A 576,716-nucleotide genomic window follows, 5' to 3' on the forward strand; every position below is an offset into this window, starting at 1 on the left:
AAGTCATGTTCTTTGTTGCCTAGCTTTTAAAGATAAGGGTTTTTCAGCAACAACAGCTCCTTAAAGTAACTTTGCAGATAGGTATAACTGGGTCTGTCTGGGATGGGGTTAATTTTTCCTATAGCATCCCAGCCATACAGCTCTGTGCTTTGGGTTTGTGGATAAAACTGTGCTGATAACACACCAATGTTTTGGCTAATGCTGAGGGATGTTCACACAGCACCAGAGGTTTCCTTTTCACTGCCCCTTTTGTTTCTGCCCAAACCTGCAGGGCCTAGGCTGTGAGTGCTCAAGAAGGTGGGAGGGGACACAGCCAGGACAGATGCTCCCAGCTGACAAAAGGGCTATTCCATATGGGATCATGCCCAGCAATAAAAGCTCAGGGAAAAGAGAAAGGAAGGCTAATCAGGGGTACAGGATTTGTCTTCCTGTTGTAAACACCTGCCTGCTGCTAGGAAATTAATTTCTTGTTTTGTTTGTGCACACAGCTTTGCTTCTCGTATTAAAATGTCTTCATCCTGACCCAACTTTTCTTGCTTTTGTCCCAGTTCTCTCCATCATCCTACAGGGAGGGAAGAGGGTATGAGCAGGGGCCAACACACCACACCAGCCCAAGTTTGAACTCAGTTACTTCAGTAGTTCAGTCAGACAACACTAATTCCTTCACACAGGTGTTCAGATACTCAACTTTATTATGGACTTAACAAAATAAAACATAGTATAAAAAAAGTAGATTGCAAAGTCTTACATCATGGAATGCCAAGTTACAAAAATTGAAGTCATATCCTTGAAAATACATGAAAGCTAGTGGAAAAATATGGTGAGATAGAGGGAAAACTTGTGGGAGACAGGAAAGAAAGTGAGAAAAATATTAAGTCAGTTAAGAAAAAAAGATATACATGATTCTAAGCTTTTTAAATAGAAAATTTAATATCATTCTTTGAGTCAAACAATCCTGTCTAAAAACATATTCAGAATGAAGTTAGGTCCAGATTTTGAACCTCTGAATAACAAGATCCCTTGTGCCCCTGTTAGCTTGCATTAATATAGCTTCTCTGTCCTACAAGTCATTCCAAAATACTCTTTGACTTCTAGAGTGTTTATTATCATGCTTTACTGGATAGATTGTTTGCTACACAGTTACAAGGACATCTTAAGTTACAAAAATAGTTATCACTCATTAGTATTTCTATACATATCTCAAGCTATTATATGCACACTCTGTACAGTGGATGTTAACAGCAGTTAAATTTGCTTCCTTAAAACAAACAAAAGAACTAAATCACAGTCAGTCAGACCCAAAATATTCAGGCACCATAATACACTTACATGTGTGGTACTAATCATCCCTGCCCATGCAAAGCAAAAGCAGTTTCAGTACCCAGGAAACACATGCATCCAAGCTGTAGGACCTTTGTGATGGCTGGAAGAGGAGAGCATGAGGATCAGGAAGTTATTCCCACTGAACAGTCTCCCACTAGACTGCAGGGCTCTCCATACAAAGTGTGCAGATCCCATGCAGACTGTTTTTCCTGGCCAACAGGCCTGCCTACCCCATGGAAAAATAGATTTACATGGCGAAAGCTGCAGGCAATAGAACTACCCCAAAATATTCCTCTGGTAATGATCAGAATTCCCAAGCTAAATATAAAATAGGAAGGTGACTTCTGAAGTGGAACAAACACTGGGTGTTTGCCACAGCCAAATAATTGTTCTCCACATTTTTTTTGGCTGGGATCTATTCCTCCTTCCCTGGGCCAAAAAAAAAAAAAAAAAAAGACTTTTTGGCATGACCAGGGTCATCACTAACAAGTATTTTGCTGGTTGCAAGTAGTCCATTGCTGAAGTGTATTTGTTGCACTTGCATTATTTATTTTTCCCTTTCAGTAGTGGAAAGCCTGGAAGCATTACTAGGGTTGTGGCATTTTGTTAGACAGGCAAGTAAAAAATTCTTAGAGGTACTATTGCTAATCTTTCTCATCTCTCAACTCTACAAGTGCAGTTCAGCTGATATGAAGCTTCCTGCAGCTGCCCAACTTTGGAACAAGACACTCATTTCAGAAGGTGCTGTCTGGGAACAGATGTCTTGCTATAGATTAGGGGGCGGTGGGAAGAAAAACAAAACCACAACTACCACCCCTCAAAAAAAGGAGGAAAAAAAAAAAAAAAAAGGAAGACTTAAATGCTGAATAAGAAATAACACAATTTCTCTTCTAACATTTTCTGAATATAGAAATTTCTCTCACACCACTCCAAGCACCATCCCTTCCATCAAGAGCGCACACCACTCCAGTCAGGTTAAAGACCCTCACAGTTCAATCCAAGCACTTAGAGGTTTGGTGTTTAAATGGTTCCCTTTATATACCACATGCTAAAAAGCCCAGGCATGTTTGCAATGCACTACTGTGAAAAAATATATTCATTTGCAGAACTTCAAGGACAATTTGAAGCAAAGTCAACTAAAATGTACTCAAATCTGCCAACATCAGGCTGCAAAATATAAACACTACAATGTTATTATCAAGGTCATGCACACATCAGAAATGCATTAAGAACTTCAAAGTTACACTGCAGAGGAAAAAGATACTTATAGTTTGTCTTCACAAGAAATCAGAAATTAAGCAACCATCCCCATGACACGGAGACGAGTAAAGAAATTATGAATTAACTACTACAGGCTTTTTCCCATACCAGGAATTCAAGAAAGTCAGGTATTTCATCTTTTAGTAAGAGTGCTTCCCTTTAAATCTCTCCAAATAATCTTTGATGGTTTGGATCTTGGATGGTTATTTATTCATTAATTTATTTTTAAAGCAGTGTATTTGAAATGTACAATAACTTTGTTCTTCAACGGCCAAATAGTCAACATTCTTATGCATAAAGTGTTCCATACTTCCTTAAAATTTTGAAATTTTACTGTTACTTTAAACAGAATACATTAAGCTGATTTTAAATAGTGTCATTACAGTGCAACATCTGGGCTATATCTTACTGTTTTAAGAAATAACTAACAGAGCTTCCACTTTAAAGTGCAACAGGTTTTGGTAGAGGAACTGCTACAAAGTATTCAAGTGAAAAGAATTTTACTAGAAAGAAACACACTTTTACACACCGGTAAAAAGGTATTTGATAGTGTTTGAAGACTAAAAGAAGTTACAAGTGAAATATAAATCACTTCAGAAGATACCCATAAGATAACCAGGAAAAAATTGTAACTTTTCAAGCCAGCTTTCTGGAGAGAATTGTATTTATTGATTTACAACTGAACTGAAAGGCTTGCCTTTTTTATTTTAAGAACAAGATAAAACAAATGTGAAAAATGAAAGTTCTAGTATTGGATCTATACTGACACCTTGTTTACAAAGTTATATAAGTCAATGGTGAGCTCCCTTAGCATGTTTCCAAACTCAGTCACATACAGCAAGTATTAGTTAAATATTCACAGAGATGTTTACCTGCTTATTTGATGAGATGTTATATTAAAATCAGTAGATAAATTGAAATACTTGCCTTATTTGGTTAGTAATATGCTAACAGTTGTGCAAGGGAATACTTGCACTTGGAACCTTAAACCATTCATTCTCCTGTTACAGGCTTGATTTGAGAATTCAGTAGGATCTTTAACCCACAGTTTGTTTCTTAATATGAGAACTCTTCCTTACTCATTAAATCTATCACAAATTAATGTTTAGATATCCTAGATAAAAAGAACTGAGTTTTATCTTCTCCCTCCTGATACATACATGGAAAGAATAACTCCACTCAATTCTTTAATATAAACCAGCAAATTCTAAGCACTTCATGCAAAGTTAAGAACAACAGATTTAAATATTGATTTTGCTCAGCATGTCCACCAAAATTTCAAAAGCCACTTTGAGTCTCAACATTGCATAAAGTGTTACTTCCTCCCTGTCATGCTTGTTCAAAAGCAGCATTTACTACTGTCACCAAATAATTTGATCATTGTGCCATTCCAGTTATTTTAGACAACTTTTCATCCTTGGAAGAAAAATATTGTTTTAAATCAATATAACTATCTGCCTACAGCTGTTTTCTTCTTTTTCTATTTCAAAAAAACCACCAACAACAACTCCCAAACAAAAACAACATTCTAGTGTATAAATATTTAAGCCTAGAAGAAAAGAGCCTGTGTCACTTGGTGGCAGACTTCAGTTCTGATATGATTTAAACCAGAATTCTCTCTCTACTCTCCATTATTAGCATATCTTTCTACAACAGGTATCATGAGTTTACCTCTCTGCTTCTAGCTAGCTCCCCACTCTCCTGGTCTTTAGTTATCACTTGTATCTTTTCAGGCTATCAGACAAGCTTATGAATGCATTTTAGCAGCTAGAGGACTGAACCTCATCTAAACTCTAGAAAGGTGAGTCAGCTGTGAACTAGTTTCCCTCATGACTGTGAGCTTTCATAAAGAATGTTTACTTTTAAGGGCCCAAAATCAAGAATAATCTTCAGAATATAACTACAATAAGTCATCTCAATTGACTACTCCAGTTACAGAAGTTCTCTAAAGGCAAAAGATGAAGTCTACATCTTATCAACCATATGAAGCTGACAGTTGAGATTCCAAAAGTTTTCAGAGACTCTCAGAGTAAGTGCTCATAGCCACTCAAATAGAGGAGGGTGGGGGGGTTATTATGGTTACTTAATGTCTTTTAAATCAGTTTTACATCACCCACATTTTTTCCCCATCCACCCCCTTAGGTCCATCTAAGAGAGACCACCAAAGAAAAATAATAATGTAGACATGTATCTTCACTGAAGTACTGGAGCATCAGAGATTGTTAGCGGCAAATAACTCAGAAGCCTTTTTCTATTGAGTTTATTGCCATTTCATTTTGTGTAGCTTATTTCCAGGAGAGAGGAAGCATAAAACCAATAATAGCTATTTTAAAAAATACATTATTCATTACAATGCAACAGTCTCAAATAGTACCTTCTTACAGCTGCATCTCACCTGATTCAGAAATAAAACAATCCTGATCTAGCTAATTAAAAAGCTAACAGTCAGCCTCTGAACAGTCAGCCTTCAGGAGTCTAACAACTTTGGACCCAAAGTTTATAACCATCATGATTGACAACTACCCCATAAATTCGCATGTGCAAACTGTGCTACAGAAACTATTTCATCTGTCAGTCAGTAATCTCACAATTACATAAGCATTTACTCCTACAGCAAGAATTGCTTCATCTTCCCTTACATAACTTTGATGTGACCGTTGAGTGCTCTGGAGGTACAGATAACTACTGCATTTGCTTACTGAGCCTGCGCAAGAAATAAACACAGCCCAGCATATTAACACTTAAATGTTGCTTAGGTACACAATATATTAAAACAGTAAAAACCACAAAAATTTACACCAAGCTCTCCAAACCCATGCTCAAAGTTTCCCACCTAGCTCCAACTACATAATCTTGATCTTAATACCTGTTCTAAAAAGCTTACTAAAAAACAGACCGGTAAAGTCTTGTTCATTTTTCCAGAGTCCTGTATTTTTCCTTTGTCAGTAATTGTTGTGGGGGTTGTTTCTTGTTTAGTTTTAAACTCAGCTTTAAATCTAACAATATATATTCTCCTTGTAACAACCCAGAATTGGCGAGAGGGAATATGAATGAAAAGATCCCAGATTCTAGAAACTGCACATTCAACTATAGCGTCATCCAAGAGAGCTTCCTTGGCTTTCATGGACTGCATGTCACCTCTAATCATGGATAGCAAATTAAGTGTAGAATCCCAAAATAAAGAACTACTGCCTCTGGATTACTAATAGGAATTATCATACCCAGACACCTCAAAGTATTCTTGTTATTTAAGTAGTAATACTGGGTTTTCAACTGTCAAATATCAAGAACTGAAGTATGAACTTAAAATTTATGAGTATTATTCTTAAAAAATGTTCATTAGTGACACACATTTCACCTAAACACAGACATACACAGTTACTCTAAGTTGATGTACCACACTGTAAGGAAGAGTCCCAGTTCTGTTCAAGAATCTGATATTCACCCTCTCCCCCCACCACACAACTCGACAGAAGTGCTTACAGTAACAGAAAGCAAACAGAAGGGGAAAACACAACACTTAACAAGTGCACCTATTTACAATTTGCACCTTTCCCTCCTTGCATCTAAAGTGTACAGATCTCCACGTTTGCTATGCTGTACATCGCACGTGCTCTCCACTCCATGTAACACCAGTTCTCTCCAAAGGATCTCTGCAAGCACCAACAGCAGTCATTCCACACCAACCAACAGGTGCTTTTACTGTGGAGGCTGAAGGACATTTAAATACTCTGACTGGCCCAGCTGGTAGGTCGTGTTTCCTCCACAGTCCACATACTGGTATCTCTCCTGGGATATTTGCTCAGGGTGGCCTAAGTATGAGGTTGTCACTGTCACTCTTAAAAAGACAAGAGAAGAGATTTTCAGTTCCTTATTCGAAAAATCACTGTGTTTACACTACTAGGGTTATTAAGAAAAAAGTTTTGCGACAAAATATGTTTTAAATAAACTTAAGAACATTACTGATTTACCACTATAGATTTTCTCCATGAGAGACATCTGGTTCCTTTTCCTAAACATGCTAAAGCTGAGGTTTACTTATCATATCTATCGCTACAAATTATATTTCTTGTTTGTGACAAGAAAGCACATGACTAAACAAGCTACAAGCCATGCTATATCTAGTGTAAAGACATATCCTGGTCTCCCACCAATGAAAGACCCCACCATGCTGAAATTTATGCAATGTCATAAAAAGCAGTCTCTGACAGAGAACTAAAGACAGGAACTTCTTCAAGATCAAAGATCTCAGCAAGTTTGGAACAGTGGCTGATACACAAAGTCATTTTGAAGTTTTTGAGACATCAGTAGCTCCATGGCTACAGCCCAGCGGCAGAGCAAATACAGTAACAATTCTCAATCCAGTCTGTACACCCCCAGAACCTGTCAAGAGACAGTTCACTTTTTATAACTATAAAGCTACTACACTACAAAGCAAGTTGACTTCATTTTATCTATGATGCAAAGACTCCAGGATTAAGTATTTGAGTATTATTTTAATGAGAATTACATGGCTTCTGAAGTTGTTTCTCACACATAGGAAGACTACCATACTTACTGCATCATCACTACTATGTTATGTACTTTGATAGATGGTAAAGTACAGAAGTCACTGCAAAAAAAGAAGAACAATCGTTAGATTTACATCAAACTTTGCCAGGGTAATTATCTAAAAAGCAAAAATTCTGGATTCAACTGGAAATTCTGCTGCCTGTATATATAGAGACCACAGAGTTGCTGGCAATGGCAACAGAATTATTTTCCAGTGACTGTATGCTCACCTGGGCCCACTTTTGCATACATAGTCTTACTTTAACAGGTCCTGTCTTCACACCTGTTTGCTTTCATGTAATGCTTGCCAACAGAAGTGTCCTCAGAAAGTGTTCATTCCATCTTCCAGAAGCTAACCAAGGTTAACCTGAGCCACTACATTTAAAGCCTGTCAGTATCACTTTGTCACCTTTTTTTGCACTCATCCACTTGCATATTATACAAAGTAACCATTAACAAACATACAGAGATTTCAAAATCAAGGTTATTGCACTCTTACATTTTCTGACAAAGGCCTACCTACCAGTCATAAAGAGCACCATGTGAGTGCATACTTTTAACCCCTGCTTCCCAAATCATTGCTCTTGGTCACACATTTATCAGCTCTAGAATGAGAAGCATGTGATCAGTGCAGTAAGATTACTTGGCAGCCACCTACAATACCTGCATGCCTTTGTCATTCTTTCCCCCTGCACCAACAAAAGTAAGAATTAACAGTCAATAAACTCAGCTCATTCAAACTGTACAAAAATACAGCATTATGAGCTCTATGAAGGCTGTTTATGAAGTTGATTTATTTCCCATGCATCCAAAGAGTGAGCAGATTCACAAGATTCAGTGTTTACATAAAGCTAACTTAAATACTTTTAACAGGTGACAGGGGTTCAACATTTTCTGTTGGAGTTTGTGCCTCTCTTGGCATTTCACACCTGTTGAATTTTATTTCAACACTTCAAAGCCATAAGGTTTTCTTCCTCCCCAAAGGGGCTGGCATACAGTAGAACTGCACACAGACCTGAAGTCTCAATAGTTAACTCTTTCTGTTCAGTCTGGATTTCAGTGTAAGGGAACTAAAACTGGGGTTTGTGACCAAGATAAAATGAGGTAACAGTCTGTTGACAAGTGAACTTTCAGAAGCTATGAATAAAACCACTCAAAGGCCAGGCTGTAAACACTGCTTACCATTGCATACACAAAGTGTGAAGAAAAGTCTAATTTGCATACCACTAAATACGAATTTCCTTCTACTGCAAGAAAGTTGTGGGAAAGTTACTGAAGAACTCATTAGGGGAACACACCTGCACTTTCATCCCCTAAAGCAGCAGTCCTAGCTAGTGCTGAGGCCTAAAATACTGTAACAGAGATATAATTTAAAGGGTTTACAGCCAGGTACAGCAAACCACTATATGAAACTAATCAAGTAATTGTGATTTACCTATCTTGCAGTACTACAAAACTTAAAGAAAATGCCCCAGCATATTTTCAAACAGATTCCTGCTAACTTTGGAAAAAGTTGTTTTCAACAGCATTGCAACTTTTAATAAGATCCATGTGATTTTACAGGTGAGTACACTTACTACATGTAGCTCATTTCATCTTGTATGACTGTGGGCACCATATAATCAATCTACAACAAAACACAATGAAAGAGAAATGAAAACACAAATAAGTAGATTTCTATATGAAGACTAACACCTGTTTAATTTTGAAAGCCTAAGCTACTTACCTGTTTCATATCCAGTGGACCAATGTTGGTGATGTTGTTTAACCGTGCTTTGCCAATAACTGTTTTTGAAAACTGAACTTGGGCTGTGATATTTGCAACTTCAACAGAGTAATAGTTGTTATTTGTTATATTGAGTGTGTTCTGAAAAAACAAACACAAAACATTCTGTGTATCTTGATAGCAAGCATTTTGAATCTTGTGCATGAGACAGTAATATCAGAAATTCTGCACGTAAATTTTCTTGCCTGTGAGGACTGCAGAGAGGAGTGGGGTCACAGACCACCACTTAACTCCCTTTGGAGTTTGTATAGTGAAAATATTGAGTAACACAATCTTCTGCACAACTTTCCTGGTAACCCTCCACTTCAAATACTGCATTTCTTCCTATCCTCAATTATTCCTTCCAGGAAATTTAGCTATCAAAGGATCTCTTTCTCCAACAGCAGCTTTATTTTATTTAAAAATAAGAACACTACCAACAGTCTTTAGGCAATCCTGTACCAAGGTCATTATGAAGAAAGCAAGAACTATGTGGGAAAAGCTCCTTTAAGTTTTAATGTGGAAAAGAAAGTATTTTTCCTCAACACCAATTTTGACAGAGGCATAATACCAGGGCAGTAGCAAATAGCACTCCTACATACACACACCACATTTCAGACATATTCCAAGAGTTACACTGAGAACTTCAAAGTTACTGCTCCCTTGAAAACTGCTCCCAGTGCCAGCTTGCAGCTACAGCTCTATCAGCTACAGCTACAGGAACCAGCCACAGCAGGCTCAGTTACATTTTTAAACTGATCACCTATTCTAGTTCTTAAGGCACCAGCTAAGCTTTTCAGCCAGACCACAGTTTCTACGTACATTAAACCCTCAAAGCAGAATCTCCTGTTGCATTTATGCATTACAAACACCCAAACAGTCAGGACTTACTGTAATATTTAGATAGATTATCCTCCTGTCCTGTTCGTAATTGACATATACGGACTTCACGCCAATGTACTGAACGTCAATCGAGCGAGGAAACAAGAAAAATACAGCCAGCCCAGAAAGTAGTAAACACACAGTTACAGAAGCAGTCACATAGAGCTTTCTGGAGGAAAAAAAGCACATATCAGAGTCAAAAGCACATCAAAAAACAGTGACATGCTATTTTCTTTTAAGTGATAAGGAGCAGGACTAGTCAGCACAACTAATTCAGTCTATTTATGTCTTAAAAAGCTGTTACTCTTGCATATACATCAGAAATCATATTTTAAATCATGTGGTTATCCCAACATTTGCAACTTTCAAAGGAAAATGGAAGAGGTAAATATTTATGTGCTTTGAAACAAATCCACTTCCTGTCAACATTTATTTATAACACAATTTCCGTCATTTTGTGGAAGTCTCATGACAAACACCCAGAACACAAAATAAAGTTCTTAAGACAGAGAACCCTGACTTCCAGGGAAAGTGTTAGGACTTCAGCTAAGGAGAAGGAAATTCACAATCAAGCTAATACAAAAGCATGTGTTTGTGTGGGTGTGGCTCTGTGTGTGTGTGTGCATAGGAGGATGGGGTGGTGGTATTGGTGTGAGAGATAATAAAAGAACCCTCCACAAATAAAAATATCTGCTTCAGCTCCAATTTTGTCAGTATCTGAACACTAGAGTAATATGCTTCATATTTGTACTACCATTACATCAGATATATTATCCAGAATTGTATTACATGAAGCCAATATATTTCTTCTTCCTGGCACCCATTTCTGTTTACTACAAAAATATCAAAACATATTAAAAAAAAAAAAAAAAAAAAAAAAAAAAAAAGAAAGTAAAAACCAAAACGTGTCAGAACAAGAAGCCCTGGGCATCATAGTGAACCCCCTAAATAGATCCCAGAAAAAATATTGAATGTGCTGTATCATAAACGGTTGATTTTTCCAGCTGCAAAAATCAGAACGTTACACATTAATTTTAGGTGACTTATTTTGCAGTAGTGGCTCAAAGACACTGCCAATTAACTCAAACTCTAACAGTGAAGATGTGTCTGTTTAGATCAATTGGGATGCTACAGCGATTGAGACATACTCACATCCTAACTGTACACACGTACATGAATAGGTCATACAGTATTCCTTAGCTTTGTACTTAGTTAAGATGTACTGTGATGGAAGAATGCACACCAGTTAATAAATAACTCTCCAAGAGTTGATATTACTCACAAGCCCTGTTCTTCCAATAACGAATGCAAGAAAGCATTCCAGTGATTTTTGTTTGATTCTTCTTATTGCTCTCTCCTTTGAATTATTGAATTTTAACTAGAAGAGAATAATTAACTGTAGATTCAGGTATCACAAACAGCTATTGACTTACGTTCTTCTTGGCCTCAGTCTCTGATCACTGTATGGAATTAAGGCTACCAGCTGATTTTCCTGCCCTGGAAACAAAAACACCCTTTTAGAATTTAAACAAAGAGTAAGCATTGTTGCAGCTCTTTTAAACAAAGAGCACCCATTACAACTTAGTGGCACCAAAGAATAAACACTAAAGGCAAATATTTAAATTTCAGATAAGGACCCAGGTCGAATGCTACTGTAGCTGATGTCACTTTCTGAAATAGAACATGGCTTTTGCAACATCAAGATGAAAAAACACCAAGTCCACAAGGACCAAAACAGCAATAAATTCTGCCTCTGTGCTGCATACATGACCAGAGGCAGCACTGCCTCTGGTACCATTTCCTGGAGAAAAAGATGACAAACAGCTCTGAGCTCTCCATGCCAGACCCTATGAACTCATGGGACAAAACATTCAGAAGCTTGGGCAGTACAACTGACCTAGAAGGCATTCTGAATGTTCTCTTCTGAAAAGCAGAGGTCAGGTTTGGTTAAAAAAACCCAACAAACAACAAGCTCAAACTGAAACAACCAAAACTATCAATACATGTGATCTGGGCAACCCAAGTTATGCATACACTGCTTTCTGGAAATCAGGAGTATATAAACCCATATTTATCATGGTGCTGCTGAGCTGCAGGACCCTGGAAGTCAAAGTAAGTATCTACTAGAATTTCTCCATGAAAGTTATGTCACTAGACAGCATTTTTAAACAGGGTATCTTAACAGCAGAAGAGCACATGCACAGATGAGTAGTTGAAAATACATGTACTACATCTGCCAGTAGAGCTTTTGCTATTTGTTGTGGAACTGTATGAGAAGAGAGGCCTCAAGGCCAAGTCAGATCTGCAATTTTTAAGCCAAATGGAGAATTTGATCAAAATATCACTTAGTTATCAAGCACTTGGCAATGATTCCATGCTAAATCACTAAGCTAAACAAAACATGCTAACCAAGCATATAGTAGCAGGCAAAACATCAACCTTCTAAAAAGGCTGTACCAATTTAAAACACATTTTCATCTCTACTTCAATGAAGCATCTTCAGCCTTTAAAGAAATTAGCACAGTCCTGCTTTCATACATCATGCTAAAAAACTAAAGCTGTCCAAGTAACAAAATATAATTTCATGGATTTATTATAGTTTAGCCATCATATCATGTACTAATTATAGTCTTACTAGTCATGATGTCAGTCTTAATTTTTCCCCTCTCCCCTCAAATGATGTCCAAACACGGAAAAAGCTACTTCTGCATTTTGGGAAAAACATGCTATTGATGTTAAAAAGTATCTCAAGTTAACAGAATAAGCTTCTTTACCCTTTCTGCCTAAGGCAATTTTTACCTTCATAGTTTTTCCAAGTGTAAAATTTGCTGAATTGAGATACTCCAAGAATACATTGTAGTAGAAATTTTAACAGCTAAAACACAAATCTCCTATGGTACTTGCAATCACTGAAATATGAGATGCAAGCGTCTGTGAACTGCATCATAACCTAATTTCACTAAAGCACATGTAGAAGGACAACATGGCACAGACATCACTCAAGTTTCCTGAGCCACTGGTCAAAATCAGTTCCAAGAGCTTTTACACCCAATAATCTATTTTGGATAAGAGGTCTGGCAAAAGCAAACTCAAAAATGAAATCATCTCATCAGCCCTTCCCCAGTCAAAGGGAAAATCTCAGAGCTGAAACAAAAGGCTGTGCCTTGGCCCACTGCATTTGTCACTCTCTCCTTCTGCCCGGTTTTCAGATATCCTGCTTTTTCCTTTCACAGGTCTCTTCATGAATATTTACGTAGCTTATCATTTAGAACAGAAGCATAACAAAGAAGCATGTTTTACCAAGAGGAAAAGCAAAGGATGAGGGCAAACCAAACAAAAGTTAGGTAAGGAGACTAATGCTGTGTAGCCTACTCCTTCCCAAGGCAGCCAAAGAACCCATATATTTTCAATTCCAAGCTGAAGTTACCCAGCTAGCAAGCAAGAGTGGGACAAAAGGAGGATAAAGCAAAACAAGGGACATGGGCAGCAGTGAGGGCAAAAAAAATCACTATAAATCAGGGAAGAGGTGTTGCAGCCTAGGTCTACTTTTCCATCTCTGTATTTGCAGTTAATTGTATTCATCTAAAGAGTTTAAAATAGGTAGTTAAAAAAAATGCAATCAAATGCCATGAAACGAAAGGTTTCTTAATTTAACTTGCAAGAGCTAAGGTTATGTGTGGATTCAAAGCTGAGGAGGAAGAAACAGTAGCACTGTACAAACAAGAGGAGGGAGATCCAAGTTGCAACAGCCAAGGTGTAACAGCTGACCCAATTTGTTATACTCATCTAGTGTAACAAAATGCTTAGTGCTAAAAAAAAAAGTCAAAAAGATGAGAAAACTTCATATTGACTTGAAAAGCTATTTGTTATGAATTATTACAACTACATATGGTTATGATGTAAATTTATTGGTTAAAAAAAGAAAACAAAAACAAAAAACAAAACAAAACCAAACAAAAAACCCAAAAACAAACCAACCAACCAAAAAACCACACACACAAAAAAAACCAAAAAAACCCCCCACACCAACAAAAAAGGAAACTTACCTCGTGGAATTCTTCCTGTTCCCTGGCAGGTTGGGCAGGTGACACTGTCTCTTCCTGTAAATTCCACATAGGGAAACTGCGACACATCTCCACATCTGCTGTCCTCATTGTGCACTTCTGAGTGAACTAAACCATTCCTCACATTATCAGACACTGAGCTTCCATCATAGCCATCTTCCTTGCATGTATGCATAGGCAGGTGAGAAAGTGATTTTCCCATGTCTGAAAAAAGTCAGGAAGTTTTCAGGAAGAATGATTCAAACATGGCTTGCATTTATTCCTCTGCACCAGGTAATTGTTAATCTGTGGCCACAGTCTGACAAGACTCAGTTCTCCTTTGTTCAGATCCCTTAAGAACTGCAAAGCACTAAGGCCCTGTCAAGCTGGACTCAATCCCAAACTGTAAAGAACCTGAGTTAACTGGGAGCTTTGTTCAGATCTCCAATATGCACAGGTTGAAAGGGGATCAGTGAGAGGCTTTAAAGTCAGAACAAAGCTGGCTAAAGTTGCAACAGCTTTTCAAATGATTGCTACTGTACAGGCTTTAACACAGCACACTAATCTTTGCATTAAAAAAAAAATAAAAATCAAGACTGGGCCATAGAAAGCAATTTTGCAATCCTGAGTAAATTCTACACATGACAGACTCAATTTTATTAAATGTTTTACCCGGGACTTGTTTTGAAAACGTAAGATTGGCTATTAGTTTCCAAGCTAGAAATACAAATCACCTGGCATTTAAACTGATGATTCCCTTTAATTCAAAAGAGGACTAACTCACGTGGAAGTCAAGTAAAGAATGGCAATCACTTAAACATAGCAGCTGCAAATATATAGCATTTATAAAGATTTGTTTTAAAAAGAGTATTACTCACAAAAGCATTTTTGTTAACTATGTGTATTTTCATTTTTTCTCATAACTATAGCTTTTCAGCCATGACACTGAAAATACCTTGAAACACAGAACATTTGAAACTAAAGTCTGTAAAAAAAGTGCAGTAAGCAGAAACCTCCCCAGTTTGCAACATGTGGGGAAAAAACCTCCAAGATTAAAAAAAAAAACAAAAAAAACCAAAAAAACCCCACAAAACAAACAAACAAACCAAAAAACAAACAAACAAAATCCCTCTACAGCAATGGAAGTTAGTTGTCCAGCTTATCCACAAAACCCGTTTTAGTTACTTAACACACAGAGACAGCAGTCACTCAATTCATCAGTGTTTTGAGGGACTGCATGATTTAAAAAGAATATGTAAAACTCCACTGGGTGGGTTTTTTGTGGGTTTTTTTTGGTGTTTTTTTTTTTTTCCCATTAAGAGGCGTTTTTAGAGTGGCAGCTAAAAATTATTATGCTGGATCACTAAAAGGAATCCCTAAGAGGAAGATTAAAAGAGGAAAATAAGTCAGAATATTTTAAACCAACTACTCAAGACAGGAAAGAAATATCTCAAATATGTGATGGCAATGAAGTCACAACATTAACACATTACATTGCCACAAAGGCTAGATGAATGTGGGAGAAGGAAAGTAAGAGCAAACGCCTACTAGTCCCAGTTACTGCCCTAGCAAATATGCAGGATTATTTTTCCTTGATTTATGCCATTAAACCCTTACAAGCAGAAAAGCTATTTACCCTTCTGCTGCTACAGCACTTTTTAAACATTCTAAGTCTGGGAGTAATAATGGAAATTGTTGAATTGAAAATTAAAACTACTGAGCTATTGAAAAAAAAAATTTCCTGAAAAAGCTGCTGACACTGTTGACAATTATTTCACATGGGGTTTTTGTTTACTTTTCTCCTTGCAGCTGACCTACAGCCTTCAAGCTATGGAACCTGAATTTTGCAGCTTAGGCAATAGCTGTCACAATTATAGATCTGAAAGCTTAGAGATCGTGCTGTTCTGCCACCACTTCATCCAACTGACTACATCCAACGCCCACCAACAACTGCAGTGCACCTTCTAGTTTTAGCTTTTTCCAGAAGGAAAAGTTCACACACTCCCTGATCACACTGTGACATGAACCAAAATGCAGCAGGCAAGGATGACTGGGAACTCCTTTCAAGAGCACATCCTTTATTTGAATTAAAGTACTAATGCAGGTGCATCCTTCAATGCCAACTGTACCCGAGCTTCAATAACTTAATTCTGTGGTGCCAGATACCAGGGAGAAACATCTCACTTCATGAACAGGAAAACACAGAACCACCCTCAAGCAAAATTGGATTCACCAACATGCTTTTTCTCCAGCCAAGCCTGAACCTTATTACAGCTGACCAAAAATCAAGAACATGTTGATCTTTTATCCAGCACTTGGAGGCTAAACAGTAGTAACTCTGACAATATAACATCTCAGTATGTCACAGCTTCTCTACTTGTTACCAAGGTCAGAAATGCTACTTCATGAACAGCTCTGCTTTGGTCCAGTCTCCCTTGCAAATATGTTGCACTCCATTACCCTTGGACTTATCCGTGGTTTCTGCGAGTTAAAATGACTTTGGTAAATTAAAAATGTTGTGAAAAGTGGCTTTTGTTTATGACTGCACCCTTCAACTTGCTATGCACTGCAGCACAATGGTACACGGACAACCCCAAACAGTGCCACAAGACAGACTGAACCACCACATCCTGAACTACATGCAAAACTAAGGGGAAAAATCCCCCCCCAACTTTGTTTACAAAGTCAGTCAAACTTTATAGAGCCAAACTAAATTTTTATACTTCTCCAGCAAGTTAGGCTGGCGTTCTTACCCTTTATATGCAAACACATAAACTTGAGATTACAAACCTACTTCTTTTTCAGTACAGCAAAAGATTTCGAACCGCAACTACCGTCTGCCCCATCAGCTGTGCCTTAACCGCGAACATCACAATCTCCTCCAAGGCAGAGGGTAAGGCAGTGACTTAGCAGCCACGGGCTTGTCCAGCTCGGGTGGGCACGACCAGCGCTGCCCTTCACGACCCCTTTACAGACCCACGTCTCGGACACTGCCCGAGCAGTAAGGCGGGCGCTGCCAAAACAAAGGAGCCAAAAATCCTAGGGTTTAGGGATTTTCTCGTCCATCAGCCCCAGCTGCTCTCACAAACATGGCGAAGTTTACAGCCGGCAGGCTTGGACCAGGGCCCGGCGAGCTCGGCTGCTGCTGGCCTGCCCGGCCGGGCCCCGGTCCCCGCTCGGCCCGGGGTGGTCTCGGCGCGAAGCCGTCCCGGGGCAGTGCAAGGCAGGGCAAGGCAGGGCCAGGCCGACCCCCCACCGCCCCGCCGCGGGCCTGCCCAGGCCCCGCCGAGGCCCAGGGGCGGCGCGGCGACCCCCGCCCGGCCGCAGCTCGGCCAGCGCCCCGCGGCCCCCGCCCGCCGCGGGAGCGCCCTTCCGTCCCCACCTGCGGCGCGGGCTCCGCGGGCCGGGCCGGGCACGGCACACGGGCAGAACCGGAGGCTCCTGGAGCGACGCAGCGGCCGGCGCTGAGCCCCGGATCGGGCGTGTGCGCAGCCGCGGGGCGGAGCCGGGCCCAGCCCGCCCGGCCGCGGGCGGAGCCAGCCGGCTGCTCGCCGTTCTCCTGGCAGCGCGGGCCGTGCCGGAGCCCAGGTGGGCCCGGGCTCGGGAGCGGTGCATAAATTGCTGTCCCGAGGGATGCGGGGCGATCCCGTGTCCGGGAGTGGAATCGCGGGTGGGGGAAAGCGGAATAGGGAGGTGGCGTAGCCCCGCTTTGCGGCGGTGGGACTAAAGGGGACAGAGCGGGATTCCATCCGGGGTTTCCCGGTCAGCCGTGGTTTAGAATCGTATTAACAGAATAATCTAGGTGGAAAATGACCTGTGACCAAACCACCAGGTCAACTATACCACGGCGCCAAGGGCCATGTCCAATCTTTTCTTAAACACCTTCAGGGACAGGTGGTGACTCCACCACCTCCCAGAGCAGTCCATTTCAATGTCTGAGCATCCATTCTGTGAAGAAATTCTTCTTGATGTCCAACCTAACCCCCTCTGCTGCAGATTAAACCCATGTCCTCTCGTTCTACTGCTAGTTAGCCGTGCTGCCCGCAGCTATGAGCGCCCCTCCTGTCCTCAGCCTCGTGGTACCTTGTGAGGCACCATGGCTATGTTCTGTGCCCTCTTTGGCAGGGCTGGTGGAAGCTGCCCGCCTCCTTGTGCTCCGGGAGAAAGGAGATCCTCATGAGAGCAAAGCGGTAGCAGGTCATCAAAGAAAGATGCCAGAAACTAGTGCAGTGCGTTTTCATCACTTGCAGCACATTATACAATGTTGCTTGTACAGCGGATGTTTATCCAGGGCGTGGGCATGAGATGTTCTCCCAACGATTTGCCAGAGCAAGATGAAGTGCGTTGGAAGTAAGTTGTGATGACATCTCTTCATGCGTCTGCCTCTTGTTCACGAAAAGCATCATCCACTATCTTTGGAAGTGCTCGAGATGACTCTGTGGGGATGTGTGAGCACCAAAGTGATGTGCAGGGGAGACGCAGCTCAGAAGAAAAGCACGAAGAAGCTCTGCCTGGTTTGGGAACTTCGACCCAGCTGCAGGAATGAATCAGGTTGGGGGTAATTCTGTGATTCACACCATGTATTGCAGTGCAAGGACAGGCATAGGGTCAGGGTTCAAGGGAGAGAATGAGGAAGAGAGGTTCTTATGACTGTTTGGGGTGATCACGAGGCTAAGGCAGGGTGCCAAGCTGCTCCAGAGGCTGGGAGGAGACAGGCTGCCTCCAGCAGCCACCCAGACAGGAGCAGCTCTGAGGCCATCTGCAGCAGAGCCATGCCTGCAGCATGCACAGCACCTGCTGCTGGGACCAGCATATGATCAGCACAGAAAAGAACTTTTTCCCAACCAAGCATGCACTTAGAGAAAAAAAAAAATAATCTTCATTTATCTTTAACCAGCCCAGTGCCAGCCCATTTATCCTTGGGACTTCTTGGTGTTTTCTGAGAGTTTAAGAAGTCTTGGCTTGCAGTAGTCTCTAGCTTTCATTATTCAGTTCAAGTAATGGCGAGTCCTGCATCCCAGCTGGCTTGACTCTACTTATCTAGCCAGGTGAGGTCAAGCTCCTGGCAGTGTGGGCAAAACCTGGTTTGTTCCATGTCCTGATAGATCTCCACCTGAATCTTTGGCCCATCACTGTTCAAGGTTCCTGAGGTACCCATATAAAGCTCTCTGTACAGCAAGATTGACCATGGTATTTTGTGAGTTCTTAATTACAAAATGGTACATGTCAGATACCTTGAACAGGTGCCTGGCATGCTCAGGATCAATATGGACTTTGTATCTCACTTTAAAACATCAGCAAGCCCCAAATTTGGAAGGCTCAGGTCTAGCTAGTAATTTCACGTGTTATTAGCTTTTGGGTCTTGCTCAGCTTTCATTGATCCAGGGAGCACAGAATGCACTGTGAAAAATACTCATAGCTTTCAGTTGTACAAAGCGAAAGTAAGAGCACCAAGTTTTTGCCTTTTGCATTGTTTTAAATAATAGTGGCAGCCAGTCGCCTTGACATGAATCATCACACAACAGGGGATGTGCCAGAAAAGGTCATGAAAAACAGTTTTTGGAGTAGTTTTGGGAGATCCCACTGAGTTCTGGCAATTAAAATCTCTCAATACAAATTTTTTGAAGAGAAATATTACTAGTAAATTGTAATTAGCACAGAGGTTTTATATCAAATCAGAATTTTGCACCTTAACCTGCAGCAGGTTTTTTCCAATACTTCCAGCACTCAAACTAACTTATAAGGACCCATGCAGGCAAGAATATTATAAGAGTGCTGGACAGAATTTTTTCCCCTGCCATGATAGAAGCAACAGTTGAAATCAGAAAGGGCTTTAGAGATAGTTCACCATTACTCTAGTAAATAGGCGTGTTTCTGGTTAAAGACCTACTGCTTGGCAGAGCCCTTCTTCCATAGCTTTGACACAAACAGAATGGTTTGGGGTTTTTATGCCTTTACAGTTGTCATGATGAAAGGGAGAATATCTCTGTCTGTTTGCTTTGTGTTATTTTCACTTTGAAAGTACATGTTAGTGATAGCATTGTAGAAGGAGAAATGGAAACACTGATCAAGCTCAGCCATAAATCCTCAAGGTCAACTTAAATATAATTTATTTGGTATAAGCTAAAAAATTAAAGGGGAAAAGAATAATCAATAATATAAAGGTAAAGTGTTACACCAACTGTATAGTCTTGGAAAAAAAAGGAAAATATGTGGTAAGAAGATGTAAAACTTAAAGCATTACTGAAATGAGATACTGAGGTTGGGATAATCAAGACAGGGTTCCTGTGATTATGAGAGTATTTTGCAGTAAAGAGGTACGGAATGCACAACATCCAATATTGCATGAACTGAATAGATTATGTCTAGATGAGGATTGCATGCTTAAACAGAGACACAGAAATTAATCTGTTCAGAAATACATGGTAGAGGGGTGTATGCAATACTAGTGCTAGTAGGAGGGGTATGAAACAAATACTCAGATGGCAGAAGGCGAGAAGCTGAAATCATCACCTTTGGACTGAGTTATGGGACAGCTGCAAGTAATATGAGCTCTTAGTTCTCATAGATCACTAAAGGAGTACAGTTTATACTTCTGATAGTACATCAGTAAAGAAATCTAAGCAATGAATCTGCTTTCAAGTTGAGTTTTGTGGCTGGGATATGATAAAGTGAGTCAAGGCCTTGAAAGGTCTGGAGTTAGCAATCCATAAAGGAGATGATTGCACAAGTGTGCAGCCTCCCAGGTCCTGTGAGCAAGAGACTTAGACCCTAGAAGTACCAGTGAAGAATTATATTTACTTCTAATTTTCTCCTAAGATGAATAACAATCCACTAACATTAGTTAACTGAAAAAAAACCCAAAACCAAAAAACTTCAGGCTGTCCACATTTATTTAATCCTTTAGGAAAAAAAGGTACTAATTCTGTGAATATTGAAGGTAATGAAGCCTGTTTTTCTATGGAGTTTCTTCTTGGTTGGCTGTTATTTACCTGAATTATATTTTCTGTTATGACTACATATACCTAACATCTTGTACTGCAGAGCATTTTGACAGCAACAAGCAGGCTGCCATGCTCAGAAGTGGAAATTTTTAGAAATTTGCTGACTGGATAGGAAGTTATTTAATGTTGGCTCTTAAATGTTCAGTTCCTTGTGTCTCCTGCCTGGTTATCTATTTCTATGAAATTTCTGTGAACGATAGTATCTCTCAAACTCCACTGAAGCTAGATAATGCTTTCAAGGTTATTGGAACTTGGGACAGACAGAGACAGAGATTGCATAAACCTTGTTTTCATATAGCCGACCAGGCTATAATTGGATGGCATCCTATCTGAATGCTGAGCTGGGAATAGAACCCTTTTTTATCTGCAAGCAATTTCCTAGTCCAGAAAAACAAACAAACAAACAAACAGACGTGAAAACTGTTATCCCCATCTCATCTAAAGTATAAAGAATGGGGGATTGTGCCCATTTGTCTGTTGCTGGTGGTAAAGAAGATACTTAAGATTTCCTGTAATTATTTTAAGTTCATCATTATTTCACTGGGGGTTTTGTATATAAGGAAAAGCAGACTTTGCAGAACCATTACAGTTGTTTGTGTGGATTGGGTTTCTCCTCCACCTTATGTAGCCCAGGGAATACTTATGTTGCCATGTTGTAAAGACCTTTCTTTTTTTTTTTTTTCTTCACACCCCCCCCTCCCCCCCCCCCCCCCCCCCCCCCCCCCAAATTTCTCTCTAGTTTATGACTACACTGGAAAGAAAATGTTCATTCCCTATACTACAGTTTTCTTACCAAGAAACTTTGGAAAAGAGATATGAGTTAACCAGATAAAAATAAGAAACCTAATTTTTAGTGATTTTACCTTTTTTCCTTTTTTTTTTTTTTTTATTTTGCAAGTCAGCCTACTCCCAGGATGCACTAGACTGATTTATACGGGTTTGCAACAGTGACTTAATTGCAGTTTTGCCAAATGTTAAGTTTCATAATTGAAGGGCAGGTAAAGTCACATTCAGGCCAAAACAAAAAAATAACAAAAAACAAACAGTCCACCCTAATACTAATGTATATTAAAATTTATGCTAATGTGTATTAAAACCAAATTCCACCGTCTTATTTTGGACCTTTGAAAGTTCTGTTTTGAAACATCCTTTTTTCCCTCCTAAAGTATTATCCTATACTTGAGAATTGCTGCTTTTAATATTATTCTGTGGTAAATATTTTAGACACAATACTTGAATGTGATTTGTCACAGATACCTTCAATGATCTGTGTTTTCTGATGGTGAGGCCTGAGCACTGAGTTATTTTGCATGAATAAAGCATAAGCAGTATTTTATAACTGATGTGTTTCTGATATATTGCACACCTAGCTGTCATTGTTGCAACACTCCACCGTCTCCTGCTGTGTTTACTTTATAGTTGCTCTTTGTTCATCACATGTGCACAAACCTTAAATTCTGCATTAGCTGACAAATGAAAGAGATGATTATATTCTGTAAGAACATGGGTTTTGCCCATTCCTCCACAAGTCTGATGCTGTATAAGGACTGTGTCGCATTTCCTGCAATACATGCTTCCTATACCTTCTGGGGAAAATGGCCCCTATTATTCCTGTTTACATATTCTCACCTTTCTTTTTGGAAAAAAAAAAAAACAAAACTGAATATTGATGAGGGAAAACTAAAACTGACAGCAATCCACTGATCTAGACAAAGAATAGATCTTCAGATCAACTAGGTGAATGTCCTAGTGATTATACTTTTAATGCTTTGGAATAGCTTCTTACAGAATAAGTTTTTTATAAATTACATGCAGAACCATTTGTCTTTACCTTAGAGGAGTGGCATTGGGTGGCAGATATGGCCACCTTCAGCCATGCATATGGGCATAGAATAATACTGTTATTAGCAGCCCCATTGACCTGAGGCTCATCTAATTTACCTGTGATCTGTGCTGCAGTTTCTGATGGAGAAAAGTACAAACAAGGATATTCTATCTTTATTATTTCTAATGCATGACCTGTGTAGCTTTATGCAAATTGGCTTTTTGCAGAGCTAAACCTGTTACTGAGAGGCTTTTTAAATTGTGTAGCTCCTCGGGGGAAGACTTCAACTACCAATAGGATATTTGGCCTTTAAGCATTCCAAGTTATTTAACTTTAAAAAGAGTATGTTTTTAGCACATATTTGCAAAAAGTAATGGTGTATATATGAGTTGCATAAACCTTCGAGAAGATCTAGTTTCCTGTGTTTGGAAAGTTGTGTGAGTGATGATGACTGTCTCACTTAACTAACAACAAAATCAGTGTGTCACAACGTAATAAATAACTAGGTTTTGCTATTCTTTCTTTATTTTTATTTAAGTTGATCGGCACCAAGAAAATCCTTTTTAGCTTAAAAAGTTCCCATAGTGTTCTTCTAAAACATCTTGGGAGAAATCTGTTATTGAGTTCTCCATCTTTCATTTAGGACTCTCCCACCTGGTGTAAGACTTGAGAGTCAATCTGTGCAACCTTCTGCACAGCTTATTCCATTATTTATATAGAGATATTGATTATGGCATCAGTCTTACAGGTACATGAAGTACTTTTCTGAGCCACAAAAGATGAGAAATGGTGCCCATAATAGATAAGTAAGAGATAACAGAAGGTGCAGCATCAGGAGCAAAAATGTGAACAGATAACATTGAGGACAGTATTTCACATAAAGCCTAAAGCCTGTTCTTGGCATTTTAGCTTAAGTGTTCTTTATTGTATGCATTGCAGCAGTAAATATCACGATTATCAGTAGCATATGTCAGGACATCTTTGATAGCCTGCCTATTGTAGCAAAGTGATAGACTGTTCGGTGAACTGTTAAAATCCCGTTGTGTTAGCCTGCCAGCTAACCAACCTGCAAAAAAACCCCTTCCCCCCACCCCTCCCTCCTTCCCAGCTCTACCTCCTCTCAAGCTTCACCTCCTACCCCCCAGCAGTGAGAAGGAAACAGGGAATGAGGCTCATAGTCAGTACATCAGATATTGTTCCTGCCACTGCTCAGGGAGAGGGGTCCTTCCTCTGCACCACCACGGGGTCCTTCCCACAGGAGGCAGTCCTCCCTGAACTTCTCCACTGTGAGTCTATCCCATGTGGATCACTCTTCCATAGGGTGTTTTCCTTCAGGCACAGCCTGCTCCAGGATGGGTCCCCCACAGGGTCACACGTCCCACCAGGAGACCTGCTCCAGCACGGGTCTCCCATGGGTTTGCCTCTCAGGCATCCACCCGCTCTGGTGTGGGACTCCTCCATGGGCTGTGGATGGATCTCTGCATCCCCATGATCCTTCATGGGCTGCAGGGGCACAGCTGCCTCACCATGGGCTGCACCATGGAATGCAGGGGAATCTCAGCTCTGGCACCTGGAACATCTCCTGCCCTTCCTTCTCTGCTGGTCTTGGTGTCTGCAGAGGTGTTCCTCACATATTCTCACTCCTCTCTTCCCTGGTGGCAATTGCATCTGCACAATAGCTTTTTTTTTTTTTTTTTTCTTATCACAGAAGTGATACTATCATTACTGATTGGTTCGGCCTTGTCCAACAGCAGGTTGTACTGGAGCTGCCTGGCACTGACTCTGGCAAACATGGGGAAAACTTTGTCAGCTTCTCACAGAAGCCATCCCTGTAGCCTCCCCCCCTACCAAAAACCTGACCACGCTAACCCAATACAGCCTAGATGAACTTTTTACAAAGTGTATGTTCTTACAGAATAGTGTCTTTAGTGAGTACACAATGACAATGTATTCATTCCTGTAATAACCAACGTAATTTAATTATTTTTAAAGGAAGCAGAGAATTCCATTCCAACAAAGAGCAATGCCATTTCTAAACATGAGAATACCATATGAAACTATCCATGTATTTTTTGTTTTGTAGTAGAGGAGAGAACTTTAACTGTTGAATGGCACAGGGGAGATTTGGAGAATACAGACTTTAGTTTTGTAAACTTTTTTTTTTCCCCCAATGAATCATGCTTATTTCAATATGTACATAGTGCTCACAGATCTCTGGTTCTAGATAGAGTGTTATTCATTCATAATTGATTGCTTCTCTGTTACGGCTTTAGATTTCAAAAATTAACCCCTACATTTTCCTTCCTTTTTTTTGAGTGGTGGATACCACGAATAATATGAATTTGTTGCTAAATAGATTAGGAAATTTCCATTTTATCTCGCAGCTATGAGCACAACAGAGCTTTGGTTGACCCTAAGTGTTGTTTTAGCAAAGGATCCTGGATTATAAACCTGCAGTTAAAGGTTTGGTGTCACAGATAAAGCAACAATAATTGGAATAAGTAGATCTAACTGCGCACTCCATTTCTAGATTTTAGTATGTTGTGTGTCCTATAATATTTTAACAACCAGTTTCCCATGTCCTGCATGTCCACACATAGCCCAAATAGTGTCACCATAAGTGGGGAATAATCTTAAATAATCAGAAATAATTTTATGCGAGTTGTGAATGGAAAACCAGCTGTATAACATTTGTATGAAGTCTGAGGAAGGTTTTATGTTTCTGCCCACTTAGGGACGCCAGATGTTTCTGCCCACCCAGGGACGCCAGATGTTTCTGCCCACCCAGGGACGCCAGATGTCGGGGGCTTTCCCCAACATTGAGGTGGTTTCAGGGTCTTTGCTCCCCTGCACAGCTCTGAGCTGAGCCGAAGGAAGAGATGGAGTTCTCAGGTTTAGATTTTTCAATGTTGCATACTTCGTTTATTGTTTCTTATCTTACAATTTTCTCGGAGTCCGACAAGATGTTCGTAGCTGCATGGATTCCTCACGTCTCCCCCTGAGCTGGGCTGTCCTTATCTTTTATACTAATTACTATGTATTTCTTGTTTACTATTTCTTACCAATGTCTATCACTATTACTAAAAAGGTCATCTTTACTTTGACCCAATCCTCACTAACTACTTTGTGCCACGTCAATGCAGGAATGGAGTGAGGGAAGGAGAAGGAGAAGAAGAAGGAGACAACGCCCCAGATTCTCTATTTTGTCCCCATTCACTCCAATGCTAGGAACCTAAAACTACTATTTTCTCATTCTGTGATAAGCTAAACTACTATTTCTCACATTCTTGTGGCCTGTAAACCTTCTCTCAGTGTAGGAAGTTTTTCCCATGGACTGAAATCAAAGCCAGTGTCTCTCTGAGCTCTGGGCTGGGGTCCCAGACCCCCCTGCCCAGGTCCCTGACCCTCCAGGGCAACCAAAGGAATGCCCTGGACTCCAACAGTTTTAGCAGTGGTAAAAAAGCCCCTTTGACTAATTATAAGTAATTCAATTAATAGCTAGCTTGTTTGAAATTAGAACCAGAGTTGTGATACAGGTGGCCTGAACATTTAAAGGAAAACATACATTTATGCTTGTGCATAAGGTAAACAGCAGAGTGGATGACATGAATTGGCCTAAATTAGACCATGAAAAGATAAAACTTAGAGGTGAACATGTTTAAAACCATAATAATTACTAAACATAATTACGGATTAGGTTGTTTGAAAGATGGGAGGAAAACAAAATGCTTAAAGGACAGATTTTATGAATTGAGTTCACAGCTTATTTTGGAAGTGTGAAGATTTCTGATGTAACACAGTCACTGAAATCTGTGTTTCTGAGAATGTTTATGTGCAAAGTAGAGTGTTTGGACACCTCTGTTAGCAAGCATGAAGAGCAAGAAGATTTTATCTCTCAATTTAAATTAAACATATGGAAAAAGTTGGCTTACATTTTTCCAGTCTGCTGGTTTGATTTTCTTTCATGTAATTTCATGCTCTGTGAGAATAATGTTCTTCAGGGAGGACATGCCAGTGTGAGGATAGGTGGACTTTGGTGGGCAAGGATATCTAGCTAACTAAGTCACCTTAAAAAACAGGGACAAGAAGCAAGAGGAGCAATGAACACTGGTACAGTAGTGTTGAGGAAGAGGAGATAGCAAGACAATAAGAAACAATAAGAAACGATGGAACATCTGAAGGGACTTCATAAGTTCCGTGAAACTTACTGAGGCAGATTGAGAATGAAAAAAATTTATTTCATCACATATAGAAAAGGGGCCAAATGCAGAGAAAGGAAGAGATGGTAAAGAACCAGAGAGGAATGAGTGGAAAAAGGGAGAATAAAATGGGTCGGTCATGAGTGAAACAAGCTGCTGGCCAGTACAGTTCCCTGGCTAAACCTTTGGGCTTGATTACCTCAGTGTAGCTTATCCCGTGGTTAAACTGTTGTTCTCGTGTGGATGTGTCTGATCAACAGAGAGCTTTACAACAGACTAACTGGTGGCTGGGATGAGCATCCAGGGTGCTGACACATGTACACTGAAGCCACAAGCCATAGCTTGAGGGGACAGCGACTGGAGAGATGGATCAGCTGGCAGAGGAGCCCATTTGTGCGTGTGTGTCTGAACAGCGCAGCTGGAGTGGCTGGTGACTTGAGTAAGAAGACTGTGAGCTTGGCACGGGAGGGGCTGGGGGTCTGATAGTTGGTGGCTGAAGGGACCGTAGACCTGGACCACCTTGCAGCAAGCCTCGTGTGTCCGTGCTAGCAAGTATTGGGCCTGGTTAGCTGGCAAGTAAGGCATGATCAGGCCACCAGTTTTGTTCATGTTAGTGCTTTTGGTGTAAACCTGCGGGTGTGCAGGGGCCAGTGAAACCACTGCCGTCTCCTTGGGCTGCTCTGTGCTGCCAGATATATGTCTGTGCACATTTGGGATACCTGCCTAGCCAACTTCTGGGCCTGGGAAAGGCCACAGCAGCCACAGAGGCATACTCAGCAGCAGGAAAAAGCCCTGGGGTCTTACAGCCCCGCAGGCTCAGCTTACCAGCCAGCTCCATGTCCTTATATCTGTGTAACTACACCATGTCTTGGCTGTGTACAGACAGAGGAGCTGCATCCTGGCAGATGCACTTGTCAATATGGAGAAGTCAGCATGTCACTAATTTGTGGCGTTGCTTTTTAGCTCATTCTCAGAGGTGGTGATAATGATTTTATAAACATACATGTGTCCCAGAATTTGGAAACTTTCTGAACATAACTGAAGTTAATGTGCAAGTGCAGCAGAGAAGTCTGAAATATCTGTCTGAAATGTAGGGGTGCTTATAGGAGCCCTATTTATATATTACGGTAGCACATTGATTTAATGTCTTATTTCAAGTCCACCTTGTGGATCTCTGGGAATGACATAGCTTCTGCCATCAATATGATCAGACTGAAAAGTTGTTTTTCTGTCATCATTTTTATTCCCAAATGTACCCTTTTGACACTTGATTTGTGACAGCTGACACCTCAAAGCTTATATATGGCTCAAGAGTTAAGCAGCACAGGGCCAGACAGAATGAGCTAGCTATAATCTCTCAAACATACAATAATCTCTGACATGGAGTGTGAAAATCATCGGCTTGTGAATAGTGTCATGTAGAAAAAATAAAAAATACTAAAATTAAGTAGAAAATTACTTGAGTTTTGACTTACAGAGTGTTACACTTTTAAACTGCCTGGTATGTATTTTTTGTACCCTTCTCTTTCTTTTAAAGGATATAGTAATAAAAATTTTATTCCTGTATTTCAAATCCACTCACATGTCCCTGTTGATGAGGAAGAGGAAGAGGAAGAGGAAGAGGAAGAGGAAGAGGAAGAGGAAGAGGAAGAGGAAGAGAGTCAAAATATTTCCCAGCAGGTTTCTGGATTTTTCGGTGCTGCACTAGAAAAGGGGACAACTAAACTACAAAGACAGACTTTGTTTTCTGTATTAACCTGGAAATGGATAGTTGAAATGAAGGAAAAATTGATCAGGCTCTTTTTTTTTTTTTTTCTTTTTTTTAACCAGGAGAGGAAAACTGAAGTTGCTACACCTCGATTTACTATACCAAGCTTTTATATCAGTTTAAAATCACTTTACTGTGAATCTGCATTTTTCCTGATGAGAAGAAACATATTTTGTATCTTAAAATATCCAGAAGCTTACTTTGAAGGTTTGGAAATGTTTAATTCCACTACTAAGTGTGATCATATATAAATGATGTTTTTAATGCCTTAGTATTGATCAGATTGGAGTTTGGGTAAGAATGGGCTGCCTTTCTCCAAGAAAACAAATGATGGAACGTATTTTGTAGGTAAAATGTAACTGATGATCATTAAAAATGTACAGATGGGTAAGAGAAAAGACAAATACATGATTTCAGTCTCAATATATGATCAGCTAAGTATGTTTTGAGAATAGTTACAGTCATAATTTGGAGAGTGAAACCTGAGTGCATGGGAAAGGCTATTTCAACCTCCTTAAACTGGGAAATTTGCAATAATGCATGAAAGCAATTCCCAGACACTGAAAGGATTTTTTGTGTCAGAAAGTCAGAAGGCCTTTCAAAGAAGCCAAATTTCATAGAACTCTAGACTTATAATTATAATTATAATTCATAGAACTCTAGACTCATAATTATAATCTTAGGATAGTTTAGGCTAGAATGGACCTTTAAAGGTCCTGTAGTCAACCCCCCAATTGTAAGTAGGGACATCTTCAACCCCATCAGGTTGCTTAGAGGCCAGTCCAGCCTGACTTTGAATATTTACAGGGATGGGGGATCCACCATCTCTCAAGGCAACCTGTGTCAATCTTACCACCCTCATAATAACAAATTTCTTCCTTATATCTAGTCTGAATCTACTCTCATTTAGTTTAAAATCACTACCACCTGTTGTAACAGGTCCTACTTAAAATTTGTCCCCATCTTTCTTATAGGCCCCTTTTCATATTGAAAGGTCTCCACTGGACCCTTCTCTTCTCCAGGCTGAACGACTCCATCTGTCTCAGCCTGTCTTCATAGGAAAGATGCTGCATCCCTGTGATCAACTCAGTTGGCCCTTTTCTGAACTCACTCCAGCAGGTCTCTGTCCTTCCTGTGCTGGGACGCCAGAGCTGGATGCAGCCCTGCAGGTGGGGTCTCTAACCAGAGCAGAACAGAGGGGGAGAAGCCCCTCCCTCCCCTGCTGCCCACGCCGCTGTAGATGCAGCCCAGGACATGTTTGGCTTTCTGGGCTGCAAGTTCACATTGCTGGGTCATGCCAACCTTTCATCCACCAGTATCCCCAAGTCTTTCTCTGCAGTGCTTCTCCCAGTCTCTTCATCCTTAGTATTGATACCAGGAGCTGTGCTGGCCCGTCTGTAGAACTCAGTAGATTCACATGGACCTGCTTCTCAAGCTTGTCCAGGTTCCTCTGGATCCCATCCCATCCCATCCCATCCCATCCCATCCCATCCCATCCCATCCCATCCCATCCCATCCCATCCCATCCCATCCCATCCCATCCCATCCCATCCCATCCCATCCCATCCCACCCCATCCCACCCCATCCCATCCCATCCCATCCCATCCCATCCCATCCCATCCCATCCCATCCCATCCCATGACATGTCAATGGCAGCACTCTGCTCTGTGTTGTGTGCCAGCTTGCTGAGGGTGCTCTCAACCCCGCTGTCCATGCTGCTGATGGAGACATTAAACAGTCCTAGTCCCAGTACGGACTCCTGAGGGTCAGCACTTGTCACCAGTCTCTGTCTGGGCATTAGCCTCACTTCTGGTAATTAGCTGCCTCATGGATCAGGGATCAGAGGTGAGATGTGTCATTTCTCCCCAAAACAGATCAATAAACAGACTTCAGTAGAAAGAGACAAATATATACGCTGAATATTTAAGAATGTTTAAACAGGGATCAAAGCCAGCCGCAGTGTTGGGAAAAGGCTTGCTTCCCTTCAGTAGGACAGCTACTTTCCATTTTGACCTACTAAAGAGAAGCTGTGTTGTTTGACTTACTAGAGTCCAGGTCAGAAAACTGAGATGTTTTATGATCCCATTGGGATGGTATCAATCTCGCTGAAGTTTATAACCCAGTAGTGAAAAATATTAATTTACAATCATGTTTTTAAAATAAAGCACTACTAAAGTATTTTGTGGAAGCTTCAAGTACTGCAGCTGAGTGCCAGCTGTGCTGAGCACACACCTCTTCTGAGGTTTATTTTATTGCATTTCTACATCTTACTAAGAATTACAAATAAGGGTAAGTTCTGAACTCCCAAGAAGAGCAGTTTGGAGTTTGCTCCAAACACTTGATGTTTGGTGAGCACCAGGTATCACTCAGAACTGTAGCAGGTGATGATCAGGGGGCCTTCCTGGCTCTGGACATAAAGTATGTAATGAAGCCTAAGTCTTCTTTTGGATGTGGATGATATTCTAAGTACTTTTTAAATTCAGAGTTTAAGTTTGCTTTGAAGATCTCAGGAGAAGCTAAACAAGCAGAAGGAGATATCACAATCTGAAATTTGGTTTTTAAACTTGGAGATATTCATGCAGGATGTAAGACCAAGTCTGCCTTTTTTTTTGGTTTTGTTTTTGTTTTTCGTCTTGTGTAACTTTTAATAATAAAGAGTTTACAGATTTATATCTTTATAACAATCCCTCCCCTTTGCATTCACTAACTCTGCTGTCTACCTGTGCAAGCGCAGGCTGAGCAGTAGCAGAATACTTCTGCTGTCTGGGGTTAGGGTGACTTTGACAGTGGGAGAATCCTTTTGCAGTGCCCTGTCTGAGCATCCCATCTGTGCCATCAGTGGTCCCAGACGGCACTTGTGAATCCTCTTCCTGCTCAGCATTTTGGTGGCTTATAGTCACTGATACCTCAGATGGAATGTACTGGGTAAATTTATCTTTCTTTTGTTTATTTCTTTAAGCTGTTAAGGCTAAATAAACAAGGTATTCTTTAACTTTCTAGCCATAAATTTTTGAAACTTGATTATGTTTGCTTTTGGATAACAAAAAGTTCCCTTAAAGTAATCTATGTAACACCTGTAAAGATAAGAGTTTTCTTTGCAGTCTGATTATGGCTTTGGAAAACAATTTAAAGCTTACTAGCAATTGTAAATCAATATATGTCAATTAAATGTACATGTGGCTGCCAGATCAAATTTGTTCTGTATTTACTTACTCAGTTTGGCTGCTACCAGTTATTTCACCTTTTATCAAGCACAAGCAGCATGAAGCTAACAATGAAGAATGATGCAAATGTAATGATCCTATTGACTGAGTCAGAGATTCGTTGCTTGAGAAAGATTGACTGCACCTACTGAAACAGAAGATACTTAGGTAATGGACTTAGATGAACTAAATATCAACTGAAACTCTTACAGAATGGACATCATGGTATTCTCCTCCTGAGAATATCTAGATAATAGTCAATTCTTGTCAGCAGTCTGGCTTCTGGGAACATTAAGGTTCACCATAATGGCCTCCACAGCTGAGAAAGTTCAGAAATACCACAGAATGAAAACACAAGGTAGTCTCACTTTAAAATTCTAAAAAATAATTTACAGCTATGGTTTTTCTCAGCCTTATGAAAGACACAGCCTCTTCTTTCTTTTCCTTTACCAGTTACATGGCCAGGTTTCCTGTGGCTTGATTTCTGCCCTAGCTGTGATCCTACACTGCAAGTGAACAGTGAATATAGAGAGCTTTCAAGTACAGCACTATTCCCCCTTGGGAACAAATGGGGAATCAATATGGCCTGAACTCATTATCTGCTGGTACATCTGCATTGCTTGTATAAATTGTTATTCCTAATAAGTGAGTAACTCAGCAGCCATTTGTGTACATTAATGTGATTATTTCAAGATTTTTCTCTATTTGAAACAATCCTCTAGACAACTGCATAATTACAGGAAGGTACCATTTCTGTGATATTATGGCCAAGTTAAAATGTGTGATGGGAACTTTGATTCATACACTAGAAGTGCTCTTTCCACTTATGCTTCTAAGATGTGAGAATAAGATTTTCCTCCTTCGTTCAATGGCCAGTGCATATGAAATATCATCTTTCTGATGGAAAAAGAAGTCCAGTAATTTATTTACATAAACACTAAATTATTCAACCAATCTTCAATGCTATATTTTTAAAATACATTTATAAGGTAGACTCTTCTAAGCTTTGGAGGTGACTGCTAGTTTTGGTGTCCCAGACTGGCTTCCAACTCAGAGCACCAAACTGCTTAGGGGCCTCACCCTTCACATACCCCTGTGCTAGGACTCTATCTTTGGTTGGTACATTGCTGTAATTTGAGTAAGAGATGCCTGTATGCAGAGAGAAAGAACAAAATATAAGATCTAGTAGTTGCTCTTTCTTTTAGCACTAGCAAGACACAACCATCACTGATTTGCCAATAGATTGTAATAGGTATAATCTAGCTAACTTTCTATAAGCTACAAAAGCATGCCAGTTGCAGTAGAATATGCTGTAGTCTCCTGAGGATCACTTACATGGACTTTTATCTGCCCGTGTAGCTACAGATACAGTGACAAAATGGTCTTTTTGTTCCCACAGCAATGCAATCTGTTCGTTGCTATAATGGACATTATTCATTATTCATACATATGTGTGGAGTTTTCATTTATTGGTCAATCTGACTTTGATGAGAGGCATCATTATTACAGTCTCCATGAGTTAATGAAGTGGTAAATGCTTCTGTCACATATCTTGGAAAGGAAAGCCAAAGAATGGGGTGAGATGAGGCACTGAAACTTGCATTGAGCAATTCACTGGTTTAGAATGCTGTTGTTGTGTTTTTTTTTTTTGTTTTTTTTTAATGAAGCTTTTCTAATAATACAATTATTTATACTTTTACACATTTTGCTGGTTTGTGTTTTTTTGTTTGTTTGTTTGTTTTGTTTGTTTGGGTTTTTTTGTTTTGTTTTGTTTTGTTTTTTTGTTTTTTGGGAAAATAGAAATTTGCATCCTCTGATTTCAAAGCAAGAAGATGTACTCCATATTTTATCCACAGAACAGGAGCAGTGCAGTGGCAGACTGCTGACATGCAGCCAGATTCAGACTCATCAGAGCTCCTCCATTAAGAATCAGAAGTTCCACACAAATGTATAGTTTAATTTTTATCTTCTTTCCCTTTCAGATGGCTCTGCCCAGGCTCTCAGCCTGTATTCTGACACTGAAATGCTTACACTTGTACTGATCTGCATATCTGTGTGATGTTACTGTGAATACAAGGCCAAAAACTGAAAGGCTTTGAGTCAGCAATGTTCATGTGCATAAAGCTGTGCCAACATCTGCAAGTTCAGGGCTCAGGGGAGCAATTAGCACAGATGGTTTTGTGTGGTACATATTTGTCTGTTAGAGCCTGGCCTGAGACCAACAACTCATTTTCCATTGGTCAGTGAGTAACGTTTCATATCAGCTCTAGTCTGCTTCTGGTCTGAGCTGAACTGGAAATGATGAAATGGGATTTGACCTCTTAATGGGCCCATTTCTTTTTCCAAAAATGTGAAATGCTAATACATTATTTTTTAATAGACTTATTTGAAAAAAATTTGAAAGTCTTGCTCTGGCTACTATTCCCATGAAATGTATAGTGAGGATAATCGAACTAAATGAATATTTGAATATTTTCGTGGTCTAATTCAGTGTAGTTCTCTGGCTAGAGTTAGCCAGCGTTTTTGTTTGTTTGGAGTTTTTGTTTGTGTGTTTTCATTTTTTCTCACCTTTTTGAAAGAGTTTTTCAGGTTCTCCTATGTTATACAAATCTTCCTCCTTCCCTGGAGGTGGAGCGTAGCTTCTGTTAGGACTACAAGGCCATTTTTGGCACGTGTGTGGCCTTTCCTTCCTGAAGGCCCAGTAAGTGACTTTTGGTCTCCAGTTTATTCCTTTGAGAACACGTAATAATTTCGATGTATAATTCAGCTAAATTAGCAAATCTTGTTTCATTAGAAGCCCCTCACTAAATGAGCAGGGAACCCAATTAGATGTCAGCCCCCTGGGGTACACCAGCACCTGCAGAAGCAAGCTTAGATCTCAGGTGTAAGCCTGGGGGTGATTTATCTCTCCCCTCCCACCCCTTCCCTTACCAGACTTGTTATTTTACCTTTAAATGCTGATGGATTGCCAGCTCCTGGGCTGTGATGGATTCTGTGTGCCAGGTGGGTGACAGCAGAGCAGCTGTGTGAGAACAAAGACTGGTTTGTTGGTGCTTGTGTGATTCTATCTGTGCGGGTCCTTTCTTTTAGTGCAATTTAGCAGCAATTTAGACATGCAGCAATTTGGGAGTTTTGTAGTTATATTAGACTTCTGCACCTAATTTGGGAGAATAGCAAAATCTTGGTATCTCCTTAAAATAAGAACGTTTATAACATTATTGTCTTTGTTAAGAGAACATTTCCACTATTCTTCATTGATCCACTAATCTTTTCCCTCTTAGTGCAGGGGAAATAGAGTAACAGAGCATAGATGAGGAGGCAGGTGTGGTGGGGAGAAAAGTGTAGCGACAAGAAATAGGTAATGCATCATAAAATTATCTATGTAAAATACTTTCAGAATTCTTTGTTGTTCAGAAGGCTTTCTACAATACTTTCTTGCAAAATGCTGTTTCCTGCATATTATAAGGGATATTTCTCCTATCTGTCTTTAAGTACACACTGCAGTTGGACAAATAAGGTACTTCAATGTTGGTATTCTTATTTAAACTAAAATGCAAAGCTCCAATCATTTCAAAGACAAAGGAGACCAAGGGCAAAGTAATAATTAACATGTGAAAAAGGTTGCTGGGGGGAAAACCCCTTTATATATTTGTATGCTAATGTGAATTAGAATTAATAAATTTCTGGAATAGTTAAAATGATTTAATATTTACAGCTTTATTCAGTATTTGAAATTATGCTGCCAAGTTTTTGAAAATCACTTGTGCTCTCAGCAAGGTGACACCATGAGGATTACTTTTAGTATTTGTTCTTTAGTCTTATTTATATTTCTTCTAGTTTTACTTTTTAACTGATCACAGTAAAGATGTGATCATTCTCCTACTCCCTTAAAGATAAACTACCCTAAGAACAATTTGCATGAGTCTATAATATTATGTTGGTATTTGGCTTCACTAAAAAAATATAAACACAGACAATATGAACAGAACCTTTTTTTTTTTTTTTTTTTTTTTTTTTTTTTTTTTTTTTTTTTTTTTTAATAATTAAAAAAACCCCTGAACTTTTAACCATATTATCAGGGAAAAAAAAAAAAATCTCTTTGGTTTTGCTACTATTAGGGGGGATTTGGGGTGGAGGAAGAAAATACAGAGAAAGCACTATGGTGTTAATAGAAAACTCAGTGAATTAATGAGTTCTTCTGACAGCAATTTTCCACCAAAGAGACAAGTTCCTGCTCTATGGTAGTAAACAAGAAGGAACCACAGAAATTGCCAAGTTGCCTTCTAATTCTCAGTTATTTTTCAGGTAAAAGAATAAAAACACTGGGAGACTTCTTAGGTTCTTCGGCCTTGGATGTGTCACAGCTTCATCTCAGATTGTCTGTGCAAGATTATATAACTAACCAATGCTTCACCAGTGAAGTCTATTTTCCTTCCTATTTCTCCCTAGTCTGTAACAAATTTACTCCTTTTTTTCTGTAACAAATTTACTCCTTTTTTTGTGTGTGTTACTCTGAGTTGAAATTGGATTTTTGATTACATATTAAATTTAAAGCCTAACAGAAAGGAAATCACACTTAAAAAGAGGAAGAGAAAATGGAAGGGAAGCTGTAAAGGGAAGATTTGATTTTGCCTGGTGTTGGCAAAGGCCAGTCAAACCTCATGTTAGCTGGTGCTTTTATAGTTTGAGGCTTTTTCCACCTAAATGACTTATATTTATGGAAAAAAAAAGAAATCTAATGAACCTATAAGAACTAAATTCTGGTCTGATTGAAAGGTAATCTTAGATCAGATACTGACGTAAAAAAGTTAGGAAAAAACCTTGTGTCCAACTCAAGCTGGAGAGAGGGTTTTTTTAATTGTTTTTTTCAAATCTTTAACCTACCTGAGAAACCGTCTGATTTTTTTAAACCTGCACGGAGGGTGAATTTTCTGGGGGATGCCTTCTACCTATCTGTAGTTCTGTAGTGCACAGGCATGCATGGATGAAGTTTGTGAAGTAAGATTTGAAAAATATTTCTGCATGTTTTATAGATGTGGAGATGAATTCTTGCATTTCATACTCAAAGCGTTATGAACTGAACTCTTCAGAAGGTATGTCCTTTCCTATTGCTCATTTCCACTGTGAGAAACTGGTGACATACTTAACATCTGTGTTTATCCAGTATATCAACAGATGCTTTACTAGGAATTACGCCTTCTTCAGGAATTACACCTTCTCCTTTAGCAAGTCATCTTGCTGTAGCAGAACACTTTATGTGTGTTCCAGCCAGCAGAAGGCATGGGTTACTTATTATAGTTAGTTATCCAAAGGGCACTGATACTCCATATGCTTTAGGTTCATATTCAACCAGGCAAGCACAGGAGAGGAAAAGGTTTCAGGAATAACTGTGGTTGTCTAAGCCAGTAAGGCTACGTGGCTGGAAAGGAAATTACCACTTGAATCTCTTACTACTTAGAGACATAAAGAATTTGTTATATTCTTTATTTTAAGAATTGTTAAACGGGACTGAAAATAATCTCCATTGTTACCTTTTCCATTCACTAATATTACATTAAAAAAAAGTTTCCTGTGCTTTTAAGATTTTTTTTGTACTTGGAGGTTGTTTATGTAGTAGAACTAAAGCACCATAACGAACCAAAAAATACAGTTTAGCCAAGGGTTTTTTGGCAGGATTTAGGGAGTAACATAAATAAGTTGAAGTCCATTAATGCTCTAGGACATGTTTTGGGATACAATATCTGTGGCAGATTATATACAAGGATGATGTGACTGTCAAGAAAATTAAATGAATCATCTCCAGAGTGTGAAGTGACAGAATAATGAAATTTAAATACAAATAATGACCTCATTTATCTTAATTTAGGGTCTGCACCCTAAGTCAGGTGCAGGTATGAGATAAAATAGTCTGAAAAATGACACTTGTTCTGTAAACTCTGGAAAATGGTCTGCTCACTTTTTTTTTCTGAAGGATACTTATTTAAATACCAATTATATGTCTGATCAGAACAGAGCTAAACAGTTCTACTAAATCTAGACCTGCATTGATAGTATATATTTTTAATATATATATTTTTAAAAAAGCTTTATGTATTAAAATATTGTCAAACCACCTATTGTCAAAAATGTGGTTGCTGTGGGTTACTCTGCAATATTCTTGTTATCAGAGCCAAGCACTTAAAAAAAAGCAGATTGTAGGAAAAACCTTCTCAAAACTGATTCAGAGTTAAACTGAAAAGTGTAAGCATTTCTGGGCTTAAAATTTCAGCTAAGAACTTGGGTGGGAATCTGACAATTGTTAAAAGTTGTTTCTGGATGCTTTTATAATTGCAGTCCTGCTGCTTAAATTAACTATAAGAAATTCAGTTAACAAGGTAAATCTGACAAGTGGGTCATACAGAGCCACCTTCTTGATTTTTCTTTCTTTCATTCTTTCATAAAGAAATGAAGAAAAATTCAAGCTGTTTGTGCTCAGATCTGTAAGATCATTTGCAATACAAGTGATTGCTTTTCAAATAGGATTGGGGCTTTTTTTTTTTTTTTTTTCCCCTCTTTCCCTGGGTTTTGAGGCCAGTATTAACATTTCATAGTTTCCTTAATAATGGAAGGCACAACAGGGAAAACTAGTATCTATCTAATGAAAAAGAATATCTAGTGATTGCTATGAATAAACCAACAGATCTTCTAAAGTGTGTAATGGCGAGCTGCAGAGTTAAATGAAAGCGAGTGATGCTCATTAGAGCCTGCTATGACACCTAGTTAGATTCATTAGTGCACAAACAAAGGTTTAAACTGCAGAAGACAGGCATATAGTTTCATCTGCAATGGGTTGTAAGAGAACAAAAGGAAAAGGGAAGAGTTAAGACAGAAAATGGTATTGTAAAAGTGCTATGTGGGGAAACTAATTCATTACTAGTGCTTACCTCAAGAAAAAAAAAAAATCTCCTTGGGCCACTTATATCATAAATAAGCATCTAAAACCCACAAAATCCAAAATGAAATAATTAAAGCCTCTGTACTTGCTTTCTGATTGCTAATAAGCTTTTTGCTTTAGAATTACCTGTCTCAAACCCATAAACCAGCTCTCCATTAAGGGATACTTCTGCTGCTCTGCTTTCCAGCAGGACAGCCTGCAGCAGGACTGTGTTATAAAGGTTGCTGCCAAACTTTATCTTTTTTTAATATTACTTCTATCCTCATTTGTATTAACATTTTAGGTTATTATAAAAAGACTATTAACCTGTTAATTTCTTGGCACTAATTATGTAGCTCATTTATTTTTGACCTGGCCAAATACAATGGCCTAGATGATTTCATTGCATTTTTTGAGCCGCTAGCACAACAGCATTGAATTTAATAATACAGCTGTGATCACAGCTCCTTACAACAGGAAGGGAGTTCCTGGGAACTCCTTTCAAAGGGACTTCCTACACTGGCACCCAGAGCGAGGAGCGGGCTGGGGCACGCTCCTTTCCTGAGCAGGGAGAGGAAGCCAAGGGGCAGTCACTGCCTCAGGGTTGCTCGGCTGGAAGGAGGTAGGAAGCCAGGACCAGAGCAATCGGGGACAAGAGTTGCTGTCCTGGCTTGTGGTTCTGCTGGTGGAGAAGTGGTGGAGGAGCAGATGCAGTTCAGCTCAGGGTTCTCTTCCTCAATCCCGTGTCTGCTGCATCCCTCAGCTTCTCCGGAGGGGAACTCCTTACCGCAGAGAATGTGAATTGGAGAGGATCCTCTTCCTCCGTGGTCAGATATATGACTACTAGAAACCAACAGCAGTCACTAGGCAGAGAGAGATTATTTTTTTCTCAAAATATGTGTAGGTTAGTAAAAAAGTCAAATTGGTCTTGGTGCTAAAAGTATTAACTTTTTTTTTTTTTTTTTTTTGTGAGGAACTTTGCCCTGCTTACTTTTGAGTATATACTGGCTAATGTATTTCTATACTTTTTTGGGGGTTATATAAAAGAAGATAATGGAATTATAATCAGCATTTCTAGATTTAAGTCCAACTGCAGGCCTGCTTTGCGAATGAGTTGCTGACAAATGCATGCAGACAAGCATGCAGCGTTATATCACTCCTGTTAATTTGCAGAGCCCTTGTTTGTTCTGGGTTTTGTCAAATGGCTGCTGTTTGGTTCTAGCTGCTGGAGTAATAACCTGTTTTTCAGGAGAGTGTTTTGGAAAGGGTAATTATGTGGGAAGAGTCATTTAAGTGCGCTACTTCATCATAATTAATAATAACTGAATGAATGAGTCTAGTGAGGTTGAATTATTAAGCCCAATTGCAGTGCTACAATGTGCAGCAAGCAAATCTTAAGCCTTTCTGCTAGAAGCCCTGAAGTTTTTCTTAGGTGTTAGAAAGTCCACTGTAGCTTTGGCAATAGTGGTGATCTATATAATAGTAAAAACCTGAGTTCTTTCACTCATTGGCCCGTCTCTTTATAATTTATATTCTAATTATAATTGTGTCATCAGTCACAGCAGTTTCAAAACATTTAGGCAACTTCTGGGACATCAGGTTTGAAGTGAGGCAGACGATGGGCTCACACTTCCAGGCATCATGTTTTATGAGACCCTGTTGAAAAAGAAAGGTCACCAAATGCCCCCAAAAAAGAAGGAAAAGAAGGAATTTTAATTATTGGTCTTTGCAAACTAAATAATTCAAGTTATGCAAATTATCTGAGTATTGTCAGGTTAACTCCTGACACCATAAATCAAACATATGGGTGAGCTGTGTGACCTTGTGAACTAATCAAGGCCTTCACAGAGCTTAAAAGGGCATTCTCCAGCTTATAGGTTCTGAAAATAGGACAACTGGGGGGGGGGATTGCCTTTCCAGACAGCTCTTGAACAAGAGAAATCCTGTGTTATGAAAGCTGAAGAGCAGAAATTTCCTTGTCTTCAAGACTCCCCTCAATGAGCTTGCATAGTTTTAGAAAATTCTCATTCTTTTTCTAATCAACCCAGTACTGCTTTGGCAGCAGGCCCTTGTCTCTACCTATGCAATTTTTCTAGAGTCACAATAGCCACAAAGGAGCTACAGTGTCTGATTAGGAATCCAAACAGCCGGGAAACGTAAGAAAATAAAAATAATGCTTTATTAACACAAGTCAGCATGCTGATGTGATGACACAAGTGTGGAAAGACAAAAGTATCTTGACAGATGCTTTAGTGTAATCCCAACATCGGCATGTTATAAGCAGTGCTGTACTTCTTGGTGGCAGTGAGGAGCTGCTCTGCAGTTGGATAAAGCAGAGAAATTAGAAAGTACCCTGTTACTGTGGTCAAGAAGTTAGGAAAGAGAAGTAGCCACAAGATTTATTTACTTTGGGTGACCAAATTCTGAGAGCAATAGAACGGGATTTATTCTTTCCAGCCCCTAGCTCAGTGCTCACTGAGCTCATTTATATGATAACTCAAACTCATTTAGAAGAGATATGAAGTGTGAACTCATCCTTGTGTGCTGCTAACATGGCCTGAGCATAAACAGAATGTCCATTTGGTTTTCTTCATCACAGTTCATACATATGTAGTGCCAAATCAGAGACAAAGTGAATGTGTTTTGTTGAGCCCAGCATTTCTCTTTTCATACAGTGTCAAACAGAATCTGCTCCTTTTTAATTTGTTGTTGTTGTTGTTAGCCTTCAGTTCCTCCAGGAGTCATCCCAAAAACATGTCCTACTGGGACATTATGCTGCATCTCAAGTGCTTGAATGCCTACTAAATGATGTGTCTTTTCACCTGCTGTGGCTAATGGCAGATGAGGAGCAGAGGGAAGAATGTACCTACCTCAGTGTGTGATGCTGACTGAAGCAATGGGACGGACTCCCCATGCCAATTCCATTGCAGCCTGCAGCATGGGATTTGCTTATCTCATCTCTTAAGAGGTAGGAATGTTACAACCATAAAATGATCTAGTTAAATAGAAATATGGAGATAATTTAATATAACACTGTTGCAGAGTGGGTAACATGAATGAATATATAATTTAATGTAGGTAAGTGCAGGAATGAGCTGTTGATTAAATGAGACACCATTACTTCTTGCTACTGGGGATTCAAAAAGATGAAAGTTTATTTCTGTGCAACTCGATTATTCTTTTTTCCTTGACTGCACAGTAAACAGCAGTCTAACTAATGGGCCTGACTCATTTAAGAATAAACAAGTGCCACCTTCCTGTCTAGACATGTATGGTATGTAATGACCAACCTTCCAATTAAGTGCCTTTGAAAGCTATAGTTAAAGCCCAGTTTTCAGTTTACAAAGATCATTCAAGAAAACTAAAACTAGTCTTGAACAGACTATGTGCATCCAAGACATCATTTAGTGTAGTTCAAAGAGAAAAACAAAAAGAAAAAATAATTGCTGAATATCTTGACTAAAAAGAAATGGTACAACTTTTAGAGATATTAAAAGCATGTGGTAACAAGGATGATAATTTCCATCCCAAGGATTTAAAAAAGACTGTTAGGCATAAATCAAAAAGACTTTTAACATTTTACAAAATAGTATGCCAAATGACCTCAATGATACAAAATGTTATAAACACACTTTAATCATTTGAATAGTGTCATCTAGTTAATCACACGTGGAAAAACACATTTTTAAACAACGCTCTTAACAGGATCTGACCTGTGTCATCTTGACCAGTTTTAGATGGAACTTATTAATAGTTAGCCCATCTCTCAGAGCTGGCAGAAAGTTCAGGGGTTTGGAGATGCAGTTAGATACAACAGCCCACAGATGGAGATGGTGCTTTCTTTTGATATTATTAGTAATTATGCTAATCTCTGTAGATGGAATTTTAAATAAGAAGGTCTCAAGAGTTACCACTAGGTGAATTTCTTAAAAAAGAAAAAGAAAATGTATTATAATGTATTTCCTTTTGAGTTTTATGAAAGCTATTAATATGTTCTTAAAAGATGAATTGAAAGATGAAGTAGATTGTGCAGATAATAAATTCAGCTTTGGAGATGGGAAATTACATTTAATTTTAGTATTCAAAAGAAATTTAAATATCAGGCTATTTATTTTTTGAGTCATCTTATGTGTTTGCAATATTTAAGATAAAAATCTTCATTTTTGAAATAACTAATGATAGGTGTGTCAGTTATTTGGGGGTTAATATTTGTATATCTATTCTTTATAAGTATTGCTGAGTTTATTCTTTTTTTATTGAACTTTATATCCTTCATGCCTTATAGCTCTGACTCGTAAAGTCTTCTATCATCTATTCCCAGATAAATATTACCCTGTGTACCATTACACACTTTTACGATTTTTTTCTGCATGAAACAGTGATTCTTGATGTATTTCTGCTTTCATTTCATGCTATCTAAGCCTCTATAATTCAATTGCATACTTTAATCACAGTGTTACCATGAGAGGATAAATTTTCTGTGGTTTATTTAAGCTACATTTTAATTTTGCTGTTGTTACTCTCAGGGGTCTAGAAGGCTACAGCTGACACTGGAAGGAAAGGTGATCTAGCATAAGCAAAGTTTCACAATAATGAAAACTTTTTTTTTTTTTTTTCTGGTTTACCACTACTGTGTCAGAATAACCTGCATGAGCCATTGTAGGAATTCCAGTGACAGTAGCATATGTCTACAATATTTTTAAAACAGATTTGACTTAAAAAGGAGGAACCAGTTGTAGGGGAACTGAAGGCATGGTTATTAATGGTTTAAATGTGGCCTCACGGCAGGGTTAGGGCTCTGAGAAAACCATACAACACTGACTTTTCCTGACTTCCAGGGATTAAAGTTTCTAAATAGGCTGTCTTTTGAGCACTATATTGCATGATGTAATGCCCATAACAGTGCAGATAAGGACATATTCTCCCCATGTTGTGGGAAACAATAGGGGAGGTCTGTTCAGAAAACTGCTATTTTTTTTCCTGCAGAAAAAGTAAATGTGAATACTTCAAAAAACAATTTAAGGCATGTAATAGCCATGTCCCATCAACTTCATAACTCAAGATGGCCACTGTCCTTTGCAGTGTAACTAACTTACAGATTTCAGTGCTTTAACTAGGGGGTTTTGGACTGGTTTTAGAAAATATCCCATCTTTGGGATCTTTTTTTCCTTTTTTTTAACAAGTAAACCTTATTTCTGATTAAAGCAGCAGAGTGGGATGGAATTATGAAGACCCCAACATAGAAATAACATGTAACTGGGCAATTAGAGAAAATAACTGCAAATTTCAGGGCCACCCAGTGAGACCGGTGAATTAGATTTTTATACTTATTAATTTGGCTATTGAAATGTTATATCAAACCACTTTTTTTTTTCCTTGTAAATGAAATGGTCTTTCAGAGTTTTACATCAGCAACAATTTTCTACTTGCAGTTTGTTGGGTAAACGATAATTTTATGTAACTACAAAATGTTTGAGCTGAATAGCAGCTGGAGGTAAATCTTAGAAAGCCAGATGAAAGTTGGTACACTGGCATACTGTCCACTCTATGGTGCCCACTAAGATTCCAGGACTAAAGAGCACACTGTTAAAATTTGCAGAAATGAAGTGGCCAAGCCTGGCAATGAAAACAGAGGATGAAGTAGCTGAAATTGGTTGCTAAGCTATGAAAAGGCTTTTGCTAACAGATCCGTATGGATGGAGGGCATAAATAGCAGCATCACTGATATACTAAAGCTGCTCATTTCGTTATTGGTTCATAGCAGATGCAATGCAGGTTGTTTTCATAAAAAATATGTTTGCTCATGGCTAAAGGGTGACTTTCTAGTGAAAATGACTGCTTGACACTTTCTACTGTTTATATCCTCCTAAAGGCTGTTTCTTAAGTATAATAAAATCCTTTTGGTTTTATTTTTAAGGGGCAGAATGGCCTTTTATGCTAGGAATCTTGGGTGATTACTTTGCAGATGTTCTTTTAATTTATTTTTTAAACAAACACACCACATAGAACTAAATCAAAGTATGTCTTCAGACATGTATATATATTTTAAAAGCTGCTATTTTAAGCAGCACTATTGAGGGATAGCTGTTTGGGAAATTGCTTCAGACAACTTGTAGTTCTGCAAATCAGAAAACAAGGCAGAATTAAGCTTCACAAAAATAAAAACAAAACAAAAAAAACCCCCAAAACTTTCCGTATTGAGGAACCTTCTGAATTTCTGAACTACTTTATAAGCTGACTTATTTTGCTTAGTTTTTCACAGATGAATCAAACGTAATCAGCAAATTCATCTCTGTAGAACACAGAATTAGAATTGATCAGGTTTGTATTAGTAAGATGAGTGAATCCTAGTACTGCCTAAAGTTATGGGAAACTCTGCTTCTGTTTCATGCTAATTAGCATAGCATCTGTATCCTCTCCTCTCTTCATGAACAAAATTTACATTAAACAACAGTTTGTTCCAGAGATGTACATACAGTGTCCATTATACATTTTCAATGATGAAACATAATAGATGGTTCCCATTTCTTCTGGGAGGGGAAGATAATAAAATCATAATGATATAAGGAGTCCAGTCATTACAAAGACTTAAGAGAACCTAAATTAGAAAGCTTTTTTGAGAACTCTAGAATCTCATCGAAGTTCTTCAAAGCTAAGCATGCTTTCTAATTGCAATTAAATCTCTCTATTAGAAAGGTAAAACAGCTGTGTCATACCAGGTTCCATTTTTCTCTCTTTTTGTTTGTTTACTTTGGAGGTTTTTGGTTTTGTTGTTTTTCTGTTTGTTTGATTGTTTGTTGTTTTGGTGGGGTTTTTTTGTTTTGGTTTTGTTTTGTTTCTTGGTGGGGGGGTGGGGATTTGTTTTGTTTTTTTTTTAAGGGGAAGATTTTGCTGACATCCATCTCCATCACACATAATTGTTTACTTGGCAAGATGAATGCCATCACTAAGATCATCCCTCACTTTCTTCTTCTTCCCCCATATAATATGCTGAGCCTGATACCATATGGTGAGGAATATCCCTTGGGTCAGTTGGGGTCAGCTGTCCCAGCTGTGCCCCCTCCCAGTTTCTTGAACACTCCCAGACCTCTTGCTGGTGGGATGAGGAGCAGAGAAGTCTTTGGCTCTGTGTAAGCACTGCTCAGCAATAACTAAAACATCCCTGAATTGTCAACATTTTGCTGCACAAATCCAAAATACAGCCCCATACTAGATATTGTGAAGAAAATTACATCTACCCCCACCAACAGATGTATAATTCCCTTCCTACATTTTCTCTGGAAAAGGAAAATAAGTTGAAATCTAAGAGATCAAAGGAAGTCACCTATGAAAGGGACTTCCATTTTGCAAGCTGGTTAATCTAGAAAATTGGTTAATTGTATGTGCAAGCAGGTATTCACTAATTGGATGCTCAATTATCCATTTTTCTCAAACAATGGAAAATTGTGCATATAAAATTAAATATTTTATGGACAGCTAAATCTTCCCCTGGTAATGAGAATAAGCAGAGGCCATCTTAAAAGACATCAACATTTCAAGGCTTCAGAGAAGTCAAGGGGGATGAAATTCTCTTATGAATAAGCACTGTGTAGCGTTGCCTAACAATTAAAGTATATATGTGGTAATATTAATATTAGAAAGCAGCAGAATCCAATATAAATGATAATTAGGAGAAATGACAGCTCTGCAAAAAGGAGCGATAGCATCATTAGTGCCACTAGGGGCTTTGTGAAGCATATTCTTGACTGAGCAGCTATAGAACAGGGAAGGGGGTGGGGAACAACAGCTTTTGATCAGGTCAGATAATTCTCTGGAATTTCAAACCTTTGCCTCGACAGATTGCAATAATTTTCTCATTTTCAGAAAGGTTTACGTATGGCTTTTCAATGTGTTTTCAGTCAGACATTATAAGTCCTTTTTGAAAGTAGGACTTAAACTTGATTCCTGAGCTTTTCATTTGCCTTCTCTCCATATTGTGTTAGGACAATTCTCTACAGCTACAAACTGATAGCCCTGGAGGCTTTTAAAAATACATTCAACCTAAAATATAATGAACTATTCATTGTGGAGTAGAAGATAGGATTACAGAGATCCCATTTAATGTTTCTCTCTTCTTGTCACCTGAGGATTTTTTCTGCTTTGTGGGGTTGATGTGAGTTTTATATACATTCATAAACAACTTCCCAAGCTCTCAGGTAAATCTAAGAAGGGAAAAATAAGAAAAAAACAGGATATGAAGTTGAATATTGATGTTACTTTCTAGCCAACATCATGCTCATAACTTTAAACTACATCAAAGGTGAATAGAAGTTTTGTTATTTTATTTAGAATGTATAACAGCCAATAGTGCTTTCATTTTATTAAAAAAAAAAAAAAGAAAGAAAAAAAAGGAAATAATAATTAAATAATTTCTGCATACCTCAGAGCCTATAAAGATGTTTCTGATTGGGTGTATCAGTCTTGTCAGTTTGTGATGTGCATCCAGTAGAAGAAAAACAAAAGCCTGTAACTGAAGTCCAAAATCTGAGAAGTTCTCAGGTACTGAAACAATTTTCTGCTTTGATTCTGCTTCCTCTCCATCTTCCTCCTCTCCCCTGTTTTTCCTGTATAGGTGAATACTGTTCAGTTTTCAGTAGGTTAGAAACTGTGGCGAAAGCAAGGCTTGTTCCATGTCCCATCCAACCTAGGAGTCTTGCAACCTTTTGAGTTCAGGTTCTGGTTTTATTTTTCTTTTTTATTGTCTAGAAAACACCAACACTACAAAAAATCCCAAACTCTAGCTTCTGAAGTCTCAAGCCTTACATTGGACAATAATTAAGTTTCTCAATGCAGAGTTTATACATCAGAAATTAAATTTCTGTCATTAGTTAGCTTATAAACGTCTGTTTGGCTTATTAGCCAATATTTCTGGCTTTCAAATATGCAAATATATTTACATGAGCTGCCTGAAATGACTAGAACCAAGCCTGAGATGACAGGTGAGAGTACAGACAGACTTTGGTGTAGAATTGGTGGAGCAAACAAAAGGATCACAGAAAATTCTGAGACAGAAAGGACCCACAAGGATCATTGAGTCCTTAAGTCAAAGACCCATATGAGGATTCACCCCAGAACCTTGGTGTCATTAACACCATGCTCTGACCTACTAAGCCAGTCTTAGGGCATATCAGACATGGCATCAAAGAAATAATATCCTCATCAAATCAACAGAAAACTTGGCTTTGAACCTCAAAAATGAGAGGCTATTATTTACTTATGCTTCATAAATCCCTTTTTTGACAATTTTATTCAATTCTAGATAATGCTACTGGTTTCAATTGTAGTGCTTGTGAACGGAATTTTGTGTAGGATAAGGCAGATGAGTTATACCAGCCTTTTTTCTTAGCTATATCTATCCTTTCATTATATGCTCTGACCCTGTTGCCTCATTTAAAAACAAATAAACCCAACTCTGATCTGAATAAAATTTATCTCCCCAAAACAACAACAAACAAACAAACCAAACAACCCCCAAATACTTCCATAGTCAGGAAAGAAAAATTCCCTAAGGTTTCAAGACCCAGTCTATTCATAAGAATAGACATGCACAGTTATTATTTCCCCCAAGGGATTTTAGAAGACACAAACACAGCTCTGCAAACATTTCTGCTGGGGAATTTTTATTATGATTTATTTTCTTCTGGTAATGCCTCTGTGATACTTGTTTAAAGCATGACAGCATTCTGTATGACAGCAAAATATCTTTGAAGACTACTACACAAAATGTTTTTATATTCTACTTAGTCTAAAAAATATGCTAAATACTCCATATCCACATTTCCAAAATAATCCTTTATGGACCACTCTATACCATGACAGTTTATGCTGTATCACTGATCAAATCATCTTAGACAATGTGACATATTTTCTGAGATATTGGAATATTGTTCTATTGAAAATTCACAAAATTAGTATTTGTGTATGGTATGCAATATTTTAGTCTACTAGAAAATAGTCACTTTTTGTAAGAAAAAAAAGTGTTATCACAGTAATAATAATAATAAAGTGCAAATGGAAAACTCACTGTGGAAAATAATTCCCATTTGATAGCTACACCATTTTTGATTGTGTCCCTTGGAATAATGAGCCATTTTTCCTGAGCCAAAATTACAGTGAGGTGTGGTCTGAGTTTGGCCATTCTTGAGCAACCCAACACAGGAGAGGACATATGATGTTTAAAACTGAAAATTATGTTGTTTATATTGTAGTGCATTAAAAAATGACCACTTCTAATGATCATGATCTATTCACATGTCTTAATGATAGGATGATTTGGGACTTGCTTTTAACCCAAAACTCATAACAGTTTATGTTGTCAGACCAGATGCAATAAATTTTTATGTAAAACATGCTACTTATATAGCATCTGCATAGGCATCACATTTTGCTCTACTTGAGAAAAAAATAGTTCAACTTTATGGCTAAAAATTGAAAGAAATGAAAGCTTACGTGAACTTTTTTCCCCACATCTACTCGCAGGGCCAAATAGCATGCTCTTATAGCTATAATAAGTGGATTCCCTTGAAAGAAAAGTAGTTCATTGGAAGGGCTCACTGAGCAATGCTACACTTCTTCTTGATGAACTAGTGATTTTTTTTTGCCAGGACATTTTTAGCTCTCTACAGGCAAATTTGGGAATATTTTACCCCGTCTACTTCAACGAGACTGGATTTTTACTGTTCCTGACTTAGCTATGAAATGTGTCCTTTCTGCCTTTGATATGTGGCCCTTTGTGGTAGATTCAAGCCTTGTTCATTCTGTCAAAATTTCAGTTAAGCTATATGTCATGAAATAGGATTATCCTCGTTTTTCCTAAGGGATGAGGAGAGTAATGAGCAATTAGTTCACAGAGGGCCATCTTTTCATGTAAATTTCTTCCTTCTATGTATATTCTGCTTTTGTTAACAGAAATTGACCTTTATTTTTCAAATTGCCAGCTCCCTGCAGTTTCTCTAGTCTCCAAACTATACTGAAAAAAGTGAGCGAAGAAAAGAGAATGTTGCAGTAAATTATCCTTTGCCAGTTTAATGCCAGTGTAAACCTGAAACTGGCAAAAAACCTCTTTCTCTATTTAGTAGTTAACTATTGTTAAGAAGGTTCATTATTATTAAATAAAGGTGATATACAGCTGGTGTTTTATACAGACATTACAAATGTAGTAAAGTTGTGCAATAAAGGTTCTTGTCTGGTTTTATAATGCTAAAATTGAAATGCTTTTGTTTGGTAAATACTGAATGCACAGTGAATGATAGAGCTTCAACTTTCCAGGTAAGTAACTGTGAAAGACGAGCAGGAAGTCCAGGAGCAGAATGTTCTCCTCACACTTCTTGTACCTTCAGCATAAAGCAAGGGAGAGGTGTGTTAAAATACTGACATTACCTTGGGATGAAACAATCTATTTTCTTCCCCTTGTGGAATATAGATGATCAGGGATATACATCCCCTTGAAAAAATACACTGAAATCTTCTTGAAAATCATAACATTTCTCTAATAGTAGAGGTAGGGTAGACTTTGAGCTGTCCCATCTCATGGCTGATAACTGACATTCCTACGAGTCTCCTGCAGCAGCTGCCATCCTGTCCTGTTCATAGGAATGTGCTCAAAATACATTGCTGGGAGAGACAGTATGTTAATAAGATTTTCTTCAAGAGACCAAATGTACTTATTGGCATGGCAAGCAAAGAGGATCACAGATAGAAATTGAAGTGGATGCTCCTCACTTTCTTTCCTCTTCCAATTTCTAAAAGTGTCAGCGTTGGAATGGTTCTTTTAACCTTATGAATAAAATTTTCACTGCTTGTTGCATGAAGCTTTTAGCAGCAAGGCTTGCAGGCCTTAGGCAAAATAAATTTACCTCAAAAGGTAAATCCTCATGGGCATTAAAAAAAAAAAATATATATAATCTAGTTCTGTTGTGAAACATTTTCTTCCTACACTTACACGAATGTCATTTGCAGCTCCCAGCAGCCCTTGTGCCCACCGTTCCTGTTCTGCCCTTTTCAAATTGCCCAGCAATATGATTTTGGGAACTTTTTTCCCCCTTTCCTGCCAGATGTCTCCAGTATTTCCTCCTGTCCCTACAAAGCTTTCCATATTTCTTACTCTTGACATCTGAAAATATTTATTGCTCTGATCGTCATTGCTGGAGTTAGTGGTAGATATAAAATATCATGATATATTTCTTAATGGCTGATTCAAATATCAGTTCTCCTAAGGCAAGCCTTTATGGCATAGCAGGACTTTCCTCAACGACCAATTTATATTCCAGTACTTTCAAGTATTCAGTTTTTAGGGAATACACAGAAAAATGGATTTGAACAGAAATGTCCAATGTCTGTTTTCATTCAAGTATATCTTTTATAATTATTTCTAGTAGATCAAATGTGCTGATGGCCATTCAAATGATGTCTTAGGAAAAAGAAAATTCCCCAGTAGAAGCCTTTTCAAAGATGTTAATTTGTTAGGAAAACTAAGAGATGAAACGTTTCCCAATTTGTGTATTTCAGATATGACAAAAGACATTTTTGTTTCTGAGGTAAAACCAGAGGCATCCATAAATAGACTGAAAAATAAGCATTATTTTGTGTTTCTTCTGTTGTAGGACGTGTGGCCAAAATATCAAGGGAATGCCTTTAAAATGCCCTATTGCTTATGCTTGTAAGGAATAGTCTGTGAATAAAAAAGAAATTACCAGATATTTGATTTTATGTCTGGGATAATGTTTCACACAGAAGAGTAATAAGTTGATTTTTCAGTAATAACTTTATTTTGATTTTAAAATAAAACTAGAAGACAATGGTTTTGAAAAGTGTTGAGCTGTATGTTAGGCATGGACAATGTAAATCTGTCTGTTCTTCACCATTGTTTTGCCTTAAGTGCTTCCCTGTAATCAGGGGTGTAGTTGTGTGTGTCTGTGTCCACGTGGTGCTAGAAAATTGAAGATTTCTAGACTGAACAGGAATGCCAATTAGGGTCTGCTGTGCTGGTGATTTCTTGTGTAGACTTCTACCCACTGGAATAACTAATTAATGTCACATAAGGCATGTAAAATAGTGACAATTTATCACGGCTTTGCTGAACAGAGGCAAGAGCTTCCTTACTGCACTCCAGTTTGTTGGATGGCTTAGTTCCTTGACTATGAACATGTACTTTCTGCTGTCAAGTCTCTTAGGGATGATTTTTCACTACTTATTTTTGCATGATTACAAAACTTTTTACAGGTTTCACAAGTTCTTAACAGATTTAAGAAGATACCTTTAAAGTTTCACAGAACACTTCAGCCATTTTCTTTTCAGTTCTCATCCTTGGTTTGCTCTAAAGGGTCTGAAAAAACCACCAAAAACAAATGATGAGCACACCTTGCAAGGCTGATATATTGTTTAGAATGTGATGGTGATTCTACATCCTAACAGAATATTACATTTCAGGTATAGCTGCATGCTAGTTGCTAGTGTGAAATGAGAATTCTTTCAAAAAAGAATGTCTGTATCCATGAGATGCTTGAGATTATTTACCTGTCTTTTTTTTAAGATATATATACATGTGTATATGTGTATATATAGAGAAAAAGCACATGATTTATGCAGTGAAAAAATAGAGACTAAGTTAAAATAAAAATAGTGTTAAGGAGCATAATGGTAAAGGTGTCAAATAGTTTAAGATGAATACAATGAGTAGAAATCCTAGTTTTCTCTTTTGCTGAGATGAAGGACAAACCAGAGCTTTTGTGAATGAAAGGGAAAAGAGTTTCAGCCTAGGCTACCCTTTTTGCCTGTTGTTCCCTTTCTCAGCTTCTCTCTGCACCACTGCTCCTAACAGCTTCAATTCACGGCCTATCTCAGAAAAAGCTCCTGTGACTCTGCACAGGCCACATGCATAAAAATATTATTAGTTTTTAAATATAGCTAAGAAATTTCATCACAGGCAAAAGTCATTATAGTCAGAGCAAAAACATAATATTTGGTATAAAACATTTCTTTAGGTAAGACTTGGGAAACACAGTCCGCTCTGTCAGTAGTGCTGATACCCTTAAAGTTACCATATGATCAAATTATATGTCCAAGTGGAATAAAAATGATTTTGACCTTTATCTTTGCCTTTTCAAATAGAAATAAGAATTTAGGATGAAGTTTTCCTTTGACCATGCTGATTTTTGTAGGATTTCTCATGAGTACCCCATTTAGAAGAGGGATGAGTCGTTTTGACTATCCACTTATAATACTCTGAGGGATAAGGGAAAAAGGAATCCCAAAAATAAGAGTTTTGCCTTATAATATTAAATTTGGTGCAATTTATTAAAAAAGAAATAAGCAAAGAGTAGTGAATTCATGAAAGGCAAAGGTTAATAATATTTCTGAGAGGTCTGAAGAAAAGAAAGCTAAGGTGGAGGATGTAATTGCCACCTTCAGTTACTGAGGGAGTGCTTACAGGGTACACAGAACCACACACTTCTCTGGTGCCCCGAGAAAGGAGGAGAGGCAACAGATCTCAGCTGCAGCTAGAGAAATTCTTATTAGGAAAAGCATTCTCGACAATAAGCAAGAGTCAAAATTGAAAAATTTCCCCAGAAAAGCTGGAATCTCCATTCTTGGGAATTTTTGAAACTAGGTGCTAAGGAAGCTGATCTAGCTTTGAAGTTGTATTGCCTTGAGGAGGGAGCTGAACTTGATCATCTCTCATCCATCTAAATTATATTGTTTAATTATATTGCTGATTGTAGATAGTGGTATTTCAGAGTCATAGCAATGATGTGGTTCCCCACTTGAAGTGCTAGCTTGGTCCTTGTGATTTAAAAATTAAACAACTTAAACCTGATTTTCCCCTAGAGTTTGCAGGAAAGTTAGGAAAGGCAATAATTGTGTGCAAGGATGTTACTACATCATATACTGAAGCATTTTTGAGATGATTCAGGATAGAGGGCTCAAAGAAACCCTAAAAAGAAGGCACATTTGATATTTTGTACATTGGTTTTCCTAAATATAATAAAAATCACAATATTTTTTCTAAAAGAAGCTTTTAATAATGGATGTTAAACTGGTAAGCGCGGTGAACATTTAGTTTACATGCAAGGAGTTAACATTCGAATATTTTTTTAAACAACTGTTGTAAACTCAGTGTTTTGAGCAGTGATCCTGCTATTGTGATAGAACAGGTGCTATTATTGGATTTATAGAGCAGGTTTCTGTAAAATTCTGAATGTTGCTGTAGATTGATCACATTATTGTAGGACATGCAATCAAGCTTACAATTACTCAGTCATAGGTATTGGGGCTAAGCTTGTATTTAGACAAGCATTTGACATATCAATCAATATGATACCATGAAAGATTTACTGAAGTTGATCATACCATAATTCATTTTTGCTGCATGAAAAAAAAAAAAAAAAAAAAAAAAAAAGGGGAGACAAATAGAAAATGTTCTCCTCTCCACTTGGACTATTTAGATTCCACAGAATACCTAATGTTCCTTTAGGAGTTATGAATAAAAGTTGCATCGATTCACTCCTTTCCTCAAAGTGCACGAAGAAAAACAAAACCTAAAAGGAAAAAAAAAATATTTTGCTGCAGTAGTTACTGCAAATAAAGATAAATCTACTGGAGATATCAGGATAAGCCTATTGCAACTTTTTCTGCTAAATTCAGAAAGGGCATTAAAGCAGTGATTCAGGTACTCGTTTGCCTGGCTTTGCTTCTCATCCATGTCCTGAAGGATGAGAAGTATGAAAAGTCTAGTTTCTTTTCCGGGCTTGAAGTTTCTGACGTCCAGGAAGGAAAACCAAATATTTTCACTATTTAGAAAGAGAAATGTAACAATTATTGGAAAAGCTTCTCATAATATGAAGTGAATATTCATCTTTCTAAGATACACTTCTCTTCAGGAAAATGTATGAGGTTCTGTCATTGGCTGTTTAATAATTCCAGGCATTGATGATTTACGCCAGACCTGGAGAGTGCTGTATTTGCCTGCCATCTGTCCCAGCTAATCTCCAAATTCCATCTACAAACGTGGATGACTTACAACTTCCCTGATTAATGTCATCTATCATTTTCTTCATAACACAGAGCAATTAATCTCGGCTGGTCCCAGGGGTCCACCGCAGTAATAGGTTTGTGGGGGCTAGAAACAACCTGCAAAAGTCTGTTTGGAAATAACACTCTTTCCATCCTTTCCTAATCCCCCACCCCACCACTCCCCTTAATTTTTTTTTTTTTTTTTTTTTTTTTTCCCTGTATGCGTGTGTGTCTTTCCCCCTCCCACGTCCCGTCCCGTCCTCGTCCTCTCCCGTCTCTCCTCCCTGTCTCCCGCCCATGACGGGGTCCCGGCGCCCCGAGCTCCCCGGCCGTGGGAGCGGGCGCGGTGCCCGCTCGCCGCCGCCCGCGGGGCCGCCCCGGGCGCGCAGATCGTATTGATCGTATTCCCGCACCCGCGGGGCAGCGGGCAGGTGCCCGCAGGGGCCGGGAGGAGGAGGAGAGACGGGAGAAGGAGGAGAGGGCGGCCGCAGCTGCATTGCGGATGGAGCCGCCGGCTCCCGGGGAGGGGCGGCCGCGTGATGCCGGGGGGCGGGCGAAGGGCCGCGGAAGGCAGCGTGGGCGGCGCGGGGCACCGGGGGCGCGCAGCCTCCGCCCCGCCGCAGGAGGGAGGGAAGGAGGGAGGGAGGGAGCTGCCTCCGCCGCGTCCCGGCGCGTCCCAGCGCGGGCAGCGGAGCGGCGAGGGGCGGTGAGTGCGGCGGGCGGGCGGCGTCCTCTTGCTCCGGGGGAGCGCCTGCCCTCCCCGGGCTCGTCCTCCCGGGCGGCTGCGGGGGCGCGGAGCCGCCGCAGGGAGGTGCGGGGATGGGGCGGGGAGTTGCTTGCGGGCGGCCGCGGAGCCGGGCTCTCACCTGCGCCCTCCTCTCGGCCCCCTCCGCGCCGCCCGGCTCAGTCACAGCGGGACCTTGCGCGGCTGCGACCGCCTGGGAGGTGCCGCGTTCTGGCAGCCCGTGCGGCTGTTCCCGACGTGGAGTTGCGAAGGAGCCGGGAGGGCGGCGGGCAGAAGTGTTTGCTCGGGGTTCTTGTCGGTGTCACGCAGAGTTTAGCACTTTCAGAGCGGCCGCTTGGCTGTGGGTACGCTCTTGGTGGGGAGGCAAAACAAAGAGGCGTGACGTGAAGCCATGGCTATAAAAAGTAAAAAAGCTGTCAGAGAGGGTTTGCCCAGCGCCCCGTGAGCGAGCCTTTGGCCCGGGACTAAAACTGTCAGGGCGCTTTGTGAAAACAAATAATTGCAATTTTAAGGGGGGAAAAAAAAAAAAAAAAAGAAAAAAAAAAAAAAATCTCGTCTGTCAGCTTAATTTGTGCGGGTCACAGGAGCAGGGTTGTAGTTGCGCCCTTTAAACCCACGCTCCGCGCCTGGAAGCGCTCAGCGCTGGTGTTGACGTGCGAATGCTGCGTTTTGTAACGGGACCAGCGAGGCTGATGTTGCAAGAGTAGCGAAGAGGCATCTGAAAAGAGACCAGAGGGAATGGGGACAATCTTATATCGCATACGGTTAGATGACTTCTGGAGCTCTCTTAAACAACCAAAAGGAGTGTAAAGAACAAGGTATAATTAAAAAAGAAAGTAGCTCTTGTAGTAAAGGCTATTGGCATAAAGTTAAATTCAAGTCATGGGTGTTTCCTTTTAATAACTCAGCCTAAGAGAAATGTAAATCTGTGTTATTATGGAACCTGAGAAAAGTGGTTCTGGGTTGTGGCTTTCCGTGTTGTATGAACTATACACATAACCTATAATCCTGTCTAACACGAACTGGAAGGCTTAATTCTGAGTGAAATATCTGATGTGGCTGCATTTAACAATTTATAAATCAGCACTAAGTTTAAAGAAGCTGCACTGAAGAAAGTTGGTTTAACAGACTCATACTTCATTAAAATGTCCACTTTCTAAAAACTGAACAGATCATCCTTTAGTATTAATGCATGTAATATAACATATTAAAATAATTTGCTGCTTATGTATAGGTCACAGGACCTATCTTGTCTTTTCCTGACTTCTCTTTTCCGAAGACTATTGAAAATGCTATTTTTTCTAAGAGGTCTCTTTGAGAGCATCTGGAAGACAGTCAGGGACAAATGTTATGAAAGTTGCTTGAGGACATCATGCTGTGCTTTGGGAGCAGGTGATTTTCTTAGGCGCAAGATGTCCATGACTTGTGCCTGTTTCAGCTAGACTGCTGGCTTTATTTTGGAATGACTTGCTTTTTCTTAAGGCCATTGATATAATAGACAATAATTTCAGACTTTCTTTAAAAATCCAGATTTATGTGACTGGTTAATTTTGTGAGACCTGTTCTGACTTGAGATTCAGAACAACTGTTGCGATGTTTCTTTTTGTTAAGTTATCAGATTTTTCATTGTTTTTTTGGCTCTAATCTGGAGTAATGCAAGTTTTCTGGTGAGATGGTATGGGCTCTAATTCATCACTACTTTGTCTCCTTTGAACAGATTAAGTCGTAATATTGTCAGGTGCTTGCCTTTGTAAAATAAGGGATTTAGAGCATCTTTAGCAACTACCACATTATTTCTGATATTTTATATTTAATTTTCCTGGGTAAGTCGAAATACCAGAAATTCCAGCTGTGGTTAGGCACTTGGATTCCACATTTATCTTCCCACATTGTGCATTTTATGACAAGGGGGAGTAGTGGGAGGCTGACAAAATGATATAGTGACATAGTACTTCTATAGGCTATATATTACACAGAGTACCATATATTACAGCAGTCATATGCAGTGTGTCTGTCACAGTTGGCCATAAGAGTTGGGGGCAGGGATCTAGGATTGCTGCATTAGGCCCTCCATCCAAATCCACAAGAGAACAACAAAGTTTCATTTGGATCCTATTGAAACATTAAAGTGGACAGTAGAGAAAGGGATAACTTTAATTACTAGATTGTACTTGATACTAAAAATTTTATTGAATTAAAGAATTCAGTTGAAGTAGTAAACTCTCATCCTTTCCATTCTTTATAATTCCTTAGGTCAGTGTATGTAGGGTGAAATACCTTTTCATTTATGTCTTCCTGACTGCTTTAAACTTTAAAGGTGCAAGTATTGGTTTATCACACTTAATGGATAGTTAATCAATATCCCAAATGTATTTGGAATGTAATCAGGAAAAGAAACAATTTTAGTTTTTGTTTTAACAGCTGCAAAACTATATTAAATTGATTTTTATCCATAGCAGTCTACCTTCTCCAGCTCTATTTCATTAGACTGACAAGTGAATGTGTAGATAATATAAATGATATCCTAGAATTTCTTACTTTATCAATATGAAAAAAATTCTTGCTTCTTCATTTACTTTCTTCTGTGCTTGAGACTTTTACCTGACAGAGGCTGAAACCAGGATTAAATGTCTTGTAAAGGAGATGCAGGAAAAGATGAACTAGAATACTAGTACTCACATAGATCATAGGTTTCAGTCTGCTATGATGGATTGTGCTGATGCAAAAGTTACTCTTCCTTTCAGAAGCAAAACTATTCATGAGATAAATATATTCAATATCTTCTTTGAGCTGTTAGTTTATCATAAGCATAGAATGCCTGTCAGAACTGTGCCCTCCACTCAAATTACCACATGCAAGGAAGGTGCCCAAATAATATAAGAAGTGCTTCTCACATTTATTTCAATTCACAGACCATGGGCAATTTTACATTAGAGTCAATTTGCCATTTAAATTTTGGTATCAGCAGGCCAGTTTTTCTTAATTGTGTGTATTAGACCACTTGGAAATAATTTGCATATTAGAAGTAGAAAATTACTTTTATAATATGAGTATCCACTTTAACTTCCATATGATTGACTGGTGGTATGTGGATATATAGTACCTTTCTTGAAATTTATGTATGAAAACCAAGTCTCTCCTTCCACAGTTGTCCTTATATCCTCTGTTGTATATTTGGCAAAGATGCTCATTTCCAAGTTGCTGAAGTAGAAGGTCTTTGAATGATGCTGTAATTAATTCATTGGTCCTCATTCATATATGAATATATAACCTAGATAAGACTTGTTCTGTGATAGAAATTTGGGGAGAAATAGAGGAAATATTCATCTGGATGGTTAAAGTAAAGTAGCAGTGGGAAAAGCAAAATCTAACCTTATGATGCCTGTGTAGAGAGGGTTCTGAAAGAACTGATAGAAAATAGTAGTATAAACTCGCACTAATTTATGATGAGAGCATCACTCATCTTCAGGTGTGAATGGGTCAGGTGCTGTAAAGGGGTAATAGGTCATTAGGAGATAAAAGAGGTTCTGATTTGTTTGATGAAGTGAAATGAAAGATATGTAGTGTGGTGTCTTTCTCTCTCGGAGCCCCCCAGCTCCATTTTTGCCTTGGCTAGCTTGAGAGACAAACCACAGTTGGAAGGATTTTTCCCAGGGCCCTAAAGATCCCAGAGCCACTGTGAATCTTTTCCTTTAGAGAGATCAAGCCTTTGCTGATGGCAAAAGGAAAGGTCTGCACTTGATTTGGGGGGAATCCAGGCTCTATTCAGTCTTTCTTCTGTGATCGTGCCCCCAAAAGGTCCAGAGCCCTGTCCCTCTCCCCCTCCCAGAGCCAAGAAGCTTTTCCGTATGCTTTGCTGGCTTTTATCCCTGCAGGGGAAAGGGGCTAGAGGTGAGGACAAGCCGCATCCCAATCAGGGATAAGGTGGGAGTGGAACAGAGTTGGATTACATTCCAGTGTGGGAGAATGGGCGGGGAAAAGGAGCGGGGACGAATTTCAGGATGATACATGTTCCAGGGGAACAGGGGGGTACAGAAGAAACCATTACAAAACCCAATATAAAAATGAAATACAATATAAACCCAAATAATACACAACAACAATGTAGGACATGGACTCCATCTTCAAACTCAGGAGATTAGCAACAGAAGGGAAGCAGAGGCTTTTAGTAAAGGACATTGCTGCCAGGAGAACAACTGAGTACTACCCTTGAAAAATTGTCTTGCAGAAATTTGGAGAACATTCTCCTGTTGGAACACACAGGTTCCAGGTGGCAGCAAAAAGTGGTTGGGAAGTAGTGCAGAAGTTTTGAGATGGAGTTTGTCTGTTTTTCCAGAAGGGATTATCTGTGCCCAGGGAGTGTTTGCATTTAGCTTCTGTCAAGGCTTTAAATGTAGCATGCCAGTCCAGCTCTCTTGCAGGCTGTTTATAGTGAAGCTTCAGAATCTCTTAATTCTTTTTTGGTGCTTGCCAATGTTCAACCCTCTTGAGTGAGTGTTCTTCTACGTCAGCTTTAAGCTGCTTGTTGTTGCTCCTTAGCAGGATAAAGCTGCATTGTGTGCAGCCTGCTTTTTTATTCTTGATTCTTTTGCCTTTGCTTCAGCAGCCTTCTGGGCTGTCTGAAGTGGGACATAAATCTCTTCTGCTCTCTTACACCTCAGCCTGTGCTTAGATCTGGCTCTTCCTCTGAATGGCCTTACACAATCTTACAAATTTCTTCTGAAAACACATAATATTCAAAATGTTTTCAAATGAGCCATTTTGTAAAGGAATATGAAAAAATGGGCAATGTGGACATTTTTAGATATTCTGCTGTCACCCTCACATTCCAAGGGCAGTGAGGAAAGTGAATGTAGTAGTTTATGGAGCTGAAGTTCTGCTAAAAATGACAGAATTTTAAAATAAAAGACAAGTTTAGAAGAGCATTAGTCTGGTGAATCTTGTTGGCTTTTTTGTCTCTTATTTTGTGTTGTGCATAAGAGAGGGTAATTTTTCTTTTGTGTGGCATGCCAGCATCTCTGGTGGAACTACTCACATTTCAGATAATAACACGGGCTTCTGTTTAGCTCTCTGTTGTTCCTTAGAGATGTCTTTTGCATGAATCCATTAGCAGAGTATGTGCTGTACCCTTCATGCTTCAAGTCAGGATGTCAACGTTTGGCAAATGCTACTCTGTCCCTCAGAGGGTACTTAGGTAACCTGTACATTTTGGGACTACTTTTTTAGGTAGAAAAAGGTTTACTTCTAACATAGTTTTATTTAGTAGAAAGATACTATGCATGAGTAATTTTAAGTAGATTCCAGCTGGAGAAGGTAAGTCTCTTTCTCTTCCTTGGCCCAAGACCAGTGGTGGTAGTAGCAGTATGGAAGTGGAAATCCAAAAGTCATCAAACAGTTGAGTTTGAAATAGGGACATGTTCAGGGGCGAAAATGGCCAGAGTGAAAATAACTGTGAGACCCATATTTATGTCATGGCTAGGAAACTTGGATGATTTTTTTCATTATGTTTATGGAATTATTTGCCTCCTCTCTGGCTTTTTGCATCCTTAGTCTTGATTACTGTTCGCTCTTTTGATTTTATTTTTATTTAAGTAACTTCTCCCTTTTGCTTACTATTCACTTTATTCTGCCTACTCATACGTCTTTTGGTATCAGCAACTTCATGGGCAGGGAAAGCTTAAATTTGAGTTTTAAGTTTTTGTGTCTGCTGGGTGAAAATACTAAGTGCGTAAGGTCTAATAGAATTGTATTGAAATATACATGGGTAACTTACAAGGGCTTGGTTTTTAATAATACTTTTGGACAGAAATTTCATGGAATCTTTAGAATTATTTTAGCTTAAAATTTCAGCTAGGTTGTAAAATTATTTAATTTAAGGTAAATTGTCTGAAGAAGAAAATAAACACATGGTTCTTGTCTCAAATAATTTACTATATGGGGTCTTTACTGTGATAAGATTAAATTGTATTATCTATCAGAAATGCAGATAATTCTACTGAAATTTTTAATGTACTTGGGAGGCAAAATTACATTTTGTAACAAGAACAAAAGAAGCATTAAATTAATTTACTAATCTTAATTTTAAAAACTATTAATTATATCCTATATTTATTGATCTTTCTCTTTTCTTTCTGTTTTTCTAAGCTTGATAATTTTTTTGTTTGTTTGAGGAGAGAAAATAAAAGTGCGGAGAAGCCTACCCCAGATCAGTCAATAACAATTTTTTAATGTTATCCGCTGCCTTAATGCATGCATAGTTTTTATAGTCCTACTTTGAAATTAACTAATATAATAAAAAAGCTAATCAGAAATATGTATTTTTAATAAATAAGCATAATAGAAATACGCTTCTGGGTGCTGCGAAGTTTCTTTTAAAAATGTGCTGGTCAAAGTACTTTGGTTGAAAATGTTTCTCCTGCTTTGCTTTCAGGGGGACCCAAAGTATAAATGCAGTATTTTTTATTCCGCCCGAGTCGAGTTCAGTTTTGTCACTGAAGGGAGATGTATTCTCCCACTGACTTTAATATATGTAACATTGGATTCCAGTAGTTCAGTAAGTATATAATATGGTGGTGTTCCTCCAATTGGATTAAAAAAAAAAAAATCTTAAAATAATTGAGGACGGCTCAAGACGTTTTGAGAAATGCACTACAGTGACAATGTGATGGTGTGGATTATCAGTTGCATGTAAATCTTACTAAGGATGATGGATAGAAATCCCAGATAGAAACAGTTGTAACAATATACCTTTTGTGGTCTCTGAAATTAATTTAATAAATGTTTTAGAGATTGACTAATACACAGATAGTGACCTTTTTGTTTAGGTCAGTGCGAAGTCAAATATATCTTGGAGATTAGTATTGATCAGAATAAAGCCAAAATCAATCTTGGATTTTGAGGGTCATTACACTTGGAAATAGGATGCAATCCTGCAAATGTTGGATTGTGGAAGGCTTTTACAGTAATTATGGAAAAATAATCTTTTACATAGGTGTAATGTCTAAAAAGACCAGATAAACTGCTAAAAGGTTAGTTATTTAAATAAATAATAAATCTGGCTTGTTTCATCTATCCCTAGTTAGAGAGATTATATCCAACAGTGTTAAAGTTGGTATTAAAGGTCCCTTTTGCTTCAGTGCTGGAAGGATTTTGCTGGTGTTTAGGAAAAGGTTAAGGTATGTTTGTTTAGAGAGGTTGGTGCGGTTTTTTGTTTGTTTGTTTTTAATATGGTAAATTCTTTTCTGTCTTGACCCTTTTCCTTAGATATTTTGGTGAAATTTAATTTGTGCATTTGGAGAAGTGCAAGTGGAAGAGGTAAATTACAATACAATGTACCTTTGGAATATTGCATAGCAAGCATATTCAATTTTAATGAAAGGGAACTAGTGCTGCTTGCTAAATCAGAAATCTTTGAATGGATCTTTTTTATTTTTGTCTTTAATTGATTATTTTGTTTATTTTGTCTGGTATAAAGTCTCTGGTCTCTATATCTCATTTAAAAATAACCTGGCAGAAATTTTTAAGGGTCTTACCTGAGAGTTTTCAACAGAATTATGTCTGTGAAGATCTGAATTGACTAAAAAGTGTATCCTGTATTAAGTGAAATAGTGCAAACAGTATTTTGTCCAAGATTCCTCTGTAAAAGATAGTTTCCCCCCCTTATTTTCAGAAACTGTTAAAAAATGAAGGCTGTTTTGTTTATTTTCTGCACAGAAGTCATCTTCTGATACAACATTTTCTGCAGAGAGCACTGGACGATGTTCTCCACAATTAATTGATACAACTGCATTGATATCTGTGATTAAACTTTGGACTATCACCTAGCCTTATATATTGAAGTCTCAAAAACTAAATGTAAGCTGATAGATTATGCATTTATATTTATTTTGAAATAGATACATATTTCTAATCTTAGTAATGCATTTGAATGCAAATAGAAGTCTCTATGTACCTGTGCACATGTATGATTCAGGGGCCATGTACCACTGCCCTTGAAAATGGAAGCCCTATATAAATGCAAGCTGTTGATTTTGGAAGTGGTCTTCAAAGCTTCTCCATTTAAAGATATTTAACTATTAATAATGAGCTACATTCCATGTACATTAGTTCATATTCTGAGAGATCAAAGTGCCAAGATTATAGATAGCAGATCTCAGGCTATAAAAGTCCTTTTACCCGAGCAGCTCTTCTTATCAATGGACTTCTCTTGAATTTCTCATAGTAGTTATCCTCAGAGAAAATCTGTGGTGGGTATATTAAGAAATTCACTTTACTAGTACCTGAAATTACACTTTGAAATGCATTAGCAGAAATTTCTAGAGAGGACTAATATATGCCACCTTTTGCTGCAATGACAGTTGCTTTGGATTTAAGAAGGCTTAGCCAAAAAAAGGCAACAAATCACCAAAAAAGCCTCATAAGAATATTTCAGAATAATATTGTTTAATAGTAAGAATGGAGCTATTTTAAAGTTGACTTGTAGTGCAGAAATAGCTTTCCTTTTACTAAAATGCTTTGGATGAAATTTGCAAGAAGATTATTTTCCAGTGGACATTCACGCATGGGATAGTGTATGGGTCAGTTTTACTAAGTAAAAAATGTTTGCCCACAACTGCTCTCCATTCTTCTGTTTCAAGTACTATTAAAAGAAGATACTAGAATTGAGTTAAAGAATTATCATTGTTTAGATCCTCAAAAGAAGGAATTACTATAGTAATTACATTATAATAGTAAATTTATATATTCTGATTTTCTATGTTTCTGTTTTTCTTCAATGAAACTAATGGATAGTGATCAGAAAAAATAATGATTTTTCTGTTGTGCTCAACCTTTATATTACTACTTGTTTACTCTAGGGATTATTAAATAAAACACTTAAGACACTAATCTACCTTGAGCTGACTAGTGAGTCCCAAATGCCTGTGAGTTTTTCACATCAATCTCAGAATATGGAACTGAAATGCTATTATATTTAATATGCAAGAACTTTAATGCAGAAAAGAAAATATTTATTGAAAAATGATGTAGCCACCTGATTAATTTATTTCACTAGTTTTGAAGACCCCACTCAAAATGGGTCAGGCTTGCACTATTTGAGCTGACTTTGAGAAAGTTTGGAGGCAGTAGGTAACTTGACCTATATTTTTGAACTGGGACTTTAGAAACTGGGCTGAAGGAAAAATCTTGTAAAGTTCTTTCTATGCATGTAAATATTGAGGTTTGGACACTGAGTTAATCTCATGCCAAGAACTCATATATTAAATGTACACCTGAGTTAGAGGCTGCTTTATTTCTTCATCTGAGAGTTTTAAGTGAAGTCCGTTATAATTTTATCTGTGTAAGAACTGAGGAGGCTCTACTTGCATTTAGCCAGGTATGTGTGCATTAAAAAGATATTGTATGTCTGAAAAGTGCTTCCTGCTGATTTTTAATGTTTTGTTACTTTTTTCAGTGATGGAATTGAGTATTTCAGAAGTAAGACATTATTTTTCTTTTAAAAAGATTAAGAACATTACAGGACTGATACTGTGTTGCAAAGTGCTCCTGCTTTGATTGGTCACAGGTCTCCAATAGTGTTTTGCTTGTGCTCTGCCTTCAGCTATGTTAATATGCTACAGTTTCTTAGAAAACAGATCACAGTCCAGATCCTTTGCCCATTGTGCTATTACCTGATCATCACAGAAGACACAGATTGTCTGACTTCTGGGTCTGAAAGATTTATGGAAATTTCAGTCTATTCTTAATTAAATATATAGCTATAGATATAGATATGTTAGTAGCATTAGTAAAAGCATGACATTGAGGATGCCTACTAGTGATGTGACCTGGTGTATTGTTTTTTTAACTACTGTCATGACTCTGTTTTTCCCAAGTGGATAGATGGCCTCCAGAATGCAAAAATGTTTGAGAAAGAAGAGGTATTTACCCTTAGTTACTGCAGGTTTTCTTTTGCTGATCTAGATTGCCCTCTCAATTTTTCCAGGCCTTTCAAAATCCTCTACTAAGTCCCAACAGCTCTTATTTGCTAAGATTTCAGCATAAAAGAATGGCCTATGATCTGTTTTTCTTATATAGATGACACCTATATAACACCTGTAGTGTTCAAAAAGAAGATTTCTACTTGGGATTTTTGGCACTGGCTACTGCTAGTATTCTGTTGTAATTCAGGGTTTTACATGCTGGCTTAGTGAGGCTTTACAAGTTTCCCGTGAGCATGTACAAAGACCACTTGAAAACTGAGGAAGGCGGGTGTAGAAATCATCCAGCACACAGAAAATAATGGCATGATCTGATCTGCTGATACCAAAGGCATTTTAAAACTTTACTCTAGATGGGGTCCTCTTTGTCCACTTTTCTATTCTTTTTACACCATTTGCAATACGTTAAATCACACAGCTTTCTAGGCAAACCTCTTCCAAGTAGCAGATGGTAACAAATGTAGTTTTGTGGGCCTGCATTAGAAAAATTTAGTGGTTCTCAGATACCGTTTTGCCTACCCCACTCTAGTTTTTATGAACACTTGGGACTACCACTTTTTTCTTCACTTTTCCAAAAGAAGCTTATCAAGACGTGAAGACAGCATCTTAACTCTGTCATGTTAGCAGCAGGTTTGGTGACCTAGCTGCCTAGTGAACTTGGAGGTTAATTTGAAGCAAACTTACTTGGGGAAAAGAGCAAGTATTTTTCACAGTTTTGCTCCAATCAACTTTCTATTGTCAGTTCTTTGTATCAGAGCAGAAGTTTTACTCATGGGTATCAGTGATATTGCATGCCTCCCATCTGAATCTTCGTGTATGTTTGAGGCATAACTTGTCATATAAGTGCTACTGATGAAACAAAAGCCCTTTCCTATTTATTTCTGTCCTAATTGCCAAATAAGTACAAACAATGAAGACTATCAAGACTTACTGTAATAATGTAAAAGTAAAATCAAACTATTCAGCTAATGTAATTAGAATCTTTTTGTTGCTTAACTCCTGTGATTTTCTTTTTTTTCCTATTTTTAACTTTTTTAAAGTGTGGTGGTTTGTTTTTTTTTTTTTTTTTCTGTGTAATACCATGGTTAGCCCTACAAGCAGTTTCCTAATGTAATGTCCTTATATGGACTGAACCACAGTTTAAGCATGTCAGGCAGTTGCAATTCAGCGCGTGTAGTGTGAGAACAGTGACTTTGGGTAAAATCAATTTGTGAGGCATTTTAAAAATTAACTTCTGTCATTTTTGTTTGCTTCTTCCTCATGAAAAAAGGAGACTTTCTTTTGGAAATATAAATGGAAATATGTGCTAATGAGTAGAGAATTCTTTCACGTACTCCAAAAGAGGGTTACAATACCAGGAAGAACTGAGATTCTAGCTTCATCAGCTGAAGGATGCTGTTTGGAAAAAATTCTGCCTCAGGTCACAGCTAAAACATTTATTTAACTAGTCTCATTATAAGGCTTTATAGACTTCCAAGAGAAATTAATAATTCAAAAGGACATCTGTTAGTAAATTATTTAAATAACCATTTTAAAGCTAACAGTCATTAGTTACCTGTGTAATATTTCTGAAGGACAGTTCTCCAGTAGAAAAGAATGTGTGGCAAGACTACAAGAAGAGAATAAGTTGACAGTCTTCAATATATGAAACACATTCATAGTATTTAATGATTTATGCTTTACTGCCTTCTGTAATCCTCATTTTTAGCATTTGACCTTCAGAGTATGTTGTGATAATGAATTGCACAAAGCTGTAAAGCTTCTGTAAAAATCTGTTACTTGCATTTGAGACTTATCAGAAATTTTATTAAATGGTCTCTAGTTTGTGAGCCTCAATTTGTCTTTCATATCTTTGATTTTATGGATCTCTGCTCTAGCCACTCTGTGTGCATTTCTCTTTCATGATGAAAGATACTTTTTCAATATAAAAGTCACAGTATAATCTTTGAGCATCCATGTAATTTGCCCTAATGTCTTTTCTAGTTCTCTGTAATGGTGTAAAACAAACAACAACCAGAATTCGAGCTGCTGTCATAAAGTCACATTTTGAGGATTCTTGGTTTGCTATCAAAATCTTTTCCCATTAAATCTCCTGCCACTCTGTCTCATTGCCAAAACTAAGAGATTTTTCTCTGCTGCTGGACATCAAGGAGGCATTTTCAGATAGCTGTTTTTGATTACTCTGAAATGCCATTCTTACAAGCTGGTACAGAGCCCAAGTCTGATTATATGTGATTGTGGTTGTGTGTGTGTATTTTTGTAATGCATCACTTTATGTTTATAGGCAGTGGATTTCTCTTGTAATTCAACTTTCCACACTTGTGTGAGAGCCTTCTGCAGCTTTGATCATTCTGTATTATTAGGAGGTATGTTTTCCTTCACTATCAATTTTTGGACAGTTAACTTTTCTTCACTTACATGTGGAAGTGTAAATATCTCTATCTACAGTTAGATTAAATGTATTATATTTTAGAGATCATATTCATATTTATCCATATTAAATATTTATACTTACATGATAAGTTGTAATGAATGAATACATTTCCTTTATAGATGCAATATATCCTCTCATTCGTGTATAATTTCTATCTCCTATTGTGTAATTTGTGCTACTGTTAAACACACACAATAGATATTCATAGCTGGTCTATTTATGTGGAATAAAATACCACTTTACACAGAAGTATGTATATATGTGCATACATCAATTAATAAACTTCCATATTTGGTTTTATCATCAATATAAAAGCACAATCATGTTTAATCTTAGCATTACTGGTAATTTTCATATGTCCTGCTTAATCCTTACATGGCTAGTTTTGTAAAATTATCAGACACTTCCTAATTTTGTAGCCATTTTTTCTCCTGTTAAAATTATATCAGTGTTGCATGAGAGCTCACTGTGGGCCGCCCAAATCTAAGACTTACAGAGATGCTTAAAAATAGCAGCTGGCATCAAAACTAACTTTTAATAATCCCGCATCTGCAATGTGGATTCACCTGGAGACAGTAATTTTTTGGGGTGGAGGGGGCCTGGAAACTAAAACTAAATTATTTTCATGAAGTTTAACTTTGTAAAGCTCTGGCTCTGTGGTTTTACCTTTTGCTGTAGTGGGATGGAGCAATTGTGAATTACAAAGTATTCACTGTCATTTTACAAGTTTTGGAAAATAGCTGTCTGTTAGAGAAGTTCCACACCTGGGAAATATCACTGAAGCCCAGTCTGCACGGATCAGTGACATTTCTTTCCACCTGTCTTTTGTTGCTCTCTCTCTCTTCAATTGCTGTTGTATCTTGGGAAGATTTAGTCACAGAAATACCAGAAGTGTTCATACCTTCTTGAGGTAGTACCCTGTAGTACAGGAACTGCATAAGGACAAGCAATATCTGCACGTGTGCATTCATCACAAGTGCCACCCCTGCCATGGAAGCAGTGTCCACCAGCAGGAGGGTTTGCTGAAAACACGGGGATGTTCTGTGAGACCCGGGAATCCTCACCTGGGGGAAAGTTTCTCTGTCTGACCTGCTCATGTAGCAGAGCAGCAGGGACTTGCTGTACTGTCCGTGGGCCCATGAGGAATGGGAAGGTTTGACCCAGGTCTGTTCTCGTGCTATGAAGGGTTATGATTTGAAGTATTTTGTTTGTGAGCTGGCCTGTTGTCTCTATGCAATGGTAATGCTGCTTTGTGCCATCCCAGGAGCCTGTCAGATATGAGAGGGCCCATCGGTGTTCCATATGGTTACTTCTTGGGGGTAGTGTGTTTGGATGTGCTTCCACACTAGGAATCTCTAAGCTCATTTAAAACATGGCTCTTAGCCTGTGGTGGGTAAGGACATCCTTGTTTGTTGTTTTTCTTGCAGCTGAGTGCAACAAAGAGCCTCTGTTTGTTGAGTAAACTCAGGAAAGAGTTCAGCTGTGTCTAAACAGCAGTATTAAGGAATATCAGGCTCTCCCAACAACCCAGAAAGAATTATACCATTTTCTTTTTTTCCAGCTGAGAGGCTGTGTTAACAAAATAAATAAAATTGAAGGAAAACAATGACCTCTTTGCTTAAATCAGCTTGGAGAGTGTTTTAAAAATGTGTTTGAAATCTGGACATCACTTTTTAAACCTAATTAGACCTGGAAAGATGTGTGTGAGATTGAGCCAATGTCACCCAGTCAGCCTTGCACCGCAGTGCTTCCAGCAGAGAGCTGCTGCAATGAGAAGCAGAGTTTGGATGAGTTTCTCTTGCTGTTTTGTTTTTAATTTTATTTATTTTGGGGTTTGTGGGTTTTGTTTGTTTTTATTTTTCTTCAGAGAAGTGCTTTTTAAATGCTGTTTATATGACCTCCTGTATGATATTGATTATGATTAATGTTGAATTAGGGTACATATGCATTTAATTTTAAAAAGAATGAGCTGGAAAGCACTGCTTAAGCTTATAATTGTACTTTGTTTTCCTGCTAAGATATGTTGCCTCTTGTTAGGAGAAGAACCAAATGTTTGCATGTGTCTTGAAATGGTCCCATTTAATGGATGTGAGTGCTTTTATCTTAGTTCCAGTTTAAACAGTGATGGCAAGGCTTAGTCTGAAGATTTTTGATAACGGCAGGAATTCATGTAGGAATTATCTTTTCTTGATTTAATCTTGCCTGTCAGCTGTGAAAAGTTGTGCCTCATGGTTTGCTGTTTATTAATTAGCTTTTGTCTGGTAAGCACAGGATGGAAATTTACTCTTGTATGCAAAGTCAAAACCTTAGAGGACTGAGGTAGTGCCATTTCTTACCCCTGGCCTCAGAAGGAGCCAGGATAAGCAAAAAATGTTGCCTGTCTTCCATAATGCTATTTTCTCTATCACTCCTCATTTGAAGGGAAATTTTCTGGGAAAAGTAGACAAATTCATATAAACTTTAGTTTCTTTTGTCCAAGAATCTGATTTATGTGAGAATACTTTTTGTTTATTGCTGTTAGAAATAATCAAAATAATTAAGACAGAGGAAGACTCTATGAGTGTTTATCTGTGAGAGATAATTAAAAACTAAACCTGTGATTAAAATTTAGTATTTGTTAAATTATATTGAGCTGGGTTGGTAAGAAGAGGAAGGATCTAGCATTATTATTCCTTTTTTCCTTTTAAGTTGGAAATTGTTTTCCTGTATGGGTGGGCATTTTTCTGCAAGAGGTGGTTGCTTCCCTGCATTATATGCCCCATATCTGCTGAAACAGATCTGCTTTTCTGTGTGCTTTTGCTTCTTTTAGCCTTACAGAAATGAATACATTACTTGAAGGTATAGGGTGACACATCCTTGTGGTCCTTTCTGCATAAGATTAACATCCACCCTCACTTTAAGTCAACCAGAAGTTGTACACAAAATGCTGTGCACTTAAACCCTGGATGAGAGCTGATTTACTTTCCATTAGTAAATTGTTCTTGTTACAGGTTTTTCTCTGTCTTTAATACAAAATAGGATTAAAACTTGCTGAACTTTAATCCTGTTATAACATTTTGTTACCTCCTGTGGTTATCTGATTCCAAGCTGAGTATTCTCTGACAAGTTTGCCAAATTTGTCCATGCCTGGTATCTGTCAGGACCTAGTGTTGCACCACTGATCCCTCTTCAGCCCCTTGCTGTGAAAAATGTTTCACTTTCTTGGTTACTCTAAATCATAATGTCTTGATTTTAGCTTTTTTGTTGTCCTGTTGCTTATGGCACTGAAAAAGTGTCTGGGTAATGCAGCACATTATTCATGAGCCCTGATCTCCAGTGCCAGTCCCCTGTTGCTGCAGGACAAAGCTGAGGCAGGGACACTTGCTTCAGGTCAAGAGGCCAAACAGTGGCCAGAGCTGCACTTCTCTTAAAGCTCAGTCGCCTGAGCAGTGCAGAAACATCCCTGGCAGCTTTTGCACCAGCTGTTGTTCACCGGAACTTGAGGAAACTCATGAGAGCGATCTGTGTGTTGTGTTCCCCAAGGTGCCAAGCAGTGGCCCGTGGTCTGGCCGTGCTGCCCTCTCTGCAGCTGCCTGAGGTGGGGGTCAGGACCCTTCAGGGCTGCCTGTGCCTCTCTGGCTGGCAGAGATCTCGTTGCCATTTAATTGGCATCCTGCTTTCCCCCGAGGCTTGGCTGGCTCCCTCATCTCCTTGATGCCTGCGATGCACAGCACGTCCCTCTGCAGTACCACACTGCCTGTGACCTGTCATGCTGGCCTGCTGACACGGACCGTGTCCCTCTGGGGGTCCTATCAGCAATGCTGTCCTCAGGATTGTTTTTCAAGACATGGTTATCAGTTTAATTTGCTTAAAATTTGCCGTGAGGAGAAATAGGCTATGAGGTCTTCCTGGGAGGAATTTGCACCAGGCAAAACTTGTCACAGAGCATTAGCTGCACCATATCACACTGCGCTGCTAAGAAAAAGAGCGAGTGAAGCTTAAATAGTTGATGTCGCTGTTAAAATTTCACTCTGTTATTCTGTATATTATGTGTGCTTTTAGGAAGATCAGATTCTTAAGGACCCAGGCTGATCTGGTTGGTGCTTTAAATCCTGAAGTCTCAGGTCTCTGACACCTTTGTCTCTGCTGTACATAGTTTTGTTTTTGCATAAAATCATGAATTTCAATGGGGAGTAAGAAGAAGGGGAGCTCTTAGCATATGGAGAACCTTTCCCACAGAGTGGGAAGCCACAGGATGCAATACACCAGGGTGAACTTACTGACACTGATAAAGGCTTCTTCTGGGCCCTTGAAGTCATCTTTAATGACATGATCAGTTTTAATTCTTGGTGGTGGTTATGCAAATTTAGAGAGTGAAATAATGCATGTTATAAGATCTAGAGCCACTGTATCTAATACTTTTGACTAGGTCTGGCATGAGATAAAGTTTGCCTACTTGGACTTTCTAGAAGCACTGTTTGTCTGCTAAATGCTGACAAGAGCTAAGCAGTCTTTAATTTTCCTCTGGAATCTCTTGAATTACTTGTTCTTGAATCAGTTCTGGGGGAAAAAAAAGCCCACTTCTTCATAACATGGAGAATATGTATTAGTTCTAGAGGGTAAATATGTGGTTTTGAAAAATACTCAATGCAAATTTAATAACTAGAATTTATTTTGGTTGAATGAGCATCACACCTAAAGATTAACATAACCAGTTATTGGTGTTTCCTAGGAGGATCAGAAGAGAGTGGATCTGTAAGGCTTGGGATTTTTTTATTGTTTTCTTCTTTTCAAATCCATGATAAAACTGATGTTATGCACCTTAGGCAGAGTGTGTTAAGCTGCCACCTGACTAAACCCTATCACTGTTTACAGTAAAGTAACTTCATAATTTGCATATATTATGAATTAATAATAGTGATTACTTCATACTCACTTCTGGATTCTGTAAGGATTCACCACCAAAAACACCCTGTACAGCAGTATTGTTTAGTAATTCCAGTCTGAAGTTCTGGTTTATATTTGTTAACTTTTTTTGCATTAAAAATGTCAGATAATATTAAAATAATCAGACAATCTTAAAAGCCTTTCAATTATTGCCTGTTGAGATACTGCCTTTTTTTATATAATTGTCTGTATTGTTGACCTTTCTGTGACATTTGCGGAATCAGTGTCACACTAAGTACAAATCTGTGGTTCATCTTTCTTGGTTGGCTGGTTTTGTTTTAAAAGCACCATTAACCTTGTCATTTTACATTGTTTTACTTTGTAACTGTTTGGAACTTTCCTTTGTTAAGGCAACACTGGGGAGCTCTGTTGGCATTTTTAATACTTTGGGATGCATGCTTTCTGCTCTGAAGACTTAAAAACATTGTACAGGTGGTTGTTATTTAAAAACTTATTTTTTAATAACTAGGACATAAAAATCACTGTAAAACACTGTAAAAAACTGTAAAAATGACACATCGTTCTACTTCCTTTATATGTGGGAGAGATACCTTTTGAACACTTCTGCATTTTTTTCTCCTAAAGAAGACTTTATGAAAAGGTAAAAGCTTTTAACTCTGAACACATTGCTTAATATCTTAGGTGTGCCTTTTATTTAACTGTGAGAGCATCAGCAGAGCATGTGAATTTGTGAGACGTGGTGCTTTCATGACCAGATTAGCCAGGAGAGTTTCAACCATAAACCATAGCCTTAAGAATTCTTTGTTGTTTGTTTGTTTGTTTTTGGTTTTGGGTGTCTAATGAAGCTTGATCCAAGTAGATCTGCTTGTTTAAGTGTAAATTGATCCTAAATTTATCTTCTTCTCAAGTCTAGCTATGTTGGCAAATTGGGTTGTGCTCAAAACTGGAATATATAAAGAGTAATGCTGAAGTGTTTTAGGATCTGCTCTGTGAATTCTTGTGATCGGGCACGCAAAGCAATCACACAGAGACGAGAGATTTGCAGGGCAGAGATGTTCCGCCGAGAGAGCCCAAGGCTGAGCCAAGGCCGAGAGCCCCTCTGCGTGTTTATTTCTTACTTTTTATACATTTGTGGGTCTGGCTGTGGATTGGCTTCTGGAGTTATCACCTCCCAGCCGAATGGCCAGCCCAGCTGTTAGTTACAGTTGTTTTCAGGTTAGAAATATGCAAACAGAGGACAGAGAATGAAAAACAAAGGATTTGTTTATGTTACATGTGTGAGAAAAGGCAGAAACTGCTCCTAATATTGTACAGTAGCTAAAAAGTCTGACTCCATCTTATAAACAATCAAAAGGCTTTAAAAAACTCAGAAAAACCAGGGTGACAAATTCTCTTTGAGGTGATTAGAACAGACAGCTCCTGGCCCTGAAATCAACACAACTACTGAAAGGATTTTAGTTACTAAGAAATATCACAATAGAAATATTTCCTTTCGAAAACAGATTGGCTCCTCTTAGAGAAGAATTTCTTTAAAACATATAATTTATTTTAAGAGGGGTAATGTATATTCTGGTCAAGACCTTGTGGATATTTTCATTACCTTGTCTAAACTTTTGAGAGTATTTAAGATTATTGGAAATATTTTTGATTATTTTACCACATTATTTTTATGTCTCTTTTTAATGTTTATAAATGAGCATTATAATATTTTAACTTCTTAATTAAAGTGTTATGTCCCCTGATTTCAAGTACTCTATCATGAACTTCTAAGGAAAATTGTTTTATTTGTAGTGTTTCAATACTGTTCACTACTATTCTTAATCTCTATCTGTCATTCTCAGGTGGTATTTTTTTTACTCAGGGAACTGAATTTAGGTACTACAACTGGATATTGATGCAATTAGTACAAACCCAGTCTAATTTTATTTTTTAATGGTTTTCTCTCCTGAGCTGAATCATAGTAAAGGAAAATCACTGTAAAATAAGTCAAATAACTTGATGAAGAACAGCATGTCAGTCGGTCAGAGCAGGGTGCTCTGATTTCTTATGAAATATCTTATTTGGGGCAAGTAATATTGACATGTTTGAAAAATGTAATATAAGAAATTGTTAAATATTTAAATACTTAGGCATCACCATCATTTTGGGAAATTTTGTCATTACCTGTGAGATGTTAGGTTGGCATGAAAACATTTATTCCTGTAAATAAAGCAGAGTTGAGTTGATTATATTGGTCTGTAATGGGTTTTAATTTATGACAAAGCCACAGTGAGCTGTTCATGCAGCAGTACATATTAAAATGCTCCACCCCAAACTTGCCAAGTCTGAGATGTGGCACTGTGTGTCTTATGGTAAGCTCTTTCAGAGCAGAGAGGGCAGGCCCTGGGAAGGATAATCAGGAGGAGATGTTGGGGTCAGTGTGGGCTGGGCTGTGTGGTCCTTGCCACCTGCGTGGTGCTACTGACAGGAGCCATGCAGGAGGCAGTAACTCCAGAAATGACATCTCTCATACAAGTTTCTGTCAGGTTATTTACTGTTGGGATGCCTTTGGATCCCTGGTGGAACTGCTTGGCAAGGCTTTGGGCTTTGTACTTTGAAAACAAAAGCCCTTTCTCTCCAAGGTATAAGTGACAAGTTGGTATAGAGGCAGAGCCTTCAAAAGTGTGTTTTGTTCATCAGCTCTCAGAATGAGTGAGGCTTCCTCCTTAACAAATGGTAACAAAACAGATAAAAGCCCTTACATGGTGTTTGATAACATCTTTGAAAGTCTCATGGAGGCCTGTTAACAGTTGGTTGTATGTGGGATTGCCTTCCATATAGTCCTTCAACAAAGGAGTTACAAAAATCCTATCAGTTTATCAGGAAGCAACATGAACATGAAGGTTGCTAGGAACCTGTGAGCAGTCTGTCCTGAGTGCCAGGAGATGTGGGCTTGCTTCAGGGTCTTTGCTACCACAGAGCATTTTAAGAAAATTTGATCATAAAAGAAGTAAGTTGAATATTGTATCAGAAATCACAGAGGAATTGTGGATATTATTTGTGTTTGACTGACAATATACCAGGGAGAGAATGCAATGATACACGCTTGTCATTCAAAGATTTTATTTTTAGTCATATTTTCACAGCTGTTTTCATCTCCACCACTGTAATTCATTCGTACATCTTAAACAATTTAAGTTTTTCATGTTTGTTCCTGAAGTATGGATTTGAGTATAAAATGCACATTATCATTCTGCTGGTATCAATTTAGTACATACTGGTATGAATTTGTCCTTAGGCCCAAATTCTACTTGACTCTCAAGTTGTCTCCTAAGTAACTAGCAGTAAGAAATGATACCTTTCTAGTGACTGAAATATTTTAAATTTTAGTTTTAACTTAGATTTTATTATTTGATCCTTTAATATGTTCAATCATTCTCCTTTTGTTGCTTTAAAACAAAGATGTAACAATCTGGATTGATATGAAATCTTACATGAATTTTCATAGCTAATATTCATGAGTCCTAAGGTTTCCCATGGTTGCCAAAAAGTTGAAAGACTGTTGTAACTGAAAACTTTTTAATAAAACCTAAAGCAAAGCAAAACTGATTTTTAGTACTTAAAAACTCAATAAAATGCCCCATTGTAAATTTTGAATTCCCAGTTTGGGACCAGGATATTGAGTCCATTGTTTACAGACTCACAATTGTTAAATGCATATGCTAACAAGAATACTGCTGTTACTTCAGAAATTACTCTGTATCCTATTTCTATGCCTTAACTTTTTTAACTCTTTCCATAAGGGACTCAGAATTTCAAACTTTAGATTTTTAATTTTTTAGTAGGTATCCTCTTACAGGCTGGTTTTATACCAAGGGCTTCCAAAGAGCATTTTACTAAATCCTCTTCCATTCCTGTCAACAAGCAAACCATGCTATGGTTTCCCTGATGTTTAGAAAGAGGAGAAAAAAAAAAAAAAAAAGTTTTAAGTTTTCCTGTGTTATGATATTCTGCAACACATGGTTTGCTACTGTATATGCTCACTCCTGACTGTGATTGGAATTCAGCTAGGGAAGTTTTTAGAAGAAGGGTCTTGCTCTATGAGTTCTCATGTGAAACTGAGTCATTTTTCTCAGTTGTCACTCAAAAACAGGGTGATTTTGCATACCTCATTCATAGCTAAATTTGGGAAGCATAGGTTACATTTTAGTGTTTGTCAATACTGTTTTACAGAGGTTCCAGTTATTGTCCACAGAGAACTCTCCTTGCTTAATAAATTAATTTGGAAATTGTCATTCAGCTACCAAAAAAATGTTTAATTTGAATCTTTAAAAATGGGCCGCCACAAATAAATTTAATTAGGACATGCTGTCCCAGAAAAAATTCCTGCTTGACTTTGAAGATCTGGAATAAAATTAGTTATTAGACAACAGCCAGCCTACAGGAGAGAAGAGGCAACAGGTTTTTAGGTTGTGAGTTTTGGGGTTTTTTTTAATTTAAATCACAATATTTACTCTTTTTTCCTTGCATGTTGACATATCAGTTCAAAGTATAGCACAGTTCAGTGTGAATAAAACCTTTCTAAAGTGATGGAAAACAGGGCAGTTGTTGAATATAGTACCAGCAGTACTGCACTAACAAGGAGTACTAATATTACATGTTAAGTCTGAAATACTTTGTCCTCTTCCCATCCTGTTTTAATATATAATTACATGTAATTACCATGAAGAATTACCATGGCACAAAAGCTGTCTTGAATGTTGTTTAATCAGAATGTGGTGTCTTCTCTCATGCCCTACATTTTAATGTAGGCATAAACTTTTCAATACAATTTTACTACAAATACTGATTTTTATTCATTTTCATTTCAGAAGACAAATGGATAACACTGTGATTTCAATGGGGGTAGCTCAATATATTTTATTGAAATCCTCCACTCTCCATACGGTAGCAGTGAATTTCTTTTTGACAATATAAGAATAATTTCTGCATTCACTTTTTTAATGTTTAGTGTCACTGCAATCACCTGATGAGATTCTAAGGTTAATGTCTGATTTTTAGGAGAAACTGAGTTTGTCATATCTGCCTTTGAGCTGCATATCCATTGTCTGATTCCCAAGTCAATGTGAGTTGACAAAGAAGGGCTTGATTTTTGTTTTGTACTTTTGGGTTCTGTCTGGCTTTTTATTTTTGTTAATCGACCTGTCATGTTCCTACATCTTCTCCACAATTTCAAGTGGAGATAATCTCATAGCTAAATAACCTTTTTCTAACTCATCCCATAGACTGAAGACATGGCTTGAAATTGTGACTGTATGCTTAGAAGAAATAGTTGGAAGGTAAGAGACCTATAACAGAAAAAAAATCAGGAGATGAGTAAACGCAAAAGTGAAAGGAGGATAGAAACAGAAGTAATCTGTCTAGTTGCAAGTTATTCAAACTCTCAAATGCTTACCAGGAAAATCCAAATGCCAGTTTTGATTCTGAAAGTTCAGAGGAGTAGGACTTGTGTGTAAAATCTGGAGTGATCCCACTTCCAGGATCTGCAGAGGAGGTGGCAGGCAGATCTCTGGTGAGGCACTGAAGGAGAAATGACATGGTAACAAAATTTGAAAGGTGTGGAGGACATACTAATCACCTTTGGGGTTTGTGGAGGATGTGGTGTTTTCCCTAAGAATTTCTGACAGCATAGCACAGTGAAGAGAGGTATAGATGTTGAATAGACACTCACATAGCAGTGTCTGGGCCTGAGCTTACATATTTGTTCTATAGGTCTTAACACTTACCTGACATAGCAGGTCCAAAATAGATCACCAATAGGAAAATTACATCTTGCTTTTTTCCTCCCTTATTCTGATCACTGTGGTGTTTTCAAAACTCAGGTTCTTTTAATGGGGAAAAGAGATGTAGATTTTAGCATTTTAGTAAATGCTAAAATAGCTGTCCCTGAGCCAAGGTTTCCCATTCTATGTTTTACATCCCACACTTGTATGGTGAAGACTTGTGGGGTAAATATCTCTTTAGTCCCTGTAGAAGAGAGACAGCATCCTGCCTTTTCATGCCAGCTGAAGTCAAAGGAAGGCTGGAGATCTCAGCAGGGCAGGGTAGTAAATCTGGAGACTGGGACTTGCTGCTTCTCTTGCCAGGACAGGACCATTTTAAGGGACTCTCATTCTCTGAGGAGATGCTCCTGTAGTAAAAACTACATGAGCTGCAGAGAAACAAAATTTTTAGTGACTCCCTCTTTTCCATATCTCTTGACTAGGTAAGGCAGCAAAGCTTCAATGGTTGTATTGCTGGAGCTGGAAAAACACCAGAATTTTTCTATGACTTGATAATCTACTTCTTAAATACAGTTTTCTGCCTTCATGGACTGCGTACAGAGCAGTAGTGTAAAGCTGAGCCAGTTTTAGTCTCCTTCAGCACCCTGGCAAAGATGTTTCAAGAGATTGTGTGTCATATACTGGATAGCTTATTTTAACCTCTTAGTATAATATAATGCTTATATTCAGTTAAACCCATCTAATTGGATTCCTACTCACAGTCTCTTTTTCTCCATTAAAAGGTAATAGTCCATCTTGACTTTTATTTTATTGCAGTCTGGCCTATTTTAATTGAGTTTACCTTTATTAGAGAGTGCTTAACATGGGTAGAAGCAAAGCTTAGTTTCTTACTTGTATTAATATGGTGGTAATAATTCACTGAACAGGCCTAATACTGTGAGGATGAGAGCAAGGTACAACATGAGCTACCATGTAATTTGAATGTATGTAGCTTTTAGACAAAGATTGTTCCTGTGAATATGTGCAATAGAAAAGCCTGGAGGGAGTTTGAAAAGATAAATTTTCATGTAGAACATTCAGAGACCTCTCCACAGTGGTATGTAGGCAAGGACACATTGTACACATCAGCTCATGCTGCCCTTGGTTTCAATTTTCACAGATGTTTATTTGTTGCAGCCTGAAAGTCAGTGGAAAGTGAGGAAGTTGTGTAGGACCCTGTCTGAGCCTGGCAGCCAGCAGTGCTCACAGTGAGCACAGCTATCTAATTGTTCTTTAAACACAACCTTCTGTGTCATTCACACTCCTCATGACTTGAAAATGACTAAGAGAATATTCCAACAATTCAAAACTAGTGTGTCACTCAGTAGAATTTGATTATATTTGGGCTGTACTTGTGAGGTAGCTCTTGGGAAAAATCTTAGGTGGCAACACTTTCTTGGATTTCTTCCATGTGGAATCCTAACTGTGACTTAAATCAGTATTACATAAGATTTGTTCTGTGATAGATTAATTATTATAGTTACATAAAAGAGATTTATTTTCCTCTCAGTCTGTCCAACTTCCTCATGGCAGACAGGAATTCTGAGCATTTCAATATCTTGGTATAATATTCTTTTTAAAAGGATTGAAGTGTCACTTTGACACTAGTTTCTTTACTTGGCTATGAAGTGTAAGACTGATGTGTTGCATTGTGTTACCTTCCTTGGAGATGTTTCGGGTAACATAGTTATATGCAAGACATGTTAAGCTAAGTAATACAAAGGAACTGAATTATGTAGCTAGATTTGGTATTTATTCTTTGCTTGGTCAAGAAATTGGGTAAAATTCAAGGTGTGTGTAGAGCCATATGCAGTGCAGTAACATAAAACATTTTGTTTTCATTATCACTAGTTGCTCATTGGATGGTGTGAAGGTTGACTTGGATTCTTATAGTAAGTAATCAAACTTGTCAATAATCTCATTGGATAGATTAAAATAATGCAGCATTTTGTGGAAAAAGGCTGGGTACATTTGTAATGATAAGGAATCTCTAAAAAAGTAAATAATTTGAGATTTTTAATGAAAATTATGGTGTTGTATGGGTTTTTGTTATTATTTTAAAATTTATTTTAAAATGCATACTAAGACTGTCTTCACTAATGATTCCTCTTAATGGCAAAGCAATAAAAAGTCCTGCTCTAGGGTATTTGAAAATTGCCTCAAGTTTTCTAAGTAGCTCAAGGCATTTTGACATGATAAGTCTAGGGCTGTTGCAGTTTCTGTTATAAATTCATGTCACATTTTGTATTACACTTGGTAAGATAGAATTTACATTTCATCCTTTTATATAGTCTGTGTGAATAAGAGATACGTATCATTTAAGAGATAATAAATTATTATCTGTGAGTAAAATTTATCTTCTATTACCTCTTAGTTGTTTGTGATAATGTTATGTTATGTTATGTTATGTTATGGGGGTTGTAGATTACTAGGATGACAAAAGCAAATAGAACTTACAATAATTCATACAAAATAGAAGAAAAAAACAAAACATAAAGCCAAAGAACTCTGTCCTGCCATTGAAGGAGATTATTTCATTTGGTGTTCAATTTCATCACAAAACTATTGAAGTCATCTTACAGGGATATCTAAGTGAAAGTTGGTTAATAAATTTTGTTGTGGTGTTTGACTAGAACCAGCTTATGGTAATAGGGTGGGGATTTTTCCACAGTGATTTTGGGAGCTCTTCACATGACTTGCATCTTATATTTACTTTAGCTACTCTGTTTGAAGTCAAGAACCTAACTTTTAATGAAGATACTTTTGGCTTGCACCCTAGAGGAGATTTACTTATGTTAGCTAGGCAATGTGAATAGCCTTCATGAGTCAAACTGTATATCCATGGTCATTCAGTCAGCTCCACTGCATTCAGCAGGACGGCATGGGTACAGTAAAGATCAGAATTTTTTTAGTATGCTCTATTAGCATTTATTCTGTCATTGAGAATAGTATCCTATTATATTAGCCACTCCTTTCATGAAATCACAAGGATGTGTGTAGTGAAAATGGTCATTATGGGATTTCTTTTCATGCCTGGTGAATTGTTTATAAAGTTCTTTGTGTACCCAACAAAAACCCCTCTCACTGCAAGAACTGGTTTGGGTATATTAATTCTGAGGCCAGAGTAAGACTGTATGCTCATACTAATCACATAATTTTTAAAGGGAAATCCAGTAAAGTAAGTAATCTAGGCTGAAGACGTTTGCAGTACTCGATACCCACCATAATTGGAGAAGATTGCTAGGGACGAAATTATGTAGGGTGAAATGGGGAAATAAGCTTTTCTAAGCCTTCCCTAGGGAGAGGAAAAAGACCTTTGGCATAAATTTACATTCTGAGAAAGAGAAAATCCATTTTAATTTCTTCTTATTAAATCTAATGTTACTTTTCCAACACCTGCTTGGAACCTCTGCTCTTGGAATTAGCAATTTGTTAAGAAACTGTAAACATTGCAGGGGCACTGGATATGGTAGCATTCTCTTATCCAAATTAAAAGTACTCATCTGACTCTCTCAGGCTTCTTTTTTACTAATACTTGAGCTTTGTGGGTTTAGATGTAAACATCTGGTATGCTTTATTAGTGTTCCACATGCCCTTGCTTTTATGTAGAATTTCTTGTAGATGATCCTAACATAAGAATGTTAAACAAAATATGGTTGTTCTGTACATAAGAAGAATGTGACAATGAAAGATGGGTGTTAAAACTATGCATGCAGAAGCCTAATCTGAATGCATGTTGTGTGAGAGATTTGTGCAATGGTTTCCCTGCTTTCTGAGAGGTAATCACCCGTGACGGTTTGTTGTTAGAACACTTAAAATGTGTATATGAAGTCATCATTGAGAGACTTAAAAAAACTCCTGTTAAAGCAAGTGAAGATTTGTTGAAGGAGAGAATCTGCAAGAATAATTCCAGTGTCAGCAGGACCTATTTGGCATCAGATTTTTCTCTGTGCATGATGGTTGTGGAATGAAACTCTCCGTGGGTTTCAGGGATCTTGGCCAACAGTTCCATACAAGAGAACTGAACTGTGTTGCAAGTGGTTTGACTGTGGGTCTTTGTTGTAAATAACAGTAAAACAAGACCTCATTATTGCCTAAAATGGGTGATAGATGTTGAAAGCTTTGTCATGCTCATGTCTTAATTCAGAAATGGATTTGAAGAAATGGAATTTATACTTCCTGTTTAAAGCTCATTAAGCTCTTTCTATGGCTAATAGTGTGTTTTGTTCAAGGTGATGTTTTATGACAGCCAAAAGCATTTTTAATTTAAAGTTTGTTTTGTAGATTTGTTCAAAGAATTAAGGGCATCCTCTCTCAGCTTGGTGCACTTGTAGATGTCAGGAAACTGGAGTTAGAACTAGAGGAACATACATCCTTGCTTTCAAATTTACCAGTGATTCAAACATTTTCTTTAGTGATCATCCTTCTGCTTTCGTCCACAGGATTTGTATCCATAGTTCTGATTGCATGGACTAGGAGAAAAATATTTTCTGCCTTTGTGGAAGCATTCTGCAGCATAAGATACTACAGATAAAGAGGTTAGCTAATTGTAGTTGGGATAGTCATCCTTGCTCTTTCCTCTGGTAAATATTCAGTCTTGTCTTACAAAACTGGCCAGATCTCCTTGAGCAAGGTCTCATGTGAATGACTCTGGACTTTGACCTCCACTCCTCCAGGGTAATACAACTTCTACTGTAGCTCATAAAACAAAATCTGGTCTTTTGTGCAGTTGATTCTGAATGATAATGCCAAGATCTTAATGGATTAGAAGCTTCCAGGGAGGCATTAATATTTTGTGACAGGAACTTATTTTGCAGAAGATGGCTCTACTTTAGGAGATGTTAGGTAGGTGCTTCAGCACATCTAAAGATTCCATGTTGCCCTTTGTTTTACTGAGCATCTTCTTTGCAGTAATTAGTAAAAAGCTATGTGAGCTTCTGTGAGATGGCTTTCCCCAAAAGGAAAAAGTGGGGAGTGAAATATGTTGTCCGTAGGAGGCCCTAAATTGTGTTTCCCTTCTGGCATAGTGATAGTTTTGGGTTAGAAGAGGAATTAAAATATTTAAAATGTTCTACATGATACAGAAGGAAACGCTCATGCAAATGCCATGAAACAGTATTAATTATTAAAACTAAGCTATATGATGAACTGGTCATGCATAAAACTTACTTCAGGCTTTATTATTTGAAGTAGCTGAATGTTTTCATAATTTCCAGAGGTGGTGTACATAATTAATTTCTTTTTTTTTAACTCTTGCTTTTAATCAAGAAATTCTTTGCTGAGACAGTGGTCAAACAATGGAACAGGCTTTGTAGAGAGATTGGTGATGCCTCAAACATGACAGTGTTTTGAGGCATTTGAACAATGCCCTTAATAACATACTTGATCAGCCCTGAAGTGGTCCGGCAGTTGGACCAGGATATCACTGGAGGTCCCTTCCAGCTGAAGTAGTGTGTTCTATTCAAGCAAGAGCTGTGAGTTAGGTCTGCACTGAAAATGTGGATTATACCTTCCTACTGATATATCTGCCATCCTCCAGAGGAGTGTGAATTGCTTCTTAAGTGTAGCTGAATGCTGTCTGCCTGACAGCACTGGGAGAAGGCGGCCCCTTGCAATGGTGTAACTTGCGCTAGAAAGTAAGCAAACAAAACCACTTTTGGTTTCAAATAAAATTGAGAGCAAAGCTGTTCAAAGGTGACTGCAGTGGCTTCATGTTTGCCTATCTCTGCCAAATTTAGTGCAGTGGTTTGAATGTCTTTTCTGCTGTGAGATAGGATTAGGAGAAAAAAGCAAGCAGGCCCAAACTTAAAGGTACAAAAATAGTTTTATTAACACACACTAAAAGAAAAAAAAAAAAAATTAAAAGGAAACTTTTAAAACACACCTCCTCCTCTCCTCAAGTGTTCAATTTCTCACAAACAATGTAAAGAGACAAAACTCAGAACTCTAGGTCAATACCACTTATACACTGGTCTTTCATTCAGTCCTTTTAGAGAGAGAAGTCTCTCCTGATTTGTTGTGGTAACTTTGCGCAAGAAAAAAAAAGTCTGCTTGTGGCTTTTAACTCTTGCAATAACATACACGCAGAGGAAAATCTGCAGTTGTGGACTTCTCATATCACGTATCCTTTCCCATGACTACATATGGGCCATGGACTCATGCATACCAGGGTGTCATTTTAAAAAAATGAACAGGTCAAACACAAAGGATTTCTTCATCTCATGGGACAGAGATCTCTTTTCACATCTTCACTGGCACAGAGGACTTCTTATCTCTCTCTTACGGTATCACAGATTCTAATTCAATATTCACTCAGTCAATCACAAATACCTTTGCTCAAATCCACAAATCTGTACAATCAATTTCACCAATTCATATTGTCCACAAATTAAAGGAAAATCTAGCATATTCATATTACAGTTTGTTAACATAGCTCATAAGAGATTTTCAACCTAGGACCAAGGCAACTTGTCATCTCTTCAACCTAAGGGGTCACCCTTCCTTCAATGACTTTGATATTTTCACACTGTCTCTTTAAATATCTCCCACTCTGACCATTTCTCTCTCTCAGGGAAGGGTTAGGGCTTTGGAAGATTCGTTTGTATAAGGAGAGTTAAATCTTGCCCAGGTCCTCTCCCCTCAGCTGTTCAAGGCCGTGCTGATGGTGGGGGACATGCGGCACCGAAGCCCAGAGATCAAAGCAGCCTGAGAAAACGGCAGTCAGAAGTGAAAGCAGCCAAGATCATAAATGCCTATAAATGCCTCCTGCTCACCCCTTGGTCTCATGGGGTGAGCCCAGCCCAGGCTTAGGGCTGCTCCCGGGAACCTTGGGATGGGAGAGCATCTCCCCGGGCCCTGGCCAGCTTGAGGTAGGCTTTGAAGTTAAAGTTGCCAAGATGTTAATCTGCAGCCTCCCCCTCCACTGTTGGCAGCTGATGGGGGGCTGTCGGGGCCTTGGGGAGAGCCGGAGGCGGCCTGGCCGGCCTGGGCCGCTCCTCGGAATGGCCCCAGGGAGTCTGGGGTTACCCGCTGTCGAGCCAGAAGGGAAAAGAAGTTTCCTGAGGTTCTTGGGATCTTCAGGCCTGTGTAACCCAGAGGTGTGTCCCTATTTTAATTGGCCAATCTGACCTCCAGTTTTATGGTCAGCCACTAATTGGTTTTTACCATCCCTGCTAAACCAGCACAAGGATCGAAAGGGTGCCCTGAGTATGGAATACACTTTGTCTAGTCTTGTGTAGAGTTATGGGATTCTTATTTACAGATAGATGCTGAACGCTATGCCTATTTAAATAAGCAAAGCAAAGGTAAAAATTATATATGAGTAATAAATTCACTTTTTTTCTCTGTGTGTACTCATATATATTTACCAGCATTAGTTCCCCTGAGTCTGTAATGAAATTTTTGTCTGAAATTCCTGACATTTTGGGACATTAGATGGAGAAGTAGGTTGGAAGTCCAGGTCTTTCTGCTTTTGCAAAGAAGTTCATGTGCTCAGTATTTTCAGCTTGTCCAGAACATGCCAAAGCATGTGCTAGATCTCTCTTCAGTGAAGCATAAATGACTGTTTATCTCTAGGAATGCTGCAATGAGGCGAATGTGTTGGGTGTAGGACTTGTTGCACTCTGTGATGGGTCTGTGTTGTGTGTCCCAATCATGCTTCAGAAGGGCTTTTCTTATGAACCCTGGATAACACATGATCTAATGCTACTGAAGAGTTCTTCTGGATTTTCTTTTTCTTAGCAGTAGTCTATTACAGGGACATAAAACAGGATTTTGTCATTATCTACACTTTTTCTAGCTTCATTCAGCTCCAGAAATGAGAAAAGGCCATTTTAGATCTCAAAAAAAGAAATGTCCTTGTAATGTCTTTCTATGTCATTTTGCTTTTTTCAGTGAAAGCACGCACTGCTATGTTATTATTTGGCCCGAGCATTTGCACAGATTATATGGCGCTGTCACAATTTCTAGTAATTTAAACAATTTCTTTTCTCTTTTAATAGAAGAATAGAACCAAATGACTCTTCACCCTCAATTTTTTGTCATTGTTTTATTTTGCACATCCCACACTAATCAGCTTCCAGATGTACATCAAATTCTTGTGATCTTTTGCTGAGTCACACATTCAGAAAGGGTTTCATATTTCACTTACTTTCGGATAATGAAATATAACACTAAATGAAGTTTCATGATTTTTAAAAATAGAGCTTCTACAAGCTCAGCTAGCTTCTGGATTTATGGTCACTTACAACAAAAATGGACAATAATGTGATTGTTTGATAGAATTAAAAATCCTTAGATTCAAATGCTTGTCTATCAATGGGATATTAGGTTGATTTTTTTCCTAGCAGTTTTTAAATTTAATTTTATTTTTTTTTAATGGAAGAAATAGCTCATTTATTTTTTATGCTGTTTTTCTGGAGTCTGGTTGAATAAAAGTCTTTAAACTGCTTAAAATGCTTCATTATAGTCATCTCTGCTACTCTCTCTCGTGTTTTCTAGGATTAAATGCAATTGTGCTTGGAAAAAGGTGATATATTTCCAGCACAATGAAGGACAAAGAAAGAATGCTTAAGTGGAGATTAAATTAAAGTTCTTCCATGCCAACAGATTTTTTTTTTTTTAGCAGTAATCATTAAATAAATAGTCAATCAACAAGGCATACCAATATGCAGACCTTCAAATGAAAAAAAAAAAAAAATCACGTTGTAGAAAAAAGGATGAAAGAATATGGGAAAAACACAATCAGTTTGTGATAAAGCAATGTATGTGACTTTGACCCCTTAAAATTTGGGATTCGTTTTAGAAATTTATGCATAGTTAAGGCTTTGGGGGTTTCTATTTATTTTGTGCATGGGAAGGAGATGAGTTGGGGAAAAGGAAGAGGGAATTCTTTCTGTTTTTAAAGTATGCATCCATCAGTTAATAGCATGAAACATTCTGCAGTGTCTGTAATGTCAAAGTAACTTGTCTACTTTTTTTTTTTTTTTTCCTTCAAGAAAACTTAGGTATTTGTTGCATATGAAGAGAACTTCTCTGCCCAGCACTCTTCTAGAATGGATTTTAGTACTTGATATTTTTGACACAAATGCATTTAATTGGAATTAGAATCTCATGAGAAGACTTACAGAACATAAATTCCTCTCTCTTAGAACTGATTAATTCTTTATCTTTTCAGTGCTACTTCCCTAGTCTGCTCCTCAGACCAAAGAGTTCCTCTAGCTCCTGACAGATTTCTGGGCATTTAGAGCTCTCAGGCATTCTTATGTGGCTTAAATATCTTTGTATAACTTGTGCATCTTTAACATTTCCAGTCATAGCCCTTGGTCTTTTGCGGAATTTTTTTACTTCTTAATGGGGAATTTATATGGGAAAGATGTTTAAATAGGTGTACTTGGCCTTGACATTCCCCTGCCCACTGACATCTGCCCATTTTTTTTTTTCTATCTTCATCTCTATTCATACCTTCTATCACACAGGTTTTTTTAGCCTTATGTTATTGCCTTTCCTGGTAAATTTACTTTGTTATTTCAATGTTAACATTTTAAAATTTTTCCCCTGGAGATAACTATTGTGTACCACTTCTGTAGAAAAGAATAAACCATATAATGATCTTGCATATCTGAAATCCAGTCTTTATCAGTAACCTCAGATGGATTAAAAATGGGATTTAAACTTTTTTATTCATCACTTGTTTTAGGCTTAATTTTCTTTTGTATTTGAATGTTCCGATTCATTTGTATTCACATTATCAAATTTATCTAGCTAGTTTAAGAATATTTTTGTCAGCTTACAAGGATATATTTGGCTTATCTTTACTAATCTCAAGTACCATTTGTCTTCAAGTCTCCAGACATCATGATCTTTATCATAAACTCTTTCATTCTTATTTTAGCAGAGTTAGCATGTACAAAAGGTTGCTGCAGGCTCATCCTGAAAGAGCAACGACATTGGTTTCCTAGAACCACTGTGTGAAGCCATAGGGGTCTGCCTTTAGGGAGCCATATATCTCTTTGCCTTAATCCTTTATTAAGATCAAGTGGGGCAAGGACTTCACTCAGTATTAATACTCTTATTTTTTGAGTCAAAACCACTCCATTGTATTACTGTAATAATTTTACCAAGGGTTCCTGACTGATTGCAACCCAGAGGCCAGCTTACGGTACGCAATGATTATATGCTTTCTTTAAATCTGCTGTGTAGTCTGATCTTACTGCTGTGTAGTCTGATCTTATTTCTTTCCTCTGTTTTATTATCAACCATGTGATTTGAAATACTTGAAACACAGTGGACATGCCTTTGCTTATTTCCTCCCTTATTTAAAGATAATTAGGTGGGAAAGACATTAATGTTGTTAATAGCCTGGGATTTTAAAAAGAATGCTACACTGGAATGGAAGTTGTTCTTTCCCTTAGCTTCTTACATCCAAAAAATGATTTAGATAAGCCAGATGTTGCAAAGACAGTAATGATTGCACATCACCAAAAAAAAAAGAATTCTATAACTCTTCAGTTTCAACCTCTTTGTAGTTTAGAAAAGAGCAAGAACTGTAACAGGAGAGTTAAGGTTCCAGCACAGCACATTACCTTGAAGATACTAAAAAAGAGACCTCAAACAAGTGAAGAAAGGACTGATGTAGGCTCTCTTTCTTGTATTTTGCTTCTTGCCAAAATGCTGTAGGCTTATACTTACCCACTTAGACCCAGCACAGTAAGTCTTGTTTGCCTTTACTACAATAGGGTGGATTTCAGGCAGGCATCTCTAGGTGGAACCTCCACACCACCTCTTTTTTGGTGAGCACTCGTGGTCCTTCCTTGAGTCTTGCTTGATCTGATGGAATGATGTGTGGAGGCCATCAATGGAATAGATGTTTGAGTACAAGAACACTAGTTTAGAAACCTATATATCTAATAATAGCTATGTGATAAAAGTAATAGAACTACTAGTTTTTTTAGCATTAACTGAACAGTAATTAATCTCCTTATCAACTGCAGTATATATTTGCTTTTGAGTTTGGCTGCTGTGAGCTGAAATTTCCTGAGAGCCGTACTTTCTATGTTCCTATATATAAAGAAAATAGCTAGAAGAGGCTGTTTGAGAACCTTTATTTTGTCTAACCGAGGATAGCATGGCTTTATTGTAGCTTTCATTTTTGGATTATTCTTATTTCCAGAGGTTATACCACTGGACATCATACGGTAATACTCTTCCTCATCTTCTCCAAGTTTCTTAAAAATATTTTTAGTGCCGTTCTTGATTAGATTGTGTTTTTGGATTAAAAGTGCAATCCCATACCTGCAGCCGTCGTAAGTCAGAATGCCTTTGCAAAGTCTGTTTATAAATATTGCTAATTCTTTCAGAATTGATAGTGTGTCTTAGTACCTTTCAGAAGGAGGGATCTGTTTTTGTTGCCTGCAGTGTTGCTATGCATCACTGAGCATAAGCAGCACTTAGACCTGGAGGAGACAAAGAGGCACTTCAAGATGTCTTTCATTTATTCTAGATGTCTGCTTCCAGGGTGACTGACCTTGTTCCTAGGAGGCTGTCTTAGATATCTACCTCATATCTATTTTTAAATGGATTTTTTTTTTTTTAATATGATAAAAGGTTAATCTGAAGACAGTTCAGAGAGTGCAGCCTTCACCTGACAGTTTTAAAATTTAGGGCAGCTCATTGCATGAGTGCTTGGTTTAGATTAGATTCAGCATTATCCCAGGATAGGTGGATATATAGCAAAGAATAGCAAGTACTTTCTAAGATGCTGAAATATAAATGTCCTGACAAGAATGTATGGGTGAGAAAGATTAATGCTGGGGGGTAAATCTTTCCACAGAAGCTTGACATTTAAACCTGATCTGCCAGAGAACCAGTCATGGATATGAAATCCAAATGTCACTTCTGTGCTTGTGTGGGTTTGTTTCTTTATGTTGTGACTATCCAAAGCTGTAAAGTATGTAATCAAATTTACTACAGCAGTAAAGTTCGGGTGTTGTGGATTCAGGAATCAAATTAATGCAGGTGGAATGCACTTTCTGGAATCACTTCTGGACCTTTTCATTTCTCTTATTTGGATTTTCACAGTTAAGGCAAAATATATATCAGTCTGGTTCATAAACATATACAAGCCTGGTTGTCTGTGGTTTTTTTGATATTTTGGTTTTCTTTTTTGATCACAATCGACCAATATATTCCATTTTTCTTTACTATCAGTGTGAGTATAAAAAGCAGTGAGTACTACTCATTTCTTCTGAATGATTAACAGTACTTTGTCAAGCATGGTATAAATTAAAAACCTTTAGGGGAGTCATTGAGAAGTCTAATTCTATATCTCCCTAGAACTACAGTACAACTTGCAAGAGTCCAGGCATTCCCAACCCCCACTGACAACTAATGCAATGCTAAAGCTGAGGCCAACAGGTTGACCAAATTATAATGCTACCCATAGTGTCTTGCTTGCTTGCTGGTAATTCCCAAATCTGAATATCTGTGCATAGTTTGTTTTAGGTAATAAGAATATTAATCTATAAATGAACCTCTGAGATGCAAATATAATGTGCTGAATAAATATCAATTATTATTCATTAAAATGCAAATGCAGATTGGCACTTTAGAGACAGTTTAGGTAGTCAAAATAAATGAAATAAAAGTCAGGACATCGGTAATTAAATACTTACAAGAGGTGTATAATATTATACCACAATTGCTGGACTCAGACAATATAAGGCTCCTTTTCCTTCAGCTTTATGTTGCAGCCTCACAGCCACTTTTTTTCTCCTATGACTATTTAAAATATTCAGGTACTGCAGCCCATACTTAAATTTTATTAGACATATTCTAAACATAAATCTTTTGTGGCAGTAAATTTCAGCTGTATTCTTTCCGCTCACCTTAGTGAATTTTGCAGTTAAATTCCTGTGTGCCATGTAAAAACAAGAAACACCCTAATCTCAGTTTACAGAACAGCATGAATGGGAATATTTATTTTAGCACTTGATGAGCATATGTTTTCTAGGTTTACACAGGTTTTATACATTCAGTTCAGTACTCAAGTAAAACATTAAGCCCTCTACACACAGATGTCAGACAAGTAAGTTAAGAAAAATGACAATGAAATTTTGTGAATTTTTCTTTTGAATGATATGAAGGTCTCATTATACTAAGCACTTGTAAGGGCGTTGCTCAATTAAAGATGATTTGTAGACACTCTTTTGTGCTTGAAGTGGTATCACAAATTGTGAACAACAAAGTTTGGGACTTTTGTGGCATGGAAACAACTGTAATGTGTCGTTACTAACTTTAAACACCTTTTGATGTGATATATTTGCAGTAGTTTACCAATGGCTGTATGATAACAGATTGCACTTGGTCTGATAACAGTGCTGTTATGGCTTCATTAAGCCATATCTGTGTGTATGTATACTCCTGCATAATTAATGCTAAGTATAGCCACATGTCAGCATGTAACCCTTCATTGTCTTGTGAGTTAAATCAAGTGACATGAAAGTAATTATATGTAATGTTAGTGATCTGTTGAATCCCTTGAATCTAGATGGAAATAGAATCCAAATATAAATTAAATATTGGTACCCTGTCTATTAATAACTATATCCTAAAGCAAATTATTTTAGAAACTATTGAGAACATGACTTTTTATGTTTTAAAACTAATTTTTTTTTTTTAATGAGTTTAAGTGGCTGATTTTCATGGTGTATTGAAGAGTTTCTTGTGGTCTTTTCATGGAATATTATTGTTAGATTTGGTCAAGTAAGATCTTCTAGGTGTTATGAAATAAAGTCTAATAAGAATAAATTGCCTTTTAGTAATTTCTGTTTGCAGTGTGATAGCACTAAAATGGGAGATTATTTTAATGTCATTAGAATTAATTAACATATATTTGGCAAATATAAATTATGATCCAAGTCCTTAGTGAATCCCAAATGACATTCAAATTGTACCCTGCTGTGGGTGTATTTTTCAGAGGGCAATATGCAAGATTTTTCTGTTTGTGTCAATCCCTGAAGCATAATGTGAAAGAACCATTAGGTAAAATCCCATGAGAATTGTTTTGTTGTTTCCTGAAGCCAGGCATTCAGTGGCATCAAAACCAGATACAAAGTAGATGAGATAGTGATCTGGAATTGCAGTGATGGGAGGAAATGAAAAGGTACAAGAAATAAGTATTTCATAGCATTATTCTGGTTAGGTACAGGAAGGGAGGAGGAAAAGGAGAGTTGCAATAAAATGCTTTGTGTAAACACTGAAGCAGGAGTTGGATGACTGCCCTTTTCCTTTATGTTTGTTGAGCCTTAAAGTAACTGGGATGGTGGTATTTGTAAATTTTCATACTGGTGGGACTCACTCTTTGCATCTCTGTCTGCTATAAATACCTTGAAATAATAAAAAAGATGGCAAATTCCTTTTCATAGGGGAAATATTTTGCTCATTTTCTTTAAATGAGGCAAAGGGCACAGTGTGCTGTAAATGATAGAAATTAAATTCTCTGCATAGTGGTAGGGGTGAAATACAACTAATGAAGTCTAGAAATAAAAATCCCTATCCCCTCCCCTTATGAAGAACACAGAACCTGTATAAAACTTTGTTTCTTCGAGTTTACTTCCAGTAGTTGCATCAGGACCTTGAAATACTTGTAACATATCATTGACTTTATATTACCTTTTTACTCATTCACCTAACATTTTTCATCCATCTGCCATGCTGTTATTATCTCTTTCTGTTCAGATGAACTCATCTCTCTAAAAATAGTGAATTTTATAATGGATTTTTAAAAATCTGTGTTATTTTTCATTTTGATGTCACTTAAAGGTGCTTGGGTATGGCAACCAGTAATGTCCCTATTAGCCCTGCTTGGGCCTAAGGAGTCACAGACACTGTAAATCTAAAGAAAACCTTCCAGTGCCAAAGTGTTTATAGCTATGGTGGGGATTTTGTGATTTAAATTTATTTATTTAATGCAAGCCTTGCTGAAAAATTGCTATTTCTGAGCTTATTTTTATTTTGTTCTGATATGTGTGTGTGTGTTATGAGGTAAAGTACATTGGCAGAGGGGACTATTCGATTCAGATAGTATATACACATAGTAAATATCAGAAAAGACACCGAAGGGAGAGAAAAGAGCCAAAGTGGATTTGGAGTTCTTACATGTCTGAGACATAATTTCAAGACAGATTAACATATGCAAAATTAAGAGATGAAGAGCTGTCTTCATACTTCAGCTTGGGTTTAATTATATACATGATTCTTCTGATGAGCTGGTTGGGCCTATTGTGTATAACTTAGAGATGGTGTTGCCAAAGGCTTGGAAACTTCTCACAGAGTATTCCCAAGTGTAGTGAAAAAGATCACTACTCTGTTACATCCAAAAGAGGAAAAGGAGAAAGGGAGCTGTTGAAAATGCTCTCTCCGTGTGTGCGGGCATGCTCTGGATATATTTTACCTCAGAGAATTAGGATTTCTCTCAAGAGGGGTTAGTTAAAATGACATGAGCTGTAGCTGTATGTGCTCATACAGTTCAACTCTATGGAAGATGAAAATGCTAGATATAATTGAGGACTATTTAGTGGATGTACATAACAATTACAGAATGCAAGCGTGCCATTGATAATACTGCTGATATAACAGTTCTTACAGAACAAGGTATTTTGAAAATAAATGCAGTGTACATCAGTGGAAAAAAAAAGTTGCATGGAAAAGAACTACCTAGCAGTGACCGTTTCTTTTGAAAATCGGCAGATATGAATCAAACAAACATTAAAAGACTATATTCGGATTGAAAATGAAAATTTTTATCAAATGATGATAAAAAAAAAAAGAAAAAGCAAACCAGAATAAGTAAAAATAGTGGCGAAAATAGTTTCACAGTCTATCAGCTGTCAGCAAAATAGTGTAAGGAATTACTTTGTAGTTATAAATATTTTCACATAAACTGATCACAAAAATAGCGATAACAACTAAAACAAAACTACTACTTATGAAAAGCTGTACCTTTTGCAAAGGAATCTTCTTGTGAACAGGAAATCATCACATCATGACTACTTAGAGAAGTTTGTGGAAGGTCCCTGTTTCCTGGGTTTATATATTTTAGTAATTGCAACTATCACAATAATCAGAAAATTGTCTCTTTTTAAAGTCCTAAAATGCTCATATTAAGTGATAAACTTCAGTATATTAGAATACTAATCTGGGGTATTCTAGCATTCTAATTTAAATATATCTCTTTACAAGTCAACAGGATTCATATTCATATTTATACGTTTTGGATGCTGTATTGGTGTTATAGTGTTTCATTGTACAACCTGCTGCAGATTCTTATCATAAATGACAGCAAATGACAGCCCTTCACTGGGTATGCATTTCTTCTTTTAGTAGCACCACTCTCTGTTAGTGGAAGGCTCAGAACTAGTTTTGTTTTTTAAAAAGTTGAAACTCAATTATATGACAGGAGGATGGAGAAATCTACATCAACTGTCTGTTGCATTAAATCATTGAGTCTGCATTTAAGGCACAAGGGTTGGAATTGAGTCACAGGAACGTGTGTTCTTCTGCTTTTGCAAATGGTATATCTCATTTTTAAATACTGCTGTCATGTGAGGTTTAATAGACCTAATTGGCCTTAGGGATGAACTCTGAAAAATTTCAACTTTGAACTTAGGAAGGGAAAAGAATCTGAACTTTGTCTTGTTGATAATTATTTCCCATGTATCGAATAGAAAAAAACCCCATCAAGAGTTATGGTTACAGAATGTGAATTGTATCTTATTTCCCAAATGTAGATCCATTTATTTTGAAATGTCAAGAACAGACAAACCACCCTCTAGCAGAAACTCTTTTATGTGGTATGGGCTTGTCAGCATTTTATTATAATTCCATTCTTCAGGCTATAAAAATTTGCTTTAAGACAAAAACTGGATGTGAAATATTAGCCTCATGATAAACTTGATTTATCAAATTTGGCTGAATTTGGCTTCATTTTGAATAGTCCTGAGGTTCAACCAAAAAGAAATTTGTTTCTTTTGACCATTGTGCTGTGCGCATTACTCAAATTAACTGCTTGTGTGTAACTGGCTGTTTCATGCTGCTTATGGGAAACTTTTGGGGTATTTATCTGTCTGCCATTTTAATGGATGAAAAATAAACACTAATATATGGATGAGATATCTCCCAAACTAACTCAGTTCAGTTAGACTTCCTGATTGCTCCAACTGAGCTTGATATAGAATTCCCTGAATTAGAGTAAATGTGTGTCATGATTTATACCTTTTGGGCTGCTCTGCCCCAGTTGGCCACTCCCTCACTCATCCTCCAGGGGGATGAGAGAGAGAATCAGAAGGGTAAAATTGAGAAAACTTGTGGATTGAAAATAAAGACAGTTTAACAGTTAAAGCAAAAGCATTGTGCATAAGCAAAGCAAACGAAGGAATGCATTCACTCCTCCTCCGGCCAGGCAGATGTTCAGCCATCTCCAGGAGAGCGGGGCTCACAATTAACCATTCCTTGGGAAGAAAAATGCCATCGCTCCAAAAGTCCCTTCCTCCCTTCATCCTTCTTCCCCCAGTTACATATATGTATATGCTGGACCTGATGCCATATGGTATGGAATATCCTTTTGTTAGGTTGGGTTCATATGTCCTAACAGTGTCTTCTCCCAATTTCTTGTGCCTGTTCCTGCTGCATGAGCAGAAGAAAAGGCCTTGACTCTGTGTAAACACTGCTCAGCACTAACTGAAACAGTAATTTGTTATCAGCACTGTTTTCAGCAGAAATCCAAAACACAGCCTTATATGAACTACCACAAAAAAAATTAACTCTATCCCAACCCAAACTAGTGTTTGTGTTAAAGAAGACTGAAAGAAGATGAAGAAGACTAAAATCTCAGTCAAGATGAATTTTTGCATTTATTACTGGGAGAGATTTGCTGCTGAAGGAAGGTATCTAACTCATACTGCCAATGATGTAAAATAAACCACAAAGAATATTTTATTCTGTTTTACAACGGACTTCTTGCTTTGAGTCCTCAGCTAGGAGGTGGCATACTGATACACAGACCAGTGCTGCTTTTGGATAATACCAGACAGATTCTTATTTTAAAATTTCCTCATGAAGAAAAAGGGAAACAGTTTTTGGAATGTGAGGTTTCAATAAAATGTTCTTATTCACAATCATGATGGAGCAAAGGACATGATTGTCTCCTTTTGCTGGTGTTTGTTTACAGTAATCAGTATGCAAACAATATAATATTACACCTGATATGTGAAGAGAAGCACCTTGTACAATAAAATCTGCCTTATGTTAAAACTTCTTTGCCTCAAGTTCTGACTATATTTGCATTTCCCACACCTGATTTATCTTGTTTTTTTTTAACAGGACAAGCTAAAATAGGGTTGGAAGCTCTCAAATGAGATTAGGTATAATCATGGAATTTTCTCAATGTAAGGCAAATATGTGCAGCTAGGGAAAAAGTCCTTATTGTTGTCCATCTTGTATTCAACAGCTCTACTATGTCCTTAAGATAGAATAGAGAGGTTACATTAAGAATAAGGCTGAGGATTTCACTGAACTCCAAAAAAGGGAATTGGGACATAGAGGAAATGGAGCAGAAAAGAATGACTAACAGTTGCTATTTTTTCTGTTTAGCTGGAACATTTCTCATAGTTAAGGAAATTTGGAGGTGTGATTGTATAAGTGCAGAATCATTCTGTCTGTTGGTGCCAATATTCTGCACTTCATTTGCTGGATTACATTTGTATCGCTTGGTTGCTGGGCCAATTAACTTGTCAGAAAGTTGGAATTTTTTGATTTTAGTAAGCTTCTGTAAAAAATTAATCTACATTGTTTGGGGCTGTAAGGACTGACAGTCAAAAGATGGTGTCTATTTTTTTAAAAATAGATTCAGACTGAAAATAAAAATGTCTTTCGATATACTTGGAAAGTAATGGGCAAGAGTAAGCCGTGATTCAGAGGAATGTTCTTTTAAATTAGAACTTTGAGATGGATGTAAGTAATGTGCTCAGATGGCATAAATATAATAATAATAATAATAATAATAATAATAATAATAATAATAATAATAATAATAATAATAAAGGAGTAGGAAAGGTCCCAAACCACTGCCTGGCAGCAGTTTTTCACAGAAACAAAAAGGAAGTGGAATGACCTAGATGTGATTATGCAACTGAGAGTTAAACATTGGTCTACTTAGGGAAATTAGAAAGTATCCAGGCACACGTGGGACACAGTAAACTCTGAAATGTAGGGAGCTATTAAAATATGCTTCAAGTATCTTCAAATGCTCTTGTCTACACAACCATCATTTTTACATGGTTTAGATTGTCACTACCTCTCCTTTAGTGAATCCTCAGGGGAACTCATATGGGTAATTTGTTCAATTTTTACCTTCTTTTATCTGTTTATTTATAGGTTGCTTCTGAATTCATTACATGGACGTTTCCCAACCTTATGGTATTGATTTACCATGCTCTGGAATCATGATGGTTGTGAAGTCCCTGGCTGGCAGTGGAGAATTGATGTTTGGTGTGGCAGAAAGGTGCGTTTAATTTGTGCTACTCACTACTTTCCTTGTGGAGTATTAGCTTGTTTCTTTCCTAAAGCGCCTTTGATTCTTCTTACAGAAAATTTGAAATATCTTGAATCAATAGTTATTATCTTTGCCTAATTGAGATGTAATTTACAGATAGAGCTGCAGTGTGCATGAAGCAGTTCCACTAATCACGTCCACTAAAATGGGCATGATTCTTACATGGATAACAGAGAACTTCAGCTTATCTAAATGAAATGTTGAGAGTTTAAGGTTTATATTTTTGTTCCAGTTATAAGTATATCTGAGTAAATAAAGCTTGGAATGTCTCTAGGAAATAATAGCTAACTTGCTATTGTGCACTCACGTTGTCTTGCAAGTGAAAAATGGATTGTGAAATTGTACAATTCATCAAAAGTGAGCCTAACTTTGGGTAATGTATCTTTGACTTAAAACGTAATTGTAGGCAACAAAATAATGTTGTTTTCTTCTGCAACTTATTTGTCTGTGTAATTTGACCATAAATCCCACAATGATCAAAGTTGCAAAGATTCATTTCTGACCAGGATATGAAAGAATCTGACCGAAATAACCTGACTTTTAGTCAATTCATGATTTTTAGGAACAAAGCCAGGAGTTTTTTGTGGAGTCACTATTTTAACAGTCAATAGGTTGACAAGGATAACAGCTTTGTGTTAATTATGTTTCAGTCTGTCCAAACCTATTTAAGTCATTTTACATAGTGGCTTCTAATTTATTTGCTTTCCTGCTGTGACGGCTCTGACCTCACAATAAAGTGTACACATTACTTTCATAATCTGAAAACCACTGTGTTTTTTCCCAATTATTTGGTTTAGTTCAACAAATTTTGGACAAAATTCTATGAAACGTGGGGAAATTATGGGGCAAAAAATCACATGGTAGGCAGATATGGCTGGATTGTCTAAATGTACTAAAAAAGCTTAAATCCTCTCAAACATCATCAACAATCTTTTTATATTAACTATATAAAATATTCAGAACATATGGTGTAGCTGATGCATTATTGACAGTTAGTTGTCCTAACAGACAGATGTGCTGTCATTCAAAATTTATGCTAGTAAAACCAGTAAAATACTGAAAACATTAAAATATTTGTTTATTATCCTACATAAATCATACATCTAACCTGCTGTTATTAATACTCTAAAACTTTGCTGACTGGTTTTGTTTTGGGCTTCTTTTTCCTGTTAGAAATGAAAAATAAAAACGAAACAAAATGTTAGTGATTGCATGTTAGCAATTGAAGATTAAATAAAGCCAGAATGTTCAGGTATTATCATGAGAAAGGGAGACCATACTAGTTTTTTTGATTTCTATATTGTAGAAAATAATTGGCTCACTATTATAATTGCATTCATGTTCATGATATCAAGGTCAAGCAAAAAAATAGTAGTGGTAGAGGGATGTCATTTTACTGATTCTGGCACATACTAATTGAGGTTATAAAAATTTGGTGGTGCTGAAAAGAGACAGGTGAATATCAAACCCAGAGGACCTTCAATCTATTGCATATTCTTTGCCATCTGTTTTGGGGATTCCATATTCAGCCATGGACTGGGAAAGGATGAAAAGTTACATCTCCTTGTTTTCCATTTCACATCTCTAAAGATGCTGTTTTCAAGATAATTGTGATAATTGTGATAATTGTGATAATTTCAAGATAATTATGATGAAATGTGTATCATTTTAATTTGAACTTAAAAGTTTGAATTTTTATTACAGAAAACCCTGTTTCACATGTTAAGTGTTTATATTTTGAAGCACTGAGCTCTTCATTATTTATTCCAGTTCAGATAGTATTTCCTTGGTCATTAATGAAAATCATTAATAGCTTCAGCAATGGGTGTTGGCTGTTTCTCTCTCTTGTCTCTGAAATCTTTTATAATAAGAGGAGCCATTTACTTTGCCCTTTTAGTGGTAAAAAAAAAAAAAAAAAAAGAAGCAGTTTAAAAGATTTATGCCAGTAGAACATGGAGAGTATTAAATGAGCTTCACATTGGTTCGAAACCCAATAGATATTTAACTGACCAGTATTAATGGATGTTCAAAGGCAGTTTGATTAGTTCATGCAACCAGCTCAACTTCCTAATAGAGAAGGCGTGGTGACACATGTATTAAAAGAACTATGTTGATTAAGCAGTGTTGCTCTTTTACACAGTGCCTGGCAATGTAACAGCACATGAAGTATAAAGTCAAAACTTTACCAGCTGAATAAACACAAGAATGTTTTGTTTGGGTTTTATGTAAAACTGTTGTTGTGATATTTAGAAGATACTGCTTCTTAAGTTCTACAATATCTCATTTTGCTTTAATTAAATTTTCTACATGTTAAGTAAACATTCTTGGTGCAAGCTTGAATTGATGTTGGAAAATCAACGTGTGTGTGTCCTAAATTACAAAAGCAATGATTGCTTTCTGAGTCCAATTGACTGATCTGATTTAGCTAAAGCTTTGCAGAAATGTCATCTTGACGGACATATGGAGATGGAAAACATCATCTGATAATTTGTCAGATGTACATATGTGTTTAAGAAAATCTCAGAATGAGAAAAGATTTGCTTAGCAAGATAAAGTTCTGGCTCATTCCTTGATACATGTGACCTCAGCTGATCTCTCACAACAAAGGGAACCCCACAAGAGAGGTCCAGGGGACACCCAGCTACCTTGGGTGTCCCTCACTGCCTCCAGCAGCCATTTAGGGGTGGCCACTGGGCATTTTGGGCTGCTGGAACAAAGGCCATAGTAATGTGAGTAAATGCTCTAGTCTTAGCCCTTAAAAGAAGAAACCGTGTTTGCTGAAGGTGACCTTTTGTCTGAAAATGAATTGCATATGTTACAGTGATAGTAAAACATATGGTTTTCCTAGGTTATGGAAATTTTCGCTTTTCTCTTTGCGCTACAGAGCACAATGTCTTCAACAGAGTATGATCAGTGGCAGATTTATGAAACCATTTGAATATGGCTATGCTAAATATTTGGTCTTTGAGAGGTTTTTTTAGTTTGTTTTAATCTTGAGGGTGGTGTGTAAATGAAAGGAAGAGAAATGTTTTTTTCAGATCACCCAAGAAAAGTAGGAAAATAACTGAAATAGCTGGATGTTTCTGTTAAAATGTGTGTGTGTCAGTGCTTGGCTAAAATTACGGCACTTAAACAGATTTACATTTTGAACCATCAAAAAGAAAGCGTTTGGGTTCCAGCTGGTAATTAACCCCTACCACCTTTTCCCTGGCCTCAGCTCCTCTGACAGGGTATGTATTCTGGAGGGAGGACCTAATCTGTCTTTTATCCTCTCTAATTGCTCCTATAATTGGATGTGTATGTTTATACCCACTGCAGCGGTTGTGGCCCCGTCTTCCGTCTGAGGAAGATGGCATTGCTGAATCACATCTGCCACACCTGGCACAAGGGTCTCAAATTTAGAGTGAAAGTGAAATTTTACTTAAACTTAGTAGGATGTATGGTAAAGGAGAAGAAAGGAAATCTAGGGGTTTTGTTGTTCCATTGATTTATTTTGGTTTTGCCTTTTTTTTTTTTTTTTTTTCCTTTATTTTTGTATTTTTCCCAGTTTCTCTTATTTATTCCCTGGGAGCCTGTGTCAATTGGTGTTGCATTTGCACAGATCTGAATGACATGACTTTTGGCCATAGGCTGCATCAAGTCTCACTGCAAATATCTGATTACCTCCTGATCAGTAGCTCACCCTGCTCTCCAGGTGCTCAGTGAAGAAGGGTATCTCCATTAATCAGTGTAATCTGTTACTGGCCTTCTCCCATCAGTCCTGTGCCCTCACCACCTTCACCCTGTTTTTATTGCTGCTTTCCTCCTGCCTGTCAGGTACTCTGAGACCTGGGAGTCCTCCCAGCATCCTATGAATCACATTACTTTTCAGTAGCTGGCAGGAAGAATTATATAGTTATCCATGGACATTGCTACAAGATGCATTTAATGAATAGCCAGGCTGTCAAATGTTTGAAAATGATGTAGGAGGAATGTTTCTTGCCAGTTTGAATAATTATCTGAAATCTGGGATTTGCAGTAAGTGTACAGCTTCTCAGCTTGTCTGGGCAGCAGCTGCCTGCCTGCAAGAGCTCTGGAAAGAGAAATTCAGCTGTGGAATGGTTGTGCTTGTAAAAAATGTCAATATCTGCCTGCTGTGTTGCTGACAATTTTTAGTTCATCTTATAAAATGTTCCCTAATTAATGATTGGCATGAGATGCTTCATGGGAATTAGATGTCTAATTTTTCAGAAAGAAAGGAAGAAATATTTCTCATACAACTGGGAAGAATTGGCAGCTGTGCCCAAAGTCTTGATATTGCAAAATCAGTTCTTTAACTGAAATGGAGAGTCAGATTAAGGCTTGTAAAAGTTGCATGGTAATTTAGTTTCTTTCTTATTGGTGTGACATGTCTGATACACAGGTCCACTGATTCTTTGCTCTGTACTTTTGTGTGGGTTTATATAAATATGCTGCTTGAGCTGAATCACATTTCCTTTGCCATTACAGTTCTTCATGAGCAATGCAATTAAACAGCTCATGAAAAATGGTATTCTAGTAGGATTTAATTTAGGACAGTATTTATAGCACTTTAACCAGCGTGTCTTAGGCCTATTCTGTGTTGAAATAAAAAGCTCTCAGGGAAAACTACACTATTACAGGTATACAACTTCTGTAATGTGGGTAATCATATGCCACTCTTACACCCCTTTAGAACTTTTTCTCTATATATGCATCTGCTTTGCACAAGAGGGAAACTTCTAGGATATTAAGCATGTTCAAATTGTGTTTATATTTGAACTTTGGCATCAGAACTAATATTGACAGTCCATGCTGCAACATGCTTCTCATGCTTCTAAAACAGTGTTTTTTCTGCTTAGTAATAATAAGTGCTTTAGCTTTGCTCCAAAATGAAAAATAGTGATGGTTGAAAAAGATCTCAGGTGGAGTAATTATCACTAAGAGGAAAATCTGGGGAAAGCAGAAAGCCAGATACAAGTGTTGTAGTGAGATTCTCATGGATAATACTTCTATAGAAATAGGATATTTTATAGCAGCTACAAAATTAAGACTTCAGTAATGGAGGACATGGGCAGAATCAAAACTGCTACTTTGCTTCCTTCATCTATATACACAGGTTATCAGTATTCTAATGTACGGTAGAAGCATGATTCCGTAATTTCTGAGGAAAAAGGCTTCCATGCACCTGGAAGTAGTAAAGCAGCAACCATCACTCTAGAATTGACTTTTCAGGAACAATGGCTCCTAATGAATAAGTGGATACATTTCATTGCTCTGCTTCTTACTGTTTATTATATGCATAATGTTTAGAGAATGTGTGGATGTAATAAGTAACATAGTTATTCGTAGTTATATATTACTTATTACAATATCATGTAATAATTGCTATTGCAATATTTAATAAATATGTTGTAAACTACATAGGCTAGCTGAAAAATAAATGGTCTTGAAACTTGGAAGCTGTTTCTAAGAATGTGTGATGACTTGCAGATTTTTTAATTAATTAGTTAGTTGAAACCTTTGTCTTTGTTTACTCAAAAATGTATCCAGATTAGTAAAAATGTGCAACACAGTAAAATAAACTTCTACATTTTTTTTCTATGTAAAAGGTTTAGAACAAGAAGGATTTCTCTTGCATTACATTTTCACCACTTTTTATGTTTTGAATAACATTTTCAGATACAAAGTGACTCCTCAGAAATACCATAAAGCGAGGAAAGCTTAAGGGCAAGTTGTGCCGTTAGTGAGTGATGATACTTCTATCTGGCAGTTCAGTTGGCTTGAATAATACAAGGCTTATGTGATTTATTATCTTACACTGCTGAAGTAGTCTACTAATACAAATGTTTCCATTAAAAAAGAGAGTGAACTTGCTAAATGGAAAAGATAATGTTTTATTAATTTTTCTTCTTGGTTTTATATTATTGTGCCCTGCAGCTCTAGTGCAGCTGCTGTAAGTGCAAATGCAAATACCAGCTTGCTTAATGGGGTAATTAAAAGCAGTGGAGGAAAGTTATGTAATGGATACTCACTAAGTGTAAAATATATTCATGCCATACCATATGATATTTTAAACTGTGGAATTATCTCCTGAGGTTGGGAAGGCATTGCATATTGCCTGTGAAATAGTTCTTTTTTTTACTGATATTGGATGTAAAAAAAGTAAAAGGCTCTTTCTTAATTCAGTAGAATCTAAATTTTTTTCATTTTACTTGAGTAGGGTAGTTTGGCATTTTTTCCCATTATTAACCCAGCTTCCTGATATAGTTAAAAAACAGAGTATTGAAATCCTGGCTAACAGCTGCATTATTAGGAAGACCATTATGGAAAAACAGTTTTCAGGAGAAATGCTTTGTCTTCAGATCATGTTCATCATTGCTCTGCATATCTTTGTGTAACTGAATGCAACTGAGGACAGACTCCAAGGACACAGAGCATTGTGTAGTTTAGCAGGGTAAATAAAAGCTATTTAACATGTTCAGAAATCTGTGATTAGATAATTGAAGACTATTATTTTCAAAACTACCAGGTTGTGAAACTGGACTTTGTCTTTTTAAAACTACTGTGCAATATTTTGAGACAGCTTTCGATACACTGGACTTCACAAATCTTTCCAAAGACAGTATTTAAAGCTTAATCACTAGAATTGTTTCCTTTAGTAGCAAAGTGTAATTCAAGCATAATTCACAGTGTAACTGTAGTGATAAAGTTATAAATATATAGAATTCAGTGTACATTTGAAAAGGAGCTTTTCTACATTTTAAGGAACAAGGCATAAACTGGCTGTTAACAGGAATGTAAATGGAACTGTAAGGTATTTCAAATTAATTGAATGAAAGTTTGGACAAAATATATAGTATGGCCTCAAACTTGAGCCAAGGGAGGTTTAGAATGGATATTTGGAAAATCATTTTTCATGGAAAGGGTTGTCAAGCATTGAAACAGGCTGACCAGGGATGAGTTGCCATCCCTGAATGTGTTCAAGAGATATGTAGTTGTGGCATTTAGGGACGTGACTTAGTGGTGGACTTGGCAGTGCCATGTTAATAATTGTACCCCAAGGTCATAAAGATTTCTTCAGCCTAAATAATTCCCTGATTCTCTTATGAAGTGTTAGATTATGGTACTGGAAGCCTTGGAATGTGTGCTTCCATAGCATATGAAACTTGGTCTTTTTGCTTTAGGTAGGATCCAGTCTGAAATGTTTCGGTCCTGAGCTAACAATATCAGTATCACCCAGTTTTTCCCTCCTTCCCGTTCTCAAACCACTCCCTCGTCTAAGTTTATATTTTCTAATTCCTTACCAAATATTCTAGTGTGGAAATTTATTTCTGCTACCTACCATCATGTGTGTTTATGGAGACAGTGTGGGAACAAAGGAAATCTACTCCAGGTCTGCCTTGCACTGATAAAAGTAAGTACCAGCAAGGTCCATGCTCGGCTGCTGCAGCAATGCTTCTCATGCTGGCAGGATTACATCTGTGTAATGAGTCTCATGCAGAACATGGAGTGCAGTTGGTGCAATGAAATCTTTGATTGCTGTTCTGCAATTACTGCCTCTGCTAGGAATTCTATGACTTGTGATTCTTAAAATTTTATTAGAATTCTAGGAGTTCTTGTTTTGAGTAGGTCAAGAGGTACATCTCTGGTGCTAGATGCTCTCCGCTTGCTAAACTTCAAACTCTTCTATCTTGAAAAAGTATTACAATAGTAATTTTTAGGGAATTCATTGCCAGATGTTTATTTGTTAAATTGTGGGTGTTCTGGTTTTTTGTTTGTTTGTTTGAACTAAATTCTTATTTCCTCACTCCATAAACAGAACCCAGGGAAAACAGACCCAAAATAGTAATAATCAACTAAAATATATTTTTTCAATGGAAATTGTTAATATCAAGCACAGGCATTACTCTCATTAACTATGTATTTGATGCTAACATTTTAACTGCAAAGCTTTTCATATATGTTACAGAAACATTTCAGAAGACATTATTTTTATGGAGTATCTAAAAATTTTATTTTGTTACTGTAGGAAAAATAGAATTATGGTTTTCTCTTTCTCTTGGAGGATGTCTTTGATGGGAGAATGCAACCAGTTTGTAGATTTTAGTACTGATCCATTTGTCACTCTTCTGCTTCATGTGCTTTTCTCACCTGTCATGGGAAATCTAACATTGCTTTTGTCTGTTTTCCTTCATGAATGCAGAAAGTAAATCTCCATTTCATTAAAAAAAAAAAAAGTTTTTCTGCAGATATTTCATTTTGGAAGTATTTCCTCTCTACCTAAGCTTATAATTGATCTGATTTCTCCATTTCAGTGGAGTACATAGTTAAGATGTTGATATTAGATAATCTTGATAATTTTGCTAGGTTTGCTTGTTTACTTTTTTTTCCTGGCATTTTTCTTCTGGAGTTTGGCTGAGGGCTTCTGCTAGAGTTGAAATAAAGCTGTTCTGAAAATCCATTATAAAAATATTATTTCTGAAGTCTAAAATCTCATCTCCTATTAGACTGCAAGAGACCTTCTTTTAGAGTCTGTTAGACAAGAGTCTAACAGTATGATTCACAAAGACATGTGTGCTGTCATTAATCCACAGCGATGGACTGCATATACACCTTGTCTGGTATTATTTCAGCTGGACACTCTTAAAATTATGCCACACTGTGATTATATTAAAGTTATGTGATGTTGCATGAATGTCAAGAATCTGATTGGCAGGGTTACTTTTGTTTAATATATAGATATTTAATGTGTATTTAATTGTGACTGGATATGGCAGTTGAAATGTTCCAGACGTGGAAGGGGTTTTTTCTGTGTGTGGGGTTTTTTTTTTTTTTTTTTTTTTTTAATTTTTTACCTTTAGGCCTTACTGAGCTGAGTTCCTCTTTGACAGTGTGGAGGTGGGGTTACTGTGTACCAGCAGTTTTCCCTGGCTGCAGCAAGGGACAAGGCTCCCCTGTGGTTTGTGGGTGCTGTTTTTGCCACCACTGTGTATTGAGCACTGGGAGTTCTTAGCACCCCCTGCTTCTATGCTGGCTGGCTCTTTGTAGCATTTTTCCTAAGACCCTATGAATCCTACTGGGAGAAATATTGCACAAGATTATTGTCAGTTGGGTCTACCATATTGAAGGTTTGAGGTTTTTTAGTTCTTTTTGTGTTTGTACTTCATCTCTGGAATCTGCAGGCTTCTCCACAGGATTGACTGCTAACGATTTCAACTCTATCAGCCTTCAAATTAACTCAGAATACAGTGCCTTTCCCCACCCTCCCTCCCCAGAGCTGAAATATCTCCAATGTTTTTAATGTGTTTCCTCACCATCTCAGCTGAACACAAGAGCAAAAAGTTGTATAGAATAAGAGTGGAATGCTTGCAATAGGAATAGTAATTTTTCAAAAGTGCTTGATGGGACGTATTTTTCCCTTGAAATATATTGACTGACACTTCTTTGTACCTTGTCTTTAATTCTGTATTTTCATAGAATCATAGAATGATTTGGGTGGGAAGGGACCTGTCATGGGTTGTCCCAAACCACGACAGGACCTTAAAGATCGTCTAGTTCCAGCCCCCTGCCATGGTCAGGGACACCTTCCACTAGACCAAGTTGCTCAGAGCCTCATCCAACCCAGCCTTGAACACTCCTAGGGATGGAGTGTCCACAACTTCTCTGGGCAATCTGTTTTAGTATCTTGCCACCCTCAGAGTAAAGAATTTTTTTTTCCTAATATCTAATCTAAACCTACTCTCAGCTGGAAACAAATCCCTCTTTTCCTGTCTCATTTTACTCACATAAATAGTCTCTCTCCAACTTCTCTTGTAGGCTCTCTTCTGGTATGGCAAGTCTGCAATTAGATCACCCTAAAACTTTGTCATTTCCAGGCCCAACAATCCCAATTCTCACAGCCTTTTCTCATAGGAGAGGTGCTCCATCCCTTTAGTCATCTTACCCTCCTCTGGACTCACTTTAACTGGTCCCTGTCTTCCTGTGCTAGGACCCCAGAGCTGGATGCAGCACTTCAGGTGGGGTCTCAGCAGAGCAGAGGGGCAGAATCCCCCTCCCTTCCCTGCTGCCCACGCTGCCTTTGGATGCAGCCCAGGACACGTTTGGCTTTCTGGGCTATGAGTGCACATGGCTGGGTCACGTCCAGCCTCTGCTCCACCATCACCCCCAATTCTCTCTGGGCAGGGCTGCTCTCAACCTGCTCATCTCCCAGCCTCTGATGATACTGAGGGTTGCCCCCACCCAGATGCAGCACCTTACATCTGGTCTAGTAAGCCTCAATTTTATGTATTTTATACCCTATTTTATATGTGTTATATATACTCTCTAAGGTATTTTATCTGATAAAGATGAGTGGCCAGGCTTTGATAAGACATGGGAAATGCCTAGTGGAATTCTAAATAGAAATATAGAATCTATCTTGAAGTGAGAAATAAAAAAAAAACAAACCCAAAACTTTGAAAGAATATGCATCAACTGGATTGAAAAACCTGTCACACTGCAAAAAAACCCCCAAAACCTGGGATCATTGTTGAATTGTGTTGTTTCTGTTGTACAGATCTGATTTAGGAAACAGTGATATATTTTACATAATAACCTGACTTTAATTTTCAAAATCAGTGCCCATGAAATTTGCAGTTGGTAACTTGTTTTTAAAGTTGTAGAATAATTGGACTGGCTGTTAATATGGATTTATGCAGGTAAAGTATGATTTGGTCTAAAAAAGTCAAAATGATGTCTCTAGAAACAAGAAATGCAGGCCATATTTTCAGAGGGCGCCTGAAATTTTGACTGAGGAAAACAGTGACTCTAGAGAGGGTTTTGGGATTCAGAGAAGAAAAAGTAACTCCTCAAGAGCAACCAGTTTGACAAATATTAGTTCAGTCTCTGGCTGTGAAATAGTGCAGGAAAGACTTAAAGTCAGCATTTAGTAGAAAGACTAAAAGACTTGTTTTTATCTGAGAAATCAATACTGGAAGTGTTCTCAGTGATTGATGTTGATAGTTTAAAAGCATGCAGAAGAGCAGGAGAAGATGTAGAAAAATGTCACATAAATATTGCTTGAGGAAACTGCAAAAACCCCTATTTATTTCATTGATAGTAATCTGTAGTATTACTTGGCATAAGATGCGTAAATTCCTTCAGATGGGAAATAAATATTGGATGCTAAAAATATTCTGTTAAAAGTGTTATTGAAAACTGGAATGGATCACATGTAATGATATGGAAATATCTGGGGGAGTTTAAGGTTCAGTCATAACCAAGGAAAATCTGGTCCAGTAAATCCTAGGAACATGTGAAACTCTGAGGCAACATATTTTGCAGGTACTCAGAGGTGTGAGGAGTACAAGTCCAGCTGTGTAGAAGTGGACACAGATAAGCTAGGTTGGGATTCGATAATTCCAAGGATGAGCTGACATTCGGTAATTCCGAAATTATAATTTCATAAATCTCTTATTTTGGTGAAGGGTTTGATTTTTAATTATTTAAATAATAATGATTTCAATTTGTTTCCTTTTTAAATAGTCAGTGGAGTTTGTTTTAGGAGGAGAGTGTTGTATAAAAATTATACGCCAGCTTTTGTTGGTAAGGAAAGGTCCATCACTGACAAATATGTTGCATTATGCACTTTGGTTATGATCAAATGGGGGAACTTTAGGTATGGTGAGAATAACTTCAATGAATATAATAAAAATCATTGCTTTGCTGGGTGATAATATACACATATTATCCCACAGAGCCCAACCCTAAGCTCTCAAACCTACATACCAGCCTGGCTTTGGAGCATTTTTGCTTGGCTGCGGCAGCCGTGTTTTTCTGCGTTTGATTATTGATGGCAGGTTTCAGAGGCTGTTCTCTTCTCTGCCTAGCCAGATCTCTACAGTTGCATGTCATACAGGAAGCTTAAGAAAGCCGCAAGATAACCTGGAAACTATTACATGTTTATGGTCCAAATTCTGTAAATGTTTCTCAGTCCAAAACAGTGATTGGCTGGAAGGGAAGCTTATGAAAAGCATGAGAACAGGGAATAGAGTGCTTTATGAATGGAAGTGCTGAAGAACTGTAATTACCATATAAATAGGATGTTTTTATTATTACTGAAGGAAGGAACATACTCCAAATCTGGAAGCCAGATAGCATGGGCCTAATCTAATTTAGATGTCTGTAGCTGAGTTCATAACATGGCACCTTTCTATATTCAAAGTGTATTTTGATATTTTAGGGTAAGATTCTTCTGACTGTTTTTAGAAATATACTTCCAGGAAAGATAAATTGTACCTTATTGACTAAGTCTTTATTGACTGTAATGAAATATAGCTGAAATGTAGATGACAACAAAGGACACTGATGAATCCTATTCAAGATATGTATTCGTAACACCACAGGCAGTGCAATATTGCATACTTCCATCAAAAATGCATGTACTTTCTGAAATAGTTGTGAGAAAATTATACTCATTCTTCACAACATAGCAGTATGAAAGTTCATGCACTTGATTAATCAAGAAAAAAAATCAAATGCATTGTACGGTTGACTGATTTATGCTGAAAAATTCTCTCTATCTTTGAACTTTCAGATTGCAGGTCAGACTGGATTGTGTAACTTTTGTTTCAGAACATTCTGTGCAGAGGAGATTGAACAAATAGGCAAATAAAAGTGTTCTTTCAAACAAAAGCTGAGCAGATTTCTCTAGCCATTGTCTATCCTGGATACAATTAAAGTAGGCTTGAGAAACTACAACCCCAGTCCTAATAAATTGCACTAAACTTTTAATTGTCATTTTGGAGCAAGTGGAGGTAAGTTCTGACAAGTGGATCTGACCCATCTTCCTCAACTTTCTCCTTTTCAGAAGTGTTTTACCTAAGCTCCTTTTTGTATTTGTGTACCTTTTCACACAGATGTTGAGGCTTATCTATATACTTCAAAGAAATAATTTCACAGGAAGCACAATTATTTTTAAGTGAATCCCAACCTACCCAGATTAAACTAGACATCCTTCTTTTCACCTTTTAATTTTTTTTCTGATAAAATCGTAAGCTTCTAAATGCCTTTTGTTGTTTTTCATTTTTAATATAACTTGGGTATTGACATTTTGTTAGTTTATACTTTTTAATGAGAATAATGAGACCTTTTATATAAGTTGAAGTGTTAATACCATGAATATGCAATATATTAAAACAGTGGAACTTTGGTGACTTAGTGAAAATAAGCAATGGGATGCTGGTAGCTGCCAGGAACACTTTGTTTTTGCATCAGCTGGCAAGTAGGCTTCTATATCACCTAAAGTTTTTTGTCAGCATATTTTAAATTTATGAGAAATTATTAAAATACATAGAGGAAAGTCTTACAATGGCCTTCCTGGTTAGTCTTGAAACAAGGAAAGGAATTTTTTCTTCTTTATAATAATATTGAAATATTGAAGCATCTGCATCCTGTCCAATTTTGCGGAGAATGCAACTGTCAACAAACTTCAAAATGCAGGATTGAAGTAGCTGAAAGAATATTTATTCATTAAAAGTCCAAGATATAACATCAATGGACAGGTTGTGGTAGCTTTAAAATGTCCATGGTAGGAGGTCAAACAGAGAACTTTAGAATTCAACAATAGTAATTTCTGTTGATTTCTACTCTTTTGTTGAATAGAATAAAAGGATTTGAGCCCCAAGTAATCAGGCATGTATTGACCACTGGAGCTTCTGCTATTTTGAACTACTCATTTTAACGTCTTGAGCTAATTTGATGTGTGAGATGATATTAATAATTGATTTAACAAATTAGATACTATTATGTCAGAGAGTAAAGGAAACTTCTTGAGTGCTGCAGTGCGGTATGTATCCTCCTGACTCATGGAAATTCCATGGAAATACTGTTGTGAAAGCTTAAGAGCTTTGATAACACTTCTTGTTAATGAATCAGCTCATGTTTGTATTCAGAACAGCAATTATGAGTGGAAAAGGTACCCTTTTTTAGAATTAAAAGTGCTCAAATGCTGTAGTTTGATGTGATTTCTTAGTTATTCTGTTCCTGCTTTTATACAGTTTCTGTTGGAATTTGCAAGGTCAAGCACTTATTCCAGATTCTGCAGGAATGCTGAGTCCTGAAACTTTGCTGTACATACTGGTAACACATGTATATGCACAGAAAAGGATTTGGGACTGGATTTGCATGCCGAAATGTTGCACCATTATCTCCCTCAATAGCTCTCAAATATTTAACCTCCCTTTACAAATGAATAGATGTTCAGCCATTAAAAGGGAGGTGTTGTGTTGTGTACTTTGGCACAAATTTTCATCCTGTCTGCATGGGGAAGTTTGAAAGAGGTGAAGAGTTTGGCACACAACCAGAGCTATCAAGAGCTTTGTGCTTCCTAGGACACAACTGCACCTGGCAACTTTGAGGCACGTGGCGGAGATGGCTGATGCTCAGCCTGCAGGTGTGTTCTTTCCCTGCTGGGGATGTTCTGGTTTGCTGTAGAGATCTGCTCCTTGTGCAGTGCAGACACCAGCTTGTGGGAAATACTAAAGGTAAGAAGACTTCTAGAAAGCTGTGAAAGCAGGCCCCAGAAACAGAAAGAGCAGAAGGAAGAATTAGCTGCAGCTGCAAAGCTTGAAAGTAGGAAAAGTTACAATAGTACAGCAAGCGAGGATATGAAACAATAGTTTGAGTTTTAGGTTTGGCTAGGATAGGCCTTAAGACTGGTGAAAAATATGCCTAGCACGATAGTAGAAGGTTTTAAGCTTAATAATGGAATATTGTGTATTGTTGATAGAAAGCATACAAGCAAGTACTGTTTGAAGCAGATGTACGTGTGCTTTTAGTGATTGGTTAGAACAATTGTCTGTAAGCTTCAGCAATATGCTATTGGCTGGAAAACTTTTAAAATGTCCTATAACAAAGAGATCTTTGGCCACTGCTGGCAATCTTTCAATTATCTCAATCTGTTATGTGGATGATGCTACAAAAAACTCGAGGAACCTCTCCCAGTGGTCCCGTCCCATTTATGCCATATGCCAACACACCAGCTAACCTCAGGTGTTAACCGAAGCTTGCTGCTTGGTGGTGTCACATGCCCCGTCACCATCAGATGCTGATGCCCTAAAAGCCATCACAAGTGCCTTCCTCCCCAGCATCTCCCTCAGTGGCCAGGCAAGCACCATGCCACCAACCCTTCCTCACAAAGGACCATCAGAAAATTGTGCTTTCAAGTGCTGTATTTATAAACACAGGTGTAAAGTTGTTAAATATGCAAAAGGTAAATTAGTTTTTGGTAAATAACTGGAACTCATAATTAATTGAAGAAAGTAGAATGAAGGCCTAATAGAGGTGGAACATATATTTTTACAAGGATTAAACTAAAAACTTTTAATCAAAAGATGCAAGGAAGTGTAAACAAAGGAAGATAGTTCTGTTGATATTTTATTGTATAATCCAAGTTAGCATCTTCCTGTTATATCTGTAGCATGCTTGAAATTATCTTGCAAGCTTATTCTTTTTGGTTTTGTTTTGCCGGTTTTAGAAATAAAGCAGGTATACACTGAAGGACAAGCAAATAGTAACTTCCAGCTTTTATCTGCCTTCATACAGTGATTGAGAATGCTACTTCTGAGCACACTTTATAGAAGTATCCCATTCAGATAATATTTCTTTTTATTGGTTTTTCAGTGATTAGTCTTGGCTTCCCTGTCTGCCAACTAGCCTCTCTGAGGAGCCTACATATAGGAAGCATGCATTTATATATAAATGCAGGGAATTAATCAGGAAAATTAAATAATAAATCTTCTTGCAATACAAAGTGAATTACAAAATAGCTTCAGAGGTATTTGTTATACATAATCAGCCTGTAATTAATCTCAGACCTCACTTTTACAGCTAATATTTTTTGTTGTAGGGTCTACTATGTGAATAGAAACATATGTATTTAATTTAAATATTGAGTGATTTTTTTCTTCCTTTGGTATTTTTTCTTCCATTCTTTTTCTGTTTGTTTTTCTGCATGAAACAAAATCCTGCACACAGTATTATAACTGAATCTTAAGGAGGAACATGTCCATGGGTGTTAGTAATGAAATTAAATCTTTATCACTTTCAATAATATAGTTTGTTTGGACTATAAAGTAATTAAAGCACTTTGTAATTCTGAAGGACTTCTGATTTATAGATAATAAATCCATCTCTGTATTTTTTTTAAATTTGTCTTCTGTGCTACAGTTATTACTTGAATTGGTGGTCATGTATTATTTTTTTCAGTGACAGAATCATAGAAGTCAGGACTACAAGTAGACATTCCATCATTAGCAAGAAATCTGTATAGGTTTTGATTTCTTTTTAGTGTTAGGGGTTTTTTTGCCAGTACCTCTTACAATAAATTGTCTGATAATATGTTCCTCTTTTGCTTTTATCTGTAATTTGAAGCGTCAGTCTGTCTTTTCAGGATTAGGACACATGTTCCATTAACTTTCATGCCTCCCTGGCAGTCTTGATAATGAAATGATAGATGTTGAAATAACAATGAGAGATAAGTATGAGAACTCTCCAGGAACACATTGTACTAACATAATGCCCTACTTGAACTGTCTGATATTTTTCTTACACTGTAAACTAAACAACAACAACAAAAAACAAACAAACAAAACCGAAAAAATGCACCCAAACTCTTGGTAGAATGATGGAGTTAAATGAATCCATTTTAATTTATATGTACTCTCACATATTAATGAGAGTGTTTATAAGTTTTAAGTCATAATATTAAAACTTATAATTATGACTTAATAAGAGATTAAAGCACTTAATAGAGACATAATTTTGCAGGCATTCATAGCTTAGAACTCTCACATTTTGCATAGCATAATTTGCCTAAAATATCTTTAGTGACCTTGACTGGGAGACTTTGCAACACTGCATTTAGATTTATCCCAAATTCTATTATTATTTTGAAAACAGTAGAAGCTACTCATATATGAATTTCTTTAACAGTAACCTATAGTTTCAAATGACTGAAGACTGAAACATTGCTAATACTGTTTCTCTGTGTGTGGTCAGCATTCTTGAGATGATTTGTTAGAATAATTAGAAGTGGTGGATTTACAAACAATGTATCTTTATACAGATACCCTCAGTAAACATAAACTTTATTGTGGTGCAAAACCATGTGTTCTGAGCAGCAACACTGACTGGTGCTAGACATTTTTCTTTTCTGTGAACTCCCATTTCTGAGCAACTACCAGCGCTGCTTAGCATCTTTGTTGATGATCAGCAAGTTTGCTGATGACACTGAGCTGTGTGGTGCTCTCAACAGACTGGAGGGAAGGGGTGCCATCTAGAGAAACTTCGGCACATGTGAGAGATGGGCCCATGTGAACATCTTGAAGTTCAACGTGCTTGAGATAATTTCAAGTGCAGATACAATGGAGAATAGATTAAGAGCAGCCCTGAGGAGAACTGGGGAATGTTTGCGGATAAGAAGCTTGACGTGACCACACAGTTTGTGCTTGCAGCTCAGAAAGCCAACCACATCCTGAGCCATACCAAAAGCAGCATGACCAGCAGGCTGAGGGAAGTGATTCTGCCTCCCTGCTCTGATGATACCCCCAAAATGGAGTTCAGCTGCATCCATCTGTGCGGCCCCCAACATGAGGATGTGGGCCTGTTGCAATGAGTCCAGAGGAGAGCCATGAAGATGTTCAGAGGTCTGGAGCACCTTTCCTGCGAGGACAGGCTAAAATAGGTTGTGGTTTTTCAGCCTGGAGAAGAGAAGACTCTGAGGAGACTTTATAAGCATCTTTTGATACTTACTGGATGCCTGCAAGAAAGCCAGAGAGGGACTTTTTACAAGGGCAGGTAGTGATAGAACAAGAGGGAATGGTTTTAAATTGAGAAAGGGTAGATTTAGATTAGATATTAGGAAGAAATTGTTTATTGTGATGGTGCTGAGACATTTGAATCAGTTGTTCAGAGAAGTGGCTATCCTATCCCTGGAAGTATTTAAAGCCAAGTTGGATGGGACTTCGAGTAACTTGGTCTAGTAGAAGGTGTCCCAGCCCATGGCAGGGGTATTGGAACTAGATGATATTCAAGATAACTTCCAACCCAAACCATTCTGTGATTCTAGGAAAAATATACATACAAAAAATAATTTCAAAAGAAAAGAAAATATAAGCCTTAAATTCTGTTTTGAGAGTTGTTATAACTGTAAACATCTAAAGGTAAGTTTACTGTTATTGCACAAATCTGTGGAAGCTCTGCCCACAACTGTAAGCACTAGTGGTCTGCAGAATGCAGCAATGGAGGCTGTCTGACCTTCAAAATATTAGTTGAAAATATATGGAAGTACTTCTCTAGTGTAAGAGTTGTCATTTACTCTGTATTGAGAGTACAACTGGTAAATGAGTGCAGCCTTATCAAAGAGATCTCAAAAGAAAGTTTGTGGTGTGGAAATACCTATGGAAGTCATTTATGAGTATTGTAAAGATGCAAATCTCTGTTCAGCAAGAAGTCATTGAAGAAGAACTTGAGCTGAAAAATAGAACAATCAATGTTAGGGTAAGAAAACTCTGAAGAATGAAAACACAGCACTTTAACAACCAGGCCAGTGCTCTGTTCTAAAATTAAATAAGGTTATTTCAACCATTGTTTTGGTTAATTTTGCCTCATTGTTTCTTTCTTTTCAGATGATCTATTATTTTTGATAAAAACAAATTCTAGGGTCTTATCAAACTGAAAACATTGAGATATGATGGTAGATCAGTTCACTTTACTATAACACAGCTTTTCTGTTGCAGATTTATTTGTGCATATTTACTTGAGCTTTCTGGGTATTAGAGCCAATATCTAAGCAGTCTACTTATACCTATCATGTTCACCTCAGTTCAGAGAAAATAGGTCAAATTCTGACATATACTGGGGTTTCATTGAATTAAAATTCTCTCTTTCTGCTGCCAACAGTTTGATGACAAATTTAGCTTGAAAATATTTAGGGTTCATCACCTTTACTAATGTTGGCAGAGCAGCTTCAGCTTCAAGCTTATTGTAAAAGGTAAGAATTGTGTTTTGTGCATTCCTCTGGTTGTGTTAGATTAAATTTAAAAAGGGTTTTGCTCTGCTTTACTTTAGAAAATGTATTGTGCATATCACATTCTGTTGTTCATCACTCTGGGTTGAGTTTTGTCCATTGGGGTCAGATTGCTGCCAGGGTAGTATAACCCTTCACCAGTGGCATAGGTAAGGTGGAAAGATGTCCTTAGCTGGAGAGCTATATATGTTGTGAAGCCCTACTTTATAAAGCCAGGAGCAACTTCTCATATCTTCAACCCTGTATCTTCAACCTTTGTAAAGGGGCAGACCTTTGTGGCTTCACTATGAAGAAATGTACTGTCAGCTCTAATGAAACCTACTGGTCCCAGAAATTACACAGAATGACTGAATGCTGTTATAAAAACACTTCATGTCGGAATATGAAAATATTGCTTATTTGTGCTGAAAAGAATCATATTCCAGATGTTTCATGCACATTCCAAACATTATACTTACTTCTTTGTACTGAAAATAACTACTTGACAACACATTTTGTAGATAAGTACATAGTAAACCTTGCTTCTCTTTCCCCCATGGTGTATCACAGATGGAGTAAATGGGGCTGTAACTCCCCTGGGTTCTTAAAAATGCAATGCCTTAGTTCAGATGCTGTAGCTGCATCATTGCCTTGCCACTAAAACAGTCGGACTCAGTCTGGCATGCTGGATGCAAAGCCCTGCTAGATTAAACTGACAGCTTTGCTTAAAATCTCTTTATGGATTGTTAATCACCAAAACAGAGGCTATTCTGCAAATATTTACTGGGCTGCAAGTGTTCTTATGCCTGGATAATGTGGTAGATTTGAAAGGCAATGGTGAGCAGCTATTTTGAATTGGTCAACAGCTACTCTGAATTAAGAACCACATAAAATACCGAAGTAGTAGCTATAACAAGAGTTGTGATTTATCTAATTAAAATTTTGGTATTTCAAATTAGCATAAGTTTCTCCCCGGAGTTCAAGGAAAAAAAATCAGGATTTATTCTTAGAATGATCATTTTTAAATGACAGGAGAGAGGATTGAAGTGAATAAAAGATTTGTCTAGAAACACTTTGTATGTGTTGAATTTTCTTTTTTATTTATGATGTATGTTGAAACACTGAATAGAGTTGGAATTAATGAAAATCTGTCTGCTTCTACAACCACCTTCCTTCTTTATTTTTACCACAAACTAATATATAATAGGTGGATCTGTGAAATCTTTTTTTAAAGATGATTTATTTCCTCACTTTTTTTGGTTTTTTTTTTTTTTTTCCAGAGGGACTTTCCTCGTCCTTGATTGTGGTTTGGTGTTTTGCTACTCACATAAGTCGGTGTAATTAAATTTAAGTAAACTATTAATTCAGTTGAGGAGTTTGTTTCCTGTCAAAGGATTTGGTTTTAAATCTTGAGTCGCACTCTTCCCTTTGCCGTATGACAAATATATAGAGGAAATTAATGTTCCAATCTTCTTGGAAAGCATATTTAACAGGAAAGATAGGGCTATATTTAAAGTAGGAAAGTGTTAATTGAAATAGGATTTTGAAAAACATAGTTACTATACAGAATTAATCTATTGTATAAATGAAATTATATCAAGGAGGTGTCTAAAGAAGAAATGAAAGTTGTGACAAGTAGTAAGATACATGTTTTGCTAATGCAGCTCATAGCTCAAATTTGTTGTGTTATTTTGGTAGTTTCTGAATCTTAGTGCTGGCTGAAATGTCTGGAAAATTTACTCTTTTATAAAGTTTAAAATGCACAAAAAATACACTTCTTTTTTATTTTTGAAATTGTTAATTTAGCTAAAGCATTTTCTGTGTTCAAAATCCTGCATCACAGCCACAGAAGTCCCAGTTGAAAGCAATCTAATGGCAGAGGTGAGGAAGACAGCAGTTGAGGAATGATAGAAAGATGAAGGTAGTTCTTATTTTAACCATGTGGCTAAGTGCTTTTGACTCAAACCGATGTCAAGTGAATTCTTTAACCCATGCAAATGGAGTGCTCTTACAGCTTAGCTCCACTGTGCCCTTTCAAAGTGTGAAAATTTCTGAATTACTTAATAAATTTTGAAGTATTTTAATTTCCTCAGTTTTCCTTGCACGTTTTTCAGTCTTCCACTATGGTTAAGGTAGCAATTTGGAATCAGGCACAAAATGCATATTTTATGAAGGTACTATTAATATAAAACCTTTTGGTAGAGCAGTATCTCCTCTAAAGACAAGGTCCAGCCTCTCTAACTGCTGGTTTAGCTGTCATCTCCTGGAGAGTGGAAGGCTTCCTGATGCACCATCCATTTCCTTTTCCAGGCCCCCTCCCACAGAGGGATCTTTTACCCCAGCCCACAGTCTTGCCTGCTGCTGAGCCCCTTCAGCTCATTCACTGTCCAACAAGCCATGGCAGCACAGCACCCTCCCAGCTCTCATTCTTTTGCACTGTTTAATGGGGTGGTTAAAGCTTACTGTTATGAAGTTATTTTTGTGGTTCCTCTGTTTTGGACAGCACAAGCGTAGGTCTTGCACTTTTCCTGTGCTGATTTCCTGATTCACAGTCTGTGCCAGCTCCCACTAATATCAGGACAGGGGTCATTCCAGTAATTGTTTTGGATGGAGAACATAGGAGGAGTCCTCGATTAAGCTCATTTTCAGCAGATTAACCTTTTATTTGCTGGTCCATCTTCTAATTGCATTTTTGTTTACATGACCTATAGTTTATGGTGTCATTAAAATACAACTATGAAGTTTACATATTACAAAATTACTTTGATCTTTACTAAATAGCTAAGAGGCAGCATGATGGAGGCAGACATACTCCTGGATGTTTAAGCTTCCAGATTTCTACCAGTTGCTACCAATCTCTCCTGTTTGGGATTTGTAGTTGGAGAGCTATATTTTTAATAAACTGTCAGTCTGACCAGCTATGTGTAGTGAACATCTGGAAGCAACTTCTTTCAAAAGTTTTTGTTTTTCTTTTTTAACCTTTTGTTAATGGACTGTCAGGTATAGTTGAGTTAATAGCTAAAGGACTTGTAACTGTTATCTTCAGTAATGCTTAGTGTTAGTTGTTTTATTTTCTCTGTGAATAGAGTGGATGAATTTGAGATAAACCTTGTACCTGTTTGAAGTAGGGGGTGTTCCACAAAGATGTTCAGTTTACTTCAAAATGTGCTTCTTAGTGTAGTAAAACTGCATTGTTCCTCTTTTAAATTAAAGGCACATCTGAAATGTGAATTTCACAAAACTCAAAGTTTTTTTTCAATGATTTCAGAATTTTAATTTACACTTTAATTTTATGAATTGAGTGATTTAATTATGTTTTTGGGTTTAAAATTATAGAATTGTATGATAATGAAAAGTATTACTTAGGTACAAGTTACACTTGTGGTACTGTAGTTCACATATTTAAATTTGCTCCAGTATGAATTTATGTGTCTGTTAATGTCATAATTTAGAAATGGTGTTTCCACTGAAAAATCCCAAACCATGTGCAGCTTTTTTAAAAAAAGTTACCACTAAGCTAATATCACTATTTGGATAAACAAAGCCAAAATAAGGTAGTTGTGTACTCTGTAAAACATGGTCTTAAACTGCAGATGTTTCATTTAGCATTTCATCCCTAGGGTGGAAATTACACTAGACCCATTACTATTGTAATCTGTATCATTCATCAGTCAGCCACTTGTAACATTGCCTTTTTTTCAGATATCTACAAAAATGAATACCTATTTTCATTTTTTTTTTCTTTTCTATTTTGTGGGTTTGTTGTTGTTTTGTTGTTGTTTTGTTGTTGTTTTGTTTTAGTGTTAGTTAATTGTTTCAAATAAGGAAAAAAAAAATCATGGGCAGTTTCAAATGGGTAGGAGAGCAGTAGATTGGCCTGAACCTGGAGAGTGGGAAAGTGAACAATGGAGGCATGTTTTCATTAGATTAGAAATATTATTCTTTGGAACTCAAGGTGCAAATTATCCTGTGCCATAATGTTCTTTTCAAACACACAAGATGAAATTTGCATATCTAAATTGGATCAGCTTGAATGGGTTTCCCTGCTGTCTCATCCCCTCAGCTACAGTCTTTCTGAAATGCCTGCAGGTGGATCCAAATAGTAATTTTTAAGTCTATTTTTAAGAGCATCTTTGAAATATATATATGTGTATATATATATATATATATATATATATATATATATATATATATATATAGTTTTATATTGATTTCTTGCAGTGAACATCAGCAAAATTTCTCCTATGTCTCATCTGAGTATAACCTACATGATAATTAGAGGTTTAAATTTAACCGTGCTTACACTAGCTTTAAGAATAACAATTTAAACTGGGTCAATCAAATATATATTGTTAAAATAATAACTTTTCCCTTCCCTTTCCCCCTTTCCTTTCATCTAAGGAGTAGCATAATGTTTTATTATAAATGTGACAAATTTTGCCATCCAAGGGAAGACCCTGCAAGCAATCTTGTTCTACAATGCAGGGCTTTTCTTCTGTTTTTCAAAGGTAGACTCACTGATACTGTACTGATTTGGATTTCTGTTCTCGCTTTCCATAAATTCTCACAACTTTGATAATGCTTTATTGCATTAGTCAGGATGGAAGTGTATATATTATTTTCACCTCTGCTAAAACAATTGTATTCTTAATCAGTTTTTATCAAGTATGAGGGGAGACTTCATCATGGTCTGCAGCATCCTCATGAGGGAAAGTGGAGGGGTGGGCACTGATCTCTTCTCTCGGGTGACCAGTGGCAGGACCAGAGGCGATAGCAGAATGCTGTGTAAGGGGGTTCTTAAGCTGAATATTAGAAAATGGTTCTTATCCAAAAGGGTGGGCACTGGATCAGGCTCCCTGGAAAAGTGTTCACAGCCTGGCAGAGTTCAAGAAGATTTCAGGAAATGTTCTTAAGCACATGATATAATTTTTGGGGCAGGAGTTGGACTCGATGCTCCTTGTGGGTCCCTTCAAATTCTGAATATTTTATGATTCTGTTATTCTAATTAATTTCATCCAGCTGCTCAAGTTATTTTGTGTTCGCTTTGTTGTTGACTTCTGATGTACTGAGGAGAAATTGCAAAAGAAATAATTTAACTTTTGTGGACAATAGGGCTCAAAGACAATGTTTTATTTCCTGTAAAATAGTTAGAAAGTTTTAAGGGTAATATTTTTACAGTGTCTCTCTGATAAATGTAACAAAAAAATTGCAGCATAGTCTTAGGCTTTGATGGTTTCAGTACCAAGCAATGGAAGACCTAAAGCTCATGCCAGTTCATCTATGTTTTACGAGCTGTTCGTGTATATTAACTGCCAAATATTGTTATAAGAATAAGGACTATGCTGCCAAGATGATCTTTAGGTTCCATTAAGTGAACAAATAGAAGCAGAAAAGGATTTGATGTCAGCAGAGCTTTTCCAAGGCCTCTGTCCAAGGTGCTGAGGGATAGTGTTTGTGTCAGCGTTGTGGGATGGCGCCTCGTGTACTGAGGGGATGGCTCAGGTCGATGAGCTGTGCTTACCTGCCACCATTGTGCTTATCTCAAGGCTATATCCTGGGTGGGTTTGAGGTTTAGAAGCCTTTGGTTTAGGTTTGGGTTGGGTTTTGAAGTTCTTTTTCTATATTTGTTGTTGCTCTTGTTTAGTTTATGTTTTGGTTCTCTTTCTAAATGTATTGCCTGATCTGCGTTGAATGTCAGAGTGTTATAGAAAAATCTGATTTGGTTTGGCAGTTTCGTGTACAGTGATTAAATCTCAACATTATCAACTCTCTCAGTTTATCTATTGGCCCTAGTTCAGGTTGGTGGTTTTGTTTCTTTATGTAGGAGGCCTGAAGTTTCTATTCAGTTCTATAAATAGTTCTCTTTTATGTACTGTTGGAATTTTTTTTCTCTTGTTCTTGCCCAAGTAATTTGAAACTTTATGAGAATAGGCACAGCTACTGCTGAATCCCATGATGATGATACTCATATATTAGTCAGAGAAAAAAAAACAACCCACCCTAATAACTGTTTCTAGATGCAACTTTAGCATTGCATGGGGTTTTTTTGAAGATCACAGTAACTGTTTTCTCCCATCTGAGTGATATTCAAGGAGGTGTGATTGGGCTAAATGCCAATGATGATGTCTAACTCATGGAGCTTACACTGGCATATTACCACAGTAAGAGATTAATGATACTACTGCAAAAACATCTTGGATATCATTAGGGCAGGGAATAAGGAATAAGACATATTCCAGTGGTTATTCTTGGACTGTAGGATTAGTTCTCTTGCTTTAGGCTTTTAGGGAATACAATAAGGACTAAATGTTATTCTTGGCATGGGGAACAAAAAATACCAGCATTTGGGGAGAAGATTCTGACTGTGTTGTGATGCAGAGAGGAGTTGAACTCTAGAAAATAGAGTGCTGTTGTGCTCAATTTGTTAGTGGATCAAACAAGGAAGATTTCCTCTGTGCAGGAAATCTCACTTGTGCAAACACAAACGTGCATATCTTGAAAGTTACCTGACATGTGCGCCCCTCAGTCACTGCAGTGACTTGGCACAACTGAGCAGAGGGCAGAGGGCAGAGGAGAGGAGAGGAGAGGAGAGGAGAGGAGAGGAGAGGAGAGGAGAGGAGAGGAGAGGAGAGGAGAGGAGAGGAGAGGAGAGGAGGCAGCATTGTCTCTAACTGGTCCCAGAGTCGGGCTTTGGGCAGTGCATTAGTGACAGCCTGCACTTCTCTAAATTTGGGCACTCTGCATCTGCAAGCTAGTGGGCCTGTGTCTAATCTGTACTTCCCCACAATCTGTGTGTGTGTTTGTGTGTGTTAGCCAGACAGCCACAGACCACCTGTGAAATCAGACCACAGTGGCATCGGGTTGCACCTTTACTGACTTTCAGGTGTTATTCTGGCACTTGCTGGTTCATGGCCTGTACTGATGTCCATAACATTTTAACATAAAGCACATTTCCAGATGTCACATCATGGACACCATATTGTAGTTCTGAGGATGGATTGAGTGGAACAATATTTTTGAATATTGTAACTGTTTAACTTCTTTTATATACCCACATATCTTAACATGTGTTCACCAAACTATAGGTGTGGTGTGTGGCTTTCGATGGGAAGTCGTAGGCAATATGCCATCATAGTTTAATAATCTGTATTGCAATTGTAATAAATTGGTAAGTTGTAATGAATTTTCTTTGCTGTTGGCTCTCTGGTTATTCCTTAGTCTTTTAAATTGCATTTACTGTTTATAATCCAGAGTGTTTCAGCAGAGCAGACATAACACTTGTGCTGTCATTTCTCATCTTTTAGTTCTTAGTGTTTACCAGCAGATAGAACATGGATTATTAGTTCATTAGGGGAAATCAGGGTACAGAAAAGTACCATTAATAAGGAGGAGTTGTTTCTGTGTAAGACAAGAAATACCTTCAAAGTTTTCCAATAATCTTTGTTAAAAAATGGTGTATGTGCTTTGCAAAGAAATAATTTCTTCAGTGATAGGAAAGCTAATTATTTTCAGCACACACTAGCTATGTCAAATTGCAAAATGAACATCAGACTCTGTATGTTGTAGGAATTAAAACACCATCAGTTGAGTTAATGAAGAGCATACAATGAATATGATCTCATTTTTGTAATGCAGTTTAAGTGAAAGCCTTTTAAAGAACTGTTGCAAAAATCATAATTTAGGGGGAAAAGAAACAATAAAACAAATGTTTGCTATCTGTTTTAATTACTTTCTGCTTAGAGGTATGCATTAGATTTATTTATTGTTTGTTTTCAAATTATTTCTCTTAAATGGTTTAAGAATACAGTGTCTAATGAACCATTCTGAAAGCAAATGAATACAGTCTTCTGCATTCCATTATACAAAGCCAAAGAAAGTAATTTTTGATTGTTTCATTGTGATATCATGTGAAGATCACTACTTGGAATTATAGATTAACATAAGCATGGGAAGCTGAAACAGAATATGAAACACAGAAGAGAAAGAGAATTAATGCAATTTTCTTTTCTTTCTTTTTTCAAATTGGAAAAAAAAAGAGTAGATTTCTGAATTATGTACCAACCATGAGTATAGTGAGAATGCTATCCTCTATTAGCATTTGAATTATTTTTCTTTCTGCAGAATTCCTTACAAAGACAGCAATATGAAAATCTCCATGTAATAGATCTCCCTGAAATTCTTAAATGTTTGGTGGAAAGAAGATATTTTGTCCTGACCAAAGATACTAGCAATTTTACACATATAAGAGGGATTGGAAGATTTTTCTTCCTCCTTTCTGTCAAAGCTTCAAGATGTGTGGTTCTTGCCTTTGTCAAAGCTATGTATGCACTTAGAAAACCTAGGATATGAAGTCAGAAGCCTGAACTCTTAACAGGAGCAGGGAACCTTTACTGTACTTCACCAGCCCCTTCAGATATGAAAAATAAGTATTGGGAGTTTAGAGGAAGCCCTGTCAAACTGCCTATCTGCATATCAAGAATAATGTTTCTTAGAGATCGCTGCAATCAAATAACTCAATAAAATTAAGTTCTATACTAAAAAAGAAATCTTGATTCACAAGGATGGAAATAAAGCATTTTGTTGACTGCCAGTCAACCAGTTATTGACAGAGAGGGGATTTGGTGTAGGCATATGCATGTTTAAAGTATTTGACATAATGGAGTCCTTTCCTGAATCCAGTCAGTATATTACTTTGCTATGGCAACTCTGTAGCTTTCCAGGAGATGAATTTACTGAATTGCACCCTCCTTAAGCCTAAGTGAGGCACAGTGTGTCTGCCTATTCAGCGAGTTTCAGTATTTAAGTATTTAAGATGTATCCAAAGACCGTAAGATAACCTCTTTTAGATAAGACAGTGTACAATAATCAGATTTGGGAAAAATTCTACATGTGTTATGGTTTTGCTTGTATATCTGTAGAAAGAAGAAAGGACTACGGTAATCTGGAGATTTAACATTCAGTTATCCTCCAAGGTTTCCAAAGCAGGTTGCTTATAATGGTTTTCTAATTGCTTTTGGAGGATGCCGAATATGTTTTTTGTTTTCTTTATATTTCTTCATGTGGAGGTCTGAATTATTTGGTTTTGGAGTTAATGAAGAAAAATACTAAATAGTAATATACTAGAAATAGCTTTTGTACATATTTAAGGATTGAAAATACCACTGAGTCAATCTGTCTGATGGAGACATTAATATTTGAGCTTATGTAGAAGTGTCTGCAGGAAGTGGGTGGAGATGGACCTGGTGGTGAGAGTATTTTAGCAACATATTGCAAAAATTGCCATTTTCCTTTCACTGTGTGGGATGTCTCAGAAAAGTAAACTTATGCTTAGGCACTAATATATCAACCAGACAACTGAAGTTGTGTGTTGTATCTGTACTTATATATGAGGGATAAGAGAATTTAAGCTGACTTAAATTGTGTTAGTATCTAGTTAACAATAATTTTAATGTATGTATTTAAATCATCAATATGAAAGCATAATAACAGTTTTTCCTATTGATGCATCTAGGAATCAGGTTTTTATGTGAAGTTTGACTTTTGCTTTCTACATAATGTATCTTTTTTTTTTTTTTCCTCCCCCACTGGTAAATCATGTCTATATTTACCTGAACTCAGGTTGTTGTTGTTGTATCTGAACTCAGCATCATTCAAACATTGCCACTGTTTGAATTTCAAAGTCACGCTTCAAATTTTTACTGCCCTTACAGACTTTATCTGTGTAAATTAAATTTCCTTGTCCCAGGGAAATCGACTGGATGGTTACAACTGAACTGCACGCTGATCTAGAGACCACTGTTTTGCAGGTTTCTATAAAACTTCAATAATAGTTCAGTCACTGAGAATCTCTTTCACACCATTTCTTCCTTCAGTCAGCAGTATATAAAATGAAGCTCTCTTATATTCTGTAGAGAGTGTATAGATGCAACTGTCAGTTGTTTAGACCAAGGTCAGTTTTGAGTCTCACGGGAAAAACCTGTGGAAGTACCAGAGCTCACACAGTTAACTGGAAAACTTTAAATCCCATTTTCAGATACACAAATGTAATAATAATTGGAGAAAACTTGCTATATAGTCTTTTGTCATCCCAGGGAAAAGCAGAGATGCCAATCTTAGGAATGTTTTTCCCATCCTGAAAGTGTCACATCACCTTAACCTTGGTTTGATCCCTTTTAATGGGGCTTTAGTTGTAATGCTAATGCTGATAATTTAGGATATATTTTTCAGCAGCACACAGAATGTATTAAATGCATCGTGATGTATATGCAGAAGATTCAGTTACATGTGGTTTTGATATCAGGTATCTTGGTGTGCAGGTTTGGCTTCTTGCTTTATTTTGCCATAGAAATATTGGTGCAATAAAATGGAGGCGATGATGTTGCTCAGCAGCAGAGAAGGAAGAAAAGGCAGCAGTCAGGAGAATGCAAGGTTTTTTAACACAGTTCAGCATTTTGCAGTCTGTGTGTTTTGAAATAACTTGTTTCAATTAATATGCACTTTGAATATGCTAACTTTTTGGCCTTCCTTATTTAGATTTACTTTTTCCATTGTAGTTTGCTCCAGAGTTGACTTTAGTGAGTGACCTAAAGCTTTCAATAGTAAGATTGATCAGTAGGAACAGATTTGCCTTCCATCTCCCAGTTAAAGCAATTACCATATAATGGAAGTATGACAGCTGGAACAGACTTGTGAAGTTTTAGATAGTATTACAGAGGGAAGGCTTTATTTTGGGATACTGTCTTTAGGGCTGTAACTTTAATTATAGCCTAAGATTCTGCAAAATTTTATATTAATAATAAAATGAGGTTCTACCTTAGAGCTTATTTAGTTAGCAAATCCCAATTGAACCTTATTTATTAATTTAGAATGGTCTAAATCTCACTTCAACTTACCCTGTGTCTGAATGGTGTGAGATACTTTAATCAGTTTACTGAGGTTACACTCCTCTTATTTATTGATCTGTTGAAGCCAGCACAAAACACACAGCTGTACTTTTGGCCAGATAAATTACGACTCTTAAGAAGTTAAAAAGTTATTAAAAGCGATTTCCACCTATATTGTGTTTGTCACTACTACTGAGTCTGTGCATTTCTGGAAACCTCTGAATGTACTGGTTAAGTTAAAAAAAGCTGCACCAATGAAACAACTCACTAAAGAAATCAGTCTTGTTTAATTTTCTTATTAATTTGTATTACTTAACTAATTTGAGAATTGATAACAGAATGTTTGAGTGATTTATGGCCTGAAAAAGAAGACCAGCGTTTCCCTCCTTGGAAATGGAAATTGGCTTGTCAGACATTTAGATGAAGAATGATCAATCAATAGGGTTTTAATAAGGAAAAGGTTTAAAATTGACTGAAGGTGGCTTTTGTTTAAGGTGATTTGGTATGTGCATATTGCTAAGCTCTCCCTGGAGAGGATTTTCAAAGGCAATAATGGGCACTGATTTTCTTTGTTTATTTCATTCTCTTTCTGTTCCCTTTGCCAGGGATTCCAGTATTTACCTCTCTGTTATGTCTTTGAAATCTCCCTGCCTCCTCTTCAGGTCCTGCGAATAATTTTACTTACTTGCATTTAATACTGTGAGTTTTAACAACTATTTTTCTCCAGTGACCCTGTTGTCTAGATAAACATTTATTTTCAGCCTAAGTTCATGCTAGACATGGAGGCTAGATATTCCCATTGATTTTAGGAACACAAATTTCAAAAGTACATGCACGCATTGGAGGAACAGAGTTGACTTGGAAAGATCCATTAAAATCCTGTATTTTGGTTACCTCTTGGGAAATCTAGTGTAATGGGCTTGGAGTTAAAAACTAAATGGCAATGATGGTCAACTGGGTTGGTTTGTTTTCTCCATTAGTGATGTCTCTATTGGGCTTTCTGAAACTGATGTAACTAAAGTTAGATTGAAAAGGCCCCATTCTGTGTGCAGTCTTATTTGCATAACTATACGAACTGTAGATCTATGACTAATGCATTAAAAGAGTAAACAGTAAATAGCACACCCACACAAATTCTGGTTGTTGCTACTTCTTTGCAGGTTTTTTTTTTTTTTTTTTTTTTTTTTTTTTTTAAGGCATAAAACGTCGTGGAGCCAGTTTTGATCTTCTCAACCAGTTCTTTTCTCCGGATAGGATCTTCTTCGTGGGGTTGGCATTGAAGCCAATGTAACAATGTAATCTGAGCAGAAAGGACAATGTTTATTCACAGTTTAAACCCAGAAAGTAAAATAAGACAGTTTAATCTGACCTTCTTCAGTTCTTGGACCATTGCATTTCACAGTGATATTGATTTATTTAGCCCAGTAGCCTTTGGTTACATTACCAAGTCAAAACGAACATTTTTCTTGAAAACAAAGATGGTAAATACACTTTTTCATCATGTATCTTGATCCAAAGCTGAGTGCCCTCCTTGATAAATTCATTGATTTCTTACTTGAATTCTTCTTTCTTGAGCTCCCAGCAAGCAGTTCTAGACATACTTCCTGGCTGTACCTCAGTGTGCTTTCCTTACAAAGAATACTTGCTTTCTGTGAGTATTTCATGCCAAGGATGTTGATTTTATTGCTTCCAATCTTTTTTTTTTTTTTTTTTTCATTTGAAAAACCTGCCCTATACCAATGAAAGAATGCTAGGAAAATGTCTACATACAAAATAGATTAAAAAACAACCAAACACCACCCTTCTTCTCCCAGTATAATGAAACAATAAAATGAAAACCTTAAAAAAAGATAAATCAGTCCAAGAATTGCTATCTTACCTTAATAAAAGCAATGCATTTATAAAATCAGAACTAGATGATATGTTTCTAATAATTCATGTAAATAGAATCTTCATTAATTTTTCAAAAGTAACTTTTTCTTGTAACAATTTTTTGTAGTAATCAAGAAACACAGTCACTTTGCACATGATGCTTTCTATTTATGTTCACCTTACATATATAACTCTTAAAGTTCATAATTTGTTATCCAAATCCATGATCTATAACAATGAAACAAATTTAACAGCCAGCCACGATCCTCGTATGTTTGCAAAAGCAGTTATTCTGGGAAAATCGTAAATAATTGTATTACTTGTATAAAAAAAAACCATGGTTTTGTTTGTTTATTTTAAAAATTGCAAATTTACAAAGAGGATGTAGCACAAAAACAGGTTAAAATCAGGGCCTCTTACCTGCTATGAAAGAAAAGGAGAAATCCATAAGAGCATATTATGATGTGGTCGAGTGTGACACCTAGAGGCCATATGTTTAGGATTCCTAAAGAATAACTTCAGCTCCAAGTTTTGCACAACGTGTGTAGTTTTGGACTTAAAGACTGGAGTGGGCATGTTTTGAAAAACTAACATAATAGGGTTTTTTTCAGATTTTTCATGTTTAGCATATTTTTGTGTCTTCCCTGACTAGGGTCCCTAGCATTGATATGAAGAAAAATAAGAGACTATTTCTGAATCTGGTAAAGAGTTCTTAATGCTGTGCAGCAAAGATTAAAAGAGCTCTGTGCAGCTTATTCCATCCTGACTTACTTGATATGTAACAAAATTCTTGCAGGTGCCATCTGAAGAGAATTATTGCAATACACGTCTACTCTTATGGCAACAGAACCAGATCAGCACGCTACAAATTTAGAATATTTCTGCAGAAATATTTGGTGCCATATTATCCAGTGGGCATTGGCTGTAATAAACTCATTATAACCGTGGAGCTAAATGAATAGATAGGTGACTTTGATTTTTTTTTTTTTGCAATATTTGTGATTTTCGTACATAAGAGAGAGGGGAAAGTCTCAGAGATGAATCAAAGCTAGCACAGTTCAGATGAAGAGGACTTTGACTATTCTACACAAGAAATAAAACATTTTTCACTCTTTATAATTTAGGCTATTCTAGTACTCATTCTGGAGGTTTTTTTGTACTAGTTTAATACTCATGCAGTAGAGATTGTTTAGTGGGGTACAGTTATACAGTTTGTAAAGCATCTTCTATCGATCTACGAAAATGAAACTTCTCTAAAGGTTTCTGGCTTGGCCAGTCTTAAATTGAAGGCAGATGAAAGTAATGATGAACAATGTTCTTTGTTGTGTAATGTTTACTCTGGCAACAAATGTGCCATATATATATTCTAGTCTTTGCATGTTCTTTGGCCTTACTATATGTAGAAATACAACGTCATCAGGGTATAAGGTAATATGGTCCTGAAGCTTTTGTTCATGGCTTTTCATAAAGAGAAGGGTGTTAGCATGGGACGGCCTGGTAGCAGAGGAATACTGCCAGCTTGATTCTATATTGAAATATATATATTATAATTTCTCTCTCCACAAAAATAAAAGGTATTTCATGCTTCCTTTGTTATCCTCTAACTCTTTAATGCAAGGAAGTGTGAGCAAAGTTATTCCAGTATTTCATGACTAACACTTTGTCATTTTCATAAAGGTCTTTAAGGTGAGTCATACTTTTCACAGAAAAATGAAAAGGTGCTAAGTTGTCAATGTTTTGTGTGATTGCTTTACAGACTTCTTGTAGCTGTTGTGCCTCAAATAAAATAATAGAATTATTTAGTTTGGAAAAGATCTTTAAGATCATGGAGTTCAGCCACTGACCTGTCTCTGCCAAGTCCACCACTAAACCATATCCCCAAGTGCCACCTCTACATCTAAATAAATAATTGTATCTCTTGAGGCTTGCATGTTGGTGCTCTAAGGGACAACAATGACACTATTAAGTTTGTGATACACATACTGATGTCAATTGTAGTTTATTTCTATGCTTTGTCTAGAGGCTTCTTCTCCAAAATACTTAACCATTTATTTGGGGATGTCTAAGCCATGAACAACTGATAAATTATGGTTTTTATATTAGAAGATGCATTGCCAGTGGGCTGGGAATAGTGGTTGCATTGTTAACTGGAGGGAGGTCCCATGTTCACTGTAGCAAATAGGAGAGGGTAACAGGGCATCAGACACGTTGGGGTGGAAATGGCTGAAAACAGCATTCCCAGAGAGGCATGCTCACAGCAACTGAAACCTAAAATCAGGATATATTCCCTCTTGTTTGAGAAGTCTGATTCCAGCAGTTAGGCTGGTGTTGGTGTTTGTCTTCAGGCACCAGCCTACTCTTTGGCCTGAGGAATCACTGGCCTTTCCCTGTCCTGAGTAATAGTTGAGTGCATGTACGGTGTAAGTGACTGAGTGCGTCCCAAAACCAGCTCTTCAGAAATCCTTATTTTTTTTCCCAGACATGCAAGTACTTTTTCATAATAAACATTCCTTCCCTTTTGTCTCTGTGACCTATTTCTGAACAGTTTTAATCCATCATATCTTCTGACAAAAAAGAAAAAAAATAATAAAAAAAAAAGGTAAACTCATAAAAAGTAGTGTGAAAATATTTTACTGTGATAATCTATATTTTAGTGTTTTTGAAGTATCAGTCCTATAGTTGCATAAATATAAGAAAATATTTGAGTGTTTGTGTATGTGTGCTTACCCACTCTTGTGATGCTGCTTTGTTCTGCTGTCAAAACCCACTTTGATTCATTGTGCCAACTACATGGATGATCTGTTTCCTGATGATGTTTCCACATGATCTGAGTCACGTACAAAATATTCTCAGAGGCTTTCTTTATATATTCATTAAAAATTCCAGGTGGAATCCATTGTATTTAATAACTTTGAAAAAGATACCTTTTCCCCTAGTCTCTCTAGAAGCTTGAGCCTTCCTTTGATGCATAGCTCTGGCTAAAATGCCAACACTTTACTCTTAATTTTTCAAGGAATATATAAACTACGTATGTTTTAAGTATGCAAGTCAATACAGCTATTGTCATAGATTTCCTGAAGTTCTTAAAACTTCTTTAAGCCCTGAGATTCTTAATCCTATTTTTCATAAATTGTGAAGGTGGCATTATTTTTATTATATAGAATATTCTCAAGTGCCTCTACACAGCCTGTTAAATAATGTGTGTGTGAGTAACTTAACCACAGATGTAGCTTTAAAATTGATGTAAATCAATGAACTCAGAAAAAAAAATGTTTTAAATCAATGTTCTCTCTAGTTCAAAGCAAAGGTTGAACGGGAAACCATGCTTTCTAAAGTGAATACAGCATGATGTAGAAGTGAATAAATTGTATCTCCTGAAGTGCTTTTAGCTGAGGGTACAAGTTCTGGATCAGGATGCTATAAATTTGTTAAGATCATGGCTTTCTATGTATCCCTTATCAACCTATAATCTCCTGATTGTTGCCTGTTTTTCAACAGCTGAGGAACAGTAATCCACACTTGCTTATCTCTCTTAATCACAGCCTCATGGTGCTGTAGCTCCCTGAGCCTTTAATTCCCTCTTAGAGGCGTAACAGAGTGGAAAGTAAACAAAGACGAATTTGCAACCTTCAACATTGCTAATTTGCTCTGATGTCAGAATATTTAAGCAGGCAAGGACTTGGGAATTATTTGATCACAACTGATTTTAATCTAATGCATGTGAAAAGGCTGAGTCTGGGAAGGTTGTTCAAAATGACAGGCGTCCCAAGAGATGTTGACTGAAGGTTTCTTCTTTAAACAACAATAGCTCCATCATTTTTTCTACTCTGTGTCCTGTGCTCTTACTGTGTATTTTTGTTTGCATTTTTAATATAACCTGCTGAATATGATATTGGTTTTCTTGAAAATTCCTTATTTGCTTCCCAGTTTGTAAATGCTGGAAGCCCAATCTTTAGGCTTGTTATAGTGTCTGTTCACTGCAGAGTGGGTGGGAGAGATAAAGATCCCTATTTAAAGAGCTATGTCTCTCTCCACGTTTTTGTACCATCTTGACAGCCTAATGTAGCCTGCATACTTCCATGTGTAAAATGATTGATAACTTGATCTTCAAATTATTTTAAATTACACAGTTGATGTGTGTGCATGTATATATGTGTACATACTTGCTGGATAAGAAAGGATGTTATCTTGTGTTATATATTATGTGCACACTTTATCTACCACAGAGGTGATGAGCTTACACATGCATACACATTATCATACACACATATTCATCTGTCCTCAGAACAGATAGCTATATGCCATTACCTGAAACAGATTTGACAAATATATGCAAGACAAGGTCATATTTTTATTTTTTTTTCTTTTTTCTACATTTTCTTCAATTTCCTTCATAAGGTCTTAATTGTCTATTTAATGCATGTGTAATCACTTTTTTATTGTTTACAAAATGGTTAATGCAGTGTACATACTATTATCAGGACAAATGTTTGATGCTCTCTTAATTGTTATATATTGCTCTGTTTATATCTCTTCTGGTTGAATGGCTTGTGTTTCTGAAGCATGTCTGATGATGATTTCTCCTTTTCTTCTTGGTGTGTATCATTCAGGATATTCCAGGGAGAGACGTGTCTGGGAAGCCAGCCTTTTGCAGTCACTCGCTGCACTGAGATTACGGCGCTGGGCTATTTGTGTCTCTCCTCATCCCTGTTTCTCTGTCTCTCGCTCTCTCCAGCTGGTGTAAATGACTGCTGCTGCCTCCCAGAGCAAGATAACCTGCTCAGTCAGCTGGAGCCCCCTGCGGACAGCTGTCTCGCTTTTAGCTGATGGAAAACTGCTATAACCGCTGAATGGAAGAGCGTGGAGCAGCGACCGTACCAGCACGAGGAGCTGCTGCCGCAGCAGCAAGAGCGAGCGAGGACTCTATTGTTCCCTGGTGTTAAACAGTTTTTCCTTTTCAACTGCCATGCACAACAGCGGGAGAGAGGTTTCCAGCCCCTTTCTCCCCGTGAAGAAATTCTGAAGAGGGGAGGATCGTTTGCAGAAGGTTTCGCGGTGGTGCTGCGGGTTTCGGACGCAGCGGCAGGCTGCTGGAGGCATGGGGTTGAGCGAGGGGAGCGCTTCTCTCTGCCGCGGTCCAGGGGCTTCTGCCGTGCCCGCTCCGTGCGTGGGAGTTCTCGTGCTTCTGCTGCTGGGAATCTGGGACGCTCGTGCACAAAGTGAATTTCAAACTTCATCAGTGTATTTGTGGAAGACTGGTAAGTCAGGATGCTGTGATAACACAACAGCAGTGTATTGAGTTTTTGTTGTAAGTAATAACCTTTTTGTCTGCTTTGTGTGTGTGGAGGGAGAAAGTTAATCTAAATAACTAATGTTTACTGGCAGGATTATAGGGGAAAAATAGGTCATCTTACAGGATTCCACTATCCAGGCAAATATTGCAATTAAAAGACTCAATTTGTGAGTCTGTCGCACTGTTACTGGGATCTCTCATATATTTTCTGTGTCTTCTGAGGTTTTTTATTTTGTTTAGCAGCTCTGCATTGTACATAAAGGTCAGAGCATTAGTACCTGTCCACAATGAGAAGGAGCAATTATTACAATTGGAGTTCAGCATCGTTAAAAGTGCTCTAAACATATTGAATTTTCACAAAGAAAGATGTGATTCGGCGCATCTAATCTTTGTGTCCTGTGCTGACATGTAATACATTCAGTGTGGTAATTGATGGGGAGTTGGGTTTGTTAAATTTAGGTTTGTTCCATGGTATATAGGGCACGTGAAAGCTAATGATGGATTAGGTGAAATAATCCAAGTGATGCCAGATCTCATAACCAAAGAGCCAAAGGCAAATAGGCTATGTGGATTCAGCACCACAGTGGATGGATAATTTCCCCTACTTTGATCCTAATGAGTTACGTGTCTGTTTTAAAGATTGCATAGTCATAACAGTGTTTCAGCCTTAACTCTGAGTTAAAAATCAGTAGGGAATTTTCCTGTGTCAATTAATTTATTACATTAATTCAGGACTTAAGAAGTGATGAATATGTGCATTTTAGTTGTCTTGATATGTTTTTAGTTCCTATGTGAGTAGAATTTAACTCTTGTTCAGGAAATTTAAATTTTTCTGACTGGGAAATATTTCACATTGGCTTTGGCAGTTAGCTTCCTTTTGTGTACGTTGCCAGGAATAAAACAATCCAAAAAGTAGTAGATAAGTTTAAAAAGTGATTTTTTATTAAAGGATAATACAATAATAAGAGATATTGCAAATTAATCATTTGTCTGAAAAACAGCTTTGAGAAGATAGTCTCTTTCCTGGATGGAGGGACACAGCCTTCTGCCACAGAAGCAAATCAATTTACAATTACAGTGATATCCTGAATTTTTTAAGAGGCTCCATCTATCCAGCAGTTCAGAGAGGAGATTAAAAGGAAATTCATTTAAACAAGAAGACAAGCTTTCCAATAACACTGGAAAGAGAAATCTGAAGAAGGGAAAATCCTTTGCAACTTTCACTTCTGACTGCAAGATGAGTTACACAATGATAGTGACCTTTTTTCCTTTTAAGCCCTTGACAAATTAAAAACTGTTTACTGTTCCATTACAGATCTGGGAGTGTTTGACACGCACTTGAAAAAGAGATGATATATATGCACAGGTTTATGCAAAGGCACAGTAATAATATAACATTTTCATAAAGCATTTTTACCTTAAGTTGCTAGGCATCAGCAGAATAAACTCTCCAGCATTTTATTATGTCTCCGTTTAACAGTATAATGGATTGTGTTTTAAAATGTTAAAATAGTAACATAGTTTGAGGATAATAATAATTCTAGTGAACTACTACTTAAGAACACGTGCAGTTGGTTTGCTATGGACTTAACTCCACTCACTTTGCACATAGTACACGTGCTCTGAAGTCATGTCAGTTCAGCAAGAAGGAAATGGTGTTTTTTGTTCTTCTCCCCCTTTCTCCCTTCCTGGCAAAGACTGTTCTTAAAAAACTTTTGTGTAGAACAGGTATGATCCAATTACTTTACCTGATGAAGATTTAATTCTTCCCTTTATATTTCCTTCTGTGACATCTCTCTTGTCTGTTTTGCCTGCAATAGGAAATATTGCAGCCATAACATCAGTGATGAGATGGAAACATGATGAAAAACAAGAGTGGCTCTTTTCAGATGATGTATGGCAAGATGTAGTGAATAAGAGACTACATCTATGTTTGGGTCCAAATTAAAATTTTGTGCTTTTTCTTAGCTGTGTGTTGAATTCTTTGTTTTCCCCCCTCCAGTTGTGGGAGGATCTCAAAAGTGAACTGGAAGAATTGCTGGTCACTGGTCTGAAGTGACATGTAGTATGGGATGTACAGAGTTCAGCTAAAGTATCAGAGGGAAAAACAGAACTCAACAGTAGTGAGCTCATGCATTTCAGATGATATTTTCTTTCTCCTGTGAATGAGAGAGGTCAGGGGAATATGTGGCTGAGACTTTGTCAAGGCAATCAGCTTGATTATATGCCTTTTGGGACCTCTTATGTCCATTATTTGAGAACCATGCTATTTCTGTATTGAATTTAGTCTGTCATCAGCTTTTGTAAGTGCTGTTCATGACTTGCATCTGTCTTGTTTTCATTTCTAAAGGTTTTTGAAATAATGTCTTGGTGTATGCTACTCTGTCTTTTCTATACAGCTTTACTGCGTTATGTTTTCTTAAGGATGCCCTTGACAATAATCTGCAACAATTATGAGGTTTGAGTTGAGGCATGCTTTGCTTTATAGACCAATAGTTCTGGCTTTGTGTTTGCTTGTTTTGTTTTGTTTAGGGGGTTTGAGGGTTTTGTTTTGTTGGAAAGTTGTGTTCTAATTCAAATTTCTATTGTTTGCTTTCAGTCCACGAAAAGCTCTCAGGGGACATGATTTCCTGTTTACTACCATCCTCCTTTTACTACCATAAAAAATCTGAGGTTATTGCAATACTCAGTTTAACCATTTGGCAGTTTAGTTATCTTTGATTCAACATATAAAATGTGGTGAATAGTCTGCTTTGAGCAAGGAGGTTGAGCTAAAAGTTATCTCCAGATGTCGTCTCTAATCTCCACCTATCCTGTGATATGGGTGCCATCACTGAGACATTTTTACTTTTCCAGCTAAAACTGCTTTGAAGTTTTGGCTTTTGTTCCTCTTTTTGATCTCTTGAGAGAATTAGTATTTCAATACCAACCTCTTGAGAGACGTATTTGCTGTTCTGGTGTGTTTTTGGTGTGTGGTGAATTTTGAATGGGATTTTAATAGCTACAAGCAATTAAACTAGGTTTCTCACCAAACTTTCCCATTCCATCCTGTGCAGACAGGATGGTGTGTGCATTTTATTAAGTTACAAACAGCTTGTTCATTTTGTGTGGTCATCGGGAAAGCCATCGGGAAAGCCATCTTGGTTTTTTAACACAAACTAAAGCAAAGTGATGAAACAGCAAGATTCCCAGAGTTGAGTCATGGTGTGTATCTGCTTGATGATCTGAGCTAGACAACAGCAGCTTTTAGCAACTCATGGAAGAGAAGTTGTGGTTCTGAGGGTTGTTGATTATATTGGTGTGAGGCTGACAAATGCTGCCAAGTGTTGAACTATTTATGTTGAAAAGATGTTTAATGACATGTTTTGTTCATGAGTAATTTTCTTTCTCTGATTTAACTGATTTCATTTGCAATGAGCTGTTGTTTGCTTCAGGTTCTGCACTGCTACATTGAACTTCTGTGAGTTTCTTAAATGCCATTTTTATTCTATCTTAACTTTTATGATTTGCTTGAGAATTTTGCTGGATATTATTGAATTTAATCTGAAGGGGAGTCATCAAGAATGGAGCCAGGCTCTTCTCAGTGTTGCGAAGCAATAAAACGAGAGGCAGTGGGCAGAAACTGATGCACGGGGACTTTCATCTGAATATGAAGAGGAATTTCTTTACTGTGCAGGTGACTGCACTCTGGAATAGGTTGTCCAGAGGGGCTGTGAAGTCTCCCTCACTGGACATATTCAAGAACTGTCTGGATGCAATCCTGTCCCTTGTACTCTGGGCTGACCCTGTTTAGACAGGGAGGTTGGATGAGATGACCCACTGTGCTCCCTTCCAACCTGACCCATTCTGTGATTTTCATATTCAAAGATACCTTATAATCACGTGATACTGCCCGCCATGGGCTAAGATGTTGATGTATCTCTAAGTTTTGCAGGGAACAATGATTGCTGATTCCTAAAAGAAGACACCCATAAAGTTTTCACTTTTTTCACTTCACGTGGAGATGCATATTTTTCTTAGTCTGTCATTTCACCATGCGGGGCATATATTTAGCATTTCTTTACACAACTGACTAAGCATAGGTGTTTCTTGCCCCATCAGAAGTCTCTTTTACTTCTTTCTACCCTTTCCTTCATATGGTTTTGTTGAATGAATTCACATGCAGATCTGTGATGTACTGTCAGTGTTGGGTGTAATGTCTGCCTACAGTTACTAAGATATATATATATATATATTTATGTATAGTATATATATTATATGTTGATTAATTACTGGAGAATGCACAAAATTAGCAAGGTTCAATCACATTAAAATTGCATCTTCCAACAGCTTGAAGTAGTGCACATTACATCTTTGAAGTGGAAGATGCAGCATCGGATTAGTATCTCTGGAACAAAAAGAGGCATAAGAAAAAAATCCAGCAGGCAATGCCTTTTCCATTATTATCTTTTTTAAAGATATATCTCAGATAGTATCTCTACAGAATTATTTGAGGTGTCTACAATTGTTGATACCAAGACTTAGTCCTTGGTATAACAACTGCAGTTGGACATTTTCCCTTCTTTTTAACAGGGGTAGAACTTGAAATAGGCCTTCTGTGGCTAACATTGCTGTTTTAAAATTAAAGTGGAAAGAGAAAAAAGTCATTGTTTCCTGAAGAGAACACTTAAGTATCTATATTTTCCTGCTTATGTTGTGTCTCCTAGATGAGAGTTGCAACCTTTGATGCAGAATCAGAGGAAAGGCAATATGCGGGTAGGCAGCATACAGAAAGAAGATCATAGCTACCTTTGGGGTTGTGGAGGCCTGGAGTGAAACCAGGGGACCAGGTGGTTTCTGCTGGGGTCAGAGAGGTGTTGCAAACTCTGCAGGCAACCACTCTTCATAATCATTTTCTGGCAACAGCAACTTTTCAGGAAAGAACATATTTGTATGTGATCCATCCTTGTTCCATTGCCTTGGCAAGAGAGGTACACGAGGGCCTCCTCTTCCCAGAGACTTTAAATAAATGTTTTCTGTTTCAAGGTGTTACTTTGGGATCTTGTAACCAAACCACACTTCACTGCTTTGTATGAACTTGGGTCCCAATACTCCTCTGATTTTCAACCTCTTGGTTTCCCACTTACCCACAAGGAGGAACGACACAACATCTGTACCATTGCATCCCTGTCAGGTTTTACATTCTAAGGGCCAAATCTATTTTAAAAATAGTTTGTTTTCACAAGTGGAATTTTCAACAGTTCTGAAATTCCTCTTCTAACATCTTTGGTGCCTAAAACCAATAAAATCACTGGATAAAGTGTCTTTATTTAATTTTCCTTGTGTATGACCCTAGGACTGTCCTATTTTCACTGCACTGAGTGTTCTTATCTCATATTGATGCCTCGGGAGGACAGAAGTCCTTCCCAGGACTGACAGTCCAGCAGGCATTTCAAAGTGTACCTAAATACATGCTGACAGGAATTATCAGAAGGGAAGAAGGAGAGAGAAAAGTTACCTAACCAAAGCTCTGATTAAAGCGCTTACCTTTCAAGGGCTGTGTCATCTTGTTTGTTGGAGCTGTTCCGTTACACAGGTGAAACTCCCCCATTTGTTCCAGTATTTCTTTTGTTGTTTGTTTTTAAAACCTGAGTAAAGACTTGCAGTCATTGCATCTTGAGTCTGGAGACAGATAAGCTGGTGTCAGTAACTAGGAAACTCCTGATTTTAAAGAGCTTATGAAGAAATGATCTGAAGAGGAGGATTAGATGCTAGGGAAAATGCTAAATGAGAAAAAGATGTTTTATCTTGAGGCCTAACTGTCAGGAAGGGAATTCACATATGATGATGAAAGAGGGCAGTGAGGACCTCTTCCAGGGAAAATAAAGCCCTAGTTATGGCATGGTGAACTTCAGGTGATGCCTGCATGTCCTTGAGGAGAGAGATCTGTTCAGATTTTTAAGCTGTCAAGTGATTGTAAAAGGTGTTTTGGGGGATTCGTCTTTTTGATTCTCTGGTCTTCAGTTAATAGAATAAGATGAAAGGAATATTAATTAACACTATATTTCATCACCATTTAAATGAATAAAAATTATTCAAGTAAAATGTGCTAAAGAAACATTACTGCTAAATATAAATGATTCTCCAGGATAAAATGTGATTAAGTGTTGGTTACACATACGCTGCATAAATTCATATTAATTAGAATTTATCACTTTTATTACATTCTGTTATGTGCATCTAAGCAACCATATTCTTTGCCATCTTCTCCCAGTTAAATCTGGCTTTTATGTACTAAAATGGGATTTGTCTATCTGGGTCTAGAATAAGGATATATTCTTTTTCATTAGGCATGTTCATCACTGTTGCTCTTTGCCCTCATTTATAAAATATCCTTTCAGATATTTTATTCAAAAGAAATTTTACAAAGCATGTATTAAGTCTATGATTAATGCAGAAGACTTCTAGGGCAGCCTGGCAACAGAATATTTGGCAGAGATGCAGAAAATGGTTGCTTTAAGGAAATTATTTATAAATATTGTTTAGTATTCTGTCCTTATTTAACAAAATCAAAGTAAATATTTAACTATTTGGATAAAAATGTTGTGCTGTGAATTTTTTTTTCTTATGCAGCTACTTTGCCATATTTGAAGTAGGAAAATAGAAAAAAAAGTGTGGCTGATATTATAAACCTCTAGTTATGACAAACAGGATACTACCCTATATACTAGGGTAATGGTTGATTTCACTTGGAGGATGGCATTTTGAAGCTGTCAGGAAAGTGGAAAACGGTAGTTGGTAATGTTGTACTGGTAGCAGAGAATGGTTTTAGCAAGTGCCCTGAAGTGCTTGTGCTAACTGGATCAGCTCAACCCCTCAGGTCGTAGGAACGCTGGAATAGGAGAATGCCTCGAAAGCTATGGGTTTTATTCTGCAAGCTGGGATCCAGTGTTGAATTAAATTAGGCTTTTTATTACTTTTTAGACCAGTGTTTAACTTTACAGTTCTCTTTTCTCCTGATGTCATTTTTTATCCTGCATGTTATCTGAGTTCTTCAGATAACAGAAGTGTGTATCTTTTAACACAATAACTCCAGAACAGAAAGCCCAGTTCCCATAATGTAAAGTATTATCAAAGACAAATGAAAATCATTATTTTGAGTCAAATTTTTCTATGGTGTAATTTAAATTGTGCATTAAACTTTGTATTGTGAGTAAGTAATTTCTGGGGTAAAGGACAATACATATATTTCTCCTGTTTATTGAAGTTTATATCCTGGATTCACATGTCTCTTTTTCTCTTCTATTCTTTCATGGTCTGTTCCAAAACAAGACCTCTCTTTGCAACAGAGCAGAAAGACCCTTTTTCTGGATCTATGTCCAGTCAAAATGTCTTTCTCATTTGTAGTCTAGTGAAACTGAAAAAAGTGGTGGGCTCCTTAGGTGGGTAGAGATATGTTAAAATTCTCAGTAACAGAAGTTTAAGATCTGATGGGTTTGTGTAGCACCTCTGAGAAGGCAATGGGCTGACAGAGCCTGCAGTGGGAGGCAGCAGTAGCATTGACTTGGGTTCTATTTATGGATTCTTCTTTCTTCTTATGCCTGTTTCTGTCTAGTAGGCAGAAAAAATATATGGAGTTGCTAAAGTAATGGAAGAATTAGAAGAGAGAACCATATAGAGAAATCCTAAAAATTCATATTATTGGGTAAAAGTTTTCCTAAATAATCACAATTAAAATAACTGTAGTATGTAGATAATAAAACTTAGTCAAATGAAAGTTAATGCAAGCACTTTTGTTACTGCTAGCACAAATTATTCTCCCTTAGAAAATCCCATTGCTTACCATTTTCATATGAATGCTGTAATGTGTTAAACTTATCAGTGTCTGGGATTTCAAACAAAATCCATCCGACAGCCATTTATTGTAGCAATCAGCATGTTCTCAGCATTAATTAGCACTGTGATTTTTGGTGCTGCTGACATTGCTCAAAGTCGTCAGTAGGCCACAATAGCTGGAGGTTTTTTAAATTACTTTCTGTACTTTGTAAGCATTGCCAATCTTGTTCTGGTGATTTCATGTCTGTGAAACAGAGAGGGAAAATCTGGTGTGTTTGCCTGGATCCAGGAGAGGAGTGCCATTAGATGCAGGCCTTACTGAGTGGCTCAGGTGGAGGTTTCTTGTGTAATCCCTGGTGGATGATGATGGTAGAAAGCAATCTTTTAAGTGTCCAAATACTAGTATGAGGTTGCCATAAGTATTTTATTGGGGAAAGAGTATGTGATCATTCCTCACCATCTGTATTATGAAGTGAGTTTGAGGGTATTAATTTGAAGAAGTTTCTGATGTAATGACAGTCATTTTTAAGATTGATGACGTCTGCTTATCCAATGAGAAATTTCTTAATGAGAGACATTATTACTTTCTACCTCCTGTATTATGCAAAATAAAATGTTATTTTTAGTGCACAATAGTATAACTCCCCTTATGTGTGCTGGGGAACAGCTATTTTACCACTGAGCCCTTAGAGAAATAGAGAATAGAACAGAGAGATTGTTTTATAATGACTTGTGTTTGTACAATGCCTAGAACAAATGAATTATCTTCATTTGCCAGTGTTCCTATGTTCCACAGCTTTATACAAAACAACATAATTAAGACTTGTTAAAGATGCTGTTTACAAAGACACAAAGATAATTTACTAACCTACTAAAGGAGCATCCAAATAATGTCAAGTGCCAAAAGTAGTTCAAATAGCTGATATCAATATGCTGTACTAGAAGATATGCAGGAGAGAATTGTTTTCATAGGAAAATAGCATTATAAAAAACCTTGGGAAGTGGATTCTATGTGTGATAGTTCCAAAATGCATTGCTGGGAGAAGAGGAATGTTTGTAAAAGTTGGTTAGTGTTTCCGCATTCACAGATGCAGCAGTCATCCCTTTTTCTTGCAAGTAGCAAAACTCTTGTTTTGAATTTTATATGAATGTGCTTGATTATCCTAAAAGATCACTTGTGTTGTGTAAAATTTTGCTTGTTTTGCAGCGTTCTACTGGTGGTTTAATCAAGTATACATTGTGAGGAATTTTTTGCTTGATTTAATTTTCTTGCAGTTTTCAGTCAAAATAATTCCTGAATTAGAGGAAGAGGGTGAAGCAAGAAGGGAAACAACATTAAGGTAGTCATAAGACTGCTACATCTTGCAACAGGGAACATAAACCTTATTTGCAAAAGTTGTATCAAAATCTAGTAAAGAGGATGGGTCTTGAATCCAGTCTCAGCTCTGAACAAGGTTTGCAGTGATGACACTGGGAATCTGCTTTTCTGTATAGTACCTTTTACATGAATATAGTTTTCTGTAGGTCTGTGCAAAAATGAAACAGAAGAAACTTTGAGTCTTGCGATTTTTGATATAGTTGTTAGACTACCCAAGGTACCAGTGCTTTAGCACTCTCGTAGTATGTGGCATATACAACTAAAAATGGATGTAGTGAAGACCAGGACACTTCAGAGAAAGGAAGAAAGTTAACACAAGTGGAGAATTCAAACATAAAAAGCATGAGGTAAGCAACCAGCAGGTGTGGGGGTGTTTGTTTTTTTTTTTTTTTTTTTTTTTTTTTTCCCCTGTTGTTTTGTTTTGTTTTTTTTCCAGTTGAAATCAAATATTTAAAATAGATTTTGAAGTTGAAAAACTCAGGGGGCTAAGAGAATGGGCAAATTTCTGTATGAGCAGATACGGACTTTTTAAACTAACATGACTTTTCTAATCAGCCTGGAAGCTGTTTTCATGCCGTACATAGCTCTATGTGCATGCTTGCATGTGTGATGTATTTGTGATGGTCTGAAGGCATGTTGAACAATGCTATATGGCTCCAATGGAACTACTTTTAAAAAAATAAAGAATAGATTATCTAAGTCATCTTCTTCTTCCTGAACAATGGTGCAGCCTGAATTAGTGATCATATCTAGTAACAAGTATATTTTTTCTATACCACTAATGCCTTTTCAGAAATTCTACCTTCATGGCTGCTGAGCTTGTTATTTTTAAGAGGCAATGAAGGCTGTCATTGAAACTTTTTTTTTTGTTTGTTTTGGTAATCCTAAATGAAGTTCAGAGTCAGCATTGCTTTTTAGATGGAAGCATTGGAAAGACTGACTTGTTCCTGTAAGATGTGCTTGTGTCATGCAGGAGATAATGAAACGAAGAGGAGGAAGAGTGATAAAGTGACAGAGCATGAAAGAAGATTTGTAGTCTTTAGCTCAACATGGATGAATGACTCATGGCTCTCCATATTTCAGCTTGATATATGAATGTCAACACCTTGGGAGTAGTTTGGGTACCTAAACCATAAAGCCAGGAAATTCAGGTTATTTTCTGTGCTGTACTTCACATCTTTGTAGGGAACTGCAGTACAATGCTATGGTCTGTGCTGAGTTCTTTGAAATGCCACAGAGTACATTTCATGACAGATTTGTATTGGTGATTTATATATTTACTAGTGATAATTGCTTTATTTTCTCCCCTTCTGTGTTAAATATACTTTAAAAGCTTTATGGAGGAAATCCAGATGATGAATATATGTACTGATTATAACTGAGTTTTGCTTCTTTTGTCACAGTACAGATTTGAGCTATTCTACCAGTATTAGTATACTGCCAATTACATGTGATGGAAGCAACTCTAAAATTGTGAGTTTGCTGTATAACTATAATGCAACTTGTTTTTTGAGATAGCATCACTTTTGTCTTAACTCTGCAAGAAGTTAATTTTATTACTCTGAGGATGTGATATAGTGAATGTTTTCTCTTGAAATCACAGAATTTTCTAAATTGCATGTTTCATATTTCTTCTGAACAGTATATTGCTTAGCTCTCTCTTAAAAGGAAAGTAAGGGTCAGGGTCTACAGAAGACGAAATTAGGTCGTGAAAATTTTACTTTTTGGATGCAGAAGTAGGTGTTTTAATTAGGTGTATTTTGCTGAAACCTCCCATATAAAAGGAAATTGAGGATTAGAAACGGAGTGACAATTCAGTGAATTAAAAATTACTGTCATGAATGCAGCATAAAAAGTCTCTCTAAATAACAATCTGTTGCTTACATAATGTCTTCATCACTCTCATTTAAGAAATAGATTTTCTCATGTTGATAGGAGTATTATTTTGAGACTAGAAAGGGGCAAACCTGTGTCTCAGAGGAAGTGACATATTGTTACTGTTCACATATAGATGCTATTTGATGTAAGCCATTTTAAGAAAGATGGTAAATATCTTATAAAGTAAGTTGTATCTTTTATGGAGGATGTGTATGTGCCTTGTGGACTTGCAGGTTTAGTAAATTAAAGATACTCTTCAGTATATAAGCCCATGTCATTCTAATTATGTTGTTTCTCAGACAGTAACACACTGCTATCCAGAAAATTGTTTTATTATTTTTAATTATTCTATGTGTGTATACAATCTGTATATAATCCCATGAGAGTGATGAGTAGTACAACTAAAGGCAGGTGTTTATTAACAAAATATGGATTTAAGGTGAAGCTGAGATGAAGAAAAGGTATAATTTAATCAAAGAGAAAATGTTAAAAGGAAGAATAAAGAATGTTTTTAGTCTTCTCATGCCTATATTAGTTGCTCATACAATTCTGTGTTGCAATTTCTCTTCCCTTTAGGACAGATATTCATCACAATTTATGCAAACATTACCAAAGAGAGTTATTTTGGAAAGAGAAGACAAAATATATTAAGAAGCCATAGAAAAGATGCCCGGCTTTCTCCATAATGAATCAGATAATACAGTGTCTTTTTTGTTAACTGTGGGTTGTTTTTTTTTTTTTTTTCATTGAGACTATGTTAAAAAGAAACAAATTATCATTAGCTAAGGATTATTAAATCTTCAGAATGTTATTAAAGTAGTTTAATCTAGTCAGGCATATCTGAAAAAAACAATGAAACAAACCCCAAATATATGAATTGGAGTGTAGACCATGAAAGATATGTCATATTTTATATATATATATATAAATTTTTTGTGTTCTATCACTTTGCCTCTGTTTGGAGCTCACATATTTTGCTGCAATTTGCCATAAAGGAGGAGTCCACTTGAAGTAGAAGTGCTGCTTTTGGTTTTGAATTTTTAAAGTAACGATGAAGAAGGCTCCCTGAAGATAGAAATTAATTAAAAAATCAAAGACTTTTTGGAGAATATGTTCTGTTCAGGATGGTTTTCTGTTCACCACTTTGTATGTCTCTGAGCACACTGGAGATCCTAATGAAAAAATAATACAGTTCATTAATGTGGAAAAACTTCTGAAAGTAGCTACAGTCTCATAGCATTCTGGGAATTAGTTTGAACATAATTGGTTGGATGTCAATATTAAAAAGCACTCTAATGAAAAAGAAAATGGTCAAGCTATGATAGTTTGCTGCTTCTGATGAAAATTTTAATGAGACTGAATAATTAACCCCTTCTCTCTTCTTTCGTCCCAAACTGCCGTGTCTTGTCCAATTTCTGCTTTACGTTTATTGTAAATATTTTAAGCAGTTGATTTTCTATCAGTGTAATAGACTACACTATTGTCTGTATGTTTCACTCTAGCTTTTTAATCCTTTTTACCTTCATGGCTAGATTACTCAAGTAGAGTATTTGTCAGTTGTCATGCCCCTCAGCTATGACTTAGCTGAACTGTGATTCATCAAGTCTAATCTTTCTTGATAAATCCACTGACTAGTGTTGTGCCAAATGGTGCAGGATCTGCCATTTGCATAATGGTTACTCTAATTGGTTTAATGTGACTTCCAACCTCAGGCTGAGAATTACTTCCCTTTGAAATGTGATCACTGCCCAAATACATACACTTTCCATCACTGAGTTGACTCCTAATCACTTATTAAATAAAATTATGAAGCATGTGGAAGTTTTTTCATGAAGAACCTATTTATAAAAAAACCCAAAACCCCAATATAAAAACCAACCAAGAATGAAACCACATGCAAACAGAAAAGATAAAAAACTACAATGTGGAAATTTTCCTCTGATATCTGAGTTGCCATTAGATTGATATGCTATGCATTATTTTTTTAAATATATTGAAATCTATAAGAAGATAGATGAGAAATGAAACATTTAGACTAGTTCTTTAAAGCACAGTAGGTTTTTGTAAAACACAGATGTTTTATGAATTTTTCAACTCTATCTATGATTATTGTTTTTATTTTGGTACATATGACAGTTTTTAGGTCCTCATCCCAGTTTCTCACGTGGCTTGTATAAGTGCTTCCATATCTGACCCTTCTTTTGTTTCAGTGGCTAATGGATGCTGTATGAGGGGTTTGTTGTTGTGACCTGTGTCTATTTCAGCTGCCTGTTCAGTAAGTACTCAGCATTCTGGAGAAGAAACATGTTTTTACTGCCATAAGCCTCTGCCTGCATCAAGAAATAGTGATTCATCCTTTTTGTCACGTTGTGTTAATGCACTTCTAAAGAGAAAGATGAACCATGAAGATGGTCTTATTTATCTCAGGCTGTAAACATCTAAAAATTTTTTTCAAAGTTGAATTGAAATTAGAAGACAAAGCTTGAACCAGTTGGGTGCTTTTGTTAATGATATTCTAGATCTGTGGAAGTTACAAGCCCTGAATATCAGGCACATCATGATGGCAATGCAAAACTGGATTTTAACATTCAGCTACACTCCGCAGAGACGTTTGGCGCTTCAGAAGGCTGCTGTTCTTTAGAGCCCGCAGCCTCAAAGACAACCTAGAATGCCAGATAAGGAAATTGATAAAGCTGTCAGTGGTTTGCTCTGCTCTGCTTCCCTGGCTATGTGCCACTTTGTCACATGTGATACTCTATGATGACATCCAGTAATGACATTGAGAGACCACAAGGTTTTTCCTCAATTCCTAAGAAAGTGAGAAACTTTTAGTGTAAGCCTAATAAACAAAATATGACACACATCTATGCCGTCTCTTAACAGGAATTTTTACCTTTACAGGAATCTTTTTACCTAATTCTGTTTCATTCAGCAACTGTATGATTTTTTTCTTTTCATCACAGTCAAGAGAGAGGTAAATATGAATCTTTCTAGGAGGAAGTTTAGTACAGCTAACTAACAGTTGTAATAACAGTGTACATCTGTTTGATTTTTCCATTGGGAAGCTAAAATTTCTTGGTCCAACCTAATATGCATTTAGCTTCTGTGAATTTAATGTCATGTCTCAAGGTAGCAGTGCAAGTGCTCGTCATTTTTATTGGGTAGTAAAGGAGGAAATAGTCTCCATGGGACATTCCTAGATGTTGGTTTTTGGGGTTTTTTTGAATTTTGATTTCTAAGTTTTTAATAAAAAATCATCTTCTTTAATATGCATTTTGTAGTATCACTTTCTTCATGCAGCTCAATACACTGACACTTCCTTTGTTACATCCATTAAATTTTAATATAGATCACAATGATGAGACTTTCCCCATCATGGAGACATACTTAAACTTTCTTCTGTGTTGTTGGAATTGCACCTAACTTTTCAGAATCTCATGCGCTTTACTTTCTTTTTTAAAAAAAATTATTTAAAGGAGTATGTATTAGCTGCTGTTGCTGAAGCAATAACCATTCAAAAAAGGTGCCCAGTGCCAATTGTCTTGTGTTTAAACCATGTTAAAATCTACTTTAAAAAAAAAAGCTGCAAGGTATGTCTTGATCTTATTTCCTTTTCAGAAGATTCTTGGCAGACTAATCTATTAGGTAGATTAGTCTATATGGCTTAGTTTAGGAATAATGCCTAATCCTTGAATCAGGAGGAGTTGGAAGCAGAAGATGAAATGGAGTTATGTGACACTTTGTTTCCTCTTGGTTTGGAATAATTTTTAGAAAAGGTTACTCTCTTTTCCTTCAGAAATATGGGTGCCTATTAGAATCTATTCTGAGCACAATGCCAATGAAGCTTTATCAAGCAGACCTGATAAGAAAGTAAATACATTAGATTAACATAAGATATTCTAACATCCTTTTTCAGTTGTAATGAAGGATGTATTTTTTACATTAGGGGGAAGTTTAACATAGATTTTTGATAATTCTTATCGTTACTGTACACTTGTAGTTAGTGGTTCAAGATCTTGTTTAGTTCTGATTTCTGTGCACAGCCCATTTCTGTCTGCTTTTTGCTTATACCAAGAAAAATATTCTATGGAATTGAAGTAAGGAAAAATGCTACTTGCTCATGTGGTTCTTACCACCTCTGAGGTGCTTTGATTTTGTAGGGGGGAAAAAAAATCAAATTTCAGTGCAGTGTAGGTAAAAAGGAATTTACTCCTTGCAATAACAAAGAAGTCTGTGCGAATTAAATTTTTCAAGTATAATACCCGTAATTTTGAAATCTGGTAAATGAGTACCCTTGACTTGGCTGTTGGCAATGATTTTGTGTCTAAATAAGCTTTTCATAGCTATTCTGTCTTCAAAACAGAGAATGGTGTGTGTGTTTAGAAATAATTGGTTTCAAGAAGAGTTTCAAAATGAGAACAAATTGTTTAAAAACCTTCATAATGGAAAAGTTTTCAAATTGAAATATACTTCATGATAGCCATTTATGAGTCAGGCAGTTCAGTATGATTCTAAGCTCATTCTTTTATCTGCTTGATAATAGTGCATCAATCTGCAGTGCTGGTAAAGATACAGAAATTGATCCCAGCACAACAGAGGCAACACCCATTTTGAATTTAAAGGTCATGCTTGTGCTATGCTTTTTGATGAATTAGTAATTAAGTCATTATTTTTTGATAATTTTGGTTAGCCTTTGTTTTTTGTGAAGTATTAAGATGATTTTACTTTTCTAATTTAGTAACCTTATATAACTTTTCAGTACAATTTGGAAAGGTAGACAACCTTTTGACTGCAGGGATGTAACAAATGTATAAGGAGTCTTCTAGCTCTAAGGCTGCCGGCAGTTTCAATGCCATCCAACGATTCACACTTGCTAACAAGATAATTTTGTAGTTTGTTTACAAACAGGAAATTGGATAAGGCATTTTGAAATGCAATATTATGCTCTGCCTAGTGTAATTAATAGTTTCTTTGCATATTATTAAACTATTTTATTATTACTCATGTGCTTGTAAGAACATATTTCACAAGTATAACCTGATGCTTCTGTGTTTTTAGAATATTCCTAAATACTTTGTGGTAATTCTAAGTAGCCTCTTGGAAATGACATTGTAGTGATGCCACAGAATTACTTAATGTAGTTTTTGTTGTGGAAAGATCTTTGCTGTCTGCTTTTCAGTGTCAGGATTTCTGTCATCCTGACAGATTATTGTAACTCAGCAGATGGTCTTAGACTTGATCTTCAATCAGTAAACTCAGACTGAAAGTTTGGTGTTTATCTGCTTCCTTCTCAACTAATAGTGGGGCAGATGGATTCACCCTGTTCAGTGAAGCTACCATAAAGAGTGCTCTTTGTAGCAGTAAATGTTGCTGTAAGTGCAGCTAGTGCTGCTGACATTTTGGATTGTTGTACTCAAGTTTTGATGTCTTTAAAATCCTCATTTATGAAAAAGACAATTTTATTCCACTTTTAGTTAAAAGCCCTTTGCAATTTTCAAAGGGAGGACAGTTAATTAACCTGTTTAAGACAGGATGAGCACCTGGGCGCAAATAAGGAAACAGAATATCTGTATTTTGCAATAAATATATTAAATAAGGAAATTATTTTATGTGGGTTTTCAACTTAATTACATATTATGTAATATTTTTATTGCTTGTATTAAACTTTCTCGGAATATTTGAAATAAACTGTCTAATAATATATTTTTGAAGAGTTTACATTGGCACAAAAGTAGACTTAAAATATTCCTATATATATGCCAAGTTCTTAACTGCAAAAGAGATTTGTGGGGTTTTGCTTTTATTTTTTTTGAGAAGCACATATGTTAAAGCTGTCAATACAATGGTTGGTTATACGTAAATCTCACAGCACTGTTAATACTACCTTCTCAGGATGTTGTTTTCACATAACATGTTCTCTTTGTGTCAGAGTATTCTGCCATTAGTTCAATGGATTTAGTGACAGGTTGTTATAACTGCATTTCAGAGATAAAATCATGATCTCTGTAAATACATATCTCTGTCAACCAGAACTAGCTTCTTTTCTCAAAGTGTAGAGAAAATTTTATGCCTGACAGTTTTTTAAAAGTTGGGATTTTGTTCTTTGTTACAAACAAAGTTTCTAGGTAACAGGAAGAAAGCAAATATTTTCGTGATTAAACCTGTATTTTTATGTGTTTTCTTTTTGACACCTTGATGCCTTCAAGTATGAGCCTTAATTTCATCATCATAGATTTTGATTCCTGAACTAATCTATCTTTCTTCAAAGCTCTTGATGCTATCCCTGCTTGAAAGTGCAGCTTGAAATGATACTTTCTAGATTTATTCCTGATGTTTAGAATTAACACTGTTTTACACAATGAAAAGTAATTAAGTGATTATTAAATGAAAAATACAAATCTTACGTGAGACTTTCTTTTTGTTATTTTTGGCAATCTTCCCTCAGTAAGGAATTATTAATGATAAATTGTTTTGTTAATTATTTGTGACGGATTGGACTAATTATTAGTAATGGTTGCATTTGAAGTCCCTCTTTCTTCCCCCTAAGTATAGTATCTTGGATATTCAGTGTTTAGAACTGCATTAGAAAAACATGCCATATGGTATTGCTTGTCTGCCCTGATTGAATGCAACAGCTGTAGCACCAGCTGTTACTTTGCAGATTCCTGAGTAGACTCTATAGATTTCATCTGCAAGTGTTCAGGCATTCACTTTCATATTTGTTTTCAGGATGGATTGTCTGAAAATTAGATTGAGATTTATTTGAAAATATGAAAGACATCCAAGTATGAATATTGTTTAAAAGTAAGATTATTTTCAGTTAACAAATTGAAATGTTATGTGCAAAATAAAAGCACGGCGTTGTCTGGCATTTTTGTAATACATAAACTTTGGTGGGTTTTTTGCAAAGTTGAACAAGAAGAAGTAATCAATTGTATCTTTTTTAAATAAGTAAACCAAAAAATAAACCTCGGTATGAAGTCAGGCTACATGTATTACATTTCCTTGTAATATGAACACATACAATGCATAAAAACTACATTGCATAAAATTTTCATGCTTGAATGCTTCCCATTTATTGGGATTTTAGAGTTACTGAAGTATTTTAATTTCATTAAAATAATGAAATAATGCTTTTCTCAACAATGTAAAGACTTGGTTACAGTAAGAGCTAAGAGGCTTTTATTGACATTTAGATGTTTGTAACTGGATAAAAAAACCAAAAGTTTTCTGTTGTCAGAGTTTGGATAGCATTTGTATTTAATTATTTAAAGTTTCCAGTAAGTATTTCTTCTATTGCATTTTTCTGGTGAAAGTAGAATCAGCAGAACTAAGCAGGGACTTTGGAATGCTGGAAAAAGTGGGATATTCCCAGGGTGACTGTTAGAACACCCAAAATTCTTGAGAGGCAAAGATTCAAGGAAGGAGTTTGTACTCTCAATTAGTAACAGATAGGATGGTACTCGTAATCCTGTGGAAAAGACTATACTGTATATCATTAGTTTATTAGTGTCTGTTCCACCTTCTTTTGCTCCAAGCTGGGCGATGAGAACCTTAGTACCCTTCAGGTGTTTATTTTGTGGCCTTTCGTATCACTGCCGTACTGATCCGTGTGAGTTTTCTGACTGCTCTCTGTCCCCCACAGAGTGGGGGGATGGTTTCAAACATTCACAGGCATTCTAACTGGATGGGTTATTGATGAAATTGCTGTTCAGATCTGATGACAATTTAATACAGTACATGATAACTGAACTGAGTGACCTTTGCTGCAATTGATGTTGGCCTTTCTCACTGTTAAGTGACCGCCTGATTTATCTAACTTAGAGGAAGTACTGTGATTGCTGCATAAACTGTCTTGCACAAAGATATCTGCCATTCATCCTGAAAAGGTTGAGTGGACACTAGTAATCGGAAAAGGTCAAAGAGCCTGATTTAAGATTATTTCATTTTAGTGCTCTTTTTTGGAGGTAAAAGTACATGATGTAGTCAAGTGCCTACATCCAGTGTAGGTGAGTCTGGTGGAGGCAAACCAGTAGCATAGAATATTTTAAAGACTGTCACCCAGGCTGTCAGTTTATAGGTGTTAGACAGAACAAAATACAAGTTTTAGACTTAGACTTGTCTTCAATTTTCACAGAAGGCATCTAATTTTTTAGTTATATTATAAAGTTTGTGTACATGTAGTTAATTTTTCATAGAAACAGATGCAAACACTTACCTTTAGTGAACATTTGTAAATATTGATCTGTTAAAATGTGATATTTAGGTGAATTCATACAGGCTGTTTTCTGCAGAGTTTCTGCTGTTTCAGAACTTGCCTCATTCAAATAGCATTAACTACAACTTCTATGCTGAAGCTCAAATTATCAAAGAGAAATGAAGAACAATCAATCTGCATGCTTTTCTTCAACATATATTGTTCTAATCCACGAAGATGATTTTCTCTTTGACTATTCTGAATTTTGGAGAGTTTTAGCAGGAGATTAGCACAGTAATGTTGTTACCTCCTGCTCTCTCGGTTAACCTGATCACATTAGTCACGTTACTTGTGTGCCTACAGAATGCACACAAGGAATTTCCTGCCTACTTAGACTATGGTATAGTAAGTTGAGACTTTTTGCCATGTGTGATAATGCCCCCTCACCTGCTCTTTAAAAAAAAAAAAAAATAAAATATTTCAACCTGAAGCATTTGGAGATAATTTTTTCTTTGTTGGATTCAGTTCTAAGTCTTAACCATGGCTGTTGTGAATCCTGGGGGTTAGCAGAGTGACACCAACATTTACGTGGATGCAAACATTGTTTCAAAATCATCTAAGTGATCAAGTCTATTCTAACATGGATATTAGAATGTACAACTCTTGACTCTAGGCACCCAATTTTGTCTTTAGAAGTTAGCCTATTTGAAGAGTAACTACAGATATCAAATTACTCCAAATAATTGAGATTGTATAATAAACTTTTTTTATTATTATTTAATTAGGTAAATTTCAGTGTGCATTTCCATAGCACTGATGCATTAATGCAGAGGGCTATACTTACAGAGCTGTGAGATTCAGATCTCCTTGGGATTGTCCTAAATTGACCTGAATGATGTACCCTGGAGGTAGGAACAGCCACTTTCATTTCTCAGCCTTGGCTTGGTCAGTGATGAGATGTATGTAAACATAGGGTAGTTTAGTCTGTTTTACCATGTTTTTATTTTACCTTCACTGGTTCCATAGGACTGTAGTCATCATTCCAGTGTTGTAGACACGTGTGCATGCGTGTGAACAGGCTGATTTACCCAGGGCACAGTGTGACTTGATTGAAGTTTCATTCCAAGCTTGTTAACAGCTAGGTTAAAGAGAGTATGTAGACTGTCTGGGAATTAATTAGTTCCCATCAGCAAAATTATTAGCATAGTAGGTCAGAGTTACTCCTGCCAAGAGAAAGCTTCAACAATCAGTACAGTATCTGGGTCAGAGACCAATCCGATCATAAAATCTGCGATCGCTTGGCCTGGAGGGGTGCAGGGTCAGAGCCAGCGTACTGCCAAGCTCGTGATGTGGAGTTTTCCTCTCTCACTGGTAGCATTACATGCTGAACGTTAGCAGTAGCTTTTTGTTTTTGTTTTTACATTTTTGCTGACACTCTGAATTATCAGCCACTGTCAATAATTTTGTTCAAGCATGAGGCAGCATCTTCCATGATGAATCACCACCATAGGAGATGTGTGAATTGGGATGTTTTTTCTTTGAAAATATGGTTCTAATAAGGATCCCATCACAAAAAGTAGGAGTTAACAGTCAAAATATTAGAAGTTGCTTTTCGGTTAGCTAATCTGTCTGAATTTCCTCAGAAGTTTTTGTTAATATTTAATTCAAATGGAAATAATCTATTATTTTACACATATATACACTTCTGTTCTGAAACTGTACAGGGCTTTTTAATGCCAAAGTGTGTTTGGTGGAAAAAGTTATAAGGCTGAGAAACAATCCTACTGATGTGTCTTTAAAATGTCTGTTTATGCAGTTTACCTAAGAGTAATAGGACAGAAGGGAAATGAGAATGGGGATCGTTGGTATCTTAGAAGTGGGTCAAAAGCTTTCCCATTTTGTAAAGGACAGCTGTGGTATTGCTCCATCTGTGAGGAACTACTTCTGCTAGTAATTCCCCCAGAGCTGTGGGAAGAAAATATCCAGCTCAGCTCCAAAGCAGAACCACTGTCATACATACTACATCATTTCTATCAAGGTTGTTTTCTTTCTGGGAATTACACGTGTACTCACAGGAGAACATTTGGGCATTTTCTGTAATAAACTGAAACATAAAATATGGTTTTGTTTCCAGGAGGGAAAGAAAATGTGAGCCAAGTTGCATACCAGAAAATTTTGTTGATGGTAATTTTGTGGAAAGCAAAAACATATGGTAGGTGCAAATGGATAATTCAAGGAAATACTTCCTTGTTGAAAATACACTATTTTCTTTTTTTTTTTTCTTTTTATTTTTCTTTTTTTTTTTTTTAACTTTGATTCTACCTATTCATTGGGAAAAAAGTTATCAATATTTTTCCAATCTTTAAAATAATGCTATGAAAATGTTTATGTGAATATCCTTCCTATGAACCTGTCTGCCTATCTTACTTCTGTTTATTACTGTAGACTAGAAATTTCAAGGTGTTCAATCATCCAAACTTTTACTGCAGGCAGTGGAGATATCCTAATCCCTGCATATCAGTGGAACATCACAGTTCTCTGAAAACTGAGATTTTTTTTAACATTTACTATTACTTCAGAAGAATTATATTTATGTATATTTTGATTTATCACTCTATTCTTTGTTTTATGTCACTTTGAATAAAATTACATACAGTTTAGGTTACTTTTAGTTTGTTTTTCATAATTTTCTTAAGAAGTAGGTGAATAAGACAAATCAATTGGTACTGTTTTCCAGGAAAATGTCAATAAAAGTTTATTTTTGATCTATTAATAGCAGAACAATGTGGCAATTTGAAACTATGATTGGCATATTAGGAGTTCATAAAAAGTAAAGTAGAACGTATTTTGAAAAACCATAAGCCCTACAGTAATTAACCGTGGATCCACAAACATTTGAGGTTAGTTTATAATAAGTTATACTTCATAGATGATGAACCCACATAAGACAATGCTTAAATAGAAAAGTATGCTGTTACCTGTTCAATTTCATACATATTTTTTGCTTTGTTATAAATAAATGTTCTTCAGAAAAAGCCTTTCTTTGTCCTTTACTCTGCATCAGCCAGCAGTTTTTGCTGTACTTTATGTTTTCAGTTTGCATTCACAAGTGGTATTTTTTTATAAGGCTTAAAAAGTCATATTAAAAATAATGGGAAAATGATGATTGTTTTGGTGCTCTTTGAATTGCTTTTGCAATCTGAAGCCAAATGTTCCAATGACAGTGCTGTATTCTCATGTTTTCCTCTCAAAACATGTTTATGGCTTTTTAAAAAAAAGGAGAAAGAAACAAATATCTTTAGATATTAACACATTATTATTTCACCCAGTTATCTAAATCTCTTAAATTTTGTATTTTCTAATAATTTTCTAGTCCCAATGTATAATTCTAACACTCAAGGGATTTTTTTTCTTCCCCTTTATCACAAATTTGCCAGAGTCTTGCAGCAGTATTAGCAACATTTAGTGTAACATTAACAGCATGTAAATTAGAATGGTTTTATTTGAGATTGTATTTCCTTAATTGCTGTGCAGATGTTTTCCTTGACTGGTCTGGAGTATATTAATGTACTATTTAGGAGACTTTGCCTTTTGGTCCTGATGTGTAATGCTAATATGGTCCCATTCTCTTTGAGCTGGCATGATCTGCTCTCTGACACAGGCTTGTGCTGCCCTGCCTCTTGACCTTGCTTTTCTTTGGCACCCTTATCACAGTGCTCAAGGTGCACTCTGCAGTGTTCACCTTCAAGATCACGTGCTGCTGCTGCTTCTTTCCACTCTTTAAAGCTTCATTAGTTTGTTAGGGTTCAGTTTAGTGTTGAATTGGAAATGTATGTCATTCCTTTGTTATATGTTGCCTTTTTTCACCTGTTAGTGCTATGAAAGACGCCAAGGTCTCTTAAAGGGCAAAGTTTTGTGCCATGTGTCAAAGGGCTTCTGGAATTATTTTTAGTAAGTGTACCTTCTTAGTTGTCTTCCTCACATTCATCTAATTGCTTATTGTGACTGAAATAATGTAGTAAGTAAGAAATATCTGGATAATAGTGATACAGAATAGAACTATAGGACTCCTAACGTACAGTCTGCATCCAGCCTTTGTAAAAACATAAATCTTCAGAATTCCTCTTTTTCTTGCAGGCAGGCTTTACCAGGAGTTTGGTAATAGATTATTCCAATAGTGGAAATAGCATATGCTGTAAAATTAATGAGTACATAGGTATAGTAATAATACATAGCACTTATTTAAAAATATTTTAGTAAGAAATAATATTCTTTGGCTTATTTAACTCCAACATGATGAAAAGAAATGAAAGCTTACTAAATATTGTTACTTGAAGAACAGTGTAAGTGATAGACAAGTTTAAAACAATATCAGAGCAATATTTGCAACCAATATTTAAAAATATTTTAATAAGAAATAATATTGGTTGCAAATATTGCTCTGATATTGTTTTGAACTTGTCTATCACTTACACTGCTCTTCAAGTAACAATATTTAGTAAGCTTTCATTTCTTTTCATCATGTTGGAGTTAAATAAGCCAAAGAATTTAAAATATATAGTAAGTGAATCCTTAGACAAAAATGAAAGCGCAACTCCATTGTGCATCATGTGTTTGTGTGCTGGATCTCAAACCATTATTTAGGCACATCTCTGTTTTCAGGAGAAAATGTTAGACAGGGAAGCCCTTGAATGGAACAACAAAATGGGTTTGCCTTGCCCTATGGTTGTCTTATTTCCTTTGCATTTCTCTTTCCTTCCTCAAACCAGTGCTGCTTGTAGTGTGTGTTTCTTCTGTTGTCATCCATTTCCCTAATTTTGGATTTAATTGCATTAAATAATCAAATGCAAAATTTGAATCTGGAAGAACTTCAGAGTCTAAAAGATTTCCTAAAAGGTGCATAAATGGGAATATCCAGGAGAAAACCCCTCAAACTACTGTCCCCACTGAGGGTAATCAGATAAATGGCTCTTTCATATACTGGCCACACTTCAACATTAATTTTTTAGTTGTATATCAGTTCTGCATTTTTCACTCAAAACCAATCAAGCTTCTCTATCAGCCTCTAAATTCCATCCTACAGCTGAAATAAAAGATTTACGCTAAATTCACTGCTTCTAACTTTTTTGATATTTCTTCTCAGTGTATGACCTGTTTCATAATGAACCCAGTATTGAATTCCTAACCCTCAATCAGTGATGCTGCAAAACAGCAATTCAGAGAGGAGTCTTGCTCACCTTGTAGTGCCCACACTGATGAGCAGTGCTGGCCCTTGAGTGAGCATGGCACCATGAACTCCAGTTCAACAGTGTCATTTGGGTTAAGAAATTACTCAGAAGAAATTCTGTCAGTGGCTGTGGGGCCTGTGCTGGCTGCATTGGGCAGAGCACCCCTCTTCTTCCCTCCCTGAGCTATTATATAACTTTCTGCTTGATTTTCAGGCTCTGTTAAGAATCTGGTGCAAACCTAGCTTTTAAATAGTTATAGTGGGCACTCAGCAATGTGTGAACAGAGTGGGAGAGCCCTGTCAGGGCATATTGCATGCTTTGGTGTGACAGGTAAATTTCTGCTGCTCTGGAATAAAAGCTTCCTCCGTGCTTGAATTGTTGCCTCCAACTCCAATACCAGCTTAGAGAAATCATAGGTTTTGTTGAGACATGGCAAGTAACTGCTACAAGACTTCTGGCAGCAGTGGCAGGACATCTTCCTCTGCCCCATCTTCCCAAAATCTAAACTCTGCTTAGGGGACCACAGATAGTGAAGGGGACCGATGACAGTGGCAGCAAGTGATTTACTTTGTTAGACATTTGGGATGTTTGAATAAGATTTGTCTTCTTTCTGATTTTAAGATACAATTCATTGACTATAAACAGCAGGTTTTGACATCCTACGTTTCTACAAATACACAGCATTGTACAGAATGTGAGAAAAATGCTGTCAAAAACTGGTCACACTAATGAAACATGTAGAAGAGAGAAAGAGAGATGAGAAGATATTTTATTGAGTAGCATATAAAATACTCCATAATACTGAAGGCATTATTTAATGCTTCAGTTTTGGCTTCAAAACTCATTTTCCATTTAATTACAAACTTTTATTCACAGGATGACGTAAATCAGATATCCAAATACTTGAATGCATCATGAAGCAAGTAAGATGTTTAATACATGCAGATTGAGGAGAGAGGGGAAATGTGGGAGCACAATGAGAGACGATCAGAAGTGGGACAAAAGAAAGCATTTGATTGCTGAAAGATTAATGCTGGATACAAAAGAAAAGAGGAATTTGGAGATACAAAAAGCAAAGCAAAGAGAGAATGAGGTGGGTTAAAAAAATCTAATGAAAAATTTACTATTCAGTCTATTGACCCCTCAGGCTGCTGGAGTTGCTTGGCTCTGATAGGTACAAAAAAAGGGATAAATTCTCAGTCCCAATGTGTTTGGGTCTTTGATGTGCATACCAGGATGAGGCAAATTCTTTTAAGCTCTCTTCATGGAGATACTAACTTGAATTAGGTGACTCTTGGATATAAATCATACCCATAATATGTGCCTTATTCTACTGTAGTATGGATGAATTAATTTTCTTCATGTTGTCATGGAATATAGGAGTAGCACTCTTGGCATGTCATCTATAGCATTCTGTGGTACAACTACAAAGATAATACAAAAGAGGATCCCGAAACTACTATCCTGGTTACAACTTGTGGCCTGTAATTGGAGGCCAGTAACTAGCAGTGTGCCGTGGGGATAACACTGGGTCCAGTTTTACTCATTAATGCCGAGTGATGCGTCAGAGTGCACTCTCATCAAATTTGTTGGTTACACCTAAGATGGGAGAGTGACTGGGATGCCAGAGGGTCACACTGTCATCCAGAGGTCCTTGCTGGATAAATGTGCTGCCAGGAACCTCTTGATATACAGGTGGAAAGTCTGCATCTGGGGAGGAATAACCCCAGGTACCAGCATTTGCTGAGGCTACCCAGCTGCAAAGCAGCTCAACAGAAGAGGAGCTGGGGGTGCTGGTGGTGCCAAGCTGAACAGGATCCAGCAGTGTGCCCCATGACAGAGAGCGTCAATAGTGCCCTGAGATGCTTTAGGAAGAGTGCTGCCAGCATGTCAAAGAGAAGGATCCTTCCCCTTTAGTCAGCACTAGTGAGGTCTCTCCTGGAGTGCTGTTTACAAAGATATCTCGGGGTCCTCTTTGAGAGCTTTCCTTAATGCCTGCACTGCAAATCTTTTTTTTTTTTTTTTTTTTTTGCTACACACTGCATATCTGTGCTTCTTGTAGAGAAAATACGTCAACAGGAAAATTCAGAAAAGTGTATTTGCTGTTTGCCAATTTGTGATTTGGTTTCTGATGCTTTTCAACGAAAAATTGAATTCTTGTTGAACAGGATTTTGTGCAGCTCCAAAGGATTGCCTTGGGAAAAAATGGATACAGTTAATTGACATGTAACCCTTTGCCTGTTTTAAAGGTGTTTCTGTTGGTTTTTTTTTTTCAATGTTGAAATTCAAGAATAACAATGTAACTCTATCTGCAGTAGCTCTTATTTTGTAATTCAGAAAGATGCTTTTCAAGGTAGTGTAAGAATGCTCAAAATCTGTTTACTATCGCTGAGAAAGTATGATTAGAAAAACATTGTTATTATCAACCACAAAGCCCGTAGTCAATTCACTGCTGATTTTAAAGACAATCATAATTTATGTATCCTCTGTAGATAAGTGCTGTGTAACTTTACATTTTGGGTTGTATGGATTTATGCATTAAAGAAGTATAAATGCAAGTTGTATTTGTACTCCAGTGCAGAGGTTAAGGTTTTGCTGTTGTATTGTATTTCTAATTTGGTTTTATTCCAAATTTACTGGTCTCTCATCATCCTCAAGAATCCCAAGTGCTATTTTAGCACTATGGGAAATCCCCCCAACTGCAAACTAAAAGATGGTAAGCATATTCCCCATTTGTAGCACAACAGGGCTGCTTTTATGTCAGTCTTATCAATATGTTAGTAAAGTGAAAAAGTGACTTCACCATTAAAAGCAGACATAACAAGTGCAAATAAGGAGTATAAATATTTGAAGTATGAAGTGACTTCAGATGTGTAGAGGGCATTGGAGATATGGCAAATCCATGTTCAAGTCCCTGCCTTACCTGCTTTACCTACTGTAGTCTTGTGAGTTTAAAACAAAGGATTCATTCTCACAAGCTGTGGCTGATCTAAACAAGTTTCATGTATCTATTGAAATGTTTTCCACTGGATCTGAGAACTTCCTGATGGACATTACAAAAATATGTGTGTGCACATATATGTATGCATATAAATAACATATTAAGAATTATTTATATACCATCAATATGACATGCTAAGTAACACATTACTATTTTTATATATTACAAATACAATAAATATATCCTATATACAACATACTATTATAATGCTGTATGACATTTGTAATATGAAAAATGCCTAATCTAGATGTGTATAGCATATATATACACATATGTGGTAACATTTGATACATTTTGGTTTCCTGACCACTGCATTTGATTTTACCTGTAAGGCATCAGCTCTCAGTGTTACAATACTTCTGTTTAGTTATAATTCTTCCTCATTTGTTTGTTTGAGATAGGACTAATTAAATTGCAAGCTTTGTGGTTTGAAAGATCTGTTATATTTAGTAAAGTATTCAATCAAATTTTTCATTCTGATGAGATGTATGCAGGTGTCAATTCTGTCTTCCCTTTTGTTGTTCCTTCAATGTCCTTCTGTACTGTGACAACACATCTTTTATCCTGGTTGTATGAAGTTTGGCTTGTATGAGCCATCACTCTTGTATTGTGCTAAACAGATAGGAATCCCTATTATTGTCAAACCCTTCTCTACAATACTTCTTAAGAGCGTCTGTCTTTATCAGTCTACAGTGAAAGCTCAGCTGGTATGACTTTTTTTGCTTTACAAAGCTCGGTATTTTAATTTCTAGCTCATTAAAAATATATTGTGATGGCAGTTCTGACATTTGTAATATATTCTTTTTAAATATCTGAACATGCAGTTCTAGGAAGCAAAGTAAAGCACTGTAGAAATTGATTTAGAAGGAGCATTTAGTTCAGCCTTGGAAAGATTACTTGGTCTTAAACTTATGTTAGTAGAGGTTTCATGATATTCATGGGCGATGCTATGTCAACTCTCTTTCTTTTACATGAGTTTTTGATTTTGTAATGTTTTAACTTCCTAATATCTAAGCTAAATTTCCGGCAAGAAAATGGAATTAATTACTTGTGTTATTTCCCATGGAAAATTTTTTTAATTTTCTCCACAAAGCAATCTCTTTTCTTCTGTGAAGTGTGTTTTGCCATAATTATGCTTTTTTTTAAACCAAAGATAGTATTTTATCTTTCTTTCAGTCCTTACAGTAGGTTTTGTTTGGTATTGCCCTTGTTATCCTTGTTCTCTTGATTCTGTGCAATAAATCTGGTAGAAAGAAACCCTAAATAAGCTTTACTTGCATGACGTAATTTGATTTATATTTCTAAATGTAGCTGATGAAATAACTCTGTACAGAAATCAAATAATTCTGAGACATTTCAGAACAAAGTAATTAATTTTGTTTGATATTCTGAATGTAGACATAAAAATGAGCAAAACCTTTTTGTCAGAACCAAGATTCTTGTGGGTAGTGCTGTGTAACAGCTTCTGATGATCTTCTGCTACTGCAGAGAGCTGACTCCAACAAAGCTCAACAGAGTGGAAAGTAAAACTAGAGTTGGAATGGAGACCAGTATATGCTCTGGATGTTGCTGGCAAGGGGAGTGGAGTGACATAAGCAGGAAATAGAAACCATTCTCCTTGCTTTCTTCTAGAAGATATGACTTCTCAATATCTTGTCTTTCACTTTGTCATCCACCTTCTGCAGGAATGCCCCATAATCCTAACAGGAAAATAAAATCTATGGCTGGAAAAAATGGAGCAAATTACAGCTAGATGAGTATGAGGAGCTTCCTTTGTGTTAGCCACCATTTACAGAGAACAAAAACAAAACAAAACTTGTCAGGGAGAGTTTTCCAAATTTGGCTGGTATTGAGTGAAAAACTTGAGAGATTTATGAAAAATGTTTTGAAGAGGAATAGCATGACATATGCTATGCTTTGAAGGATTGATTATTTCCACTTCAATAGAAAAATAGGCAACCATGTACTACTTGTCAATTCAGCATTGTGTTTTAATGCTATAACATTTAATCTTTCAATTGTTTTATACAGTTAGCATTATGATTGATTACTGACTATTATATCCATCAGCACCAAAAAAATACTGGTTAGCTTTCACAACAATTATCAAACCAGAACTAGTAAATAAATACAGCTACCCTAGTGTTTTAAGTCACAGAACATGTGATTATTTGTAGTAGTAATATGAATTCTGAAATTTCATAATTCTGTATAAATTATAAGATAAAATACATAAATTATTATTTACTGCTGCATGTTGGAGATTTGAATGAGGGAGAATGATTAGTCATATTAGAAAGCTGTATTCTCTGAAGAATATATTTTGGGCAGCACATTTTATTGTGAACTTGAACAAACAGAATCATGTTGCCATTTTATGCAGTCTTTAAGTGAGAAGAAATTGCCAATTTTTTTTCAGCATCTGACAATGGAAGGAGAAATGCCACCTTGAATGAATCATTTCCTTTTTGCAGCCTGGCCTCGTCCTCCTTAGATGTGAAGGTGATAAATAACTGAGTAAAACAACAGCAGGGATCCTTATTAATATCAACGTTCAGCACTCTTTGCAATCACTCCAAATGCGAATGACACTGTAGAAGTGTAGATTTTTTTAAAAACTGAGGTTTGCATTTCCTGCTAGCTAGGAGATTTGCCTGGATTGAAGGGAACCCTCAGGTGTTAGATCACCCGGTTTGGCTTTGGGAGTGGTGTGGGTTTTGGTTACAGGCATGTTGTCTACACTTCTGGATAGACAGAGGAGGAAAAGGAAATGTGATGCAGTTATTCTATGATGAGAATTAATTGCAATTGAACTTTTAGTTGATGATCTGGCTCTTCTATTTCTTAGACAAAGTAAAAGAAAACGTTGCTTTAGGTTTTGGGTTCTGCAAGACCTTGTTTTTTCTTAAAAGCACTAGGTTTTTTTGGCACTGATTTTTTTATTTTTCTGAAAAACACCCACATCTGCAATGAAAAGTCCAAGCAAAAGCTGTGAAATAGGCAGAAGATACCTAAATAGGACAAATTTAGCTTTTCTGAGAAATTTACAAGCAATTTTTATTTTACATATGTCTTCTTGTAAACCTTTCCTAACCTTTTAATTTGAGAATGGTCTCTAGGGAGACCTTTGTTTCTTAAGAAAATACCTGTTAACCACGCCTGGTACTACAGAATGCCCGAGGTATGTTAGGTTCCTTTGGGTGAAACTAAACTGGACTGTGCTGTTTGGGAGTGCAGTTGATTTGTCTTCTACTTCTACAAGGAATTTGGTCCATGGAACCAAACCAGAGCTAGTCCTTGAAAACATGGATTTCTGCACTACATTGACACAGCCTGCTTGGGAACCTCAGTTCCACTCTGTATACAAGTAGCGTCTACAGGACTGGAATGAGGAATTCTGTGATCACAGTAGACTTCTTCAGTTTCTGAGAGGTTTCTTGTCACTTTTTGTAAATTTTTGGGTACCTACTACATAGAATATATAAAAATATCTATTTGTGGTTACTGGGGAACCTGTTACTTCCTTCTCCAGTTGGTCTGGGTTGGTTTCAGTGTGTGTCTGCTCATCTGTGATTGCAAAAGGATGCCGCCACAGTTTATAGACTCATGAACATTTTCTTTCTTTCCAATGTGTAACTCAAATGTGTTTAGCACCCACAAGGGAAGGCTATTTCTATTGCAGATCTGATTTTAGCTGCCTCTTTGGAATGGGAAAGAACCAGTTTTTCTAATAAAACAACTCACTCACTAGAAATGTGTCCTTTTAGTTGACTTCAAATCATATATAAATTAAGGACAGCTCTGGAAAACAAGTTTTATTGGCTGAAAACTTTAGTAGAAGTTACTAGTTGCTGGTTTGAGGTAGGGAATCTAATCTTGTCATTTCTGTAGTATCAAATAATGATGTAAACACTAGCACAGCTATTCTCCATACACAAACAGTACTTAGTTTGTATTAAATTTGTTTTAGAAAAAACAAGAAATTTGCAAGTACAGAATGTTGTTACTCACCTGAGTACACTTCGGTAAATTAGAAAGAGTGGGTGACACACTGAATGGTCCTCAAGTTTCTACAGGTGCCTGTGAGTTGAAACTGCAATTCAGTGTGTCAGGCAGCCTTCACTTAATATCCTGGCAAATACAGTGCAGTATGACCTGTTTGAGCCCCAGAATCAATCCCTGGGCTACTGTGCTTCATAGTGAACACCAGCTACAACTTCAACTACTATTTGCCAGATTTTGAGCCCAGCAGTCCCAGACAGTGTTCAAACCATCTAGAAGTCTGTCCAGTTCTCATTTGTTAATGAGGATACTGCAGGAGTCAACATAAAAAGTCTTCTTGGGGTCAATGTATGTCTTCTTGAAATCAAGTTGCATCGCACTGTCTTCTCCTCATGCACAGGAATGATCTTCCTGTGGTAAATCTATTTTGAACATTCATGATACTGCCTTATTATCCTTACTGTTGTCATAATTTCTCAGAAAATGTGCTTCATGACCTTGGTTGTGACTGTGCTGGGGCTGGCAAGGCCTCTGGGTCCCTGGATCTGCCCAGCGGTTACCACTTCTCCCATTATCCTCCTCCAAGTTTTTTTAAATCATAGGCATGGCCTTGAAGGCACAGCAGCTTGTGTTCAACACCCACACCTAAATAATCTCTAATTCTATGGGTTTTCATATGTCCAGTTTCTTTAAGTAGTTTCTAGCTTGTTACCCTCCACTATGGGCTGACACACCTCCCAAACCTTGCTGTTATGGTCTGTGAAGAGTAAGACAATGAAGTTTTGTTGAACTGTGTCAGTTGTTGCCGTGTTATCCTTCACTAAACAGGCTACATCCAACCCACCCAGTTCTTTAATCTTGCTTTTGCTGCTGACAAGGTATTTAAATGAGTGCATTTCAAAGATGTGACATACACAGCCTATACATGTGGGGCTGTACTTTGCATAGAGAGCACATCTTGTTTTGGAAATTTGTGAATGTTTTTTAGTATGTTCAGACAATTCTACAATATACAGCATCTCTGCCCAGCACTCAGCACTTAACTGAACTTGAATATTCAGGTAGTATTTCACTTGATAATTAGGTCAATATTTCTCTTGTATGTCTTCTTTAAAAGGTATATTAATATTTTTATACTTTATTCCCTCTTTTATCATTCCAATAATATTTTGAATGTCATGCAGGTCACATATTGTCTCTTTACAAAAGGAAAAGCTTCCTAGGTAAACATTCACTTTGATTGTAGACAGTAATATATTAAGTTCATTTAATTTGAGTGACAGTTGCATAATTCTGTTTTCTTGACAAGTCCATGAAAATGGATGAGCAGGGTTTATATTCAAGAAAAGAATGAAGTTTCTCAGATTTTGAGTAATGATAGTAAAAAACCTTTATTGTTACAATCTATATAACAATGAATTCAAAGATTTTCTATTCATTTGTAAATCAGAATAATAAGCTCATTTATAAAGTTCCATTTCATTTTATCATTGTAATTATTTCAGCATATGAAACTGGAATAGTAAAAATCAAGCTTTCAGGAGATTATTAGTGATTTAATAATGGCTGCACTTGACTTATATTACTCCTACCTAAAAAGCTTGCAATAGAATCCAAACAGAATGATTTGTATTAACCTTTCTCCTAATAAATATGTAAATATGCCTGAGCTGATTGAATCTGGAAATTAGAATGCCTAAATATGTTATGATAGATACAGGAAGACTCAAGATTGTGTCCTCAAATATAAAATGAGGAAAGATAGCTGTTTAAATCTGAAGGGGAACCCAAGACTTGAATCACATCTATTTAAGTATTCTGTTCAATTTGTTTGCTATTTCACTTACAATATAGAAGAATTGGCTTCTGGGAAAAAAAAGCAGGAATTGGCTGTTTAAGAAGTTTTATATTCAGGTGGGTAATTTCCTATCAAATCTGCTTTCCTCTGTCTCAAAAACCTCCAAGCACAGACCAGGTTGCTGTAACATGAAGCAATTACCCACTGGTGTAAGAGGAACACACCTGTTCTGTTGCTTATTTATCCAGACAGTCGCATAGTTTCGTTTGTTTGGTTGGTTGGTTTTTTGTGTTTGTGGTTTTTTTTTTTTTTGTTTTGTTTTTTTTTTGTTTGTTTGTTTGTTTGTTTTTTTGGGGGGGGGTGTTTTGTGGTGTGTTTTTTTGTTTGTTTGTTTGTTTGTGTTTTTTGTTTTGTTTTGTTTTTGTTTTCCGGGGTTTTTTTGGGGGGGGTGGGGGTGGGGGGTGGTTTTTTTTTTTCAATGCTGCAAAAGCAATATTGAAAAGAGGCACAGCTCTCTGCCCACCAGCAGCCAGGCACCTGTACTACTCATGGTGAAGCCCAGCGGTTCTTTGCTTTAGGGAAGGCTTCACACAGGGATTGTAATTTGGTTTATGTAGTTTTATGGTATCTGGGCATGGAACACATGCTTGTGTTGGTATTATTCTGTAGTTCTGCAGAGTAAACTTTATTCTGGCCAACTCTGTATATGCACTCCCTTACAGGCTTTTTGTCATATTAATTGCTGGAGAACTGTCATTTCTCTGTTGGTGATTTTTGAGTTAACATTGTAAGAGGAAAAAACATTTTCAGAAGTTAGTCATTTAAGCATCTTGTGTGCTACATGAATAAACATTCTGACTGTGTGATACTGCCTGATCATAAGGGAGAAAGAGGTCAGCCTTTTCAAGCTCAAATTTCCTAGGCTGGTGTCTTTCAGAGTGAATTGTGTTTAGTTTTGAAATGGAAATAGAATCCAGTATTTATAGAAAAATTTGGATTTGCTAAAGCAGTAACTTTCTCTATGCTTACAAAAGGAGAATGCAGTGAATGAAAGGTGAGGAACCCGGTTAAACTGTGCATATTTAAATAGTATTAGGATCAATTTCAGCAATCCCTTGGAGTATTAAGAACTCTTTTCTTTTGAACCTTAAATTATATTTATAACTGTCACTGGGACAATTCTATGAAATCTATTTTGTGAATATCATCATAGTCAATGCCAGTTTAGGACAATTTGGAGCCAAAGGATGGAAAGGGGAGTCATTAACACACATACACAGAAATCAATCTATGGTATCTGTTTGCTAGATGACCTCAGGCCAAAATAGATTGAAGATCAAAAGTAGTCAAAAGGGAAATTCTATGTCATCATGAAATGCTTCAACTTGTCTTCTATTATGTGAGTAATGAACCTTTAATTTTGGATTTGCCTGTTTACAGTTGCAGCTTGATGTCTGAGCCACAATTATACATGGTATTTGGTAAGCAGAGATGGTTTAGACTGAGAAGCAACTGTGAAATGTTCACTGCGAGTGTAAATATTATTTTAGTTCCAAGTACAGAGAAACAGAAACAAGTTTTCAAAACGGGATGGTTAGTCTTGACAAAAACCAGCAGTAAAATAGGAATAGCTCTAGATTTCAGCCAACTGGCAGAAATTATTCTCTAGAATATTTGGGCTTGAAATGCAAATTTTCATTTTGTCCAGTTCACCTAACTATGAAAGAATTTCAAAAATATTAGGAAGGATGTAATTTGCTAGCAAATTATCAGTGAAGCTGACAATGAGTGATTTTTAATCAGACATTTACAGGAGCTATAGTTCAAGCTTTGTAGCTAACCATCAACTTTGCATTATTGAAAATGATAAAATTAATGTTATGTGAAGTGCTCTTTCCCCCATCATGACTGTTTCTAGTAGTGAAAATTATTCATTTGTTTTGCTTCGGTGTTTTTTCATTTTGCTTGATGTCCAAGCATTTTTAAACATGGTAAACTGCTAATGAGATGGTGAGATGAAAAGCAAGTTCTTATCTAATCTTATGACCTAATTGCACCTAAATATTTTAAATTTATTGTATTGTTTTCTATAGCTATATTCCCCAATTTCAATAGTAGAAGATGTTGCCGAGAGGCTCTTTTCAACTTTCTTATGTAAGAAGAAAGCGTATCTTTTGAACATTTTAGTTAATACTTAAGAAGATGGATATTTCTATTGGGTAAGGCTGTTTTGGTACAGTTACTTTTATATATATGTGTGTGTGTGTGTGTTTACAGTTGTCACTTTCCTCCCCTACTTTCCATTCCAAAGGTAAAAAAAAAAAAAAAAAAAAAGCTTTCAATTATTTCCAAGCAATAAAACAGTTTTTCCTCATATATAATACCTTCCTGCCCCCAGTTTCAAACCCCAAAATACCAACCTACCATACCACATTTTTTTAAAATTTCCTCTTTATCCAACCAAAGGTAGACAAACAGCAATTTAAGATTTAAACTCAGCAAATATGCAGGTCACATGCTGATGGTGTATATCACCTTAACTTCAAGAAAGTCAGTTCTAACAGGCTGAGTTTACATAGCAGAGTATCTGGCCCATTACCTTGCCCTGGAGAGAATGGTCACAGGGGGGTCAGAATTAGATATCCTAATGTGGATGCACACCATTGAAAAGCCATGTTTTTAACATGTTGAGTGAGCATCTGGTAGAAACTCCAGCTGTAGATAATATATTCTTCCCTTGTGGCATGTATTGTCTCAGAGAGGATTTGTGCTTTCTGGTTATGTGGACATAATGTAGAATAGTGATAGTAGTAACTTTTCCTTTTGAAAAATCATTAATATTGTGGAGACAATTCTTAAATCTCTCATTTTTTAAATAGATATAGATGATATAGATATAGTTAATTCTATCCACATTTTAACACTGTTCAGTCATTTTTAGAATTGTCTTTAAACCACACAAACTTGACCTATAGTTTTCCCTGTTGTGCTGACCATTTTGTTTGAAAAGCACCCAAAGTACTGTTATGTCCATCATTACAAACAAGTTCAAAAGAGGTATGTGAGACAGAAGAGTAAAACCACTTTATCTGCAGATCCTGGATATATTTTAACATATTGATATTAGCTTTCTTTGCAGCTTTTAAACAAGTGCATTGCACAAAAAAGTGTGAAAGTGTAAAAAATGTGAATTGCTATCTACTGTGGAAAATAAAAAATAAAAGACGAAAACAACCTCTTCTTTGCAAGGTTGCAGTGTCTCAGAGCAAGTAATCATATATTGACTGGACTAATTCATTCCACCGTGCAATGCATTTCTTCAGAGCAGAAATATAGTCATTGCTTTCTGACAGAGAAGCTCAAATTTCTCTCCATAAGCTTCAAGTAAATTGGTGAAATAAGAAGCAAAACACTTTTCAAGAGAGAAAGAAAATGTAACAGTTTTGCTCCAAATTTGGAAGTTATCTTGCTGTAATACTGGCATCTTGCATTGACATACAGCTGCTTATAACTCCTGGTGATCTGTGACACCTCTGTCATAAAAGGATGTAATGAAACTTGAAGGTTTTATTGCAGTTCATACAACAAACAAGTCTATGCCTGCTCAGGATTCCTGTAGCATTGCTTCAGAGTGCTAGTGCCAGATTCTGGCATTGTAGTATATTTTTGTGTAACAACATGGTACATTCCATGTTGATATGTATGTACATTAAACTAAAATATAGAAAAGTAATTTAGCAATATTTCTAAGTGTGGGGGTTTTAATAATTGTCCAACATCATGTTCAGCAGTGGTCATAGTAGAGATACTGTACAGTAAAATGAAAGTAAAATATCACTAACAAAAGAAATACTTTAGTAACTTTATCAAACAGTCAGGAAGACAGCTTTGTTTTCTCTAAGTTTTTCTAAATTTAGTTGCATGGACTTCTAGATCAAGTGATACTGATAATAACTTGGGCATCTTTTGGAATTTTGTGAACTTTTGGGTAAGAATACATTTGTGCAGAGAGTTGAATTTGATTGATCTCAACTCTACTGAAGTGGATTACATTACCCTCAATGGCTTAGAAGTGGGTGCAGGATTTACTGATACCCAGAATTCAGGCTACCGTTTGCCTTTTTGTTTAGTTGCCTTTGCATAGCTGTTTGGAAAAATAAGTCTGTATCTGAATGTCATGTGCATAGGGAGGCAAATATGGGATGAGAAGGTAAAATGTGTTGGGAGGATTAAGGAAGCTTGAAGTTTAGGTCTGTATGTTGCATTGAGATTTGTGAAAACAGGGTTGGGAAAACCCCTGAGAAGGAAGAGGCTGGCTCAAGTGGGTCTGCAAGAGTGACGAGGATGGAGAGGCTGTGTGATGTGCAGGGCGAGGTTTTGCATGTAGGCAGGTAACCAAGATTCTGGATAGGACAGGAACATATGCACAGTTTAATGAATAAATGAAGATATTTAAAGATATTTAATTGATTTTCTTTTTTACTTCCTCACATTGAATTAAGGCCCAAGTGCAGTTTCATTATATGTTACCTCTCCTTATTAATTATTAGTTGATTTCTGTTGAAAACCAAAACATACTCCTTCCAAGTTGTTATTGAAATTGCTGCACATATTTCCATATTTTTAAATCCATCTGTGAACAAAAGTTTGTTTACGAGATTGTAAAACCATTGGAACAGTATGGATGTGTGTCCTTTACCCCTGAAGAAAAAAGACTTGTGAATTGTCTTATTAGTCTCTCATTGAAGGATTACAGCAGTTGCTTGACCTTGAGAGAAATGGGACACTGCTGGTGTTCCCCAGAGGCTGGTGTTATTAGTGCTGGCTGACCTCGGGGAACTGGGTGACCTCCATTTCACCTTCCAATCTCCCAACACCAAAACAAAGCTGTATTTTGCAACACAACGTGAATAAAAGACAAAGGATGGTTGTTCTTATATATAGAGGAAGAATGAAAGAGTCTGCTGTAGCTTTGATTAAAAAATGCAGTGCAATACAAACATGTCTTGTAAAAAATGAAAAGACTAGACTGCTCTACACACTCACACACGACACTGATTTCAAACTTAAGGTTTTCACTTAGAGAACAATGAGCATGAACCTCACTGTAAATGCTACAGTTAGTGCTGTTTTTAAGGAAGAGGATGGTCCATAGTGTCCTGTCTCAATTAGACAATCATCTTTCCCATTCTATCCATTCTGTGCAGCCATCACATGCTTGCTGTTAAGCACTCACTTTTTAAAATTGTGTTGGGATTTTTGACAAAGGGGCTGCTGTTGATTTGAAGTGTTAGGCCATTGCTATAAAATCCCATAATATTCCACTAATGCTTCAGGAAAAATTATGATTATGTGACTGTTGCTATTTTAAGCTAACTGAAAAAAATAATTGATTAATTCTTTTCCTAGTTGATAATGTTTGCTATTGATAATGTTTGGTATAGATGCTTAAAGTCTTTCAAGTTGAAAAGAAAGAGCAAATTCTAGCATGTTCTTTTTCTGGTCAGTGACTTAAAAGTCAGGCTTGGCTTGCAGCTGGGCTGATTCTGCATCTATCCCAAATAAAGAAGATAAAAAGTAATCATGGTGCTATTTAACATATCAGCTTTTCCCTCCTTTAACTGTAGCTGTCAGTCTGGCCAGATTCCAAAAGTTATTAAAATATGCATGGATCATATTCTTGGGAATTGCTGTAGGCTGACAAACACTTACTAGTTCTTCTAGTGTATAACTTGCGATTGTTGTGAAGTGCCATGTACCTGAGAGAGTGCCTCATCACTATATTTTCTCTAAGAAAACAAATTGAACCTTTCTCCCTCATTATTTTAGCTAAAGACCAAAACAGTTGAAAGCTAAACTACATTGCTAGATTAGACTTTTATGTGAGATGCTTTGAATCAGGCATCTGAGTTTTGGACAACAGTGGATTAATACATGCCAAATCTGCTGCTATTTGATTTCAGTCTGATTAACATTGCTATTTATCAGCATACTAAGCAAAATTGATTTGATCCTACTGGTGGAAAAGCTGATTTTTGTGGCTATTATTTAGATTCACATTAGGTCACTTTAGGTAAGTTGGCCTTCCTTCGCCATCACAGACAAGGGAAGGCCCCAAAGGTAACCAAATAGGCTTGGAAGGCAATGCTGTGGTGATGGTGAACTAATTTCTGAAGGTGTCTACCTTTGTGTCCTCTGCTGTACCTTACAGTGAGAGCTGAAGCCTGTACACAGGCTTTTCCTTTCTGGTGTGCCCTGGGAATGGTTCTAAACCTGAATTTTAATAGAGCTGCATACATGAAATTCACTGAGACAGATTCCTTGCTGTGAAATAAATGATGTGTTTCAGCATAATCTATCACAAATACATTCCTGCTAAGAAACTTATATTTTTTGATACCTACAGTCTGAAAGCTTTGGTATTTGTTTATATGTATGCAAAGATACTCTGGTTATTTTAATTGTGTGTATATATATATATTATTTATATGCTAAATGCCTGGTTTTGTTCTCCCTCAAATCACACACAACTTAAACTAGCCTTTTCTTTCAGGGGTCATTGCCTGTATTGTTTAGAGTTCAGTGAGATGACAATCTTTTCAGAATATTGAACCCAGCGGCATTTTCAGATTGGAATGGATTCGGATAATCAAATAACAGTACTGACTTTTTTGACACTGAAAAATTATGATATATGGTGTTATAAATTGGACTTTGGCCCAGTACTGACTAAGACACCTAATTGACCTTGGGTCATCTAATATTTGTAGGAGCATGAGAGGAGAAAGAATTCCATATTTGAGAGCAGCTCTTTATCAGAGGTTTAGGACAAATACTGGCAGGTGGGGTATAGGATGGAAAGAGTTATCTAATATTTGTTGTCCATAAAACATATATATTATATGTTTTTCCATTAATAACACTTTCTGTTGCTTTTAATATTTAACCTTCAGCTTTTATAACTGTAACCTCCATCGTGCATCTTTAACTTGGAATGAATCCAAGTGGCATCATGGTTGTCATGAATAATCTATTTCATAACTGAAGCTGTGACAGGAAAGTAATAATTAAAAAATAATTACAGAGGCATGCGTTTCACATCGTCATCCCTGGTCTCAGAGCTACAAGTATGTGCAGATGTAAAAAGTTCTTTTTCATCAAACATTTGGTGACTTTGTGGGTGGCAATATTTTTTGATCAGGCATTCTAGGAGTGCTGCATATATATGGGATATAAGCAAAGATATAAGTGAACATGCCTCTCTGGCTATCATTTGTTCTTCCTTAGCTACAATTGTTTTTTTTCCATCTCACCAACCTAAAAGTTATCATTTAGGTTAAAAAATTTCATAGAAACAACTGATATCCTTTGAGGACATAGGAAACACTTTGGTGATGTTCGGGAAAGAATTTTGTTTACTGTCAACTGGTTCATCTCAGACCAAGTTGAATCCTTATCTCAATATTTTAGTGAACTGCAGACTGTGAGACTGTGTAACCATTTCCTTAAGAACTATGCACACATGGAATGTGATCCCAGATTATAAGCCACACTTACGCATCTGAATACTAGCAATGTTAAGGCTGGAGTTCTCTGCACTGATGATAAGTATTGAAGGAACAATTAAACACTGATGTGTGCATCTGCATGATTACCATGAACTTTCATTCTAAGCATCTTCTTAATGGTGAGAATAAGAACTTTGAACAACAATAATTTTGGCTCTACACAAAGTAAATGAGAATGTCTGTGCAACAGGGAGCGGAAAGATGTGTTTCATACCTCGAAGGATGGAGATACCTCAAGAACAGGAAGAGATTTAGAATAGGTTGCTGGGTGATTTTGGAACCTAAGAGCCTTTAGGATGATTCCAATGAAAAAGGTAGTCCTCAGCCTTCTTTGCTACAGCCAGCTCCTTGTTATTGACAGTTCCAGAAGCCAGCTCTGGACCTCATATATTTATATGCCCCTTGAACGATGTAATAGCTCTTTCTATGCTGCATCAGCCTACTGTAGAATTTGAAATTTTTGGATCTTCTTGAACATTCAACCTGAACCCTGGGTTTGGACCTTTTCCTTGCATTGAATTTACTGATTGTTCTTTCTGTTAAAGATTTGAAGTACATGATTGTAGTATACATCACATCTTGCTTTTGGAGTAAAATTTTGATTGTATAGAAATCCTGGCATAAAACTGTTATTGTGTATCTGTTAGATACTAGCAGTTTATCCATTCAGGGGTAATTTGTGACACAACTGCATTCCAAAGCCTGTCTAACCTGACTTTTCCACAGTGAACTGCAATTTTATAATCTGGAAAATAGGATGAAAGCATCAAAGGTCTGATATTTTAGGAAGCAATTGTGAGAGGAGCAAGCACTCAGGTCAGAGAAGGAGAGCAGTAGGCTCTGAGAAGGATCAGACAGATACTTCAATACACCAAAGGAAGAGTGTTTCACCTTTTGACACATGTGGCTCCAATATCTAACCAAGGAGAACAACTGGGGATCCTGAGTTCATTGTGGAGAGTGCTTTAAAGAAACAATGGATCAGAGACAAAGGCAAGGGTTAAGTGTTGACATGTTTCTTTGAATTTCTGTATCTCCTGTGTTAAGTATTAATTATAGCTGCATGTGGGCATATGTGTGTGCTTCAGCTGTTACCTAACCGGAGATCTGAATCATATGACAAGTATACTCCTGGCAGAAGCACAGCTGTGTCTGAACTACTCAGCAAGGTGAAGGCTTGACACTGGCTACAGCTCCTGAATAAACTGGTCTGTACAGTTTTTTTTCTGTGAAGGCATAATATCCATTTTCTCCACATGCTAAATGGCTATCCTAACACAGCCTAACTTAGGTGTCACAGATGTAATGACAGTGCAAAACAAACATGTAGTTTATGTGGCAGACTTCACCAGCCCTGTAAGTTTGACTTACATTTAGAGAGTAGGACACAGCCAGATCCTTAATGAAAGCTGAAGATATGAATGGGTGGAAAGCATTTAAGTGTTCATAACCTCAGCACTCTAAAAATTGCTACAAACCCATAAAATGGACTCCAAACCCATCATCCATGTCAACTAGACTCAATTAGGCTAGTTAATAGAGTCTAGAAAAAAAAAGTAGAAATTAGTACTAACAGTTATTGTCCTGTAACAGCCAAAGTCAATGGACATGGCATGAGCAAGGTCCTAAGGCTCTTACCAGTGAAAATATTAAAGGATACTTATTTTACAAGACTGGGGGAGGTGGAAGTCAGTAAGAATATGTGCCCTAGAAGAAAGCATAAATAGGTTTTTGTTGCCTATTGAGCAAGTATATTGACTGGACAAAAAAAAAAAAAAAAAAAAAAAAAAAAAAAGCATGTGGGACAAAAGGTTTTTCTGAACAACAATCTTGCTGGAGAAAAATGAGAGTCTTGTAAAGAATAAAATAAATGAAAATTTACTATACACACTGGAGGGTGAAAGAAAACCTCCAAGGAATATAAGGCAACTGTAAAAATACAGTCAGAGAGAAAAGGATATTCTCTTCATGGTTTCAAGTTGATTAATCAAGAACTGTATATTTTTGATTTTCATAGTAGTGGCAGGAAAAACTGATAGTATGATGTAAATCAAAGGGCATAGTTAGCATTGGGTGCATACTGCAGGTGGTGGGAACAAAGTTTCTGTGGCAGGTGGCATCATGTTTCTAAGAGTTTGCTGGATCCAGAGGCTTAGACACTGGATCACTGCCTACTTCATTTAGAAAATCCTCATTGCTTCTCTTGAACAAAATGACAAAAAACAAAGTGGAAATTTTCAGGGAAACCTCACAATATTCATGCCCTTCATTTGTCCTGCAAGTTTTGCTCATTCCAGAATATCCAAATTTCGTCTCAAGTTATAAGTAAGGTAACAATTTTTTGTTCCTAACCCAGTCCTGAAATTTCATAATGCTGCAGCCTTTGAAAGTATGCTAACAATATGTATTTGGATCCTTACTCTGTGTGTTCACTCACACAATCCATTTTCCTTTTGATTGTTAAAGCTGGTAGAACAAAATGATTTCTGGAATTTGGTTTACTTTTCCCATAGATGCACTTAATTTTGCTTAAGTCATTTGTAAGTAAAACCAAGAGATCTACCATACCTAATATACCAGTAGACATAAAAAGCCTGCAGCTGGAATCAGACTTGATCTGGTTGTTGATATATCTACTGTATTTGGGTCACAGTATGGCCACAATGAAGTCCAATAGTCAAATGATAGTGATAAGAGGAAGACTAATCACTTACCTAAATACAATTGAAAAGATGGCTTATGTACAAGCTATTGGTTTTCTGCCCTTTGATAAATGCATGTAACTTTTATTTTTTTTTTTATTTTTTATCCGAGGCTTAATCTGCTAATGGTCTTCACAGAAGGTGATTACTTTTGGCTTGGCACAGATTTGATTGGACTTGTGTTCTAAGTGCAGTGAACATAGCCTTTGGGATAGAGTCAGATTGTCAAATCAAAATGTAACAGTCATCTTCTGGAGTGTATTTTTTGGCAATAGAAGTCTCTCTAGATTACATTCATTCAACATAAACCCTTGTGCAGATTCAGTACTGTCCTAGAGCTCTGAAACATTGTTTAATATAAAAAAAATCATGAGTGCTGTTGTTCTGTTTAGATTTTTCGTTGCTTAGAGAAAATGCATATATGCTTTCTGAACATAAGGTTGACACATGCACAGCTCAAGAGTGATCACAGCACTACTGTTTATGTGAAAACTGCACAAACACTGTTACCTGATATATGACTCACTCCCTTGTTTATCCTTCTTTGGTCTCAGCATTTTTAACTATAGTACAAGCATAGTTTTCCACCTTTATGGTAGTGCCTGGAAACCATTGAAGATCTGCATTTTGATTGTCACATGAATCAGAATATTTTTTCTCAAAGATTTAAACTGGGATACCAAAAAGCTAGCAGTAAATGCAAGCAACAATATTTAATGAGTACAGAAATGCCAGAAAAGAATGTTATGTGTAAAGAAGCATTTTTGCACATGACTTTTCCTTTATTTAGACTTTTAGGATGATGATACTGTGATATGACTGGCACTGTGTCTTGCTTTGAACTAAATGAGTAGGTCACTGTAATGTTTTAAAAATGATGGCCTGTCTAGTGATTTACATTTTTTTCCCCCCAATAAAAAAAGAGTAACTTGCAAAGCTCTTAAAAACTGATATAGCACAGCTATGACATTTTAGCATCTAATCAGTTATCATATCTGATGTTTAGTTTGATTTCTCCAACAATATTCTGAAGTTTGGGGAAAAAAATATAAAATAGTTAATGGAATTAACTGTTGCAGCTGCAAAAGAATAATGTTTGAGATTTTGGCTACTTAAGGAAGGAAAAAATGAAAGTGTAGTAAAAATATCATATACAAACCCAATTTCTATACATTGAATAGTTTCTGAATATATTATGTAGCTGGAATTTCTTCTTGTTGCTGTCAAATTCAGGATCATGGCTGGAGGAACATAATATTAGGAATCTGGCATGAAGGTTCCATGAAAATGTGAAATTAAAATGGTGTTTAAAATGTTTCTATTTTGTGTGGCTATGTAGTTGTTTTAATGAGGCTCATTCTTTATAAAGCAAACCAAGAGAAACCATTCAGTATTTAAGAGAGGTGCATAAAATATGTACCTGTGAGCATCAAGGAGATGTTCAGCCTGCCTTGCAGGAAGCTCTTAAATGAGGCTTCTTTGCTCAATCAGAAAGTGACATTTTAAAGAAAATACGTTTCATGTTATCCTTGAACACATTTAAAAAGATCAGAACAATTTGTGACAAACGAAACAGTTAATAGTGCAGGAACAGATAGATTCAAGGTGGAAAAATGCATGCATACATATATACACACAATTATATATATACATTTATATATATATTTATATATATATATAAGTATATGGTAACAAAAAGCAATGGAGAGGAAGACTTGGAAACAGTTTCCAGTTTTCATACCAGTAGAAGCAGTCAGGGTAAAAGGCCTAGTTCATTTAAGAAAACATCATAAATTTCATAAATCTTTTAGAACAAATGAAAGGCTTTTTTTTTTTTTTTTTTTTTTTTAAGACAGTACATGAAGTATTTACCTAAAGCAGCAGAGGTTTGTATTTGCTGGAATTGCTATATTCCTATTTCAGAAGGTCACTGCCAAAAAAGACCAAAGGCAGAAAATTGCATCTGTATTGCAGAGCTGTCCAAACTGCTCTGAAAAAAAAAGTAAATTCGATTGTCTCTCTGGCTTGAAAGTACATACCTACAGAAGATGACTGTAGTTGGGACTGTAATTGCAAATTATCCAGGAGAGACATGTTCTGTCCTTTGGGCCAATCTTGTTTGTTTCCCTGGTTTTGGTATGCTTCACGTTGCACATGCACTCTGCCGATCCCTAATAACATCTGAGCTATGAGGCCATTGCACCCCTCTGTGTGCAGGGTTTCTTGTGTTGCAGAAATAACCATATCAACTGCAAAATGGAAGAAGCAAAAGAGTTAAAATGATGATACAAATAAGCTTGTTTTTATCTCCCTTTCCCCTTTGTTACAAACAGAAAAAAGAGTTATTTTGGACATCAGGCAAATCTGTGCCTACCTTAAGCAAAAGCAACAAATTGTCATTTAAATGTTGCATAAATGCATCAGGTTTCATGTGCTGTAAATTTTGAGGGGATTGCCAGGTTCTATAGATCCTCTCTAGAGAGACTTGCAGCTTCTATAACTGCTTTGAAACACAAATTGTGCTCCCCACTACGTATTTTTGTCACTGCTTTGTTGAGTACTGCCCTACCCACTCAGATGACAAGAATGCCAGTATGACAATCAGCAGCATTTTTTCCAAGTGAACTCCATTTGCCTCTGCTTGCATCTTCCATGTAGGCTAAGCCATAGCACCATGAAGAAATCCCTTGACATATATATCTGCACTTACTCTCTGCTCTGTAGTGTGCCTGTCTTTTTCCCCTTGTTTAAAGGCCCAGAGTCTCTGCACATCAGAATATCACTGCCCAGCTTATCAAATGAGAGAGCCCTTTCTGAAAGGGAAATTGTTGCGGTGTCCCACTGTGCTCGTGGAAGCGCAGGCTCACGGGCTAGCTCAGTCCCACACCACGGCACACGTACTTTAGGTTGGACTCGCTAGTTCGACTGGCTCCCTCCTCCCTGTGGGATCTTAGTTCCCCACACCCTGTGACAGACTTGTTGGTAGTCACGACCACGGCGACGGATAGAAAGGCGACTCTCTGAGCAGGGTTAACAGGGTTTTGTTGAGGGGGAGACCGAACGGGAGCTCCACACCTGACCACTGCTGCTCAGGAGAGACCCCGTACAATGGCTGTGCAGTAACTTTTAAACAGGGGAGGAACAAGAGGTGGCAACAACAGATTAACCAAGCAGGCTAACTCAGGGTGGAACTAGGGGTGGGAACATTCAACAGGGGAACCACTCCGCTATGGGGGAAAGGGGATTCCCCGGGCACCAGCCCATCACTTGACACCCTCCTGGAACTTTCCAGAATCCAGGGAAGGGTGTCTAAGTGACAGACAGGGTGCCCAAGGAGAGAGAGAGGGGATTGACAGCAATATAAGGGGTAAGAACCATTGGGAAGAAGAGGGGTACAGGGAACAAAGCACTTTTCAAAACTTCTTATAAAAAAGTGTAAATTAATTATACAAAACACTTAAAAACCTAATAAAATAACCTTTGCTCCACCACAGGAAATGATAGGAATTAGAGAGTATCAAAGAGGCTGATTCAATGCAGTGCATTTCTCACAAGGCAGTTCCCTGACACGTTCCCTCTTCTCTGTTCCTCTCTGTTTTCATCTGCTCAACAGCTTTGGCATCATCCATTACAGCTGTGCCGAACAGCACCACTTGCTTCTGGCCCCTCTCACTCTGGCACTTTCCCAGTGCCTTTTGCATTTCCTTATTGATTTCTCAGAATGATTTAAGCTCTGTTCCCAGGTAAACTAACTCATCCACTGCTATTTCAACTGCATGTTTCTGATCCCTTCCTTGATCCCCATGTTTGTATCAGTATTGCCTTAGCTACCTGCCTTCCCAGTATCGCTTCCTTGAGAAGTTTTACTTAAACTCATTGAATCACGTGGTGACAGGAATTACACTTTACAAAGAAATTTTACACTGTATAAACACAGAATCATCATGTTGAGAGTGAGTTGATCCTCTAATTTTAACATCGGCATGCTGAAGGGTGTTTTTCTTCACTTGTTTTTCAAGAATTCCAGAGTTAGGAATCTTGTGACATCAGAGATAAAGTATTTCAGTACTTTACCCTTTTTGCAAGACTTTTTTTTTTTTTTTCCCCCCTTAAAATCTAACTTGTTGGTTCTACAGTTAACCACAGTCCTCTCCTATTGCTCTTATGACAGATGTGAGGAGTAGTAGCTCATCCTCATCTTCAAAGCAGCCTGTAAAGGCTCTTTTACCTTTCTGTGCCTTCTGAACAAACCCTCTAAAAACTGTGGCATTGCACCATTGCATGAAATTCCCAAATAATTCATTAATGTCAAGAAATAAGTATATTCCATAGAAAAGGATTATTTTTAATCCATGGTATTTTATTTTCATCATAAGGAATGCTATCATGACTGTTTTCTAACATGGTATTCCTTTATATATTTCATTATATATTTTGCTTCAGCTGATAAGTTTTTAAAACCTTGGATTTATATTTTGTCTTCAAGGCTGTATAATAGGCATGAAATGTCAGTTAAACACACCTGGGTTTTTTTTTATGGTTTCCTCACTGCAGTTGTACAAAGTTCTTTTGTAAACAGGCTTAGGTAATGCTGTAAACAAATCACCAGATTCATTTAGACTTATCCTTTAAATTCTTCTTGTGTAGATTAAATATCAACATTTTTTATGGTTCATAGAAGCCATTAATTAAGTAGTACACTAATAATTTCAGAAATCTATTCTGTTGCTCCAACAGTCTTTGACTGTTGCTAACTATAATCTCATTAGTCCCTATTTTACTGTCAAAACATGTTCACGAAGTGTTTCTTCTTAATATGGCTAATATTTTTTCTATAACAGAAATCTCATTGGGGCTTGAGTTGTTTGGTGGTTTGTTTTTTCTTTTTTTTTCAGAAACCAAAGAAAATCAGAACTGTTAATAATTTCCCCCTTTTCCCCCACATAGGATTGTTTGACATTGCAACTTAATAAATGAAAAAATACAGATTTATAGGCAAAACTCCTGTTTACTCCAAAGAAGAAACTCTTCAGAAGATATAACAACCTTCTAATTTATTCAGTCTATGTATTCATTCTTTTTAGAGACAATTTAGTAACTGTTATCTTCTCACTTTTTTTCAACTTTTATGTTTCCAAGTTCACTCAGAGAAAAAGAAACATTCAATGAAAGAAATAGCATTCTTAAATACAAAAAGAGAATGGCGGATGTGGGATTTACAAATATATTTATTAATGCATTTAAATAGAAGCTCTATGCAAAAAGCAGTATAAATTTTATGAGATCATGAAAGATCAAATGTTGTTACAAGCTTGCAGTCAAGTCTAGCAAATAATCATTATTCTGAGAAAGGGAATGAACACTGATGTAATCACTTAGAATAATCTCCAAAATAACTCTAATCCTGAAAATAACTTTTTTGAATTTGTAGAAGGATAATGAAAAAAAGAAGTATTAGGTGAAATGCTTATAATACAAAATCAGGGTAGATATAATACCCTAAACTCATGAAAGTGATAAAATTTTGATTGTTAAAAAAAGTATCTGTAAAATATAAAAGAAAGTTGAGAAATGAAGTAGCACAATAAAAGCTACACATGGTGTTAAGCCATAAAATTATTTGGCTGAAATGTAAGCATATAGGCACTCTGAAATGGGATTTTAAATGCTGGCATTTATTTATTTATTTATTTACTTACTTACTTATTCTACACCACCACCCCCCCACCCCCCCCACCCCCAATTAAATAGAGTCATACTTTCTCATAAAAAGTAGTGGACCCTGAATTCAGAAAGACATTTTTGAGAACATTATCAGAAATATCATTATGGCTTAGGAAGTCAAAGCTCTGAGTTGTTATAAACTGAACCAAGATCTAAGGGATGGTAGTGCCTGTCATATCGACTGCCCTGAGAACGTCAGCTGCCTCATTCTCCTCTTGTTCCTAAGACTGTGACTGATACATATATATTTATTTACATTCCTCTCTGTGTCTTAATACAATAAAGTATCTGAAGTATTAAAAATCCCTCCTTATGGAATGAAAAGGTAGTTTGAGAAATAAAAATCTAAAATATTTCTATGGCTGGATCCATTTCTGATGTCAATACTCTGATATGTGGAGTTTTTCATAAATGCCACTTATGCAGTGGCATTGTGCAATTGTTGTATAAGGTGTTCATTAGAGGTAGCCACCTTTTCAACCACAGTGGGTACTAATCAATTCTTTATAAATCAGAAGATGTCATAAAAGATTTTGTCAACGTTATTTTTTTCATTATTTTAACTATATAATTTTACTTCATCTGATTCAGAGCAAAAGTTTATTTTTGTGCCTGAATTCAATATTTTGGAATTTCAGAAGCCAGTGGAAAAGCCTGTGGGAGAGGGAACAATGAGTGGGAATTTTATTTGGTGTCTAACATTGGTTATGTAGGTTGGGGGTTTTTTCAGTGTCCTGAATTGAGAAGAAGTAACAGAGATATTTTTGGCTTATAATATGATAGCAAAACTGACTAAGAGAGAATGTGAGATGCAAATTCACATTTTAGGGGTTTGGTTGGTTTGGTTTCTTTCTATGGTATAGCTTTTATACTATTAGATAAATTACCTAGGTATTAAAAACCAGCATTTTGCCCCAATAATTTTTGTCTGTTTGATGAAATGGGAATGTGTGTGCATATGCCAGACTATGTAGCCAAAGAAAGAATGCTTCAGCACTTGATAAATTGATCTCTGTTAGATGTTTTTCAGAAATGTTGTAAATAATTAATTCATGTGTTTGTGATTCCTTTGTAGTACTATGAAACAAGAATCAGACATCTCATTCTACCAGCTGGGTGGTGCATGTAGAACTGATGCTGTTCAGCTTCTGCTCAGGCTTCACACATGGAGCTGGCTGGCATTTCGTATGTTCAGGGAGTAGGGAGAGTGGTTTTCCATTCTTTAACAGGTTTTTGGATGTGTGTGTATAATTTAGTTCTTTCTCATTAAGCTGTTACAGTGAAGAATCTCAAGGTTTATTATTGTTTACTCTAGTCATTCTACAATGGTTTGTGGATGGACAACAAAGCTGTGGCCTTCCTGATTTTCTTCAAGCATCTTTTTTTTGCGTATTTCAAAACGATACTTTGCGCAACCTTTGTTAGTACAGAAAAACCTTTCAAACACACATATATCTCCATGTTATACATTGTACTTAGATGTGCAGGGATAAGGCTGTGCAAAAATTATGATCTGTTCCAGGGTTTTTTGCCAGGGTTTAAAGATGATAAAGAAAATTCTAATAAAAACAGATAATAACTTGTTTCATGCTAAGTCGTCACTTTTTAGCATGAAAGAAGTAACAGCAGGCATTCATAAAGTGAAAGCAGTATCCAAACTGAAAAGTTTTGATGATACTTGTATAAGTAGGGTGGGCAAAGGCACATCACATGCACTCAGGGGCATATGACAGGAACCTTGTGCTGTCACTGAAGTCAGAATGAATCTCGGTCATTTTGCACTTACATTCTAGTTTCACACATGGTGTTTCACAACAGGGACTGACTAATGTGATAACCTCACACTAAGGTGCAGTGTCAGCCTTGAAATAAAAGGTGGAGTGTGCTGCGCTCCCAAAGGGTGCAGCCAATTAGCACATTCTGTAATGGGGTCTTGCTGTCATGGGATGAGAGGTGTATTTCCTTCAAACAGAAAAAAGTATTCAGGCTCCTTAAAGATTTGCTTCTTGAGAGCTGCTTTATATTTTTTGAGTAGGGAACCATGAGGCAAAAATGTTGTCATGTTATAAAGCCTTAAGATTCAATTGTAGACAGAGGTATTTATTTTCATATTTATTGATTAGAGTGATAAATAAGAGAAAATTATTCCAGTATTTAGATCTGAGGGAATTTTTACCTTCTTCCTACATAATTTTCATTCTTTTGCCTCCCCCTCGCTTAACTAATAGGGCCTATACAAGCACTTGGTGTGTTGTGTATGCAACACTAAAAGTAAGCTAAATTTTATCAAAACTTGAGAGCACACATATGTTTTCACATAATTACACAATAGATCATGATAGATGCATATGCATGCATGTAGATGTATTTAAAAAAAAAAAAAAGGAGCAGCAGCCCTGGAAATGTTGTCTGTTACTACATCATAGAAAGGCATTTAATCTAATTCTACATAATAATGATGAAAACTGTTCTACAAGTTCTACTGCATGTGATTTACTGAAATATTGAGAAATATAGGAGAAGAAAGCCTAGAGTAGCTCTGGCTGTTCTCCCTTTGAGCAAATAGCATCTTTTAGGAAGTTTTCCTTAGGCTTTCTGTAATGGTTCTCTATGCAGCTGTTTTCCTCTAAAGCAATACTTTCTTCATAAGATGTATCTTTTCATGGTCTTACACCTCACAGTTCAGTAAGAATATGGGTTTTTTTGGAGTTCTGTGTGTTAAGTGTGGCGACATTTGGGACTCACAGGACAGCATGGACTTTGCTGGATTTGATGAAGCATACATGATAATTTGGGGATAGAAGGAAGAATTTTATCAGTGTGGATGTTTATACATGCTGATTAAAAGAGAGAGCATTCATAACAAATCAAAACAAAGGTGAATTTAACAGAATATCCTTTCTGTGACCTTGCCTGTTTCTGAATGCCCGGGGAAGAGTATGAAATGAGGACAGTTATGTACAGAGACCACCTCTAAATACTATCCTTGCCTCCAGCAATTTGTCTTTCTAAACCAATGGTAATTCCTTTCTGTGCAATAACTGTTGTGATTTTTTTCCTCTCTGCCCATGTTCTGCTGCTCTTTGCACACAACCACCTACAACAAGAAGTTTCCAAGTTGTTTATAAATGTTTTGTAAGAAACATCCTGTTTTGTTTTGATTTGAATTGTGATTTTGTTCTACATATATTTTGAAAATACTCCTTCATAGAAAATGTTGTAAATAGTTGTAAATAGTCAGTTCATGAAAAACAAGGCTCATCCAAATCTTAGAATCATGGCTCATACCACCTTATTTGTATGCAGAAGTGTAAATGATAATCCCAGTATGGCTATCCAACACCTCAAATCTATGTAGTTTTTCATGGGAATATTTTGCAATTATGAAACCTGTAAAATAAATAAATGCTTTTAAAGTTTTTTTCTTTAGGCATTACTAGCTCTTCTGAAATAGCAGATAGAGAATTATAAAGCTGTTGAGGTCAAAATCTTAGTACCTTTCAAAGAAATTGGTATTTATTCATTAAGGAGATCAATCACAGGTAAAATATAGAATAGAATAGAAGCATTTTGTAGTAAAGGACTTACAAAGACAATCTGTTCTGACTGCCTGACCACTTCAGGGCTAGGTTAAAGGTTAAAGTCTGTATGCTGATAACCCAGCTAGTAATCCAGCCTTTCACAGGGAACAGACCTCAGGAACATCACAACACACTGGCAGGGACAGTTTGAACATGTAGATCATCCCAGAGTTGGTTTTTTATTCTCTTGTGTTCTTTTTGGTTTGGCTTGGTATGGTTTTTAGGTTTTCTGTTTTGTTTTGTTTTCCCACAGCCTTAGTGTATTTATTTAGGCCACAGCTTCCAGAATGATGATACAATTTACAGTTGTGAAGCAGATTGATTTACTAGCTGTGCTCCTACTGTGCTTTTTGGACTGGTGTTGTACAGATCACAACTCTGATCTTGACATGATCATCAGAGCATTTCTAAAATAACAAGAGTAGAGGAGCATGCAGTCCTTTTTGTGTCTCTAAAGGAGGACATCAGCAGAACACACAGGGCAGCCTCTACCAGGAGTTGCTGCTTAGCCATTGTTTGTTACTGTCCAGCCACCTGTAATGTCTTATGGGGCTCAGATTGTCTGGATTGCAAATTTGGACTTCATCTGGGACATTTTCTGTGGGTGGTTCAAAAGCTAGTGTCATCACTAATATGATATGGCAAGTTTGGGTGATGAGCTTCCCAAGTTCTAGCTTCCATAGTCAATGGGTGTTGATCTGCCTGTCTTGAACCAAACTTTTAAATGGTGATGTAAAAGTGAACCCTAGGGGTTCAGAAGAGTGAAGAGAAAGCCTGAGATGCATACACTCAGTTCAGTTTCTTCCTTTGCTGTTTACTGGTGGTTGAAGGAAGGTTTTTCATTTAATCCAAGATCTGCAATGAAACATTGACTACTGAAAAGGGGTTTGTTGGGGATATTAAAGAATGAGGGAAAATAAAGTTGTCATGGTTCCATATGCATGAGAATACTATGGCCTAAGTCTTCTCTGAGATGTATGTTTAGAAGAATGTTTTCTGGGTAGGGATTTGAGGGAGAGTGTGCATCTTTGAGTACCCTTGACCACCTGTTGTAAATCAAGGTCCCAGAGCTTGTAGAGGTATGAGGTTTTCAGTCACCAGTGACTGGCTCACACTGACTTGTGTTTACAGCTTCTACCTTAATGCCTCTAAAGCTAAACTCATTTAATGGTATCACCCCTCTCTCCAAAGCCTCCGGTTCCTCTCTTGCCATGCATTTTATGAGTGTTAGGCTTCATATGCCTCAGTAGCAACACTGTGTGAACACTGAAGCCACTGGTCTTTTGATAGCATTAGGTGGTATGTGTATAGAGGAGGTAAAGGCTTGTTGGATCTTTTTTCATCTTGAACAGTCTCAAGAGACTCCATTTTGGTCACACTGTGAATGCAGTTGTGTGTCCTTATTGGTTTGGGATTAACTTCTGAGAACATGATTGACTATCTATTTTGTCCATCTCTTCCATGAACTGCTGGAAAATAAATGTATCTTGTAGTTGGTTTCTAGTACTCTGCCTGCATGTGATTTCAGATCAAGAAAACATTCCCTGTGTGGGTATTAATCATCCAGCATCTTGGACCTCTTGAAATATACAGACAAAAGCAAAATCAACTGTAAAATTGTTATACATGTGTATATTCATATATATATATATACACACACACACACACATATATATACACACATATATACATATACATATTTGTGTGTGTGTATGTGTGCTTCTGTGAGGCTTTGATGGTTGCAGCCAAACGATTGTAGCTGTGGTCTTGTTCTTCTTCTGAAACATATTAATGTAATTCTCTTTGATTGAAAAATGATCTTTTTAATCAACTGAAAATACAATTTAAAAAATGAAACATCTTTTGAAGTGTTTGTTCTCAAAATGTGTGTATCATGGTGGGAGAAAGGAAAAAAAAATCTTGTGCTCTTCAGGATGACATCGTTGCCTCTGAGCAGTCTTCTTCTTTGCTCCCCATCAAGACTGCTGAGCTGCAATCTAAGTGTTTTCAAACACTGTAGCCCCCAAACACTTTTATTCCCATTTTTAAAATAATTCCCTGTAGTGTTCTCCATGTTTTCAGTTAAAACCCTAGGAGGTCCATATGTATTAAAACCTCATTAAAGGCTAGAATAATTCCAGGAATGAGTAAGCATCATTGGATAGAAGTAGACGGCATGTATTGAACAGATGGGTACCACAAACAGAAACAGACTTCTTCCCTTGCTACTATTATATGTATGGTAGAAATCAATCCTTTAATGTCCAAAAGGAGGGACATTTATATCATTTATATTGAAATGTTGACATAAGGCCTCAGTTAGTTATTTGTAGATTTCTTTGATATCATACAGTACATTTATTGGGAATGCTTTGTGCCATCTGATAAAAGAGTGTATATCTGAATAATAGGGTGGGGAGGAAAATTTCCTTATTTTTGTTCTTGAAACTTCTAAGTTTTATGTGATGACGCTGGGTCCATCTTTCTACGCTTTGCATGTGTTTTACGTAAATGTTTCTTGCAAACCAAAATAAAGACATCAGCCTGATGGTTGTTGCAGCACAATGGAAATATGGACATCTCCAGTTAGAGAAACAGCTTTAATTATTATTTTGTTTTCAAAACTTTATATTTGGAAAGTTTCAGAAAAACAAAAGGAAGCTGAAGAATAATTAGAAGACATCATTTGATTACAAACCATTCCAGATAATTTGTATTATTTAAAGAGCGCATAGGGTAATTTTATAGGAAATCTCTTGCATTGCCTCAGAGAATTTTAATTTCTGGTCTGCAGGTTGAATAATACAGTTGACCTGTTGTTGGGGGCTGGATTTGTTTCTTTTTTACTTATAGAATTTTTTCCAATGAGTTTCTAGGAGCCTAACTACTGGGTACTTATGAATGCTTGACCAAAACAAAGAGGTGGCCAAAAGTTAGGAGAGGGAAGAACACGCAAGTTTTTGGGGCAGGTAAAGGACAGGGTGAGTGGCCCCCTCTTGCTCTCAGCATCGGAGAGAGGACAGCCAGGCTGTTTACTTGCTGCGAAAGGAGTTCACTGTCACCACCAAGCCTGGTCCAGGGAAATCTACCATCATCTGTTCGTGTGGCCAGGAATTCTGAGCTCCTCTTCCTGCCCAGCTGGAGCTGGGCCAGCCCTGTCCCACTGTCATGGCTTCTTCACACTGCTCCTTTTTCTACGCTGTGGCCCCGCACCCCTCTGCCCTTCTGGGACATCCCCCCTGCCAGCCAGGGACATCCTACTGTTCCAGCTACCACCGCAGAGCTTCTGATTTATCTTATCCACAAGCCCGGGATTTTCCACCATTCCAGCTTGGTGCTCTGGGAGTCCTGCAGGGGCACTGAGATCAGACTGCCCAGGGTTTTGTGAAACAAATCCCCTCAAGGTTCCTGGTTCTGTTTTGTTGTTAATGCTGTAGTTGTTGTTGTTGTTGTTAGTTTTGCTTTGTTATACATACTAGTAAAGAACTGTTATTCCTACCCCCTTATCTTTACCTAAGAGCCCCCTTAATTTTCAAAATTATATTAATTTGGAGGGAGGGGGTTTGAATTTTCCATTTCAAGGGAGGAGGCCCTGCCCTCTCTAGCAGACACCTGTCTTTTCCAAACCAAGACACCTGTGTAAATGATAGTGAAAATCCTGTTGACTGTAAAGAGCATCTGAAGTGCAACATGCAATTAATACTAAATTTGCTTGGATAAGTGTTCCATTTCTTACAGAGAAATTATGAAACCTGATATCGCCTAATAATAGAGAAAGGTCTGTTAGTATCTTGATTAGTGACTGAAACCAAGGTCTTAAAGGCCACCAAGGGAGTAGTAGAATTACTGTCTGAACTTCTATTGTTGGATTTTAGCTATTAGTGTTTGAATTATTGGAAAAGCAAAGCACTAATAGAGCTGGGTTTTTTCAGATCTCTCACTGTAATGTGTATCTCCTTATTTAAAAATCAAAACATATATTCAATAAAAGCTACTGCTCTAAATAAATTTAATTCAAATTTATGAATCAGCATATTCAGTTACATCATAAAATGGTACTCACTGCAGCTTTAAATTAATAATGATTTGTAGACAGCATATGTTTTATTTTACCTTCCCTTAAAAGGCAAGAAAGTAAATTCACTCAGTAGCATGTTTCAAACAGCTTTTTATGTCATATTTTACTCTGTTAACATAGAATCATAACAGGTTATGTGGATAATATTAATAGATGGCTTCAAATTAATTTATGGTGGAAGAATGCTTCCATTAATGGTATTTTTACTCTAAGTTAACATCTGGCTTAAATTTAATTCTGGACATGCAACAAGTGTCATAATTTTAGTGCATGGTCAGGTGCTGTGGTCTAAACAGTAATGGGGTCTGACAGACCTTATAAACCACAGCTTTAGGATGACAGGAGGAAAGATGAGCAGCATGGCACCCATATGGCCAATCCCTTAATCACCAATAACTAACACAGGGTCATAAGTGATGCCATGGCTGTGGCAAACTGCCAGGGATGCTTGGCATGTGGGTCATCTGGCAGCAGCAGCCACTCGTGCAAGTGCCTCATGCCTGTGGGTCAGGGTCGGGATGCTCCTTGGCTCCAGCAATTCCCATGTGATTGGAGGAAGCCCAATCTCACATCAGTAGTGTGAGCAGCGTTGCACCGGCGCTGCTGCGGAGCGGGGTGTGGGCAGCGTGCCTGCACTGCCAGCACTGGTCAGGGTGGGGTGTCCGCAAGTGGGGTGTCAGGGGTAGGTGAGCAAATGCTTGTTACGTGTTCTGCAACAAAACATTGCACTAATTTGTGTGGATTGCACAATTACTATCTGTTTTGAAAAGGATTAAAAATTTCTGCCCCTAACTGAAGCAAGTCAGTTTTGAGACAGTTGAAAACCTGCTACCTGCAGTAACAACTTCAGAAATAAGTAAATTAGGGTGGTTTTGATTGTGAAATTCAGTGTTTTTAATGCTTTTCATTTTCTGTTTGATTGTTGAGACATTTCTTCTTGCCTTTCTTATTGTTGCAGTACCTAGTTCCACTCACACTTCTTACTGGCTCTTCTCTACAGTTTTTGCTTTTTCTATTTGACATAAACGTTCCCAGGACAGCTCAGCAGAGCAAGCAATCAAAGAAAAACATTAGTCCAACTAACATGCTTATAGTCATCAAGTTTATTCTGAGTGTGCTGTACATATCTCCCCTGAGCCCAATCCAGCTAGTGAACCCCATGGAGTAGCACCTGGACACTCTAGGTTTCTGAAATCGCACAACATCTGGCACAGTAAAGTCAGGTGTGTTTGGATCTTAGAAAAATAAAATTAACATAATTTTCCAGCATCTTCCAGAAAAGCATCTAGCTTCAATCTCAAAGTTTCTAGGGAGAGAATTCTGTCTTCCTGATGATTTGTTCGAATGGCTGAAAGAAAGAAGTCTCCTTTCAGATCCGAGTTTCTTTTCTATTTTACAGTGCCCTGCCTGATAAGGTAGATATACATGGTCCTATGCTAAACTAATGAAATTCTGGTTGACTGGCATGAAGTCAGGTTTCTTATTGCTATAACCTCCTTCTCTGGAATATCTTTATTGTCTTTAAAAATCTGAACTGGAAGGAAAAATGCAGAGCTTGCTAATTAAACAGAGTGTGGTGATTTACATATAATCAGGAGATGCATGCAGCTGGGAGTGTATTTTATTCTCTTTGCTGCCCAGGTGACTTTTATTTCTTTCAGTGGTGCCATACTGTGTTGAGCATTCCTTTGCTTATAATAACCTGCTGTTGAACAAACGAATGTGCCCTTCTTAAAGTGTGACCACTGCATAGATGACTGTGATTATTTTTCACTGTAAGGAAAAGAAGCATCCTGAATAGTAGTATTATAAGGTAAGAAGAGGGACAAAAAGGCATTGGGATCGACAATTAAATGAGATCAAGATAGACAAATTTAGGATCCTGAATTTGATTTATAATTATTATATTACACTTCTCCATGAGGCAACTGTTATCCAATCATAAATTTTATATTTTAAAAGGAAGCAAGAGCTTCCAATTCTCCAGTAAAATTGGAGTTGAGTAAAATTTTACATTATGATGGAGACTTAGGCAAAATTCAGATGTGTCCCTGCTTGAACACACTGCTTCTTCCATAGTGCATTTGAAGAATGTGAGAGATTTTATGGCTGCTAATGTAGCCTGGATGGATTGTACATCCTCCAGAAAAATAAACAGTGGCCATATGATCACTATCACTGTCTTTTGTGACACTGAAATTCCCACAACAGGTTTTATTCTTTGTTTCTGAGCCCAGTGAACATTTTAATGTTGGTAAATTTTAAAAAATTACTAGGAGAGGCTCTCAGTCACTCTTACCCCTTTGTAAAGAATCTCCTTGATACAAAATGACCTTTCTGTTTTTCAGGGCCTTTTGAAGATATTTCAGCATAATTCAGGGTGATAAGTATCTTTGCATCACGTACTTGGCAAGGGGGCCAGTGTTTCTTTGTCCAACACTATCCTTCCTTCTCTACTCATTATCTCTGGTGAGGGCTGTTTTAATTGAAGTTATCCCTTTGGAAAGATATCTCCAGTGAAGTTCATTATTGATTTTGAAAGATCAGACCTGTTAAAATTTCCTTGCAATGAGTTAACCTTCTTTCCTGAAGGTGAATTAAAATAGAGAATGACATTTCTAATTTCCTAAGTGATGTAGCCAAAGGAGCTGTGCTAAAGTGGTGTAATGTTATCTCAGTCTTTTAAAATGATAGGATATGTTATTTAGCTTAGTGAGACTTCTTGGGATGTGCAACAATATCTTCCCACTAAGGTACTGTTGCCTTCAGGAATGGCCTTTAATTGAATATTATTATACGATAAAAAGACCCTCTTGGACTGTCTCTCTTTCTTGAAGTATTGTTTTAAGTTACACAAGGCATTCAGGTATAATCAATCATTAGCAAAATTGAAGAATGTGAAGTAAACTATTTATCTACCTAGATATTTGATTGACCTGATAGCATAGCATCTTTTCAGCAGTTTTGATCACCTGAATTCTGTGGAAAATTATTATCTCAATAATTTTCTCCCTTAAATTGAATTTGCAAAAGGACTGACCCTTCACTGTTTAGAAAATGAGGTTGTATTTGTCTAATACTTTAAAGTACTGAGAGAAAGAATTTTAAGAATGAATATAAGTATACATTGCTCAATGAATCTTAAACTATAGATTTATCACTTGTGATAATCTCAAAAGAGTGCATTATTAATATTTCTCAATGTATAATTTTAATTTTTTTCTGACATTTTGTATCTGTCACATTTCTTTCTCTACTCAACTGGATGTAATAATTATAAAAAGCATTTAGTAATTAATTTCTAATGTAGTTAATATTTAATGAAGTGTGAGTAAATGTTGCATAGTTAAGTTTATGGTAATTGTCTATTAGTTAAGTTTTAAATTCTATAAATGGTTTTCGTAATAAATTGTTCTTCCTGTCTGTTTTCTGATACAGAATCTGTGGCATGGAATTAAATGGTACTAGCCATTCCTAGAAATGTACAAACTTTATAAAAAGGCCTATTATTCATGGATTCCAAACCTTAAAAGAGAGAATTTTCTTGCTGTCTACTTTCATAAATGCATAATATCTTTAAGGCTTCATGTAGTACTTTAACCTTTGGCATAGTGCATTTAGAAAAATTAGGAGATTCTGGAAAATACATAACCAAATACTGCCTTTGTAACTTTTGTGTTTCAAATTGATATGTGTATTTCCCAGAATCACAGAATAGATGAGGTTGGAAGGGAGCAGTGGAGGTCACCTTGTCCAAATATCCTACTCAAGCAGGGCTACCTAGAGTCAGTTGTCCAGGACAGATTTTGGATATCTCTAAGGATGGAGACTGTCCATCATCTCTGGACAACCTGTTCTAGAGCTCACAATGGAAGAGTTTCTTGACTGTCATGGTTTAACCCCAGCTTGCAACTAAGCCCCGCACAGCAGCTCTCTTGCTTTCCCTGTTGAGGTGGCGGGAGGGAGTTGGAAGGAGAAAAGTGAGAAAATTTATGGGTTGAGTTAAGACAGATTAAGAGGTAAAGCAAATGTCACGTGCACAAGCAGAACAAATTAAGGAATTCATTCATCTACCTCTTTCCATGGGCTGAAAGTTGTTTTGCCATCTCCAGGAAAGCAGGGCTCTGTAATAAGTGAGGATTACTTGGTAAAACTGAGGCTGTCATTCTGAGCATTCTGTGCTTCCTTCTTCCCCAGTAATACATCACAGAATCATAAAATATATTGAGAGGGAAGGGACCCACTGTGGTCATCAAAGTCCAAATCCAAATGCTGAGCATGATGCCATATGGTGTGGAATGTCCATTGGATCTGTTGGGTTCAGATGTCCCAGCTGTCTTCCCACCCAACAACTTCCAGTCCCTTTACTAATGGGGTGGTGTAATGAGCAGAAAAGGCTTTGACTCTGTGTAAACACTGTTCATAGTAATGAAAACATCTCTAGATTATCAACGCTGTTTTCAGCACAAATCCAAAACATAGCCCCATGTGAACTACTATGAACTATGAAGGAAATTAACTCTATTCCAGCCAAAACCTGTCTTCTGATGTCTGAGGAGAGCCTCCTGTGTTTCAGGTGGTGCCTATTACCTCTGGTCCTATCACTAGGCACCACTGAAAGGAGCCTGGCTCCATACTTTTTGCACCTTTCCTTCAGGTCTTCCTCTTTTGTGGAATATTAAGTACTGCCAAGTTTTCTCTCAGCAGTTGATGAAACGGTCTCTAAGTTTCTGCTGACTGTGAGAATTTGGCAACAGTCAAGATCAGATTTAAAACATTCTTTGTTAAGTACAAAATTTAAAAATCTCACAGTAATGTGAATATTAATTGCTTTACATATGCATGCCTTTCACAGAGGTATATTTGGTAGAAGAAATACAGTGTGGTTTATCATCTTTACTGGATAAGCTTCTAGAATTGTGTCAGGATTTCTGGAAGAGCAGAAACCAAAGGATTATTTCCTTCTCCCTCTCTCTACTTATTTTAATAGCAGTCATAACTGCCACCTGTCTACTATGTTTTACTTTATGCTAAATTCTCTGGAAGAATTTCTCTTTTCTATAGAGTTTTTTTTTTTTTTTTTTTAATCTCCACAAGAATTCTGCCAGACCAATATGTTTTCAGGATTTTTAAATAAAATTTCTTTCTTTTTTTTTTTTTTTTTCCCTTTCAAAAATTAAACCTGAATTAATTCCCTTGGTAAATATCTGATTACTACCTGATGGTACATATTATGTCAAATTTTACATTAACGTCTGAGGAAAATCTAAGGTTTGCAGTTTTCTTGAAGGCTGAATGAGGATCTAGCAGGAGAATGGTAGTGACAAAAAGTAGTACCAGAGGAGTATTCAATGACATTCCTTACTGCTAAACTCACTGCTTTAGCACAGTTTTCAAAGAAGCAGGAGATTATTGGAAAAGGCTTAAAAATAATTTCTTGGTTTTGCCTTTCTGGAGATAAATATGCAATTTGCCCCTGATACTGTGTAGCTTTGTATGTGTGAAGTCTCCTAATATATTCTTTGCCTCTCATCTTCTCAACTGGGAGGTTTCCCAATATAGTAATTGAATAAATCCTTCCAAGTCTACAGAAGCTTTAAGGTGATGTTAAAGAAAAAAGTTACCTGTCAAGAGAAAAAGCAAAAAATCTTTTAGCATCTGCTAAAAGATTCTGCTGTTACTTATAAAATAACCACTCTGAAGTAACTCTAAATTTCAAAGGCAGTTTTGGCAGTGGAAAGGTAAGGGGGGTTTGTGCTAGGAGAGAAGACTAAAGCAAAGGTCGGGTTTTGTGATTCTGTCTCTGTTTCTTTAATGGATGAGAGGAATTTTAAGATATCTTCTAGATATTTCTGAGAGTATTCTTCTGATGCAGTCCTTAAAATTCTTGTGTATGTTTAATATTTTTTCTGTAACAGTGATTCATTGCACTTTAAATAGGACGCCTTGGATTCTTGTGATAGATCAGTGTGATAACATCAGCTCAAGTTCATGTATTTTTAAGCAGTGGTCCCTGCTGTGATTAATGAGGATTTCTGTTTAAAAGCCATTGTTATTATATAGTCTAAGATACTGAAATAACTGCGTACGCTAATATTTCATATTATTTATTTTTAAAACAAAAATTGAGAAAAGTACTTACACAAAAGAGTTTTTTAGATATATTTCCAATATCACAATAATAGACAAAACCACTCATTTAATACAATTTTGCAACACATTTGCCAGATGGAATTAAGTGACTAATAGTCACTTTCTTGAAGTAATGTCTGCAAGAAAATTATTGATTACAGGGCACCCAGATGAGGACGTTGCCTATTTTGCATACATTGCAGTGACAGGTATCATATGGTCCTGAAAAGATTTCTTCAAAACTAATATAGATCTATTCTTGTCTGATATACAATGGCACCTGTATTTTGAGCATATCCACAAGACTTAGTTGCCTTGCATTCACAGAGCTTTTTGCATTCACAATGTCTGTATGATGAATGCACCACAGTTTTAGGGGAAAGTTGCCATTTAAAATGGAAAATGGGTTTCAAAGGAATTTGGCAAAATGCAGATGATAATGAATAATAAATGAACAGAGGATATGCTCGGGAGATGTATCTCAGCAAGACATAAAGTCTTAGTGCACTTCAAAAGAGTTATGACTGAATTGTTATTTCAGCCCAATAATGAGGCAATTTAAATAATGAAATATTTAAAGGTAAATAAAGATAATTATATACATTTGACCCTTTAGATAATGTTCTGTATATGCAATTTCATTAAACTTTCTTTGCTCCAATGAATTAGAAGGAAGCCAAAAAGGATGACAGGCCCATTGCATTATTTAAGTGATATTCATTAAGGTCAAATCTGCTATTTTATTTCATTCCATTAGTGGCAAAAAGTGCTATAAAGAATCCAGAGATATGAGAAACCTTATTTGATCTTTGAAAATCTGTATTAGCTCTCTTGTGGCCAAAGAGTCAGAGGGAAGACACAGATGAGAAACATGCATGCTGTGCTCTATGAATAAGATTTCTGTCAAGATTAAGAAAAAGTTTATCAGTTTATCATCTGGGCTTCTTGCTTTTGTATTAAAACACACCATTCAACACAACTGGGATTTAGAGCAAAACTCCAGGGAAAAATGTTGAGTGTGTACTCCCAGAGACAACATGACAAAACATGTGTTCTTACTGCTATTTACTTATTACACACAGTTTTTCTGTTGATACCTCTAATGGGCTTTAAAAACTCATTTTGTTGTCCTTGCCTTACACTGAAGAAGCTGCAGTGCAAGGTGACAGAATTGGTGCGCATAGATCATCCTGCAGGCTAGCAGTGGGGCTGAGTACCTAAATCTCTTTATGACTTTATGCAACTGAACTGTAGTGTTTTCTTATAACCAGCTTCTGGCTACCTTGTCTGACATCATACCTTGCAGGAACTTTGACCTTTTAAACAAGTCAGTGTGCACAGATACTACATTTAATTTCTGATTTCTAGTTCTAGTAGCCTAGTTGAAAAGCTGCAGCCAGTTTCTGAAAAGCTGTATAAGAGAATTTCTTCATTTCTCAGTGGAGGAGGGTTTTGACTTGTTTGCCCTTGGCTAATGTAAGCAGAGCCTGGAATTACAAACCACTGGGCTGGCACAAGCATGATGGCCTGTGCTGACAGACGTACCCTGTGGTTGCAGCAGCCTCACAACTAGCACTTCTGGCTATCAGCACCACAGCAGGAGGCTATGATGGCTATGATGAGCGAGGGAAAGAAATCAAAGGGCAGAAAATGAAACAGAGGCAGAAAAATAAAAGCATTCACTTGGTCTTGATGAAAATTGAAACAGAAATACTCTTTTTTTTTTTTTTTTTTTTTTTTTTTTAAGGCATCAGTCTGCGTGCACTAAAGAAAATCACATTTAACAAACTGGATTGCAAAATTATTTATGATAGATATTAAATCTGATTTAAAGTCTCTGTTACCTGTTCAATACGATTAATTATCATTAGATTACATGAGGCTGCACAGAAATTAACTCTCCAAATATTACCAAGAAATTGGTGCTGCAACACATGCTGGTTCCTAAAGTGTCATGACAAAGACTAGTAGTGTGTTTACAACAGATCTAGTTGGGATTCATTTCGATGAAGAGTGGAGGGCAAGTCACTCTTGGTTAAATTAGTGCAAAAACCTGCATTTCCTCATATGATCAGTGAGAACACACATTGACAGTGAGATTTTCAGGTTATGTGAGATGTTATCTCACCGGTGTTTCAGGTAAAATTTGCTTTACGATTTGTGGGAAAATTGAATATAAAATGCTTATAGGAAGAAAACAGTGAAACTTTGTTCCAAACCAAGGAGAAAACTTCATCTTAATCTATACAAATCAAGTCCTTCTCTTTACTAGGCATTGGATTCTGAATTGATTTTCTCAGTAACCTATCTCTTAAAATCAGATTCTGACAGAGATGGAGCTGTAAAAGTCTACAGGGACACAGATAAGAATAATTCATGATGTTGATGGTGATGTTTTTTGTTACACATATTATTATGGGGTAAAATGATAGTATTTACTCATGATTACAGTCTGAATAATAATTGGGAGTAACTGCTGATTTCATGGATTTACTTGTAATTGGCCCTGCTGTTCATGGGATTGGTTTTTGTTTCATTTTTCTTTGCCCACAGCATAAGGTGCATTCAATGTGCTTTCTATCATTACATTTCTGGTATTTCTATACTTTTTTGTCATTACATTCTAGTAGCATGCAAAAAAGAACAGTAAATGTAGGAGTTTCTAATATGAGTTCTGAATCTAATCTTACTTATAAAGTGGTTGAAGAATGCATGGATTTTCTTTATCTGATGTCCGTGTGTAAGTATTATTTATATGAGAGATTTTGTACCAACATGTCTGCTGTGGTGCTTGAGCTGGAATTGTTGGGAAGCTGGGAGGGTACCAGGGTACATTGCATATCCTCACCATATTTCTGTGCCTTCTCAAGCCCCAGTTCTTTGTTGCTGGGGTAGGTAGATTTTTGGCTTGACTCAATATAGCTGCCTCACAGGGGAGAGGCAGAACAGCTTTCAGCTGTGGGTAATCAGAGAAAACCAAAACAGACATGTGGCAGAGATACAAGCAAAGGTTGATAAAACCTTTCATCCAACTTACAAAGCCTGCAAGAGTGTTTGCTATGTATGAGAATCATCATTTTGTCAGAAGAGCGTTATCTGGCTTTTCAGCCAGCAGTGTGACTAGAGAGGCAACATAGGGAGAGCAATGTGAGGAATATGTTAGGATCGTTTAACACCACCTCCAATGAAACTAAGAAACATTCATGAACCAGCTTTATATGTAAACAGACTGTTGGCTAGAAGAAACTGTATTCAATATCAGAAGTATTTATTCCAACATGACTAGAAGCTCAAAGCAATGTAATTGCTTTGTAGAACATAGAAGCTCTATTTTTCTCTATACCATGCTGCTTCAATTAAATATTCCTTTTGTGTATACATTTAATATTCATTTTGTCCGCCACTGCTATATTATGTAAAGGGAAAATGAACAGTGAGAAGAATTTGTGCTAAAGATATTTGGAGGAAGAACTGTTTTAAAACTGAATATTATTTTGGGAATTAACTTGAGTTTAAAATAAGCCTAAAGGAGAGGTTTTCTTTCCAGGTGATAACAACAACACAAAGCCAGATAGTTCTGCACTGTGAGCTGTCAACCTTTCATGTTTGTATATGTGCCAGCATATACTTCAGAAAAATGTGATGCACTACTACTGCAAGCTGAAGGCTCTTGATAGTTTTGGTGCAGATAGCAATTTTCAGAGTGTTACACTGTTGTACAGTATAATTACTTTGGGCAGAAGTGTGCTATGGAAACTGTGCATCCTGATGCAGTATATTTTAAAAATTGAATGTGTACAGCCAAAGCAACAAAATAAATATTAAACAGTGATAAGTATTAGAAGGTGGTTAGGGGTTGTTTAATATAAGTATTGAATTAGTTTCTCAGCCTTGGCTGTCTAGGGCAGATGTAGAAGGAAGTAGTAGCATTATATTAAAAAGAGGAGAAAAATTTTGAGGCCATTTAATTTCTTTATGTTTATTTTCCTTTTTGTTGTTGTTGTACTGTAGCCTCTCTGTGTTTGTAAAAAAAATGGAAAAAAGAGTCAATATCTATTATAGTTGTCACAATATTAAAGCACAGAAAAAAGCACTGTTGGAGTGCACAGAGCAGCCAAATAACCTCTCTACCAAGTGAAATGTGGTGTTAAATCTGCCATGAATTCCAGCACAAGGAACCACATCAACACTGGGAAAGCATGTTGCATTCAACAGTATTGTTAGGGAATACACAACCTTGTCTATATACAATCTTCTATATATTAGAAAACCAGTTTTCTAATATATAAAATTTACTTTCCTCTTTGCTGGAAGAAATTAATATTTGATTCTAGTAATTTTGAGGTTCAAATATGACAGTGCTGTTAGGGAAACACTGAATAAGTGTTTAGACTTTTGTGATGTTGATGTCAGAATTTAAAATGGTAGGGTTGCTCCTAGGTTTGTATCATGTGTGTTACATTCATGATTTTTAGAGAAATTTAAAAACAGATGGATAATGTTAATTACCATACCGTGAATAGTATCAGAAAAATGTGTGAATGTATTTTCCCAATGGATGTTAAGAGAGGAAAAAAATAAAAGGGCCCACATTTTATTAAGTCCCTTGATAATTATGTGCACACCTAGAAAGATAACCAAGAGGTTGATTTTTACAAATCTTGATTTGCCTTTATTCCACTGTTTGAAGTACTCTGGAAAGCTGGGGAAACAATGTGCAATTTATAAATTAGTTTAATTTATATTACTTTTAATTTTTTTTTTTTTTTTTTTTTTTTTTTAATATATCATTGTTAATTTGAGAAATTTCAACAACTTTTTCCTCAGATTTGGAAGTTCTTTGAATTGCCCTGTGCTTACACTCTTCCTTATGCTACTAGAAAATAAACAAAATTGATCTAAGAGTTAAATAATTTGTAGGTATATTTGATACTTCATTATATTCCTCTGAATCATAGGTGTTATTTTTTTTTTTTTATGTTGAGAATCCTTTCTGTTTTTATCTCCTCTATATCCTGAATTCAATTTCTTTGATGCAGACACTGCCTTGCATGTTCTTTTCAACCTCTGAAAGAGGAGCCAAGAAAGACAAAAGCATTAAATAGAAACAGCAGTCAAGGTGATCCATTGCACTCCTGGAGGGGAAAATTTGCTGGCAAACAGAGCAGGCAGCAAGTCATACAGCACCCAGGGAGTCCTGCCATGGCTGGGAAAGATGCAAAAATGAAGGTTTTGTCTATCAGTGCTCTTCTACTGTGTTGGCAGTCCCAGTAGTATAAAATTATAGAATCTGTCTGTCCAAATGCAGCCAGCATGGGGTGTTGGCAGCATATCAGACTCTGCATTAAAAAAAAAACCAAACAAAAAAAAAACAACACCCCCCCCAAAAAAACCCACACCACCCAGTAATTTATCTAGAATTACAGCAATTGTTGTATTACTTTTTGCCAGTGTTATAGGCAATGTGTTTATCACAGAATGATATCACAGACTGTTCCCTGTTATGACTTTCACAATTAGCTACTGCCTGTGATATAAATACTTTGTTGTAACAGTGGCTATTTTCCCTTTGTGTAAAGCAAATATAGATAATACAGGTATACTGCACCAATTTACAGACATGCTTATCATATTTTAATTCAGCCAAGTGGATCTGCAAGTGATTTTGGCAAAGCTCTGAGGCTGCTGTATTCTTGTTGACCTGCTGTTTATCCAGCTTTTTGACCAGCTCCACTATCAGTAGCTGCAGTTTGCATTCAGTGTCATTTTCTGAGTCCTTCAAATACTTCTTGATCGGTGTCTTTTTGACCTCTCTTGAGATTTACTGCTTAGGCTTGAACTCTATCTTGTAATACTTGTGTCCTTCTGACTCAGGCCTGTATCAGCCAGTTAACATTTTTGCCCTCTTCCCAACCTTTTCATGATAAAAAGGAATTTGAGGTCTCCAATACTAGGTAAGGTTAGCTTGTTTCTGAACTTAGAAAAAGTAGATTTTTGCTAATCAGTTTCTCAATAGTCCTGTTAAATACAATCCTCTCAAAATACTGAAAACTAAGCTGCTCATTGTCTCATGCAGTCTGAGTCTCTCTCCCTGGCATTAAACTGTTAATGCTACTTACAGGCACCAAACCAGTAACACAAAATGGGTCAAAACCAAGTCTCATGGAAAGTGCAGCAAAATTCACTTGAAATCAATGCAACCCTCATTTGTTAAAAATGTGAGTAATATCTTGCTCAATGCTTTAAGTTATGTTTGGAGTTTTATGTCTGAGGATAGTTGGGGGATTATTTTGTCTTTCATTGTATTTGTATGAGAACAAGAGCTCAAGGGATTTTCACATAGCTTTATTTGTCCTGAATCGAAGTTCAAAGTAAGTTCTTTTTAAAACAGATAATTTTAATACCTGAAGCAATATTAAAATTTACAATATTAAATATACTGTATGAAATACAATGATAGCTTACTTTGTTCTTGGCTGCAAAACTGTCACTGCTTTAGTGGGGGTTTAGTTTTCAGTGTTTTTACTCCATTGTGATCAATCCCTGAAATTTCAGAATAAACTTGCAGGAATGGTTAATTCACTTATGTTCCTGCTCTCTAAAAAATAAATGTTAATCCTTCAGAAGCTTAGAGGGAATCTTAATATTGTATTTTACAGTAATCTCTTTAGAAGACAAAGAATTACAAATGACATTTTAAACTCACTAAGACTTCACTGACAACTCCCAGAACAAAAAGAAGCAAGCTTCCTATTTATTTCTGTAACTGCCATTTGTAAAACTCTGATTAAAGAGTGGATAAATTATAGTATTTTTATTAAAAGAGTTCAGCTCACTACAGGCAAAGTATGATTCGTTCATCTAAGTATGTTTAGAACAAATCCAAAGAAAAGCTATTTTGCATTCACAGCAGAAACCTTTTCCCCCCAGTGTGAGATGGTTTGAGTGCACACACATCCCATTGGCAAGGTGTGTCTGGATCAGCACACAGCAGGGACAGCAGAGTGTCTGTGTGAGGACTGCTTCAGTGGGAAAGAGAGAAAGTAAAGAATATTCATAAAGGACTAATTAAAATATTATATGAAGCCTTGATTAGGCTTGACAGGTTTCCTAAAGACATTCTTGTTGTTACTAGTGCTTAACATCTTCTGAAGATTTGTGAAAGGGCAGCCACCCTTCACCTCCTGCAGAGTTTAAATAATGGTGGATGAGACTCTACACTGTGTTCTGTTGATCTCTTTTATTCTGGGTTGCATATGTATGCTACATTAGTTTCTGTGAAATTAATTTTATCCCAAAATTTCCTATTTACAAATACAGTGGTGAATGTACTACCACTAATAATGATATAATATAAAAAGAAGCACAGGCAAACTGGATGTAATTTTCTCATACTTCTGAGAATCATTCAAAACTTTGAAGTGGATAAGCGATGCTTTAGGATTCATTTCTTTAATTTTTTTGGGAGTCATAAAGCCCCTTTAATCAGTTCAGAGACACTTATTTTCCTGTTTTCATGTGACTAATTTCAAAAGAAAACCATGTATCACCTTGAAGCTTGAAATGTTTTTTGGGCCACTTAAGTTAAAAGTGAATTATTGCAGGCTCTCAAAAATTGGGAGATAGATAGGTAGCTTTAAGGAAAATTGGAGAGAAAGCTCTCCCTCTCTTTTTGTGACTTCCACATACAAATGCATAACAACAACATTCCTCAGCAATGCTTGAGGTTAACTACAGTGACTTGTGAGTACAGGGAAATCCTTTTGAAGAGTTCAAAGTTTGCAGCTGAAAAATAACAAGAGTATTGGTTAGTGTGGATGGCAGAAATTGTTTTCAAAAGAAAAAAAATTGGTATTTCTTGATATAATTTTGATCAAAGCAAGTTTCTATTAATACAGCTAGGAAGACATGAACTTCTATTTTTTTAAAACTAAAGAAAGAAATGAAATATCAATTCTCCTTCACCCTAAATAAGATGAATTAATTAAGCTGTTGAAATTGCTTGGATATTAATAGGTGTTTTGAAATTAATTCATTGGAAATTAGCTTGATACTCTTGTTCTTAATGAATGCTGAGTATGGAAGTGTTAGGGTTGAGGTCTTTTTCCTTAATGTTTTTTATTTTTCTATGTAGTCCATAAACCCAAAGGGAAATGTAGCTTGTTGTGGAGAATGGTACCAGTTGGGTTTTTTTGTTCCTGTATGTATTAGAGAATACATTAAAAACCAAATATTCATCCTTGATTCTATTAGATAGACATTAAAAAAAGGGTTTTTTTGTTTATGATTAAAGCCTTCCAGGTTAAAAGCAGCACAAACAAGCAGTTGGTTAGAGCATGGTGCTGATAACACCAAGGTTGTGGGCTTGATCCCCAGATAGAACATTCACTGAAGAGCTGGACTTGATGATCCTTGTGGGTTCCTTCCAACTAAGAATATCCTGTGATCCTGAGCATAGAAAAGAGTGAGAGGAGGGTATGGCAGGGAGTATGTGGCCAGGACTGCAGAGGCAGAGGAATTTCTGGAGGCCAGACAGCACAGGACAGTTTCCTGCCATTTAAAATCAGGGAAGACTTAGAGGGCAGGGAAGAATTATGTATTTGTGTTTTGTTTTCTGCTTTTTCTTTAACACCTGACCCCTGCCCCAAATTTTAACTTCCTGTGCAAATGAAGTTTGGTTTGGTCAGGTGTGGAAACACTTTATTTGAGGGATTTCACTTAGGACAGCCTAAACACATCCTTGCCCCAAAGCTGTGGTTTGGTTTTAGACCCAGTCATAGTCATATAAAGAAGTGTGCAGCAGAGTGAAAATTTAAGCTTTTAGTGTACTTGTAGTCTTTTTCTCTAAGTGCATTATTTTGTCTTTAAACTTAAAAATCAGTAGATTAGAGGGAGGGTCAGATACATCACTAAGAGCTCTGTGTTGACATGCACACGAACATAGAATTACTGAGTAGTAGTCTGCTCAAAGAGTCTTGTAAATGTGGTTTGTTGGTACTCTCCTGTAATGATTTAATAAAATGTTTTACTACTTCACAGGACAACAAAAATAATGCAACTTATTACATGAATCTATTTGTGCATCTCATCATTGTTTTGTATTCAGTTCTAGAAACAACATATTTTTAATCTAATGAAATAACTTATTTTTGCCCAGTTAGCAGTCACATAACAGTTTTTGTTCATATTTACGTTTCCAAAGGCAGCATTTATTGCATCAAGGCTGATATTTTTGTAATTTTAAATAGTGTAAACCTGATTTAGAATTGGATTGAAGATACTTTGATCACAAGCACTTTTTTATGTAGAATGTGATTTTTTTGATTATTGATGAATTGAAATGTGATAGGATCCCAAATGAGCAAAATTTTCATCTGGAGTCCTGTAACGACCTGATCATTAAAAAGAGGGATTTCTTCCTTGAACATACAAACATACACAAGGTGTACTGACATGGTAAGGTAGAAATTTGTAGTTTGCAAGATCAACAATTTATCTTTATTTCAATCATGATAATTTCTGTATCTTTGGTCTAATTAAAGATTTTCTGCAGTCTTTACTTTTTAAAAAATGGCAGGTGTTCAAAGTCGTATTTTGAGGAAATGGTATCTCTCAACTCAGTGTAAATACATTCAAATTAAATACCATAATTATTATGTCATTTGTGGAAGGCTAATTCAAGTAACGCAGTCTTGCTGAAATGGAAATTGAAATGTGTTTGTATTTAATACACATTCATTTTTCTCAGTAGCTAGATAGATCTTGTCAACCGTAATTCAGACTTAATTTGCAAAAAAATATGGGGGAGTTTCCATGAGCTGAATCTGCCAGCTGGTGTTGCTAATTTTAGCCTGCTAGTGTCCATTCTCATGGTTTTAGAACTACAGGTGTACTGTTCAGCCACAGTGTTCACTTTAAAAAGTGACAATGAGGAGCAGAGGCTAAATGTATAGCCTCTAATCAGTCCATTCCCAACTGGTACTGAAGTTAATGTTGGATGAGCAGTTGAAAATTGTGTGGAAGTTAATGAGAGTTTTAAAGGTCATGGGAATCAGTAATAAGATGTGGCCACATATTCCTTCCAAGTCATTCAATAAGAAGATGCTGTAAATAATTTGTATCTGCCACAGTTAATTTCACTTATTCCTGTGCAGTACCAAAATTATGCTGCTAACCTGCTTTGAAAATAACAAAGGCACAGCCTGGCTTCTTCAACAGCTTTACTCACAGAAATAGTCTTCTACTGGGGTCATTCAGGTGAATGAGGATTGTGTGGCTTGGCCCCAATTTCTTCATAGGACAGAGCACTCCTCAGTTAGAGAAAATGTCCTCTGTGTGATCAAGTGTCTGCAGACAGACAGGTTTTCTTTGATAAATAATTGCATGGTTTTCTTGCTCTTATGTGGTAAGTCAATTCATGGTGTGTATGAGGGGAGATCTTAAAAACCTGAGAAATACAGGATTTTTTAATGTCTGACTTGTGGATTTCAGGCATTGAACTGGGTGATTATTACAGTTTTTAATAATGGAAAAGCAACTACATCACCTTTCAAGGATATAGCCTTTTATTTATTTTTGTTGACATTTCTTATAACAACACGTTGCATGTCAAATATTTACCATAACCCTGAAAATGGTAGGAACAGGTTACTCCTAGGTGTAAGTTATTCCTGGGGGCTTTCCGATTGGACACAAGAGGAAACTTTTACAATAAGAATAATCAGAATTTGGAATAATCTCCCAGGGAAGTGATATATTCCTCAACATTGGACACTGTGGACAGGGTGCTGAGGAATCTTGTCTAGACTGTTCTTTTGCTAAGAAAGTTTGAACCAGATGATCCTTGAGGTCCCTTCCAACCCAGTGTTCTATGATTCTGTGATTCAATAGCTTCTGTTATTTGGAAAGTTATCAGCTGGTATGTCTGTCTTCAAGGTTTATTTATTCTATAACAATATCACAGATTGTGTGGAACAAACACTTTTAAAGTGGATTTTTTTTTTTTTTTTTTTTTTTGGTTATAATACAGGAAAGACTAGAAGTGGTCTACTTGAAATCATCACTGTTTTTCAAAATGTGTTGTGTAATTGTTCTCATTTTTGTTTGCAGTGTAGAAGGAAGAGAACACAATATTAATTGACATCAAGGTATAAAGTGTAGTGCAATAAAAATGTGAAGAAAAATAATTAAACAGTCCAGGAAAGGTTTTTCAAGTGGATGAGAGAGATCCAATTCATGCTTTCAAGGGAAGAAGTTTGGCTCCTGCGTTGGCAGCAAAAACTAAGTTGTGAATGTGATTGCTTAGTTTATAGTTCTCTAATGTGATTAATTCATGTGTATGTCCAGGAATTATTCAATATTAAATATTCAGTTTGTCTGGAATAAAAAGTGAAATGTATCTGTAATTATAAAAATTGCAGATGCATACAGTAGATGAAGAGTAATCCCATGCTTGTATTTTCAAAAAAAAGTTTCTCCAAGGATGAAATTCTTAGACATACAGGAAATATTGTGAGCTTGCCTTTTTGATATGGCAGAGAAATAACTTAAGTGTGCAATGTTAGCGTCTTCTCTTGTTTTCCAGGTCCATGGGGGAGATGCATGGGAGATGAATGCGGTCCAGGAGGCATCCAGACACGAGCGGTGTGGTGTGCCCACGTGGAGGGCTGGACCACGCTGCCCACGAACTGCAAGCAGCCAGAGCGGCCGGACAACCAGCAGAGCTGTTTCCGTGTCTGTGACTGGCACAAGGAGCTGTACGACTGGCAGATTGGCAGCTGGAACCAGTGCCGGCCTGTCCTCTCCCGTAGCCACGAGAAACCCCTGGAGTGCCTCAGAGGGGAGGAAGGGATCCAGACAAGGGACATCACCTGCATACAGAAGTCCAACGGGGTTCCAGCTGAAGATGTCATCTGCGAGTACTTTGAGCCGAAGCCCCGGCAGGAGCAGGCGTGCCTCATCCCGTGCCGGCAGGACTGCATCGTGGCTGAATTCTCCCCCTGGTCCGAATGCTCAAAGACCTGTGGCAATGGGCTTCAGCATCGGACTCGACACGTGGTGGCTCCACCACAGTTTGGTGGGTCAGCTTGCCCTAACCTCACCGAATTCCAGATCTGCCAGTCCAGCCCGTGCACGGTTGAAGAAAGCCTGTACAGCCTAAACGTGGGACCATGGAGTGCATGCTCGGTGCCCCACTCGAGACAAATAAGGCAAGCAAGGAAACGAGGGAAGAACAAAGACAAGGAAAAGGACAGAGAAAAGGCAGTTCGAGATCCCGAGGCTCGCGAATTAATTAAGAAAAAGAGGAATCGTAACAGGCAGAATAGACAGGAGAACAAATACTGGGACATACAAATTGGGTACCAAACAAGGCAGGTCACGTGTACTCACAGAAATGGGAAAACTGCTGCTCTGAGGTAATCACCATTTATGTTTGCATACTTTAATTTTTATCTGTTTAAAGTAAAACATGCGTAAGTGTATTCTTTTACAGAAGCCCAAATCTCAAAATGGGGCTCACACTATTTCCACTTGAACATCCATCATCAAACTCAAGGGTTTTCTGTGATGTGAAACGTGCAAACTGTGCTGGTGATCATACTAAGCATCACATACATGTGCACTGTTAAGCTGTGCCAGTCCCTAGCCTCTGTTTGCTTAAATAGCTTTCCCCCAAATGCTTGAAGGTAAATGTCAAATGTCTGCTCTGTTTCAGTGGGTTCAGGCAGGCATTTGCTCTCTAACAAGTGTTTTTGAAATAAATGATGTTACTTCTTTTAAGGCTTTGGGCACAAGGACTAACAGGAAACTGGACTGAGTCAGACTTACAGTAAAAGTATGAAATAAGATAGAAGGATGCATGAGCAAGCAGCAGCTACTCATTCCAGTATATTTTTTTTAAATAGATGAGCATGAAATATTGTCCTTCTTGATTTCTGTGGCTGTCGTGGGTTGGCACAGTTTGGTTTTTTAGTTGTGGAGGAAATGCTTTAGAAAGGACAGGGACCTATCAGAAGGCTAGTTTGATATATTGGCATCTGTTTTGACCACTGAGAAGGTCAAATGCAACTTTGGGCAGTACCCATATAAAAACCCCTGATTTCCTGCAGATCAGCCCTTTTTTCTCTGGCCAGGGAGAGGGGTAGCGTTGTACGGCAGCCCGGGCCCGGCCGGGGCCGGGCGGAGGCGGGCCCAGAGGAGCGGGCCTGGCCGGGCCGTGCCTCCGGGCCCAGCTGCTGCCAGCGCCGGGACTGGGCAGGCGCTGCCGGGCGGGCCCTGGTACCAGCCACGGGCCTGCCTGGGCTGGGCCTGCCCCGATTTACACTGAGGGGTGGGCAAAAAAGGCATTTATGATTCTGCCTGTTTTCTTGATCCCGGACTGCCCGGGTCCTCTGATCTCTGACCTTTCTGCGTGAGTTCTGCCCCCCTCACCAGCGCGGTCCTGAAAATCTAACACCATGAACTGCAGCAAGAGAGAAAAATACTCTGGGCAGGTTTAACCCTTTCCTGGTAACTTGAAGCTTCCAAGGCTTAACCCTTCCCTGAGAGAGAAAAGGACAGAGTGAACATAGAGAAGAAACAGCATGAAGCCAGTGGAGCGAGAATGAAAGGACTATTGAGACAAGGGTTGAGAAATTTGCCATTCCATTTTAGGCTGGTTTTCTTATTGAGCCATGGAAAGGAACTCTGTATTTAGACTGTCCCTTTAAATCATGGGAAAGATATGCATTTGAGGAGATGATTGTTTAGATTTGTGTGTGGATTTGAGCAAAGGTGTTTGTGATAGACTAAATGATGTTAATCCTATAAGATGCTTGAAGAGAGGTAGAGATGAGAAGCCATCTGTGCCAGTGAAGAAGTGTGAAGATATCTCTGTTCCTTGAGATGAAAAATCCTTTGCCTTTGGAGTTATTAATCTTTAAGAGCTGACACCCCAATATACAAAATTCTAAGATCCATGACCCATAAGCAGCTTGGGAAACTGATAATGGGAGGGGTCATAAAAGCAAGTTTCCTCAGGTGGCTGTTTTTGTGACAGTTAAAAAACCCACAAGAGAACTGTTCTAGGTTGTCAGTGGGATCCATGACTCTAAGAGAGACTCTTCTCCTAAAGATTGGTGAAAGACTATTTTCAAATGGTGAAACTTGACTGAAAATCTCAGGTTTTGTCTCTCTATGTTGTTTTGTAGGAAAGTTAACAGTTTGTAGGGGGAGGGAAGAGTGTTTTTGGAGTTTCATTCTGTTTTGGTTTAGTTTTTTCCCCAACTTTTTTTTCCCATTCTTTTAGTGTGTGTTAATAAAACTGTTTCTTTTTAAGCTTGAGCCTACTTTGCTTTTCTCCTGATCTTTCTCCCACAAAAAGAGAATAAAGACTAGGACCACTACACTAAATTTGGTAACCAGAATTTGGCAAACGTGAAATCACTACAGTGACAAAATTTCTGAAAGGGAGAAAAATTACTCATTCTGTGTACCTCCTCTTTTTCTTTCCCATCTGCACCTTTATGCTGTCTGCCCTGGGTTTTTTATGATATTTATTTTTATATCTTGATTTTTTATTTTACTATTCAAGAGCTTGAATCACAGGTGTTTCGATAATAATTTCCACAGGTTTCTGGATGCATTTCTAAAACTGTATTATTTTTGATTTGTTTTATCTGGCATTCTCTTTCTAGCTCGGGTATTTCTTTTCTGTCCCCCAGAATGTTTTTATTCAACTCAAAAATCTTCTTTCAGTCTTGTCTTCCTCTCTTTGATGTGATTCTGTTTCCTGCCCTCTAGTTCAATGCCTGATTAATCAATTTTACTTCAGCTGTGAAATGACTAGGATACCTTGCTGAATGAGACTGACAGTCATTGTTGCTGTGTTAGTGTTTAGGAACTTCTTTCAAGGTATTTTACTTCAAAATTTTTGTTGTGCTGGTTAAACATTCTATCACAGAACATGTATTTGCTTCCACCCTTTCCATTAGAAACCAAATAATTTTTTTTTTTTCAAGTGTAGAAGACATTCTTTTTTTAGTATAATTCCTTTCAAGAGATGGTTCAGCAGTGAAGCAGGAAAATTATAAGTTCCCTGGCTTAAGGGAAGAACTGAAAGGCTTCAGTTTTTTAGTTACAGGAGGGACATATGAGTGAAAATGTGAATGAAATGCCTAGGAGTATGTAACAACCCATCAACAGGAAGAATGGAAAAACAATAATGGGCAAATCACAGCAGTGCTGAATGAGGCTAGGCTTCTCAATACTGGGAATAGTGAGACTGGAGAAAATTGCATGGGCCATGTGTGGCACCTCCATTTTCAAAGGTTTGTAAGAAAAGGCTAGAAAAATGCATGTCAGTGATGACATACCTGGAGCAGCTCTTGATTAGGGAAGAAGAGCTGACTGCATAGTCTTTCTGCAGTCTCTTCTAGGTCTTTTCAGTTCTTTAAGATTTTGATCCACACTTCAATGAAGGTCTTCACAAGAAATCCCCAAATCAGCAGCTCAGGCAGTCCTAGATGTTGGCTGCAGCACAGTCTCATTGTTGGCACAGAACAAATTGCCTTTACTCTTTCCTTTTCCAGCCTCCCATCATGCAGCCCATACTGTGCCTAGCCCAGGAAGATCATTACCCTTTAAATACAAGGAATAATTTGTTAGACATAAATAGCTATCAGATAACAACTGGGCACTCTTTTTGAAAGACCCAACGTTTTTGAAAGGTTAAGAAAATTATTGAGTGAAAAAAAGGGAGGAATGACACAGTCATGCCAAAGCTCTGATAAATGGTAAAAGAAATTGAAAGTATAGTTGGAAGTCAGTGGCATACTTCACTCATCATCTTTACACTCACTCTTGAATTCACTTAGATCACCAGCACTGTCTTAAGTTCAGATACCTCAGTGTCTTGTGCAATTTCAGGCTGGTGTAGGAAAGTGAATGAAACCCTCTTGCCTGAGGCAGTGAAACAATAGATAATAAAATGCAGTATCAATTCTTCAAAGAGGTGAAAATTATAAAAATGATGCAGTGGGCATTTTATGTCTATCTGATAAGATTTTATGTTTTGATTACACAAAAGATTTCTAGTAGTCTTCACGTTAATTTTAATATACAATTTTCTTTTCTGGTTACATAATATAAACAAGAAAATTTGGCGAAATTACTCATGTGAGAAATTCTGATGCTGATAACATAGCTTTTAGAGACCAGTGTACGTCACCTGTATATCCATTTGCATAATTTAAGATGCACCCTTCACTAAGCAATCAAATGCTTTATTCTGTGACTGCCACTCCAGAATCTGAAACAATAGAATTGTTTTTCTGCCCAGGGTGTCAATGCAGCCAGCTCAAATGATTTTCTAATCTCCATCACATAGTAACTGTGTTACTAAATAATACAGACAAGTAAGGTGACTGGAAAACCTGCCATTCTCATGTGAAATGCTCTTCAGCTTAAATAGTCCATTTTCAGTGAATTTTGACTTTAGCAATCAGAAACAATCAGCCCCCTGGCAGCATGACTGAAAGAAGAATAAAAACCCTCTGGCAAGTAATATTTTTTGCAGAGATAGCAAAATTGCTATATTATAAAAAGGGTTTTAAAAAAGAACAACTTTCAGAAGGTGCTACAAAGAAAATGGTTCTGTAACGCTGTCAGCAAAACTTCAAAAAGGCAAAATTCTCTTGACATATCGGCACACCAGGTGTGGTAAAGAGAGGTGAAGCAAGAAAATCAAAAGTTTAATTTATACACTTTATTGCTGAGTGAACAATAGATAGTCTCCTGTGAAGGATGAAATATCGCATTTTGCATTGCTTGTTCTGCAATTAATGTATGTGTTACACATAGCCGGTGTTTGCTTAATGTTCTCCTTAATCTGAAATTCTGGTGCACTGAAAATATTTGAAAAATAGAAATGTTGAAGGAAAAAACAAATTCAGTAATTAATAGTGGCTTATAAAATTACTTCTCTGGATAGCTAACAAAATCTGGACAGTGCTGCTGTTAGTGTAGAGGACAATACTTGATTGTCTGAAATGTTTCCTCTTTGGTGAAATTGGGGTTTACCAAAGAGAGCAGTTAGACAACGAACTAGCAAGGTAGAGAAACATAAAATGTATGTAGAACCTAGTTTTTTGTTGGAAATCTGTTTGTCCTATTATAAGTTGTGATGATTATGCCTCATGTTGAGCCTATAATTTTCTGTTGTAATATAGACTCTGTTGCTGTTGTGTCTCAAACATTTTGCCATAATTTTCTTCCTGAGCAGACTTTTGTGGGAAAGTTTAGCAAAAATGTTTGGCTGGTTTGTACAAATCGTGCAAGTCTAAGAAAAGACTTTTTTTTAATGTTTTCCTTTTTCCTCTTTTCCTCTTTTCCTCTTTCCCCTTTTCCTCTTTTCCTTTTCCTTTTCCTTTTCCAACTGTTTTTAATTAGTACAACCTTTTTACTGAAATGCTTTTTTGAGACCCTACTAGATTGGGAAGTTTGGAAGGACTTGAGCACAGGCATTTATAACTGTAAGAACATGGAACATAACTAGAGTTTCTTTTTGACCTATATGTTTCTGCACTTCAGCAAAGAATTTGAAATCCAGTGACAAAACACATCATGTTCCCCTGAAGCAGCTGGTCCATAAGTGTGGGGACAGCCTGTCACTGCTAAGAGTCACTTAACTCAAATGACTGGAAAGGGGGCTGCAGTTAAAGCAGTTCTTCAAGGATATAAATGCCTCTTTAAAAAAAAAAAAAAAATCCCAGGAATTTTTGCACTATTTCCTTTATTTTTCTACATCATTATGATATGGCTTGTTATCTTGCTTAGTCTGGGACCAAAACATCTCTGAATGGTGAGAAGACTGGAGGAGACCACGTAGGAAACCATCCCTACCAGCTCTGGTTGCAATCCCCATAACTGGTTAATATTCTCTTGGCAGCACCACTGTGGAAGAGACTTGTATGTGAAGATGAATATTATTGGTGACCTGAATGACCTGAAGTGAGAATTCAAGAAAAAACAGTAGAATTTTTATAAATATTCAGAGCTTTTATTTCTTTGTTAGAATGTAACCATATGCAATTACAATCTGGAATAAAATGAAGGGACAGAAAAGAATCCAAAATTTAAGACATGCCAACCACTTATTTAGCAGATTGTCCTAGCCCAAATTCATTTGATCATATGATCATCTTTGACTTGTTTCACCTCTGTTCATCTGAGAAATTAATTATTTTTAATTATTTTAATCTTCCTCACTGATTCTGTGCATTCATTAAATATCTAAAAAATGATATCCACATCTTGTAACAAATTTACTTCTTTTGGAAGTTTTCATAATGATCTCATTGCAGTGCTTTACTAAATTTCAAGTTTTGGAGAGTTTGAGCTTTTATTTATTCCAATACTAGAGTTGAGACATGAGGGATAACAGTAGGATGAAAATTATTGAATTGTCTTGCTGATGTTGGGCATATGTAGTGCTTCATATTTCATCTTAACTTCACAAAGATGTGTATCTGCTTAAAGCAGAGTCACAATGTTTACTACTGGCCACTGGTGTAAAGCTGAATAGCCAAAAATGAAGGAATGAGGGAACGGCCTATTGAGTATTTAGACAAATGAGCAAATAATACTCAAGATACTGTCAGGATCAACAAGGAGAGACAATCTCCTCCTCTAGAATGGCATTTTAGCTTTGTTTTCCTTTCCAGGACCTGAAACCGCTTAACCCAATGCTACCATTCCAAATCATAAAACAAATGTCTGCATTCACTTTATGGACTTTCACTCCTATAAATTATGAACTGTGTGAAGGAAGGGGGAAAAAAAAATCCAAGCCAAACCATCATAAGCCTGTTGCTTTATTTATGCCATTGATTTGGAAAGCAGACAAGTCACCCAGAGGAATATGCTGTCAGCAAACAGAAAAAAGATTCAGACATATAATGCAGCGGCGCAGTTTGCTGGACCCTGTAATGTATCCCTGGATACATTAGAATAAACCTTAAGAGATTGTCTGTACTTCTCTGAGCCGCTCCATGAGGCAACAGGCAGAAGGGTGAGTATGTGTGAAGGTGGCAGTGGTTAAGGCACAGTAACTTTAAGGAGATGGGCTGCAGAAAGGTGAGGGAGGTAGAAATGCAGAGAGGATGGGTTGTGGAGATGAAGGACCATAATCAACCTTTTGTTTGTCACTGAGGACCAGATGAGAGCACGTATGTCTGCCCCTGCTTTTTATGTTACTGCAAAGGTAGCCCTACTGCTTTTAGAGGAAGCCTCCAAGCTCACCATACTGTGGGGATTTAAAAGCCATAAGTGGTTCACTAACACAGCACCTGTAAATATCACAAATTTGGATAATGAGCTATATACAGTAATCTTGTTTCATTAATGTGTAATTATTTAGAGCATATTCTGGTAACAAATGGAGAAGAGGGAAGAAGAAGGTAACCTTGGATAAAAAACCTATTGATAACTAAAATTTACAGGGTTAATTTTCAGGTGCATTGGGATAATAAAAATGTAAACTATTATAAGAGAAACAGGATGCAAACATATTGCTTTCCTATCATTTTCCACTGTGCCTTTAGAATTTCCACAAATTTTAAAGTAGAAGCATCCTCTTGTTTTTTAATGAGATTTTGGTGGAGACAGTTATTTCTGTGGATATGCATAATATTATTCAATGTGTGTTCCTTTCTGTTCTAAATACCTGCTCTGTCATCTTACTGAGGCTGCTGTTTTGACAGTGTCTTGTCAGTATTGCTACACGTTTGACATACCATGCCCAAATCTAGATTTAAGATGGAAACTTACATACCGTGCTGAATAATTGAGACAGCAATGAATGATTCCTTTTTTCACACCATATTTTAACTCCTTTCATATAGTGGGCAGTTGTTCTGTCATCTAGATGTATGACATTCATGTATTTCTGTGCAAAGCATCAAGATTGGGTGCCTTTGTCATACACAGTTTTTATTCAAATACATGTAGTTGACTTCCTTAGCAAAATATAATAGGCTATAATGTAATGAGGGTTGTACTCCATGTTCTGATAATCTCTTGTGGCAATAAATCCTATGAATGAATAAATGATTTCCTTCAATGAATGCAGTGTTGAATTTTCAGCTTCAATCTTGCAAGAGATTATGTTGCACGGTGGTAAATTGAATTAAGCACTGAGATCTTTAATGAAGATTCTCCTACATTGTACTTTTATGCATGTTTTCTGCCTTGTTGTCAGTTCATGTTAATTGACCTCAGTGTGACAAAATAAATAAATGTTAATCAAGGAGCATTATTCTAGATTTTGCATTTCCTATATTGGTATTATGTCATAATCTGTAAAGAGTCCCATAGGGAGAAAACTAGAATCTATTACTTTTTTAGATTTAATTTGGGTTTTGGTTTGGTTTAGTTTTGTTTTTTTAATGAAACTGCTAAGCATAATCTGGGACTAAGTATGCCCTTGTTTTCCCAATCAGCTTAATAATGTTATGGTATGGGAGCAGGTGAAATGAGCATCCTCCTGGGACATATTGTCCCTCAAGGTGGAAATGCACAGGACTCACACACAGAAGTCAAAACTCCCCAGAACAGCAGGGTTGGCTACTTCAGTGCCTAACTTTCAGCGGTCCCACTGGAAATAAAATGTGTGGCTCACCTCCTAATACTGACCATTTTTCCGAATTCTGGACAATGTGATGGGGCCAGTGATACTGCCAAATCTAATCATCAATACAGAGGCCAAATCTAAACTAATGCCTGAAACACAACTAATAGCAGTAATATAATTTTCAGTAATATATTTCTTAATATCTTAATGTTAATATTGCCTTTTTTTATGCACAAAGTTTGGCAATTTATTTATATTTTCATTGCTTGTGAATCTGTTATTTTAAGCTGTTATTTTGGGTCAAAGCAAATTCTAATTAATGTAGTGAAAATTCCCACTGACAAAGGGAAATTCCTCCCTAAAGCTTTAAGTCATCTCTGTAAATTCTTGCCAAAGAATTTCAAAATCATCTGTAGCATGAGATGTGAATGCATGTCGCTGTATCACTGGATTGTGAAAGATAGCACTCTCACTGAACACTTTTGCTTTCTCATCTCCTCAGACACTCCTGGTATCTGCAACAGCCCCACAGCAGCTGTTGTTGACACTTCTTTGGGAATAGTAGCACCCCTTGTTGCTTTGCCCGTATTAGCCAATGTATTTTCTCTTGAATACAGTAGTTTCTCTTTCTCTTGACACAGTAGTTGTATGTAATCTCTATCTTCTCCTGTAGTGTAGAAAGTCTGAGTGGTTTTGTTTATTTCAAAATTGTTTGGCAGAATTAGTTAAACTTGTGAAAGGATCATGGGAAAGTAGTCTTGTGAAAAACACTTAGGTGGACAGTATTGGAATTGTAAATGAATAGAAGTGAACTCGTTGTTTGTGTGATTATAATGGCCCATTATACCGGGAGGTACTAACAGTTTCTCAGAACAATGTACGAGATGACCAATACTAAACAGTGCAGCTGTATGGAAAATTAATGAGGACGATGTAATTTTTTAGCAGGAAAAATTACAGGCACTGTGTTTTCACTGACTTAGTTAAAGAAACGAGTTTTTCCCAACCATAAACTGAACCTCTCAATGATGACTAGAATTTACAAATGACATTTTATATCTTTAGAGTAGCTTATGGGGGTTATTTAAGCTCTGGATTTAAAGTATCTCTATTATTATTGCTGCTGTCTAGTACCTGCACATTATATGGATTTTTTTTTTTTTTTTAAATTTGATTTTATTTATGAGAAAACACCCTTTTGTTCTTTAGGCCAAATATTTATCACAGTCTCTCTCAAAATTCAGCTATGGTCCAAGAATAGCATAGGGTTAATTTGATTATTTTACTTCAGAGGTTAACCCATCCAACAAGCTGTATGACCTCTGAGGAGAACACTGCATGGAAAATAAATAGCTTTTCGCAGCACATCAGGACATTGTGCTTGATTCTTGTACCCATAATTCCAAAATCTGTCTTAGTCATCCTGAGTATCTCTTAAGGTTCCATGGTGGTCAAATAAAGAGCAAGGAGATGGTCCATATGCAATATTAAGATCTGGATTTAATTCCAGATAACACAAAGGATTAATATTCAGCATAAATACTGCTGTGTTCCCTCCAGCTTCCTGCCCATGAGTGTGATCATTCAAAGTTGCAGTAGAAAATTGCACACATGGGTCCTTCTGTTTCAAAGGTTGATTTGACCTTCTGACCTAACCAGATTATTTCTGTGAGGAAGTTCTGTTAAGGGTGTGAACATCTAGGCTGTGGGTCTGCCCATGGGTCATCAGATTTCCCAGCAGTTTAAGCCTGAGCTTTTCTAGGATGTGATGCTAATGAATGGTGTGGTACAGATTTTACCCCTTCCTTCACTGTAAGGTTGGAATTATAAGAAGCGCATGTGGTCTTTGGAAACTGTTTCTTATAGTCTCTAGTCTTTTAGGAATTTACTGAGATTTAAGGAAGTTTTAAATAAACTGCTGATATTCTCTCCACTGGGAAAAGTAAAATATGCCTGTACTCAGCTCCTGTTTTAAATTCTCTTTTTTTCCCTTGAGGATTCTTTGGGAGCTGGGCCAATGTTCCTGCATGCCTGTAGATTGTCTTGTAAGGATGCTGCCCAGCTTTGTGGCTTATTTTAATGTGATTTACAATCATTATTTTCAAAACCAAAATTACTTTCTGACTCTTTCCCAAAAGATTCCTCTACTTTTAGTTTGTCCTTCAATCAAAAATGGCAGCCTTTTACAAGCCTGCTTCTGTTTATTTGTGTATGTGTGTAATTCTGGTTTTTAAGTGCTAAACTAACATGTAATTTTGGTGTTCTGTAAGTAATTAGTTATTGTTCCAAGTCTTTCTGCAGATAAATTTGTTTGGTGAAGTGGGCTTGTATGTCAGCAGTTCTCATCTTGTGGCTGGTGGAAAAGGTTGTAAACTATTTTCTGGTGGTATTCAGTGAAGTAATATTTCATGAGATCAGCAAGAATTCAAGAGAAAATCTCATGGTTCGTGATGATGTAGTTGATTGTGGGAGATGCCTGATGGTGTGTAGGACTATGTGCCTAGGAAATGGTTAAATTATTTTGCCACTGTGGGCTTTTTTCATTGTTTTGTTTTGTTTTGTTTTTAATCTTCCAGGTGGTCCTTGCTCTTCTTCCTTCTTATTTAGATTAAGCTTTTTAAAAACCTATTAAAGTGGTTTGGAATTCCTTAGAATGTTGATTGTCCTTTGATCTGAAACCTTCAGAAGCAGCTACCTTTTTCTGCTGAACTGCTGAACCTCCTCTTATGATACTCAGTATGTGTTTCTTCCAGGCAGATAGCCTAGTTTTAGGTTGCATCTTCTTCAGTCCTGTAAAGTTTTTAATTCATTCATTCAGTCTTGTTTGTTCAAAATACAATTGGATTATGTTGTTGGGGTTTTGCTTTTGACAGTGCAAGCAGAACTGCAAAAGAATAATGAAGTTCCTTCCCAAAAGGTGGGAAGATAGAACAGGTTCTGACTCCACATTTCCCTATCTTGAAGGGCATGTGGTATCTCATCACTGTGACACTATTTAATATGAGAGAGTCAAGAGGAGGAAGAATGTCATTTTTCCCTAGGTTTTGTGTGTGGTGTCTGACAATATAGATGTCTGTTGAGTGTCTCGTAATATTGCCAGCTGTGCTGAACTCTCTGATATGGGGGTGTCTGCTTTCCACATCAGGGGTGAGCATCAGTCACTCGCACCAGGACTGGAGCAACTGGGCAGATCTGTAGGTACACCTACAAGGAAGTCTAGAGTGACAGGAGCCAATACCCCGTGGACATAATCCACCACTACATTGAATAGTCAACCAGGATTAAAAAGTCACAGTTTTCAATTTAAAAGAAATGAAAGATTTAATTTAAGTCCTTTTCAGTCAAAGCCCTGTCTTTTGTTCCTCCTGAGTGCAGGAGTTTATGTTGGCATCAATCTCCTGAACCGTAGCCATGTTATTCATTTCAGAATAATGGAAATCTCTGTATGTAATCAAATGGAAAATCAACTAGAGAAAAAACAAATATATCAGAATTCTGTGGGAATGAGTATAGTGAATGAAGTAAGGAATAGTAACTGTGAAAATTTCATTAATGAAAATCAAAGCTGAACATGGATAAAGGGAAAACCAAAGTTGAATGTTGATAATGGTGAAAGAATAGAGGCAAAATAATGCAGACAAAAGTTATTGAAGAGAGTATTTATCTCGCATTGACCTTGCCAGTTGGGATCCATTACTTTACATGATAGTAAAAAACAATAAATAGCAGTTCTTGTTAAATATCAGTACTGAGTGACTTAATTGAATTTACAGTAAAGAACATGTTCTTCACTGTTCAACTTTAGATTTAAATTACAAACCTCACATTGTTGCTTCATCACACTTGAGCATGAAAATCAGTGTAATAGGAAAAGCACAAAATCAAACTTCAAAATGGTGTCTCCTTAATACCTTGTGTTTGTGACTCCTATTTCCATTAACTTATAGGTTGTCAAGATGTAGTAATGTGCAGATATTTTAGGAGTGTCCTCAGCATGAATATTGAACAGTCCTGAAATCCAGACCAGTTTTCATCTCAAAGTTGCACATAGGGTAGAAAGGATGTGTAGTTGCAGGATATAACTGTGTTCAAATAAAACAGGACCAAGTGAAAGAGGACTCTTGGACCTAAGTAGAGAAAAGAAAGATAGAAGTGTGTAAGCTCAAAAATGCCACAGAGAAAGCAAATACAGTTATGCAAGGCCTGAAGTCAGAAAATGAAATTAACTGAACACTTTTAATGCAAAAATAACCAGTAAAATAGGTGTGTAATGCATTGTTTCTAAGATGATGTACATACCTAAATCTTATCTAGTTTTAGGATGCGTTTATAGTTCATGGAGGTGAATACTCTAAACTCTTCAGGGCAAAGATTCAGCTTGTGTTCCAAAAGTGTGTAAAGCATAATTTGCTGGAGAGCCAGAGCATATGTTGGGATAGTGTGACTGAGTACTTGATATCTTTCCGTTTTTGCCCTCTATTTGCTACTGCCAAGGCAGGTTTCTGACTGCATATATTATTAGTTAGGTAATAGAACCTCCCAGCGATTCTGATGCTGCTCTTCATCTTTTCTCATTAATCCTTCTTTTTAATTACTAGTCCAGTCTGATATGGAGGAGACACCATCAAAAACAGAATATCTCTTAGTTGTACAAGTTGTGTATGGAGTATGCTCAAGGAGCAGAGTCCTGTTGCCTAGCTTAAAATATATTCATTTTTTTAATTCATCTTGCATGAATTTAGAGATTAGTCTTACCGTCATGCATTTGGCTTCATGAATGCAGTATGCACAGCTTTATCTATTGCAAAAATTTATCAGAAAATCCCATTTCTTGTCTAGTTGAATTTGTAGAGGAGGAAATTCCAATTCTCATCCATGACTTTGCTACATAACTTAAAAGACAACTTTTGAGACAGATTGTAAACCCTCATACTGGTCATTGGCATATTAAATCAAGTTTCCTGATTTTTTAAAGTTGCAAAAGTATTTTTCATTCTCTAATAGATCTTTAGGATACCTCAGAAAGATTTTTTTTTTCTTTTGACTAATCTAATTTTTTTCAAAGCTAATTTTTGACTGAAGTGAGTTTTTTCAACTGCACAACTTGATCATTTGTACACAGGTATTGTGGTGTAATTTGCTCCAGGCTTATGTGTCAGCCCCATGTCTTTAGCCTTAATTATCCCATACATTACTTTGAAATCCCTAGGTGTAACCTTCCTATCTTTAATTCTTAAGTGATATTTAGTTTTTATTTATTGCTGCAGAAGCACAAATGAGGCTGCGGAACGTGAGTAGAGACAAATTCTTGAGGGACGTGAGTAGACACAAATTCTTGACCATATGTCTTCAGAAGAGGTTGAGCAGTAATTATGTTCTCTAGGTTGTCCTTTGAACCAGCATTGCCTTTTTCTTTACTTCTTTTGTCTAATCTATGTCTTTGAGGTCAGGAATGGGTTTATTGTTGACTTAATAGCAATAGGGACCATTCATCCCCTGTGATATTTTGTTTTGTTTGGGATTGCTCTCTCTTTCCATCCTGTCACTTAAGTACTTTTATACCCTAAGTTTCATTTCCCCACTATATCTAACTGTTGTCTGAAATGGTACTTTCTTTTACCACAACTTTAATTCAACTTGTGTAATTCCTTCTTCCATGCAAAAAAACTTGGGGCATTGTTCTTTGAATATATTCACTGGATTGAGAGCAAGATGCTGCAGACTTTACATGTTACCCCTATGCTGCTACTTCTTGTATCCAATCTGCTCTGTGGACTTTTAACAGCATTTTTATGTAATTCATGCTTCTCTTTGAGCTTTCCAAGCAATTATCTGGACACAACTGTATGGGTTGATAGTGAGGACCTGTTTGTGTCCTCCCTGTGTTTCTTGAATTGTTAACTTTGCATATAATGTGTACTTCGACATTAGTCAAGGGCTTGGAGATGTATGGTGCAGAGCTTCTAGTGAGTTGGGTGGTATCATGAAATGAATGTTAATTATCTAGTTTTATTTTCTGTTGTGTTACTTGCATTTTAGCTTTTGAGAAGATTCACCCCCAAGTCTGCATGTCTAAACAAGACACATAAATCTGTCATAAAGTGCAGAGAGCGTTACATGAAAGTAAACTTTGCTTTCAGTTATTTATGGAGAACAAATCTGTAACATTAGGTACCAAACACAGAAGAAAGTATTTTGTTTAACAAATACATTCCCAGGTTTTGATTTAGAATCAGTCTGCTTGTTTCTTCTGGTAAAATAAAGTTTGAATTATGTGATTTTTCCCTTCCTTACTTGGTTAGAGTACAACACATATTCTTCTTCTGCCTGCAATATGAAGGGAAACTCTTTATAGTGGCAATTTCTAGCTAGCTCTCACTGTTTCTCTAACTTGCTCAAAGAAGAACAAGTGTTAAAAGAACAAACAGCGTCTAATTTGCTTGTGCAGCTCTTCTTTTTCTAATACTAATTATCTCTGCCCTCTCATAAAACAATGACAGCATGCATAACAGAAAAGAGGTTGTGCAGTGGTGACTTACAGTATCAGTTTCGTCTTGGTGTTTATATAGTACTGCAAGTGGTGCATGGGTTTAGTAAGCAAGTATGGAAATAAATAGATAGCTCACTTTACCTCTTGCTTGTCTCCCTAGTAATATTTGTGTTCTGATTACAAGAACTTCCTTGTTTATTGAATTTTAAATTATTTTATTTTACAAGTAAGCATTTGAAGTGAGGCATCCTTTAACTCTATTGTTTTATTTTTGTTAAGGATCATAAATAAACAATGGAGTTCTCAACATGGTACAGTTCTGTTTGGGTCTTATTCATGCCCACATATGGAAGTAATTAGTAACAAACATTAGCCTTTCTCATGTAACACTTCTCCCAAATAAGTTTTGAAACAGATGCAAAGCCCATGGACTGTTACCCCCATTAACTCACCTCTTCCCTCCTTGCCAAAGCTACATTGTGATGGCAATTTTGTGCATGTTCCCTGGCAGTATGTATCTATTGTTAAACTCAGCCCTCATCACAGTGCATGTGAAGAAATTGGTTTACTCTGGCCTCAGAGGTGTCACATTGGACAGGAACTTGGAAGGGGCAGATACTTCATCAGTTCTACAAAACAATTTGCGAATACTGCCCGTGTTAGAAACCGTAAGGAATGTATCTTTTCTCCTGTCATTAAAATGTGTCTTTGGGTCTAAATGTTTTGTCAAAGGTACAGAAACTGATCTATTGATTTTGATAGTACCACACTCCTATGTAGGTGGGGCTACATGTAGATGAAAAAGCCCATTATTAAATAACAATTTTCTCAAAAGCTCTGAGTGTCTTTCTTCACAAACAGGATGTATTTCTTGTCCTAAAGTAGAATAAAAGTCGACCGTCATATGTTAGGGTTTCCCCATCACCACTATGTTTGACATAATACGAACATTAGAAAACTCCTACTGAGTAATCCCCATGGTCTGTCAAGCCCAGCAGTGTCTCTACCTTAATGTCTCCAGTGGTAGAGGGAGATGCAATTTAAAGACCAAAAATATGACACCTGACTGTCTTTTGTGGTCCATTTATTTTGTATTTCTCCAATATTCAAAGTAAATGTATTAGGGTTGATGGCTCACAGATTTGTCAACCTCTTTTTGGACATGCTGACATGGTCTCCACAACCAGGATCTTCTGCTAGCAAGATGTAGAATTGGTCTGTTTCTTGTGCATATAATGCTTTCATTTACTGTCTTTTAAAATCTCTCAGTATCATGAAGTACTCCTAATTCTATTACAATTTTTTTTAAATAGAAGTTGAAAATTATGTTGGATATATGGGTAGGCCAAATTTTGTGTAGCAGTGAAATCCTTGTAAATATTATTTTTTCTGTGTTATTTTGTGTTCTTTTGAAGGGAAAAAACCCAAGCCTTTGTTGTAGTTTATAAGACTGGTATTAAACAGAGAATTTCATTGTGCTACTTGCAGTACCAGTAAATATTTTTCCTGTCTGTTTAACTGTTTCAGAAGGCAGATTTTTATTCCAACCCAGACAGGATTAAAAAAAAAAAAAAAAAAAGAAATCTATGTTGTAATCGTAATTAAGGAGATAAAAGTTGTGTTCAATTTAACTGTAGTTTACGTTCCCTATTTCTCATTTTTCCATTGTGAATCAAACTTTAAAATAGAAATGTTAGTTTTTACTTAGATTATAAAATTGTAGATTATTTTACTTAGATTATAGATTTGCTTCGATTATAAAATGAAGCGTGATTTAGAGGGAGAAAATCTTGCTGACAACCTATGTAATACCTGAATGAAACAACCAGATAGAAAATAGAAATTAAATTATGGTCTCATATAGAACAGGAAGTAAGTGAGTAGCAGGGAAAACTTCACTTTAGATTAGAGATCACTCCCTGTTTAGACCATGAGGCATCACTGTGGCAATATATCAACTATTAAAGTAAGTTATTAGTGACCAAGCATTCAATATCTTTGCCATTGTGTTTCTAAATCATTTGTAGTCTGAAAATTAGGAGAAGATGACATTGAGTATTTTGTTCTCTGCAAAAATACCTTTAGTCATTATCATGGGTTGGCACAATTTTGTTTTCTAGTTATAGAAAAATGTGAGGTATTTTTCCCTGGCCTAACTGTGGAGTGGTTTGGGGAGGAGAATAAGGACCTATCAAAAAGCTAGCCAGGATATTGGCAGCTAAATTAACCAATAGGAAATGTCAATGTGACCTTGGAGAGGATATTTAAAACTAACTGCAGGAGATCAGTCGCTCTCTCGCTTTGGAAATCAGCCATGAGGTAACATCGGAGGTGGCGGGCTGCCTCGGGTCGGGCCTTGCTGCCCTTTTGGGCGGCCGGGCCGGGCCGGGCCTGTGGGTGTCTGAGGGCCGCTGCCCGCACAGGGAGAGCCTGGGCCGGCTGAGCCCCTTTCCCTTGCCTGCTGGCAGGGGAGAGGGGCAGCGGCAGCTCGGCGGTGCGGGGCTCAGACCACGGCAGAAGGGGCCAAAACATGGCCCAGCTTAATCACCGCTGGCAGCGGAGAAAGCAAGCCTGCAGCTCTGTAACAACTTTGAGCTAGACCGCCCTAGATGAGACCGAGGGGTGGAAAAAAGGACATTTACCAGTTTTCTTCCATCAGCACAGCTTTGTATTTTCTTCAGCTCCTGCAGCCTTGCATGGTTTTTGCAAGCCAGAACAGATTTAACCCTTTTCTAGGAACATAGAACTTGTAAAGCACAATTCTTCCTTGAGAGAAGGAAGAAAGAAAACCAGAAAGTACATAGAAATAGATGCTACATGAAGTCAGTTAGATGAGAAGTGAAAGAACTAATAATATTAGAATGGGATTGAAGAAGTGGACATTTTTAACTGGACTTCTCTAAGGTAAATTATGAAGAAATGAACTGTTCTTTGCAGCATCTTAGTATTATTTGGGTAGAATGCTATTCTAATAAAGATTAAGGACTGATGTAATTGAGATTTATTTGGGAACTTTGAAACCCCTGCTCCTGGGTTAAAGGGAGGTCTCAGCCTTTGAGACAAATTTGATTTTAGATCAGAAGAAGTATTCATAAATAATACCCCAGATACACTGAGAAACTTTGCTGATAGAACATCACAGTCTGCTGAATCTCCAGGCGGCAGCAGATGTGTGACATTGATAGCACTGGACTATTTTATCTTGTGGCAAACGTCTTCATAAAAAAGACTCTTCTCCTAAAGTAATGAGTGATTATGTCTAAGTAGTGAAACTGACTGAAAATCCCAAGTTGCGTCTTTCTATATTGTCCAATAAGAAAGTTAATAGCTTGTAAGAGGAGAGAAGCGTGTTTTAAAGTGTCATTCTGTTTAAGTTTTCTTTTTTTCTCAACTTTTTTTTTCTTTCTTTCATTCTTTTAGTGTATGTTAATAAAACTATTTTTGTTCATTTTTTTAAGCTTAAGCCTGCTTTGTTTTTTTTTCCTCCTAATCTCTCCCTCCCACAAAAAGAAAATTGATACTAAAACCCCTACATTAATTGGTGTTTCAGCCCGGTTTTATTACATTAAAACCATTACAGTCATCTTGGGTTTTGGTCATCCCTTACTTGGAACACAGTTCCAAGAGAAAGAAGGAGTACGCCTAAAAATAAAAGATAAGAAGTGAAAAAATTATGTATTTCCTCTGTTATACTTCTATACATGTAGGAAGACTTCAATTTTAATGTTATTCACAGACATGGCAATATTTTGATCACAGATACGGCAATACTGGTAATTTTTTACTATAGAAAATCTTGTTTGTCTGGTTTGAGTTGCTTTTGCCAAAAGCCCTTTTGGCCAACTTTTCAGGATCATAAATAAATGTGGAGTAAAACTTAACAGCTTTAAAAATATTTACTGACTTTCATATGGCCACTGATATTGCTTTTTTCTGTAGGAGCTCACGACTGTCTGTGGATGTGTGTGCTAAAAACTGTAACACTCTGTTATTACAGCTTCTGCAAACAGGAAAAGCTGCCCATCACATTTCAGTCCTGTGTGATCACGAAGGAGTGCCAGGTGTCAGAGTGGTCAGAATGGACCCCCTGCTCCAAAACCTGCTTTGACATGACAACCCCTAAAGGGAATCGTACAAGATCGCGGACCATTAAGCAGCTCCCTGTTGGCAGTGAAAGCGAATGCCCACAATTAGAAGAGGCAGAGCAGTGTATTTCTCAAGGAGATGGCGTAGCACCCTGCATTACGTAAGTTGGTTCATTTTAGTTCTCCATTGCTAAAATGAACCATTTCAATTAAGCGTACAGAGCTGGTAGTGGGATATCAACCAAACCAATATTAAAGAAATAATAGGTAGAACTTTATCTTTTTTCTTTATACTTGTATATTCAGTGTTCTTGAAAGCCCAAAATCTACAAATAGCTCCCATTGTAGTGTAACCAGTTCCTTCTCTAAGTACAGGAATAATAATAAGTATATTTTCATTCATTTCAGTTTTTAAAAGACAACATTTGCACATATGCGGATTTGGGCAAGATGTAAATCAACTAATTGTACTGATTTATCAGTGATCTTTTCCCTACATAACATTTCTACCAGGATCATTGTTTTCTGAATTTCTTGGCTGTTTGCGGACCAAATATTGAACACATGAAACTGGTGATAAACATCTTGTTAGCTGACAGACTTATTTTAGTGAGACTTGTATTCAGCACAACAAAGGCATTACTGGGCCTCTAGTGGGAAGTGGGAGAGGCTAACAGTGACAACAAATAAATTTCAGGAGAAATGACAGTGAGCACTTGACAATTCAAGAGATTGCTGTAAACATTATCTAATCAAAATTAATATTGAAGTCCCAACCATGTTTTTTCTTTATCAAACTAAGAATAGAATAGGGTCTGGAGAAATGTCACTTGATGTTAAGCATCTTTGATTGTGGTATATATTTGTCATTTAAGAGTTGAAATATCATATTTCTTTATCTCCAGCTCCATTAAGAAGCACTTTGCTTTATTTAGCCTTAAAAAACTTGTTAGGTAGGGAATTCGGTGGCATTTCTTGCAGCTGATAATCCTGATTGGGGTTTTAACTGTGAGTCAAAGATCTTCTTTGCTGTGTATTCACTGATTAGGAAGCTTCCAGCTTCTCACCATTCATCCGTACCCAGCAAGGATGCTTCAGTACTGCAGAGCGATCTTTTAACTGTGAAAAAAAGAACTTACTGGTTTTTCTGTAGTCTTAATAAAAAATACAATTATAGTTTCACCTTCATATCCAGAAGAAATCTTTTTGTCTCCTACCAGAGATAAAAACAGGCTTTTGGGTTATTTGGGGAGAGGGAGCAAGGTGAGGTTTTTGTGAGGTTTTACCCTAATTTTCCAGCTCATAAGTTTCTCAGCATTCACATCTCTTTCATATTTTGGATTTTGTTTATATGCATTGTCAAGCTCTAAACAAATGCTGAGAGTCACAATCTTGAAAGTTAACTTATCTGAACATGGACTATACCTCTCTGTATATCAAGTTTTTCTCCTCTAAAATAAAATAATTATATGTGTAGTATGTTTCAGAAATCGAACAGGAGGGATCCTCCCAAATAATAACGATTTAAAAAATTAAATAATACAAAAAAAGTTACCATACACATAAAATGTGAGATTTAGTGCACCTTTAGTGCAAGAAATTGTGGTGCTCAGGTCTTTTATGAAATGAATGAGGTTACTGAGGTGTTAGAGCTTGTATAATTTAATACTGTGTAAAATGGCTTCATGATTTCTAAAGACCAAATTAACCAAATTTGATCCAGGTATGGCTGGCGGACCACTGAGTGGACAGAATGCCGTGTTGATCCTCTCCTTAGCCAGCAGGACAAGAGGCGAGGAAATCAGACAGCGCTGTGCGGAGGTGGCATTCAAACCAGGGAGGTGTACTGTGTCCAAGCTAATGAAAACCTCCTCTCCTACTTAAATACCCTCAAGGATAAAGAAGGTAAATTTGATTGAATTGCAATTATATTAGCATGAAGTCAGAGCATGTCAGCATTCTAGAGATCTTTCACAACCACTGCCTTCTGTCATGAGTGCCTCCTTACCGTGTGAGTTACTGCTATTTTTTAATTCAGATGAAAATTCTTAAGTGCTGTAGCAGAGATTTCATTCTCTATGCTGCAAATATTGATTCCAAATATAAATTCCTACAAATTACTTTTTCGTAGTGCCTACTGAAAAATACTGTGCAGGATACCTTTCCGTAAGAAAGAACATGAAAAGTTTGGTCAGAAGTCCTAGATTTTGTTTTTTCACCTATTATAAATTTCCTGTGTGTTCTTTATCTGGGTGATGAACTTGTGCTGTTTGATGTACAGATGGAATATTTCAATTCTGGCATGTAAGCTCACTATAGAAAAATGTAAAAATATTATTAGATTTCATTCTCAGGGAATTGATTTTTTTTTTTTTTTTCCTTGATTTGGTCAAGTTTTTAAGTAGCTCTCAGGACTTCAAGCCAATAGAATGTCATGGGGTTATTTACCTAACTGAAAGTGAGAAGAGATTGTTCCTTGTTGATGTTAAAGCCTTAGAGAAAAGAAAGAATAGCATAGAACACAAAAGCTTTAATTCATTTGGTAATCTACATGTTTTAAAATAACACTTGAGTAGTTTACATTGGAAATCAGTGAATCAAGCTAAATGCATTTAGCTTTCTAATTAAATTTTATCCTCTACCCATTTCATACAAACACATATTATTATTATTAATTAAAAAAAAAAATACAACCATATACTTCAGGAAAAACAACATTAATATGCAAACCCTATATAATGCCACATTTTGTCCAGGACTGGCCAAACAGCAGTCTAGCAAGGTTCCTGCTGTGGTTTAAAGGTACTCTCAAACTTGCCGTAGAGGTAGAGTTTGTGAGGAATGATAATGCCAACATCCATTTCAGCGTGACCGCTCAGATCAGTAGGGTGTGACTTGTGAGCTCTGCAGCCCCACATCTGTATTTATTAAAGAAGCTTTCAAGCCTCTTTGTTTTATGCAAATCAGCTCTGCCCAAGGGCTTTTAGTAAATCGCCTCTGCTGAACAAAGTTTAGATGCCTCTGCTCTAGTGTGAACTACAAAAACCTCCCAGCTAAGGAGGGGTAACAATAAAACCAGTGGCAGCTTACTGTTGAGAATGATGATTAGGATTTTGGTGTGCTGTGAAGTCTCGCCAGATTAGGCGTGTGTGAAATTTACCCTTATCAGACTGTGACAGGAATACATGGAGCCCATCAGGAGGTAATCTCTGCAGGCTCCTGAAAGCTGATTAAAATGTAACTAGTCTTTGGATGCATAAACATGAGAACAGTTTTTCAAGAGCTCAAACTGGGGGTGAAGTGGTTCTTAGTTCAAATAGGAGCTCTAGGCTCTTTCCATACTAGAGACAGATTTTCAGAAGAGGTGATGCTCTGCTCATCCTCCCTCTCTCTTCCCTCAAAGAATAGAAAACAGTGAATAACTTGAGGATGGGGAAAAAAACAGGAAACACACCCACCAGATGCTATGGGGAAACGCCTTCATCTCAGTGTAGTTTACTGTTGGTTGTAGCAAATGCTGTCTTTGTAAGGCTGCTTTAAAGACCTCCATTCTGATATACTCATGGTGGCGTTTCCCTGTTATTTCAGAAAGTCAGTCACAGAGCAAGTCGAAGGCTAGTGCTGCACCTCTGCTATCAATCACTTTTGAAATAACAGGTAGGTAAATTAAGGCCTCCAACCTGACCTTTTGATTAAAAACATGCAAAGGAGGCCACGTCCCTTTTGGGTGACCTTGTTTGCTATATGTGTATGATTAATATGTTTATGTAGCTCTGATTTCAGTTGAATGGATTTGAGCATTCTCAGGAAATTTCAGATCAGTTTGAGTGTGACGGGCCAAAATTCAAACTAATGAAGTTCATGAGCCAGCTGGGATGCTGGAACAGTTGCCTGCTCCTCTTCCGAACCATTTTAGCTCATCACTGCTTTTCCTCTCACTTATGAGCATTTCATCATAGCTGCTGGTTCCAGTCTCTTCTGTAGATTTAAAACACCAAGTTAGGCCTCCAGTAAGAATTTGAACTTCTAATACTTACGTGAACGAGAATCCCTCACACCATTCAGGCCAGTAGAAAGAAGAAGGAGCATTGGTTGTAGTAGTTAAGCAGTGGCAATCAAGTTTCCTGGAGGCCACAGTCATTCTGCCATTTACTTGCCACTGACTGAAATTGTTTCATCTCTAGTCACCTACTTAACTGATTTAGTCATGAAATTTCTCTTACTATACATGGTGGACTGTTTCATCTTATTCCGAGTACCTTTAAAACCCTTGATGTAGAATAAGGAAGAGGAAAGTTCCTTTATGGGCATAAATTTATTCTACATCTGCAAATACACATTCATTGCCCTATTAAATACAGGGGAACTGCTTACATGCATGGAATTGTGCTATTTCTCAGAGCATAAAGTTCTGAATTATCTAATGTTTTTTGATGTGAGGTTTCAGCATTATAAAAAATGAGAAGAAAATGTGCTGGTCATAATGTGTTTTGAGTTTAGTTTTTTCTTGAGTTTTTTGAGCAAGAGTACTTGGAGAAATTTCTTTGTGTTGTTTGCTATGAAACCAGTGTGACAAATGACCAGAACGAGAAATGTGAAGTCTTGTCTGCTTATACAGATGCAGTCTCTTTGCCAGCCTGGTCATAACTGGGCACTAGTCTCTTAAGAGTCTTTAGACAAAGATGGAGAGTTTGATATCTTGATAAATGGAGCAAATGCATAAAAGCAAAAGTGTTCTTTTTCTTTTCAGCTGTTTTTAAAATGCAGTAATTCAAGGAGATGTTTTCCAAGGATATAAAATATATTCAACTAAAATTTCCTAATATAGAAGATGATTTGAGGAATGGATAATTAAATCATACTTCAGTTTTTAGGTCACTACCCTCAAACCTGAAATTCCTTGAAAATGGAATCTAATTTATTAGTTAGATTGAAGAAGAAAGATATATTATCAAAAGGCAATAACTTTTCTTTCTATTTTTGGCCCAAAATTTGATCAAATTTCACATAGGTCTTGTAGTATTACACATAGTCTAATCAGCATTCAGCATTACTTCCAAGGAATAAAGAACAGTCTTTATTGCTGACACAAGAGAATCTGAAATGACAGAGATAAGACAAGGTTTTAAACTGTAAATATATGCATCCAGTATCATCTTATCTCAGAGTGTCTTTGCTAAACAATAAGCATCAAACCCTATGCTCAATCATACTTTTGTGATGCTGAAAGAAATTAATTTAAATTCATGGGAACAAGATGGTCATAAGATGCCCAGGCAAAGGTGTTATCTTACTGTCATCTCAAAAAAAGAATTCTGAGTAATCCTGCATGAAATTCATCCAAAATGCTCAATGATGAAAACATTTTTTAATAACCTGAAGTAGAACTTTTCTGTTCTGTGGTTGAATTCTTTTGTTATAAAAGTAAAATATAAGAGATAACATTAGTACATCACTTAGGGTCTAAAACCAACATTTAAAAAGCATTTTGGCATATTTAAAGGTTTATTGATACCTGTGTTATGAAAAAAACCCTGCTATTTAAAGCTTCCTGATGAAAGATATTTGTTATTTTTCTGAGTAAAATTCCCTGAACTAGTGTGATGATAAGTCCTTTATCATGATGAAGGCTAGAGATGAGGCATGGAATTCCTCAGAGCACTTTCTCTATTCCCTGAAGCAAGAGTGTGTCCCAGGGGTATGATTGGCCCTGAATTTCAACTGTCTCACTTGGGAAATGTCCCAATTAAATCAAGGTTAAAAATGTATGGTAGCAGTTCCTTACTGGTTTGTTTTTTTAATTAGACACTATTCAATACAAATTCAACAGGCAAATTATGTTTACTTATATCTGTTTTCTACACCAAATATACGTATTATGTTGATTACCATGCATGTTAGGTGTGCATGTCAAACACTGTAAAATTCAATTATGCCGTAAAATTTAATTTCAACATTGCATTATGCTTATGTTGGAATATTAGGCTTTATATTTTTTTTGTTTCAAGAGATTGGTGAGCTAGGGGCAGTAATATTAAATGACTATCTGCCATCTTCATGTCTTCATTATGTGGAGCAACACAGTGTAAAACTGTGCCAAAGGAGGCAACGTTGAAAACCAGAATAGGGTGAGGATTTTAAATTCCATTTTCTCCTTAAAAAGTGAGAATTGGATGCTTTTTCAGAAATGGTAAAGATCACCTACTTAGAAAATCTAAATGGAAAGACATACACATTTACAAGCTTGGCTGTACTTTAGCAGCCTGGTGTTTACTTTCACATTCCATAAGTGGTTATTAATCTCATCTTTCAGAAAGATATTTTGTCATATACTGTATTTATTTAATCTGAAAGTCCTTCCATCAAAAGTGGTGGCAAAAATTAATGACATAACTTCCCCATGGGAAAAAAATACCAAATAGAATGAAAGTGTTTTAAGTTAAGGAATTTCATGTTTCTTCCATCAACCAAACTAAAATAATGTGGCAGACTTCTAGCAGATATTCTCTGCTTACTGTAGTATTTTGTCAAGTCCTATATTATGAAAAAGCATTAAAATCTTGCTTTCAATGAAATGGTACATTTTCAGTTAGAGTTCTGAGCCTTATTCTGGCACCTTAGAGAATTGTCCTGTTACTTTCATTACCCAGAAGGTCAAAAGAATAAAGTATGGAAGGGGAAGGGTGATTTTGGCCCAGGTTATTGATCCTTAAAGAACAGAAGACTCTACTTTCACTTGTGTCTCTAGAGATTTATAATACTTTAAAAAAAATAAATTGTCTTGGGCAGTTTTTACAACTACATATATACATTATGTATACATATTTATAAATATATGCAAACCACATATATATCTGAAGCAAAGCCTTTCTTGAACTGAAGTTGCTGCTGCACAAATCTTATTGCTGAGTGTGCACTTGATGGTCTTTAGAGTAAAAGAAAAAAAGTTTTTGCCATAATTTTAACTGTGTTTCAAGTTAAAGCTTAAAAATAATCTTTTAAATATTAATTAACTAGGCCTTTGAAGTTATAATATCATATAGCTTACATGTACAAATGCAAAGGGGTTTATGCAGCTTTTTGTTCAGTTCCTTAAGAGAAGTCATGAAATAGCAGGACACACATGTATGCAAAGTGTAAAGTGAACAATGGTTGTAGTGGTGTAATTTACCCCTCAAAGGAAAGGGCTGGGTCCAAGTGGGTGCTGCAATATCTGCAGTCTTCCCATCTCTACATAATGGGATTTGACCTTGTTCATGCAGAGAGAAAACTGACTTTACTCAATTTCTTTTCAAGGCAGGCATTTTTCCATCACATCGTCAGATTAAAATGATGAGATAGCAGCCTTTCTGACTGAAGGATTGTTCTGTCCGCTTAGAGCTGAGGATCATGACCAGTGACATATGAGAAATATTTTAACTTTCTTTTGACAGCTTCAAGGCCAGTAGACCGTAAACTGTGCACAGGACCTCTTCCCAGCACCTCCCAACTGTGCCATGTTCCCTGTCCTACAGAGTGCGAGACCTCAGCATGGTCAGCCTGGGGACCATGCACCTATGAAAGCTGTGATGATCCTCAGGCCAAGAAGGGTAAGTAAAAATTCAGCACAGACTTTTAATGGTGATTTTTTTACTATTCCTAAGTCACTAGGTGTCCTGGTTTAGGGCAAATTTGGGAGAAAACCCCTGAATGGGGTCCCTCTGGGGAGCAAACCCAAACGGCCCCTCCCCCCAACCAGTCCAGGAAAGAACTTCCTCAGAGAAAAGTGGAAAAAACTATTTTACGTAACGAACAAAGTGCAAACAAGTATAAAGAATGAATGATATGAAACAATAAAGAATGAATTATATGAAACAATAAAACCTCTCGTTCTAGAGTGAGATGGCAAATTGAGAGAGTTCTTGCCGTGGCTGTAGCTCGGCTGTCTCTCAGTCTCTCCTCAGTCCCACTCCCTCTGGCACTGCTGGAAAATGCCGAGGTCCAGGCCCCGGTGGGCCACAGGTGCAGCCCCCAGTGCTCCCCTGGGTTCTTTCAGTACAGAGTAGGTTTAAACAGTCTCAAAAAAAAAGAAAAAAAACAGTCCAGAGAACTTCTCTGCCCGAGCTAGCTGAAACTAACTAAAAGCAAAAAGATCTCTGTCCTGCCGTCTCTCCAAGCCTCAGCTGAACACCCCGGCCGGAGAAGAATGTGGAGGAGTCAGGCAGTTTTCTCAAAACAAACTCCATGTTTCTCCTTGCTCTTAGAACCAGTCTTAAAGGCACAGAACTCAATATACAGCAGAAACAGAACAGACAATTGGGGATACAAGCATCATAAAGTCACCCTAGGACACTAGGTTATGCAAGCACACAAACTTTTGTACTGAGAAGTGTATATCTAGTGCCTCTGGGCATCAAAATAAAGTAAGTGAATTAGGATTACATTTGACATCATTGTTACACCAAAGGTAGCAAAAATGTAGCCTATTTACTAGGCTCTCAAGATCAATTTGGGTTTTTACAGGAAAATTCCTGTTTCAAAACTTCCTCTCAGATTGAAAGGGATACAATTTTTGTGTTCAATTCAGTTTTGGCACTGTCTCAAAAGGAGGACAGATGCCTCCTTTAAGGTGTGTAGCATACAAGGCATTCAAAAGTTTACAGTTCAGTAACAGCTTAAGAATTCACCATTAGACGGTAGAGCATGATCTGGCAAAGAGATGGCACCATTCACTGTTGATGTATGATGCTGTTTTACTTATGACATCTGTGCTGGTTTCAATTTCAGCACATTTTACAACTTACTGCCATGCAGAACAGATTGTAGTAACCTGACATCAAAATAGGAAAGAATACAGTGACAGGGACCTCATGTTAGAAGTCTGTGGGCTTCTGGCTGTAAATGAGGAAAACTGGCCTAGTCATTGCTGCAAAGTGATTATCTGATAAAAGTTAGGAATATAGACTTGGTTTCTTGATTGAAAACAGTCATAAGGAAGGGCAGCCACATACATCCACTGGATGGAGCAACTGTGATTACTGTGTTTGCTTAGCTGGGTCTTTCTGGTGTACTGCTAGCTACACTTCTGTCTGGGCAGCAATTATACAGGTTTTAGAAAGATATTTTGTGGAACTTTGACCCAACCTTGATCAGTTGAAGACGGAAAAAGCAGTTCAGTGTGAACATCTATCGGATTAAGTTTCCTCTGAATACAGCTGTCAAGTAGTCTGTTATTCCTGTTGCTGTTCCATCACTGAAAGATTTGCTACATTTTCAGGGGTAAAGTTTAGGTTTGTGAAACTGATTTGGACATCTGTCTATTAGAAATATATTAGTATGTACTTTGTGGAAGCCCTTATTCCTGCACATAGGAGCAGGGATCTTTTCTCAACTGCCAATGTTTTCTTCTTATCTGGAAATTCTTTAATTTTATTTTATAATTGCATTGATAGTTCTGAAAGAATGATTCTAAGAGAATGATGTGAAAATTGCACAGGCACTCCCACTTTTAGCAGCATGTCTCTCTACATATTTCCAGATCATTTGCATCCTTTGTTACTGTGGATATTGGAGTTCTTTATTTTTGAAATTATATTAGCCTTTTGTGTCAGGCTTACTAAACCTTTTGCACATAGTTTGGCTGAACTCTTCATTAGCAAAAAAAGAAAACAAGCAGCAACTGAAGATAAATGGAAATGTATTTTTAAAATAAATAGTTACTATAATTGAATTAAGAGGCATGTCTTCAAAGAATCAGTACTTGCACCTTGCACGTGTGTGTTTGAAAACTCTCCTGTTTAGTTTTGTGTCCTAGTAGAAATGACAGAATTGTAGGAGGTATATTATGAAAAATATCTGTATGTTACAAATTGTCTGAATACTAATATAAAACAAAAGAGACTGAAAATATATGAGAAGAGAAACTATATCTTGAATCCATACAGTTTGGTCAGGTTGTTCTGACTGTATTTAGTCGGTTTTTTCCAATGGGCCATCCTGAAAGGAGAGAGGGGGGTGCTTTTGGTTGCTGGCATTGACCTGGCAGATGACACAGTACATAAAGGCCCATCAGTTTCTCCATTCCAAAATGACTTTAGGTAGCCTTAAGGAATTTTTTAAATGCTTGCAAGGAATATTGTGATGTTTATTGCTGAAAATGTATTCATAGGACTTGAGATTTTTTCCATGCTTTCCTTTTTCTCACAAGCTGGTCTTTTCATTCTTCCATTTTATTTTGGAGGGTTGGAGAGAGATTATAAGCTGATTTCACTTGATAATTCATTCCTGTTGGAACACACCTGAGAAGAAAACAAGCAACATATTTGAGAAGTGGTAACCCAGCAATGTAGTCAAGATTTATAAAATGAGATGGATCTTGCAACAGTGATGCTCAGGAAATGATCCTGTCTCCTTCCTGGAGTATGCTTGACTATGATAAACAGGGGTTTAAGGCTAAGCCTCCTGAGGAGGCTCAAAATATTGAGACTAAAGGAAGACTCCAGACCTTCTTTAATGAGTTCTTCTACCCAATTATCTAAAATGTGTTGTTCTGCTGAGTGTCTGGTATGTTTTACAGAGAAGAAAAACAAAACTGTTCACTCAAGTGTAGACAGATAAAAAGTGCTTCACTTCACATTTTAGAGTTAAATTGGTTTTTTCATGGACATTTCAGGCTTTAAACTAAGGAAACGTCGCATCACCAATGAGCCTACAGGAGGAACAGGAAACTGCCCTCATCTGTTGGAAGCCATCCCGTGTGAAGAGCCCTCTTGCTATGACTGGAGAATCACGGGGCTGGAGGAATGCATTCCTGACAATGAAAAGCCATGTGGCCCTGGGACACAGGTTCCTGTTGTCGTCTGCGTCAACAGCGATGGTAAGATGGATGCTTTTTCCTATAGTCCACACCAGCTAGAATGAAGATACTAAAATGTAGTCCAGAAGGGATCAGTTTTTGTTCTAAGCTTTCTTGATCCTTAAAACCAAGCTGTCTGGAATAGATATAAAAGTCTAATATATTAATTAGATATAATTAACAGCGGAGAGGAAGGGTAAGACTTCTAGTTGTGCTAGGACCAAGGTCCCTCACCTACACTGTGTAGATTTTCAAAGTTTCACAAAGTGACTTAGTGAAAATTAAATAGAAAACATCTATTGTTTGCCAGTAGATCAGATTCATGCCTGCAGTGGCTTGAATGAATTCCCTGATGTAATCCCACTAACAAAGCTGATCCTCTGAGCCTAGAAACAAATAAAATGTGAGCAAAGTAAGATGCATTGCAGTAAGTATAGCTGTAAGAAAAATAATAATGTGTTTCTTAAAAAGGATGGTTTGATGTGTGTTATGGAGTTGGGTTGACAGTCCAAGATGTCTTGCTTCTTCAAAAGGTCAAAAAAAATACCACCATTATTCAATTATCTTCTGTGAGACAAAACAGATCTTGCATGACATAGTCATAAAAGCCAATTTTGAAAGCTGCTTACCGAATACTTTAATCTACTGAAGATTAATGAATTACTGTTGTGAGAATAGTCCTTATTCATTAGTAATATTATAGTCTAGAGCAGCATATAAATTAAAATAATTGTATTGACTGCAGTGTAAGGTAAGCAGCTTCTAACTTCCAGCAGAGGATTAGGTAAGAGGACACTGCTGATGACTATTAACAGCTGCACGAAATATTTTGAAATTAAATCAGTCAGAAGTAATAAGAACTGATTACAGAGATATTTAAATCTTGAGATTTCATACTGAAGACTTTCAGTTGTAATTGAGTTTTGGGGCTTAAATTGAAATGCTTAGAGCTAGAATGTAAGATTTATTTTTCGGCACCTAAGAGAACTAGTAACTATTTTTACAGCTCAGAAAGAGATTAGCCTACATTTGCAATATTCAATCTACCGTATTTTATGTCCTTAACTCAAAAATTTCCCTTTTCAATTTAATAATTTCTTGACAACAACACTGAAACTATTTGCAGGGTTTTTTGTATACATTTTCAGATGAAAAATGGCCTTTTCCTCCTAAACCAAGGTGTTTCCTAAATAATTGTGAAGACACTTAAAAAAAAAAATCTGTAAAACAAAAAGACTTTTTTTGGGTGTTTTTTTGTTGTTGGTTTTTGTGGGTTTTTTTTGTTTTTTTTTTTTTTGTTTTTTTGGGTTTTTTTTTTTTGCTTTACTAGATTTTGGCTAGTTCGGCTTACCTTTATTTTGAGGAATTGTGTTTTCTCACACATCTAAACTGATTTCTTTCTAAACTGTAAGATAGTAATTTATATTGACTATAATATTCTATATTTGGAGCATGCAATTGTGCCATTAAAATTTGAGATCTTTCATGTATATGATATTTCCTATTGAAACTCACAGGATTTCCTCTTGGCACTTTATGGGCTTTGCTTTTGGCCAAATTTGACTTTGAAGACTTTTTTATTCCCAGTATTTATTTTTGTCCCTCTGTCTTTCTGAATTATATGGCATTATAGATTGCTGTAAATACGTGGCCTTATACATTGCCTATATCAGTAATCTGTCTCAGAAAGAGTGAGAAGTCAGGGTTTGGCCTGTCAGTCTTTAAGATTAAAGAGTTGTGGACATAGCTTCAAAGAAAGGAGAAAATAAATTGTAATAATGTCTTGTTTTGTAAAGATCTGATCACCCAGTCATCCAACCACAAAAATATGTGTTCAGTTACATTTGAGAGAGTGCAAAAACAACGGAGGGTGATGTAATGAATCATCCCAGCTCTTTGAAATTCCTTCTTTTAATAAACAATCATCTGTGTACTTCACCAGTGATACCAAGTGTCTTCTGCTTTGCTCTCTCCTGAGAAGTATTAGCATGATGTAGTAGAAGGAAACAAAGCAAAGAACCACCAACCTCAGCAATCTCCCCCTCCAAGATGACACTCCTCAAGCATCTTATTACTTCGCCTCCCACAGCACCAACCCACTAGAAATCCTGTAGACAACTCTTAAATGTTTTACAAACACCACCACCTCTTCCCAGGTAGTTCCCATCTACCTACTTCCCAGGTAGTTTGGCCTCCTACCCTGGCAGTCAACAGAATATCCATGGTGTCCTTCACCAAACACTTGTTGCAGGCATCTAGGTTCTGCTCTGCAAAATACAAGAGAACAACACTTTGTAGTCAGGCAAGTTTTGCTTCAAGCCCCACAGCTTCAGGCTAGTTCCAGTAAAACGAAGTTTGGAGAATGCTACTCTTCCATTGTCTAAAAATCATGGTTTAAATTATTCAGCATAAGAAATTTCTGATATTCAGAGTTCTGTGGGCACTTCTTGGAGAAGACTGCATTGACTTGCCATTTAAATACTGTCCTTTATTAATAGGATACATAATTTGTATAACAATCATGTTTTGATATATTTTTGATCTTAGTAGCACACAGGGAATTTAATTTCAGTTTTACAGGTAAAAGTGACCCTGAAAGGAAACAGTATGGAAAGCATTAGCTATTGCATAAGATTGCTAAGTTACTCAAGCTAAAATAGTCTTTGCTTGGCAATATTATCTTCAGTCTCTTCAAGAGTTATTATTATTATTAGGTATTAAGCCAGACTTAAATCTTAAAGTGCCTGGACAGGGAAGGTTAAAATGAAGGGACTTAAATATGTCCAAAAAAGGGGCGTATCGTGCTCTTCACTTCTGCTTTATAAAATGAAAAAGGCTGGTAGTATATATTCAGACTAAGCACTGTACTCTGGATGGATAAAGCTCTGTAGCTTTAATGTAAAATAAACCCAATACTGATTAGTAGCATCTCTTCTTGTGCACAGTTGCATTGTTCTATATATCTTAAGCATGGTTAATTGGGAAAATATGCCTTGACCTGGATGTTTGTCTTCACAATTAAAATCAAGCAGCAGTGTTTGTGAAGTTGTTTCATATAACTGGAATTAGCTTTTCTCTTCATTTTGCTGTTTAGGTAAGAGTCATTACAGCCTTTGAAACAACAGCAAACAAAGGTTAACCTAAACATAGGTTATCATCCTGTCTCATTGCTGGAGGCCTGTGATTGTCACTCTTTCCACAGTGGATGGCAGTAATCAAAATTTTCATTCAGGCTGAAAAAACATGACATTCAGGTTGTCATTGCAGAGGCTATAATGAACTTTGATGTATTTTATTATATAAATGAAACGTCAGTCTTTTATTGTGGAAAGAACATTTTCAAAATAAATATTCTTAGAAAATCTTCCAGGCAATTTTACAAAGGACTGTTTTAGGTGAAAGCAGCACCTTTTGGTTATGGAAGCTCCCAGAGGACAGAAAGTGATCAGAAGTCCTTCATTGTATACATAGTTTTAATAATTAGACATCTGTTGCTCGTGTTCCATTCTACAGATTAACTTTTGGTAATGATAGAATGACTCTTTAAAAATAAATTTATATTCATCTTTTTTGTTGTATAGGTAATATTTGCAAGGCATACACCACACATACACACCTGTGTACATACTATCCATTATTAAGTATTAACACAGTTTACATTCAGAAGAGTAATTTTAGAAGAGATGAATTTGCTCTATTTCTCTGTGGCTATGACTGTCTATGAAGAATACTGTTTCAAAAATATCTCTGCATTCTTTAAAATCCATAGGGGGAAAGATGGCTGCTTCTCCACTTTGTTAACAGACATATTGGTGCTACTCATGTTAATGAGGAAAAACAATTTCTGACATCAAAATCTACAATATTAGCTACTGATGAAATACCTTAAAATGCTTGTTCCCTCATTTTTTTTTATTTTGTCTTTGGGCTGATGGCTGTAGCTCCTGTACTGGCATCAGCAGTAATGCACTTCTGAACCTCACACAGTCATCTGAAAGGAATTGCTCATTTTCTGAGAATTCATAAATAATCAATTGGTTTACAGCCTTTTAGTGTACTGGGCTTTGTACGGCTGCATGTGTTACTCCGGACAAAACAGATCTCACTTTTGAAACACAGATTTCTTCCGGATCTTGTTGGTGCTCACTAATTGTTGGGTTACAGTAGCTCTACAAGGAACAGACAGGAGTGGACTCATTGCCGTCTTCTGCCTCACTGCTGAGAGTCACTTGCCTTGGAAGAGGGAGCCATGGCAACATCAAGTTCATGTATATGCAAATTCCTACAAACTCTCTGAAGTAGCAAAATTGCTGCTGAAGTTGCGTATCCAGAGGTGCATGCTGATATAGCTGAGTGCCACAAGTTCCTTTCTGGCACCCATACGGATGTGGGTGGCACGGGTCTGGTTTTTCTGAGGCTGAAGTGCAAATTCAAAGCACCACTGACATCAGCATTTTCTCTCATGTAAATCCTAGGATTTTTCCAGTTTTGCAGTACCAGAGGCAAACAGTGATGTTGGTATTAATTAAAATATATAGAAGGTAGACTAGTCTGTTTTGTTTAGACACATTACAGAACAATTAGTTTAGCTACTTTGTCTGGAACTGAAACACTATACTGACCAAAATGGAACAGAGGACATTTGCAGTATACCTGTCCTTTATCTGTCTTTGTTCTCAGCTAGTGTGAGTAACAGAAGACACCATACTTCAGCAATAAAACATCCTATGTTTTATTTGCCATATTGTTTTTCTCAAGAGTTAGAAATATTCATTTTTTAAATACCTCTTTTCTTATTTTTGTTGAATTTTACTTTATAGTAAAACTTATAAAATTTCTTCATCTTGTTTATATTTTCTTCTATAATTTTCCGATCAATATCTCAATTTCCTTCCTTAATTTTTTGGTTGTGGCTTTAAATCATATTACAATAAGCAGCTAATGAAATATGTAGAATAAATTTCAGGAAAAAACTGAAGTTTGGCTGGTGCAACAATTTTTATTTAAAATATTTTGGCTGGTTTTAGAATTGGGTCTTTCTGTATATATATATGGTTTGAATCAAAAGCTAACTGAGTAGTCTTCTGGTCATCATTTATTTTCTTGATGGGAAACAATAAGAGATTCAATGGACCTGAGCATAGGTATTTTTTAGTTATGCCCACATGTAAGGAATCTATTTTTCTGACATTTCTATTGTGCAGCTTTATGCACTGAATAAAGGAACCATCAGACTGGTTGGATTTTATGTTGATTATTTAGAAAAGAAAATACCAATTTGTGTCACTTTATGACTTAATTCTTAATAAAGAACAAAAAGCTAGATTCAGATTCAAATTACATTAAATTATTCAGTTATGCCTGTAAGAAAACCCAGATGAAAATCTGGTCAATGCTCAGCAGTCAATTAGCAGAAAAATACAGTAGCTAATGACAGTTCCTTTGAGCTCATAGTGCCTTATGCTTACAGGAACTTGGTTATGTTGGCATTAGTCATCATTTCCCAATATTTGTTTCCTAAGTAATATCATAACAGCATTGTTTTAAACTGTTCTTTGCTGCTGACAGCTTTTTGGATGACCATCTGAAGCATTTAAATCAAATATCAGATGCATACTTTGTTCCTCACTGTCAACACATAGGCTATGAAACTCATACCCAGGTCCTTCCTTCCTTTCCTTTATTTTTTTTCTGCTAACATAAGGAACTATTTAATATGTTTCTAGGATGTTTGGTAATTTAAGAATTTCTTAGTGAGGGTAAAATACAGTGAATTTAAAGGACCTTAAAACTGTCACTCTTAGGCCATTATGTTTCAGACCGTTGGATTTTTAAGGTATTTATTTTTAACAAGATTTGGTTTATGTAATATGAAGGAATATAAGGAAAAACAAGAGTGCTGTATATGGCTTAAACTATCTCAATGAAGTCTCAGAATTGTTTGACAGTTTTTGATTGATAACTCTTCTGTCAATAAAAAGTCACGTTTAATTGATGACACCAATTCCTTTTGTCTCATCTTGTTATTAGGAAAATGACATGTCACTACTAAGTTTCATAAAAGAATGGATGCTTTTAGTATTTATGTAACGTATTTAATTATATGGAAAGAATTAAATACAAAACTTTCTTTGTCCATGTCTTTAATAGTTTGTCTGCAATTTGATGTGATGATTTCAGTTAAAGGGATAAATAAAAGAAAACCAGCATTCCATCTGCATAGTCCAGTAAACAATTAGCCCTTATGACAGTGCAATAGACCCTTGTTTCCATTTTATCATATGTTTTTGAAGACGGAGTTGCATTTGGTAGGGACAATGCTTAATGAGACATTAATGTTCTAATGACACTTATATAAATAATATATTTAAGGTGACAAACAGGTGGGCCAACCTACTTACCAAAATCTTTTCCTGGTGTCATAGATGGTGTCATGTGACTCTCTTGTCAGGCACGTTTGGTGTATTTTGACCTGCTTACTTCTAAAATGTAATGCTACACTCATGTAAAATTTACTGGACTTTTAGGAATAGACGTTGCTGGAGTGGAAAGTGCAAATATTTTGAAAATGTATCTGAGAGAGTGCAATGTTTCATATTATCCATATTCTTAGTAACTTTTGTTTTTGACCAGTAGAATATTGCAAGAACAATATGTGACCAAATTAGAAGGGAGAGATTTTGATGGATACATTTTGATTTATGTGATATTCAGCAATGCAGGAACCCAATTCTGATTAGACTCCAAGCTTCAACATGGTAAGAATACAGAGAAGGATAATTGTAGATACACTACATAACAATTGCAATTTTTTTAAGAAGGTCAATTTAATGCTGTACCAATTTTTCCATTTATCACTTCAAATTACGCTATTATGAAACAAGAAAGAAAAAGGGGGTTAGGTAGTTATGATGGATTATGAAACAGTATTTCTAAAACTGTATTGAGCTCCTTTGGTTTTGGATTTATGTGTCAACTTAATTGTTAACTCCCCAGAACATACCCAGAAAATATTTGAAATATTTTTACAAAACATATTTATAAGAGATGATTTTACATCTAATTCTGTTACATATAAAAATAATGCTACATAGCTATACATTAAGTACCACTTTCTCAGAAGATTATATGACACAGCACTAGTCATTAATCTTAATGATAAAATGTTCTAATGTTCTATATTCTCAATGTTTGATAGGAGTCAGTTTTCCATCTGAGAAAGCATTTCACAGGCCTATTTATATTTTCCATTTTCTAAATAAATGTTATCAAATTTTGAAGCTGTGAAACCACTGTGCTGATAAATGGTGAGGATAAAACCGTCATCGTGAGCTAGTCATGTCAAGACAGAATAAATAGGAATTTTACTCTCAGTACTTCCAGCCTAGAGCAGCTCATTTTCTGACCTTTCTCACAGATCATAATTTGTGCTGAGTACTGATTAATGAAAAATCACTCTTATCTGCCAAAAAATACTTGTTTTCACAAGACAACTGTTCCAGTGGCCAATTAAAGCCTTAAAATATAGGTGTCATTTTGCAGTTCTTACAACTCCTGTGCACAATGCAAGCAGCATCTTCACTGAATGGAAATTAAGGAAACTTCAAACTAAAACATGCTCAGACACAATGATTGCTCAAAATCAAGGTAAACAGTTGATATCAGCCTCTCCAGTGCTCCCAGTTATCTCTTTCAGATTTTGGAGTGCAGGTAGTTAGCCACAACCCCAGCAGAGGGAAATAGAGATTTATACCTGGGACTTGGTGAAAAAAGCAAGACAAGAGGAGGAAACTTGTTCTGGCCAAACAATTAGGTTGAAAGCTAGGGAAAGGTAGGATTTGACCTTGGTTGCCTCCAGGGCAATTTCCTGAGACCAAGTAAAGAACTCAAAGTTATAAAATGACAAGCATTAGGAATGAGTTTGGTGAGGGATTTAATCTGCTAAGGGTCAACCCATGGGAGGTTTTGACAAGCAGCTGGAAAGAATTTGGCAGTGGGCAGAAAGGACAGTGAGGTAACCAACTAGGATTAGTGTCTGGAGAAATAAGGCTGGATAAAAAGCCAGAGAATGGAGAAGAAAAGAAAATTCATAACTTCTAGGGCTTGAATGCAATGAAATTTAGTCTGCTTCTGCTTTTGTCTCATGGGATCACCAGACAGAGCAGCAGTTTCCAGCATCAATGCAACACCTGTGGCAGAAATACTATTTATCATTTGACTTGTGTTTTAAACTAGAAAACTGGAAAGAAATATGACATCAACATTTCGTATTTTAGTTTTCAAAGGCAAGCCTTCAAACATTAAGAAATTAAGTTTGTCCAATTCCTATATGAATACATCAGGAGAAAGAATTTAATTATTTAATTGTGCCAACATGACCTTTTCTCCACAGAATCTGCCACTTATTTGTGAGACAGATATATCTCCTTTGGTGATTAAGTGGGCATTTTGTAGTAATGAATACAATGTCTGTGAAACAACTAACCTTAGTTGCCCTATACTTCAGGGTTTAATTTTGCTCTGCTTTTGTTCAGCATCAGCAAAATACAAATAATGCTGACCCACCACATCTTCAGCGATCTGAAAATAACTGTGCTAGTAAGCGTCTGATAGTCATGACAGAAAGATCTTAGGAAAAATGCCAATTCTCTTTTAATAATGCTTTTAATTAGTATGTGGTAAATAAAACATAGGATCATGACTTGAACAAAGAGAATAAAACTAAAAAATACCAAATAGCTCCCCATTAAGGAGTTTCCAATCTGTGAACTGGAGGAGGAAGGGACCCAGTGGAAAAATAAGCATGTTATTATACAGTTTAAAAACCTGCATTCTACAAAGGCAGCTTTCATTTTGGGATTTTCTGTTTAGTTTCTTGGTATAGTTTGGGGGGTAACTTGTGGATTAAGTATGTAAATCCTGCTCTAGGAATTATTAGATGTTTGTGTCTAATTTTATTTAGACATCCTTTATTGGTACTGATACTATTTTATGAATAGCAAATTGCTGCATGAGGGTTTTCCAGAGAAAGGATATTAAGCAAAAACTACATGGATTCTCTTGTTCTGGATATCTCAGAATTGAGGGTTTTTATTTAAAGAGGGGAAAAAGAAAGATTACATTAACTAGAAGCATCTGATATATTGTGGGAGTCTTCTAGAAAACCAGTTTTGAAAGGGAGCCCTGGTTTCAGGTTACAGTGGATTTCTGTGAGTAGGTGTCAATCTATAGTGAAATCTCTCAGATTTCTGTGACTTTAGGACATTAGCTTGCATAACTTATTAACAGAGTAGAAGAGTTGTAATGTCCCTATGCTTGCAGAGGTGTTCCTGGGATTTTTGGTTTAGTTGTGACAAAGCTATTCTATTTCCTTCCACAGCATAAGTTTATAAGATATAGTAGTATTTACCTCTAGTTGCTTTCCTGACAGCTCCTTCTTTGAATCCATACACTTAGAGGCTAAGAGAAAGAAAGTCAAAAGGATGGGTTAGTTTTAGTCTTCTGAGGAGGAATCAGCAATGAAAATGTTTCCGAGAGAGAAGATTAATTCACAGTCTGAGCTCCCTAAAGGCATACTATGCCTTCCACTCGTAATGATGAGAAGATATGCATTGCAAGATGGATAAAAAGATGTTCTCCAAAGACTGCATTTTATCTGCCTGTAGTAGGACACAGACAAAAGCATCCATGAAATTAATTTAAAAACCATTTCTCAGAAATGTGTAAACATGACAGTGGCAGTGATCTCTCTTACACCTCTTGGGTCCTATGTTTTAACTGTGATTTAATTGAGCTGTCAGATTGCATAGAGAGTGACAACTCTTTACTAGCTGCAGCTGGATGAATAATGCAAAGAAAATGTTTGCAATCACCTTTTGACATATAAAATATTTTTTCTTACTCTCTTAAACCCGCTTTTGAGTTACATGTGTCTGTGTGGCAAGAGGTGTGCCAGTGTATGTGAATGCACAGTTGTAAACTTGCTGCAAATTCACAGTATAATAATGAAATAATGGATAATTGACCAACTGAAAAATTCACTTAATATTCTGTCAGGAGAAGACCATTAATCATTCTCTTCATCTGTGAGGTAAGCTTTTGCATAACAGAGAAGAATAACATTGCTATGTTTGTGGCCAAATTCTAGGAAAATACTGCACTGCTGAAGTGTATATTAATCCATTTATGATGCAACTTTTTGGAGATTTTTAGCTTAAATATATAAATATATGCTGTAAATGGGAAGCCTGAAGTTTGTAAAAGCCTTGTTTCTGGAAAAACCAGGCCATTTAAGGTAGCTGCTGAAAATATGCAGATTAGTACCTCAGTGTAGGGAATTGTTGAAAAGACTGTGGCGAGCACTGTCATTCTACTGACATTAGTGGAACACTCACATTGTTTATATGCTACCCTTTTTCTTGCCTATTATTTCCTCTTTACGCTTCTATTCCTAACTCATATCCCTGAATGTTAATCTAGTTCAGATAGCACATCAGAAATGTCTTCTCTAATCAAACTGGTTTGAAGTCATTGACATTCCACTGCCCTTCCTGTACTTGTTCTCCAGGTTATTTTGACTTTATTGGATGAGAGGAGGAAATGTGTAAAATGGCACTTATAATAAAATACCTGGGAAACTTTTTAAAAGGCTACAACAATCCATGTGTCCATATATGATGAAGTTAAAAATTTGCTGAGAATACTCAGCAGTGAAAAAAATAGTACAATAATTTTCAGTGATTAATAAAATATTGTTTTTTAAATAATCAAAAAAGACACTGCAATAAATATATGTTGCATTTTTAAATCCATGTATTTTAAATCCTACTGTTACAAATATTCAAATAACACCATCACTATTTCTAAAGTCTGTGAAAAGATTTTTCTTCACTTTTAAACACAGTAGAGCTTCTGTAACATTTTAAAAACAAACAGAGGAAATATTTTGAATTCTTTTTTCTGGAATTCTGACTTGTACATAAATTTATCACTATATGAATTGCAGCTTGATTGGGAAAAGTTTATCAGAATGCTCTGTCGATCTTGGAACCAGCTATATCTTTTTTTAGGGTGACTTTTTGTTTTTGACAAAAATTGTTTCCAGAAATACAGTGTGAATTTTCAAGTGATCTCATCCTCAAGGTTCATACTGTCCTCTTTTTTCCTTATAGCTCTGTCAGCACTTTCCCCCTCCTTTCCCCGTCCTGCTAAAATGGCCTATTGGTTTGACATATTGATCCCACTTGGTCCCATGACTAATATTGATTTTATTCTCAATGGGACCATAGCCTGTCATCAAACTTATTTTTTCTTTCATATCAAGATGACATTTGATTGGCTTATTTGACACTGGAAGGCAACTCTGCTTGGTTATGATCAATACACTTGTATTCTCTGTTCCTTATCATTCTCAGTAAGACTGCATTAGCAAATGAACCATGAAAATGCTCCAACTACCTGACAAGCAGTAGGAAAATTTTACTCCTGTTGTTAGGCAGTGTTTGGGTACTCTGCTGGAGTCTTTATTAGAATTATTGAACCCCTATCCCTGTGGTACAAGCCCACTATAGCATCAAGTTAAAAGAATAGGAGATTTTCAGCTAAAGGCATATCATGTTTCAGTTTTTGTTTACTTTGCTTATATGCATGAAGACACTTTCCGAAGTTGTTCCAAGTTAACTGCAAAAGTAATTAAACTATATTAAATGTGTCTGTGAATCCTCTTATTCAAAGTTAAAGTGGTCTTAATTATATTTGTCAAGAATTTTCTCTTTCATTATGAATAAGGATAGCCACAAAAAATGTTAATACAGTTTAACTAATCTGCTTCAAAGTGCCAAGTTAATTAATTTGGATTAATTCTTCAGTATCCTTGTTTAGGTCAGGTTTTTTCACAGATACTGACTTTAATAGTTCATATACAGCCTATTTCATGCCGTCGAATATTCAGTTCTATCAGAAGTAGTGAGAAATCAAAGAAGTATCATTTGTTAGAAGAATTTTCCCTTAGTCTTTGATGCATAATACAAAATATGCACTCAGTAACTTACAGGGTTGTATCAGAGATAAAAAGGCTGTGTAACTTTTCAAGACACAGTTAGTGCTACAAGACACCCTCAGTGTGCCTTTGTGTGTATAGTGAAGGAACTTGCCCCATTTGTGTATCTTTTTTTTTTTTTTTTTTTTAACTGAGACCCTCACTGGTAGCAAAGAGATTGCTGTAAGCTTGGGGGAACTGATACTGTGGCTGCCATAACCCCCACCATTTAGAAATACAGGGAGAATTGGAAAAAATCTTTTTCAGTACTTTCTGAATGAACTCAAGTTTTCAACCTGAATAAATCTAGCAAAATATAGTGAAAATTTAGAATGGGAATGAAGGAATAAGAGGTAGAGTTTCAAAGTGTTTACATCAAATTTTGAGATGGCAAAAAGAGACCAGTTGTTTTTCACTTTTCTTGATCTCATTGAATAAAGAAGTCAAGCCCAAATAAGAAGCTTTCAGTTGCATGGGAAAAAAAAAAAACCACCCACTTTTTTTTTTTTTTTTTTTTTTTTTTTAGTTTAGTTTATTTTTGTTTTGTTTTGTTTTTTTCCCTCAGTTTTCTGTATATTTCTATTTTAGCATAGCTGTGTGATATTATTTTTTCATGTTGTTTAATCTGGCCAAATGTCACTGCATTTTAAATAAAAGTATATTATTTGGGTAAAGAAATAGTATTTCTTCCCCTGTTTTTATTTGTGCCTGGCAAATTTAGGCTGTCTATATCACTGTAATCCTGATAGATGACTTTAATATAAATGGAAGTACATATGTTCTGTTATTACCAGACGTGACAATGGGATTACTGGAAGCATTAATAATGTATCTGAAGGTGTTAGTTCATTTAGGTTTTTTTGAGTTACTGCCAAAGAATATGCAAAGATGTTTTCCATCTGAAAGGGAGTATCCATCTTTAAAATATGTTCTTGATTTTTGTGTCATAGTTTTCCATTTATTTTTACCTTAATTTCAAGGTATGGAGTGTTATTTTGGTTTTGGTTACTCCTATAATTGTTTTGTATATGGTGCATGATGTATTGACGTATTAGTTCATTAGTATAATATATATATTATAGGATAAATAATTTGTATTATTTACCTGATGTATTAAGGAATACTGACCTGGGTTTTTTATCAGTGACTCACTTTTCTTGAAATTTGTGTGATTGAAAATTTGTATGAATTTAAGGATAGAGAAGAAACCTTGTAACCAGAACTGTCTTACCTCTGGAGCAGAATGGTTTTCACATCTTTCACTTTTCCTATAAGCTACTCGCAGTGTTACCTGCTTCTGCCTTTTTTCTACACAGTTGGTAATGTACTGTGTTGTGGGAAATGTTAGCAAACACACTCTACCCTGTGCTGTAACCAAGCTCATTTCCTGGTTTGGTTACAGCGAAGGAGCTGAAGTGGTCAGGTACTATTTCTGAAATTATCTGCATGAATGTGGGAGTTCTTGAAGCCAGTGTCATCCTACTCATCAGAATTATTTTTCCCATAAGGTGAATATAGAAGAAATTTGCATATAGCCATTAACAAGAAGTTATTGCTTGTAAAATGTGTTGTTTCATCTCATTAAGGAAGAGAAAACAATAAAAAGATCATGATTTTTTTCTTAAGTGTGTTAGCATGCTGTTGTCTTTGATTGGAAAAACATTGGATATGGTTTCTAAGCTCCAGCTATTTTCCTTTTGTATGATATTACTTCCTGTCATTACTAGCCATTTGTCATTGCAAATGCTTGCTTTAAAAAAGTCAAAATCACATTTTAAAATTTAGTGGTATATAAATATATATCTTCCAGTATTTGCATAGGGGAAGGACAGCAGTCTGTGGCCTTTTCTGTATGTCACTGGTCTGTCTGTGCAGGAAGGGTAAAGATGAAAATAAGATGATGGTACCTGTGCTCTCAAGTTTCTTGTAAAAAAAAAAAAAAAAAAAAATATATATATATATATATATATATATATACACACACACACACACACACACATGTTTATGAGATTCACAATGGGTTTTTTGCATAAGTGGCCAAAGTATCACGTTTACCATTTTTCTTTCAATAAGGAATAGACTGCATGATACTACACTGAAACCGAAACCACAGTAAATTTGCACATGCAGAACACCAAATCAAGCAGTTTACAATTCTGCAATGTTTATATATCATTAAACTATTAGACCAACTTTCTGTCATTTTTGCATAATGAACAGATGTGAGTAACCAGTGTATTTGTCTTCATTGAAATCAGCGCCGTTTCTACTTAGGCTTCTTAGAAGAAAATGACTTCAAGAATATTAACCATCAACTAATTAAGATGTACTTAATTAAATGCAAATGCTACTTAACAAAGTGATTGAGAGAAAGGCATGTGATTAGGGAATTAGCAACTGATTTAACACTTGGAGCTGCCATCTAGGTACCTAAGCATTAGAAATGAATGTAGAGGCTTTGCTTGGTAAGAATAATACAGAGGGAAGATACACAGTCTTTTCATATTTTCTTTGTTGAAAAACTTTGGAGTCAGTGAAATAGGACATGAATTGTAGTTAATGCAACTTTATGTTTGATAATTAGAGAGGTTAAAAATGTTCCAAATGTTGAAAATTTATCAATATTTTTTGACAGCTGATTCAGGAACTGTAATGGAGAATAATTACTAAGGTAATTCACTGTTGCTACTGTTTTGAAAGACAATGTCATTTTACTAACATTAATATTTTTGGACCAGATAGGAATAAATATCATCAACATGATATGAAGGATAGTGGTATCAATAAAATGTTTAAAGTTTCCTATTGTATATCAAAATATGTCATTTGCTAGTATTGAACTAAGTCAAAGGCAAAAATTTTTTGGTCAGTCAGATGCTGCTACACATGCTGCTTTCTTTTTTCTTCCAAATACTCTTAAGATTGTTGAGTTAAACAAGACTGTAAATGATGAATTTCATGTAAATATTATCATTTCTTCTTTCTGTAGCTTATTTGATTAGGTTTTCAGAGATTAACTTCCAAATTCTCCCTACTGAAAAATCTGGGTCAGCTTTTTGAAGTTGTGTATATAATTTAATTAGAAACACATGCTCTAAGGAGGACAGTGTTCTCCAGAGAATTCCTCCTTGTACAAGAAAAAACAAAGAACAAAACAGAATTGCCAAAAAAAAAAAAAAAAAAAAAATCAGTCCTGGGCCCTTTTCCATAATTTGCTGTCACTGTTGATGCTAGGCAGGCATGATTTTTCCTGTTGTGGTGAAGTTTGGTAATCAATTAATGATTTGAAAGAAATGCCAAAGTATTAGAAATTAAAACAATAATTTCAGTTTATCCTGATGATTGATTACTGTCTGCTCATTTGCAGATATAAGGTGTCCTAGCATGTGAAGATGTATGAGGCTTTGATAAGTTTGATAGCTTTTCTGTAATGTTAAGAATTTCCATTTTGTATTAGACTAATCATGCAATGTGTTGATCAGGTTATTACTAAAGAAAATCTAGTATGGAATTTCACATTTGGATAAATTTGTACATTTTCTTACTTAGTGATTTTCTTGATTTTTTTTTTTTAATTTTTTTTTAGTATAATGACAGTTAAACTCATTAGCACTTCTTCTACACTCTTTCAGGGTAGTCATGACATTCCTGTAACTTTGAGGCAGGTAGATTATGGACTGATGACTTTTATAGAGGAGAAGGGTTTATGGTTTACTAACTGTGACTGTGGTTAAAGTTACTTCCAAGTGAAAACAGGACAAAGCACATAGCACAGATCTGGTTTTAGTAAGTTTTGAATACAGATAAGCATATTTTGTTCTTGATGGGCAGAGTCCACACAGGATTTTTGGCTCCTCAGCCAGTCTGGCACATTTTGAGATTGACAAAGGAGTCAGTGTAAAGACTCTATAGGTCCTCCTCATGTGAAAGGAATGCATATGGGAAACTGCGCAGGAGCTCAAGATAAAGAACATTCTCAGCCATTTCAGCCATTATAAATCATACTAGGGGCAGTTCAATACTTTCTCAATTATTTTTCTATACAGGAAAGGAGGGAAACAGTCAGTAGGAACTAGCACTGCTCACAGGTTTTGCTATCATTTGGGGTAGTACTGCATTTTATTCCTGCAGCCTCTTTGCTTAGAGGCATTATTGAAGGCAGTTAAATAATGACAAAGCCTTCTTCACCCACAAGCATGTTAAAAGTTGAGCTCTGGAGTGCTTTTCCAAATATTTCAGCTGCCCAGCAGTTTTCCAATGGATGACACATCATGTACAAGATACTGATACAAGAGACTTTTTTATTTCAAGTTGAAGATATAATAGTGAATTTGAACATATTGTAACTAGCAATAAATAATGTGAAGTCTTCAGTTTTGGCATCTGGGCTCAGTTGTGTCCTTACTTCTATCAACTTTAAAATACGACTGTAAAACTTGTTTTACCACTGTGTGATATTCCTGTCCTTTACTGATTACACAGGCATGTTAAAAATGTTAGATATTAATGTTCAAAGCACTCTCTTGATTTACTTCCATTTTTTTGTTTGTTTTATTGTCAAAATTTACTTAGTATATATCAGTTTGTAGATGAGTCTTTCAGAAACAATAGCTGGTTTCCTCATTTAGAACTGAGACCATTGACTTATTACATAGGGCTCCAGCAGCAATTTTACTTTATGCTGATTTTTTTCAAGTTGTTCTCTATGCGTCATTGGACCTTGCAGTGATTTTACTGTTCATTTTAAGGCTTAAAAAACATTTTGCTTTCTGTTAAGCACTTGCCTTCCCATTTACTACAGGTCAGAATTTGACAGCAATTTTTTACTGTGCACTGAAGCATGCACCACGTTAAAAGATGCACAATAAGAAAGAGAGTTTCTTTACCCTGTCTCTCTAGTGATTCCAGCCCTGGGAATGCTTCCCATTGGAACTTTCTTAAAGCATTTTACAAGAAACTTAAATATCAGACACATTTTACAGATGAGTAGACAAAACCACAAAGGACTGACGTGATTTAAGTACATTAACCACAGAATGTGGTCTAGTCTAACCTTTAGCATCTAGACTAAATTTTCACACATACAATACCTGCTTTGTGAATGTAATAAAACAAGAATGGTGATATGAATACTGATATTTATTAATCAGTTCCTCTTGATTGCTATTCACAACCTATCTCTTGTATCTGTAAAAATTTGCCCATTCTGGCAAATTTTCTGCCCTAGGTTGAGTTGTTTTGCTTGGTTGGCTTCATGGTTTTTGGTTGTTTTTGATTGTTTGTTTTAAAACAATAAAATAGTTGCATAGTTCAATAGTGGCTCTCGTGTGTGCACACATACCAGGAAGTCTTCGAGCCAAGAAGTTGGCCAAAAGGAGGTTTAAATGTTGTGACTTGCTTTTCTGATTGTCTAGCTGGATCCAACATAATTATTTGAGGAAGTGATGTGGATTCAAAATGCTATCCCCTCAGCACTCCTCACTGATGTAAATCTGTAAAAAAAAAATCCCAGGAAAAGTTTAAACAATTTTTTGATATTTTAAATTCTTGAAAAACAAAACTTTTTTTGCCTCCTGCCATTTTCACATGCTATCATTTCCTTAAGAAAAATTTAGTGATTTTGGTCCAAAATGTGTGTCTCTTGCCTAAGAGAGAAATATAATTCAACAACATAGGCGTTGATTGCAAATATGGAATATTGCTAGATTCCAGATTGTAATGAACCAGTCAACTGATAAGTGGTGAAGAGCTCTCTTGACTAAAATGTCATATTATGTTTTCATCTCTCTGCTTTTTATTTTTTGTCATTCTGTTTTTTAGAGTATGAGTAACCCAGGGCAGAGGCCTTTCAGGAATGTTTTTTGGAGTTCTGTCTTCAGTACTTGTGCAACATAAATTTATTTATACCCATAATGCTCAAATAAAATCATAGAATCATTGAATGGTTAGGGTTGGAAGGAACCTTAAAGATCATCTAGTTCCCACCTCTCTGCCCACAGCAGAGAGGTGGAAACTAGATGATCTTTAAGGTCCCTTCCACTAAAACAAGTTGCTCACAGCTCTCTCTAACCTGGTCTTGAACACTTCCAGGGATGGGGCATCCACCATGCCTATGGACAACTGTTTCAGTGCCTCTCCTCCTTCACTGTAAAGAATGTCTTCTTTATTCTTCTCTCTTTTAGTCTAAAGCCTTTCCCCCTTGTCCTATCATTACAGGCTTTTTAAAAAAGCCCCTTTTCATCTTGTCAGCCTTTCGTAGGTACTAGAAGGCTGCTATAATGTATCTTGGATTGGATTCTCTTCTCCAATTTTCTCAGTCATTCTTCATGGGAGACATATTCCAACCCTCTGTTCACCTTCAGGGCCCTCCTCTGGACTTGCTTCAACATTCAATGGCAAACATTTTCAAATGGGACTTTTTCTAAGTAGTCTTTACACTGGCATTGTTCCCAGCTTATGGTTGAATGATTCCTGGTGGTTGACTACGTTACACACTTTAAAGAGGAAGGCAAAAAAGGTCAAGTTCATAAAATCATTAGTGAAATGTCAGAAACAATTTAGTATAAATAAAATATTTCCCTGAAGATAAGAAGTACCCATTATAAGACATTCCTTCCAACTACATTTCTATGCTATTGCATTCATCAGATTAGAACTGGACACTTGACAAAAACAAAATGCCAATTATGTAAGATAAATATCTCTAGAATATTTTCTCTGTAAAAGTAAAGAAAAAATAGGGCCTTTGTTTTTAGAGAGAGTGAAGGCTTGGTTTCATTTGAGATATGAACTCAGACTGAAACTAAGTTAAAAATACTCTTCATTGTGACACCAAATTAAGCTTGAGTTTTAAATTTAAAGCCAATAGGTGATAAGTTCAGTATAGTGCCATTTGTTTATGCTGTGACACACTTTATTGTAATAGTAGCATTTCTTGCAAAATGTGCATGTGTCCTAGCAGTTTACCTTATTGAGTCTTATCTAGCAATGGAACAGTTTGAGAGTAGGTTTCACCCCTTTTCTAACTTTTTTTCTCTCTGAAAAAGAAGTTTACAGTCCTCTCCTCTGTCTCTTGTCCTTGAACCCAAACAAATGCCCTTCTGATAAAGCAGAAAGGAATCCCTCCTGCACTGGTGTCTGGGTGTGATGACCTGCAATATAACAGAGGGAGCAATTGATGCAAAGACTGAGTCCAGTGAGGGAAGCAGAACTTGGCATGGGAGCGCCATGAAGCATTTGGCAGCGCTCAAATTTGTATTTTAATATGGGAAAATATAGCTGTTGAGACTTACTTGATCTCAAAGGTCTTTATAATTCTGATGGGTATGACTACTTCAGGCTATTTTAAAAACATGAGCTGCAGGATTTTTCCTGGTTTTCAGAACCAAGGAAGACTGATGTTTGTAGTTCTGTTGTGCCTAAATATTCTGTATGAATAAAATATTTGGCACTGTTTAAAAGGATCTAATATTGAATGGACGGCCTTCATCTTTAACTCTTTCACAAAGAATTTGTTTAACACTTCTGGGAGTCATGGTCTGATTTATTACTAAAACACCTGGTTTCAGGAACTCAGCTCAGGAGATTCTTACATAAAATGTTCTAAGACTGTGAACTTTGAATGACAAAAAATGTAGTTTATGTTGTTTCTATTTTGATTAGTATTTGAATCAATTATTGCTATACATCTATTGAGCAATAAAGCCTAATTTGAGACTCGGTAAAGCAGAGCTTTTAGATCTTTAGCTTCATTTATAGTGTCCTCAGTTCTCACTGAATTAGCTTTCAGAATCCATGTGGTAGTTACTAACAGTAACTGATGCCTTTGTGATTCAATTACAGGATATTTAATCAATAAATCTAACAAATACTTTGTTGTGTTGGAGACTTACGTTCATTTGCAAATATTGATAAGACGTTATTTTGTTGACATTGGCTATTAAAACAAAGCGGTTGACATGATGGATCTTAGAAAGTGCATAATGTAGACAATTCCTGTTTTGTCCTGTCAGGATCATGTAAAATTTAAGAGTATTTCAATGGATGAATCATAACAGAAGGTTTTATGCCCTAGTACAGCAAAGAACATATAGCAAAAAAGGCATTGAGATGCGTGGAAATATTTTTAGAATATTTGAAAAAAAGAAAAAAAAAATATGTTTACGACTGAACTGGCTCTTTCATGCCTGAATTGTATGTGGTTATCAAGGCCTTGGAAGTCCAGTGTACTCTTAGATGCAACATTTTCAGTTCCTTATAACAGGCATTATGTTTTGATAGCAAGGCTATAATTCTAAAAGCTGGACCCGAATCTCCCTCTCCTTCATTTTTTCCATCATTTGCTCCAACATGAAGATTTATCATGAGACTTACTGATATCAGAATATGTGGTCATTCATTCATTCCCCCCTTAATAAATATTAACCTATTTGATCAAGAAATCATATCACCTCACAAAATTATCCATGTTGTGATTAAGGTGCTGTTTAGACAGATCTCAGACACAGTGCTCCGTGATTATTTGATTGAAACCAAAAGCAACCCTGCTTCTTAAATATTAGCTAATATTTCGTTAAGCAATTCATACCAGCCTGGATCTTTTTATTATAATGAAATGTGTACTTACAGAACACAAATGCATAGATCTTGTTATACTTCCACAACACAAAGACTGATATGTTGCTGATTTGCTAACAAATGAAGATCTTTCTAACACTCTGACTGTAATTTACTGCAGCTTTTCATATTTTGATGGATAGCTGCAACTCAAAGGATGAATTGTGGATTACAAAACTGGCTACATTAGGATGTTTTTCCCCTTCTCCCATAAGTCTGGGTGAAAACTGGGTCATTCTATACATGCATCTCCATGTACACAGTTTTCCATAGGTGTGTTATATACTCCATTACTCACATTTGGATTTTGTGTGAGATCAAGTACATATTACAAAAGCCTAAAGGCCACCCAGGCTGGCATACACTTCCTGGGAATATTGAATCAACTTAGGTTTAAGTATGCTCTTCTGGAATCAAAAAATCTATTTACCTTGTTTATACAGAAGAACAGAATCTAATTTATTTGTGTGCCCATCTGGACTAGATTGCTCATTTTAAGTTAATTTACCACATGATAGACTGCTGCTGGCCTTTTTTTTTTCCCCAGGAGAAGAGGTTGACAGGCAGCTGTGTAGAGATGCCATCTACCCAATCCCAGTGGTGTGCGAAGCGCCGTGCCCAAAGGACTGTGTGCTCAGCGCGTGGTCTGCCTGGTCCTCCTGCTCACACACCTGCTCCGGCAAAACCACAGAAGGGAAGCAGATGCGCGCCCGCTCCGTCCTGGCGTACGCAGGTGAAGGTAAGGGCTCACACTCTCCTCTTGGATTGCGAAGCTTCAACTGCCTTTGTAATGTCAAAGTCATTTCTTGATTGACAGAAACAAATTATTAGGAAGCTTTGTTCAGTTTCTAAATATAGCATAATTGTTTCAATGATTATCTTACATTTACTCCTGGTACCTGAAGCTGCTTTAAAGAGGGTTTATTTTGCTCATTTAGGTTAATGTTATTATATTTTTATTAGCGTGCTTAACATACTGTTTCTATTTCAGATATATGATTTTCTTGTTTTCATTAAAATCAAACAAGACAAACAATTCATCTGATACAGATTAGCAACCCTAATTTATGTCCAATTTGGAAAACCATAAGTATCCTGAATGCTGAAAAGATGAGAATTTTAATGGTTCAAATGTTAGCAAAAGGGTTTTGTAGTTTCTTTTCTGTAAGTGGTAAGTTATGTTACTGGTAACATTGTTATTCATGACAAAAGTTTGGGGGTTGCCTTGCCAATATTCCATTTCCATTTATTCAAGTGATCCTTGTGCAGTGTCTGTAGCATATGCAAAGTGAAGACATAGCTGGAATAGGAAGGAGAAGACAAAATAAGTTTTAGATACAGGTTCATTGCTATTCTTTGATTTTCCATGGCTCCTACAGCTCTTTTTGGTTTGGTTTTAAATATTGGGAGGGGTGGGAGGGTTATAGAAGAAACATATTCTGTTTATAACGTGGTTCAAAAATGGCCATGTCAGGTATGTCAGGGTCCAGCTGCTAAAATGCAATGCCAGGAGCCAGGAGACAGCCACCAAAGAGTTCTTGGAATATGTTTACACACATGTATTACCGAGGGAAAAGTTAAATGCCTCAATATAAAAGGATTACATGCATGTGTTAGTTATTATTTTAAACTGTTAAGCATCTTATTACTTTATCTAAGGATCAAATTAAACTGAAAGCTGGAAGGTATGGATGCAATGAAACAGAACAGCTGTACACTTTGCTGTTTGCAGACACACCTAACATTGCTAAAAGTGTACTGTGTATTTAACAGAATTTGGGTGATTGTAAAAAAAAATAAATGTAGCAGAGCACTTTCAACCTTTTATCTGAAAGGAAATTTTGCTAGAAATGTGACAATCAGAACCATATTTTATTTTAGAGGGCGATTCAAATCATAAATTACTTAGATGGATCTATGTAACAAAGTAGAAACACTTCTAAAATTATAAAAAATTGGGTTTGTGGTGTCCCATTTTTTATAGTGTGTCGAACAGACTCATTTTGGGGAAAACACAGAGCCATATAATTCAAATAAACATATATTCATGTATTTCCTGTTTGTCCATGTAGGTCAAGACAATAGATTTTCTATATACTTTTCTAATTTTACTGGAGACAGAAATTTATATCCTGAAAAGCATGCCAAGGAAGTCAAAACCTAAATTATGGAAAGAATTATTCCACTTTCTTATGCTTAATCTTACAAAGTACTCCTTATTCTGCCTTTATACTTAATACAACATAGGTTAATTTACAAGGCTGCAGATGCAGCAAAGCTGCTCAGCATCACCTGAATTTTAGGTATGTGAATTTTCTTAAGGTTTGTTGTGCAGTGATCAGAATCAGCACAGAGTGATCACGAAGAAGGACAGATCTCAAACTACAGAGGCTGTAGTAAAGAAATCCCTAAAGTAAGGCTGAGAGAGCTAGCTCCTTACCTGGGTGTCGGAGTGCTTCAGCTTTGCTCAAACCCTGGTTTCTTTCCTGCTATTTCAGATGAGGTTATTCTGTACTTTTTTTAAGGATACAAGCTGCTGGGTCTTCCAAGCTTACCCTGGACTGCACTCACACCTTGATCAGATCTCTTCAATACTGTGCTTCTTTGCACTCAGTACAAACTCTGGAGAATGAAAGTATATAAATAAATGAAAGAACCTTCCAAGGCCTAGGGTATTTTTACAACTCTAGCTGGAAGGTACTTTTCACATTCTCTTGTATTATATTAAAAAAATGTATCAATTTAATTTTTTTAAATGCTTCAGTTGAATTAGAGTTATTGTCAGCTTTCTCCTCCTGTTATGCTCCTGTTATGCCTCTTAATCATTTGTTATGTGACAAATAACTGAATGACTTTTCTCCTCCAGAATTCCATGACCGAGATCAACTGTGTTCCCAAAACATAAATTACTGGGTACTGGGAGGTCATTTCTTGTTCTAGAAGCACAGAATATATTAATGTATTTGAACATCTGTATTCTACTGATATAAAAGGAAGCTTCACATGAACATTTTTTTGGAAAACATAAATTTCTCAGTTCTATTCAGAACTTAGAAAAAATGCACAGAACTGTAGATGGAAGCTTTGTAAGCATCATGTATCCAAGTCTCATAAATTTAAGACCAATAATTCTATTTTCATATTAAAGCTGAACTCTGAAAATTTCTATCAGTTTTGTTCAGGTGAACAGTCAAGCAAGTTTTCTTTGGGATTTCTGAATTTTTTCTTGAGTGGTTGGTATGAGAGACAGACCTGGCTCAGTAAGCTATTCCATAGTAATTTCTGTATCATTTTGCCATGAGGTTTTACTTAAAACACAATAGGACAAATATATTGTGCAAAAATATATACTATTCCTAGTATATATCAGGATTGGATATTAATTAAAGAAAAAAGATGCAAGACTGTTGCGAATCCATAAATAAGGCTAAATTTGTATTCTAAGATGGCATAAGGAGTCCAGGTGTGAATCCTTGATCACACATATCCTCCTGCTAGTCAGTCCACAAGCCTAGAAAGATCAAAGCATTGCAGGCAATACACACACAAAAAATACTGCACTCCCTCAAAGTATCTGGTACATTTATTTCTTGATCATTTGGGTGCTCAAACATGAACACCCCACTGAAATTTTTCAGGATCTATAGATACATGTGAAATAGGTTGGGTTTTTTTGTTTGTATGTTTGTTTGGTTTTTTGGTTTTTTGTTGTTGTTTTTGTTTTGTTTTTTTTTAATCTGGCTCTCAGATGTCTTTTTATCAAGTGTTGCTTGTGGTTGTTCAGTTTCTCTCCTCTTTGAAATAAAAAATACTATATTCTGCCCTTTTTCTTATTAATATTGGCATATAACTGGCTGTAATAGAGCTATGTCATTTCACACCTACAAATTTTTTGCCCTCTTACTACCCAGCTATCTCTGCTGCTGAATTGGTTTGAAGAAACTATCAAGTTAACATGACTGGCCACCAAGAAACAACGACAATCTTTTTTTTTTCTTTTTTTCTTTTTTTTTTTTTTTTTTTTTTTACTTAGAGTAGGATTAATTCAGTAGTATTGTAATAATTCCTCAGTGAAAACAATACGTTCACAGGAGAAATATAAGCTATATATAAATTACAACAAATATAAGCCATATGTAAATTGCAACAGTGACAGTTTTCAAATGAGCTCTGGGATACCGACTCCCCCTCCAGCACCACACTGATTTCTGCTTGAGCCAGGAGCTGACCTCAGTTGTACACCCCCTCATCATCTCCTCATTCCAAACAAGACCCTTTTCATGTGGTCAAACCACACGCTGCAGAGCCTCAAGCACCATGTGGTCATGCACATCTGGGGTGGGCTTATTTACTTGAATTCACTGGAGAAAAAGGAGTCTCTCCACAAGAAAAAGACTTACTGTGCTTTGTGAGATGACTCCACGTGGAAATGAGTGTCACAATAACCATTTTTGATATTTTTTCTGAGATCACTGTTCTCAGCTTGAAGGTTTGAAAGGCAAAGCGATTTATAAATTTGCCAGTCTCTGAGACTGCCTATAGTGTTAGCTCATTTGTGTCACTGTCAAATGTATCTTCATGGTACAGTAAGAAGCTCAGAAAAGTCACTGTCTCAAAACATAAAATGACAGCAAAGGACATAGTGATGTTACCTGGTATATCATATAGTTGTTCTGCATAAATCTAGTAAGGTGTCATGTACAGCTCAGCCTTTCTCTTGAATGCAGGGTGTCTCTACTTTTGGTTTATATTCCATTTAATATTTCTTTTTTTAAATTCCCTGCTTACAATAAATCTTATATAATTAGTAGTGGGCACTAAGACTGTTTCACTTTACTACTGGACCTGAGACTAAAAAGTACTAAATATATCTTAGGTTTTCAGTAAGTAATAAATACGTTGATTTATTCCGTATTGATTATGCACTGCCACAGAATGACACTGGCAAATTGGTGCAATACAGCATAATACTGATGTTGTAGACACATCCTAAGTCTTGCCAGTAAAACCAGTTTTGGAAAAGTAAAGATTTAACATCCCACCTCCCCTAAAAAAAAAAAAAAAATTAAAAACCAGAAGTTGAATGCAAAGAGGAAAATAAGAAAAATAAGATTACTTAAAAGTTTCATTTATTAAAGTGAGACGGAAGAGATTTTATTATTATTATTATTCTCTTAGGGCAGGGATGCATATGTGGGGCAGTGCTTCGCTATGGGTATTACATACTCATAGATCAGCGAAGTGTAATGCCAGGAGGACTATTTGGTATCACCGTATAGCACAGAGTACTGAACATCACAGTTGGATAGTATAGAATATCAGCTGTCTGTCTCATCAGATATTCTATTTGACAGACCAACAGCTCTTACTTCTCATCTACCTGCAAGACTGATTTATTGAACATGTAAGAAATAGCTGGATCAAAGGAGTTTCTTCTCAATACTTAACAAATTATTGTTGATACGCTTTAAAATTTTATTCCTGTTAAACTCCAGTACAGTTTGACTTCATAGTTGCAAACAAGAAATTATGCCTAGCGTTTTTTGATATATTTACTCTTCCTACACTTACCGAGTTTGTTTTTAATTTTTGTACTTTCCTGGTTTGACATAACAGTGCTTCGTAATTAAATCTGAAAGCACAGAATTGAGTAATTGTTTCAGCAGCAAATTGCTCATGCACAGCAGAGTAAGTTTTGGAGAGCATGAGGTTTTTCATGAAACAGGAATAAAAACCCCACTTAGTTTTGGAATTGTGCAACCTGAATTTTCAGGCAAGAATTGCTAAGTGACCTGACACCTGTGTGAGGAAGGTGAGCCAGGGCAGGGTATGTTACTGTGCTTCTTTTGCTCAAGAGCCCATCAGCTCAGACTGCTGACTATAGTGAAAGGTTCATATTCTATCTGGAAAAGACTTGAGGACAGACCTTGCATTTACCATGAGTCCACTCTGCATCCTGACCTGCTGTGTATTTTGAAGAGGTCTGCTTGGTTTGTGTAACTGATATAAACCAACTAATATAAACCTGATATAAAAGGGGAGGAAGCATCAATGTTTGCAGAACAGGAGCAATCTTGGTTCTGACTGTGTCAGTCTTCAGAAAGTTCAGATGCCTTGAGAAGTGCCTACAGCAAAGAAATTAGTAACACCCATTTCACTTACTAGAATACAAGAGACATTTCAGTTTACTCAAACTTTAAGATTATTCCAGCTGTTCTGAAATGCATTTATAAAATGATATGCATTTACAAAAACAAGTGATATCAAAATGATTAATTAAAATGATCCTAAATGCTTTAAAAATGTTTCGTGTTTTGAAATTTGAAACTATCAAGTCAATGTCACAAAAAAAGATTTATAAAATCCAATCATTGAATATCCTAGAGTAAGGTGTCTTCCCCATTAGCAGCTCCAAATCAGGCAGAGAAGCAATCTAAGTGTATGACAATTTTGTCAGCTATTTTATAAGCAATATGCAAATCCCTCTGCAAAACCAGTCTTTCACTTTCAAGTCTACTTGGCTTAAAAATCCAAACCCAAAACTAAATAATTCAGCCCCAACTGTTTTTTCTTATCCTTGAAACAATGAATTTTACTACCGCCAAGCAGTTATTTACTGTCGTCTGATAATTTATTATTAAAATACGTGTTTATTATTGTATGTCCCATTTTCCTGTATTCTGATGAATACAAATGTCTATTTTATTTTTTTCAGTGACACTCATTAACTTTTATGTCCCTGTCAAACCTGTCCTCTACTGAGGATATCCTCATAGAGTTGCTACCTCTACAGAGATGTTGTAAAGGTCGTTTCTAACTGCCAGGTTTCCAACCCCTTCTGCATTTTCTATACCTAGTTAAATTTGAGGAAGCACAGCAGAATGCTGTTTTCCTGGAGAGGATGGCACATTGATTTTTATTTTAGTAGTATTATTTCCACATTTTGTTTAGTCTTTGCAGTTTTTTTAACTCCTGGTTTAATCTGAACAGAACTGGATTCCCACTGAGCTGCAGACATTCATGCCCCAATGTTTTTCGTTTCCAAGTCAATGTCAATCTCTTTTTTTCCCCTGAATATATATATTCTTGCATATTCAGTCGAAACTGAACCTAAGTTGTCACTTCATTTTCAAATGTCTTAGGAATTGGTGCTTGTGGTGTTCAGTTCTGGGAAAGTAATTTATTAACTTTCCCTATATTTCTTAACTTATTTAACCCTTTTAATGGAGGGTCTAGACTCCTCACATGGATCCGTTTTCTCTTCCATGACAAATAATTTGTGACTTTACAATTTTTTTCCTCTTCAAAATGCACTCACTTTCCTAATTTACTTGCTTCTATTTCTATCTGCTGTTGTTAGCTGATTTTTTTTCTTGAAGGATGATGATTGGGTAACTTTATCAAACATATTGCATAACCATAATTTTATTTTACCATTTTTTAAAATTTCCTTTTTAAAGAAAATACATATGGCATTTTGTTTTTATGCTCTGCACATTGACATATATTTTAAGCAATTTTGATAGACTGAATTGCATTTATTTTGAACCAAAAAAAAAAAAAAAAAACCAAGTTATTCTTTAATTAGATTCACATATTTGTAGGTTTTTCTAATCCCCCTTTTCAAAATTTAAGATTAACTAGTCTGTGGCATGACGTCTCAACTAATATGATGCTTGCTGTTGCTTGGTTAAATCAATATTTTTAGAAAAAAAAGCCAGAAATTAAAAATATTCCTAGAGAGATAAATAGAGAATTATGATTTTATCTTGTGATTTCATTAGAATGAAATTCTATTAAACATGATTAGAATCATGTTGGCTGCAGGTCTAGACCATGCAGAACAACTTAGGGTATAAAGTATTTTTATACTGGTTACTTGACTTTCTTGTGTTGGATTACTTGAAGCATCCATTGTTTCTTTGATTACATTTACTTTTTTTGTTTTATTTCAACAACGAGTGCTTAAAACCCATTCATTCTTGTATATCTGTAGAGCAGACAGTCAACCTGAAGTTCAGTGCTGAGATATAAAGTATAGTATACTCTACAGCCTGCATTTGGTGTAAGCATACACTTTTGTTTTTAAACAAAAATTGTATGGATCATCAGCATAGTTAATAAAAAGGTCCTCTTTCAATTGTCTTTCTTACTTTTCTTGTCTTCTAGGAGAGGCTAAAATGTTGCTTAGATTTTTTGCTGCCTTTCCCTCAGCTGGAGATAGGAATCCCCATGTTCCTTGCAGGCCAGAATCTTAAACCTGGACTCTGTATGCCTGGTAGCACCAGATATTTAGCAGACGTGACGTCTGCTCACGGGCTGGACATTGAATAACCTGTGATCAGCTCTGGTAGGACTGGGAGGCCAAAGTAGTTTTAAAGTGCTTTAATATAATAAACTGAACATACTATCTGAAACTGAACACAACAAAGATATCATCATCTGGGCTGTTCTTCACAATCATTGACACTTGATTACATTTAAACCTTATACTGCTTTGTTATCTTAATCTGGACCTGAAATTGCCAGCTGTGCCATCCTCTTTGGTCTACACAACATGGATAAGCATTCAGTGGGAGCTGGACAAGAGCTCCAAAAATCTTTTAAATTGATCTGTGAATTAGATCAACTGTAAACAGTGGTCTTTACACATGCATAACTAGAATAATTAACCGTTTTTTCTGCCTAGAGCCTTCATATGTCCTTATGTGATCTCTTGCAGTCTCTTCTAGAGAACACCTAAATGATAAGGCTGTAGATTACTCCAAGCACAATATTGTGTTGTAGAAGTTATGATTATGTTGTTATCCTTTTGATACAGACTTACGTACTGTCCATGAACAGTTGATTCTATGTGGCTTGTTGACTGAAATTTGTCAAAGTCGATATTGGGCATATGAAGAGGGGGAAAAAGGAACGGCATTTCTTTCATGTAATCAAACTGATAATATATAACTAAGAAAATTTCAAAGTGAGTTTGTACTGTGTGTTTTTAAGTAAAAAAAAAATCAAAAAAAATCTCTTTACAGTGAATGATCTTTTGCCCTCTTGTTCCAGGAGGAATACAGTGCCCAAACAGTAGTGCCCTGCAGGAAACACGCAGCTGTAATGAGCACTCTTGCACTGTCTATCACTGGCAGACTGGCCCATGGGGACAGTGCATAGAGGACACATCTGTCTCTGCTTTCAACTCCTCTGCCAGCTGGAATGGAGAGGCCACCTGTTCCGTGGGGATGCAGACAAGAAAGGTCATCTGTGTGAGAGTCAACGTGGGACAAGTAGGCCCAAAAAAGTAAAGATCTTTAAAAATATCTTGCCGCAGTAATTATGTTTGCATTTTACTGCTTTGTATTTTTATCACCTATGACTCCTTGCAAAGGCAAAAAGACCCTCTTCTTTGTGTTCTCGTGAGGAAACGTATCATCTCCTAAAAATACAAAACTGGCACAACAGGAAGACCAGGCAATACCTTTCTCACTAAGGATTTTATTGGGTGGCATTTACAGTGGTGATTCTGCTGACAGCTGACTAAATTCAGTTGGCTCCTTGCCACCATCATGTTGAGTCACAATAAAATTCTTGGAGTATGTGTGTGACATGCAGAGCAGCACCATTTCCAAGATCCTTGTGTTGCCTCCAAACAAGCGCTGCACTGTATGGATTAGTGCAGTTCCACTAAAAAATAGCGATATGAATCTAAATACATAAAGCTCTTGTCAGAACCAGACCAAGGAAGTGTAGCATACTGGAAACTGACATGACATTAATATGAAACATTAGTTTGAACATTAGCTTGACAAACTTTGTGGGGTTTTTTCCCATTTATGTGGTTTTTTAAGTTATTCCTTTGGCCTAGTGATTTGGGTTTACAGTTTAATGTGTGACCAGGGTTAAATACAGATTAGCTGCTAGTAAAATGCATTTGATAATATTTTTGTAGGGATTGGCAGACTGTAAATATATCCCACTCAGAACAGATTCAAAACTCTAAGAACTGATAGCAGAGGTCATTTAGAAAGTTCATGAGGCAGCTATTTTCACACTAAATATTTGCTTGATGCCTGCCATTTGTTGTTTTATTCTGCAGTGGATTTAAGCCTAATTTACTTTCAATGGAAACGTGGGGAGTAATGTCTGGACATTCAGTAGTCTAAATTGTTGTGTGTCTCTATTAAGTTGCTGTTCTATTTAGTCATGATACCATTATTTTTTGTTTGGTACATTTACATAAAAACACCTCACAATCCTCTAATGTTTTATCATCCTTTTTAAGTCTACTGTAAATGCCTCTATCTTGGATTTGATGTTAAATTCCGGGAGGAAGACTGTTTTAGTCTTTCATAAATTAATCATGTGAAATGAAAAAAAGGTCTTGCTTGGTCCTTCAAATTGTCACATCAAAATCACTGAATCGTTTTTAAAGACCCAAACATTTAACATGAAAATGTAAATAGGAACCTTGTTTTAAACTCCCCTTAATAAAAAGGATTACTGTGGTATGATACAATCAATATTATTGGCCTTATCTGCCTCACAAGTTACAGACTCCGGCATGTATCTTTTCTGTTTAATTTGACCTTGAGTAAGGACTGCAAAAAAATCAATACTTTGTTTTAAGCCATATATAGTAAATACAAACAATGTAAAGCATAGAAATGGTGTTCTAATTGAACTAATTGCCTTGCCTAAGTATCTGAAGAGGAATTGTATTGTTTAGTACTCCTGAAAGATGAAGCCCTCAGTGAAATGGTGAATGTATATATATTTCAGACTGTTTTGTATGCTTATAGTTTCTCCTGTTTTTAAAGGGAAAAGCCAATGCAAGAAAAGCCATTAGCAAGCTAATGTTCAATGCTTTTTGGAAACATTTTTTATTTTAACCTTAAAGAAAATTTCTGACAACATTGTTAATATATGTGATTGGTAGCAGAGGGGTTTTTTTAAAGTGTATCTGATCATCTCTAAATACACCCTCGCATATAGAATCTGATTTTATGAATCACATGGAACCAAGGCACAAGTTGATTTAAAAGTGCAGAGAGAACTTACAGAGAAGTGATAGAGATTTGTGTTGCTATAGCTATATTATTTCATGTTTTTTCATATTGGTGGAAGGGGAAAAGAGAGAAAGGGCGGAGATCCCATTTTAAGAAGGTGCCAAGAAATTGGTGCTGGTTCATGGCAATTGATCATATACTGAGAATATGTGAATTGACAGGAAAACGCAGAGACAAGTGATGGAAAGCATGGACAAGCAAGTATTATTGTTGAAGAGTATGTTCTTATAAAGCTGCAAATCAGTTTTTGTCCTCACATTGCACAGACATACTTCCCTGCTGACCATGGAGACTAGATTTTCTTGATAGTTTACCCTTAGACTTCCCTCTCTCACCTCTCTAGTCCCAGTTGCCCACTGAAAAGAGGAAAAGCTAGTTATAGTAATGTTTTTCTGTAATGATCCAAAAGCTCACAAATATGGATGTGATGTTTTCCTTATGTCTGCATATTCTTCAGACAGTCCACAGTCTGTATGTTTTTCGAGCAGTAGTAATTTTGAAATTATTTAAATATTTTCAGTCCTTCTGCAACAGTTACTGTATCATTCTGAAACAAGTATTGTGGCACAGAGAGTTGTTTTTCCTTGATGAAAAAAAAGACAGAAACCCTACAGAATGGGGAAAATTACCTGGTTAATGTGTCCCATATGTTGCAGTCCAATAATCCTTTTTATATGCTGATCAAGCCTCTTCCTAAAACAAGTAAGGTTTTCTGCCTTTTCTGACAGTCTTTCTCAGTCTCATTGATCTGGCAGTTTTAAATCCTTTTCTGGTTTCCCTCATAATCACAGCCAGCTTATACCTATTTGTTCCTGGGTTAGCAGTGTTAGTTGTTTTAAATATGCCTCCTTCCAGAGTTTAATATTTATGATACAGTGATGAGACCTGAAAATGTATTTTACTAAGCTAAATGAGATATTTTCTTCATTATTATGTGAAAGCTTGAAAATAGCCCTGAAAATACAGAGTGTAGCATGGTGAATGAGGGATGATGATTATTTAAATTCTGAGAGGCAGAATACACCAGATTTGGCTTGCTTTCACCACATGTATTGCTACTATTGCTACCAGTTTTTATGAATTCTGGGCAACTTGCACTGTCCTCATGTGCCTGCAGGCATTCAGTACCTCACACGATTCACTACTTCATTGCAGAATTGTTTATTTGATAGTCTTTCTTTGTGATTTTTTTTTTTGTTAGATGCCCTGAAAGCCTTCGACCTGAAACTGTGAGACCTTGTCTGCTTCCCTGTAGGAAGGACTGTATTGTAACTCCATTCAGTGACTGGACAGCGTGTCCTTCTTCATGTCAAGAAGGTAATTTTGGACATAGAGTTCTTGCTGAAAAGAGCAGTTATTTCTATCCATTTTCTATATGCATCTGTTTGGATTTTTTTCCCACATTTTGTCTGTTAATGTTACAAACTCCCATTTGCATCTTATGCTGATAGAGATAACTATTTACAGGGGAGACACCTAGCTCTTATTATCAACTTATCATCTCAACATCAATACTTATACAATGTTATTATTTTAATTGTCACATTATAAGATGGACAGATTTGGGGTTTGCTGATACCTAAGTTTATGCTGTTTACTCATCAGAAAAACCCGTCTTTACATAAATATGTAACTAAGGTGATATGCAGTTGTATATAATTTTGTTTGGCTGCTTCTACTCCAAGGGAAATTGAAGGAGAATTAATAAAAACCAACAGACTTTACAGTGATGTAAATGGTCTGAATTAAACATAAAATCCAACACCATTTTAATACACTTGGAAAAGCTCTTTAAGGCAGTGCAGGTCTCCCCTGAATTTTTATTACCTTGAAATCACACATGAAGTTAGCATGATGACAGGCTTAATATTAGCCACATTTTATGCTCTTTTTTCTCATCTTAAGCTTAACATGAGGCATTTTTCTAATATGTATTATTACAGACAGACTCTGTAATGCTCCCTGTTCCACAGGGTGCTAATCCCTGCGTGGGACATGGTGATTGCTCACAGCTACCACATTGTCAGAATGTAAAAGATATAGTTATATCAAACATACAGACTTGGGCTCTCATGCCCAATTCTTTATGCTTGGTAAATGACACAAGCATAAAGGCATTTTGCAGTAATTCCTATCAGTGTTTAATGCTTTCTAACAAATAAAAAAAAAGAGGTTAGGAAGACTAAATTCATAATCTTTGAAAAAGAGCAGGGAATTGAATCCATTAAATCTGAATCTATGAAATAGATATTATTATATATGTGTTATTTTACAGTAGTATTATTTGTTCTTTCTGAAATATTTTTATTGAAGGAGATCATATTGGACAAAAATGCCATCCTTTTCTGTTCCCATTTCTGTGGGTTTTAAGAAAGTTCTTGATGCAATGAGCATGTCCTCATAAATATTTACCACAAACAATTGTGCAGTATATTTGTGAACTACAGGTGCTTTGTCTATTCAGTGAGTCAAACTGTCTTTATACTACAAAAACAGTTTTTATTTCATGGGGTTTACCCATTTGTGCCAGCAAATGGGTAATCCCCAGGTCAGTAGCTTTGCTGAGCTGCACGTCTGTCTTGCCCCTTGTGCCAGCTCCTGGCATCTCCTGGAGCTGTTTGACTCGTGAGTGAAGGGTTTCCTCAGTGCTGAAGAGTGGCCAGGTGGTGGAGAGCCACCGCCGGGATTCTCCTACTGCTCACTCCTAATTACAATTGCTTGGCTGTGATCCAGCATGCTTCTGTGATCAGACAAGCTGCAGCTGCTGTAATAACCCACCCAAAGCTGATATCAGCCCAGTCAGCCAAATGTCTGCTTTACTGCTCTCTGTGAAAAAAAATAAATAACCTCCAAGATTTTTACCTAACATAGGCATTGCCGTGGAACTAATACAGATCTGTAGCTTTTCTCTTAATTTTCTGCCTGAAGAACTAATACCTGAAGATGACTGAAATCAGAATCCCTACAGGAACTATTTATTGTTTATCATTAATAATGGATGACGATAATAATTAAAAACTGCAAACTGTAAAGGAATTCTAGAGTGGAATTTCTGTCTCTGGTTTTACATGCAAATGATGAGGGCAAGCTTACACCTTCAAACTCTAAAGTGTAGCAGCAAACTGAGCTGGGTTCATTTTTGTTCTCTTGAACTGTTTATTCATTTCAGCTGTCTTTTCATTTGTTCACTGTTGCTGGTATTGCTTTCTGTTTAGTTCTGCTTTCTGGCCTTGAGCTGAAATTGAAGTGTTTTTTCTATTAGGCTTAATTTTTCTGCTTGTGGGCAAAATAGCATGTCACTATTATGGCAATTGGTTCAAAAACCTTGTTTTCACCCTAATTAGTTTCAACTCCAAGTAACAGCAGTAGAAACCAGCTATTCTACTCTTTGCAGGGGGTGTCACAGTAAGGAAGCAGTCCCGTCACCGAGTCATCATCCAGCTCCCTGCCAATGGTGGTCGGGAGTGCCCAGACTCTTTGTTTGAGGAAAGGGAATGTGAAGCTTCTCCTGTCTGTCATAGCTACAGGTATGTGAAACAATCAACCAGAAACAGCTCAGACATGATATTAAACTTGTAATAGCTCTAGAGCTTGCTGTATTCCATTTCTTAGCACTAGGTTTTTTTCTAACATGTACTATTTAGAAAAAGGATACACATCTGAATCAAGGTTTCACAATAGATATGTAGACTCAGTTTGGCCCATGGGGAATCACTGGTTCATTTTGTTCCAGTTCCTTTGAAAAAACATTGCAATGACTAAGAATTACTTTCCAGAATAATTTCTTTTTTTTCCTAGAAATTGTTTTGACATTCTAAACATGTAAAGCAAATCTTTCTAAAATATCCAAAGTGCTGAACTGCAAGCTTGTATGTTTAGGAGAGCTGATCTCTGGTGCTACACTGTTCAACCTACCATATATCCTTCATTTTTCTATCCCTGTAAGCCCTGAGACAGTCCAGAGCTGAAGATATCCCCCATATGCCCTGTGTCCTCTGCATTGTCCTGATCTTCACCACAGAATGTTGAGGACTATTCCAGAAGGTGGAAATATTTTTGCTTAAGAAAATGTTTGGGTTGTTCTATAATATCTATCTGAGTACATGAGCATGCACTCTAGACATGCAACAGGATGTTGCTGTTGATGGAAAAAAACTTTAGAAAATTCTGATGCTGTAGTTAGATTTACTTGAAAAAAATTTAAAAAAAGGTGGTTTTTTGTTTTGTTTTATGAATAATAATTCCCATGCAACTACTATCTGATGCAGAGGTACAAGCAGAATTCAAGCTTGAGTTAATAAAAAGAAATTAAGATTAAAGAAATTTTTTGCTTTCATCATCTCATAAGAATTACCATTGCAAATTCATTAGGAGATCACACTCTATGCAACTAAAATATATTAAAAGGTTGAAAAGAACATTGGGAAGTTACCAAAATCAGTGCTGTAAACACCAGAGAGCTAGAGCTCAAGAACTTTTTATGGTCAAAATGAAAGTCAGAGTTTTATCTTTTAAAATGCTGGCTGCTCCTCATCTCTTTAGTATCTTCAGTATCTGTGCTGCATGATAATGTACTGAGCATAAGAAAGAAGAGTTGCTAGAGAGTGGTAGATGAGGTCATTTATATTTCATGACACGAGCTAATACTGAACACATGTTCCATATATTTCCTTTAGCATCTTTCTGACCTGCACAAATGCTGTGACAGATGGAGTCACAAATTCAGCTGGCTCATGCCTTGGTTAGTTGCTATCCCATAGAGGCATGTTGCAATGGAACTCGAGGTGCGATACCATTCAAATAGCTTAAAACATGCAAACTGCTGATGGCTGGAACTGTGGACAGCTGTGAATTATTTTAGAGTTGTGACAACAAACAGATTTTCCTGGATTTGTTATATTTGAGGGTAGGGGCATTCTGCAGCACTAGCAGGGAACTTCTACAAAGTTTCATATCATTTTATACTAATGATAGAATAATTTAAGCAGTGCAATATTGCATTTGTTATTGACCATTTTTGCAAGTTCTTTTTGTTTGTGTTTCATTTTTGATATGGTGGGCCCATTGTGTTGGTTTTCTTGGCTGGCTCCACATTTGTAAAATGTTGCTACTCAGCAACCCAAGATCCCAGGAATTTCCTGAGGTAATCTTGCAATCACTCAAGCCCACTGTTCCAATACTTTCCTGGAGCTACCTTTCCTTTCTGTTTCTTATTTCTCCTTTTTTCTTTCTGCCTTTGCTTCCTCTTTTCTCCCATGTGTTCTTACTGGCCTCATCCTAAAAGAAGAAAAAAAGTTAATAGAATAGGGATAAGTTTATGGTACTGTTATTGGTTCTTCTGTGAATTGCCTGTGACCAGTTAGTAAAAATAAGCAACAGCTTATGGTGATTCCTAACACTATCTAGCACTTGTGCTGCCTGAGGTTTGATGGCTACAAGGTTCAGATGGGTTGCTTCCCCTCTCATTTCAGGTGGAAGACACACAAATGGCGCAGGTGCCAGCTGGTACCATGGTACGTGCGCCAAGACAGTCCGGGAGCACAGGAGACTTGTGGACCTGGGCTACAAGCAAGAGGTTAGACCCTTTGTTTCCATCATTTATTTCTCAGAAATCTACAGATGCACTGGTGTGGGAAATGTCTTGCATTTTAGTCCTTGTAACTTAACATTAATTTAATCTATCTTCATGTGTGCAAGCAAAGGAAAGTGTTGAAAGTGCTCAGGGACATGTCTCAGTATGTATGGAGTCTCTGCCAGTGTGGAGATCCTACAGCCTCCTCTGAAACTTGCTCTCTCATGCAATTTGTGTGTGTGATCCCTTATCCTTTCACTGAATATCTCAGAGAACATTCTGGCTATTTCTTCTCTATACTCTCAAATTAAGGTAGTTACAGATACAGCGGGAGCATGAGAGATGCAAGACTTTGCATTTACACTCTTAAAGTTCAGTGCTAGCCCATTTCTCCAGGCTGTCAAGGTCTTTTGAATGGCAGTCCTTCCAGGTAGGTACTGACTGCTGAAACAGCCATTTGTCCTCCAATTTGCTGAGCATGCTTCTTTAACAGGTTGCTAAAGAGACTAAACAGAGATGTGCCTGGAATTAACCACTGAAGTGAAACTATCTTAACCAGCTGCTGGTTAAGACTTCTAAACCACTGACCCTTTGAGCTCAATGATCCAGGTATTTTTGCACCATTTCTATTAAATAGGAAATAATATTTACATCCAAATCCAGTTTTGCTGTCACCTGTCTTCACAGAGATTGGTGGCTTTAACAGAATTGTGTATGTGTGACTCAAATATAGCCAGGATAAGAGCTTTTTAGGTGCATAAAATACATTCAATAGGAAAATAAATGCAGTTCCTATTTACTGTGTTACAGTAATTGAATTGCTTTGAACTACTGGTCAACCTTGAATTCCAGGAAGGTTTTTTCTCCTTCGTTGTTTCTGAGTGCAAACTTCTATTTGTTAAAGCACTATTGGCTCAGCAGATTGTGCCATTGCCGAAGAAGGACATTGCTAACTGCAGAAGTGAAATGTTCAGGTCATTAACTTCCTTGCACTGTTAAAGGAGGTTGTGATATACTTAAAAAAGTTATGGAGTAAATCTTAAGCTAGTAGCTCCTACCACTTGTTCAGAAAGTGTCACAGGAGATCAATTTAAAGCTTACCACAAAATGAAACCTTAAGGCATTGCCTGCTAATACAAAAGGCTTCTGGCTGTGGTAATTATATCAAAGGTCTATCACAATGGAATTTATTTCTAGCTGCTCTGGAGGATATATTCAGATTACACACTGAGAAAATAAGATTTCTGTCTTTGATGTCTTTTTACTATCTAATGGTAGGAATTCGGGTAGTAAAATGTGTTGTCTTCAGTGCTAGCATGGCAGTACCTAAATCTCTTGCCTTTGTCTCAAAGTCAGTTAATAAAGAAAGATAGTTACAACAGTGTATGTAGATTGGATTTTATGACTCTTTTGTGTCATGAGAGTTTCTTTTTATTTTCTTAAATGTAATTTCAATCATGTACAGGGCACACACATATATAGAATAATACATGATTTTGAAATTAATGGCCATGTAGTTTTCAAATCTGTTAAAACTGGCAGAATTTCCTTTTGGTACTACACAGAGTTCGATCCTGTGAAAGATGATGTATTCAAGCAGTAATCTTGTTCCCACAAGCAGATAAAATGGAAGTAGCCCTCTAGTGTAATGTGGTCAAGTGGTAGGATGAGTAATCCTTAATTAGGAACCCCTGGAGCAGCTAAGCCTGAAGAAAGCCTGTGTTTTTGATAGAATTCTAAGAATGTTTCTGAGATCAATTGTTAGAAAGGAAGATTTTTGTTTACTACTGCTTTTTTTTGAGGTCTATCCCATGTATAAATTCCATTGTAGAATTCACAGAGCAAATTATTCAAGCTGAAAAATGAAAGTTTACTTGTACCTCAGGCCAGATATCAAAATATTCATCTAAATATTGTTTAGACTGTTGCAGCAGTGAAAGTTATAGGCATTAAAGACAGAGGGGGTTTTGCCCAATATTTTTTCCCATTTATGTAAGTGATGTCAATTAACATAAAATGTGGGTTTCCAACTCAGGTCTATTATGTATCATGTCTCAGTGTTGTAATACCTCACAATGTGTTGAGCATATCTTTTACTTTTGTACTCAGTAATATAAACTGTGGGAGCTAAACACCATAGTACAGCTTTTCTTTAGACTGACTCAAGTAAAATATTTTCCCTTTACAATGAATATGACTTGGAAGTACAAGTTGAATTTTTGCCTGAAAGTAAATTTCACTTTGGAAAACACATTTCTCTAACTCTAGAGATGGTCAGCTAAAGGTTGTTTTTTTTTTTTTTACTTCACACCTCAGAAAATTGCATTTTGAACATGAACAGTGTGTTTTATTTGATAATATAATTTGTCTCCTACACAGAACATCTAGATTCCCTATTCCCCCTTACCTTTCAAATTCTGCCATGTGTGAATTGTTAGTGAAACACATTATTTTGTTTGGCCCCCTGCACAAGAATTGATTTCACGCAAAGTGCTCACTGAAGGGAGGCTGACCTGAATGCAAACATCAGCCTGGCTGAGCTCTGCCCTGTACAGTAGTAGAAAGATATCACCAATTCCTGAAGGAAGACTCCAGAAGAGGTTTTATCTCCTCTCCCTGTTAATTCTTGGCTCCCTTCTGCACACTTGGCTATTCCTAAATTAAATTTCTACAGACTGTGGAAAACTTTGCATAATAATATGTCACTATAAAAAAATCTGTACTATAAATAATTTCTTTTATGGTTATTTTGTGATGTAGATACAGAAAATACTGAGCTGTTACTGTGGAACTACTTTTAACCACCCAAAATCACAAAATGCTTAACACTGAAATATGAAATCCACTTCAATATTCTGGTGCTGTATTTATGATTGCTACTGTAATACAGATATTTTGATCAGTAAATTTAACTGTTTGTTGGTGAATTCTGTTCAAATATTGACCGTACTGTGAAAATTGTTGACATACCAGCATTTCTTTTTCAGCTGAGAAATAGTTCTCTTTCAGGTATCTGAAATCACACATGCAGAAATCACACATTCATCCATCTGTTTGTGCCAATTTGCTTTTGGCGACAAAGCAAAACAATAATCTTATAAAGTAATCTTTACCATTTGGTTTCCCATGCATTGCTCCTTTGTTTTGTGTTGATGCTCACTAGAGCAAATAATTCTATTCTTTTATGTGGAAAGAGTTCTGAGTTCCTCTTTTTCAGTGCAAGGGGACGTTGCCATTGCTATCAGCTTGTCCTGTTTCTGAGCTGATTGCCCATGCACAAACACTGTAACACATAGATTATTAGCAAATGTGTTAAATGAGAAAGTATAGGAATCTACACCAGGGAAAAGGCATCTGACCATGCATTCATTAGCAGTTTATTTTGAACAAAATAGTCTGCTACTGTTAATGTTTTAGTTAGAAAGATAATTAAATCTGATGGAAAAACTAGAAGTTAGAAATCATTAAAAATTACTGGTTTGGTGTCGGATCTTAGAGTCTGTGAGTGACTAGAGCATATGCATGCCTTGCTTTATATCACAGCTTTACTGGTTACACTTCCATTCTTCAGCTTTTTTATCACATTTGTCCTTCTTGGCCTTCTTGGCCTTCACTTGGGTGAATCATAAATGTTATAATTGTGATTCATTGTTAAAGACAGTTTTGTTTCTATCTGTCTTGTATAATGAAGGTTTTTTTACAAATCATGTCAAGTTAAATGAATGTCGCAACACTGTAACGTGGGTCAGTGCAGAGGAAAAAAGAATAAGAGGGCTTGGTGGTTTCTGGATTTTGTTTTAAAAAAAGTTTTTCTGTAAGAGTTTTTTTTGTTTGGTTTTTTTGGTTTGGTTTGGTTTGGTTTGGTTTTGTTTTTTTTTAATTATTAGCTATTCATGCAAATAATGGGCAAGTGTTTATACCTAATCCTAAGCATGGTGAAACAGCATTTAATACTGAGCAGCAAATTCATTGCTGTAGTCATGAACTTTATTTGAAGAAGGCTGGTGGTCATGACAATTGTATTGAATTCCTATGATGAATGAAAATCTGAATTTGTACCACTGAAAAAATGCTTTTTAATAGTGGGTAAGCAGGGCAGGAATGTATTACAGAGCTGAAATAACTTAAGACTTCTTTTGTTCAAAAACCTCAAGAGGAGATGATGTGTGCACATCAGCAAGGAGTTTGAAACTTTCTTTTGACCCTACCTAACAAGAAAAGGAAATACAGAGAAAGCCATATTTGACTGCAGCATGATTTATGTTTATTTTCATAAGTTGTTTCTCAGCTAACAAGATTATTTGATCAAATGTATTGATGCATCAACCTGAAATCCAGGAGAGAGAGGCACAGTGGTGGCAAATACAAAATACCCCACCCCCCAAGAAAACAAAAATAAGACAACCACCAGCCAAAAACTAAACAAGAGAATAAATGTTTAGTAAACCCAAGACACTAAGTTTGAAATTGTGAACAACTTAGGCAGGTATGTGTTATGTTATGCTCATATTTTAAATCAGTCACTCAGCTTCAGTGACTTGTGAAAGAACTTAGAAATACAGCTCAAATCCCTTTTGAATTGTACAGGAAAACCTAAGGAAGTTAATAAAACTTCTTTTGCCAGTAACTCCTGCTGCATCCCAATGGTATTGAAGAGGGCATGTAGCAGATGAGAAGCTTGAGTGCCTGTAGAAATTGCTCCTTTGCTGTGGACTCCAGGATGGTGTGGATAAATGTAGAAGAGAGATCTCTGAAGTTGGGTTTTAGAAGATGAGGCTTATTGTAAAGGATATGAGGCCTTGCTCTGAGCTGCCAGGCGCAGCTCGTGGCAAGGCCTAGGGAGGTGGGGGAAGGGAGAGGTAGGGAGAGAGGAGTAAAGAGCAAAGAGACCAACCCACCCTTGCAGCCCCCTGATAAGGGGTCTCGAGGTGGGCTGGAACAGGGCTTGAGCCAATGGGGTCACAGATACTTGATACTTCAGGGGAGGGTTACAGGTGTGGGATGAACCATACATTGGGGGTGAGACAGAACATTCCATTTGACCTCTGGGTCTGGCTGCAGGTGACCTTCAGCTGGTCACATAACTGTTTTCCCAGACATCCAGTAGCTAGGACACCTCAAACATCAAAACTTATTTTCAATTCTATCTCACTTACAGGTTTCACATTCTCAGAATCTAAGCACTCATATTTATAGGGCTTTCTGGCTTCATCCTCCCCAACAAGTGCCCTAACTGCAATAACCAAATCCCATCATGATGGATATGGATGGATGCATACGGTAAGGGCCATCCCAGTGACCAAAGAGATTTGCAGAAGGATGCAGAGCCTGCAGTCCTTGCCACCATGAATCTTCCTCAGAGGTTTTTAAGAGGAATAGGACGAAAATTGTGAAATATGTCAGCATAATAGCAAGAGGAACGTTATTTGTAAATTTAAGCAAAAGTTAAAATAACCTGGTTGTCAGAGAAAATACCTGAATAGCTGTCCTTGATGTCACTGGGAATTGGCCTTTATTAAAGACATGGTCTCAAGCTCTCACTATTCTCCATTCACAGGGTGTATGAAGTAATTTGAATGACAGAGGGATGGGAAGAATCTTCCCAGGATAGCCATGGGCACACAGAGAGGCCTTGCAGGATTTTTAGAGCCATGGGGAGGCTTGAAGGCAGAACCAGTGGTCAAAAGCTCTTTTCTCACTCCACAGCTAAACAGGGACAGCAGCCTTCATCTCCAGGCATTGCTTATGGAGGCAGGGGACTTTGTTGTGGTGGTGGTTTTATGCCCTTATTGAAAGCACAGGGAAGAACTCAAAATCATGGAGTGCTGCTCTTCATAGAACTATAAACTACTATTTTGATGTCATTGAGACTTAACAGATGAGAGTGCTCTATTGCCTGGTTTGTGTTTCAGTCACTGCACAGTACAGTGATCAACTTCAGGAGTCATAAGTAAGAATTTGGACAACTGCTCAATCAGAAGCGGTGTTTACATGAGAGGCTAATTTTTTTTATTTGCAAAAAATAAGAGACAGAACAACTTTATTTGGCAGAAATACATTGCTATTGTCTTTGGAACATAAAGACATAAAGAGCACTCTTGTATTTTCACAATATTGGGGGCAAATTCTCCTTCTTCAGATACTTTGTGGAAGGAATATTTTGTCACACTGTGTCTAGTCCGCTGTGTCCTGCAAAGAAATAAATAAACATAGATGAAATCATAACTTAGACAACATGGATAGATGGCATAAGAAAAGTTAGTATGCTGAAATAGTTCTTGTTTTCTAGAATTAAACAAGAATATTTTTGTTATTCAAAATACTTAGCAATTGAAAAAAATTATATCACAAGTGTGTTGCAAAAGAAAGGACAATAGATAACCTTCCTTTATAAAGAATTTTTTAGGTATAGGAGCCACTGAATCTCAACCTCAGTGAAATGTCAGTGAAGTATGATAATGATGGTAACACTGGAAAGGTTTTTATATAAACTCACACATGACATGACTTGCTAAAATACAGTCTCGGTGTTTCATTAAGCCAACAGGAAATATATTAACCTGTAGTGTCCTGTGGGGACTTGGTAGAAATAATGCTATTCAATAAAGTTTTAATTATACTGAAGTCCCTTGTCTATAAAATTTAGACTGCTATTTATTTCACACCTTTCTTCTGGGAGCTAATAGTTGTTAAATACCAGAACAATTTTATAAGTGAATGGTTTCCATGTTAAATTTGATTTTTCTTTTAGCTGTACTCTGGTTTTATGTTTATATTTAATAATTACTCTAATTCAGTAATGGAGGAACCATGCTCTTTCCACTTACTGCTGATTTCTGTAATAAATACAATACAGTGGTATAAGCAAAATAATTAGCCTGGTACAGTGTAGCTTTATGGTAGTTGAAGATACTTCTCTGTATAGTGAGTAGATTGTCGATCTCAGCAACCTCTATTTAAACAACCATAAATTTGATCAAAGAGGTAGAGGATGAGTTTGCCCAGATTAGCTTGTGAGTGGAAAAAGTACCTCCTCTAACAGTGAGAGCATTTCAGATGCCAAGACAGTTAGCTGGCCAAAAGAGTGTATAAAGGGAATGTATACAGTTGTCAAAATCTCTGCTGTTAATAATGGAAAAATACTCACTTTTCAACAGTCATAAGGAGTATAAACCATTCACAGTGATACCTGAATCTGAAAAATAACAATAGGAAAATGGAATATGGAGCAAATCATCCAGGTCTTGTCAGCTTGAAGTAGCATGAGTAGTTATGGACAGGCACTGTAAAAATTAAGATTCAGGAATTGATTTATTTTGCCAAGCTGTCCTCTAATTTGTGATGTTATTAAGGTGAAATATTTAGGTCTTGAGAATGAAGAGTTTTTCTGCTTTGATTGCTACAGTACAACTGACAGTTATTGTGGAAAAAAACCAAAGTGTTAATCCTCAGGGGAACTTTTCACCTGAGTCTGCCTGATGTAAATTAGATGCATTAATATGACTCTGAAAAAAATTATTACATAATGGATATCTGCTCATGGAGTAATGTTTTATAACTAGGAAAGATGAGGGAATGAATATTGGTTTTAGAAAAAGTCAATTTAGCTAGAAAGAAAGAATGTTCTTTGGTGGGCAAAGTTTGTAGTCCTGTCCAAGGGCTAGATAGAGAGGCAGTATATAAAATGAGTATTAAAGTTTTGAAGAAGTTATTAGAGAATATTGGCTAATTAGTTGACTGGTTTTTAGCCTTTGGCTAGGTATAGTTTTTACTGCTAAAAATGATGGCCTGTATCTCCCTGAGAATGCCGTGAAGATAATGCAATTAGTTTTGCTGATGTGTGCATATAGCAAGGCCAAATTCAAGACAGAGGATTTAGGTTTGATCTCTGTGAATTTCCACATGGTAGAACTAGTCTGAACTATGTTTTTACCTTAGGGATATTGATGTGTGCTACTAGCATCTCACAAGAATCCAAGGCTATAGCATAGCAGTTTGACTTGTGTTTTTCCAAAATATTTGTGCAATCTTAGAAATCTTATGGTATGGATTTTTGATTATTAGATATTTGATTTTTCTCACTGAATCATTGTAATTATATCTGAAAAAAAAATTTCATCATGTAAACTACACTCATAGTAATAGGATTTGACAGAATAATTGTATTAGACAGTGTGCAGCTGGTCAGTCCCCCAGTAAGAACAACTTAATGCAGTACTGAGCCTATTACTAACAGTGCGGGCAGCCCTGCTGCAAAGGGCAGTCAAGGATCAGGGCAGTTGTTTGCTCAGTATCTCAGGAAAAACATACACCCCTCCCTTTCAGTGTTTTACGGTAGACATGCCGCACAAAAAATTCCCTTGGGACCTTTGGATATGTTGTAGTAGGCACACAGACTTGAAACGGAACACATGGGTCAACAAATTCAGCTTCCTAAGTCATCATGAGGCAGAAATTTAGTTTAGAACTGTCAGACTAAAAAGTTTTTTGAGAAATCATAGGTCACTAGACTATTACATTTCCCTTAAAGCAATCTAAAAAAAAAAAAAATCCTTAACTATGTTTCCTTTTTTCATCTAGGAGGAAATGGTTATAGAATCATAGAATAACCTGAGTTGGAAGGGATGCGCAAGTGTCATTGAAGTCAACACCTGGCCCTGCACAGAACAGCCCCAAGGGTCACACCATGTAGCTGAGAGTGTTGTCCCAATGCTTTTTGAACTCCGTCAGGCTTCGTGGTGTGACCACTTCCCCGGGAAGCCTGTTTCAGTTCCCAACTGGGTGAAGAACCATTTCCTACTGTCTAAATTAACACCCCCTGACACAGCCTCAGGCCATTCCTTCACATCCTTCCAGTGGTCACCAGAGAGGAGAGATGGGCACCTGCCCCTCTTCTTGCCCGCTTATAGGCAGCTTTCTCTCATTTTGAAGTGTTGCTTTCATACTTTCTCCAACAGTTGAACTTGATTTTTTTTTTAATTTGTGCTAATAAAGTAATCATTGTCAGCACAATTGAAGAGCTGTGCTTAAATTATAGAGTGTAATATAAAAAGTTATATTCCTTCATATGAATACAGAATATTTGGATGCAATGCTACTGCAGCAATAAGTGACTCAAATTATTTTACAGTCAAGCTACCACATCTACAGTGTGCTGTCAGAAGCCAAGAAGCATAAATATAATTCTATTGTGTGAAAAAACAACTAGAAGTTTCCTGTGTCTTTACTTTATAATAGGTCTTATGATATTTTGGGGATGGAATTAAAGTTAGGTTCATTGAGCTTAGAATGGATAAGAAACCATGCTTAAAAAAAATAAAAATACTTGAGAAACAATTATAGAACATTTTTGACTTTCATGAAGGGGTAGAGTGTCTCCTCAGCAATTTTGTTGGTGATACAGAACTGGGATGAGTGGTTGATACCCCAGAGGGCTGTGTAGCCTTCAGAAGGATCCAGACGGTTAGGAGAGATGAACGGAGAAGAACCATCTGATATTCAACAACGGCAAGTGCAGGGTCCTGCACAGGGGAGGAATAACCCCACACACCAAGACTGACCTCACACCAAGACTGACCACACACTTGGGGAGGAATAACCCCACACCAAGACTGGAGAAGGGCCTGGGGGTCCTAGTGGACAATGAGCTTTCCATGAGCAGCTATGCCCTTTGTGGCCAAAAATGCTAATGATGTCCTGGAGTGCATTAGGAAGAGCATGGCTGGCATGTTCAGGGAGATGATCCTGCCTCTCCTATCAGCCCTGGTGAAGCCTGCACCTGGCATCCAGCTCTGAGCTCCTCAGTAAAAAAGAGATATGGAACTCTTAGAGCAGATCCAGCTGAGGGTGACAATGATGATTAAGGGACTGGAACATCTCTCTTGTGAGGAAAGGCTGAGAGAGCTGGGCCTGTTCACCCTTGAGAAGACTGAGAAGGGATCATATCAATAAGTATTTGAAGGGAGAATGTCAAGATGATGGAGCCAGGCTCTTCTTGGTGGTGCCAAGTTTAGGACGAGGCAACAGCCAGAAACTGAAGCATGGAAAGTTCAACCTGAACATGAGGAGGAATGTTTTACTGTGAGGATGACAACGCTGGAAAAGATTCCCCAGAGAAGTTGTGGAACCTCCTTCTCTGGAGGTATTCAAGAGCCTTCTGGGCACAGTTCTATGCCATGTGCACTCGGGGACCCTGCTTGAGCAGGGACCTCCAGTGGTCCCTTAACATTAACCATTCTGTGGTTAAAGATTATATTAATGAAACAGGACTTCCTATTCTTTGTAAATCCTTATGTTCCAATTCCTTACTTTTGTGTGACCTGATATTTCCTTAAGGAACTTGTTTTTCTTCTTAAGTAAGAAGCTTTTATTCAGGACATGGCTATCATGTTCTATAAAGTTGTACCCCTAATGGCTGATGATCCTTCCCTAAGAAACATGCTGTATTCTTCAAATCTGTTTCAAGACCAAAAATTGCTGAAGAACATCAGGCAGCAATACTGTTGTAAAGGTTTAAGTGGTATGCAGAACTCAAATTTGCTTCTAAATTTTAAGCCTATCCATCTTTCTAAAATTCAATTTGCTGATAAAACTTTGTAACTTAAGTTACTTAAGATGATATTGTAATTTTTTTAATGTCTGAGATTGTAGATTGTGTCAGTGATATCAGGAGAAATGATGATGTGTAAAGTGATATAACAGATGTGGATAATATGGTGCAACATATATAATATTTACCGTTGTCTGTAATTTTTTTTTTCTGGTAAGTCCTGATAAATTATTTTAAACAAAATCTTAAGTGAGAAATGTCAAATATATTTGTTCAAGGTAAAACTGGCAGCAAATATCGTTGTATAGGTATTCTGGGCTTTCAGTGTGATTTTGCGATAGAATACTGTAGCCTTTACTTAATTGAATAGAGACATTCATAAAAATGTTTTGAATTAGACTCCTTCTCTTCTTGCTTCCAGCAATTACTTGTCGCAGACAAGATGGAGGACAAGCTGACATCAGTGAGTGCCTTAAATACTCTGGCCCATTACCACCCTTAACACAGATGTGCCAGATTCCCTGCCAAGATGACTGTCAGTTTACGAACTGGTCAAAATTTTCTCCCTGTAATGGAGACTGTGGAGGAGTCAGGACAAGAAAACGCACTCTTGTTGGTAAGAGTAACAAGCAAAATAATGCTTCTTTTATTAATTATTGATAATGTTTTGTTTAAAACCTGAAGACTTCAGAGGTTCCCTTATGCCAAGTATTTGTCATAGTGCAGAAGGCAGATCCAGTGTCATGCTCTATATACTGCTGGTGGAACAATACCCAGGAGTAGAAACTCGTGCCATATGTCAGAGACTCTTGATATGGGTAAGTAGCTAGAGAGATGGGAGAACATAGAAGAATACAGTCTTTTGTTTCTAAATACAGGGCACATAGTAGCGGGGATTGTTCTGTTGGGGTTTTTTGTTTGGTTGGTTTTTTCTATGTGGGTTTTTTTTTTTGACAGATAAGTCAGCAATCCTCTCACCTTAACAGGATCAGATGTTAACCCACTTGCCTTCCTCTTCCCACGCCTGGTCTTGGCTAAAGCAGGCTTTCTTCTCTCATGGTGTTTTTTGGCACATTTAGAATTACTATGGCAACTGAGTGATTTTCAGCATTTTGCTATAGATTACCATTTTCAGCCTTAATCTTTGGCTTACGTCTTTTGAACTTAGCTGCAGACTTGAACATCAGATTTATGATTAAACCACTCCTTTGTTCTCCCAGTTCTTTCTTTCACCATTTTTCATTGTCTACATCCAGCACCACAGACCACACAAGGAAATACACTGCTTCATTTTTTGCCTTATTTCTTGAGACAAGTAATAATGCTCTTATTTTGTGTCTCAAGAAGCCTTTTTAGGTTTTACTTAGCAGACTAAATTGATTTACCAGTGATGCTCTTGCCACAGACTTGTCCTAGTTATACATAATGGACACTGTTCCACTTTTTTCTTCAACTTCTTTTTAATCTGTTGTTTGGTGTTTTTTGCGGGGGGGGGTTTGTGTGTGTGTGGTGGTTTTCTGTGGTGTGGTTGTTTTTTGGTTTTTTTTTTTTTTTTGTGTGGGTTTTTTAATTATTTTTTTAAATTTTTTTATTTTATTATTATTTTTTTCTTATGCATAAAGTGAGGAAAAAAAAAACAACACAAACCATGCCCTGCTTCTAAATTATAATTGAAACCTCAAGAGTGAGGCTTGGCCTCTGTCACAGCACTCTTTGCCAATTAGTCTGTATTGTCTGTGGTGGAGGAAAGCTAGCTAAGGGGGGTGCCCATTAGCAGGCTCAGAAAGAATGTGATAGGATCCAAACCCTATCCCTGTTTCCATCCCCCTGTAAATCAGAAGACCAGCGGACAATGAATAAATAATTCATGATTTTCAAGAGGCCTCACTGTGACTGTCTAATAATTCCAGTAAGCTTTATGTCAGGTTTGCTTCCACAAAATAAAAATGAGCAAAACTGATTAACAGTATTTTTCCTTATTTTAAAAGCAAAGCAAGAAAATACATATTCTCCTACCACATTCTTAATACTTTGTGATACTTCCTGTCCTCATTTAACCTACCCCTTCCAACTTTCCAACTCTGTGATATGTGCTATGGTGTATTCTCTGTGGCAATGTGTTACCCAGACTAATTCATAATGCCAGACTAATTCATAATGCTTGACTAATTTGTAATTATTCTTGGTAAATGCTTCCAGAAAAGAAGCATATATTTAGTAAGAAGTTGTGTTGTCAAAAGAATAATAAACTTTTCTCCAGGTACCCATTTTCTATTCCAAATGAAGGCAGTAGCAAATACAAGAACTAAGGATGCTGGAAAGTTATGTCCAGTGCCTTGTTTTGAACAGCAAGGAAAATGCTACAGAATATTAATTAAAATAATAGCTAAATAATAACTACTTAGATACTACTTAGTAACAACCACTACTTTTGCAAGGACTACTACATTAATTTACATGAACTGTCTGGTATGGAAAGGAAAACTAAGCAAGCTTTACCAAAGAGAAGATTGAAATATATTTAATGGAAAGGGGAAATTGAATGGATGGCTATGCTCCAGTTCAGGAAAGAAAACAAGAACAGAATTGAATGGAAACCAATTCAGAGAAGGAGCTTATTCTATTAGAAGGGAAGAATGGTAATTATGAACAAATGTACAATAACAGGTGATTAAAGAATTTTGACATTTTAAAAGAAGGTACTAGTGTAGCAAAGATGCATGTTACTTCCTTCTTGACTTCTTCCTTCAACTAGTACCTTCTTTCAAAATGTCAAAATTCTTTTAGGTATCCACTACTTTAGAAATTCAAGTCAATAACCTAATTTAATAAAGATGATTGTAACAGGTATTAGGCATATGTATGTAGTTGCAAGCAGTTGTTACAGAAATCTAAATGAAATTTTTGGGAGATAAGCTGTAAACTGATACAAACTTGCTAATAACTATTTTTTCTTTCTAGGAAAAAGTAAGAAAAAAGACAAATGTAGAAATTCTCAGTTGTATCCTCTAACTGAGAATCAGTTTTGCCCGTGTGACAAGTACAGTGCTCAGCCTGTGGGAAATTGGTCAGACTGTATTTTACCAGAGGGCAAGATGGAAGTATTGCTGGGAATGAAGGTACAAGGAGACGTTAAGGAATGTGGACAAGGCTATCGTTACCAGGCCATGGCATGCTATGACCAAAACAATCGACTTGTGGAAACATCACGATGCAACAGTCATGGTATTTACAAACCTATTTTCATTCATCTGTTTACTTATGTGCATTTTTAAATTTAACATAATATATGTACAAATAGAATTAGCAGATTAATATTTATTGGTTAGGCTGCCTTTTATCCCAAGATACCTTCAAACCCAGCACATTTTTGCTGACTTTTAAAATAGTAAAATTAAGTAAAATTGTGGTAAACTACTAACTAGGTATTTCAATTGAAAAATTTAAAAACTTATTATTCTTCCTGATAACTGTACCTAGAAATTTGAGAATAAAACCATTTAGAAGAGGTCATTTCACAAAAAATAAACAAGCACAGGACTATTTTGGAAAGGCTGGAATTATGTCCACAGATTCTTTAAATAGCTTTAAAGTCCTTGAATAGCCTTGTCTCTACCAGTTGTTCTTCAGCACCTTAACTAACAGTCATGCATTGACCTGAGTTCAACAGCAAACAGCACTTTTTCCCTGTGTAAATTTGTCATGTGTAAAACCACCTAGGATGGTTAAAGACTTTATATTCTTTGTATTTGCATTGCTCCAGGAAGGAACAGTGTTCCTTCCTAAAGGGAGTGGATCTGTTGCATTAGGATCAAAATTGGCAGTTTCTGGTTTTCAGTGGGCCAGAAATGTGCTAATTAATATCACTGGAGGTTTTGGGTTCATTTTTCTCCTGCTTGCAGTGCAAACTTGTATCTGAGTAATTGGTATGAAAAGCTGAATGTTAGTGCCATTAAAAGGTCAATCTGAGTTTAATTCACATGTATGTTCTACTCTCTAATGTTAAATCAAGATTAAAAAAATAATTTATATACTTAGATATATTTAAAATAGCTAATAAAAAAAATTCATTAAATAAAGCAATTTTGATTTGCACTTTTAATGCCAGTTTATATATACGATAAACTAGAAATTCAACATATCAGGTCAAGGTGTTAGCATATTCTATGTTAGAAATTCATGATTTTTCAGCATTAAGTTCAGAGTGACTTTTGAAAAGTGGAAATTTGTGAAAACGCTTTCGTATGTAGGAAACTAGGGGAAATCATGGCCCAGTGCTAATCAGTTTTCAGTGACTTGAAGAATGGGCACTGCCAGCTTTTCTGTCAAAAAAAAAAGCAAAGAAACTGTCCAAGATCATGTTGCTGGTGTTTTATGTGGTAGGTAACGTGCTGCTGCTACGAACAACTTTTTGTGCAGAACAAGTATGAATGTAGCTGCTTTCAAGCCCTGGTAGTGCATTTTAAGGTGCAATTCCATTGCAGGAATCAAAGAAATAGAAGATGAATAAAAAAGTATTAAAAAAGTATAATTCCAAAACATCGTTTACCCTGACATCACTTTCTCCTCATGACAGTAATTTCTGATCCATAGATTCTGTCAGTGAATGTGGCCTACATTCACAGTGACCATAATGAGTAATAATCCAGTGGAAAAGCTGCTAACAATGTATTACTGTTATTCCTACTATAGCCAGGGCTACTGTTTACAAGCTATTAGCACTCACTGGCATCATTTCAAAAACACGATATAGCATTGCTTTGTTGTGCTCTTTCTTTCTCAAGTTCTGTCCCTTTTTTCTCGTGGGAGACTTGAACTCTCTTTTAACTTTGTAAAATGGAAGTGTTTGCTTGTCATTACTGTATTTATTGTAGATTGGGAAGCCTTAGCCCTTTGTTTTTAGGTGTTGTTTTCTTTTGAATTCTTTCTTTCTAGATCAGTTCACTAAAGTGTCTGGTTCCTTGATATTCCACTACACCACCCCCCACCTCACACCCCTCCTGTCTGTGTTTTCTCATCAGTTCCATCTGAGAGGGAGAGTACATGTTAACTTGGTCCATGGTGTAGATGAAGCTTGGAATTCATATTGAACTAATCCTGTTTTCCTTCTACTTTCCTAAAATTGTTTGACAGGAATTTCATGTATTCAGGGAATAAAGCATCTAACATGATTTTGATGGTAAAGGTTTAAACTGATGCTAATGAATATGTCACCAGATTTATGGTTTCCTTTCCAGTAGATCCTCTGTTATTGATAGGTATTGTACATACACGTAGTATAGGCTTACATAAAGCTTACCTAATTTTTTGTCTGCCTTTTGCATTTTTCCAGGTTTAGCATACTTTTGCTAAAGGGAGTTAGAGCAAATTATATAGATTTTTTTCAATCTAATTTCAGTATATGTTTACTGCCTTTTCTGAATAACGACTTTTTATTCATGGATTGCTTTATGATGATTTATTTTTCTCAACATGTACAAAATGCTGCTTTGCCAGATAAATCTTATTTTATATCTTCCCAGTATTTATTTATGATGCTTTTCTTATTCTCATGCCCTTGTTGTGTGACAATTCTTCAGTTTGGCATCTTCTCTAGATTTCAGTGTGCTCTTTGGGGAAATTTTTTGGGTTTTTTTGGTTTGGCTTGTTGTTGTTGTTTTTTGTTTGTTTGGGGTTTTGGGGGATTCTTTGTGGGTTTTTGTTGTTGTTTGTTTTTGTTTTGTTTTGTTTAAGAACAAATATAAAAACTATATTATGCCAAATCAACAAGAGACTTCTGTAGTATCACAATAGTACCCTACCTGCTAGAAAATAAAAGTGGCTTGTAGCTTCCCATTGATCTGCCTTTGGCTTGTCAAGCAGAACTTGAGAGGACACATAATTCAAGCCTGCTTGGTTTATTTTTTTACATTTTAACAGAGGTGCCTATTTCTCTACAGCAATGATTTTTCACTGGATTTTTCACCAGTTTTATAATTGATCCAAAGTGTCATCAGGTTTTTCTGCTATGTTATCTGTTTTACTCTTAATTCCTGTGGGTCTCCTATTTCTTTTCCAAGTAATATATTATGTAATTGCAGTTTTTAGAGGATATGATTTAGTGAATTAGCTTGCACTAGGAGAGAAAACTGGACCAGTATTTAAGAGAAGATATTTCCTGTCTGGTATCCAACTTGAACTTTTGTTGTCTTCTGACCCTATGAAATCCTGAAATGGCAAACAGAGATAATTGAACTTCTTTAGCTGTGAAAGCAACCTCTAACTCTGACAAGAGGGACAAACTACACCCACTCTGATGTTATTAATACATCATGAAATATGTTTTGTGATATATTCAAATGACACAAGAAACTCAAATTGTGAGACTTTCAAAAGTTTTATGTAAATATTGCCATGTAAATTTCAAGACCATGAGCAGGTCGGTGTTGCAAGTCATGCTGTTTTGACTGGAAGGAATAAGACAGACCTGCTCAGCCGTGCCTTAAAATTCACAGGCTGTTTGTTTTGCAAAATATTTCTTGCTTATCATCACAATTCAGTTGATTTATTCAGAAAAGGCAAACAGAAGCAGAAGAATAAATACTTCAGGGTTCTTTTTCCTGCTTTGCACATCTCATGTTCAAAAGATTTAAGAGTTGACTAGTTGTTTCACAGACACCAAGGAGCTAAAGGACAGATGTGACACAAGGACCACCCTAAATTAGTATACCCATCTGAGGATTCTTGTGATGATTTTTGAAAATTTGGGTGCAGTTATAGAGTCCCAAGTGTGAACAAGTTTCTCAAAAAGACAGGAGTGACTGTAAAAGAAAATTAAAGGCAAAATAGAGTTAAATAACTCTATTGTTACTGCTATGTTAGAAATCTGGAAAGAAGAGGGCAGAAGTCTTTCTGTAGACGGTCATTAGCTTTCTGTAGCTTAACAGGTGCTTAAAAAAACCCAAAACCAAGCAACCAGTTGAAAGTAGACCTAAGTTTCACCTGCAGAGAGACAAGGTGGTTTGTTTTTTCCTGACTTTCTTTTTTATCTGTGTTATGTATGGTAAATATTTTGACTTTCATTTTCAAAATAGTTTGTTTCACGTTTACATTAAATTTAGTGGTAAGAAAATTTACACTATTCAGCGGCCATTTGAAATATTCTGCCACTGGTATTTTTCATCCATTTCATCCACACTTCTGCAGAGTGTGGGCAGGAGCTAATAGCTTCCAGGTGTCAGTAGATGTGGTAATATCAGATAAAAGTGCTAACTGAGCTGTTGTTTACCTGTTTCCCTTAGTGGAAGACACATAAATTGCCCTTTCTCTGCTTCCTGCTTTTCAATAATAATAAAGATAATTTTATTGGAGAAATATAATAAATAGAATATTTATTGGAGAAATATACTAAATAAGAAATATAAGAAAAACATATATTGTTAGTCAAGTGTGAGAGGGTTGTTGGTTTTTTTTTTTTTTTCCCTCCCATTAGAAAAGCCACAGTTCTCTTTTACAGCTTTATCCCTGCCATGAGTAGTGTACTAGAGGTCTGTGGATAATGACATGTGTCTGCCAACAATCTGTTTACGTGTATTTGTTAAAAAAATTGAGAGATATTCTCTTCATTGTTCCTTTAAGTTGTACTTTGGAATTTTCATGACAAAAAAATCAAAAGCAAGCCACTGCCATGCTTCTGAACTAGACTATTTGCTCTCCAGTATTTAGTTTTTCTCCATTGTATATCAATTATGAATCATGACCCACATAAGCTGAGCAGTGGTTGTGTTTGTGCCTACTGAAGGCAAACAGAATAGCATGGGAGACAGATGCAGCATTTTTATATAGGTCGTATTACTCTTCTTAATTCATGTCCGTTTACTGTTAAGACCTTAGGCACAGTCAAGCAGTCAGGATAGTTTGTCTGCTGCCTTATTAGTGTGAGATTATTTCCCCCTTCAGCATTAATTAAATGAGATGCATTGATTTGTGCTGACTCTACAAAGCCCTCTGTGGCTACAAGGCTTATGTGGAGGATTAGAGAGGGATATCTGCGTATCAGTGAATACTTTTGCAACAGCTGCTAGGAGTATCAACGCGAATGGAGGAATTTTGTATTTAATTGTTTATATGTGCAATAAAATAAAATCTTGTGTGATATAACAGAGTCTATATCATCCAAGGTGTCTGTAACAGCTTGTGTTATCCAGTTTTATTAGGATTTTAAATGTGTTTTTTTGACTCTCAATAGTCTAACCTGAAGCAATGCAAATTTATCCAGGAAAAAAAAAAAAACCAAACAAAAAAAACCAAACCAAAAACAACAGGGTTAAAATTTAATTGAGACTTTCTTTTGAATATTTATTCAAAAGTAAATATATTTCCCATAGGAAATTCTAATCTAGTATGGTAGTAAGCCTAGGTTCTCAAATTGTTATTGATACTTTACTGTTTCATAGCCTATATATTTTCTTATTTTTTTTAAATCTATATATATTTGTGTTATGTGTTCTCCAGCAATATTTATGTGTTCTCCAGCAATATGTTACATATTGCCCTGCACCAGAAGTCCTACCTTAGGTCTCTGAATTCTGGTGCCTCAAAATCTGCCCTGTCAACAGGACATCAGTTTTAAAGGAGTCATCCATCAATCCAAAGAGTTGTAGTTCGTTCACCAGAGGAAGAATTACTGATGTAGGAGATAGTTAAGCATGAACAATTACTCTCAGATTTTGAGGCTTTGAAGGGTAATCCTGAAAAAAAAAAAAGAAAAAAAAAATCTTATGGTGTTCAGTTATCTTTCCTTGGCTCAACAGAAATATGAATGGTTTCTAGAAATACATGTCTTCTGATACAAATTAAATGCAAATACTTGTATATTTCTTTATCCTGGAAGATGAGATCCATGAAATTTGTATTTCCTGAAAAAAAATCTATAAGAACAACATAAACCATTTTGACATTGCAGGTTTTTTCTTTGAAACATAGCATGACATTTAGTAATGAAAGTTGGAGCATAATTCTGTCAGTCCTAGGGACAAAAGAGTTCATGTAAACATTTTGGGAGATGTTTATGTTTGCACCTGTCAACTGGAGCAGTCAGTCTATTCCTACACATTGCACATGCAGTTTGTGGGGAAAAGTCCTAGATCCACCTACTTACCCTGCTTTGTCATTAGAGAAAGCGTGAAGTCCATTAAAGTCCTCCCTTATAAATTATCCATCACATCAGTTAATGACTTTGCTCTAGGAGTCCAGATTTTATAGCCAATTAGCAATGGGACAGTAAACTTTTCCCTTTTACTAATGAGTTCAGTTCATTCCTAGTGGTTCAAAGCCATTTGTTAAATTGTGGTTCAGTAATCTTTAATGATAGAATAGCCATGTTCTCACTCTTAACAGACAACTGCCCATTTCACAGCCTTATAGGAGCTGAAATAATTTAGAAACTACTGCCCTGGGAGCAGACTCAGGCTCTCACAAAAAGGCAACTCTTTCCAACACCTCTCTGGACAGGGCCTGTACCCTGTACCACAGTGCACCACAGTCTCGTCTCTCCAACATCCCTCAGCTGTTGTAAGGAGAAGGAAGCGATGCAGGAAGCATGCAGTGAAACACTTTAGTCCGGATGAGAAACAGCAGGCAGAAATTGAACTGCTGATGTCCAGAGCCCTTAAAGTGTTGGTTTTCTACTTCACTATCCCTTTCTCACCTTCTCAGCCCTTCTTCATGGACATTTCACTGCTCTCATTCTTTCCTTCTCTCTGCATCTGTTGTATTTTACCCTTGGTCATTTCTTGCTTGTTCTTTGAACCTCAACGCTCTGCTACGACTTTTGGTGCAATTATATTAACCCACCAGTCTGTGTGATTATAACTGGGTGAAATTCCACCATAGAGATGCTTACCCACACATGAGAGGTTTGTTTCTGTAGTAAGGTTCTGTACTAACACACACACATAAAATTTGTCTAACACGAGCAGCACCTTTTCAAGGGTGATTTGACTGAACTGAAAACAACACTGAAAATTTAAAAATGGCTCCTTCACATCCTTTTCATGTCAGAAGCTATGTATCTGCATCAACAGTCTCATTTGCATGTAGTGTTTCTGGTTTCTGCATTTCCATAGTTTTCTATATAACAGCATTCTGTCTTCTCGCTTGCTAAAAATTTTAGTGTGAACAAAGTCTACAAGTAAAAACATCTGAAATTTAACAAAAACAACATCAGCAACAACAACCACAACAACCAAGTAAAAACTTTTCAAAGTTCCAGAACATCTGCTTCCTTGGATTTGAGGGAGGATTGCTATGAACTTAGGGAGATCATCCTCAATCACCCTAAAAGATATGCTGACTTCATATACAAAGAAAGGCATCTAAGGTGATGACAAATCCAGAGAAGCTTTTCCTGAAAAGTACAATTTGATAGATAGTAAGTGGAGTGGAACAAATAATTTGCAACAATTTTTTTTTTTTTTTTTTTTTTTTAATTCACTCTTCTTTCTTGACCGATGTGCTGTCTGTAAGCAATTTGGAGTGTACTTCTGCCTCAGTTCTAAGGGAGTCCAGTAGCATAGCTAAATGTCTGTTGAGCAAAATACTGAGGCCCCAGAGAGGAAATACATGCCAAGGGATGAATATGCCAAAAACTTTTTGATGTCAGCTATAACAAGGTCATTTTCATTCTGCATGCTAATTATATATGGAGTGCAAATCAGAGAGCACGGTGTTTGTATTTTTTCACTTTGTCCTCTATTTTGATTTGTGAGAACATTCTTTGGTACATTTCACTCTCTGGCCAGAGGATACCAGCATAAGCTCTTGAGAGCATTTTGTTCTGTTTGTGCTTCACCAAGATATTACTTTTGGCAGGATGTTTGTTTCTTTTCTCCTCTTTCTTTGTTTTCTATCCCCATGCAGTTCTTCCTTACAATTCTCTTGACTTTATTTTCTGATCTATTTATTTCCTCTTCCCTCTCACTGTCTTTTCTTACCCTTTCCTCTACTCCTCCTTAGTCCCTCTTTTGTTTTGCATTTCTTCTGTTGTTTTGAATTTGACTCTCCCATGAAAAGTAACTTAATAAAATTACAGAATATCCTGAATTGGAAGGGATCCACAAGGATTATGGAGTCCAACACCTGGCCGTGCACAGGACACCGCAAGAGTCACACCATGAGCCCGAGAGCATTGTCCAAACAGTTCTTGAACTCTGTCAAGCTTCATGCTGTGGCCACATCCCTGGGGACCCTGTTCCAATGCCCAACCAGCCTCTGGGTGAAGAACATTTTTCTAATATGTAATCTAATCTTTGTGTTCTTCACTTATTTATTTTCTTTTCCTTCTCTTTGGAGAAGCTGTGAAATTTCTTTGTGGATCTTTAACTGTTCTTAGTATACCAGTGGTTAGGAGATTTTAATGCTTTTCCTACATCTTACAAAAGAATAAGTGCTTTTCTCTCTGCTCTCCAAAAATGCTCCACAATTCCAGAATCTCCAAGCCATCCTACCTTGTTAGAGCTCCTTTTTGGCGCTTTCATTGCTTGACTCCATTCTTGTTCCCTTAACACCTGTTTTCCATTTCTTGTTGAAAGTAAAAGGAGAATTTCAGAATTACAAGAAATTTCATAGAGCAGTGAAATCTTCACTTAGTTCTGTTAGACAAAAAATATCACTTAACATTTATTGTTTGGAGGGAATAGTTTCTTTTAATTTGTTTCACTTTTTTTTTTTTTTTTTTTTTTTTTAAATTCACTAGCTTCCTGATTGTGTGAGTACATGGTTTTGTATAAGATCTGAGAGGACTTGTTAAAAGCTCATTTCTGGTGAAGGTACAGCCTTTGGTATTTATGCAATCAAACTTCAGTGTAGGTTGCAGCTCTGAGATAGCGTGCCTCAGATTTCAAATGCAATCTATGCCAGTACCTCTGATATGCAGGGATGTGATCCTCAAAAATATATTTTGTATAACACAGTGTCCCTTTCATATACTTGCACTAAGCTGGTCACTTGAATAGCAACATATATTTAATAAATATGCTTGTAATTCAAGGTAATAATATTCTATTAATTTTAAGGAAGATACATTTGCTGAGTAGTTTAACAGTGCTCAAGTCCGGGAAGTGCTCTGTATATTTATATTTATTTAAATATTTAGTGCTTCTAAACAAAGTAAAACCACACAGAATAAAACCATCATCTGAATTTGACCATAAAATACTCTAAGTGTTATTATATATTTAAAAAATAAAAACTTATTTTCTTTACATTTAAAACACATTAACTATATCTAAAACAACAAATTAACTAGAAATAGGTATATAGAATTGAAATCTAAGTGTTTTGATTCTTTGCAAACCATGGGATTTGTTGTTGTTGGTTGCTTTTAGAAGAGAGAGAATAACTTAAAATCATAGGTTAAAACCAATTCAGCTCTGATGTAAAGACTGATCCCTTTTGAATTTAAAAAATTCTATATATCTGACAAACAATTGAAACATTTGAAGCCTAGAAAATCATGAAGATCTTTTGAGGATGATCTTAGTGAAGTATGTGCCAATTTTGCAAGTGTTTTCATTAAATATTTTAATACAATTTTAAATTCACCAAGGTTTTTAATCTGTAAAATGGACATTTGCTAATGCTTTGCAGATCTGACACAGGAAAGGGGAGGAGAGAATTCAGGATATAGTTGTGGTAAACATGCCGTAAAGGCCAGCTTTTTATTTGATGTGTTATAGCTTCTCCCTTAAATATTGGAATAAATTACGCATATTGTAGAGCAATGGCATATGTTGCTTTTGAAAGAAAGACATTTTCACTTATTCAGTGAATTGAGGCCTCATGTTACTCCCTGCAGACCATGTCATATCCCCTTCCAACCTCTCTGGACCAATGACTTATCCAAAACAAACATCTGCTTTTCCATTCAGTGCAATTATTCAGTGTGCTGCTGGGGGCAGATGGTTGTTAATCGGCAGATCATTAATGTGGCAGGCTACTCTCTCTTTCTAGCCTCAGAAAGGTCACAAGGTGTTAAGTTCCCTTGCTCCAGGCTGGTGAGATGCATTTCTTCTCAGCTGGATTTTTGATGTATAACTGCAGTTGAATAACTTGATACAGTTGTGAAGTATCCTTTAATTAAACCCTTTTTCCTTAAAAAAGGTGCATATCATTTATACAGAGTAAAAATTATGCCGCCAAGGGATGGTTGGTGTCAATTACACTGTAGCTGTCAGAAAGTTTGAATGCTGAAATCTGGAGAGTGTGAATCCTAATCAGATGGGATGATGAGCAGTGAGGATGCTCAGCTGCTACTCTAACACAGGCTCCAGCTATATGTGTCAATTTTCTGCAGAATTTAATTTATCCCTAATGATGAAGAGATCTCTCTATTCACACAGTCCTGTCAAGTCAAACTTTGGAGAACCTAAATGAAGCAGACGAGGGCTTCAGGGAGAAGTCACAAACTGATGTGCTGAAGAGATTTCACTTTCTTTTCCATTCATACAGGGTATATTGAGGAAGCCTGTATTATTCCATGTCCCTCAGACTGCAAGCTCAGTGAGTGGTCCAACTGGTCTCGCTGTAGTAAATCCTGTGGGAGTGGGGTAAAGGTTCGGTCCAAATGGCTTCGTGAAAAACCCTACAATGGTGGAAGACCCTGTCCAAAGCTAGATCATGTCAATCAGGTAAATTGATTTGTATTTACATTATTGACAGAGCATTTTCCATACCTCAGATAACCCTTTCATCTGTATTTTTTGTTGTGGAAAAATGGTGTAACATAAGGAGCAGATAGAGGTAGAAGGAGTACGTGTTGGCTTAGAGTTCCTCAGGCAGTAAAGGATCTGTCTTAATTACTTCCTCATCTGCAAGAATTTTCCGTATTTTATGAACTGCAGAATAGAGACTATAAAACATGCTTGCATGCAGATTTTGAAGACTGTGTTTCCAAAGATCTCTTACTTGAAGGGATTCTCCAAGAAAGACGGAGAGAAACTTTGTACAGAGCCATGTAGTGACAGGACAAGAGGGAATGGCTTCAAACTGAGAGTGGATTTATATTATATATTAGGAAGAAATTCTTCACTCAGAGGGCGGTGAGCACTGGAAGGGGTTATGCAGAGAAGTTGTGAATGACTCATACCTGGAAATGTTCAAGGCTGGTTGGAAGGGGCTCTGTGCAAACTGGTCAAGTGGAAGGTCTGTGCCCATGGTAGAGGGCTTGGAACTAGATGATCTTTAATTTCCCTTCTAATCTACTTTATGACAGAGAGTAAAATGTCTCATGACAGTTGCTCAAACTGGCAAGATTTTTAGTCTCACTCCCTGACCAGCTTAGATGAGAAATCGAAACTCTCAAATAATCACACAGTATCATCCCAGTGACCTTAGAGGGTTCTCCTCAAGCTGGAGCTTGACCTTCTTGGGTACGCTTGCCCTGGCAGTCCAGTTCCAGCCACAAATGCACCTCTGAAGTCAGTCTCCCAGTTGTCCCACAAACTGCAGTCTGACCATCCTCTTCAAGTGAAACTAAACCATAAGATGTGATCCAAGAGCACTCTGGGAGTGCTGGAATGCTTGGACCACTAATAAGCACTTAGTCTTTGGGACCAAGTTTACCACTAACCCAAGTTTAACCCCTGAAATTTCTTTCCTTGGAGAGTTTTAGAAAGGTAAAACATTCCTTGTCAATTAACTTATGCTCTTCAAAGTTGATTTATATTCATATTACTGTTGAATTTAATTTAGTCTGCAGAGGCATATTAAACAACCACATGGTCTTTTTTGTAAATATTCAAGGATTTTTTAAAAAAGTGCTCTCAATTTGCATTTGAATAGTAATGTATGTACTTAATATTATCCTATTGACATTTTGCTAGAACAAAATGAAATGGCTTGTTGATCTAATTTTCTACTTTAGGGGATGTAATTAGTTCTAATTTGGAAAATCATAAGTGTTAAATCACAGCTAATAAACTAAGTTTGTGATCTACTTTAAAAAATACAAACTCGAATGAGGGTTGCTGGATTTGGGTCAGCATGTAAATATGCTTTAAATTAGGAGGAACATGTTTCAATAGGAACAAATTATAGTCTGTACAAAAGTCTTTTTCCTTCTTTAATATTCATGTAGTACATAATAGGCTTGTATTTTTCTGCATGAAAGGTGATTTTGCTGGAGGTCTGTTCGCCACTTTTATGCAACACTATTGCCCTCTGCCGGTCCTTTGACTCATTTGATTTGTGGTAACATGGTATTTGACAAATAATAGTTGATTCAAAGTATAATTATTGTAAAAATAAAATTGAAATATGGTACTTTCATGAGAAGGACATTCCACAGATAATATAAGGATATTGAAGAATATAGAGGCTGTATTTTTCATTTTTAATTACATTCCCTTTCAATTCAGAAACATGCAAAGGAATACAGATATTCTAATTCTGAATTAGTTATTTAAACGAAATATGATCCACCATTCAGCTGGAAAAGAACTGACTTTTCAGAGTCATCATTAAATAATCATTCAATATGATGTGTTTTAATTATATATTTATTACTTATATATGTAACATGCTTATTTGCATACATATGGCCCATAGCGGTAAGATTGGATCTTTGGTGCCCACAAGTATGTGTACTATGATTTACAGAAGAACTATGCTGTAAGATGCCATCTAGGAATTATGAATCTGGGGAAAGACTACAACCTGTTGTGTAGCCCAGGGAATAGGAGATGGGAGGGAGAATGCTGGCAGTCTGCTAGTACATAAAGGGCTGTTGCAAAGAAGGAGGAAATAATCCATTTTCCATGACCATCATGGATAGGATGAAAAGCAGTGGGCTTACCCTCCTCCAAGCACATTTGGGTTAAGCCTTGGGAAAACTTTCTAATAGTAAGGCTAGGGAAACACTGGAATAAAATGCTTAAGACCTTGCCACGAAGTTGTTCACTGTCTCTCAAGGCTGACTTGTGCCTGTGATTTAAGGAAGGACTGAGCACAGGACTAATCTGAGATTGTTAGAGATATTAAGGACGTCCATATTTTCATTACCCCTTTATCAAGAGCAGGATGGGTATGCAATTCTTATACCACACAACTGCTCTGACCTGCAGAACTGCAAAAATGCCAGTAAGGTCAGGAGAACACCACTTACATGTGCACTGCAATATAAAGTCCTCCTCTGGCTTTTTGTCAAGATATCCAGATTTTAAGTCACTGCAAAAGCTGTTGAGTGTGTGGGGTTTATGTGTTTCTTCTTATGCTAACCAGGGTCAGACATATAGACATTTCCCTGAATTAAGGTTTCCTATTCTCATACTGGAAATTATGGAGAAGAATTCTAAAGAACAAATTTTCAACAGAGTCCAGTACCTTCCTTAACATGTATTTTCGCCACACACTTTTTTAGTTCAGAGAAGGCTCAAGTATACTGACTGTTCTGGTGGTCCTGTGCATGGGCTAATCAGCTACATAGTGATATGATATCAGATGCTACACATTTAGTGTTCAAGGCATTGTATTTTCTGTGGTATTTTGTTGCAGGTTAAACCTATCAAACCATCAGCCCTTTTTTATCTACGGAGGAAGGGTTGCTGAAAAGAAATCAAGAACTTTTTTAAGACAAGTCTTAGATTGTCCAGCAGTTTTAGTTGTGCTGACTGGATACCTAGAATGATATGTCAAATTAGCTGGTATAACGTCAATGCAATGGGCTTTAAGTAATTTATGCATAATTAAGGTATTCCATGAAAGACTTAGGAACTTTGGAAGGATGAGAATTGACGGTTCCATTTATTTCTTTGAATCTATTGCACTTAATGCTGTCATAAGAATTTCTATTCGTAGAGAAGTCCAGTGTCCTCCAAAACATGGAAGATTTTCTCTTATATAAGTTAGACTGGATTCCCTACTGTGTAAAGGTTTGATGCTCCTTATAGGCAAAAAGGGAAAACAGTTCAACTATCTAACCAAGAAAGAGACTAAGTAATATACAGTTTCTTCCCACCAGTTGTGATTTATAAAATGTATTTTCTTCCAAGGGCAAACTTTTTGCAAATTACATTATGAGAGCAAAGGAGATCCAAGAGGAAAAATTAATGTCTTTTGCTTTGCACAAGTAACAGAATATTGTCTGTAATAAAATCTAAATTGATGCCATTTAAACACCTATGCTTCACTCTAATAATTCTAACTTTTTTTTTTCTTTTTTTTTTTCCTTTTGGGTTCATGAAAATACTTTCTTCAGGCACAGGTAAGTGCTTGTAAAATAGAGATTTAAGCTCAACCTGTGCTTCTTGCTAAATATGGGCTGTCTGACCCTTTTTTATAACATATATTTGAGTCAGTACATGGAACAATGTAGAAACTGCTATATCAGATGCCATTTAAAAATTGTATTCAAATCTAAACATAATATTAATGCTGGTACACAAATATATTACAGTGATTTTAAGCATACACAATGAATAAATAAATTGAATCAATATATATCGGTATAATTTCTCTTGAGGTAACTTTTCCTTAGAAATACAAAACCCCCACAACTAATAACTGGGATAATAATGTAATAATAATAGTGGGAAGGAATCATGGAGAAGAGTTGTGAGTGATAAACCTAAAGTGCTAGTAGAGTTTTAGCAGCATTTTTTAAAAAGTTGTTCTCATGAGCTAGCCTAGTTACAGACTTTGTTAGTAGTGTTGATGTTTTTGCTGGAAATGGCACAGCATGGGCTCAGTGGCAGAGAAAACCAGAGAGTATATAATTCAATAGCTTATGTCTTTTTTTTTTTTATTTCAGTAGTTTTCTAGCAAGTATTTAATCTGTATTATTAATACAGTGTCTAAATCATCAAGTTCATATTTTTTATTCTTCCCAAAAAGAGCATTAATGCTTTTTCTGTATGATCACTTTTGCATGTTTATTTTACTTGTGTGCACCAAAACTGACACTGAATGTGGATTCCAGGTGTATGAGGTAGTCCCCTGCCACAGTGACTGCAGCCAGTACATATGGGTTACTGAGCCCTGGAGTGTCTGCAAGGTGACCAATGTGGACTTAAAAGAGAATTGTGGAGAAGGTGTTCAAACAAGGAAAGTCAGGTAAAACACTATTGTTCCTCCTTCACTTTAAACAGCCTTCACTTTCAGTTTTGGCTGTATTTATTTTGATATAATTCTATGTAATGCCTAGTGTTGATCCAGACCTTAACCCTGACTGATATAAATCAGAATAGATTCAGAGAGTGTAATATGACACTGTCTACTTGTTATGGATATAGACGTTGATTCCTAATTTAATCAATGGGTAATTAAAAGGCATCTGTGTAAATTAAGGATTAATACTAAGAATATAAAATTTTTAAAGTTTAAATAGTTTTGGATTTTAAGTTATCAGCTGAAGTATGCACAAAATATGTCTAAACCATAGATGATTTGCATTATTGTGGTTTAGAGGTAAGCTAATATCAAGCAAATCACTTGTCCAGGGGCTCTCAGCAAATCACTGATAAGGACTGTCTAAATTATGTACGTGCCTTTATGTTGCTGTCATCTGTGAAAACAAGGATTGTTTTTGGCTCTTCAGCTTTTCTTGGATATTCATAGATCAATATTTACTTCATTTATGTGCTGAAAAAATGTTAAAATGCCTCACTGTAGAATACATACCGTACAAGATCCATAGCAAATCAAGTTTATGTGCATATCATTTTTCCAGGTGCATGCTAAACACTGTGGATGGTCCTTCTGACACAGTAGAAGACTATCTGTGTGATCCTGAAGAGATGCCACTTGGTGCTAGAAAATGCACATTGCCATGTCCTGAGGACTGTGTTATGTCTGAATGGGGATCATGGTCTCAGTGTTCTTTGGTAAGAAGTATACTGAAGTGTCATATTTATAGTTTTGGGAGGATACTTTAAAATTGCACATATGATGTGTTTTTCAAATATACTGAACTGATTACACCTGTAAATATCTATATATAGTGTCATATTTAGGGCTGTTTTTTGTTGGCTGCAAATAAATTGTGACAGTGTCTTCCATTAAGCTAAATTTCTCCAGAACACAGATAAATGTGCCCAATGGTCACTTTACCCAGTGAGGGGTGCCTTCTTTGTGGTGGAATAGCTTTGGAAGTGGCTTATGAGTCTGTCTTTGAGCCTAGCTCTGAGTCTCTGCATAGCAGCACAGTCACTGAACTAAAAATGTCACTATCCTGGTATGAGTGACGAAGTCTGCAGATCAAGACTGGGCACAGAAAAGTAATTTTGGGTCTCCTCTCCCTTTCCTTCCCAACAGCAATTTCAAAAAGAAATGTCAAAAAAAACCCCCAAAACAAAACCGAAAAGTGTTTATGGACCTCTGAGAGGCTTTGGTGCACTACGTTATAACATTTGGAAAGTGAACATCTCAATATCCTGTTTATGAGTGAAATAGTTCCAAAATACTAATACTGAAATTTGCACTAGTTAGGAAAATAGAGTCATCTTACTGGGTTAAAGGAAAAAGAAAAGGGTTTCTCTTATACATTAGCATGAACCTGTTATCTTACACTTGTGTTTTGTGAAGGGATTATTTAAAAGGTTGCTGTAATGCTGTATAAAGAGGTATCAGGGTGCCAAAATATTTAAGCTGTTTCCAATCTTACTTTTAAGCCATGCAATGGAAGTAGTGTCCGTGAAAGGTCAGCTGAATGCCTTAGACAACCAGATGATGGAAAGCCTTGTCCTTCTGCCACCGAGGCAGAAGCCTGCACTTTGAACAAGAACTGCTACCACTATGACTACAATGTGACAGGTATTGGTGTTATTGAGCTCTAGTGGCAGCCTGGGACCGCATCTTACAGCTCATTTCCATTCACTTTACAGGATGGATTTTTCTGCTTTCTGTTCTTACCCAGAGGCAGTTGTGGAACTTGTACTGGAAACTGGTTCAGGCTGTTTGATTCAGATAAAATATTAAATTCAGAACTTGCATGTGAAATATGCACGCTGTAACTCCAAGAAAAGTTTTTCTCATATAATTTTGTGTTATACTCAAAATCCATACAGACAAAACCAAACATGAACTTTCCAGGAAGGTACCATGATATTGACTATTTACAGTAAAGGTCACCATTTCCAAAAACATGCAGCAGCTGGGCTCCGTGAGCCTTTTCCTGTGTAAAAATTGTTTATGAGTGTTATATTAGGCCATCAGAATTAGGTGGGAGACTGGTTCATTATGAATTCTATCTGAAAGTCTGCAACGCTAATGAATTCCTCCTTTGCAGACTGGAGCACATGTCAGCTCAGCGAGAAGGCTGTCTGTGGCAGTGGTATCAAAACACGGATGCTCGACTGTGTTCGCAGTGATGGCAAGTCGGTTGACCTGAAATACTGTGAAGAGGTGAGTAATTACCTGTGAGAAAGCTCCCTTCTAATGGTGCTAATTAATACTGAGCCAACTGAGCTGTATGGCATCTTCACCAGATGTTTTGCAACACTATTCATGGGTTGTTAAGTACCTCTGAAATGAACCGAGCCATCATCTGATTTTTATACTATTTCCTTTGGTTACTTTTAAGTGCCTCTATGAACATATGCTAATTATTATGTCCTGAAGGAAATTACTTAGAAACAATAATTAATAAAGCAGAATAAAGGTAATAAATCTCAATCAGAATACTAATCATAATTCTAATTTGATACAACTTCTGCAGTGAGCTTTGGACACCTGCCAGTATCAATCATTTACTCAATGTGTTGGAAAATATTTCTCACGTGTCATTCTGCAGCTGGGCTGAATGCTAACTTCTTGTATCCAGCTGTGTGATGCAAAAGCTACTCAAGCTAGTGTGAAAAAATGCGCAGCATGCATGTAATATTAAATAGGAGCATATATGGAGAACTAGCTAGCAGACAGGAGCCTTTAAGTTTTGAGAGAGCCATTTTTCAAATGTTCAAACTAACCTCCAATTTGACAGCACTGGTTTCCTGACATTTCGTGTGTTGGTCCTAAAGCTTTAAATTGCATGGAGACTGTAGTATGAAAAAACCCCGTGAAGACACCATCGGCACTACATTACTTTAGGGGCAATCCTACATGCATTTCCGATGGAAAGTAACTGCACTTGTTTCAGCTGCCATTCCCCCACCACCATGACATCAGAAATAAAATTACTGGCAATGGGGGACAAAGGAAAAAAGGCCTCCACAGCAGTTTTGGCACCAACAGCTTTTCTACAGGAACCCTCTGGCTACTAGCTGCTCTCAGGATGTGCCCGTAGAAAATAGTCTCATCAGAAGCAGAGGGAGTCAGGAAACTCATCACTTACTTTGGACTATCATTTTCTAATTATTTATCTGACCTTCTTAAACTTCTCCAACCCCCTCTGACATCTTGGATTCCTAGATCAATAGGTTCTTATCAAAGGCAGAAAGTTTCAGCTGAGTCCTCTGTCCCATGTTCCTCCTTCTCTTGAGGAAGTTCCCTAGTTCTTGAGTTTCTAATCAAAACTAATAATTTCACAGAATCATAAAATGGTTTAGGTTGGAAAGGCTCTTAAAGATCATTGCCTTAAACATCAAAGCCCCTTCTGTGGGCAGGGTCACCTTTCACTATATCAGGTTGCCGAAAGCCCCCTCCAACCTGAACACTTCCAGGAATGGGACAGTCACAAAAATTATGTCTAAAAATTCCTTGGGATATGACTACATACCAGTAAGTTGCTATGAAGTTAATAAGGCAATGCATTAATGCTTTTTATAATGTTTTAATGTGTTAAAAAAGAGAAAGAAATATCTGTCATTTCTAGGAGGTTGCAATATTGATTAATCGATTAATTAATGCCAAGATAGGATGTAAAATATCCATCCAAATAAATGTTTAATCAGAAAAAAAGTTATCTATTTGTTTTTATGGGAAAATATATTTCTTCTACTATAAAACCAAGAAATTATTCCTGTTAAGCAAAGATTTAAAACAACATTTAAAACTGATTACATTTTACAATGAAATCTCACTTCAGAAAACCTCTAGGGTTTTCCTGCATTTAAGAAATGAAAGTTTATTATTCAGAGAAATAATGAGGGCAGAAATATAATATCTCAAGAGCTACTTGCTCTAAATGACTGGCCAACAGACATCACTGCAGTGGTGTCCTGGATTTATGAACAGCCACTGTGCTGCTTTCTTTTTCGCCCTTTCAATCTGTCAGATCATATAGAAATGCATCTTCTTATAGAGAGCTCTGATCCACTCCCTAGTCACAGAGTTAAGACTATTTGTTGAATTATGGATGTGTAAGCAGTGGTCCAACAAGGTCAAAGGCTGATCCAATAACTGAGGAGTAAAACCTGTTAGCCTGATTAACAGGAAAGCCAAGCTGTTCAGATCTTAACAGACCCTTCACTCTAAAGATGTGAAAGCCAACTCTGTGGCCTTGCGGGTCATGAGAGGTGAGTATTCAAGAAATTATCAGAATGTGAATACATACTATGCACTTCTGGCTAATGATCCTTCAGGGTGGGGTTTCTGCTGTGCTTTTGCATTATAAGGGCAGTGCAGAAATATTAAGTGAAGTTCAAAATAAGGTGCATGTGGTTGGAAAAATTGATGAATAGGAGAAATATGAAGTAATTTTGTAATGACCCAGCTAATGAATTTTCTCTGGGCAATCATGAAACTTTGTACTAGGTGTATGAATAAAGATTTGCTTAACTTATGTGTAGGTACATTTACTGAATTATATTTCTTTTTATTATATGCAAAGGAGAGAGCTCATCATAAATAAACCTACACTGATCCCTAAGAAATTAAAACACATTATCACAGTGAGTTTCTATATATGGTGTCTATATATAACCATCTCCAGGTATGAGCATCAGCAGAGTTAAATACTAACATTCCATCTGAGCCCCTGTGTTCTGGTTTCCCTGTGTGTATCCATATGATCTTGTGTTTATTTGAGTTGATCAGCTAAAGAAGGTAGCCAGTCATCCTGCTTACTGCCAAGATAAATCAATTTCTAGAGCTTATTTCCAAGGCTTGGTTATGTTAATGTAGTTCTCTTCAAACTCCCAAAGCGTAGTAATACTGGATTACTTGGTTTCTACTTATCACAAGAACTTGACTTCTCTTTAAATATTGGAAAATCAAATCACCTAAAGCAAGCTGGTCCTGCTCATTCCTTTTCACCGTCTTATTTTCTTTCATTTACCATTAATTAAAGATGAGAAAAGTCTAGAAACCAGCAGTTGTGTCTGCATTAAAAAACAGACATTGATGGTTTATTGGTGAAGAGTCTGCTTGTCAGATTACATGATTAACCTCCAGCAGCAGGGTTTAATCTTTGGTGCCAAACATTCCTATAAAGAAATACAGATATTTCTTGTGGATCACAGGATTTACAGAGCATGCTGGTGTGGCAGCCTGCTGCCCCTGGCATGTGTGACCAGCAGCACAGGGCACACAGGGGTAGCTTTCAGTGCGTGCTGTTGTTGAGTCAGAAACCACAGCTCTTCCAGAACAAAGACTTTAGGGTAAGGAACCTACTGAACATGTTTTCAAATATTTTCTAAGATCTTCAAGTTGAATTGTGGTTCATCATTTCAAGGTAGGAGAGGGATGAGAAAGGAATATGTGAATAGTATTGAATTGCAAACTGTCAGTTGTTCCCCAGATCTGTTTAAGCAGCACTTCAGTATCTAAGACATGCAAGTAGGAGGTCACTGTGGGTAATCTGGCCTTCAGCTTTCTCCTCTTCGCTGTTAATATCTTTCTTGGGCTTTTCCCTTTTGAGCTGCTGAAGTCTAGCTGAGAAGACCAGTCTTGAAAGAGAGCAGTCATGTTTCTATAATTGGCTGGTGTCAATTCAGCAGGCTTTAAAGCCTTTGCTTAGAAGGTTTGACCCAAATATGGACTTCAAAGAGGGTTCTCTAACTTCCTAATCATCCAAATTCCAGATTATCCAAAGGTTTCAGGTGTTGTCTGTGTGTGATAGCTGTATAATCAAGGCTATACCACCAAGTAAATAACTCATTCTTTGATGTATTAAAGCAAACAAAGGTCTAAACCCTCATTTGTCTCATTAAATGGTACTGCAAACAGCAAATTTAAAACTTGGTGAGTCTATCAGGAGGAGATATTTTCAGTACTTGTGGTAGTTTATTTATGGAGGACATGTTAATGTTGTGCATAATTGTTGCTCTATGCTTGTGTTTAGTAGGAAATAGTGGGTTTATCTCCTTTTTAAAGTCTTAAATGCTCATTTTATATAACTAATTTTTCCAGTCATTAAAATTGATAGGTTTTGAAATGTTTAGGTGGGGGTTTTTTTTGTTTGTTTGGTTGTGGGTTTTGTTGTTGTTGTTGTTGTTGTTGTTTTTTAATCTAGGTGGGGATTTTTTCTAGTTAAAGATATTCACAACTCCCTAGGATTCTGAAAGGCGTCATTGATGATCAAGGTCTGCTGGTGAGGTCCAGTGAAGAGGACAGTCATTTGTGCAGGATGCAGGCATTATTATGCTTATATTTTTACCATCAGTTGTATTTCATCTTGCATCATATATTCTCATGTGTGTTAGGGAGAATATCTTTTTCCTTCCATGGATGGGGAAAATCTGGAGTGTGTGAGTTTATAAGAAAGACTCCTCCAGCAACTGGAGCTTTTACTTTATGGATATTAGAGGATTCTGGGTTTTTTACAAAGTTTTTTCAGAGAAAAAAAGCAAATATGTGGGGTTTTTTTGACAAATCATTTTCAGTGTCATGTCAATATCTTTGCAGGGAGAGGAGAGGAGAGGAGAGGAGAGGAGAGGAGAGGAGAGGAGAGGAGAGGAGAGGAGAGGAGAGGAGAGGAGAGGAGAGGAGAGGAGAGGAGAGGAGAGGAGAGGAGAGGAGAGGAGAGGAGAGGAGAGGAGAGGAGAGGAGAGGAGAGGAGAGGAGAGGAGAGGAGAGGAGAGGAGAGGAGAGGAGAGGAGAGGAGAGGAGAGGAGAGGAGAGGAGAGGAGAGGAGAGGAGAGGAGAGGAGAGGAGAGGAGAGGAGAAACATGAACTTTTACAGCACATTAGGAAGAAAACAAGAGAGGCATAAGTAGATGCCCTAGGAAGAGTAAGAAGCACAGACATACAAGGGCTTCCATCCACAAATTTCACAGCCTCCACTTGTTTTTCAGCTCTTGAAATGCATTTGCCTGATGGAGTTTTTGTGTGTTTAAACCTTCAGATTTCTCTTCTATTAACTTGGTCAATCTCTCTTGAGCTCCTGTAAACTTTTAGCATCTTCAACATCTTCTGAATATCCAATATATGTTCATCCCCCACTTTTGCTAGTTTTAAACTTGACTTCTATAATCACTTTGATTCGCTTATTATTAGCTGTTGAGTACTTTTGCATTCCTCTTTCAAAAGACTTCATAAATTATTTTGGCCTCCACCTATTGTAAAAAGTAATACTGTAGAGACAAAGCCCTCCATTTACAGGTTCTAGTTTAGAAAATGATTGATGAAAATGGAATTTATGCACATGTATAAAGATCAGTATATACATTGGGAGTGTCTTGAAATGAGAATTTTAAATGTCATCATTACTTTACTTTTTACTTTGCACTGATGATACAGGCGTGGAGTTTTGTACTGACCATTTAACATTTTCTTTCAGCTTGGTTTGGAAAAGACATGGCAAATGAATATGTCCTGCGTAGTGGAATGTCCTGTGAACTGTCAGCTCTCTGACTGGTCCGCTTGGTCTGAGTGCTCTCAAACGTGTGGCCTTACAGGTCAGTAAATATCTTTGACCTATTTTAAAGACAGAGTTATCTTTTTTCTTTAATAAAAGTAATAATACCTCTCTTTGCAGAACTAAAAAAGTAGCTAGATAGAGAGAGTTACAGGGATGTTAATCAATATTATTAATGGAAATAATATGCTTGAGTAAGACTGTACTCACTGAAAATAATGGGAATTTGGTCCAAATATTTTCTGATTCTGGGAAAAAGAGTGAGATATGATGAATTATATATTGAGACAAAAGTAAACACTGATTTGAATATTTATTTTTCAGCTGGTGGGGAGAGGAAGAGGAGGGAGGGATTTTCTCCTAAATTTTATAATTAGTGGTAAGATTAGGCAACTAAAATTGTTCCAAAACCAAATTGGAACTGGTCTTTTTCAGTAAGTTATAGCCATGTAATTAATCCAGTGACTACAAATCTTAACTGCTTTTGTGCACCCACACAAATGTCCATCTAGCTGAGGAAAAATTTTGTGTTTAAGAAGTCTGCTCTTTGCTGTTCTTTGGAGTTTTTTCCCCAGTACTTTTCAAGAAAATCTTTTTTTCTCCAGTAACATCTCAGTTGGAGCAGCTGTGAACTCGAGAATGATGAGGCTCTTTTTGGCAAACTTCTTTCTGGCTGTCTGCAGTGAGCAGAGCTGTCTGGGAGATTGATATTGTTCTGCTTGTGCATGGTGGCTTGTGTAGTTTGCTCTCAGCACAATGTTATTATCATTAGAGTACTCAATTCCAAATGCATGAGATTGAAATGTAGAATTAAAGATTAGTTATTTTGGCTGGCTAACATCAGGTGTTAGGTAAATCTGTGTAACGCCTTTAGTTTAATATAAACCTCACTACACAAATCTAAATAAATATGTATTTTTTCAGACTTGGATCTTATATTTATCTATAAATATATTAAAATACCACAGCTGTGTTGATTTTATGGAAACATTTGTGAGGTGACAACTAGACCAGCCATTTGACTATTCCTTCTGACAGAGAAGGAAATATTCAGTTATATCATGTGAACTCTCTGTAATGAAGTATGAAAGGAGAAAGAATTGCTAAAAGGATAAAAATGTCTTCCTCTTTCAGTTTATATAAGTATTTGAAATAGAACCTGTATCTCAGTGAATCTGGGTAGCATATCACTCATGATTGAAGAGGACATAATTATTGGATATGCCTATTGAATTTTAATTTTTATTGGGCCCGAGTGAAGAATCCTTCATCTTCTGCAAAATCTGCATGTAATGTTTTCCACACAGACAGCGACAGAAAGTTGCAAGTTCTAGTTTGCTGGAATCAGACAATTATGGGACATGTTGCTGTGTTAACTTAGGGAAGAGCACAACGTTCTGGCCTCTTCTAGCAGCAAGCTCCAGATAAGGAGCACAAGTCTCCACTGAAATGGACAAACATGTTGTCACATGCATAAAGAATTTTTTTTTGGGGCTTCTGAACTAGGAAATTACTGCTTTTGTTTGCTGTTACAGGAGCGATCCTAATCAGACATCCTCCTGCACTTCTTACGCTACAAACAAATGACAGAATATTAAGTGTCTGACTTGGAAAATATGAATCCACAAAACAGACCAGAGCCAACAGATCAGCTTTACAATCGAATTTGTCAAATCTGGAAACAATTGCTTTATTCAAATACAGTACTTTTCAGCAAAATAGAACCATCATGAGGAATAAATCCATCTAACCACTTTGTTGTTAGTTATATTGCTGGTTTTTGTTACAGGAAAAATGATCAGAAGAAGGACCATAAATCAGCCATTTCAGGGTGATGGGAGGCCTTGTCCTTCTCAGATGGAGCAATTCAAACCCTGTCCAGTAAAACCTTGTTATCGATGGCAATATGGTCAATGGTCGGCATGCAAAGTAGAGGTAAAAGCCATAATGGGACTTTGAAGTTATGGAACGTGTGGATCCAGGCATATTTGTGATATGCCCGGATACTTCCTTATCTACTCTGTAAACAATTGTTTCCACCTCTCTTATACGAAAACTAAATTTTGGGTTTTCCTTAGATTTCACATTTATCAATGGATGCAGCAGTGTCCTACAAATATTCAGAGTATAAATGTAAACTTTGGTACCTGAGCAGCATCATTGCTAATAATTTAAACACTTCTATTGTAAAAGAATAACAGCAGAAATATACTTACGTATTACAAGATATCTTCACTTGACATACTGCTCTGGTTGCAATTCAAAGGCATACTTAGCTCCATAATTTAAGGAACAAGTAACAATGACCAGAAGTTTTGGGGTGTGTTTTTTTGTTGTTGTTGTTGTTTTTTGTTTGTTTGTTTGTTTGTGTTTGGTTTTTTGGGTTTTTTTGGTGGGGTTTTTTGTGGGTTTTTGTTTGTTTGTTTGTTTGTTTGTTTTTGTTGGTTTTTTGGGGGTTTTTTGTGGTTTTTAAAATTTGTTTGTTTGTTTGTTTGTTTGTTTTCAGAAGGAATGAACCGTGACTTCTCTTTTTTGTCTTCTTTTTCTCCTTATTGAATGAATAAGTAGTTAAGCAAAAACAATCGGAGATAGCGTGACATGTAATTCACATCTAGTCTTTTGGCACTTTCTTCTGTCCAATATCAATCAATATATATTTTCCTTCTGTAGGATGCTCAGTGTGGAGAGGGAACACGAGTGAGGAACATCTCCTGTGTGGTTTATGATGGATCTGCTGAAGATGTTGGCAAAGTAGTAGATGAGGAATTCTGTGGAGAAATAGAGCCTATTATAGATGGTGATAAGAAGATAATACTTGAGGAAACCTGCACTTTCCCTTGTCCAGGTAACAAAGCTGTTCAAATAAATGTTGCGTTTCAAGATTTGTTGGGTGTCATTACAGCTCTTAGGGCCCAGCATTAGCCATAGGCAATTAAATCTTTTTCATCTGCTTTTCTGATTGGATTCATCCATCAAATGACCAACAGAGTTACTTTCTAGGAGTGGCTTCATGACAATAAATCAATTAGAAAAAATACTAGATTTTAAATTTATAAAATCATGATCTCTCTTGTCACCGATTGTATCTAGGATGTATACATTTTTTTCACAAAATCTCTTGAAATAAACTCTGTATTTAACTCTATAAGAAAGGGTGTTGGTTTACAGTTAAATATTAGTGTTAAGTGTGTAAAACTATCTAACAACTTCATTAATACATTTACCAGTTGCTAAAAACTTGATGCCTTTTTTTGGTGTTTAAGGAAGGTAAGCTAAGGCATCTTCTTTTTTTCTTTAAGCGTTCTATTCCAAATGAAACAGAACTTTGATCTCTGAGAAAATATGAGTGCCTCTCAGAGATTTGTTTAACTCTCTGGATGTGACGTGCACTATCATTGCCTTTGTGAACTGAGACTAAAGGGGCTGTTCTGAATGATCATACAGAGAATGATTAAGAGCATATAAGAGCTGTTTAATTTCCAGTAAAAACCCTCGAGTTCATTCCAAACCCTTACTTGTAGAATGTGAAGTATATTGACATTGTTTAGTAGCCATTAATGATGAATCTTCAAAAGAGATGATAAACTCCTTCGGTTGTAATGTAGCTATCATTTCACACTAGTATTCTAGTTTTATTCTCTTGAAACTCTCCTCTTTCCCAGAGTTTTTTTCCCAGTTCATTTCAGATTGGACTGAAGGTAAAATTGTCTCAATAAACAGAAATTAATAAAAAATGAAGAGATTTCCATCACTGCTTTGTATATAGCATTCCAATAGCATGACTTTAATGTCTTTTTACTTCTTCAATAGAAACTGGAAGAATACAAAGAGTGATGTTTTAATATTAGTGAATTTTATAAAAAAATATAGCTGCTTACTGATTGCTTTAAAAATTTTGCTGAGCAGGGGGCTGTTCTTCAACAATCTCACATTTATCCAGCAAGAATAACTGCCCTGTGGGGATGTGCTAATGATACACTCCAGCTAATGTTTCCAAAAATCACTACTTGTTTTCCTATTTTATATACATCAGTTCGTCAATTATTCAATTCTTTGCATGCTTTCCTAAGGTTGGCAAATAAAATTCCTTCTTTAATCAGGCATCCGGTCAACACAGTACTGATTAGATCTGTCATCAGTATAATGCAAGGTAGCATGAATTTTTAATGGCTTTCTCACTGAAATAATGAGAACTAAGAGGTTTATTTATGAGTTTGTGCACGGTCTAGTCCCATTTTCAACAGCAGTTTTAACAAAATGGTTTCTTTGTGTTGTGCCTCAGATCTTCCTTAAATGTTCTTTAGCTGATAGTGGTAATTAGAGTCATTAGTATAATTTTATTTTTCAGTTTTACACTATAGAATTCTACAAGTCTATTATCCTAACGTGAAATAGCAAGAGCAGACATTTTAATCATGTTTCCATTTCCCTTTCTTGCAAACAAATTTCCATTAGTTGCTTCTAGATCTGTTTACAGAAAATCCGTATGGGGATAAGCAATAATTAATCTTTTTAATACTAGACAATGTTTTCTAAGATCAAAGGTGAATTGAAAAAAGATATGTAAATTTAGCATAAGACATACAATGCACAATATCTTAAAATGTACAGAAATCTAGACATTGGGTAGAGCATTGCAAAGAGATTCATAATGAGGGTGATCTCATGGGAATGCTACAAGCAACTAAAACTGCTTTAGAACAAATAGGCCCTTGTATAACCTTTTTATAATATTTTCTATGATACAGATATTCAGATAGTATCAAATGTTGTCTTTTTGACACTGTGAGTCAACTTTAAAAAGAAGGATGAAAGGAACTAAAAAGAAGGAATATTAAGAAACTGTACTTGGACATTTTTTAAAGACATATTCAGAGCAAAAAACCTTTTCACATACAATAATCATTCATCTTATAAAACTGCTCTTTGACAGGGGACTGTTACTTGAGAGAATGGTCAGAATGGAGCCTTTGCCAGCTAACCTGTGTTAATGGTGAGGATCTTGGTTTTGGAGGAATACAAGTCCGATCTAGAGCAGTGATCATTCAGGACTTAGAGAATCAACATCTCTGTCCAGAACAGGCTTTGGAAACAAGACCATGCAACGGTAAGCACCAAAATATATGTAAGGCTGCTTCCTGTAAGAACAACCATAATTTTTTTTCTTTCTATTCATTATATCAAATTTAGGCAAATCAAATTTGATAAACAGAAATGCACTTAAATTGTTGTTTTCCATATATCAGCTGTAAAGAGAAAAACTTTCAAGTAGTAACTATCATATGTTACCCCTCTAGAATTATTCTTTTTTAATAATAACATTTCTTTTTATATGAGACAAAGATTTCCTTATATGCTTAGTAGCATTAACAGAAAAGAAGTTTTGATTCATAACCAGATTTAAATTTCTCTCTACCCTTTGAATTGTTATTTGCATGACAATGTCATTAAAATGTCTCAGCCACTGGTAGCAGACAAATTGTCTAAGAAAAGTAGTTTCCTGTACCGACTTGCCCATTCAGAGGCCAGATCAGACAAAAAGAGATTTTATATTTATAATAGAGATCTAAGGTGCAGAAGAACTTCATGGTTCATCCCAGACCGTATGAGATGTGCACAGAAGAGCTGAGACATGAAGCCAGATGCAGCCCTGGCCACTTCGCCAAGCACTAGAGCAATGGCTGAAGCTCAGTGATACCAGGAAAGGAACCTGACCCCTAAATGAGTTTTGCACAGCAGATGGGCCACAATCGTTATGAGCTTGTTGGAAACGTTGTTTTTGCCCATTAACTGCATTAGGCTTACTCATAACCCTAGTTAGTGTCTAGGACACATCTGGTCTATTCTCTCTGAGTCCAATAAGTGCAGGAGACCCTGGAAGATCCATGTGTGCAGTGCAGTGCTGGATGAAGGAGAAAGGAGCTTCCTTAACTGTACAAGCCATTAATCATAATGAGTGTGGCCGCAAAATGAGTATGGTCTGCTGATGAGTGTGGCTGCTGCCTGTGGTAGTCTAAAACCTTGTCATCAAATTTCCTGAAATGCAAATGCTCTCTGTGCAGATGGCCAGTGCTATGAGTACAAGTGGATGGCTAGCCCATGGAAGGGATCTTCTCGGACTGTGTGGTGCCAAAGGTCTGATGGTTTAAACGTCACAGGTAACTGCTCTCCTTACTTAAAAAAAAAAAAAAAAAAAAAAAAAAAAAAGCCTGGAAAACAGATGGATAATGCATTTTCCTGACAGTCTGGGGAAAAAAAAAAATTAAAAGAATCTGCTAAAAACACTCCCTGGGCTTTGAATCAAAATCATCATATTTTTGCATATTAAAGATGTGGTTTCTTTTCTAGAATCATGCAGCATGTAATGCTAAAAGTAAATATACATATGATCTTCTGTAGTGGAACTGAAATGTTTTACATTGTATATGTTTGGGCGTTTTTTGCCATTGGCATCTTTATACTTCTAAATGTAGGGTTTCAACTTTCAGGCCTTACAACAAATAAAATTTTTATGTATTACAGGTCATTTCATTGCCTATACAATGGCAGAAAAAGTTGCAGATCTTGATAATATCATCCATATATGATATATTTCCTTACAGTTAAAAAATATAAAATTTTAATAAATGTGCTAATATGAGTTTATTTCTTTACTTCAATGCCATAAATCTGTATCAGGATACATAATGGACTGCTATGGCATGTTGTGACTTTTTGTGCAAGCCAAAGCACAAAAACATGAATTAAGAACAACTGAGATCTCAGAAGAAAATCTTCGTATGGATCTATTTATATGGATTTATATATTGACAATAGGGATTCATTTAAGCTAAGAATTATGCATTTATTTAAACAATTTTTGTATCAGACCAAGTGATAGCAAAATAATCCCAGGGAGTGGAAACATATCCTCAATGCCAGCTGCTGTCAGGTCAGTCACAGCAGGGAAGCTGTTATTTAGGTATTGCCACCACAATACTTCTTCATCATGGAGTCCACCACTACTGTCTATTGTAGTAGAAATAAAGTATTTGTGTTATTTTTACAAGGTGTTGATATAATAGCTCCAAATCTCTTGCAAATCTTATCTTGTGGTGTAGGACTATTAAAACACACCTTGCTCACAAGAAATGCAACAGGGCATTATTTACGCACCTTGATTGCTTCCTGCTTAGCTAAGATGTTTCTATGATAAATAAAACTCTAAGTAAGAATTCTTATTGAGATTAATATAGGATATTGTCTCTGAAAGGTCCTATAGGATTTGAAGTAAGTAGCATCTTTGAGATAATGGCTCTGAGGTGTTAAAATCAGAATATATTCATAAATCACAATCACATTAAAATAATAATTTCTTCTGATGTGACTGAATACAGTCTTGTGATAAATTCTAGGAAAGACAAATGTATTACTAGGTATTATTTTTCTGTTATTAGGCAGATTTTTCATAATGGGACCTCCAAGGCAGACAAACGTCAGACCTATATTGTATCACTTTCTTTTTTTTTCCCAAAGTACCTATATTGTATCACTTTTTTTTTTTTTTTTTCCTTTTTTCCTTTTTTTCTTTTTTCCCCCCAAAGTTTGTTTATATGTGGCTTTAAAGCTGTGGTAACTTTCTGATTTGAAAGGAAGACTAATGGAATATTCCAGAGCATGCAATCACTGGTCTCCATACAACACAAAACTATATTTTTCATGTGTTTCTGTTAAATGCAAAACTACAGTTTTAATGGATTTTATTATAGTTTTCAAACACAGCACTTAAATATCATAATCTATTATATTAAAATATAATGTAGAAGGAACTTCTCTATATTAAATATACAGTAGTGAACCAGATTTTAATTTACATCTGTACATTTTCTGAACGTGTTTCTTATAAACTACAGTATTTATGAGTTCCTAGATCTGATAGACAAACATACATGATTGCTTTAAATTTATTTATTTTGATTCAGAAGCAACTTATATCTCTGATTAGTCAGCCTTATTCCTGCACATTTGACTCTAACATAGTGCATTTTAAGTCAGACATTTTTTAATAATTATTGTGAGTTTTGTTGGTATTTAAGGTCTTTTTCTATTTACTTATTTGCATAATATCTTTGTGCTGAATAGTTCTTTTTTACTTGAAGGTGTTATTTCCCATGGGCGATGAAGCAACTCTTTCCTTCTGCTTCCTTGGATGACTGATATTTTATTACATAGATTCCCACAGGCATGTGATTTGTATGCTAGGATGTATGATTTACTTTTCTGGGGGTGGGGAAAACTTATGGCAACCAGCAGGGTTTTCTTTGTTCTTCACCAGCCATCCCGTTAACACTTGGATCTACATAACCACGACTAACTGCATCTGCTATGGTTGTGACCAACCTCAGCTATCAGGATTTCATCATCATATCACACCAGTATAAAAATGGTATTAACTTGGGAGATGCACAATATGTTGTCCTGTAGCAATATAAATTTTAAGCAATGTGATGCATATCCCTCTTCTATAAGCTAAAAGGAAACACAGGTAAATTGAAACGGATTCTAAATGCATTTTAAAGTCATTCTGGCTGAAATGATAGTGAAAGCCTGATTGTGTGTATTGGTCCATAACAATAACTGCACTAAGCTGTAGGAATGAAAACTAAGTCTGTATAAAAAAAAGACTGAAACCCACAATATCATTAGTATTGTAACATTCAGTACATTCTTTACTGATAAATCTGCTTTCCTTTTGTAAAATCTCAGACTAATACGAAGCCTTGATTCATAAAGGTATGTGTAAAAGTGATCCAGTAGCAGCAGAAAACAGGTATCCTTTCATAAATAGAATGAGTAACTTGTTTTCAGTTCATCAGGAAAAAATATAAATAAAATGCTTTTTATTGTGGCCACAGTTTTAATATGTAAGTCATAAGGAGGGCCCAAGAGAACCAAATCTGTTCCCTTGAGTACAACAAATCATTTAAATTGATGTTTTAGGCAATCCACCAAAGGAAAAAGGGGAAAACAAAAGGCTCCATTGCCAAATACTAGTTCTCTAAAATGCACATGAAATTAAATACATTTGCTGTATCCTTACTTTACATATAAGAAAATACTTGATTCCAATTATCTTTCACCTTGGAATAAAAGAAGGACTCTTACATTCAAATTAACAACAAGATTGTCATCCATGATATACTACAGTGAGTAATTTCATCAGTGGTGAGGTATTACCATGTGAAAATATGATTTTCTGTCCTACAGGGGGCTGTTTAGTGGTGCGCCAACCAGATGCTGACAGGTCATGTAACCCACCGTGCAGCCAACCCCACGCTTACTGCAGTGAGGTATGTGCTACTGCATTGGAGCATACAACAGCCCCGTGAGGGCTTCCCACACATCTCTTGATTACAAAGATTACGCCAACAAAAAGTATTTTCACAGATTTCACTAGTCACAAATTTGTTAAAATCCACCTCGCACGATTTTGTACCTTTCAATTAGATGTTAAATAATCTCTGTTGATATGGTATGAACTTGCATAAAAATATATGAAGAGGTACTCTCCAGACTAGCTTTCATCAAAACAGTCTTCTCTTCCAGTCATCCATGTTGTTGTGCTTTATAGCTCCCAGAAAACTTTGTTTTTCTGCTGCACATTGTAAAACACTTGTTCCCTACAGACAAGAACATGCAATTGTGAAGACGGATACACTGAAGTTATGTCCTCTGATGGCACACTCGAGCAGTGCACTCTCATCCCGGTGGTGGTGATCCCCACCATGGAGGACAAAAAGGGAGATGTGAAAACCAGTCGAGCTGTGAACCCTACCCAGCCTTCCAGTAACCAGTCAGGACGAGGAAGGACCTGGTTTCTACAGCCTTTTGGGCCAGGTGAAGTCATGCAATGAGCAGTTCTTAGTGCTGAGTACTGCTTCAGGGTCTGGCATTTATATTTTTGTATACTTAGGAAGACCAGAAAAACCCTTGACTGTTCATTTAAGAAGGCAGACATGTTCTCAGTGAAAAAAAGGAAGAGACATAAGTAAACAACTAGCCCTCTCACTACTCCATCAATATATTTAGTGAAATCTTACATTGCAGATTTCCTTTTAGCCATTCTTCCTGTTAAAATTCACAGAAGCTAGTTGAAATGTGGCTGTAGAAAGGAGTTTGCTGCAAAGGTGCAAGCCACTATATTAAATTGTGGTGTCTTAACCAATAATTCTGTTGAAGGAGGAATGAAAAGAGTACTGAAGACTGCAAAGAGTAAAGTCTTCTTAAAATTTGCAGCCATAGCATCAATTGTAGGAAAATAATCGATATAGGCATGCTAATGCTTTTCTGACATATCCATATTTAAACTAATTCATGTTAGTCAAATGCTAACCATATTATTGATATTTAGCATAGGCCTGCTTCAAGTCTATGAGCAGTATTTGCTTTTATGATGAACCACGTCCTTTAGAGCTGAGCAAAGACTAATATGCAAGAATGGCATAAAATATAAGAGGGTTAATTCATTAAAAACACTTCATAAAGTCCATTATATAATCAGATGTTAGCAAATATTCTTCTAGTGCTACTAAATATTTAGATTGGAAAAAACCTTTAATTAACAAAATACTTTCACATAAAGAGATATATTGCTTTGTCCAAAATATTAATAATGTAGAAGAGAGTAATTGGTTATCATCTTAGGTGTCTCTTAAGTCACATAGGGCTAAATATATGAATACACTTGTGCATTAGGGTGGTCACTTATTTCTAAAGGATTTTTGAATATTTTTAATTGTGGAATTGAAAGCACTATCTTTACATATATAATCCATAAGATGTTTCAAGTTGAGATTTCTAAAAATATTTCTAGTAAGAAAATTAAATAATGTTTGGGTTAGAAACTAGAAATACTTATGTTAGCTCCCATTAGTCCTAATATTATTTTCTATTATATGTACTTTGATGTTATATTTGATACCTGCAATAAAATGGTCTTCACTCCAAGTACTTTAATCAACAATAAAAAATAGAAAATGAAACTTTTCTGGTCCTCTTTTACAAAACAGCATCTTACCAAATATGTTATCATTTACTAATTTTAGCTAAACCATCCTGAAAATGCCAGAGGGTATGTTACAGCATGCAGAGTGATACCAATAAGCAAATATCAGACCGTCACCTTCAACAGTTTAGGAATATAGACACTCATGTGAGCTCAGAGAGGGTTTTGGAGTAACGTATGTTTGAGAAACTCCATGAAAATTCACCAATTTTAGGTAATTCGAGTTATGAGAAAGAAACATAGCTCAGTTCAGATAATCTCAAATATACTCGGTAGAACTAATACTTCATGCAGTGAAGTTATGAGCAAGTCTGAGAAAAAGTGAACATTTTCCAGTTCAGATGAGATTTAGGCTTGATGGTTTTATTTCAGGACTGGATATCTATTGGAAAGGTTTGGGTTTACTCTGGCATGATTATTCTTTTCCTCACAGTTTCTTAGTCTAGATCTAAAATGGTTCTTTCATTTTCTTCCACAAATTACATTGTAGTTCCAGAAAGGAAGGTATTAAAACTGTTCTCTTCAGTTGTCTAGGCTGAGGTATTACCACAAAAAGATAAATCTGAGATGCCAATTCCCTTGCATACTTAGAAATAATCCGTCCAGAGGGAATTCAGAAAGCCTGAGATAGATGTCAGTAGTTGCATAATAGGAATGACCTCATTAACAGAGTTCCTTGCTTTGACAAAAACAAATAAATCTGTATACAGATATTGCCAGCCTTTTTTTCAAGGAGATGTTGCTATTTTAAAAGATCCCAACCTGAAAAAAACTTAAACCTCTTACATTTACCAATGGAAATAAGCAAAGGAGAGAGGAGACTAACCTATTTAGCAGTACTAAAGTCTGAATTCTTCTCACTGATATTACCATATCATAGGATATGTCAGGTCAAATCGACTGTTCCATTAATCTTTAATGAATCAGTTATTTCAGTTATGTCAGTTATTATCAGTTATTATCAGTTATTATCAGTTATAATGTTTCATTAGGTTGATTAAGGTTGTTCTGATATTGATTAGTCTTGAACAACTTGTCCACATGACAGCAGGACTGTGCATTGCCACAGACCAGAGCTGCATAGCGATGGAGAGCACTACTGTGTAACCAAGCAATCTTAGCCTAACTTCTGTTAATATTATTGTGGAAATAGAAACTGCATCGATGGTGTCTTTTGGTTCTGCAGAGCTAACTAGAAACCCTAAGTGTTTGGTCAGAAAAATTTTAGCTGTATTTGCTTACATTGAAAATACACACAACTTCATTAAATAGAACTTGTACCACTTAAAAAGGAAATCAGTTTTATAATGATGATTTTTTTTTTTTATTGTCAAGGAGATGCAACAAAGCTAGCTAACCCCCTGGAAAACAATGTTTGCAAAAAGACATTTAGAAATTTGAAAAATGAGTTGGATAAAAGTAGTGAGTCAAAAAGCATGCACTCACCTTTAGTTGTGACATGATCATTTGCAGGCAGAGCAAAGCCCCATAGACAAAGCCACATTATTTTCCTTGTAGGCACGGGTGCATCTGAGGAAAAAAGTGGTATGCATGCCTAAACATCCAGGGGCATCATGTCCAAAGTACAAACTGCACAGGCTGCACATAAATACAGTCCTTATTAACAACAGACAGTTTTTTAATTTATGAGCATGGGTTTTCTTTTTTTGTGTATTTTTATTCTGTGAGGAGAAGTTATTTATAGAAAACTTGCATTTGGTAGGGAAAGAAATTTAAAAACTTTACTATTTAATGCAGTAGTAAAAGTTGTGTATGTACAGTTAAGGGATGGATGATGTACAGCATGCTAAGGACATTTAAAAAATACAAGTAAACAGGAACAAGAATAAAAATAACTGGCAGATTGCTTTACCAGAGGTAGAATAGGAAGTGATGCTAAATGAGTCCCAGGCTGATGCACTACCCTGTGCCTACCCTGAGGGATTGCTCACTACCAGGAGGGCCCCAAAGCTGAGTTTCTGGGTCTCTCACCTGCTGCCTCTGCCCCAGATCTCAGTTCCATTTGAATTGTCCTCACTTCAACTGAAAAGCAGAGCACAGAGAAGTCATTGTTCAGTTATTTAACAATATTTACTCAGATTAAAGTGTAATTGCTAGTGAAGACATTTATTTTGGTTTATTAAAATATTTCTATGCTGAATCAGAACTAATAATTCAACAAGACTAACTTGAACACTACTGACTAACATTCATTCCTTTTAGATGGGAGGCTGAAGACCTGGGTTTATGGTGTAGCTGCTGGTGCATTTGTTTTACTCATCTTTATTGTTTCTATGATCTATCTAGCCTGGTGAGTTCTTTAATTATTTATAAGAAAACAGTCCCCTCACTGACTGTAATGAAAATGTTTACATCTGCTGCTGTAGAAACTGCAGGCACTTCTGTGAACTGAAGAGTTTAATTTGCTGTGTCCTTTTACCCAGACTCAGGTTAGCAGATTCTGGTTGTACTCTAGATGATGGATCACCACATGCTATTCAGAGGGTATCAGAACTTACAAATATGGGGTAGCTTAGTGTACAGTTCATTTTTGCTCATTTTATCGCAGTTGTTTTATATAGTGTCCAGAATAATTTTATTTTGTCAATATCAAAAAATGCTGAGAGAAATAGCAAGAAGGAAATTTAGCAACCAGGCAATCATATTTTATATTTGACAAGATATAGAGATACAGAACCAGAAAAAATCTGAACACTTTCTCATCTTTTTAATACATGAAATAATACTTTTTTGAAGAAGCCACCTTTGAGAATGTGCTCCCTGAAGTTCTCTAGGTCCTGTTTGGAATTTATGATCCAAAAGACAGTACAGGTGAAAGGTGAGGGAAATGTGATCATATACATCAGGCTCTTGGCTGTACTGCATTAATAGGTGTTTGGGGGGCTTCTGGGCATGTTTGCCTTTCAGTAAACTTTGCCCAAAACCTCCCTTTGATTGTGGTTTTTTGGTGGGTTTTTTTTGTTTTGTTTTGGTTTTTGTTTGTTTGTTTGTTTGTTTTTCTGTCTGTTTGTGGTTTTTTTGGTTTTGGTTTTTTTGTTTTGTTGTTGTTGTTGTTGTTGTTGTGGTTGGTTGGTTGGTTGGTTGGGGTTTTTTTTAATTATTATTATTATTATTAGTTGGTTAGTTTTTTGGGGGGTGGGTTTTGAGAAAAAGGAAATACATTAGCATTCAACAACACTGCAGATTATTTGGACTGGAACCTGTGGCTACTGCAAGTCATTGTAACAAAAGGCTTTGTATAAAAGATTCAGATTTGAGCAGCCTAAGTGACACAGCTAAAACAAGATTTTGGACAAGAATGAGGATGCTGATTTAAAGAAATGCTTACATTATACTCGAAAAGAAAAGTACTAAAGTATGGATAAACATTCATTTTCCTTTGGCCTGGTAATTTTTTAAAACTATATCAAATGGATTGGAAATACTGCTGCATTAAAATCTAATTCAAGGCTAGACAAGGAATGTTATGGCAAACAATCATACCTCTGCTATTAATGAGGTTTGATTATAACATCTAGAATTAATTGTAGTCATTCTAACAAGTATAATGAGATAAAACTAATCAAAAGATGGATCTTTCCTACGGAAACCCTTGATGTGTCAAGAGTGGTTTAATATTTGAGTCACATATTTTGAAAGAACGTGATTGCAGCTTTGATACCTGACCAAATATTACATGGCAGGCTCTGAATTCTTCTGAAAACTGAGTGATGCAAGATTTCCTGCCAAGGATTTCATCAAATCACATCAGCACCACAGCAGTTTGTTTCTGAATGACTGAGCTTTGAATTAGATATTGGTTTTGGTTGATGAAGAGAAAATTAGTGATCCCAGTGAAGGTTTTAAGCTTATAGCTTTTATAAACAAACAACTGAATGCATTATCAAGATTCTCATCTTTCATTTAAGACTGAAATATTTTTGTATGTTATTAGTTGCTTGTTCTATTTACGAATTATCTTATTGTTTCAGCAAAAAGCCAAAGAAGCCCCAGAGAAGGCAGAACAACCGACTGAAACCTTTAACCTTGGCTTACGATGGAGACGCAGACATGTAAAATACAACTTCTCATGGTGACAAATGGAGTCTAAACTATAGGAATGAAATCAGAAGGTGTCCAAAGCCACAGGGATTTTCTATGGAGTGGATTAAGTGTTTTGAATTTTTCTTTTTTTGTAACTGCACCATAGATAAAGAAGGATGGATTTCACAATGCCTACCGATATTCAAGGTATTATTGCTTTACTTTAGACCATCAGCACTGAGAAATCAGGCAGAATCACAACAGACACTGCAGCTGGAGGTCTGTGGTGTTTCATCAGTCTTAGAACTGAGCAGCAAGCACTTCTGCCTCCAGAATACTGTAGCTGACATAGTATTAACACTTGGAAGCCCCGGCATCGTTAACCAAGTATAATCAGTACGCATGATGAGTTTGTACCAAGCTATCTATGACTCTTTATATTCAAACATAACATATATACTCAGTTGAACCATATGTATTATTCTATCAGATTATATATGTGATGAAGAGCATTTTAGTGCTTAGTACAATATTAAGTTTTAACTGGGATTAACCCACTGAGCAAGTTCAACAGTTGTGTTAACCTGCATCTCAGAGGGCAAAATTATTGCAAAATTCTATCCTGTTACCACTCCAAATTAAAAAGGCCTCATGTGTACATCCAGAAAGGAGGCATTCTCAGATTCACTATTTTCTAGGGGTTGGTGTCTGGAAAAAAAATACCTGCTGTATATGTTACAATACGTTTCTACTTTCTCTAACTCAGACTGTTGCCTGCATCTTTTTTGCTACATGTAAGGCAAATTTTTGCACTATATTAGTGCAGCATGATATGCACTTAACTAGTATTGCCATAGAAACTGCCTCTTTTCAGAAAAAAATAATGATGTATCTTGTGCAAGGAGTGTCAAGTAGACAGGTCTTGAATCCTGAAGAGAGTAGTGTTCAGTTTGGACTGTGATGGGATGGAATCAGCTATGACGTTTGCTGTACACACACCGTTCCTCATCACAGCAGCCATTTGTACTCAACACCATGGCAGTAATATAAGTGTCTAGTTTCTTGCCCCATCTACCTATACTGGTATAGATTGTCCTGCTGGTTTCTAATTGTACCTTGAAGGCTGTTTATGACTAGATTTTTTATATTTGTTAACTTTGTTAGAAAAAAAAAAAAAAGAAAAAGAAAATTGGTTGCCCTGTAATCCTGAGTGATATACTTCTTGTCTAAAAAGGCGTTCTGATTTTTCAACTAAATAAAATGGTTTTACTTTTCTTCTATTAATAAGAGCTTTTTCACTGTTACTGGCAGTGCAATACTCAGAAATGTTTTGTCTTTTCTAATTACGATAATTCAATAGACTCTTTTAATTATTCAGTTAAACTCCTGAGTGTACTGGCAAGTAAACAATAATATCAATAGTTCTGCCATTTTAATACTCGTGGCTTTTAAAAAAACACTGGCAGTATGAAAACTGTTAACCTCTTCAATGCTTATGGCTTTTCAGTGTTACGCTTTCAACATGAAGCTCATTGACTTGCCACTCATGTGACATGGCTGTTACGGATGTGATCCGTGACCTGAGAAGGGCAATTCTCCTCAAATGGCTTCTGTGTGCAGCCAGAACATACAAGTGACTGTGCCACTACTAAGCAATACAAAACTTTATCAGGCAACCTCTCAAAAATAATTGTTACATAAAGTTCAATATTAGGTTCTCAGGTCTTTTTTATACCTTAACCACTTCTGCCTACTCATCACTCTATTTACTCAAGAAGCACCAGTTTTTGCACACTGAATGAAAAGTGCTTTGCAAACTTTGTCCCAGATCCACTGAAATCAATGACAAGACTCTCATGGACAGCAATGGGTAATATCAGTTCTTAAAAATACACATCTTTTTTCTATGTAGAATAATTCTTGAAACCAATGAGCATTTTGTGGATATTCAAGAGAGATTATGGTCCTACTGTAACTTAGCTGCCATATTACCAGTGTGGTGTTACTGAATCAAGAAAGTTACCTTCATCCCACTGTGTAGGGAATGGGAATTCCAAATGGGAATGATGACCAGGGGAACAATGGTAACAATCTTTGGTTCAGGTTTAAGTTCTCATTTTATACCTTGATCCAGCTGCAGCTGATGAAGTTTTGTGGCCCCTTGCCACAGCAGTGGTTCATTCATATATGTGTTTCAGGACAGGAGTATTCAGTCTTACATCACCTTGTAAAGATCCATTGCAAAAAAAAAAAAAAAAAAAAAAATCTTGGTAATTTTAATTTTCAGCATTCTTGATTAGAAAACAAGAAAAACCTGGTTGGTTCTTTTCTCAGATGTACAAAACAAACCATGGAAAAATTATAAGGTATTAAAGAACAATAACTACACATGGAGACAGATTTTAGTGATATTTCTGTTCTTTTAAAAGTCTGATTCTGTGTTGTCAAATAGTTTTGGACCAAGCAGGCATTGAGGGAACAGGGTTTCTTTCATTGGCAATGAGTCATCTTCATTTATGACACTGGCTGGTCTTTGCACGAGCTGTTGCCTAGTTCCTGCCTTGAAGAATTTTATGTCCTAAATCTAAGCATTTAATAGCTTAAAGTCAAAGGTATGACATCTCTTTTTTCTTACCATATTAAATGGATAAACAAAGAGATAGGAGGGTTTTTAAAGTATGTTTGGTCTTTGCAATCCTTGCAAGTATTTTAGTATGTGTTGCATTTTATATCTGATCAGTGAATATCTGGTGCACATCTGCACCATACTAGTGCTGCATTTAAAATCTAGAGTGTGGTTTTATTATTATTTTTTCTATGAACAAAGTGCATGGAAATTTGAAGCCAGAACGGCTTCCCTCATTATCAAGGAAAAAAATAGAGGCTGTAAGGAGGGCTGAAATTCTATGTAAATCTAGATACTGCAAAAGTGATTAAGCCCTCTAGCATTGAAACAGAAATAAATAATACGTGAATTATCAATAAAGAATGAAAAGCAATTTTCTTTAAAAATCAGAGTGCTTCTACAAATCCAGTGCCTAAAGCAGCCACTACTGTAGATTATTAGTTTGTGAAAGTAATGTTTCCAGTGATCAAATAAACCATTCAGAAAATAGCAAGGTAGATATTTTCCTGTTGATGTGGTGGTTAATATTTTCCTTTTTAAAACTGTAGTTTCTAGTTTACTGTGTCTGCTTTGAGTCCTGGAGCAGTTCCTTCTTGAAGCTTTGATGCAACTGCACAAGCCTGTTTATATTAGGTATAAAGCATCAATTTTGAAACCCCCTTCCCCCTGCCAAAATATAATAAAGTTGTTTTTTTCCAACCTTACAATTTGAAGAGACCAATTTAAAAACTCTATGTGTAAATCACTGTAAAATATACCTTGAATTAAATGGAAATCTGTCTTTTTACCTTTATGTAAATTGTTAAGAGTTTATTTTGCCTAACTTAATTTACTTGAATATTTATTTTGTAGAATGAGGAGGCAGCTGTTTAAGGAATGTTTACCTTTTTTTTTTTTTTTTGGTTAATGTTAATTTGTAAATTGTGTAATGCATTTTTATTTTTTAAATTATGTATATTTCTTTTTTAATGCACAAAATGTTTACTTACAACTACTACTGCAAATTTGTGTATATTGTCACTAAGCTTTATTCAGTTAATACAGATGATGTGAAAATGTAACAAGTCTTACATTTTCATCTGGGTTATTTTTACATAACTGATGTATTGCTGACAATAAATATAAACACAAAATCATTTAATGTCTTTTTTTAATAAATGTAGTATACTATGCTGGGATAGATTAACAATAAAAGCCACATCCCAAAAATATGACCAACTTTTAAATAGTCTCTTCTTTTTTCTGAAAGGCATTAGCAAACATATCCTTGTTAAAAATTAGTCTTTCTATTTAAAAAGAAAAATACTTTCTGATGCTATAGTAACAATCAAGTCTGTTGCTACAGTCCTAGTTGACTTGGAAATTTACAAAACATATTTAGTCAATTGATAAATATCAAAGAAATGAAATAAAAAATAATAACATTTTCTTCCTTGCGATAGTTATAGCAGGAAAAACAACCCCTTTGTAGAGAATAAGGGGTAATCATGATCTCACTAAAAGACCTCTATTCACTTCAAATGAAGATGAATCTGTCACAGTTCCTACGCAAGAAGAAAAAGAAGAAAAGTAATTTTACACTTTTTCATAATTGCTGAGGTTTGATCTCTGTGCTCTCCAAAATTCAATGTTTTTCATATCCAGTTCTGCTGTGTAATTTACACACTGTATCATGGGGAGTTTGTCCTGCTTCTGTAGCTATTACCTCCCTAGTAACCTTTCCAAGCTAACCCCTAAAATTTTAAGAGCTTTGTAAATGTTTCAGCCATCTAGTAATGTGAAAACCTACAATATTGGAGAATCTAGAAAATCCAGAAAATTATCCTGCTGAAACAGTAGTGAGTTTGAGCAGCCATTCGGGACCTTCTTGGTATCACTATCAGTTTAGCTACAGAAAATGTTATCTCTACATCTTCTGATTTTATATATATATATATATATATATATATATATATATATATATGGGAAAGCTGGCTGTCTATCCAAAAGCAGGTAATGACCAGGCTGGTGAACAAAGATTTACATTTTGGGGGGCGGGGTGGGGATGGGTTGGGTGTATATGTGTGTGTATCTTAGTCTCTGCTTGCCCGATCATTTATTTTTTTGGCAGAGGCTGAGGGTGTGTAATTTTGCTTACATTCATTTGAGCAGTGCGCCTGGCTGTGGAGGGCATTTCCCGTGGTGACATTCTGGTGAAGCATCTCTACATGCTTTTGTAAACAGGAACCTTTTCTAGGTCCTGCTTAAACAGAAAAGATGGAAGACTTACTTCAAGGCACACTTTAAATGACATTAGGCACGTGCCATTCCTCTTTCTGCAGAGCTCTGCTCTGGGCCAGGACTGAGCCTCGTGAGAGCACAGCAGTGGCAGGGTGGCAGGCTGCCAACACCGACCTGTGGCTGTGTCCACATGTGGCCGTGCTGGACGTTGACCCTTCCAGCCTGAAGCATAAGCCATTTCTGGCATTGATATTTTGACCTGCCTTGTCAGTTGAGGCTGTTGGACACTGCCTAGTCCTGCTTGTCCTGGTTTGGTTAGGTAGCAGCTCTGCTGCAAAGGGGTGTGTGGACAGCATGCTGACCACAGCTCAGCTGCAGACTCTGGCACTGAGGGAGGCAGCTGCACATGGGCTGCATGGACAAGAGCTTTGTCCCCCCACCCTCCAGCCTTCTTAAGGCTCTGCTGCGAGCCACAGGACTGATTTGGAACCCTTTTTAGACGAGGGAAAAGTCCTTTGATTTGTCACTGTGGTGAAGGCAAAACAGCCACAGGGTCATAATTCATGATCATAGCTCTTGTTGTTTTCCATTCTCAAAGAAGTCTCATTTCAAACAGTTCAATTACTGAACCTATTTAAGTATCATTATGGGTTGATGTTATCTAAAAATCTTTGTGTTTTCAGAGCAAATAAGATCTGGTACTTGTCCATTTATAGATGAGGTCTTAAGAGGCTCCCACATATGTTTTCATGTTTCGTGGATTTTATTCAGATCCTAGCCCTTAAATTTATTAGAATTATATTCTGAAACTGAAATTATAAAACTAATGAGGTTTTCTTTTATTTTCAAAAATGCCCTTCAGAGTGTCATATAATTCTTTAAAATGGCAGAAAATTGTTTCTCAATCAGCTTTGTTTCACTTACAAATAAAAAATGTTTCATCACAATTTCAGCGTTGTATTTCAAAACAAATACAGTTTTTTCTTTCTCTGAATAATTATAATTAGAGAGAAAACCCTCTTTCTTACCCATATATGTCAAAATGTGACTTAATTCTCAGCTTCTTAACTCTTCCCAGTGCGGCCCTTTAAGATATCTTTATGGAAATAGCAATATGGTTGGAGCTCATGACCAGAATTTATTTTACAGTTCTGTGTTTTTGTTGGTGGTCCAGTTCTGACAGATTATTTTTAATGTACTGCCTAATTAAGTCTTACAAAAATCTCTCCGAAGCTGAACCCAAACTAATTTACATAACTTGTGTCATGTAAAAACTCTGAAATCTTCATATAAGACAAAGGGTTACATATTGTGTCTTGCTTTCATACTCAAACTCAATTCCTTTAACAGCTTTCTTCCTGTGCTCCCATTGTGTCTTGGTGCTTGACACCAATGCTAGATTTCAGCCTTGTGTGGAACTTTTCTGATTTGCACTGAGTGCTATCATAGCCTTAATTCTCTTTTGATGTGTCTTCTCACTCTTAAGAACGCAGTGAGACAACAGTAGTTGCTAGCTGACAACTTACAAGAATGTGAAGACACGCTGTCAAAAGTAAAAATATGCATATGGAAAATGTGAATTTTGAGGCTGAAGTAATTTTTTCCTCTTTTCTTGCAACTAAAGGTGCAACTATTCAACCTAGAAGAGACCTAATTCTACATATATTAATTATGCCATTCTATTGTTGTTACTTTACATTTTTCTCTTTTTTTCACTTTTTATACTCATTTTGTGTAAATTTTAATTGTAAAATCATAGTAAGGCCTCTCTCCTCTGTGTGTACAATCAAAGAAGGGAAAAGTATCTCTTTGAAATCTTGACTGTGATGTGACAAAAAACAATCATTAGCATAAGCTCAAATTCTCAGTATCTCTTATTTTTCCAAGAATTCTGGGGTGAAACCTTGGTGTACTAGAAATATTCTCAGGCTATAAAGTCCCTAACGAGTGAATCGCCACAGTAATCCATCAAAATCCTTATTCTGTGATCAGTTCCATGGTAGGAAGTTATTCACATTTCCTGGTTTGGAGTGTTATTTTATGTTCCGATTTTAATTACTTTATCTATGAGCTATACCAACAACTTAACGTCATGGGTAGTACAGATGATCTTGAGGTATTTAAAATAGTTTCTAAGATGTGTCTAGCATAATCCGTGTGTTAACAGAGCTGTGTTCAGGTAGATATGCAAGGTCAGGAGTGACATCTCCAAACATGTATCTTTTAATTTTGGGTCTCATTTTCCATTTGATGTTCCACAAAATGAAATTGTCACAATTTAATTTGATTTGTACTGAGATAATAGAGATTAAAACACCCCATGTACTCAGGACTGAGGAAAATTACTTCTCAGCCACACGTCTGCTCCTTTTCAGCCAGAGGGCTGAACCCATGTAACCTCCAATTTGATTATTAGTCCCCAAAACATAAACTAGCAGTTATTAATAAAGGCCCTGTGACCTACTAGCAAAGAACCAATTTCCCATACCGAGACTGACTCCCAAGATCGTCTGAAAAGCTGGTAGGAAATAAAGTTCCACTGATTCAGTCTTACCTGTTTTTAACAGAATTATGCTGGTGTCTTCCTCACTGCTTTGTTCTTCAGTCTCCAGAATGAAGAGTTCTGTAGCTCCATTTTACGAGAGGAAATTGGTGACACCAGGATTTGCTCAGCCGAGGAAAGAAAAAAATAATTAGCTGGCAGTTTTGTGACTGCCTGAAGTTGAATTTAATGAACTGCAGCAAAAGCTTTCTGCAACATTAGAACAGCAGCTGGAGCTAAATGTTGCATTTCTGTCTTAAATGGCCTTCACTTACAAGCTGATGAGCAAAACATTAGTAGCAGTCATTTGTTCAGTTTTTACAGAAATATAAAAGGAAGGTTTGCAGCACAAGTGAGAAGTTAATCATCAATCTCAAACTGACTCTCCAATCCTGCAGAACTGCAGTGCTGAAGAAGCCAGGTCAGAAGTCTAATGGCCTCAAGACTGCAAATGGGCTCCTTCAGAAAGGCAAAACATTATTTACATTAAAAATTGCCATACTCCATCTCTCTCTAACTGCATTCACTTTGAAATGAGGTGGTGCTGCAGGTGGCAAACTTTCATCTGCCACCTTAGATCAATGGAATGTCAGCACAGGATGTTTCTCCAGAATACTTCATGGATCTCATCAAATGCTGTGCCATGACATATTAAAAATTATCTTTATGTTTAACAAACTCTTCTGAGCTATGAAGCTGTCTGCTATTATTTAAGGATTTATATACCAGTAATAACACTATAGAGATTATAAGATAATACTATAAGTGATAATATCATATATTATTACTTGATTTACATTGTTTAAAGCTTTTTATGTTCTATTTAAGCAATTGCCAATTAGCATGCAAAACGTCCTGGGCAGTCTTTGCTTAACTGTATTGAATTATGTGTATAACAAGAAATCACATATGCTACACAATCAGGTTTGCTGGGGGTTTTTTTTAGGTTTGCTGGGGGTTTGTTGGTTTGCTGTTTTTCTGTGGGTTTGTTGTTGTTGTTGTTGTTGTTGTTGTTTTGTTTTTTTGTTTTTTTTTCCCCCCCTAGGGTCACAGGACAATTAAATAAAAGTACAGTAAATTTCTTTTAAAGAGGGAAAAATAAAATTTTAAAGAATTCTCACTGTATTGAAATTGCTTTTCAAAAAAAAATTTTGAAAGGTCTCTCAGATCTACCATTTACCATGTAATTCCTAAGGACAAGGAAGTTCACTGTGGTTTCAGTTTCTCTGTGGAGAGTTTGCACAATCAATTGCTTGTGCATGTCTTCAAATTCTCAGAGTCTTTTTTGTTTGTTTGATTTTTGTTTGTTTTTTTTAGATTGGGTTTTTGGTTTGGTTTGGTTTCATTTGGTTGGTTGATTGGTTGGTTGCTTTGGGTTTTTTGTTTGTCTGTGGGGGGGGTTGTTTGGTTGGTTTGATTTTGGGGTTTTCTTGTTTTGCAGATTTTTGTTGTTGTTGTTCTGGGATTGTTTTGGGTGTGGGAGGGAGCAGAATCTTTCCCTTCCTTCTTTTTCTCAATATTGTACGTGTTTGACAGTCAGACACATGCACCTACATCCATGTGTTTTTATTCGCTCATGTTCTGGAAGTCTTAAGTCTTTTAACCCAGGTGAACTAGTTGCTAAGAGCATCAACAGTTGGAGTAGCAGGAAGGGTACCACACATCTACATTTAATTTGTCTTTGTATAGTAGAACCATAGTAGAACCACAGCTTTATAAAGATAGCAGTAAGGAACAGTTGTTCTGTACAGAATAGTGTTTAAGACTCTAACATGATGATTGCAGACCTGAAGATGGACAGAACTGCTTTTAGAAATAACAAAGAAATAGTGTCTAACATACACAAAAGATACCACAGGTAGTAAATCAGGTGTAATATGGAACACCAGACCAATGCAGACAGAGCAAAGGTGTAAGAGGGTTTGGGCAGACACATAAAAATGGCCCAAATTTGATCCTAAAGTAAGGATTACCACAAAAATTATATTCCTCAGGCTCCAGAGGCTGGCAGTTCACTAACACCCCACCACAGTCACCAGTATGAAACCCCACCAATCTCAGCACCCAGAGGAGCAGTGGAGACATCAGCCTAACACTGGGAGGTAGGCACTAGGAGGTGAATGTATACACATTTTAACTACATTAACCTTCTGTTTTTAAACAGATCTAGACTAACAATGGTTAGAGTGCTTAACTTTCGCTTAGCTAATACTTTTTTAGCGTTATTTATATAAGCAAGATTTTGAGTGCAAAAATTCTGTAGCAGCAGAGAGAATTCTGGGGCAGATGGATGGGAAAAAAGGATAGATGATTTTTTGAGTTAGTTGAATAGAGATACGCTAATCTCTTGGTACATCAAGTTTTGAAAAGGAAACCAAAAACCTTGAAAGCTAGATACATTCTGGCTTCATATCATCAGAAAAAATGTGTAGAAATGAAAGAAAAGGTTGTCATTACCTTGGAGGCATTTCTTGCCATTTTTAATGAAGAAATTCAAGCTAGTTTTGTCAGATAGTTTAAATTAGGACTGAAGCAAAAATCCTAAATTTACTAAAACTGCACTATGCACAAAGCAATATGATTAAGGAAACGAATCAGCAATTATAATTTTTATACAAAATATATCAGTATTTATGAGCATGAGTAAGACTTTTATCAGAACCATAATGGCAGAAGTTGTGTCACAAGGGTGCCCAGTTGCACTAATTTTGTCCACCTAATATACCAATGAGCTAAAAAACTGTTCAGTGTGGACAGACAACTGGTTAATGCTAAAAAAATACTTCTGAGCAGACATGGTAAAGAAGCCTGTGGGCCAGTTATGGAAAGTATTAAAATTATGAACAACTGGAACAAAAAAGTGCCTGAAGTGAATTAAAGTGTAGCTAGAATTAACTGTAAAACACTACAAGATAGCAGTAGGGGAACAAAGAAAAGCAAGGGAAAATATGTCATAAAGCTACAAGCCACAGCAAAATCTGATATGATCAAAGACATGACAAAGCATGTGCTGTGAGGCTTCCTCAGGAGCAGAGTAGAATTATTTCAAAATATCTTACATTTGTGATAGTTGATAGATAAACAGTTCTTTTAACTACAGCTCAGCAAATGACAAGTGAAGACAGGGGCAGAATAAGCAAAAAATTGCTTAGCAGTAGTACAGCATCTTATAAAACAACTTAATAGCAAAAGATATTAATGAATCGGAAATTTGAAATTAATCTTTAAAGATTAATAAAGAATGCAAAGTTTTCACAGCACCCTGGCAGGCTTTTCTTTGCATTTACACTCTCAGTTGTCCACCAGACACTGGATCTGGCAGATTTAGGTGGCTTTAACTTTTATGATAGGGACCAATTTGTTTTTAACTTGTGCCATCTGTTAGCATCTACTGCCCCTCTGGTTCCAGGGTAGTAAGTTAAAAGCAGATCTGGGCTATGGGCTACAGCAGGTAACATTGCCATAAATCATAAAAGACAAGAAGCAGGGGAGCTGGTCAGTCCTCCTTTCCTCAGAATGTGACTGTTCCCTGAGCAGCAAGATCACAGTGCACACGGAAGCAACTGAAACATTCCTGCCAACGCCACAGGGGTGACTATAGACAGAAGTGTCCTCTCATGCCTGGCAGGCGTGCAGGCTAGCTCAGTTTTGCACTGCGGCAGCGTGGATCGGTCGGGGTTACAGGCAGGGCGAGTAACCTCTTTCATGAGGAGTGGGACTGGAACGGAGGAGGGAGGTCAGTGATGCTGCGTTGGGTACCCCAGTCCATGCTCTTCTTCATCCGGATTTCCTTCTTCGTCTTCTGGGGCCCCCTCCAGCACCTCTTCCAACTCCAGTCCTTCCTCCTCATGGTCCTCTTCTGATGGCATGGTGATATGGTTAACTGTGGGGGAGTGTGAGGTGGCAGAAACCAAATTATGCAACATCTTTTTTAAAAGTCCGAAAGCAAGGATAACAAGTAATAAAACAAACAAACACAGCAACCCAGTTTTATCATAGATGAAACCCAACCGGAGATTCCCCAATTAGAAGACAGTCCGCCCAGCCAGTCCTTGGTCTCCCTTTTGAGGTTGGTCACTTGTCGGATGGTGGTGTAGTTGTTCGGTTGGTGGACCAGCCATCCGACGACTGGGAGACTCAGGCTGAGCGTTGCCAAGGCTCCGAGGGCTAGGTGGAACCTCCTCGGAGCGGGGAATCCGGCTCGGGTTGCTGTTATGAAAAACTGAAAGACACTAAACAAATATGTTACTTAAATTTGACAACAGCAGGGAAAGGGATGACTCCGCCTGGAGCTGATGTTCAGCTCTCCTCGTTCAGTGTTTTCCTTTTCCGCCTCCACGCTGCCACGGTGACTTGCGGACTGTTGATTTTGCCAGACCCTGGGCTTTTGGGAACATAGGGCCTCACCCACTTAGCTGGAATCCATTTTGGTCCCGTGGGGGTGGACACGCAGGCGTACCCACGTCCCCACGTGACCAGATCGTGTGGCCCTTCTGTCCCTCCAGACCCAGGATCTCTGACCATGACCTGCGGGCGTTCTTTGACCCTAAACAGCGAGCTCGCGCCGAAGTGTCGGACAATGGGCGGATTGAGACCTTCGTAAGAACAATTCAGGAAGTTAATGGTAAACAAAGCTCTGGCCAGCCTGACTGATGGTGACTCTGTCTTGAGGACCCTCTGCTGCTGATGTAGTACACGCTTGATGGTCCCATGGGTCCTCTCAACCATGGCTTGGCCTGTGGGGGAGTGGGGGATGCCAGTCTTGTGCTCCACCCCCCATTGCTGCAGGAAGCTACGAAGCTCCCTGGATTTATACGCTGGGCCGTTATCGGTTTTCAGTTCCCTCGGAATACCCATGAAAGAGAAGGCGTGGATGAGGTGTTTTATGGCATCCCCGGCCTTCTCCCCTGTGTGGGCAGAGGCGAACACGGCTCCAGAAAAGGTATCCACGGATACATAAACATACTTTTGTCGTCCAAATTGTGGGAAGTGTGTGACATCCGTTTGCCACACCTCACAGCTCCTCAGCCCTCGGGGATTAACCCCTGCATGTAAAGTTGGAACAGCCTGCTGGGAGCATGATGGACACGCGGCCACGATCGCTCTGGCCTGTTCCCGCGTAAGGTGGAAACGGCGAACAAGGCCAGGCGCGTTTTGGTGGAAGAGCTGGTGGCTGAGTTTCGCCTGCATAAAGATGTTTGGCAGGGGGGCCATCTCAGCGGGGGCAGCAAGGGCATCAGCCTTCCTGTTCCCCTCTGCGATGAACCCTGGCAAATCGGTGTGTGACCTCGTATGCATCACAAAATAGGGTTGCTCTCTGTGGGAGACCAATCTAACTAATTTTGAGAGCAAGTCATAAAGTGCTATGTTGGACACCTCCTGTAAAATCGCCGGATCTGCTCTGGATACCACCCCCGCCACATAGGCGGAGTCTGTGACCAGATTAAAGGGTTCGGGAAACCGCTCAAATGCCCTAACGACAGCGGCCAACTCAGCGACTTGAGGTGATCCTTCCACCTCGGCAATATCAGCCTCCCACTGCTGAGTTTGAGGGTCCTTCCAAGTCAGAACTGACTTGTGGGACCTTCCGGACGCGTCTGTAAAAACGGTTAGAGCCTTGAGGGGCCTCCTACTGTGAACCTCTTTGAGTGATAATATAAATTTAGTTTCTGAATTAAAAATTTTGTGGGCAGGCCGATGAATAGAAATTTGCCCAGTGAAGGAGTCCAGAGCGAATTGCAGTGCTTCATTCTCCTGAAGCAAATGCTCCAACATAGCTTTTGAAATTTGGCCCGATCTCAAGCCAATTGGGATGTGAATACATTCGAAGTCACAGCCGGCCAATTCTCTGATCCGGAATCTCGCTTTCCGGATCAGCTCTGCAACCAACTCCTGTGGCCGGGTCATCCTCTTGGACCGATGATGACTCAGGAAGACCCACTCTATGATTGAGAGTGGATCATTCCCTTCACGGTCCTTCTTCGGGATGCTCTTCCATTGGAAGATCATCCCATGGAGGTGTGGCAACTTTCCCATTATTATGAATTTGAAAGGAAGCTCTGGGTCAATTCTGTGAGCTTGCCTTTTGGACAAAGCGTCCTGCACCTTTTCCAAAGCCTTTTCTGCCTCAGGGGTAAGCACCCTAGGAGAACTCAGCTCCTCTCCCCCTTTCAATAAATTAAAAAGGGGGGCTAGGTCATTGGTGGTGAGACCTAGCCAGGGCCTTACCCAATTCAAACTCCCACACAGCTGGTGGACATCTGCAAGGGAACTTACTTTTGTTCGAATTGCCAATTTTTGGGGAACAATGGTCCGCCTTCCGATTTCAAGCCCGAGGTACTTCCAGGGCGGCATCCGCTGAACCTTTTCTTCCTGTAGCTCAAACCCTGCAGCAACCAGTGCATCGACTGTCAGACCAAGCACATGGGAAAGCATGTCATCATTCGGGGCGCACACCAGGACATCATCCATGTAGTGGTAGATGATGGCCTGTCCCGCGGCTGCGCGGACAGGGGACAGCAAGGAGGCCACATACCACTGGCAGATAACAGGTGAGTTCTTCATCCCTTGCGGGAGAACTCGCCAGTGATAGCGTCTCCTCGGGGCTTCCCGGTTGATGGTGGGAACCGAGAAAGCAAAACGTGGGGCATTGTCAGGGTGCAGAGGAATTTGAAAGAAGCAATCTTTTATATCTATTACAGCCAATTGCCAATTTTGGGGGAGCATAGTCGGGGAAGGCATCCCAGGTTGGAGAGACCCCATGTCTTCGATAACATTATTAATTTGGCGGAGGTCTTGAAGGAGCCGCCACTTGTCCTTCCCCGGCTTTTGAATCACAAAAACTGGGGAATTCCAAGGGCTGTCGGTTTCTACAATGTGGCCCTTGGCCAATTGCTCCTTCACGAGCTCCTCGAGCGCTTTTAATTTAGGTTTTGAAAGCGGCCATTGCTCCACCCAAACTGGTTTGTTCGTCAGCCAATTAAGTTTCTTGGTGGGACGCTCGTCAATGGACGCTGCGGAAATTTCCACTGAGGGGTCGGGTATGTCAATTTTGACCCCCCATTGTGACATGAGATCTCTGCCAAGCAGAGGCTCCTTATAATCTAAAACAAAAGGACGGATGTTAGCCAATTGTCCTTTTGGCCCCTTAATTTGCACTATGCTCCTGGATTGTCTCGCCAATTGCAACCCTCCGACACCTTGAACGTGTCCAGCCACGTCCTGCAGAGCCCAATGTGACGGCCAATCCTGGGCTGGCACAACAGTCACATCTGCCCCGGTGTCTAAAAGACCAGTGATGTTAATTGTTTCCCCGCCCACCCTGAACTCACAGTCTACCCGGGGCCTTTCTTCAGTGATGGCTTGCACAGGGCAAGCCACCGGGGTGTTGTTCGGTCCCCGGGTAGGGATGATTTGTGTGATCACCTGTCCCTTAGGAATAAATGTGGGTGGATGGGTGCAGCGCAGCCAGAGGACGAGATCTCCGGGGTTGTTGTCGAGAACCCCTGGAAGAATCTCGACCTCTTGCGGGGTGTACTTACAGTCCCCGATGATGACAAGCTCCTTTCCTTGGACTGGCCAGGCTCCTTGTTCTTTGGTGTTTATGGAAAGAAAGGTCCAATCCGCCGTCCTCAGATGGAGCGCTTCGGTGAGCCGCAACCGATAAGGTTCATGCCTTGATGATGTTACTAAAATTGGCTTTGAAAGGTCATGGTCAGTACTATATTTCAAATTCGGTGTGTCACGTCCGGTATTATTGTCTGTCTCAGTGAAAGGCAGCGTATCATTGGCGCTAGATGTTTCTTCCCCCTCCCCCGCTGCTCGGTCCGCCCTATTTCTATCTTCGCGCCGGGCGGACCTGCGCTCCCCCCTTAGTTTAACTGTCGGGAGCTATCTCCCGACCCTCCCCTGTTCCCACTCCCCCCGCCTTCCCCCCTTTTCTTTTTCAAAGCTTCAATGGCATCCCGCAGTGGGCAGGTGTTCGCCCAGTGCCCGGGCTCCCGGCAGATTAGACACCGGTTCTTCTGGGGCACATACGGTCCGCGTGTCGGTCCTTGGGTGCCAGACACTGCTGAAACTCTTGGTGTTATTGATTTCCCTTCCCGGTCGTTTCCCTGCATGTAGGGGACCTTTAGCTGACACACCCTGAGCATATCTGGAAGGGTCGGAGGTGGGTCCAGAGGGAGACTCAAAATTGCACTCCGGCACATATTATTTGCATTTGCAAACACCATCTCCCTCAAGATCCCATCCCTTACCGCCACTTCCATTACTTGCACCTCGATTGCTCGGGTGAGCCGCTCGACAAACTTAGTGAAACTTTCCTTGGCCCCCTGCATGATCTTGTAATAGGGTACGACCGGGCCGTCTGGCACCATTCCAAAAAATGCGGAGACCGCATGCTCCCTGGCAATCTGGAGGGCTTTGATGGGGATATCTGAGGTTTGGTCCGATGGGTCGGCCCATCTCCCCTCACCCATAAGGTGTTCTAAAGTGAGGGGGTTCCCGTTGTCGTCCACCGCAGTCTCCGGGTCTCGGAAGAGACTGGGCAAGGCCTCCCTGAGTTGCTGCCTCCATGCCGCTACCCACAGTTTGAACTCTGTTGAGTCAAGCAGGCAGGAGAACAGCTGCTTCAGGTCCGCAGGAATAACGACAGCAGCATCGAGATCTGAACGGAGCAAACCCCTGAAATAGGGGCTGTCCCGCCCATAATCTCGATGGGCCTTGCACAGATCCCAGATGGTGGACTGGGGGAACGGGTGATGGATCGCTCGGACCCGCTGCCCTCCTCGGGAGCCCTTATAAACAACTGGGGATACTGAAGGAACAGGGGAAGGCTCATGCATCCCTGCAGGCTCAGGCCCTGGCCCCGCCCCCTCCAGGCCCAGACCATGGGAACCGGAAGGGGGAGCGTGGGAACCAGCAGGGGGAGCGTGGGAACCAGCAGGGGGAGCGTGGGAACCGGAAGCCCAGGAGGCAGGTCTTCCGGCAGGGGGCGTGGTTTGGGAACACGATGATGTCATGTGGGCGTTCCTGTGGGAGGAGTAGCTGGGAGGAGCCGAGGGTGGAGTTTTCGGTGAGGGAGGAGGCATGGGCGGAGCCCTTTGGGGGATAGGAGGGGCTGAGGAGAGGAAGGGGTTGGGCTCATCAAGGGCAGGAAGAAAGGGATTGAAGGAAGGAGGGTAGGGGGATGGGGAAGACCGTGCCATGCAGTCTCCTCCATCTTGGGGATAAGGGGTAGGGGAGCCATTTTGTGGTTGGGGAGTCTCAGCTAGACTAAATCTAACACGAGGTTTATTAACTGGGTAAGATGGGGAAGGGTGGAATTCTTGAGCATCCCGGCCAGGGCTGCCCAAGAAACCCCGAGCAGTCTGGCTAGGACTGCCCGGGCGGGGGGGTTGAGAATTCCTGGGGGAGCCTGAGCCAGCAGGTTGGGGTCCTGCTGCTCCCTTCAGAATTCCCTTCTGGGGACAAGGGGAAGGGGAACGGGGACAGGGAGAACAGGGGGAGGTTTGCCTAAAACTGGGCTTTTTCTGCACTCCCTTGTTGGTAGTTGAAGCAGCTGCTGAGAGCTGCACAGCCAGATTAAAGAATTTTGTGGCTTGCTTGTCCCCTTGGAGCACCAGATCATGGATTTTGTTTTGTACAACCGTCCAAAACTTGGGGCTGTACACGTGCTCCGGGGACACACGAGGAAAGTGCAGGAAAAGCCACCTCACAAACCCCTTGAGCTCGCCCCTCGAAACCTTTAACTGGGCGAGCTCCACAACCGACTTAAAACTATAATACACACCTTTTTGGGCAGCGGAGAGTTTTGCGCCCATCTCTCCGAAACCGAAACCAAAATCAGGGGCTCGGGGACACCTAACAAATCCCCCTTGCCTGCTGCCCACTCGATGACACCCAGACAAAAGCAAACTTAACAGAAAATGAACGCGGAGGTCACTCCCCTAAAACCGGGCAAAACCTGAAACCCAAACCCGGGGGGTCCGCACCGAAAAATAAAATCGCAGTGTCTAAAACCCCTGTGGACACTTCCACCCAAAAGACAACTGCCCGAAACTTAAAGTTTACAAAACGAAAAAGAACAAAAGAGCACCCCGAGGAGAGTAATCCGCAGGGGGATGAGGCTAACCACCACCCCCCCGAGCTGCGCAGCCTGGGATCCCCCCCACTCCTGGAGGATCCCTCCCGAAATTAGGGTCTCCACACCGGGAGCACCCTCCGAAAGTAAGCCCCCTCACGAAGAAGGCTTACCCCCTCCTGGGATGCGATAAAGCCTGGGGTCTCGAGATTAGCTGCCTGAAGAGGACCTGCTGGGCGCTTCAGGCTGTCCTCTTCGTCCCTTGGGAGCGTGATCTTACGAAGCCGCTCGACCAAGGGTAGCGGGGCGTCCAAGGACTTTTCTTCAGGCTCTTGCAGCCTCAGTCCGTGCCGCGGGGTCCGCCTCGTGTCCTGAGGGTGGGGGCCCCACGAACTGGGCGCCAACCGCTGTTGCGGTGCTGTTCCTTGCGCTGATGAGCGCGGCCACGGGCTAGCTCAGTCTCCTGCACCGCGGCAACGGGTGAGGTCGGGGTGGCAAACCGGGTGAGCCACCTCCTCCCTGTGGGTCTTGGTTCCCCTCTCAGCGACGGCCAGCAGATGGCGTATGCAACCCACGGCAGCTAATCAAAAGGCGGACTCCTCTGGGCTCAGTTAAACAGGATTTTATTCAGGGGGAGAGGCAGCACGGGGCTCAGCACTCTCTGACCCACCACCCAGAGGAGACCCCGGGGGCAGGCGTGCATGAGCTTTTAAAGTGGGGTGGAAACAGGGGTGGTGACAACCGGTCAGCCAGTCACAGGGATCGGGGGGGTTAACCGGGGGTGTGAACCATGGAACTGGGGACCAATCACAAAATGAGGGGAGGGGGTCTCCCGGGCACCAGCCTATCACTCAGCACCCCTCCTGGAGGATTCTAGAAGCCAGGGAAGGGTCTCTGAGTGGCAGGCAGGCGACCACGAGGAGGGGGGGGGCGGGTATTGACAGCGACAGGTGCAGGGAAGGGATGAATGACAGAAAACGTCGGGTTTTACAATAGACAAAACAACAGATGCAGAAGGGAAAACCAATGCAGAACACAGGGGTATACAGTGAACGAAACCATTACAAAAATAACTTTAAAATATTACAAAAATAACTTAATAACTTAATAAAAACAATTCTCACACCACCACATCACCTCCTCCTGGTGGGTTCTTGGTTCCCCACAAAGGCGAGTGGACCTGATGGAGTTTGCGACTGCGGCATCGGAAAAAAGAGTCGTCTCTCTTTAGGCAGGGTAGAAGGTAGTTTATTGAGGGGAGTCTGGCAAGGAGCTCCGCCTCAGACCACTGCTGCCCAGAGAGAGCAGAGATCAAAGCTTGACAGCCACTTATAAATGGGGGAGGGCTGAGAACGGGTCAGCCAACCAGGGAACACAGGGGTGGTAACAGGGGTGTCAACTTCTGAACCATTAACAAATCACAGGAGGGGAGGAGGGGATTCCCCGGGCACCAGCCTACCACTCAACACCTCTCCTGGATCTTTCCAGAATCCAGGGAAGGGTCTCGAAGTGACAGATAGGGCGACCACGAGGAGAGGGGGGATTGACAGGGAGAGGTGCAGGGAAGGAATGATTGGCATAAAACGTCTGGTTATATAACTAACTCATAAGGGGGAAACTATTACAGAACACAGGGGGGTACAGTGGACTAAACCATTACAAAAATAACTTAAAAATCTTACAAAAATAACTTAATAACTTAATAAAACCACTCTCACACCACTACAGTTGACAAGAGAGGAACAAAATTCTTACGAAAGGAGGATTTGAAGGAATGTAAATGTCACAGTAAGGGGAAATATGAACAGTCTAAAATTCCAGCACATTCAGATATTCAGCGTTCCTTCAGAATAAGGAAGAAAAGCATGTAACTCAAGTGCATGTAGACAAAAACATACTTTGATATATGGTCTGATAAATGGCCTTGAAGAACATCAGGGCAAATTTCAGCTCCAATATTCATGATTTTTATGATTAAAGCATACCCTCTCCAGGCAGTAGAGAAAAGAAAGCAGTAGAAGTCCCATCTGGTAAAGCATCCAAAACAAACTGCCTACAGCAGTGGAACATTTCCAGAGACAAACAATCCTGTTGGCCAGGGAGGGCACCCAGCTCCCTTCCCTCAGGGAGTGCCATGCTGCCAATAGGCCAAGTGTTCTAGGGTGACACCTTGGCAAACCTTGGCATTATGACAAGCTGTTTTGCTTGCTTGTAATTTCATTGATCTTTATGCAATTTAATATTGTTTTAAAGCTTCATCTAAAATTGGATACCATATATTGACTTTCTTATTTTAAAAACACTTGACAGTCCTTTGGTAGAAAGCCTTACCTGCTCAGATGTAGGCCCTTACCTTCATCTATAAGTGTGATGCAAATTTTCTGTAGACTTGGGTAATGTAGTTGCATCTGGATGTCTTTTTTTAGCAAAACAAATACTTATTTAATAATCTTTCAGCAGCAAACAGAGTCAAATTTCTGTTTATTCTCTGCAAAAAAATCACTATATTGCTGAAAGATGAAACAGCTTGACTACCAGGTTTGGATTCACCCCTGTACCACCTATAACCAGAGCCTGCACAACTTCCCAAAACCCTCATTTAGCACTTGGGAGTCTCATGCACTGGACCCCCAGGCAAAGTACCCTGAGGTAAAATTATGTCTGTAGCCATAAAACAGGTCAAATCAGCTTGGATTCCCAGAAGTTCCCCCATGGTTTAATGAGAACAAGGCCCAGGTACAAGGTTTGAGCACCAAGTTGTGTGTATGTGTACAGTGATGTGAAGCATAGCTGTGTGAGCCTATGGAAAATAAACCACAGCACAACACTGGAACATTTATATGCAATCATGTTGTTAGGAAAGGGTAGAAAAATTAGGGAAAAACAGTAAAGCTTATTTGCATAGCAGAGGGGCAGAGAGGCAATGCAGCTCTTCTGGAAGCAAATGATTCAAAGGATAAAAAAGTCAGCTTCACTGAACTGGGCATAAAAAGAACTCACTGGACAGCCTGACTCACCGAACTAAATGAGACATTTAGGTAAACATATAAACTTTACAAGACTTCCAAGCACTGTACTCCTTAATTTTGCCCTTTCTTCTGTTCCATTAAAAAAAAAAAAAAAAAAAAAAAAAAAAGGCTGAAAAAAACCAATGTCTGGTACATGGCAAAACAACAGAAATTTAAAAAGCAGTGATAGGTTTTGAGGAGGTTAAATGACTCAGGAGATCAATTAATAGACAATATGTAAAATGAAGCTGTAGAAAATAAACTTTTCCACAGTACCTCCTTTGATCCTACAGCTTGCCCTAGAAGCAGCAGTTCCAGTGAGTACTGGGCTATGAAGAGCAGAGTGCTGCAACAGCATTATGAGATTATGCAGCAACAGCAAGAGCAGTCAGCCAGCCAGAGAGAGTTCCACATTTGCTTTTTTTCCCTTTTTCTTTTTTTTCTTTTTTTTTTTTTTTTTTTGTCCAATGCTAACAACTGTTCAAGAAACAATAAAAACAGGAAAAAATGAGAGTATTCCCAGGACATGGGCAAACAGGTGTGAAAACCCACAAGCATCTCCTCTCTGAGGCAATACCAGAGAATTTCAGATTCATTACAACACAGAGTCCACTGAGAACACGATGGTATCTTGACAACAGTTTAATTTGAAGGCAATAAATGAAGTATTTATTCTACTGAAAGGTGAGAAATAGAAAAATATCAAGGTCATAGAGGATCTGATACGTCCAATTTCATACCACCAACTGCAATTCACCAAAGATTTAAAATTCTAAAAATAAATGAAACATGCTCCTTGGAATATACATACAGTAACTTAATAGTGTAAATTCTTTTTTTCTGTTCACTTTTACAGAAAAGTTACCCTTGTTATGTACAACAGACATTCACACACCACCTTGTGAGTGAGGTGACCATGGCCTGAATGCCAAGGGTGGCTCACTCACCCTGCAGAAGGTGGGAATTTCCCAGGCAATGCAGAGGAGAAGTGCAGCTCAGTTGAGGCCATGTTGGTTGTTCTCAGTTCTGGAGAAGACACTAGTCCATGGACCATCATCAGTGCAGATGTGTCCACAAGGGCTCCAGAGGATGCTGTTAGTGACTTAACTATTCAGGGAAGTGCTTCCAGGTGTCGCTGTGGTACTTGAGATCATGCAAAACAGATGCTGTTAATATTTTCTCAGACTTCATATATATGTTCTATAGAATGGTTTGACTTTTTGAAAATAATATGTTTATCCTCCTATATGCTTTTTCAAGAACATATTGCATGGAATTGCTTTGTTTCCTTTTAACAGGTTCATTAAAACCAAATGCTCCCATCTTTTTTACTGCTGTGAAGGTGTAACACCAGTTATTAAAATCCCATTGTGTGGACTCCCAAAGTTCTTGTCTTAGAAAAAGAACAAAGACTCAACAGTTTCAAACATTTTTCCCTTTTCCATTAAAGACCCCTGTAGTCTGAGGTAAAAGTGATTTTATAAAACCTCCTTCTGATGTTTACAGCTTTAAAAAGAAGAAAGGATTAAGTTCAGAAAAGTTTAACAGAACACTAAAACAAATTGGGGGTATGTCTTTTCTGTCACTTTCGTGATGTCCTCTAAACTCTTTTACATGCCATCAGACCAATTAGCCAAGTGGAGACCTATCAGTGAAAAAACTGAGCCAGAATGACCTCATTATTTAGCAGGAATAGCACCTTTTCAAAAAATGCCATCCAACTTTCATTTCTAAGAATCAAAGAGGGACTTCAAACATGTTCAATTATCATCAAAGAACCATAACTGATGAAAAAAAGTGATGGACCAAGAAAAAAAGTTTAATCAAGAGGTGCAAATGAAAGTAATGAATCTCTAGCAGATTTTTTAGTACAAACATTAATCCTTGCATGTCAAAACACGAATGACAAAAAACTTCACAACATTTTTCAAGTGCTAATTACCACAAACGTCACCCTCCTGAAATATTACTGGTAGTTTAAAACTGATCTGCTCGAATATATATATATATATAAAGTTATGTATTTATGTGTGTGTGTGTAAGTCATGTGTGTTAATTGGAACTACCAGTGTGTCACACTCTCTTCCTACAAGACCAGGAGGAAGAACTGAGTGTTGCATCAGAAACCTTTTGTCAAATATAAGGTGGTTTTAGGTGGTTTTTTGTGTATGTCCCACATCCATTGCTAGGGGCCTAGCTCTGGAAACCATACTCATACCATTAATAAATGACAAATGGATATAGGAGCAAATGAACACAGGGTACCAGCTACCTGAGCAAGGTACCAGTAAGCCAAGACATACTTCTAAGCCCAAGATGCAAGAAAAATTTTGAATACAGAAGGCCTGGACTTGGATATGTGGACGACAATACATTTTCAAAGGCTTCCCCTTTGAGGTCCTGACCGTAACAGCCGCATTTTCACTGTTGCAAAAAACCAGAGAGAATACAACATCCAGGAGCCCCCAGAAAGTACCCAGGTGTCCAGTGCTCTGCCTCACATTTTTAAAGGGCTGGGAAAAGTAACGACACCCTCTGGATAAGTATTTGTTGAAGTGAAAGACAATTATTAATTTTTAAGTTTAATATTACCCATTAAGAGCCCCGGTTGTGTTTATAATTATTTTCCTCTTATCTTACAGATCAAATAACATCTCTCTCAGGAATGAAACACATTCACTACCAAGAAAAGTAACATCTCTTTTTACTATCAATGCTCAACTCAGAGTGAAATGTCCCAAGAACTAAGGTGGACACATTCAAAGGCATGTACCAACTTAAAGTGAAGAACAAGGAGACACTTCCCTTGGAACAAGTGGCCCCTGTGGTGTCCTGGGAAGGTGAATTTTCTAAGTCTAGACCAGTTAAACCTGGCCTTTACTAGAGGTCAGACCTAGGAATGTTAATGGTAGACCTGCAACAGAGACCCATATACAGAAAAATAACTTTGACACCTTGTTTATAAAACGGGGAACTGCCTTATTTTTACATTTGGAGTCTACAATTATTAACACTACTACCAGAGATTTTGTTACTCTTTCTTTATGTCAGTGCTCCTACAACACCACAGCTACTTCCAGTTCATTCCTCAGTAACAGATGGGTATGAGAGCTCCTGCACTGCACACATGAATAATGAACAAGGCGTATGTTTTGGATGAGAAATACACAACTGAAGTGCACCTCCTGTCCTCTGTTTCTTTCTGTGTTTATGTTATTCCTACTTTATTGTTGTCCTTTCAAAGATTTTCTTTGGAGAGAACACTGGAATTAAATGACTTTACTTTTGACTGACTGCAAAACTGCTGTCAAGTAACCAGTGTCACCAATCTTCCTCACAAACTACAGTAAAAATCTTCTAAGATGAACTTTGCCGAGCTGATTTTGTCTAGCAGTGCTGATGCTGAAATGTGCGCTGGAATTACATTTACATAGGAGGAGAGAAAAGTATTTGGTAATAGGTAATAAAATGGAGAGACAAAGCTCATGAGATTCTAGCCAGAGTGAGCTTATATGTTTTGAGAATGAAAATAGACAGAAAACAAGAATGGATATGAACACATGGGTAATGTCAGTATTTCATATTTGGTTATTGGAGGGCCTTATCGCCAGAAAAATATTCAGTCTTTTATTGTGAAAATACCTTGTCTGGCTCTGAAAAATCTTATGTCTGTACCCATCACAATCTTTAAGTGATTAATATTTTATGACAAAATGATTTTTTTTTTTTTTTTCTGGCTAAGGACCCATCTAGTCTAACTTACTCTTCCGACCTAGACGCAGTACCTGAGTTCTTACAATCCGTCAGCATTCCTACCCTTCAACATCTACGGCAGGTTGTGGGTCTGGCAAGAGCAGGACAGTGGCTTTGCTGGAGCCCTGAGGAACTCTTCACTTTGTGACACAGGAACTCTCTCAGCTGCTGTAATATGACAATCCTGCACTGGCAACTGTGGTAGGCAAGATGCAGAGATTAAAATAAAATAAGATTAAATTAAAAAAAAATAATAAAAAAGAAAAAAAAGTCATTAGGAAGCGTGGAGGGAGGAGATATCAGCTGTCTCTTTCCCTGTGAGAACCCTGCCTTTTGGAAGATCAAACAGGCTGCAGCGTTCGGCAAATCCCGTAAGTTTTGAATTCCTGTGAGTTTTTTCGGGCCGTGCCGGCGCCTCCGGCGCTGTCCCTGCAGTGGGCGGGAGCGGCCGCCAGGCGGCGCGCGCGGATCAACATTCCTGCCGGGAATCCAGGCGCTGTCACCTGGAGACGCGCCTCCAGGGAATCCTCCCAAGGTGCTGTCTGTAGCAGACGCAGGAGAAAAAAAATCAGGGCAGTGTGGAGATTTAGAGACACGGATTACTGCGCTGGGAAGGTCCCATCAGAGACTAAAAATTCCCTTTTCTCTTCCTGCTCTTATTTGCATCTCTTTGTATACAGCGTTGCACTATCTGCTACCGTACATCTGGCACATCCCTGCTCTGCCGAAGTGTTCACTGGCTTTAGTTGTCACCGCTGCCACTGCCCCGGCCTTTCGTGCTGCTTTTTTGCCGATTTAGCACTCCTAGAAACACGGACATGGAAAACTGCAGGATATAGACCTCCCTCAGATCAGATACGGTATAAATTCAGGGATGAACAGAGGGGACTAATGACCTCCTTCAAGCTCTTATTCATGCAGTTGTCTCTCTCACTGCCAGCATCAGCAGCTGAATCGTGACACATGGTAAAAGTCGAATGTACGCACAACAATTTTGAGGAAAAGTTTCAGTGCTATGAATAAGCTTTAAAAAGAAGCTGAAATTAAATTGACCAGATAGAAGGAAAAAATGCAGTGGCGTTTTCTGATGAGATGATTCAAAGCACAGTTCATGGTGCTGATGAAGAGCAGGTACAATCACCAACAAGCAGCTTCTGTAAAGAAATGGAAGAAAGGAATAAGAACCAGAAGTTTAATAAGTTTTTCAAACATTTTGGGGAAATAGACCAAAGTGAATCCTATATAAAAAGAACCAGTCCTATGAAGGGAGTAGCATTCTTGCAGAAATTAAAATCTGCAGAGGGATTTTGTCTCTCTTATTCCCTGCAGAAGCTCAGCAAAGTGGACAAATGGTACAGGAAAGAAGCTTGGACACAACCATTTGCTGTAGATATAACAGCGAGGTCTTTCAAATCAAGTATCTTAGTTTCCATTAAATGTCACAATCCGTCTTTTGGATGTTAAGAATGACACAAGTGAAATACAATCGCTCCATTATGCACTGAATTTGATACTTTTCCTCCTTTGGGTGAATTTTCAATAGAGTTTTATCAGAAATTCAGGTTGCCAATGCCATTCTCTACTTTATCTCAATGGTCCTCAGACCTCAGCTGAGCCACCACAGTTCTGGTGGATTAGAAGTCTCTAGCCCAATTTCTACAACATGAGGTAATTATCTTCTCTATTTCTTGACTAAAAAGCTAATGGTGTAAGTTCTGGGTTTGGAAGTCAACACTTTTTCCACCATCAAGTAGGCAACAGAGAATATATGCAGTAGCTTTCTTTATTCCTATCCCTTTCTGGACAAAATCAATGGACAACACTTGCTAAACTGGTTATGTACTTGGCTTGATAATTTCAAATCTGAAAAGAATTTAAAGATAATTAGAAAAAATATACAAAACAAAAGATAAATATTACCTTACAAATATTGCAGAGAGAATGAAGAGGTGCTCGGATGGTTCACAGGCCTGGAAATGAGTCCTGGTGGACAACACACTGACCATGACTCAGCTGCAGACCCTGGCAGAGAAGCCAGCTGCACACAAGTCTGCATTAGAACAGCTTGAAGGAGGTTATTAGTCTGCTCTTCTCAGCCCTCAATTTATATCTATCTCTACAAGCTGCTCAGAATCAGAACCTAAAATAGTAAACAGGAATGACCCTAGATTATTTATTAGTAATAAATTAATATATACTTCTATTCTACTGCAAGCTGCATGGACTAAATCAGATTACAATCATGACTGCCAGTGTTATTTGCTGTCTGTATTAGGTAATTATCATATTATCTTTACCTGTCATAAAGGGCTTAACTTTCAAATATTCCATTAAAACCAACAAAAACAATTACAATTTAAAAAATCCTGTAAGGCTCTTGAGAATAATTTTAATACTTCTCTTTACACTATTTAAATATACTTTCAGAAAATGCAGGGTATGTAGTAGAGTCATGTCTATCTTGCTGTTTACAGCCGGTAAAGCTGTTTATAGCCATGATTAAGCTGTGATAATTATTTATGTAACATGAATACTGATACTTCTCTGTCTGAGCCTTCTCAGCATGAATGTATTTCTTGAAAAGGCAAGAGAGACCACACCATGCATATACCCAGTACCTTACCCTCACCTTCCCACCACCCTCCTAATATACACTGCTTAATTTTTACTTTTCTTTTACAAGTCCTTGAAAATAAGCTGGACAGGGCTGAAAAGTCATCTAAAAAAGGAATGAACAGTCATTTTGGTAAAGACTCGTAGCTTGTGTGCGCTGTGTCTGCGCTGTTAAACCACCTGGAGCTCCAAGGACAAAGAAGCTGCTCTGATGGTCAGCTTGTCAGCCCCCATCCATCCTGTGAACAAATAGCACATTGGAAAACTCTTCCTTTGGTGCTGGCTCTAAAGAAGATACATAATAGAATATAGTAAAAACACCCTCTCCCAATCTCTCCTGAAATATTGTACACTGAAAATCTACTTGCTTTTCCTTCGTAGCTCTCCCTCTATTTAGAACTCACAAAAGCATACTGATTATGACTTGATTCTTTGTACTCCCCCTTTTCACCAGATAATACCTTGTCTACAGGCAAGAAAAAGCAAGGCTTGTGTACACAGAGAAGCTGAGATGCAGGGAGCCAAAGGCTGCATTTATAGTGCATTAGCCATTGCCTTGTGGAAGCCCAGTTTGCATTAAAGATACCTTGAGAGCCTTCCTCACTCCCCTTTGAAAACAGGCTGTGCTCCTCCAAGGGTTAGAGCGACCAAAGATCTGAATCCTTCCTCAATTTGCTGGACAAGACTCACTCAGAAAGAATCAATTCAATCTTCTTGAATTTGCCTGTGTGATTTTAATGATGGTGGTGTTCTAACATAACTTATTTTCAAAAATGGATGTTTACAAGGATAGTGAATAGCACTAAGGAGATTTTTTTTTTCTCAGAGGTGGCAGCAAGGGAATTAAGGGAATGAGGCGTTTCTTTGTAGTCAAGCATTTTGCTGTGTGCGTGTTACAACAGTGAGCTCAACCAGATTTTCCAGAAACAAATAAAATATCAGGTTTGCAGTAGAAATTCTCAGGGGGGATGCTTAGCCTTAAGGATTGTACTGGATAAAACATGCTGCAGAATATGTAAGAATGTAAGGCATGTTCAGGCAAAAATACAGCTTATTGTTATTATTATTATTAACATATGTTTTCCAGGCAAAAAAAAGGTGATAAAATTGGCCTGCCTCTCTATCCTGCAATAATAAATAAAATTTTTGACCACATCTGATGGAAGGGCTACTGCCTCAAATTCCTCTTTCTTGTGAAGAAAACAGATGTCAAGGTAAAGAGGTACTCTTGATGACAAGAGTAACAGCCATCTAAACTTGAATACTTATATATTCACACATATTCCTTGGAAAGCAAAGAATCTCACTCTGAAGACATCCTCAGGAAACCAGGCACCCAAAGCTCTCCTTCATGTAGAGCTCTTTTTTTCCCAGGGCCTCAGTGACGATGGCTCTGTGAGTATACTGCCTCCATTCTTTGGCTGGACAATGATATACCTTGAAACATTATTCTAAAAATTCCACTCATCACTCAGTTCCATAATACACAAGAAAAGATTAGAGAATCCACGATTTGGACAACACCCCCACATACACAAACATCATGCAGACAGGCACCCAAGTTTTCATTCCCTTTTTTAAAGCAATTGTTCTCTTACTGAGGCTAATTGAAAGAGTGAACCAGAGGAAGCTACAGGTACACTTTAGCCTTAACTAAAGAGTGGAAGAGGCAGTTTTCCAGTATTAACAAATGTATGTTTATTTACTAAACAGCACAAATCAAATTCCAAATGCAGCACAAAAATATGTGTTAGCAATGGACACTGACCATCAAAATGGAAAAAGAAAATAGCACATTAATAGGCAAAATTGGTATTTGTATTTAAAAAAATTGTGTAACATTGTATGCACTTAATCACTTATTGTCTTAGCAATATTCTGTGGACCAAAATAAAAGTCAGAAAGCAAGGACACCTTAATCTATTGCTTGTAACTACCATAGAAGTTCCACAAGAGAGCAGCATATACTTGGATTTGAGAAAGAAATTACATAGAACTGCTCTTTTCCCATCCTTTCCCTTCTTCCGTTATTATTGTTCCAATGCAAAAAGATAATGAATGCAAATGCCCAGGCTGTTGGTACAACAGCAGTCCCTGAATGTCAGGGAAATGCCATCTCAGTCCAGGCTGAGAAAGCAGAAGGTAGTCACATGAAACATGATAACTATTCAATTATATATTAAAAGTTATAAAATATGGTTCACCATGAAGCTTCTAAAGGACATATTCATTTATAGTTAAGGGATATATTTTTTGTTTATGGATTGCAGATATATCACGCAACACTTAAATCCATCTTTAAGAATATGAATCTGAAAATATTTTGAGGTGGTAAAACTCATTATTGTTTCAAGAACATTGGAAAAACTAAGCATGACTAGAAAAAACCCAATTTTTATCTTTTTTTTTTTTTTTTTACTATGCTGGGAGTCTTAAGCTCATAGCAGACAAAATTATGAGTATTTCTATAGGCTTTTATAGCTAAAGAAAGAAGAGTTTTTAACCTCTTGGGCATCAGAAATTTTTTCCCTGAAAATTCCAGAAAAAATACTCCACACTTTTATAGATCTCTTTAGCTGCATGCTTTCCACACTTCCACAATCCCTGTAATTCATGTGAGAACATTACTGGTCTCTACAGAAACAATCATAACGTCTCCAATGCCCAAGGAAAACTGCAGAAATTCAGCTGTCACTCTGGAAAAAGAGGGACCAGAATTTTTCATGTTAAAGAAGAAATTCTTGCAAGTAGCATTGAGGAAGAAAACAAACATTCTGGAGGCTAGGTCTCTGTTTAGGTTAAAAAAACTTGATTAAAACCCCTCACTTAAAGGAGGAGTTTGTGTGGAACACAGACACTTTAACTGATCCTGTTAAAGGGGCCAATTCTTTCTACTTATACTGAAGAAGCCAAAATATCTGACTGCCCCCATTAGCATCTCCTGCCAGTGAACTGTTGTGCTGAGTGTGGTTTCCACCAGTATCCCGTTCTGTGAAGGGCAGGCAGCATTCAACAGAGATTTACAAAGTGCCAGGAGGCCAAAGGAACGGAAAAAACACCAGGCACAGGCTTCAATTCAAGCAGCGCTTGGGGGAGAAGGATGGTTGTATAATTTTGAAAGTGATTTAGAAAAGAGGTATCACGGATGTCAATTAACAGGAAATCAGTTGCAGAACACCTACAGATATCACACAGGCTCTTCCCTCACTTCAGTGCGTTCAGAAATCACAGTATTTATCATTATTTGGACATGATGCTTGATGTCCCCTCCGTCCTGGCCCTTCATCTGGAGAGACAAGCCTTCTGTTATATGTCCTTCAGAGTCTCTCTTTGATATTAACTTACAGAATAATGAAAAGAGTTACTAAGGGCCAGTCATACAGGAAACAAAACAAGGATTTCTGATCTTTTTCTCCCCAAAAGCAACAAAGAAATAGTGCAACAAGAGGTGGGTCATCAATAAAGAAGAAGCCATCTGGATGGCTCTAGCTGTTGACTAGCTAGCTTTTTGTCTTTCTGAGGCTAAGTCTCAAAGCCTCAGAGACAACCCCATCAAAGAAATTTGTGGCAAGATTGATACTTGAGCAGAAAGCCTGTCACATATAATCTTTTTCAAGAAACCAACCATGCAAACAACTGCAATTTGCACCTTCCAGTCTAAAGATAGCATTTAACTGTGCCAGAGCAGACTTATAAATGAACAAATAAATAGTTTTAGGTATAATTTTATTTTCTTGGTATATCCTAGATATTTTGGACTTCAGACTTCAATAAATATTCACTCTCCATCAGTCCAGGATCCCTAGTGTGACCCAGAGGATTCATGTTAGTCCTCAGCTCTGTGGGTGATTAGGCCATGTCAGTCTACCAAAGATAAAGAGCAGGAAAAAAAAAAAAAGACCCCACATTTATGAATAAGGCCTTTGGATACAACTCCATCAGAAACTGAGATTTTTTTTCTCCTTATAATTGTGGGTTATTTAAAACAACAATGGCAAGGATAAAGCAATGATTCATGCAATCTGTCTTCCTTTTCCTTAAATCAATTCAAAGATGCAAAATTCAGCTGTTTTTCATGTGCAAAACAATGGGGTCCCAGAGATTTTTTTCCCCCTTTTCCATTAATCTCTATAAATGTAGTTTTATTAATATCTGATAAAGAAGCACAATTTTTTATTAGCATCATTTAGATGTCCCTTTGTGCAAGAATGATTTATCTGCAAATGTAATCTACTGCTGTTAGAGATCTTGTGGTTGGTGATGGTCTCTGCTCCTCTTAATCCTTTTTGCTGAGAAGAGTTCCATCACAAATTCTAAGGAACTTTGTATTAAGAGTTATCATGGTTTTGCAGTTATTAGTAGTTTATTTCACTATGCTATTGTTTATAACAGACTGCAGGCACTTGCAAAGGATGTGAGTGCAAAAGAACTGTGTTACTTGGGAAATATATTAGGGTGGTAGGTCGAGACTCATTTCAGGACAATCTATGAACTTGACAGAGTATTGTGGGACAGCACCGTGTGTTTGACACTTATGAAATTGCATTTTAGGTAATGATACACTTCCCACCTGCCTAATATCTATTTTCCAATCAATTCCAATCTGCTTCCCAGGACAGTAAAAAGATTTTTTTTCCTCCTAACACATACCTTTCTCTTACCTTTGCTGCACACAATAGGCTGAAGACTTATTAAGAGCCATAATTTAACCATACCGGTGATCAAGTTTATTTTTTCATTAAAAAAAATTCTTTACAAACAGATTGCCAGCATGCTGTATGAGCAAAACAAAACAAAACAAAACAAAACAAAGAAACAAAAAAGTTCTGATATATAAGGAAAAAAATAAACACCAATAAACACCAGAGATCATTTTATATAATTATCTAAAAGGGGAGCTTATATGAGGAGTGGTTGAGGTCATGGTCTGTTCAGCCTGGAGAAGAGAACGAGGGGAGACCTCACTGCAGTTACAGCTTCCTTACAAGGGGAAGAGGAGGCTCAGACACTGCTCTTCTCTGTGGTGACCAGTGACAGGGCCCAAGGGAATGGCCTCAGGGGAGGTTTAGGTTGGATATCTGGAAAAGGTTCTTCGCCCAGAGGGTGGTCACAGGCAGAGGCTCCTCAGGGAAGCGGTCACAGCACCAAACCTGACAGAGTTCAAGCAGCGTTTGGGCAAAGCTCTCAGGCACAGGGTGTGACTCCCAAGGTGTCCCGTGCAGGGCCAGGAGATGGATTTGATGACTGTGGTTCCCTTCCAACTCAGGGTATTCTGTGAGGATTCTATGATTCACAAATAAAGTTTTTTATGTCTGCATATTATATAGTCTCAACTTAGCATAGTATTCAAACCCCAGAAACATCACTACTTTTTATAACACAAAAAGACTCCATTGAACTTTTTCCAAGGGAATGTCAGCTGAGTAATTTATTCTTATGACACTTTTGAAAGATAAGGATTTGAGGACACTAATTTTGCTCCTATATTTTACACATTTTGACCACGTTTTTCAGGGGAGATGTAAAAAAATATGCCACGTTATATAAAAAAGCATGGTACATTCCCAGGTTTGGACACAAACGACAAGGCATATTTTACATATTGTTCATGCATAATTTATATTATTTTGAGAAACTTGGTCCTTTTCCTAGCTATACAGCATAGATAGGTTATATGAACCATAAAAGGAAACTTTAGTTACCATTCAAATACCCTTGATGTCCTGCTAGGTGAGGACCTTATCTCTCTGTGAGATACTTTGGCCTCTCAAGGTTAAGGTCCTGGGGATTCTGCCAGAAGGCAGGTGCTGGGCTGGCAGACAGTGTGTCCTTTCAGTCGTGGGGGAGATGTCCTTCACTTCTGAAAGAAAAATCATTTGAATAGCTGTGCAACAAACTCTTTAAACTTGCCTTTTTTGACTGAACAAGGTAGTAATCCTGTAAGAGGCCAACAGTTCCTTTGGGATGCATTCCCACTCTGCCCTCCCCAAGGTGGTTCATGAGCCAATGACCATCATTACTTTAACATTTGTTCTTATTTATGAGAAATAGCAACAGAATTATGCTGTGTTCTTAATTCATCCCTTTGACAGAGCAAAGTATTCTCCCATTTGATCTAATCCACTACAAATTTCTGTGTTTCTTTACCTCCCATGCCAAATTCCTGATCCATATATCTAACTGCTAATCCTAGCCAACGGCAAACAATGGTAACTCTGTCAGAAACTGGATTAACAACAGAGCTCTGAGCGTGGTTTGCAAGGAGATGCTGCCTAACTGATCTTCCCAGTTTCCCTGCCCTATTGAGTTTTTCAGGTGTGGGGCATGAGAACAAGAACAGATGTGTGACCTGCACTGGAAGAGTTGGAAGTCATGACATAACACAAAAATCACGGTGTTATGTAAAAGGAAAAAAATATGTGAAGTGATGGAATATAAGATATTTTAAATTATTAGAGAATCAGTTTTTTCCTCTGACATGTCTGTTAGGGGAAAGGGACTGCAAGGCACCATGGGACTATTGCAAGACACGAAAGCACAAGACTGTCTTTGAAGTTTCAACTACTTCATTTATAAGGGAGTTTCTTTACCATCATAGTGTTATTTTTAAGGGAAGGAAAAGAATTTCATGGCAAATGATTTATAGATGGAATTATTTTTACCTGCAGAAATGTGCGTTTTTAAAGTGGATCTCTCTGATTTTCCCATTACATCTGTCTTTTGAGTACAACTCCTGTCCTCTGCAACTAGACCTCTTGTTAGTATGGCAAGTAGCCTGAGAGCAATTTCTGTCTTCTTCCCACTATCTGTTCTCACCTCACTGATTTCTGCTTAAGGCAACAGAACTACCTCAACAGCTGTTAAAGACAGATGCTCAAATAATCAAATACCTAACCAGTTATACAAACTAATTTCATAAGCAATCATAATTTCCACCTCCTTTTTCAGAAACAAGAGGAAAAAGTTATTTTCAAAATGGAAATGCAATTGCCTGGCCATGTGCATTTTCACTTTTAAAAAGTAATTATTAAACTGCTTAACCCTGGCAATTTCAAACCTCCTGCTGTGAGAAGCAGGTATAGGAAAAGGAAGAAAATTCTATTATGAGTTTCTAAAAGGACAGTCTTGGAGCAAGATTTGACTACAAAAGTCTGCATTCCCAGCTGATTCTCAAGCCATGGTGGCTATGAGGCTGCCCCACCCTGAGGCTGATTTCCCTACCACTGGTACAATATATTCCAGCGTCAGTGGTATATTAAAGAGTGATTTCTGAAATCTTGAAACAAGTAAGTCTGGATACCAGAACTTTTTTATTTTATTTTATTTCATTTCCTTTTTAATAATCACATCGAAAAAAACCAAAAAAACACCAAACAAACAAAACAAAACAAAACAACAACAAAAAAAAACCAAAAAAAACCCAACACAAAACCCCCCACACTAAAAACAACAACAACAACAACCCACCTCATCAATAAAACAAATGAAAAGGTGAAAATGTAGCAAATAGGCCAGCAGTCTCTCTTACATGCTATAATTATCATTTGTCAGCAGCAAAAGAGAACATTGTTCAATTACAGCACAGTGCAAGAGTTTGTAGGTACTTATTTCACAAGCCCTCAAATACAGCATCATGTCTGCCTATGGGTAGAAGATTGGTGTAAGAAAGACTAAATGTCTTGCCTTTAGAGACAGAAGATTGTCCATAAAGACTAAGAGAAGACTCCATCTTTCCTGCTGAGATTATTTTTAATAAGGCTATTTTCCCCTCTTCATGCATTCTCTTTCAGCAAGTCTAATTACCATCCTTTGGCTAACATTATACTGAGCCAAATTAAAATGAAATTAGATTGGACCCAAATATTTTTCTTACTTCTTTTTCAAAACTAAAAATTAAATTAGCAAGATACAAATACTGAAAATAAAGGACAGAATGAGCATCCTGAATTTCTTTATACCTCATAAGAAAAAGAACATAAAATATTAAAGAAATGTTTCATCTTCTCTTACAATATATGTTTTGGTAAGTACACTTTGTCAGATTTACTTTCAAATAGGAAGTTCAACATGCTTACAATATTCCCTACCGATTTACGTGGCACAGTGAAAACTACAGCCAAAGGACCTCTCTAGAGTCAGGATTTTGGCTCATACATAGACCAGTTTCTGTTCAAATGTTCTTTGTGAATAATAAATCATGTGAATAGCATAATAAAAATGAGCCTTCCTCTGGAAGCACTTGTATACTATAATTTCTTTCAGAGAAAAATTAGTTTTCTATTTGTAAACCTGGTAAAATAAAGAAAAATAGTTAATATTTCTCCCTATACCCACATATTTTATTTCTTATTGTTTTAATTTTCATAATTAATAACCATAAATATTTTAATGAAAAACAGCTTCTTATTTTACAAGAACCATTTGGAAGATAAGCAAATCAGAACACTGCTATAATCAGAATGGCAATGATTATACAGAACTGACTCTGAAATTGTTTTTAAAATGGGAGTCAATGAATAGCTGCGATCTTCAAGATATTTTCTTGAGAAAACGCCACTGTATATTGTCAACACTGTATAAATCTAATCAATACACATGGGGTAGCAGGAAGCAAGTAAAAAGCAATACCAATGTTACAATCAAGGCTGGAAGGAGAAACTAAAATTACTAGAGACATGGAAAAGCTCACCAAAATACAACTAAAAACCTTGACTGCTTATAACAGAAAATTAAAAAATGGGTACTGTCATAGTGGAAACCAGACATACAAAGGGCATTAGCTCCTTTTATGTTGCCATGGAAAAACTGTTCATTGCTCAAATTGCCATCTCTATTAGTGAAGCATCACATGCCATTTCTTTAGAAAGCTATCAAAAAAACCCCAACCCCCCCCCCCCCCCCCAAAAAAAAAAACCCACAAAACACAAAAAACAAACCAAAACCAAGCCAAACAAAAACATCAACAACAAACCCCAGCACTACAGAAAGGGTGAATATGCAAACTGTGGTAAAACCAGTGAGCTGCCGGCGTGACTGCTGCATGACGGAGCTGGGAAGTCACCCATAAATACTCAGTGGGTCTGGCTGAGCCACCAAGCACATTCATTTCTTGGAAAGACTGTGTAGATGTGAAATGTAATTCATCAATTGCTGCCTGTTTCTCAGGAGAAGAAAAGGGAATCCAGGCTGGTGGGAAGCAGAGGGACAAGCCCTGGAGACCTTCATGAGAAGTTAAACAATGAATGGCTGGAACTGTGTTTTCTCTTTCCCTTTTTGTAACCTTCTCTTTGCTAACTTGTGCTTTTCAAACTTATACCTGTAGACCTAAACCACTGATTTTTGATTTACAATCAAGCCTGCCTGGTGTCAGAGGCAGTGGACATAAGTCTGAAACCTACGAACTTTCAGTGGTTCATACAGATGAAGCCAGAAGGAAGGAATGTGCTCTCTGCAGCCTGTGCTTCCTAATTGCAAAGAAAGACTTGCGGGACCTGGCATGATGATTAGGAACAAGTGCACTCCAGCAAGCATAAACCAACCCCTCCCTCTGGCATGATCAGAGAGCTGAGACAAATCCCATCACTCTCAGGGAATCCTGAGGCATCACAGCAACAGGGGCAGACAAGATGATAATGAGTGGTGTAGAGAAGAGAAGGTGGCAGTTCCTCATTAACAGAAAATAGTAAACAAAAGGAAAACATAGCAAAATTCAAATCTGAATATTAATTTTTGTTTATTCACACTGTGTTTTTAGGCAGACCTCTAGTTCAGGCAAACTTGTGTCCCTGATTTTTGACATTAAAGGTGAAAAGGTGAGATTTGAGTAAACATTTTAGATCATTTTACAGCCACAACAATAAGTTAATGGTAGGAAGAGAAAAATGGAAAAGTTATTTTATTAGGATTATGTAGATATGAATCCTTCTGTTATTGAATCTGTTTTTTTGGGGTTTTTGGTGTCAAATCACACAGTTCAACATGTATGAGCATGTAGTTACACTCTTTTCCATGTGTATTCAACCTACACAGTCTTCCAAAGACAAATGCCTTAAAAATATGTTCCCTAGTTTGTCACTTATCAATACAGCTATGTTATTACCAGACAAAAATAAAAGGGTAGGCATTAACTTGTCAGCCATACTATCTACAAATAGCAAACCTAGGAATAGAATCATGAAATAATATAAGTTAATATTCATCACATAAAAAAAAAAAAAAAATCTACTATGACTTTTCAACAGTAATAACATAAAAAGATGAGAATTCTGATTTTCTTAATAATGCAGTATAAAATTTAATACAAAATCAAAACTGCCAGACTTCATCAATATTTAAATTCCTCTTAAGGAGCATTACTGACTTTAATAGTCATTAGTAGCCACACTTTAATAATTTGACCAAAATATCTTTGGTTATGCAAATAAACTCAGAAATTTATATTATTCCTATTTTTTTAATGGAAATAAGTGACTTGAAATTAATGAAGAGCTGTCATAACTCAAGTATAAGAGGCTTAAAAGGGCAATAAATTGCCTCACAATTTTAACCAGTGTTCCCCAAATTACTTGCATTTACAGGGAGCAATGCTCTTGAAAAATGCACCTTTTCAGTCTTTATAAGTGAAAATTACCTGTAAGGAAATGTCTGACAACTTCTGAAGGACTCTTTTAAACAATGCAATCACCTTTCAAAGGTAGAACATTGTAAGGAAGATGTTTAAGGTGTAGATAGGTTTCTCGTTCATTGGACGAGTCCTCAGTCATGATGAGATGAAAATAGGAATGGGAGGCACAAGCGTGTTATGAGCCCAGAGACGGCTGCCACTGACGCTTTGAAAAATGTATAGGAAAAGACCTTAAAAAATAACAATAAAACTGGGAAGCATGTTTTGTTTACCTTCATGTATGGCTCCTAGGTTCTTGAAAGCAGGTGGTGTGATAGACATTGAGTTGCATTTTGTATGAAGGCTGACAAACGTTTTGGTCTTTAAAGCTGTTGTAACATGTTGTTCTGAAAGCAAAGAAATTATTTAAAGACATTATTGCATGTACATGCAATAAGAACCTGTATTAATAATGGTATTTTATTTAACTCCTACTGATTACTTGAACTAAGAAAACTGAATTCTATAAAGAAGAAAGCATTAATTTAATTTGTGTGAAGACCTTTATTTGTGACTGTCCAGAGGAAAAATACATTTAAAGGATGAAAGTAGTGATTCTATGAAAATACTAGGATACAGAAAGATTTGCTGAATAATGTTCCATTACATAGGAAAGAAAAAGAATATTCCCTTCATGACACATACCCAGTGAATTAAATTACTTCCAGTAAAGGAGTCATACACAATATAGAGTCCTGGACGATGCTGAATGCAAAGACTCATGACATAACTGAAGAAAAGGTACTTGGTGAACAAGAGCATCCTAAAGATTAAAAGAAAGACAGAAAGACACCTCTAGACAGACACTTCTAAAAGACTGCTAGGAAAGATGGTGAATTCAAACAAAATTATATGAAAACTTGTTTCAAAGGGAGAAAAGGTTTTTTGCTCAGAAGCTGAAAGAGCTTTAAACTAGATTTGAAAGGACAAAGAGATAAAACAAGGCTCACCAGAGATAAGCCTGGGGGCCGCACACCAATATTTGAGGGACAATGTGCTAGCAAGATCCTTTTCTCCATTTTCTTAAAACAGGACCTCACTGTCCTGTGATACGTGATGAGAAAAGGCTATTACTGGTTAAAAAGCATTCATTTGCTAATGAAGTAAAAACATACAGATAGGCTCAGCTGGGACAAGTTTATGGAAAAATTAGCACTCTCTTCATTACTTACTGTGATGATGCAAAACTTCCGACTGTTACATAAAAGTGTGAAAACTAAAATAAGTGTATTTATTGACAGTAAAGATTTATATGTAAGGATCAGATATTAAAATTGTAATTCCATCCCAAGCTTGTATGTGAAATATCTTGTATTACTTTCTTTAAGTCAAAAGAGCCATTAGCAGGAATGCAGCTCTTAGTGGGTAAGAGTGGCAGATGGTGCATAGGAGTAAGTGGTGAGCAACTTACAGTAAACAAATTCTTTATCTCTGACGGGTCATGGGGAGAACTAACATGGTCCCCAATTCAATCAGGGAATTGTCTGGAAAACAGTGGCATTCAAATGTACTAATCATGCTGGAACATGCTTGAAAAGAAAAACAAAGCCAACAAAAAAGCTTTAGATTACCAAAGTGAATCTTATTTTTTCTACAGAAATTTGTCATTCTTCTGGGGCTGACAACCTGATGCAATTTGTAAAGGTGCTCCAGTGTGCTCAGCATCTACTATTGAGAGCACTGTTACTGGCTTAGATAGACTGAAGCAGTCAAATTTAATCCAGGTGTTTACTGACACACCACAGCTATTGTTAGTGGCCTCTATAGATGGGTTATTATGTGCAAATAAGAATTTATAACTGCTTTTACCATGTGTCTTGCAAGGTGACACTCAGCACAGATCTGGGTTTTCCTTATCTTTTCAGAAGATGAGGAAAATTTTGTCAAAAAACCAAATCCATCTCTTTAAGTAAAGCAACCTTAACTAAGGGTGTGTGAGTAAAGCACTTCTGGGATTCTTCATTCGCTGTTCAGACGCAATGTATTCATCAGGCCCATATTTCCTGTGTCTATCTGCACTAGAACTCTGAATGAATTGTGGCAGAACTATAGTTACCAAATGCAATTTCTCTGTGTTTTAAATTCGGACTCAAACAGCACTGTGTGCCTAAGTAACTAGCACCACTAGCTACGACTGCAATATGTTCAAGTAGATGATGGGCTTTGCCAGGTTGCAAATGTTACAAATTGATGTCTTGCTCTTTCAAGTAGCATTAAATAACTTTCCATGAAAAAATAATCTATTTATTTTTAAAATTAGATTTAATCATTCTGGAGAGGTTTTTAGCTTGAAAGAGAAGTTGGTAATTCCATCAGTTTTCTTCTCTCTAGTTCCATTTTTTATGAAAGAACAATTCTAACATTCATTGAATAGACACTAACAAACTAGAACACATTACTTCTCAGTTTATCTCATGCACTTTTAAAAGTCTAAGCTCTTCCTTTTCCTGGTAATAAAACAACCATCAAAGCCTTTGTAGAATGTAGTTAGTAATCTCCCCAGAGAAATTACAGTGCCTATCACTAGCATCAAGACCAAGAAAATCACTCCTCTTCCGTCCCCACCATCTTGAGCAATGAGAAGATATGATGGGTTTTAAGCAAATAAATTCCATGTATCAAAAAAAATTTGTCATCATCACTGATTTTGCCCATGTACAATAGTAACAGAAAATAAGATTCAGCAGCAGGGTTGAAGAAATATCTTGGGTTTTAATACTTTGGTTTTTTTCAAACTGGATGCAGTAAAAATCTTCAATAAAACAGCTCTCATTTATACTGATCAATTTTGAATCTGAGCTTTCCTGTACTGTTTCAGCCTGAACCGTCATTTACGAGTGTTGTTTTGTTCCTTGACGTTAAAAAAACATAGATTTTTACATTTTTAACACTCCTTAACCACACTGGATAATCTCACTTAAGGCATTTTTAGCAAATTAAATTAAACGTATCCATCTGCATCTGTGCTTAAAATGAAGGCAATCATCATTGAGATTCATGTTTCAGATTAGGCTGACATACAGAGCTAATACTCTACGGACTTCAACATCTCCAGTGCTCACGGAATAACAACGTCAGAAGTACGACTGTGAAACAGAATCTGAAAGCTGTGGCCTGGTACTCATTTAACTCAGCAGATCTTGGGTGCTCTTTGTTCTTGTACGTGCAGTGCAATGAAAATATTGTCTTCAGAGAGGCCTGGAAGTCTTATCTTCATGGAAGTTTAATGTTTGCTTTCCAGTGTCTGAATAACACAGGAATGCCTAGGAAAAAAAAAAATGCCTAGGAAAAAAAAAAAAAATAGGGCAAGATTAATTTTACTTTTAATTAATATTTGCTCAAGAAAGGTATGGAACGTTTAAGATGTTGCAAAATATCATCTTTGTTTTAAGTTAACGAAATAAATCCAGTGCATCAGGCAGAATTTAGATAAATTATTGTACTTTTGAATCACCCCAGCATATAACTCAAATCTATATGTTATTGAGGATGTTATTCAATAGTTCTTTACAAAAATTGACTTACACTGTTTCAAGTTTTCTTGGTCTTTTATCAGGTGCTGATTTGGTATTTCCTGATATTAAAAATTACAAAATAAATTGTGTAAAACACAAAGTGAAAAATACAGCTAATTTTTACTGGATTAATACATTAACTGCTAATTGGAAATAATTATCCAGTTGCATCCCATTCTTGGCTAGAAGTATTAAATAACTTTGGGCAATTAACTAGGAAACATATAAAATTGTTGCTTTATTGATGTCAAAGATGAGAAAAAACAGGAAAAAACCAATGAAGGTCATTTAGATGAACAACCATTACTGATATTATCAGACACAGTCACTTAGCTATTGTTTTGAAAATTCTAGGAAGGGGATGAAATCTCTTCATATGACCTTTGAATCCCATAAAATAAAATAACATTTATTTTTCTGACAGAACATTGTCCCTAACAATCTACACAGCAATATTTCTATATCTTTCTGTATATTTCTGTATCTTTCTATATATAGAAATATATTTCTATAAGGGAATGCTTATGTATTTCATTATCTACATGTTTTTAACATGATATGCATCAATCCCTACTAGTGCTAGACCTATTTGTGAAGTACAAATTCTGTTTGTTCTACATAAATATATTTATTCTGTGAGAAGTAATTATTGAAATAAATATTCCAAATGAGATTTCTGTGTATTTTAAGTTCTGCAGTTCTAGAAAAACACTGAATCACATTGCAAGAATGAAAGCAGGTTAGTTCTACTTCAGATCATAACTCAGAATGCACAGATATTTCACAAAACAATATTCTGTAGAAAATCTCCCATGTCCATCTATACACATTTTCTTTTTTTTTCCAACAAAAAAACCATTTTCAAGTTCAAGAACATAAATGCCAAGATTTTTTTTGCCTGGTTCCTTCTTCCTATTTTATTTTATTTTATTTTATTTTATTATTTTATTTTATTTTATTTTATTTTATTTTATTTTATTTTATTTTATTTTATTTTATTTTATTCTTTTTTCTTTTCTTTTTGAGCACAGCAGCCAGGAATTTTTTGACTGCACCTTTAATGAATGATCAAGGACTGGTAAAACACTCCAGACTGGCAGCCACAGAAATGGAAGTATTCAAATGATTTCTTAAAACCCTTGATTATGTCACTCTTCCATTTTATACCGGGGTAGGTCAATGAAATTTTTCATGTGGGATGTTTACTGAGTAACAAACAATTTTCATTTGGTTTAAATTTTTGCTTTTGTTCTGTTTTGGAGTGGATGCTCAGAACGCCCCTATAAGTAAATCTCTAAAAATCAATTCCTGTTGCTCTTTTTCCAGTTATGTACTGTAGCTCAGTATGCAAATCAATTCTGCTTCTCTCCCTCGCACACATGCATACTCACACAAATATTTCTGCCTCTTTCTCTAACAACCAGGGCCCTATGCTATAAAAAGAAAAGAGGGATTCTGAAATGGCTTGTTATCAGAAGCAATCAGATGAACTTATTAATATTATTTATAATTGCTACATTGTTGCCTGAGGAGCCGGTTGCCAAGGGAATTATTAAACCCACTGACTTCCACTTTTGTAGAGGATTTGAGAAAATTGCTTTTAAAGGAAACATCTTTCATTTTATCCACAAAGCAGAAAAAAAGCTAAAGTAGGCAGAACAAATAGAACTTCTTTAAGATGTCTGATAGAAAATTCCCCTGAGTGGAAGCTTCAAATGGATACAATAAACCTTAATTTTTAGAGGGTTTTTTGGTATCCACAGGCTTCAAGGGAAGAAGGATGAGGGATTTGACTCCCCATCGTGCTCATATGTCTACAACAGAGTGCTAAAAATAATCGGAGCTATTGTAACCAGCTGTTCAGGAGGAACAATACAAAAAAAAAATCAGTGTAAATGTGCTAATTCATTACTGACATACACATGGTTAGAAATATAAAAGATAAAGCACACCATACCACAATCTTTTAACATCTTTATTAAAATCTTGCCTTTGCATCCTCCATGCTGTCTTCTATAGACTCCATGTGTGCTACACATTTGATTCCATTTCTTTCTGAAGCTGCTCCCAAGACACACAAACTGGCCCACATCAAAACTAGATGTCTCCCAGTGTGCTAAGAGCCAAGTTAGCAGAGGGCAGCTTCCAAAAGCACCCTTCAGTTTGAACAGCAGTCCCATCAGACACTGCTTGCAGTCACCATTTTGTCTTTATCCTCCTTTGTACTAAACATTAATGAGTCCTTTCCTAATTCTAGTCTCAATCCCACATCTGACCCTAAAACACTACTGAATTGGGATTAGGCACCAAACTCTCTGAAAGAGTAAAAATGCCAGTTCTATTAATTTGATGAAGGCACTCAGTTTTGAAATAGTTTATTAACCTAGACCACATATCACAAGAAGCAAACAGTTTCAGTGTAGTGCAACATTCTGCCTTGTGTGCACCTAAATCCTATCAGTACTGACTCCAAAGGAACAGCTATTTTGGAAAGAGTAAATGATGAAGCAGAATATAAAAACACTGCAGACATGACTGGCAATTTGTACATTGCTGAGGAGGTTTAATCCAAGAATCAATGGATTCAACAACAGGAACAAGCACAGAAAGGTAGCATTTCTTCTGTTTTCAGCATTCTGCTTATCTTTCTACAGTCTTTTCCAGTCTGTGGTTTTCCACTTCAGATCACCTTTTCTGCTTCAGAATTGGAAGTTCTAACATAAACAGCTTTGGTTTGGAAAGGGAAGGGTTTTTTTACAAGCAGCTTCAAATTTTATTCCCACTTTAAATTCTAACTTTTCAAATTCTGACCATGTTATGATCAGCAGTTGCCCTTCCTGAGAAGATATTTCACCCTGCACCACCCAGATTTCCACATTCTAAAATGTAAGCAAGCTCTGCATCTCTACATTGAAACATTTGCATTTTTTGCCAAAAAGTGATACCCTTTTCCTTTGTCTCATGGTTAGATGTAACGTCTTGAGGCATGGTCCCACATCAGGTCTGGTGAATCATTTCCATACAAGGAAGTGGTACAATTTCTGTCTGGAAACACACAGTGTTAGCAGGAAACACGCAAAATAAACCACAAGTATCTTTTCTTTAAATTGTGTACTACTGAGTGATAACTATTATTAGCAACAACTGTGTGGAATTAATTAAAAAGTATTATAGGAGTGGATTTACCTATATGCAAACATATATTTTTATCACACCATAAAGTTATCTTATTTTATCATTGAAACTGACAAAACCAGTTCAGGCAGGTTTGCAAATGTAATCTTTCTTCATCTAGTTATTAACTTTTGAAATTTTAAAAACTGAAACATCAATAATTTCATTTCGTTGAAACTTTCAATAAGAAGTTATTGAAAGCAGTTATTATATAACTTTATAATTGAAGCAGTTATTATATAACTTTCAATAATATATTACTCAAGCCATCTTCAATGAATACCATGTTAATTCATGAATAATATCTCATGTCTTATTTCATAATCACAGAATGGTTAAAGGGTAACTAGGATTAAAGTTTAGAAAATTACTGCAAAAGCATTTGAAATTATGGTAGATTATAACATATTTTGAAATTGTGATAAAATAATTAATTTTTACCTAAAGAACTATTATAACACAGACTATGCAGTATCAACATAGGAGAAAAGATGATGACTGTATGCTTGACAGAAAACTTTAAATATTTTCATGAAGACTTGTTGGTTTGAGAAAGTCAGTGAAACAAACACTGATATTCTTTGTCCTTTTGTAAATTAACATAGTATTAAAGATGTATTTATTTGCCTTCATATCTTCTTCCTTTTATCAGCATCTGTGGAGTGTAATGTAAAACCTTTGTTCCATATTATGAAGCATTAAGCAGTAAAAGGATATAAAACTTCTCTGCTCTTCATTCCATAAATTACATAAATAACATTTGTACCAAAAGGTAAGTTTGTATTAGTCCTAAGATGGATCATAACAGAGGAACTGTGCTGAAGCATGGATAAAAATGTCTATAAAGACCACAGGCAAAGTGTTAGCAGAAAATTATTTCTGAAACCTTGAAGTGTGTACAGACTTGCAGAGATCAATTTCCCTATGTCCTATATTGCATCTACATGATGCAAAATCTTTGTTATTGCTCTGAGCTGGCCTCATCAGTTTAAAAAAAATTAAAAGCTTTTTAGTTTGAACTGTAAAAGTTTCTTTTTGCTCGTGGCTTAATGGCAAAAATGGTCCTTGGTAGCTGAAGACTTGAGAGAATATCTTTCTATGTGTGTGCTGAACTTTCTTGCCTCTCATATATTTGAACATTCCCTTTTTTCAAATTTTTGAAGCTGTAATCATTAAGAAAAGACAATTTAGGTACTTCAAAAAGACAAATGTTAAATAATTTTCACAGCTTTCAGAATCTTCTATTAGCACAGTTATAATCTCTGATAGCACAAAGCCAGATGTTTTCCAGTTGGATGAGGGTGAGCACAAAGCAGAATTTGATGTGACTAATTAATCTTAAAGAGAATATTTCCACATGTTCCAAGATGTTGAAAGAACTATTTCAACAATTTTAATAATTTCAACAATTCAATCTATTAAATAACTTCTCTCTTGCATTTGCTTTCTCTATAATTTTTGACCTTTTTTAATACATTTCTCCACTTCCAGTAACATCCCTCTACAGGGCAAAACACATACCTCATCAGAGCAATACATGAGTTATTTAAGTATGATTTGTGCCACCACGTTTCTTTTTTTGCCCGTATATTGGACTAGTGATATTTCTTGAAGGTGAACATAATTTTCTTGGAAGTTTTTGATTTGGATTTTCTTCACCTGATATGAAATGGTGAAATCACCTAGACAAAAGTTATAATAGCAATATACTGGTTTTGCCCAAGACTGTATTGGGAATACTCTCTGAGTAACAAAAGATAGTAAGCAGGTCTAGGTTATTTATAGATTTCTTCTTCTTCTTCTTCTTCTTCTTCTTCTTCTTCTTCTTCTTCTTCTTCTTCTTCTTCTTCTTTTAACTGTATTATCAGAGAATGGATGTAAATTTTTCACAATACAAAGTTTTATTGAGGTAATACAGTTTTTTCACTTTTGCCATTAACTGTCCTGGACAGTGAGAAACTTTCTTCTACCGCCACCTGAAAAGACAAGCAAAGTTTCACATTATTGTGGGACAGAATCAAACAATGAAGCCCATAGCAGGAACCATTGAGCTCCTGTTTTCAAGCTGTTCTAAGAAATAATTGCTAATATTGATTATTGGCAATTCCTTTTGGTCACTGGAGCAGTAAGTTCAATGCTTGAGTTTTCTGTCCTTTTCTCCAGCAACATGGACCAGAACTTTGTCATATTTCTAGCAAACAGCCCAGTGATTCTCATTCTGAGGCACATTTTGTGTAGCTAAGGCAAATTTTTGTTTTCTGTTTCCATCTGTCTAGAAAGTTGCATGAAATATTCATGCAAATAGGAATTTGTTTCAAATGAAGGCTACATACCTTATTTCTGAGTCACTAATTGTAGCAGAAGCTGGAGTGCCATAAATGAAGTCCTGTGTGTATAAAAGCTCTGCCTTAAGATTTTGCTATTTAAGAGTGTTGTCTTCGTTGCTACAAAAGGAAAAGCAGTGACACTCCTTCCAATTATTACTTATAAAATGGAATTTCTCTTATTGTCTCTAATTTTCCTTTTTTGTTTTTTAGTCCAAAAAGCAGAAAACCATCATTATAGGCCATCTGAAACAGCTCTTTGTTGGGAAAATGCATAATCTTGAATAAACAAGGACGCCCTCTCTGGTTTTTTTTCTGTTGAGCCTTTCACTGTATGCCAGCGTGAAACCCAGAGGACGAGCGATGACTTCCCTGCATTTACTGTGTGCACACACTTACAGAGTTTCCTCTGTTACAGACCTTTTATAAAAGTTTTATTCCACCAAATTTCCTATGTTTATTTCCCATAGAGTGTAATCCAGGCTTGGAAAGAGTACAGATGTTACCTCTTCTATCACTTAATCTCAGTGGGTAAAATGCCAAAGACCAAAAAAGAAAACAGATGGACGGAAAGCCTTTCAAATCTCAGACTGAACAGGCCTGTTTGTTGGAACCAGCTAAGAGAAAACTGTCTTGACCATTTTTAATTTATTTTCAGATATTTTAGAGAATGAGCAAGGAAGAAATTAAAACACTTCTAAAAATTTTAAATTATTGATTTAAGAAAACATAAGCAAATTATTAACTGTAGTAAAGGCAATCTACAGGCCTGTATATCTTCCAACATTTTTCAGAAATACACTATATTTTTTTTATTCTGTCAATGTTAAGGGGATTTTTCCATGCTCTGAAGAACAGGATTTATCCTGATAAGAAGCTAGAGAAACATCCATTCCACTAAGTGAACTTTTTAAAGTGTCTTGTATGTAAGACCCCTTGACCACAATTAAAACAAATATAAAAATACTTGTTTCAGAGAATATTTATAACAAACTGTCTCTTAAAAGGCACTGTTTACTATTTTCATCAAAGTAGCCCTGGAACGTGCTGTGAAAGTAGAGGTTATAGCTCATTAACTATGGCTGCTTGTGTGAGGGAGTCCATCAACACAGGAAAAATACCTTCCAAAAACCCCTGACACCTTCTGATGGTACATATCATACTGCAATATTCGGTTTCAAGAACACATTGAATAATTTAAAAATACACATTCAGGCTCAGCAGCATATGTTTTGTTAGACCAAGTCCAAGAGGAGGAGATTTTAACAGACCAAGAAGACCTTGCTCAAGCAGCTCCATGTAAAATGTGTCTTACAATGTGAGCTCACCAAGACACAAGCGGTGATTTTGTGTGCAAATCTTGTCTTGCATAGCAGGCTCCAAAGCTGCTTAGACTCTTTTAATGCCTCCTGACAGCATGATGATCTCCCTGGCAAACACTTTCCTGTGCTGCTTACCTTGCCAGCAGCGCTAAAAGGGAGAAAGGTTTTCTGTTTCTTCCGTCAGCTTCTAGTTATTCTGCTGAAAAGCGAGGACAAACACATGGCTCGACAGCACGCCGGCTGTGGCTGGAGGAGCCGGTGGCATGGCTGTGGCTGGTAGGATCACATGCTTTGTGGGCTTGAGGGGAACTCACTGGTGACTTGCTGAGCAGGAGAATGAGCCTATAAATCAGTAAAATCCTTTCCAAATCTCTGTAAAAACAGAAAAACTTTAATCCCTTAACAGAAAAATTAGGGTCACATATGTTAGAAGGCTGCCTGTGGGGATAACAGGGTCTTTTTCTCCTGGGCATCATGTAAACTTGCAACATCTCTTCAGTCTGGGCACTGCAGGTCTTTTTAATATGATTGCTCTTATTTCCCCCATGTACCAGCAACAAGCTTTTTAAAATGTATATAGACAAAACTGGTCTTCTACATGGATTTATTGGAAATCTGACACTTTTCCTGGAGGGTCATTGCACTGAAACAAAAGACATATACACAAATTTCTGTTGCTCCAGTCTGACAATGTTGTGCCCCGCCTGCGACTGCTGATTCTTTGTGAAGTCTCTGAAACAGCACACATGGTATAGTTCATCAAACCATAGCAAGCACTAAAAAAACAAAAATGAAGGAAAAGAAAACCCAGACCAACTCTAGAGCTCAATTATACTGACCTAAAAAGACTCCTACCATGTAGTTCTTGCTTTAAGATGTCACTTTGCAAAAATAATTCCTGATGGGTTATAATATGCTTATTTTTTATTATTATTTTTTAAAATGTCCCACTTGTCAGGGAAAAAGCCATGATGTGGATGTTGGAACATTATGAAAATGGATTCATAAGCTAAGTCTATCTGCTAGACTATTCTTGCTAAATTCTGCAGTGAGTGAGAGACTCAGCATGTAGCCAACAAAAACTGCTTCAAAAAAGAAAATAAGAAAAAAAACCCAAGGGAATAAGGGAGAGAAAACATTTCTGACATCTCTTTAATGATCATGGAATAACATAAATATAAAATCCCCCGGGCCAAGACAAGGTCTTGATCCAAACAAGTATCCAGTCTGATAAAGCCAAGACAAAGGGATTAATATCAGTCTCATGCTCTCCCTACCACAAACATCAGATGAGAGCTGGCCTGTGAACCACAAGGCCAGAAAGATGTTTCATCCTGTGTGCTCACAGCCACCATCCATGACTGCTAGAGCCTGGGCAAAGGTAGGAAAGGCAAGATACAGCCATAACTGTGCTCACAGTGTCAGCAAGGATCCATGTGACCTCAAACTGACTATAAAACCAGGGGTAAAAAGCCTTCTCCCCTAAAACTAACTGCACTCCTTTTATGTTTCATTTATAGCTTTTCTGATGGGGTTGGTGAGCTTCATCTCTGAATGCTCCTCTCTTGCACAAGGTGCCTGCTGCCTGGTGGCAGAGCACTCTGAAGCTCTCCATCTCTCACAGCCGGTTTTGTACTTCTCTTGTAGCACACTTTGGCAATCTATTCAATGTCCAAAACTGTCTGTCAAAGAAATAAGTTCCTTCTTTACCCCTTCTTACAGTATAGTCTTTGGCAATACTGCATCATCTCATCTCAGGCAAAATTCTATCTTATAGTGACCACAAAGATCTTTCTTCATTCTGAAAGTTGCTCTTGAAGTGTTATCAATTTGTCATCCACTTATCTTCAAGCAGCTAAATTTCTCTATCAAACACAACAGTATAACAATAAGTAGACTTTTAGATCAATCTTAAACAAGGAACAATAAATCCAGGGATAGAACTGAGATTAGATTAAAAAACACTCTGGAAATTGAAACTGGACCAATGAGCTGGCAAAAGATCAACAATGCCCATAAGATCAATTTAGAGGACATTGGCATGTGTGCAGTAGGATTTATAATGCCTGCAATGTACTGTGACATAATTAATAAAGTATGCCTGGGTTAAAAAGCAAAATATCTAGTTAAAGAAATAAACTCCCTCCCAATTAGGTTGGAAATAAACTGTGTAATATGATGGAAACTGCAGAGTACGTCTCCAAGCACAAATATGACAAAGATAAGGTGAGGAGGAACTTTGCACTGTATTTGATCTCTAAACCTCAGTGAAATTCTAATTAGACAAGCCCTGTCCTAAATGTTTCCATTCTGTCTCTTAAGTGCTGTTTAGCATTTTAGCAAAGCTTTTTGGCTTCTCTTTCTCCTAGTGCACATTATTGCCCATTCATAACCCTCCTTCCTTCATAAAAAGGAAACTGATTACTGATGATTTGCCAGCAATGTCACAGAGCTGCCCATTAGCCATTTTCCTCAATGATAAAAGACTTTCACAAACATGGCAATGTTATACCTTACTGAATGGCACCCAGATATAAGTCAGTCCTGTAACAAATGATAGTCCCCCTTCCGTTTCCTGAAGACTCTTAAGAGCAGAAGCTGTGAGAGAAATACAGCAATGCCACTAGCTGATTTTTTTTTCCCCCAGACAATACTACTACCTTTATCTTATCTCAAGGTCCCACTTACAGTTCACATTCCAGGTATCCAGGAAGGCATATTCCGAGGGAGCTGTGGTGGCCTTATGCCATCTGTCCTATAACTTGGGCTGATCTTTGTTTGACTGGTGATGTGTGCGGCAGTTGTTTCTTTATGCTGCTTGTCATTGCGGGTATTTTTTGTCTGGATGCATTACCCAGGATGTGCTAACCAGATCTCACCTCCACCAGGTCTGGAGTTGGTGCCATCCTGTCACTCTATTCTATGCTTATCTCATAGCAAAGTCCTTCTGGGACCTTAACAGTGTTTGAGACAGGCCACTGATATCTTTAAGTCCTTACACTGCGTGCAAGTTGTAAGCACTATTGCCATCTGCCATCCATCAACGTCAGGCAGGAAGACTGGGCATCAGTTGGGAAAGAGACTTCTCTTCCACAGACCTTAGAGACACCATGTTAAAAGACACTTAAATACAGACTTGTTTTATACTTCTTCCCATCATATTATTTTACCAGACTTCACCACATGAGCCCTCCATGCAAACCTTCAGAACATGTGACATTGTGCCTCCATTTAGTTTTAAAACTCCTTTATGCTGATACAAAATGCTAAAAAATCTTATTGTGTAATTAATTAATGAATTAATTAATGTGTAACTGAGCAATTTCCCCATTCCTCTGCCAGTGATTTTCAGAGCAAGAAGACACAGGCTGATGATCTGCCAGAGAAGAGGCACATCGGAGGAGCTCCTACATCTCATCATCGCCCAGGGTCACACTCCTCTCCCAGAGCCACCAGCAAGAGGTGAATGGTTATCCCAGTTTGTTCAATTCACACTCCACCACAGCACTCTAATTATTTTTCGCACCCATCAGATCAGTGGCATGTCAGAGAGTACAAGTATCTCCATACTCCAGATAACCACCACTAGCTCCTACCACCTCTTTGTTACGACCCCACCAAAATTATCCAGCATTATGCCTGAACTGCCTGTCTTGTGTTTCAAGAATTTGACTTTGTGCAACTTGCTAAATGGCCCAGAATGACCTCAAACCATTTTAATTCTACATCAGTAAAGTTAATGGTCATTTAGGACTAGGCTTTCACGGTTCTTTTAATATTTGTCTGTTCAATATAATATTGTTTTTATTGACAGTAGAGAACTTCTGTCATCATAATAATCATAATGATTTCTTTATATCAAATAATCACTTTCTAAAAGTAATTGCCCACTTTTAATTTTTTTAATGTCCACTGACATCAACTTTTAGTATATATTACTTACAATCAAGTATTCAGAGTTCTTTCATGTGGACTCAAGCTAAAAGCAGTGAGCAGAACTATTTATTCAGAGCATTTTGCAGAGGGCTGAGACAAAGTTGTTCAAGTAGCATAAATGAATCCAAGAACTCAGAAGTGAGATGAAAATGCTTGTGATGACCTTTCACTTTGTGCAATAATTTATCTAAAACAAATGTTCCTTTAATTTGCATTATAATGGCAATCACAGGAAATGATTGGCCAGCTCTCAGAAGTTTATCTGCAGTAATTAAACATTTTCTACCCCAGAATTTCTCATTTCATTGATGAAGCTAGAAGTGCAATTCACTTTGTCTGGAAATGCACTTCCAGAAGGTCAAAAAATAAACTTGTGCCATTTCCTTCACCTTCTATTAAAGATGTATCAAACTACCCATGAGCATGCATAGTGTATATCATTGAACAGGAATGGGCTCAATGACCTGTGCAGAACAAGGGTATTGAGCAACCTATTAGACATGCTGACAAAAACACAATATTTGGGTCATATTATACAACATAAAAACAATTACTTCAAAGTTACACTCAAAGATACAGCTTACTTAAAACTGCAGATAACTTTTGCTCTTCAGGAGTCATTTTTCTAATACAAAGGGATAAATGAATTTCTGTTGGATTACCACTATATTTAAATGTAGTCATGAAATCTGTCTTATAGCATTGAATAGCCACAAGCTGTATTTAGAATTTGAAAGTGAGTGCATACTTTTGGGGCTTTTTTTGCATTTTGCCCTTTTTTTTTTCCTACTCAAGATCATTTTGGGTATTTAAACTTTCCAATAAAGTGTTTTGGGGTGGGTTTTTTTTTTTTTTTTCTTCCCCTGTATTGAATTTGCAGGTTAAGTAGCAATCTGATAGTAGGAAAAATCTAATTCTCATAATTGATGACAGAAATTCATAATGGAAAATATGACAAAAAAACCCCAATATTCTCCATTATAATCAGGCTTAGATAAGGTTTGGGACATGAACAGACCCCACTATACAAGAATTCTGCATTTAAGAAACTCTTTTATGCCAAAATATCTTAACATTTACCAGTATAACTGCTTAAGGACATATTTGAATGAATGAAAGCAAAAAAAGAAATCTCATTAAATGTTCCCAGCCGCTCCAAATCATTATGAATTTTCCTGTACCGCATCTGATAATTATATTAGTTTTCCAGTAATGTAATCAAATGCTTCTCATTAAAAATAATTGAGAAAGTACAACAGATCACCCAATCTCACTGTTTCATGAAAAGAAAATCTTGTTTGGTCAGCTCAGCAAACCGCTGCATGTGTTGACATACACAAAAAGTCACAAACATATCAGGACTTATCTTTCTTTGGGTTGGAATTCTATTACTGGATAATTCTTCCAAATAAACTTCCAAAAGTGACCTACAAAAAGTTCACAAGGCTTTATATCCCAAATAATACTTTGATTACGATGATAAATATTTCTCGTCAGCAAGTCTAAATACATGGTTAATTTTCTGAAAGCATCAAACTCAGAAACTTTACTGGTACTCCTGAGGCTTAAACAGTCTCTGACCCTCAGGGCCACAGTTCTCATGACAGCCCCATTAGGTGCATACAAACATCTCTCTGACAAAACCTGCAGGCAACAGGATGAAGCATAATCAGAGCTGTGCAGTCTTTGCCACTGGCATTGAGGAACATGCTGGAGGAAATCCAGATGAAACTTGCAGGGTTGGCAGCCAGTCTGGTTTGTCCCCGACAGAACAATAAAATTCACATTACTATTGTTATAATTGTTGCTGTGGTTATCCAGCTAAGTAGAGCTACAGCTTGTGTGAAGCACAGGGGTGGTAAGACAGAGCTCACAGCACCTGCTGTGCTGGTTGTGGCAAGGTTGCCCTTTCTGCCTGGGCATTGGGCATTTCTGCTCAGCAGAGCGTCAGCGCTGTGAAATCCCATCGGAACTATGAAGCCTGTTTGGAGGCATACAGCTAATAGCCATTTAATTCTGAACTAATTCTGAACTAATTCTGAAGTCCTCAGCAGTTTATTTTTACAAGATTAAAAAACAAATTGACAAAGAGAAAGCTGAAGCAATAAATGAATATGGGGGTTTAAAATGCCTATAATATGTCTTCACCCAGAGGCTCCAAAACCATAATTGTTTAAAACTGGACACATAAGGGAATTGCAACCACAGGTGGGATTGAATTATTCATGGTAGCATTTGGAGTCACAAGCATGACACCAAAAACCTGCAGCCAGAGAGTGTGTACAATTACTGCTCCAGCTCTATTTGGACACTATCTCCTGGACATTGCCCCTGTGTTTCAGAGACTTCAGGGCTGGAGGCCACCAGGAGCATATGCTTCCTATTGCTTCACACATGTGCCTGTGGGCTAGAGAGCAGTGGGGTCACTGTGCTCAGCTCTTTGGTGCTGAAGTCCTACACCCCATGTGTAGGGCAGCAGAAGGCAGCCATGCATCAGTGTTGCAGATCTGCCTCGGAACAATTGAGAAAGTAGAAACGGTGGATAAAAAATTGTGCAGGAACATCTCTGTGCAGCTAAGTCCAAATACATCTCACTATTTCAAATACTTGGCAAAAAAAAAAGCTGTGGAAACTTTGCCTTTGCCTGTGAAACAGGCTCCCATCTAATAAGTAAAAAGCTCCAATAATAGGATGCTTACAGTAATATCAATAACAATAATAATTATGTTGATAAAGGAGACAGTTCTGCAATAAATAATCCGATGATTAATTTTCTAGAACTTTCAAATGGCCATTTCAGACCACTGTCTTTATACATTATGGATGCTGCAAATATGTTATCATTGATTTTATTTTTTTTTTTTTAGCTTTGAGCTTTTGAAATATTTATGGCTTAAATCAGCAACAGACACAAAACATTCTTGGAATAGTATAGCATCAGAGGCATAATGATATGGTGATAATTTGAGAAGGAAATTTGAGAATGGAAAGAGGTACAATTATTAAAAGAGTGGCAAGATATGAAGACACCACAAACAAAATCACACTCTGTGAGAAAAAAAAAAAAAAAATTTGCAAAAGATCCAAAAGGATTAATTCTAAATCTAAATTAAGCTTTCCTTTCTTCTACACATCATTGATTTCTGCCCTGATAGCAACTTTCCTACTTTCCTGATTAGCATATAGGGTACACAAAACAAGAAGTCTATTTAGAAAGATGGGCAATGGGGAAGGATAACAGCCCTGCAATGAGGCAACAAATTATAATTGTGTCATGTCCCCCTGACAAAACACATAAAACCAGTGTTTTGCCATCTTGGCTGCTTCCATACATGCATTACTTGGGTAATATGATGTGCAAATACATCACTCAGGAATAATCCACACCCCCAGAAACTTAAACCTGGGAATGGCTTTTCACTGACTGGCTGGACAGATCACTCAAAGATCTTCTTTTCTGTCTGCATCCAATGTAAACATTTTTCAAAAGCTTGAGAGAAAATGGTAGTCATTTAAAGGTCAGGTAAGTAGAAAATTAATTAATAATTAAGAGACCTGAAAACCATCTAAACCAAATCTGAACAGAAAAGATGGCCTACTAGAGCCATGGTAAGAACACAGTTAAGCTTCACTGCTAAATGTAAAAAGTTACTGGGTCCCTCCCTTCTATGTTTTAAATAATTCAAGCCATTTGCAATGGCCAAAACCAGCATTCAAAATGATGGAGTGTGTATCTGTGCACATGCATGCTTGTGTTTCTGGAGGAGGAATAAAGCTTGGGGGGAAAAAAAAAAAAAATTACTTTGCTCTCTAATTTGGCATTTTCTCAGTTTGGGGCAGAGAGAGTCCCAGGAGTAGAACAGAACCTACAACCAATAAAATTTCAACTAATTCAAAAGAAAATTTGAATTCTCCTTATTGTGAAAACAAGTGATTTAAATGTTGGCAGATAAAATTATTTATCAACAGTTGCATGGCCTCACGGAATGAAACCTGATTCAATTCTATTCTCAAAGAAACCTTATCCCTTTCTTTAATGCAAAGATGGGAATGAAAATGAGTACTGTACTGACTGATAAAGGGGAGCTATTGCTTTCCAATAAGGTAAATGGCACAAGCCTGATCCCAGAGTAATTTGGCATAAAACTGGTTTTCCGGGTAACATGAAAAGGACATTGTGTATGGAGTCTCTACCCATTGATTCATTCCCTCTTTTCAGGCTCCGGTGCTGCTGAAACAGATTTTCTGCTCTAGCACAAACCCAAGTGACATCTGATTCACACACTGGCAGCCATTCAAGCCTATCTGGTCGAGCAGGCTTCCGTGAACTGGGGACTTCAGGTTTTTTCCAGAGCGTTTATCAGCACTTTTCATGCTGTTGAAATGATCTTGGCAGTGCTGCTCACAGTAATCCCTCACCCCTTAGTGCCATCGCTCTTTGCAGGTACAGCTCTCCGTACTTCTAGGCGTGTTACCTCAAAAGACTTCAGCCTAGGAAGGCTGTGCAAATGATCAGTTAAACTGGGAGTACTCAGACAATTTGATTATGTGCAAAATCAATGCCCTGTAAAAACTAATATAATTTTTAAAAAATGCAATTAAGCTAACTACCTACTTATTTAACTCTAGCATTTAAATCCCCCAAGGTTTTGGAGCCAGCAAATGGTCAAGCACTTCAAGCATCACCTAAACATATTTCCTCTGGGTCTCAGCCATCTCCTAAGGTGCCAGAAGCCTCTCTGAGGTTCAGCTGTCAAAGAAAACCCAATATGTTAAATGCAGGTAAGTAAAATGAGCCACATGCTTAAACACATGAGCCACATGCTTAAACACCTGTTTGGGGTGACGGTCTGTAGAATAATGGAGATATATAATTTGTTGTATATATGAGGGGAGATATAGAATTTATCTGCACCTACAATTGTGTCCATGAGCTGGATAAATAATATGCCAAATGAAACCATTTGTGTTTGTTTAAAACACAAACAGCATGCCTCAAAATATCAATGGGTTAATATCTTCCAACTTCTTCCCTGAGGGAAGAAAAGGAAACCGTCCCTATCTATATATAACCATCAGTACATGGTACAGTATTTTGCATTATGAATTAGATGCTGTCCAATGAAGATTCATAAGAATAAAGCAAATTAAGAGCAAAACCAGGAACTCTGGGGAGTCCTGGAAATAACTGAGGATGAAAGCACAGCACATTCTAGGCATTTATTAAAGCATTTATCTATTTGATACATAAGCATCAGTTCTTCAAAGCCAGTCTGAATCACTGCTACAACCAAGATATAAGCAAGCTTAAATAGGACCAGACAAACCCATTCAAAATTACAAAGACTGGAGGAAAAAAATCATCGCAGGTCAGTGCAATGTCAGAAGAAGAGGAAGGATTTGATATGACTATGCTGAAAGATACCCATGCTCAACGCACATCAAAGAAGAACTTCACAATCCAGCATTTTGTATCAAAATGGCCAGAGCTGAAGAATGAAACCTACTTGAAAAAGATTTCTACAGCTGTTCCTTGAAATTGCACATTGAAAATTTTATGCTCTCTTTAGTAGCAAAAGAAGTGAAAGAAAATAGTTAGAGTAACTCCAGCCTTTAAAGCAGAAAATTCTTCCTTGTTAAACAAAAGATAGACAGTACATACAAAAACTCTCCTTGAAAATAACACTTAAACTCATTAATATTGTGTGTGTCATTTCAAGACCAGTGAAACATGAAAAAGGCGACAGCAATGTTCTACCAATAAGAGGAATTAGGTAGTAAAATTCTATTTATTTTTCAATAAGAAATAATTTATTGCTAAGACTGAACAATGAATAGCTTTTTTTTTTTCTTTAACCTACCAGTACAATTCTTATAATCATTCAGACATGACATACTGTTATTTAATGTAGTATTATTTCAGATACAAAGCTCATCAGATTTCTCCTATTATAGATCCTTAAGAACAGGTCAATTGGTCTTTCCAACCTTTGAGAAGACACATGAAAAAAACCCCAAATATTTATCTTTATGCATAAAATACGCATGATGAGAGAACATTTGTTTCTGAATGAGTTTGAGATCTGATATAGTTACACTTTGTATTATCTAGTAAATGTCACAAAATGTGTACCTAAGGGTTACACGAATAGCCAGTGTGACTGTGTGGTAAGGTGTAGCTCCTGGTCATGTCAAGAGAACTCTTCAGCAGTTGCAACTACTTGGATTCACCATTTCTGTATTGAAAAGAGAGTCTTTACATGATGGAGAGATTATGAAAACAAGTTCACTAAGTCCTTTCACTTTATCTATTGGTTTACCAGACCTTTTGGCATGGAATCCAACATTTCTTTGCTTTAATAGGAACCCACACCCTCTTGTCATCTTTGTAAAAAATTACCTCCTTGATCAAAGCCTTTTTTAACTTACTTTAGTAGTCATTTAAATTCCGAATTAAACCAGTCACATCTTATATTAACTCCAGATACATTGACTTAAAGACAGCCTCCAGTCTGAAACCAGAACACACTTCATCTGCACATATAGTACTTTTTAAACATTTCTGGTTTCTTCTTGCCTCACATAATCTAGTATACTTACCATATGAAACAAAAAATTCAGCGTTGTGTGATTTTTGATGCTATTCAGTATAAAAGAACTTCGGCTATAAGGCACAATTACGGTCCGAGCATGATCTAATTTAATACAATGTCCCCGTCATGCAAATAGGTTTTTTTATTTTGTACTAAATTCATGATCCTATGTAAAAGCTCTCATAAATTAATTTCTAATGAATGTGGGATAATTGCTTGGATTTTTTAATATATTATTCATTTAAAATCAGTTTGCCCTGGAATGGGTTCAAATACAAACGCATATTTTCATCATTTAATTATCAAAACCTGACTACAGACTTTGTATATGACTAATGTGGCTCTTTATGATATGCTACCGAACAAACATCCAAGTGGTAAGTCAGAAGGCATCACTAGACTGGCATTCCTGTTGCAGTTCCAGGTGCAATTACATTCTGTGTACACGTGTACATATTCACAAGATAACAGCCATTACCAGAATGTGGACTATAATTTACTAGTTTTTAATGGAAAATATCCTTTATTTGAGCATTTGTTTTCAGTCAAGTTCTCTGTGAGACACTTAGACCTCAGTGATGATAAGCTTCAGGGAAGTGGTACAGCAATTAGCAAGTACAAGAGCTAGTTCCATGGGGAATTCAGAAATAAAAGCTTTCCTGCTGGGATAGGCAGTATTGAAATCAAAATGTTTTGTTATAATACTTGATGCTATTAAAATCAGTCTCTGCTGACTTCTCTCACATGGGAATGAAAATTCTTTTGTGTGTAGTGACTTGCAAAATTAAGAAATGTCTAATGTCAAAATAGAAGCCTGAAGTAATTTTATAGATCAAAACTTTTAAACAAACAAACAAACAAACAAACAAACCAGAATCACATCAAGAAACAAACACTGCAAATGTTTCCTCAACATTGCAAGCAAACAAAGTTCTCACATCTTTGTGAAATTTATTTGGAATTTAAGTGGACATTTGCCATATGCGACAAACAACTTGATGGTCATTTCTCATTACAGCAGTCCTATTATTGTACAGAGTGCCTACAGACAGGCATAGTAAAAATATGCAAATTTATCATAGAGTATATTCTGCCTTTAGTCATTATGCACCTTTTTGCTTACTGTGTATAATTAGCATTAAAAAAAAAAAAAAAAAGAGTCAGGTTTATTCACTTGCTTTGCTATAAATATAAGTTGAATCAAAAAGTTAAATTATGTTTTAGACAAGAAAATAAATGGAAGCAGCAGTTTTTAAATGTAGAAGAATAATTCTGCACCCATTCAACAGCAATCTTGAAAAGGCTGGTTTGGCAACACAAATGTGCTTTGCGTATCCTCTAAAGGACACAAAAACTGTTTTCTTAGCAAAGTTAAATTGATGAACAGCAAGAATTTCTAATGTCTTTTTATGCCAAATGAAAATAATTGAAATTTGATTAGAGCCCTATGATAGTACAACTTCATTTTATGACATAAATGTCTAAACTATTTTTAAGGGGAATTGTAATAGGTTGGATAGGTTGTCATGAAATATCTAGGTTTTTTTATTATTAGAAATCTACATTACCATCTCTGCAGGTGCAGAACACTAAAAATTTTCCCAAGTTCTATGTCCCCAAAAAGACAATTGTATTAATAAACTAAGAAGTTTTCTAGGTAGAGCCTATGAGAAGACATATGACCCACACCCTTCTGCCATGGTGATGTACTTACAAAGACATAGGAAATCAGCTTTTTGCAGAGGACATGGGCATAGAACAATTTAGAAAGACAAAACAGGACAGCTGGTATAACAATTTATCATATGAATGGCTTTGTTGCTTGCCATACCAACACAGGTTAACTCACTGGAGTTTTTGGTTTGATCATTCCTCTCTTTTTTATAATCACAGCTCCTTCCTTGACGTCAGCACGTCCATTGTACTTTACTTCACCGCAGATCTCTTTTCTCCCAAATTCACTGTTTCTATTACCTGTGCCCACATAACTTACCTCTCTCTGGCAGAAGGGAAAGAATATACAGCCTCTTCCTCATGAGGTAATCAATAGTGCTTCAAAGATAAGCCAGCAAGCAAAGGCTTGTAAACGTGTGTCACTTCTGTCTTCAACAGCCCTCAGTATGTGACATTTGCAATGCTTTTAGGTTCAACTGACCCAAGGGAAAGATGTCAAAGAGCTTCTGATGAATTGGAGCTCCTGAAGTTACTGCTTCACTGGAGGATTACCACCTTATGCCACACTGATTTCCTTGCATTAATACTACACCCTTAGTCTTTATTAACATGTTATAAACATCATGGATGAACTCTCTAAAAAATTATCATCTAAAGGTGATTTTTTTATATAGCTTTATCTTTTTGTTTGTTTGCTTGTTTTACTTTGTATTAATCAGTTGTTTCATCTGTAGTGAGACATAAAATGAAGAGATGCAAAAATAATTACCTTGATGGAAGTAAAACAAGAAAAGAACAATAGAAGAAAAATAAACCTTTAACCCTGTTCTCTTGCAACTGATCATAAACTCAGAAATATTAATCCCTCCCAAAGTTTATCTTGGAGACTGCCTTGTATGTATCATCTTGCAAGTTTAAGCCAGTATGGTTTGTGATAAAGTCCAAAGGTCTGTGACTTTTCAAAAGTACAGAACTGATAGTCAGTAGAGCAAGACTCAAGCACAAAAGAATTGGAAAAAGTTCTTGAAATCCTTATCATTGCCAGAGCTTAGTGACATTTAATTGTGTCAGATTGAGCTCCATAAGCACCACCTAAGTCTGTATATGTTTGAGTCGAAAATTTAAGGAGAGGGGAAAAGAAGTTGAAAAACATCTGAACCCAAACCCTCAAATCTATCTCCATTATCAGATATTTCTGAAAGCATAAAAAATTGATCAGTAAACTCCAATACACAAATTGCTGGTGCACTCTGAAATGGAGTAATAAAATCTACTATTAATTTTTAGAAGCAGGAAAGTTGCACTATAAGTCATATTTTAGAAGGCCGAGCCTGTCTGAGCCCAAGGGCTCACCTGGACATGCAGAGCCCCAGGCGGTGCCTGGATTCTGCTCAAAGCTGGGCAGCTGAATGCACTGTGAAGCTCAGGGTCTTGCACTGGAAAGCAACATCTCTCACATTCCCAGAGGGAAAACAGATACACTTGGACTTTAAAATGAAAGTATTTTATTACCTTGTCTATTTGCACAACATTCAAGTTGCTAAGTATATAAACATGAAATACTTATCACAGAATCACAGAATAATTCAGATGGGAAAGCAGCTCAGGAAGTCTCTAGTTGAGCCTCCTGCTCAAAGATGGGTCAGCTTGAGATCAGACCACTTTGTTCAGGGCATTTTCTACTAAGGATGGAAACTGCACAAACTATAAAATGGAAGGAAAGCAATACAGATTTTTATATACATGTATATATAAATAATATTATATTTAATTGATATCTAGTTAGAAAAGCAGCTGATCATTTTCAGAACAGGCTTGAATATCAGGTTTAAAGGAATACAAATACTAAACAGGGTTGTGATGTAAAATTAAGATTCATTGTCAAAGAGGTAAACCAAAATTATGTTTGTTTCCTTGCGCCATAGATGAAAGACTGCTTCTAAAAGCAGAAAAAAACCAGTTTCTGGGTGAAGTATAATACAGAAATGTTATAATAACTTGACTTCCAATGGCACTTCGGTCCCGCTAAGAAAATAACTTTACTTAAAAAAATCAAGATCTTTAAAATGTAGTGGTAAAGTTTCAAAGGCACTGACACCAAAACTGTCACCTAATTGCTGCAACTCTCTAGCCCTTCACTGCCACCCTGGGCAAACAGCAAATTGACTGTTCCATTTTTAGGGGCCATGATCATGAGGTGCAGTTGTATTTCTACTGGTGTGTTTGAAGTTTGTTCCTTCTGATTTGCTCCTGTGAGATTTCAAAATAGCAAAGCTGCAGCTGTTTTCCTTGTTAAAAGGGTTATATCTTCAGCCTTCTCTCATGCCTGAAAGAAGCTGGATTTTGCCCAGCTGCAAAACTCTGCTATTCTCTGAAGGTTAACAAGCACTGGACAGCAAGAAGGTAGGAAATTATTTCAGCTTTGGTGTCCTCTCAGAAAACACATGGAACTGTTGTCTTTTGCAGTAAGGGAACCTAAATCAAGTGAGCCTGAATGACTTCAGCAATGGCAGCATGCCCAGATGAGGAAATCTTTGCAAAAAGGATAGTCCCAGACTACAGGGCAGAAGCGTGGCTGTTCAAAAAACTGTAATTAAATTGATACCAGAGACCAACAAGAATGAGAGCTTTGTGTGCTTTTGTTTCTTAAGGAGACTCTACCTTTACTTCAGCTTCCACCAGTTTTGGGGTCTAATTTTACACAGAATTCTATCCCTGAAGAAAGAGGAAAGATAACATGTCTGATGTCCGCATCAACAAAGCATAACTTCCTACTCAATCTGACCAGATTGAGAATGGAATGATGAGATGACCAAATGTGGGTCTAAAGACATAGTTGTCAGTTATTAATGGAAAAGCTGATAGTTCAGTTTAAAGGACTACTATTACTTCTGCCAAATTCTCTGCTGATGATGCCAGAATTTCACCATCAAATCAGTCCTGCTATGGTATAGATAACTCACAGTTCTTGATGCTCCGTCTGCTGTCAAACTCTGGCTGAGGCACTGAGTTACCACACCGGTCAGCAGGCTGCATTTCATCCCATACACTCCCCGGTCCAGGATAACAAGGTAGCAGTCACATGGCCACAACATGGCACGCTGCCCCCGCAGATCCAAGGGGAGTTTCTGCCCACAGCCACCCAGGGAGACACTCCTGGGGCTGTGAAGAGCAAAGCTACTGGAGACTAACCTAGCCCACTCCTCAGAAAACACCTGCAAGGCAGCAGTACCTGCATACAGGTGGTGCTGAAGTTCCTTAACAGATTTGGTCTGTCTCTGGAAGTTTCTTCATTACGAATAACTGCGTGGGGATAACCTACAAAAAAATTAAAAGATTATTTTACGAATCTTTCTTCACATCTGCAAAGCTTTTCAAAAAGCAATAGAAGTGTGTGTCAATTACTGCGTGCAGCAACAAGCAAAGCAGCGTTTGCAAGCTCCCTCCTGGGAAATGAACTGGTCAGAAGAAATTTTGTAGCTGCTTGGACCCAAAGGCCAGTATTGGCTTCTGTCATTTCTGTTCCAGCCTGGCTGTAGCAGTTGACTCTGGCTGGATGCCAGGCACCCACCAAGGCCTCTCTATCACTGGCCTTGAGAGGAATGATAAAATTTGTCTTTACAAACAAGCCCTGGGTCTGCTGGTAGATAAAACTAGCACTGAGAGGTAAGAGAAACAATGGAAAGGATTCTACTGATTGATGAATGGAAAAGAAGATACTTGCCTTTACAAACAAACTAGGTTTGTTTGTAAATGAAATTGAATATTGAAAGATGAAAGCAACAATGGGGAAAACCCCATAAATCCCATAAAAATTAAAAATTAGGGGGGGGGGTTATACATTAAAAGGGGAATCTTAAGTCTTAGGCATTTCGGGAAGTCTGCACCTCTCAAGTACCTCAGCCAATGGGGAAAGAGAGAGGGAAATGCAGCCGGGAAATTAGGATAAAAAAGAGGCTGCATCCTCTGAAAAACTGAGACCCCAGGGGAAATGCCCCATGGCCTCTCCCTTTATTTGAATAAAGTAAAAGGACTCCTCTGTCTCCTTTTTGGATATAAACCTCTGGTGTTCATGGATTAATTTTCCTAAAAGCCTCCACTGCTGGACAAGTGAGAGAAAATGTAACAAGGGGTTCATGAGCTGAGATAAGGTTTGATAGAGATCATTCACCCAATACCATTGGCAAAACAGGCAAGAATTAGAGATAATAATTGAATTTATTACTAGCAAAAGCAGGATAATGAGAAGTAAAATGAAACATTAAAAGCACCCTCCCCCCTCCCTCCTTCCTTCCCAGCTCCATCCCCTACCCCAGCAGTGCAAGGGGACAGGGAATGGGGTTATGGTCAGTTCATCACCCGTGGCTTCTCCCGCTGCTCAGGGAGAGGAGCCGTTCCCCTGCTGCACCGTGGGGTTCATCCCACGGGAGACAGTTCTCTGTGAACCTCTCCAAGGTGAGCTCATCTCAGGAGCACCAGCTCCCTGTGCCCTGCTGTGGCATGGGTCACTCTTCCATGGCATGCAGTCCTTCAAGGACAGGCTGCTCCAGCATGGGCTCCTCTCTCCACAGGTCTCCCACAGCCTCCTGCCAAGCATCCACCTGCTTTGGTGGGGGACTCCTCCAGGGGCTGCAGGTGGATCTCAGTGTCCCTGTGGCCTTCTATGGGCTGCAGGGGCACAGCTGTCTCACCATGGTCTGCTGTCCTGTTTTGTCTTTCTAAATTGTTCTATGCCCATGTCCAGTGATCCATGATCAGTGCCAGATCACCTCCTGCCCCTCCTTCTCCAGTGATCTTCATGTCAGCATAGTTGTTCTCACATACTCTCACTCTGCTCTTCTCTGGCTGCAATTACAACTGTGCATTTTTTTTTTTTTTCCCTCCTTCTTAAATCTCTTATCACAGAGGCTTTACCATCATTTCTAACTGGCCCAGCCATGACCACCAGCACATCCATCTTTGGAGTTGCCAGGGATTGGCTCTTACATGGAAGAAGCTTCTGTCAGCTTCTCACAGAAGCCACCCCTGCAGCACCCCTCCACCAAAGCCTGGCCATGCAAACCCAATACAGTGGCCTTCTAAATAACTTAAGCATTCAGCAATGCAATCTTGTATTCCTTCCTCTCTTAACAAAGGAAAAAAAAATTTTTTTTTAAAAATATATATATATACACACACAGGGCTGAATATGTAGGGATGTGCTAAAAGAACATGACCCAAGCTATATCACTTCCTCAGCCTGGCTTTTCAGGCTGTTGTCTTCTGCAATGAAAACAAAGCTTTGGGGAACAGGAGTCTTTTCTCTGTGCTGCTGTCCCATACTGCCGGCAGCTGCCTCTCCCTGCTTCTCTGAAAGGTGACAATTCCCCTGGCTGGTCTAAAAAGGGTTCTATCTACAAGGAAGAAAAGGTAGTCTCAGTTTTGTTTTGACTCCAGATCCTGGAAGTGGGAATCAATGGTGTGATTTCACACAGATTTACATAGGCAAGCTTAGCAATTAAAGACAATTCCATAACAGGAGCAATGCAGCTTAAAGGGTGGGTTTAGCAATGCCATGTATTATCTACACTATGCTTGGATTCACAAAAGTGTCAAGATACTTTCATGGGACAAACGTGGGTCAAAAAAAGGCATTTTTCACCTAAACACTTGGCATTAAGTTAGTAACTAAGAATGACTATTGCATTCCTTTTCAGCGACAAAGCATTTCATAATACTGCAGTTGATTCAATATTTGAAAGAGTTTGATGTATGAAGATATAAACACATTAAAAATTCAACTGATCCCTAAAATATTTAACAAAAAATGGTTATTTCATAACACATCTTTCACAGGAGGATGTTAAAACAGAAGTTTGGAGTTTGAGTCAAAAAAAAATTCAGATATTGGAGACTGAAACAGTGATCCTTAAAATAAATACTGAGAAATAGCATTTTAACAAATAAAATGAAAATATCCTGAAGTCTTTCTTCTAGCTAACATTATTGCTATACTCTATCTTTTATAAATGCCATCTCCTCAGCTGCTAATTAGTGTTTCTTATTCCACAAGAGTTTTAAGCTCTTGCAGAATATTGTCTCAAGTAGCCTTCCCAACTTCTGATGATTCATGTTGTCTTTGTATTTTACTCTTTCCAAGCCACTGGAATTGGCTGCTTTTAACTCGATGTTACAGCCCCAATCTGCAGACTATTTCTTGCCAGAACTCCCGCAGGTATCCCTCCCATGTACAGAAATGAAAGCTCTGACACTGATCTGGGGAAAACTTTTCAGATCAAAGTAGTAAGTAATTTGCCACAAGTTATTAGACTTGCTACATTGGTGCTTCTCCACATTTCTCTCCATTATGAGAATAAAGATGTTTCTCCCAAACTCCTTCCAATTGCTCAGTCACAGGGTAGAACAAAAGATAATTTCTCTTGGTATCTCTCTCTGCAAATTTCATTTGATACTAACGTTATGATACCCACTGTAAAACCTGCACAACTTTATGCTGTAAAGTGATATACTTTATTTTTCCAATAGAACCTTGCAGAATATGTAGCATTTTTTTCAGTTGTATTTCCTTCTTTGTGTGACTTGTTAGAACACGACAGTCTGCACTGCTTTACCTGAAAGAATACAAAAAATGAGGTGCTATCAGCTTGTTGTTCTGACACACTTCTCTTCTACCAAAAGATGGCAGACATAGTACATAAATTTTCAATAATATACTGAAAATTACAATTATTAGGCCAATATGTATATGAAGTTCCCTATTGTCCTCATTGGCATGAACCAGAAAAAAGTGGTCTCACTGTACCATTATCTGCTACTGCATTCATGGCATGCTATTAGTTCATCACTGCAGCTCTTTCAAAACAACATGACTTGGCAAGAAAAATAAAATAATAAAAATTTGATCAGGCATAAAATTGTTGTATTTTTGGTTAAAGTGCATAACACTAGCACAATATAGGTAAGATACAGCTTTTGCTTTTATTCAGCTGCTTTGTATGCTGTAGGTATAAATGAGACTTAAGCCAAGCATTAAAACTGAACCTTTCAGACGTTAATGTGATGATAGCTGTGTTATTATGAGCCTAATGATATCTACTGCACACAAGAATACATAGGTGTCATGCTGGGAAACCAATGATCTAGCTCTCATTCTGACTGCAGGCAAAGAATATCTCATCAAAGCTATAAATTTCATGACTCTGTTCCCAAATTTAAAACCCTTAAGGAAATGGCTTTCATGGTTCAACAGTTTTAAAGGGTTGCTCTTACTTGGCTTTGTAACAAGGAAATTAATAGTTCTTCCAAACAAATCAGAATTATGCCATAGCTACATGCATTTTCATGCTGTTGCCTTCAGCATTTCACTTCCTTCCCCAGATAACATCACTGCAGCATCCACACTGAATTCACGGTGGGGAAACGTTTATTACCTGCTATGATTTCGCTCTATAGCCTTAGATAGGCGATAGAAGTCGTTCACTCATTGTAAAAATTGTTTTTATTAGGTCATGTGAAATAGAGTCAGTTTCTAATCAATTTTCACTTTTCAGAGTAAAACCAGGGTGAAAACCCATCCAGCCTAATGTCAGGGAGAGTTAGTTTCTCTAGTATGATGCAGAGCAACCAACCAAGAGGTGGCCCGCTTATGGGACAGCAATAAGAAGAAGCACTGAAGTGAGATACTTCTCTGTCAGCATGGTTTTCTCCCTTCAAAAATTCCTACTGTGCAAATATTGAAGCTCTTGAGAGGGAATAATCACGTTAAATAGTTTTCTTAATTTACAAGTATAGAAATGCTTTCTAATGAGCAGAAAATGAATATTGTATTAGGATTAGCCACTGTATGTGACACTTTGTGCACATAAAACACTACAGTTTGTGCTGTTCAGGAGAAAGATCCTAAATGAGCACCAAATGTTCAGTGTAGCAATACGTTTCAATATATCATTAAGACAAAACCAAAATACTGTGGATTCTCATTAAGTCATAAGAAGCTACACATACACTGGGATTAAAATACCAAGATATATTTGCTTTTGTCCAGAATGCTTAAGACTGCACATTTTAGATTCAAATATTTCAATGCCAATGAAGCAAAACAGGAAAGTAACAGTATCTGTTTCAAAAGCAACTTTGATTTTTCAGCTCATGCCAATCATTTGGAGCCCTATGTTTAATGTAGCAATACAGCATCCAAAGTAAGAATCCTTGCATGACAACAATTAGGTAATGTACTAAAGAGATTAATTTAATAACAAAGCATTGCACATATATTGACAATACAACATAAACTACACTCTCATAAATCAGAAATATTACTCTAAGTGATTGACAAGAACTTCCACACCTCAAATTTTTGATATCCCCATGAGGGAGTGGAAAGGTTAGACATTGTTTTTAAGAACAAAAATTATAGTAATAGAGAAATTTGCTCTTCTTTGAGGATGAAGTAGTTGCCTGTAATAGAAAACAGTGTTGGAGTCAAAAAAATTCTCCATAGCCCACTGTTCCACAGGAGGGAAAAGAACAAACATGGAGGACGGAACAAAAACCAACAGCAATCCATCATTAACTGCACAAAAGCAGTGAATTTGCTTTAATATGAGGAAAATGACCGTTTCTCCTCAAGCACAGAAAACATAATTATCCTCTAAGCCACCCTAAAATAGCTATCACTAATGCAATCCAGAAAACTGCAATTCCCAACTGGGGAGCATCATCACTGTCATGCATGAGAGGGATGCAGTGGGAAATAAGTAGTTCTCCATCTAGACTTTCAGAACAGCATGTAACTCTTAGAATTAAATAACAGAATAGAGGGAAAGAGAAATAAAGAGGACATAATAACTGGCTGCTTGGGCACAGGTACCGAGGGATGTCTGTGTGTATTTGCATACAAAGAATATACTGCTCCACAAAAGTGACTGCAATCAGCTGAATTAAAGCTGCCTCAAGTTTTGCTCTTCCCATCTCTGAGGTGGGCTTTGAGCTTACTCAGATAAGCTTTGAACTTCGTTCTGCAGGAGCTAGGATGTTTTCAGTACCCAAGCTGGCTTGTGTCTGACTGCAGCACGGACACACCTTTAATAAAAGTCACAATATTCTGCATCAGGTTTACACCTTAGTTCTGCTGAAGAGTAACACCCAGAAGCATCATGTCAGAATCATGTAGCAGGGCTGCAGCCATCTACTTTACCCAATGCGTTGTAACAAAAACTCCTCTGGACTCTGAGGAGAAAAAAATATATGGTGAAAATGTAATTCGTACTGGTAGTTTGAAAGCTCAAGAATACACAAAAACATCAATTCAGCTTCAAATTTTAACTAGAACAGAATCAAAATAAACAAAGCCACCTATTCGATATAGCCTTCATCTGATCCATTTGATCTCTATCAGTCAAACACTTCTCCCCATCTGTTAAGTAAACATGTCTAAAGCAACTTATTAAAATCAGTTTCCTACATTTTTCTGGCAGGGATGAAAGTAGGACTGCATTTCAATTCAGCCACATTCGTCTCAATCTCCACCCCAGCTAACTATGGTAAAAGTACTGGTTATTATTTTTCAGTGAAAATGTCTCAATTCCCATGTTTGAATTTTGAAGCAAATATCTTAATCAAGAGACAGGTTAACAACACTGACTGTAGACTTCTGGTGATGTACTTTGGAATTAGCTAAAAGTCCGGCTTATTATCCCTCATATTAAATCTTTGAAGAACTTAGGAAGATATGGAAATACTCCTTTAAAGCTCATCAGAGCTCTGCATCAAATGGAAGCAAATGTTATCTTTCAATGTCTGAATTGTTTTCCTCAGGCAGGTGTTCAAGAGCCAAGTAATGCCTTTTCATACAAAACCTGAACAGCAGATAACCACCCTTCTCTTCTCATGCACCTGGACAGTCCTGGGCTGTCCCAGAGCTTAGACTCACAGCAAAAGGACAAATGTGCTGCCATGGACTGAAAGGAAATAAGCTTATATAAAGATACAAATACATTGCACAACTGAGGCCCTATCTGTTAATTTCAGGCAGGATAAACCCAAACATCAAGTGCAACAACTGCAGGCTAAAATTCATCTCAGTCAGTAACTCCCCATCATTACGTTTCCTTTATGTAACCTCTACGTAAACTCCCTTCTCTTACCTTTTTTAATAAGTTACTAGTTGTGTTCTTCAGAGGCCTTTCAGCCTGTTCCACTGGACATCCTGCCCCTTCTTAAGATCATGATGAGAACTAAGGTCTGAGAGCTACTGTTTTCTGGGTTAGCCTGAAAAAATGAAAAGCATTCCCTTTGTTTTCACCTACCCTGTGATCCTTCACGTCACTGCACAGAGAAGTCCTGCATCCTAAATCTCTGCTTCTGTCTTTCCTAAATCTGTCTCTTCCACTGCAATGAAGAGAAAATCATATTCCCCCTCCTCTCTGAGATGGCTACAGTGCAAGATCTGCACCGAACGGTCCAATGCTGAATTTATTTTATATGGTAATTTACATGATAGCTGCATTTGTTAAAATGAGATCTAGTGTTATTAAACTCCTGTAGAGTAATTGTGATTGAAATTTGTCCATGAGCTGTACACATTTGAGCCTCATAAACCAGAAAAGAATTCATAAAAGATATTGCTTACGCACAGGCATGTTTTTTCTTAAAATATCTGAAAATATAATTTACACAGAGAGGATAAAATTTGGGATGGATACTATTTACAGTATGATTTAATTAACACAATGCAAAAAGAACAGTAAAGCAAAGGTAAATTAGGAAAAAAAATTAGGACTATATGAAGAAAAGTTATTTTAGATATTTATTACTCACTTGAAGGTCTAATGACACAGAAGTTATTTTATTTTTTTAGAAGGGAAAGATTGACATGAGGGAATTAGACCTGCGTAAGGTGGTCTAATCAAGACAAAAGCTTGACATTCATCAAAAGACAATGATCACATGAAGATGGAAGAGGTTTACATAAGGAAAAGAATAATGCAACAAGAAACCGATTAAAAAATCACAATACAAATGTAAAGCAAATTACTTCTGAAAAGGTACCATACATATCAAAAAATTTTTGTCTCTACCTACTCCTCAGAAACATTTATTTTAATCACTGATCAGAAGAAATTTTGGAACTCCTTTAGTAGAACATATTTATCTAACTTTTAAGAATCAAAGCTCTTGCTCAGAAATACCAAAATATGTCTGAGTTATAACTATCCTTTAAGGATAACACTGCTTTGCAGAGTAAAACATAAAATTGGTCTATTTGCTTAGTAAATGCTACAAGTGATGAATAACCCATCAGCTTTCCATAATGTGTTCAAAAAGTTTTCAGAATTTTATTGGAAAAGTACTCAGTTCTGATAATTCAGCTTTTAATGTAATCAAGAATATCACCAGGAGCTACTTAATTAATTCCCCAGTGCACCATGAATTTAATTTTCAATGACTTTATTGAGAACCTTTTTTTGTTAATTTTACAATGAGAAACTATAACCACTGTTACACAACTTGCAAATATTTCAAACAAGACAGCAATCTCCTATTTTTTGGACTTTTTCTGTTCCAAATTCAGCTCCTGAGATGGATTTTCTGCTTCAGCTCCATTTTCATCTTCCTGTAAAAGAAAATGAAAACCTGAACATTAATCAATTTATTGAAAAAATACACTTTTTCTGCTTATGCAGGTGTATGGAATTCTGTACAGTCTTTAGCCATCTTTTGCCTGACTAATAAGCATAAAAATAAGCAAAAAAGTAATTCATTCAAGTGATTGGTTTTGCTCAAGAGTTTAAATAAAAGTGATAAGAAATTTAAACAAGTCTAATTGCCTACATTTATAGCAGAAGAATAATTTAATGAGTAAATATTTTACTGACCATTTTACTGGGTAGTTACATAAAGAAATTATTAAATCACATGGATGACAATACATTCAAATGCCTACAGCAGACAGTATTACACACCTTTCCTTTGTTCTTGACCAGAGGCTCCCACTAAATTACTTTTGAATGCAAGAGCTTTCATCATTGTACTAAAAATTACTTTTGAAAAGCACCTGCCATTGAAAAATGTTTCATTTTTTTGCGACCAGATATGTTTACTTCACCATTTGATAAAAGACAATAAATTTAACTTCAGAGACACTTTATATGCCGCAGCATCGTATTTTTGTCCCATCTAGCATATTTTCTTGACAGGTCTGCCAATTTTCCAATTACTTGTACCACCATATGTTATCTGAAGATCAGTCAGGTCTAAAATAGGAAACATGAGCATGTCAGGCAGCAGCATCCTTACAATACTCTACAGCTTCAGCTCCAAGAGTAAGGCTCATAATTCACTATGGCTTCCTCTGGATCTCACTGAAAAAATGAAGTAACATCATAATGCCTGTTTCCATAGGAATGGGTACTATTTTGTGTCCAGTACAAAATCGTGACCTCCAAGGTATAAATTACGCAAGAGTGAGAAAACTGTTTTATAAGGCAACTTGCAACTCATCACAACATGAATAGTCCTTATGCCAATTTCAAAGAATGACCATTTTTCTAGTCTGCATTCTAATTCAATTTATAGAGAATCTTCCCCATTCCAATAACACAAAAAAGAAATGAACAGACATTTAGAACTGAAGAAGCATCCTGACTGCTGTAACAGCACTCATCACAAGCCAACAGTTGAGAGAGAGGCTGCACCAGGGACATTTAGGTGGGACCCAGTAACCCGAGGTATATTTTCCTGATTTAAAAGAACATTTTCATTTTTGTAGGAAAATAACTTTAACCGTTTGCATCCTAGCCCTCCTTTCACCATCAACAAAATGGAACAGTAGAATAGAGCAGTAGAAATCATTTTAAAATGTGATCTTGTAATATGTTACACCCAACTGTAATAAAATGGAAAAGCTATAGTTGTTCTCTTGAGGTAGCAGATACTCCAAGCCATCATGCCTCTGTATCCTCCTCCTACTGGGGACAGCCCTGGCACTGAGAAATATTTACATGACTGACCACTAAAAGCTTTTTTTCTTCTCTTTCTGGACCATCATCTCTTCAGCTACCTTTAAAACATGTAGTGCAGCCTGTGGCTCTTTTCATTTAGCTGAGAAAACATTTCTGTGCCATGTGTGTGAAACTAAACATTGAAGATTCATTGAAATCAGTAGTGCAAAATGTATTAAAGAGAGTGCATGTATAGTGTACATACAGAGGTCAAACTTGAAATGGAAACACACATGGCAGAATGGGAAATGACAAAGGAGTAAGGTGTTACCAAGTTTACTGCTTACAGGTGAAATAAGAATATTGTGGAATAAAAAAGCACTCACAGAAGCTCTTGGCTGCTATGGAAAAACAGCCAGGTTATTTAATGAAGAATGTGTCAAAATAAGAACAGCAAACCTGCATGTTTCTGAAGGCCCCTATCTACCGCAGTTGTATCCCAGCTGACCTCAATGCCAACTAATTCACCTCCCTAGCACACAACTTGACATTATTTTGATGTCCTGACTTGTGCTCCCTCATAGAGAAATATAAACCCTACACTATCCACTATCACCCTTTCCCACAACTCTTCACATATTGCTTAGGGCTTCCTCTCCTAATAGATGGAGCATGCAGAACTTTCAGAAACAACAAGGCCAAACCTTACCTCCAACATTACAAGAGGGTTAAGGCACATTAGGCACAGTACTGAATATTGGCTTCCTGAGTTTTTTAATTGCAAAAAAGTTTTTATCCAATGAATGAGGGTTTTTTTAGAGAATCTTTGTGTAAATTTGAAATGTTTAATTCTGTGCTCAAAAGGTCATGCTTGCACTCTGGCAGAATTCCCAGGTTACAGCAGCAGCTGCAGTGATCAGTGCACACTGAGATGCAGAAATGACGGCTGCTGCTGATGGCAGCTCCACAATTTGCTTGGGTTGAATACTCCAGATGGAAGCATCAACTTTAGGATATTTTGCAGAACTAATACATTTCCTTTGTTGATTTCCTGTTGCTTCAACCAAGTAAAACAGTCAAACAGGTAAAATCTACCAGCAGAACATACATTTGATTTATGTGGGCAGATTACAATGCACAAGTCATCCAGATGCCTGGCTGATTTTTTAAAATTTATTGTTATTTTTGCATTTTTATGCACAAAAACTTTCTGACTAGCTTTGCATTGAACTATGCTCCACATAAAACATCTTAATTTTGGAAAAGTGTTTCCACTCCACCTTGTTTTCTAAGAACATAAACACATTTGGAAACAGAAACAGAAGTTTGGTATCTCTGAACACAAGTGTCTGTTGTGCAAAATTCAGAGTAATGACGTTTGATCCTGCTCAGAGCATGAATTAGCAAGGGGAGAAAACTTTTCCTTGTTAGACATGCCTTGAGCCAGATCAGTTCCCAGGCCTGTGCACTGCCACATGAACAACAGTGCCAGCACAAACAAGATGGCAGAAAGGATATTTTGGGGACACTGGAAAATATGAACCACCAGTGCTGGCATTCATGCAGCTTTCTATCAGAAAAGAAGTGACAGCAGAGGCCTCACAATGGCAATATTAGAATAATTTGGGACATGAACCTCTACAAATTATAAGAAATGTTCTAGTACTGCCAGTATGCTTGGGGAAGATCTGAACTGGCAATTTAGAGCGCATATTAACCATACTGTAAGATGCGAAGACTCATTATTATTTCAGTTTGTTGACCATGCAAAATTTCTATGAAACGCTTTACCTTTTTTTTAGTAGCCCAAGAGGCAGCCCAATGGTTGCACACAGAATGCCAAAATGGCTGGAGTTTCTAATATCATTGTAAATGTTTGAATTTTCATCTACATAGCCTATATAGCTTAATTACCAAGAAATTATGCAAAACAGACAGCAGATTAAATATTTTTAATATATTTGTTTTAGTAATTACCACCTATCATTATCATTATGAAGCATTTAATTCTAATGAATGGCAAAGGAAAAGCTTTTATTTTTATGTTATCTGTTACAAAACAGTCCGTGATGGCTATTTGTAAAGTTTCTGTTACCAGCAGCTACACAGCAGACAGAATACTGAATTCAGGTTTCTGCCCACAGAAATCCAATTCACATTATTTTTATTGATACCTAACATCTCTTTTTTACATTTTTATTTCTTTTTCTTACAGCCACCTATGACTGTAACATCTAGTGTTTTCTGTACTAAAAATCCTAAAATCAAAGTAGCAGACGCCACAAGGTAAACTTTTAAAGTAGTTCTTGCCATCGGATGCCAAAAATCCAATTTATCTCAGTATCTTTTGTGACTACACACAACCATAGTCTCAAGTATCATATAGTGAATACACTCAACAAAAAGATGCCTCTGCACAGATCTGGTGACTTGCAATAGTCCAGAGAGGTGAATCCCTCAAGACTGTACTACTTCTACTGAAAAAGTGCACTTAAGAGGCCAAAGATTATTTTAATATTGAAATGAATGAAGTTTACTAGTCTGGAATTGATGCTATTACAGATTTACAAAACCAACAGGGATAAGGAAAAGCATGAAGAGCATTACAAAGTGCTGCCAAACCCAACACTCTGAACTGAAATGCCAGCACAGGAGCTCCTTAAGCCACTGGACACCTCATTTGCATCCTGATGACACTGATGGAGAAATGGACCTTCCACATCAGTTTTCCTAATGGTGCCTTTGCCCTAGCATCCCACCTTTTCTCTAGTGGAAACAAGGCACTGGACTAAAGGGTCCTTTAGATGCTCTACAGGTGTTTTCAAATGTCTTATGGGCATCTCAGTCTATGCTTGGTAGCTGAGCATTTAAGAGTCACAGCAAATGAATGGGGCCAAGAATTTAGAAACTAGACCCTAAAACCCATAATTAAGTGTTTGATTTATTGAAGTATTAAGCAGGTTTGCTGAAGTTAATGAGAATACTTCGATATTTAGATACCTTTAGGTGACAAAAACCTAAAGGTAAGAGTCTGACTTTTAAATTCTGTTTCTAAAGTTTTGAGCTGACAGTTGAGAAAGACTGTGATACATTTCCATCTTCTTTGAAAGCATGTTTAAGGTCAACCACATCATTCTCTACCAAAGAATAATGGATCTAATGCAGAAAGCTATTTTTGTAGTAATTATTCCAGAAGATACCCTTACAGACAAATTCTGAAATGAAAAAAAAAAAAAAAAAAAAAAAAAAAAAAAAAGAAAGAAAGGAAGGAAGGAGGGAAGGAAGGAAGGAAGGAGGGAAGGAAGGCAGGAAGGAAGGAGGGAAGGAAGGAAGAAAGCAAGCCTAGAAATAGGGGTTTGAGTATCCCTTTCTCTTTTTACCCCCTCCAACCAAGTTCCTTCAAAATGTCTGAGAATTTCTTTTTCCTCCATTAGTTAATGAAATGAAATCTGGAAAACGACAATTATTAACTATACAGGAAATCTGACACTCTTCTGCAAATAGAACAGATTGCACATTAATTAACTGTGCTAGGACATGCATCAATTCCCAGTTCTGTTTATTGCACTACACCTTTAATATCTAGAGTTGCATGACAATATCACGTATTTTGCTAACCAATATTCTAAACTTAATAAACAGCTACATATTACAGGATTATGTAATGAATCATCTGAATAATAAGAAAGTACGCAAAACACAAAAATGCCCTGCTGTAAGGAAGAATGACTAAAGGCTTGTCTCTGCAAGTACATCTAGAAATAGCATCTCAAAAGCACTCAGGACCAAATTCTGATACCAGTACTTTCTAGAGTATCTTAACCCAAAAGACCTAAAATATGACTAACAGACTAAAGTATAAAGGATGCTCAGCTGGCATTTCATTTCTTGCCTCACCAAATCTAGCTAGAAAAACACCAGTTGGAAGTAGGTAAAAATACTTTCAATACTCTTAAAAAATACATCAGGAAAAAAAGGAATTTATTAAATATTAGAGCTTTTGTTTGTGTATGCAAAAGTCCAGCTTCCAAAGTCACACGCCAAATTTGGAAAAAGTGAGTGTCAGGGAAAAACTGGGAGCTGAGACAGTCTCTCTGTTAAATTGCCAAAAGGAAAGCACCCAGCAGTAAAATTCAAAAGCCTTTTTAATTCCAAAGCCTACGTTATCTTCTTCGACAGTATTAACGACAACCCTTGTAATGAACAGTGGTGCAAAAATTAAGTACAAATGGAATAGTTCTTCACCAATGGCTATTAGAAGCAAATATAAATTTCTTGTGATAGATGACAGTTTTCTGTCACCACAGCTCTGAAGTGATAAGGCAGCTGTTTGTTTCCCAAGAAAAGCAGACCCTTGCTACATGGATCATTTTCATAGTGACAGCCTTGACAAGTTTGACATTTGCTTCACAAAGAATTCTAAAGCAGCCATCAAGAAAATGCCCCCTTTGGGACCACTGGATATCTGACAGTTGTACCTTTTAATGCACAGTGCCATTAATTCTTACTGTCAAAGCCCACCAAAGTCCTACAGCACAATCTCTGCTGATCTGGTACACTATAAAATGGGGGCTATGAAGGGACTAACCATTACAATGTAAGCAAACATGACATCAATTAATTGGAAGCAGCTCTCCATCACACTGTTCAGTGAAAAGAGCGAGTCTGCAGTTTCCTTACCAAGCAGAACAAACTGCCGAGCTCTAGGTGGCAATGCAAGACCAGCAGAACTACTTTTACACTAAAGCTCCTCTTTAAGAAGCTACAAGCAGCTGCATGTTTATTACAAACTCTTTCCTTTAACTCACACTGCTACAAGAACTATAAAGTCTTTTCAAAACGTTTGTCAGTGTTCTGTATTTTCTATTTCCTCGTTGCTAATTCTGATTATACAGATAAATGTACCATTGCAAGAGCCCTTGCAGTCAAATTTCATTTAACGCTTAGTACAGAAGTGGAATTTTATGCCAGATTTCAAATCCTCCATCTGTTCCTCTCCTTTTTAGGAGGCAACCATTCCACTGAGTGGTCCCTTTGGCTGACTGCCACTACAGTTGGGATCCTCTTTAGGGCAGGTGGTGCTTGAAACCCAACCATTGTTTTACAAGTTCAGCTGGTTCTCCTTGAAGAAAGTAGAGGAAAATGTTTCCTCTTTAAGAATTTGAGTCTCTAAAGGTTCAGGATTATGATTATTTGACTGCACCAACAAATGCTTAGATATCACAAACCTGCAACATCAACTAAGTGATGAAATACAACTTTAACAGGACTGTACCGTGCCCATATGGGACAAGTCTTGATTTCCACTCCAGTGTGAGAGGGCACTCTGGTTTTCAAATCTGACACTGTCATGAGTACGATAATTTCTAAGGCAAATTTGTCCTTCAATTGTAATAATTACATCTGTGCATATATAAACATACATGGAAGCCAAAATAGCATTTTCTACTTATGTAGCAATATAATAATCCTTTTCATGAATTGTAAATTTAAATCAGAAAGTTCTACTTTATATATACTGGTAATACTACTACAGAATAATATGTCATAGCCTAGATATGCATATTACAATGAAGATAATTTAAAATATTTATGGTTATACTTTCACTGTATTTACACTATACATTTACTAATTATAAGAAACAAACCTTTTTAATATTTGCATTCTTTATACTAGGAAATGAAATGGCTTCTTAAAATAGTTACATGAGAACAAAAGGTGCTCCAGCCAACAATAAGGAATTACTAGTTCTATTTCTTAGTACTAGTTAATGGAAAATAAAAAAAAGAAAAAAACAAAACAACTAAGAAGCACAAGTTTAATTTTTAAGAGCCCAATTTTTAGGCTATACATGTATCTTGGTAGGTACTAAATGATAGCTGAAGATTATTTCATGCTTTAACTGCTTTCTCAAATAAGTTTGTGAAACATAATCTGCATATAATCTATATCTATAGCTCTTCATCAACAGCTCTGAACATTCTTTGCTTCAAAAATGATTAACCACATTAACTGGAAAAGTATTAACATTCTTCAATATAACAACTGAGTTATACAAAAATCCTTCTGGAAGCTACTGTCAAGACATGCAGACCAAAGTTGAAGGCAGCTGAAAGACATCACTGTAAACATCACTGAAGGACATGTTTATAACAGAAGAAGACAACTCTACCATATAAAAGGAATAAATTTATCTCAGTAACAGAGAAAAAACAGACCCTAATGAAAATGTTTTAGGAAAAATGAGTGCATTGCATGCTTCTGACCAAAATTAATTAGAGTTTTAATGTTTTACATTTCCACCATAATTCTTTAAATGGTGCATTTATTTCATAGTAATAAACATTCGGTTCATTAAGCAAAGTTCAAAATCTGTGTTACTCGCTACATTTAACAACCTTTGGCCCTCGTCTTCTGTACTTCTTGATTCAGGTTTCCAAAGCATTGAATACGCACTTGAGGAACACAATTAAATTTCATGACTCTGCATATTTAGGATTCTTATTTCATCAAACACAAAGGGCAATTAATCTACCATTCTCTACTGAATTTCAACTTTAGTGAGCCATGATAGATACTGAAATGAACTTACAGGAAACACTTAATTAAATTACTGTAAAAAGCATAACTAAAGTTTTTTCCTTCCTTATGACAACAGAAAATGCACATTTAATTGGGAAAACCTACTGCAGTATAATAAATTAAATAACTCGGGAATTCATGAAAATATTGCTATAATGTAACAGATAAGAATTCAGAAATTTCTTCATATTTCATCGGAACATTTCACATGAGTACAGCCATGAAATTCTGTTCATGTTTCAGGATAAAAGTTGGAACTTTCAATTGAGTTAATATGATGATACTGCCTTCATTTTTTAATTTATTTTCCAAAATGTGATATAAGTAAATGTTGTAGAAATTACTTTATATTTGCTGTAATACTGAACTCCTATATTTAGCTGCAATCTGTGAGGCTGCCAGCAAAACAAACAGAAATGAATGAGGCTGTAGAAGCAGATGAAGGCTAGACTGTGAGAGCAAATAGAATCTGTGCTATTGCTGAAGCAATTAAAGACTAGAAAGACTTGCTTAAAAAAACCAAACCAAACCAAAAAAACAAAGCCCCCCTGCAAATTACTTTTAGCAGGTCCCCCAAACACATACTGATGTTTAAATTCAGAATCCAACAACTATAACTAAGCAAATGTTTCAATTATTTCAACAACTTCAACTAAATAAAATCCCCAAAAGAGCATTTTAGGACCTGTAGTGTCACAGTACAAGTCCCATCCATCTCTCATGGAAGATCTGTTCTTTCCTGCTGTTATCATTCATTTAATCTGAATTAACACAAGCATTGCAGACCCATCCAGAAGTCAAAATCATTGCTTTCCAAGATGTACAACATACTTTTAATTTGACTGTATAGAATCACAGAATGAATCACAGAATTTGGCTATGGACTTGAAACCTAACAAGAAATCTATGGCTTTAAAGGTTGGTTTGACAGCATCAGTTGGTCTGATGGTAAAGGAAGTGTTGTAGTTTTCATAATTTGACTTTATTGCTCTATTTAAAGAATCTTGCTCTGAGCCTGCAATCATGCCTGAACAGTCCTGTTTTTTGCAACAGTTTAAATCAGTTGCCTTAGAAGCATCAAGGGTATATTGGTAATAAACACATAGTCAATTTGGAATCAAAATTGTAACATTTAATATACCTCAGTTTTAACAGTTTCAAGCTGATCAGCTTCTAAATTAAAAAAAAAAAAAAAAAGAAAAAAAAAAAGTATCAGAATTAACAGTAGATCTCCTCCAACTCCATTCCTCTTTGCATTTCCAAGTGAGGTTTGAAAGCCAAATACTACTTAATTCAGTGGGTATACTGAGGAATGTTTTGGTAATTTGTCATGATAGTAATGTTACTTCACTGTAACTTTTTGAAGTCAGAATCAAATGAAATTCTTTCAACTACAAAAAATGTGATGTCCAACCATTTAATGTTTCAAATATCATCAAAAGGAACTTTCCAAAAAATGTACCCTGTAAAAGCAGCATCTGCCTTCAAATATACTCTGAAATCCTTCCAAAACCTTGTATCTAAAAATATTTATACACTTTGTGGAAAAAAGAAGATAAAAATTAGTTGCCTTTCAGAAAATTAGTATCAAATTACTTGACAGACCTCATCTTGGTGCTGGTAGTAACTGCAAACAGGGTTTCTTACACATTCATTGTGCATTTCTTTCTGATAAATTTGTAAGTCACTGTTTCACTAAGCCACATCAAAGTCATCTTTCGGTTTGTCAACAGCTTGCTTCCGATCTCTGCCTACCCTCCAACAAATCACACATAATGTCCTTAGAAGAGTGGGAGAAAAAATACTTTGATGTGATTCAATTACTGAAAGGCTATATTCTAAAAGATTCCCAAAGCTAGGGAAATTTGGCTATAACTAATTAGTGTTTTGCATATTTATGACAGAAGAGCTCATTACAGAGCTTACATTATAAATTGTTGTTTATGTACTTTTTCCTTAACACTCTGAAGTCACTTAATATCATTCATTGAAACTCCTTTTGAAGCTCACTAAACTCTGTCTCAGAAGGCTTTTTGTCTCCCAGTACATTATATCACAGTGTTTCCAAGACATAATAGTCTTCAGTGTAATATTTTTTACCATTAAGGGCACAACTTGCAAACTCTTATACATGCACCTTTACATTAAACCCATCTGATTAGTGAACTGAACACTCCCACTGACCGGGGCTACATATGAGCTACACTGTAGAACAATGTGTCTCTGGAGTGGATACTGAGTTTAAACTGCCACTGAGTCAAGCAGGGCATTTTAATAGCGGTTATTTAAGAGGAAGATGAGCTATTTTCAGACATCTATGTTTTCCTGAAATCCTAGTATTGCAACTCAACTGCCTCTACAGAGTTTCTGTCAGTCACCTTACGGAGGGTCAGCTATGGCCCCACGGTGATGTTTAGTACTTGCTGCTCTCTGCTCTCGCTCAACAGCTGCCCTTGTATCTGTCAGTGTTACCTAACAACATCAAGCAAAGGCTTCCATCACCATTCATTTTACTTAGTTGCAATCTATTTGGTTTCATTCATTGGCTTTTCTCTTTCTGCATATACAGGAGCTCCAGGAATTGGATATCATTATTCTAAGAATTAACAGCCAGCAGCTATTTCCATTTTTTCTGTTTACTGATGATTTAAGATAAACTTATAAATTTACTGACAATTTAAGATAAACTTACCATGTCTCCTTTACTCACAAACTGGACAGGCAGCATATAAGAAAAAGGTTATGTAGAAAAACCAGGCTTCACATTCTTCTTTGGCAAATACCACTTAGTATTTAAGACAACCCATTTCCACCTCTCTACATGTAACTTAGATGACCAACAAATCAAGAACCACGGAAGCCCGTAGCATTGCCATTTAAACCGGCATTTAAATTTAGGAAAAAAAGTTAACTTTACTACTTATTCTGTCAATGTAATTCTTAAATATGATTATTAACTGTATATAGACTGTGAAGAAAAACAGAGCAAATGCCATCTATTTTGGCAGTCAACAAATCAAGGATCTTCCTTTTCCTACATTACCTGGTATTTCTCTTTGTCAGTAATCTCCTTAATGTCAGTGAAAGTTAGTAGCATTGATTACTTGTTACTTGAATTTGACTTAGGTATTTTCAATTCATTTACACTGAAGGAAGCCTTTCAGGAGGTAAGTTCTCAAAAAAGCAAATAATGAAAAATAGAAAGGCCTCTAGGTCTCCGTCGAAGATTTTGCTGTTCAGAATGATAAATGATAATACATAGATATAATATTTATCTATAATATTAATAATCCAAATCTGGCCAACTCATATCATACCACATGCTATATAAACACATCCGGGGAGTTTGATCATGTACAGTCAAAAATCCGGTATGAAAACAAAATGAAAGAAGAGAAGAACAAGAAGTAAAATATCAGGGAAGCCAAATAGGTCAGAATAATGACCATGTACATTAATCACATTTCGGTTGGATAATAAATGAAGAATGATTAAAAAGTAGTTATCATCAAAATGTATATAAAACTATTTCAAATATATATATATATTAATATAAAACAAATAAACTTATTGTACAGGACAGACAAAATATCAGACAGTTATTGCAAATATTTTATCAAAACAATGCTGAGGTTTTACTCAGTCTGTAGAGGTGTCCTTCTGAGTTGAGGTCAAGGGGACAATACCCTGTGTAGGAAAAGCTGAGGAAACCTCTGGATTTCTGGAAAACGTCAGTGAAGAACAAGAAGAAATGGAGAACTGGGACTTAACAGGTCTTCTAATCTAAAAGAGGTGTCACTAACAGAAACCAGCATAAAGCTAAAGCATGTGTACGATAGTAAAGCAAGGTCTGAGACTCAGATGAGGAATTTCTCAGCTGAAATCTCTGATATTTGTACCCCTACTATAATACTAACTTGGCCTGACGGGTGTGGAAATTCAACTCACTGCTAGAATGTTAAAGAACTTACCCGTAAAATGTGAATAATACTTTCAATGTCAGGATGGAGCTCTATGCATGAAAAGATTTATGTAAGTGCTAAGTGCTGTCATTGTTATTACATTCAGTGGGTATAGAAGACTTTAAAAGCATTAATTTTTCTAGCATAGAACATCAACCATTTTTTCTGAAGCCAGAAAAGAAAATGAGTGTAGTTATTGCAAGAAATTGTCTGGTTTAAAGCTCTGATGCTTATTTTTTGTGTCTAGAAAAACTAAACAACCATTAATAGCAGGAATTTTATGATATGTGACATTTTATAATATGCAGCAACCTATAAAGTATATGAAAAACAGTCTTACTTTGTATAAATTTGTTTTTTGTCAGGAAATTATTTAATTGGAAAGATGCTTTGAGAGCAATCAGAAAGCAATGCATAAAAAAGGTGTCTGGTTTGGAATGATGAATAGAGAATGGAGTCAATTTTTAAAATATAATGTAATAAGGAAGTAACTACTAAGACAGTGCTAGTACATCAGCCAGTGGGATCAAATGAAATTGATGTGTCTATTTGTCCTTCTCAGAAGGAGAAGCACTTGCTCTCCAAGGAAGACCATATCCTAATGGAATTTAAGCAGCTGTCCATCGTCTCTGTGAAAACTGGTCATCTGGAATTAGCTAAGTTTTTTTACAGGAATGTACCTTCATTTTTAGGCCATCTTGCATATTTTGAAAGATAATTGTTAACTGCGATCAAGAATTACATCTTTGGGTGTAGAAACTTTTGGATATTTATCTTCTGATTTTGGATGTTTAAAAAGTATCATTCATGTCCTATCTGGTGCCTAGAATTCAAACTTTACTGTCCACTCAAGGGACAGTGGAAGTTTCACACACAATATTCCTTTCATCCAAGAACATCAATCATTCATTTGTCCTAGCAACATCACATTTTCAGACATGGTGAGCATTGTCTCTACATATAACCAATTTTTTCACTTGAAAATCTTTATTTCATTGAGAAAAATAAAAGGCAGAATTTTCCTTCATATATTTAAAACTTTAATTACAGGAGGATTGCTACTGATACTGCCTAACACATTAAAATACTTTTTCTGAACAGAACTGTCACTAATACAGTATTTAAATTTACAAAGTGATTTCCACATGAATGGGATTGTTCCAGGATGAAAACAACATTTTTAATACCATAAACAAACAAGAGATGAATGCACAAAATGAACTGTTTAACAGAGGTTTATGTACCCCTTGTGCATTGTATTTGGAAATGAAGTCCTTAAACTCAGAAGCAGAGGATTCTCTGTGGATTAGAAGAGAGACATGCGGTCCTTTCAGCAGCATCCTTTTATACAAAATTTGGCACTAACACCCTGTTTGCTTCAGCAAATGACTTCATGCTTTGTCCTTTTAATCCAATTTCCACCATAATATAGACTGAAGTGTTGTGAAAATACTGGAAGGGGATGCCTGGAAATTTATTGCATTAGAAATCTAATCCAGGTGGTAATCCAATCCCACACAGAACGTTTTTCATTAACTGGGACGTTCAGCCCACAGATGGCTTTATACAAACCAGCATACTGCACTAGCTATTACTGGAAATAATTCTCAATCAAGACATGACTCAACAAGGGAGGTAAGAGGCTAAGTCTGACAAGAAGAGGAACAGTCACTCTACTGAAAGCTACAATAATTGATTGTAACACTCACCCCAAGCTGACCAGCTCAGATTTGTAGGTTATTACAGCATTAGGTACTTTGCTGGTGCAGTCCACGAGAGTCTAAGCCCCTCTACTCAGCAACAGCTTTGTCATTAGCTACTGCCTTCTCTCAGGGGAAAACACCACGTGTACCTCAAACAGCCACACCACAGCAGACAGGAGACCATTCGGAAAAATCTTACTCATAGTTTACCATGACAGAAAACAGCAGTTTCCTAGACAATGAACATTGCAACTTTTGTCTTTTACTTCTTGAACTGATTGTCTCCTGAAAAGGAGTCAACCAGCAGCTTGCCGTGTACGCGTCCTGGCCAGAAAACCAGCATTCCCATGTTCTCCCTGCAGAAGGCCTGGGTCCATTTGTGTCTCAAAAGCAACACAATGCTGCTGCTCATTGCTTATGAATATGATGTCTGACTTTGATTAACCAGGAATTTAAATTAAAAAATAGAAACCCAACACTCTTTAAGACACTTAAAAATGATGGAAGCACACCACTAAGATATTCCCATCACAACAGTGCCACATACCTTTTTATTCTAGCCAAACAAGTATCTGTTCATAGAGGTGTTTGTGTTTAACATGTCTTGAGCAGAAGAAGGAGAAAGAAAATGGTGTACACCCCTATTAAAAATTTTTGCCATTTGTGAAGCAAACATTTCTTAATGTAGTTTCTTTCAAATTTGTCAGTTTTACACTCTTCTTCACAGAAAGGTAAATTTGTTCCTTAATAATTTCTGTAATTTTTTATGAAGTATAAGGTTTTGTCTATAAAGGATATTTCAAAGTTAGGCTAGGTAGAAAAGAAAAAAATGTGCAGGAAGGAGGAAGAATACCCAAAGCTCCAGAAAATAAATTCCCTGGTAATATTCTTTCCAATAAGATTTGAACTGCATTTTTCCTGCACTGGATCTCAGTAATAAGCCAGCCTTCTTGCTTAATGAAAAGGATTTGTATTCCTGGGCTATGTAAAAATACAGGCTGTATCTCTTTTTCCTGTTGTTTCTCTGAGTAACTGAGGTGACAGCTAAGATTTTTGTCTGAATAGTTCATTAAATGCAACACAGCCCACCCCTATTCCTTGGGTAAAGTCCCAAACACACTTTTTCATTTTCAAGGTCTTATCCACTGATACAGAGAATAAAAGGGAATTTTCTCCATACTCAATTGGTTGTTTCTAGACAAAACCTGATGAAAATAACGTCTCAATGTTGCTCCACTTTCCTTCCACAAACTGCTTTCTTAGTATGTCTGGAACTTAATTTTTAGGTGTATGTTTCATCACCTTCAGGCTTGTTTCCTTCTAGCTTTCCCCGCCTACTTCACAGAATTATCATTTTTAACCAGGAAAGTTCCCGGAGATCCTTCGGATGATGCTTAAAATCTTAGTATAATTTCCTTTAGATACAAGCTCTTCTCTCTCTTTCTTTCTTTCTTTCTTTCTTGCTTGCTTGCTTGCTTGCTTGCTTGCTGCTCTTTATCTACTTCCTTAAAAGAACATGTTCTCTTGGTTCAAGGATAAGGTAGACATAACAGCTTTCATTTACAGGTATGTTCAAGGCAGAGGACTGAGTAGATTTCCCTAGAAAGGAAATTTCTGGCAGTTGTTTTGCTTTTTTAAGATTCTGAGTCATAATTTTTCTTCCAATCTTACATTTAAGAGTATTAAAGTAAAGAAACTCAAACAGGCACCAGTCTCTGTCTCGAAAGAACTAAAATGTATTCTGGGACTATGTTCCAACTAGACAACCACCACCTATGTGGGCACAGTGACATATTTTTGTTATCTCTTTTAGAAGCCAGATATTAAAGTATTTTAGAACTCCCATCATATTAATGTTCCATCACTCAGAAAAAAAATTATATCCCACAGGAGTGAGGCCTATAGCCAAGACATATGCCATGAGATATGTAGCAAAGAGATTTCCATGAGATGTGCCACACACAGCCCCTCTGATCACTGAGGATTAGCTGGAAAGCAAGGGTGTTTATTTTCTCCCAAATTGCTATACTCTTAATGAAACATATTCTAACAGTGATAACAGCGGCTTTTGTCTCAAGTGTTAGAGGTTTTCTCAGGAGTACAGCAGGTTGTGATCATATTTATATAGACTGAGATAATTTTTCTAACCAACTTCTATACATAAAATCATCCTGCTTTCACCATGCCAGATGCATGTGCACCACTTATCCAAAAATGTTAAAAATGCATAATTGAATTTCATTTCTTTAGGGCATATGATTTCATAACCCAGGGCAGGAAAGGATGAGAAGAGTCCATTAACAACAAGATGCCTGTCCAAACAAATGAAAGGCCAGATCACCTCAGAAGCTTGCCTCGTGCTTTCTACACTAATGTTTATGAACCCATCATCTATCAAGCCCTTCAAAACCAAGCAGTAGATACTCTGCAGTTAACAATTTTTTCATACTGACAGGCACTGTCAACGACATGTTGCTTAAGAAACTTTCACTTCAAAAAGCCCTAGGGTATCTCTCCTGAATGTGTCACTGAAATACCATTTCCAAACGCAAGACTGGCTGACTTGCTGAAATTTCTAAGCCATGCACTTACAGCTAACTGGAATGCTATCATGAAAAGACCAACATGACCTCACTTCTGACAAGTGACAGCCCTCCTTAATGAAGTTATTTGGTGCTAGAAGGTGTGAAGTGAGCTCTTCCAAAAACATTCTGAAGATGTAAATTCTCATGCTGGAATACAGAAGCTGCCACCAGTCACTCAAAGTTTAACAGATTTTTTGATTCTTGATTTGCTTGCCTCACAAGCATTGATGCATGTTTGAAAAGAGTGAGGTACTAGGAGTCAGCATGCCTCCCCATGTGCCACGAAGACATCACACTTGTTCCGCAGAGTAGATAGGATCCCACGGTTATGGAAGGGACGAAGACAACCAAGGACTTCTCAGTACTTCCAAGCACAAAAAGCTGACTTGCAATGAAATCAACTCGTCTAATATCTGAAGGTACTGAGTTTACCACAACGAGAAAAGTCTCTGCTATGTACAACTAGACATACTAGTAGCCTAATGCAGTTTTTGTCTGAGGAACGTTTCCTACACTATCTAGAAGCCAGTATTTTGAAAGATGCTCTGCAACTGCAAATTTGCCAGCATGGGTCTTCATAACCAAAAGCCAAACGGATGTGCTGGACTAAATAAGTGCCTGATTTTCAAGAGTAGGATCCCACACTTCGATACCTACCCTGATATGCATCTCCTTTATTCTGAACCAGAAAGCAGTGAAACCTACCAGCTAAAGCAGGTTCTTATCCTGTATGTAGGCAGCTCTTTGGATTGAAGTACTGTGTTATTTTTGAGCCCTCTGACATGGCTGACCAGAGTTCAGAATATATAAAAAGCTCCCCAAGACCTGAACCAAGAATAATCAAAGATAATCAATTAATTTCTATGCAGTCAGATATAGAACCACTGATAATTTCAATTACTGTGACTTAAATTCTTCTTTCCTTTGAGCTCTCAGAAAATTTGGAAATTTGCTTTCACAAGATGCATTTGACGGACAGTAGAAGGAATGCCTAGAACATAACTCATTATCCTTATGTTCCATATTGATTTTAGGATGCAACAACGCAAAAATTCCCTGATACATATGCTACACACATTCTGGCAAGAACAGCTGGCAAGCTGTTTTACAGAGTGCCCATCCAAGAGTAAATTGCACTCTGTCTGCAAATAATCACAAAAGGTAAAGATTCAGAGTCTGTAGGAACAGAAAATGTTTACAGAAAGAACTAAAATTTAAATTTTAAGTTTCTTTCAAGCTACTGATCATGCAGTATTAAACAAGCTTTACTGCCTTATCATAGCAATTACTTTTTGTTTCACATTAATGACATTCTTATCATGCCTGAGATGCTAATACAATTTGACAACAGCAAATACTTAGCTTATCCTTGTCACTTGTGGGCACAAACTCAGAGCCATATATTAATGACCTTCCAAACATACTAATTACTTCTAAAATGGACTGCTTCTGTGATTTTGTCACAGAAAAATTCATTCTCACATTGTCCTTTAATATCTGATTTCTAAAGAAAACAATTATCACATTTCTAGGCAGTAGTTCTAAGCCAAAACACTGGGTATACCCCATAAAATTATATTTTGATGTTTCTTATTAAATACATGACCTTACTAAATCTCCCAGCTTATTTCATCATCAATGTGATGTGATACTAATTAGTGATTAAAGTTAAATTTACTGCTGGAAGAAAACACTTGGAGTTCAAAGTAAAATTCTCAGAGAAATTCTCATCTATATCAGAAAAAAATAAAACTTCATTTCAGCTTTCTGCTTGTTTGCAAAAAGCTGCGATGATGCCTTGGGCCTTTTGTGATGGTATTGGCTCCAAAAAAAAGCAATGTCACTTCTGACCAGATACCTTGGAGAGCAGCTCTCTCAGAAGACTGCTAAGCTGCAGCTGGAATTAAGGAGGTAGTTGCCATAAATGTGGGAGTTGCTGCTGCAGGACTTGGGAAAAGAGCATTCACAAAGAAAGCACAAAACTTAACCACTCACCCTTCAATAGATTAGAGACACATGGGATAAGCACTTTAAAGTACTACAAATCAAATAGGTTTAAAAGAACAATAAAGGGACAGCTGCAAATTCTGCAAAACACATGCAGGGTTTCATCATATACTTTCTGTTATTACTTCCTTACAAATAATAAGAACACTTCCCTGCACTTTCTTGCTAAAGAATCTGGAAGCAGAGCTGAAAATGCAGTGAGATACCATAGTATTTATATGAACTGTAGTATTTGTGTATAAAAGGCTTCATTACAACTGTATTTTGGATTCTAAATATCATATTATATTCTTATTAACCCAGTTACTTTGCTATGTATATAAACATAATTATATACTGTGATACGTACCTCTCCACTACTACATTTACTGCTAAGGCTAATTTTAAATAAATTAGGAGTCCATCCAAATACACTCAGTATACATATATTTTTATATTTTTTCCCAGATTACATTACTATTGTATGAAACCGTAATGTGCTAGACATATCTTAAGTTTTCTGTAAGAATAAAATGAGCACTTTTAAATTGACGCTAAACATGTGCCAAAGTTTCCTAATATCTTCTAAACAAAATATTTGCAGGATTATTAGGATGTTTCTTGCAAGCTTGTTTTAACTTTGACTTGACCTTCACTTTTCTTTTTTAGAAAAGGGGTTTTGTATTCATACATATATTCCTGTTGAAGACAGGGTTAAACTTGTCTGAAGCGTTTTAATGAAATACTGAAGACCTCCTTTAATTTATGGCATATATATTTTCAAGAAGGAAAATGCTGATATTATCTTGGTTATAAGCTCGCTGCTGAAATGATTTAGATATTCTTTCCCTTTCACACAGTATCAGTATAAAGCTTTTCTTTGCATGCAATGAATTATAGTTGACACTTCAAACCTATTCTATCAGTATTTTCTAGTTCAGAAAAATGAGAAAACATAAATATTTATTCTATGTATACAGAAAAGACACTGGACTCAGATAAAAGTGATCCATTATGGAGTGATGAATAACTGTTACATGTGTCACACTTAGTAAAGGGCAAAAAAATTTGCCACTTTTTAATATGAGGATTTGAGGTTATTGTGCAAATAAAAATGCAGTCATTTTATCATAGTGAGCTGATAAGTGTTTAGGCCCAGTGATTTTTGATGACATTCACTTCATGACTCTATGGATGATGAAGCTGCTTGATGCAGATCCTTGGTCTGATTTGATAAAGCCTATTAATGATGTGCTTTAACAGTGGGAAAAACATTTATGCAAACAATCTTCCATTTTCCTGGTTGCTATGCGCAATACCTCTCTATCTTAAACTAAAATTAATCAATTAATAAGACCTAGGAATTAATTTGTTCCTTCTGTTCACTGCCTTTAATCTTGCTTCTATTGCTAACTTTAGTTTCTACATCATGTAGAGAAGTAGAGGCTATTAGAACCTGCTCAATAATAAACACTATAGGAAAAGAATGAGAATTTTCCAAATATTTAAAACAATATTATCAGTCTTATGATCAGTATTTCCTTAAAAAAAAAAAAAAATTCTCCTATTAAGTGCAAACTCTAGCCAAAATGCAGTAAAACAACTAAAACAGTGTTATTCAATTTTTTTTAGTCCCCAACGTCTGGTTCTATACTAGAAATCAAAGCACTTTGAGGCTTTTTTTTTTTTTTTTAAATTCGGTGACTTTAACCATGTAGCCCTGACTGCAACATTGAAATGCATTCGTGATACAAATTATGGAGCTAAAAACAAATGCCCCTAATTACAAATTCTTAGGGTAAGTTGCCACAAGAATAGTATAATATTTAATTGCACAGAATTATTTGCTAATTTGTTTTATGGGAGCTTCACAGACCATAACGCTGAAATACTGTGCTTATTAAATCCAATACATATTGATTTAAATGAAAAGAAAGTAGCATTAGCTCAGTAAATAAAAATTAAGGAAGTTACAAAGTTATAATACTCTGGAAAATTGGCTAAGACATTTCCTCAAAGTGCTATGCTAGTATTAAACAGTGAATTAAAAATCACAATTCATAGATGCTAACTTAGCTGAAAAAATATCCAACGTGGAACCACAGCACACCTGCAATAATGATCTGAAAAGCTGAATTTTTGACGCTCTTTCTTGGCTTCATCACTACACATGGGCATTGGCAGGTTAACTTGTGACTTAAGGAGCTACAATGGATAGCAGCAAATATTTCTCTAGTCCAGTTTCTTACCACATACAATGGCCCCAGAGAAGACTGCAAGATGAAGGCATGAACCCGTATTAGTTTCCAAAATTAACTACTATTATACACAAGTACTTTAGAGATAAAGAAATTCCACACAAAACACTTAGTATCATATGAAGAATTTAGAAAACATAGGCTGAGTATTTTAAAAAACACACCAAGCTCTTCCATCTTTAGATCTTAGATAAAATATCTGAAATAAATGTTGATTTCAAATTTTCTCTGAGTTTTCAGTGCATGAGATCTTGAGGCAGGGATGGAGGGATCAAATGTATTTCACTCCATGGCATAAGAGAGAATCTTGCAGTCATGCTTGGGGTGAAGAAGGAAGTTTTCTCTACTTCATCTTTCCTGCAGTAACAGGGATTGAATTTATTTTTTTGGTAAGGTTTAAATGTACTTCCCCTTTTTGAATATCTTGGTGCCTCTGCAGACACTAAAAGCTTTCTCAAAGTAACACCATGACTTCAAATTTGGGTTATTTTTACTTTGCTGCTTATCAGGCTACAATATGAAAAATGGTAACTCTGGATTATCTACACACTGAATAAAACCATCATCTTTGCCTTGATTCCCATTTCAAATATCACCCTTGAAACTACAAAGGGACTGTTAAACCAAGCAACATTTTGCAGAAAAAAAATCTAAAAGTTTGCACAGCATGCACACATGCACACTAATTATATTCTGTGGGTGAATCCATTTTTAAATGCTGACTTACTGAGATTTTTTTTCCCAGAGCTAAATATATAAATAAAGACTGACAGAAAATGCATCTAAAATGCATTAAAAATCTCCGCTCCTTTCCTTATGCTCTCTTTCTTCACGCACTTAGTATTCTGTCTTCCATTTTGAGCACTGAGCATCCCAGATTCAGAGATATATGAGAACTATTACACCTCTATTTTGATTAATTTTTTACACTTCTGTAATGGATATTTTCTAAAGGCCTTGTCTAAATTCTAGACATTTATTTTCATAATACCCATCAGACCTTATGTGACCAATACTGGATTAAGTGAGTTTACCTATAGCTAGTGCCTATAGGTAGTAGACAAAAAGTCTACTGAAAATCTGGGGGAAACTGTACTCAAGCACAATCAAAGGATTGGAAAATATACAGGGAATGATTATATTGTCAGTTGTACAGATTTAAGGCAACCTTTTCCACTGGCAGCTCATTTTCGAATTTTGTTTATAAGTCTCCCAAAGATTAGAAGCTACCACTTGAATTTTTTCCTTTCAGACAGAATTCTCAGGTTAGAATCCTAGATTAGAATTCTGAATCATGGAATTATGGAGTTTAAGTGGAAAAAATCTCTAAGATCCCTAAGCCCAACCATTACCCTGCCAATGCCAAGTTCACCAGTAAACCTAAATGCAAGAGTGACAAGTCTTTTAAATATCTCCAGGGATGGTGACTCAGTTATTTCCCTGAGGAGCCTTCCTTTCAATACATTTTTTCCTAACGTCCTTTCTAAACCTCCTCTGGCACTTGAGGTCACTTCTGGTCTTGTTACCTGGGAGAAGAGACCGACCCCCACCCCAGTGCAGCCTCCTTTCAGGTGCTTGTAGAGGGTGTTCAAGTCCCCACAAGCTTCCTTTTTTCCATACTAAACACCCCCAACTCCTCTGCTGCTCCTCTGTGCTCCAGACCCTTCCCGATTCGACTGCCTTCTCTGGACACACTCCAGCACCTCAGTGACCTTCTTGTAGTGAAAGGCCCAAAACTGGACACAGGATTCGAGGTGTGGCCTCACCAGTGCCAAGTACAGGGGGTCGGTCTCCCTCCTGGTCCTGCTGGCCACAGTAATCCTGCTACAATCCAGGATGTCACTGGCCTTCTTGGCCACCTGGGCACTTGTTGGCTCATGTTCAATTGCTGTCACCAGCACTCTGAGACTTTTGCTGGCCAGTTTTCCAGCCTCTCTGCACCCAGCCTGTACCATTGCATTGGGCTGTTGAGCAGGACACACATGGTTCCCCATACTTCGATGAATCCAAATCAACACTGGTAGTTTTCCAACAAGCAAAGTGTGGACATGCCTCTGTCCTCTAATAGTCTGAAAAGATTTCTCCTGATAACTATCACAAAAGAACTTCACAGGGAATGCAAACAGATACACCACCACTTTGTGTGAATTCCAGTCCCTCTGGTTCTTGATACCAAATAAGAGTCTAAATTTTGTATAACTAATCACCTTACAGGCAAAAGTTGATCCTAATTTGCAGAAACCAGCAGGATTTTCATTAGTTACAACATTAGTTCTCAATTTTAGTCAATCTCCTGAACAACCCAAGTATGACATGCCTGCTCTTGAGTAGTAAACTGAGAATATGGCTGTAAAATGGGAAAAAGTGCTCCTTTTGAATAAGTACAGACAAAATGGCTAATTCAGTAAATCCAGAAACACTAGTGAGTATTCTGAAGATTATTTTAATTTACTTTTTCCAGAGCACCCAAATGACAACACAATCTCAGTGTCAGCCCTGGAGCACTGAACTGCACACTGACACTGAAGAAGGAGCTCATAGTCCATGGTTATGCATGTCCTTTACCCCCATGGATGTCACTCCATGGTCTGCCAGAGCAGCTCCCTGACTCAGCTCCCTCCTCTGCCGGTCCAACAAGAGCAGCAGGCAGTCTGTGAACACAGACTGCCCTTTCAGCAGCAGTGTGGGCCTGGTCTAGTGGCTATTGAATCGCAGAGCATCTCCAGACCCCATCTCAACCACCTCCCTAGGTTAAAGCCTCCTCCAGGTGCCCTGAGAAATCCCCTGCAAGTATCTTCTTCGGTCAACACTGGCAGAATCTATGGAGTTTTAGACAAATATGCAGCAGGCATACGTCCATCTTTACTGTACATTTGAAGAACTACAGAATAATACAAAGCAGTCATTATGAGAGGACACAGAAGTATCTTAATTGACAAGAGGTGTGTGCTATTTTCCTGTGATGATTCCAACCCAAATTATTTAAACAATAATCTTACCAGAGTAAAATACCCTAGGACTGGATAATGGAAAACCAGCTTTAGAGATACCACTCCTCATCACAGTCTAGGTCTCTCTGAATTTAACTGTATTTTTAGGAACACCTTCAGTTTCTAACTAAAACAAAGACCATAGCTACAGCATAGAATATGTACTTCTGGGTGTTCCAGTTCATCTAGAGATTTTGGGAGACTATGATAGCTACATAGCAATATCTAAAAATTAAAAAATAAATATGGGAAAATTGTTCACTTAAGAAGGATTTAGGAGGTCGATGACATCTATTAAAGATAATAGCATATGGTAACCTACTTGACAGTCTTTAGAAAATACATGCTTGAAGTTAATATAAATTTAGTTTTAAAATACTGTTAATTCAGGTAGATTAATGTATATATGACTATCTAAAAGACACACACTAACAAATAACAAATCACTGATCCTACTGTGCTGAAATATTTAGGCAATATGAACTCTTCAGTGTCTAAATATTCTGTTTAGCAGTGAGAGAAATGTAAAGTAACAATAGTTTGGCAAAGCAGCATTGGGACACTATTGGGATTGCACTGCAGTTTAGAGATAACCCTGAAGCAACTGGGTAGAGAAAAATCTATATAACCTACGTTATTAATGACTACTGACTGACCTCTGCTTATCTTCCCTACCTTAAGGATGACATTGGAATCTTTGACTCTGTTCAAGCTTCATTATCTCAAATCTAGCCTGCAATAACTTAAACGGGTTCTGATGATATTTTCAACCTATCATATTAAAATAGGAAATTTCTGATATTTTGTATCATCTACAAAAAGGATCACTGTTTTGTTCATGTAGCGCAGCGTGAGCCCTAATATTTAAACAGCATGCAATGACCAAAGAACGTATTAGCTTGATTTTTCACTTAAATATTACAGGTAAGAGAGAAGACAACAAATCCTTCAGGAAAGAAACAAAAAATAGAAGATTAAGAGTGTGCCCATAATATATTGAAAAAAGAAACTACACTTACTTTCCTCTACGAAAGAGCTTCCATTGTGTATCACATGGGACACACAGGAAATGACAGCAGTGGCTTACATGACGTTGCACCATGCCACATCACGGATATCTCAAAGCAACACTGTCAAAGCTGACCAGACAGTGCCCACAGTTACACTGATGCTCACTCACATCAGTACAACCATCAAAACCCTCAGCAGGTGCGAAACAGCCCTAAACTTGAACTTCTTGCTATTTTCCCACCTAAAGTTCACTTAATTCTAATTTTCCAATCAATTTTCCACTCTCTTCCTCTATTAAAAAAAAAAAATAAAAATTATGATTTAAAGCACGTCATTGAAGCTGGAAACAAAGCTGTTCTTTCCTCTTAGAATATAACAAGTTTCTTAATGCTCCATAACATTTTAAAGGAGACAAGTATAACAACATGCTCATTTCAAACTGAATTTACAAAAATAATTATTTTCTTTTTGTAGCAAGGTGTTAAAGGAAAAGAACGTGTCTCATAAAATATACAGTAGCTCTAATCTAGTTGCTTCTTCCTATCCTATGTTTTAGATTTTTTTTTCCTAAATAAAAAAGAATCAAGCACTATTTAAGGAAAGACTTTTTTCCTCTTTGTAGGAATACAATTCCAACTTATCTGTCTTCAGAATATGAATATAAATTCGTACACAAGTGATCCTAAATGCCACTGCCTTCCTGCTTTCAATGATGCTATTTTTCCAGCGAATATATCCACAGATCAATGACCCTTTCATGTGATCTGGAAATGCCAAAGAAATTACACCTCAGGGGAAATACTGTTTTCACTTGAGTTAAAATATTAATTTTTACAACAGAAAGAAAGCAAAAATCCTAAAATCTTTGAGAGTGCCATCCAGAAAACGTATAGACATGGCAAATTAAAAAGAAAAAAAAAAGAAGGAACAGAGAAATAATAATTGTTCACAGAAAATAATTTCAAACTAAAGCCATGGTAATATTAATGAATCTCACAGATTAATAAACTGCTCCTTTGGCAGCATTCACTGTAGCACATTTTTGCATGTTTGGCCATTTTTTTTTCTTACTGTTTATTAATTGCAGCTACTTGGAATTGATGATCTCCAGGGTACTTATCAGTGCTTATCAAGACTGATGAATGCATCCCAGATGTTGGAGTCATGTGGAGGGTCTATCCATGCACAGGATCTGCGCTGAAACCCTGAATGTTTTCCTGCAGTGAACTTGCAGGCACTCCTGACAACAGAAATGCAGCTGACAGAGTAAATTCCATGAGTGTCTCTCCTTTCCCCTCTATCACTGCATGAGAAAGACATTCTTATGCTGATGTGTGAGTAGGTACATGTGATGGGGTATTGCTTGCTGCCCAGAGGGGTCTTTCAATCCTTTCCTCTACCCCAAAGGAGACTCTCCTCTATCCCAAAGGAGGTTATCAGATTATAACACTTAATGAGCTTTGACGGTGTGCTTTTCTCTGTAGTCCATGTGTAGACAGGATTTCTGAATTGAATTTTTTGAGTATTGGGGGGAAAAACCTCACAACAGTAATTTTCTAAATTTTTAGCATGCTTTTAAAATTTCTTTTAGAAATATGGATGAACGTCAGGCAATAAAGGAGAAAACTGCAAGGATTTTAATTGTATCTGCTTTACTTATTACACAATAGATATTTTCATCATCTATATATAAAGTATCTTTGTGAAACCCTTTAAAATATGATTTCAAACCAATGAATGCCATTTTCTATTTGCCTTTAATTTCCTCTCAATAGTAAGTTCATCAGAGTGTAACAATTAACTAACTTAATTAAGCTAACTTAATTATGTTCTTTCATAGGTCAATATGTAGAGCTACTCAGATTAATAGCAGAGCTTGTAAAGTTAATCTTCTTGTATAATGCAAATGATGCCCAGCCATGTATTAAATACCTTCCTGAGTAACAGATGATATAGGACTGAATGTACTTTAAAGAAGGGCAGAGACTGTGAAAAGGTTAAATAAAGAAAAATGTCCTGGATTTGTGGAAATTTTCAACAGATCTAATCCATTTTTTAAATTAATAATATTCTTCTAAGAGGAACCCTCATTTTATAAGGCCATTTACAGCTTGAATATACATAAATAAATTTTGACTTCAAAAGCAGAACTGCATGACAACATTTTCCAGCCATCTTGCCTCCTTTATATTTAGTTATTAAGAAGATTACATAAAAGTCATGTGAAGAGATTAGAGGGAAAATATGAATTCCTAACTCCAGAGCATTTACATGCTTAGTTGTATTTCCCAGTTTATTTTACGGAGGAACCACTTCAGTAGTCAAAGATATTATGCTCCTTTTCTCAGTTTATTATTAATTCACTTTTAACACAGTTAGACTCTAAGGCTCTTTAGGCATGTGGCTTACCACTTTTGTCCTGAAATATTAATGGGAATTACGGTAATAATAATAATTACTTGTAGAAGCATGAAAAGTAAAATCAAACAAATCTCTTGAGTGCCAAATGATCCAAAAAGGTGACTCAACTCCCTGGTTTCAATAAATGAGTCTGATGAATGGAAGACACACTCTGGCAAGAAGAATTGGTTTATGGGCCAAATCACCCATAAGTAATTCTACAAGGAACCAAATATCAGCCTTATCTACAATGAATCTTAGGTCCAGAAAACATATGAAATGCATTTCAGTTCCAAGTCTGTAATCTGCTGCAACTCTTCTGCTGTCACTCGGAGAAAACAAAGAGGAAGAGTGCAATAAGCATTATGTAATAAACACTTTAGAGAATGTTTACTGTAAAGGACTGTAAAGTCAAAAACCCCGGAAGTATGAAAAACACCATTGTTCAGAAGCTTTAAAACCAGAAGAAAGTACTACGAAACGCACTGGAGGGTTTCATCCTATGTCTACCAGGATATGGACGACATAGATGATCCAGTATGTTTTCTTCTCTTTGTTAAAGTAAGCCTTTTAGTGTTTGTGGTGGTTATTTTGTGGTGTTTTTTCTCAGTATAGTAGCAGGTTCAGAGAACAAACTAACCTCTGTTCCAAAATCACATTCGGTATCACTACTGATATAAAGGGGAATTATTTGCCTATGATACAAAATAACAGACTGATAGGTCCACACAGCATGGAGGTTTACAATTATTATTATTAATGTTCAAGACCAAATATGAGTCACTACCTTTTTTTTTTTTTTTTTTTTTTAATTAGCAATGGGTCAGAAAGAATGCATTTATAGCAACAACTGTCTGACAAATTTTCTACTAAATGCATGCAAGCCAGCAGCCACACAGAATAGAGTGAATATATTGTTAGGCCTATGATATTTAGAAAAGAATGCACAGGCTTTTCACAAGCACAAGAGTAAGAGCTGTGCATTTATACATACAGATACATATACAAATAGATTTTATCTAATATATTCTTGTGTTCTCTAAGAGTGCAAATCATCTCTCTACTTCTTGACAGTGCTTATTCTTCATGATGATTATTTTCTGAAACAAATTATGTCAGTGATGGAAATTCAGTTATTTAATAGTCTAATAATTTGAGATAGAAAAAAGTTAGCACATGAGCATTATTACAAACTTTCCCATGGAATTACTTTCAATTCAATCATTTCAGAACATGTTACATCATACTTTGTATGAAAAGTAAAAATCTCCGTGTGATAAAATACCAGAAGTATGGACTGGACACACTGCTGATGAAATTTATAGCTTTGGGTTTAAAGAAAAAAATTCCTTTTGTCCTGACTTGAAATGCCAAAGGGACTTGTTGGGAAATGTTTTATCCCAAGATCAAGGAACAAGGATAAATCAAGAAACAAAAGAGAGTATCAGCTGCCAATTGTATTAACAGAAATTAAGCAACATTTCCTTTGCTTGTACAGGAAATAATGCAGTCAAAACTGAATTCTATGATCCTTTTAGGATGCTTGTACCTTACTTACAACTAATGGGAGATGACTTAAGTATCTGACACATCTTCTATCAAAAACATCACTATACGTTACTGTACATTACTTATGGAAAAACGTCTGTGTTCTATCCAGATAAACTGCAAGGACTGAATTTCTAATAGTTCAGAAACAGGTTAGCAGTTAATCCTTCTTTAGCTAAGAACCACAATGATTTGCACAGTTTTTATAGTTTGAATACAGTACCCAAAAAACACCACAGGCACATAAGCTATTCATGTTCATATGCTATGAACACACCATTTATATTTTACCCTAAAGTGCTCCATGCTTTATATGTGCTTTTTTTTTTTTTTTTTTAGGGGGAAGTAGGTGCTTGTTGGTTGTTGCATTCATTTTTCTATCCAAGAGGAAGGACAGCACAGCTTTTCCTCTGTATCTGTACTGTTCTGGTAATGCAGACACTTAGATCAGCTCTGTTAGCCTCTAGGCTTACACTATTAAGACATGATTAATTAATTTGCCACAGGATTGGCAAAGGAAATTAATACACATAACTCATGTACTTCTATTTTACTTCTAATTAAGCAAGAGAATATGCCTCTTATGAGACTCACATTTAAGGGAACTGTCAAAACTAGTATTTTCTTACTTAGATAACAAACCACTGACACCATCATCCTCCATGGATTAATGTGCTCCTTATGAGAAATGGTATTAAGAAAAAGCCCACCCATCTTGCTCCTTAGACACATGAAAAAGGCGAAGTAAAACTACTTCAGCAAAAAATATTCACTTTCTTCAGCATCCCTGTATATGCATCAAAAACCTACTTAAATATATGTACCAAATATGCTGCAACTGCTAGCTGCAAAGTGAAGCTGACCACAGAAAATACAGAAAGGGTCATGAAAGCTGATTCACCAGCCTTTCAACTTTATTGAACAATTGCAGTGTTATTCAGGCAAGTGTATTTGTACATTTAAAACATTTTAAAAGCTCTGCATCTTTAATAATCACAACATTCAGAGAATTTATTTTCATCCATTCATGGTAAAGAATGTGTAATATCAGAGAAAAAAGGGCATTCTAACCATAACAGTGGTACAGTTCTGAATTTTGAAAGCCTTGTGGGAACAAAAGTCCTATCTTAAGCATTATTATTGGAGGAAAACTGTTGAAACGATATAAACTGCTTGGAAGGTCTGACAAAATTACACTGAAATTAGGATGGCGCATCTATCCCCTTCCAAATGAACTGAATTCTTCTTTCAATGCCACTTTTCAATTTCAATTCTTAAAAAACCCCAAGAAATATATACAATATTAAGTTATCAATCACATCCTTATTTTAGGATAGACACTAATTAAATTATTTAAATCTGTACAACTTCAATTTTGTAGAGGCTTGCACAGCTTTTGGAAAGAGACAATAAAGTATATTTCTAACTTTAAAGTCAGTTCAGTTACTTTATAACACAAAATGTTTCTGTATGTGAAATACACTGATGAAAACACACACTTTCCTGAATCACTAACAGGTAATTCAGGACACCTGTGAAATTCACAGAAAATTCACAGTTGTCTAGATCTAAAACACTCAACTTACTAATTATTTCTACAGTGGATTTTGTCCTATGCCTGGTAGCTGGACACCGTCCTGATCCAACACAGAGTTAAATCTAACTTTAGAGCATCAACAGTGTCTGGGAAGAAGGGCAGCAATAAGAGGAGTGGATGCCATTCTGCCTTCCTGTTGAGGAGAACTCAATATTCAACCATCATTTTTATTAGAAGGAATGACTAGACAAGCAAAATAAAACCTTATTTGAGAGATCAAATTGCATCCCACAAATATCATCCTACTGATGACACAAGTAACCTAGTGTTAGATTCAAACTGTCCTATCTAAGATGAAAACAAATTGTAAGCAGGAAAAAAAAAGTGCTTTATTCAAATTAATATAGCAGCTTGTGGGATTTTTCATACTTTCTCCTACTAGAAGTAGCGTGTCCTCACATTTGCACGCCCAAGACTCTTTTTGGACACCACTTTCCACAACCTTCTCAAATTTTCTCCACCTTTGCTGTTAGCCACCTTGCCTTCTTTACTCCTTCCTTGTATTTCTCTTTTCCACAGCCGCATTTGAGCTTTTCTTTAACAACTCTCATCAATACTAATGGTTTTAATTCAGATGTGACATAAATTACACAAATAATGCGTAGTCAATTCTAAATATTAGTCAGTAGTCAATTCCAAATATTAACTTATTAAGCACATATTGAAAGATGTACTAGAAGACTTCAAGCAAAATTAAAAATAAAAAAGGCACAGTTGAAGTCAAGCTCCGCAAACACTTTTTGGACCTGCTTTTAGGGTGTAATTCACAAGTGTTGGTTCATCATGAGTTATTTAGATGGGTTGTTTCATGGTGGGTTCTGAATTTGGAAATTCAGCATACTGGTGATCCTCTCTCAAGGTTCCCTGAAAATCCAACCACAAAACTCTTTCTGACTCACCTCTCCCTCTTTTGTACAAACTGCAGTAAGTATGATTGGAGAAAGTCTCATTCCCATATAAAACATATAACCCCACATTCAGTAAAACAGCTTTGACATGAACTATTACTGAACTATTTGTAAAGTTTTAAAGGTGTATTTCTATCTTTTGAGTCTCTGAAGTTTCCTCTCTCCCACAGCTGAGCTGAATTTATTCCACAAAAGCAAAAAATATACACCCATCCTCCTCTTAGTCACCTTTTACTAACTAACCATGTTTCATTCCTCTTTCTACAGCACTTTTCCTCTCCTTATATTTAAATATCATCTGTGCTCTCAATTTTAATTTCTCCAGTGGAGTAAGGTAAAGCTGAGAATTAAGAGGCATGTCCCTCCACAGACTAGAGGTCCCTTTGCTACTCAAGAACACATAAAAAAGTATTACTCGAAACTTATACTACTCTATGCTCAGGACTGCTTAGATGTGATAACCCAGCTTTCTATCTTGGAATATATTGTGATATCCCAAAATAAGTGAATCTACTTGGTCTTATTCCAGAAAACATGCTTAAGAATTCTCCTGGCTTCATACTCTGGACCTTCCCTCTTCTTCAGACAAAATGACAAGACTATCAGAGAAACGAAGATACAAGGCTGCACTAAACTAATAAATGGTATTTCCTATGACTAGCACTTCATACTCTCCTTTGCTGTGAAAATTACAATCAAAAGAAATCTCAGAAAACAAGCAGCAATTTTTACCTGGTACTCGGCCTATTTTTAATAGTAATAATACCAACTAAACTGTTTGAATAAGACAAGGTTAAGTGTAAAGGCTACTACAAAGGAAGGACTTGCATCTCACAGGAAAGGTTAATTTAAGGATAATAACGGTTCTCTGGGAAGATGACTATCACCATGAAATGAAGTTATGAGTCTGAATTCTATAGACAACCTCTCCTCCAGCTATAGAGTACTGTGACAGGGATGCACAGCAGGGACAAAAAACACCTTAAGTCATTGGCTACCCTATGGAGCTACCTCACAAGCACCTGTGCTTACAACAACAGCAAGTATGAACTTACGACCATGCTACCTCACTTTTTCAAAACCAAGAGAACAAAGAAGGGTCCAATATCAGGATGAGTTTTCCTTTGCATAAGCCAGAAGCTAGACATATTTAAATTTTGTAAAGGATGACAAAAATTTATATCTACCTATACACCTACGTACAGATTCTATTTCTGACTCTTCAGTGTAATAAAGTTAATTTAGTCAGAATCTAACAGGGCTCCTGCTACTGTCATGGCATGAAAGATAGGAGCAATAAAAAAAAAAAGGAAAAATTTTCCTAATTACTGACAATAAGAAAAGAGTATTTAAAAAGCAGCATATATTATGGAATATACTTGTAGGTACCATTAATAGTAGTCCTGAGTTTTACCTTGGTCTTGCATGCTGTTTAATATGGGAGTATAGGACTGAACTCTAGCCTTAAAAAGTCTCTGTTTATTAGTAGTACAACACTTAGCATGAAAAACCGAGGCAAATGTGTAATCCCCAACAGTTAATCTTGGAAAAAAAATAGACACAGAATGTCCTACCTCTTCTGGACGTTTCTGTGCCACCGATATCAGCTCTTCAGAGCTACTTCTTGAGGTAGAGGGTACCACGTTACCTGGGGCCTCTGAGACCACCTCATTTGACGGCTCGGAGTCCTGAGGGCAACAGACACAAAGAGACCCCTCAGCAGCGTGTTGATGTGGCACGCCAAGAAAATGAGACTTTTCAGAGGAACTGTGCTTTAAGCACAGAGAAATAAAAAAATACTTGAGGTCTGAAACTCTACTCTTTTTATCCTGGGCAACTTCTTTTGCCCGAGTCAAAAACATCTGTCATATCTTTTCTCTTGAAATAATAATATTTTCTTCATTAGAGCATTTTAAGATTTATTAAGTAGTTACAGCATTTCAGAATTGCAAAGTTCTGAATAAGCATGTTTTTTTTGTTCATACCTACCCCTGCTCCTGAACTGCAAGGAAGGGAATATTACATTTTGTCCACTTGTGGCAGATGGATGCTTTTGCAAAACTGGAGCCATGCTAGAACAACCCCCAACAAATGTGTTTTACCAGTCACTGCAAACCAATATAGCAAACAACCTGGTGAAGTTAAAGAGGTTAGTAGAGTTTGCTATCTTTTAGTAAATGTAACATTACAGTAAAACAAATAAAAATTCTTAAGTTCTATTCTCCAAATTGCCTTGATTTTGCCGCTCAACGTGACTAAATTATTCAAAATAAAAAACACTTTAATACCTTCACTGCTTCACACAGAGGTTTTGGTAACAGCGTAGATTGAGACATTTTAATGCAGAGAAAAATCCATTAGTCAGTACAATCTCTACTGTGCTTGTCGTAATGCTCATTACAGAAGGTATTTCAGATGTCATCGCTTAGCAAGCAGAATATGTGCTTTTGATAAAGCACTTTCTTTCTACATTCACTAATTGCAAGGAAATCAAGATTATACTTTTGGAAACGGCAAGCTGCGAGCTCATTATTAAGTTTTCAAACATAACAACCTGCAAAAAATAAATTAAAATTTCATAATGATAATGTGCAGCAATTGAAGTTTATCCCACTGCATGGAAAGGGAAAAAATGAGCACTGGTCCAACAACCTTTACTGAATCACACAGAGAATCACATCTAGCGACGCCAGACACTGTAAAATAATTAACACATGGAGGGAGTCCTCAAAGACTATAAAGTGGAAAAAATACCTTCTGAGCTTAAATATTTCTAATAAATCTTTTTTACACCTTTCTTATTGCATCACGTCTCTGTGACTTAGAAAAAGGATATCCTGGACCAGTTTTTGACATGCCACTTTTAAAATATAGGTTTGGTATGAGAAAGACATTTTAGGAAAAAACCAGCTTTCAGGAAAAAAAAATAGCTTTTAGTGAAGACTAAAGAATAGCAACAATTAAAATGTTAACGATGAAGCCCAACTACCATTGCACTGAATTGTTTTACAGGCATAATGCTTGATCTGTGGAATAAAAGAAAAATAAGATATCTCCGAAGAATTATCACCCAAACAGCCAAGTGAGCTGCAAGGAGACACATCTCTAGCATTTTGATAATAAAAGTCGAACTTTCCCAATGCTATAAACGTTATCAAAAGGAGCTCTGCATCATGCTCATCCTGACAGCTCACTGGTTTCCCTGGACTTGTACAGGCAAACACCCTCTCTCTCAAGGGCCACCTCAGTTTTGTCCCAGTGAACTACGACGATGAGAATATTTCTTCTTGTTGACCCAATTAGCCATGAGCTAACTCTGAGTATAGAACAGTACTGTTTCCTCCTTGAGAAAATTAAATCAATGCCATGCAATTCTTAAATCAAATCACGCAATTTATCAACTCAGTATGTTTCCAGAAGCTCTTCTGTGCTTCTTACAAAAACAAAAGCAACAAATATATCTGCTGGAAGAAAATTATATACTTGTCTGAATCTGTTGGTTCAGTGATTTCTCTCCTTGAATTCTGCTTGTATTTTGTGCCTGAACAAGTTTTTGTTATGCCGTTATTACCTGTGGCCAGATAATGGTGGCAACTATTTTCAGTTACTTGCTTTTTTAAAGTAATAAGCAGTGTTTTTCAAAAATTATCTGAGAAACTGCAATTTGGTAGGCTTACATTCCTGCTACATTCCTTTGTCTCAGCAGGTCCGTGAATTCTTTTTTATATCAAATCTTGGGCATCTTCTTCTCTAGCAGCTTGGCCATCCTTCTCCTAAGAACCAGCTGGCTAATTTAATACTTCTATTTTTAGAGAGATGGATGGAAACCTAATTTACTTTATTATTCAGAAACCAATCCAAGCAAATATGCCTCCCGTTCCAATTGCACTGGTTTTATTATCTCTTTTCACATTGTAAGTTGGTCAGAACATGGTGCTAATAAAGCCAAGGTCCTGGGTTTGATCCCAGTGTGGACCATTCAAATAAAGAGTTGCACTTTATGATCCTTGTGGGTCCCTTCCAATCCAGACTGCTCTGTGATCTAAATATGTAACACAGGCAATCTACGTTGCTCTGAACTAGTTTGACAATATGTGAAATACAGGTTTGAGAACAGACATGTTCAGTAAGGGGAATGAGAACCTTTCATGAACGCTACCACAGTAAAAATGCTGCAAGGTGCAAGTGAGAACTTTTAAGGAGATGCTTCCAGGTGTGTTATGAGTATGTGGCCAAGGGAACAACAGTTCTGTTTAGAAATCCTGGTACTCCTACTTGTTGTACTCTGGCAAGTAAAATAACCTGAGAAAGTATTAGCATCATTTAAACTTGTAAAGGAAAGGCAGATTTTTATCTGTACCACAGACCTGAAGCAATATTTTTACCAAAGAAGTGTTAAAAGAAAAAATGTATTTCAAAAATAATTAAAATTTATTGTCCTAAAGTCACTTTATTATTTTTTCAAGGTCCTGCATGACAGAAACAATGACAATGGCATTATTGATGTGTCAGCCTCAGCTGTAGCAGTGATGGACATGGTGGTTCATGGACATATAATTAACACAATAACTATTTTGTTATTGTGTTAATAACACAATAACACAATAACTGTTGCTTAAGCCCTTCCCACTTCATTAACTTATTATTTAACTTATATTAACTTATATAGTTAAGTTAATTAAGTTAAGTTATATATATTAACTTATTTAACTTATTATTATTTTCAAAATTACACAGGAAAAATCACAAATCTGCATTTTCAAGTCAGACAGATCAACACATAGCTTTATAATGGATCACAGTATTTAGTTATATTAATTAATAAATTATGGGGGAAGCCACTTAACGGTACTTCCAGCTTCCTCAAAATATAGAAATACTTAGTGAAAATATAAGCCCATTATAGACAAATAAATTCCAAATGCTCGGTAATTAACTCTTTCCTGAAAAATGCAGACTTTGATCAAAGCTCCTCAGAACATGAACCTTCTTGGACTTACAAAACCTTGAAGAAAAACATGAAATGTGTAGACATTCTGCTATGTCTATGCAAGAAAGACAGCCCTGCTTTTAACTATGGCTCTTTCCCTGTGACCTAAATGTTCATGCAATTTAAGACACCACAAGTGCATGGGCTTGGTCAATCTCTTTTCTGCAGAAAATCATATTTTAATTATATGTTGACACAAATACATAAAAAATCAGATATTCTAGTCCCAGGATGGAATCTGCTTACTAGTTTTTGCAGTACTCAATTCTATTCTTCCCTTCACTCCCATTGGTGTATTAGCTCTCTGCATCTACCACACAGGGACACGCTTTGAACTTCTAGTATTGTCCTTTTCTGTGCTGAAGGAACACTGACACAGCATGCTGAAAAATCAGGAGCACATACAGAACAGATGTGGATTTCATTTGCAAGCCACATGAAAGTGATACATTTCAAAGCGAGGTATTTATATTCTATGCTATGCTGATGTTGTGGCTTAATTTAAGTATTTTAAAATTCTCACATTTTGCTTTTCAAAAATCAGACCATTAATTCAAGATTGAGGCACACATACAGGTATGCATGGTATATGTATATACCAACAGGACATAGGTATGTATATACAGATGTGTAGTCTTTATATATATACATATACAGGCAGAGCACACAGTGAACATCTCAGTAGCAAAATGCTATATTTACCAATCCATGTTAGCACAGATACTGACTAAACAAAAGAGAAGCCCGATATTGCTTCCTATTTTAAGGAAAATGAAGAATCAATGCATATTTTTATATTTTTAAACTATGCAGACTTTCCTAAAAAGCACAAGAATTTCCATTTGAAACATGGTGATGGAAAAACAGTGTCTTAAAACAGTGTCTTAAAACAGTGTTCACATCAGTCTAACAGCCACTATTGCTTCTCTAGAACAAAACTAAAAAAGGATTGAAACAAATCCTTTACAGATGATTTCAAGCTGACAGGTTCGAATATATTACGTTAACTCTGCATCGTTTTTCATATATCATCCTTTACCTTGGTCCAGTTGAGAATTACACAAGTCATAAATTAGCTTTAAGCAAGTTTTCAATCAGCCTGGAACTAGTTTTCAAATTAAAGAGCCGTCAGTATATTACATCGTACTGTCATTTTATTACCCCAATCAATTCTGTGTGGCCTGAGGTAGAAAGAAAATGGATGCTGTCTTCATTTGCAAAGGGTTTATCTCTCACACCAGGCTGTGAAAACATGACTGCAGTAATGAATTGGATGCCAAAGTTACTAACAAAGACTTTTAACAGTAACAAAGTAGAAATATTTGTCCCCCTTTAGACTTACAAAAGTGAGGAGGAAAAAAGGCCTTTCTGCAACATGAAGACAGCTTCTTACAATTGAAGCACTATGGGATGAAATTAGTACATTTTTATTGGAGTGCTAAAGTGCTCGTAGCCTCAGAGTGTCATTTCCAGTGCTGCACAGAAAAAGCCTTCTTGGGTCAGACACACAGTGCCTCTCCAGCCCAGACCATGGAACACCCCTCCAGCAGCTGAGCAACCACTCCTACTGTTCTTATTCTTACACCCCATGGGCATACTTTGAAAGTATTCACCCCATCTTAGAGAGAATTTCAGAAAATCTGCTGCAGACAGGATATCTGTAGCTCTCCACAGTTCACGGGTGGCCAAAGTAAATCCCCAGGGAGAAAGGTACAGTTTATCTCAATCTACTCACATGCAAGATCAATCACTTTGCCTTCCTCAGACCTTACCCTGTGTTAGTTAATGAAGCAAGAATATGGGCTTTAAACTTTTAAGCCATGCTCTGCAGTTGTAAAATTTCCCTCCCTCTTTTATTATGCCTTTGTCATTCTCTTCATGCTGCTTTTATTCAACATCTGACAATCTCCTCTCTTTTTCTGCCCTCTCCAAAGATAGGAAATTACAAATGCAACCTCTAACGTTCATGTGCTAACCTCCTATGCTGCCAGTCACAGAGGCAACACTGTTGTTATGTCCTTGGATATTTTCTCTCTCTCTCTGGAAAAGGGAACGATGACTTCTATGTTTATACACTGTTCACACAACAAGGTCTCTTTCTTAGCTCACTGTGAAACCACCTCAGTTCGAGTAATAAACCTTAAGCTATCTCTAAAACCTCTGCCTTCTTTTAGAAACAGAAACAAACCAAAAACCAAAATTCTGTTTTCCAAATACAGAAATTAAATTATATTCTTTAGCCTCACACTAGTTTGGCTTTTTTTCTCCAACACCGTGTGCAATATGAAAGAATTAATAATGGTACAAGTTTCCAATAAATACCCACCCATTCCAATTTATTATCCCTTTACCTTCCAATAAACTACAGCAATGACCAAGTATACCGGGATATTAGAAATCTACCCAGCTTTCCAAGTGCAAAAGGTGAATTCCCACCTAAACTATTGTTTTAAAATAAGCATTCAAATCTTGTTACTATTTTACAAGAAGTGGTTGATTAAACTATGAAAGGAAACAGGGTCATCTGTTTTCTCTGGATGCCTTCTTCAGATAGAAAAAAATATATATATTTACATATATTTCAAGCTAGAAAGAGCACTCTCAAAATTTTTTTTTTTTTGTATCTATTCTTGTAACTTTATAATGTGCAAATAGAAACAGAAAAGATTTTACTGTTTGAAGGTATTATTATTCACTGACCTCTGGAACCTGAATTAGTTTCCCCTTTCTAGCTCACATATTTTCTACATTTCCATTACTCAGTGTACTAATCCCTCCTCTCTTGGGACTGAATTCTCTACATTCTCAATCAAAGTCTCCTGGATTATTGTATTTCCCTTTTACTTTCTCACCATTCACTATTTCCCAACATTCAAAAGTTATTCTTTCAGCTACCCTTTCAATAGCTGCCTTTTCTGACCCCAGAATTCTTTCAACTGTATTAAAAATCATCTCTTAAAATTCTGTAATTAATAAAACCACATTAGAATACAAAAAGGGGAATTAAATTTCTAATTATAGACATTCAAAACACTAAACTCATTTTGTATGTATAAAATAAAGAATACAACTTCTCCGTTACTGCCATGGATTAAAGCTCCTGATCACAGATATAGTGCAGCTTAAACTACTGGCAAAAATTTCTGTATGAACATGTATATCACCACCAGGAATTTTCAGAATTTCTTCACTAAAGGGAAAAACCCAGTATCTATCTTTTTGCACGTGTGTGTGTTAAATGTCCTATGTCTTGCATAATTTGGTAATTATCTGGTGCACCAGAGCAACAGATTTTGTATGAATATACTTTTGCAGGATATTAATATAGTGGCAAGACTGCTGAACTATGCTATTATCAATGCATGTAAGAGTAATTCAGTACTTTCTCCCTTTTTCTGTCCACACAGCTTCCTTCCTTCATATTGTTCTGCTATTTTTTTTCCTATTGTGAATTAGGTTACAGGCAGATACTATAGCCTAAAAAGTTATTTTTGTCCTCATTTTATACTTTACAGAGTTTAGAGAAGTTATTTAGTTCAAAAAGCTTTTTATGACAGTACACACATAATTTATTACAGCCAGATGAGGATATATCATTTTCCCTGTGACTGCTTGGTATAGCTCTGATCTCTCCAATCCTTTCCACCATCAAAAAAAACCCAAAAAAACCAAACCAAACAAACCATCCCAACTACCAAAATCCAAACCTCAGGAGTTGCAAAACAAATTCTCAAGCAGAGCAGAAGCACCTAGAGCCACAGTAAGCGTGGACTCTGATTTTGCCACTGTTGTCTCTCGCATAGGTGATGTGTAGCTCACACACTATAGGCCCATGTAATAATCTGGTACTCTGGGTACATGTTTACTGTGTAGCTGTATGTATGTTGGATTGTATTGCAATTACAATAATTACTGGTTTAAATATATTTACAAAATTGCATGGGAACCTTACACCCAACATTTAAAACAGGAGTTTCTAAACAACAGATGTACAAAGTCATCTGGTAGCACTCCTGGAGAGCAGTGCTGCAGTTACAATAGCTCCATTAGTAAGGCCACATTTGGGGTTGCAGTTGTCTCCTTCCTTAAGTGTGGTGGTGTGAGAATTGTTTAATTAAGTTATTAAGTTATTTTTGTAAGATTTTTGAGTTACTTTTGTAATGGTTTAGTCCACTGTATACCCCTGTGTTCTGTATTGGTTTTCCCCTTATGAGTTAGGTTGTTTAACCAGATGTTTTCTGTCAGTCATTCCTTCCCTGCACCTGTCGCTGTCAATCCCCCCCTCTCTCCTCGTGGTCGTCCTGTCTGTCACTCGGGGACCCTTCCCTGGCTTCTGGAAAACTCCAGGAAGGGCGTCAAGTGATAGGCTGGGGCCCTGGAAACCCCCTCCCATAATTTTGTGGTTGGCCCCCAGTTCTATGGTTCACACCCCCGGTTAACCCCCCTATCCCTGTGACTGGCTGACCGGTTGTCGCCACCCCCGTTTCCACCCGCCCTTAAAAGCTCTTGCACGCCTGCTCTCGGGGTCTCTCCTGGGCAGCAGGTTACAGAGTGCAGAGCTCCGCGCTCCCTCTGCCTCAATAAACCTACGTTACACCCTGCTCAGAGGAGTCCGCCTTTCATTCAGCTGCCGTGGTTGCTTGCTTCATCTATGTGCCCGTCGCTGGCGGTGGGATCCAAGTTCCCACAGGGAGGAGGTGGCTCACCCTGCCTGCCGCCCCGACCTTACCACGTTGCCGCACTGACACCCACTGAGCTAGCCTGTGGCCGCGCTGGTCAGCGCAAACCGGACACTGCGACACTTAAGCAAAGTTTTATTTCTTCAAAAATGATCATGGGCAGAGCATGGCATCCATTCATAGTCTCTCAAGAAGAAAGTTTCACCCAGCTGTATTTCTTTTCAAGCCATGTTTAAGATGCTCCTAACTTTCCGTGCTTTTGGATTCCTGAGGCAGTGACAACTTAGGAGCAAGGTACAGCAGCAAATTCACTTTCATCTCTTATGGTCAAACTGCACATTTGCACTATTTATGGTCAAAACAGTTCACTTTAGTCCACTTCAGCAGCTTGGAAGAAAGAATACAAAACATTTGCTCACAGTATTTGGCTAATTCTTAACTTGAATGAGAAGATTGAACACTTGAGAAGATCTCTGCTCCAAAAAGCAGCTGCTTTATTCTAACAAAAATAGAATGTAGCTCAGAAAAGGCTTTCTTTCAAGCGCACAATCTTCAGATATTATGCATCAGCATGCAGAATGTGTCTGTCAGATGTTGGAACAAAGCTTTAAATTGTACCATCTAACTTAATTCTCAAGACAGGGTCAGCACATTCATAGGGTTGTGGGGGTTTTTTTTCATCTTTGAGAAGTCCTCTAAGTAATATTTATTTAGCTCCTTACATCTTCATCAGCACTGATTCTTGCTTTTCAACTCCTTGAAGTCCAGATTTTCCCAATATAATGCAAAACAGGGTTATAGTAAAATGTGTGATCACCAAAAGAATCAAAAAATCATCAAAGGCTACTTTTTAAATTGACTTGTTTTCATCTCTCCCCACTTCCAGAATTTTCCTCCAGTAACAAGATAAAATAGAAAAAGAAAGGGAATATAATAGAATAGAAATGAATAGAAAAGGGATTGCTCAGTACATCCTTTTTTTCAGTCTGTTTTTTACGTAAGTTTTATAGCTTTCCAAATTAACTTTATATGGGACCCACCTGTTTTTTCAGAGGTCTTCTATAAATGCTCTACCCATCTCCAGGAAAAAGCACTCAGTGTGTCCTCCTTTCCACTTTGCTGCAATCCTATTTCTTAATTCACCCCATTCTTCCCTGTAAGGGTTTCTGTATGTTTTCCAAGTGGATTTTTTTCATTTTTATGAATGTGTGTGTGCTTACAGCTCTCCCTTCATGCCAAGGATGCTTCTTGCAATTCCATTGTTTTTGCTGCCATGTTTTTCTCAGTCCTGTTCTTCCTATCCCTCTCTATTCTTAAAAACTACCATCATTTATTTTCAACTGATAAAGCAGGAAAGTGAAACATTAATTCACAGCTATAAAAACATTTTTTAAAGAGTGAAATAACAGTAGCTTTCTATAAAAAGCTTTCTATAAAAATGTTTCCTACACACTCCGAGATCTCTCTAATACCTGAAGGTGCAAAATTAAAAAAGTATCTTTCACATCCTTCAAGAAGCTTCAAACAAATGTCAAGAACACTATTTTGTGGGTGCCCTTGATTTATTCATTCATGCTAGTCACTATAATAATTAAAGAAAATCTCAACTTAACTTTATACTAGTAAACAGAAATACATACTCTTCTTAATTAACGTAGCCAGCTAAAACACTAGAATATTTTATGCTGGCACATTGAGCTGCACTGACAATGGGATGTTTACTTAAAAAAAGGGAACGAACAGCCCAGTTGACACAGTTTAAGATGTGGAATTAATCAGGCATCTTTTGCTGAGCTCATAGGAACTGAAAGGTTACAACTACTGCTGCAGCTTTAAAACATCCTCATAAAGGCCTGGAAATTCCTCATTCTTCCCTAATTAAGGACACTGCAAATGATACATGGAATGATGAGGTGAAATTCACACAAAATGTCAACTTAACTTTATTTTATGCTTCATTCCTAGAAGCATATTTAAATTTTCCCTGTGGTGTTTTTTCTCCTTGAGATTACTTCTACCAGACAAAACTCCTTTTTATTTTTCTCATCTGTACTAGAAAACATACAGGAAGTCCCTTACTCTTAAATACAGTTCCTTAATACTGTAGATCTGATGCTTTCAGTTAAAAGCATACACTGCTTATACAAATGGACAAATGATAAAATTTGATACTTTAGCAATATAGATCCGTGTATTAATTTTTAGGCTTTTGATCTTGAGACTGCTAATACAAGATTTCCACAAATTATCTTATTAAAATAGAAATAAAACATCTCTTTCAGTAGATGAAACTGAAACACAAATATACCTTCAATACAGCAAATACAAGAGTCACCTCATAGAAACCATGGTGTGACAGGAACAGCTCTCAGAGCAAAGCAGGTGGTGCTGAGGACCAGCCAGATGCTGCACACATATTTCAAAGATACAGCTGGTTGGGTCATGAAGACAGCATGCCCATTAGCAGTCAGAACACATCCTAGGCTTCAGTGCCCCTTGACAGAAACTCCCTTTGCACACTCCTAAAACCACTCCATAATATGAACCAAAGCAGAGCCACTGGAGGCAACTGGGTGACTCGTTTCAAAAACACACTTCCAACCTTAGCCAAATGCTAAGGTAAATATACACTGAAAATCATCCGATAAAATCCATCAAAATCAGCATACCAGAATGGAACCTTATAAGCTAGTAATAGGATTTTCCAAAATAGTAGGGTATTTTAAATACCAGCTCTCTGCAGAGTTCAGCAGTGTTATCCTTCCTCCTCCTGAGATTCACTGGAATCTCTCTGGAGTTGAAGAACTGTCCCTACCTTTTTCCATTTTAATTCTTCCCAAATGAAAAAAGATAACATAAGAGAAACAGCTATACTTTATGCCTTATTTTCAGACAATGGTTTGACTACTGCCCTGAATTAACTGGTGAACACATTCCGTACCACAGGGAAAATTTCAGTTCACTTTCCTCTTCCTTATAAGAGGGTTCAAAATAGTATTCCCAAGGGAATGCCTAAACCATTTTACTATTCTTTAGCTGAAGAAAGTTGTTTTGCCTGGAGGGATGAGTCAGTGGGTAAAATGATTCACTATTAGCCAGTACATCTATTGTCTTTTGCCTATTTTATTATTTTTATATAAAGGAGCTTTTCAGTGTCTATGCTATACCCAGAAAGCACTAAACAGGTCGATGGCTCATTCAGTGAGAGAATTATTAACAGGTTAACAGACCACAGCTCCCAAATCTCAATCTTTTTGTATCTTCTCATAATTACTTCTATATTTTAAGATTCTTGAAGTTATCATTACATGAAAACAGACCCTTTAAAGATTTTCAAGAAGTTTCTTACCACCAGCAAGTTACAAAACATTGTGTTCTGAAATTCCTCAGTCTTGTGCAATACATTTAACTTAAACAAGCAGTGGAGATATTATGCAGCAGGAGAACAAGGTAGGGCAAATGCATATTCATGTGATACAAAATACGCTTGTAAATATTAGCACCTCATATGTATCCTTATTTATTGCATGGGACTGGTTGCAGATTTAATATTCATTTTGTCAATGACTGTATCAATCTGATGACACTCTTCTACTTCCAAAAATAAGTATCTGATGTGATCAACTCACTTGAAGTACACTTGTGGGTGCCTTCCGTAAATATTGAGTTATCTTGCTATTTTATTTCCTTTTCAACATTCTTCTTTGGCTATTTATATCACATCTGAAAGGATACCATCTGCCCTTCAGTCTTCATGAGATTAGTAGCTAGAAAGAAATTGTTGTATCTACAGATTCCAAGGTTTCCACATATAAAATCTTTTGGTAATGTTTGTCACAGCTGAAATACATTTAAGATTTTTCAAAAACGCACAAAGATGTTTCAAACCACTGAACCAGATAATAATTTTCAACGGTTACCAAAGCCACATTTACTAAAAAATCTAAGATAAACTTAATTGCCACTAGACTTTAACAATGCACTATACATTTAAAAGGTTTTGTGAAAATCTTTTCAAAAGACATCTTAAAATTCCATGTAATAGTTGTGCATTTTCTTGGTAGAACTGATTGTAATGCTGTTATATTCCCACACAAGCTATCTGCTGAGCCAATTTTAAAAGGATGGAACTTTTCTGCTACAGAATGCTAAAATCCAAGTGATGAGACACTCCTTTGCAGAGAAAGAGGCTGACACAGCACAAACTGGCAATGCCCAGCTGTCTTCTGCGAAATGTGATTAAATGTGGCTGGCACTAAGAGAATTTCTGTTTGAGAATGGCAACTGAACCTCACTTCCACTACCTAACATTATGAAAAAAAGCAAATCTTCACTGTACTAAAACTCATTACCTGCACTTCATAAAATGGCACTTTTTTGTTCCCCCCCACTCCCCACCTCCACTCTCCTTGTTCAATATTAGAGTTTGCCCAGGCAGCATTAGCAATTTATATGGATGAGTGACACATTACTTAAAGTGACATATATGGCTATATTTCTTTGAAAGACTTGAAAATAAAATCAACCCTGAGAGTAAACATAAGCACTTAATTGGGTAACTATGATAATGTGTTCCTATCTTATACAGAAACTAACAATTAAAGATCTAATTCTTCTTCTGTCATATAGAATATGATTACAGGTGATGCACTAAAATAATTTGCAGGGTAATAAAGCTGGACAAATGAGGAATTAAAATATATAATTCTTCTTTAATTACATTCCTTCTAGTTCTGTGTAAAACATAAGACAAGAAATATATTCCTACGTTAACAAATTTATCTCAGAAACCTGGTAGTAACAGAACAGCACTTTGCAACATTAGGACGCAACAGGACACCACCAGCCTTCAGACATACCTTTGTACGTCAGTAGTCCCTGTTTATGTCACTGCAAAGCACACACCTTGCAATTTTCTGTTGACTTAATGAATAATTCTTAATGAATATTCAAATCAAACAAGATTATGCAAAATGGAAATGTGGGGCAGGAGGGGTTGGGTTAATACTGCCCTCCTGGAAGCCTATCTCATCTAACCCAAGAATTTAATCAAGACGCAAAAGGTTTAAAAACTCAAGTCAGTTACAAGCTTTTCATTCATACTTTTTTCCAGACATTTCCAAAATCAACACCTTCTACTAACCAAGTAAATAACAACATAAATCTCCAAAACAATTATTAATTGAAAGTAGTGATGGTCAATTACAATTTATTGCTAAATTTGTTCATGGCTCCCCTGTCAGCATGAAGTTCCTAACTATCAATACCCAAAGAGCTCCTTATTTTAGGAACTCTAGAATAGGAAGAGAACTGGATTGACAAAGTAGATCTGAACTCATATCACTGCTGTAAGCTATGATGCTTTGGAAGCTACCATGTAGTAACTGTGATACATATGTATCTTCCTTTTGTGATTTACTTGACAAGGAACGTAAAATGAAGAAAAATTGCATTAAAACCAGTATTTCCACGTCTTTTACATTTCAATATAGCATCTTCAACATGCAAAATTCACTGTCACAATGCTTCCCAATATTGTATATATATATAAATCCATTTTCAAAAGCAATAAAGAGAAAGCTTCCAGTTCTGTAAGGTGCAAGCAACCTTGTTTCCTCTGTCCTTCCTATACACTACTCCTCTTTCAGCCTTCTCAAATTCTTTGAGAATATGGACAGGTGCATACCTAAGAGGATATATGAAATCTCCCTGTTGTGGTGTGCTGCTCAGAGCTCTAAGAATGCTTTTGTTTATTCATTCTCTCATGCTGCATTAGCTAAACTCACATTCAGTGGCCTTATTTCAATTGTGGCACTAGCTGATTTCTGGATTTTTCCCAATTGCAGCTAGCTCCCAGCAGAGATTTCCTGCCACTCAGTACTACAGTAGCAAGAAACCTAGGCTGTAATTTCATTTTGTCATGGCTTAGGAAGAGTAAGTCACGATTCAGTAGCAGAGCTATTACCTAGATAAACCATAACTCTAAGCAGATTTTGTTAGAAGCATAACCTAAAGAAGGTACAGAGTAGCAGCAGCAGCATTTCAAACAGCTGCCCATGAAGAGATTTTGCTTCCTTAGCCACTGCCTTAGAGTAAGTAATATTTATTATACATAGAGGTTTAGTCATTTATTAAATGACTAAATATTAGATTATGTATGTTTAGATATTAGATTGTGTATGTTTAGATTACATGCTTTAAAAATATGCAATCTCTATGGTGTTTATGATTTGTTTCTAGTATTACATTAATCAGGTACCTCTTAAATGTTCCAGTGGCAATTGGACATGGGCAAATACTTTAACCAAAGTGACAGCTGATGACCAAGCTTGTTTCTAATTTCAGCCATCCAGCTTTTTACTTCAGTAACTATTTTTCATCACGACAACTTAGGAAAAGCAATACTTCCTCAGTAATAATTTGATTTGTGTGATACAAAGCTTCATAAAAATTGATTAACTTCCTTTTTGTATTGTGTTTGTGCGGAAAGGTCTTGGCAGCAAGGTGGGGAGCTGCAGGAATGGCTTTTGTAAGAAGTTGCCAGAAGCTTCTCCTGCAGCTGATGGAGCCAATGCTACCTGGCCCCGATAGGGACCCACTGCTGGTCAAGGCTGGGCCCATCAGCAACAGCTATGGTGCCTCAAGGATAAAGTACTTAAGAAGGAGGAAAAACCTATACAACAGCACTCGGAGAAAGGAATGAGAGGAGCAGCCCTGCACACATCCAGGACAGTGGAGAAGGAGGGGCAGGAGCTGCTCCAGGAAGCAGAGCTGAGATTCCCGTGCAGCTCATGGTGAGGCAGCTGTGCCCCTGAGCCCATGGATGCAGAGATCCACCCACAGCCCGTGGAGGAGACCCACACCAGAGCAGGTGGATGCCCAAAGAAGGCTGTGATCCTGTGGGAAGCCCGTGGTGGAGCAGGCTCCTGGCAGGACCTGTGTCCCCATGGAGAGAGGAACCTGCTCTGGAGCAGGCGTGTTGGCAGGACTTATGAAACCACTGGAGCAGTCTGATCCTGAAGCACTGCACCCTGTGGAGTAGGACACAAGCTGGATGGAGCAGCTTCTGAAGAGCTACTGCTCTCACACTAAGACAAAGAACAGCGTGTAAACTTTCAGCTTCAGAAAAACTCTATATTGTTGGGTTGTTTATCGAAAAAAAGCAAACGATGATGAGCAGCAAGGGATTTCTCCCTCCTTAGAAAATGAACTTGTAAACCAAAAAATTTTTGGACCACGTGCCATCAAAATGGTGCCTTTTTTTTTTTTTTTAGTAATAATGCCTCATTTAAAACCGTGGTGCATATTTAAATCTCAATGTTGTAAGAACATACCACTGGGAAAAGAGACTCTTAGCAGATTTATTTTAACTGCTGGTTTTTGTCAGTTTAATGCAAAAAAAAAAAAAAAAAAAGTATTTCACTTTGCACTCCTAACTGGTAATTTATTTTTATAATACTTTTTTGACTATTCCAGTGCTATCTTTCAGAATCAGAAATTTGGTTTTGCATTTGAAACAACAATAATACATTTTTAAAAATAGCCTTATATTCCAATTTCTTTAAACATTTGGCTGGTATTAGTTGCACTATCATCTTTCAAAGAGAGACTTTTTCAGAAAATGTTTTTTCATGTGAAAGACAATACTATATTGTATTATTAATTTTCTGGAACGTGTTGTTTTTTTGGTTTTTTTTTAATACGTTTAAGCTGCACCCAAAAAGTACAAGCACTAGAAGTCCATGATGAGGATCTGGCAGTCAGCACCAGGAACTATTTGAACTGGTAAAATTGATTTTGATATGGAGAAGAATCAAAATTCTAAAAGTAAGCATCTGTTCCACAAATATTTTCCAGTGCTTAACTTTTTTTTTTTTTTTTTTTTCATTAAAACCTCAGCCTCCCACCTGACTATGAGAATCTTCTGCCAACTAAGTCTATCTGAGTTTTTGGATTAATTTGGGGATTTACTACCAACGAACTTATCCACTATTCATAAGTCAAGTCCCAACTTAATTTAATTTCAAGGCTGATTATTTTTGGAACATTTTATGGTATAAATTATTCGCTACATAGACATATTATACCTGCTTGCCAGAAAATAACAGAGGCTGCGCCAAATCCTTTTTTTTAAAATATGATACCTGGGAAGGAAATATTAAAACACATTTGGCAATACTTCAGCCAAGTGATATTGCCATACACTAAATTTTCACCCTTTTTTTGACCATCTTAGTAGTGAAATCCATTTCTGTGCTAAGGTTTGACATTACTGAAGTTCTTAAACCAGGGCATAAGTGGTGTAGAGGACTTGTGTTAAATTTTCACACGACCTTACAGATTTGGTTTATCTTCTCTTGTTCAATTTAAAGGAAATCACTCCAGTGACAATGTTTTACTGCTCCTCAAAAACCTAAAACCAGGAATGACTTCAAAATAAGCAAATATTATCCCATTGTTATATTAAAAAAATCTCTCTTTCTACATAACATAAGAAACCGAAGTGCTCGTTAAACTCTCCTCAAGAAACTTTAAAATATATAAACACAAAAATGTTTAACTACCATTCTTTATGACCACATCATAACATAGATCATAATATTCACACCTGTGGAAGACAAATGCAGTTAGTGAATTCTACTATCTAATTTTTCTGTAAACTACCTTAAAATACTCCTAAGTTCTGGCTGAAAACTGTTGCATAGAAACTGACCTTTTTTTTCCCATTATATCATGTTTTGCTTGAAGCAGCAAGCAGATTTATTACCAGTATTCTTTTATCATTTTTCAGCTGCAATGCTGGGTGACATGATGGCAGTACATTTGCTTCTATGTTCTGTCCTCAAAAGAAAGCAAACAATCCCCGTGATTTCAGGTTACTAAAAGAGGGCCATCCTTTGTCAGAATATGTAACTGAAGCAAGTTTGAATTCATTCAAAAGACCTGTATGGATTTTTTGGCATATTTTTAAAAAACTTATTTTAGAGAGAACTATGTAAAATTGCATTGTGTTGAATGATAAAATAAGCATATGTAAAACATATTTAAGGCATGATTAAAAAAAAACCACTTGAAGCACTGTGTGCCACCCCAACTTTATTATGTCCTAAATTTTGAGAAGTTAACATTAGGACTTTGGGTTCATTGTTCAGTTTAACACACTTGTGTGAAACTACATGTGTGAGGAAATGCCTCCTGCGTTTGGAGAAAAGTCATAATGAAAATGATAAAATTCCATAAACCATTCCAACGAGTTTATTGTCTGCACAACGCAGGAGTAGAACACTCCTGCACTTCTCACAGACCTGCTTAATCACCAACCTTATTTTTGATTAGAAAAAAACACCATGGGGACTACAGGAATTGAATTGTGCACTTTTTTCTTTTCCTCTGACCAGATTTAAAAATCTGAAATATGTTTCACATATTAAAAACACCGTTAAACTTAAAATATTATTTTGAACATTATATTTAATGATGTAATATGAAAGTGTCCAAATATATTTGCATATTTGCTGTGTGAAAGCAAAATATACTCAAATAAATGCTTCTACCTGGCTAATAAGCAAAATCATCCATGATTTCTTCTGAACACAAAATGTGTACAAAAATATACTACTTGCCAGGGTAGGTGTGTTGTGTATTTGCAGTTCCAGAAAATATTTCCTGAGGGGTTTAGATGAGAATTCCATGGTGACACATACACTGACAATTTATTTCCACTGAAAAAATGCAGTACAGTAAAGAAATGAAATAAACAGAAGTCTAGAGATGAGGCAGCTGATCCTGCAGCACTCAAATAATGACCTGACACATACACTCTGCAGTGTTTTGCAAAACAGATTACATGCAAAGATGAGCAGACAGAAACTTAACTAGCACGGTCAGAACCACCATAATCATATGTTTAAACTCCTTAGTGCCGTGATCCTTGCAAAAGTTAAAAATTGGAGGAGATATTTCAAACAGTACTTTTTCACTAGAAGGCAATAGAAAGAAGCCCACATCTAATAATAAAGAGACCTCATCGTAAGATCTTATTGTACATAAATGAAAAAAATGGTCAGGCCACATTTAGTCCTACTGAATATTACCATGTCATGATATTGAATTATTTGGTTTACGTTCTATTTATCTTTCTTAAATTCAACTAGAACAAGTTGAAACAAATATCTATATTAAACCTGAATACCACTTATAAAAACTACCAGGAAAATCATGATTTGTAGTGCTGTTTGGCAATCCTGAAAGTGCACTGTAATCCTTTTGCAGGGTGAATGGACAGTGTTATAGAAATGGAGACCTTATAAGTTTATTTCAGCTTTCATGTGATATAACAAAATCTACAACGTTTTTGAGATGAGAGAGCTTGTCATACCTTAGTAGTGAGCATCACCCATTCCAAAGAAGTGACAGCAAGCATTACCAGCAGAGAAGCCGCTGCCCTCATGCCCTACAGCAAAGTCAGTGTCTGTCTATTATTTGACAGGCAGGGTAATGCAGGAATATGCTACGCCGGTGGAAAACCTGACACAATTGCTGGAGAGTCCTGCAACTAGGATGAGCAAAATGGAAGTAGCACGTCCAACGTTTGTGCTAGATAACAATTTAAATCATATGTTTATTACTGCTAAATTGCATGCCTTGTACTGCTGACACCTGCAAGTGCTTGGCAAAATCTGAAAATAAAATAGCATTATTCGCTGTCAGCAGAATGCAACTTTTCCTGAATATCTAAAATTGAATTTCATAATTAGAAGTAAAAACTAACAGCCATTATATGCTCAGCACTATGACCTCTCGTCATTGAAATAGTGTAATTTACCTACCAATTGTTTTCAAGGTCCTATAGTGCTAATGAAGATATATTGTTGGGGAATTTTTAAATGTGTATTTTAAGTGATTTAAACTGGACCAAAACAGATCAACAAAGTCAAAAGAATGAGAACTAAACAATAGTCTCCTCAGCCAAAGCAGAAAATTCAATCCCATTTTGCTGCTATAATCCATACTAGTAACTTCCCTGTGACACATCAAAAATTGGATGTAGTGAGCGACTGAGAGACTGAGATCATCAGTAGCTCAGACTTGCAATTCATCCACAGGTCAGGCAGAGTGCAGCAAATGACCCAACTTTCACTTGTTCACTTCTGAGCTCCAAGCACACATTTGAGAGACCACACCCTCTGAGGAGGGGTAGAAAAAGCCTGATCAGATCAGCTCCTCCTGGCTGTGAAAAATCACAGATAGATAACATGCAATCCTAAAGCCATGTAGAACAAAGAATTTGAAAATTATGAAGTACAAGACAAAGACCCAATCCTTTAAAAAACAGGTGCACATTATAGCTGAAAGGAGTTTAACTTGGTACTATGTTTTTTTAATTTATTGCACTGCATAGTATAAAACAGAAAAAAGCAACCAAAAAAGGGATTGGGGAACATATAGGGCAATACAGCTTTATCAGAGAAATTTCTCTGCACAGCTCTCTGGAAAAGCTATGTGAAAGTGACTAAACAAAACCACAAGGAGTCCCCATAAGACAATTTTTTCAGTATCTTTCATATTCATAACATATCCTTCAAGTGCAATTCTAATTGCCTGTACCTGAAAGTATAAGAGACTTTATTTAAATTTACTCACTAAAAATCTTTATGAATGAAAATCAGACACAAGGACATTACTAAAATTCAGAATAATCACTAAGATAACACATAATGTATAATCATTCTACTGAAAAATTTTGTTTCTCTTTTAAACATTCCATTTTTCAACACACCTTAAAACTAATACACACCCTGCAAGAAGTGAAGACCATCATAACTAATTTACCTCATAAAGTATCTAAAAAATTGTTTCTGATACACAGTGTACTAATCTCCAGGAAAACACAACAAGAAATTAAAAACCCTTGGATTTTTGTTTACTTGGAAGTCAAGAATAGAAGAGACACGAGATTTTAACTCATGTTATCACGACCCCATTTTAGTTTAAGCAGGTGACAGAAATTCAATAACAGTTTTAATTCACTCTTGGAATGTCTCTTGCATGTAAGTGGTATTCAAGAAAGATTGCTTGATGTCCAAACTGAAGTGGACAGCTAATTTCCTGTGTCTGTCTCCATATCTCCTTACAAAAGAAGAGCTTGATTAATCCCCCAGGGGGAAACTGAGTAACATATTTTTGCAATTGGAAAGGGACCAATAGCAAGCAGAAAAATGATACCACTCTCTGAACATTCTGTATGTGCCAATCTTAAAAGTAAATGCGTGACAGAGTTTAAGTATCCAAGTATGCTGACAAGCAACACACAAGAATCTCTGTGTCCCTGTGTATCCAAATACTGAGGAACTTACTAGGTAAAAGATTCTGCGAAATACAAAGTGGCAGTAACCTGAAAAATCTTAAAGACTTTTAGAATACTCTTTTATTTTTACACTGAGGTATCAGATGCATTTATAAATCCACTTATGAAATCAATTGGCAAATGTCTCTTCAGAAATTATGGCGATGATAGAAGAGAATGCCAGTGCTAAAGAAGCACCTGTGCAGACAAACAAAGAATCAAAATCTTTATTTTTTAAAAAAGTCAGTACTGTAAAGGAATACTGTTACTTTCAGAACTATTAAAGAACTAATCCATGTCAAAAATGTAGCTCTAATTTTACGTTATATTTGAATAAGGCACGCCAATCAATTTAATGCATTGATAGCCTTCATATGAGTTTTCAGTGAAAGAAAAAGGTTTAGTAATTCGAATCACCTTCCTTTGTTTAGAGAATACATGCATTTTCTCTGTCCTTAGAGGTTTGCATTCTGTAGTACTCCTGAAATACTTTTTCTTGTCAATATTACCAATGCTGATACAGTATCTGTACTCACATCTTTCTCACAGAGAGCACAACATCAAAAACAAGTATTTAACTAGGAGAGTACAATTTTCTTTACTGATTATTTCCATTTTGCATACACTCTGGGTTTTTAATACCTTTTTTAAAGATAATCTGAAATCTTATTTCATGACCTTCTACCAGAGCAAACCTACGCACAGCATTTCATAAAAAACTTCAGACACTAAGTAAAACTCCTAAAACCAGAATACTTCAACTATTTTCAGGGTACATTAACTTACTTTGGAGGATGTAGAGTCACATTCCTGACAAATCCATCCATAGCCAGTCTGTTTAGGAGACTTTTTCAAGGGAGGGTCTAGACAGCCAAAATGGTAGCAAAGCCTGCATTCATCACATCTGCAAAAGAAAAACAAAATATACATTTATATTAAATGGCACTTCTGTACTATTTTAGACTGAGTTTCCCTGCAATTCTCAGCAGAAGATTTCCTGATCCATTATCATAATAAAGAAAATCAATTTTCTATAAGGGGTAATTTTAAACAGCCACTTCAAGTGGTTCTGCTTAATCTGGAATATCCTGATGCAGACACTCATATATCACCTTTGTCATCATCTTATATAAGATATATATAAATGACAACATTTCAAAGGCTTGCAAATTAACGAAAAAAATTGCTTAAATTTTTAAATACTTCAGTGTCATTCACTGCCCATTTTTTCCCAGAAATTTAAACTTTTTTAGACAGTATTTATTTTTCATTTTGCACAGGTAGTTTTTCAAGAAAAGCTTTGTGAAAAATTCACCCACATATTAAATAACTTGAATATAATTTACAACTATGAATTACATTTTTACACCAGGACTACGTTGTTGATAAACAAATGTACAAAATATTTTCTCATTCACACTGAATTTTCTGGAAAGGGCATTAATTTAAAAGGATTTCACCATGATCTTTCACTTATAGAAGTGCTCTGTGTACACACAACAATTTATGTTCTTAATAAACCTTTTATTAGTGTTTTGTACTATGCATGGTCCACACAAAAAGCTCAAAACATACAGCATAGCTATTGTTAACCTACTTTTAACGTACCACAAACAGAAAAAGTGCTACAGTAGAACAAGTGTTTCATGAAGGGATTTTTAAATCAGAACAATAATAGGCTCAAAATTATTTTTTTCAGAGCAAGTAATAGAGATTTTCATATACCCTACTGAACTCCTCTTTATTTGCATATCCCCTTGTATTCCTTTGTACGAAAAGGAAAGCTTTTTTCAAATTTAATTTGCAACAGTCTCCTCATTAAACAGCCTTACACTCTGAATTAAAGCCAATATAAACGACTGAAAAATAGGAAAGAGTAAATGTTCAAAAATCAAAATTTTTCAAGAAATCTCCCACACTCTTTCTCTGCTTTCCTGGCCACTCATTTTTTCCTCTACAGTATGTGCAAACACAAAAATGTCCAAAAATTGCAGTAATAGCATGGCACAGGCATCATCAGATCAAAGACAGAAGGATATAATTTATCAACAGAATAGAAAGTGCATTGCAGAAAGAGGATTCAACTAACAGAACAAAATGTTCATGTGACTTCTCCAAGGATTAGTCTCCCAATCAAAAGAAGCAACTGTGTTCGATTATGATTGTTCTACCTAATTAAGTCCTTCTGTCCTCGCTGCTAGGAGTCACAGGTAACACATGAGCACTGGTAAGGGTATGGCATGTACTCTTTCCTGCTAAATAAAAATTAAAAGCAATAATCTGACTATCCACAGGATTCAACACTGGACTGACATGGTTTTAATACATTTTTGAAAATGAGATATACCATAGTGCAATATATATCCTTAGGACTGCAGTGATTCAATCTAACTCCAGGACTCTAACTTAAGCAAACAATTAAAATAGAAAACCATTCTCAGTTTATAAAGACAGAGGAGTTCTAATGTTGAAATATATTACTTAAAATCAGGAATGCATGCAGCTTTATTTCCTGTGAAAGGCGTATTAAAATAAAAAAAAGGTTGAGAATGGAAGATGGGATAGGTCACAGCCCTAAATCCCAACAGTGTATGTGACCTTCAGCAAAAGATTAAGCCTCCTTTGAGCCTCAATGTTCTCATCTGTAAAGGAGTATATTTTTACTAACCTATTTCTATATCTGGAATCTTATGCATGTAAGGGTTTTATACTTGAGCAGTGCTTATCAGAACTCCGTTCATGTAAACTTAAGGATCCTCTTAATTAACTGGAAGTAAAGCAACGTACTATTTCTGACTGATTTAGAGTACTTTCAGAGTTAATCCTAAAATCTGCATCTGATTTAAACAGTGTCGATTTAGATTTTTCTTTTTTGTATGAAGAAACTGTTTTATATGTTTCTAAGTCCAAAAGAAAACGTTTCCCCTCTAAAATTACCCTTTGGCATCTCTTACATTTTTACCATTATCTGTCTAGAATGTGGTACTTGCTGACTGCACTTTTAGCCACATTTCCTCAGAATACGCTGAGGGAGTTTGCACAGCTGGGTTGAAATAAGTACATAGTGAAATTACATATGGATCTCGAGGCACCATTCTAAAGCACAAGGTTTTTAATATTTATTGTCATTAATTTTTATCACTTCAGAGTGTTTAGTTTGGTAGAAGAAAAACGGCATTTTCCTAGAATGAGTTAAAAATATCTGTATGAAAGTTTTCAGACACTAATAGCTTCTATCCTCATCTGCACAGCTGAAGAAATGCAAAAAATTATTTTCATATATCAAAATATAAAAAGCTGCATGGTGATAAAAGTGTAAGTATACCAAATATTTAAAAATGCTTGCTTCCTACTGTTTTTTACTGGAATATGAATTCTGTACTGGAAAACAGAAATTCACTGATCCTGAAGTTCCCAGAGCATTATGCTGGGAAAATGGATGAAAACACACTCTGCCTTGGTTAAAGATTATGCTCTAGCTGTCTGGCAATCGTCGTCTGCTGAGACTGACTGGGGATACACACAACACAGTGAAAAAAAAAATTGGCATTCTTAATTCCTAATTCCAAAAGCAAACGTTGCACCTAAGTTAAAATGGCACTAATAAAACAAGACGAATCCCTCAAGTGTATAGTATTAGCTGTGTTCTTTTGTCTAGCAACATAAAAACGATAGAAATCCCATTGTCACATTCAGAAAATAAGAAAGCGACACAAAAATTTTACACAGAGAATTTCTGACTTAGTTATAGAGAATGAAATTGTTGGGTCACAAAAGATGTCATGCTGACAGTCTGGCAGCCTGTTGGTAAATGCACTCACAGATCCATCACATTCTGAACATTTACAGAGCAAAGGAGTCACGTGGCACCGTCATTTACAAGTAACATCCGCTTCCATCCTGAAGACAGCTTAATAGGACAAACAAAACTGTTGGAATGGGGAGAGGGGGAAAGGGGAAGAAGCCACTTCCTCCATATTACAGGTTGTTGAAATTTTTACCCGTGTGCATTGAAGGTCACACATTTGACCTTGAACTAGCAAATATTTTATCTTGCTGCTATTTGTGGCTAACTATTTTTGTGGTGAAGCACACAATTTACAAATGCAATTAAGAGGTGGGCCATCTTCAGCGGTGTGGTTAGCTGCTGTACTGAAAACTTTGTGGAAATAAAAGCAGAGCTCCACAAAAGACAAGCTAACCTAACCTCCTAAATTACCTCTAACTGACAGGTAATTGCTTACTATCACTGTTATAACAAGCCTGAAATTACTTTATGCATCAAAATTAAAAATCACCATGTTCCTCATTCCAGCAATTAATGAGGATAGATATATGCCCACTAAATACAGAGAAAATGGAGTGTGAAGAAGAAAGGTGAAATCTGAAATAGTTATGATAGAAAATTTAAAAAAAAAAACAACCAAGAAACATTTTTTTTCCTTATAGAAGTATAGAATGCATGTCAGCTACCTCTTCACAGCAAGAAAGCTTCATTAGACAATTCCATACCTGAAATATGTTTGCTTTGTTCTTTAATAGAGCAATCTCCATCTGCTCTTGCCCTTGGAGTGTTTTTGTTAGTTTTTTTAGCAGTACAGCTGGCTGTGCTCAAGCCCTATCGTGTTCATAATTAACTAATTATGCTCTAATCAATAGTGCAGATACTGATTTTACAATGTAAATGAGATAAATGAGATAATGGCTGGGGTCAATCTCATTTTATTTACAAAGCTCAGCACACACATCCAATTTCATTACATTGCATCTACCTGCACAGGAGGGAGTCTTATCAGTTGGCCTGCAGAAGTCTTCCTGCAAGCACGGGGGAAAAAGACCTGTGCTTTTACAGAGGAGCAGTGAATGCAAAACTCGCCCGTCACTGGCACATTTGTAAGTCACTGGTTAATATCATCGAAAACCACGAAGAGCTGATTCAGCCAAGGCGAAGAAACCTATTCTGCATTCATGAGACAGCATCACCCATCTATAGCTGTAAAAGTAATTACCTACATGTCCCTGAAACACAACATTAATAAGCTAATCTTTAAATACAACTTTTCAAATACGCTTCAGAGACTACAGAAAATCTCACTTATGTACGCATCATTGCACACCGCCTGCAGTGTCTTGCCAAAAGGTACCATGGTGAACAAAATACAAAATTGCAAAATATATATACTGCTCCCAATTTGTCACAACAGCTTGGAAAGATTTACTTTAATGGAAAAAAAAAATTATACATATCTCACGATTAAAAGCAGAGAATTTGTCGTATAAGCCTTACTCTGACGAACTTAGAATCAGCCAGAAAAAAATTAGAAGTAGGTAAATCCAGTTTTTAAACTCTAAGGGAACTGCAGTGGGATTCATGTGCGTACATGCACCCACTTGCTGAAGGCATGCAACACAATGGCTACTCCAGCACGTGCGCAGATTGAACTACTGATAAGCATCATCCTTTGCTGGCTTGTTTTGGACCCCATTTATGACTAAAGGCTCTTAGCACCTGAGGAAGAGACATCTGAGGAACAGAGGTTTCTTCTCAGGCATCGATCTCTCTCCTTTAACCCTTCAGTGTCCAAGTGCTGAGTCATTCTGGAACTGCAAACAGATGGAGACATGGTTTGGGGATCATTTTACATTGCAGCACATTCTTCATTTCAGATGAGCACCTTAAAACCAGCCATGACAGTGTAAGTCACTGTCAACACTTGTCAGCACCTGTATGATATACAATAGAAAGGAGCACATAAGCATTCCCAAAAACCTAGAGTAAATTAATGTAGCTCAAGTGAATTCAAACTGCAGAACCAAAATGAATGACTTCAGCCTGGAGCAACTGAGGAGTGCTCCTGTGTCACCTTACTGCAACCAGACCACAGGAGTGATAAATTCCGAATGACAGGAAGGAACAGTGTGTGGTGGGCTGCAGCAGCAACTCTTACATGTCACATGAAAGAAGGCACACTCCTGTGCCCTTTTTTAAACAGTAAAATTCAAGATCTAATGGTGAAATAAATGCATAGTCCTCTATTTAGTGCACTGCTATTAATGCTGTGCAAATAGTACATTTATTCCAGTAAACTAGGGAGGGAGAAGCCCAAAACTGTAGCATGTTTTCTTTATAGAATATGTGGAAAACACTCATCTTTTGCTTCTGAAATTTCTTGAAACTAAGTGAAAATAAGCAAAGATATGACTTTGTATCTTACCCTACCATTCCTCAAAAAACTCTTCAATTCAGCCCAATTAATTCCAAACAAAATTACTTTCATTTTGCTGTGATATGTCACAGGTCAAATACAAACCAGAAGTGATGCAGTACTATATTTAGACTCTGAAATATAAGATCTAGATTCTTACAAACTCCTTTGATTTTAGACAAAAGAATGACAATAAAACCCAATGAAGTATAAAACAGAAGTTGGTTCTCTTCCTGCTTGCTATACTTTTTCCCTTGCCTATAAAATGGCGTAACAACTGAAAATCTTGCAGTTTCTGTTCTACAGCACAGTTTTAAGAAGCCTTCTCACATATGTCAGCCAAGCTTCAGGTGACTTTACCACCAGGAATGTGACACACTTCTGCACTAAAATTCTTTTGCCACTGCATATGCATAATTTTTTTATTATGAATGAGGATATAGCCCAGCTATATGACCTTTTCATACACAGGTACTTGTTATGCTGAAAGGCTTTCTCTTCACAGATGCTAATAGTTCAACCATATTAAACTGTAAGGAACTTCACCCCTTTTCAAAGTTAGATCAAACTTTGTGTTGAGTGGGTGGCAGGAAGAGATGTCCTTCAGAGAATTCTGCAACCTACATTTTCTTGGATCCTAATATTTTCATAATTTGATTTAGTTAAATGAAATACTCTTTCTGGGAAGGATAATGCTATGGTATCACACTAAGTAATTAAGTCACATTCTAATTTCTATCATGCCAGGTACAATGCAAGCACACAAAAGGAGGTCTCTTATTTACATAATTTATAATGGTAGATGACACAGTAGACTCTCTTCTCTTATGCCTGAAAGAGAGAGGGCATGGCTATTGCTGAAGGGTGAGATTACAGCAGATGAGGGGTTATTGCATTCTGTGTTTTCTATCTACCTACTGCTGATGAAGACAGTGTATGGGCAAGATGGACACACAGCCTGACAGAGCACGATGAGCTTACTGATCTTCAACTAAGAGTAGTTTCATGATAAGATACCTAAATGCTTTTGGATATGGGAAATTGTCTGATCTCCTGTTTACTTAAATTTCTGTTCAATCTCAAAACAAACAGTGTATTTCAATTAAACCACAAAACAGCAAAACAAGCATCTGTGTAGCTAAATTTATTATGCTAAACCCCAAACCTGCCACCTAACTGATTTAACTGATTAAAATCATTATTTTGATACTAAATCAGACACCCCCTCATATCCAAAACCCCAACACTGATTATTCAAGGGTAAAGAAGAATCTGAAAGGGCTATTGTTGTATGTCATTCCTACGTAACCAAGATTTTTTTCTGAACAGTCCACAAATCCTTTGGTTTATGAACCTTAAGTTTGCATGTACAAAATGAATTCTAAGAATGCTGAAAAGAAAATTTATTTCCTGTACCTGTATGTGAACAGCTTTCTTTCAGCAAGAAGTTAACTTTTCTCTCTCTCAGTACTACAAAACTACACAACACATTGCTTTGTTAAGTTAGCTTGCAAAATTCATTAAAGGCCCACATATACAAGTGGAATATAATGACATGAACACTATTCAGATGTGTTTGCTTTTGTTAATATACAGCTACTGTATAGAACTTCTATTTCCAGCATTTTAATGTTTAAACTAACAACTTCTGTGAAGACAATGACTCAAAGATATGCATTAAAGTAATGCTACCCCAATTAGACACTGAAAAAGTCCTTTGACAAATTGAAAAGTGTAAAATTTAAGAAGCTATTAACAAATGCTGCATTTGTCTTTCTAAAGTACATTCTTGTAATACATGATTGCATCTATAGTGCCACTCTCAGGTGTTCAGACTATTAACTCTACTTTTTACGAACTACTAGAAAAGTCCATTATAGTTTTGAATATTGCCATCAAACATCTTTCAAAATGTGAAACATGAAGTGTTAGCATCTGGCTTTCAACCTAATGATATGGAAGAGAGTGAAAGAGATGGGGAGAGAGAGAGATCGAGAGAACAAAATTCTAAAAGGAAGCTGTACTGGGGAAAAACAAAAAAATACAGAAGGAATTCACCTTAGGATTTCAGACATGCCCAGGAAAATACCAACAATACTTGAAACAGTATTTAACACATATTAGTCTGTCCTTAAAATCCTCCAATAGCAGCGATTGCTGAACTTCCCTAACAAATATCTCTAGCGCAAGTATTCTTATTATGAGAAAAAAACCTTTCTATTGGCCAAATCATCTTGATACAATGTAGCTTATTCTTGGTTTGATCAGCTTTGAAGAACATTTTTTTCCTTTGTAGCAACTTCTGTCTTTATCATCTTTATATTAATTTAGACTTTTTAAACGGATTTCCCATTTTCATTAAATTAAAGAAATATTACTACTTTAAGCTATTTTTTATTCATGTCTCCTGTGGTCTTCCTATCATCCAGTTCCGTTTGCTTTGGACCTTCTCTCTTTACCAAAGTAGACAGGATATGCTAGCTGAGACTTTTCAAAAGGTGACAGGATTCTGTGCTTCTGAATATTTGGGAGGAGAGTTAACTTCAATGCCTTAAATGAAACAAATGAGTTAACTTCAATGTGTTAAATGCAACAACTCTCTCTTGTATATATCAGGTTTGATCAGTTTGATCAATGTTCTGTGACCTGTGATCTAGAGTCCCCCAAAATGTCTTTTTTTTTTTTGTCACTTGATATCATAATCAAGCAATCAACGGTGATTTGCCTTTACCTTTCTGCACTGCATGCTTTTTCTGAATACTTTCTTGAAACTTTCTTATAAATTCTAACACTTTACTCCCTCACATCCTACTGTCATCACCTGCAAACGTGACCAAACACTTTATTTCAGTGCTAAAGCTAATATGCTAATATGCTAAAGCAAAAATTAACAAAAAATATTGTAATACCGAATCCAAGAGACCTTGAGTGGAACTCAGTGAGTTGAGTATCATATGACAGTGAGTCCATGGTAGCTGGTTTACTTTCCTAATCAGCTACATATTTTATTGCAGCTTAATTAACAGAATCTCCTATTTAAAGGAATGTCACAGAAGTATTTTGAAAGTCCTGCTAAAACCAAGATAAGCCACATTTATCATTCTCTTCTATCCACAATACCTAGACCATTTTAGTTTAATAAATGGTCATAAATCACAGTAAACATTACTTTTTCTTTTTTTTTTCATAAACTCAGCATGATGTATGGCCAAACATTTCCCGCCCCCCCACCATTTGCTTACATAGCACTTGGACACAACTTTTTACTTCCAGAATACTGCACAAGTGGTCAATAAACTTGGGTCCTTTCTTCCTATCCTTAAAGATAAAATTCCTGCATTGGCATCTACTTCTCAGTGCAAATTTGTTTTTAAGGAGTCTTTGTGTGCCTTGCCAATACAGAATGATAAGCATTTCTGATAGTTCCAACAAAAATCTTAACTTTGAGAATCTCCCACCCCCTTTTTAAAATGAAACGACGTGTTAGACATCAGGTTAATTTTATTTAATATAATATTCAAACATGAAATGCCCTGGTAAGATATGACTCGTAGATAAGTATACATAAATTTGTATATTCTCCTATTACTTATTACAGCATTTAATTTCTTTTTCAAGTTTAAAAAATACTTTCAAATGGAAACGTGCCTTGACAGATGACAAAACCCACCATATCTCAAGAAATTCAAAGATTATAGATCATAAAGTTACAAGTGTGATTGCATTTAGCAGAATTTTTCCGAGCAAGTTCAAGATGAAAACGATGAAGATGTCAACACTCTGATACTGTAGATTTAAGAACTGGATCTGTACCATCTGAAGATCAAAATACTATATGTGCATCTACCAGGATATATACGGACGGAGACGAAGATCTCAGCTGTCATGCTGTGTGATCAGTTCTTCATTCCTTCCCCAACTTACAAAACAATTTCATGTTTGTATTGGGAGGAGGTAAGTTTGTTCTGAACATTGCCAGAGAAGTAAGCCAAATTAAACAAATGCCACATACTCTTTTTTTTTTCTTATTTTTAAAAAAATTACCAGAAAGAAGTATAGGTATAGTTCTATGCACTCAAGTGTCTGGAGTCAGAAACAATTAGTTCATACTAATAAGCATAAAACCAATTTTTCCATGGCAAATCTATCCCTTCCGAATAGTAAGTCTCAAGTGTTTTACAGGTCTCATTATCACTGAACATTTATTTTTTTTAGGAAACAATCCTTTTTACAGTAAGGTCTATGTACAACACAGTGTTCTATACAGAAATGCTCTTATTAAACTGTATATAAGTAGAGTGACAGACAGATGGCAAACCGTTGCTTATTTCTTTCAGTATCACCATAGAGAAAAACACAATATTTAAGTCCCACAGGCTTCTGTCACTCTTCAATGAATCCAAGCATTGTGTAACATCATTTGCCAACGAAGCACAGGGGAGAGAGACATTACTTAATAGGACAATCCTGACAAGACATTTATCCGGGATTTTTCAACGGTGCACATACAAAATGTTCCTGAATAGTGCAAAAAAATGCAGGCAAATTAACTACCTTGTCAGTCCAAATAACAAACCAATCAATTACATTCTATCCAAGCCTGACAAGCAAACTCAATGTTTTGTCATAATAAGCTTATAGTTGAGACAAGGTAGCTGTTCTCCTTTACTTTAGGTATTCTATTGAGAGCTTTATCCACATTTAAAAATCCTATTATAAAAGGTTTCCACGATTGCCTCCGAGGATGAGTTGTGGCAGAGTTGTGTCTCATGAAGGGAATCTACACAGTAAAGTGATAAGAAAAAAATATTAACATTGAAAGATCATAGCAGCTCTCCTCTGTCTTATGAAACATTTTAACATCACACCAAATTTAAGCAATATGTATGCTCAGATCCAAATACTTAGACACCCACACCAAATTTTTAAGAGTCTCTAAGTGTCAAAACATTAAACTGAGTTAAGTATAGCATCCTTATAACTCTTATAACTTTTTCTCAATACAGCTCAAAGAACAAAGGTAGTCCACCACAAGACAATGAAGATAATTTTGGTTTCTTTTTTTTAATCATATAAGCAACAATTTAAAACAAGTAGGCTTGATTGTGAAGCTAGCATTTTCCTCAGATTTGCAACCATACAGAAATGAAGCTACGAGACTGTCTACAAGCACAAACATGGGCACTATGTTAAAATCTTAAAAAAATGTTTGTTTTATAGAATAGCACTTGAAAGAAAACAAGTCTTAGGATTTAGGAAGGACTAAGTAAGGAAGGGTTTCTTTCAAAATGCACTGTAATAATTCAGTATATAAAGGGCTTTTGTCACTTCTGAAAAAATATCTTTGAGTCAATAATTCCAAAGCCTTCACAGCTTTTTCTTTTCCTACTTGTACTTTTGACACTCATGACATACATACTTTTCAAGAATGCTTTTAAAAAGATCAATACAATTTTAAAGTGCTGATTCTCTACATTTAAATTCCTTAAAGCACTTCCCATACAGTAAATTAAAGTATCCTAGAGCAATATGAGATTTTAATTAGGAAAGCATCTATGTTGTCTTTAAGATGAGCATATGCATTTTGAAAGACAGATCAATAAGAAGTCTCCATCACCACATATGGTGTTTTTTAAATTTGAAATATATTTAAGTAGAATTGTAAATAAAAAAGAAAGTGCTGTCAGACTTTGATAAAATATAACAGCCTGATGAACAGGAGCCATCTTGTTGCTGCATGTTAAAACAAAAATTCTTTGCAACCGAATTTTAGTCTTGAGTATAAGGATTTTGAGTCTAAGAAATAGAGGGACACCAAGAAGTACCATATGTAAATCCACTCCCAGTTCTCACTTCATCTCTTACTTGAGACATGATTAAAATTTTAAATTGGGTGCCCTGAACTGCAATTCAACAGTGCAATTTTGAACTTTTAAAGAAAACTGAAGAAAAGCTTAGCTGTAAGACAAAAATACTCTCCATAGTCATCTCATTACAATCCCCTTCCATTACTGAGTGCAACTAGTTTTGTTCTGACAGCCTCAGTGGGTTAGGTTAACATGGGTGCACACTGAAATGCAGAAACTTGAAGGGTAGCATCAGAAACAATCAAGATAAACTGAAGGCATCTGTGCCATCTCTACCCTCTCACAGCAATGTCAGCAGCTGCAACTGTACCGTTTCAGTCAGGTCATCAGAATATGACAGAATATGACAGAATATGCCCCATCTGGGCTAACAAGATTTGGGCAGGAATACAGCAACCCGTACTTTAAATACAAGGGTTTTTATTTTGGTTTCTCTAAACGAGTGAATGAGCATGTGAATATGTGTATACACACAAATACATGTATGCATATCTACATATAACTGCACTTAGCTATAAATTTATATTTATAAATTATTTTTACATAAAAATTTTATCCATGTAAACATGTTTTTTATATATAAAACCAACTTCACAGCTGAACCAATAAAATAATCAGTTCAATTTTAATAAGCTCACAAATCAAAGTAATTAAGTACAAACAAGAGAAAATGTGCAATTACTGAGCAAAGATGCTAATATTCTGTAGCACTTTAGGTAAGGCTGTAAGAATACCAACATCATGTAGAAAGTGTAAGTAACCTACACCTGCACTAGTTATTCTGATAGTATTTCTTTGTATTGCATTTTTATTGGTGACAACATATCAAGAAATTTAGAAGGATATTAGAATATTTACTCATATATTAAAGGGAAATTATTATTTAAATGATTGGACAATTTTTCCATTTCTACTCTATTAAATATTTAACTTGACATCATTTATTTTACATGTTCTAGGGTTATCTTCACCCTCTAATGTTTGAAATATTATTAATTATGGAATCACTACTGGCTTTGTTTAAACAAGTGAAAGATTTTTTTTTTTTTTTTGTTCTAGCAAGTGAAAGACTGGTAAAAGACAAAGGAATATGAATGTATAAATAAAATAGCTTGTAATTACTGTAGTTAATTGTATTATTGTTATACAATAGCAAACTCATCTGATAACTGATTACTGTCCTGAGACCACCTGCATTGATGACATTTCTCCTGCTCTAGTTTTTCCTTCTGCTCTTCTTCCATCCCTATATACCATTTGCCAGCCCCTCCTCAGCCAAAGAACTGCCCCATTCCTGTACATCCATTCAAATTTCTACTGACTGAAGTACCCAGAGCTGTCTTCAATAGCTGAACTTGTATTTACAGCCTCACATAGGAAAAGGATTTAGTGAGCACAAAAAGTCTGAAACAACAATGGTGAGCAAAACTGAACAGCCTTCCTCTCTTACCACTAGATACAACAAGAAAAAAAAAAAAGGAAAAAAAGAAAGAAAAAAGAAATAAGAAAACATCACAGAGAATGCCATAATAGATGCTTTGAACAGGAAGGTTCTCAACTGCATATTTGGTCCTTTAGAAGAGTTCTCTCCCAGCTCTCTTTCAATCCAGGACAAAAAGTAATTATTAAAGCACTTTGCTTCAAATTTTGGTACAAAGAGGGAGAAACACACCAACCTCTGTCCTCCCTAACTGCACACGGCTGTCATCTGCTTCCTCACTTAAGTAACTATTATATATTATTTACTTAATATTATTATGTGGGTGTCTAAGAATATGTGTAGATATCCTTTTGAAAAGGCTTTATAGGACAAGAAACCCCACAAGTTATTTCAATGCTTTCCACTCCTCATTTCTGTAACAGACACGGAAAATTGCAAATCGCAGACAAAGGTAATGCTTATGTTTTGATCCTGGTTCTCTTTTAGCAATTTTAATACTTGCCTTCATCAGGTTAAATACGTGTTGTAAGAGCAATGTTTCTGGCTGCTAACTGGGCACAAGTAAAAATACATTCTCAACCACAATGTAAAATCAAGGGTCTGTTTCAGTATACCTTACCAACTCCAAAAAATTAGGACTCTCCCACTAGGTTAAGTCTGCTAAGCCTAAAGAGGAATGTGGGGTATTTGCGTATAATTGTAACGAGGTAAAGATGATAGGTAATATGCATTTTTAAAGTTCAGGCTGCTCAAGGTACACCTCATCTCAGAAATCAATCTGTACCAAACAGCTCTGTTAAGTGGGTAAGATTTACTGAGTTCTTTAGAGGGAAGAAAAAACACAAACCAGACTCCAAAAACAATGATGAGAAATGTGTTTTCTAGACATTGCTAATTACTTCAATTTTCTCAGTATTGATCAAGTTATAAATATTAATAAATGCTTCCTGAACAGTTACAGATATTTATCTGCTAATATACACACTGATTAGCCTGTAAAAAAGTTATCTGCCTGACAAAAGATCACAGCATCTGAGGTACCAGTGGAACAGAAGAGCTCTGCTTTATCTTAGTAACTGTCACACAGGAACAAAAATAATGACATTTAGAGCTGGTCACTGCATAAACATGTTGACTGTCATGATTTACAGAATTCTGTTCTTCCCAGTACTTTTATGTCCACTTCAAAACAAGAACACATTTTCAAACTACTTCAGAGGAAGATTATACTTTTAGTACTGAATGAAACCATTTCACATATACGATACCAATATTTTACTTAATCTTTTGTATAGGATATGTAATTTTTCTTCATTCTGCACTGTCTTTGTGAATACAATCTTCTGAGAACCCATGAAAAATATCCAGTCAATATGCTCAATACTCTACATGAAACCCAGCTTTCTCTTTTAAATTACTGCATTTACAGACCTTGTCACAACAAGGTCCCTGATGTTATCAAGGAAATTTCAAGATACTGTAATCACTGGCAAAACTCAGTGACTTGACAAGAGAAATTTGGGCCAGAAGACTTCAATGGCTTGAAAGGAAGGTTATTGAGTGATGTAATTTCATTTGGATGGGACTGATTCCAATTGATCTGTTTTCGCAATGCATATCTTGCCTTTGCAGCCGCCTCTATCTGATTCAGTGCTAAACTGCAAAGAGTGACTATTCCTTTCCACTTAAAGCGAAACTCTTCCTTCCTCCTGCTATCATTTTGAATGAGCACGAGGAGCCCATTTTCAAGTATAATCTCTCTACTCACTGCAAAAAACCCCATTCAACTGAATGCCAACCCATAAATTCAACTGAGTCTTGTGACTGCCGGTATCTGTATTATGTAAGTAAAAAACCAGATTATAGAGCATTATGTTTATCATCATTGTTATTATGAACTGAAAATATTGAGTTAGGGTTTGTATAACCCAAGGGCATATTGCAGTACAAAATAATTCTCAATCCCAACCGCACAATATCATGTAATCTACACTGTATTAGACTGTACTTATTTTCAGTTGAGTACTTATATTCAAAAGAAAAAAAAACACCCTATGCTTGGTATGCAATAAGCATAATAATTAATATTTGGTTACATGATCTATGAAATCAAATCTTCCCATACAAGTATGTTTTTCCACAGTTTTAACAGAAAATAAGTGTACCATTAGGAACCTCACAATTTAAGTTAATTTTAAACTGCACAAAAGCTACGGGGGGAAAAAAAGCCATATATAGGTCGTTGCAAAGCTTTGAGAGGAGTATTGATGAATAAAGTAATCATCATTATATGCTAATGAAACTGAATCAGGATGTGGCAATAGATGTGAGCAATGTGTAGTTGACAGGTCAACTAAATTGCCCTTTATTCACCCAGCTTTAGTGTTATGCTGTCTGTGCACACAAAACATGTTTGACCAACAAAACATGTGACTTGCTGGTTTAGACATAAATGTGAGCTTTCCTCTGGTAATTAAATGAGCAGTGAAAATGGAGTTAAAGATCAGCTGCCAGTCCTTCTCTGCCTTTCCAACTTTTTGTACCACAGGAGATTATAGCTCTGCTCAATTTCACTCTTTATGTCTAATCTATATACTTCCTTATTTTAAGAGCTTTCAGGTGTCTAGCAGCAGCAGCAACATTCAGGCCACTCTGAAGCAACGTGCACAGCAGATATGCCTGCAGAAACACCTCCAGCAAAAACACGACTGACCCTCAGTACTGATCACTTTGCCTGCCTGAACCCAGAACTTCAGCTCTGTTCACAGCAATGGATATAGAGGATCTTCTCTGTAAAATTATGCGCTCCAAAGGTAAGTAATGAATTCATCTATCAGTAAACTCAAAAGCATAAACTCAATAAAAATATGTACATTTTATATATTAGACGGCTTTGTATTGTGAGTACTGTCACTCACTGTAACTGTTTCTGTTAATGTGGGAACTGTGACTCCTTAAGTACTGTATAAATATACTAGCATACCATTAATCTTACAGATCAAATATTTTATTGGAAATAAAAATCAAGACTTTCTTCAAATACACAACTTGCTTCTTATTGCTATTATTTATAAACCATATTTTGAGAAGCATTTTAACTAGCAGAGCCATATAATACAGTAAATTAGATTTTAATATTGATTTGAAATTAAAAAAAAAACCTGAATAGAGTCTTTTAAATTTAAAAGAAAAAACAAAAAAAATCAAACAGTGTGAAGGTTATTTTTTCAATTTTGGGATATAAAATAAAGTCTAAAGTTACTATTATAATTGTTCTGTTTATATTTGCAGAAAAATTAATTAGATTAAGTAATTTATTGGGCTGCCTCTTTATCAGTGGGTATGGATGAATTCTGACAGAAAAAAATCTAAATTTCACTTCACTGTTTCACTTTCAACACTGGACAGTCAACACCAGATACTGGACTCCACAGTTTTCATACTGTTTTCAGTGAAAATACAGGCCTAAGCCTGTAAGTTAGCCATCAGTTATTGATAGTTTATTGATATCTGTGAAGCATTTAGAACCTTCTGTGTGACTTCACTACGTTAAAATCTAAGCATGACTATCACAAATGCTACAAAACAAGCCGAAGTAGGAACTCTGGTTTCTTGTTCTGCTGCTCTACCAAGCACAAGTCTAAAACACAGATTCAGAGCCTGGGAGATGGACATTTTTTTCCTCTTTTCAAAGTAAATTATTCTTTAAGATATTTATAAGGGTTTTTTCCTCTCAAATCTCCCAGTCAAAGAAACCTTAAAACTGTAACAGTTCTACTCTTAAGACATTCAAAAGTCTCTACAGGATCACAGAGAACCTCTTCATCAAGCTGCTGTGTATCACAGTCCAGGTCAAAACCTGTGATGCACTTGCTCCTATGCTTATGATATCAATTATGATCCAGTTTTATTTATAAATTAGACTGAAAATATTAATGGCACTAGTGACATTTTATGGCTTATTGGAACATTGAGTGCAGAAAACAAAGTGAGGTGCAAGTACAATCTCTTACCACTGCTTTAGCTTAAAATTACAGAAGAATTTACTACTTCTCCATAAGGAAGACCATAAAAAGCTTTGGAAGAGGAAATGTTGGCTTGTCAAAGCCAGTGCTAGGCTGAATCTTGCAGGAAGCTGTCACGAAATGCAAGGTTGCAAAGTGAAAGGGGTATGATTTTTAAAAGAAAATTTACTCAGAGCTCAGAGAAATAAAGCAGAATGGGCTATGTACGCAATGCCTTAGAGCTCAACGCATCAGCAGGCACGGTGAAAACAGCCTCAGGCCTCCATGCCTACCAGTGTGACATGGGATAGAGAAGGACAGCCAACAGTAGGAAAGCAGCAAGTACAGGTCTGGTCTGTTTGGATATATTCCAGTCCATTGGAATTACTCAATGTTTCTGAAACAGATGTTTGTTATCTCTGTCAGACTCCTGTGTAGATCTAAGAAACACCATTACAGCCAAGGCAGGACTCCGAAAACTGAAAAATGCTAATCTTAAAGTGGTGAGACATGCACAATAAAAAACTATATTAAGTAGTACCTAAGAATTCATGGGCTCTTTGGCCTTGTCCCTGTACTGGGAAAGATCAAGGGATCCATTGTCAAATACAGGAAAGTAACAGAGCACTCAGCAAAGATTTAATAAGGGTAGAGGGGTTGCTCATATTTGAAACAACTAATGACATGCTGTGTGAAAGAGGGAAGAGCAATGGTTGAAACACACCAAAAGGTGTCCAGCATAAGGCTTTTCCATCAGCCTGGTACAGCATTTTCCTTATCAAGCTGAAAACAAGGCTGGATAATAGGTCAAAAAGCTAGCTGGAGTCAAAGGGCAGAAGACAATAGCTTGAGCTCTAGATGCTGTCCAGTAACAAAGTACCCCAGGGAGGCAGGGGAGAGAGAACTGGCGTATAAGGCGTATCAGCCAGCCAAGGGAGGGGATTGTCCTGCTCTGCTCTGCACTGTGGCGACCTCACCTCGAGTGCTGGAGGCAGTTTTGGGTGCCACAATTTGTAAGAAAGACATTATACTGCTAGAGAGCGTCCAAAGGAAGAAAATGAAGACGGTAAAGGGCCTTGAGGAGAAGCCGTATGAGAAGTGCCTGAGGTCACTTGGTCTGTTCAGCCTGGAGACCTCACTGCAGTTACAACTTCCTCATGAGGGGAAGATGATGGGCAGGCACTGAACTCTTCTCTGTGGTGCCCAGTGCCAGAACCCAAGGGAATGGCCTGAAATTGTGTCAGGGGAGGTTTTAAGTTACATATTAGAAAAACATTTTTCACCCAGAGGGTGGCTGGGCTCTGGAATAGGCTCCCCAGGAAAGAGGTCACAGCACCAGACCTGGCAGCGTTCAAAAAGTGTAGACAATACTCTCGGGCTCATGGTGTGGTTCTTGGGAATGGTCCTATGCAGGGATTGGACTCAGTGACTGAGGGTCTCTTCCAACTCAGCACATTCTGTGAATCTTTGATTTTGGGGCTGACAGCGCTACCAAACTCTTCTTAGTTGAGAGAGGGAGGGCTCTCACCACAAGGGTTCACAGCCACAACCTTCATTTTGGAGGTTTAGAGGGGACACCGGCATATGCCTTTTCAGTACAAGGAATTGTGCAGTGACCTCAGGGATACTTATGCCTCAGCTCTGTGGGAACAAACAAATAAGAAGTTATGATAATTTGTTCTTGATATTCCAAAAGCTTTAATTTCCAGTATTAGAAAGCATTACCATCTGTGGTCAGGATGGGAAGCCATGATTCTGAATAAAATTCTGTGATGTCCAGTGTGAGGGTAAGTAGTGGATTTCTGTCAGTTATAAGGGATAAGAAATTTCCTTCCCAGCCCTCTTACAGGCAGTATCTGACCGTATGTAAGACAATAGTGTACTATAAGAGGTGTCTGAGACTGATTTATAATCAGTCTTGTGCACAAATAATAAAATATTGTGCCCTTGATGTCATCTTAAAATTCAATGGTATTAGTCATATTAAAGGCCCTTTCTAAGACTGACAGGTAATTTCATATTCTACTGAAACATAGACACTATAAACATCCCACCAAATAAAAGCCAGAAGAGGTTATACACATAAGTTTTGTAAGTAGAAGCATATCTAAAGCATTTTGGTAGCCATCAAAAAAACCCAAACAACCAAACCAAAAACAAAGCAAAAAAACCCAACCAAACAAAAAGCCAAGATACCCACTGAAAACTAGTATTATTCATTTATACTTACAACTCCACAATAAAAAGCTGTATACATGCAGTGGCCTAAAGAAAAATTTCAGATGTGTTTACAAAGGAAAGAGTAAGAAAACAAAAGCAGGGAAACTCCAATGCATTCACTTTAACAGTTCATACAAATTACCTGTATTTTAAAATAATCATCTTAACACAGGACTTTTTTTTTAACAGCCATAAAGTTTCTCAGTTTGATTGACAGATGTAGAAAAGCTTAACTTACAAAGCAAACATTTCACGTATTCCATTATAATTGCCTAGTTAATTTTCAGTATTAAAACTTTCTAAAAAGATAACAGGTGTCTAAGTGGAAATGGAGTATTTCTGAAACGCACAAAAAATGGAATTATAGTTTTCTTTCAAACTAATCCTGAAGTACGCAAAATTTAGTAATAGTTTTTCTCAAAGGAAGCCAGAAGTTAATCAATAGGTATAAACAATGGATGCATTTGTATTACATCATAATCAAGCTATATACTAAAAGCATTGTACAGCACTCCTGAAAAGGACTATTTAGACAATATACTTAGAACAACATTTGTTATAATACAGTTCATCTATACTATGGCTGAATGCATGCAAATAAAATTCAGACATAATAGAAAAATATTAAAAGGAATGACAATTATAAATTGTATTATACACAAAAATTTATTAATTAATAGCATTTAAGACCATGCTGAAAGATTGGGAACAGCGTACTGAGAAGATGTTCTCTTTGTGAAACTCTGTGTAGAGTATTAAATTAATAACTTCCAAAAGAACTACAAAAGTTCAGTGAAATCAAATACCATGATGTCCCTTGTAACATGCTTACTTAAGGTCTTCCTCAAATAATAAAAAAAGGACCCTTAAGAAAATTATTTCATCATGACAAAAAAATAAAAGTCAAGTAAAAGATTATGCAGATTTTTTGTCATGTCATTACCACAACTGTATTCTTGAATATTACTTTCAGCACATACATCAATAACCTAGTCTAGATAAAGCATGAAATTTGTTTCAACTAAATCAAGAGAAAAAACTACCTTTGTAGACAGGAAAATAATCAATTTTTTGGACATACATATTCTCATTATGTCTTGGCAGTAAAATCTACATGAAACAAACCTAAACTAAATGAAACCAGCAGGAAGAAGGGATGCCACACCCTGTAGCATGCTGGGTTTAAGGTGAATCGAATTATTCCATTTGATATTCAATTTTACCATTTTCCTGAACTTCTGTTACTGCTGCTATTGGGCACTTTTGGTCAGATGAGTTAACACTAGGTTCCCTCTAAAACATGTCAGATCTTTAGTCCAGCAGAAATCAAACAACTTTTAAAAGCAGGCTTAAATGCATTTCAAACAATGCATCTATATCAATTTCTATTTTCAAAACTTGAATTTGGGAGAAAAATAAGAAACAAAAGAATATTGTTTATCATCCTGCATGGTTTTGGAACGAAAGTAGATTCAGCCTCTTATTAGTGGTCATAGTCATTCTGAAATGCTCTTGTTCCCCCATATTCCTTTTCACCATTTTTTCCTCTCTAAAAGAAGATAACACAGAATGTGAATCTCTCAACCCATTAGAATGACAGGCAGACAAAAGGTAAATACGATGGATACAAAGAAGTTGAAGAACTTGATTTCAGAATAAGCACTGCAAAGTGCTTGAATCTGTGACTGTAATTTACTAATTTCTGAAATCTCTCCTTTCCTACTAATTTTTCAAGCAGAGAGGTGTTTTAATGCATAAATTGGGTTTATATTGTGTTTCATCGGATTTGTAATGTTCTTTCCCTGTTCCCCTTTTACTGTATCACGAGGTTTGTCCCTGCTCAGCTGCGCTCATCCCCCACACTGGAATGTAACCCGACTCTGTTCCACTCTCACCTTATCCCTGATTGGGCAGTGGCTTGTCCCTGCCTCTGGGCCCGTGCCCCCAGGGAAAAAGCCCCGGGAAGAGGGGGCTGGCTCTCTCTGGCACCGGTGAGCCCCCGGGAAAGATCTCCAGCCGGCAGGGCAGGACTCCAGAATAAAGCCGTGATATTCCCCCGGTGAGAGAGCAGGCTCTTTCCTTTTGCCATCGGCAGTCATCTGGTCTCATAAAGAAACATCACAATTGGTGCCCATTCCATGGGGCTCAAAGCCACAAGGGGCTCCCAGAAAGCTGGAAGAACCACTTGGGGAGCACATGGCCGAGGAATCTCATGCAGGTATGTGAGTCACGAAACATAGCCCACCCACGCAGAGATGCAGACCCATCAGGCTTGGCGTTCGCTGTGAAGTCTCTGAAACACAGGATTCTATAGGCCAGGGCTGTTGTTTTCTCCTTTGGACTTAAAGAACCCATTGGAGTGCTGCAAAGAAGCCCACGAACTGCAGGCTGCTCCCAGAGAAAGTGACCACATGTTTGTGGAAAGCTGACCCTGGGATCCGAGACTGGAAGCTCTTTTTGCACCAAAAAGGGTCAGTCTCAGGTAAAAGGAGTGATTGGGAAAGAAAGGAAAAATTCGTCTGAACGCTGGATTTTTGGTGAGTACCACTTTGGGTTATCTAAGGGAAAATCTTTTTCAGAGGCAGTGATCCTCAGGGAAAAGGGGTTTTTCCTTTCGGGGAAGGTTTTTGCTTTCAGAGTAAACCTTCAGGGTGCTTTAATTGCACGTTCCTTTTGGCAGCCAGGGGGGGTGGGGGGGGGGTTAGAAAAGGTAACTATTTCCCCTTTTGGCCCTTTTTTTTCTCTCCAGCGAGGGTTTTTTAACTTTCGGTTATCCAGCCACAGTTAAAGGAGACACAGAAACTTAAAATCTGAGCCAAAAATGGTGCTAGGCTGTCTGTGTCTCAAAAAGGAGTCTATTATCAAATTTTAAGTGCCTTGGATAATAGCAAGACCCACTGTCCAAAGAAACACCACACAGAGGAAAACAGGAAAATGAAAATATTCCAAACTACTTGACTACTTTTTTAATTAACAGGTCAAGATAGATGAATGACAGCATGAAACATCAAGGAAAATACCTAACTAAACATGGAAATTTCGGAAAAAATACCCCTTTTTTATGAAGGGTTGCTGATTAATATATATTTGATTAATTGAGTCACATACCAACCTTTTTCTGCATTTAGAATAGAGTTTTAAAGTATGCAAAATAAATACATTGGAACTGTAACTATATAAGTTAATTATACTTTAGAATAATTTTCTTCATTCATGCTTACCGTTCGTACTTTTTCTTTTTTTAATAAATACTTTGCTACTTTTGTAAGTGTTTTGATTAATCAGTAAAGAACCCCTGTAATTTTGCAATCATAATAAATATCTTCTGCTACCTATAACAATGAAGTAGCTGAAAATTTACTAAGATGTCATTTTCCAGCATCATTGCTGGAAATCCCCACTCCCATTTCAGTGTCACTGTCTTGTCCGGACCATGGCAAACTTCTGATTTTTCACATAGGATACCTATCCCTATCCACAACTACCCCTCCCTGGTTCTTTATATAGTTTCAGTATCCCCCTTTCTCTGACTATTATCCACCTGGATTTCTTGTTGCAGTGTCTTTCTCTAACCAGTCCAACTTTGCTCAAGTCCTGAAGCTTGAAAAGTCTGCATTTTGCTGCCTCTACACACTATTTAAATTCTATTTTTTTACATTTACCATCCAAACTCAGGTCATTCTCCAGTCCTAGTCCCACCGTGATCTCCATACTGGGCTGCACCAGACAACCACAGCTCTGAGGTTTGTCTGTCTGTAGCCCAAGACCCTGTTTCATACAGCACGTCTGCAAGATTTTGGCTTAGCTTTACTGAAGAAACAAGCGTATAGTACAAATGCTAAACTCTGGTAAATGAGTAAAAAATTTCATCATGTCTGTTGATATGAAATGGTACAGAGTTTACTCCAGAGGAAAAAACAGAACAAAAAACTACATGAACATTAAACCCTGAGAATACAGTGGAGAATCCAAGGATAGCAGTTCAGCTAGATAAGGATCAGCCTGGTCCAAAGAACAGCAGAGGCTGAAATATCTTTACCTTACCAAAAACTGCCTGACAAGCAAAGATACATCAGACATCAGCACTGGGTGAGATATTCATACTGAAGCTTAGCCTAGTAAAACACTACTCCTCACCACAAGTGACTATGCGATTGTTGTGGATTCCTGAGTTCTGCACATCCTGCTCACATCTCTCTATGAATGACAAAAGATGACTCAGAAGAAGGGGAGTCACACACCTCTCCACACTCACTGCCCCATTTTACTACTTTTACTCTACTCTGCTCTCTCATCTAGTGCAGCATCACCGGTCATTGATACTCTCATTAACATCTTTCTTCTCAATCCACATTTCTGTTCCCTACAAGTCTTGTAACAACTCCAACTGTAGGGATAAATACACTCAAATAGCCCACAGCACACTAAGCACAGTGACAAATGACCTAAAACCTGCTCTACCATGACTCTGATAGTTATGAGGAAACTATTTCTCTCACAATATCCTTCAAAGCTTCCCTTTTCCAAGATTTCATCAAACTGACATAAATAAATTTGTCCTCTGTCCTTTGGAAAGAAAGGGAGGTCTTTGCCAAAATTCAATTTACTGATCAAAGACTTCATTTCACTTTTCTTAAAGGTATAAGGTGAGGGACATCTGGGCAAGACAGTACACTTGCTCAAGTCTCACCTTAAAAATTTTACCTGAGAACATCCAGACTAAAAGATACACAGGAGACATGAAGAATTCTGAATCCAAGTGACTGAAGTTATACAATAAGAAACTGAAAATGGGGTCTGGTACCACAATTACTACCACTGCCCAGTGTAGCTAACTTTCATCTATATCAATGCTAGTTAAATTCCAGAGAGTAAGCTTTGATAAGTTTCAGTCACAGACATTTTGCTTGATCATTTCCCCATCTTCCTTTTGCCATCTGTGAGTCAGTTATTTCAAAACAGTCATTGAATAGAATACTGTATAGAATACAAATAATCCATCATTCTTGATGAAATTGAGTGGTTTGATTTCCCTAATTCAGAAAAAAAAAATCCGTCTGAATTTGAAATAAATTACTTGAAGCTAACATTCTAAAAGAAGAACCAAACTTTCATAAGAAAGTGCTCCTGAAGAGAAAAAGCAACAAACATTTCTTTAGCTCATTCACTCATCAATGACTTCTCTAACTAATTCCAGATTTTCTCGCCCTTGTTGACAAAGACATAAAGTCTCGAATACAATGACCAACAGGCAGTTTTTTCCCAGAGGACGGGTGGCCAAGACAGAAGGAAATCTTTTGCCTGTCTGAACAATGAAAATTATGTATAAGTCTCACAAAATAACAAAATTAAAAATAACACGTAACACCCTCTAACACTGATGATTCTGGGCCTGTCAGAAAATAAATACACTCAAGCTACTGAAAAAGAAAACTGCAGCAATATTAAATATTTTTCGTTTTCTTCAACTTACTCATTAAACATATGTATTAAGCCCACTACCTTACTTTTGGGGCACTCCAGCATCCATCACAAGGGATTCAAAGGATAACTTAAAGGCTGACAATCCTCCAGCCCTCATGTTCTCCACCCATCATGAGGGACCTCATCCTTCTAGTGCAACACCACTAAATTTTCCCACCTCACACTTGTACCTGCTTTTTAGCTAAGTGTGGAGTTTTAGCTATGACATGACTTATTATTTTCTGGGGTTGGCAGAACTGGCAAAGAGACCATTCACAGTTGAGTTTTGTGAGTTTTCAGGTGTCTGCTGCCAGGTTACGTGATACAGCTCTTTTAATGCAATTTGACAGGTGGCCCCTGAAAGCTATGGTTGGGATGATATTTCAATGTAGTGAATTTTGTATGTCTTACCTGAATTTACATAGTGGAACCTCCTACAAAGATGTAGCTTCCAGCGGAAAACTGTAAGCATTAGCACTGGTAATTCTCCAGGATGCTGCTCAATGAATTCACCTTTTAAACTACAACTGCAAACTACAGCTATGACATGACTTTCCCAAGATACTAATTTATTAAGCAAAATTACTTTCTTGTTCTTTGGTAGTGTTCTTAATGACTTGCTATATTGACTACAGGAAGAAGCTTCTTTTATAATAAACTAAATTTTACCTGTTATATACATTTTTTTTTTTAATGTTTTCCTTTTAAGGACAATAAATACACTTTTTGTTTTGATTCAGCACCGGTGGAACCACACCAAGAGCACTGCATCCAATACTGGCCTCCTCAGGACAAAGAACATAATGGAGATACTGGAGTAAGTCCGACAAAGGGACTACGACGATGACTGGCTGGAGTATCTGTCATACAAGAATAGGCTAAGGCTGGAAATGAATTAGTCTGGAGGAAGAGAAGAACCAGTGAGAATCTTCTCACTGTGTAAATACATGTAAGGGAAGGAAAGACAGCCAAGACTTCTTAGTGGTGCCAGGAGAAAGGACAAGATGTAACAGGCAAAAACTGAAATAAAGGAGATTTTTAAATGTAAGATTTATTTTTTTTCCACGCTGAGGGGAACAAGCAACAGAATAAGCTGTCCAGAGAGGCTGCAGAGATTCATCCTTGGAGATACTCAAAACTCAACCAGACACTGCCTGGATTAACATGCTCTATCTGATTTGTTTTCATTTAAGGAGCTCAGTCTGGAAGTCTTTTCTAATCTCAAACATTCTGTGACTGTTTTTAATAGAAGCAGAAATTATTTAGAAAACCTTTCAAAATTAAAGAAAATTAAAGTCCTGCAGTTACTTTTTGTTTTTTAATGTGAAAATTTAAGATTACCTCTAGAGTTTTAAGAGCCCACTGGTTTTCTTATCTCTTTTTTACAGTAAGTGTTATTAAAAAACTGTCAGTAGATACTAGCAGACAGGCTGTTTTTATGTCAATTTAAACATTTTTTACTATGACAAAGTAGTACTTTTATTTTTCCTCTTTTCATCTGCTCTGCATTTTCAGATATTAAATTGCTGCTTTTGCAGTTTTATATACCTGTAGTTGCACATTCTCTCCAAAATGTAGAGAACTTCAACTAAATATTACTGCTCTCATCACTCAATAAGACTACTAAAGCTAGCACTACTGATTTTACTCACGTAACCCTAATTTCTTAACAGATATTAAATTTTCTTTCAAAAGAGGGCATTTTAATCATTTTTTACTCAAGTGCTTTTCCTAACATCCCTCCACAAACTCATACACTGTGGCATTTACAAGCTTCATCAAGGGAAAAAAAATCTAAAAGTTCTTTTCTTCTCCTGTCATTTATTAAGAAATGGTCTTCAATCCTGAAGCAAACAGCTCAATAAATAAGGTTATCCTTGTCAGTATTTCTCATGCTGTTACTGAATCCTGTTTGTTATTCTTTCTGAACATCTTCAAAAATCAACTGTTCTTTTTCAAGGCTGACTTTTTTTGTCACATTTTGCACACTCTCAAGTAATTTAACTTCTCCTCTTCTCAATTCTTGCATCATGAAATGTTAACACAGAATATGCACTGGAGGAAGCTGTCCCCAGCAGGGTCTAGACCGGATCTCTTCTAGCTTTCATGTGAAATTTCACATCTTTGTTCACTACTTGAAGTTTTACAGAATTTGCAAACTGGTTTCTCCTCTATTCGTTACTCATTTACTCTCTGCCTACGTAGCCCTTCTTCTGGCTCATTTCCTTTTCTCAGTTTTCCTGAAGCTCTGTCTTAGCCAGCATTTTCATATTTTCAGCTTTTTCACAAAATACTTTAAGAAATATAAATAATTTAAATAGAAATATAATTTAAATACCCTAAGTGTCTAAAAACCAATTGAGGTTCTCAAACAAAAATTTCTGTGGACTAGCACAGAGCCCTGCCAATTAAGCCAGCTATATATTCTGTTCCATCTTAATGTCAAGTTCAATAAGCATTTATAAAAGCACACTTCACTTCCAGAAAATTCTTCCACAAACCCCCTTGTGTAGTCAGAGTTTCTACACAAGTTAAAGGACAGACAATTCAGAAATGCATATAGATTCTACTCTCCCAGAAAGAGCCTTATAAAGGAAATAAGAATAAAATTCACAACTACAATGGATTTTGCCATTTCATAAAGACAGAGTTTAGACATGAATTTTTTGGTTTATTTGCTTTTCTTCAGGCATAAACCTGTCTGTGCTCACACTTGGTTGTGCTAATGAATATGCTCTCAGTTAAATGCAAAAATGCAGGCATGAGTCTCATCCCTTAGCTTTTATGTTTTATTCACGTGGATCTTTGAACAGAGATGGGAATACCTAAATAAGAGGTCTGTATCACAAGGTCCAAAGAGACTCCATTTTGAGTCCTGGGAAAGCTTAACACAGGCATACTTACAGAATAAAAGATTTAACTCCTCTCCTCGATTTCCCTAGGCAGCAACATCAGCACAAGGTGTAATTTGTCTCCGACTTTTACTAACAAGAACACTTTAAAAAGCTATTCAAATTTATGAGATTTTTTAACCTAAGGATAAACCCTGCCCACAGTTTACACTGAAGTGAGCACTTTAACCCATACAATATTTTGTTACCAAATTATAATCAAGTTTCTGCTATGCAATTTTGGTGCTGCTATTGCTAGCTTTTATTGCTGTATTAAATTGTTAGCAAACAGCTAAAGGCTGCCAGAACAATTTCATAACATCTATTTCATTTTTAATAGCCCTTTGTACAAAACAGCTCCAAAATTATTGGTTACATATTATGGTCAAACAAATGCCAACAAATTCTATTGTTTAGCTTACTGCCATTAGGATTTTAGCAATTATTATAGTCTTTATTACAACAATATTTTTTAGAATTTAATAATTTAGCTATCGGTCCACTACTATCACTGAATTTTATTTGTTTTTACTTCTATCTTCTCATTCTAAAGCTGTGTGATGCTTCAACATTTAAGTACTAGTACCATTTCCACCTTTGGCTATCACTACCATTTTGGCTTCCTCTCAAAAACAAAAACAAACAAAACCCCAACCAACCAACCACCAAAAATCCCCACAACAAACAAAAAAACCCCCTCAAAACTGGTTTAGCACATGTAGCATGCTGACGCTTTTATGAAGTCCTGAAGTGCTATCAGGCAGTTTTTCCAAGACACGCTCTCCTTTTTAAAATCCAACTGCACACTTTAGTTTTCGGGAAAAAGAGAGAGTTAGTTGCTAGTGTTTCCCTTTTAGTTACAAATACTTAAATTACGATGAAGTGGGGTTCTCTTTCCAGAAGTTAAGGCTATTTTGAATTTGTCAAACCCAGCATGCCTTTTTGGTCAACCATTAAATAATGTGGCAGAAAATACACTCCAATATATACGCTTTCTTTCAAGTAAGTTACCCTGTAAGCAAAATTCTGTGCTTATTTTCAGTGACTGCAAATTAAAATATTTTATTTATGTTTAGGCGCCCACCTCATGGAAACAGAATACCTTTCAATGACAAGAACCATCGTCCAACACATTGAAATTGGATGGGAAAAGGATAAAATAAATGAGGTGCCAAGAAAACTTCACACATTCTTAAGAAAACAAAAGCAAAAGCTGTGTTTTTCAAAGATAAAATTGTACACTGTGCTAGAAACAAGCAAGGCTTTTCATCAGTTCTGAAACACAAAATAGAAAGCTGCCAAAGGGTGCATGAACCACACTTTAGACAAGTAATTCTTCTGTCCAAGTATTATTACATGTATTACTTTAGATGCAGACAAGCTCCTGTACAGCATGAATGGAGAGCCGCTTTCTGTTTCCTCACTCAATAAAATGTTGTCCTTTTCCAAGTGACAAGTGTTGACCTTTCATTGTATCATGTCTGCTCATGGTTTGCTCCCTTCTACAATCACGTCTAGCAACATACATCAAAAATGACATGCAGAAATAAATGTACTGCATGTGCTGTGTTATATAGCTGATGTGTAAGATTTCTGTGATTGTTAATTAGAAAGGATACTTTACAGAATTAGCATACTTGGTATATAATTACTGCAAAACAGCAACATAAATTAACCTTACAGATCAAGGTGTTCAATATTGAGGTGTATGAATACAAGGTGTTCAATGGTGGAGAAATGTATATTTCTTTTCCCCCAAAGTATGTACAATCCAATGTAAGAAACAATGTATATTTAGAGTGCTTTTGGTTTTGACTTTAAAGCAGAGATTTCTGTATTAGAACTCAAATGCTTGGCCACCCTCCCTCTACTTTACTAACCTAACTTTTGTTTCTTTTTAATAAGAAAGGAAAAGTCAGCAAAACAAAATGTCAACATTAAATCATTTCACAGCATTTTGTGTCAGAAATGTAATGGAAAATGTGCACATCATGGGAAAGGTTACTGTTCTTCCAGAACATCTTTTCATTTGGTTCAGGGCTCATCCCTCTACATAACTGTGCAGGCACTACCGATGGTTGTTCTCCCTGGGCTTAATTTGGCAGTTGAAGGATTGTGGCATTTTCAGGAAACCACAGTGCAGTGATTTTAGTGGTTATCCATCTGAAAGTGATGCTATGATTTAGAATAATTACTCTGTTTATGTGCAATGGTAAAAGTCAGTTACTACACCATATTCCAACGTCAGCTTACACTTTACTGACTATTTCCCTAATAGAACATCACGTCAGATGTCAGAGTCAGAATTAGAGGGATTTAGTGTTCCTCTTCCTCAGCAGTAAGTGCACATGCAGTACAGGAACATTGCTGTACTTTGTTTAACTGACAACTGGGTAAGGAAAGGAGCGGGAGCAAATGGGATGAATTCAGCTAGTTAATCAAAGCACTGCACATTAATTTACACTTGACCTTTGCATTCTCACAACCAGCGATATGAGAAAGAGAAACATATTAGTCTTCACTAAGACCTTTTTCATATTCTTGAAGAAAACATATGCTTTTCTTTTTTTTTTTCTTGCATATCCTTTCTTCTCAAAACTAAGTGAATTTTTAGGTTTTCTTCAAGATGAAATCTGTGATAGGCTTAAATATTTATCTGCAACTTTATAACTTTACTCAAAGCAGCGTGGCAAAATTCTTAAACTGCTTGTTTCTCATTTCCACAAGACAATATTCAAAAAACATTTCTTCAAATGACAAGAATTTAAGAAATGCATTCAAGGGTAAATATTTAGGAAAAAATCCCAAGAAGAAGAATGAGATTGTTACAAGGTAATGAAGTCCTACCTGGAATATTCAGTGATACTCAATTCCCATCTTAATACAGAATCTTGTCTTTGGCATTTAAAATGGCTTGAAGTGAATCAGATGCAAAAATTTAATTTCATTGAGATGAGAATGTTAAGGAATAACACAAACTGTAAGCAATAGTAACAGTCTCAGCAGCTGTAAAGGAGATTCAGTTTTACTAATTGAAAGCAAAGCCTGAATCCAATTTTGTATATAGCACAGATGAAAAAACAAAAATTAATTTAAAGTAACACACAAAAAATGAAAAATTTTGCAAAAGAAAGGAACAAAACTATTAACAAGGCATAAAAACAAATGCATTTTTAAAAAACACTAAATTTTGCATACAGAAAAAATACTACTTTAGTAACAGATGTTAGTCTAGATTATTTGACCTGTAATTTCAATGACCATATCAGCAGGGAACTATGGCAAGACAAGTAGACCAAATCTAGTGGACATCAAAATCATGCTGAAGTACAGGAAATAAACCCTACAGTTCTATTCTCTTTCCCAAAAAGCAAACACATTTTATAAGAAGATTGATATTAACGTGACACTTCTCAAATTATCTATTTATATGTTACTATATGCAGATTATTTCAGCTACTTCAAAATAAAGTTCAATATTAAAACCGGATTTCTCTTGCTGTTTACCCTATCAAATATATTCTAACGCTGAAAAAGCTTTACAACGAAGTGGAGTTTTTTACTGTCCTTTTTAGTTTTATTAACTGTTTAAAAGTAATGTTCTCCAGTAAGAACCTTTGCAATACTTCAGCCTACAGCACAATTAAGCTAAAAAGAGTAATAATATCCCAAATACATGTAGATTATCTACAGCCTCTCAGGGAATACTGCTATATGTAGAATTCTTGATTTACACACAAATTAGCAAAAAAATGTATGCAACTGTGCTTCATTGATTTATTAATGAAATTATTGCCATTAATGCAATTTAAATGGTATTACAGTATTATATGCCACATTAATAATGTGAAGAATAACTGGTCAGTGCTGAGAAAAATGACTCTATATCCTTAAGCTCACTGTACCTCAAGCTGCTTTTCACATACAGGCTTCTTGGGTAATGCAAAAAACCCCAAAACACGGAAACCTCATACTGTTCCAAGACAGAATTAGTTTTGAATAGCGTAGATGAAGTTTTGCACCCAAACTGCAGGTCACCTACTATCAAAACCCCACAGAGATTAACTAACTACACAAAGACTTGTACAAGTATTGGGCAGCAGTAAGAAAAATAATAAAAAATGCATGTGGAACAGTAAGCATTACTCTTTTGCATATTAAGATTTCCTACTCAAATAGTCCATAATTTACACTACAGCTCTGTGAAGAGATATTTAATTCAGAAATCTGACTGCACAGATGCAAAGATGTCAAAACTGATGCTGCAACACAGCATTTAAGTGATTATTGTCTCCTGCCGTGGTCTTCTAACACGTCGTTTTATTACCTGGACATGAAAATTTTCATGTCATACATTTCATAAATATAAATTTCAGTCTTGTGGCTTCTATAGCAGTGGCTTGGTTTAACAATGAAAAACAACTGAATTGGTAATTAATTTGACATTTGCTTTCTGAGTATGTTGTACTATGAAATATTCTGATGTCATAAGCTTGCTGCACTGAAAGTGACCGAAGCAGTTTGGCCGGAATGAATGACACATTCAAATGTGACATATTCAAATGCCAACTGAATTGAACTATTTGATGCAATTTGATGTAAGAAAAAAAATCTTAAGAATGCTCAAAAAAATAAGAACCTACTGACCCCATCCATGTAGATATTTTTGCAATCATAACCTATTACTGGTAACCAGACTGGGAAATAATTTGATGGGTCATGAGGCTCCCCTCTTCCATCACAGATTGCAGTTTCAAAATCTGCATCTTGTTTCATGAAATAATTTTGACCTTCTGAAAAATCACGTCATTCAGTGACTGCTTTATCTTAAGAGGTCACTCATTACTTATAGCCAAGAACCTCTGTATTGTATTTTTTCATTTTATAAATTATTATAAATCCTAGTAGTTACAAAATACAAAAAAAAAAAAAAAAGGAGCAAAGGTCTCTGATACATATATTTCCAAAGGCAAGCAGAAAAATAAATAAATCCTGAGATACATAGCTGTCTGGGGAACAGATTACAACTGTGAAATATCGTTTCAAGCTGTAAATTACAAGCCTATGACTGCACTAAAGACTTGATCAATCAGCTGTTACTGAATGGGGAAAAAAGGATAACTATATATTAAAAGTTTAATAATAAAATAATGGTAAAATACTCTTTATAAGTGGAAAACAAGGTAACCCTGTAATAAGATTCTCTTATTTACAAGTGGTTATCTTGTTGTATATTTCTGAAGTTCATGACACTGGTACAGAAGCTTTTTGGATCAGTGTACTTCAAGTATCAATACTAAGAACTTCGGACAATCACACTTATAACTGAAGAGTAGAAACTTCTACTGTTCACTAAGCTTCTACAGACTAAAGCCCAGCTTGAACTTCAAGAAGATTTGACTGACAGATCAGTAAACAGCCCAGAAAAGAATGTGAAGAAAAACAATCAGGGAATGCTCACATGGCTCTTTCCTATTCACTTGTCAGAGGAATACTAACAAACCTCATCAAATATCACAATATGCACCAACAGGCTTTTAGAACTTTGTTAACACTGAAGAGAGACAAATATCCATTTTTCCTCTACTCTTCCCAGTGTATTAACAGGAAATGCCATTTAACAACTGCCCCAAAAAAATCAAATAAATCCTTTTGTGGAGCCTGTGGGGGGAATCACACTTTGCTGTACCTGCATTTGATCAGAAAGCATGGCAGGCCAGATAACTTCACATGCAGGTTTGCTCTCCTTTGCAAAACAACTCAAGGCTAAACTTTATAGCAAAACTACATCTGATGGTTGTGCGCAGATTTCCCAGCCTGAATTTTTTAATTCTGGTAACAGAAATGAATGGTAAAAGGTCTTTTAAAAATACCTACAAAATTTCAGTTTTGCGCCACTCCTACACAGACTACCTATAAAATAATTCTTTCAAGACTACATATTATCATGAAACAAACCAGAAATGGAACACAAAATCAATAACCAAAGACCTGAGCTTCTATTCTTTAGATGGTTTAAATTTTCCTAAGAGTTAAGCAGCAAAACAATCAAGGGAAAATAGTAACCGGGGCTTCAATTCATATTTTGCTGTCTCATTTCAGGAAAATAACAGACAAGCGTACTAAAGAAATCACTAAATAGACTGATGCCTAATTAACAGAAAACCCAACAGTCTGCCATGCACTTTCTGCAAATGTTCCAGACATGAACAGCTTCAGGTCACTGGATAGCTCAAATCCAAACACACCCAGCAGTCTACTTCTAGAGAAGCTCTGGATGACAGCAGTACGAGTCTCAGATCTATGCCTGACTTGGAGGCATTTGGCATGAGAGCTACACAATGCTTACAGTTTCTTTTTAATGTCTGCCATAGCATATGAATTTACAGAAAGTAAAATGCAAAGCAAATTCAGTTTGAATAAAGTACTCTGAAGAAAACGTGCATTTGTCATTATATGTACTATCCTGCTATCTAGAACAAAAAAGAAACACTTTCCAGAAGGCAATATGCAAAAAATTATCTAACAGGTAAACTCAAGCAACTAGAAAAGTTAACCCACAGAATTAATCCCTGTAAATTACATAGCAGAAATAAACTACACAACTGAACATTACATTTCCTTTCATTCTCTTAGTTCATTCCAATAAAATAGTGCATTTGTAATCCTCTGTAACATGTAAGGTTGCTGCAAATTGCAGCTCAACTAACATTTTCCTTGTAATTAATCCCTACATTAGTGGTCTTGAACTTCTACTGTAAACAGAAGGTTTTCAATCACTATGATGGACTGTGAATTTTGTTGCAGTGCGTTTAAAGTAATGAATAATTAATGTACCTGTTCTGGAATAAACTTCAGCTCATGAAGAGATTCAAAACTAACAGCTGAACAAATAAGGAAGAAATCCTTAACTTGAATTTCGGCATGCCCCTTTGCATGGAAATGTAAGAAATAAAAATGCAAAGATAAACCTACACCAGACAAATACAATTAAGGAAATCTGGTGAGAGACATTTTTGGACAGATGATCTCCAGAGGATTCAAAAGAGACTGTCTAGAACACACTTTCTGTCAAAAGCAGAATGAAAGCTAACCACTGTGTGCAGCTAAGCACACAATCTTTTACACAGTATAAATTATCATCCTAAACACAATACATATGTTTATAGTACCAGAATTACATATGTTGCACACCTTTTAAAGATTTTCAGTTATAGCATGATTGATTAACTCATATTATAGTCAACCTTGCAGTTAATTTTACTCATAATTTTTCTTTTGTTTAGTAAATATGACACTCCATATATTTTCTTCTTTTGCCTTTCCTACTCCTCACCTTCCCTGTCTGCCTCGATACAGTGACTGGACATGCAGCACATTAGACTTGCTTGAAAAGTGAGAGAGTATATGGGAAAAATAAGTACTTTTACATTTAGCTTATTTCCTAGTAAATATATGCATTAAAAATAAATACTACATACATTCTTGATAATTTGCTTTGCAGATTTATAGTTTTTGAATACCTTATAACCAGCATTCAAATCTGTTTCAACAAATTCTACTCTATGCTTTCAAACACATGACCTTCATCTTTTTTTACCCTCTCTGTAATGCTGAAGTCATAATTTTGCCTCAGTTACTGCAAATCAAATGAAATGGAAAATTCTAACTTAACTGACAATACAGCAGAAAAACTCAATACACAAAACTACAAAAGAATGCACTTGCTCTAAATTTCTGGATGAAGAAATTGAATGTTTTTCAGACATTTCTTTAACCTAATTTTTGCCTGTACAAGAATGATATTCTAACTCTATTCTGCTTTTCTCAAATCTACTATTGAGATGCCAATCTAATGTAATGTACTACATTACCAAAATATTACCCAAGCATGTCTTGAAGCAAACAATAGATGCTGTATTTAATTTCTTTTTTTAACAGCAGCAGTTGAAAATTGGAATATTTTTCGAGAAGAGGCCACTTTTTAGAAGTGAAGTCATTTACAAGTCCTCCCTTGAAAGTTTTTAAACTGAATTAGCTTGTACATTCTTCTCTAGAAAACTGTTCTGCAAATCGAAATTACTTTAATTCATCCTAATTTTTTATTTTATCAAGCAGATTATACAGCAATATTGTGCTAGAAGCACTTAATCTGTACAATGCTGCAATATGGAGGGCAGGTTTTAACTATTACATACTGAGCCACCTGAAAGATACTTCTTTATCCATGTTTCTACTAAATATGGTGGCATTCTGAAGAGAACTACTGGGGAGCTATTTTTAAAGATTTGCATCAGTGAATTACAGCCTCGGTAAAAAAAAAAAAAAAAAAAAAAAAAAACCCAGGAGGTAATTAGAATAAAGCAATTCCTCTGCAAGATCTATCATTCTAAGCAGTTCATGCAAGATTGTAATGAAGCACTCATGAAACCTTTTAAATGTCTAAACCATACATGACTTCAAATGACTCACAAAATGAAAAGCATCATATCTAAATGCTTTCTGAAACAAACAGCAGAGGTCAGCTCTAAAAACAAACAGAACCTTTAAAATTACCTTCTGAGCTTCTCAGAAAATTTACCTTTCACATCAAGCTTTAGAAGCTACCACACTTTTATGTAAAGCAAATGCTGCCAATATTTGATTACTGGCTAAGACTGAGCAGTGTATTTTCATAGGTACCCTCTGGTTCCACAATACTTTGGAGCTTCAAGCACACATTATAGCTCTTTTACCTCTTCTCTCTTTTTAAAGAGTGCTGTGTCTTCATGCCTGCCCCATATCAAACCTATCTGTGTCAAATATAAAATATTTTAAGACTTCCATCTTCTACTATTCTTTCTCTCAAAACTCAATGACAGGTCATTTGAGTAAAAAGATAGTAAAAATCCACACTTTTCTCTAATTACAGCTATAGCTTTCTCACTTATTTATAATGACAGTTATGAATCCAACTTTGCCTCATTTTAGTACATGGTTTCAATTAACTTTTCTCTGGTAGATTTGTAAATCTTGACGGTGCCACTAATTATTCTTGTAAATGGTAAAAACTGGAGGTTCACTTAGCTCAACAGAATTTACACAGATGTGCATACAAGAATTTAAAAAATAGCCTCACTGTAATAATAATAATAATTTAAAAAAAAAAAAAAAAAAAAAAAAAAAAAAAAAAAAAAAAGGAAAAAAAGCCATCACATAAGGATCACAAGACTGATCCTTTCTAGTGGACAAAATCACAAAATCTAAACTTTCAGTTCTAGTGCATGCAACTCTAGTGCATGCTGAAGAGTCTATCTGTATTATCTGACATCCCTGATTAAATAAGCACAATCTTGACAAGTCTATAATGCACACATATGCTAAACTATTAGCATAAATAAAAGCAACCTGTCAATAAGTTTTAGATAAAAGCTTATAATTAAAGACACCCTAATTTGTCACTAAGGCAAAATTCAGTCAGTTAGCAAAGCATTATAATTCATCAGAATTAAATGTACTTTTTAAGGATAAATCTTTCCATAGGTATTTATTGGTTTTAAACCATATGAACAACAGGTTAAGTAAAGCCACTGAACATGTAACAAATAATCCCTTAACCATCTAATGCTACCCAGGAGCATTTGAAATGGAGACTAAAATAAAAATTCCAATAGTCATATAGTTAAACTAGTCATAACTAGTTAAATTATGTCTTTTTCTCCAGATTCATTGCTAAATAAATTATTATTATAAATTACAAATTTCTGCAGCATTATTTGAAATATCAAAAAATTGCTTATCTTCCTGTAATCCTTACTCAAAACAGCAACTCTGCAGTGAGGGCCAAATACATTTTAGAAGAACCTACAATTTTTAAAAGCAGACTGTCCAAGCATCATGTAACCAGCCCTGTTTGCAGTAACACACAGCAGGAAAAGACAGAAGGCCCTTCAAGATTATTCCTTAAATCTGCAGTTTCACCAGTTCCATAGTTCGATTTAACTTAGTGATGAACTCCTATATTCAGAAAAATCTTTTGTAAAACATAACCACAACCCCATTTTCTTAGTAACAGATGGGTTAGAAAGCGGGAAAATTAAATCCAGTAATTTTGATGAAGAGCAAAGACAACAACAAAGATCTGAGAAATTCTGGACTTTACTAATAGATACTGCCAAACAAACAGATATTGAAAAAATACTGTTTTCCCTCCTTAACATCTCTTGCTTCCAAGGAGTCCTATAACCTCGCATTTAAAACACTATTTCTGCCTCCACAAAAGAGTCCTGCATGAAGGAACAGGAAGGAAAAAGCACCAGGGCAGGGAGAGCATCACTCCTATCACTTCAAGACAACGCAAAAGAAAATAAGCATCTGAAAACTTTCTCTGACATAGCAACACTGTGGATCACTCCCTGTATACATCTTAGACTGCAGAGTTAACATAATTTAGTGATTATCAAAAGTAAGCCTCCACAGCTCTTTAGAAGCAGAGGTAACCTAAACTGGATAAAGTTGAAGCTATTTATAGGAATTATCTGAAAAAAAGCAAGTTTTAAATTTAAATCTTTTTTAAAAATTAACATGGAAAATAAGATTTAAGGAAATATTTTTCAGAGAATTATGAACAAAGGATTAGAACATAACAAACTCCTCCTCCAGTGTAGGACTACTGTTCAGTTTCTTGGCCTAATTATGAGAGTGATTTTTAAGAGAACTGTTGGGTTTTAGCATATATGACATTTATTTTTCACCCATCTAAATTACTACAAAAATCATTTTCTGTAGTAAAGAAGACATAACAGTAATTTTCTACCATTATTTTTTAATTGCAACCTAAATATACAGCTCCTCACGGCATTTTCTCATCTTATCCTTTACGTCCTCCAATGTGGTATTTTCCACATTTCTAGAAAAAGCCCGAAGGGGGAAAAGAAAAGAAAAGAAAAAAAAAAAAAAAAAAAAATCACTGCCTTTTTCACAGTGAAACACAGCATGCGCTTTACCAAAACTGTCTTCCTGTATATCTTTTATTTCTTGTAAACTATAGGGCTAAAGAAAGCCCTATAGTTAATAATCTTGCCATGGGCAGATAAAAACCTGCTGCCACCAGTCCTCATCAGTGTAACTGCATGAGCAATCCCTGTAACACCCCCCTCTATCTCAGTCTGGTTCTGAGCAGGATCTAAGATTACCCAGCAGGAGTAGCTTGTCTATAAATGAGAGTCACACAGCTACTGATGAGCTTGTACAGGCACTCTGTCTCCAGTCTGGAAATACAACTACACCCTGGCACACAACCTTGTAATTTTACCAACTTCTATGGTAAATCATATTCTGTGGTTGATACGAAAACCAGCTATCCTGAGTATGCACAAGGCATCTGTACCTGTGATACATCTTCATTATAAAGCTATCTGTTGCTTGTCTATGTCAGCAGTGATTCTGATCTTTCTCATTACTCTGACTCCCAGAAATAAACAAAAATACTTATGTCGGAGTACCCCTTCCAGTTAAAAGCAACAATTATATCTGACCTAAAGTGAAGAACTTGTCTAGAAAAATCTCGCTGAAGAATACAGGACCTAAATACAACACACTTTTTAAAACTTGAATTTATAAGATCATTTTAATGAAATCTCTGTAGATTCAATTAAAATCCACCTTCTGATTGACAAGGTCCATGATTCTTCTTTCAAGAATTGTGAACAGTTTTTACAACTTTGCAAAGAGGCTACAATGCCAGCTATAAAGTCAAAATGTGCAGAAGTTGTGGTCAATGATAGCTATTTAATAGCAGCTATTCTACACTTTAATTAGATTTCTGCACCTACTAAAACATCATTCAAGGGTCTTTTTTTCATTTCTGTTTCAGATAAGAAACATGATTATCAAACCCCTTCGTGATCTGCATTAATGGAGGTAGCATTAATACCTTTTTAGAAACATAAATTCTTCATAATCCACATTTAGCTCATAAAATCGTTGATTATTTTAATTTAATTACTTTTAGGATGCTCATGTAGCTTTAATATCATTAAAATGTTGGTTTATCTTTCTGACCTGCTCTAAAATATTGACAGTTCACCCTGATGAGAGCAAATTAATTCTCCTGTGTTAGAAACCAGATTATCTTAGTTATTTAAAATAGAAATGTTTTTGCCAGATCAATAAGTGAATCAAGTCAGTATTTCTGATGTAATTATACCCCTAAATAAGGGGATGAAATTTATTGTATTTTCAAAAAGTACATTTTCTTCATTTTAATCACGACAAAGTGAAAGATGGGACTCTAATTCCTCATAAGGTAGGAGTATCAAACCTACCTGACTAGATTTTCATTGTCTCCAGTTCCTTTGCAGGTAGCACACTCAGTCCTTAAATCCTCTGACTTGGGCTTCTTTTGCAGCACAGACTGTCGCTGCCTTCTTTCTCTGGGAATACGTTCCTGTCACAGCAGAAGGCAAAAAGAAAGGAATGAGGGGAAAAGGAGGGAAGGAAAACAAATATTTTCAATTATGGCATGGAAAGTAACACTTCAGCCCAAAGTTTAATTTTTTGTGAAACTGTTAAAAAAACAAACAAACAAAACACTATATTCCAACCTCAGGCTTTTCTTCTTCAGGCACAAAGCTTCGTTTTCGTCCTCTAGTTCTCTAGAAGAGAATATATTTAAAATTCAATGTTAGGTAACAGAATGTTTCTGCTTTATCTATTATTCGTAACAAGAAAAATATATCACAGGAAATAATTTAAGGCATTACCTACAGAACCATTGCCAGACAACTACACTGACCAGTATTAGACAATAGCCTCACATTCTTAACATAAATCTATAAAACTAGCCACAAAAGTAAATATTAATATTTGAGCATGTTAAGACTTATTTTTAAAAACATTGCCACTAGAATTACAAATCTCTTACAGACTTTGCACAAATGTCCCAAAACTAGCAATTCGAAAATCCATATGAAAAGTATATTGAGCACTAAAATATGCTCTACTTAGAAGCCAAGTGATAGGATTTAAAAAAACTTAAAAGAACATTACCAAAACAGAAACGCAGAATAACTTACAGATTTTGAGGAGTAATAAGAATTAAAACTTTCACACTGAAGCTTGGTAGAATGGGTTTATGGCAAATTCTCATAAAGCTGTAGCATATACCAACAAATGACTGGTACACAACAGGTGTTTCTGATGATTCTACACAAAAACTAGAATATTTTTCAGTATTGCAGCTGGCCAAAACAGTATAAAGTGAGCACCAAAGGTTTACAAGCACCTTTTAAGTTACTACATACAACTTGCATGAGTTCAGGTTCAGTCACTACCTTTTATCTTTGAAACAGCAGCATTATTAACCTGTGTTGTGTAACTGCCATAAGCTTACAATATCACTCTTTCCTTCTTGTTTAAAAATTAAAGTATATTAGAAGGGATGTGGAAGGAAATAAGAAATATCAGACTACGCCAGTAACCCAAAATATCTGACACACACACACACACACACACAACATAAATAAACAAAAAAACCATGATAATGCTTGTTTTTATGGGAGAAAATCACCATACTAATGCATCATATGATAAAGAAAAGCACTGCCTCCTTTACAGTTTCTTAAAATTTTTGAAGCAGCTGGTGTTCACTTCAGAAAAACATAAAAAACCAGCTCATGAAAAAAATCTTAGACTAGTTTAGAAGCACAAGCAGTCATAAATTCAATTCCAAAGAAGCTAACAATATAATATTTCTCCTGTTTGGGTCCCCTTTGAAGACGATTTATAGTAGCTTCAAATTAAAGACAGTTCTCTATTTTAAACTGTTTTACAGATTTAAATACTGCTATACTGCAAATAAACCTGCCACTTCAACGCATCTACACATTTATACTTATGCAGATTTTGATCTGTGTATGTTAGTAACATTCTGTTTAGGAAGATTTTCTTTTTTTAGTCAAGATTTAACCGTGTAGTAGCAATGACTGTAGTGGAATGGAAAATGCTAGTCTATTTCATGGCTCTTTAGAATACTTTAATTGCCATTAGGGTTCCCCTTCTCATTTCCCTAAGGGTGATTTATTAAAAAATGTAAGACCTTATCTATTTAATACATATCAATATTTACTACACATTCATTAATTGAGGTGTTCTACATTCCACAAGCCACAAAGTAGTGCCAAAATATGGGAAAAAAAAAATTCACTACACATAACTGAATTTATCAATATAATATTAGAGATATTAATGTAACATGGGCTGTGTGTCAACTACACGTTACACAATTCAAAGTCACTGCAAATTAAGAGCAGACAAAAAAGTTTGATCAGACACCAGCACACTAAATGCCAATTTTACTACTTTCAGCCTCTGGAATTAGTCCTAAGGACAGAAAACTGACACATAATTTGGAAATCTAGGTAATAATAACACTTTCTATTTAGAGTCAAAAATAATATTACACATTAATAACTCCATTTTAAGGAATAATGAAGCATACTTAAACTACAGTACAATTAAGATATAAGGTTTATAAATAATTTAGTCACTTTTGCCCAGAAAATGTTGGTTTGCACCTGTCTGCTATATACTGTGTGATGTGTATCACCAAGAATGTCACATTAAATTATACTTTCACTATGCTTTCATTAGCTTTCTAAACCTTCAACTATACTTGAGTTTGTTCAATAACCACTAGAAAACAAACATTAAAATCAACAACTTTAGCACACATATTTGTAGGCTATTTTATATGCTTTTAAAATAGCAATTTTAAGTTTTGTTGTTTTTTTTTTTTTAAAACGGACCTCCATAGTTAAACATATTTTCAATGCTTCTGCTCCAATCATTTTACTACTGCCAGCATTCAACATGAAAAATAAGATCAAATTAACAACTGAAAATTGAATATTCTTTGATTTTCAGCAACAGCCCTCCAGTAATGTGACATTTGTAATTTTACATATGTTGTCACTAAAGTTACCTTGCAGGTTAACAGGAAAGAATCAGGTAAATCTGATTACTCTGTTCAGTATTATTCACTACCGTTTGCTTCAAAGTACTGAATTTTAAATTGCTCTGAATAATTTCTGTCATTAGCACGTTCAGAATGAAAATATCAGAGATTATAAATATAAAATATTAGCACTACATGTAATTGCCATAAACAATTTAAGAGTTGTCATTTAAAAGTAGCTAAAGGAAATGCTATTAAATGGCATATATTACACTTGAGATAAACTTGTTCCTATTCAAAACTTAGGATGTTAATCCAGCAAAAGATGCCCATAAAGACAGTGATATTTTTTTTAAAACAAAATACCTGGAAATTCAATACTACAGCGATAACTTCAATCGAGGAGTTCCCTATATCATAAAATGAAACAAGACAGTTTTGTGAAATTTGTCCCTGTATTTCCAAAGTGTTCAAACAATAAGTTGGGAAAGCAAAGTCATGTTATCAGCACACAAGCAAAATCCCTATTAACGCCAATGTTATCCCAGCAGCTTTTTTACTTTACTGCAAAAGGCAGAAATGCTGCAAAACTTCTACCATTTGGGATGGACAACTCAGTCCAGATCAAAACAGAGAAGGTGTGGATTAGAGAGATACAACCCACACATGGCAACTGTGACAAGGTGACACTTCAGAACAAGGATAATAATTTCAAAAAAAGTACTGAACTAAGTGAAGTGTACAAAACATGCACCTATAAAATTTTCTTCATGTAGAAACAGAAGATTTCAGTGAAAAACTATTTCATATGTTGACATTTAGTGACTGCTGACTGGCAAGTCTTTGGCTGTATCTCATCCTAAGTTCTGTACTTACACAGCTTTGGAATTCATTCAGTAGGCACTACAGTAAGGGCAAAGTATGAGATGTGCTCAGACACTTCTCTTACTAGTAACAATAAGACTCCAGCCACTGAGCTCTGGAGCCCATGACATCAGAGTGGAATCACCATGCAGTTCTGTTTACTGCACAGGCAACTGAAGAATTAAAATTAGATGCCTATAGCTAAGGGCTGATTCTGTATTACCTTAAATTGCCCCAAAAACTCAGACAAACATGCCAAGGTCATAAGAAGAGCAAATTCTATTTTTCATTTCATTCCTTTCACAATTATGGCAGTGAAATAATATAAATACAGGGATGAGTTGACAGGAAAACCAGTTGAATTAATAAAATTTGACCTCCTGATACTATATTACATTTCTATTTCTCCCCTTTTCTAGTGACTTTTTCACCTCTTCTTCTCTAGTGCATCCAAACCACACCTCCCAGTGCATCCTGAAGTTCTCCACGTTTTCCCCAACTAAAGTGAGAACATTTTCCATACTCAGACCTCATCCTTTCCCATTCAGCTATCTAAAAATCACTCCAACACTTAATTAGGCATACATAGCTCTCTAATATTGCAATAATGGGTCTATCAATTTCTAAAGGCAAAGCTACTATAGTAGTAGGCAAGTGACTAACTTTTTTTCATTGGAAAACCAAGTTAAAAGCTATAATTATTTGCAATAAACAGATTTATCTGCTGCATCACAAAGAACATATCTTACACTGAACTGAAAGAGAAAAATAGTACCTTATTTCATTAGCAATACAATCCAATGTAATCTGAGCAGCCCAAGAAAGGTCAATAAAATAAAATTAAGATGCCAGCATAAAATAATAGTTTTTTAAGAAGAAGAATAAAATAAACACTTTCATTAAAAAGTTAAAAATGACAAAAGATAGAATATATTAAATTCTTCTTATTAGCCTTTTTTAGCATAACATTTTGAGGGGAAAGACACACCTCATCAAATAAACCGCTAATTAAACTCTATTAAGATTATGTTCATTGGGTAAAGAAACTGAGCTGTTTGATTCAATGAAATCATCAAGATGAAAGCAAGCCATCATCTCCAAGAATATCTTACCAAAGGTTTACCCTTCATAGCAATTATACTGTTCATCCTCTGAAAAGAGCAGTGCTCTGAATAAATGAAACCTGAAGATTAACAATGTCCTTTTTTGTCTTTTACTTCAAGGCTGACTATCTGTGGAGCTTAGAAAACCATCCCACAGTATTAATGCATACCTCATTTCACTTATTTATTTTATTAACTTCTGATTTTTCATTTAATAGCTGGAAAAGAGAAAATCCTACTTCTCTTGCTTATTGTTTTAAAAACTCACACAAAACATTTTAAGGCTCCCTAGAAAGAAGCAGCAGTGGGCATCACATGCAAACAGCTATCAAATCTGGAAAGAAACAGAAGCAGGAAAGCACCCAACATTGTATTTTTCTTGTCTGAACTAATTTGTAATGATCTAAGTTGACAGTTACTACACTATCCCATAAAATACATATCATTTTATAATATTCAATGCAAGTAATAAAACATAATTAAGGATGTTAGAGAAGTCTTGGGAAAAAAAAAAAAAATCAGAGAACTAGAGCATACACTTCCATAGCCAAGAAAAAGCTAAATAAAAAACTGGTTTCTTCCAGCCATCATATTTTGTGTCACAAAAGTATCCCTCTATGAATTCTGCTGTTGCAGAGCGGAAACGTGCATGTTGGCTTAGGGAATTAAAAGAGCCAGGACATAAATGGCTAAAAAACAGAATGCTAACACAACAAATTAATAATTAATGATGAAGCCATAAACGATGCAACGTGACAAAGACCAAATGAATGAGGGATATGGAGTGATGCATGAGAGGAAATGGTGAACTCAAGACACTTTAAAAAATCAGAACATTAAAAAACACTGTCCAAAATGGAGTGAAAATATGCTGAGGGAAAATGTGATCAACAATGGACACAAACCAATAGTAGGAGAATAACAAAGACTGAAGTGGGAGTCTCCATTTTGAACTTGGAAAAGCTAAAAGTGAATGTTTGTATTTCACTTTTTTGTTTATAAGCAACTGGACAACAATATGAAACAAAAAATGAAGAAGAGTAGATAATGCTTTGATGATAAGATTTTGAATATTCTCAGAAAATAAATTCCACACATAAGACAAATAAAAGACATCTGTAAAGAACAAACAAAACCTAGGATGAATCCTATAGTCCTTGAATGGAAACAGACTGCAAAAGGAAACAAAGCAGCAAAGCTGCAAAGGAAACAGTCTGTTTGCCATCACTAACAGATGCAACAAGTTGATATGTTAGCTTCCAAGTGGAAAAGCACAATGGTTAACAGGACAGAAGAGGTGCCCACATGACCTAAGACCACTATGGCTGCCACCAAATTTCGCTTATGTTTCACTGCTTATGCTTTAAACCAGTTCATCCAAAGACAGCAATTTTGCTTTGCCAGGTGGAAGAAAAAAAAACCACCCAATATGATTGATCCAGAACTTCTAAACCAACCAAAACGGGAGAGGTGACTCCCAAAAGTCAGAAGAAAATGCTCCTCATGAGCTTTTTTCTGAAGCAATCCTAGAGAATAAGTGTATACTGACATCTATTTAATTTCTTGTTTTTCACAAGAACATAGAGAGGAGTTAAAAATGTTAATACATGGAAAAGAATATGAAATACTGAAAGCAACTGTGGTCAGGGGCAAGGGTTCAAGTCCACTCCACATAAAGTGAACTAGCATGGTTTGGGATTTGATGTCCCATGTCACAGTTTTTCAGAAGATCAATGGTGATTTCAAAATGCTCCTTGATAAAGAAAATATCAATGTAGGAAGGGTTAGACTACAATGATATTTAAGATACACCTGACTTTCAAAAGCATTGGTAACTATAGTAATTTATTTCTTCTGCAGAAAGTCTGTACCAGCTGTTTTGTGTGTGTTGTAATTTAAGAGAGAAAAATGTGAAGAACTTTAGACGCTTCGATTTTTGGAGATCTAGAAGTTTCACATTTCTTATCAGAAATAATAACACATATTGATTTCTGTTTCCCTGACAGACCTGTGGCTACACTGACTACTTGAAAAAAACACACAGCTGTCTTTTACACATGCTGAAATGCACAGCGAAGAGGATCACTATAAGAGTGCACCCATGTTTTAATTCTGGATCCTATCTAAGTTCTTCAGACATTTTCATTTCTATCTTATGTCAAGTTGTAGCTGACACACTAACATTAACAATATACTTCCACAGTTTTACCTTTTATCAAACTATGCTTCATAGATATGTATCACACATATCAAAACCACCCAAACCTCAACTCTCTCACTTATGCAGCCTTTATCATATACTGCTATGGATAACCTAAAGACAAAAAAATATAAACGAAATCAGTAAATATTAGAATAATATATAGTAATTCCAAACAAAGAGGTAAATGCAGGAGAATACCCTTACTACAGAACAGAGGATAACTGATATAAAGCACAAGCAAAACAGAAAACTTTCAGAAAATGGAATTTGTGAAACTTTCACTATACCACTATACCAAAAAAGTGACTTAATGAAATCAGGGCTTTAACTATCAATAACATGCATAAAACAAACCACAAAAGCCCGTGAAAAAAGCCACACAGGTTGAAACTGCACAGATAATGTGTTCTTTATCCTGTTACACATTAACCATGAACATTTTTCCAAGATAGCAATTTTTAATTCATTATGTCATACATTCCTTATGGAAAGTTAGAAATTACAAACTTCCTTTGCTAATGAAAAGCTTATGATGAAACCAGTTGCAGAAAAAATTCCTTTTGACTCCATTTTTTTGTTAAAAGGCAGAAGGAATGTTCAATTGATGGCGCCACACAGACATAAAATAATTTCAAATAAAGGTAAGGACTGCCATGTAGACACCAGATGGCACACTAGTTCAGTACAGATCAAAGTGAGTACCTCAAATGGCATATATCGCTACTATTAACAAACATCTCTGAAATAATTTTTACATTTTCCAGAAAAATGAGAGTAATAAAAGGGAACTGTCATACAAAAAGAAACAGTAGTAAATCAAAATACGTTTAAAAAAAGAAACAAGTCAACTATGAAACTTAATTACATAGAATTACAATTTTTCCGTATATTTTTAGTTTCCATTGTCTTGAAAACTTTTTTTCCTAGAAAATCAAAAATTTTGTAACATTCCTAATGTCAAGCAAAACTGTCACTGAGTCCATCAATTAACTAGTACCTACTGTTTCGCAGGCTTAAACAAATAACAGAATTAAAGAAAGAGCAGGATTGACTTCTATCCTTTATAACACTGATCTCCTCCAAAGCACACATTTAGAGAACTAAAACAGAAGCAGGAAGACAAAGAGGCCAGAAAGCCTCAGTTTACAGGTGTTGCTAAACCAAGTGATTCTTTCCTGGAAAACTCAACTTTAGAGTACTTATTTGCCGAAGTGATAGATAAACCAGTAACCTTTACTTACAGAGATATTGACACCATTGGACTATGTTCATTTCTCATGCCTCTGCTGCATGGAAGACAAGTGATCTTTTATCTGCAGGTCTTTTTTTTTCTCCTCTTGCTTTCTTAAAAATCAAACCAACCAACCAACCAAAACAATCCCCCAAAACCAACCAACCAAACAAAAAAACCCCAACCAAAACCCCAAAACCATACAAACAAAAAACCCTTATACACATAAAAAAAGTAAAACTCTGATACACTCTATTTGCTTCAAGCATTGTGGAAGAGCTAGATCTTACTTCACTCCATTCTGAATTTGATCTGTAGCCAAGAGAGTCCTATACTATCATACATCCATGCACGTGGCAAGCTGAAATAATTAGTTTATACATTTGAGACATTTGACACAATGAGACCTTACGATGTCATCGACTCAGTTGAGCTTTTCTATCAACTGATGAAGAAAACAAAGTTATTTTACAATGTTCATTATAATGAAAACTTTAAGTTTCAGAAAGTTGACTACTGAATTTTTTTCTAGAGCATTTATGTTCAGTTGACAGCAATTAATCTTTAAATTCTATATGTCAAAACCATAATTAACACAGACTTTCACTGTTAAACAGAAAATTACTGTGTGTTCCTCTGGATTATATATAATACAGTTACAGAAAAAAGATTTTCAGGTTTCAAATAGCAAAAGTAAGTTTGGTATCAGAGCACCAGAATACTTCATTTACAGGCTTCAACAATTAAGTTCCCAAAATTTCACCCTTATAACACTGGGTAGATAGCTGCGTCTCAATAAAAAGAAATAAAAAAATGGAATGTCCACAAAAACAAGCCACACAAAAACCCCCCTCTAAGATACTCATTAAGAGTACCAGGATCTAATAAACAGCATTTACTGGAAAATGGAATATTCAACAACACAAACACTACTTAAAGGGCACACCAGCATCCCTTCCACTCTTAGAGCACACAGCTAGCCCCAGCAGCACAAAATTGCTTTAAAAGATGTTGTGATACAGGAACTCATTATACTTACAGACAACAGCATATATAGTAAGCAAAGCACAGTTTATGATCATTTTTTTCAAAAGGACAGAAGGAAACCCCTTATTTTGCAAAAATAAGATACCAGACTAACAAAACTATTTTAGCATTGACATGTTTGATAAAAAATAAACTGTGCATTCTTTTTTATTCTAGGATATCAAATGAAGTCAAGAGATTTTTAAAAACTGTGTTTTTATAATATGAATCACTTCAAATAGACTCTGAAAATCTGAACATACACAGCAGAGCAGAGTATAACCATTAATCTCTCAATTTACTGCTGAGAAATGCTATTTGCATCTCTCTAAAGAATTTTCCAAAGAAACAATCTATTTTGTAATCTTTATTTAAAAAAGGTGAAAGAAATGGTACAGTTTAGAAAAGTAAATGTCAAAAAACATATTCAGATTTATAAGAAATATAAGGAAGGTGTTTATAGATGTCTGGTTTATGCAATTAGCTAGTGATTTCTATTAGCTCTTTGCTAATCATTAGCTATTAATTTCTATGAAATTAACTAGCAGCAGAAATAATGATTTGTGATGCTTATAAAACTGTGAAATTGGATTTATAAAGATAACAGATTTTACATAAACCTAGTTTAAAAAGCTATGCACTGAAATGCAAAAATCTTTAAAAGGTCACTACAAATGGCTTGAAATGTATAAAGCATAAATAATTCATTAAATTCTGACTACAAATGTAGCCAGTACACAACTGCATTAAGTATAAAGACCTAATATCTTGTCTATTTACATTCATTTGTCATTTGTACAGACCCTGGCTCAGAGTAGAAGTATGGTACGTTTCAATTTACCCTTGTACATTGACTTACATGGTCTTAGGAAGCTCAAAATCAGGAAGGTCTTCTTGTAAACTTAAGTTACATTTTAATGTACAATATGATAGTTGCTGTCTCCAAAACAATGGAGGGCAAATGGCTGGACTTCCTCTGTCTTCCCATTTATTTGAAACAGCTGCTCTACAATGCAGAAATTACATCAGCCCTCTACAGGATGAGGATGATCACCTCACAAACAGGAACACTGACAAGATAGATGTTAAATGCTTTCTTTGCCTCTGTCTTCAACAGCAACGACAGGCTAAGGGGGTCCCAGTGCCCAGAGCTGGAAGACCATGGTTGTGAGAATAATAAATTCCCAGTCAACCTTGAATTTGTGTGGGATTTAATGCTCCAACTGGATCCCTATAAGTCTATGGGGCCTGATGGGATTCATCAGAGAATACTCGACTGTCTGATGTCATTGTAAAACCCCTTCTGATGATTTTTGAGTGGTCTTGAGAATCCAAGAGGTCCCAGTAGACTGGAAGCTAGCAAATGTCCCAGTTTTCAAGAAGGGCAAGGAGGACCCTGGAAACTACATGCATGTCAGTCCCACTTCAGTGACAGGTAAAATTATGAAGATTATTCTGGGAGATACTGAAAAATTATTGAAGGACAACAAGTCATCAGTAAGAGCCATCATAGCTTCATGAAGAGAAAGTCCATCTTGTCAAACTTGATCTCCTTAGGTTATAGTGAATGGGGTGATACCAGACTGGCAATCTGTCACTGCGGCACTCTCTATTAGGACCAATTCTTCTCATCATCTTCATAAACAGACACAGGACTTGAAGATATTCTAAGAAGGTTTGTCAATGATAAAATTGGGAGGAGCTGCTGATTCCCTCAAAGGCAGAAAAGGCCTGCAGAGGGTCCTAAATGAGAGGGCTGGGCAATTGCCAACTGTATCAAGCTTAACAAGGGCAAGTGTCAGAATCTGCACCTGGGATGGTGCAACCCTGGATGTACGGACAGACTGGGGAATGAGAGGCTGGAAAGCAGCACCACAGAAAGGCACCTGGCCATCCTGGTTGATGTCAGGTTGCACATGAGCCAGCAGTGCCCTGGCAGCCAAGAGGGTCACCCGTGTCCTGGGGGCATCAGGCACAGCATCACCAGCTGGGCAAGGGAGGGGATTGTCCTGCTCTGCTCTGAGCTGGGGCAGCCTCACTGCAAGTGCTGTGAGCAGTTTTGGGCATCGCAATCTAGAAAAAGATGTAAAACTAATAAAGCTATGAGAAAGAGCTCAAAGGAGGACTACAGACTGCAGTCTCCAGCTTCCTCACGTGGGGAAGAGGAGGGACAGCCACTGATCTCTTCTCTCTGGTGACCAGTGACAAGATCCAAGGGAATGGCCTGAAGCTGGGTCAGGGGAGGTTTAGGTTGGATATTCGGAAAAGGTTCTTGCAGGCTCCCCAGGGAAGTGGTCACAGCACAAAGCCTGACAGATTTCAAGCAGTATTTAGACAATGTTCTCAGGCACATGGTGTGGTTCTTGGAGCTGACCCGTGCAGTGCCAGGAGTTGGACTTCAGTGATGCTTGCGGACGTCTTCCATCTCAGAACATTCTGTGAATCTATGATTCTATATAAATATCCTGTGAAATATTTGAAAGCTAAGAGACAGAAATACTATAGACTGCTCACAGGGTTCTTTAAAAAGCTTGCATAGCATTAGGATACAAAATACTGTCCTGGCAAACAATTTATGTAGAGAACTATACAAGGGAGAAGCACTGTCCTGACTATGAATAACCTACTTCAGTCTTACTTCTCCCACACTCCCAAATTACAGAAGCAAACTATCATGGGCTGGCACAATTTTGTTTTCTGGTTATAGAGAAATGTGAGATGTTTTTCCCTGCCCTGACCATGGAGTGGTTTGGGGGAGAGGACAGGGACCTAACAAAAAGCTAGCCAGGATACTGGCAGCTAAGTTGACCAATGGGAAATGCTGATGCGACTTTGGATCAGCCATGAGGTAACGCGGGCTGGCCCAGGTCAGGCCTTGCTGCCCCTCTGGGCGGCCAGGCTGGGCTCAGCCAGGCCTCCAAGGGCCGCTGCCTGCAAAGGGAGGGCCTGGGCTGGCTGAGCCCCTTTCCCCTGCTGCCGGCAGGGAAGAGGAGCGGCTGCAGTTCGGCAGTGCTGGCCACGGGCTCGGAACGCGGCACAAAGAGCTAAGCCATGGCCCAGCTTAATCACCGCTGGCAGCGGAGAAAGCAAGCCTGCAGCTCCGTAACAACTCTGAGCTGAGCTGCCCTGGATGAGAGCGAGGGGTGGAAAAAAGGACATCTTCCAGCTTCCTCCATCAACATAGCTTTGCATTTTCTTCAGCTTAGCCCGTGGCCCTCGCAAGCCTGGGCAGATTTAACCCTTTCCAAGCAACGTGGAACTTTTAAAGCACAATTCTTCCTTGAAAGCAAGATGAAAGAAAACAGAAGGTACGTAGAACAGACACCGAATGAAGTCAGTTAGATTAGAAGTTAAAGAACTAATAATACTGGAATAGGATTGAAGAAGTGAACATTTTTAACCAGACTTTTCTAAGGTAAACTAAGGAGAAATGGACTGTTCTTTGCAGCATCTTAATGTTGCTGGGTAGAATGCTATTCTAATCAAAATTGAGGACTGATGTAATTGAGATTTATTTGGGAACTTTAAAGCCCCCGCTCCTAGGTTAAAAGGAGGTCTCAGCCTTTGAGACAAAGATGATTTTAGACTAGAAGAAGTATTTGTAAATAGTAGCCCAGATATGCTGAGAAGCTTTGCTGATAGAACTTCACAGTCTGTGAAAACTCCAGGCGGCATCAGATGTGTGACATTGGGAGCACTGGACTATTTTGTCGTGTGGCAAACATCTTCACAAAAGACCTCAGAGGGACTCTTCTCCTAAGTAATGTGTGATTATGCCTAAGTAATGAAACTGACTGAAAAAAATCTCAAGTTGTGTCTTTCTATGTTGTTTAATAAGAAAGTTAATAGTTTGTCAAAGAGAGAAGTGTGTTTTAAAGTGTCATTTGTTTTAGTTTAGGTTTTCTTTTTCTCAACGTTTTTTTTATTCTTTTAGTGTGTGTTAATAAAACTAATTTTTGTTCATTTTTAAGCTTAAGCCTGCTTTGGGTTTGTTTTTTTTTCTCCTCTCCCTCCCATGAAAAGAGAATAAATACTAAACCCCTACATTAATTGGTGTTTCCACCCGGTTTTATTAAATTGAAACCATTACAGAAACTGAGTCTCCAATGTTGTGCAGAAGCTGTTAACACTAGTCTGCTCCAATTGTCACAGGTCTCTGGGCAATTGGTCTGGTTTTGACTGGGATAGAGTTAATTTTCTTATTAGTAGCTAGCATAATGCTGTGCTTTTTGGATTTAGGATGAGAATCACAGAATATTCTGAGTTGGAAGGGATCCACAAGGATCAAAGTCCAGCTGTTAAGTGAATGGGATTCATACAGGGATCAAACCCACAACTTTGGCATTATTAGCATCATGCTCTGACCAGCTGAGCTAACTTGGCCTCAGTAATGCTGATAGAATAATGCTGATAACACACAGAAATTCTGGCTGTTGCTAAGTTATGCATACTTCAAATCAAGGACTTTTCAGTGTCTCATGCTCTTCTAGGGAGGAGCTGCACAATAAGCTCAAAGGGGCCACAGCCATGACAGCCTGACTGAACTGTCCAAAGGGATATTCTACACTACAGAACATTATGCTCAGTATATAAACTGGGGATTGACCCAGAAGAGGGCCAATCAGTGAAGGGGGGAACAGTCAGTGATCCATGCTTCTCTTTTACAGAGAAGCCCTCTTCACAGGGCTTCAAAAGCAGAAAACTGGAGAGAACGGAAAGAGAGACTGAAAATTCAGGTAAGAGGAAGAAAATCTTTCTTAGACTGGTAGCAGTAATTTTTCCACAGTGCAACACCATACAGCGACAACACAATATGCCACTGAAAGTCAGTTAATCTCTGTATTACATACTACAATGCGTGTAGATATATTACATAACACACGAAGCACCAAATCACCAATGTAGCACCAGTTTAACACATCACAGTATCACAATATGAGGGGGCAGAGCAGACTTCTCTCAATTTTGCACAGAAGAACCTTGGCAGTTACTACATGGGCTTTAGAACAAACCAATCTTGTATTCATATGGATTTCTGAACAATGCTTTATAATATTCCTCTTTTTATTACAACTACCAATGTCTTTCCTGCAATAATTTTAGTTCTCTTCAGTCCAAGAATCATGATTCTCCACACGCTAAGAGAACTACATTAGGTATAAAAATAAAGAAGAGAAAGGAAGAAGGAAAATGGGAGATACAAAGGGTTCAGTAAGCAGAACACCAGGTAAGTCTCCTTTCTCTGTGAAAAACAGCATAACAGCAGTAAGTTCAACCTACCCAGGCAGCTCTAAGGTTCTATGAGCTCTCACGCATAAGGAGAAAGGGTACTTTCCCTCAATGAGGAAAAGAAAGAAGTTTCTCAAAACTTAATTTTGGGTTACTCACACTCCTAATAGTTTGAGCTAAATTAATCAGCTTAGCTTGAGTCATTCTTAAAGTTCTGAGTCACAGACTGGGAAAGGGAAGCCATTAGGTAAATCAAAGCTGTGGCCCAAAATTAAAACAAACGTTTAAGACAGGGTCAGGAAAACGCTTAATCCTATCAGTGTACATTAAGTATGGTATCTGCTAGTATAATCATAAAATGTCTAGAAAGCTTTGTGAAGAAAATAAAGTTGTGCTGCATGAGAGATAAACTTCATCTAATGCGATGAAGTTCATGTAATGTAATCTAAACCTCTCTAATGTGAGAGGTTGTAGTATTTCCTGATATTAAGAAATATATTGGAAGATGAACGTTATGTCTGAAGGGATATGGGAACACTACTCATACCGCAACCTGGATCAAATGCCATTTGATATTTTTATGTTCTTTTTATAGGTGGTATGACACATCACACATGAAAAGCCTTGTTTTCTGAACAAGCAGGAGAGCAAAACTTAGGGAAAAGTGCATAGTCATTAATAAAAAAGTACTGATTTCAAATATGCTAAGTATTTCATCAGTACAGGAAGCAAGAGGTTTTGCTTATCTTCTCAAAATTCTGTCTTATGTTTAAGAAAACATACACTGACTAGTAAGACTAGGAAGCCAAACAAACTGAAGTAACAGGGCCTTGTGATGGTCACAAGATATAGAGTTAGTCCGCAGGCTGGCTGTAGATAAGGAGATGACTAATTATTCTACAGCTATAATTCAATACATTTAAATCTACCCTAGTAAGTGTCCTTACTACTTCAATGAAGAAGAACTGTTAAGGCTAAGTTTAAGTACAAACTGAATTTTTCCTTACGCTTGTACAGCTCTTCAGTTATGTACTGTGTTTCCCAGTTTTCTGTTTCAGCAAAATAGAAAATTCACCACAACTAAAAAAGCACTAAAAGGAGAAAATGGAATATGTAACAAAAACAGAACATCAATCTAATTGAAATCTCTCAATTCAAAATGTCCACAATGTTGGTCATCTGAAACAATACTATTGTGAATATGAGCCTCAACACATCAACTCCACCATCATTTACCGTGTTTCTGATTGGAATTTTCTTAGGTTCTGTTGGCACATCCTGAGGAACAAATTTCACCGGTTCCTTAATTTGCCTCCTTGATCTTTTGGTCCCATCTGGTAAGGTTTCCATTGCGATATCAGCCTCCATATCACTGCTACCTGCCTGGTCACACTCTGAGCATTGCCTGCAAAGCAGAAGATTTTCTTTTTAAGACTGCAGTCACAAGAGCAGAAAAAGAGACATACTGAAGTGTTCGTGTTAAAGATAAATTCAAAAGTCAAGAAATCAAACGGACACTTAAAACATACATTTTAAGCAACCAAGCAACACACAAATAAGATGTTCTTATTTTCCTGACAGTACTTAACTTTGAAAACCAAGATTCTGAAAGTAGGAATTAATCCTCAACAAAAATGCCCACTATTTCATCATTTTCATGCTACCACATCCTCATTTTTAAAGCTGCCCACTGATCTCTAATCTATTAATTACTGTAGCTGTTACTGAAATTTAATTATAGAATTATACAGTGGTTTGGATTGGAAGAGATCTTAAAGATCATCTAGTTCCCACCCCCCTGCCATGGACAGGGGCACCCTCCACTAGACCAGATTGTTAATCTTCACAATGACATGCTGCTGAATTCATTCCAATGAGAGCACACTTTAGTGGCAGAGATTTGGAGGACATGTTTGTTATGAGAATAAATTTTAGTATGTATTTCCTAAGGGGGTGCATTTTAAATCTGAAAAAAAGAGTTGGGAGAAATTAAAAATACAGAAGACAGAGACATATATTAACAAACTAAATTGAAAAACAAATGCCTAGTGAGTTTCTGAAAAAATGAAAAATCACTATCAGAACTTCAAAGTAATGTTATTAACAAGCTCCAAAACAGAATTAACAAGATAGAAATTGAAAAATATTTGTTTTTATTTGCAAAGAATCATCTTAGGCAAAGTCATAAATGTGGATGTTCATTAAAGTATGTTAATGAAAACATAAAAAATATACTTACTGGAAGAGCCAGTTTTAATTACTTCTCACACTACACTTCCAATTCAAAAAACTGCAAGTCCATTTAAATTAAGTCCAATTCACCACTGTTCTCCTATTCCACATTCTTTTTAATAACACCAATTTAAAAAGAAAAAAATCAATATAATCTGCTATTAACAGGGATAAGCACAATCTAAATGATAGAGCAAATCTTCTTCGGAAGGGGACAAAGCAAAAACCCCACATATTTAATTATTTAAAGTAAAATTTTAGTACATATTTTCAACAAGAAGGCATATCCATCCTGTATAAACAAAAGCACAACGTCAGATACGTTTGAGCCTATTTGTTCCAATTTACACATTCAACAGAATAGTTCTAGTTCTTCTCCTGTGAACTTCAGCGAGGACTAACACAATATCAAGTCAATCAACAGCCATGTTTTCTAATTCTTTCAAAGCAATGCAAGCAGTATAATCTCAGATCTCTCCTAGCTACACCAAAAGACACCAGATGTAATCATGGTTTGCTAGCACAGACCAGTGGCTACCAAGACAGAATAGAGGGAACCTAGTCATCATGGATTGGGTAACAGATCAGTGGAATCCCGACTAACTCAAGACCATTCTCCTTTAACTTTTCCAAACATAAATTTTAGCTAATTGTGGCTACATTATGATGTTACAAAGATTCATGACCTCCTATCTCAAAAGCACTTAAGACCAGGATAAATAGGAGACATGAAAGTACTTGGTCTAGAAAAGCAAAAGAACAGGATAGATTGCAGGAAAGATAACGGCTTCTCCCCTCTCCCAAGTAAGTATGGAGTCTATAAATAACCAAAGCACAAGGAAGGCAGTTTATATACTTTTCAAACAGTTTTGGGCCAGCATACAAGAGTACAGTCCTGTCTGCCTGTCCTGGTTACAGAGAAAAGGGGCATGGAGTTTTCAGCACTGTCTAATTCCCTACCACACATATCATCACTGGGGGTGTGGGTTCGGCAGGAAGAGCCGAGTGCCAGGAACTGAAAATTTGCCATCTTGCTTGGATCTCTCTGAAGAGAAGGTGCTGGGATCAGCTGGCCCCAGCCCCCTCTCCGCCATTGCTGGTCCCCTTCTCCGTTCCAAACCCCCACCTGAGCTGGCTCAGCCGGACGGAGCCCAAAACCCCGGCCAGAGCTGCAGGTGTGGTGCCAGCGCCGGTGCATGGGACCGAGTCAAGCTGGGCAATTGCTGCCAAACAGCCAAGCGCAGCGGTCTGGGAAAAACAGAGGGAAGCACAATGCCAGCGATGTGGCTTCTGAGCTTCAGCCTAGCTCTTTGCTGGTTTCTTCACACTGGGGCAGGGGAACGCTAAGCCACAAGGGCTCTTCTCAGCTTAAAGCCTTTGTCCAGCAGCACTATTTTTGGGAACCATTTTTGTTTGCTCCCCTTTTGTGGGTAAAACACTCTCTCTCATATACCTTTTGCTATTATTATTGCTGTGGTTCTTGTGATTTTAGTAAATCTCTCCTTATTGCTCCTCCATTATCAGAAGGGGTGGGTGAAAAGGGATTTTCTTCTCTGTGCTTGATAAAATGAGTTTGCTCCTCTTTACAAACCTCAGTTTGCTATACACACAGTACTTCTTAACACCTCTAGGCTTTAAGACACTAGAATATAGAAAAATATACGGTAAATAGCGTTCACAATGCTACTTTTTACAGTTATAGGTTTACATAAATTTGTGTGAATATACACACACAAATATGTATTAACATGCACTTAAGAAAATAAAGGCACACAGACCAAAGTACTATTATTTTAAGATTTGATGGAGAAAGGCACTCCAATGGGGAAGGAGAGAGCAGCTTTAAGTAACAATATTCCCTCAAAATCTTACATGTCTGCCTAGCTCTAAGTTACTTTGAGTTCTTCATTTTTACAAGATGCATTGCTCTTAAAGCTGTCCAACTCAAAGCTTTAAGGTGAATTTCTATTTAGTAAGCATCAGAGAACACAGCCCTCTATAACACTGCAGCATCAGTCATGTCATTAATTTATGCACTGGAAAGCACATATGAAAGTAATTACTATGATCTGCTTATGCAGATGCAAGCAATAACTATGAAAATGTTCAAAAATTCTCTAAGTAGTTCTTACAAAGCATTTATTTTCCCCATTACTATGGTAAAAATTTGTGCTATGTGTAAATTATAGAAAAGGCTTCCATAACATAAGAGCCGCACTAAAAATGACACTTTTACAAGAGAAACAAATAGTCATAGGGTTTTACAACAACATTTGGAATTTGGAATCCAGTTTCCTGGATCTACTACCCTGCATGTACAATTTAAATAATTCCTGTTCTTTGTGTCTGTTATTACAAGGGAAAACCACAATTTTTCTGTTACCTATGTTCAGACAGTTCTACAGAAAATACCCATGCAGATCACTAAAGTCCTGAAGTTTCACTATTGTCCTATTTAAATACGTATGTGAGCATTTTAACCTTTATTTTACTGAGGAAGACATGAAACATCTCAACCAAAAGGTGAAGTATTGCAAGTTCCTTAAATTCTGTTTTTATGAACAAGCTTGCTCTGAAACAGGTTGTGCAAGCGTGAAAGCAATCAAACTACAAAAAACCTAGATCTAGAAAAGAAAAAGCACACTATGATGGGGGTGAGAGTTATTGTTTGAATCACACAAGAAAACTTCACAAATCAAAGGTAAAGGGGGAAAACAGCTATAAAATTGAACTTAAAAGCAATCTCTTAATTTACTGGAATAGGCTCATAGTTAACCATCATAGTTAACCATCCTTACTACAAAACAGACAAGCTTCAACTCCAAAGCAGTTTGGTTGTCAGTTCCCAGAGAACCACAGAAAAGCTATTACAGACACACACTCCTCTGACTTGGAAACAATCTCTTTTCAGCTCTTCTTAGTTTATTTCACCACAATTCTTGAATTTAAAGTACTCTTCCCATTCTGCTGTTTAATCCCAACACATTCACAGAAAGCAGCTATGACTGTTTTTGGCTATGCCACAGTCATGCTCACTTAATTTCAGCTCTTTGAGGACAAGCACTGAATAGAGAACCTGTCACAGCAGGTCACCTCTGGAACTACTGCAACAATCTTCTACATTAGCCAGTATTGCTATGCAGCATAAGCAAAATAACAGGAGAAATGGTGCCAAATAATATTCAACTTTCAGTACACAGGTTCTGTTTTGCTTTCAGTCTAGACTTGCCTAATCTAGACACACACACAGAAAACCAGTAACAGGCAATAATATGCTTACTTCTAAAATGTGCCTACTGCTAAAACTACTGAAAGTTTTTGTTCCATAAAGAAATCTCAGTACTGATTTGAAATCTCTTAATCATGCAGAAAGTCTCTGATTAAGCACTAACAACCTACAGAAGAAAAAAGAAATTGGGTGATTTTGTTGTGTTCTCAACCTAACTTGTTACAAGAATCAGAGATAACTTCCCATGTCACAAACATCTTGTCAACTCAATAGCAGTGAGTTGGGAAAGAGTGACTTCAAATTGCTTAGAAAATACCACCACAGTGCTCCCTGAAAAGAGCTCTGTCCTCAGTGTTTAAAAAGGAAAACAAGAGGGGATTCTTTTCATAAGGAAGACACAGATCTCACAGACCCGCTCTCTGACAAATCACCTCTCACAGTGCTTACAAAGAATTAAGCCACTGTGAACTTGAAAACATGGCTCACAGCTTCAAGATGACACCTACGCTTTATAAATCCCACATGTAAATTATGCACTGGAGGTGGAGAAAAATCAGGGCTGCTTTTATTCTGGAGATAAAAGACAGTATATATGGACCTAATACAGTTGTCAAAAGGCTTAAAAGAGCACTTTGCAGAGTGTGAAGTTACAAAATTAAAAAGAAAAAAAAGAAACTTTGCAGTTTGCAACAACCCAAACATCCTTCAATTAGGACAAGTGACAAATACATAAAAATGTGTATGTCATATTCCATTCATGTTTATGTAAGTTAATAATTTTATATCATTACCCAGTAACTCAGGATGAAAAAACATTTGAAGAGGTGCTGGATCAGTTCTGAATGAATGAGGTCAGGAATATGAATGAATGTCCAGATACTGCATGAGTGTTCATGGAACTAATGGTCAGGAACTCTACAGCTCATTCTGTCCTGTGGCCAATACTCCCCACAGCGCCACTAAAATAACTTGGCCTTCTAGAGCAAAAATAAAACCAACCAAGCCTAATACAACCATTAGTCCTTGTTTTGTCCATCTCAGTCCCCAGTATTTCATATGCTACCAGAAGTTATCACTGGTTTTTAGCAATCTCATTCCAATAGAAGAACTTAATCCTTGTTGGTAGCTGGCAAGTATTTTCTTAATGAAAATGTCAATATTTTACAATTAGATTTTGATCCATTTTATTGTCTGCCAACACTTGTGCACTGCCTTAGTACCAAGATCATTCTCCACCAGGAAAATACATCCAGAATGGCCAAGAGCATAAAAGCACACAAGTTGTCAGGAAGAACGGTAAGACTTAGTATTATGATAACATGTTAATCAAAATAATATTCAATTGTTTATCAACAGGATTTCTAAGGAACTGAAATTTGCAAATTTTTAAATGAAAGTAAACCATAGCATTTCATTGTATGCTTAAAACTTCTCCTCTAGGAGTTGGAATCAATTCTTCAAACTCAGGATATTCTAGGAGTCTACTTTGAAAGTATAGCATCAAAGAAGGCATAAATTAATGCTTTAATGTATTATTACATAAAAAAGTTCCTTTGCTCTTCATCTCAATCCATCTGAAATGACGACAGGCTTTGAACTTACTCTGGTACAAACTGATGTCTAAGATGTTATAACTGTTACCTTGAAGAAAACTGTCAGGCCGCCGAACAAGGAAAATTCTTTGTGTTAAGTGTTTTAAATCAGTTAAACTAGTAAGCTGTGAAACACTGGTGCTCACCAGGTCCGAATTCTTACTATGATTTCACTAAGACTAAAACTTAACTCATTTTAAATTTTAGAAACACTGAGAAATAGAAATATAATTTGTGCTTTCTTCAACCAATTAACTTTTAAATGCATAATATATTTAGTTTCTTTCTTCTACTATTAACATATAATACTGGATTTTATTTAACAATTTCAAAACCCTTTTTGATAAACGCTAATTTAGACTATTACATGCTGAGCATGAAATGGACAAAAAGCATAACTACAAATTAGTCTATGTAGCATCACATACACCACCTGAATCACCTGGCATCCTCAAACAGAATATAAAAGATGAAGCTTATGGAATAAACTCATGTTAAAGTATTCATTGTTTAAATAAACATATAAAGGTAAAGTACATGACTGTAATCATAAAAACTTTTGCAAGGGCTCAAGTCAAGCTATTCTGAGTAAACTATTAGCAGTGATAATGGAACAGAAAGAAAAAAAAAGAAAATTATTTTTGCTTCTAGATTATTATTTTAAAAAATAACTAAACTCAATGTTTTTAACCACTCTTAAATAAATCTTTCAACCTGCCTAGTGTTTCAAGGAATTTCCCACTATACCGATTTTCTTTTGTTTTTTCTGTTATGTTTCTATAACATCCTATACAAATATCCTATTACATCTTATACAAGCCTAGTGTTTCAAGGAATTTCCCATTACACAAATTTTCTTTTATTTTTCTCCTATGTTCCTATAACATCCTATACAAATATCTGAAAAGTACATGGCCCCCATCTAAAAAAAAGAAATGCACTTTTCTTCATATCTTAATCAAAAGATAAAAATTGTATTCAAAACAGCAGGGGAGGAAAAACCTGCTGAACTCAAACTTGGATTAAGGGTCTGTTCTATATGCTCTCTACTGATCCTGAAAAGAATACATAAAGGAATGTTCAATGATGAAAAGAATGCAATCAATGCAGCTCAATTTGTCTGCTATCATCTCACACTCCAGAATATGCCTGAGCTAATTAGAAGTCAAAGCCAAGTTTGTGATCTAAGATATAACTGAAGCATGAAATTCACAACAAAGCTAAGTTACAGCTTTGAAATGAAAGAGCTTTACTACCTAACCTGACCTATCCTGCCTTTAATACCTACTGAGAATTAGTCTTACATCTTTTGGACTGATAGCTTTTAGTGAGCCTTTTCAACTTTGTTAAAAAGCAGAACAAAAATCAAATCTCCTGTGTAAATGTGTAAATGAAGAAGCTATCAAAAAAAAAAAAAAAAAAAAAAAAGCTTCCATGTAAAATAACTACTTGGCAAATTTGACCAAAGATATCAAAAGCCTAACAACACACTACATAACATAATTAAAGGAAAATTAGGTTCAGGAAAGTATTAGGGATGGTGAAAACCTTTTTGAGATTTTCATCTCTTAAATGAAATCTATATTAATTTACTAAGCAAATTTACTGAGGCAAATCCAGATTTTGTCACATTAAAGATATTAAAAAGTGAGGCCTCCCATTTCATGTACTGGACATCTTGCTCTGCACACAACCTTCAAAACTATCCAAAAAGATGGCTGAAATAAATGTTTCATGCAAGTTCTTTAACAAAAAATTTAGAGATATAGGAAGAAAACCAGAAACTAATCTTTTTCTGTTAAAATAGTTTTACTTTATTTTCAGAAGGAATTCTTATAATATTCTGATTTGGTACCTTAACATTCAGACAAGGTGATGAATGACTCCTCAAGATGCTGGACTCTAACTTCTTGCCAGCTACAAACTGTTTCTGGGTTTGTTCTAAGACATTTCAGAACAGTTTAAACTTGCAGGCTGCTAACACTACAGAGTAGAACAAACTAATTTTATGACAGTTTGGGAATCAGAATCTCTGCCACCTTATCATTTCTCCATTGTACAACAACTGCTCCACAAGCATGAAAGAACTTTAATTCATGGAAATGTAACTGCAGTAAGTACAGTTATGAACATACTTCTGCCATTGCACATTTGAGTCGCAAGAGAGCAGTAAACCCAACACTTTCCATACTGCAATAAACAGAGCTACTACTTGCAAGTTTATTTAAAAATATTACAAGTATTTGCCTGAAGATCTGAAAAGAGTCACTTATCTGAGTCCTAACATAAACAGAAAACCAAGTCTTTCATTTCCCAAAAGTATTAGCCTATAATTTCCTGCCACTATTATAATGCGGCAATAACAACCACAGATGAATTCAAAACCCAAGAAAATTACAGCTATAACCTATTTTTACACAGTGGCTAATAATGAGAAAATCTTTACAACTTCTTTTTTTTTAACCTTGAAACATCACTGCTAATAATCTGAAAATAAAAAAAAAACTGCTCAAACTGCATTAAAGGAACGTCTAATCCGCTCAGAATTTCCAAGTCTGTTGATACTTGCATCCTACTTTAAGTACAGAGACAGCACAGGACAACTCATTAACTGTGTTCTTACCAGTAACTGTTCTTGGTCTTCCTTGGCATCCTTGTAAGAGGTGGATCCAGGCAACCAAGATGATAATGGAGTTTACAAGTGTCACACAGTAGCAGCAGGTGTTGATCATGGTTCTTCTTGCAAATTCCACAACTTTTCATGCACGTAGCAGAAAAGCATTTTAATTACATATTCATAAAGAATAAATGATACACCCCAGCACATCCCCCAATTTCAATACAATCATGGCAACTTGAATTTGAATGTAGCATTTAAGAGCATAATTACTTTTTTTAATTATGGAGTAATTTTTTGAGGAGTTTTTTTTAAGGAGCTTCTACCTAGGTGCAATAAAAGTGTAAAAGGCTCCTAGCAAAGAATGGCTTTCAATTAAATTTTGAGGACTTCTAACAAGTTAGTAATCACTCAATACTTCAACAAAATACACCAGGGGCAAGTGGAAAAAAATACAACAAATGCCTAAACAGAAAATTATGCTGCTAATACCAATCTTAATAATCAATCACATGCTTATGCAGGTTACCACCTTGAAATAGGTGTATGCTGCTGCTATGCTGGGCAGTGTAACTCATTAGAAATTACACTTTCTTTTTATTATTACTTTAGTGGAATTGAGATTTTAGCTATTTTTAAAAGACAGGTATTCACTGATTGCACTGTAACATGGGAGGAACTGAGTGCATTTGAATGAAACAGAATTGGTGAAGCATGACTCCAATTATTTGTGTACATCGAATCCTCAGCCCACTGCCACATTTTTACGATTTCTACCTCTTGCAGCACTAAAACTAACTTTTGCTTGTGTAAATCATCCTCTCCCCTTAGCCTTCTAGCTGGGTAAGACACTACTTGCAGTGGCTGGATGCTGCTCTCTAGATAAGCAGTAGAACACATCAACTCCTCAGCTGTGGTGAGAAAAGAAGAACCTAGATGACATGCATGTATTTTGCACAGTCTCAGTCTGGGATCCTAGTCTGTGTCTTGCTATTATGCTTAGTAAAAACCCAGTCAGTAGTTTCAGTTTATGGAAGAGGGGAAAATGTGGAACTATCACAGAGTAAGTGAATACATTTCATAGCCTTGGGAATTATTAAAAATCAAAGTACGGAAATTTAGCATGAGCAAAAAGTGAGAATGCTTCTCTGACAAGTGTTTTGTGCATCCAGGAATCATGACTGAACAGCATTACCACTGTTATTAAAATCATCCACTCAGATGACTGCATTCAAAGAACAAAGTGACCTGATAGTTTTCACATTAAAAAAACAAAGGACCCTTCTACTCCAGATGCAAGGAGTTAGCTTTGTCCTTAAAGCACTGTCATCAAATTGGCAAAAATACCCAAAATGTACTCATGTGTGGTACAGTGAAGAACTGATGACTATTCAGCTTAGCCTTCAAAAATATGTAAAGCATATAGACAATTTTAAAGCATTTTTTAAATTAAAAACTGAAACAATTTTCTCAGAACACTTTTCTGAAATGATAAATTAATAGATACTGTATCTATTTGGTCAAAATTTAATTACTTGCCTATAAAGTACTGCAGGAAGTGTAGATGCCTTTTGTGTTCCTCCTTCCTTTTTACTTGGTTTCCTTTCCTTAGGAGCCCGTAAAATTGCTGGTATGTTCAATTTCTATTGGATTTGAAGAAATGCAGTACACATGAGTCTTCACACTTTTAAGGAATATTCCTCTAATCTCAATGCATGAAGAACAAGACACTCAATGAGCAGGAAATGCTTGGCTAACTATTTTACAGGCTACACATTTATCCCTGTACGATTCTGTAATATAAAGTAATCTTACAGTCACTGTTTTAATTCAGTAAGAAACATACAGAAAGAGTAGCTCTTAAAACTTTTCTTCAAGCTTCCAGTATAGGGATGGACAAGGATGCATTTCTCTAGGAAGCTGAAACAAGCAAAGCAGATTCATGAAAGTGACAGAATACTGAGGCAGTTTATTTTCCCCAGCATCACAGGTACACTGGTGCTTGACAGGTTAATTATAAAAATTATCTTAGTGGACCAAGCCCTTCACAAAGCAGACAAGGCTCTCGTTGGGTTTCTACTATCTGCAGTATGCTGGCTTCTCAGACAGCAACCATCTATCAAAGTCATTTCTCAGCAGCCCCACGGGTCTGCATCTGTTCAACCAACTGGAAAAAAATGTCATGCAAGCTGTGTAAATGAATTCTACTCAGCTTTTCTTTTTTTTTGGTTTTTTTTTTTGAGTAACATTAGCATCAGGAAATATATTTGTGAATACTTACTCAAAGGAAGGAAAAATAATCTTGGTTTAAAAGATATGCTTTGTAAGAATTCTTCTTTGCAAGCAGGAGAGGTAGGCAGACAAATGGAACTAGTAAAGGCTGCATATCTTAGGAACTATTACTGCATAAAGTGTAAGGGTCGTTTTCAGAACAGCAGCACAAACTCAGCAATAAGAAAGGGCATGACAAAATTGGAGATAATTGTATGTCTCCATTTTCACAGTGAACTGTTTCTTCAATCTTCAATCACTGCAATCTCCCTCTCACATCCAAAATGTTCATTGACATTTAACACCTCTGACATAAAACATACATGAAAACACTGCAAAAATCTTTGCTTCTCTTTTTTCCCTTATCAACAGGAACAAAGATAATTGCCAGCAACCCAAATCTTCTGTTGTCCTAGATATTTATATTAACTTGATCAAAATATTCTTCCCTGACTAGTTACACACCGTTATGTACATGCTGCATTCAAAAGGATTTTATCTTATAAAAGCCATTAATAGTTAACTTATCATTTGAAGCCTACAGTAACTAAAGACAACAGGAGACAAAATCAGTAGGATTAACTCATGCTTCATGCTACGGTTCATCACAAATGACAGGTCAATCACTTATACCAAATGAAAGAATTTTGCAAACAAGCACAGTATTACAACAACAAAATGAAGCTACACGTTCCCACCAGGTGGTTTGCAGAAGTCTAGGCACTTCAATCAGGAAGCATTATCCCCTGAGTAAAGCCTGGGTCTGATCAAATTGAATAAATTTATTTGGCCATAAAAGTGGCAGACAGAAAAAAAGAAAGGCCTATTTTTGGAAAACCTGTTCTGCTGTTTTGGGGTTTTTTTCTGTAAAGGAGGGCAAGGAACCAAACTACCTGTCCAATGATTCTACCCAGCAGAGCCCAAATGCCTTGCCCTTCATTTCGCAGTTTTCCATTCATATTTTGTAGCTCTTCCAAGGACTCACACAGCTGAAAAGTTGAAGAAAAAAAATTACAACAGGAATGAAAATCCATTAAGAGTTATTAAATAAAATTTACTCAACCTCTTAGTTACTGAGGGTCCGTTAATGTATTGTAGGATTACAAAAACAATGAAACTCATATCAATACAGCTGAGATCAGTACAACCATTTAATAATTTAACAGAAGTGAAGCAAAACCCCAGAGCAATCACTGGTTTTGTAAAGACCTGAAGTATTTCAGCATGGAAATAAGGTTTCATAAAGTCAGATGGAAAGCAAAACCAAAACACAGCAACATCGTGTATGTGCTGTCCACACTACTTAGGCAGCAAGATTATAACAAACATATAAATTAATTAAAACTCTCTTTTGCCACACTCACACAAAGAGAAAATTTAAAATTAAAGGCTGCAAGCAAAAATAAGGATTTTTTTTCTTCTGTAAGTATCTGTTAGGTTGTACATTTTGGGAGGTAACTATTAATTTGGTTAAAAGCCTCAGGCACAATTTCCTTTCCCTTTATCACCTCTGGGCAGGTCACAAGGATCTGCTGCTACATGTTCCACATGCTCTTCCACATACACCCCAAAAAATTTAGGAATTAACAGCAACACCATTTTTTGTCATCATTAAGTATCACTTAATAGGCTGTTAAATTCAGCAAGAATTGTAGCATGTCATCTGTCATAAAACGTACAGTATATCTATGTTTCAAAATAACTGAATATTAAAACAAATATTTATTTGGTAAAAAATGCAAAAAGTTCTTTTTCAATCATAATAATGAGTTATTAAAAAATAACACTGGCAACATTTTGGGGGAGCACAGTTTTAATTTATGGGCATTAAATTTGTTATCCCCTAAAAAGCATGCAGAGAACACTGTGGAGGTGTGCATACTGATTATTTCTGTCTGAAAAATTAGTCAAGTCATTAAACCTAAGCCCAGTTGGAGCTGAAGTTAACATAAATAAATAAATAACACTCTTGAGTGTTGTAGATTGCCAGTTATCAAGTGGGGCTCCAGGCAGAAAATCATGCAGGTTCAAACAGGTCCATGTGCAATTTGTTACTGGAGCTCTCAGTAGGGTCAGTTAAAGAATTTGTGTCCAGTCAACATATCACATTTTAGAAACTGATATCACTTGTATGGAAGAAGACAGACTACTGAACACTTTTAAAAGAAGAAATATGTTTTTAATTATTACTTTTAAAAGATCAATAGTTTGCATCTTTCATTTTAATCCAAATTCTTTTCCATGGAAAGAAAAAATCTATCAAAGTTAATAGCAGAAATACTAAAATGGTACAAGGGTTCATCACCCCTTTTTTTTTTTTTACCTTATTATACTCCACATGAAGCTTTTCTTGCTCATTTTCTAACTTATCTTTGATATTCTTCTGTTCAGCCATATTCTCCTGGATTTGAATCATCCGCATATTTCTCTCTATTACAAAGAAAATCACATTATTTCCTATTCTTGAATATACATTGTCAAGTTTTATGCACTAAAAAAAGTGTAGCAATCTAAAGTAAAAAACTACAATACAAAGACACAAAGCTATGGCCCATAGGTCCACTACACAGACTGAGCACAATGAACACTCATAACATTTGTATTTTGCTGCAAAAATACTGTAGTTATTTGAAGAATGAACTTTGGTCAGGATCTAGTAAACAGTCAAAAAGTCACGCTCTTCCACATAGACATGGAGGAGAATTTAAGCAAAAAATATTATTCCAAATGTTACCTACTCTCTTCTTAAAAACAGTTTAGTCTCCTGTTTATATTTCAAAGATTTTATTCTTTTCTGAAGTGTCTTTAAAAAACATAACTTCCTGCGTAAACAGAGACTCCAAGCAATAATATACCTGACCTAAAACGAAGTCATAATCCACATTTATCTACTACAAACAATTAAATACAATGAAAACAAAAAAGCCAACGAAATAGCACAGCACAACGCAGCAGTGATACCTTTCAATTGAGAAAAATAAGCCATTTTCACCCTTACCAAGGTAATAATTCACAAAGTCAGCAGTGAGAGCTGGTTGTTTATGTTTTCTTCTTCCATCAACGCTAGAACTCGTATCTGAAGTATCCACTGGGAAAATGTCTGTGCTAATTCCCATCAGTTCGGCTTTGCGCATGAGTTTGCGTATGGCTGAAGCGCTGCTCGTGAGCGGCCGCGGCAGCTTCTCCCTGGGAACCCAGGCCTGGGGCCTGGTGGTGCGCGCCAGCTCCGCCTTGGCACGATACTGCTGCAGCCTGGCATTGATTCGAGCCTGCAATGAAGAATTCCACAAATTTAAAACACCAAGGAACAATTCAAAATTAGTTCCGAGTTATAATTTGGAATGCATCTGCATTTTATTTTCATTTTAGAAGCTGCACAATCTTATCAATGCCATTTTCACTCCAGAACTCCACAACTGAAGAAACAGAGGCTGATACAGACATTCTATTTTACTTCAAAGTGCACACACAAATGATATTATCATTTCACCAGGTTGTGGAGCTATGTACACATTTCTTGATGAGATTTCCCCACTGATGAAAGCAACAGATGACTGCTGGCTTTGAGACAACCCCTTCTAATAGTAATTTGATGGGATTGTGAAAATTCACTTCTGGTAGAAGCTTTGGCTGACCTACCACATATGCATTTAGATACACATTTAACTGGTATTTATGAGAGCAACAAAAGTTGATGAAGAACATTTTTACCATATTTGACACAGTTTTGTACGAACTCCTTTCTCAACGCCACTTCTCTTTATAGATGTTAAACTTGCTGATTATAATTTGTCAAGAACACAACTCAAGCAGAAGTGAAGCAGACAAGAGAAGTTCACAATATATATTGTTGATGACATCTGTATATTTGTGACCATCTGGGAGATCTACCCCAGAAGATCAAGCTGTTACTGACAGTTGGAAAACACTGTCTTGAGGGAACTCTATGAAGTGGCAATTCTGGCAGCAACTGACATCAACATACAAACCTTCAGAGGCAAAACTCCAGCTGACTATCAGTTAGAAGCTGTTTACTTGCCTGCAAAAAGAAGAAACTAAACTAATGTAACTGTCCCACCATATGGTGTAAGATACTCCTGAGACAAAAGCAAAAGGTGTGCACATACATATGTACTGTGGTTAAAGAACATCTCTGATTTCAAACAGAATCATTGAAGGTAGCACTGCAGACAGTTTACCACATTACTTTACTAGGTCTTGAACATTAATGACCAAGAAGCAAAGCAAATGTAGCTTAGAGGTCAGCTCTGACCTCAATAGCTTTTTTCATGGACCCACAGCAGCAGGCAACAGGTCCATCTACAGCCACTGCTGTACAATACCAAAGCCACCAAGAGTAAAAACATGTGGTTGTATAAAATGTATGCAAGTTATCATACTTGCATCAAGGTGTCAGTGACACTGCGTCAAGTAACTCCACCTGCAGTTTTCAGCAGTCATTCCTTCAATTTCCAAAAATTTAATTTAAATAATTTAGATTTAAAAATTGCAGGGTCTTGGTTTGGGGAAAAGAGGAGAGAGAAAGGGAAATGCTGGGAACTTACCAGCATTATAAGCACTGCGTAATACATGTCTGAAAACAGAGGTAATAAGCCCTGCTGGATCCAAACTGATATCGCACAACCAGCATTTACCACTATATTAGGCAGTATTCATATTATTGTAATGTCTCCACTACCCAGGTCCATTTCACATAACTGGGAGCTGAGTATATTCAGCAAGAATTATGAAAGTTTTAAATCAAGCTACATGAAGCTCAACATCCCAAATAGTATCTTATTCTAAATTCTCCTACGGTAAAAGTTTGCTAAAGCTCATTTCTCAACAGCATAGGTCATTTTCAAGTAATATTCTCCTACTCAAAGATCTCTGGAAAGGCAAGATTTTTTTAACAAAAAGTTTGATAATATGAAACTGTATTTTCTTATCATTACACTTTAATTCTCAAATCAGAAAAAAAGCAGATAGTCCTCTCCCATAAATGATTTCCATTATTTACAGCATCTGCTATTTCTACAAATAAAACAGCGGGTTTTGTTTAAATAACAAGCTGCTTTTCTGCACAGGTGTGACTTTTCCATGGAATGCAGTTCAGTCAAGATAGTGAAGCAAACTATGCTAGAAATTCTTCAGAACCAGGAAAAAAAAAAAAAAAAAAGGATACACATTGAAATATGAAAGTATGCAGGCTCCCTCAGATGGATTGAAATCTCTGTATCAATAGGACATTTATCAGTTCAGCTTCTGCAGTAACTAACATCTTTAAATGGATCTGTCACTAGACAGGGATATAGACTTGCCTAAGGCTTTCAGACAACTCCCACGCAATAGCACAGACTCACTCCTTTGCATACATTATTTCTTTTTCCTAGGAAATCTTTACTACGAAAACACCTGGCACACAGAATTCCACTTAGACCTACAAAATTGGAAATTTAGATGGAAATAAAAATGTGCCCAATTTTTCCCTGGCTTTTTGAAGAAAATGTTAAACAAAACCTATGAATTAAAATGAAAAAGTAATTGCCATCTTTTTACCTCAAATTCAAAGTAATATTTTTCAATTCAGACAAGCATAGATATTTGATGTTTATTGAAACAGATATATAATATATATGAGATATAACTATATCATATAGAGAGAGAATTGTCCTTAGAGACCACACCCTACAAAGAGTTCAGTGTGCTGTTAAATGACCATGCACTATCAATATATTCCATATTAAATTTTCTACTATAATAACATTTTTACCTGCTCGTAATTTCTGTCTTGTTTAACATGGATGACTAATACAGAGGCTTTTGTGTCACAAATACAATACCTGAGCTTCTGGTGAAAGCTGCTTTTCTCTTTCCTGTAAGGACATTTTACAGTAAGATTGTAAAGCCAAATAGTTCTTCCGCTTCCATTTTCTGTCTAACCTGTCCGCATGCTGTTTACAATAAGCAAAAAAAGGGTCAGCTATATCCTGTTTCAGAAAAAACAAAGGGGAAGGAACGGAAATAAAGTGAGACAAAGTAAGGCCAAAGGGCTCTGAACAGCACAAACATTCTGAAAACATTCTGACAATCAATTCACATGTTTGAATGGGCATGTCTTTAAAAACAAATAAAAAGCATGTTTCCAAATCAATTTCATCATGTCGATTTAATTTACAATATAAGGTGTTTTTCCATTGTTTTTATTTCATGATCCTACTAGACTCTCTACTAATCAATCTCTGTACTGTATTTGCATTCACCAGGAAAAAATCCCAGCAAAATAAATTCCTAAGTACAAATCCCTTTAACATATAACATGTATTAATTTCCTGTTGATTCACAGTGCCTTTTAAAATTAAATCCTACAAGCGCCTAATAATTCTGAATACTATCAAAGGCAATATATTCAGTTTCTCTAATGTTTTTCCAACCATTTTGGTGGCTATACCCTCACATGATTTATCATCTCTCAGATGATTTTTTTTTTTTCCCATTTTTCATTCCATCATATCTGAACACTATCATGGCAAGGTTTATAGCAACTTTTAGCGCCTGCAAACCTTGCAAGAAGACTGCAAACGTTGGAAGCCAGGAGGAGACATGGTTTGAGAAACATATTTCATTGCCTTTGTACTTTCAAAAGTGTACAAACAACATCATAAATCTACAAACTAAGAAAAACTTAAAGCAGTCTTCCTTCATAAAGTAATACAAATATTAATAAAATAACTGCCTGTGAAATTTCCCTTTATTCCACTTATAAAACAGACTAATAAAATTTACTCTTTCCTTACAAGTGCATTTTAATTTAGATTTTCACAGTATGCGACAGCTGATTTCAAAAATTAGCCATGCCCTAAAATGAGATTGAGTGAGACCTTGATTAAAAATTTCACTGTAGAAAACATGTAATAAAATTAAGGTGGAAAGGTAAGCAGATACATATGTCCATATGGAATTCATATAGGGCATTTAAAGACTCAACCTTACACAAAATCTATTAAGGACAACAACAACGAGGCAATGTATTATCTTCCTATTTATCAGTCCAAGAGAAGAAAGTATTTTATGATCCCTTCATGAATCCCTTAGTGCTCCAGTTTTCAGAAACAAAGTGTCACGATCAACAGTAAAAGCAATGCTTGTTTTTGTGTTACCCATCCTACTTCCTAAGGCAAAAATATAAATTTTAAAGCTATGACCATGACTGGCTTATTCCAAATGATACCTATCAGGGTGAAACCAGACAACCTAAAAGTACTTATACCATAAAAATGAATTGGGAAGTAGGAACAAATCTGAATTGCTTTAGATCATATTACAGGGAAAGAACTGTTAAGAAAAGATATTAAGAAGTTATCAGGAGGTTAAAAATACTTGCTTTTCATTCTGATTCCAAAGATTAATGTTACCACGAGGAAAGTCATATCTATGTACTACAATTTGAAGTAAATACTGGAAAACATGAGTGAAAAAGTGGCATCAGAAATGTCTTTAATTTCTCAAGTCTCTTATTTGGTATGAAACAGAGATTACTGTAGAACACAAATAGCTCGTAAGTATGTCACCCTATGTGAAGTTCAGGAAATAGAGTTAGAATTCCTGTCTGTATTAACTGACAGTCTATAAAGCCAACTTCTGTGTTAACCTTATCACTCTCTTTTTCCAGTCAGTTTCAAAAAGAGTTGGGACAATTTGGTGAAGGGCTCTCCCTGTACAGTTCCTTTACCCAGCCTAAGCCTTGTTACCAACTTAAAAAAACTTTGTTCAGGACCTGTGAACAAGAAAGCTACCATTTCAGGTCATCTCCATAAGCTTTCAACAGAGGTGATTTTTCCTATCCTTTCCATAGCTACCTCTTCCGCTGCTGCTTCTGAGAGGAGGCCTTCCTTCTGAGCACAGGTCACATGGAAATAAGCTCTGCACATCCCAGCATCACAGCTAATGCATACACCAGTTCTGGCAAAACGAGGATCTTCACAAAAGCTGCACTCCTTTATAAAGAAGAATGGAAAATGCCACAGTAAATATTTCAGGTGCATTTTGCCTAATATTTGATAATTTATGTTGTATATATAAAAACCAAACTGGAAGGTTACTCCTTGTGTGGTACAGAAACCAAGTACGCTCCCAACAGCTGACATTACTTAAAGCTTCCTGCTTTCTCAACTCCCACTAATAATTTTATTTCCATCAATGGTAAAGCGATAAAAAATCTAAACAGCATATTAGATGAAATTTTATATCAACCTCCATGTACTGCATTTCCCTTCAGCAAAACAATTAAATACCATCCAAGCAATTCAAGCACAATTAGTTGTGTAAGTATGGCATAAAAAAAACACCACTCCTCAGCATACGTTCAACAAGTTCCAAACAACAATAAAAGAGCAGTGCTGACTGAAAGCCATAGATAAATATGTACATGTCCTTTGATAAGCAATGACTGAGGGTAAACATATGTCAGTGCAGAAACAAATACTCGAAAATCATAAATATCAGTAAGGAAGGTTGCAAGTCACTTAATTAAAGAACTGTGGTTTCAGATATGTGCATTCTAGGCACAGTAACTTGCAAAACAACAACCTGACATCCCCAAATACAAGCTGAAAAAACAATTAACTTATTTTTCAGTCAGATCAATTCCTCAGTCTGTTTCACCACAATTTCAAACCAAATCCCTGTGCCAGCAGTCTAGAGCAATAAGCACATAAGCAGGAAATGGGAACATGCGCTGCTTAGGCACTGTTGCTATCCAGTGCATAAAGATGATCTAAAATTATACAGACATGCATTTCCTAGACTCCTACTTGCTGAATAGAGAGCAAGGCTGTCTATCACCTAGAGAAAATATCCCCATGCAGAAAGCTAAACAACAGAATGGAATGGTAAGGAAAACTCAGTGACTGAAGAATCTCAGAACATCACATATGCTGCACTAGAAGGGCACCCTTTAGCTGTGTAGCTGCAACATCTAACAGATAAGAAATTAAATGAAAAAGCCTAATTTATTAAACTGGTTTTGCGGGGGGGGGGGGGAGGAATGTAGCAAAGTAAGCTGTAACTTAATACAGCAAACAACATTTACAGCTTTGAAACAGTAACAAGTCTTCACCTGTACAGTTCAATTTCACCTTACTTACAGCAAGAAAAGATGCTCAAATTCTTTACCCCGATCCTACACATCACTCAAATTATTAAAAAAAGAGCATGACTCATTTCAACAACAGTTTGCAGGGCCTGGTGTGTTTCCCCCAACCTTTTTTAATACAAACATTTCTAAACAAGGCTAAATGCCTCAGCAGGCCCAGGCTCCTGACACAAGCATGTTGTACATGGGCAATCCAAAGTGGTTTTAATCTGGTTTTTATATTGTATGCATTTTTAAAACTACACTACATATTTTCATTTAGTATTCAATGTAACAAATTGACATTCAAGAAAACAAAAGTGACTTGGGAGGAATTAATCTTTAGAGCTGCAGATTTAGAACCAACCACCTTCCCTCAAGTTAGATTGATAGATATGGCTTCTCCACACTGCCTCTATTAGCCATACAAACAGTATTTAACAAACTAATGAATGTTGTCCTCTGCCTAATGCAATGGTTTTCTGTAAGAGTTGCTCATGATTACTTCTGATCTGGACTGAAAGTATCTACATGAAAAACAATTTTAACTTTAGAGCCATTTATCAGTTCAAGTTGAGGGTGCTATGTTGCTGTGTATTTTTGTAAACACTGCTTTGGAAAAGCCTGTTGTATGCACACTAGCTTACATACAAACCCTGAAGTAATTCTTACTGAATGTACACCTGCCCCTTTCTTAATCAACTTAACCTCCCATTTCTCATCTTATAAATCCTCCTCACTTTCCATTCATATTTTGTCAATCTGCCACTGACTTCAAAAGAAATTAGCACCTCTGTAAAAAAAAATCAGGGAAACTGGGCAAAAACAGTGACAGAAATGATGGAGAACAATGGTAAGGGAACCGATAGAAAGATGGAGGGAAGAGCAGATAGGCTGCAGGTTTAACAATCATTAATAAACTTTATTTCATTTTTAGTCCCGAACTTCACTACAAAATTGCTGTAAAAAAGAAATATAAAGTTGGGAAGATGCATTTTATTCTATTACATGTAAAAACATAAAATACAGAAGGGATGCAGTGGCAACAAGTAGCTGAACTTACCTTTGCACCATACTTGGAATAATTCATTTCTGTTAGTGTTACTGGCCGCAGCTTGTCAATATCTCCAAATGCCACTCCTGGAACATAGAGGGCACAAACAATGTGGACCCACCTAAAACAGTGGACAAAATTAGGTTACTGTTATTAATATTTTGATACTACATTATACTCACCATTTTCAGATTTCAAAGTCCCTTGTAAATGTTCCAGATGCTAGCTGAAACACTTGAAGGAAAGTACATTAAAAGCAGGGACGGAATCCAGGAGCTCAGACACTGGGCCATAGAGTAAGGCCTTTCAAAGCCACTGGGATGGCTCCACCTGTCTGGATCAAGGGCTAGGCTACCACTACCTTTATGTTCTGACAGCTCCACACACTTTTCAAGGAACATGAAAGAAGTTGAAGATTTTGATGTTACTTTTAAAGCTAAGGCAGACAGATATTTTCACGATGTGGTCAGGAGTAGGAAGGGAAAGAACAAAATCATCGAGGTAGTCACAGCAACACTGAGCTCTGAGCGTGTAGCTATGAAGCACTTACAACACAGCATCAGTCAGACTTTGCACTGTTAGGTACACCTGTTAGTATCACCAAAACTAACTACTTTTAAGCAACACAGAGAGGACTTGCATTCAGGAATAAATACATCTGGGCAGTAAAACAGAAAAGCCTATCTGAAACTCAGATAAACAGACTGTTACTTAGTTGTCCCCTTCTTCACCGGCCATAAAAAAACTAGAGAAGAAGAGGTGTAAATCTTCAGCCCAGGGGCAGAAAATGAATCTGGGCCCTAGTATATAGTAATCAAATGCCACACAATGGAAAAGGCTTCAACCTCAGGACTGCTCTTGACAGGCATCCTCCTAACCTCCTGAAGCTCTCAGCTACCCAAAAACAGCTTAGCAGCAGAAGACAAATTTTCCTCTTCTTCCATTGTTCTCGTAATGAACACTTCCCAAAAGATCCAGCTCTCACTGTCACAAACCATCAGCTGGTGACAAACTCAAAATCTGTTCTGCACAGCATGCATGACTCAAATTAACTGAGACAAACTACTGCAAATAATCTTACTGTTTTATCAAAATTCAGGAAGTATTTGCTGCTCCTTGGTAAGTCACCAGGTGGGAGAAAATTGTGACAGGCAGAGGGTTAAGATTGCTACTTTTTTGTTATTTTAAGATAGTCAAGAAAATGGCCTTTCAACTGTAGAACCTATAAAGACCAACATGATATATAATATGACTAGAGACTTCAGACATAACTGAGCTGAAATATCCTGTTTGAGCCTCAGGAAGTGTGTTAATTCAGCACTTTACAATCTTCCCAGTCATTACTGTTTAACAGTAAATGTATCACTAGTGAAGACTAAAACTCTCTTCTGTTCTAATCAAATAATAGAATCTACTCCCTGTATTCAAGAAGACTCATGAGGATGTGAGAAACACTTCTTCCCCCTGTCTCTTTTACAAGGAATTCAGTACAGACCTGTTCCCACCTGCTTAAATCTGCACCCATGCTGCTGTGCTCTTTTTTCCAGTCTTCTACCACAGTTTAGCCTCTCTCGTCTCCCTCCTCCTTCCTTTGTACAGCAATTAAAAAAATTCAGTTTTACCAGAGCAATAACATCCTGGGTTTAAGTGCACTTAAAACAGCTACTGTTATTAACTACCTGCTTACAAATGAAAGAAATACTGAAGTTTATGGTTATACTATTCAGGAGCTCCATGTAGCCCTGGTTTCCCAAAGCAGCACACTTCTCATCAATGGTCCTAAGACCTACAACGCTGGATTTTATAACACTCAGATTTACTAAGTTTCATGATATTTATGAATCCTATATTCCAACAGAAATTCCAAAAAAGCAAAATAAAAAAGGTCCAGTAGCAAGTTCAAAAATACATCTATATTTCAGTCTTTAAAAAGAAAATTAGGACCTTTCAAAGCAAAAAACTGTTGGACAGGCTATTTACTTCCCATTTTCCCCCTAAACAGTCAAGATATTAACTAGATAACAGAAAAATACCAGTAACAGCAAGAAACTACTTAAAAGCCATTAAACTGCTTCACTCTGTAAGAAATTTCCCAGTAAATCCACCAAGCCACAACACTGACTGTGTCATATCTGACAAGACCCTCTTCACTTGTGTATTTAAAAACAAGTATTTATCCTATGGCTAAATCACTCAGGTTTGGGATGCTAAGTAGTAAATCTCCTCTAAAATATATAAGCTTAAACCAATGCGAATAATGTGTATTCCAAATATACATTTATATGCAAGAACTGCATTGTTTTGACTCCACAAATTTTACTAGTGTTCTTCACATCCACAAAATTATTTGGTCACAGCACTGTAACTACAGGGAGTTGCAACGAAAATCTGAAGATGAGTTACAACATTGTCTTCAAGCAATGTAGTAGCAAACTTGTAGTAATTACAACATTGTCTTCAAGCAATTTGTAGTAGCAAATATGACAGCCTGCTAGCTACCAGAAAACAAACTGAGATACTGAAGTGTTCTGCCAAACTTCTTGTTGGCCAGAAAGGGAGTAAACCTCATGGCTGGTTTTATTACAGCATGCCAGCACAACCCTCTAACTCAATACAATGTTACGTGCAAAAAATAAGATCCTTCTCATTAGTACAGGGAAAGTACATCTTCTGTCCGACTCCCCACAAAACCACAACATATCCCTGCAGCAGAGCAATGGAGTACTGGGTACCCCCTCTGCCCTTCCATGCTGTATCCAGGAGTGGCATAAAGACTTCAAAAACAATTTATGAAATGTTCCTCTCTTAAAAAAAGCATATGTATGTGCTTAAATGTATATCTTGGTAAACACGATTTAGTAAAGTAAATACCTCATTGACATGAGCGTATTGTACTTCTTCTCAAAAAGAAATTTTAAAAAATTAAAGCAAAATACAACACAGAATGAGACCTGCAACCTTGAGATAAATAGACTTCTTGTTTGTAAATAAAAAAAATCTGAATTCTGTAGGGCTTCTTTTCTATACTCCTCTTTTAATTTAAGGTGTGTAATACAGAACAAATCTTTATTAACAGAAATTACATATCTCCACAATTATTTTTCTTAACAAAAATCCAAGGTTCTGGTTGGAGAATTTTGATAGTAAGTTTTAATACAGCCTACCAAACATACTCTCTGAAGTTCAATATAAAGATACACATCTTCTACAAGCAGCTGCTTTCTCAATTTAATTTGCACAGTTTTTTCATGCTCCACTGGTGTATTTAATGCTGCTGCACTCTGTAGGAGTTTATCTATGATAAACCCAACAGCTGGCTGCTTGCTTCATACTGACCTTCTCAAAATGTTTTAGTACATGTCACCCAAGTATTGCAGTACTACAGATTTAAACTGCCATTTCTGTGTGATTGGCACACAAGTGCCTCATTTCTTTAACCACCTATATGTGAACTCAGACCTGAATTTTATTAAAAAACACACACAAGTCAGTCAAGTTCACAGCTGAAGCAGCTTCAGCTGCTTTTAATACCAGTTCTAAATATTTTCCTGCTCATTTATTTAGCTGCACATGTTTTAGAAGCCTGTAATTAAGACAAATTGGGTAATCAAAGAAGAATAATCTTCCTTGTTACTTTACCATCCATTTAGCTTGGAGCAATGATGACAGATGTTGATTAGGAAGGAAGAAAAACTCCATACTGAAACAAGGACAGAATTTATATTTTTGGATAATAGCATTTTGAGAAGTAAAATTTCATAAATTCATATTTTTGCATGCAAAACTGAGAGATTAACGAGAAAAGGCTTCTGCTGAGAAATTAGGCATGTCATTATTCTAATGTTTCACCTTTCTTGTAAAAAGAGAGAAATTATTCCAATTTGATTGTGAAGAGAAACTGACTAGGTTGGGTTTGTGTAATTTTCAGCACTGATGCATATGAGGAATTTATTTTTAAAAGGTGGTAAGGGGATGAAGAGCAATGGTGAAGTCTAATCCTGCTAATACATCAAGAAAAGCACTGAATTGGATTACAGTTAATTGAGTACAATGGAAACATAATGGACACTGCCCCAGGACCCTGCCCCTAGTCTATAGTGCCCCCTACCCTTGAGAATTCAAATTTATAAATTGATAATAAAAAGAGAGCGCAAGAATTTTCACATATTAATAATGTGAACTAGTAAATAGCAATTGGTATTTGTTTTTTTTCTAGTACATAACCTCTTCATCTGGGAAAATAAACTTATCCAGGATAGCAATATTACATTATCCAGCAAATAAAGATACCATAACAATAATAAAATATTGTTATAACACCCCCTGTCACCAAGGCAGGCATGTGCTTCTGCACAGACAACCAGTGTAACAAAGAAAACGCTTCCAGATTAACTAAATACATACCACCATTTTGAAAGAAAAAAAATTAAGCCATTATTAAAATGTTGGCTATAGTTTCTACTAGGATAATATGGAAAGTCATACATATATGGCTTAAATTGTTTGCAGAACACAGGAATAAAGAGGTTGAAATAAAATTTGCCAGGTGTTGTCAAGTCTCACATCTCCTGTAACACAGTCGGCTTACAGTCTTTAAAAGTAATTTTTTTTGCCTATAGAAACATTATTATTAAAACAGAAAACAACTGGAAAAGCACAATTTGTTTAGTTGTGTAAAAGCTTTTCTTCCTTTATAGGGAAGATGCACATACACTCTTGAACCTCCTACAGACCAGATACAAGGATCTGAACCTTAAAGTATTTAAAAATCCACTATTACCTCCAAGGTTCAAAATTATTCACTACAAACCTTGACTCATTTGTGTAACATTTTTTTTTTAAGTTTATAAAAAGCCCAACCTGAAAACTTTGCTTATTTTCACACATCTGCAATTTATACAACCATAAAGTGTATGGGAAATTTTCAGTCTATTAAAAAGAAAGAACCAAGCAAAATCACAAAACATGCAGCAAAACCTAGTAACATTAAGAATAAATCAGACATCAGTGATAATGCAGTCTTTGCCTTTACTAAAGATAATTAGTCATCATTAATAATGTACATCTTAATTTGTTTTCAAATGTAGCAGGAATTGATGACATCCCGAGAATTAATCTACTTATTCTCAAATTAGACCTGAATACAATCCTAAAAAGAAGAATATTCTCAAAAATCAGGAATATAATCTTCATAATTCTAAATAATCATAACATTCTAGGTCTGTCTGAATACCTTTAGCACACCTTCAACATAATTTTGTTACGCTGCTTTTTCCCATTACCTGGCATTACTGACCCACTCCTTTGCCCTACTAAAATAAAAACATGCTGTTTTCCTCCCACTTACATCTGACTTCAAAGTCAATAGCCTTGAGCACAGTCTCTCAAGGGATAGGAAAAACCCCAATCTTTTAAATGTAAGATGACATCAAATTCAAAACATCACTAATTCAGTCTTACCTGCCTGCATCAGTCTCCTTAAAGATCCCATCCTGGTTGGGACACAATTCACAGCTAGGTGTGACACCACATTTGCATGCATCACAAAACCAAGGCTCTGTGGAATTTTCTGAAGCTGAACTCATGATAGAGTCGCTCTCTCCATCAACACCATAGCAACCTACACACAGGACAAATGGAAGATCAATACAAGAAGAGAAAATTGTATAAGAAGTCACTTTCCACTTATGACTTCAGAAGGAAACATACCTACAATACACATTTGGGGGAATGATTCAAGAGAAATACTGAGATACTCAAGAAAGTTTACAACGTTTTTGAAACTATTATGCTTAGTGCAAAATTTACATTTTAAAGCAAATTTAATTCTAAAAAGTCACCTGTTTTATGTGATTGTATTAGATTACAACTGAAAAACAAGAAGACTATTTTACTTTATTCTTCTAGCCACACTCGGTGTTCTTTTGTCGGGGGCTTTCCCCAACATTGAGGTGGTTTCAGGGTCCTTGGCTCCCCTGCACAGCTCCGAGCCAAGCCAAAGGAAGAGTCGGAGTTCTCAGGTTTAGATTTTTCAATGTTGCATACTTCGTTTATTGTTTCTTATCTTACAATTTTCTCGGAGTCCAACAAGATGTTCGCAGCTGCATGGATTCCTCACGTCTCCCCCTGAGCTGGGCTGTCCTTATCTTTTATACTAATTACTACGTATTTCTTGTTTACTATTTCTTACCAATGTCTATCACTATTACTAAAAAGGTCATCTTTACTTTGACCCAATCCTCACTAACTACTTTGTGCCACATCAATGCAGCAATGGAGTGAGGGAAGGAGAAGGAGAAGGAGAAGGAGAAGGAGACAACGCCCCAGATTCTCCATCTTGTCCCCATTCACTTCAATACTAGGAACCTAACATTACTATTTTCTCACCCTGTGATAAGCTAAACTACTGTTTTTTTCACATTCTTGTGGCCTGTAAACCTTCTCTCAGTGTAGGAAGTTTTTCCCATGGACTGAAATCAAAGCCAGTGTCTCTCTGAGCTCTGGGCTGGGGTCCCAGACCCCCCTGCCCAGGTCCCTGACCCTCCAGGGCAACCAAAGGAATGCCCTGGACTCCAACATTCTTTCAGAATATCCATTAGGAAGGAAAATAAGAAAACAAGACTTGAAACAACCAAAGATTAAAAAATACTCAATGCTTTTTTTTTTTTTTCTTTTTTTTTTTTCCAGCAATGAAATATATTTTGAGATAAAAACAACAAGCTCTTCCCCCTGAAAATGAACATTTTTTGGACGGAAGGGAAGTGTTTGGGTTTTCTTCTAGAGGTTCATTATGTCAGTAGAATCCAGCCAACAAATATGCGCTCCACTTTTCCACTTTGTATTCAGCATGCAAATCAACTACAAAAGAATATACACATGAAAGAAAACCCATTATTTACCTACTTTATGAGTTATAGGACTGACCTTAAGAGCCCTTGTGCGACTTCAAAATGAAAGTATAGTTTGTGGAACACAAACTGACAATTCTGAAACACCAGACTAGTGACAGATGAAATATATACATATATATTTTTAAGCACTCTCATTTGTACCTGGTTTCAGATTATGCCTAGGCATAATCTTTCACTCAGTTTCTCCATTCCTCTTCAGTACAACAAGGGTATTCTTTATGACTGCTAAGGTGCCTATGCATGCTTCATTACCAAAAATTTAGGAAAATAGTGTCTTTAAAGTGATTTGTAATTTAAATTTTGCACAAGAGGAGGAGTTGTATTAAGACTACTGCAAATGACAAAAAGGGAAACATTAAATCACCACAAAACTGGTTTTTTCCCCCATATCCCACATTTTGAACATTTAGCTGCTATTCAATAAGAGAAAAAATACTTAACTGTCAACACTTTAAACGCAGTAAGGACTTTACTAAAAAATTAAATTCAGCTATTTGTCAAATGCAGTAATCAAGTCAAATTTGCGCTTTCAGAGCAGTAAAATTACTCAATTCTGCAATTAAATAGCAAGATGAGTTTTTACTTTGTTTCATTACCCACTGGCTTCAACAAAATAGCAACAGTGCTACATCTCCCCTTGCGACAGAAACAGAGGTCTGCATAATACACTGAAACTACATTCAAAAACAGTCCTCCATTACAGAATGAGCCTCATCAATAAGAATTAAAAAAAGATGGCAGAATGTTTCTTTTTGTAATAAAGTGTCCTAGAATGAAAGGACAAGAAATGTGCAGAAGTGCATTCACAGACAAATTTCATTAGGGATATACAAGACCATATAGCTCATGCATAGGGTCACTCCATCTTCCTTATAATGTGGTATTAGTTTTAAGCAACGTTTCACAAAGTAATTTTGGGTTTTTTTTTTAATTCTAATAACACTATTTTGAATAGATACCAGCAAATCTCCTTTTCACCAATAACACTAATGTACAAACACACTGATATCACAGAGCTGATGAATCATTAACATTTCAGTAAATCCTTCAGGCTTCTCAACATATTAACATTTTCTTAAAAGTACTTACTAAAAATTTCTTAACATTACAGATGCAGTAATACTGTCCTCAAACCACACAGCAAAATAAAATCAGTTTCTTTCAAATACTGATGCTTCTTCACCAACTGAGAGTAATTAGATTTGCTCTTCTAGCCTAAGTGCCATCAGTCTACTAAAATTAGAATGATGACTTCCCCAAACTGTCTTACCTTCATTCTGAAATAGCTGCTTTATTATACTTATCAGTCATTTATACCTGATTGTTTTTTATCCTTCCTCCTGGAAAACGACACAAATGTGCTGCAATTATTTCCATCTTTACCACATGTGTTGGCATTAAACATTATTTCTGTAACAATACAAATATATGTCCTTTTCCGAAGTGGGGGAGAAAAAACAGTCCATATTTTTAACCCACTTTTTTCGCCCCGATTTGTATGTAAATCTTGATGACAGCTTTAAAGAGTTTAAGATTTTTGACAGATAAGGAGGCATTTACTCTTTTATCTAACTGGCATTTAGCAAAAGCTAAATGCCACACTGCTACAACCAGCAAAAGCAATGATTTTTAGCTGGACAAAACAGACTAGATTACCATTAATCATCACTGATAAAAACATCAAAACGATCTGGTCCACCACAAAGCTGAAGAAAAGGAAATCCAGCCTGTAAGAATGCTGGTGACCTGGTATATGCTGCCAAATAGAGCTGCTGAAGCAAGGTTCAATACAAAACCTTGTTGGCTGTGAAGCCAGGTTTCAGAGTGTCCTTTACATGTCCTGTAAAGGACATGCTTGGTTCCAAGTACTATCACTGCATCTCTGACCTATTTGGCATTAAGTCGACCATCTCCCCTTTGAATGGAAAATGTGCTGAAGAAAATAAAATAACTTTTAAACACTTTGTTTAAAATGCATGCTGCCTTTCCTTACTATTCACAAAAATTCTGAAGTCTGGGTCTTCAGAGTACCCCCCTAAGAGACCTTTTGAACTTAAGTTCATTAAATCCTCAGGTTTGTATACTCTTAGATTACTGTATCATAACTCCATTTCTGACACCTCTTTGAACACCATTAACATTAAACAATAAAACCATTTTAGTATAATATTAACCTATGAATTTAAACACATGAAATTCAAGAAGGTAAAATTTTCACACCACTTACTGTCCCGTTAATGGCATCTATATATTATGATTACAGCCAAGTTGTCTGCTGAATGTATGCCATTACATACAGAAAACAATTTTTTTTATTCCCCAGTTCTGAAGTCATTTTACTGTGTCATTAGCATATATTTTCACGTGATTGTCAAGTGATTGTCAATAAAAAGAAATTGCACCCACTTTAAAATAATACCGTTAAAACAATTGTTCTGAAATTTATGCCACTGAGGGAATCAGAAATAGAGACCTAATTCTTGTAATGGCTGCAGTTGGTCCTCTGTTTCTCTGGGAAGGTAATTTTTTACCAAAGAGGATATCTGCATACACGAACTACATCTATATATACTCTGAAACACAAACTATACGGTAAACTCTATGTTTGCAAAATTAAATGCTGTGAGATCTCAGTATGCAAAATATATTTCCTTCAATTCTTAATTGGACCAACAGTTTAAAATAAATACATTAATAATTTCATGCATCATAAATTCAGAGCAATATTTTTATTTAGTAAATGGAGAGTACTAAAGTACATGATTTTGAAAAACTGATTTTTATACCAGACAGCAGCAGACCACAGTAAGGGGCAAAATTAAAATGCAAAAATGTTTTATTACACTGTAGAACATATGGCAACTACAATATCGCTTTTAGCAAGAGAATTTTTACTCTCTGACATACACATCAAAGTACAGTAAGAAACAAAGTTTGGAGATGGAAAAGAAACTGTTCAAAAAATATAGAACTTTTCTCATTTAACTCACAGCAACTAACCCAAGGGCAACAACTGGCAAACGTACTACCTACACTAGTGGCACATGCTACAATGTGTGCCAGGCATCATCTTCAGACACACTGCAATCAAGACATCAAAAAAACTGACAACACAGTTGGGAGTGTCCTGCTATTACAAGATCTTAGCACAAACACATTTATCCAAAATGACAGATTAGTGTCTAAAGAAGACTTTTATAAAAATAAATGACAATTATCTTCATACAGAAGTAAAAATTCTGAAAAGCATCTGTACAAATTCAGTTAAGAAAGATTATTTTTCACTTTTTTGGGGGGAAGAGGGAGGGGGACAGGGATAGTCTAATGTGTGAAATGAGAACACATTTTTAATTGATGGACTTATGAACTAATTACAGGCTTTTCAAACTAACAGATGAACGCATTGTGTAAGAGTGGGTATGAAATTAGCATTACGTTATGCAACTTACACAGCTTTAAAGGCAGTTACAATTCAAACCAGTTATTTACTCCATTAAGCATAGATTTTTGGACACATGTCTGCAGTGCAAAGACAGGTTTTAGACAAGTGATGCAGGCCATGCAGGTGACAGTACAACAGTAAACAGTTGTATTAGAAAGTAAATTGACTTTCTCACAATCTCAAAAGTCATCAGTAAGCCAAGCAAAGGTATTGATTAAGGCTCCATGACTTTAGGTCTGAATGAAAACTCCCCTCTAACTTTGGCCATATTGCTGCTTCCATATGGGCTCTAACAGAGTTGCTCCCAGAGGAGTTATCATTCCTCTTTTTCCATGGAAAACCTTATGTAACAGCTTATTAATGAAAGCAAGCAATCCAACAGGAATACAACTGAACAGGCAGCTGCTGCACCAGTCCTCAAAAGGAAAGACTGGTAGCACCAAATACCCAGGAGGGAGCCCTGGTGTCCAGAAGAAGTAGGTTTGACTCCTATCGGTATTTTTTCAGCTAATTAATAACTTCACATTAAAACAGAGGTAGCTGTCATTAAAAAAAAAACAAAACAAAACAAAACAAAACAAAACAAAACAAAAAAAAAAAAAAAAAAAAAACACAAAAAAAACAAACCCACAACCAACCAACCAAAAAAAAAACCAAAAAAACCAAAAAAAACCCCCAACAACAACTCTTTCAGTCACCAGAAAGGTTCTGTGGGGGACAGAAAATTCCACTTGAACAGAGCACCAAGGCATAAGTCAAAGGTGTAAGACCCCCTCCCTGTGAAGCAAAACAGAGTCTAACACTGAAGGAGAAAATAAGTCTTCAGGGAGAAGAACAATCAAATTGTCAATATCATCATGTGGAACCCTGGGTGGGGCACCAGTAAGGTTTGAAAGGAATGCACTCCTTCCACATAATTATTTACCATGCTACTGAGAAGAAAACAGGCTCATTCATAATACCACTTGAAATTACATATAAAAACTATGAAGAAAACCCCTGTGGTATTCCACCAGCTTGTTTTGGGCATTTTGGAATAAATCAGATTGCAGGAAATGGGCGTATTACTCTTCCTAAGTGCAGGTAAACATCACTTCATTGATTTCTATCCAACTCATAAATAGGAGACTTCTTTCAAGTCTGTGCTCTGAAAAACTCAAAAGCTCAAATATTAAAACAAATTTCTGGACACAGCACGATATCTGCAACCATGGCAATCTATCTTCTAAAGGAAACCTGAAAAAAATAGAAACAAAATCTTGGATTTCAATGTGTTTACAAAACACACTCGCTCATTACTGGAATTATTTTTCAAACTACTAAGCAGCTGCATATAAGAGTACAAAGGACTATAAATACAGTCTGTGTCTATGATCTGGGTATACATTTCCAAAGTACAGCTCAAAGCCAATGCTATTAAGAGTAATCCTTGCTCCTATTAACATTAAAAAATAATTCTCAAGGTTGCAAAGCCATGTTTATATAATTATACAGTAATTACCTTTTCACCTAATTTTTGATTTTTTTTTTTTTTTTTAATCTGCCAAGTTGATGATTAGGCAAACAAGGGGCAAAAAGTAACTGTTGCATTGCATTTTGGTTTTGACTCCAACCTCTTAATGGTATGCTGTCTTCATGTATTGCTTGTGCATTCAGAAGTAAATACTCAGCCAGTGACCACTGCGCAGGAGTACAGAAATCTCCAAGTCATTGAACGTATGTGTATGTATAAGATCACTGGATCAAACTAAAGCTCCAAAGGTTCCAATATTTTTTACAGCTCTTCTGGTTTTGGCTGGGGTGGAATTTATTTTCTCCACAGTGGCTAACGTGCAGCTATGTTTTGGATTTGTGCTGAACATAGTGATGATAATGCAGAGATGTTTTTGTTATTGCTGAGCAGGATGTGCACAGAGCCAAGGCCTCTTCTATTTCCCCTACTGCCACCCCGGCGAAGAAGTTGGGGGTGCATGGGAGGTTGGGAGGAGCCACGACAGGCGACCACAAATGACCACAGTGTTATTCCAGACTGCATGACACCTCGCTCACTATACAAAGTGATGGGAAGAAGGAGGAAGAGGAAGATGTTTAGGGTGATGGCATTTGTCGTCCCAAGTAATTGATACATGTGATGGAGCCCTGCTATCCAGGAGGTGGCTGAACACCTGCTTGCCCATGGGATGCAATGAATTAATTCCTTGTTTTGCTTTGCTTGTGTGCATGGTTTTTGCTTTGCCCATCAAACTGTCTTTAACTCAACTGACAAGTTTTCCAGCTTTAACCCTTCCCATTCTCTCCTGATTCCGCTGGTGAGGGAGTGAGAGAGCGACTGCATTGGGCTTGGTGGCTGACGGGTTTAAACACAACAGTAATATTTTTATTTGCTGCAAGCAATTATTTAAACAAATTACTGCAAAAAAGCTCAGATTTAAAATAACACTTGCCCTTACTTATCATTATAAAATATCCAAGTACAGAAAAACACAGCAAAATAAATGTCCATTTCTATTGAAACTATATTCATATCTAGCAATGAAACATACACATAAAGTGTCAAGTAAAACTCCAAATTGTTCAGGTTCAAATTTTTGCTGCAGAAATTTGCATTTTTATCATAGTTATCAATTACTTTCACATATACAACTTGCTTATTTTCCTCTAAGACTTCACCTGTTTCATATTCACTGTTTCATATTCACCTTCAAGTATTTATAATTAAAATTAATTGCAAAGAACTAACTAAACTTTCAACCACAAATGTGAAAAATTAACCAACATCTGGTACACACTGTAGAACATATCAGAACAAACTAACCAATTAATAACTTTGAATTAATCTATTTTACTTTGTTGCAATGACAATAAAAGAAACACACACTGCACTCTTTGTATGAGTGGGACTACAGGGAATCTTTGCCTGGAACACTGTATAAAGAATTGCAGCAATTACTTTTAAACAGATTTTGAACTACTAAAATTCCAGTGACTTTTGAACTATAGAACTACGTTGCTCCAGAGGAAAGCCACCTATAATCTTATTTTTATAGGGACAGAAGTTTAGTACACTAAGCAAAATGAGGAAGTGATCTTTTGGGGATTTTTAAAGTATTCCTCTTGAATAAAAAACGAATTTGCCATGATTTCATTCTAAAGTGGCAGAGGATCATTTTTCTATCACAATCATTCTTTACTTCAGTGTGGTGGTGCAGAACTGTTTTATTAGATTTTTGTAAGAAGTTTATGTTATGGTTCGTTTCACTGTATCCCCAATTCTGTATCCCTTTTGTGTTGTCTGTATATTAAGGTATTTTGTGTCAATCATCCCATACCTCACATGACATGTAACATCCCCTCTGCCCCAACCCCCCTCTCTGGGGCAGCTTGCCTATCACTCCCGGGGTCCCTCCCAGATTGTGAAATCTCCGTGAGAGAGCTTCAGGTGATAGGCAGCCTGGGGGGAATTCCTTTGGCTCTGGATTTTAGTGGTCTGAAGCTTGGGGGTGGGCACACCTTGTTACCCCCTGAAACCCCTGATTTGTGGTCTTTTTTGTATCCTCCCTGGGACCCTCCCCCGCTTATAGGGGGTGGGAGGGAGGAGCAAGCTCTCTCAGCCGCCAGGTTCTCAGCCTGGAAACTCTCTCAGCCACTGGGTTCTCCACCTAGAAGCTCTCAGCCGCGGGGTTCTCAGCCTGGAAGCCCCGAGCCGCTCGCCTCGGAGCTTGGAGATCTCTGCTAATAAACATCCTTTAACCTGCTAAGCTGAGAGCCAGCCTTTTCTCTTCTGCTGCTGTTGACTGTCACCTTTGGGTCCAGCTGCCAAGCCGAGAAGCCAAAACGAACTGGAAACTTTGTGTCTGTGTTGACCCCAGCTAGCTGGAGGTTAGCTCCCACCCGGAGCGGGGAAACAACCGGACATACTTCAGCAATCATTACAATCATTAAACAAATCTTATGGAAGAATTTTCAGGGAGCTCCACAGCTCCTGAAATCACATATATTCTGTACATTATTTTCCAAAAAAACTTCATGGATACAGAAGAAGGAATTCTGCAAGATACATAAATTTAGGAGCCTAACACTTCTAGAAGGCAGTAAGACCTGACTAATGCCCCCAAAGGCACTTGCAGTGAGATTCAGCTTGTCATAAATTTGGTCAATTAATCTATTCTCTAAGCAACACTGACAGCATGGATTAGCTCTTCAGAGGACCACACCAGGTTCAGGAGTAAAAAGTCCCAACATGGACACACAATGCAAGGCATATGAATGACAAGACAGAAATCCCATCCTCAGTTTCCTAAGTGATGTCAAGCAAAGAACAGAACTACATCCCAATGCATGAAAAATACTGTTTTGAAACAGTTTTCTAGCTTGTATGAGAAAACTGAAGTGTGAGTATGTAAAACTGCTTCCTACCTAGAAAGACATTCTAAACAGGTCAAAAAAATTTTAAATTAAGGCAGTCACATTAAATAAATACCTTGTACACTTCTAAAGAATGAAAGCCTATTTTCTTTTTATTTCAAGAACTGAAGTAGTTCAATCTCATTTTCCTGGGAAAAGAAAGCCCAAACAACAGCAGAAGTCCTAAAATATTACAGGATATGAGGAAAAAAGCTGATTCTGATTAATGGAGAAAATGGATTAATGGAGAAAAAAAAGTTTTGTTTTTTAACAAAAGAGGTGTGCCTCTCTCTATGTTAGTATCTCCCCTACCTTCCAACCTCAAGAGAAAGAACAACCGTGCACAATACAGTATCATCTTCCATGTAAAGCTGTTAAAATTCCATACATTCACCTAAATTATTATTCTGGAGTATTTCTGTAAAACCAGGTCATCTATATTTATTACACACACATAGTCCAGCTTTTGAAGGAATTAGAAAAACAACAACATGAGTATGTTCTAACTTCAAAATTCCCCTGCTTCAAAATGTCAGTGAAAATTGTGAGGAAGTTCAAGACTGGCTGTTTTCACTTATAAATAAATGCCTCAGAGAATACCTTTCTTCTTCCCCTTCTCTCTTCCATTTTGGTACAGCAAAAATATAGGTGAGATAACCTTTCCTTTCAGAAGGCCTCCTATTCTCATTGTCTTATATCCCAATTATGCAATCAAAGTCATGAAATAGGTATTAATAGAATTAACACATTAATAGAATATCCTAAAGCACTGAAAATACAATGTATAGCTCCAATATTTGCAGACTGTCACTATTGCGTCAGTATCTGTAGACTATGCCCCATCCCAAAGGTTCTTATACTTGTTTCGCCGAAGTAGAAGATTGGTGTTACAGCACTAAAAAAGATCAAAGCAGTATTACAAAAAAACACCCCCCAGCACTGCAAGGTTTTGTTTGAAGAAAGCAAGTCAAAATATTATTAAAAGCAGAGCATGTTTTCTTCCTGCAATGAGAATGAAGGGTTGTATTACCTTCATGCACTGTTATTCCACAGTTGTCACATTGGATTATTTCATCAGCATCTTCACTGTTATCTCCAAGACAAACACAACAAATCAAAATATGATCCATTTTCTGGGAACTCCAATTTTGAGACTTCTCAAGGATCAATGAGTCCTAATATTGAAAAACAGAGACACATGGATTATGCTAGGAACTTCCATTTTATTTAAAGCAAGCAGAAGATCTGTTATTTGCTCAATTTTTGAACAACAATCAAAAAACCATGGAATATTTTCAAAAATGCTCAAACACTTCCTCCATGAAGACAAGTGCTGGGATGCATGGACCTCAACATGATCTACAGACCTGTTAAGATCCAGAGGTCAGAGGAGAGTCATTTCCTCAAGACAGAAACATATGTCTTTGAACCATTTCTACAAAATGGAGTAACTAAGAAACCATTTAAAAATCAAAATTTAAAAAAGGCCAAAGGTGACTTTCAAATGTTCCAACATTCAGGAAAGTTGCTTCCTCTTCTAAAATTTAAAAAATCCAAGAATATACAGCTAATAGAAGCCTGCCAAGTTTTTACTTACATAAAATATAACAAATTATCGACTCTGTATGTTTTTTTTTCTAATGCAAATGTATGTGCATCTGCACAAAACCATATGATTTATTTAAACTATATATTCTTCTGATTATACATGGGAGTAAAGATTTGCCCTGTTCTGGCAAACTACTATATGAACCACGGCTCCCAAACAGATTGTCGGTTTTCATGGGGAATTTTTCTAAGAAAACACAGAGAAGTGTTTCATAAACCAAAGTTATATGTAAAATTAGTTTTCTTAATAAACACTGTTGTCTTACTATTATCATTGTGAGACAGAGCTACTGTCTCTTCTGCAGTTTCATGGCCTCCATACATACTCATTGTACTTGAGCTTGAACTACCTTTATTGGTAATATGAAGGCACATAAGGAAGAATGAAAATAAGCACAATACTGAAAAATAACTACTGCAGTACAAAGAAACAGCAACAGTTTCAAAGCAGAGGCCAAGAGTTTAATGGTACCATTCAAAATATCTAAGATGCAAAAATATTCCAAAACTGCTGCAGAATCCAAAAGAAAGTAATTACAGTGAAAGATGCCCTCTCAAACATTTTTTCCTAATTCCAACGCCCCATTTACAACATACAGCACCAATACTATGCCTAAGGGAATGTGAGCTCATGTAGAAGTAGAAAAGAACATTCACAGGGTCACATTGCTTACAGGAAGGCAACTGTGAAAAATAAAAGATTCTCGGATACATAGTTCAGACTCAGGGAGCATGTTTTCCAACATCCTCCTGGGACAAAGCATTTTGAGGAAAGCAATAAACTTGGACATTATTGCAGCCCATCATTACTCAAAATACCCATGCTTACCATTCACATTACAAATAGGAAAATGGCAGTGGATGCTCCCTAATTTAGGCAGATTAACTGTACAATGGCACAGATTTCTTCAGTGCACGTCACAACTCTACAAAGATCAGCTTTTTCTGACAGTACCTTTGACTTAAACTATTATTTGGCTTCACAGAGAGAAGTTTAAAAGACATTGGTAATCTCTATTGCTGTAGAAGTCCAAGGTCTGGTAATTTAAAAACAAACAAACAAACACATACACCCCCCCCACCCCCCCCCCCCCCCCCGAAGTATTACTTTAAATTAAGAAACAGGAATGCATTGCAAAAACACTGAAATAACACTAGCTGTCTAGGCAGTGAGAACATATGCAAACATGGACCAAAACACCCAAACAAACAAGCAATGATGAAAGGGTATCAATTTTTTTTTCTAATTTTAGCATCCCCAGCCATTAAGGTTCACCTCATGTGAAGACAATTACCAGGTCAAACAAAGCAGCTGAGCAACTTATTTTTTTATGCAGGCAGGGATTGGTCTGGAAAGTGTGCTGCTCTCCTCTGCTTTTAGTCTATGTAAGCACCTGAAAGACTCATCCAAAACATGGAAACTTTTATATATAATAACTGCTGCAACTCCTGAACAAATCCTGTTCCCTACTGAAGTGGGAGAAACTATTTCAGCTGCATCACTATGTAACTCCCATCTCTGTGGTGTTAATGAAGCAAGTGAGCATTTCAAGCTATATGCCCATAAACTTTTAACTGTACAGGGAAAAAAATTAAAAATACAATAACCACTTCACTGAGAATAGAAGAGTCCTATAAAGTGGTAATTATTATAAAAACAGAAAAGCACCATTTACCTACTAATGATGCTTGACCTCAGGAAAGAAAGCTAAATTTGCATTCTGCACATAATTCAATAGAAAAGCGCATAGTATTTCATTACAGCACATGTTAAAATAATGTATATGCAAACCTCAAAAACTTGTAAAATGTAAACAAATAAAAATCACAGGGAAACAAGAACCAAACAATCCCTCCCCAACACCCTCCCCAGTTTCCATCCTCCAAAAATAAGCGAAGGAAAGAAACAAAAAAATGCGTCTAAAGGACACTACAGTATGTTCAGAACTAAATATCTGGACTTTCTTTCCTAAATTTATTGTAGATTTGAACATCTAAGACCTTTTTTCTAAGAACTCAGTTTCTGCAATGATGAGATTTTGCTAGATGTGTCTGCTTAATAAAATTATATTTTACTCCTTTCCCTTTTTTACTAATTCAAAGTACTGTAGCTGTGGAGAGTATACTGTTACAATACAATATACTGAGTATCAGAAATCTGAAAATTACAGTCTATAATTCAGATACTCACTTTTGCAAAACTTCTTGATAAAGACCTACGAATAAACAGTACAGCACTTTACAAGCAATAAAGATAAATTATCAGTTACAAAATTATAATCTGAAATTCAAATTTCCAATTTTGATTTTATGTTCTGGTCACTGTTCTAAATCTAAGGCAAGAATAGAATATTATATCCATGCACACTAAGAAGCTTCAAAGAAGATACATCAGAGACAGCTCTGGGTTTCTGAAACAGGTCTGTTCTTCCAAGCCAATAGAAATTAAACTGAAGAATATATCATTAAGAATGTAGCCACACATCTCCATTCTGATACGAGAAGCAATTCTGAAAGAAAACTGCCTCTCTCTGTTTCAAGTTCTGATCACCAATATTGGTCGAGCACTTTCAGCTCCTGAGTCAAGAAAATGCAGGTAATAATACTAAAATCACAGAGCCTGATAAGGAAAGACGATGCCTATGCAAAGAGTTAAAAAAAAAAGAAAAAAACACCAAACAAATCATGTTTTTTTTCCTAATCCCAGTTATTACTAGAAGTTAAAACAGCACAGCTCACTTGCAATAATATATAAATATATATATATAATACCTATCAAAGTATCTAAAATGGACCAAATCCAAATACTGTTTAGTTCCCTGTCATTTTACACATTTAAACTAAGTTTAAAGGGAACAGAAGAACTTTAAATAATGTCGTATCACTACCATTTCTCAGATGTTATGTTGACATTGTGATTATATCCTGAAAACTGAATATAGATTTTATAGCAATGCTTTTTATTTTGCTCAGAATTTTGTTACTGCAGAACATGAAGTCAGTCACAGTGACAACCAGGTATCTTAATTTTTCCACAGGCACAATCTTCAAGGCAACTGTAATTGTGCATATGGAAAAAAAGGTTACTTTATTAAACACTTATATATAAAATACTCACATTCTGCAATCAGAAGCTATTTAGTATAATAATTATAGTACCCAAATGCTTTTAGTATGGTAAAAAAATTAGTTAATTTGTGACTATTATAAACAAATCCAGCATAAATAATAATTATTCTATTTGATTTTAAACCCAGTGTTTTACTTAAAACGCTTCTGTAAGTGAACTTTGTTCAGTCTTTGATGTTTGTCACAAAGAAGGGCCAAGAATAATGCCTCATTCATCTATTTTATGATTATGTCACAGATGCTTTTAACTTTCATGACATTACAGGTGTAAAACACTTACACTAAAACTGTACTAGAAGTCTCACTAACACATGTGGGTTTGCATACTGGACCTCCTATTTGTTCTAGTACTAATCCAATCTCTGTAAAGCCAAGAGAAGTCTCAGTATTGACTTTAGTGGCATTAGATTGGTCAAGTGGTCCAAGTAAGTTCATTTAATATGCAGTGCCTATTTAGCATAATTTTTCCTGCTTCACTTATTATTCACTTATTATTGTGTGAACACAAGCCCAGCCAATCAGTTTAACTTTTAATATTTATAGAATAGTTACTGGGGAGTAGTTTCCATTTGTCAACAGATATATTATAGAAAGTTGGTTGCACTACCTCATTACTCTTGCTTTGTGAAAGAGCCAGGCTATCATTTGTCAATTCCTCATCATCTGCATTATTCCTGTTAAGAACTTTACTCTTCTTCTTCTTGGATCCTCCATCGCTAGCCGTGCTGCTATTATCTTCTTCATTACCTTCCTCATCATTGTCATCCTCATCACTTCCACTCCCGTCATCTTCATCATCTTCATTATCTCCATCACTCCCCTCTTTTTTCAGCGCATTCTTTCCTTTCTTTTTCTCAGCAGTAGGCCGCCAGTCATTGTCATCTTCACTGTCATAGTCATCCATATCATTTAGTTCTTCCATCGATACAAAATCCAGCAGAGGTCGGTTTCTGCGCAAATTCCATTTTTTTGGTTCATTTGCTTGCTCATCAGCCACAGCACCAGGTTCAGCTGCTTTCTCCTTATCTTTCTTCTTTTTTGGCTTTTCTTCTTCATCTTCTTGCTCTTTCTTTTCAGTCTTAATTACCTCTTTGTCTGCTGTTGGCACTTCTTCTTCAGTGGAGGTTTTCGGCTGTTGCTCTTCTACTTTCTCTTCTGCCTGTTCCTCCTCCAAGACACTTTCTTCTGATTCAGTACAGGAACCTTCACCACTGTCCTTAGATGCATCTTCACTCCCATGACCACTTCCTTCAGAATCTGTTGAGCATATGAAAATTTAAAAAAAGTGCCGACACAAATGTACCCCCAAAAATAAAATCTCTTGAAGCAAGTTGTTAAACAAAAGAATGACGCATGTTCCTCCCTCATAAGGTATTCCACCTATTTTTTCAGCTGGTGTCCAAATATTGCTATTTCGAGTGCTATGTTGAGAATCTGTTAAACATGAGTGCATTTTAAGATGCAAAAAAAAAAAAAAAAGATGGTAGAACTTATTAAATGAGCACTATATGTTCCTTTGAACTGCAGCTCATAATAACAAAAAGCAGTAGCACAGAGTAATTTCCATGTGAAGTCACATCTTAAAGAAAGAGCATTCCAGTTTTTAATTCCTGGAGGTGTTTTCTACATCTTCAAAATAAAATAGAAGAGATTTGAAATAATAAAATGAAGAGTTTACATATCTAGTTCTAATAATAATATGGATAATCCCATACCTTCATTTTTAATACATCTTTGTTTTTCTGAGTTTGAGGGCTTTTTTTAATTTTCAAGGTTAGTTCACTTATTAATCCCACATAAACTATGCCCCGTTCAGCATTGCAGATGCATTACAATACATTAACCTTACACTACTCATATGGTACTGTTCTGTGTGTACTCACTATTTCATTAATTAACACAAGTCAACATGAGCAACAGAAAAGAACAAAGATTTTTATATTTAAAAAGAGATATTTTCGCTATGAAGTACATGTAAAAAATATTGAGAAATGACAAGTAAACTTGTTAAACTTTATAAACAGCACCCACTCTGCTATTTCTCCTTTTGTATGGTCCTACTGCTTTTCATTCGTAGTACTGTTTTATGGAAGGAAAATTCGGAAAATATTTTAAAAAGAAAATATAGTATCTTGATCCAATGCAGAGATCAATTAGGCAGTGGCTACTTTTCAGTTTGCTCAAAGCCATCACCAAGTTCTTGATCCACTGTCATATCACGCAAAGATGATACATGTCGATGCTTGCAAATTAAAAAAAAAAAAAAAATCTTAATTGTTCTAGTTACAACCCAAAAATCTCTACCACTCAGTATCACCTTACACAGAGAATTTCCCTGTACACTCAGCTCTGTATAAATCTTAATAAACAGACAGTGAGGTAGGTGTGCACAGTGTGTCATTTTAGGAGACATTTTTTTCCACCCTAAAGAACAATGCCAGTGATTAGCCAGTTGTTACTTCAATATAAGGATCAGTTTTGTCGTCTTCTGCATATACCTGCATGTGGAAGAGTTCAGTGAGGCGATTATGTAACTATTGACAAAAAAGTCCATAAGTGCTACTACTACTGATTAGGACATCAAGGCTACCCATCCCCTTACAAACTAATAGAAACTAATAGTCTCCAACATATGTTCTAACATTTAGAGATCCAGAAGGTTTTTTTACAGTCTTTGAGAAAAACGTAATTCAGTCATTTCTCCACACCTATTAGCCTTAATCAACATACACGATAACTATGTAACTATGTTTTGAAAGAGAAGAACATGAGTCGGGCATACACGAGAAATAAAAGTTAGTATTAAATAACATGCAATCCAAAAAAAAATGTTTTCAAGTTGCAATAATTTGTTTGGCTACAGAATCACAGGATGGGTAAGTCTGGAAAGGACCACAGTGGGTCATCCCAGAACACACTGCCCAGGATTGCATCCAGACAGTTCAGGTATATCTTCTGAATATGTCCAGTGAGGAAGACCGCACAACATCTCTGGGACAATCTGCCCCAGTGCTCAGTCACCTGCACACTAAAGAAGTTTTTCCTCAGATTCAAGTAGAACTTCTGGTGCATCGGTTTCTGCCCACTGCAGAGACAGATGCACTGGAAGTTCCCTCTTGTCCTATAGCTTGGCACTGAAAAGAGCCTGGTTCATCTTCAATACCCTCCTTTCAGACACTCACTCAGACCCTAATAGACATGGATGAGGCACCCTCTCAGTCTTCTCTTCTTAAGGACAAACAGGCCTAACTCTCTCAGCCTTTGCTTGTCAAGAAAGAGTACCTCCACAGAAGCACCACAGAAATGGTGAGAAGGCTACAACACTCCATGAAGACAGGCTCAAAGTGGTTCAGCTTGGAGAAGAGAAGGCTCCAGGGAGAACATGGCTTATAAGTGGGTTTTTTACCAAGGCCTGTGGTGACATAAAAACGGGAATCAGTTTTAAACTGAAAGAGGGCAGGGTTTAGATTGGACACAAGAAATTTTTCAATGAGCACAGTAAAACACTGGACTAGGTTGTCCAGGGAACTTGTAGGTGCCCCATCACTGAAAATATTGAAGGCCAAGTCGGATGAGGCTTTAAACAACCTGGCCTAGTGAAAGAAGCTTCTTACCGGCAGCAGCTTGACTCAAATTATCTTTAAAGGTTTTCTGATCATGGGTTAGTTTGACAGGGCACACCGATTACAAAGAGGGGGGGGGAAAGGATCTTTGCATATGAGCTAGTAGGGCTCACTGAAAGCCTAAACTAGATTTGAAGGGGGAAAGGAATAAACCCAGGTTTCCTAGAGGTATGCCTGGGGGCAGCACATCATTGTTTGGGGGACAACATGCTAAAAAGCTCCTTTGGTGTGTCGCCTCAGTGGAGGTAGAGAATGGAGAACCCTGCAGCAGTAAAGACACAAGAGTTATTATGTGTTAGAAAACATGGACATGACTGAAAATGGTCGTGGTAAGATTTAGGGCTTGTTCCCCAAAAAGCTTGTGAGATCAACAGCCCAGCTGAAGTGTCTTTACACCAACATACACATCACAGGCAACAAACAGGAAGCACATAAAGTCACTGAGCAGCAGTAAAACTATGACAGATGTGTCACCCATGTAGACATGAGAGAACATGGACAGCCAGAGCGGTGCACTGGATGGCTATAAACTCTTCAGAAGGAACAGGCAAGGAAATAGAGGTGGTGGGGTAGCCCCATATGTTAGGGAGTGTTTCGATTGTCTAGGGTGTAATGACGATATGGTTGTTTAAGGGTAAAACTCAGAGGAAAGTCCAACAAGGCAATAGTGGTGGGAATCTGTTAGAGACCACCAAACCAGGACGAAGAGGAAAGTGAAATAGTCCGTAAGTAGATGGGAGAGCTCTCACAATCACTAGCCCCCATCCTCAGAGCGGACTTCAATTTACCACGTGTCTGCTGAAAACACAATACAGCAGAGAAGAACTGGTCCAGAATGTTCCAGGAGTGTGTGGAAGATAACTGCCTGACACAGACAATGAGGGAGTCTACTAGCAAAGACTCCCAACAGAACCTGTTATTTGTGATCAGACAAGAACTTGTGGGTGATATGATGACTGGAGGTGTTTTGGGCAGACCAAACTTGAAATGGTAATCTTCAATTCTCAGGGAAGCAAGCAAGGAGGTCAGCAGAACTTCTGTCACAGACTTTCAGAGAGATGTGGCTGGCAGAGTCTCTTGAGAAGCAGTCCAGGAAAGCTGGACATTCTTCAAAGAAATCTAAAAAGACAAGCCAGCAGTGAGAAAGACTGATGTGCCTGAACAGAGAGCTGAGAGCTTTGACTGGAACTCAGAAAAACAAGGAGAATTTAAGGCTTTTGGAAGAAGGGGCAGGCAACTCAAGAGGACAACAGGGATGACATGAGGGAATTTTTTTTTTTGCAGGGAGAAAATTATAAGGGCCAAAGACCAACTAGAACTTAATCTGACAACTGTCATAAAATATAATAAATACATAATCAACAAAATGAAGGCTAAAGACAATCTCCACCCTTTATGGAGTGAGGAAGGAAACAGTGCCAAAGGATGAGGAAAAGGCTGAAGTACTTAATGCCTTCTTTACCTCAGTCTTTAACAGCAAGATCCATTGTTCTCTGGGTATCCATCCCCCTAAACTGGAAGACAGAAACAGGGAGCACAATGACGCATCCATAATCCAAGGGAAAATGGTCAGTGATCTGCTACGTATTTCAGACACACACCAGTCTGTGTGCCCATATGAGCCATATCCAATCATTTACCAGCAATCCTGGCTAACCAGGGAGGTCCCAGATGATCAGAAGTTAAAAAAATGCGATACCCATCTACAAGAAGCATCAGAAGGAGTATCCCGTCAGTCCTGCCAGCCAGACCCTGGAAGGTCATGGAGCAGATCATCTTGAATGCCATCAGGATGATGGAGCACTACAGACTGGGTGCAGAGGGGCTGGAAAGCTGCCTGATGGAAAAGGGTGGGGGGGTGCTGGTTGACATTTGGCTGAACAAGATGCAGCATGTGCCCAAGTGGCCAAGAAGGCCAATGGCACTCTAGTCTGCACCAGCAATAGTGTGGCCAGTAGGACCAGGGCAGTGACTGTCCCACCCCCACCTCAAATCCTGCATCCAGTTCTGAGCTCCTCACTTCAAGAAAGACATTGAGGGGCTGGAGTGAGTCCAGAAAAGGACAGTGGAGTCGGTGAAAGCTCCAGAGGAGAAGTCTGGAGAAAAGGAGGCTCAGGAAAAGACCTTACCACTCTCTACGAATGCATAAAAGGAGGGTGTAACGAGGGTTGGGTCAGTCTCTCCTCTCACGTAACAAGGGATTGAACAAGACGAAACAGCTTCAAGTTGCAACAGGGGTGGATTAGGTTGGGTATTAGGAAAAGCTTCACAGAAAAAACTGCCCCTCAGGGAAGTAGTTGAGTCACCACCCCTGGAGATATTTAAAAGAAGTAGCGCTTAGGGACATGATTTAGTGGTAGGCTTGGCAGTGCTAGGATAACAGTTGGACTCTACCTTAAAAGGTCTTTTCCAGACTAAACAATTCTAAAATTCTATGATACTTGCCAGTTCTCATAAACATTTTACAACTAACTCCCAAAGCTATACTCTCATACTAGACATATCACAGATTAAATGTCATATGTATGCTCAAAGCAAAACATATTTTGTATCTCATTTCACAGGTGCCAAGTGCCTATGTGCACTATTTGTCTTACTGTAAATAAGATAATACAAGATTTTGCCACGTTAAAATTGACTGAAATTTATAACTTGGCTTTCATTATTTGCCCACCATAAATCTATGATAGACATTTGCTCTTTGACAGAATTTTGATACTTTAACTGTGCTGATGCATTTCTAAATAATCTTAAGACTTCTTGCAATTTAAGCTTTCATTTTGTTTTAGAGGGAATCTTAGCCCCGGCATAGTTTGATCTCTAACAGCACTCTAATTTACTAACATTGATTCTTGTACATAATACTACACAATGCAATCATTTAAAGCAGAGAGAAAATAAAGACTATTTTCACTCATTTATCTCCTATTTCTCTCCTTCAATTTCTCTTTTCCTTCTGCCTGCACATTTTGCTTTCTACTCTCCTTTATATGTTCATATATACACCAGAGATATCTATGAGATATCTCTCCTTGATCTGAATGCATCCTCTGTGATAGGTGCTTTTCTAGAAAAGAGCTATTCTGTGATAACAGCAATTTTTGCAGGTCTTCTTCTGTCAGCTGCACTTTTACTGAGGAAGAGGCAGCAGTATACAATTTTCTCCTTGAAAGAAATGCTTAAAGAATGGCTCTTTCAAACTGGCAACCATATCATGTCATTCCCTATAGGAGAGAAGTAAAGCTACTCTAAGTGAAAGATGGGGCCAGATACACCATCAAATAGTGAAGAATACAGAGTTCCATTGAGGACAAATATAGGAGAGATAACAGTTGGGAGAAAGACATCATTTATTCCTCTACACCTTGAATCTTTAGCTCTATGAAGCACAACAGCAGGTGGCAGTCAAATCTAAAGAGGATAATTCTGAAAAGAACAGAACATTAAGCTACAGAATGAACATATTAAAAAAAAACTAACAAAGAAACACTCCACTCAGCTGTGGAGCCTTGTATGATGCACAAGACTTCAGGGTAAACCTACTGAAATCATTACATGAGTCAACAACAACAAATCCTCCCAGGGTTTTTTGCAGGACCATTCAACCAACAAATTTAAATATTACACCACTCCATTTTATTTTTTTTTTCAACATTCTAAGAAAATTCACATATACAGAGAGCAAGTGCTGCACAAAAGTACCTGGCCAACCACTCACAAGAGACAGCCTGGTTCTCCAATGCAGTATTTTGCTTGATAAGCAGCTCTTTAAAAAACAGCTTTATTGATTGTTTTAAGTGAACTCTAAAGGATAAGCTGGTTAAAGGTAATCATGGACTCAATTTTGGACTTGCCTCTTCCACAAACAAAGCTTAACAAATTCCAAATAGTAGACAAGAAGCATTTGGAATCACAAATCCTATCTGGTTGAGTCTTTCCGAAGTGCTCAAAGCTACCTAAAATGAATTCAATCAAGGATCTTGGAACATTGAAAAGCTGAGCATGCAACACAGAAAGCAACTACGAAGGTATCACTGCTAAGCAGTATTACTCAATAATAATCTAGCCATCAGGTGACAAACAGCCTACAGCCTTTACAATACCCTCTTTTTGAGAGCAGTAACAAAAAAACAGGATGCAGGTGAGGTTAACGTCACTCCACCACCACCATCTTATCTATTGGTCCTTTACCCTCTTTTTCCCCCCACAACAAGGCAAACAACTAGCCTTTGACATGATTACATGAAATTATCTAAAACACCATATAAAGCACCATGTACAATCCTTCACCCAGGGGGCCTGCATCCTGATGGATGGGAAATGTGGAAAGCACTACTGAAAGTGTTTAACAGCCTCTGGCCATAATTTTTCTCACAGAAGAACAGTACATCAAAAAATCCTTGGCACATGTGCTATACCAAACACGCAAAAGCAGCTGTACTTTCTACACATTTGATTTGATACTTGATTACAAATAAAGGCTCTGTAATACCTCAAGAAAATGCTTAAACTAACTAGAAAGCCACAACATTAATAACTGGATGTAAAAAAAGAGGCAGGAAAACCCAGATCATGTATGGAAAATAAGAATTTTTAAATTACTGAAGGCAGACCTGTATAACTGGTAAAATTGTGATCACACTTGTTTATTAGACACAGAGGTCCATTATGCTGTGATCAATAAAACTATAAGCAAGAACTGAAGGCTCAATACCTCCCTTGCAACATAATTCGAAGAAAGAGAATCTAACGCACCCGTTAGCTATACGCCCCTGCCTTTCTATGCTATTTTGCTGCATGTGATGATTAAACACTGGTAGACTATCAGCAATTCAGTATCGATGGTGCTGGTAGTTAAAAACATTGAACTGTCCAAAATAACACAATTAAGGACACACAAAACCAAACCAATATAGATTAAAACGCTACAGCTCTATGGAGAGAAACTGTCTTCTCAAATAATGTTTTGAAAAGAAGTATCTAATATGTATTAACTGCATATGGAAACTGGGCAGACTGGGAGACGAAACTGACCACTGATCCACAATTACACATTTCAGAAAACAAGTATTTAGTTTAACAGAAAAAAAATGATGGAAAGGGAACAAAGGGAACAAGTCATTTAGCAAGCAGCTTTCTCACTTTTACACTAGCAGTAATTATGTCATATGACATTACAGTAGGTGTCTGTCACAGTTGCTGAAATATGTTGGGCCTGACAAAAATAATCTACAGCAGAAAGGGAAGTCCTACTGGTTGGCTAAGACCCAGCCAAACCGAACGCAAGAGGTCCCCTAACGTGGGGGTCCCTGTCCAGGAGCCACGTATCACAGCCAGTACTGTGATTCCAGGTCCGGTCCGGCTGGGCAAAGTGGGGCGAAAATAGAGGAGTTGGAACGATGGAGAGTCCAATACCATAATTTTAATGGTAGTGAAATAACAAACACAGAGACTGCATGGCCCGAAGGGCAACATCCAAGATTTCAGTACTGTTAAACACTACAGTATTTTGATCCTTTGCAAACATTTCTTTATATTACAATATCCTGTACAGGAAAGCAAAAGTAGAATCTCTATTGTGTTAAGAGGAAACAAGTTACACAAAGATAATGATATTTGCATCTTCATATTTCTAGATTAAGACACAGTTTTTTAAGAATAGATAATATACGCACTTATGTAGATTATACTTGTTTTAAACAGATTTTCTACTGACTTCAACTGCAAGAATAGTACACAATATATATGCAAGTCAAGCTTCACACTCAACACCAAAAAAAATATGTATGTAAAAATTTGAGTCAACAAGACTAGTAGCAGAAGTAGTGACAGGATTGAGTTCTTCAAAGGCAGAATTCAGTTATTTTCTTCTTAGCTACACTGCAATAGGAACCAGTCCTTAAATTCACACGATTCTTGTTCAGGGACCACTACATTCCTCTGTATGATTTCAATTTCAGTATATGCGCTGACAAAACTGACTGAGTTCACCGATGAAGGAGTAGAAAAGTGGTAAATTCTTGCTTTGGAGTCCTGCTGGGAATTACTCTACACCTCTTCTCTGATTTCTGACATCAGTGTATCTCCAGCTGCTCCCATTGCAGAAAAAAAATAACAAAAGGACTCCCCAAAGCATGCTTTAGTTAACTTAAAAGCAAAAGTTCAAATAACTGATGTGTATTGTGAAAGACACTGTTAAAAGCCTTAAACTGAGTATGTTACAGCATCATCATTTCAAGTCACATGTACACTCTGACTCCAAAGGGTCAGGTTTTTTGATTGATCCCACAGTAAGATTACATATGACAGTCTTTCTCAAGGAACAATTTTTTCAAGATGTTTACAAAAACCAGAAGAATATAGTACTATAGAATATGGCATTACTAAAAGAAACAGAGAAGCCATTAAAATTACTTTGTTCAGTATAAACATAATAAAAAACCCAGGGGCCTGAAAAGTACTTACATTAAGTAAATTTACAAAAATGTAGCAGTTCTAAAATCAGTTTCTCTAAAGAGATGTCAAGAGTATTGAGATCTTTTAAGCAGAAAAGGCCAACTGACTGCTGGTATGCCTAAATCCAAAAGAAAAGAAATTAGCTACACTCTGAGTAAAAGTCTATGTTGCCTGTGGATTTTTTGGTGGAAATAGAGGTTAAGTGATTTGAAATACTTTCTATAATGAAAAAAATTACCAAGGTGCCAGGACTCCAAAAACAAAAATTCAGAAACGCTTCCTAAAATCACTTAATAGCAACTTCTCAAATCCTTAATGCATTGTGTATTCCCAGAAATCTGGCAGAACAATGAAGGTGTGTAAAAGTTTAGGTATTCTGGGTTCAGTCCCCATATATTTGCACAATATCATCTACTAGTATCACTGGAGATCCTAAATCTCACAGATGTGGACACAACACCGTCATCAGGGAGAAAACAACAGCAGATTTTTTTAACTCTGTATTTAAATAATCCTTTAACCTACTTTTCAAATTTGTTTTGTTATTTTAAACACCTATATGTGCATTTGTGAATGAAATAAACATATGTCATGGGGCTGTGGAACTACCATACTAGAATTTATGCTCATACTCAATGCAGACTGGTTCTTACTTCTGACACACTTATTTCCTTTTGTAAGCAAACTACACTATGCTCATTTTGAATTCAAGCAAATACTAAATACTGATTTGCAACAGGCTGCTCATGGAGAGTCCTATATATGTGTGTGCATAAGAAAGTCCCTTAATTTAATCACTTCTTCCAGCCAAATCAAAATGGACTAAGTGCAAACAAATTTAACAGTATATTATACCAGCCTCATTTTAAAGTACAGATGTTCTGCTTCAGATTTTCTGCAACTATTCATTTAAGCATGTATTTACATGTAAGAAAGTCTTATTTGTAGTAACTTTCTATTCCCCAACTTCTCCAAACCATCACAAATTTCTTTTTCCACACTGAAAATCTTCAAATAAAGTGTAAGATATCAAATTCTCTTGCTGCTTCAAAGTGTTTTCAACAATATTTTAAGTTTTATTAAACAGAACATTAATTTCTCCTAAAAATGATAGATATAGGTTCAGAAATGCTAAAACAACACTTCATGAGATAGAGGAACACAAAACAGTAATTAGAAAATAACATTTTAAATAGACCTTGTTTTTTATCTCATATGCTTGTTTCAATTCAGTGTTGCATATTTAAAGGGAAATTCATTCACTTCCTCAAAGTGAAATTGATTTTGAAATACACTCAAGGCTAGATACTGACCAGCCCCCTCTAGTATACAAAACATCCTAAAAGTCAAAAAGGATAGCAATTACAAATTAATCTTCTGCTCACTGAAGTTAATCAACTCACACACTATTGAGAGTCAGGAAGCTGCATTCATTACTTTTAATTAATGACTGCCTTTTGACCAACTAATATACTGCTCTGAATTATGTATTCATCACCCATACTCCTTTCCAATCCTCATTTTGCCTTAAATCCTGCCTACATTACTGTTCCAAAACAGGGAGATTTTCTTAGCTAATTAAAAATAATTTCCTTTTATGGTAAACTATAGCCTTATTCAAAAGAAAGGTCCAAAAAGACTCAGAAAACAAGTAAAAGAGTAGATGAAACAAGCCCCCAGAAGTCTTAAAATGAAATTGGTAAGATGACATCAATTTTACTCTCTTTAAGCCACTGCAGCCTGCTCTACCAGAACAACCAAGGGAAATACATCTAAATCTAGGGAAAGAGGTGGTGAGAAGAACAAAACCAACCAACCAAAACAAACCACAAACGAGCATTAGGGCATATCTTAAACCTGACACTGGGTGAATTATTATTAAACATTTTTAAGTTCGTCAATACAGAGGAACTTGCCAAATGCTAGAGAATAAGCCTTCATATGGGAACATTTTTGCACTATACATTCACACAAAACATGCACCAGCATCCCCAGTGCAGAAATAACAAAGTCAAGTTATTTGATAAGCTGCCATAATGCTTCCCTCACATCTTACACATCCTGCATCTTCTTGTTTAATTCCCTCCGTACACACCACAGAACATCTAATGTGCAGTTTGTTGACCAACATGGTCCTATCCCTTCTTCCCCTTTCCTTCAATATACTTTAATTTACTAATTTTATTTTGGCCACCTTCAGTTTCTGTGAATGCTCACTGCAGATACAGGAAATCTGCACATATAGAAAAGACTACAAAGCAACAACACTCTATGGTAAGGACTTTCTTCTACTATGAAATGTGTACACTTTTCTGCATATTTCTATCTGAATGGACACCTTAAGTTTGCCTATTGTAAAAATACAATAAAAACCAGAACAGCTTATCTTTTTGCTTTAGGTTTTTACTCACCAAGTAGAATTAACCTTGAGAAAAAGTCAAGTTCGTAAGTCCAAAACAAACTATGATCCAGACTTGTTCAAAACAAAATGGCTTTAGGGTCTTCTTACTTCAATACTAAATACAGCGAATATTCCAAAAAATTATCCCTACACTGAAGAACTCAGAAGCAATAAATACAGTTAATGCAGTCTGCACACAAGCTACCCAAATGTTTCTACCAAAACCTGTTTCATAATCACGAGATTACTGTTGTAAAAATATAATCAAAACTGAAGTAGTGATTCCCAGTTATCCAATCAAGTCACTCCCTTTAAGGGGCTCCAATTCCCAGCAGACTCACTTACAAGCATTCTGCCTCCTATATGATATTAAATGAGCAACCATAAACCAAGAATGAGATAATTCTGAACCGAGGAGATGAGAAAGCATATTTACCTGAAGCATCTCCAACTTTAAAATCACTGTCATCAGAGCTATCATAATCTAAAGCTTCCAGCAGCGAAGCTGCCAAAGGCTTCACCTGTCTCCTCTTCGAACTGCGGTCCACTGCAGGGAAAAAAAAAAAAACAGTGCTGTTACTGGGTGGCATAAAGAGAATTCAGCATCGCTAAGGGCATTTAAATTACAAGGCAGCACGGGCGTGACAGGCAGGGGCAGTCCTGAGAGCAGCCGACAGTTGCAGCCGCACCGGGGTCCCGGGGACACCCGCTCCCACAGGTGAGGCCGGGCAGGGTCCGCCCTCCGGCGGAGCGCTGGTGCTCCCTGCAGGCGCCGGGAACCGCACGGCACCGAGCACCGCGGGCTGCCCGCAGCCCCGGGAGGGCTGGGCGGGCGCTGGGGCCGCCAGCGCCCCCGGAGCAGCCAGCATCCCCCGAGGACGCGCCCCGGCGCGATCCGCCGGCGACCAGATGCAGACGGGACGCGCAGCCGGGACCGTGGGACGCCCAAGGGACGGCGATGCGCCCGCTCGCCCGGGGACGCTCCGCGGGCACAGCGGCACCCCCGCGGGGCAGGCCCGGCAGAACCGCTGCGGATCACTTACTAAAGCCTGCGCGGGTGGGCGGCGGGCGGGCAGGGGCCCTCGGGTGCAGCGCCGCCGAGCCCCGGGCCCCTTCCCCAGACAATGGGCACGGCGGCGACCCGGATGCAGACCCGCGCCCGCCCCGCCGCCCGCCCCGCCGCGCAGGCGCCGCCCGGGCGCGTGCGCACGGCCAGGGGAAGCCGGGGAGCGGCGCTGGCCGCGGCCCTGCGCGGCCTGGCGGGGAGGCTGCGCTGGGGCACCGTGATCGGCGCTGATCGCAAACTCTTAGGGCAGAACCGCTCGTTCTCCGGGTACTGCCTGTAAAAAGCAGCCCTAAAAACCGCTCTGGCGCTTTTCCATTTTCCCCCTGTGAAAACGAGAAAGCGTTATAAAGCTGTGCTCGTTTAACCCCTGCTCGAAGAGCTTTCTCGTGGGCTCTGTTGCATTGTCAAGCTCAGTCCTGCACTTTTGAAGAACACCAATCCATTGCATGGTGGGGGGGGGGGGGGGGAGTGGGAAGATATTTTCAAGGCCAGGTTGGATGGGGCACTGAGCAACCCAGTCTAATTGAAGGTGTCGTAGCCCGCAGCTGGAACTAGTGACGTTCAATGTGCCCTTCAACCCCGAACCATTCTGTGATTTTACGACAATACAAGCCCCAGGGATTACTGTTTGACCACATTACACAAGTCTGGGAACTCAAAAGCACAAAACCTAATGGTGAAAGATGGACAACAAAGGGAGCAATGGTGGGCTATTGCCTTTGCAAGAGTCCCAGCTTTCCCTGGGATGCAAGGGCTGTCCCTGGCACCTGCGTGCACACAGTTTTTCCAGAATTCCCTTCACCTCTCGCCCCCACACCACCAGAATGAGCCACCTACACAAAAGTTTTAAAAGAACTGATGCACTGGCACACAGGTATGACTTGAAGAGCTTGAGGATTGAGAATAGTGCTAAACAGAAAAGCTTCCAACTGTATTGTAAGGGCTTTAAAATTAGAAAATGTGTGTTTAATGATGGATAAATGTAGGGCCAAACTCGTTCTATGGTTGTATGGAAAATCACACTATGAAAAGTCAGTGTCCATAAAGGAGACAGAGGAGTCCTGCAACTTTATTTGAATAAAGGGAGAGAGTCCATAGGGATACCTATGGCCTTCTTTTACCCTAAACTCCTGACCACGTGTTGCCCTCTTCCTTTCCCCACTGGCTGAGGTACTGGGAAGGTACAGCCTTCCCGAACCGCCTACCACATATTCCATCCTTGAACGTGTCTTTTACCCCAGGTTCAGAAGTTCAGGCTTTTGCAGACCCACTTGTTTGTTTCAGGAGTCAAACTGGGCCCTGTAACAAACCTGCTGCCCAAAGCTGAGAAACTCCCACTTGAACCTTTCAGAATCACAGCTGTCTAGGTTCTCTAACAAACCTGCCGCTTGAAGTTAGTAGAGATATTAAGACCCTTTTCAAAGACATTAGCACTCTTACCCTCACCTATGGAATTGTTTGTAAAGACATTGGCAAACATCTTCCCTATCCTGGTGAAGAGTGGAGAGGTCATAAAGTTTGGCAAGTATATGTTCTGTGGCCAGAGCCTGCGCTACATTTAGCATAGTGCTGCATGTACCAGAGCCAAAACTCCTCCCAGCATTGCAAAGATGGGTAGCTTGGTGGTGGTCTATAAGTTTTTGAGTAGAGCACAGAGATTGCTGGTTGGTATATGATGTAATTATGCAGCTGAAATACTTTCAACAATAATTTTCTGTGTTTCTAATTTTGAAGATTTTGAGTATAGGAGGGACAGAAAATTCCAAAGGTAAGTGTGAATTCTGTTTTAATTCTGTGCTTGAATTTCCTGGGGTTTTTGCAGCATCTTATCCCATCCATAGCTGATATGTTCACACTGACTGCTCCTGTTTCCTCCATCAATTCTTTGGCTACATAGGAAATGTGACTGCAAAGTGAATTTTTTTCCTGAATCTGGTTTTGCCAGCCCTACCCAAATATACTATTGTCCCATGAACTCTAATGTTTTCTTCCAAACTCTGATCAGCTTCTCTGTTCAATGAGGCATTGCGTATATCTGCTTTTCACTTGCTGGGTGTTTATTTTTTCCTTTTGATTGGCAATCCCTAGCCTACTAATTCCCTTCACACACTATTTCAGTCTTAAAAGAAAAGTAGCAGGGCTCAGATCCTTTTGTTGACACTCTGCAGATCCATGATACTGTGTGCAGCAGCAGGTTCTGCTGAACCTCCTCCCTGCCAATGGACAAGTCCCTGCTCTTGTCCCAGACAGAGTGATTGGCAGGACAGCCCAAATCACTTATAATAGCAAGGAACAGTAAAAAGAACTGCCCCCAAATTTGGCCCAGATAGAAGATCAGGCTGAGCAGTGCAGACAGCTTCAAAGAATGAGAGCTTTCAGCACAGGCAATGGGAGAGAAGCACGCTCTAGAACAGTGGAGGAATTTATGAATCCTTTAAGTAAGAATGTCAAAGCAGATGTATGCACTGTCTGACTTTCAGTTCAACCCTCTGGGACAGGCTGCAGTGCTAGGATTATTCCAGTCTCTACGTACTGGCAGTTCTAGCAGGAATAGGTGATCAAACAGAAGTTAATTAATGGCTGCCTGCCTCTGCTCCTCATTAGCACCACACATTCCTCAACTGCTCCTTCCTCCTCTTCTCTTTTATACTCTGTCCCATGACTCAAGCCCTCTCAGCCCTTCTGTCTTACTTTTTTTTCCTCTCCAAAGGAATAGTCACACTTTCATTTCTGAAAATAACATGCATGAACTCTTTGTTCCGTAGTCAGCTTGCATGGTTTGCCCTCATTCCTCAACAGGAAAAAAACCCCACATCAATAAAATGAAAAGAATTGTGAAGTGCCTAAAATTTATTCACTGTTCCTCTAACCTTCTGGGCACTGCAAAGATAGGGTTTACCAACAAATCCTCCAAATGTAGTAATTAGAAGTAAATAAAACATGCAGCAGAGAAATTAAATAGAACTACCAGTTTATCATTTGTTTATCATTCTTTGAAAGTTTCTGGCTATTAAAATATCTATTAAAAAAATAATTCCCTCTTTGTAGATGCTAGTAGAGTCAGATTTTTTCAAGGGAAAAAGAAGGGAGAATTCATGCTCCAAATGAAAGAAACCTTCAGAATGTCTGATCTCTTTATTTCTACAAAGCCTTTGCCAGTCTCAGCAGAAAACCAAGGACATTGAAATGTTCAGTTGACTTTTTTGGTAGAAGAAATGTGGTATTATTGGCACTTCTGGGAGCTGGGCACTGTACTGACATTGCTATATACATTAAATAGTTGTCAGTTGAGCACCTTCAAGTACTACCCTCATGCACATACAAAAAATCATCTTAAGAGATCGCTTTTAGTGGATAATTATGAAGAGCTTAAATAGTATATCTAGTATGAAAATGTCATGGCAGCTCCATCACTAACATAATACCTAAATAATACCTAGTAATATTTCAGTATTTCAGGTCATATCAAACACATCAGGTCTTTGAATTATCTCAGTATTCCAGTGGCTCTCTTCAGGCTGAGCCTTCAGTGTGCAGCCTGTTGGAAGAGTAGGTGTCTGAAACTCCATTTCAGTGCTGCTATTCAACTGCTGGAGAGGGAGAGAAAACAGTATCTTCTGGCTGTACTTTTGCCTTAAGAAAAAAGGAATCTTTGTTGTGGCTCAGTAAAAATCATTTTAGAAGGACTAACACAATAGCAAGTCAACAGAGAATACTGTCACACTCAAATAACTTATTCTTAGTTTAATGAAATTGCTGAGTTTTCAAAGGAAAAAGTGCAGTATTTCCTCAAGTAGGGAATAAACTCAAGAGTAAGTCTGTTTTTAACTTATCCACTAACTGTAAATGGAGAATAATAGTATGTAATCTTGTATCTGTTTTTTTCCTATCAGTGAGCAGACAGTTAAAGCCATGACCTACCTGTCTGAATCCAAATGGCAGACTCTTTTTTTGTCTACTCAGATATCTCCATCCTTAGTATGGAGACCAACCTCTTCAAATACCTTTCCAAAGAGAAATCTTACAGCTTTTACACTTTAAATGTGCCATTACAGCAAACTCTTTCAGTGATCTCTTTTGTCTAGTATTATATGGTAAAATATAAAGAGAAAGAGACTGAATCAGATGTCCTTGCTTTTTTAAATTGCAAAGGGGATGAACAGTCTCTGAACAATAAGACTTTGAAATAAAATGCAGACTGCTACAAGGTCTACTGCAGTCAACTGCTGCCAGGGAAAGTTCCCATCGGACATTGAGAGATTTCTTGCATTCCTAAGGTCCTCAGCCTCAGTCAATTAATTATGGAGGGTTTTTGATTACATGGTCCACAAGTTGTAAAAGAGTCCAGAAAAAGTGAAAAACAACAATTAAAAAAACCAGTATGTATCTTTAGTAGAGCTTTCTGAACTATATAGATATATTTGCATACATATTCCCACCATTACCATGGCTATATATGCCTACCTACTTAGCCACTGTGAGACCACCCCCTGTCACTCATACCTATACAGAGGACCTCAACTCAACCTCCCTGCAGATTCTGCCACTGAAGTCATGTCCGAAACATTCAATGTAAAACATACCTCACATGCAGCTTTCCTATCTGTCCATTCATCTGAAATTCTTGTCTAGGCTCATCTCCCTTCTCATTTCCATCAATCTCTTTCTCTGGTGTTCAAAAATGCAGCTCTGATGTTGCCATATCTACTGTAATGATTCTCAGCTTCTACCATGTTCCTTTTCCATTTTTCTCTTTCTGATGAATTTGCCTCTGCTACATCAGTCATAAACTTCTTGAGTTTGATTTCAGTACATTTCAGAGATTACTTTTTCTTTCATCTGCCATTTATTTACAGCAGATGAAATATGCCATACCTATTTGTTTATCAGAATTTATTGGCCTCTAGTTTCCTGTTGAATTTTCAGACAAATTTGTGGGCTTTTTTCTAGTCGTTCTTCATATTTAAAATGTATTCCATGTAAATACCTGCAAACTGGCTCCATTTTTCCTCGCAAATACCCTTCTACCTCCACGCTCCCTAAAAATTTCATACAACCAAATGAATATTGTGCCTTGTCTCATCGTTTATTTGTAAAGCTGTTATACAAGTGTAGCAGTACAGTAAGTATATGCTGCTATAGCTGTCTCTGTTTCTGGTTCTTGTTCTATGTGTGTATTACTAAACCATTTGGGCAGACTTAGTATTTCCATTATTGTATTGTTTTTCTGTCTATGATTTATATCAGAGGTGGCAGAATTTTGAGTCATGATTAAAGCTCCCAGACATAAAAGCTGCAAAAGGAATATTAATAATTTTTTCATGTGACTTTCAGATAATGAGCTCATCCAGTAAGCCATGTTATTTTTGTTTTAAAACTACAAGTAATTTGGGACTCTGTATTAAAATACTAAATAACAATAACATCAACAACAATTTATTATGAAAATTTTAGATTATACAGGTGTTGTTCAGATTAAGGTATATCTGGCCTAAGTGGACAGCCAGAGAAAAATACAGTCATTTCTCAACTTCCTGTAATTTTCAGTGTTGTGAGTTTCTTGATCCTTTTGTGGTTTGTCCATTTGTTCCTGTAATGGGTCTTTCTTCTAAGAACTTGTCCATTCTCCCTTGTAACCCACGCAGAGTTCTTTAATACCGCAGTATTATTGCACAGAATTGCACAGATCTACAACCTTCTGTATGAAAACATTGTTTTGTTTGCTTTCAACCTGGATCATTTTCTACTATACCTCCCAAGCTAAAGAATCCCACCCGACACAGTCAATTCTGATAGTGTGTCTGAGATAGATTTCAATTCCTCCAATGCCTCTTGTTTTCCTTCAGTGAACTTTTCCCATCTATATAGATTGAATTCTTGTAGTCGGAGGACAGCACTGAAATGCAGGCAAATTGTGCATTTATTCAGTTTAATAATAATGTTTTCTCTTTTGTTCTCTACTTTTGTTCTCTATTTCTTTCATGTGATTTTTAAGATGCTTTTTTTTGTTCTCTATTTCTTTCATGTGATTTTTAAGATGCTTTTTTTCTTGGGGCATGAAGTGAACATTGACTGCATGGAAATGACACTTCCATAAAACTATCACGATCCCAGGGTCTTGTTCCTGAGTCAAAACAGAGTTCATCATTTTATGTGCAAAGCTAGGATTTCTTGTCTTCAGAAACACAGATTTCTTTACATTATCTGTACTGCATTTCATTTCCTTTGTCTTTCTATTGAATTTCATCTGCTATTTTCTTTATTGTCCAGTCAAGTAAGAATTTACACCTTTAGTAGTTGAACCATTTTACACCTGAATTCTTTTAGAAGTTTTGTGATAGTGCTGGTTTCTATGTATTTTATCAGACCATTTTATCTTTTTCAAAAAAAATATTTTATCCGTAGCTGCTTCCACAATAACTTCAAATTCTGACAGATTTTCCACTGAGCCCTCTCCCCACGGAGGACTGCACTTTAGCATCTTCATTTCTTTTTCACAGAAAATACTGATGGAGAAAGTTAATCTCTCTGAGTACATTTCATACAAACTATCTGCTGGGCCAATGAATGCTGGTGCTTTTTTTTTTTTTTTTTTTTTTTTTTACTTTTTCAAAAATTTTTTATTACTAATTTTGATGCTTTTATCTTGTTGATTCTCAAATTCTTTTTCCATTCTGCCAGATTGATAATATTTTAACATTTAATAAATTAAAGATTATGATACTTTCTGTTTTCTTCTTTTAAATACAATTTGAAGGATTCCTTCCTGTTCATTTTAGTCTTCCTAACTTTGCTGAAAAGTGATTTTAGCTTCCATTTCCTTTTCCTCTTCCATTTGCATTAGTGATAAACACTAATGCTGCAATTCCAGTACAGTGTCATCGAGCAGCTTACATGCCCATCAGAATTTATTTCCTTGGACTCTCCTTGGAGAGGGGATGCACAAGAAGTTTAGATCATGGGTTGAGCTAAGAACAATTTACTGGAAAGAGTGAAACAAGAAAATGAACAGTAAGAGCAACAATATTAATAAAAAAGTGTACGAGAGAGAGATGAGTGGCTCACATGCAAAACATTCACCATGGAGCCCAAGCCAACCACATCATTCTCCTGCAACCTGGAACTGGGACCCTTCCCCAGTCTCTGGAAAATGATGTGAGGTGCTATAGAATAACCTCCAGGCTCCTAGCCATACCTCCTCTTGGCTGCTTCAAAAACTAACCCTGGCCTGGCCAAAATGCTGTCATAGAAACCTGAGTCTTCAGCTTCCTTGTTTTCTTAAAAGTTCTTCCTTTTTGTCAGTAGCACTGTTATAGCACAGCCAGTTACAACTTCCCAGCAGGTCTTAGGAGCCTTTGCAGACTCCCCAAGGGTGTTTGTCTGCTGGTAGTCACTGTTCAAACCTGAAAGTCTCATGGGACCCCAAGCCTAGCTATCCATGAGTGACATGACAGATTGTTCTGCCAAAACAACCTTTCTCTTCCTCACTGTTGGAGAAAGAAATTACATGCAATACAAGTAAAGAATGTAATTCCATTCTTTTTTAATAATCAAGACTTACTCCCTCTTAACAAGATATGAAAAATGTGAACATAAGCCAGTGATTCCCACTGATTTCAGTGGGCTCTGGCTCAGGCTTTTAATGACGCTGACTGATACACTTTTTCCAGATGTAGTCTTTCATCCATCAAACCATTCTGTTGTTCTGAGGAAATCTGGGATGTAAAGAACATCTGCCACAATGCACATTAAAAGCACAGACCTGCTGTTACTAATGGGAAGTATTCTAAGGGCTTGGATTAAAAAAAAAGTTAATTAATTTTACAAGAATAATTACTTTGAATGTGAGTGCCAATGGCCCTTCTCACATAAAGCTTTTCCAATACAATCTTGTTATGGTCTTGCTGAGGACTAAAAATGCTTCAGTTGTTCTGACAAAAATCTTTGTGAACTGCTATAAAATAAATTCTACTGAAGGGGATTCTATAGCTTCCTTTAAGTTCTATTTATTTGTTATCTGTAAACAAAGAAGCTGATTGGTTTGGATTTGTTTGATAAATTATAATGAAATAATAAAACCTCTAAGCAATCAAGAAAGGATAACTGCTTTTAATGTTCTCTGTTAAAATGTACTTGTGACATTTAGGAATCAATTTGCTGCTTTTTCTAATATTCATTATATCACTCATTAGCACAATGCTTAGCAAACACAGAAGATGTCTTTTACTATAACATTTTGTAGCATCTAATCTGTCTTTAATCTCATGTCAAATTGTGTAGGGTTTTTTCTTGAAAATCTGCATTTTAAGAATTTGAGCTGATTTAAGATCCAATTTATTGCAAAAGGAAAGAAATTCACTTATGCTAGAGCTCCCGTTCATCTAGACATATATACAGTTTCCTTTGTCTTTTAAAAAGGAAAAGCAATCACTTTTTTTTAACACGTCTCTGTTAAGGTTCCCTGCTGGCGGCATATGGCAAAGTTGCTGGCACCTTGCCTGGAAAACGCAGCAAGAACTGATAGATCTGATGTCATTCTGTGGCTGGGGAGAAAATAGATTACAGTGAAGGCCACTCTTATGGTCTGTGACCATCAGTTGCTTGGCAAGAAACACAAGTTCCTGAAAACAGATCTAGGAAGGTGAAAGGGAAAGAGATTTTACCCTCCTAAGTGATGGGAGGGCCCCCAGAACAGTCCATGCTAGAGCAGAACCTTCAGAAGTCTCTATGTAATTCAGTTTTATGTGCTACTGTGAAATAAAACTCTCAAGGTGTAAATGTTAAAGAAATAATAGCATATAAATGCATAAAAATATTTAAGAAATAATACTCTGATAATAATAGTGACAATTTTATTATAAATAGTATTATAATAATATTTTTACAGGCTGGTCTCAGTTTTTCTTGAGAACTGTGACAAAATCCTGCAGCTGCAGAACTTCTGGGAAAAAAAAAAAAAAACAACCCACAGATGTTCCTCCATACTGTCATATTGCTTGAACCAGACATTAAGAGTGATGGACCATTTGATATAAAAAACAGACTTTTTTTTTTCTTATTTAAAAGTAGCTTTGCAGTACGCCGTTTTGAAGGTTTTAGTGGTATTGAATGGAGGGGAAATCTACTGTAATGGTGATGGTTTATAAAGCAGAAATCCTGAAGAGACTCCCAAACCTGGACAAGACTAGCAATAAGATTCTACTCCCTTCTTCCATGAAGATATTTGTGTGTTAAATATCATCCTATTGCAAAGATCATTTTTATGCTTATACAGATTTAGTAACTGTGATAATTATAGGAAATGGAATTGATTTACAGATTGCTTTAATTATTTCTCAGACTTGAGAAATGCTGTAAAAATTAAAATACGTTCTTTTCCATTACACTAGTATCACTAGCATGATTAATAGTTTAGGGGGTTGGGGTTTTTTGGGGGGGGAGGGGGTTGTTGTTTTTGTTGTTGTTGTTGAGTTTGTTTGTTTGTTTGTTGTTGATGTTTGTTTGTTTTGTTTGGGTTTGTTTTGTTTTCTTAATGAGAATGTCCAGCCACGAAGATGTCTTCTTATTCCCAATGATGGCAGGGTGCAGTTTCATATGAAGTCTGTCTCACAACACAACCCAATTGCCCCCTCCCATTCACTTATACCAAATTTTCCAATTATCAAACCATATACTGAGCTGGTGTCTGATCTAACAGAAACCCACCCTACCAAGAAGCTCTGTGGTTCTAAGACCAAGTGATCCAGTGCAAGCCAGGGGCAGGGACACAAGGTCAGGAACATGAAGGGGAGAGGGAAACAGCCATGAGTGCCCAGCTCGAGAGCAGCCCATGTCAGATCAGGTGTGACACAGCTGCTGGCAGCTCCATGGGCAGACCACTTGGGCCTGGAGTGAGACAACATGACCCCATCACCCCCTCCCATTCCCTTCTCCTGCATGTTTTCTGCAATTACATCCTTAACACTTGCAATTCGCGCTGACCTGGAACTGGTCCAAATAAAACCTTTTTGTTCATCTCTTTGGCACAACGGTACATGAACTGGTGCTGAAACATGAGTAGCCAAGCTCAAAGGATGGATAAAACTGTCTCCAAGTAGCACTTTCAGCTTATTGTGAATTAAAACTACTGTGTTACTTTTGCCTAAGTGATTCATTACATCCTTTACTGTTCCATGTAATAAAATCTTACCTCCATGTTCTTAGTATTATTTATTTGTATTCTGTGGCTCTAAAGAAAAATGATTTGTGGAATCCACAGTGCAGAGTCTTTTCTGTTGCTCCTCAAATGACTCTTCTTTCTCTTCTAGATTCTGCAGTCATGAAACTGTATACCAGCAAATCAATCTTAAAAAAATACAACCTTAAAAATCATTCTCCCTCCCTGTTCAAATCAAATAGGAGAGCAGAGAGGTAGAGACAGGGAGCAAAAAATTCCTACTGTACTGATTTGTTTCTTTAAAAATGAAATGTGGATTACATCTTTTAAGACTCATTGCACTGGAATGTTCTGATTTTAAAATCATAAGTTACTTCATTTTGGCCAACTTTTAACCAAAGGTTGTTTTGCACAACAAATATACTGAATTCAAGTTTGATTGGACAGATTGTTCTTGTAAGGACTTATTTATTTTAGTTTAAAAAAAAAAAAAAAAAAAGTTTATCTCCAGACTGGCCTCTTGCAGGATTTTTTTTTTTTTTTTAATTAGTAATGATTCTGCTGTGAAGAGGTTGTGCAAATATATCCCTATATTTTTGACAAGGCTATTACTTTTCTGAGCTCCAGCATTTTAAATTATGCAGAAGATACCAGTTTTAAAATTTATTCATTTAATCTGCATCTGTTCTGCATTCCACAGAGAAAAGACAAGAGTATTGGGTGCTTGAATACTTTAGGAGTACTACAAGTGTTTGTTAAGACAGCTCTTTCACATAAGTGCTACTGTTCTGCTTATGTCTCTGTAAATAGGATGGCAGCCTGAAAGAGGTGTTTCTTTAGGGCAAGTCCCAGAGTGGAAAAACAGATGGGCAAAGACAGCATCAATGGAGTAACATCTGAAAGTATACAAGCTTGTAAGTTTGTCAGATAAATAGATTAGTGAAAAACAGGAGACAACTGTTTTGGACCAGGTATGTTCTGAAACCAACAAGTAAACAAACAAAACATTCAGTTGTCTTTAATCTTATTTCTTGTGTAACGTAAGGAGAAAACAGCATTTCACAGGGGAAAAAAAAAAAAAAAGTATGCTACAAACTTATTTTTAATTAAATATGCTAACTTTTATGTTCTGCCAGTTCTCAAAGAAAAATTTTGATGTCTCAGTACATATAAGAAGAAATATCAAGGTATGCTGTAGTTTTTCCCTTCACATAATTTTCCTTTCCGTAAGGAGTCTGCTGTTCAAATAAAATAAATTCCTGCTCAGAAGTCTGATTATAGTTATATATTTCATGCAATCACACAATGTGAATCTTACAGATATGCTGTATACCTTATTCAAAGGAGAAGGATGAGCTCAGTCCCACATCAAACCACATTATTATCCTTTTCCCATAAATATAATAATACAATTCCCTACACTGAAATGAAGCTGTATTTAAAGAAAGGATAGCATGGGAATACTACTTCTCGGTAAGTGGTACATCACCCTATTTTTAACCAAGTAGAAGTTTCAAAAAAGAGTAAGTAAAACTCAAGAATAACCAGATCAATTACTTTCATGCACTTTTTGATAAAGCTTTTGTGATTTATTAAGGAGAGATATTGGGATACTTTGTATTCTTAATATCAGAACATTGCATTTTGTACTAATCTAGACAAAAGTATAGACAAAAAATGTCATTCTTCAAAATGTGTGGATAATGCACTTTAATTTGCATCCAGGCTGAAACATGGTCTATCTCCCTTCTCCCAAATAGAGAGAGTACAGCATATTTATTTATTATTTACCCAGAAATAATAGTAAGAAAGGACACAAGCTGGATTTTGTGTTCCACTATGCTAGAAATTATCTGCATAAAGTACTGATGATTTAAACAAATGTGATAATTTGAGATATTGAAAATGGACAATGGCTTAGAGTTTCTTTACAGAAACCTGTCAGTACTCTGCCATGCCAATTTTATGTCCAAATTATACTTCATCTGGCAAAGCCACAAAAACATTTAAACCACTGCTAACATACCAATTGCTCTTCCCCAGTTATATGCCACTGTCTGTAAAATCAGGCCACTTACAAAACTTATCAGCCCTTGCAGTGCCTGATGTCATAGCCCTCATAGGAGGAACCCCAGAACTAATGTTTTTGCACAGCATGAACCATGTGAAAATAGCAAGAATCAGATATAATTAGATGTTCTGCACAAGCACTCAAATTGTCCCCAGGTTCATATCAGGATACTGCAGATATCTTGGTTTTGCTCTGAAGGGTAATGTAAGCATGAGATTTACCCAGAAATACCTTCTCAAATGCAACTGCAGTCTATCCCTGTGCATCAGCTTTTATCGCCAGTGATTGTGGCAAAGGCCAAATATGACATCCTGAAAGAGTGATTTATTCTAGCTCTATCTTAGATTGCCTCTGGGAACCACCCATATCTTTCTACTGATTTCAGAAGCAAGACTTACTTAAACTAAACTCATAACTTTTGCATTTCTAAACTTCTGTGGAATGTATTAGCCCCAGTGCATTGTCATTCACTGAAATGCGTGCTAAACACACTCCACACCCATCCTTTTCAGATGGCTCTGCGTTACCCAACAGTGCCAGGATCTGCAACATGATCCAAAGACTCCTAAAATAATCAATAATAACTCTGTCATCTGGTATCAGCAGGTGGAACAATGTATCTCCTCTTTCTGCAATGCATAAAACATACTGGATTTCTCAACTACCTAAAAGAAATGGCTTTTGCAATTTCTGTTTAGTAATCCTTTCTACTTCACAAATACTAACCTTCTTCTAAACACTACAGCAGAAAAGAGAGGCAAATAATGTACAGTAACATCCTTACTTCCAAAATAGCAGTATCTGTCCTGTTCATAAATCGCCAAGAATCCCTTGTTACCCTTTCCGTAAAGAAAACAAAAACATACAGCTCTTGTTAGTGGAAGACAGATGAGATTTTTCTCCAGCCTAGGTTTGTGGAAAATAGCTTGATCAGAATTATGTCTCATTCTGTTCTCTAAAGGCTCTATCACTGTCATAAATGAGAAGAAGTTTTGGCTTATTGAAACTGTTAGGTTTGGAAGCCTTATTGTTTCTACAAATTGTG

The 576,716-nt window shown here is 36.9% G+C and overlaps 4 protein-coding genes across 8 annotated transcripts; 2 read left to right on the forward strand and 2 right to left on the reverse strand.

The window, feature by feature from the left end:
* Positions 1–1,083: 1,083 nt before the first annotated feature.
* TMEM106B (transmembrane protein 106B) lies at positions 1,084–17,306 on the reverse strand. Its single transcript, XM_040056489.2, has 8 exons — positions 17,207–17,306; positions 13,828–14,049; positions 11,215–11,278; positions 9,791–9,950; positions 8,861–9,001; positions 8,712–8,761; positions 7,142–7,195; positions 1,084–6,421 (listed from the first exon to the last, which is right to left on the reverse strand). Exons 2-8 carry the CDS (start codon positions 14,045–14,047, stop codon positions 6,283–6,285), a joined length of 828 nt encoding a protein of 275 aa, XP_039912423.1. The 5' UTR covers positions 14,048–14,049; positions 17,207–17,306; the 3' UTR covers positions 1,084–6,282.
* A 69-nt stretch (positions 17,307–17,375) lies between these two features.
* Positions 17,376–30,015, forward strand: LOC120749257 (uncharacterized). Of its 3 annotated transcripts, none has more exons than XR_005699599.2 (3): positions 17,376–18,375; positions 27,113–27,291; positions 28,390–30,015. XR_005699599.2 is itself a non-coding variant. In XM_058421402.1 (3 exons), the coding sequence occupies exons 1-3, from the start codon at positions 18,159–18,161 to the stop codon at positions 28,869–28,871; spliced, it is 348 nt and encodes a 115-aa protein (XP_058277385.1). In that variant the 5' UTR covers positions 17,376–18,158; the 3' UTR covers positions 28,872–30,015. The 3 variants fall into 3 exon arrangements, 2 of the variants coding, with proteins under 2 accessions (XP_058277385.1, XP_039912431.1); XM_058421402.1 differs by lacking the exon at positions 27,113–27,291 and having other exon boundaries at positions 17,376–18,174; positions 28,390–28,532; positions 28,683–30,015; XM_040056497.2 differs by lacking the exon at positions 27,113–27,291.
* A 25,445-nt stretch (positions 30,016–55,460) lies between these two features.
* THSD7A (thrombospondin type 1 domain containing 7A) lies at positions 55,461–331,392 on the forward strand. Its single transcript, XM_058421741.1, has 30 exons — positions 55,461–55,493; positions 98,063–98,189; positions 134,776–135,298; positions 210,000–210,831; positions 229,511–229,759; positions 231,322–231,503; positions 237,032–237,187; positions 240,250–240,453; positions 261,633–261,824; positions 270,143–270,377; positions 273,344–273,459; positions 275,537–275,669; positions 277,614–277,717; positions 288,685–288,879; positions 291,225–291,488; positions 301,752–301,930; positions 304,670–304,675; positions 306,217–306,350; positions 306,967–307,120; positions 307,907–308,048; positions 308,524–308,639; positions 313,894–314,011; positions 315,761–315,906; positions 316,642–316,816; positions 318,905–319,078; positions 320,034–320,129; positions 323,218–323,300; positions 323,637–323,847; positions 327,239–327,326; positions 329,008–331,392. Exons 3-30 carry the CDS (start codon positions 135,139–135,141, stop codon positions 329,090–329,092), a joined length of 4,929 nt encoding a protein of 1,642 aa, XP_058277724.1. The 5' UTR covers positions 55,461–55,493; positions 98,063–98,189; positions 134,776–135,138; the 3' UTR covers positions 329,093–331,392.
* A 68,503-nt stretch (positions 331,393–399,895) lies between these two features.
* On the reverse strand, positions 399,896–563,549 carry PHF14 (PHD finger protein 14). Of its 3 annotated transcripts, XM_040072355.2 has the most exons (19): positions 563,422–563,549; positions 562,815–562,925; positions 550,506–551,155; positions 546,192–546,336; positions 535,865–536,024; positions 530,414–530,525; positions 528,077–528,214; positions 526,061–526,207; positions 523,216–523,486; positions 522,541–522,647; positions 521,111–521,206; positions 519,486–519,589; positions 517,953–518,084; positions 509,513–509,681; positions 494,270–494,320; positions 493,991–494,112; positions 454,380–454,497; positions 433,153–433,266; positions 399,896–400,720 (listed from the first exon to the last, which is right to left on the reverse strand). In XM_040072355.2, coding segments are annotated over exons 1-19 (2,823 nt in total). In that variant the 5' UTR covers positions 563,423–563,549; the 3' UTR covers positions 399,896–400,645. The 3 variants fall into 3 exon arrangements, with proteins under 3 accessions (XP_039928289.1, XP_039928300.1, XP_039928309.1); XM_040072366.1 differs by lacking the exon at positions 433,153–433,266; XM_040072375.2 differs by lacking the exons at positions 399,896–400,720; positions 433,153–433,266; positions 454,380–454,497 and adding an exon at positions 463,286–464,579.
* Between the last annotated feature and the right edge of the window lie 13,167 nt (positions 563,550–576,716).

This window comes from Hirundo rustica, chromosome 1, assembly GCF_015227805.2.
Source record: "Hirundo rustica isolate bHirRus1 chromosome 1, bHirRus1.pri.v3, whole genome shotgun sequence".
Lineage (NCBI taxonomy): Eukaryota > Metazoa > Chordata > Aves > Passeriformes > Hirundinidae > Hirundo > Hirundo rustica.

Bases quoted from the DNA above. Each gene is read 5' to 3' on its own strand.
- THSD7A (XM_058421741.1), top strand. From the start codon at position 135,139: ATGGGGTTGAGCGAGGGGAGCGCTTCTCTCTGCCGCGGTCCAGGGGCT. The intron at 210,832-229,510 runs GTAATCACCATT...CTGTTATTACAG, and splicing joins GGGAAAACTGCTGCTCTGAG to CTTCTGCAAACAGGAAAAGC. The intron at 275,670-277,613 runs GTATGTGAAACA...CTCTCATTTCAG, and splicing joins CCTGTCTGTCATAGCTACAG to GTGGAAGACACACAAATGGC.
- LOC120749257 (XM_040056497.2), top strand. From the start codon at position 18,198: ATGCGTCTGCCTCTTGTTCACGAAAAGCATCATCCACTATCTTTGGAA. The intron at 18,376-28,389 runs GTTGGGGGTAAT...TTTCTTTTAAAG, and splicing joins CAGCTGCAGGAATGAATCAG to GATATAGTAATAAAAATTTT.
- TMEM106B (XM_040056489.2), bottom strand. From the start codon at position 14,047: ATGGGAAAATCACTTTCTCACCTGCCTATGCATACATGCAAGGAAGAT. The intron at 9,951-11,214 runs GTAAGTCAATAG...TTTTTCCTCCAG, and splicing joins AGACTGAGGCCAAGAAGAAC to AAAGCTCTATGTGACTGCTT. The intron at 6,422-7,141 runs GTAAGTATGGTA...TGTCTTTTTAAG, and splicing joins AACATAGTAGTGATGATGCA to AGTGACAGTGACAACCTCAT.
- PHF14 (XM_040072355.2), bottom strand. The intron at 530,526-535,864 runs GTAAGACTGAAT...CCACTGTTTTAG, and splicing joins AAGGAGACTGATGCAGGCAG to GTGGGTCCACATTGTTTGTG. The intron at 433,267-454,379 runs GTAAGTTAATGT...TGTTGCCCTCAG, and splicing joins GTGACTCTACATCCTCCAAA to GACTCCGAGCCGTCAAATGA.